Source organism: Lepeophtheirus salmonis, chromosome 12, assembly GCF_016086655.4.
Source record: "Lepeophtheirus salmonis chromosome 12, UVic_Lsal_1.4, whole genome shotgun sequence".
NCBI lineage: Eukaryota > Metazoa > Arthropoda > Copepoda > Siphonostomatoida > Caligidae > Lepeophtheirus > Lepeophtheirus salmonis.
Genome location: NC_052142.2, coordinates 12,590,089 through 13,030,692, shown reverse-complemented (window position 1 = coordinate 13,030,692; position 440,604 = coordinate 12,590,089). Strand labels below are relative to the sequence as shown.

At 31.0% G+C, this 440,604-nt stretch overlaps 6 protein-coding genes and 13 long non-coding RNA genes across 44 annotated transcripts; 6 read left to right on the top strand and 13 right to left on the bottom strand.

Moving 5' to 3' along the window:
* The first annotated feature begins 32,285 nt into the window (after nucleotides 1–32,285).
* On the top strand, nucleotides 32,286–35,171 carry LOC139906868 (uncharacterized). The gene is made up of 3 exons (XR_011782970.1): nucleotides 32,286–34,221; nucleotides 34,275–34,393; nucleotides 34,456–35,171. It is a non-coding gene; the product is annotated as an uncharacterized lncRNA (long non-coding RNA).
* A 5,614-nt stretch (nucleotides 35,172–40,785) lies between these two features.
* Lrrk (Leucine-rich repeat kinase) lies at nucleotides 40,786–48,526 on the bottom strand. Of its 2 annotated transcripts, none has more exons than XM_040722444.2 (4): nucleotides 48,332–48,526; nucleotides 48,080–48,223; nucleotides 47,650–48,023; nucleotides 40,786–47,578 (listed from the first exon to the last, which is right to left on the bottom strand). In XM_040722444.2, the coding sequence occupies exons 1-4, from the start codon at nucleotides 48,367–48,369 to the stop codon at nucleotides 41,058–41,060; spliced, it is 7,077 nt and encodes a 2,358-aa protein (XP_040578378.1). In that variant the 5' UTR covers nucleotides 48,370–48,526; the 3' UTR covers nucleotides 40,786–41,057. The 2 variants fall into 2 exon arrangements, with proteins under 2 accessions (XP_040578378.1, XP_071748491.1); XM_071892390.1 differs by having other exon boundaries at nucleotides 48,294–48,518.
* Nucleotides 48,527–57,240: 8,714 nt separating this feature from the next.
* On the bottom strand, nucleotides 57,241–60,135 carry LOC139906660 (uncharacterized). Its single transcript, XR_011782343.1, has 2 exons — nucleotides 57,838–60,135; nucleotides 57,241–57,782 (listed from the first exon to the last, which is right to left on the bottom strand). It is a non-coding gene; the product is annotated as an uncharacterized lncRNA (long non-coding RNA).
* An 8,367-nt stretch (nucleotides 60,136–68,502) lies between these two features.
* LOC121126727 (nuclear receptor subfamily 2 group E member 1) lies at nucleotides 68,503–123,483 on the bottom strand. 7 transcript variants are annotated; one of them, XM_040722054.2, is made up of 8 exons: nucleotides 105,630–115,172; nucleotides 105,182–105,572; nucleotides 105,004–105,113; nucleotides 79,493–79,608; nucleotides 69,391–69,672; nucleotides 69,082–69,324; nucleotides 68,872–69,030; nucleotides 68,503–68,815 (listed from the first exon to the last, which is right to left on the bottom strand). In XM_040722054.2, exons 2-8 carry the CDS (start codon nucleotides 105,266–105,268, stop codon nucleotides 68,556–68,558), a joined length of 1,257 nt encoding a protein of 418 aa, XP_040577988.1. In that variant the 5' UTR covers nucleotides 105,269–105,572; nucleotides 105,630–115,172; the 3' UTR covers nucleotides 68,503–68,555. The 7 variants fall into 7 exon arrangements, 6 of the variants coding, with proteins under 6 accessions (XP_040577988.1, XP_040577989.1, XP_040577992.1 ...); XM_040722055.2 differs by having other exon boundaries at nucleotides 105,663–115,172; XM_040722058.2 differs by having other exon boundaries at nucleotides 105,004–105,062; nucleotides 105,630–115,171.
* On the top strand, nucleotides 84,728–89,888 carry LOC121126728 (uncharacterized). Of its 4 annotated transcripts, none has more exons than XR_005867123.2 (4): nucleotides 84,728–84,905; nucleotides 84,979–85,719; nucleotides 85,782–85,926; nucleotides 86,022–89,888. It is a non-coding gene; the product is annotated as an uncharacterized lncRNA (long non-coding RNA). The 4 variants fall into 4 exon arrangements; XR_011782342.1 differs by having other exon boundaries at nucleotides 84,728–85,105; nucleotides 85,200–85,719; XR_005867124.2 differs by having other exon boundaries at nucleotides 84,728–85,719; nucleotides 86,022–86,574; nucleotides 87,108–89,888.
* Nucleotides 123,484–140,526: 17,043 nt separating the features above from the next.
* On the bottom strand, nucleotides 140,527–141,761 carry LOC139906753 (uncharacterized). Its single transcript, XR_011782634.1, has 3 exons — nucleotides 141,032–141,761; nucleotides 140,841–140,980; nucleotides 140,527–140,778 (listed from the first exon to the last, which is right to left on the bottom strand). It is a non-coding gene; the product is annotated as an uncharacterized lncRNA (long non-coding RNA).
* A 15,124-nt stretch (nucleotides 141,762–156,885) lies between these two features.
* On the top strand, nucleotides 156,886–158,529 carry LOC139906809 (uncharacterized). The gene is made up of 3 exons (XR_011782758.1): nucleotides 156,886–157,574; nucleotides 157,628–157,767; nucleotides 157,830–158,529. It is a non-coding gene; the product is annotated as an uncharacterized lncRNA (long non-coding RNA).
* Nucleotides 158,530–166,613: 8,084 nt separating this feature from the next.
* On the bottom strand, nucleotides 166,614–181,650 carry LOC121127298 (uncharacterized). 14 transcript variants are annotated; one of them, XR_011782625.1, is made up of 8 exons: nucleotides 181,197–181,296; nucleotides 180,759–181,032; nucleotides 180,337–180,549; nucleotides 179,344–180,274; nucleotides 169,156–169,406; nucleotides 168,938–169,102; nucleotides 168,649–168,672; nucleotides 166,614–167,500 (listed from the first exon to the last, which is right to left on the bottom strand). XR_011782625.1 is itself a non-coding variant. In XM_040722623.2 (5 exons), the coding sequence occupies exons 1-5, from the start codon at nucleotides 180,897–180,899 to the stop codon at nucleotides 167,466–167,468; spliced, it is 1,344 nt and encodes a 447-aa protein (XP_040578557.1). In that variant the 5' UTR covers nucleotides 180,900–181,048; the 3' UTR covers nucleotides 166,614–167,465. The 14 variants fall into 14 exon arrangements, 8 of the variants coding, with proteins under 8 accessions (XP_040578557.1, XP_040578556.1, XP_071748196.1 ...); XR_011782629.1 differs by lacking the exons at nucleotides 166,614–167,500; nucleotides 181,197–181,296 and adding exons at nucleotides 168,384–168,575; nucleotides 181,506–181,650 and having other exon boundaries at nucleotides 180,759–180,879; XR_005867743.2 differs by lacking the exon at nucleotides 181,197–181,296 and having other exon boundaries at nucleotides 180,759–181,045.
* Nucleotides 174,187–178,602, top strand: HBS1 (translation elongation factor EF-1alpha (GTPase) HBS1). Its single transcript, XM_040722621.2, has one exon. It carries the CDS (start codon nucleotides 176,449–176,451, stop codon nucleotides 178,381–178,383), a length of 1,935 nt encoding a protein of 644 aa, XP_040578555.1. The 5' UTR covers nucleotides 174,187–176,448; the 3' UTR covers nucleotides 178,384–178,602.
* Nucleotides 181,651–187,251: 5,601 nt separating the features above from the next.
* LOC121126887 (voltage-dependent calcium channel type A subunit alpha-1-like) lies at nucleotides 187,252–396,003 on the top strand. Its single transcript, XM_071892078.1, is given in 32 exon segments — nucleotides 187,252–187,658; nucleotides 197,690–197,880; nucleotides 208,809–208,879; nucleotides 217,497–217,636; nucleotides 235,666–235,781; nucleotides 235,838–235,993; nucleotides 243,855–243,962; nucleotides 247,821–247,894; nucleotides 253,427–253,465; nucleotides 253,533–253,636; nucleotides 265,282–265,371; nucleotides 267,335–267,525; nucleotides 282,221–282,394; nucleotides 285,972–286,200; nucleotides 286,260–286,464; nucleotides 286,769–286,978; nucleotides 292,563–292,795; nucleotides 292,894–293,196; nucleotides 302,526–302,688; nucleotides 319,683–319,771; nucleotides 339,201–339,344; nucleotides 339,400–339,503; nucleotides 339,506–339,762; nucleotides 346,228–346,338; nucleotides 356,761–357,101; nucleotides 357,155–357,463; nucleotides 357,602–357,740; nucleotides 364,256–364,424; nucleotides 364,479–364,749; nucleotides 370,834–371,055; nucleotides 395,584–395,673; nucleotides 395,734–396,003. Coding segments are annotated over 31 exon segments (5,151 nt in total). The 5' UTR covers nucleotides 187,252–187,658; nucleotides 197,690–197,729; the 3' UTR covers nucleotides 395,882–396,003.
* LOC139906755 (uncharacterized) lies at nucleotides 217,643–233,799 on the top strand. Its single transcript, XR_011782636.1, has 2 exons — nucleotides 217,643–225,558; nucleotides 225,612–233,799. It is a non-coding gene; the product is annotated as an uncharacterized lncRNA (long non-coding RNA).
* Nucleotides 237,114–243,860, bottom strand: LOC139906759 (uncharacterized). The gene is made up of 3 exons (XR_011782640.1): nucleotides 240,382–243,860; nucleotides 238,394–238,682; nucleotides 237,114–238,337 (listed from the first exon to the last, which is right to left on the bottom strand). It is a non-coding gene; the product is annotated as an uncharacterized lncRNA (long non-coding RNA).
* On the bottom strand, nucleotides 265,392–278,195 carry LOC121126889 (uncharacterized). Its single transcript, XR_005867283.2, has 4 exons — nucleotides 278,033–278,195; nucleotides 277,723–277,975; nucleotides 277,486–277,635; nucleotides 265,392–267,437 (listed from the first exon to the last, which is right to left on the bottom strand). It is a non-coding gene; the product is annotated as an uncharacterized lncRNA (long non-coding RNA).
* LOC121126888 (uncharacterized) lies at nucleotides 276,351–277,479 on the bottom strand. Its single transcript, XR_005867282.2, has 2 exons — nucleotides 276,766–277,479; nucleotides 276,351–276,705 (listed from the first exon to the last, which is right to left on the bottom strand). It is a non-coding gene; the product is annotated as an uncharacterized lncRNA (long non-coding RNA).
* Nucleotides 302,825–307,507, bottom strand: LOC139906757 (uncharacterized). The gene is made up of 3 exons (XR_011782638.1): nucleotides 304,775–307,507; nucleotides 304,652–304,713; nucleotides 302,825–303,159 (listed from the first exon to the last, which is right to left on the bottom strand). It is a non-coding gene; the product is annotated as an uncharacterized lncRNA (long non-coding RNA).
* Nucleotides 312,069–314,920, bottom strand: LOC139906756 (uncharacterized). The gene is made up of 3 exons (XR_011782637.1): nucleotides 314,513–314,920; nucleotides 313,971–314,340; nucleotides 312,069–313,895 (listed from the first exon to the last, which is right to left on the bottom strand). It is a non-coding gene; the product is annotated as an uncharacterized lncRNA (long non-coding RNA).
* LOC139906752 (uncharacterized) lies at nucleotides 392,802–395,231 on the bottom strand. Of its 3 annotated transcripts, none has more exons than XR_011782633.1 (5): nucleotides 394,774–395,231; nucleotides 393,844–394,511; nucleotides 393,651–393,790; nucleotides 393,499–393,588; nucleotides 392,802–393,439 (listed from the first exon to the last, which is right to left on the bottom strand). It is a non-coding gene; the product is annotated as an uncharacterized lncRNA (long non-coding RNA). The 3 variants fall into 3 exon arrangements; XR_011782632.1 differs by having other exon boundaries at nucleotides 395,031–395,231; XR_011782631.1 differs by having other exon boundaries at nucleotides 393,844–395,223.
* A 14,627-nt stretch (nucleotides 396,004–410,630) lies between the features above and the next one.
* Nucleotides 410,631–423,782, bottom strand: LOC121126782 (uncharacterized). The gene is made up of 4 exons (XM_040722117.2): nucleotides 423,023–423,782; nucleotides 419,498–419,631; nucleotides 419,351–419,445; nucleotides 410,631–411,072 (listed from the first exon to the last, which is right to left on the bottom strand). The coding sequence occupies exons 1-4, from the start codon at nucleotides 423,110–423,112 to the stop codon at nucleotides 410,756–410,758; spliced, it is 636 nt and encodes a 211-aa protein (XP_040578051.1). The 5' UTR covers nucleotides 423,113–423,782; the 3' UTR covers nucleotides 410,631–410,755.
* Nucleotides 423,783–428,740: 4,958 nt separating this feature from the next.
* LOC139906812 (uncharacterized) lies at nucleotides 428,741–432,369 on the bottom strand. Its single transcript, XR_011782763.1, has 2 exons — nucleotides 431,131–432,369; nucleotides 428,741–431,025 (listed from the first exon to the last, which is right to left on the bottom strand). It is a non-coding gene; the product is annotated as an uncharacterized lncRNA (long non-coding RNA).
* Between the last annotated feature and the right edge of the window lie 8,235 nt (nucleotides 432,370–440,604).

Sequence of the window (440,604 nt, the reverse complement as noted above, 5' to 3'; positions counted from 1 at the left end):
TATATCTCTACCGATGAGATCTAACTAATTATTAATAAAGTAAATGTCAAAATCATAAAATTAGACAATAAATATACTAATAAAAAAATGTTATAAATAAATTCATCGTAAAGATTTAGAGCAAAAGCTAATTATGTAGTAATGCCCGGCGATATTACTCCCTATTAAGAGCATCAAAAAAGATTTTTCCCCGTTATTTAGGTATGCTTATATAACAACATACTATTATCATGATGGATATACACAACTGTTAATTATAATGCAACACCCAATGTAACTACCCTCGTTGTTGTGACCATTTAAACAGTTGTCTTTGCCTTTTATGAGTTTTCTGAACACCATTCCTTGGAGCCTATCAACCATAGCTAATCCTTTAGTGATAAAAAAGTAATATTTATTGACTATGTAATATTGGAAAACCTAATTATCATACCCAAGTCTTAAAGCGAAGTAAGTAGTCTCAGACAAACTAGTTGCAAACCATCCAATGCTACTACCCCTGTTGTTGTGACCATTTAAGCAGTTGTTTTTGCCCTTTACTGAGTTGTGTATCATAATTCTTGATATGTTTAGCTAAAATAGAATCATATTTTATGGTTAGATTTAAAAAAAATTGAATACTTACTGTGAGATAGTACAAAATTCAGAGTTCCATTTCGATATTCGTAAATACTTTTTACTGATAACTTGATCATCATTTGGTGTGGATGACTCAAAACATTTTTATATGTATTTCTATATATGACATCAGTACCAACATCCTCCATTAATTTAATGATGGTTCCTCGAGAAGGGATAGGTTTACCCGTGTATTTCTCCATAATTTTTTTGAACGTAGATGATTAGCAATAGATAAGGGAATATTACATGCAATAAGCATCTTTGTGAGATCAGAGTTAAAGTCTGACTTGATGTATTCATCATTAACTTGATTTTATAGATGAATATCCTTACTCTTGATATGAGATGAGGATAATAAGTGGCGTGTAATTCTAGACAGGGGACTAAAGGCACATTTATATCGACAAATCCGACAAACCATCTGTTTCTCATCCGGTAAGTATTTTCCAAATTCGTGGGCCTCCATTTTCATAAATCCAGACAGAAGGCGACGTCATTTTGGGGATTTTATTCAGTTCTCTATCGACTATCACCATCTCACATTATATTAATATTGAATAATAAAGGCGGGAATGATAACGTTCATGATTGATAGAAGAAGATGTATATTATTTAATCAATGATGCCATAAGTAATTCTTCTTTTCTCCTCGCACACTTTTCTATTCTTACCAAAATTATCAACCTTAATTATGAGAGAGAAGGAGAGAGTGAGGATGTCGAGTTCTAGGAAAGCTCACCCACAAAAAATGTGTATTGAAAGAGTCTGTCCTGGTATTACTCGCACGGGGAAAATGTGTATATGATAAAGCTCGCCTGCCTTTATTTAATGGAAATAATAAACTCACTTAGTTATTTAATGCCTATTGTGTTTGAACGAATTTTTCCAGTGCGAGTAATCCCAGAGCAAACATTCTCTATACAAATTTTCCATAGCCGAGGTTTCGAGAGGATGACTTATATAGAGAGTAAGGGAATCACAGATGTACAGAAATAGAGATATGCGGTGGGGGGGGGGGAATCTTGTAACCCAAACAAGATAATTGATAATTGTTCTTACTACCAAATTACTGTAAAATCATACTCAGAAATTTGTAAAAAAAAAGGGTATGTGCGCAGGAAATTTTCGCCTGCTTTCCTGATATAGATTTTTTTCTCTCTTATTTGGATGTGAACAGAGCTCTAGTCAAGTCAATCATACTGGGACATTTGATTCAACATTTCCATTCTTACTTTCGTAACTTAGAGAAGAAATCTGCACAGCTGGATTTGGTGGGAGAACCATTTCTCTTGTCTGAGGCAAACAGAAGCAAGCTAACTATCATTGATCAAGAAGAACCATTAGAAGTGTGATCTGACCATGGCTTCCAGTAATTTGCCAAATCCACACTCACGCAGTATTGGTTATTTCTAAATCAGGAGTACTCTGGCCTGAGAGCTTTAACTCAGCTACTACCCTTTGCCTCCACATATTTATGTGAGGCATTCTTCTCGGGAATGAATGTGATAAAGAAAAATCAGAGAAACAAACTGTCTCTGTAGAAGAGCTTGATTACAGCCTTCCCTCTGGCCAACCAAAATTGAACAAGATCATTAATGAAGCCGTTTCTCACTAAAAATGCAATTTATATTCAGTTCCAAAGTTTAATAAAATAGAGAGTATTAACACAGTATTTCATGTTTGTTTACTGAATATATTTTGTGCTGGTTAAAAAAATATTTTACAAGGGGTATGTCACGGAAAAAAGATTGAGAATCCTTGCAATAAAGCATAAATAGATTAATCTAAATGATTTTTAATTTTTTTTGCTTAAGAAAAAAAGCTACATTATAAATATTAATTGTACTTCATATAACTAGAAAAAGTACATTTCATTTTGAGTAAATTACTTTCTAATCAATGAGTAATATTTGTATAAATCAATTTTCTGTAACTTTTGTTTATTTGCCTCCATCTAATGTTTCTTGATAAATTCAAACTTTTATGAAGTAAAGCTATTCCCAAATCAAAGTTCTGGAAAAAAGCAATGAAGTTGTGAACGAGCCTTTAAGTTTGGCATCATCACAATCAAATGTGGTTTGTATGGATAAGAAGGATGACGATGATCCTTTATTTCTATGAAATTTATAATACGTCCATCTTCCACAACTGTGTGGACATGGTCTTTAGATTAGTGGAGTTCATACTTCCAATAAGTTGTATGTTTATACTTATTATTAATTTTATATCCATAATTGGATTTATCCTTATGTTAAGATCCTCCTCTCATACTTTTAAAGTATGATCCATAATTAATGCTGAACTGAATAATGCAAACTGTGAATTAAATGCACTATTCTATAATTATGTACTAGAAGTATACATATTTAATATTAAAGATATTTATAATAATAATAAAAAAATTATGTAACTTTTGTAATATTTAGAGTCCATTTTTACTTTCAAGAAAACAAATACATAAAGTGAATTTAAGGCAATTTAGTTAATTTATCTTTGAGCTCAGAATCTTTATATAATCTTTTTCCCCCCTCTTCTAGTTTCTGAGCTTTCCCGGATTATAACAATGCTGGATAATATCAGCATTGCCATTTTTTTACAATTAAAACACCATTAAAAGTACGACCAATAAAGCTTAAGTGTTTTTATGATTTTATCATTGTTGTTACTGCATCTTTATCTTGCTCTGAATTCAAAATCTTTCCTTCTGTAGCCTTGAAGGAACGTTGTAAATTATCATTCACAGTAATAACAAAAACCCTACCTTATAATTTATAAGAATATCCCATGTCTTATTTTAAAAACGACTTATTCAGAAATAAGAAATAACTTATTCTAAAAGGTATTTTTTCAAATTTTTCCTTTCCTCTATGACAGTCAAGATAAATAGTTGATATAAAAGGTTTTTGTGACACTATTTTTAATAAGTTTGAACGTTGAAAAATAGGTATATTTTATCAAGGGCCTACCATCACTCAACAGCCTATCTACAGCTTCTGTTGAAAGTCCTTTAAGTTTAAATTTAGAAGTCAAATGAGCCAAGCAACGAACAAGTCCAGCTGTGGAATATTATCAAGCTCCTAGGATCACGTCACTTTCCTTGCCAGACCCAACTCTATCTTGTCCCTGGCTATTAATGACAACACGTTGATACCATTGAGCACCTATCCAATCGGAGGTTATGTCTATCCTATGGGACACTGCATGAGTCCTGAGTCTCACAATACACTATGGTAAAAGTAGAACTCGTGGGAAGAAAAATCTTCTAATTCTCCGTAATATTGTAAGGGTGCATTTAGCAATCGCTTGTATGTTCGGGAGCCAAGTACTTAATCCTCCTAGATGAGGGATCGATGGTATAAGACATTATCAAATATATAGCTACATTCTTAATTAAACATTACATTAAGTATGTGGACTTAGTTAATACCCAATATAAAAAAAAGCTTTTTATGAAAAATACATGAATTTCACTGAACCCATAATTGAATATATATTAGGTTGGGCAAAAGTAATTTTGTATTTCTCACCACTTTTTATTTGACTAAGTATATTTTGTTTATTATTGGTTATATCATATTCTAAGATAAAGTGTTGTAAAGTTATGAGTGAATACTACAAACTTTTTTGAAGAGTATTAGGGTTGGCCAGTTCAGTCGTGAATTATTGTGCATCGAGTATGGAGGTATCAAAGGAAAACATTCGCCCTATTGTACATTTTTACCAACTGATTGGGAAACACGCGTCAAAAGCGACAAGGTATTTGCGATGTATATGGAGCAGATACTCCTTCCGTTTGTGTTACACAACAGTGGTTCCAGCGATTTTTATTCGGCACACTCGACGGTTTGAAGGTGGCGATTAAACAGATGCGGCCATTATTAGTGAACAGGAAAACAATATGACATCATCAACGCCACAACAGCTATCCTATAGTCTGGACATGGCACCCAAAGACTACCAACTCTTCCTGTCTATAGCCAACGCACTTCAGGTTACAAATTGGACCTCAATAAAAGCATGTGAATATTGGTTGTCGTTGGCAAGAAGTTATCAAATAGAACAGTGTATACTTTGTTTAAATCGTAACACTTCCTATAAAGCATTGAACTAGATTGAAAAATACGAAATTGTTTTTTGCAAATTATTATATTCTCTAATTAATTATGATTACGAGGGTCGTTTAAAAAGTCCGTGAAAAATGAAATCTTCTTAATTGTTTCAGTTAAAACTTTTTTATTTAGTCTCCTTTAAAGATCATCCAAGGTTGTTCTATTTTTTTATTATTCCTCCCAATAATAGGATTTGTCGCAGTTTAAAGCATAGACATTCGCTTCTGCAATCACCTCTTCTTTTTTATGACATCTTTTTACTAATAACCATTTCTTCAAATTGGGGAACAAATAGTAGTCTGATGGACCCAAGTCTGGAGAATAAGGAGGATGTGAAACAAGTTGGAACCCTATTTCCAATAATTTTGCGAGTACACCTCCTGAGGTGTGAGCGTGATGGAAAATAACTTTTTTGTGGGCCATTCGTGGCCCTTTTTCTTGCAGCTTGTGTTTCAAATGGTCCAATAACCATGTTATTCTAATAGCTTTAGCTGTTCTTGGAACACTTCACGGGATGTCGTTTTTGGTCAAGTCGGAGCAATTTCCATGGCTTGGTATATCCAAATATTAGCGTCAAATATTATGTAACCGTTTAATAAAGATGCTCCAGCACTAGCAATCTCACACACTGTTGCGTCTTGACGAGGGAGAGACACAAACTTATTTATAATAGGAGAGATCCAGGATGACCAAGAGAAATGAGGAGAAGAAATGACGTGGAGGAATAAAGCTACACACTGTTTATAATATCATGTGTCTTCTAACTATACTCTAATATATTTACAAAAGACGATACTATTTATAACACGTAAAACACAGTACTTATAATACATAGACGAAGAAGATAAAAACATGTAAGGAGATATTAAATACATAACATCACCACCCAAGCACCAAATCCATGGCAGTGCTTAAACAGGTTCCTCTCCATGAACAGCAGCCTATAGATCCGCTCCATCCATGTCCAGGCGAGGACAAAACATTCTTCCTTGTACTGCAAAAGTTTATCTCCATAGACATGCCATGCTCTCAGCACGCGCACCGGAGAAAGGAGGACAATACTCCTCATTAAGGTTTTAAGGACCCGAGCACCTTGCTCGTCCCTGGGAGAAATAACATTCACCCTTGTTGAGGTTTTAAGGACCTGAGCATCCTGCTCGTCCCTGGGAGACATCTTGCTCGATGTACCCTCATCCAACTCGGGATGATCCAGAAGAGAGACCGTTCCACATCCACCAACCAATGATGTGAACGGGAGAGTAGGAACAGTAGAGAACCAAAAGTGCGTAGGAATAAATCCATTGTTAATTATGTGGTCCCTGACCCGGACACACACTTCACTTCTTGAAAGTGACCAAGGTTCTCTTCCTTCCTCCACGAGCGTTCTCCCATCGACGAAAAAGGGCTACCCAACTCCAACAGGGCTAGCTTCGCCGACGATCCCACAGCAGGGAGGTCACGTGATCCTGATCCCATCCTCGTCGCCAATGTTGCGTCTTGACGAACGAGAGAGTCAAACTTATTTATAATAGGAGAGATCCAGGATGACCGAGAGAAATGAGGAGAAGAATGACGTGGAGGAATGAAACTACACAGTTTATATGCTCATGTGTATTCTAAATATATTCTAATATATTTACAAAAGACGATACTATTTATAACAAGTAAAACACAGTACTTATAATACATAGACGAAGAAGATAAAACATGTAAGGAGATATTAAATACATAACACACACCTTCACTTTTCTGTCATCCATCACTGTATCATGGATTTTTCAATGATTTCTGGAGTAGTAACCTCAACAGGGCGTTCAGAACGTTCAGCGTCACTTGTGCCCATAGCCATTGCGCAAATTTTGAAATCACTATTAAACTGTTCTAATCGAAGGTGCAGAGTCATTATAATGTGTATAAGGATGTTTTTAATCTACTGTGGCGGTTTTTTTTCATAAAGTAATATTTAATCAAAACACAAAATTATTTTTCGTCCATTTTTGAAAATCCCTCCAGTTCCTTGATTCAAACGAATGCCAAACAGAAAGAAATTTACTGATTTGGCAAAAACTTAGTGTGTCTTCTTCCAAGAGATGCTACTAACTAAACATAGCCTTTATACGCGCAAGCAGTGCCATCTCTTGGACTTTTCAATTGACCCTCGTAATTAATGGCATATGTAAAAATTTTAGTTTTTACAGAATTTTTAATCAGGTTCAACATGTGATAGTATTTTTTTTATAGTAATTCTATCAATCGTTACATAAATTTTTTTTTTTGCGGTATTAAGTGGAATGCCATTTTGTGTACTTCTGGTCAGTCGAGAACCAAGAATCATTTCTATGATTTCTTATTTATATCCAGTGAAGTTATCTGGTCATACTAAAGAAAATAAATGTCATATTGTGTATCCTAATTTGTGTTCAGTAAAGAGACACATCCCTCATTTCAATGAAATCTCGGTACCGACATATGAATCTCCTTTAAAAAATCAAGACGACTTCCGTAAAATAAATTAAGAATGAGATTTCATAATTGTGACAGTTAGGGGGATCCATTCACGGAGAGTAGAGAATTAACATATTTTTAATATAATTCATAATTATTTTGTTTGTATGAAGTACAGTATTTAGTTATGTGATATTAGTATTTACTAATATAATTGATGTTATTATAACTTATTGAAATAGAACAATGACTTTCTAGACTACAATGTGATGGAGATATCCATAAGCAAACGGGTTATCCTAGTATATGTATTATTACACACAGTGCCGTATGTCAGGAAGATTTTTCGGTCCGCTTTACAAGGGTGAACGGTTGATTTTCAGTGGTGAACGTGGGATATTTAAACAGGGATTAAATATTGCAAGAATATCGTCCAATGGACTGTCTGACCATTATTTTCTTCAAGCAAACATTGGGAAAGATAAAATGAAGAGGAAAAACTCTAGACGGAAAATCAATGACATCCTATTCATAAAGGAAGGAGTATAACGGAGTATAAAATGCACGGTGCAAGAATGAGAGAAAATTTTTAAACTATACAATTAAGTCAAACGATTTAAACCTCCTTAAATATTTTTAAAATAATAACAGATGAAGATAATGAACGAGATTATAATATACCATGACACGGTTACATCGACAGAAAATAAATTATGTTCACATGTCTTGATGTTCTTAACTCGAATGTATACGTGGTGATGTGTTTGAAAAAAATGAAGAAAAAAATGCATGTGTTCTTTATCATAATTAGAAGAAGAAGTTTTTCCTCTCTTTCCTTGACGCAAAGGTGTCAATCAAACTGTCCATGTCTTCATGAAGCACCTTGTCCACCATCACCCTGTCCATGTTCAAGAGGGTGAGGGAGGAGAGCCTGTCCATGGTGGTCATCATGTGGTTCTTGAGCCTTCTGAGCAGGAGAATGACCGCTCCGCCTCACAGCTGCTGATGGGCATTGAGGCCAGGATAACGATCACCTTGTATAGCTCCGGAATCAGGCGGAACATTCCCGAGCTTATTAACTCCGCAGCAATTTGTCAATTATGTCAATATCTGCCTAGAGAAACATACATTTTAAACATATAATGCAAAATGAAACTTTATAAAGTTAACCTTGAATTGCTGGAAGATTGCATGGTCTGACTGGAGCTGGTCGAGTTCAAGTCTGTAGTGCTTGGCGACACGCTCAATGACACAGGTCTCCACTTCACTGTCATTGACGATTGCAATGAGATCCATTGTGATGTTTGTATCGTCGGTGGCAAATCTGCTCTCAAGCTCTAATACAATCTTATTGATTGCAATATCGAAATGTGTTTCACGGAAGTAGGATTCAGTTGTTCCTTTCCACTTTATTCTCCTTGGAATCTTCGCCTCCTTGAATTCCAAATCAATTGAGTCCTCCTGGTTGAATACTGATTTCATCTCAGACGACTTCAACTCAGCAAGTTTCCAGATTGATTCAAAGATTTTCTCATTCTTAAGATCTTCAAGAGTCCTAATCACTAGGTTGACGTGTTTCCGGGCCTTTGTTAGGTCAACCTTTCTGCCTTGAAGTTCATCTGACAAGCTAGATATGTGTCTGAGGAGTGTCTTCAACAGTTCAATGCCGAAAACAAATTCGTGACTAAAGATGCTGTTGAGCAGAGAAGTTGCTGTTGAACTCGACAATGTATCTTTATCTTTTCTCATTATTATGAGGGTCTTCATTCTGACCATCCCTAGAGATACAGTGTGTACAGCATCGTAGCGGAGACTCCATCAGGTAGCAGACTGGTTCTTAAGGGTCATCACCTTGGCATGCTCCTCATCTTTACTTGTTATCTTCACCGACTTGTAGATTGCTCACCTCTTTGGTGACCCTTCAATGAAGTTTTATAAAATTGGTACTGTCCCCATTGTATTTCCCAACAGGGTTATATCTGAGAGAAGATCCTTGACTACAAGATTGAGGACATGAGCGTAGCAGTAGATGTAGACACACAGTGGGGCTGCTTCCTTCCACCTGGCGGCAAGACCCTTCTTGATGCCAGATATGTTTGAGGCACCGTCCGCGGCCGGGGAGACAGTGCAAGCGGGGTTAAGGTCGAGATCCTTGACAGCCTCGTGAAGTTTCTCAAACAAATATTTGCCGTAAGTCTGGGTAACTTTTACAAACTTGAGGAAGCTCTCTTTCTTGATGCCTTCAATCGTCAGATATCCCAGTGACAGACTGAACTGCTCCGTGTTTGACATATCTGATGTCTCATCAACAATCACAGAGAACCAGTAGTCATCATCGCTGGCACAAGTCTTGACATTTTCAATTATATTTTCCGTCACTTTGGATGCTATAATCTCTATCAGCTCATTTTGGATGTCAGGTGAAGTCCATTTGGCAAAACCTGCCCCAGCTGAACCAAAATTTTTGACTTCGGCCTCCAGTTTATCTTTGAGAATATGATTGTCGTGTGAACGCAGGGTCAAAAGCTCCAAGAAGTTTCCTCGAATGTTTTCATTAGATTCCGTCAACTTTTCTCTTGTTTCGGAATTGCCCCTAAAAGCCAATCCTTGCTTTGCGAGGAACCCAACAGTTTGGAAAAGATACCTCAAATAAGCTCGCCACTTCACGACTTCCTCAGCATGTTGAGACTGAACATGGCCGAGAACTGAGGTATTCTTTCTCTTTGATGTGAGGAAATTGATCCACTTTTCCATCGACAGTTTGTGTTTTGTTGTTAGAATGAACTTTCAACGAGGAACTGTTTTTCCATGTTTTGAACTCAAATTTCCCAAGGTTGGAAATGGAACATTTGGAACAGGCGAAACACTTGGCTGACTTTTCAACCTCGTCATATTCTAGCCACGGGAACTTACGGAACCAATCATATTGAAAGTCTCTGGAGTCTTTGTCATCTATCTGAGGACTGTATGTTTGTAACTTGGGCTGTAGAGGATGATCTCTCTTGTCTTTAGGCACAGTTTCCCGCTCAGTCTCCACTCTGGTTCTGGATGCCCTTCCGCTTTGGTTCCCGCCATGTTTAGTATCGGGTCACCCAGCTGGCTTGTGAAGACGACAGGGTACTCTGGGCCTCCGTCCACAAACTCCATCTCCTCAGTCTTGCTCTTCTCACCTCCCTGGACATTGTCGCTAGTCTCAGAGTCCTCTGCAGAGGGAATATTGTTGTTGTTGACTACAGAGAGCTGCTCGGGAGAGAAAATTGGTCCGATATCGAGATTAGGAAGTCTTGTTCTATGAGAAATCCGTCTGCTGGGTTAATTTGATGAGTCGTCATTATTTTCTGTGTCTGCAGTAACTTTCTCTTCAGCAGAAACGGACTTTTCAGATCTTGGTTCAGGCAGTAAGGCCTCAACTGGAGCAGGGTCATCAGGACAGGAGGAGGCAGTGACTGAGGATGAGGATGTAGCAGAGGAAGTTTTCTTAACAACAAAGTTCAATGTTTTCTGCTTCTTATGATCAATTTTCACTTGATACTTGCAGCTAGGGTCATTCTTATGGAGTTTAACTTTGTGATCATTAAAGTTGTCCTTCTGTTTTTCCTTCTGACAGATAAAACAAATCACCAAATCTCTGTTAAAATGCTTTCCGCTTCCCATGATACATTTCTGATAATTAATAAATTACTGCAACAATCCACTCTAAAAAGTACATAACTATTATTTATGTCCCTTTTAAGCAGTAATATTTTAATTTATCTTGTATTCAATGAAACAAATTCTCACGCTGTTAAATATTTCAAGAGTACTCCATACGAAAAATGTTGTGTGCGTCTTTGGTTTTTTATTTTTGGCTGTAAAGTACTCTTGAAATAATTGCAGTAATTTATTAATTATCAGAAATGTATCACGGGAAGCGGAAAACGCGTTTCATATTCAAAGGTTCAATCATTTATATTTCTAAAATGACAGTCAATATTTGAAAGATATATTATGGTAAATTACAGGTTTTGAATTCAAATTTCTGCGATGAATTGAGATATCCGAGAGTGTTAACTGTAGTTTAAAACCTCCGTTTTATCTATCTGACTTAATTTGGCCCCAATATTGTCTTAGAGATATAATTTACTAATTCTATAAATGTGCCAGTGAATTTTGGCTACTTTAAGTACAATTTGTGGTGCCTCCAAAGGATTAATCAGAATCATTTTTTCATTTAAATTAACTATAATTTGTTGGAAAATGTATTCCATGTTCAATTTTGAGAAAAATTATCTAGCTTCCTTTTGGGTGGACGTGCTACAAATATGTAATTTCATTATAATGACTCAGTACTATTATGAGTTGGTCATAAGTTACATATATATAATAGATTTTAATAATTAATTATGACTTAATTCATCTATATTTACATACCTATATGATTGGTGGACGGTTGAGTAAGGTTTTTTTTTTTTGGTCCGCTGAAGCAGACAAAGCGCAATACTGACGTACGGCCCTGATTACACATAACCTTTGAAAAGAGACCAGGAAAAGGTTAGATAGGCCTAAAACATCAAATTGATATAACAAAATGTACAGATATCTTGAACTGCCAATATAATAAGTTCAGGCGTAAAAAAAAGAAAATTCTCAATCTATATTAAAATTGCCTTTGATTTTACATGACAAGAGGCTTCCAAATAAAGGCAAGGAACTGTATTGGTTGAGTCTCCAATGAAAACATAAACTTATTTGTAGGACACCCAAAAATAATTGGGTTCCTACTGATTTATAAATAGACATAGGACTATTTGCTATTATTAGTAATGTAAATTTTATGTATTTTTTAGCTAGCCATTTTTTTTTTAATTGGTTTAATTTAGTTTTTATCAATTTATTATTTCCTTTGATTTTGATATATATGGTTTTTCCATGTCAAATATGGAACTGAATCTTAGTTAAACCCTAAAAACTTGATTTAAAAAAAAAGGCCTTAAAGGGCAAACCTTCTTAGATTGAAAGTTTTAATGATCATATTCGTGTTCTATGGCTTAACTATCATTAATAAATGTGGGTTTCAGTCTACGGGGGTTCCAAGACCTTTATTTTGTTGCATAGTGTAATAATCACTAATAAATGTTCTCATGTATAGTATTAAGTGTTCACAATCTCTTTTTTGGTTGGAAGACAGTGGTTGTAGCTTTCTTTTCTTAATCTCATTTCAGTTTTTTACGCAAAGGCAAATAAAAAGGGCAATTCATGCATCAGGAAGAATTATCTGAGTGGTACTTTAATTTTATAAACATTTGTCTCCTAGTGGTATAAGAGAAAAGAACAAAACTAAATGAAGAGAAGTTCACATAGTGGTACAATCCTGGATAATAATTATACAGCAATAAGTATAATCTTTATAGGCCAAATTAAGCATTCCCTTGGATTGGGTAAATACACGTATGAAAACTCACAGTAAGCCCTAAAAATTCCGTTTCCCCTAAAAGTTCAAAAGTACTAAGATCATAAACCGGTACCTACGCCCCAATAAAGCAGTTGATAATTAATCAACTGTCTTAAATTAAAGCATTTATGGAAAAATTATAATTATATGACACAGGATTTGAGCATCCAACCTGTAAATAATCCTGATAAAAGGATGGTTTTTACAAATCCAAGACATAAACTTGAAATTTATAACTTTAGACTTTACTAATACTCATAACAAAACTGAACTTCACAGGATAATAATGTATCATAGGAAAGTAAATTTTTATTTAATGTATTTGAAGGCAAGAATAAAAACATTTCACCCGCTATGTTGCCAATAATTATGGTTACTTTTAAAACATTAAATATTATCTTTTTTTTAATCAACCTTGTATCATTACAAAGTTTGGGAGTATCTATATTTCGTGATAAAATTATTGGAAGACCAAGTTTGAACGACAATTTATGTTGATGTATTCTAAGTAGTAACATAAAATTAAGAAAGTCGGTTGCAAAGTCTATTGAAATATTTGTTTCAATTACTTCTTCAACTTATATATTGTGTACAAGTTAGATGTACGTATAATATTCTTTGACCAAGAAGTAGGGCTGCAACTTACACCAACTTATTTAAAGAAAATAGCTCTTCATTACTATCATCTGTCCAAAGATGAGGTATATCATATTGAGAGAAAAAAAAAATAAAAGGTAAAATAATTTGTGAAGCTTTTAAGAATAGCCTCATCTTAAGAAATCCCAATGCTTCTGCAGGGCCAACACTAATATCATTCGACCTATTTATCAATGTTAAGCTCAATACATTTTTTCCACTTTTTTTGCATGTAGTATACATCGAAATAATAAAGACAGTCTTGAATATATATGGAAAATAGATTATCAAACTGTAATACTTACAGGTATATCTCATGATCGCTTCAAGATGATGCTCAGAGTCATTAGATTTGACAACGAAAACACCCGTGGAGAGCGTTCTCAAACAGAAAAAGCTGCACCAATGGGATATATTTGGCTTCTGCTTATTAAAAATTTGGAGGAAACCTATAAACTACATGATTGTATCACCATTGAAGAACAATTATTTCCATTTCAAGGCATAGAAGTTTTGCTCAATATATACCATTTAAACCGGCTAGGAATAGTAATAAGATTTTCTGGGCTTGTGATGCATCCAACGCTTTGCCTCTACATGATAAGCTCTATAATTAAAAATTAGTAGATAGTTCCCAACAGGTGAATGTTCGTGGAAAAAACAGTTTTCGATCAGTATATATGTATAAAGGCTCTGGAACCAAAAAACAAAAGATCCCTGCCAACTAATATAAAATCAAGAAAGGAAAATACTTTTTACTCGACCAATTTTGCCCACAATAAAGAAGCAACTTTATTTTTCATAGCAACTTAAAATGAACTTGGTAACTTGGCAAAATTTCCACCCAAAAATTAGTGTCCATATTTTAGTGAAAAAACGTAGAGATGCCAAGAAATCTTAGAGCTCTCAGATGTATAGAAAAAAAGTTAGACATACTTTATCATTAGAATGGGTACAATTGTACGCATACAGTACAACGAAGATAAATATATATTTTTATTATTACACTTGTAGTAATTTTAATTAATTATTTTGCATCTTCATTATAGATAATTGAAATAGTCACAAACCCCACTCCAAATCTACCGAATGATATGCGAAAGTATTACGCCGATGTCGATCTTTCAATCTACTCCGAGTCCAACAAGGTGACAGAAGAAAAATTTGCTTGATTAACTCTACATTCACTAATTTTATTAAATTTTATCATTTGATCTTCAATATCCAGTGCTATATGCCCAGAAACAAATAATTCATGACTCAATGAAAAAGTAGAAGATATTTCTAAGCAATAATATGATCGATAAGAAACTCCTTCGTGGTTCAACCGATTAAATAAAGACATTTGGTTTTCTACTGTATCTGTAGTGATTCAAAGGCTTTAGGAGTTTGTAGTTTTTATATAACTTATATTTGTAATTTATCTTCTTGAGGACCTATGAGAGAAAATAGAATTAGCTCTTAACCAACATCCAAAGAAAGCATAACCTTATTTACTGACCCTCGAGTAACGCACTATAAATCTAACAGCCGCAGAGAACAGGAACAACAATTTATGAGAAAACTTTCAATTCTATGTCCTTCTTCCACATCACAAAATAAAACATATCCATGTTGGAAAGGTTGGATATCAAATTGGGGAATTAATGATGATAATATAATAGAGTTTGTGTGTGTGTCCTTCATGGGTGACTACTAAAGGCTGAAACTTTGCATAGCTGCCTTTTTTAACCTGGTCAGGATAAGTCTATTGTTATTATTATTATTTTTTTTTTTTTTTTTTGGGTCTTATAAAGGGGGACTATTCCATACCCGAAATACTAAAACTGTTTTTGGGAGCTCAAGGAGACTAGATAGAATGTTGAATTATAAACCAAAAAACGAAGAACTACGATTCATAAATTTATACAAAAAAAAAAAAGTTATGGGCACAAAAAAGAAATCACTGAAAATTGAATTTTTTTTTTTTTTTTCAGGCACAAAAGTAAAGAACTTCCAATTAAATATTGGATTAATTAACAAAATAAAGTTAGTAGAAATTTGTCTAAGAATTCGTTTGTATATAAATTTGACTCATAAAAATGGATGTTTAACTTAAATATTTTATATTATAACTTTGGCAATATTTGCAAAAATGAACCAATTATAGAAGGTTATTTTTTCGATGATATTATTATCCATAACTTTATTGTTTCTGCAAGTACGATTTTTTTTGCAAGATTTCTAGTTTTCTTTATAATTCCAATAAATGCTATTTCATACTTTTTTCGATTTTCAAATTTCTATTTCAATTTCGTTTTGGGATTTTTTTTTTTTTGACAGAAATACACAATGGAGTTCATATCTAGATAAATTTTTTCATGCAATTATGCTGGTATGTTATTTGAAGCTTATAAAAAAATATTTGTTTTAAATTCATAATAATACATATACTTTGATGCTCGCCCGCTACAAAGAGGTCTATACATTAAGAAGATATAATATTTGAAATTTTACTCATAAAACGTCGTCGTTAATAACATATACTGTCAATTCGATTTCATCGACGTTAAGGGCAATAAAAGTTTTTAATCATTTGAGTGCAATCAAAGGCCTCCTAAATAAAAAGCCATATAAACAACTCGATATTTTATTAAAAGAGTTATTCAAATTATATATATTATTTTTCCATAATATAAGGACATGGGAACATATATAACTTGCAATGGTATGTCCGTAGCCTCTCTATATAGAGCTTCAAAATAATTGAATACATAAGAGGAGTTTAGTTTCCTGACGTAATCGCTCTAATTGATACAAGGCGTGAAGATAAAAATGACATTGTCCGCCTTTTCTCAAAAACTAACTCTTTCTTCTTCCTGTCACGTGACGCTTCTGGTTATTGGGGTTCCTGTAACAAAAAAATGCCAAGATATAGAAAATATTATTAATGGGGGAAAAATAGTGGACCTGGGGCTTGTGTTTAATGAGTTTGCACCAAAAATTACTTTTACAGGGATTACAAGATCTGGTAAAAAAGTCGACTTGATTATATTCTGTATACTTTTGGCAAAGTTTATGGTGTGTGTGTGTCCCCCCCCCCCGTACATTTCTGACCGTTTTCCAGTTTTTGCATGATTCAATTGATTCCATTGAAGCATTGAAGATCCTTCTTGAAACTGAATGTGTCTCTCCTAGAACCGGAAGGAACTAGAAACGAAATATCTGAAATCATTCAAAGGAACAAAGTGTTACTAGATCTTGTTAAAATCTCTTCATTGTATTGCTTAAGAAATTCAGAAAGTTCTGTAAGGAAAATATTCATTCATAGTAGATAAAGAGGCTATATTCGAAAGAAAAAAGGCTCAAAAGAGTCTTGAAGAAATTAGGGATGACAATAATACCAGGAGTGCAAAATTGAAGGAGATTATACATTATGAAAACATGGTAACACTGATAAGAATAAGAAATAAAATGGTGGAGGTGATTATAAAAGGGAAATCTTCCTTCAAACATACAGAAAAATCCCTTCCCGGTGGTAAAATGGCTTCCATAAAACTTGCCTCAGGCACAACATCAGAGGATCCGGAGAAAATGTCCGCAGAAGCATGAAGATTTTACTTCAAATTATATAGCTGTTCTGTTTGTAATTAAAACAGACAATGTGAATTCCATTTGAACTGGAGGTTGTTGAAAGATCCAACAAAATGAAAACCCTTGTTATTTCAAAATGGGATCCTGGAAGAACTGGAAAAAAAGATCAAAATTATTTAAATCGTGATATATTTTTAGATATATACTCCCCCATTACTGAAAAATAAATTATGAAGTTCATACAAGATTATAACAAAGAACTTAAAGATCATGCACCATCAGGGTTTTCTTTTGAATTTTTCAAAAGGCTTAAAAATTCAAAGAAGTGTTTAAGGAAATATTCAAAAAGACTTTTGGTACTAACTTCATGAGCACTGGATCTTTAACTTTAGCACCAAAGAAGAACAGGTTAAAATATGACATTAAAAATTAAAGAACCCTCTTGTATATCTCATATAAAATATTCACCGGAATATTGAATCGAATACTTTCCTGGATTATCCCATACATTATATCAGCGGATCAGAAATGATTTATACGTTTAAATTTCACGCGTGCTAGAGGTTATATCGCCATCTATATAAGAAGGTGTATACTTATGTTCATCATCCTAGTACGCTACAATTTTTGTTGACTTAAAAAAGGCATAACATTTGGCTTCAAATTATATAGTTGTTCTGTTTGTAAGTCAAACAGACAATGTGAATTCCGTTTGAACTGGAGGTTGTTGAAAGATCCAACATGTCACACAATTTCATTGTTGAGCAGCTATATAGGTACGAACTGCCTAATGGGGTTGTTAACATGGTCTCGGTCATCTTTAGGAACTCATCATCGAGCATTGATATTTCCAATGCTCATTCTAAGTTTTAAATTCAGAGTGGAGCTCGGGAAAGAGATTTGCTATCGCCATCCCTCTTTCTGATCGAAATCAATAGATTGAATAGATTATTAACTACAATTCCAGCGTAGAAGGTTTGAAAATAAATGAAAATTCACTGAAATGGTTATTATATGTGGACATGCATAGAAGGTATGCAGATGGCACTGAATCTCTCGTCGTTAGAACGACTCAGAAGCTCTTGTGATTTTTGGCCAATTAAAATCAAAATAAAATTTTACAAACAGATTTATTTTCATTTTGCTGAACAGATCTGTATGGGTCCATTTGAAATTTTTGGAATGGCGAAAAGATAAGGTTATCATTGGAGGATGATTTGTTCAGTATGGAGCTCTATAAGAATGTATATATATGAGATGGGAACACCATGTTGGATAATTTATTTTTATCTCTTTGGTAATATTATTACATATCTATCGTTTGTAGTCGTTGATCTTATTTATTATGTTGATATTGTGTTTGTTGCAAAAAGTTTTTATTTATATGAAGATTCTTTAGTTGGATCTTACTTGTAGTAGAATTAAGTCAAATGAAGATAAATTCTAGGTTACAACAATTTATTTGACTAATTTTAAAATTATAGAAGTTTTAAACAAATTGGAATATTACTTCGTCCAGACTGATTTGACGGGAATCCGAACTCACCAAATGCGGACTAGCATTGGAATTACTGGAAGTTTGCTTTCAAAAGCTTTCTTGAATCCGTACCAGAACTGTAAAAAGAGAACAAATTAAGACTAATGAAACACTATGTGAATCAGACGAATTATGAATTTATTAAAGTAGCTGAAAGCTATGACGAGGCACTTAAAATTATGGACATTATATATATATATAAAGAAAAAGAATGAAAAATTTGCTAGACATTTGGTTGCTTTACGTAAACAGAAGGAAGACGGGTCGTTGGATCAATTTCTGCAAGCCATGAAGATATTGCTGAATGATGGTCAATTTCGAGCTACATGTGTGCTTGATGATACAAATGAAAATGTAAAATATGTATTAATTTCTAGTCTTCAATCTTCTCAAATCAGACAAAGAATCTTGGAGAGTACTAAAATCACTCTAAACGAGTTGTTTGATTTAGCTAAATTTCTAGAAATGGCACTACAGCAATCAGTGACCTATGATTCTGTACGTGTAGCTACCGTATCAATAGATGAATTGAAGGCGTCGAACAACAGTGATACCATTAAGGATCGTTGTTTTTTCTGCGGGAATGGAAGGCATGTTAGGTCCAGCTGCCCTCCTAGGAATGCTACTTGTAGGACGTACAATAAACTACAACATTTTGCTAGTTTCTGCAAATCTGGTATTCTAATTTGTATCTTTGGGACACGATAGAGTCTGAACTGAATGACACGTTGTGGCGTCCAAATCCATCAGAAAGTTGGAAAAATAAATTATCAAGATTTTTGTTAATGTCAGCAATCTACAAGTCGGTGCAGATTACAAGTGAAAATGAGGAGCCTGCCAAGATGATGGCCATAAATAAACAGTCTTCCACCCGCTGGAGTCTCTACAACAATGGAATACACGCTATATCTCTAGAAATGGTCAGAATCATGAAGACCCTCATAATAAGGAGAAAAGATTAAAATAAATTTGTCGAGTTCACAAACAACTTCTCTGTTCAACAGCATCTTAGTCAAGTATTTGTTTTCGGCATTGATCTATTGAAGAAACTCCTTAGACAAACATATAGCTTGCCAGATGAGCTTCAATGCCGAAAGGTTGGCTTAACAAAAGGCCAGAACCCCGTCAACCTAACTGTGAGGAGGAGCTGTCATTCTCCTGTGTCAGAAGGGTCAAAAGCCCCATGAAGGCCACTATGGGCAAGGAGAGGCTCTCCCCCTCAGCCTCTTAAACATGGACAGGGTGATGGTGTACAAGGTGCTCCATGAATATATTTACTCCGATACCATTAACACAACGGGTACATTCAGTTCAGACTCTATTGTGTCCGAAAGATGCAAATTAGAATACCAGATTAACAAATAGCAAAATGTCGTAGTTTATTGTACTTCCTACAAGTAGCATTCCTAGCAGGGCAGTTGGACCTGACATGCCTTCCCTTCCCACAGAATAAACAACGATCCTTTAGAGCCACAATTGTATCACTGTTTGTCGATGTCTTCCTTTTATCTCTTGCAACGGTAGCTACACGTACAGAATCATAGGTCACAGATTGTTGTAGTGCCATTTCTAAAAATTTACTCAGCAAACGACTCGTTTAAAGTGATTTTAAGCGCTCTCTAAGATTCTTTGTCTGATTTGAGAAGATTGAAGGCCATAAATAAACGCATCTCGTATGTTTTATTTGTATTATCCATAACGCTTACAGCTCGAAATTGACATTCCTTAGCCAATATCTTTCTTGAAGAAATTGATCCAACAACTCGTCTTCCTTCAGTTTATGTGAGGCAAGAAAATGTCTATCGAATATTTTATTCTCTTCTTTATATATCGGTTATAATTGCAAGATCATCGTCATAACTTTCAGCTGCTTCAATAAATTCATTATTCGACGGAGTCATATAATGTTTCATTAGTCTAAATACGTTTTCTTTTTACGCATATGTTATAGATTAGACAAATTTTTCAAAGTAAAATTCTATGCTTGTCCGTATCTGGTGAGTTCGGATTCCTGTCAAATCAGTCTGGCAGAAGTAACTTTTCCATTTTGTTTAAATTTCTAATAAACTTTATGTTATATATTATATGAAAAATCTTTGTTATTATTTACATATGTATTGACACAATTAATATAGAGATGTGTCGCTTTATTTACAATTATCAAACCTATAACAACTTCTTTTTAGATTTGGTCAGTATTTGGGTTGCAGTAACCTCCAATTTCTCAAATACATACGCCCACTTTCACCTTTGATAATGTATTTTCACGAATAGAATCTAGAATCCCATTCTCCCTTAATAGGATTTCAAGCTCGGAACTGTTGTCCAGCTTCAAGCATTGGTAAATTCTGAGCAGCCATAGAATTGCTATTTCCAATTTCCTTACGTTTTCTCTCCACGATGATTAATTATAGAGTAAGATATTCTTCAATATTGAGATTCATGTGCAAAATCAAATTTCGGAGTTTTTTTCCAAATAACTACTCCGCAGTTAATTGATCAACCCCACCTTGGTGTATTCCTCCACTCTAGTATTGCGAATTAAATTTATCGATGGAATATTTCCATTTCTCCAGCATTTTTTTTACGAGATCTTTTATTCCTTTAACAGCTGATTCAGCATGTCCGTTGCATTGGGGTAGTGTGAACTTGATTTGTCATAATTAATTTTAAAATGATTACAGAATTATTTGAATTCCATCAACATGTGTTGAGGGTCCCATTGGTTCTCAAAAGGGTTGGAATCCAAATATCATCATGTGACTTTTTAACTCACCGACCACATTTTTTGTATTTGGAGCTTTGTGAAATTGGATCACTGAGGGCCATCCACTGTATCAATCTATATAAATTTGGAAATATTTCCTTTCTATTCGAAAATATCTGCCAACGTTTCTTCATATGGTCTCTTTACAAATTTTTTCAATATTGTCTCAGTAGGCTGACTATTTCGAAAACTTTGACGTTTTTCACAAGTCTGAATTTTTTGACTAATTTTATTCTGAAAATTCGGCCACGAGTATATTGTTCTTGCTATTTATTTCACTCTGGACATCCCTGAATGGGCTTCATGAAGTGCTTCGAGCACTCTGGGATGGATTTTCCTTGCCACTATAGTTTTATAATTGTCCATTAATATCAATCTTCCTATACCTTCTTTCACAACGGATAAACGGTTCCAGATTTTCAGGTAAAGATGCGATGGATGGTTCCATGGTAACTTCCTGACGTCATTACCTTCTTGTAATGACGGACATACCATTATGTAATCTTCGTCTTCTTCTGCTGCGTCAAATATTTCATGTAATGCTTTGTTTTCTTTTAATATTTTATACCAAATGACTTTGCATATTTTGGCTCCCTCAATTTCTTCTTCTACGGGTTTCTCAATTAGAGCTCTGCTCAATATATCTGCAATAAAATAAGACTTTCCCTTCGTCTATTTTATGTTAAAGGTGTAGGAAGCTAATTTTTCTATGAATCTTTGTATACGTGAGTTATTGATAGCTCCCATATAAGTTCCATTAATAATACCAATCAAAAGCTTGTGATCCGTCTTGATTTTAAATTATGTTCCTAAAAATAGATTTTGCATTTTTCGATGTCCCAGAGTATAGAAAGTAGTTCCAATTCATGAGTTGCGTATCTTGATTCAGTCTCACTTAAAAATCTTGACCTGCAGAATATCAATTGTTGAAATCCTTCTCCTCCTTGTATAAGTGCATAATCTAATCCATATAGTCTTGATGCATCTATTATTATTGTTACTTGCTTCTCTGGAACATAGTGAGTGAGGATTGGTGATATACAAAACAAATTTTTTACTTCTTCTAACAGCTTTGATTGATCAGTTTACCATTGGAATACATTTTAGGAACAAAAAATCCCCATAATTGACTCATAGGAAGTATGAAATCCTTTGAAAACTTAGTTAATTGGTTTGCCAAACCAAAAAAACTTCGCAGCTGTGAAATATTCTGTGGTTCACGGAATTTAATTATTGCTTCAATTTTACACAGATCCGCTTGAATACCGTTTTTTTCTATAATGAGACCTGCAAATTTATCATCTTTCCTATTTCTATCTTTTTTGGATTCAGCCTCATCTCATTTTCTCCACATCTCTTAATAACTTTATGCAAGAGGTTCTTAACTTCTTCTTCTTCCTATGTCTCTCCATATCCAAAAATATTATCAACTATTTCATGAATGTTTTTTATACCACTCATTGCAGAGTCACCCCGACGGCAATATTCATCTCGTGTATCATTTAAAACCATAAGAGCTCTAGTGAATTATTTTCTTCCACAAATTAGGAATGTGGTTAAAACTTTTTTTTTCTTCATCCAAAGTATTTATAATTAAATAATAACTCAAATTCTCTTAATTTTAATTTAATAAAGTTCTTCCTTTTCGACTGCACCTTATAATACATTATATGATAATCATTGTAATTATTTACATATGTATTGCATGTGAAGCAAACATAACAGATTTTAATTTTTTGAATGAAATTCATATTCCATAATCATATATGAAAAACCCCTATATTTCCAAATATGAATATTAAAATTGAACATTGGTTATGGAAGTAGAGAAGTTAAAGAGGATGTAATTGTAGTAGAAGAGTGTGTTGGAATATTTAATTGATGGATTACCCATAGAAAAACTTAAAACTATTTTTGGATACTATCCCACTAAATTAAAAGACACGAAATGGATGAAATTAAACATGGAAGTAAAAAATGATATAATAACAACCGAAATGGAAAAACACTGTGTACACAATGAATTATTATAATTATACTCAGGTGATCTAATTGATGGCAAGAAACTACGGAAAAAGATGAAATGCCTACCAATGATAGATGGAAGAAGCAAAAACTTTATTGATCGAAAAGGAATAATTGAACCATTACCGTTCAAGTCCACTATACGGTGTCACCCTCTTGTGGTGTATGGAAAACCAAAAGTAATAATTTCATTAACTGTAGATCAGACAAAATATTTGTATCTTAATAAGGGTGTCAGGGAAAAATGCAAAGTTTCTAAGTGGAAAAAATGGCAGAATTCTTTTAAACTGATAAAATACATTATGCTTTATACCTTGATGATACATATTAAGATAAAATAAAAATAAACAAACACAATAGCGGTTCCAATGGAAGAAGTCCTAATCACTTAATTTTCCGTTATATATTATAATATTATCAAACAAGATGGATTATTCATATTGGACAAGACTTTTAGTTTTGATGCATATTTAAAGATTTTTTGTTCGATGTTTCATTTCTTGAGTGATCATATATGGAGATGTACAAGCAAACACATAACAAAACTATCTTATTGTATAAGATTTCACTAGCTTATAATGACCCCGTAATAAATAATCTTTGAAATATTTAAATTCCAAACACTCCGCTAAGGGATCTTATCATTGTTTTAATTCTTGAATCTATTCAATTGTTATATATGGATTAATAATATTCCCCACCAAAGGAGGGAATCGTCTCAACTCACTTGAGCCTTAGCTTGGTTTGGTTTTCTTCTTTGAATAAAATTTCAATCTACCATCATTCCTTTAGATATTGGAATTGGAGCATCTCTTGTTGAGGATAAGGTATCTGGGATCCCTTATTTTGTCCAAATTTTGTGGAGAAGAATGAGATATTCTGTTTTTAATGAATGAAGATCGATCGTGCAATATGAAAAGCACATCTGAATTAAAGATGTGTATCTTCATTTACCAATTGCTTGTGTGTATTATATTTGATATGTTTCAACATTAAAATAATAACTTATGTATCATATTCATGCTGCGATAATCCTAAGTAAATATATCTATTTTATCACAAACTGATAAATGTAACTTTTATGATTATCTAAATCCTCTTTAGCAACTTTTTTTGATTTGTTCCCATCGAAATATATTTGATGTAAATAAGTTAAAAATTACGCATTTTTTAAAGCCAAAAATAACGATCGAAATCACTAATTTGATAATATATATTTTAATCATAAAACGAACCTTTTAAGGGACTTTGAAAAATTATTAGCGTAGTTAAGATCACCACAAATGGATTAATGCCCACCATGATCAAATGAAATAAAAAAGATTGTATTTCTCTGTAATTGAAAGGTAAGCTTAGGGTTAAAAATAGACAAAAAAGTTTCCCAAATGCCAAACTTTTAAAATACAATACAGTTAAGAGAAATATAAGGCACCTGAAATTTTTGAGGACCTGAAACCTTCCCATAGAATTGACCCAAAGCATACATAACAAAATTAACCAATTTGGATAATTAAATGACTGTCGAAAAAAAATTGTAGAGCCATTTCTGTCGTCATTAAATATGTATTCACATTTGTTCAATACTTAAATTAATGAATGGAATTAAACATCGATAAGGAATTTACATTAATATTTATTTTACAAGTTAATGTAGTTGGAGCCGGATCCTCAATCTAAATTGAAATGAATGAATTTATATTCTTTGATAAATATCACTAAAGACCATTCTTTTTTACTACAAACGTAGTTACATATTCCAATATCATACCAGAAAAATACACATAGAATTTCGTTGAAAGAGCCTATAAGTCACTTGTTATGTTTCTTATTACTTAGCTTGATACATTGGAAGTATGCATTGACAGTCCTAGATAAACAACTTCGAGAATTCGAGACCTTTAGGTAACTGCGTAATGCAGCCTGTTTCGTTCTCTTTGATCAAGAAAGAAAGTTTATGAAGAGACGAAGAACATAGCTCTATTGTAATTTTAGATTTTTTCCAATTGTACTGAGCTTTCAGTTTACTCGCACCAATGATGATTGTTGACTAATGATGTCATTTCATAAGTAACTTTCAAATTATATTTTTACATCTAAATATTTTTAATTTTGTCGTCGATTTTATCCATACTCCTACTCGTCATCTAATCCGTGTTTCGGGATTTAATGAATTAATATTTCTGATAATAAATTAAAGTTTATTCGTCTTCTGGATCACATGTCCTCCAAGAACTCCAGGAAGACCCTCTCCTCTGAGTATCTGACTCTGCATTCGATCTATATTCACGAAAATGTCTTAATTTTACTGAAAGTAATGCTACATTTAAAACCCTTGAGGTTCGTCGATATTTTAGTGAAGTATATAATTCAACGTCAAAGAAAAGGAGGAACTGCACACTTGCGGTTCCTCACAGTGGTGAAGAATGAGGGAGACTTATGTTTCATATGAGTTATATGAATCAAATCAAATATGGAAATCAGAAATGGAATCCTTATTCTGTAATAGCTCTTGAAACTTGTTTCAATATTTCCATGCAAGACAAAATAGCGTCAATTTATTGGTATTTTATTGACTATTAACAGAATTATCATAGATATCAAATCATAGCAATTCATCATGATAAAGTCTGCAAGCTCTTATATATCTTATTTCCAAGGAGTTTATTTGTCTTCTGCTTCACGCCAAACTTATACATCTATTTTTATCTGATTACTTTATTTACAAAATGGTTTTGACAAAACTGATAATTTTTATTTAGATGCTTCACAATTTAATTTTTAGGTACAAAGTGGGATTAAATTAATCAATTTCTGAAAATTGTTTCGATTTGTTCAAATGACAATGTCAGATAATTTTTTTATTATTACTGTAGTACTAACCAAATTTCTTCGATTTTGATTTATTTTTACATTATATTTATATTTGAATTGTATCTGGAAAAGTATAATAATGTAAGATGTAATTTTGTAGGTACATCTTCATATCTTCATGCTCGAAGATTAAGGATCTAGCTACGACAAATTTAGTCTAGTAATTAATAACTCACGTTTTCTTGGAAACGTTGTTAATAAAATATGATTTGTATACGGTAGACTTAGTTAATGCACACTATTTGAATTTATAAGGACTATGTTATATTATGAAGTTTCACTTTTGAAATAATTACAAAACAAAATAAAGTTTTATAAAAATTTATATATTTAATTTAAAATTCATAGCACAGACTCTTAATAAGTTAGGTTTAAGCAATTGATCTATATTTTGAATTAATGAAGACTACTAATTCAATAATTTAAGAAACATGTTCAAGATATGATGAACTGCAATTTTAAAAATTTGAAAATTTACTTTCAACTTTTGATTTTGGTTTTTAGTCTATTGAGGAAAAAAAATATATTAAATATTACTTGAATGAAGAACAAATTGTACGATGTACCTTTGATTTTACAAATTCATTACGAAACTGTTCATGACTTTGAATTATACTTATGTATACACCAAGTTGAAAAATAAACAAAATAAGGACTAATATTAATTTCATACTTTTGCCAAAATAAAATTACTTTCAATTCAAAGTAGAAGAAGTGAAGCAATTCAATGTAATTATTGAGCTTAATATATTACAAAATGATTTTAAAACTATAAAACTTGTTTTTTTTGCATCTTTGATAGTAATGAAACTTCATTGGTTATGATTGAATTGTTTGATTGGCGCAAGATCAAAGTCGACGCCATAAACTGAATATAGATTTAAAAAAAAGGCTTATATTACTATTGATAATATAGATGAATTTAAAATATACAATTTAGATGTTGAATTAAAGCACTGTTAAGATCAATTATCTATTCACATCTTAGGTTACATCTATCTAATATTAAGAAAAATCTTTTATGATTTGGCTATTCAATTTTGTTAAATGTGGTGAAATGTATTTTAAATGTTCAATAATAAGTCATAAAGGATTGTTATATATCTTTATACCAATAGGTTTAGTTACCTATGTATAAATACTCCGTGAATATTTACGTATAATAATATATACATAAATTTGCGAGTCATTCTGAATTCTCCTCGTGTAGAAAAAAGTATATATATAAACTCCATATCCTAATATATCTGATATCCACGTATATCATATGGTACAGTCGATATGATATACGTGGATATGAGATATATGAAGATATCCACGTATATCATATGGTGCATTCGATAATCCAGAACTAATTTTAAGAAATATAATGGAAGAACTTAAAAGCAAGAAGTTTGACTTTATAAAATCAAAAGTTAAGGCATACAACGGTCATGTCACACGGAGCATTAATGAACTGAAGCGTTGAATGCACGCAACAATGGAAAGATAGCATCGTAACTGCTGTTAATAATAATTTGAGCATCGACGTTGATGGAGTTCCCAGGCACACAAAGGACGGATAAGAATAAATCAAGAAACGGATCGGTACCCGTATAAAAGATCTATCAATCTCCCCCTTCTGAAAACAAATACGAGACCTCGCAGATTCGATGATTTCGTCTGATATGTATATCATGCGGGTACGTAGCTAGAAGCATTCCCTCTCTATGGGAGTTCGGGAGAGGAAGTTGCAAATTCGTGACATTATTTAATGTATAATGCATTGTCAGTCGTAATAAGTATCTGTACATGATTAAGGTGTTTAAGTTTAATTAATGAGAGGAGGGAGGAAATCACAAGTGATAAATCTTTCATTCTCTATATCAAGTCTGTCAGCTTTAATTTTTTCTTCTGTTGCAGCTTTTAATAAATTTGATGTATCCCTGTTAAAAAATCATTAATATTGTATTGGTTCATCTTTGGTAGTAGTTAAGGTTAATAGAAATACAAGATGAGACCATAATGTAATGGGGCTTTGCCAGAATATTCAATTATTGTACAGAATGCTGGGCCAGACAGATAGATTTTGACAAAATACGCAACCAATCATAGTCTATGACGTCACTTTTGGTAGTATTTTCAATTTGATACATCGTACCGACTACTGGTCAATAAAAACAGATTTTGACAAAGCACGTAATCAGTCATTTTCTATCATGTGAAGATTAAAAAGCGTGGTGGAAGTCAAACATCAGTCATACATAAAATTGATAATATTGTAGAGAAAAACGCGTGCAAGGAGAAGGGGGGGGGAATACATATGGTATCATTGTTTAAAATACTGATGTGATTATCATCTGCCTGTTTTATTATAATTTTTAAGGGTATAGGCCCAAAGTATTTATTAACAAAATGTTTAATGAAGATATACTACGTATAATTGACTTAGAAGTTTTTTATCCGTTACAGTAGATTTGAAAACGTCACACTCCATGAAATTATAATTCATTATGAACCTTATTCTCAGAATAACAGCTAATGAAACGACAAAGTAGAGTATTTCGAAATATATTTGAAGTTCTAAGTTTTAAAAAAGAAGTCTTTCATTAAATATAATCTACATACTAAAAAATAAACCATCATACATTTATGTTGAATATACAAAATTAAACAATTGGAATCATATAACTAATAACAATAAATTTAATATACAGAATATTGAAATAATAGATTGATCCAAATAATATTTTCATGTTCTGACATCGGAATCAAGTTATATATGTCATAACTTTAGGTTGCAAAACACAAGCCAGACGGAGAGTTTAATCAAAAAGATAATCACCCCTCTTCTTCATGTGGAAGTTGCTATATACAATTGTGCACAGGATAGATATATATCTACCAATGAAATCTAACTAATTATTAATAATAAAGTAAATGTCAAAATCATAAAATTAGACAATAAATATACTAATAAAAAAAATGTTAGAAATAAGTCCATCTTAAAGATTAAGAGCAAAAGCTAATTATGTAGTAATATCCGGCGATATTACTCCTTATTAAGATCATCAAAAAAGATATTTTACCCGTTATTTATGCTTATATAACAACATACTATTATCATGAAGGATATACACAATTGCTAATTATAATGCTACATCCAATGTAACAACACCCGTTGTTGTGACCTTTTAAGCAGTTGTTTTTGCCTTTTATGAGTTTTCTGGACACCATTTCTTGGAGCCTATCAACCATAGCTAAGCCTTAAGTGATAAAAAAAGTAATATTTATTAACTATGTAATATTGGAAACCCTAATTATCATAACCAAGTCTTTAAGTGAAGAAACTAGTCTCAGACAAACTAGTTGCGAACCATTCAAAGCTACTACTCCCGTTGTTGTGACCATTTAAGCACTTTTTTCTGCCATTAAATGAGTTGTGTATCATAATTCTTGATAATTTTGGCTAAAATAAAATCATATTTTAGGGTTAGATTTAAAAACAATTGAATACTTACTGTTACATTCTACAAAATTCAGAGTTCCATTTCGAAATTTCGAAATATTTGATACGAATAACTTTAGTACTAAAATTAATATGTCTAAGCATTTTTTTTTTTTTTTTTCTTTTACTAAAAATTTTAATTTACTACCGTCCAAGGTTAATAAATATATAAGGTTATGCCATAACTATAGTTGATAATATTGTAGAGAAAAAACGCGTGCGAGGAGACAGGGGGGAGAAAGACACATGGTATCATTGTTTAAAATACTGATGTGATTATCACTGATAATCACATCAGTATTTATCAGTAGCCTGCTTTATTATGATTTTTGAGGGTATAACGAAAGTATTTATTAGCAAAATGTTTCATAAAGATATACTACGTATAATTGACTTAGACGACTTTTATCCGTTACAGTTGATTTGGAAACGTCACACTCCATGAAATAGTAAACCATATTCTCAGAAAAATAACTAATAAAACGACAAAATAAGAGTATTTCGAAATATATTTGAAGTTCCAAATTTAAAATAGAAGGCTTAAATTAAATTTAATAAACATACTAAAAAAATAAACCATCATACATTTAAGTTAAATATACAAAATTAAACAATTAGAATCATATAACTAATAATAACAATAAATTATAAATACAGAATATTGAAATAATAGATTGATCCAAATAATATCTTCTTGTTCTAACATCGGAATTCCGTTCAATATGTCATAACTTGAGGTTGCAAAATACAAGCCAGACGTGGAGTTTAATCAAAAAGATCATCACCTTTTTTCCTTATGTGCAAGTTGCATATACAATTGTGCACAGGATAGATATATTTCTACCGATGAGATTTTAATAATTATTAATAATAAAGTAAATCATAAAATAATGTTAAATTTCAATCCATATCTTCTTCCAATCTTAGTAAGAACAGCTTTTAGAATCCCACTTTCATTTATTTCATATTTATCTAAAAAAAGAAAAGTTAATCCATGCAGTCAAATTTAACTGATAAGACAATTCAGGCAACCATTCTTGACTTATTGTAGGTTTCTAACATGACATCGTAAAGATTTAGAGAAAAAGCTAATTATGTAGTAATGTCCGGCGATATTACTCCTTTTAAGAGCATCAAAAAAGATTTTTTTTCTCCGCTATTTATGCTTATATAACAACATATATACACAATTGGTAATTATAATGCTACACCCAATGCAACTACCCCTGTTGTTGTGACCATTTAAGCAGTTGTTTTTGCCTTTTATGAGTTTTCTGAACACCATTTCTTGGAGCATATCAACCATAGCTACGCCTTAAGTGATAAAGAAGTAATATTTATTGACTATGTAATATTGGAAAACCTAATGATCATACCCAAGTCTTTAAGTGAAGAAACTAGTCTCAGACAAACTAGGTGCGAACCATCCAAAGCTACTACCCCCGTTGTTGTGACCATTTAAGCAGTTGTTTTTACTATTCAAAGAGTTGTGTATCATAATTCTTGATATGTTTAGCTAAAATAGAATCATATTTTAGGGTTAGATTTAAAAAAAAATTGAATATTTACTGTTAGATAGTACAAAATTCAGAGTTCCATTTCGGGATTAGTAAATATTTTATACTTTTTACTGATAACTTGATCGTCATTTGGTGTGGACGACTCAAAACATTTTTATATGTATTTCTATAAATGACATCAGTACCAACATCCTCCATTAATTTAATGATGGCTCCTCGGGAATGGATAGGTTTACTCGTGTATTTCTCCATAAATTTTTTGAACATAGATGATTAGCAATTGATAAGGTTATATTACATGCAATAAACATCTTTGTGAGATCAGAGTTAAAGTCTGACTTGATGTATTCATCATTAACTTGATTTTTTAGATGAATATCCATTCTCTTGATATGAGATGAGAATAATGAGTGGCGTGTAATTCTAGATTGGAGACCAAAAACACATTTATTTCGACAAATCCGACAAACCATCTGTTTCTCATCCGGTAAGTATTTTCCAAATTCCTGGGCCTCCATTTTCAGAAATCCAGACAGAAGGCGACGTTATTTTAGGCATTTTATTCAGTTCTCTATCGACTATCACCATCTAATATTATATTAATATTGAATAATAAAGGCGGGAATGATGACGTTCTTGATTGATAGAAGAAGATGTATATTATTTAATTAATGATGCCATAAGTATTTTTTCTCTTCTGCTCGCACGCTTTTCTATTCTTACCAAAATTATCACCCTAAACCATAACGCGTGTATGACTAAAGTTGATAATATTGTAGAGAAAAACGCGTGCAAGGAGAAGGGGGAAAAAAATACATATGGTATCATTGTTTAAAATACTGATGGGATTATCAGCTGCCTCCTTTATTATGATTTTTGATGGTATAACAAAAGTATTTATTAACAAAATATTTAATGAAGATATACTATGTATAATTGACGTAGACGTTTTTTATCCATCACAATAGATTTGAAAACGTCACACTCCATGAAATTAAACTTCATTATGAACCATATTCTCCATAAACCATAAATGAAACGATAAAGTAGAGTATTTCGAAATATATTTGAAGTTCCAAATTTAAAAAAAGAAGGGTTAAATTAAATATAATCTATATACTAAAAGATAAACCATTATACATTTATGTTAAACATACAAAAATTAAACAATTGTAATCCTATAATTAATAATAACAATAAATTATAAATACAGAATATTGAAATAATAGATTGATTCAAATAATATTTTTCTGATTCGGAAATGAATTCAGTTAAATATGTCATAACTTTAAATTGCTAAACACAAGCCAGACGTGGAGTTTAATCAAAAAGATCATCACCCATTTTCCCTAATGTGGAAGTTGCTATATACAATTTTGCACAGGATAAATATATCTCTATCGATGAGATCTAAATAATTATTAATAATAAAGTAAATGTCGAAATAATAAAAATTAGACAATAAATATACTCATAAAAAAAAAGCATGAAAAAAGATCCACCCCCCTTATTTATACTTGTATAACAACATACAATTATCATGAAGGTTACACACAATTGCTAATTATGATGCTACGGCCAATGTAACTACCACCGTTGTTATGACCATTTAAGCAGTTGTTTTTGCATTTTATGAGTTTTCTGAACACCTTTTCTTGAACATTATCGACCATAGCTAATCCTTAAGTGATAAAAAAAGTAATATTTATTGACTATGTAATATTGGAAAACCTAATGATCATACCCAAATCTTTAAGTGAAGGAACTAGTGTCAGACAAACTAGTTGCAAATCATCCGAAGGTACTAACCCTGTTGTTGTGACCATTTAAGCACATGATTTTGCCATTCAATGAGTTGCGTATTATAATTTTAGATAATTTTAGCTAAAATAGAATCATATTTTATGATTAGATTTAGAAAAAAATGAATACTTACTGTTAGATGCTACAAAATTCAGAGTTCCATTTCGAAATTAGAAAATATTTTATACTTTTTACTGATAACTTCGATCATAATTTGGTGTGGATGACTCAAAATATGCTGAAAATTCTCTCAACTTCACAATTTAAAATGGGGGTATTTCCATAAATTATTTGAACGTAGGATGATTAAAAATGGATAAGGTTTTATTAAATGCAAATCTTTGTGAGATCAAAGTTAGAATCTGACTTGATGTATTCATCGTTAACTTGATTCTATATGTAGATGAATATCCATACACTTGTTATGACATGAGGATAATGAGTGGCGTGTAATTCTAGATAGGGAACTAAATGCACATTTATATCGATAAATCTGACAAACCATCTGTTTCTCATCCGGTAAGAATTTTCCAAATTCCCGGGTCTCTATTTTCAGAAATCCAGACCGAAGGCAACGTTATTTTATATATCTATTCAGTTCTTTATCGGCTATCAGCATCTAATATTATATTAATATTGAATAATAAAGGGGGGAATGATATTGTTCTTGATAGATGAAGATGTATATTATTTAATCAATGATGCTATAAGTAAGGGTGATAATTTTGGTAAGAATAGAAAAGTGTGCGAGCAGAAGAGAAGAAATACTTATGGCATCATTGATTAAATAATATACATCTTCTTCTATCAATCAAGAACGTCATCATTCCCGCCTTTATTATTCAATATTAATATAATGTTAGATGGTGATAGTCGATAGAGAACTGAATAAAATGCCTAAAATAACGTCGCCTTCTGTCTGGATTTATGAAAATAGAGACCCAGGAATTTGGGAATTACTTACCAGATGAGGAACAGATGGTTACTTCAGATTTGTCGAAGTAAATGTGCCTTTAGTCCCCTGTCTAGAATTACACGCCACTCATTATCCTCATCTCATAACAAGAGTATGGATATTCATCTATAAAATCAATTTGACGATGAATACATCAAGTCAGACTTTAACTTTGATCTCACAACGATGCTTATTGCATGTAATATAACCTTATCCATTGCTGATCATCTACGTTCAAAAAATTAATGGAGAAATACAAGGGTAAACATATCCCTTCCCGAGGAACCATCATTAAATTAATGGAGGATGTTGGTACTGATGTCATATATAGAAATACATATAAAAATGTTTTGAGTCATCCACACCAAATGACGATAAAGTTATCAGTAAAAAGTATTTACGAATATCGAAATGGAACTCTGAATTTTGTACTATCTCACAGTAAGTATTCAATTTTTTTTTAAATCTAACCATAAAATATGATTCTATTTTAGCTAAACATATCAAGAATTATGATACACAACTGCTTAAATGGTCACAACAACGGGGGTAGTAGCTTTGGATGGTTTGCAACTAGTTTGTCTGAGACTAGTTTCTTCACTTAAAGACTTGGGTATGATCATTAGGTTTTCCAATATTACATAGTCAATAAATATTACTTCTTTATCACTTAAGGCTTAGCTATGGTTGATGGGCTCCAAGAAATGGTGTTCAGAAAACTCATAAAAGGCAAAAACAACTGTTTAAATGGTCACAACAACGAGGGTAGTTACATTGGGTGTTGCATTATAATTAACAATTGTGTATATCCATCATGATAATAGTATGTTGCTATATAAGCATACCTAAATAACGGGGAAAAATCTTTTTTGATGCTCTTAATAGGGAGTAATATCGCCGGACATTACTACATAATTAGCTTTTGCTCTAAATCTTTACGATGAATTTATTTCTAACATTTTTTGATTAGTATATTTATTGTCTAATTTTATGATTTTGACATTTACTTTATTATTAATAATTAGTTAGATCTCATCGATAGAGATATATCTATCCTGTGCACAATTGTATATAGCAACTTCCACATGAAGAAGAGGGGTGATTATCTTTTTGATTAAACTCCACGTCTCGCTTGTGTATTGCAACCTAAAGTTAGGACACATTTAACTGAATTCCGATGTTAGAACAAGAAAAAATTATCTGGATCAATCTATTATTTCAATATTCTGTATTTATAATTTATTATTCTTAATAGTTATATGATTTTAATTGTTTAATTTTGTATATTTAACTTAAATGTTTAATGGTTTATTTTTTAGTATGTAGATTGTATTTAATTTAATCCTTCTATTTTAAATTTGGAACTTCAAATATATTTCGAAATACTCTTATTTTGTCGTTTTATTAGTTTTATTTACCTGAGAATATGGTTCACAATAAATTACTATTTTATGGAGTGTGACGTTTCCAAATCTACTGTAACGGATAAAAAACGTCGAAGTCAATTATACGTAGTATATCTTCATTAAACATTTTGCTAATAAATACATTAGTTATACCCTCAAAAATCATAATAAAGCAGGCAGATGATAATCACATCAGTATTTTAAACAATGATACCATATGTCTTTTTTCCCCCCCCTCCTCCTTGCACGCGTTTTTCTCTACAATATTATCAACTATAGCTATAAGTATTTCTTCTCTTCTCCTCGTACGCTTTTGTATTCTTACCAAAATTATCACCCTTAATCTTGATACGATATTTAGGTATCGAATGATATTATTATGATAAATCGATAGTTTACATGACCTATTTATAAACAAAATTGAAAATGAAAAATATCACATGATACGCTGGCCCAACGATTTCTAAGCGTATTAATTTGATTATTGTCTATTGACATATCTTATTGTCGATTGATATAGAATGAATATTTCTTGTTGTTAAGTCATAATTAGTAGCTGGTGAAGTATTTTTCAAAGTATTTATATTAATGGGAAGGTGAGAAAAGAGAAGAGTTGGAACTATGAGTCAAGACATTAAATTTTTGATGATTTCTTTGAAACTTTCTAAGGGAGCATTCATCTTCATCTTTCAAGAATTCATATTTTCCCTTTTGGATATACGTGTAAGTTGGAACACGCCTTCTCATCTTCTCTTCAACTTCATGTTCCATTAAGTCAAGGGATCTTGCCTCATTGTGCCCCACTCGTTGGATCTTATCTCCTTTAACGGAAGTATAGTTCATGGTGCAGATGTCCCTTAGCATCAAAATCTCTAACTTCGCATTATTCGCTTTTATGTTCTAGAATACATCCTTTACTTCATATTTTCTATGGAATCCTTTTTTACTTCTAGCCCTCCAGAGACTTGAGGAGTTTCATTAAGAGACAAAATAATGAGCAACAAAGAGAGTTCTCATACTCAAGCCATATGTGCTTCATTGAAATTGTTGTGTCCATTCCTGCTTTAGTCAAATCTGCTTTGTCTTTTGCTATAAGAAAACCCTTTCCTTCAGTGTCCTACAGGTCTATAACGCATAAATCACTAGGGCTGTCAAAAATTATTGATATCATAATCCAGTTTCAACTGCCAGTATAGCAAATGGGATGGCATATATTTATCCAGCTAGCTTTACTATTAAATTACTGCGCATACCTATTAAATACATTGTGTTAAGAATTTCTTCCTGTATTTGATTTGATGTCTTAGGGGCTTTCCTTTCAAGCATCTATTCTAGCTTTTGACTCATGTACAGCAAACTTGAAGTAATGTCATGAAATTACTGTTCTGATCATAGTGTCCTTTGAATGCTTGTCCTTGCTTCGCCAAGAACTTCAACGTAATTATTCTTACTAGTAGATAATGGGTTTTTTTTATTTTCTTCTAGCAAAATGGTATCTAGTCTTCTTGCAATATTTTCACCCAGCCAGAGTTTGCTATTCTTGTAGCTTTACAGTTGATGGCCATCACTCTTTCGTGTTTTAGGAATTTATAGGTAGCATTTTTCCAGCTTCTGAAAATATTTTTGCTGAAGCTTTCTTTACATTTGGCACTGCAGCGAACATTTCACACCTTAGCTTGTTGGCAAGTATAGCAGAATGCAGCACCACTTCTGTTATTAGTCTCTCAGTCCCATTTAAGTCATGGGAGGGTATAATACAATTCTTTTCGAAAATGGCGCCAGTGGTGATCTTTTTTGAATTCACAAGTTGGCTGATTATATCTTTTATCCGTTTAGTTAATGATATTAATTTCTTTTGTTCCATGTATTTATGGTTAAATCAACTCCTTTAATTATGTATGTTTTGTATTATTTTATATTTTGTTTGAATGAAATAAAATAAATGGAATTGTCATAGAACATAATTGTGGCTTATCATGCTCTGTACTGTTGGGCTATTAAATCTAAGAAACCATTCCAACATTTCTAATATTGATACTATGGTCTCTTAGCCTTCTGTAAACTATACAGTAGGGGGTATCACGGGAGCCCAAAATTGAGCTATCATGCATTTTGACCCTTCAAAAGTTGCGAACGTTAAATAGAAATCCGTTTTACTATTAAAAAAATCCCGGAGAAAAAAATTAACCCCCCCTTTTTGTCCGGAAAGGTTTCTGTATGAATTTAAAAAAATATATGAAATAATTTTTTTTTTCTTATTCATAAAAAAGCTTTATGTGCTTCAAAAAAGGATATTGCACGATATGTGATTTTTGTTAAAGTTCAATCCCTTACTTTTACAGTGAGATAAACGCGACTTGAAAACTAATATTACTCAATTGACACTCCTTTTCGAAAGCTGAATAGTATTTAACATAACTTGGATAAAGTCCTTATAATGTTAGTCCAAGTCCTTGAATATTTTGATCAGATTTATTTTGATAACATTTGAAGTCCATAATTATAATATATGGTCCATAGATTTAATACTTTTCATAAGTTCAGTATAAATTAACTTTCAAGTCGCTAGTCGTAGCTATCGAGTCCATGTCTTGTCTCAAGTCTTTGATCGCAAGATCCAAGTCGAGTTGCAAGTCTTCAAAATATAGACTCAAGTCTCGAGTCACAGTCCCGTTGGTATTCAATTAATTCACAACATAATGAAAAGAAACAAATTCATAAAATAGAACAATGGATTTGAGTTCTAGTAGAGTTTTTTTCCCTTGTTATTATTTTTGAAGCTCTTTTATTCCTCACACTTAAAGAAGCGCCTCCTATTCAATGTGGGAGTACCAATTAATTTTTATTTAGGGGGATATTTTCATAAAATTAACCTTAAATATCGGGTTGTACAGTAGAATAATTGAAATATTTCTTTAATAGAAATTGTAAGGCAATAAACAATGAATATAAAACTGTCCTTGGTTTATTTGGAAGAAAAACAATCATATATATAAATACATATTATCAACACTACTCAACCACTTACGAGCAAGGCGACAGCTTCTACCTTCACTCCTCTGCCAGGACTATTCCCATGGGAGCTCGGAACTTCAAAGCCACAGATTTCTTTTAGTATATTGAATCCTATCATTTCATTTATGTAAATAAGAAGCAAAGATACATTTAATATATCAACAATAGAATATATTACATATGCAATATATGTAAAATCAAAGATAGTTACAGATAGAAACGTGTCTGTGACTTGCAATCCCATATATATGAAGTATTTAGTTAGTCCATGGGGTCGATTTTCCTATGATGATAGCGCTATTATTTCTAAAAATACCAGTGATATTCCATGTACACTCATGTGTACATACTTTTTCGAAATTTATGACATTGTCATCATCGATTTTGAAAATGTTTGGTAAGGGTGTTTATCCCCCCCCCCCTCCCCCCAAAAAAAAAGTACAATGTCTAAAATTTTAGACTTATGGGAACACAAGGATTTGTTTGAGAGTCTCAAAGTTTAGCTTTTATAAAAAATAGTATTTGTGAAAGTACTCAACAAAAAAAATGTTGCAAAATATTAAATATGGTACCTCAGCCAAACCACATATTCGATTATGCCAATTTTGTTTTAGAGCTTTAACCTACTCATAAACTACAAGTATACAAAAATCAATTAAATAATCTTCATTTAGCCCTATAATTGGAAGGATGTATGATAAAAAAACATGAGATATGATTATGCTAATTTATAAGTAAGAAGGGTTAGGAAGGAAAGATGAGATATATAATTGAATATTTCGAAAGAAAAATAAAGAAGTTACGATTATGGCAAATATAACATAAGAGATAGTGGAATCTCACTCTAATTTTTTTTGCTTATTCAGAGGGTATGAGAAGGTTAACACGAAACAATGTTACAAAGTCAAATATGCAGCTTGGCTGGGGTGCATTTTTTAACATTTCGCTGTGTTTTCATGCTCTTGTTTTTTTTTTTTGCAAAAATGCTATTTTTTAAGAAAAAAGTTATCTCTTGTGAATATTTTGAAACAAATATTTTTGAAATCGGGTGACTCATTGTGGCGTTATATCCCACTGAAATTTGAGGTTAAACTTTGAAGGAGCCTCAAGCGGGCCCTCGTGCTCCCACAAGTCCAAAATTTTAGACATATTGTTTCATGTTAGGACATCTTGAACAAAAATTATCAAAATTCGTGATAATATCATGACAGTGTCTTAACTTCACATGGAATGCTTCAAAATCAATATATTGATTCATTTGTCATAATTGAACTTTTAAAAAGTCATGTATCCTTAATAAACACAGAATAAAATAATTAATTAAGAGTAAAAAATGAAATCATATCATTGACGTAAAAAAATCAAAAAACAGATTTATCCTTTCCGTGTTCCCATTAAAGACTGAAAGTAATCCTGAGCGTTTGTTGCGGATTTATAATTGTAAAGGTGAGTTCACTGAAGGGCTTACTTCAATTCATAAATATATATATATTTTTTGAAAATTAAAGTTACTACTTAAGTATGATAATAATAATAAAAAGGAATAAGAAATGCGTGCTAAATTGTGCGTAAGCACTTCACTTTACCAACCTAAAGTCCTTGGTGAATTCATAAGTTGAGTAAAGGATTGACATCAAATTAATTCTTGTCTATGTACTTGTTTATTTCCTTGTCCCCCTCCCCTCGTCAACACTGATCTAATGAAACGTTATGACAGCTTAGCTGCTCTCATCCAAAACATTCTTCAAATTGTCAAAGTCACCAACCATGTTGATTTAAGCTTTTTTTTACATGCCCAAAATGCTTAGGACTTTTATCATTATTTATAAGTGTAAGTCCCTGTTGGACACAGAGTAAAATTTAAGATTGAAAACGGAGTCATTCCTGCCTATGTTTTTGCTTGATACAGAGTGGGACTTGTGATTACTTCCTTTATCTCATGGATAATTTAACGAAACGTGATGACAGCTAATCTACTCTTCTCTAAAACATCTTCACATCATTAGGTTTAACATTTCAATTTTCTTGTTTCTTTTTATTACATACCGAAAATGTTTACAATTTAGAACCTTACTTATACATATGATATGCCCCCCACGATAGGACGAGTAATTTTTTAGGTAGCCTATCCTCCCTTCCTTTGATTTTAAACTTTACATAGGGTGAATTTATCTTTTAATATTTTCTAAGCTTTGCTCAAAAAAAATATACTATTAATTATATACACTTGAAACTTATACACTTTGATTTCCCATTGTATGAACTACCTTTAATTATAATTTTTCAAGCTGAGTACACCCATTTGACCCTACTCTCTGTAACAAAATATTCGTCGATCTGCATGTGACCATATTTTGACCACCTCTACCATACTCCACAGATATTCAATCTATGTTTTCCGAAATTTAATTTGTAAAGCATTATTAAAAAATTAAGCAAAGCATATTCGCGACATTTTTATTAATATGACCACTAAATGATTTCATATAACCATCCGATTAGGTTATAGTATATCACATAAGTTAAAAAAACTATTGGATAGCACACTTAACTTACGAAACAATTAAATTGTCAGTAATAAACATTGGTTTTGTAATTATATATTTGATTTTGAAAAAACTTATATCACGGATTTTTTATGTCAACAAATTATATATAGAAATAAACTGAAGGTTTTCAAAACTAGGAAACCATACAAAAGCTACATCAGACTTATTCAAAACATAAAATTATATATACCAAGGAAGTGAAATAGAAGGTTTATAAGAATTAAACAAATTAAATTAAGGCATGTAAAATTAATTTGGGAAAAAAAAAAAAAAATTGGTTAACTATAAAGGAAGTAAGGAAAATTATTTAATTATTCATAAGCCAACCATTAGCAGTCCAAAGGAGGGCGAACATATTGTTATTCTCATCTTCAGAGTCATTTTCTTCACAGCCAGATGCGTATCTTGGTATTAAAGGTCTATATCCTTTACCAAGGGTCACAAGTAATCCATGTTCTGGAATAGGAATTATAGCTTGTACTTGATCTGAATATGGACGAAAAACAGTAATGGGTTGCATATTAATTGACTCTGCAATTATTACACATCCCCAATTAGTTCCAACATACAACTTTGATTCTAGTAAATTTATAGAAGTTATTTGACAACGCCCAGGATTAAAACATTCTTCAATTGAAATAGTTCTTAATGATTCAGAAACAGGAATTAATTTGGAACAGTCCAAACGATTGATAACTGACTTAGTGGTAGTATTCCACTGATAAACATGAAAACCAGGATAGAGAGAAGTCCAAATATAAGTTCCCTCAGTGAGAACTTGTAGAACAAGAAGATTTTCCACAATCGGATTATTATGATTTATTATTTGCTGTGATGTAACAACCCCATCAATGAAACTAAATATAGAGACCGAACCATGGCTTTCTCCACACCAAATTTCCCAACTTCTAGGGTTCAAATTGATGGAAGCTATTGAGTGTATACAGCTTGAACTTCCTAACTCGGTCATGACAAAAAAACCTTCTCCACCTACCTTGCAACTAGGTATGATATTAGAATCACATAAAAACATACGACCATTGTGTAAAGCAATACACGCCCTTTGCATTTCCTGTAAATAATGAATCGATCTCACAGGTGATGGTTCATTTCCATAATCCGGGTCCATTTTGTACGTAAACAATTTTGAGTAATTATTAAGAGAGTAACTATGAATAAGACCAATATTATCACCCGCCCATACAGCTTCTTCTATCAAACAAAGTGCAGTGATACTTTGAGTAAACTTAGTTTTAAAAATACAATGCTGAATCCATTTTTCATGACTAAACTCTAATAGATTGAGAGAAGAATGTTGATCAAAGGCAGAATCAATCGATAGCCATACTTCTTTACGAGGAGTTACTATCTGTGCAGACGTTGACGTAGTACCAATAGATATAGCATCTATAAGATTAATAAATTCAGGGGCTGATATAATTGATACTAATTGACTGGTGGAAGGACGGTGACGAGGTTGTTGAGACCAACAGCTGATCATGAGATCAAGAATATTTGTTGGAAATTTTGTCTCTTTAACTGATATAGGGGGTCGAATACCTTCTAAAAGTAGTTCTTTAATTGTTTCATAGCCGCTAAATGGTTGATGCAAGGTTATTAATTCATAAATAAACATACCAAAAGAAAAACAGTCTACTTTTTCTGTATATTCTTCTTCGCCATTATATTTGACAATTTCAGGAGCCATAAAGCCTTCAGTTCCACCAAATCCTTTAGTACCCGTGGGTAAAGTTGGGCGACTAATGCCATAATCAGCAAGTTTAACGTGTACTTCATTTGACAATTTTGAGAATGGCTCAGGAAATTTCCATACAAGAACATTTTCTGATTTTAAGTCTCTATATATTATATGTAATTGATGTAAATATTCCAAAGCACGAGAAATTTGCAATACTATTAATTGAACAACTTTTATTGGTATTTGACAGTCAGAATGAAGATAATACTCAAGTTTTTTATCTAATGCGCCTTTTGGAGCTAATTCTAATATTATAGAAAGAGGTTTAATGCAAACTCCTATTAATGGAACTATGTTTGGATGCTTCAAATGGATTAATATACTAATTTCTTGTCTAGCAGAGCAATATGCCTTTGCCGCGTATTGAATGGGATCACGTTCCCATTTTGAAATAGATATTTCATAAGCTGCTGAAGTAGATTCTTTTGCATTGTATCCTGGGTGTGTGGGTTGGAGTATTTTCACTGCAACCTTTTGTTGCTCATTGATACCACGAGATGTAAGTGTAGAGATAAATACAAATCCGAATGCTCCTTGGCCGATCAATTTACCCCTTTTAATGTTTTCATTTGATATCCTAAGTCTGTCTTCTAAATCTAGAAAAATAATATCAGGCGCAATTTGTCCTAATAGGAGATCGCCATGGATAAAACAACGTGGATTACGAGATTCGAAGGCCATGAGAATACATTCCTCAATTGGAAAAACATATATTGGGGGAGAATTATTAGATTTTACGACTTTCTTTATATGCTTTTTTTTATGATTTATCCCATCATCAAGGCTCAAAACATTGGAAGGTTGATTCACATTATTATTTATCTCATTAAATTGAGTCAGACATCTGGGACAAGGTACTATCCTTGTAATCAACATCCTACCCTCTGAAGTATGCAAAAATCGTGTTCCTAATGATGGATACCAATCTTCCAAGAGTGTATCAATATGTTCAACAGCTAGAGCCAGTAACTGACAAACCGATTTAGGGTTTAGATCAAGAACAGACATAGTATAACCTATCTCCTCTTTTGATTCATTTTTTATAGTTTTTTTAATCAATACGGTATCTTGAGGCAAGGACAATTCCAAAATAGAAGATGAACTTTTATCTAATGGTGACCAAATATCCTCCTGGTAAATCATCATTCGCATGGAATGATAGTCAAAGAAAGGATTGAATGACTCATGGAAAATTTGTTTAAGACTGAAAAGAGTTGTTTCTAAATATCGAAGTTCAAGACCGCTTTGCCAGCATGTCCATTCTGGTTTGTTTTCCATAAATATTTTTGAGAGTAAGGTGTCAGTATACCAATCGTCAGGTATGACAAAGTAAGACCTCACAATTTCAACAACATTATCATCTGCTAGTATCCGTGAAAGCAATCTAGACCAAAATCCAGAGGGGAAATACGACATCAAGAAAAGTCGCTGAATTCTATGATCGATTTCAGATCTGTGTGTAACTTCAAAACTGCTCAAAGACTTTCTGCCTTGATTTCGTTGTTTTAGTCGTTGAGGTAATGATATATTGGATGCCTTTAATAACATTCGTGATGGAACAGAGTGGCTTCGAGAGGAGTTAATGTTATCAAAAGCCTTTCTCCCTCGTAATCCGCGAGATCTCACAGGAATACTTACTATTAAATGATGGCCATTTTTCATCTGAGCTTCCGTAGGTAAAAGACTTGGAATAAGAAGTGTTGAACTATCCCAAGTTAATGCAATTTCAAATTTGTTTAACAAATTAACAACATATGACTTGGCAGTTAGACTAATAGCTGCAGAAGATTTAAACACAAGTTTTAAATCATCTAACTTCATTAACCCATTACGGGCAAATGGATTTATTTCACGAATGGTTACAACATGGGAAAGTAAATCACAAAGCCACTGAGGATCCAAAAAATATAAATCCCTCAGTGTTGCATCGTCATAATGTAATAATAAACCATTTTCATGTAAAAACTTAGTAGCCTGTGATAATTCACCTAAATCTCGAAAAGATAATTTGTATTTCGAAGAGAGTTCTAGTTTTACTGATTCTTCAAATTTTTCTTGCGATAGAACAGGGTCCAACCCCCGATTTTTTAAATCTGATGCCAGGTAATTGACAATTTCTTCAAGCGCAAGGAAAGTAGCAGGTATTTTTTGTTCTAATAAACGGACATTACTTCCTGGAGATTTCAAATTAAAAGATACATCATAAATCAAATTAGCCAGTAGTTTAATATTGTGCCGTGTACGGCAACTTACTTCAACACAATCTAAGACTTTTGGCAAACCACTTTTTTCAGGATCAGTTACATTTATAAACTTGTCACGTATACATGATTGTAAATACTCAAAATATGATGAAGTAGGATTTTCTTTTATGACGTCAAAGTGTGTACCTACGATAATAACTGGACTGTTCGGAGCACGAGCTTGTATATTAATTAACCATTGTTCTATTTCACTCATACCTTTTTCACCATCAACAATATTCCATACAACTAAATAGAGACTACGCCTTGATAAAAAATATTGATGAGTAGAATAGTATTCTGTCTGTCCTCCAAAATCCCAAGTTCGAAAAACAATTGGACCTCTTGTAGATCCTCTTTTTTCAAATGTCCAATCACCTATATCAACTCCAACAGTGGATAGGGAAATATCACCTTTTTTCATATTCATATTTCGATTACCCATACGTTTTGCCCAATGTTCAACAGGTTTTCGTCTAAATGAACCACCTTCTTGTCTTAACAATTCTAACAAGGTAGTCTTTCCAATTCCTTGAATTCCAACGACCATTAGTTTCATTCTTGCATAAGATCGAGAATTTTCTAGCATAGAGCGAAGATAACTAACTATATCAGAAGTTTTGCATCTCTTTGATCTAGTCATAGAACCGAGTGGCTCAATCAGATTACAGCCCTTGGTATCCAGATTCCATAATTTGCATAACAAACCCATCTGATGAGGTAAATCTGTCAGAGATGGGTTAAAGCTCAGATTTAAGACAGAAAGATTATTTAATTCAAGGATACTTTTTGAAATTTGAGATATATTATTATTAGAAACATCCAACATAGATAAATTGGGGAAAAATACCTTAGAGCCTAAACGAACTTGTAGTTTGTCCAATTTGTTGGCTGATAGAATAAGAGTACGCAAATTAGTCATTTTATCATGTTGTCTATGTGGACATGAACCTACTTTCAAGCACTTATTGCTTAATAATCTTTTATAACAAAATTTATGCTCACTGTTAGGGCCATGTGATGGCCATGAATTGATTTGATTATGTGATAAGTCTAAATATTTAAGTGAACTAGGATAGCAACATATTGCCCCAAAGTTGGTAAGTGCATTGTAGGATAAATTTAAGCGACTTAAACTTGGACAAAAACAGGAAATACATTTCGGAATCACAGAGAAGGAATTATGAGCTAAATTCAAAACTTGCATAGAACTAAATTCGTCTTTTACATACAACTCCGAATTAACTCTTTTCGATAATCTTTCACATATTTCAAGGGACTGACTCCAAAGATTACAACGCTTTAGTTCCTTTGATTCCATCATATCATTACATATAGATGTATGTGAAACTTTTTTATCATTACTAAAGGATTCAAGCACAGATAAACATAAATCGTTATCTAAAGTGCAACATCTGTGATTATCTGTAGTACCAAGAGGACAGTCAATCTGTAAATCATTGAGTAGATTAAATGATAAATTTAATTCTTTTAGTTTAGGACTTTTCCAAATATCTTGGGGTAAATATTGTAGTTTGTTATTTGAGGCATCTAATGTAATAAGAGATTCTAAGGAGAAAATAGCTGCTGGTAGAGTATCCAAACGGTTATCTTGTAACTGGATTTCTTCCAAACGCGGGCAATTATATGTCTTCGCAAGTTTATTGTCCATGCCGTCATAGTCAGGAAGGCTTTCAAGTTTATTGGCAGCTAGACTTAGAAATTTTAAATTAACCATCTTTAGCACGGATTGTGGCATTTCCCTTAATTTATTACTCGACAGATCTAAACGAGTAATAACTTGATATGAAACATCTTGGTAGTTGGGAGTAAGTCTTAGTGAAGGATTATATCTCAATGATGCCTCAGATATCCAATGATCTTTAATATAATCCAATTGGCCACCCTGATTATCCCAATCTATTCTAACAGAACAAACTGGAGTTACAATAAAGTTTTTATAATTAATTATATCTTCGGTGTCTTGAATAGCTTTATGAGAAAGTAATTTGCAAACGATCACATCATTATTCAAAACGATATTAAGAGCTTCACAGTTATCATCTTTAGCCGAATGCTTAAGTAATGTGTCAATCATAGAAAAGTCACGGTTTCGACATGCTTCAACCAGGCAGTTAAATGTGCCAAGTTCAGAATTGAGTATTACATTATTTGGATCGGCACCAACCGCTAATAATAGATTGGCAATTTTTAAATCTTTTTTTTTTACGGCACAATGAAGTGATGTTTCAACGCCACAATACAAATCGACTTCTATTGGACTTATCAAAGTATCCGAACTTGTAACAACGGAACCCTCACTATTATATGATTTTAAGCTTGACTTTTCAATAGATGAGGGTTCGGAATCAACTTTTTCCGGGGATGTGATAATTCTTTTTGATGCTTGCACGCGAAATTGAAGTAAAGAATTTACAACTTTTGAATTACTAGACGATGTAGCAAGGTATAGACAAGTATAACCAACTTTGTCTCTCTGATTAAGGTCAAAAGGTAGATAAAATTCCCATTGTCCTGTTTTCTCTCTTATCTGACGAAGTAAGTTATTTGGGTACTTAAATTTTAGAAGTAATTCCAGTACAGCTACATGACCATTTAGAGCAGCAGCGTGGATTGGCGATCTTCCCTCCACAGTTAATTGTAAAATCAAGTGTGGAAATTTATAAAGAAGAACTTGTACAATATCTATTTTGCCATTTAGGGAGGCAATGTAGAGGGGAGAATATTGAGTGACTGGATGAATTGTGGGTCTTGCTCCTTTTTCTAATAGGAAACTAAGAATTTGTATATGTCCATACTCACAAGCTATAAGCGGTAAATAGACGAGACAAAGAAAATCAAAGGAAATGAAAGAAATAATGAGTTGGAGAATGTACCTGTAAATACAAGAGTGTTGCTCCCCCCGTGAGAAGACTGGAGTTGGAAGAGGTCCTCTTCCATAGTTTGCAAATCTCCGCTCACACATGCGTCATGCAAGAGTTGGAGTCTGGAAAGTCGAGTTTCCTCCTGGACATGTGCAGCTCTGCTCAAGACTGCCATGCATTCCAAATGGTCCCCCTTCTCCGCCAGGTCCAGAGCAGTCAGTCCCAGAGCGTCCCTGAGGCTCAAGTTGCTCCCTGCCTCCACAAGGACCCGGACGTTCTCAATGTAGCCGTACTCTGAAGCCATGTGCAGTGCGGAGCGCGAGTCCCCCCGGGCGCCGCAGCGAGAGTCCAGGAGACAGCCCCTCCTGAGCAAGAGGCGCAGGCATCTGGAGAACAAGACACTCAACCCGCTACTCAAGCAAACAACCGATAACCCACTTACCGGGATCCCTCAGTCGTGGCCGCTGCGTGGAGAGCCGTTCGACCCCACGAGTCACGACCCTTCAACCCACACCACTCACTCCCACCACTCAAAAGAGCCTCCAGAAGCTCTGCATCGTCCCAAAGGGCGGCCTCATGAACAAGTCTAAAATCAAAAACAACAGGACATCATCTGCCAAAGCAATCCGGGAAGGAATCCGGGAGAAACAACTCACAAGATTCCTTCGCCAACTCCAGCCTCTAAACTAAATACCTTCCTGGAAAGTCCTCAGAGTCCATTAAAGATTCCATGCCGTGAATAAAGGATAGTTTGTCTCCAAATACAAAACTGGATCATTTGAACAAGACTCAAGACTGGAATTGTCCAACATAGATTTCAAGACTTGAGATGGATGACTCATAAGTCATCACCATACAGAAATGACAAATTCACCCATCTCTTCAAATATTTCATAACAATTCCTACAAAGAGTCTGGACTAACATTCAATACATCAAATGTTTCTGCTTATTCTTTTATTAGAGTTGTAAAAAATCGGAGCTGCCGCTAAACTTCCAACACAAAAATATACTTTATATTTTGTTGCAAGCTGTGGGTTTCTGTTTCTTTTGGCCTAATCAGTGTCTTGAACATTGCATACTTTAATTAGATTAAGCTCTTTTTTGGCTGTCAACAATGATTAATAATGATTGTATAGTTGGGAAGAATTAGCCATGGACGTCTCGAGCACAAGAACAGACTAGAAAATGCACGCTCCAAAGGCTGGCTTTCGAAGTTCACGAATAGTTTTTTTTTTTAATAAAAATATATTAATATGGTTATTCAATACAAATTGTATGAGTTAAAGTCTATAAATATTTATACATAAAAGGACAATTAATAAGAATTCAACAGTAAATAAGCTGCAATATATCACCAATATAATTTACATTAATGAATTCAAAAATAGATGCACACGCCAGATCTGAGCTTGTTTTCTGATTATCTTTAGCTGTCTTCCTGTCGGATGTTATCATTTAGCTGAGAAACCAAATTTTTGCTCATGAAATTGAAAAGGATTTGTAAAATCTTGCCAAGAATGTTTGCTCATTTGTGACCTTGATCACACACAATATCAACTATTGCTTCAATTGTAATTTCTGAGCTCTTTCTTGATTCTTTATGGTGGATTTCTTAGATATGAATAAAGTTAGGGTTTAATTATGATTTAACTCGTAGATAGTACAGGGGGAATGCTGAAGTATTCTTACCTTTGGAAGCAGTTATAAATATTTTAAATTTGTATTCTGGGTCGAAAATAAGATAAACTTTTCTATTGATGTTGTGTGGGTGAGTAATTGAAGTCTAGAGCTCCCCACCACAAAGAAAATGAGTGAAGAACTTCATTTTGACTGGGGGACTATCAATTAATACGGCCACAAGGATAAATTCGATTTGATAGAGGGTTTTCATAATTAGAGGATATTTACTACAGAGGAATTCAGTGTTTAATCTGGCAACTGGTATAAGTGCTACCACATCCATTCAGTTTCCTCCGACGAATTTGATCATAAATGTCAGGACCGTTTTAGTTATTTGGTTGTTCTCGAAACCCAAGAACTTACCGCTAACAAACTCGACTCTTTCTGCAAAGTAGATTTCATCGATTATAAGATTGACATACGCTCTCTGCTGTTAATGTGTTTGATCCTTGTTCCAAGATATTTATTTAACTATAGATGACGGTAGTCCAGTCTCTATGGTAGCTGCATTAGAAATAGTTCCAAAATACATGGAAAATGGAACTGTAAGGCAATTCGACTTAAGAATTTGATCATAGAGGGCCGTACTAACATTGTACCACAGAAGACAAACAGAGAAAATACAAGATGAAAATCTGCTTCTATTGGATTTCTTGAAGAGTAATGTCATGATGAAAGACAATTTTGAAGAATAAATTGGCTCCAAGTCTGTGGATGCAAGTAGTTTGTTCAATAAGCGAATGATGGTTTTATTTGTATCTTCATTATTCAAATTCAAGAACTCTTTTGATCCTAAATACGCAACAATGTTGATTATTTCAGTTACTGATTTGATGAAATTAGCCTTTGTGGTAAGACAGTGGGATACTTAACTATTGCTTAGCGTATGATGCCCATGAAAAATTCGAAAGGTAAGGTCTTCTTGGATTTCGAGGTTAGCCTTAATATTAAAGCCCCAACATTCAGAAAAACTTGGAGTATGAGGACTCAGGGCCAGAAAGACCAGACCTGGCTTGACTTGAACTCTGAAAAAGTGGACTCAAATGCAGCTCTGAGCATTGGATATTTAGTATTTTCTTTAATCATATATAGTATTTACTATTTAGAATGAGTAAATAATGATTATTTATAAATTGTAACGAATATCCATAATGAAGATGCATAATAACAAATGAGAATTTTGAATATAATAGATACGAGTATTGTATTATATCTTAATATTTGATTTCTTATATTGATTTATTGATATTGAAAATAGAAGGATTGGTTAAAGGAAAAAATGGCATAGAACGTGGATATAGATAAATAAATAATTAGAAAAAAAGGGTTGTTAGAAATAATTTGGTTCAAATCAAATTTCAATAAGTGAAATAAGAAAATCATTTAAGTTACCACATGTAGGCTTTATTAAATACAAAATGGATCGAAATAGGAAACAAAACAATGAATAATGAGAATATACTACAAGCAACAAAACTAGGGTTGTGAATTTACCGAAAGTAAGTGAGTAAACTCACAAGCCAACACAGTACATTTTATATTTATGAGTCCTTAATTAAATTGAATATTTATATTTATATTGATATACATAAAAATATTTGAGTGTAAAGTGTTACATTCAAATTTTTTTTTTTTTGAATATCATAAGGTTTTGTTGGAATTACTTGTAAAAAGTATCGTAGCCATAGAATCATGACAATTTATAACACAATAAAGTTAATAGAAATATATGGCTCCTAAAATCTTTGAGGTACTGCAACCTTCCCAAGGAGTTGCTACTAATCATAAGTACCACATTTAACCAAATTATATAATTTGGTTGATTGTGGTTGAATAAATTTTTATATAGCCATTTCTGAAGTCACTAAATATGTATTTAGATTTATTCAATAAATAATTGAATTAATGTAATTAAACATAGACAAATGATTTTACATCAGTGTTAGTTTTACAAATGAATAAAATTGTAGCTGGATTCTCATTTTAAATAGTAAATTAAATTTAACTAATATATAGAGTTGTAATATTAATATTTTTTGATAAATATCCCTGAAGAAATGTATTTAACAACAATTATTTCAGCATTCCTTTATAATAAAGAATAATTTATGTTCCTTCAAAATTGTAAAGCATATTAATATGACATTAACACTTAAAACTATTTTCTTTCTTATCAATTGTAAATAGTGAGGTTACATCTAGATAAATATATATGTTCTTCATTAATTTTTGTTTATATTTTTTTTGTATTAATTGTTTAGTTTTATAATATATTAGATGATTTATTAACTTACCACGATTTAAGATTATTACAATTACATACTTCTAAATATTTAGGTATGTAGTAAAAATGTAAGATTTTTTAACTATTCCCATTGGTGAAAGGTTTATTCGTAGGTGTATTTCCATTGAAATCCATCGATATTGTGCTGAGTGCTTCGTTGCAGAATTCTGTAGTATTTACAAGGCATATAAGTCTGTAAAACAACAACAGTATAGTGATTAATTTTCTTAGTATGTATTTTCATAATTTAATTTTATCCAATTACTTGTTTAAATATTATAAGAATATCAAAGATTATAGATAATTTGTTGTTATATTTGATTTACATAATATTTGTATAATTGTCTCATTTAGAAAGATGAATTATATCACGAAAGTAATGATAAGGATTCCAAAAGTTCTTCAAATACTTGATGACAAAAAAATTAGAACATTTTTAAACCTAAGATTGAGAGTAAAAATAAGCATATACATAATAATAATCTTTAAATAAATTAATATTGTAATGCTTCTTTTTTTTTTGTCATAGCGTAGCTATACATTTATAATTCCGTTCTACCCTAGCTATTTTAGAAACAGACGCCAAAGCTTCACAATAACAATCTGACCACCTTGAATTTCACAACCTCTTCGAACATTCACAACATTCTTTTTATACCCTTTAAGAGTCAAGTCGTATGAATATAAATATTAAATTAAAATTAATAAACATGAGTGAAAAATCTATTGAAATAACGACACAGGACAAGCTCCCTATCACTATAAGTGGAGACGTTTGATACGCCCACAAAATCGGATGTAAAATTCAAATCCTGTATTGATAAATTTTATACATTAATGGATTCTGTCGATTCACAACTGGCTATTCCGATGGCAAATCCGAAAATTAAGCACCTGGTGATATTTTTGCTAGCCCCAGTATGGGGGCCTATGAAGAGTTGAGTGAAATTTTGAAAAAATCTTTTGGAGGCCATGGCCATGTGATTTAAGAAATGTGATAATTTCCTTTTTTTGTTCATGAAACACTTTCCCTTCTCGTGAAGGCATGTTTTTTACTCGATACAATGCCTGAGAAGAATGGAAACTCTCTATAAGGACGCTGGAAACACACTTTTATTCTCTGTCTTAAAAGAGCCCCTCAATACATCAGTCCTGGAGGAGGAATCACAAGACTCAGCTCGAAGCCATCTTATGTTTGGTCTTTCATCAATCAAGATGATGTTGGACAATTATCGCAATGACTGAGTATTGTCTAATGCTATCCGGAGGGGTTCAGGGTATGGAAAGATACCTTTTGGGTAGACAACGGCTAATTTAGTTCCAGTTGACAATTAAATTGACGGCAACTGCCCTGTCTATGGTCTACGGAATGGGTAATATAATCCGATTTTGTCAAATGGAGGCTGCGGAGTCTTGAATTCTTCGTAATTAATATTATTGTCTATATTTTTCAATTCACTTTGAGATCCACTTTCTGTCTTCGAACAGCCTACTCCCATTTGGATTCAAGATCCAGATTATGAGGGTATTGAAACCAAGAAAACTATGGTATAGGATCTTATGACTCTTGAGGGTGCCGTCATAATCTTGACGACATCCGGGGCACGGCACTTCCATCCAATCACCTTTAACTTAACAGTCACGATAGGGATCCTGAAGTTATAAGTATAGTATCTTTCACTACTGAAAAAATGACTAATCAATTTTAAAAACGAGGCGTGTCTTGGATCCGGGGCACTTTTTTTATTCATCTGCATGTAGTCCAGATAACTAGAGATGCCCATGAATTAGCTAGTGTCCAATTATTTTGGGCGCTTTCCTATTTTTTTAAGGAAAAGGTTGCGTTATATAATAAAGCTAAAAATGTGCCAAATACCTAGTGATGAAAATGCCTTTCTTTAGAATTGGTAATCTCAAGAATGAATTTGTTTTCCTTAGCTGTCGTCATTATTATTTAAGTACTGAGTAGTGAACTTCCTGTTCAACTACATTCAATGATATTCAAAATCTGATTAAACATTTATGTGTTCTCATAAAAGACGGAGAGTAACCTTGAGAATCTTCGGCAGAGTTATGATTATGAAAATCCCAAATTCTGCGAGGTTTTGAGTGTCTAGAGACGAGAGAATTATCTTTGCTATCCCCTATCTTAGTGAACCTCTCGATATCTACTGCAACTGTAATAACCATTTTTACCCTGTTCACTCAGGAGTTATCAGAATTGATTGGGAGCAATTTTGTGTTTTCAGTCTGACAGTTCTTCAGTTTGATAACTCTCAGAAGCAGTGGAACTGGACTGAACAAGTTACCCTTCTTCTCCCACCTGATGCAGAACTCATCACTTCATTGATTCTCATCCTAGACACTTAATTTGACTTTGCATGGAAATTATTTGACACAAAAAAATCCCCCTGGGGTTGGAGCCAGCATGAGGCTATTTCGTTAAATAATTCTTATTTCAACCCGAACTCCCATGTATGAAGATACTCTTTTGATAAAAATTTTGCTTGCATGTTCTCTTTTGGAAGAAAAAAAAACACAAAAAAAACAAAAAAACAGACAAAATCTACCCAAATTCCTGTTTTTCATCGAGCGCTTCCACGTTCTCACAGCGATATCGTTTCACCTTAGTACCACCCTTTTTAAAAAAAAGAGTAGTTGTATTACATTGTCCAATAAGTACAAAGGCTTTCTCACAGATGGCGCCACTATAAACAAATCTATAAATTTTTTATATAGTACCTGCCTTCAAACGAAAGATTTCATTTTTTTATGATAATCGGACTATTTGTTTACAAGTTACAGTGCTGGAAGTGACGCTACTTCCGGTGTTTGTAAAAAAAATGGATTAAACCAATTTCGTGTTTATATATCACTTCTTTTTTTATTGGAAAAAAAATCGTAAAAGTAAAAGTTTGGCTTGATAAATGTTATCCGAATTCTGCTCCATCGAGAGCGACTCCGGAACATTGGTTTGCTGAATTTAAATGTAGCTAAACAGACACCGATGATGTTGAACTTTCTGGTCGCCAAAATTCTCCAGTTGTTCCCAAAAGCATACAAAAAGTCAAAAAAATGATTTTTTCCTATTGTAAAACAAAAATGCACATCCTAAAAATACCAAATGGCAGTGTGTTTACTATTTTGCATGAAAAATTGAGTATCAAAATGGTATTCTCAAAGTGGGGGGCCCTGTTTTCCCAAAGTCAACCAAAAACTACAACGTTAGACGACTCGGAGTAAAGTTTTGATCTGTATTCCTGTAATAAACCGGAGTTCTTGTTCGGTTTGTCCCAATGGACGAAAAAATTTATAAAAAAAATTGTATTATGCATGAAGGATACTAAGTTGATGAATAAAGTTGAATTTTGGTAAAATATTGAGTTTTACATAGTTTGCCCTTGGACGTATTGAACGTCGTGTTATTATCCACATTGAACAATATCTATGAGTGATATGAAATCCAACTTAACAATCTCTCTCTACAGGTAACATTCCGACCCGTAAAAAATGAAAATCTCGATCATACCCTGTTCAAAAGAGCCGTCTGAGAATGAAATTCTATGACATGGTGAGGAAGCATACGGAAAATCTTCAAGTGTTGGAATAAATATTCTTCTTCACTGGTGCACTTAGTTCTCTCTCCCCCCATAACATATCTTTCTCGATCTCGGAGGAGATTTGTATTTCTGGATTGAAAGAGTCATCAAAATTTTCCATTTATAAAACTAACTGAAGATCTCTCCAAAGAGTGGGGCAAACTCAAACACTTGAGTATCACATTTCCAATTAACATAGTTATTTGTTGAAGGTCTTGGACCGACAACCCTCGGATCTTTTGCGCTTTCTCCTCAGGAAGGGTAATAGTTATGGAAATATTGTCACCTAACGTCCCTAGATCTTTTGCAATTCCTCCTCAGGAAGGGTAATAGTCATGGACACATAGTCCATAACAACCTTAGATGAATAAGTTGCGTCCTTGGAATCCAAGAACTCTTATTAAAATTGGCCTTGAATATATGGATTGTGTATAACATCAATGCTAAACACATGCACAAAGGTAGAGGCCTGCAAAATTAAGTGATCTAAATAGATGCTACATCTTATCTTAAGTTATCTTACATTAGATATGAAGTCACAGGTTTCAATAGTTACTGTAGTGCTGTTGTAAACCCAAACATAAAACACTAAATTTGTAAACTTTATTTGTCCATCGAAATTTGAAAAAACGGCGATGGTCAGGAAAGATTTAAAAAAATGTTATGCATAAGAGATATCTAAAGAGCACATGAAAGAATCTTAGCACAGCCAAAACTTTAATGAATCAACTGATTCTAATTTGAAATGAGAATAAACTTATAAAAGGCCTTGACATCTATTATTACTTTCAATCGAGGACTATCCTTTTTAGGAACGGTGAACATTGGGTAAATGAAGATAGAAGACGAATCACTTTCTGTAACAGTCTCAATAGCTCCGTAAATTTATGTAACCTTTATATCTATTACTTGTTGACCCTCAAGGCATAAAGGAGTATCATATTATAGAGTGTTGTACTTAGGGTAGGACATACAAGTGCGTGTGAGGAAATTGCGTGAGCAAAACATATGGTACTATTTATGAAAGTTTTTTATTGAGCTGTGTATAATGTTATGATTTTCGAGGATATAATATTGCGTGATTCTGCTCTAGGAAATAGGAATCTTCTAGATTTCAAATAAAACTAGAAATGTGTTAGTATAAAAAAAAATCAAATTTTCAAATTCAGGAATACTGCATATACTTCTTGAAACTCATATTAAAACTTCCATATTTCTATATTATAGATCTATTAACAATGAGATCTCTTAAATTTTTCCCCGTTAAAGTCGCTAATATGATATGCTATACAATGAGTAATCAAAAACATATGATTATCATTGTATCGTTAGTATGCGATTACTATTAAATTGATAAGTATTATAACGTATATTTGGAAGGTTGTACATAGTTCAGGGGCTCATTGGTCCCGGTATCGGTTCTTTCATTAAAACAGTTTCAGTCTTGGTTTAACTTTATCTGTGTCAGTTATTATTTTTATACAGGCTCAGTTTGGAAATAGGTACTTAAAATAAGGGGCGTCTGTTGAAAATTCCACCTCAGGAAATAATATTATATACAAACCAGGCTGCAGCTAGCTTATATGCAGAGTGCGTAGTGCTCCAAGTTCCAGCAGGGCCCCAAAAACTAAGGTTGCTTAATACATTGCCATTCACAGGGGGGCTGTGATAGGAGGCTAATGACTTTTCCAGATTCATAAAAAGCCCTAGCTATTTGGAACACAGATATAACTGTATCAACTTGGCGGCGTAAAAAATCATTGTAAAACGCTGCAATTGCAGAAAAAAAACCACAGAAAATTGACTTATTGATGAACGCTAATATATTTTGTATTTTCTTTATATATTCTACATAGAAATAAGAGCACAAGAACTGCAACAGATAAGCAATATATATTGCAGCTTCTGTTCGAATTTATCAGTTTCTGTTCTAGCGGTTCAACAACCGCTAGACCAATATGGGCACAACCTTGTATATTAGTGAAATTAAGTTAATGAAGGATGGATAAAATAAAAAAACGATTAACTATTACAAAAATAATTATGAGAAATTTTAATGGAAGTTATACACAGAAAAATTACAAATTAATAATGAGAAATGACACAAAATAGAGGTTATTAATGTTAAATATTAAAATCGGATTCATCAAATTATTACGAAAAATGTAAATTATATAAATAAAAAAATATAAAAAGACATTTTACACAAAAATAAATATACTAATTGTGAGTATGAATAAAATCTCTCTTATTCCTATAATTCCATTTTCATTTTCAAATTCCATGTAGAATCCTCAAACTTCGTCTTGTAAGTTTTTGGTATAGCTAAAAACAAAAGTGAATTAATGTGTTCTGTATTAAAACAAGTAATACTTATCTTAATTAAATTACACATCAGCATGTTCGAACCTGAGCATACCCAAGTCCTTACACGAACAAGCTGATTTTAGACAAATACCTAGCACACCATCTAAAGCTAAGGATCCATTTGAGAACATTCAAGTAGTTGTCCTTCCCACATTACTGTAGTTTTCTAACATCTTATTTGGGATATTATGAACATTTAGCAATATGCTAATCCTAAATTTGTAATAGTAAAAGTTTATTATAAACAGACAAAATCTATCCAAATTACTGTTTTTTATCAAGCGCTTCTCACAGCCATATCGTTTCCCCTTAGTACCACCCTTTTTTAAAAGGAGTAGTTGTATAACATAGTTCAATAAGTACTGATGCTTTATCACAGATGGCGCCACTATTACTAAATCTTTGATTTTTTTTAATATAGTAACTGCCTTCAAACAAAAGTCACTATTTACAATTGGTGGGTTCCTGTAAATTGTGTATTCATAATTTACTAGGTCTTGTAAAACGTTGTATGATGGGGTTTCTTCTAAAAATGTATTCAATTTGGTTTAAAATGTTCTAACTTGATATGGATGCGTAAATGTCCAGTAATTTTCAAGCTTACAAGGGAGTCTCCTGTCTAAGATGGCAATGACCTGAGTTATTGGGTTTAGAATATTTTTAATTATTGATAATTCTTCGTAAATAAACTCATCATTAATCATTTCCTAGCTTTAATGGCCGATGATGCTTGTTCATTAATGCTGTCTAAATATTCCCTGATTAATTAAAAGGTATCGAAATAGTAATTAACTCCTTTTGACTATGAGTGGGATGATAGGTGCTGGAGGTAAGGGAATTTGGTAGGAAGCGGTAAAGTTCTGGTTATTTTGCCTGGCATTCAAAAACATCCTTTTTTTTTACTTCTGAGATAAGCATGCTTCCCTTAAGGAAATTAATTTCGTGGAAAGTCAGTAATGTCTTGGTGTCCATGAGCCACGCCAGCAATATGCTTCAATGGGGGATAGCTTTTTATGAGGACTTTTTCCGGCTTTTTTACAATAAGACACACCATCCGTGAGGAAAACTTTAAACTTATTTTCATCGAAGTCTAAGCCAATTAATCTTTCTAAGTATGAGTACAGTTAGGAAATGTTGACCTTATAATTGTTCCCCTTCATTATTATCATTAAAAACTTTAATGCCAATGATTTTGATTAGATATGGACGACCCAAGAAACAGCCATTCAAAGTTGACATTGATTATTTTTGATTTTTTGACTACCATTTTTTCTTTGATATATTTTCCCATGCCCTTTCCTAAATCGTAAATATATCAGCAAAAAAGTCGTCGAAGAAAGTTCAAGATATAAGGGATATATAAATCCTTGAGCAGATGTGCTTACAACAATGGTTTGGTAAATAATGAATACATAGGAAAAGAAACATCAATCTCGAAATAATAATTTATCGAAACTTGCTACCCAGATTTAACTATACTTATACACCGTTTTCAAAATGACAGGAATACAATAAAGTGTGAGAGCTTTGGGTTTATAAACTATACCGCTTGATTTCGCCAATGACAAAGTATCTTAGTCAATGTAAACAACCATTGTTTTGAATAAAATAGTAAATGAACTATTAGTCAGGACTATTTTTTGGATATGCCATTTTGTTGTGTTGCTCATAGTTTATCAAGAAGAAACGAGCTTAAATTTCTTTTAGACAGGAGCATTTCTGTGAAATGTCGGATTGCCGCGAAAAGAATTAAACCTTGTTTGGTTAAACTTTGGAACACATCACTTACATACGTCATATGCAGGAGCATCATATAGATAGATTAAAAAACGTCAAAGTATACTGAAGATTGACAACAATTTTTTTAATGATAAACCACAAGAAAGTCCATCTGAAGTAAGTTTCATAACCATATGGTGTTCCCATTCATATCATTTATTAGGCATATGTCCATGATTTTTAAATGGGCGATTTTTACATGGACGTAGATACAGTGGATGTTATTACTGAAAATGAGGATCAAGGAAGTTCTGATAACACTTGAGACAAAGAATGTCGAAGGGATACTTCTTTCACATCATCAAAGAAAGTTCAAATCTTAATTACTGGAGAAAATTTCACTAAATATTTTTTCTATTAAAATTTTTGTCGTTCATCGGGTTGTTAAACAATTCAAAGTTTGCTTTAAATATTAAAATAGTTATTTTTTATGTTATTTCTTACTACGCAGGGATCCTTTTAACTACCTTTTCTCATGTCATCTTGAACATACTTCGACGACTTTTTTTGCTGATATATGTACGATTTTAGGACAAAAGGGTATGGGGAAAAATATCAAGGAAAAAATGGTACTCGAAAAAATGGCAGGAGAAAATCAAAATCAATATTGTCTTTCTTAGAACAGTTCAATTGTTTGAATATGTTGTTTTTATAATTTTTAGTTTCATGATAATAACTTCAAACTGTCTTTAGAATGGTTAAAAATATTAACCCATTATCTTACACACTTTTTATCAAGGTTGAATTACTTACAAATGTTCAAATTTGAGAAAAATGACCCTGTTCTGGATCATTTGTGTTCTAAAATGGTAATGTTCTCTATAAATATATGGGAACAGTTTACGATATGTATCCTTGAAATTAAAATATTAAATTACCATGTCCTCCAAGTATTGAAATCATATTAGCTTCTTAATTAAAAAATTGTTATTGGAAAGAATCGGATTCAATATTATGTACTTTAAACTATTTCGCCTCAGGACATTTGCCTTAAATTACTTCGTCTTAAAGCGATTTTGCCTTCAGGATATTTCGCCTTAATATATAAATAAATGATGTTTAAACGTCGTTATTGTTGATTTTTAGCTTTCTTGGTTCTCCTTGAATGGTTCCACTAAATATGTAATGTCTATTTGAATTGTTTTCTGTTGGAATAATGATGGGATTATGTATATATATTACAATATATATGATCAGAATTATACAATGAGTTCGAACCTGAAACAAAATATGAAATATAATTAATCTATTAAGAAAAATAAACAAAGACAATAATTGTTTGAATGGAAGAAGCGCTATTTACTGTTCCTTTATTAATTATAATTAGACATTATGGATTATTCATATTGGGTAAGACTCATGGATAGACGAACATGTATGATATGAGGCAAAATAAGTGAGTTCCACTTTGTTATGGTTGAGGATGTGTCAGAAGAAGAAGCAGTTGGTTCTGGTGATACAAACCACAGAGAGGATTCGGAGAGGCACTCAAAGGTTGTGTCATAGGAGAACATGAGGAAATGAGAGACGTAAGCTAAGAAAACTCTAAGCTCAGTACAGTTAAAATAATTTAGAATCGAAATGCAAAGATGATAACGATGGTCTCCATCTCTTCATCAGTTTTATTTCTTGTCCAAAGCAGTCTGCATTTTGTTGTTATTTATGGGACTCAAATATACCGAAGTTGTATATTTAGGACTGGGAATTCATAGCACGGATGGATATCAAACCAAATTATGAGAACCATAACATGTGATTTTGAGGCTCTTTCAACGAATTTTAAGTGTATATAAATTTATAATCAAACTATATTTAAGGTTTACTTTCTGATATAATATTTAATATAACTAATTTGAAAATATAAAAAAGACAAGAAAATAGACTTGTTTTTAATATAAAAATTACTCAAATTAAAATGTAATTAAATTCCAAGCAATGCTCTGTAATGAATTGAGCTTATTGGCTTTATTATAATTCAGAAGTTGATTTTGTAATCCTTTATAATTATAATAAATTATATGAATATATATATATATATGTGTGTTTGTGTGATGTATGTCCAGACTTGATTAATGTATGTCCTCAAAAGCGTGAAAGGCCTTTTTGCAGTTGGTAATCCTTAGAATACTAGAAGCTGTAATCATTATTTATGCATTCTTGAGCAGAAAACATATTAAAATTCATAATCATATATAAATAAATAATCTGACTACGAACTACGTATTGATTATTTCAATAAGTTTTAGAAACCTGTAAAGTTGCTTCGTGATTAAGTTTGAGATAAAGTATTGACCTTAGATTTGGTTTTGTAATGACCATGATTCATTACGTTTCTCGTATTCGATAAATAAAGTTGAGTAAAATCATTGCAAAATAAAATGTCTTATAGAAATAATTTAAAATTATGGATTGTTGATAATAATGGTAAAAATATATGGAGCTACGACGAGGATTCTAGATTTTTGGCATGCCGTCTTTGTAATTATGTACTGAAGATGTTTAAAGTAGAACAACACAGTAAAAACCACATTCACAAAAGGAATTTGTAACTGTATACAAGTCATATAAGTAATTATAATTCTGAACATTTCAGTTTTACTACCGATATAACCAAAATGCGTATCTCTTGCAATATTCCGCTTCATATCGTTAATCATCCAAATTTGGAAGTTTACACTGAAAAAGTAATTCCCTCTTGCTTCTCCATCACCATGTCAATGGCACCTAAAACCATCAATCACGATAGCGATTTTTAAAAAATACAAAAACATTCCTATTGTTAACTGTGATTCTAAAAGAATTCGCAGTGTGATGTAGGACATAGATGTTCCGAAAAGGTCATGTTTGACACAGGGTCACGTCATGAATATTATGATAATAAAATGGAACATTGATTTAAGAAGAAAGTTAAATGATAACATAAATCATACAAATATTATTATTATTATTTTCTTAGTTCTTATTTATTTAATTTCTTATATTTTTAAGTAGTTGAATTTCATGTTGGAACCATTCTAAAATGATGGATAAAGCTATAATATGTCTGTATTATTTAAAATTAATGTAACAATTTCTAATTATTTATTAATAATATTATCATATTTAGAATTGATGGAGTCATTGAAATATCTTCCTAGTAAATGACAATGTTCCATTTGATTACCATATTCTTGACTTGAGCTTTCGACAGACGGGATTTTTTTGGTATATTTATTTACGACATCACGCCAAAAACCCTCTCAGAATCAAATTTAACGATAGAAGTGTTGTGATATTTTAAAAACTCGATATCGTGATTGATGGTTCCTAGTGCAAATTCTCTAAATTTGATTATCCCTATCGCCTCCAGACATTATTTTTGAAAGGTTCAAGTGTAATATCATATCGTAGATTTTCTACGATAGGTACACTTGATATTAGTAATAATGTATTTTCTAAAGGTTTATTGGTTAACTGGATTGGATATAAACTTTGTTGAATAATCATTATTGGTGACAAAAGTGGATCATTCTTCAAAATTTTTAGATTGCATCATTGTTTCCATCCATAACATTAATATACTCTCTCACTGAATTGAAGTATTTTGGGTAGTATTCCATTGTTTTAGATCATTTGAATAAAAAAAAGTATATTCACTTCAGAGATGACAGTGTTTTTATTTTAAAAGAAATCGGGACAGAGTGTTGCTATTCTATTCATACTATGAGCAAGAAAAGTTATACGCAACATAATTGTTACTTAATGTTTATTTTTAATCAGTGTTGGGAAAGTTACTTCCAAAATGTAATGTATTTCATATTACTAGTTACTTGCATTTGAAAGTAATATATTTCTTTACAATATTACCTTCTGTGTAAAGTAATAAGTAATAATTTGCTTATTACCAGACTGGTAGATCTGAGTTATTTTGATGGGTGATCAATTGCATTATGGCGATATTGTATTGCTAAAAGCAGTATCGCAATCGGTCCTAATCTTTATATCGCAACAGGAATAGCAAAAAAATTGTGACCCGATCAATTTGTAAATAAATTAAATATAATGTAATAGTTCTGTGTTCTCGAGAGCAGTCTTGAGACAAAGACTGGTCTGGAGGTTGCTTTTTAATGGTTATGTTCTCGTCTCGGTCATCTGGTATTTAGCCAAATAAGTCAGTCATACCAACTCCTATACATCTCTTACCTACTCTAAGCCTATCACCATCATATTATTTCTTTACCATTTTTGAAAATGAATTACAAATATATATATACATTTCGCAATATCAAACTTTATATAGTATAGAGTCTCCTCTCCTACAGAGAATTTCGAGAAAAATATTTCTAGCTTCGTTTCAGGTTGACGTGCTATTTTTACCTATTTAAATATTAAAGAACTGGAATCGGCATTGGAATTTTTTTAAATCGTCCCATCACTATTATATTAATATTAACATTCATGTAAATGTAAATTAACCATTCTAAAAAGTACCTAATTATTATTTATATCCCTTTTAAGGAGTAATAATTTAATTTCTCTAGTACTATGAAACACATTCTCACACTTTTAATTTTTCAAAAAGTACTTTACACCCACAAATAAAAAAACAAAGACGCACATATCATTTTTGTATGGATTTAAAGTACTTCACAGTGAGTGGATATTTGAGTTAGATATTGTTTAACGTTACTGGCTACAATCAAGGTTATTAGGTGTTAACCTTCTCATAAACGCATAAATTCCTCTGTATCTTCTATGGAATAATCGTATAGGTCTGTAAGAACTAATGAATTCCATAAAAAGACAGAATAATTGACTGAAAGCCCAAGTGATGAAGAGACAGAGTTGTCGCCCTCCATCCACTTCTCTTTCATTGAAATTCTTATTTTAATTTTTTTCTTAAGTCAAATTTCCTTCGCCTACTAGTATAGAAACACTATTTCATTCATAGGAGTCGTTCAGTTCCGCTCATGTATATAACGTAAAAATTCCTCAAATCAATCCCATTAATATCAATTGCATTTGTAAGGTGGAGTTTATGATGTATAATTTTTATGGATAATTATATAACATGGACACTTCAAGCCTTATAGCTGATTTCTTTATTATTTTGTACCTCTTTTGTCATTAGAAAACAAGGGGAAGATACCTATCCTATCTCGATAGTTTTTTCTGCAATGCATATTCTATTTTGCTAATATATATATTTATTTCTCTGTAAAAATGTCTCATTTCATTTTGTATATGTATAATAACTTACATTTGTAGCTAATAATTTGTTGAATCTATTTGTTTTGTTTTATATTAATAAATTCTGTTATATCGTATTATTTAAAATTTGTCTGATTCTCAGCAATAACATTTATATAAAATTAGAATTAATATAATTTCTTTTTGGTTATTTTTTTTTATTTACCAATACTTTTTTCTTAACTATTACAAACATACCATAATATTTTAATACACTATATTAATAACTTTTACCATTCAATTTAACAATAAAGACGTCTTACTTAGTAACAAATTATAATAATAAATATCACATTATGATACCGTACGAAGTAAATCAACTATTCCTGAATTTGAAAATTTCAACTACTTTTTATACCCTACTTGTGTTATTTGAAATGTAGGAGATTCTCATTTCTATATCAAAATCACATGATATTATATACTCCAAAACCATAACATTATAGGTAGCTGATTTTTTCAAACAAACTTAAATAAATAGTGCCATATGTCTCGCTCCCGCACTTTCCTCACATTTGCTAGTATTCCCAGCCTTATGCAAAGTACGTAAATGTGATCAAATGCTTCCCCATACCAAAAAAAACAAACCATTTATATGATCATAGTTTGACCTTGTTAACAAGGAGGCACATTATACTCAATTAACCATTCAAGCCCCTGTTAAGTCTAAAACCTGGGTTCGAAAGGAACGGAGAGTAGAACAGAGCATTCAATGACTCTAAGAAAAAAAATAACTGAATTGAATAAGGATAGTGTAAACATTTTCGACCAAAACACAAAATAACTTGTTTAAGGATACGCTGATGAAAAGCAGCAATCAGTTATTTTTTTAGCCATAAACAATAAGAATATACCATTAATATACCCAGATGTTGCGAGAATGGCTGGAAAAATTACACCAACAGGATCAAGATTTTTATCCATTACCAAATAAAGATACGCCCCCTTAGATGGAGAGATGCTTGGTGTAACATGGTCCGTACTCGTAGTTACAGACGGCATATCCTTGGTGAAGCTCCTTGGAGACAGGACTCTAAATGAAATAATAAAATGACACTCTTCCACCCAAGACAAAGAATACTGCTATGGAAAGTCGAAATTGTACTCATGGCAGGAACAACTAATAAAACTGTTGACGCAGCTTTAGCATATCAAGCCACAGGCTATTCACAAGAACATCATGGAAACGAAACTATGAATATGGAGTGTCATGTAAATGCATCGATTAAATATCAGGTGGAGGAATTTAAGGACATCACACGCTATGTCTCGAGTCTCCTGGGCAGGCATATATAACGACATCAAAAGAAAACGGGACCGAGGCAGAATGTATAACTGAATAGTGCCATTTCAACAAAGAATGTCCTTTTCCGGCACCTACTTTTCTGGGACTCAATTTGAGGAAATTTATGAAGATTTATTCGACCTAAACAGAAACCCTATTTAATGGTTGGAGACCGTCTTTCTGGCTGGTCAGAGGTATTAAGAGTGACGACTGGATCAAAGATGTAGTGAAAAAACGGGTATTAGCATGCCTCAGGAGATTATTTAGAGTACCTGCAGAGCTGTATAGTGGCGGTAGACCGAAACTTGTGGAAGAAAAGACTAAACACTTCTTCAAAAAATGGAGAATTCACCATAGATTATCAACAACTTACATGCACCCATCAAACAGAAGAGAAGAGGTAGTAGTGAAATCCGTCAAATGACTACTACGGTATAACATGGACTTCAAACGAGAATTAAATACCGATGGTTTTATGAGAACATTAATAATCTTTCGTAACACAATAGATACTGATTCCATGGTGTAATGTATTCGTGTTTCCTTCCCCCTTGTTCTCTTTTCTTATTTTCTTGTATATATATATGTGTGTGTAAAGTACAGTCTTTTACCTCGTTTTAAGTATAAATAGTCGTGTATTTGATGTATGTATCAGAGTAGGTTTTTGTTTAACTAATAATATAGATGTGCCTATAAACAACCCTTTGTAATATTCCTCCAAGCCTTTCCTTCTCCTCACTTCTCCCGGTCGTCCTTGATCTCTCCTCCTTATAAATAATTGTGTCTCCTCACCCTCGTCAAGACACAACATTGGCGACGAGGATAGGATCACGTAACCTCCTTGCTGTGGGATCGTCGGCGAAGCTAGCCCTGCTGGAGTTGGGTAGCCCTTTTTCGTCGACAGGGACCACATAATTCAAAGTCGATTTCTTCCCTTGAAGTTCTGGTTCTCCGTTGTTCCTACTCTCCCATTCACCTCATTGGGCTATGAATGTGCAATGGTTTCTCCTCTGGATCATCCCGAGTTGGATGAGGGTACATTGAGTGAGATCGATATGTCTCCGAGGGACGACCAGGGTGCTCGTGTCCATAAAACTTCTATTAGGGCGAACGATGTTTCTCCAAGGAACGAGCAGGGTGCTCGTGTCCCTAAGACCTATATAAGGGTGAATGATATTTCTCCCAGGAACGGGCAGTGTGCTAGCGTTCCTAAAATCTATTTGAGGAGTTGTGTTCTCCTTTCTCCGGTGCGCTTGCTGAGAGCACGGCACGTCTAAGGAGATACATTTTATATATACAAGAGCAAATGGTTTGTCCGCGCCTGGTTATGGATGGAGTGGATCAATAAGCTTCTATTCATCCTCATTTTAGGTATAAATAGTCGTGTATTTGATGTATGTATCAGAGTAGGTTTTTGTTTAACTAATAATATAGATGTTCCTTTAAACAAACTTTTGTATTATTCCTCCACGCCTTTCCTTCTCTTCACTTCTCCTGGTCGTCCTCGATCTCTCCTTCTTATAAATAATTGTGTCTCCTCACTCTCGTCAAGACACAGCACATGGTCTCCTCGGCCTATGTACTATTTCGAAGACCCTTGAATGATAGTCTCCCATCCATCTGCAAAGAACATCAAAAATTCGAGAACAAGAATATCCAACCTGTTAGGCGACACGCTTGAATGGCTAACGAAGATGCAATGACAACAAAACATATAAAATCACAAGAGTGCCTTCAAACTAGCGCTGGAAATTTTTATCCTGCAAGGCATGGAAATAGAGCCTATATCCAAAACCAAGAATGACCAGACGAAAAAAATGGGATACAAGTTTATTGGTTATAGAATGTTAAGACTACGATATGTATATAGTGAAGGTTGATGGATGAGACATTAGACAATAGACAGTTCTTAAGAAAAATTTACGGAACCGTGGTTTACGCCCGTCCCCATGGTAGAATACCTACCCTAAAGCTAGATTCTTAACCAAAAAGATTACAAACTCAATATTTGATGGATCTATAGATCAGAAAAATCCCATGGACTCCAACTAACATACATCCAACCTGTATAGAAATATATTAGATGCCAGTCCTCATAAACGAATAATAAATCCAACCTTGCCAGACGAGTGAATAACTTCAACCTCACCGAGAAGGTAATCCAAAACCAGAAAATAAATTGTTCAGTCTATTTCAATATTAGTCTTCTTATAGTAGGGGACAAATGTACAGGTTCGGACCAGGCGATCACTAGTTTATCACGAAGCATTAGAAAACAATAATAGCTTAATGAAGATGATAAAAGATTGTTCCAGTTTGAATACTTTATTATAATAATCTATGTATGTTAATTTAATGCTAATTATTATCACATGTTCACTTTAATCTGTCTCTCAGTTGTTCAATATCTTTAAGAAATTAATATATATGTTATAAAGAGGGCTTTTGTTCAGTATCTCATAGCTGAAAAGGGAACCCGTACATTGAAAAATCTAATTATAGCGATTAGAACAAGAAAAACGGTTGATCTGCGTGATCCTTCTTCTTTCTTTTCTTCCCCCTCCCCTACTTTGTAATACAAATTTAATAGAATTTAATTTGCACTTTAATAGCATCAATAAAAAATCAATAATAATTATATAATTGATTATAAACTTTATTATATAATACAATAGTAAAAAACATGTCTGAGTTTATTTAAAAGAATCTGTTATGATACGATCGACAGATATGCTTCCAAGAGTTTTTTGAAAAAATAAAGACTCAACATCTTTTGAAGTGATTTGGAAAATATTTGAAAATGCTAACAAAAGTTTGCCAAAACGTCTCAAATTGAATGTATATTTAGGTTTATTAACACGGTTATCATTATGCGAACAATATTCTTCAAGCATGATGAGCGTTTGATCTTGAAGTTTTTCTACTTGATGTGATTCTATAAGATTGTTCCCTTCTATAAATGTATACAAGTATATTAATTAAAGAATATGTTTCGATATATTAATTTACCTGGACTAAATAATATTAGTGCCTTCAAAATAGTGTATTCATTGTAATCCAAATTTTGATCACGAATTTTTTGCACAATTTTTGTCATTTTTTTGGCATGATGAAATAACAAATTTGTATGGTCCTTTGATTTTTCTTCGCAATTCAACATAAGCTTTTCTATATTCTAAAATAGATATTTATCTAATTATAGTATAATGCGACAATTACCTTCATTAATAAGTATAGCCCATTGAGCGGTTCCAAGAATAAAAAGTCGACTCCATGCTTCTCGAAGTAAGACATTTTGATCATTTACTGAAAATTCTATAAAGGATGGAACACTTTTAGCCCAATGCACAACTGTAAATAACAGTTTCGCAGATATTTCATGTAAACTATTTTCTGATAAAAGAGTTATTGTCGGTGAAGGATAGAATTGAAATGATGGTGTGGTTCTTTTATGTGAAGGAGCTATCGGTCCGAATAAAAATAGATGCATTAATTTAAAATTTAAAATATATGATAAATCGATCTTACCATTTAAAATTGTTTCTATACATTTTTTATTATTTTCGATATTAATCACTATGTTCTCCTTTTTACTGTTTACAACAGTACTTAATATATTTTTTGTTAAATAAGTATCATCTATTATTTCTGTGTTTGAAGATTCTCTAAATGAAGTTGACAATAAGTATAGTCTTCTAGACGATATTGGATTTGCTTTGGATGATTTATTTTTTAGATTAGAAAAAGTGTATGAAGTAGTTTGTGTTGCTTTAATGCAAGATATTCGTGGAGTTCTTTCCTGTTGAACAGCTAATATGGTATCCAATTAATTTATTTTTGATGAATTTATACAATAATAAATGGGTCAATCCTCGTCAAATCATTTCAGTCAGTACGTTTTTAGTACATAAGCTTATATTCATGAAAAAACATGTGTCTAATTCTAACTTGTTAATATCTACCATTTATGAGATATCTACGCTTTATTGAGACTCTTCTCTGTGATACAAAAGCTCTGAGTAAAAAGAAGTGCTTAATAATAACATGTTTCAATCAGCCAACAATAAATATGAATTTTTTTACTATGGTGATTGTAATTATTATGTGCATTAGTAAAATTTATATTATTTAATAACACAAGTCAACATATAAATAATTTAGATTCCATATTCAATTCTATTGTTACTTATTACAGATTCGTTTTCAGCGTGTCAAATATTACTATAATTGAATATGGAATTTAATCGATTTTTGAAAAAGTAAAATTTTGTTGACTTGTGTAACCAGTTATATTTTTAATCTCAAAATATTCCCTTTTATTTAGAAAAAGAGGTAACTTTAGAAAAAAAGATACGAACTCAAATTAAAAAAAAACCCGTAAGGCCAGTTTTTTTTAAATTTCTAAATTGATATCTTTTATAATAGAACAATTAAGTAACAAAAATGCTAAGAATATGAACCCTAATCAAATGCGTTGATAACTCTGGGGAACAAAAATGTTATAATTATATATTTAGATCAATGATGTAATCTATCTTTAAGGGTAGAATCCAAAACAGGTCATAGTTTTTATCTCACTCATCTGAAGTCTGAAATATCTGTGATTATATTATTTCTGGACTATTGTCATTCATGGTCATTTTTCAACATTAATACAGTCACCAAATAAAAAATACAATTTATACAATTCATGTGTTTAATGACTCTGTATCCTACTCATAACTTGACATATTTTCTTTTTTAGGCTTAGAATGATGAAAAACGTCATCCTTCTTTAGACCCTTATAACTTATTCAACTTTCATACTAATAAGAAATATAATAGCTTACATTTTAGAAAAATATTCAACTTAAAAATTTACATATCACAGGACTTTTGTTCGTTTTTGTATTTTTGTATTCTTTTTTATGAAGGTGTAATAGCAAAAACAAAACGTTATTTTAATATTATTTACCATATCAATGTCATATCATGACATGTTATCCGGAAATAGTTAAAAATTATGCGGCTTTAGCAAACTAATAAAATTTTTTATATCGAAATATCATTTGGTTCCATTGATATAATTGAACTAAATTAAAGCTATAGTGAATAGCATTTATAAAGGCAGTAATAAGTAAGACTGTTCAACAGCGAAAATGTAACACATTGAAAAAGTTAAATTTGATATTTTAATTTTACATATACCTTTAATTTGTCTCTATCACTATCAGGATCTTCCGAAAGATGACATTAAATTTCTAATATTTTTAAGATTCAAATTTTTTTCAAGCGTTGGTTTTGAAGATATAGATAAATGTTATGAATATTTTAAAACCTAATGTTGAAAAATTCCAATAATGTAAGCATGAAGAAAAACTGTGATTGAGATATTGAAGGATTTGATATAATATCATGAGACCGGATGCAATTTATTCTCTCCTAATATGGAGCTGGAAGTATACTGTTATATGATTTTAAAAGGAGAAAATAAATCACCACTTTGCCTTAAATATTTAAAATAAAATTTGTGAAGGGATTTTTTAAAATTATACTTAAATTCATATATATTCATTTAATATTTTGCATTTTTTTTTTAATTTGCACCAAAGATAGGAAAGAATGCTTACTTTAAAGAGAAAAGTTGACACGACAACACCTTATTGAATAATGATCAAAAAAGAAGAAAAAGCACATGCAACAATCATTTTCCTTTTCTAGTTTCTAAACTTAGTTTTTTCATTACAAAGATGGCATCCTTAAATATACCACTTTTTGAAATACCATACACTTGTGCTTTATCGATAAGATTATCAAAATTTGTATTTCACATTATTTGAAACAACAAAGCTATATGAAACTCATATATTATGAGTTTTATGGCTTATCGATGGTACTATTTCAATTTTACTCTTAAACATGATAATATTTGCATAATGTCAATATGAATCTTCATGATTTCAATGGTTTTTGGAACTATGACAATATTTTGTATGGGTATGTATATATATATATATATATAGGACCAACTTTTGATTAGTAGCAGATATTAACAAATTAAAATTTAAATACACTCTACTATGCAATTAATAATCTTTAGTCTTTCAATGAGTTCTAAATAGCTAATAGAATTTTTTTTGGAGTATATTATATTTACTATACACAAGCAGTAGTACTTAGCATTATCCAGAGTTATTAGGTGTCGAAAAACAAGCAAATTCGCTAAGAAATCATCAATGTTACTCTCTGTTTTTTGTCAATACACTTACATTTTGTTATTCAATAAGTTTAGACGTTCTCTTATCAAGAATGAAATAATAATGACCACAATATGATATATTTTTTTTTAATATTACGTGATCAGCCAAGGAGTACTCTCTTTTTTTTCTGTTTTATATGACGCTTAGGCCTCAATTGAATTATTATTTCAGAGATCAAGTATCAATACAATCCTAAGATATACTAGAAAAAATTAGGAATTCGAGCATCTCTTGAAATGGATGATCATAATCCTGACTCATGGATGACATAGAAGTCTAACCAAAAGTTAACTTGAACTGAGTTCCTGAAATGCCCTGAAAGAGTTAAATTTAAAAAGAGGTACCAATTGTATGATTCAAAATGCCAATCTTAAAAAATCGTTTTGAAAATCAAGGAACGAGATTGAGAGACCAATCGATTTTTCATTATGTTTGCCAGATTTGGAATCCAAATTTATTTACCTCAAAAAAGAAAATTGATAGTATAAAAATGATTACAAGTAGTACATATATAGCTTATTTTATATTTATAATATATTAGATTATTCTTTCGATATATGAATAATATATTAGATCATTCTTTGGACTTATTTCTAATATTTTTGAATATATATACAGTTAAAATATTTGTTTTTATCAATCAAGTCAAATAACTTATATTATTGCCTCTGGGCTGAACTTTATAAGGGTTATATAGAGTATCAGTCATCTATTTTCATAAAATGCACTCCAATTTTTATACTCATCTATTATAGAAAGGGTACAGTACTACTTCACTAGCACAAAAATATCTTGTATCAGCTGTTAATTCCCTCGTCTTCCTTGATACTTCTTGGCTATTTCATAATTTATTATTTTTCACAAATAAACGAAGTAATAATTTATATTATATTTTAACTGAACATTATGCAAATCAATTAGTCGCCATTATCTTTTCATCAAAAAAAAGCAAAACATGTCTTAATAAACTCTTCAAATCCAAGAAGGCTATTACTGGAAAAATTTGTCCACATATTAAAATGTGAAGAATTTACAATTCCTATTAAATTAAAGTGTGATAAAGGACATCATTTTATGGATTATGTTGCACAAGTTGCATTTAAATTTTTTAATTTATTAAGTAAAAATTTAAAAAATAGTAACATACAATAATCTAAAAAATATTATTTGAAAAATTGTCTACAAATAGAAAAGTTACTAAGTTGACTTTTAAATCTTGAATTTTTGTTTTGCTCCCCTTTATAATAAATAAGGGATCATTCCAAGTAAAATTAATCAAAAAAAGAACGTTGACTTGACTTGATTTCACAATTGTTTTAAGTAAAGATCTGTCTGTATGAGTCCATCTTTTGCAGGAGATTTCGTCTATCATGTTATCTTCCAGAATTTTAGATATGATTGTTCTAACTTTACTTTGGTTCTAGATTAATCTATTTTATTAATAAAGTACTTTGTAAAAGGGAATAATAATTACCAATAATATATCGCACTCTATTTTACTCTCGTCCATATAAGGGTTAATCGCACCCTCCTCTTTAACTAAATATTTGAGAAAATTTATTAAATCTCATAACATATTTTATAAACTATTAAATATAACTGCATCATTTATCGACTACCTCCCTTAAACGTCATTGAAATGCTTCACATGCTGCACGCACGATAGATGGGGAAGTTTCACCCAAATCATCTAAATTGTGGCACGGATATCCTCCAAATTTAAATATTGACGAGTTTTACCTTCGACTCAAGATAACTCTACACAAAGTGGTCGAGGGGGTTAAGATCTGGAATCAAAGGGGGGCACATAGATTTGTCCCAAAAATAAATATTTGCTTCAAGCCATTCCTGGCATTGAACGCTGGTATGTATTGGAACTCCATCTTTCTGAAAGATTACTTTAATTGTTTTAGATGAATTTGCTTTAAGCCACGGAAGGACCGCAGGTTCCAAAAATATGGATAGTAGTCACCCATCTTTATACGAAGGCCCTCCGAAATAAAAACCAAAGGAAGTTTATCTCCTTTACTTGAACTCCCTGCCCAACCAAAAGGTATCGACTATTAACCCGTTACGGAACTGTTCTTTGGTCTAAGGATATATGTTTTGATGATGAAGCCAAGATTTGGTTGTTGTGACGCTTAAATTTTTGAAAGTAACGAAACTTCAGAGAAACCATCCCCAGGTCCTTATGGATGATTTGAGTTATCGAAGCTCTTGACAATTTGATCTCCTTAGCCATTCTTGCCATTGATCTGTTCGGGTTTCTGTATATTTTTAATTTAACATTCCAGACGTTATTCCTTGGCGTCCACTTCTTGGGTTATCATCAACGTTTCCAGTCCATCTAATCTAAGTAATGTTATATTTAACAGAACTGAGACTGATTGCAGGTCTCAAAATCGGATAAATTTGAAGAGATATTTTGCAAGCACGATGAAGATTCTGTACTACTTTTCTTAGATGATGCATCTTGACTAATAAAAATACCTTTAAGGGTAATATTTTTACATAAGAAGAGAGGGATTGAAATCAGAATGTATAACAACCAATCAGATTAGAGGTAGTATACTTTACCGCCAAATATAAGATGTTCAAGACTTTTGGACACCCCCGTATGTAAATTTATCATATATTCAGAAATTTGCTCTTTACATTTTCATCTGTAGTATTTAAGTAGAATCGAAGGTATCTCTAAAAACTTTTCGTATATATTTATGATACATAATAGATTAACATATAAAAATTTAAGTAAAATTGAAAATCCTAAATAACAGCTAAAAACTTATTTTGTTGGCTTATTCAATAAAATACAACAAAAGAATAAAACAGTTATCTATATATCGATATCTTCAAAACATTCGAGTACAGCGATTTAAAAATAGTGTAGTTGGCGTTAAGGTCAAAACTTTAAAAGCCTCTAAATCTTAAATTGGAGGACAAAAAGGCTGAATTTTATTATATTTGAGTTTTTAACCAATATTAATTATTTTTTAATATTTATTATATTATGTACCAAATTTGATTAAAAAATTAAAGATGGTGCTGTTTTTGAGTGATAGATTTGGCATGGAATTAACCTAAGGTATTTTTTAAATGTGAATGTTTTTATTATATCACATGCTAGATTTTGAAAACATTACATCATATTGTTTCTGGAGTTCATTTCTAGTATTGTAATGAATAACAAGGTATTGAATATTGATTCATTTTGCTTCAGAATTGGATGTTATTTAAGAACTTATTGGGCTATCCTTAGGATCAAATATGTATTAAGGAAAGGGGAACACCGAACAAGACTGTCCTTATGCAAATAATGTTCCTGCAAGAAGAACTTATGTCGATGTATATCTACGACCAGTACCATTTCTCAGGATGATTTTTCGTTCTGCTTTACAGGGGTCAATGGTTGATTTTCAGTGATAAACGTGGATATTTAAATAGAACAAATGCTACAGCCCAGATTAGATATTACAAGAATATCGTCCAATGGACTGTCTTACTGTTATTTTATTCAGGCAAACATTGATAAATGCAAAATCAGAAGGAAAATTTATAGAGGGAAAGTCAATGGGTACCTATTCAGCAAGGAAGGAGTATAATATAGTAAAAAATTCATTGGGGGAGAATGATAGCAAAAGTTTTGAACTATCAAATAAAATCAAACAATTTAAACCTCGTAAATATTGGGAAAATAATAACGGAAGGAAGTAAATGAACGAGATTATTATAGACCATGAACCGATTAAATGTACAGAAAACATAGTAGACTATGTTCACAAGTCTTGATGTTCTTAACTCACATGTATACGTAGTGACATGTTGAAAATAAAGGAAGAAAAAAAGGGATATTTATCAAGGGAAGAAGTTTTTCCTCTCTTTCCTTGACGCAAAAGGTGTCAATCAAATTGAACTTGTCCTCATGGAGCACCTTGCCCATATTCAAGAGGATGAGAGACGAGAGTTTTTCCTGGCCCATGGTGGTCCTCGTGTGCTTCTTGAGTCTTCTGAGACAGGAACATGACCGATCCACCTCACAGCTGCTGATTGGAATAGAGGACAGGATCACGATCACCTTGTATAGCTCTGGCATCAGTCGGAACACTCCTGAGCTTATTAACTCCGCAACAATTTGTGACGAAACCATGTCTTCTATGTCAAATATGTTGCAAAATGAAATATTATAACATTTATTTTGAATTGCCGGAAGATTGTTTGGTCTGACTGGAGCTGCTCGAGATTAAGTCTATAGTACTTGGCGACACGGTTCATGACACAGGTTTCCCACTCACTGTCATTGACGATTGTAATGAGATCCAATGTGTTGTCTGTATTTTTGTTCTCAATCTCCAATGCAATCTTATTAACTTTAACACTGTGTTTCGCGGAAGTAGGATTCAGTTGTTCCTTTCCACTTTCATCTCGTTATAATCTTCTCCTCCTTCAAGCCCAAATGAATTGAGTCTATCTGGTAAGCTAGGGATTTTAGCTCAGACGACTTCAGCTCAGCAAGTTTCCATATTGATTCAAAGCTTTTCTCATTTTAAGATCTTCAAGAGTACTCATCACTAGGTTGACGTATTTCTGGCCCTTTGTTAGGTCAACATTTCTGTCTTGAAGTTCATCTGACATGCTAGATGTGAGTCTGAGGAGTGACTTCAACAGTTCAAGGGAGAAGACAAATCCGTGACTTAAAGATTCTGTTCAGCAGAGAAGTTCGTGTTGAACTCGACAATGCTTCTTTATCTTTTCTCATTATTATGAGGGTCTTCATGATTCTGACCATTTTTAGAGATACAACGTGTTCGGCATTGGAGCGGAGACTCCACGAGGTTGCAGACTGGGTCTTCAGGCTCATCATCTGGGCAAGTTCCTTATCTTCACTTGTTATGTTCACCGACTTGTAGATAGCTGACCTTTTTGGTGACCGTTCAATGAAGTTGTAAAAAGTTTGGACTTTCCCCATTGTACTTCTCAACAGGGTTATACCACAGAGAAGATTCTTGACTACAAGTTGAAGGACATGGACATACTTGTAATAATGATAACTTGGGGTGTATAAATGTATATTATGCTAAAATGATAGATTTGCCGCGACAACACAATCAACCCCTGATTGGGTGGTAGACGGTTGGGTAAGGTTTTTTTTGTAGATTTAAGAGGACAAAGTGCAATACTGACGTACGGAGATGCTTACCACTACTGTTGCATCTTCTTGGCTCCTCCTGTAGAGAGTTTTTTTTTTTTTTTAATAAGTGATCAGTCCCCTTTTTATTAGTCCAAGGCAAAGTTGTATCAAATATCTCATAAAAAGCAGAAACGACTTTCTCTAGTTGGCATCCAGAAAGTTCAAATAGATGGTAACATAATTGTTCTTTCGACCCTTTCGTTCCGCCCAAAGTGTTTTTTTTTATGCAGATAACTTAATTATGATTTTTTTGGGGGATCCACAGCAAATAATAAAACCTGAAAAATAACTTTACGTTCGCTAGATTTTTTTTCCATAGTTTCTGGACTAACAATAAACCCTGAGAAATCTGATATACTCAGCCTATATCATGGAATCATTGAAGAATCATGGCCAACCTTTACCACGATAGAAAGAATAAAGTTATAAGGGTCTTGAATTGGAACAGAGTGTGTAGAATTTTTTTTAGAAGATATCACCAGAAAGATTGGGAGGGGGGAGGGGCATGTCGCTTTTTTCACCCTTCAATCTAAAGACTAGGGACAAAGTTCAGGATTTCAACGCGTATATAATTTCAAAAGTGATTCACCTTTTACGAGTAACTCCGTATGATGAAAAAATTGCCACACAGATTCTCGTGATAGAGATGACATTTTTAAAATTAAATAAGAAAAAATATATATCAGTGATGATAATTCCTAATCCCCTAAAATATGGCGGCCTTTAGGTCATGTCTTTTAATATTTTATGGAAATCACATAACTCTTACTGGATAGGGTAACTTTGGACGGAGGAACATTTCGGGAGTGCTCATCTCTGAATGTTTTTAGATAGCAAGCACAAGATTGATCTCTACAAAGGTCTTAAAAGTGTTCTGGAAACGTTGATAAGGAGTCGACTGTCACAGATATTGTATGAGAGATACTGAGTTACATGAAAGGTTTTTGGATATGTAAATACTTTATTTCTCACTTTAATGCTTATATTGTTATGAACATCTATATTTTAATTTATGCTCGGTTGTTTATTTTGGAAGGTAATTAAGTTGCTTATTTTTATATGTTTACTTTAAGGATAATAAACCGCCCAAACTCTGGGCAAAGAAAAAAAAGAGTAGAGGGTCAAATTATTTTTAAGAGTCTACGATCGCATTACACTTTTCAAATAACAGAAGATACTCATAGGAATCCACAGTAAAACTTGAGCTATTTAGGAAGTAAAGAGACGAAAATGAACAGTTTTTCCCAGTGCGTATAAAATAATGAAAATAATTTCAATTTACCTACACAAGAGTTTAAAACCATTACTCATTATTGCAGCCAGTAGTTAAAAATATAAACAAGCGAAAAACTGTAACAAATCATAACTATGTAGCGTAAACTTTGTATTTTTGCCGTGATTCTGCTTACTTTTTTGTTTTACGTACTAACAAAACATATGTTTACAAATACAAGCAATGAAGGGAGTACTTGAGAATGCTCTCTTCTTTGTCTTTAAAGGTATTTTTGCTTTCTTATTGGTTGTTAATTGGGCATTGATATGATTCGAAAAGCATACAAGAAAAAAAAAATACTTTCCTATAGCATACCCCAGGGCTCTAACTGATATAATTATGTGAGTTCCCATTTCTATAGATTCAAATAAATATTATAAAAGAAGGTGAGGAGAGAAGGTACGGAGACTAAACTCATGATTATCTTATATGCTAAAAATGACTTGGAGCGATATTAAGAAGTCCTGAAATATAAACTCAGATTAGAATTAGGATTAAAAAAACTGAGTCTAAGTTTAAATTATGTACCCAAAGATAAATTCACCACAGATCTCAAAATATTGTAATAAAACAATTTTTTGTCCTAATTTTGTTATGGGGATCAGTAAAGGGTCTCCATAAAGCCACAGGCTGTCACACCTGGTATATATGAATCCTCTTATCATAGACATTTTCATTTATTATAGCAATTATGTCTCGTTTTAACCTCACATAAAAATTTTTGAGCTCCCCTAAAGATTAAATAGATCTTTATAATCTAAGATTAATTGTTTAAGGAAGAAAAAATCATTTAAGGCGGGTATTTAGGAGGTTCGGATGCATTTTTAAAATTTATTAGGATAGTTTCCATATACTAACAATTTAATGTTGAACCGACCCTTTATTTAGAAAAACATTATTAATCAATTTTAGACAATTATTTAACAATACCTTCTTTCTTCATTTTAACCATAAGGCACTTTTTGAAACGGCAAGATTGACATTGATTACGTCTTGCCACATCGATTGTACAATTTCCATTTCCTTTACATACATAATCAAGTTTCCTAGAAAAAATATTTTACATTAAATTTTATTTATTTTATATATTTCTAACAAAAAAAGATCTTTATTCAATTACATTAATAGCTTAATATTAGAAAAGTTTTTTTTCGTCCTAAAAGTTCAACGAGAAAACGAAAGCGAGATATATGGTACACCTGAAAAAAGACCTTATTAATATTAACTGCCTCTGTTATGATTTTGGAGGGAGAAAATGAATTACTGCTATAAAGAGGAGAACCTTTATTTGAGTTTATATGACCAAGAGATGTTAAGCCTCTGAAATGAATGAAGTCTTCAAAACTGTCAATATAGTTATTGAAGTTGAGTGCCTCGCCATCGCCAAAAAAAGGTAATATCTTGTTCTATGTCATACTCCAAGAATTGGACATTCCCTTTCAAAAATAATTGCTGTGGTTGATCGTTGATAGAAGGTCGATTGATCCCATCCCAATTTTGTCCTGGAAATGGTGTCTCCTATTATCTAGAATCATTTTTCATACTTTGCCCAGAAATCTTCACTTTAATTAACCCCAAAATGTCTCTGTATTAAGCAGTCCTAAGCTTTAGCAGCTGGGTGTTTGAACTTGTACTTCAAAGATATAGGGTATAATATGGTTTTAAATGAAATGACATCTTATACTTTCAATTTTAATTCTCAATATGTGGAATATTTTGCAAAAAGTGAACAGCTTTAGGTAATATGTTTTTGTTCATTGCTAAGATTTTGTCAAATATATTGATTTTAAAAAGGGCATCGTTAACGCCTTTTTATGAGAGAGGGAGCTTTATCCCTCTAAAGTTTCAGAAGCCCCACAAAGCGAACCAAATTCATAGCTGTGTAACATAAAATGTGTATTTATGATTTCATTTCCCATTTTTTTGTCAAATATATCGGCAGTGTAAGGTTAATAGAAATACAAGGTCAGACAATCATATAATCGGGCTTGCTATAATTTTCAATTTGTTCTGTGGAATCGACTACTGGGTAAGACAGGCATATTTTGAAAAAGATGCACCCAATCATATTCAATGTTCAACTTGATGCATGCTACATAATTTTGGGTAAAATAAGCAACTTATCATATTCTAATTCATATTCACTATCAAAAAGTGTGGTAGTTGTCAAACATCATTCGTATACGCATAATGCTATAATCTTGTATTTATGTTAACCTAGTCGGCAATACATATTTTTTACCATTCAAAAACATAACAAGTAGTACTTTAGAGGCTCACTGCCTTGTCTAATAAGATGTTTTTGTTTTTTATTGGTTGAAACACATTTTCAAAGGTAATACAATTTTAAACATTCTTAGAGACACTATAACCAACAGTATCACAATTAGGATCACAAGTGATCTTTAAATTTTCTAAACTTGGAAATTAGGAACTGTGGTTTCCCTGTTACCAGTGATTTTGGAAAAAAAATTCCTAAAATTCTGGTTTTGTCTATAGCCTTTGTGAAGTCGCCTCCTGCATCTGCAGTATATCCTCAACCCCTGCAATTTGTCCAGTTTTTTTACGAAAATACTTTTCAAAGTCAGAATAAGGTGACCAATAACCACTCCAAGCACTGAAACTTTTGCGCTTCCCCCTTAAATTATTACAAATGCAGGTAGCTACCTTATAAAATTAAATTTGAACTTCTTTTTCCCTGACCTTAATTTATTAAAAATATTTTGGAAATTCTAAATATTAATTTGGCATCTGGTGTCACTGTGTGGGAAATATCCTCAATACCTCCAACCATCTATCATAATTCACCAATGAAGGCAATCTCTTATCTATTTTTGACAATTGCTTGAATATGTTTTTGGACACTTTCCCCTAGACTTTATAACCCTAGTTTTGATATAAACAACCTTCCTCAATATACAAGGTGGATATAACAAATCGTAAATAACATGTGTGCAAATTAAATGCTAACTATGATGATTTTTTCATGAGGCTGTAGATGTTCATTCCATACATTGGGACGTAAAACCATTTAGATACAGAAAAATCTGTCAAGAAAAGCTAGGTCTAAGGGAGAAATAGTCTTAAATTTGGTCGAAATACTCATACTTCGCGAGGAAGAAGTTGAGTATCATATTATGCAATGCCCAAATGGTAATGGGTGAGCCCCTAGAATAGAAATCATCCTAAGGGACGTCTTGTATTTTATTAAAATATATTTTCCGTATATATAACTATATATAAATGTATATGATATTCTGTAAAATTATGTAAGACAAAATATATTGTATGAAAAATATATTATCCACTAAAAAGTCGTTCATTGAAACTCTTTGTGTTCAATCCTCTTACAGTAATCTTCTACTTTAAGTAAACCTTTTCTTTGTTAAGAGTCCTTTAGTATCCTTAATGTCTATAACGTAATAATCACTACTATATATAGTTTCTATCACAAATGTCAATTTCATTAATAAGTTTGAATTCGTACTGTACTGCAATTATAGACAATGATACATCTTGAATTCTTCAAGCCTCACTCCCAATTTCCTTATTACTCGTAATCCCCAATATAATTAAAGAACATCAAACCCATCATTACATCGCTCATTCAGTAGTGGTTAAAAAGTATATCTAATCATCGTTAGACCTGAGATACAAGGATATAAACTTCTATTTGAAAGAACATTCAAGTATAGCGTCTAACAAATTGACCAGAGTCCGTAAGTATTGAGAAGCACAATTAAGATTATTTGATGATGCAAATAAAATATGTGAAGTATATATTAACGGAGAATAGTATAAACGGCAAAGAATAATCAAAATAGTCTAAAAGATTTAGTATCGAAAGATGTTAACGCAAATTCAAAGTCATGTGGGTTCAATATATATCGAAGAAGTCAAAGCTATAGGAGATCGTAGAACAAGAGCCAAGAAAGATTGTGTGGACAGTGTGGTTTCCAATTTCCTCATAAGAATGGGAAAGTTTGCCTTACAAAAAGCGTCGAATGCACAATAAGGGGTAAGAGAGGCCACAATACAAAAGTATGCAGGTGTCTAAAAGAAAACTCTATTTCGATCATCAACTCTATTCAAAAATTTGAACTGAATAAATTACCAATCGATGTATTGAATGTCGATGTAAATTACTTCAAAAATATAATAGCTATATATGACAGTGGTGCAATTGTATCTGTTGCTGGATCAAGTAAATATCGATTCTAACCCTATTAAAAGAGTATTGTTTAGAATATATCTTTAACTTAAATTATTTATTTATTTACACAAGAAGGAAAAGAGATTGTTGTATATTATTATAAATATATCACTTCCCAATAAATAACTTTATATATGTATATTATACTGTGTAAATTTATGCAAGACCAAATATATTGTTAGTTAGAGAATATCAAACCCATCATTACAGGAAATGTATGTACTTATAAATTTTTAGTGACCACCAAAGGATGAATATATAAATTTGGCACCAAATATAAAGAATAAAATGAGCCAATAAAATTACAAATTATTTAAAAAATATTGTTAATATTTACGCGTTGACAATTAAATGATAAGAAAACATTAATTCCATTTGGACAATACATGTAATGTGAATCAATTCCGGAACTGTTTTTTCGAAGATATTCTTCTGCTTTGAGACAACACGAGGGGGCATCAGTGAAGAAAACTTTAAGTCTAGATAGGACAAAATCTTCTCCCAATAACTTAGAAAGTGAGCATATGACGATGTGCTTTACATTGTTTGTGTTTGCAATCTCAATATCAATCAGGTCAATAAGGCAAGGACTCTCCTAGAAATGTCCGTCCAAAGGCCAATCAAAATTGCAGTCATTGACCTCCCTTGAGGATCTCTTATCTCATCTGGTGCAACGAAAATATATTTTTCTTCCACCTCTTCTTTTCTTCTATTCAAAATTCCTTGATATACTTCCCCAACCAAGTTGTGAACTACCCATCGGCCTGGAGAAGTTTTTCCAGTAGATTTTTCAATAAACTTGGAGAAATTGGGATGATCCAGAACATTTAAAGGGATGTTACACGATACAAATAACTGTTCTACGTCCAAATTGAATGATAAAACGTTTAATTCTCCTTTGTCTCCTTTAATGTTGTGTTTCTTGAAGAATTTTAAGTTGTTGATGTGATAGGAGATATTGGAATGGTGGATTATTTGCCATAAAGAATGAGATGGGCACGAAAAACCGCAAAAACAGCAAGTTATACTTTTATTTTCCAAATCATAACTCCACACATCAGTACTTCCGTTGTTAGAAACCCATAAAAAAGGCACGTTTTCTTTGGCATGATGATTATGTACGTGACTGAGAGAGGGCAGTAAGGGGAAGTTGCTTTGCTGATGATTAGTACAATACTGAGAAAAGTTTGTTTAAAAGATGCAAGGGTACCAAGGGTGTTATTCCTTTTTTATATAATCTCTTTCAACCAATCAAATTTGTTCTTTTACAGCGATTCCAACAACCCTAGGTATCCTTTTATTTGGTGTCTTATTACAACTTACTTTAAATCCGTCACAGAAAGACAAAAACTAGGTGATCAACTAGATATGTATTTACAAGCCCTCCAACTCTTATTCAAAGATTACAAATTCAAGTCTGTAAGAATGGGGGAATGTGAAAGCTTCGGGGCCAGATTGTGTTAATGGCAAAATTTTCATAGCATACATTGATGGGGTTGTGGGACAGTCTATAGAAATATATGACATCTTCCAAAGTTATCGAGGAAATGCAGAATAGCCTTGATTTCTAAGAGAAGTTACTTTGAAGTATTCTTGGATCCATAATTGAGCCAATTTTAAATTATATGCTTGGTCTGAAACAGAAATGAATCCTGACACATCAAGAAATATTCATGGCGGAATTGAGATTGTACAAAGTAACGGGAGCTTAAGTGTAATAATTGCAGTTGAATTATGCAAGACATTTGATATGATATTACATGGGTATGTAATGTATTTTATGTTCAAATATCTACTGATTATATTCTAGATAAATAATAATAATAACAAGAAGAAAAAGTGATCAACTTAATCAAATCAAACTTCAACAGTACTCCCCCCTTAGACGAAATAAAAAGAAAAACTTCCTTCCTTTTTTTTTTTTTCTTATCATATAGTTCAAAAGAAAATAAACAATAGATCACACAAACAATATAAACATAAAAACAATAGTAATTAATTTATAAAATGGATCTTGTAACGCAAACAGTTGAAGATTCTATAAAGATCCTGGCTATTCAAAAGGAGGATAGGGTCTATCTATAGAGACATTCTCAACTTTGATCCCAAGTCCAATTTAAAATAACGATCGTATTTATTTTAATGCTCCCTTTAATAGCAAGTAATTTCCTATCAAAACTTGAATATTTTTTTTCTGTTTCAGATAAGGTTTTAGACCAAAATGCTAGTGGTTGCCAGCGCCCATTGCCTTTTTGTTCTAGAACGGCTCCCATTCCATTTTCAAACGCATCTGTTGTAAGGGCTCAATCTAACAAAGTCCCTGAATCAAAGTTGAGTACTTGAGGATAAACTGTGTTTTATACCTTTAAAAGCTCTTTCACATTAATCATTCCATATGAATTTAAATTTTTTCTTTCAAACTAGATATAACATCACAGTCCATTTTGACAAATTTTTGATGAATTGTGAATAGAATTGAGCCATGCCTAAAAATATCTGTAAACCGTCATTTGATTTTGGAAATGACATTCTTGCAATAGTTTCAACTTTCCATTTAATGGGTTTGAAACTCTCCGGTGAAATAGAATTTCCAAGGAACTCAACAGAGTCCCTAAAAACTCGTTTTTTTCAAGAGAAACTCCCAACCTGGAAGTTTTAAGCTGCAACAAAACTACATTTATGGACTACCAATGTTCCTCCCTTGTCTGAGAAGCAATCAATGTATCATCAAGATACACAAAGAGATTTTTAATTCCATGTAAAACAGAATCGATGAGTCGGTGGAATGTCTGGGCAGCGTTTTTAAGCCGAAACAGCATTCTCAAGTACTCATACAACCCAAATAACGAAATGATAGCTATTTTACTGATGGAGTCTTCACTCATGGGTATTTGATTGTAAGCTCTGTGCAAGTTCATTTACTAAGAAAATTCATCCCTCTTAGGTTGGCTACGAAATCCCTTAAATTTGGAAGAGGATAATAACATACTTTTTTAAATTTTGTAGATGTTGAGGACTTTCAAAAGCTCTACTAGGTCTCTTCTTAATAAAAGGTGCGACAGTGGGAGAAGAAGATAGATTCTTGACAGTACAAATGGAACTGTTTATGACTTGCTTCGCAACCGTGCACATATCTGCTAAATTCTTAGTCGTAAGTGTTGATTGTCCTCTCAAATATCCCTTTTGTTCCTTTGGAGCATTCCCTATTAGTGCCTCTTGAATCAAACTTTCACGTAAATCCTTTAGGTATTCCTCATATATATGACGTTCAACCTCATCCTTTACTTCCATGCTCGAGAGCCCGGAATGATCAACCCTAATGTCGACTATTCTTTTGATCCTTGTGGAAGATGATATCCCATATCAGACTAATATAGATTTCTTCTCTCCCTCATAAGTGAGATTCTCCTCACTAATACGAATAATATGGAAAACCTCACCCAGCAATGTTTACGCCATAAGACTGTATTTAACTTTGGTAGGATAAATCCCCCTCAACGCAAAATCAAGTTCAATTCTTCGGAACCATTTCTCAACATCTGAAGAACAGAACCTAGGAAGGCGGAGTTCCGCAACGACAATTGCTAAATTCGCCTCCTCCGTTTTAATCAACAATGCTTGTTTTTGGCAAGACAAAGATGGGGAAGTTTGCTTTTGAGGCATTTTTCGAATCACGTCGGGGTCACCAATGTAAAGTCTTTAATGTTCAAATATCTACTGATTATATTCTAGATACATAATAATAATAACAAGAAGAAAAAGAGGAAGTGATCAACTTCATCAAATCAAACTTCAACAGGTATATTTTGTGAGAAAATAAATAAACTCCTTCCTAGGAGACATTTTAAGCCAATTAGACCTCTTCTATTCAATAGTATTTAACCTGATGCATTAGGTAATTTCGAAAAGGATCCAATAGCTTTTAAAAAAATAGTTTTTTGTCAGCTCTGCTACTTTTCGTTGCTGGCCTTAAAGAACCTAAGAATTACATAATAAAGAAGTTTTGGAGGTTTCAAGTTCATTTTGGAACGTCAAAACATGTTATTGATATGTATGCTGACCATATCAATCTAATTTTTGAAGCAAATTTGGAAAACTAATTAACAAGGAGGATTGAAGTAATAATGAACTACTTCAAGAAATATGAAAAAAGGTCAGGTTTGAAGATTAACAATACGAAGGTAGTAAATCCACCTGGATATATTGGATCCCTGCAAAAGACTTGAAAAAGCTTATTTATGTATCAAGAGAGAGTCAATAATTTAGAATAATAGTTAATAATTTTATAAATGTAATTCCAAATGATTATTAAGTGGGCGAATTTCATTACAGATACTTTGAGAATCACTAATCTGAGATATAATAAAAGAGGGACGAAGCAGAAATATTAAAATCACACAACCTCGGTTTTGTTTTTGCCATGATTAGGAGACAAGCCAAGGAATAAGGTGAAGTAACTTGATATGTATGGAGATTATGTTCATAGAACAAGTATAGGACCTTAATTAAACAACATCACTAATGTACGAAATAGTATATTAACATTATGTCAACCAATAATAATACATTCAAGACTCCAGTTCAAAAAATAAATATGCATATGATAAAATTAAAATGCTCTCACAGAAAAAAAATCACTGCAATAAAAATAATATTTCACCTTGAATACAGAAATGGCATGCATATTTACTTGTTATAATATTATCGATAGAATTGTAATATTAAATATGTAATAATTTTTGGATTTATACACATACAATGAATTTAAGATACGTTTGACAGTTTATTCACTCTTCTATTTGCTCCAAGATGACTGTGTCTCTTGCGTTTCCTATGTTATTGCACAGTAAGAGAGGGACGATAGCTTTTAACCATCACATGATACACTTTCTAAGCTATTAATTCCATCAATTTAAAAATAATCATATAAATTTACTACACACATAGCCATTAAAACAAAGTTCCATAGTATATATTAGTCTTCCTCTATCCTTCTTGATGGTGAAAAGACCAAACTTCGCAAAATTTAGCTTATTGGTATACAAAATATTAGAACAAATCAACTCCTCAATTTTTGTAATCATATCTCTTAATTCTTTATTATAGTCTTCCTCCTTTAGAATAACTTTCAAAGGAGCTATGACGTTATAAATTGCATTTTACCGGTAATATGTATAATTAGGCATTATATAGAATACCTATGTAATGTATATAATGCCTGATAGTATCAGGCAAACAATATAATAATGTGATCTATGTAATATCTAGGTATTATATATAATGACCAGTAACTGTTTAGGCAAGTATTAAATGTTGACAAAATGGGATTATAAAACTTAATTTTGAATTAGGCATTTGAAATAATAAACCTTATAAAATATATAATTTTCAGAAAAAATGATAGCAAAATTGAGATTGAAAATATTTTCACTATCATATTACATTTGGATAAACTGATTAATACATATTACTTATTGCAACCGGAAATACTAGAATGACATTAGAATTGCACTTAACTTTCTTTTTTACACAAAGGAATGTATTATTGTGGCATTTTGTATACCATATACATTTGGCAAATCCTTTGCCGCTTCTTGTAGATTAAGAAATAGCTACTGATCCAAGAGGGATTTCACGGTCAGGGACACCTTCAATTATCACCAAATTATTTTTGCATTCACTGAATTGTGATCGGGTAGATAGATGTTTTAAGATTTGCTTCTGTAGTTCCAAGCTTGTAAAATCCATCTTCCGTTCATAGCAACATCTAAGAGGTTACGCGATTCACCTTGCCCTTTGCCTCCATCGGGTATTGGAACTCGTACCGTTGCATTCAAAGGAGAAGGATGAATTTTTTTGTGAGGCTCTATTTTCATTTTTTCCATCTGCATCTTCAGTTCCTTTTTTGATACCATTATATTATTTATGGCCTGCTATTACTCATTTCTCACCTGTTATTTGAATGCTGGTTATTATATTTTTGAGTTTTTCTTCAGTCTCTATATCTCTAAACTTTCATCTGGTAGAAATTACGTCAAAAAGCCGACTCTTGGCTTGCATCCAAATAGAGCTTTATATGAAGACCTTTTAATTCCATATGATAGGTTCTATTCTTCAAGTTGCTTTTTTGATCTTACATCCAAGTGAACAAAATATTTTCAATATCCCGATAAGCTTGTTCGATGCTCCCATAAGTTTGTGAGTAGCGTAGCTTCCCGTGGACGATTTTAAGGCCGGCCAGTACTCTTTTAGACCCTGTACAACTCTGTTTACAAATTATTTGCCATTATTGTACTGAAGGATAGCTGGAGCACCAAGCAACGTAAATATGTCGATGAGTTGATAGGCTATTTCTTCTGCTCTCTTTGATGTCAATCCCTTAAGAACCACAAACTCAGTGAGATGGTCTTGATACACCATTATAAATTTGTATTCTCTATCTTGATGTGTTTGAAAATCGATGAAATCGACTTGAAAGCGAGAGTTGAACTCGGAAGACATCATTGGCTTAACCACAATACCTCTTTTTGTACCTTTTAGTTGTTTTCTAGTAGGGCTCACATAGTTGAAGAAATAGTTCTACATCATAACGTGTAATGTTCTTTTATTTTCGACCAAGTTCTTTCAACATTCTGTTTCATCTAGCATGACCGATAGCCAAACGGGCCTTATGTAGAATAACAAATAACTCAGAGTCTGAGATAGAAAATAGAATATTACTTGAATATTCTTTCAAAAGATATATTAATTTGGTCTTATTCCTGACTATCATTACGTCACAATGTTTAAGAAAGGAATATACTCTTTGTGTCTTCATAATGATTGCCTTCGCTTTTTCACTTAATCAATTCACATTTGGTATCTAGTTTCAAAAAGTTGTAGAAGTGTTGTTGCATGTTGGCCAGGAGTTGTTCATACTCTGGCACTACTCTGTCTTCCGAGATGCAGGCACTAGAAACCACAGGTGTAAAATATGGGGATTTTCCCCCCCTTAAATAAATGATGAAAATAAATATATTTCGTAAGTTCCAGGTAACAGGGCTGTGGGAGTTGTGTTAAATGCAATTGTTCCCCAAATACTTTTTAGTTCCTTTGTCTTATTTTTCTGATATATCAAACAAGAAAAGCCTTAATTTATACTTGATGCGTAATTTCTAGAGATTGAAAATGAGACGCAACTATAACAATGACAATATAAAATATTACTTCATTATTATGACGTTGTCAAAACGTATCTTCTTAAGTTATAACAGTTATAACGATATAAAGTGTATTCCAGCCCGAGTTATCCAGGTTGGTCATATAAAAACTTTAATTTGTACGGTAAACCCCCTTCTTACATTTTCAAATATATTTAGATCTTAAAGTATGAGCACTTATTATTAAATTTGAAAATAATCCCCCTTTGTCCAATTTAAATGAATTAGTTTATGCCAGCTAGATGAGTATGTATTACAATTATGAAGTTGATTACAGGAAATAACTGAAGGCACAGAAAGCACAAGCACCTATGCACTAAACTTGACATTGCATTGTTATTTACAGCTTGTAACTTATATCTAGTCTATACTTTGCCCACATGTGACGAATTATCTATGAAATATCGTTTATTATATAGTTTGACTAAGAGCATCAGGGATTATATACATTTCCTAGGTATTATATATAATGCTGGAATTTCACACATTGCCGGTAGCAGCATCAATAATATTAACTTTATTTGACTTCACAATATTCACAAGCTTTGACACTGAAACCTTCTTATGATTTTGATAAGGATAAAAAGTAAGCTCTAGGTAATCATCAAAGTCCTTATTCAAAAATGTAATGAGTCCATATTTGAATGCTAGTAGGTATATTATCCTTTCTGCAGAAATATTTACCCAAAGCCTCCAAAGATTTTGGATTGTCCGTTCCACTCCTGCAGTCTACGACACATCATTAATCAGAGTAGGGAAATAGTCCTTATAATGTAAGTTCAAGTCGAATTTTAAGTCCTTATATATTTTCATCGAGTACTGGGATGTCGTTCAGGCTCATTTCAAGTCCATAACTATAATATAAATATAGGATACATTGTGTTAAGGCTTTCCTTGAGTAAACAATGTAATAGTTTTGGAGTCCAAGTCTAGAAATTACTGACCATTGTATTTTAAATTATACATTTATTATTATGATAACAATTAATAAATCATAACTGTATAAAACTCCGCTTCTCTTTTGTAGGACATTCAAAAAAAGAAAAATCAATAAATAAAATAATTTATTCTTTCCCCACAGCATTTTTGGAGTATGAAACGTGCTTCATCCATCTTTATTATTTGCCAGCAATAATTAACATACATTTATAATTTATGAAATATAGTAAACGTTAAAGAAGAAGACAAAAAAAAAAGAAAAAAGGAGGTCAGCCGGTCGTGAAATGGGATACCACCCAAACTTTTGCCACCACTTAATGGCATCTATTCTTCTACCTTTCACTCCCTCGTAAATAAGAAAATATTTTTCAAATAATATATTGACGATTGTTAATGATAAACATCCGTCGGGTTTTTTAGCTGACCTGTTAATTGGTAAAATAAAGTAACGAATTTTCTTTTACTGATCAGTTGTCAGTATTATTTAATTCCCAAGTGGAGAACATTATTTCCTAAATAGATTCAATTATAGCCAAAACCTCATTGAACATTCGTGTGTGATCATAAAAGACAGAGTTTAACCATAATGATTGTTTGAGGAGTTATAATTGTAAGTCCTTGTTGGACTCTAGGACGAATTGGGATCAACATCAGAGTTATTATAGCAAATTTTATTGTTCATTTGCTTTCCTCGTTTGTCACAGCTGATTGTAGCTGATCTAATGAAACGCCATTATTTCTATCCTCCCAAACATTCTTGAAACTTTTAGGGTTACTATGTTGATTTTCGGTTTCTTTTTTAACGTGCCCATTCTACTCCAGATTTTCATCCTTGACTACTATTCTCATCCGACATGAATATTATATATCCTGAAAAGCAGGAGCTGCATTTTTCATTTGGCAATCCTTAAAATGCTAGAAGCTGTTATTATTATTTTATCTATATTTGAGGACAAAATATTGAGAAGAAAAATTCATAATCATTAATCATATAAAAATAAGTAACCTCTAACTACTTAACAAGCATTTATTATTCCAAGAAGTTTTAGAAACGTGTTAAGTCGTATTGTGATTAAACTTGAGATATAGTACTCAGTATTGATATGAAATCCTGGATCGCTGATAATGGGGGTAAAAATATATGGAATTACGACGAGGACTCTAAGTGCCTTTATTGCAATTATGGAACTATAGTCGTGAAGATGTTCAATGTTGAACAACACAGTAAAGCCTAAATTCACAAAATTAATGTTGAACCGTATACAACAGGGGTAGGAAACCTTTGAGACATGGTATATTATAATGATAAATAAATCAAATTGCGTGTGCTAGTAAATATTCGTCTGCGTACTAGCAGTGACACGCGTGCTATAGATTGCCAACCCCAGGTATAGAAGTCACATAACTAATTCCAATTCTGGGCATTCCAATTTTCACTACAGATATAATCAAATGCCTATCTCCTGCATTATTCCACTCCTTATTGTTAATCATCCAATTTTTGTTAAGTTCATACAAATTTACATTGGAAAAGTAATTTCCTTTCCCTTCCCATCAACAAGTCCATGGAGTCTCAAAATAAATTAGGGTTGACTAATATAAAGAAAAAACTTGAAAGGAAGGATATATTTCTTGCTTTCACGAGACTACAGACACTCGACAGCATTCCATGACTGCAGTGTTGGTAGTCCTTTAGATGGTAATTTTTGGGTTATCTTTATCTCATTAATTTGGAAGAGAATAGCAATGCTCTGTCTCGATTATTTTGAAAATACAAACACTCTCATCTCTGAAGTGAAAAGAGTATTTTTTTTAAATTTAGGTGATAGAAAAAGTAACTTTACTGCTTTATGGTAAGTTCCCCTTACACCCACACCTATCCTCACGTGTTAGGGATCTTGGCTTAAAGCATTGGAATACTGTACCAAGCACTTCAATTAGTCTAAAAGTATATTAATGACATGGGTGAAAATAATGATGCAATAAAAGAAGTAAAACATATTTTTTTTGTCATATATAATGTTTCTTCAGCACAATTTCAATCCAATACAAGTAGCTATTAAAGCATTATAAGAGAAATTGTCGCTACTCACAAGTGTAACTATCGTTGAAAATATATTCCTAGATATTTCATTAGAACCCTTCAAAAGTTAATGTCTGGAGGTGATAGAGACAAACAAAGGATACATCTAATTGGGAAAATTGGCACCTGAAACCATCAATTACAGTAGTGATTTTTTAAAATACAAAAACAGTGAGTTTGAGAGAGTCTTGAGTGTGATGTTCAACATAGATGTAACAAAAAGTTCCCGTTTGATGGAGGATTATGATAATGAAGTGGAACATTGAATTATGAAACGTTGGAGATTATGAATATAAGTATAATCTCATTAGTATTATTTAATTAGTTTTTATTTTTAATTTCTTACATTTTTAGGTAGTTAAATTAAACTATGGGAACCGTTCTAAATTGGTGGATGAAGCTGTAAAAATATGTTTTATTTAAAATGAAAGTATTAATTTCTTATTATTTATTAATATTATTATAATTAAACTTATTGAGTCATTCAAAATCCTCATAGTAAATGCCAATGTCCCATTTGATTATCATATTCGTGACGTTACCCTTCGTCAGGCAGAATGTTTTTGGTACATTTATGTACAAAAACCACGCTGAAAACCCTCCTGGAATCAAATTTAAGGATATAAGTGCTTTTTTTTTTTTAAATCTCTATATTGTGATTGATGGTTTCTGGTGCCAATTCTCTAAATTTGATGTATACCCCTTAATTTTCTATCGCTTAAAGATATTATTTTTGAAAAGTTCAAGTGTAATATCTAAGTATAGATTTTCTACAATAGATACACTTGGGATTTGCGACAATTTCTCTTTTAATTCTTTAATGTTTACCTGGATTGGATTTTAATTCATTATTCCTGACAAAAATGTATCCCTTTTTAAAAACATATTCTGTTTTTGAAGAAACCATCATTATTTTAATACATAACATTAATACACTCTTCGACTAAATTGAAGTGCTTGGCGTATTAGTCAATTGTAATAAATCACCTAAATTCTAAAAAAAAAATATATTGACTTCAGAGATGATAGTGCTTGTAATTAAAAAGAAATCAGGAAAGAGTGTTGCTATTCTGTACAGACTATGAGCAAGACAAGTGATATTGAACATTATTGCCAAATGTTGTTTAAGGGTTTCGTCTATCTATATTTAATTGGTAATGAAAACCTTGACTTTTTTGTCCCGGAAATCAGAGCCAAGAACGTTGCTGATACTTTGTAAATTACCAACCATCATGCCAGACATGAATCGCTGTAAAGTGTGTAGTATCCTCAAATACAAGGAATATATTGTTACTCTTATATGTCTAATGGATTTTGTATAATGTTGCTTCACTTTGACAATCAATTGACTTGGTAATGAAGGAGCGAAAATATATCGTTTTTCAATTGTTAAGTTTGGATGATTCTCAAAATATAGTGGAATATTGCAGGATAGATGCATCTAGGTTATATACGCCGTACAATTGGAAATATCAAAATCAGAAATAATTATGCAAATTGTATATAGTTACAAATTCACGTTATGAATTTGGGTTTTACTTTGCTGTTCTACTTTGACGGTAAAGCTGTTTCAATAGCAGTAGTATTTATACAATAAATATTTAATTAACATATGTAATCAATCATCAATGCCTTTGGAGTAAAAATGGAAAGGAAGAATAAAAAAATATATGTATATTATATTAAATGTTCGAAATTTGCCGTTTCGATGACGTCAAAAAAACCTTTTTTTCCTTTTTGCGTTTGAACGCTGCGAGAAGAGGATACGCCATCATTATTATACTATAATTGCGCTGGGACATAAAATATTTATCACTAGTCCTCAACCAAGGACTACTAGAGAAAACGAAAGAAATGAACTAGTTCCAGCTGCAATCAAAAGTTTTGCTGATTTAAATTTGTGTTTGAATATATTAATGAATTAATCAATTCCTAGATTTATTCAATTAATTGTTTCATTAACGATAGAGTGGTAGATTAGAATCGGCGGCTGTTGGCTGCAAGAGCGGTTACCACCAAAAAAGAAGGATCCCTGCTCGATAAACCAATTTCATACAATAAGTTTTCCAACCATCCTGCACTAAGAAAGAAATGGATCATAAGTGTTTATCTTTAAAATTAAATACCATCTTCACATTAATTCCTCTACAACCTCTACATTTTAACTATAACGAATATGAATAACTTGTAAGAAGATATGATCCAATAAGCTTGAGAATGGTGCCATTTCTTCAAAGTTTCCTCTAAAAGATAGATAAAATTTCGCTCTGAAAGAGTAACTGAATTAATCAGGCATCAGAGACAAATCAATCAAACAAATGATAGGATTCAAGAATTCTTGGAACATGGCGTGATATAAGTTTTGGCTGACCTAAATGATACATTTTTCCTTGAGTTTCAAGTTTTCCAGCAATTGTTTTTAAATTTATTTATTTTCAGAAATGAATGATGATATTCGCTTAAACAATTTGGAAGTACGCAGATAAATGTAAGTTATAGCAAAAAAATCAGAGTAGCTGAATGTGATAGTAGGGTTAAATATACGATTTAAACAAAACTTTTTTTTACTTTAAAAATTAATTCATTTTTTATTTAAATATTATTAGTTAGTCAATATATTATATGGTTAATAAATCAAATAGCGCAGAGGTTAGATTATGTCTTGAGTGCTTTAAATAGTTATTATCAAGTTACTGCACGTGATATTTCGGAAAGTCTATGAAAATTCTAAAATATTTGATACAAAATTTTGGATTATCTAATTTTGGATGGAATTCATAAGGTAGTTGTAATTAAAATCTATAAAATTAATTAGAGTGGTTAGAGGCTGAGAGCCAATCTACTACTCTTCCAAAACTTCAGATATTAAAACTCCAATGGGACTAGAGTATATATTGGTAAAAAATAACTGGATACTTCTTGTGGGTATCACTATGATCGTCTTAACACTTATCTAGGGATCCCCAATGGCCAATGTCGAATCTGGTTAGTACAAAATAAATCACTGAATGAGGGATACATTTAACATAAATGAGAGTCTTTAACTCAAGCCATAAGAGGGTCTATTATCAGTTATCATTGTCTCTCTTGAATGGGATCTTCTATCCTTGAAATGAATTGTTATTATAAAAATAGATCAGCTAGGGATAAAAATCGCAAGCTTCTTGTCCATGAAACTATTTGTATGTATATTATTAGTTGTGTAATATAGATATATAGAGAATATCACATGGTGCAATCGATAACATATTAGAATCTGAAATAAAAGAACGATCATCTGGGATGATTGAGCTTTGGAAGCTAAGGAGTAAGCGAGGTGGTTACAAATACATCATCTCAAAAAATCGAAAACTTATTTGCGAGTAATTGGAAGAAGAGGGAAGTATCCATCGGATGGAATTTGCTCTAGGATCCGCTCGGAAAGCTTTGGGGAGCGAAGTAAGCTCAGTGACGAAATAATTTGTTCTGTAGAAGGCGATTGGTTGAGCAAGAGCTGAAAGACGATGAATGGTGTTGTGTTATCGAGGAGAGGAAAACAGCGTAGAAGAAAGTTAATGTTAAAGAAAGTGCTCAGATGAGTGCAACGGGGAAAGCTTCCAATACCAGAGGAACTGAACCTGGAAATCAAGTTGAAGGACTTTGAGGAGTGGTTTTGTAGATTCGAGGAATACATGGTGTCAATGAAAGCGTTTTATAATTGAGGATAGGGTTCAATTCGAAAATAGAGATCAACACGAGAATTAGTTGTTTTATGACTTTCTCATGTCGCTGAAGGAATTGTCTGAGAGGGCGCAGCTTTGCAATACTTGTGTAAATGATCGATGAGTGTCAAGAATTATTGCAGGTTTACAAATTGAGCAGATTATTGAGGTGTAAGATTTTTTTTTGAGATGAAGATTACCTGTATCGAGGAAATTACTACAGTTTGTTAAGGACGAGATTTTGGTCTCTTCAAGGAAAAAGTTCTGAAATATAGAAGATCTGTTGAATGGTGAAAAAGAAGTCAGGAGATCCCAAGAATTTCAGGCATCGATCAAATTCCAGACAGTTTAATAGAGAAAAGTAGTTCAAATACTCATTAAAGCTGGGAGAAGAATGTCCCAGCTTTTTATCAAAAATGTTTCATTTCCGAAAAGCTGGGACACTTCTCTCATATTTGCAAGTACAAGAGAGATGAAAAAGTGTTACAAAAAGTGAAAATTTGTCACATAAGGTCGAATTCAGTATGAAATTCAAGAAAAAATTACCCACTATTATGTTGAATGTCGAAGTACGGACGAGAAAATGTACAAATAGGTGTGATATTAAGTCTATTCCAGATACGGGATGTGAAGCATTCATTTGATGAGAATAAACCGTTTGACGCCTTGAAGTGGATGATCTACAGGGGGTATCATCAATCTCAATCACTGGAGCCAATGAAGCTCAAATCAAATGCATTGGGAAGGTCATTCCAAAATTCAGGTTCAACAAAAAGTTCATGGTGGATTAAATGTTTGTCTATTCAGGTACTCAGGGAATACTTATGCCCTGGTATGTGGCGAAGAAATTTGAACTATTGTCAAAAAATTATCCAATTCTTCAGAAATTTTGTCCAACCGAACGTAGTCATCGGAGATTAACATTACATATTTTTTTAAGGAGTTTGGAGATGTTTTCGATGACGGTAAAATGTTGAAGCCTATGAAATGTGACCCTGTAAAAATAATTTTACAAGAGAATGCCAAGCCCTTTTACCTTAGTTGAGCTAGACCAATAGATACGCTTTGAGAGAAGAGACGAAAAATGAGGTGGATTCACAAAAAAAAAAAATGGAGCAATTGAAAAGTTAATACAACCAACTAATTGGGTTAATCCCATACGTCTACCCAAGAAAATTGAATGTGTTTAATAAACAACTTTATTATCCTATGGAATCCCTCCAGACGCCATTTTTTACAGTGGCGAAAATTGCAAATTAATATTTTCAAATGGAGCTTTAAGAAAAAAAGTCGTCCATTAACTTGTTTTATTACAACATGTGGAGGCTATCAATTTAAAACGGGGGTAATAGCTTTGGATGGTTCACAACTAGTTTTTCTGAGACTAATTTCCTCACTTAAAGACTTGGGTATGATCATTAGGTTTTCCAAATTACATAGTCAATAAATATTCCTTTTTTATCACTTAAGGCTTAGCTATGGTTAATAGGCTCTAAGAAATGATGTTCAGAAAACTCATAAAAGGCAAAAACAACTACTTAAATGGTCACAACAACAGGGGTAGTTGCATTGGGTGTAGCAATATAATTAGTAATTGTGTATATCCTTCATGAAACTAGTATGTTATTATATAAGCATAAATAACGGGGAAAATCTTTTTTGATGCTCTTAATAAGGAGTAATATCGCTGGATATTACTCCATAATTAGCTTTTGCTCTAAATCTTTAAGATGGATTTATTTCTAACATTTTTTTGATTAGTATATTTATTGTCTAATTTTATTATTTTGACATTTACTTTATTTTTAATAATTAGTTAGATCTCATCAGTAGAGATATAGCTATCTTATGCACAATTGTATTAAGCAACTTCCACAAGAAGAAGAGGGGTTATTATCTTTTTGATTAAACTCTCCGTCTGGCTTGTGTTTTGCAATTTAAAGTTATGACATATATAACTTGATTCCGATGTCAAAACATGAAAATATTATTTGGATCAATCTATTATTTCAATATTCTGTATATTAAATTTATTGTTATTAGTTATATGATTCCAATTGTTTAATTTTGTATACTTAACATAAATGTATGATGGTTTATTTTTTATTCTGTAGATTATATTTAATTAAAGCCTTCTTTTTTAAACCTGGAACTTCAAATATATTTCGAAATACTCTACTTTATCGTTTCATTAAATATTTTGAGAATTAGGTTCATAATGAATTTCAATTTCATGGAGTGTGACGTTTTCAAATTTACTGTGACGGATAAAAAACGTCGAAGTCAATTATATATAGTATATCTGCATTAAACATTTTGCTAATAAATACCTTCGTTATACCCTCAAAAATTATAATAAAGCAGGCAGATGATAATCACATCAGTATTTTAAACAATGATACCATATGTCTTTTTTTTCCCTTCTCCTTGCAAGCGTTTTTCTCTACAATATTATCAACTTTAATAATAACCTTACTAAATTATACACTGTTCAACCCCATGTCAATAAACCAACCTACACCTAACTTGCCTAAATGAAATATTGCGAAATGCATGTACCAACTATATAACAACTTTAAAACTACTTTGCCTCCAAATAAATTAGTATCATGCTTAATATACAATGCTTCAATAGGATGATTATGGGCAATGGGTACTTCAAAATATTAGTTATACAATGTCACTATTTGTATTTATTTAACAGATTAAATTCTCATAAGTGTTCATTTGAATTGCAACAATCTAAGACGATTAACTGGCTAATGCAATTTCTCTTCGTGCTAATATCTATAAAAATATTGAACAGATTGAATACTCATTGTGTTTATCCAAAACGAATTAACTGAATAATAAAATATTCCCTTGACTTCTTATTTATAATAGTAGAAAGAGCTAGAAGAGAACAAAAACTGTTGCTAGGTAGCAAAAACGGTGGAGGCAGATAATTATGTTTCTTTTTGTATATAAACGATATTATAGTTATATTATCGGAATGTAATGCTAATTCACTATCGCCCTACCTATTTCGTATGCACATTATAATTTTGTTATTATAGATTTATATAAAATATCACAATGAGCTTTTAGAAAAGTGACTACCATTTCTTTCTAATGAAAGTGAATGACAATTTTTGTTTATGAATAATTACTTTCTAGCTCCTAAATAAAGGCAAGGACAATATAGGAACCTCTGTCAAGGCTTTTTATTTCATACAATTTATCTTAGCCTTATAATTCCTTGTACAATGGACGGAATTATACGTTTTAATAATGTATTGTAAATTTAAACGCATTGTTGAATTAAATATTACTGACTTAAACTTTGTATCAATTTGACTATTTTTTTCCTTCATAGAATGTGAATATTCGATACGTATATGATGATATCCAGATGATCATTTTAAATTTATTTTGTATCTTGAAATCCCTTTCGACTTGTCAATTAGTCCTATACTTTTTTCATTTAGTTATAATTGCTACCTTTTATTTACAATATATGAGTTGTGGCTAATTTCAAATTAGTTTATTTAAATTTATCCGATCGCTTGTTTTAATATTAGAAAAGATTAGGGGAAATTATGTTATTTTATTTTTTTATTTTTAAAATTTCATAATTTAGGAAAATTAATTGCATCAGAAAAGTAATTCCAACAGTTCTTTGATATTTGATTCGATTTTGAAGTGACCATTTTTTAGAATTTAAATGATAACAATCTTTAGACAATTATCAATATAACTTTATATGTCATAAATACAACTTATTGTTCGTTCTGAAAATTATCCAACGTCCATGTATATTAAAGTGCCTTCTGAATGCGTAGATGAGATAACTTATTTATTCCCCTTATGTTTAGGTCGTTGTTTTTGATTTTTGGTCTGTCCGCTCTTTCCATTGAGTCCGTTAGGTGCAATGACCAAAACAAGTTTATTGTTCAACTAGATATACACACCAATAACCGATAATTTACAAGTCCTGGCGTTATCTAGTTCTCCAAAGGAAATCTCTAATCGTTGATTTTTGTAGGACTTATGTCTGCTTGGACACGAAAGCCTTCAGGCCTGATGCAGTTCTGCTTTCACCAACCTTAAACACATACAGAATTACTCGGACTTTCGCAATTAGGAACTCAATTTAAAAAGACTCTTGAAGCTCAGGGGATGTTACAATAAGCCAGTCAGAGGGGCTCAAAACTACATTCCAAGAATCAAACACTTAACCATTCCAATTTTCCATTTTTGGGTTGTAAAGGAGAAGATGGAAAAAAGACTCCCTTTCCGACTTACACCAAAGGGACAAGAGCTCACCAACACTTACATTCGATTTATTAGTATAAAATGAGGATATCGAAATTATATAGCACAATCATTTTTGGTGTGAGTCAGTCAACAAGTTCTTCATAATTATTAATGAGTGAAGCTACTTTAAGTTCATATTGAGTCTAAGTCTATTGAGTCTTTTTTCTACGATTTGTGTTGGGTCATTGACCCTGGCCCTGCATTAAGGTTCTACGGCTAACTTACTTCGTTGGCTCTCTAAAGTAATATACATAGGAACAGGGAAGGGGGGCGCTGTTGAATAATATCCCATTTCGTTGTAACGACTATCTTCTTGGTTCTCAAACATAATAGAAAATTTTAAATGTGGAAATTCTTCTGTACCTGAAATGGACCAACAGATGTAATACTATATTAGTTGAGAAACTAAAGATACTGCCATTGAAATTGTCAGGCTTATCAATTCTCAGTAGAGGAAAAAAAAATTCAATATTGAGCTCCAAAACAATCCCATTTACTTCAAAAAGTATCCACTGCTTTTTTAAATAGTTACAACGTACCCATAGAAATCTGTTAAAAAAACAACGTCTGGTATCTTTCAAGAAACTGTTTTTAGGTCTCTTTTCCCAAAAAATACGTAGTTGATAAAAACAATTTTAAAACTAAATATGTTTATAGACTTCCATTCTGATATAATACAAGGGGAACCAAGTCCCCATCCCGAACAACAGCTTTTACTATGGTTCGTTAAATATAGAGGGTGAGGACTCAAAAATTAGAATCCTCTTCGAGGGCGTCTTGTGATCTCTAATTCATTCGAAGAAACCCTCAAGGTAATTTAACAATTAGAAATAAATTGTGTCTCTTCAAGATTTATTGAGAGACCCGATACATCTTTGAAGTTATAAATGGTCTCAAACGAGACTTTGATAGACTGTACAATTTCTTCCTCAAATACTTACAACAATCAAGTAAGCTCACCAGCATACAGTACCAACTTAAAAGGGTATTTTTCAATTTGCAGATTTCTGACTACTTTATTTAACTTAATCTTCCTAAATTGTATGCACAGAGTGGAAATCAAAAATAAGAACAAGATAATTCACTCTAATCTTTGATAATATTATGGAATAAACTTAATTGAAATATTTTGAAATTAGCCATAACCCATGAATTCTAAAAAAAATATTTGTAATTCTACTCGGAACTTTATAAAACCAATTTTAGGCTAAATAAATATATTGAAATGGATTTCATGAAACAAAATAAATTTAAGAGGACCATTTTGATAACGTATATCTTTATTAAATTTAACATCTTATAAGAAAAAAATCTAAATCATATTGATAAGTATGACTCAAGAGTATCTCATTCAAAGAAGTTTAGAAATTTACAAGAAAATGTTAAAACATTCATAATTGATTTTATTACACAAGAGATCAGACGGTTCAGATGCATAAAGAATTTAGATTTCTATATATTGTATGAAGATAAATTACACTATGCTACGAAATGAAGGTCTTGGAGCACCGCAGGCTGAAACCCACATTTATTATTATTATTTAGGCCAAAGAACACGAAAATTACCATTAAAATTTTAAAAGTATGTATGTTTGACCTTTAAAAGCATGTAGGTTTGGCCTTTAAGAACATGTAGGTTTAGCCTTTAAAGTCTTTTCTTTGTTATGAAGTTTTTAGGGTATAGCTAGGATTCAGTGCCATATTTTGACATGTATATAGAGGAAAATCTAAGAAAATAACAAATTGATACAAATATTCACCATTTGAAAAATGAATTATTTTTTAATAAATCTTTCTTACAATAAAAATTGTATATAACCACTAAAGAATCGAATAAAATGAAGTACCTTACTTAGAAGTGAATATTTTTTATTATTATTTCTTTAAGTTTTTTTAAATGGCAATTAAAAGAGGTAGATTTTGATTGTTTTTGGTCCATTTTGTGTTAATAATAATTTAGTAATTTTCATAAAATATGCTGGTTAGGCTGCGTTGAAAATCGATTTCGATAATATTCTGTGAAAAAACTTAAGCTCATTATGAGTTTTTCAACAATAATATAAAGTAATTAGATTAAAAATTTAGATATAAGGGGATTAAAACAAGTTAATAGATGCTTCATATTCAAGATAATTGATCAATTGATAGATATATTACCGATTCAATTTGCCCGAACAATTATAAATATTGGGTTCAGTCTTCACACAAAAATGTTGCTGCATAGTGTTATTAGTCGTTTTATTTTACTGTTGCCTTAATTTAGGACCTACAAAGTAATTTTGGCTGCACAAAAAATATTTTGACTTAGATGGTATAAAATGTTGTCAACTTTCCTCAACAATAACAATAAACACTAAGTCCTTAAAAGTATAAAATTAACATATCTTACTTAAGAATTTTTCCATAAGTTAATCATCCGTCACTACGTGTCAAGGAAAATTTTATGAATCTACTATATATTAATATTATCTTAAAACATCCTGATCCAAAACAATGCAAGCTCTTTCATATTTTTGTGAGACAGTCCTTGGTCACTAAAAAGACCAATTCTGAAGGTTGAATTTCTTGGACATAAACATTTACACGAGACACTTCATCTGGGAACTGTTTACGAAGAAACAGAAAATTGAGGTTAACGAACGTTTCTCATGAGTACATGAGGTACATTCTCAAATATGAAGTTATTGGTCTTATAGTATAATAATCTGATAGAATCAAAGAGTTTCATTACATGTGTAGAAATACTAAAGATGATTGTTTAAGTAAACTTATGTATGTCCGAAGAATGAACTTGGATCCACCAGATCCTGGAAAGTCCCAAATCAGTGAAAGGTGCAGATAAGTAATTAAGAAATTGAAAATTACTGCACTCAATACTATTATTATATGATCAAACCCCTGAGACAATTTCCCAAATTGTTCGTATTGGAGGGCAATTAATAAGTCTCCAATTTGAGGGTGTTAAGCCTCAGTGCTACCAATGGGTTAATCTTTGTCATAAAAGACAAAATTGTAAATCATAAAGAGTATTGTACTCAAAAATTAAAGAGAGCTTGAGCTTTCTTAAAGAATCAGAGACATCCGGAAATATTGAAATTCCTGAAGAAGAACAAAATACAACAAATGGTTTAATAGTACTAGAAGAGAAACCTCTCCAAAGAACCCTGGTGGGTCGTCAATGTTGAAAAAAAAAACAAGCATTCACTATAATGGTATTACTATTCTGAAGATAAGACATAAATTTTCTCGAAAAGCAATGCTAATTTGGAAACTTTGTGGCATTCGGTTAAAACTGACATCAGCGTTTTAGGAGTAACAATAGGTAACAAGGCATCTTTAATCAACAAAGCAACTATTTAAAAAAAAGATTGACTTCCACACCAAAAGTATAAAACATCTAGACTTTCATCGATGGGAAAGTATAAACGAGTGTAATACAAATATAATGTTTAAAGTCATTCATATTATTAAAGTACAGGTTTTGACAAAATTGTATGCCTAAAAGTCAATGGTTACATTCAATCCTTTTTAAATCTTGACAAAAAGAGAAATTTGTCTTGCGAATAAACATATACCCTAAAGGTACTTGGAAGATTGAGGATTTTGGATTTTATAGGTTTTTGGAGAGCACTTCAGGTAGAATGGATTTTGAATTGTCTAAAAGAACAAAATTTGTGGAACATTTCAGTACCTCTCCAGGTCTTAGGACCAGATCATGCTAATGATGGTATACAACCAATCATGCACCATCTTATCAGTCTTAAATTTTTGAGTTCTCTTCTTTGTGATGTTCAATGGACTCTACAGAAGCTTGAGTTATCTATAGGTCAAAATATACATCTGAGAGGCTCAACATAACAGATTCCCAAGTCTTTGCGAAGCATTCCAAATATTAGCACCGTAGGGGATCTTGGAAAATGTAACGGACTTATGACTAAAATGCAGTATAGAAAAATTATTTTTGAGATGAATATGAACCTCAATAAATTACAACTGAAAATAGAATTTACCTTAAGAAATGCTCTTTCCTTTTTGAGATTATCAGATCGGAGATCATTGTAGAAAAGATCTGAAATAAAATTAATTGAGAGTGTTGGAAGTCGAAGAGGTTTGAATCTGGCTGGAAAGCAAATTTGTCGACACTTTAAGAACCCCATTTTGTCTCCAGCTGAAAAGTGGCTTACTTACAAAGTCTGTACAGGTACACTTGAAGTGTCTTCTATTAGAATCCAAAGTCGTGGTGTCTTTTCTGTAATGTAGAGGAAGATACCACATCTCACATTTTATATTACTCTCCTGGCAGTTTTTAACGTCATTGCAAAGGAGACGGAATCATCTTTTGGAGGTAAAATTCTGAGGGATGACTTTTTTGCTCTGACGTCCCAAAAAATGATCGCCAATAATTCATTAAGGATTATTGACTGTTCTTTAGGTAATTCATGTTTTTATTTTGTTTAAGTTGTACGGAAATAAATGGTAATATAAAAAAATGTATTTATTAAAAATGCGTGCACTCTCATTGTATATAGTTTTCCTTGAATGAGTGTAGCGAGTAGCAACAAAAAGATTCCTTTTATTCCTGTCGAAGAATTATAATTAAATTCTATTTATTTAAACATAATTGAATACTGTTTACTATCTATTTCACATTTAATGATATAGTTCAAACCTGTGAGTAAAGTGCACTGATTTGAACATCAAGCCGTTGAAGTGTTTCAATTGTATCCACAATTCCTCTCTACTTCAAATTATAATAAGCTTTCATTTTTTTTTTTTTTTTTTGCTCGAAAGAGGAAAATTCACATAAGAAAAGAAAATGGACTGAAGTATAATAGTAATAGAAAAGAATAAGATATGTTTGCAAAATGAGTACGTAAGCACTTGAGTCAATTTACTTTTATGAGGGAACACTTCTCATGAGGTCTTCTGAAAAAAAAAAAAAAAAAAAAAAAAGGAAAACAGAAATTGTTCCATGTTCTAATATCCGTCACATTGCCAGGGAGTTAAACATTAACAAAAATACGGCAAGCCACATTGAAAGGCATACCATAGGCTGCAAAGTTAGAGCATGTACCAATGTTCAAGTCTGGTTGCTCAACAAAGCAAGAAAAGACTTCAGACATGCAATAAAGTTCTCAATAAACTGAAAAGTGGTCGAAGTTGTGTTTTGGTGTTCTCTAATAAAAAATATTTACTCTTAATGCAGTGTCAAACTCAAGAAGCACAACATACATAGTCTAGACACCTGATGATGTGGTGGCAACCATTGGTTATGTTAAAAAGACAAAAAATATCGCTTTTGCCATGATGTTGGGTGTTGTGGGTTCGGACATGAATATGTTTCCGCCATTTAGGAAATAGGGGACTATTGACTATATGATGTACAAGATCTTACTAGCCAACAAGGTCTTTCCTGCCTTTAGCTGAGCCTATAAGATTGTAAATTGGCATTGAACTCAAGATGAGGCTTGTGGGATAGGTTCTTTTTACATAATTAGCAAAGGCTTGAAATAAAGTGCACCTCAGCTCCCTCAGACAATAACTGATGGTATCCATTTCCTTTTCAAATCATGCAGTTATATATGTGATGCGTCTAAGAATAAACCACAAACTGTAGAGATTTAGTTATATTTTTTATGCCTCCTTCCCAAATTGTTGACCCCGATGGACTTCATTTATACATGAAAGGTCATGCAGAAGTACATCATGAAAAATTAGAATCCAAAGTATTTTGGTAAAAAGAGCATTGGCCATCTAATTCAATAAACCTGAATTCCATGGAGCCTTGAAGGCCTCTGTAACCATAGAGTGGAACTGCATGCCCAAGACAATTTCTTAGCCTAGGTTTCTCCCATTTGATTTTAAACACCAAAGTAAATACATATTATAATGATGTAAGTCATCTTGTAAATTAAATTTTATGAAAATTAAGTTGAAATTAACTTTGTTGAAAAGAAGCTATGACAGTGTTTCTCAAACTTTTGTTGCCTAGATAACCCAAAAGACAAATAAAAATTTATTCACAGGCTTTTTTTAATTAAACCAATTATTTGGATTATTATAAGCTATTTCAAATAATGTATCCTTTTCAAAAATCATACGGGACACTTGAACTTGCCTCAAGATACATTTTTTGGGAACCACTGTCCATTAGCATGAAATATTGTTTGACTTCCATACGGAAATGTGAATTCTACCAATATAATAATAAATGTTATTAAAAGTAAATCGATTATTTGGCAAATTTGTCATTAGATCTTAGCAGGCACGAATTTTCCCTTCGAAATTTATACATACATTCGTTTGATAATGTATAATAATTCAAATTATTTATTATCGTTTTCAGGTTACAAAATATTTTACAAGAGTAATGTTAGCATACAGGCTAATTCATATAAGCGTATTCCCTGATGGTTTTTAGACATCTGTTCCATGAATATCCTAACATATCCTTGGCAATTGAAAAGAGAAGAAAATGAACTGCACAACTTATAGACTAAGATGAGTATGTAATTCATGCATTCTCAATCACTTTCTACAAAATTAAAAAAATTGTTATACTAAATTATGGATAAATGAGACAAGTAATTAAAATGGCTTTAGAGCAACTCATCAGAAGAAACAAATGCCAAATTTTGTTGGTAGAGATAGACAAACAAGAGTATACGAGTACATGATATCAAGTTGTACAATATATAATAACATAATGAAAACTTCCAGCACCCTCATCTTCTAAATCGACATGATCTTTTCCAAAAAAAAATGTTTATTCGCGAAATTATTTGAGCATCCCTATAGAACCGTTTTGGGTTCATGTTGATTACTTTTAACTAAGGAAAGGAAATACTTCATTCAAGAATAAGTCCTTTACAAAGAACCTAACAAAATAGTCTAGATTGTTCTATTGTACTAATGAAGTACTGTGTGAAAGGGATAGTCGTATAGTTTGCAAGACTGTAATTTAAACTTTATTAGCTGGAACCGAAAAAAGATTTGGGCACCTTTTTAATGATAATATCCACTTGATTTTGAAAAAGAAATACTTTTGTTAATTAATCAAATATTTAATAGTTAAAACATTTGATTATTCATTTTTTTATATTTTAAATATAATTTTAGATCATTTTTTTTTATTCCTTCTTGTACCTTATTTCTCTTGATTTCTTAGTATAAATTGTCTATCAAAATTTTATGAATGTAATTTCAATTGTAAAGAGTTTTTAAATTCAAATGTACCTACACAATGGAAAAAATGGGTCCCGTTTATTTTTAATTGAGTGGGAGTACAATCATACAATTAGTATCTGAGCGGGAAATCGCTTGAAATTTTTTTTAGTGTGCATCTTGTACAACGAACTTAAATCTAACACTCAACCTATCACTTTAAAATTAAATTAACCTAGTTAAATACTTTTCTTATTGATCAGGATATTTTTTAAATTTTTTTTGTGAACTGTTCTAACTTGTACAAGCAAATTGTAACTTGTCTAAGCAAATTCTACATTTTTAACTTGTCGAAGCAGATTGTTCAAGATGAATAACTTTAAATAAAGGATTTACAGTACTTGGGATGAGGATAATCAAAATAGTTGAATATTCCATGGACGATCGAAACATTAATGGTACCATTTTTGACTATTTTAACACAAATCACTGGAGTATAAGCATTCTGTATGTATCAATGAAAGAATATGAAATTGTTGGAATCTGGATCCTCACATATCCAATCATGCATAGGATCAAGAATATGAATGATTCCTGCACATAGTTTTCCCGCCAACAAAAGAGCGGGGTTTTCTATTGTTCTTCTTACAGGTGGATTTTTCCCTACTCGCTTCGCGTGGAGGTTTTTTCCCTTTGTTGCCCCTACCTCACGTAGGAGGGTTTTTTTACATATATGCTTTTGAAAGGAAACTGCATTTCCACTTATTATTATGTTGAGTACTTGAAATATGCATCTTCAACTATACACACGTCCGTTGTTATTATTCCGCGGTACATATTATATTAGTAAGTTATTACAGTCCACTTATTATCAATCCTTGAGGTATTTGAGAGAGGCCTAAAATCCTCACATGGTCCTTCGAACAACTTTGAACCATATTTAAAAAGCTTCTCAGGTAACTCAAGGAATTTTTTCTTATATTATTTTTAAAATTTTGAGGTCCTTTGAAAAAACTCATTGGAAAATCTTTTGGAGGCTTCGTGCTGTTTTACAAACAGACCCGGTTTCAGCTCACCTCATAGGTTAATCCTGGGAGTGAGATCCTTCTCCTAAAGATTTCTCACTTAAAAATAGTGAAACACAACTATAATCTTTTGAGAATACTCATTGGAAAATCTTGTGGAGGCTTTGTGTTGTTTTACGAAAAGTACGCGGTTTCGGCTCACCTCATAGGTAAATCCTGGCTGTGAGATCCTTCTCCTAAAGAATTCTTGCTTAAAAATAGTGAGACACACATACAATCCTTTGTGAAAACTCATTTGACGATGGAGGCTTCGTGCTGTTTTACGAAACACACGCAGTTTTGGCTCACCTCATAGGTATATCCTGGCTGTGAGATCCTTCTCCTAAAATAATTCTTACAATAAAATAGCAAGTCACATTTATTGATTATTCCTGATAAAAGCTCCATACTCTTAGTGTAAATAAAAAGCACTGAAACCTCGAGTTTGGCGGATATAGGAATAAAATAAAGTTGATAATTGTGGACAGTTACTGATCTTGATCATTAACTAATAAAATATCTAAATTCTTTAGTAAAAGTATGCAGGAAGAGAATATCCATTCAACTCCTATCATGAAGAAAATTATCAATAATCCGGAATTACCGGAAGAGGAGATTGTGATCCTTAAAGAACTCGAATTCCTTCACTCATTGTGGAAAGAACATTTCTTGGAAAATGATCCACAAGAAGAAGAAGAGATAAGAGAGGCCAAAATCAAAGCAGAACTTGCCCTGGCAAAGACTAAGATAGCTCAGCGATGGCATACAGAGAAAATCTTCACTCAAGATTAAAAAAGGGGGGAGACAATTTATTTTTCAGTTACAACGTACTCTGAAGAAACTCCTCTTAAAGAATAATGAAGACATCAGTGCTGATGTCGAAGCTAGATTGACTAAGAAGCTAATCTCTAAATGGGAGTCTTCTCTTTCAAGAAAATTAGAAACTTCGTTCCTGGAAGCGACAATTCAGTGGTATAAACCATTAGAAGATCCGCTATCTCAAAATTATTTTGAATTCAATGAAGAAATTGACTCATTAATTTCCAAAATTGAATTTGAAATTTCAAAAAGGCCGGGAATCGAAAACAAATTGCAACAAAAATCAAGAAAGCGCAAATTCTACTGTAACATTTATCCCTCATAAAAAGAGCATTGTGCAGTTCAACGTACGAAGCTTAATCAATAAGTTCAAAGGAGATCCTGAAGACGAAAATGTCCTTCTACAATTCTGTTATTGGAAAACTGCTGGGAAAATCTTGTTATAGATATGAAAGAAATGCCGGGTTTCACGGAAGCCATACTATTCCAGAAATTAAAGGAATGTCTAGAAGAACCAGCACTGTCATTAGTGTCTGTGTTTGCATCTCGCTCTCCGTCGGCATACCGTGAGGCCATGAAATTCCTCACGGAATCGTATGAGGACCCAATAAAACTGGCAAACTCATACCTTTTAAAAGCAACAGATCCTAATCAAGATGAAGCTACAATGACCAATACTATCTTAAAATCTTCCCAAGCCTTACAAGTACTAAAAGGAGACCTCATAAATCAAAAAATCGATTTGTATGAATTCGCACTTATGCATGCGTTCTTAGGGACCATGTCCCCTAAAATGAAGGCAGATTGGGAAGGTCATAAATACAAGTGTAAACAAGATTACCTCCATGAATTGGAAAGAAAGAATAAGTCGGAGGAATATATGGAAGCTTGGACTGCTGGGAGAGTAGAAAATCTTAGCTCTTTCAGTTCATGGTTAAAGCTTTACAAAGTACGAATTCCGAACTCAAAAGCGGAGGATTCTCCATAAACAGCAACTAGTACATTTAGTGTATCAAAAAAAGCAAACACTTGTTTATTGTGCATTGATGATCATTTAACATCAAGATGCCCAAAAGCCTTAGGGATGTCTTTCCTAACCCTGAAGGAATTGTGTGGCTCTAGAGGCATTTGTGTCCGATGTCTGAAAACCTCATTCAAAGATCACTCATGCTTAATTCAATGTAGATGGTGTCAAGGATCGTTTTGTCAGTCCAACCATTCTCCGTTGACATGCTCTAAGAATAAATTTCGCACTAAGCCTTTGCAGCTTAAGTCAACGAATAGGAAAAACATCCCATTTAAGGCCTTCAAAAGACAAGCAATAAGTAAAGAAAATGACTTTGCGAAAATAGCCAAGATAATGGGAGAACAAATAAGCCAATCTATTACATCTATGATGAATCCTAAAAGCACAAGAAAACCAAATAATAAAAACAAATAGGTTGATTGGAAAAAAGAGAATATGTTAAAAAATACAAAACGCCAAGATGTTAAGGATAATTTAAATAACAGTTTAACTATATGTAAAGATAATTGTATAAGACATATAACAGAAAAATATTATTCTAGTAAAGATCTTGTGTTTAATTCTTTTTCCTCTAATCAAACCCATAGTGTTAACACTATTAAATATAGAGGTATATCTGGTACAGTCTTGTGTTATATAATTAATCCATACGATGAAAAAATTCACAAAGTAAGAGCATTATTAGATTCTGGCTCAAATACAACACTCATTCAAAGAGGAGTTGCTGAAAAATTGAATCTCGATGGTAATCCCATCATTTTAAATATGAATGTAGCAAGTGGTCAAAAAAAAGAATTAGAAGTAGTATTCTATATAATGAGTATTGATTGCACGTGTGTGTCAAAAGAAATAACAGCAACAACTATTAAAGCTATTGGTGATCCATTGCAACCTATACTCATCAACCCAAATAATCATAAATCACTTGAAAGGAATCACATTTACAGAAAGATATCATATAAAAGTACATAGACCATTTCCTCTCCTTGTAGCAGAACCCTTTTATTCACAACTGATGGAAACGAATCAAAGAGTTTCTCCGGAGATATCGATTCCATCAGCAAAGAAACACAATTAGGGTGGGTGATGAGAGGAGCAAGGGTTAGAGAATCAATATCAAAAATAAATATAAAGTATTCTCACGACTCAGATCTTAATAATTATGAAATAAATTCAATTCATTTGAATAATTATGAATGTTTCGATTTTAATAAATTTTGGTCAGGAGAAAATGTGGGAATAAGTGCACATGAGCCTGACGATAAGTCAATGTCAGCTATGGAGTTCCAAGCAGAGGAACACATACGAGACACAGATATATATAGCGAAATTCAAAAGTGTTGGTACGTCGAACTGCCATGGAGAAACAAAGATCCAAAAGGCAGAGAAATGACGAATAACTTCAATAGGGTGGAGAAAGGCTCTAACTACAGTTAAAAAAGAACATCTTCCCTTAGTAGATGAAGCTTATAAAGATTTTATTATAAATGGATATGCAGAGAAGATTCCTACGGAATCTCTGCAACATACAAATCCCCCAACCTATGTGCTTAGTAGTCGTCCGGTGCATAAACTTGATAGGTCTACAACAAAGTGTAGAATTGTAATTAATGCATCAATGCCTGATCAGAAAAATAAAAAAACGAACCCTAAATAAACTATTATTATCAGGACTTAATATGCTACCTCAAATCACTGAGTTAATACTACACTCAAAATTGTATAAGTATATTGCTACGATAGATATAACTAAAATGTTTTTATCTATACGATTAAAGAATAAATCAGACATGGATATGTTAAGATTTATCTGGAGTGACTCAGATAAATCTCCTCCTCAAATGTTTCGATTTACAAGAATCCCATTTGGATGTGTATGCAGTCCATTTATCGCAAGCTATTGTCTTAAAGAAACAGCTAAGAAATGGATTAAAATATATCTAAAAGCTGTAAACATAATATTAACAAAAACATACATGGACGACATCCTCATTGGGGCTGATTCGGAGCAAGATGTAATTAACCTAATACAAGAAATCCTCTTAATTATTGATAATGGAGGATTCAAAGGTCATAAAATTACAGCCAATAGTATAAATATATTAAATACTATTGACAAAGGAAAAGTAGACTCCTCAGAGGTCGTATCCATATTAGGTCTTAAACTCCATCAAAGAACAAATGAATATAAATTTGATCTAAATAACAAATTCAAACAATTTGATCGCAATACAACAAAGATTACTCGTAGAGACATAGTATCTCTAGCGAGACAAGTATTCGATACTCAAGGTTATGTTTCACCTTTCATTATAAAATTAAAACAAACAATACCGATGCTATGGCACAATAAGACCACTTGGGATGAGAACCTATTAACAAAGACAATATAAAATGATGACAGGAAACTCATCCCAGATCCAGTCGCTCAAGAAGCTGTACAGCTCTTTGAAGATTGGATCGAACAAATACCATAACTCAAAGAGCTCACGTTCCCAATAGAGTTTATTGCCATATTCGGATATGCGAGTAAAAAAGGGATAGGAGTTGCAGCTTATATAGTATCGAAGTCTGTTACAAATACTTTAACATCCCAACTAGCAGTCTCTAAGACATCCATAATGGCCAAAAATCTGCGAAAAGGTGCAAAAATGGAAGATACATTCACTATTGCGAGGGCATAATTAATAGCACTATTAATGGTTGTTAGAGTCGGTCTTTATTTCCTAAATACTTATAAAGGAACAATCACAAGTAAAAATGTCCTTTATTTTAGTGATTGTTTATTAAATCTACAACGAATACAGAGAAGTAAGGGCCATTGTAAAGTGTGGGAAGAACGACGCGTTATAAAAATTCTTGACAATGTTGAGCAGTCGTCGGTTCACTTCTGTCCTGGAATTTTAAATCCAGCAGACTTACCAAGTAGAGGTCTCTCTCTAGATGAGCTTAAGGAAAAGGAAAGTCCTTGGTTCAAAGGATTATACTTTCTCCTTCAATCTATTGAAAAGTGGCCTCAACAACCCTTGTCAGGTCCCTATGAAAAAGATAATAACATTATTCAAGAACATGAAATAGACATAGATATATATTTCAGTCAAATAACTGCAGAAAAGATCTAAGAAGTCGAAATGACGAGAGCAAAAATATATTCAATCAAAGTTAAGGCTGAAATACAAACAGAAGAAAAATTACAGTTCTTAGACATATTAATATCAAATTCCAATAATTGGAATAAAATTATCAATACATTAATAAGAATCAAGCGGTTAGCTTTCAAGATGAAAGAACCGAGATGGTTAAGAGTTCAAAAGCCAAATTCAAAAAATTTCATAACCGTGTCAGAAGTTGAAGGGGTGGAACTTAAATTAATCAACAGAGCTCAAGAAAAACATTTAAATAAAGAAATATATATTCTCAAAAAGGGTAGACTTGACAGTAAAAATAAATTGCCTAAAAATTCATCTCGAAGACATTTACCAGTATTCTGGGATGAGCAGGAAGAGGTGATAAGGCTGGAAAGTCATATCCATTGGGCTTCTTCCTTATCTCATGAATTCAAAAACCCAATTATAATTCCAAAAAGTCTGATTGCAGAAAGGAAAATATTATACCTACATCAATCCAGACTTCATTTAAGTCAAAAACAAACATTTAATTTGTTACGACAAAAATATTGGGTAATAGGTAATTTACCGTATGTTAAATCAGTCGTGAGGTCTTGCAAAACACCGCAATGTAGATATCTCAAATACAAGTCACCTAAAATGGCTCCGCTCCCAACTATTAGAATAGATAATCCAATGCCATGGAATAATGTGGGAGTGGACTACTTAGGTCCTCTAAATTGTGTAAATGACTGTATTAATGAGGCGTCAAGGAAAGAGTCATTTAAAAAGACAGAAATAATCAAAAAATGTACACACCCAAGTTGAAGAAAAATTTGGCTAGTGTTATTTACATGTTTCCATACTAGAGCAATTCATCTGGAAATTACTAGATCTTGTGCAACAATAGACTTCTTAGAAGTCTTTAGACGATTTGTTGGACATTGCGGAAGACCACTTAAATTTTGTTCCGACAATGCAACAAATTTTAAAAAAGCAAATGCTCACTTAAAGGAATTGTTTGCTAACGTCAAATTTGACAAGATCAAGGAAGAAAAATTTAAGGGGAGACTGTTCAATTCAATGGGAGTTCTTTAAGCCTGAAGGCCCCCGGACAAATGGGGTAACAATAAGGATGATTGGCATATTTAAAAGACAATTTAGAATTGCTGCTCAAAAAAGCAAATTAACTATGCGGCAAATTGAAATGCTAATCATAGAACTTACAAGTATAATCAATGATAGACCATTGGGATCAATAGATCAAGATCCCACGGCATCGTCAGCAATAACTCCAAATTTACTAATTCACGGTCGTCAAAAAGGACAAATAATAACTCCAAAAGAATTAGTCTTGTCAACGTTACCATATGAAGACATGTGGTTATCGAGAAAAAAATTCCTTAAAACGTTATGGACAAGGTGGAGGGAAAAATATCTGAACGAGCTTAGTATTAACAAAAAGTGGTCTACACCTTATACTAATATCCTAAATAAAGTAGATGTAGGAATTTTGAAACCAGACAAGTTTGAAAAGAACGTATGGAAACTGGCAAGAATTACACAAATAAATAAGAATAAAGACAATGTCGTCACTTCAGTAACATTGAGCTTGCCACACGACCAGAAAATATTAAGGTCTATTTGACAAATTGCATTATTAGAGGCAAGTGTTGCTGAAAGAGGGATGATGAAATCTGAATCAGCAAATGAATGTGGATATGCTGGAAGTCAGGATCAGACGTTGAAAGTCCCTGTCTTGGGTGTACAATGAGGACATGTGTGCCGATCTCCTGTGAATGACCGTCCCTGCCACAGAGATAAGTTCGCGGAAGAGGAAGTTGTCCCTGGGAAAGCAGCTACCATGTATGTGGAACCAGTTCCTATTAATTCGGATGAGTGTCCAAATAGAGATGCTTTTGGGGCTCATCCATATGAATTAAGGAAGAGAAGACGACGTATAGGAAGTTACAAAAACATGAAAAAAAGAGGATCTATAAAGCATCTCAACCCCATGCATGTTAATAAAAAAAAATACCAATAAAGTAAAGTCAGAAATAATAACATGGTAAAACTGTCGTGGGGGGCGGATAGCCTTACAACCTATCTTTCCATACCAAACCCGAGCTACGAGTACTGAAAAATGTGAAGGGAAAGTAATTTAGACATCCTAGCAAGAAAATAATCATTTAGCCGTTACAAATATATATAAAAAACATCGCCGGGACATAGTTTGACAATATCAATAAATCATATTGTTTCTAAAAATCACACTTCACTCACCTAGTGAGTCTTCCTGGGAGGACTTGCAGCCTTACAACCTGGGATTCCGTCAATTCCGGTCGAAATTGAGTAGGATATGCAGGATCACCAGAGGCAGTAAATGTTGTATTCCTTCAGAAATGCCATTTTCTGGGGGGAGGGGGTATGTTGGAATCTGGATCCCTGACATATCCAATCATGCATAGGATCAAGAATATGAATGATTCATGCACATAGTTTTCCCACCAACAAAAGAGCGGTTTTTTCTATTGTTCTTCTTACAGGTGGATTTTTCCCTCCTCGCTTCGTGTGGAGGTTTTCCCTTTGTTTCCCCTATCTCACGTAGGAGGGATTTTTACATACATGCTTTTGAAGGGAAACTGCGTTTCCCCTTATTATTATGTTGAGTGATTGAAATATACATCTTCAACTATACCCACGTCCGTTGTTATTATTCCGCGTTATATATTATATATGTAAGTTATTACAGTCCACTTATTATCAATCCTTGAGGTATTTGAGAGAGGCCTAAAATCCTCACAGAAATAAAATGAATTCTAAATAAAAGGTCTTTATTGATTGAAGATAATATAATAATCCAAATCCTATGTAATACTTTTTTTGGGTTCATAATATATAGACTTAACTGCTTTAATTGGTGTTTCTTTTAAATTAAAAAAAAAAACGAATTTGACAATAACAATTTTCTTCATTCATCTCAGGACGAATACGACCAATCACGAAAATGCAATGATCATCTTCTTGAATACAAAAAGAATCCGACTTTCCATCTCTTTGTTTAGGAATGACCTTGAAATTCTTATATCGTTTTCCATTTTGTTCAACAATAACAAAGACTCACAAATCAAAGTAATAACTATTAGGGAATTGAAAGTGAACCTATAAAGTGTACTAGATGTTTAATTATCTGTGAGGACTGTATAGCACAAATTAAGCCTTATAAATGAAATTGATAGACTTATGTGTTAAAGACAAAATGGCGGATGATAAAAGTGAGTCGACTTTTATAGTTTGACCGAAGTAAGGAGGCCCATCTTAATGACATAACAAATACATGGAAAATACTTGTATTTTACTATAAAATTACAAGGAATCTAACTCAAAATGTAAGATTTGCTACTTGTAAACTAATCCTGATACTAAAAGGGGGTTTACATCGTATTTTCATACATTTGCATGAAAAAAAAAGTGAACTATTATTGTTAGTTGCCTTTTAACTTTGAACAACTGCATCTAATAATTTATGAACTTTTTTCAATTTTCATAGGGGATATACAAAATTATCTTAATATTAGGTATAATTTTATAATAAAAAACCGTCAGTGTAACGAAGAACTCAATAATATATTAAGAATAAGTGGATATTATGTATTAAACATGATATGCTCATGTGAAAAATTAAACTTACAATAAGATCTTAATTTGTCATCAATGTTCTTATAGAGCTCAATGTAATTATGCTGCTAACAGAGCCGTAGCTGATGCATCGAATAAACCACTGTTGCCTTTTGATTTATATTATTTCCTCCATATTGAGTGTTTGAGTCTTGTTGAAAGAGGAACTAGACACAATAGGCCTCAGCTTTCATCCAAGGTATCACTTAACCGGACAGGAGTTCACAGTACCTGTCGGCACCCACCCTCTTATTTTGCTCAAAGAAGACGGAATGCATGATTATACCGTTGCTTCCAATGACCTCAAGGGTTATGATGCTGGATGGTAACTTGGTTTTAAAGACGTGGAGGACATTAGTTCATTCTATGACCAACCCTCGATCATTCTGGATGTTGTGTGATCTGTAGAGAGTCCATTGTTTCTTATACTAATAAGAGATGAATCGGTTACCATGGGACTTCAAATAGTTTAGCAATTTTCTTCCGTGGGCAGCCCGGTTGGCCTTATTTTGTCTGTAAGGATATGATTTTTGCAGTCGGGTATGACTTCATCCTCAGGTCAGTGTTTATTGCCCTGGACTGTTGAACGACTAACTTGGTACTTTATGGCTTGATCGTTAATTGGAGTCCCATGAAATCCCTTCACGCACATTTCAGGCTTACGAGGAATCAGGAAGTGCGTTTTTATCACTCCGGGTTTTTCTCTTATATACCCCCTCACCCTTCAAGTGATCTTAGATGTCATAGACTGTTCTCTTGCATACTCAAGCATCTTCTTGATGTACGTTAGGCTGTATCCTGAGCAAGTCAAGTCAATGAGGTTGTTCCATCGTTGATCCTTCATCGTAAATACTTTTTTTGAATTCAAAGTTACACAACGAACTTAAATCTAATACTCAAGCTATCACTTTAAAATTAAATTAGCCTAGTTAAATACTTTCCTTATTGATCAGTATGCAGTTAATGATATACCTGAACGACTCTGTATATAAAGGACACTTAAGGGCTTAAATCGACGAAATAATTTTGTTATGGTATACATTCAAGAGTTTGCATGAAGTACCCTATGAAAATTCCTCTGTTTCTCGTTGGCTTTTTAATTTGACTATTCTTGCTCTCTTAGCTGATCTAATGAAACGTCATGAGCATTATTCTTTCTCTCCTCCAAACAATCTTCAAATTGTTAGCGTTACCCAAGATCAATAGAAATACAAGGTTAGACCATCATGTAATTGGGCTTGCTAGAATTTTCAATCTGACTTATTGTACCGACGGCTGCGCAAAACAGGCAGATTTTGATAAAACACAGAACCACTCATAGTCTATTACGTCACTATTGCTAGAATTTTCCATTTAATGTATCGTACCAACTGCTGGCAAGAAAAACAGATTTTGAAAAAACACGCAACCACACATTTACTATGGCGCCAATATTAAAAGCGTGGTGGAAGTCAAAAATCAGTCGAACACGCGTATTGGTATAACCTTGTATTTTTATTAAACTTGGGGGTAGCATGTTTATTTTCGGTTTCTTTTTTTTAACATGGCCGTTCTACACTAGATTTTCATCATTAATGATGACCCTTCTTTGATGCACTTATCTGGTCTACTTTTATAATCTTATTAATTTTATATTATATATTTTACAAACACACACATACTAGTTTAGATAAATTAGAGTTTTACCTGTTGTTTCTTTCTTACTTATTTTTTACTATTTTACCTAGGAAACTTTGAAGTTTAAAATGTAATAATGTATTAAATTATTGTTGCTACGTCGAAATGAAGTAAAAACACTTAATGAGATGGGAAAAAATATATTTTTATATATACACAATTATATTAAATATAATGTAGCTACACTTGTTTACAACAGCTACTTTTAAACTGACAGATACAATTATATTCAACAGCTATAATATTACCATTGAACTATTCATTTATTTAAGTAATGGAATTACAAAAATAATTTTAAGGATTATTATTATAACTCATTTCTTTAAATTGTTAATGTTTAAATTTTAGGTTATGCTTTTCACAGATTGATCAGTCCTTGGAAATAACCAAATTTTTAAAATTTTGATTGTCAAATTACATAGGATAGTATTCCATGCATACATATGATATACTTATGGAGTAAATTTTGATGTACAAAAGATATTCTCGAAAGCAAGATAAATGTGATTTGAACAATGACCCACATTAAGTAAAATAAAAATGGTGAAATTATAGTAAGTGCTTCAGAAAAAAATGGAAGTTGAGAGTGCTCCTATTATATTGGAAGGAACCCAATATTTTCTTTATATCTATCAACAAATTACAGGTTGTAATATCACTAATGCACTAATGTATATGTACTAATCCTGCATCTCCTTTAAGGTCCTATTTAAATTGAACAAATATAGAAAAAAAACTGAATTGATTTTTCCCGAAACTTGTATAATGAAATTTATTCTCAAATCTTTTAAGAAATTGACAAAGATATAGATAGTGATGAAAATAGCGAAGAGCTACCATCTAATGATTTACGTCTTTACAAAATCAATATCTGTGCAGAAGAAGGGTTAATTTATGTTGCTGGGTATGTGGCCTAATCATTATATCGCAAATTTACCACTTTCAGGAGTAATACTTCCAGCATCCAAGTTCCTCTAAGTATATGGTGTCAAACATTGTCAAGAGGAGGACTGCTACAACCATTATATTTTCTTTAATAACTTTGCAAAGCAATGTAGAAATATTTTATTAAGTTGAATGGGATTTCATTTTATACTGAACCATATGTGATGGTTCGACTCATCAACATAGTTCTAGAAATTATCGAAAGGAACCATATGAAGTAATAAAACATTTTATTTGCACTCGTACTAAAGTATCTTAAAATTCTCAACAAAAGAAAAATAGGCAATAATGTACGAAAAAACTACTCATTTCATAAACTGAAAATAGAAATGGGAGTAGCATTTTTGTCTTATTATTGTAAAATTATATTTTTATATTATTTTTAATATATAATTATTTAAGTCTAAGCAATAAACTTTCGAAAAGTGAATGCCTGTCCTGTAGCTAAGTCTAAAATCTTGTCCAGGAATTTTTTACGAGTTCTTCTTTGGCATTTAACACAACTGTAAGACTATTCTTCTGTCGAATCCATCCACAAGTAGTCTGTCTGGAAACTGTTTGAATGCTGATAACATCATAATAATATAAAATCCTGTTAATTGTAAGCAGGTAGACTGGAGGGCCATTTTTTTAAATAAATACAATTAAATAGTCCTCCAATTAAAGAGGTACATGATTATACTGATATTTTACTTCATTTAAGAAAGCCGTGATCAGCTTTATTAAAGATGAAAAGAACACAATCATTTAATAGGCATACCATTGACAACACCATAACATATAATTTAGACAAGAATTAATTTTTTATATTTTAATTAATAAAAAAAGTTATAGGAGGCCTATTTAAAAAGTTATAAAGAAATAAAAATTACTAAATACATAAATACTCTTTGACTTCACTATATAAAGGTCTAAAATTTGTCAGCAAAGTGTAATGGTATAACCTTGTATTTCTATTTACCTTTTTGTAGACCATATACATAATGTATATTTCTTTCTGGAGGAGCTATGTGACACACAATGAGTTCAATATACTAATTTATCCCGAGCACGTTGGCACTGAGCTACGCCTCTTGATGGAATTTCCTTTGAATTATATTTACATACTCTTTTATTCTTAATTTCAGAACAATTTTAATATGGACTACATAATAATCATTTAGATATTATTTATAGAAAAAGTAGAACAAAGGAAGAATAGGTTATTTTTTTGTTAATAGAGAACGGCACCTGAAACCTTAAATTATAAATTTTGAAATATTTGATAATTATAAAATGAACACGAACCAAATAATATACACCGGGTCGTGCATTGAAATCTGAACACTTACTAATTCATTAGGTGACTGAAATAAATTGATATTGCGGTATATTAAAGCATAATTAATAAGTTACAAAAAGAAAAAAAAAACCTGAGCGCTCTAGTTTACGTACAAGTAAAAAAAAAACAGTTGAACATGATTGATGAATTTCCAATTGCACATTCTAAGCAGTTAGGGGTCTTCAAGAACACCGTTTACGCCGTCAGCAAGTCAAAAACAATTTAGAGGAGGAGAACTCTTTCAAACCAGCCAAACTGGACCTGGAGGAGTTCCAGAAAACAGCCCAGGCCAATTCTAAAGTTCATGAGAGCCATACAAGAGATTTCGGGGTTTCACATCAGACTATCCAGAGAGTAAAACTAACCTTGTGAGAGTGGAGAGGCCACTTTTGACACCAGTAATGAAAGAACCCCATCTTCTTCGTTGCAAGACTCTTTTGAATGAGTTTTGAATAAATCTTTTGAGCTCTTTTTTGACACTTTTGGCCCCATACAGCCCTGATACCAACCACCTTGACTACAACTTGCAGGTGCATGTCAAAGGGAAGTCCTTCAGTATCCGTCATCTAACACCAATGCCCTCAATGTAACTGTCAGTCAGCACAGGGATGCTACGACATATAACTACATCCGCATTGGATTCAAGAGCTTCCAACCCTGCCTGGAAACCATCATTGTCATTAAGATCAGCTACAGTAATGATTAAGGGAGCTGTGAATCACATCTATTTATAATATTAATTTTGTTGAAATTCTGTTCTTAATTAATAAATTATATCTTGTTGAAGTTTAAAATTCAAAGTATTCAGATTTCAATATACTACTCGGTAGTTTTGTATAATTATATATATAAATACTATTACTTTAGTTATGGATTATAGCTACTGTCTTAACTTGATCAAGAACTGTGTCAACTTTCAGCATCGATAACAAAATAAATATTGCTTAAATTAAAATTGATAATAGTGCATCAACAATGAATTGGTGCCAAAAGTTGCATATTGAATTGACCTTTGCCGAAAAAAGTTACATCTATATTGTATTTATATATATTTGAGTAATACATCAAAAAGTAAGTAACTCTCCCTCCCGTATTAATGTTTACTGAGGATCCAAATCTCTGTTGAAAATATATTTTCATGCATAATAATGAATAGTTACATAGCAATTAGTCTTCTTATGCTTCTTTTAAAAAATCCTCTACATCCATCGCAAGATGAAACGCCGTAATGGTTACCAGATGCTTTATCACCACATACCTTGCAAGATTCAGTTTTTTTCATTATTCTACTACTATTATAGTTTAAGGAATAATCCATTTTTTAAACCTGAAGAATTAAAATATAGATTATTTTTTAATACATATTGTATTAAGAAAATGTTTCTAGGACACTTTGAAGAATGGCCACTTTGTCGAAAAAAGTAAAAAATATATTTTATGAGGATTCATGCTGCAATACAATGTAATTATATACTAGAATACTCTAATGACAAACACATCTTGATACTTACGGATTCAGAGACGACCTCAAGATAGACATGTGTTGTTCAGGACTTTACCAGGTACATAGGTCTTGACGGCATTTGATCTAAACGCTTGATCCATTCACATTGTACATTCAATCTCAATCATTGATTGAATGACTTTTTCTATTTTTTAAACATATTTTCACCTTCTAATTTATTTATTGGGCTGTCGTCATTATTTTTGTTACAACGATTCTTACAGCGGTTGGAGCTAACTTTTAAAGCATTTTCATAGTGAAAAGAATTAATTATTTATCAATCAAAACTTAATCATTCCTATTCATGTCAAATAAATTAAACATTTTAGCTTTTGAAAATTGAGTAATATGATTAGGAATAATAAATATATACTAATACAGCATAAATTTTCATGAAAAATATTATGTTTTTGGCAATAAAGTTTTCGGCAAAGTGTCCAAGCATGTAAGTAAATAAACTATCTGTTGTATTAATTACATCGTAGGTCTGGAGGAAAATTATAATAAGTAGAATATTATAATTTGAGATATTGTATAATATGACAGTTTAAGATAAAAATTTCCTTTTTGATAAGTCACATCTTAAAATTTGCTCATGGATCACAATAAATGTATTTGAAAAGTGTAAATCCTTTTTTCATGTTGTTAATGTAACAATTTTAATTGCATTATTTATTTATTCAATTGTTTCAGGCTAAAGAGAATTTAAAATTTTTCATTAAAAAAAAAACATCGCTTTTTATTAACAATATAATACAGAGAGAAAAATGTTAGGAAATAACTATTGTTCCCGTAAATTTATCATCTGCCCATGATGGTTCCAATATCTATTTTTTACATCGAAAAAAAAAATCATAATTCATTAAAAAAAAGAACTTTCAATATAAGCGTTGGAAATACTAAATGACAGTTTTAATATCTTAAAACCGTCATATAAAAGAAAAGAATTACAGAATGTTCCTACATTTATATATCCTAATTTTTTTTATAAGAACCTCTTTTCTTTACTAAAAACTTGATCGCATATTACTTCCACATAACTTTATTGAATATATGCACATAATGCCATGCCATTTTTAGTTGACGGTATAATGATTGTTAACCGTATTTGTGAATTTACCCTATATATATTAATAGATCCGAATAAAGTAAACAATATTGGATAAACTCATGAAATGGGAGTTGGAGTAGTTCTTATATTTTTTTTAAACTTTCTAATAATCTTAAAAGTTTGGATTCATTTAGCTGTTTATGTTCAAAGTAATAATATTTTAGCAAGAGATAATATGAAGAACAAAAGTCCTTAATAATCGATATACATAAATAAAGTGTAATAGTATCTTTGTGAAAATAGTTATAGGAGAAGCTTTAGTTCAAATAATGTTATATACCAGACGTAGGCAACCTTTGAGACATTGAGTGGCAACCTCAACATTTCTAATCAACATGTGTGTCCCTATCAACAATAATTGTAAAAAACACAAACAAACTACGACTTCAACTAAGCAAGTTTCCAGATTGATTCAAAGATTTTCTCATTCTTAATATCTTCAAGAGTCCTAATCACTAGATTGACGTGTTTCCAGGCCTTTGTTAGGTCAACCTTTCTGCCTTGAAGTTCATCTGACATGTTAGATGTGTGCCTGAGGAGTGTCTTCAACAGTTCAATGCCGAAAACAAATTCGTGACTAAAGATGCTGTTGAGCAGAGAAGTTGCTGTTGAACTCGACAATGTATCTTTATCTTTTCTCATTATTATGAGGGTCTTCATGATTCTGACCATCCCTAAAGATACAGCGTGTACAGCATCGTAGCGGAGACTCCAGCGGGTAGCAGACTGGTTCTTCAGGGGCATCACCTTGGCATGCTCCTCATCTTTACTTGTTATCTTCACCGACTTGTAGATTGCTGACCTCTTTGGTGACCCTTCAATGAAGTTGTATAAAATTTGTACTGTCCTCATTGTATTTCTCAACAGGGTTATATCTGAGAGAAGATCCTTGACTACAAGATTGAGGACATGGGCGTAGCAGTGGATGTAGACATACAGTGGGGCTGCTTCCTTCCACCTGGCGGCAAGACCCTTCTTGATGCCGGATATGTTGGAGGCACCGTCCGCGGCCAAGGAGACAGTGCGGGTGGGGTTAAGGCCGAGATCCTTGACAGCCTCGTGAAGCTTCTCAAACAAATATTTGCCGTCAGTCTGGGTAACTCTTACAAACTTGAGGAAGCTCTCTTTCTTGATGCCTTCACTCGTCAGATATCCCAGTGACAGACTGAACTGCTCCGTATTTGACATATCTGATGTCTCATCAACAATCACAGAGAACCAGTAGTCATCATTGCCGGCACAAGTCTTGACATCTTCAATTATATTTTCCGTCACTTTGGATGCTATAATCTCTATCAGCTCATTAAGTGAAGTCCATTTGGCAAAACCTGCCCCAGCTGAACCAAATTTTTTGACTCTGGCCTCCAGTTTATCTTTGAGAAAATGATGGTCGTGTGAACGCAGGGACAAAAGCTCCAAGAAGTTTCCTCGATTGTTTTCATTAGATTCCGTCAACTTTTCTCTTGTTTCGGAATCGCCCCTAAAAGCCAATCCTTGCTTTGCGAGGAACCCAACAGTTTGGAAAAGATACCTCAAATAAGCTCGCCACTTCACGACTTCCTCAGCATGTTGAGACTGAACATGGCCGAGAACCGAGGTATTCTTTCTCTTTGATGTGAGGAAATTGATCCACTTTTCCATCGACAGTTTGTGTTTTTTGTTGTTAGAATGAACTTTCAACGAGGAACTGTTTTTCCATGTTTTGAACTCAAATTTCCCAAGGTTGGAAAAATTATCTAGCTTCCTTTTGGGTGGACGTGAATAAAATATTTAATTTTATTATAATGACTCAGTACTATTATGAGTTGGTCATAAGTTACATATATATAATAGATTTTAATAATTAATTATGACTTAATTCATCTATATTTACATACCTATATGATTGGTGAACGGTTGAGTAAGGTTTTTTTTTTTTTTGGTCCGCTTAAGTGGACAAAGCGCAATACTGACGTACAGCCCTGCCTATAGTGGTGGGCTATTCAGCACTATCAACTGCATTTAACGTCCTGTACATCCATCTATTCGATAAAAGCTGCGTCCAGGTCCTGTCTATCAAAGCTATCAGGTAAGATCAAGAAATAGAGCATCAGACGGTACCGTCTGAAATCCACAAAGCGAGTCGTGTACTCCCCTCTTTATCTCACGCATGTATTCGGGTATTTCAGCTGTGCTGATGTTCCATTTTGAGTACCACTCCCTCAAGTGTTGGAAGTAGTGGAAAGTGGAGGACGCAATGTCACCTGAGAATACTGTAAGCATGGCGTCAACAGTTTTTTCTGCACCTTGCAGTCTGAGATCTAGCTCGTTAAGGTGCCCGGTGATGTCCTCAAGAAACAAAAGTTTAATATTTTCTTTTTGTCCTCCAAGTTGCGGATGATGCTGTCCTTTCTCTTCTAGGAACACCTTTATGGTATCGATACAGCTTACAAAGCGCTTGAGAACTTTTGTGCAGCTCAGCTATCTCACTGCCGATTGGAGAGGGAGATCTGTGTATGTAATGTCCATTTCCTCAAGCAAGGATCTAAACTACCTGTGTATTAGTGCAGATCTTTTGACAAGGAAGTTTTCATTTTCTTTCATTCTGTTAATGACGTATATAAACGTTTGTATTTTCATGAATAAATATCTGTCCAGTCTTAAATAAAGACGACGTAAATATGTTGTATACATTTTCCTCACAACAGGAGCGAATTCGATTGAAGTATAGTGCTGTCAGTCTAATATTTTTTCTAATGCTGGTTCAGTGAATCGCATGCCAGTAATATCCCTCCTCGTGCCATAAGTTACCAACGTATGTTATATACCATCATATAATTAATCAATTACTACTAAAGCAAAAAGATGATTGGATGGATTTTGTTCACCAAGAATCTGAATAAATGAATCTCGTCCCCTTATCGTTCTTATGAATTCATACATTTTCATGACATTACAACTTCCTAGCCACACGTCTGTCTTACGCTTGGTATTCAGGAAATTCCTGTCTTTTAATGGAAACATAATTTATAGTTCAGTTGTCCTTCGATTAGCAATTTCAAATTTCGTTGATCATCACGAATTGGATCAAAAATGCATCAGTCCCTCCAGATCTTATATGGAATAATCGAATACTTCTATATAACTAGAAGAATTCGATAAAAAAAACTAAGAAAAGATACATTGAGAAACAGAAAGAGAGTGAACAATCTCTGCAAACAGTTATTTCATTGAAATTATTGAGGTTGAACTCATACTAAACCTCTGGATACTTAAATCATTGAATATAATTTCAAAAAATAATGAGTGGAGAATCTTTGTTTCAATTATTAAATTACTTGCCAGCATATTAAAAAACTGCAATGTATTTGAAAGACTATATAGGAATTTACTCTAATAAATTTTAAAGGAGAGGTAAATGAAAGTTTTTCATGGCCGGTAGCAGACATAGCTTGAAAAAATGACCTTCTTATTATAACAGTATTGATCTTCCAAAAAAGTTATATCATACCTAAAAATCAAGTTTTATTATATATCTCAAAGAAATAACAAATACAAAATACTTTACTTTTTTCAAATACTGATCGGCATCATATTATAGGATTGGAATGTGGACTTTGAGGCTACAGTTTTTTCGATTTTCGAGAAAAAAGATCAATTTTCTTCAGTTTTCTCTTAAACAAATATAAATTACTAGCAAAGAGTTACCTTTGCATTGCTCAGGCCATAAATATAAAGATTAGGACGAATATATGGATAATGGATATATAATAAACATTGTACTATGTAGGATAATGGATATATAATAAACATTGTACTATGTAGGATAATCAATATAAGAAACTAAACATTAAGATATAACAATAAACTCATAACTACCGAAATTCAAATTTCCCATTAGTCAATTGGATCTTCATTATAGATCCTCTTGGAGGGAACATGACATCACTTTGAAAATGGTGAAAATAAGCGAAAAAATTATTCAGAAAATACTTCTTTTTACTTCATATACTAATAATTATATATAGATGTTTTCTTGTTGTCGAGAAAGATCGTGATAATTATAATTCTCTTATTATAGTAATAACGATGGAGGGGGAAATTGATTATACTTTATTCGACATGTACTAATCACGATATATAAATCCGGTAAACTAAGGTAATCCGCTATGTCTCATCACATTAAACCGCCCAAATACTTATTATTGTCTCTTATAACCTTAGTACTATTTTTATAAATTTAATATAGAAAAAAATATTCTGTTATAAACTTCAAATAACATACCAACATATATCTCTAAGAAAAGTTTGTTAAATGAGTTGTCCATTTTTTATTTTTGTATGAAAACTCCGCAATCAAAATTCGTAAAGAAAATCGCAAAAAACTTGTTTGCACGAGATTTGCAAAAAACTACTTTATAACTTTGATTGCCATTGTGACAAGTAACACAAACCAAACAATATATTTTTCTTACTTACAAAAACAAACAAAATTTCGAGAATAATGTTCTTGAAAAAAATAACCCGCAATGACTCGTTTATTTTTGCAAATATTACAAAAAATATTTCATAAATGTTCCAGAAATTGAAAATACTAGATTGTGCTATAGAATTTTATAGAAAATTGTACAAAATATATTGTTTTGTGACACTTATTTAAAAAAATTAAAAATTGACGTTGGATGGAAAAAAGTTGAAAAAATTATTCTTAAAATGACAAATATTTGAGTTAACCATCCGTTTTATGTGTCAAACTTATATGCAACCGAATTTACAGATAAATGTCTCCAAACATTATTTTATATGCAAATACAATATTCTATTTAAAATACATGTTTTTACATCTGAAAAACAAAATAAAAAAAACTAAAGCGCAATTTTCACAGATTTCTTATTTTGTCCATAACATTTTTTATTTTGAATAAATTTAGAGAACGGCTGTAAATGTTAGGTTTTTTTATATTCCAGTCACTTTTTGATTTATAATTCAACCTTTCATTTAGTCTCCTTGAGCTAAAAAAAACAAACAGTTTCGTGTTTTGGTTACGTAATAAGCACACTTTATATGACACGCCAAAAAATTGGTACCTCCAGCTTAGCTTGAACAGGTTCAAAGAGGCATCTATGGAAAATTTCAGCCTTCTAAGCTCAACGGTTTGGGCACCCATAAAATATACACATACAGACGGACGCACACAAACTCTAATTTATATATATATAAATTAGCATTTTAGCACTTTATTATATTATAAGAAATCTATGTAATGCTATCAAGGTTGTAAGAAAGGAAATTAGTATTACTAGGAAAGAAAATATTGGCTAAATTTAGGTGAGCGTAACACCCATCCTGAGATAATGTCATAAAGAATATAGTAACTTTGTGAGAGGACAAATGACTATATATATTACTATGACTAGTAACAAAAATCGTGTGTATAATGGGCATTTTAAAAAAAGAAACCGGATATTGACATGGTAACCCTGACAATTTAAAAAATGTTTTGGAGGAAAGGAGCCACAATCAGCTGTGACAAGGGAGGGGGTAGAGAAAAAAAATAAACAAGGACATTGGCAAGAATTACTCCGATATTCCATCCCAATTCTATTCTGAGTCCACCAAGGACTTCCAATTATAACTCTGCAATAAATCCTCAAGGATGCACTCCGTTTTTTATTAGCACGTACATATGTTCAATCAGGTTTTGAATATAATTGAATCTGTTTAGGAAAGGAAGTTCACTACTCAGGAATTAAATAATAATGACAACAGCTAAAAGAAAATTCATTCTTCAGATTACCAATTCCAAAATAACGGCCCAGCTAAAAAATACAGATTATTTACATCTCTGAATAAAACATATAGTCTCCTTGCTCGTTGATACGTTATTATTGCCTAGCTATTGAGGTTTTTAACAATCCACTTTTCCTGTATAAATATTAAGTGCATCCATTTTTCTTTTCATCATAAATATATAACTCTAATGGAAACACTTATTTTTTATACAGTGTTTTATTAAATATGAAGTATTACAGTTCAAAGTGTTTGATATACCAAAGATTGTAGAACCCTCAGTCCTCCTAAAGGACCTGGGTGACACCAAGATTTGGACCTAAGTGCCAAAAACAAAATACATACTGTGCAAGATTTACAACTTCAGGTTCAAGGCAAACAGGAAGTCTGTCCTAGAACAGTATGGACTGTTCACCAGGCCAAAAATAATGATGAGTTGTACATAAAGGGGAACAAGGCTACACAGAAATGGGTCAATATCATCTCTTCCCACAATCCTACTCTTGGTCTATGGAAAATAAGTAGTCTCTAAAGCCTCGTCTAATGCAAGATATTTTTCCGCACAAGTTATTCCCTAATCTTTCATAACACTAATTTACTGACAACTCCTTTGGGACTCCATTGCTTTGTGGTAGTGTAGTGATGATAAAAACGAATAAAAGACTAATGATGACAGCTTTGGTAAATAGACAAATCCAAAATATTCACACAAAAGTGATAATAATTGCAGAATCGATGTTAAGAAGGCTGACAAAAGAAAAATGACATGTATTGAAGTAAAAAGTCTGATCAAGGTCTTTGGTTGCAATGCATGTGGGCAAAAATAAGCAGTTTCAGAACTAACTTCGCTTACACTCGTAATGCCCAAAAACGTTAGAAAAAAATTTATAACACGAGGGAACCGATATGTCAATATTCTCAGCAAATTCTCTGAAGGTGATTAGACTGTTTTAATCTTCTTGGGAGTCCGGAGTGGGGCTCGTCATAGGCATCTTCCCGTTGATATTGAAAAAAGATTATCACCTTAAAACTATTTTTTTTTACACGGAAGAGGTTCGCTGTATACTCCATACTCTGGGTCCACGGGAAAATAAGTAAGGCCTAGATCTACCTATAATCTCGTCTCATGCAAAATATTTTTTCCTACAAGTTATTCTGTAATCTTTGACAACACTAATTTACTAAGAATTCCATTGGCACTCCATTGCTTTGTGATGGCGTAGTGAAGATAAAAAAGAATAGAAGAGTAATGATAACAGCTTTGGTAAATAAAAACCTATATTTGGCAGGGATCACTCTCCCTGATTCAGGTAACAACTACAAAAAGTCGTACCTTCTTATATAACAGCATTTTTTGTATCTTTGGCGCGTGCCATCCCTCTTTATTACATCCCTGAGTGAACCTACCTTCAGAATTATCAACAAATTCAAAAAGGAATTTGGATTATTTATAATAGAAAAATCCGAAACATACAACAAAATTGAGAATAAGTAGTGAATTGATTTCCTAAATTTATATTTGTAGAAGAGGCTTCGGTATTTTAAACTCATGTTTTCATCCTTTCATGGTACGACAAAACAAAATGAAAATGAAAACAGTGGTGCATTGTAGGGAAATATATTCCTACAAAGCTAAATGTTTTTGAGAAAATTATAGTGTGGAATTCCGTAATTATACTCATCTTCTACGATTAATCACTTTTTTCCATTGTGTCAGCAAATATAGTGCAAACATTAAAAACCCATCATATGGGGAACCATATACTGTCTATCTCAGGATAATACAACAGATAATCCCAATTATGAAGTTATGGGAGAAATTGAGTCTGTCAATTTTAATTTGGAGATTTCAAGTAGATCAGTCTTGTAAAGGGAAGACTAATAACTATTTTTATCAATTGTGTACTTTTGAGCCTAAAATAACAGCTGGGAATTTACTCGTCCTTAAATCTGGAGCTGCAAGGTTTTTAAATAAATGAAGTATGTTTATGGGTTTCCTATTCCAGCTTTTATCCGTTTGGTAATACTAGAAAATTGAAAGGTGATAGAGGCTGTAATGGTATTTGGTTAAACATAAGAGATCGATGAGTCCTAAATCCATTGTTAAGAGCCGTATGACAAAGCTTGCCATGGGACGTTCAAAACGGGATAGATTACTCAATCCAAAAAAAAAAAAGAAGAGAGACACGAATGTAAAAGAGAAACTTGCGCCGTCAAGCCTCTTTACTAACAAATCTTTAATGAGCACATGCAATCGGGTGAACTCTTTATGGTAATTAACAATTGAGATATGAGCTCATCACCTTTATTTTGAAGAAAAGTTTTAAAGTAAAGGACCGACAAATGTTATCTACTATAAAATAACTCCGCTTTATTGAATTAATATCTATAGTTTTACATTAATTCCTACTATAAAATTCCAAAATCATGAATTTGAATCAATTATAAGTCATATTTCAATTTTGAAAAAGTGGAAATATTAAAGAATTCCCAAAAAAATAAAAAATAATTCCTAATAAAATTTTAATGTTTGTTGTATGTTATTAAATTTGGTTAATAATTGACATAATATTATTTATTTAATATGAAGTAATTTAAATGTAATTTATATATCGAATGAACAAATTTAATGATAAAAATATCATTATGACTTTAAAAGTAATTGAATACATTTAGAAATGTTTCAAATAAAGTAAATCATACAAATTTTAAATTGAAACAATTTTGATATATACTTTTTAAAATGTTATACTAAACAATTCTTGAACCAATCTGAACTATTTCCTACATTTAAAAAAATTAATAAATATAATATTATCCATGTTTGATTTTGGTTACTTTTTCCCCCGAAAAGTGCATATTTTTAAATATCATTATTAAAATTATCTTCTACAAGAGTTAAAAGGACCAATTGTTGATGCTTGGGTTGGTCCATATATAGGATCTGTGGTAGTCTACACGTTTTTTGTATTTAAAGATGAACTATTTTTCCACATTGAGAATAATTTTGAAATAATTTTTGATTGTCTAATATTTAATGAATTTTGATAAATTAAATGTTGATGTATAACTGTATTTATGAGGAGCCACTTGACAAAAAATAGTTGAATCTATAAATAGTTTCTTGTTATTACAGGATACCGAATACAAAACATTATAAACGCTAAGTATTGCCCTCTTAAGAGTGGATTGTTCAATTCCAAATTGTATTCCAAACCAAAAAAAATTTTATTTGTTTCAATATCATATATTATTTCAAAAAGTTAAATGTAGAGCCAATTAACTAATTCATTAATAGTTACATGTCATTTCAAATGGCTCCGATTTTTATTTTATGAAATATAAGTATAAAACCAATTAAATATAAATTTTTAGACATATATAAGTGTATCTTATATATCTCTTCAATTTTTATTTATTTAATAGTTTTATTAGACACCAAAATCTTCAATCTTATAAAGTATATTATTCAAATTATGAATTTTGGCTAAATTTGATATCCCTTTCTTTGTTTTTAGAATATTCAAGTTACCACAATAATTGGTACTATCTGTTTTGTTGAAAATGAATGAATAAAAAAATAATAATAATAAAGATATTATTTAGAAACATTAAACATATAGAACTTCTTCAATCTTGTTCAACTTTTTCCAGATATTTTATTTCTATATTGGATCCCTTACCTTCAATATAATGAACTAATATTATTTGAATAATTTCTTGCAAAAAAAAGAAAAAAAAGAGATGGCTTTTCTTTAAAACGACCAATAATAGAAAAGAAAATTTTCATTGGTCGACAGTCCTTTTACATTTACTTTTAATAATTATTGACGTACGCTCATTATTTAGAATGAAAATGCATAAAACTTATACTTAATAATTAAACATATCGAACTAATATATAAATCATTACTACAACTATTATTCTAGTAATTAAAACATTATTGATAATAAGCGGGTTGCTTTAAAATAATAACAAATTATTTATTCATATATATATATTTATATTAAACTAATATTAAGCTGCACGTATTAATTTTATCCTATGTAACTTTCGATGAGTCATATGAAGAATCACAACTGTTAGTTTCCCAATATTATAGTAGGTCCATGAAATAATTATATTATTTTATAGGTATATTAAAGAAGTTGCCATTTCGTTATGTGGAGTAGAGAAGGGAATTTATGATTTACTAGTAAAGGGTTACTCGGCGTTGCTCGTGCCAAGTAGGTATGGGAAATCACATTGACAATGGTGTGCCACATGGCTTGCAGCTGTGTTGTAGCCCACTTAATGTTTAAGTGCGGCCTACTACTCAATTTCACTTGAAGTACTATTTTTCGAAAAATTATCACTCTGCGGAGTTTATTTTGTATGAGAAACTAATTTTAAATAAAAAAAAAGGTAATTTGATCAAATTACCTAGTAGATTGAATTTTTTAAACAGGTAAAAAAAATCTTACGGTGGGAGGGGGAACAGGGTTGCAAGATTGGTTTTTTTAAAGTGGTTTGGCAATGAAAATTAGATTTGGTCTCAATTAGTATTTAATAGTTTTTTTATAAATCCATTTTTTATGAAATTTAATTTAATAGGTTCTGTGGTCCATTAAAATAATTCAAGTGGTAATGTGGCCCATTGTATTAAAAGATTGGACATCACTGATTTAGACCCCTTCAATCCGCGCAGTATGTATTATTATCAAAGGTTTAACTGGCGTTGCTCGGGCCGAAAAGGGAGAGAAAAATCACAATGAAAATAGTTAAAATAATTATTCAGAAAATACTTCTATATACTACTAATTATCATATGAATGTTTTGTTGTTATCGAAAACTATCCTGATAATTCTAATTCTCTTGGTTTCCACACACAATATCACTCTGGTTAAGTAAGGTAATCCACAAAGTCTCAATCCATAGCACAACTCCCTCCCCCCTCCTCTTCCATATATATATATATATATATATATTCTTATTATTGGCTCTTGTAAACTTAGTGGTAATAATAAGAATTTAAAAAAAACATATTATAAACTTCAAATAAAATACCAACATAAATGCATCAAAAAAATTCTAGATGAGAATTCTATTTTTATTTACTTCAAAAAATTCCCAAATCGAAATTCGCGAAGAAAATTGGAAAAAAAAACTTTTATGGTACTAATTTTGTAAAGAGGAACACAAACATACCATTATTTTTTTCGTAATCACAAAAAAAAAGTAATGAGAATAATATTGTCGAAAAAATAACCCTCGATAACTGCTTCATTTTTGAAAATATTGCAAAAATTATTTTATTAATGTTATGGGAATTCAATATACTACACTGTTCTGTTAGAGTCAACCATTTAATGTCCAAAATGTATCGGTTTGCTGCAACTCTGTTTAAAAAAAATTAAAATTGACGGTTAATGAAAAAATGAGAAAAAACCTGAAAAAAATTGAAAAATTATTCAGAAAATTACAGACCTTTTAGTTAAACATATATTTTTATGAGTCAAATTTTCAAACAAATTTTCAGATAAATTTCTAAAAAAATTATTGGATTTACTAATCCAATATTTAATTGTAAATCAATCTTTTTGCATCTGAAAAAAAAAAAAAAAAGGTTTCGTAAACAAAGGAAACAATGCACATCTATTGTGATAAGCACTTTAATGAACCCCCTTTTAGGGTTGACATCTCTGAAATGAAAAAAAAAACTACCTTTAAAAATTAAAAGTGAAATAAAAACGCTCGTTGCGTGTGCTCTTTTTTTTTTTTTTAGTTCATTATTTAATAGGTGCTCGTTATATTAACTTCTTCCTATAAAGTAACCTATCTTTGGTGTAAATTCTTTTAAAAATGTGAATGAATTCAAATATAATAATAATATTTTCCCAGTCTTAATACTATTTTTAAATGTATGAGTTTCTCCTTTTATTAGCATTCATTCATTTTCTCCCACCAAAATCATATAACATGCAGCTGATATTAACATAGGTCTTATATCAGTAATACCATGAGTCTCACTTCAGCCTTCTCTACGTTTCATTAGCTCAGCTGTGAAAAGGGAGGAAGGAAAAAGGAAGTAAACAAGGACATTTGCTAGAATTACTCCGATTTCGATCCAAATTGGATATTGAGTCTAATATGGACTAACAATAATAACTCCTCAACAAATCCTCAGGGTCACACTCCGACTTTTATGAGCACACACGAATGATCTATCAGGTTTTGAATATAATTGAATCTATTTAGGCAAAGAAGTTCACTACTCCAGCATTAAATTAATAATGACAAACTCGAAGGAAAAGAAAATTCATTCTTCAGAGTACCAATTCCTAAAAAATGGGACAGCTTAAAAAAATCACCGGATTTCCATCACTGTGTATACTAATACGTTGGTATGCTCAAGGATTTAAAAAAATAAGAATAGATTTTATAGCAATTCAAAATAGCAATTATTTGATGTAGCCTTTTCTTTCAATTTCAGTGATGCTGATATTTCCTATATTTATTCGACAGTGACAGAGTAATTTGAATTTTTCGACTTCCTCCATCTTCAATTCAACCATGCTATTATTGCGTATATCTCAAAAATATGCAATATACACATGGTTGAATTATGTGAAAAAATATTTAAAAATGTCATGAATGTAGTTAAACTTACACTTTCAAAAAAATAATTTTAAAATCGAGCAATAGGTTAGCAAGATATGACCCTATTTAAAATCTTATCTGCTAGGTGGTGCTTGTATATTGAAAACTTAAATAATTGATTTTAGAGTTCATACTTATGAAAGAAATATGATGCTTTTGGAATCAAATTATATGTTTTTCGGGGTGAAGAGCTTAAATTGGATGATATAGTCAGTGTAAAACTAAGGAAAAGCAATGATTTTAAATGTTTTAATGTCAAATTAACATTAAATTTCCATGCTTGAATTAAAGTTGAAGAAAGTAACCAACATAAACACATTTTTTTAGTGGAATATGGAACTCTTTAAGAAATCAAAAATATATTTTTTCCAAATTTCGTGCAATCCTTCATCCTTAAATTTGGTCTAAAGGTATGCTTCTCGTAACATCAAAAATCATTGCTTTTCTTTCGTTTTATATTGATTTTAACATCCAATTTATGCTCCTCACCTCAAAAAACATATAATTTGGTACTACAATTGTCGTATATACATAGTAATTATTACATTCATGCTTACAGTGAAACATATTTACATCAACGAAACCTTTTCTCTTTCTTTTATATTATGTGTACATCAATACTAAATACATTTAGTAATAAAATATTTATTGAACGTGAAATACATTGTAAATTCACTCAAAGTCACAACAAAAATCATACTTCTATTATAAGTATGACTTATTAAATCAGTTATTAATGTTTTTCAATATTTAAACGCTACCTAGTGGTCAATATTTAAAAAAGGGCCATATCTCGCTAACCTGTTGGGCAATTTTAAAATTATTTTTTTTAGGGATCATATTTAATGATACTTCATGCAATATTGTAGTTAAAATAAATTTTCATCTTAGTGGGTATAATTTTTTTATAAGTTATCACGTATAAGAGCTCAGTGGACGACTTTTGACCTAATCTTACACGATACCAGCGCCATCAAGCAATATGTATTTATATTATCCCAGGATACAGACTGTCACACCACTTTGCAGATAATATATATATTTTTGATAGTCATAACTAAGGGTGATAATGTTGGTAAGAATAGAAAAGCGTGCGAGGAGAAGAACAGAAATACTTACGGCATCATTGGTTAAATAATATACATCTTCTTCTATCAAGCAAGAACGTTATCATTCCCACCTTTATTATTCAATATTAATATAATATTTGATGGTGATAGTCGATAGAGAACTGAATAAAATGCCTAAAATAACATCGCCTTCTGTCTGGATTTCTGAAAATGGAGGCCCAGGAATTTGGAAAATACTTACCGCATAAGAAACAGATGGTTTGTGAGATTTGGCGATATAAATGTGCCTTTAGTCCCCTGTCTAGAATTACATGACACTCATTATCCTCATCTCATATCAAGAGCATGGATATTCATCTATAAAATCAAATTAAGGATGAATACATCAAGTCAGACTTTAACTCTGATCTCACAAAGATGCTTATTGCATGTAATATAACCTTATCCATTGCTAATCATCTACGTTCAAAAAATTAACGGAGAAATACACGGGTAAACCTATCCCTTCCAGAGGAACCATCATTAAATTAATGGAGGATGTTGGTACTGATGTTATTTATAAAAATACATATAAAAATGTTTTGAGTCATCCACGCCAAATGACGATCAAGTTGTCAGTAAAAAGTTTAAAATATTTACTAATTTCGAAATGAAACTCTGAATTTTGTACTATCTAACAGTAAGTATTCAATTTTTTTTAAAATTTCTAACCCTAAAATATTATTCTATTTTAGCCAAAATTATCAAGAATTATCATACACAGCTCATTCAATTGCAAAAAAAAGTGCATAAATGGTCCCAACAACGGGAGGAGTAGCTTTGGATGGTTTGCAGCTAGTTTGTCTGAGACTAGTTTCTTCACTTAAAGACTTGGGTATGATAATTAGGTTTTCCAATAATACATAGTCAATAAATATTACTTTTTTATCACTTAAGGCTTAGCTTTGGTTGATAGGATCCAAGAAATGGTGTTCAGAAAACTCATAAAAGGCAAAAACAACTGCTTAAATGGTCACATCAACGGGGGTAGTTACATTAGGTGTAGCATTATAATTAGCAATTGTCTATATCCTTCATGATAGTAGTATGTTGTTATATAAGCATAAATAACGGGGAAAATATCTTTTGTGATGCTCTTAATAAGGAGTAATATCGCCGGGCATTACTACATAATTAGCTTTTGCTCTAAATTTTTATGATGGATTTATTTCTAACATTTTTTTAATTAGTATATTTAGTGTCTAATTTTATGATTTTGACATTTACTTTATTATTAATAATAATTGTATATAGCAACATCCACATGAAGAAGAGGGGTCATTATCTTTTTGATTACACTCCACGTCTCGCAACCTAAAATTAGGACATATTTAACTGGATTCCGGTGTCAGAACAAGAAAATATTATTTGGATCAATCTATTATTTCAATATTCTGTATATATAATTTATTGTTATTAGTTATATGATTCCAATTGTTTAATTTTATATATTTAACATAAATGTATGATTGTATATTTTTTATTATGTAGACTATATTTAATTAAACCCTTCTTTTTTAAACTTTGAATTTTAAATATATTTCGAACTACTTTACTTTGTCGTTTCATTAGCTATTTTCTGAGAATAAGGTTCATAATGAATTACAATTTCAAGGAATGTGATGTTATAAAATCTACTGTAACGGATAAAAACGCCTAAGTCAATTATACGTAGTATATCTTAATTAAACATTTTGCTAATAAATACTTTGGTTATACCCTCAAAAATTATAATACAGCAGGCAGATGATCACCATATCAGTATTTTAAACAATGATACCATATATATTTTTCCCCCCTTCTCCTTGCACGCGTTTTTCTCTACAATATTATCAACTTTAGTCATACCTATAGTTGATAATATTGTAGAGAAAAACGCGTGCGAGGAGGAGGGGGGAAAAAAGACATATGGTATCATTGTTTAAAATACTGATGTGATCATCTGCCTGCTTTATTATGATTTTTGAGGGTATAACGAATGTATTTATTAGCAAAATGTTTAATGAAGATATACTACGTATAATTGACTTCGACGTTTTTATCCGTTACAGTAGATTTGAAAACGTCACACTCCATGAAATTGTAATTCATTATGAACCTTATTCTCAGAATAATAGCTAATGAAACGACAAAGTAGAGTATTTGAAATATATTTGAAGCTCAAAGTTTAAAAAAGAAGGCTTTAATGAAATATAATCTACATACTAAAAAATAAACCATTAAACATTTAAGTTAAATATACAAAATTAAACAATTAAAATCATATAACTATTAATAATAATAAATTATAAATACAGAATATTGAAATAATAGATTGATCCAGATAATTTTTTCTTGTTCTAACATCGGAATTCAGTTAAATATGTCATAACTTTAGGTTGCAATACACAAGCGAGACGTAGAGTTTAATCAAAAAGATAATCACCCCTCTTCTTCATGTGGAAGTTGCTATATACAATTGTGCACAGGATAGATATATCTCTACCGATGAGATTTAACTAATTATTCATAATAAAGTAAATGTCAAAATCATAAAATTAGACAATAAATATATTAATAAAAAAATGTTAGAAATAAATTCATCTTAAAGATTTTGGGGAAACGCTAATTATGTAGTAATGTCCGGCGATATTACTCCTTATTAAGAGCATCAAAAAATATTTCCCCTCGTTATTTAGGTATGCTTATATAACAACATACTATTATCATGAAGGATATACACAATTGTTAATTATAATGCAACACCCAATGTAACTACCCTCGTTGTTGTGACCATTTAAACAGTTGTTTTTGCCTTTTATGAGTTTTCTGAACACCATTTCTTGGAGCCCATCAACCATAGCTAAGCCTTAAGTGATAAAAAAGTAATATTTAATGACTATGTAATATTGGAAAACCTAATTATCATACCCAAGTCTTAAAACGAAGTAAGTAGTCTCAGACAAACTTGTTGCAAACCATCCAAAGCTACTATCCCCGTTGTTGTGACCATTTAAGCAGTTGTTTTTGCCCTTTACTGAGTTGTGTATCATAATTCTTGATATGTTTAGCTAAAATAGAATCATATTTTATGATTAGATTTAAAAAAATTGAATACTTACTGTGAGATAGTACAAAATTCAGAGTTCCATTTCGATATTCGTAAATACTTTTTACTGATAACTTGATCGTCATTTGGTGTGGATCACTCAAAACATTTTTATATGTATTTCTATAAATGACATCAGTAACAACATCCTCCATTAATTTAATGATGGTTCCTCGGGAAGGGATATGTTTAACCTTGTATTTCTCCATAAATTTTTTGAACGTAGATGATTAGCAATGGATAAGGTTATATTACATACAATAAGCATCCTTGTGAAATCAGAGTTAAAGTCTGACTTGATGTATTCATCGTTAAATTGATTTTATAGATGAATATCCATACTCTAGTTATGAGATGAGGATAATGAGTGGCGTGTAATTCTAGACAGGGGACTAAAGGCACATTTATATCGACAAATCCGACAAACCATCTGTTTCTCATCCGGTAAGTATTTTCCAAATTCCTAGGCCTCCATTTTCAGAAATCCAGACAGAAGGCGACGTTATGTTAGGCATTTTATTCAGTTCTCTATCGACTATCCCCATCTAATATTATTATATTAATATTGAATAATAAAGGCGGGAATGATAACGTTCATGATTGATAGAAGAAGATGTATATTATTTAATCAATGATGCCATAAGTAATTCTTCTTTTCTCCTCGCACGCTTTTGTATTCTTACCAAAATTATCACCCTTAGTCATACCTAAAGGACTTAATAGAAATAGTGAGCACTTAGTAGAAGAAGAGCAGTTTCTTTCTTTCTCTTTGCTGATTGGCTTAAAACTGTTAGCTGCCATAAGGGGTATTTTTATGGTCTTGAAGGCAATTTATGTACTAGTGTGTTATCTTAATTTAATTAGTTATCATAGTTAGCCAATACTATTTTATTGAAATATACATTTTCACAATAGTAACGTGTAGTGCAGTTTATTGTAATAATAGATCAACTTCGAGTAAAAAGTATCCCGTTTACCGAAACTGGGGCGTGGGAGAACTTCAAAGGAAACATAGAATTCTAATGTTAGAACATTCGTATACTAAAACTAATGGGGCGTAAAATAAGGAAAATTATCCAGATCAAGAAGTTCAAACCCCACTCTCATCATACATTTTGATCCAAGAAGCTATTTGTATCTATTCAGTAGTGGCAAATAAATATTTATCCTACAAAGTATAGCATCTTCAAGAGAAACTTACCAGGAGCAAGGCTTAAATAATGTCAACAAAAAAAACTGTAAAAATATATCAAAATTGGTGTATCTGTAAATGATACAGTAGAGACCATCATTCCCAAGATTATCATTTAAAAATCTGTTATCGCCTATCTCTTCGCTATTCGTCTTCAAATACCCCTCCATTTCTTCTGGTAGTTCAGACATTTCCTTTGAAATATAGGATTCCCTATTAATTTGAGTTTTTCAACAGCTTCCTCTGATAAAACTCACTCTACCATTAGATTGGTCTCATCACGCTCGTCATTTTGATTAACTTCATGTGCCTGAACATATCTTGCAGTTTCTTCAGCTACTTCTTCAGAAAAGCTTGATGTTGATAACTGACCATACTCTTGTTTTGAGTGCCAATTTACTTCCTTGGTTTTGTACATCAATTGCAGCTTTTAAAGTATTTACTTAGGGAAGTCCCGGATAATCCATTTTTCCTGACAACAAATTTTCTTATTTTATGTATAGTATCATTAACATCTTAAACAAAATTTTTGAGCATGCAATTGAACATTTTACTTTCACTATGAGGCATGTATGGGCGAAAGTGATGATCATCATCACATTCTAATTCCAGAATGTCAAAATCATGTGGGTCATTTGCTATCATTTTCATAAAATCTTTAAGAATATTTTTTTGCATGTTTGAGGAAGTTATGTCTTTTAAATTTGACTTATTATTTAATTTCTAAAAATATTTCAAACGCAGAAGTCCAAATTAAAAATATCATTTCAAATGGACGAGTAAGTCCACTTTGATCAATTTGGTATATATTAATCTGCCAATCTTCATCTTTTTCATATAAAACAAATTTAAATTCAATTTTTCCCTTAATATGTAAATATATTTTTACATGGTTTACACGACACTATTTACATAGGCAATGGATTATATACCCTGAACACAAATAAATAATTGATGTATCTTCAGTACGCTTTAAAAATGTTTTTAACGTGAAGCTTATTAATTTGGAAATAAATGTAATAGAACAAGAGTTTATTTTTTGTTTTTTTTGGTCATCCAAATAAAATTTATCCTTTAATATTCCCTTAGTAAGATGTCACCAAATTTTATTATTTATTTCATGCAAATGTATTTTTCTGCTTTCAAATATTACCCCACCCTCAAATCAATATTTGTTCCACATCTGCTCTTGTAGAGTCAAAAGCGAGCCTCAATTGTATCAGAATAATTATATCCAAAAAAAAAACCAGGAAATTGTTCAGTGTGAGACTTTTGGTCATGTTCCCAAGGTCCTTCCATTCACAAAGCCAAGATGAAAATCTTTAAAAAAGTAAACAAAGGTAAACGAGCTCGATCATGCTTCATACAGAGTTCTTCTAAGGAGGATACTGTGTCAATCATCTCAAAGTTCTTAATGTCATTTTAAAAAAAGTATTTTATTTAAGAAGCCAAGAGGAAGAAAGACAAGCATTGGATCAAACTGTTAGAATTGATTTTGAAAAATAAAGTTTAATATTGGGAAACTGGGATGGAATTGCATCTTTTTTTCAAAAGAAAAAATGTACTATGTTAGGGTCTATAAGACGAAGTTTGTTTGTATCCTCTGATCCAATACGGCAACCTGGACAATACAAATCTCACCCATGATTATATACCTAAATAAATCAAACACTGTATTTTTATTCAAAATATCAGGCTTCCAACTTAATACATAGTGAACTCAATATATATATTCATATATTGTTATTGGTTTTTGAATCTATTTGAGCCATTAAGGGAGGAGAGGCTGCGAGGTCCTTCTTATTCTTATCTGTTAAAATATTATTGATATTGAATTACTTGAATTTACAATCGCACAGAACGAAAAATATATTCTCCTTAATATTAATAGTAATCTCGATTTCAATGAATACTAGAAGCAATTCTAAGAGTGAATAAAACTGAAGAAAGCCTTCAATTATATTTTTTAATTGATGTTACCTGTAAGTGTTTAATTGAAAATTTGTGCTGAAATCAATCCTCATTTTTATTTAGATGGTAATGTTAAAGAAATTAAACCCTCGGAATATGTTTCCTTAGTGACCAAGGAATGACTCATGAAGAAAGCGAAGAGCTCACATCGTTTTGTATTAGGATTTTCCTAGAGAATATGAATATAGTTAATTAATGAATTACTCCTTGTCACATTGTAACGGATGATAACAATAAAGAGAGTTCAAAAGAGTATTAACAGAAAATGAGTAATATTCTACATTTGAGGATTTTGTGTTTATCTCAAGTAAGAATTGCATATGTGGTGGGTCAACCAGAAATGACGCTTGAAGTACTTTTTCTCAAAAAAGTGTGGGATGGATTTGTATTCTTCAATTAATTATCTTCGATTTCTTTTCATAAATTATTTAAATTAATCCTACAGAGGCCTTTTTATTCCTACTTAAAGATTGCAAAAATTTACGGTCATAATAAAATTTAAAAAAAGATATGGTGTCCTGATTTAATATTCTTTTGCCATATTATGCTATATTGAACATAAATGAAGATAAGGAAAAAGTCAGAATTTATTTTCTTATTTTAATTTATGCAAATTTTTGATAACGTAATTATTCTATCTTCACAAGACGATACTAGGATTTAATAATGAAGATTGCGTTGGAGCTGCTAATCTTCAATGAAACACCTAATTTGGAAATCTTTATTCAAGAAACTCATCCTCGTAATATCATGTGAGGTTCGTTGTCGATATTAAAGAGGGAGAAGCTCTTTTAACTATTATTTACTTCGGCTTACAACTTGAAATAGTAATAATAATACAAAAGTCTTGATTATTTTCGTCCTTCTTTTCCCAATGCCTTCATATGAATTTCTTCAATTTAAATTCTCTTTTTGTGTTTGACAAATATAATTGTATTATCAGTGAGAAGAATATCAAATATTAGTTAGGATATATGCCACTACTCTTTAGAGGAGGAGAAGGAGAAGGAAGGTGATTCCTTAATTCTAAGCATATGATAAGTGTTTATTGAAGCAGCAGAGGGGATTTTTCTGCATTCATAATTTCCTTGATGTCCTCAATTTTCGATCATTCATTATATTAGATTTTTATTTTTGAGGGACGGTTTTTTTTGTACTCCTGTATGAGATGTATTGCATAAAACTTCCGACATTAAGTACAGAATGAAGTAAAAATACGGAGAGGAAGGAAATATATTATTAAGCATTCAGATTTCCTTATGTATGCAGTGTTCTATGTGTTTCAATAAATTTGTGCAATATGATAAAAAAATTGTAGATTTTGGTTTTTTGATAATAATTTTCATCTGAATGTGTTATACAAAGATTTTAATTTTTAAGCATATAACATTTTTTTAAATAAAAAACATCTGGATCGAGGTAACAGTGATTCAACTATTTAATAATATTTTTACAGATGAATTTTTACACGACTGTTTTGAATGTTTGTTTATGTTAAATTTACATTTTCGCTTATTATTTAAATATCGTTCATATGAGGAATATCCAATACAATTGAAGTACCTTTCACTAGCTCGTGATGATGATGAGGTAGGACAAGGACTTGAGGAAAGAAGTTGATGAAATATAGCATATTCAAAATAGTAGACGGGCTTGAGGTAAGAAACAGATTTAAGGTTGATAGAGGACTCGATATATGAAATGGATTCAAGGTTGAAGGAGATTATGAGGTAGAAAGAAGACTTGAGGTAGACAAGATTGTTGCAGGTAGAAGTCTTGAAGAGTGCTCCAAAAGTCCTTAAATAATTTTTATCTCACAATTGATCAGAGTAGTTATATTACTTTCTATATATTATGTACTCTCTTCTGTTAAAAGAGCTTTTTCACATAAATAATTTTCAGGAATCAAAATTGATAATTCCTTTGATGAAATTAATACTCTTTATTCTATTCGCCAATACATATGAAGATATCTTGTTTATGGAATTTAGCACGGTTAATGGGCGGTATTTTTTCAGTTGTCCAAGGTTCTTGCTTTATCTTCGGAATTAGCATTATCCATCTATCCTATGCTAATTCCGGAAAACACCCTAGTGACATCCCCTTTTGATAAAAAATGAGCAAAACTAGAGTTAAAAAGTCAACGTGCATCGTCTACATTTGACTTCTTTCGTGCATTCATAACATGAGTATAGCTTGAAGTAAAAAAAATCGATCTCTCTATATATTTACTTCGGGTCATTCGATGCTATGCCATTCTTATCTATTAGATAAATATTTTTAACCATACTTTTGATTTTTTCTTGTCGCACACACTACAATCTTGAATGTGATAGATCGTATATATCGTTCATTTTCATTCTGTACATAATATCCATCTTTCTATATATTTGGTCCAACTTAACCTTTTTCTCCTCATTGCTGATGTCGCTTCTAGAAATCAATTCAATATTGTTGAGACACTCACACTATCTTATTGACAAAATAGATCCCTTCCTTTACCACATATTTTTGATTTTTTGCAACATTGATTGTACAATCTTTGAAAATAAATCATGAATTATGTTTATAATGTTTTTGCTAACTTCAAGATTATCCATGATACTTGAATTAAGTACCCACTGTTTTCCATTATTTAATTCCTTCTATAGAGGTTTTAATGTTAGTTTGATAGCCTTGTGGTCAAACAGCTTGGCATCGATTACATTATATGATTTTATCGCCTCTCTTAAGAATATTTTCGTCAGGAACAAATATATTCTGGAAGAAACCGCTTTAGAATTTCCTTTAGACTCCCTAAACATGAAGGCTAAAGTTTCCGAGGGATCGTAACATATATGGCATATGAACTATTTACTCCAATCACTTTGAAAACCAACCAATTTGAAGTCCGAATGATAACTCCATGGTGATTATGTGGGTTTCAATTAATATCTTGATACCTTCCCTTCGCTAATATTGAAAGGGGTGTTTGATTCTCAATAGATCTTGTTGTTCCCAATAACGACATTTTCTAGATAATTAATATATTGGAACATTCCAATCAAGAAAGAAAAAGTTATTTGTCACACATGCTTGAGATGCTAACCTTCAACAAACAACTTCATCCTGTCGTCATTTTTGTCATTTAAAGAAGAATTTACAAGAACACACATTTCAAGAGAATCTATGAAAATTAACACCATTTTCAAGGACTGATCCCTACCAAATATAACTTCTTGGAGAGAAAAACACTTGGAGCATGGAACCCTCTTTTCACAGGATTCTTGGGGACCTAACTTACAATTGCATCCCATCTTTCAAAAATTACGAACAATCTCTTGCTCTTCGTTGTCCACACATCAAAGTGTCACGTCATGATGGAAAGGTCGAATATCGAAATAGGAGGCGTAAAAATTTTTATCGAACACAATTGATAAGTTATAATGTTTGGAAACTAACTTAATAATAATTGTGTCTAATCGTTTAATAGTTTATAATGCATAGATAATTAATAATAATATTGTTCCTCTCATAATAAAGCTAGACCGGATCAACTCACTTTATTTTTATGACAAGTCCGTTTTAATTAATATTAACAAATGTCAGAGGCTATGAATCTGACCAATTATATTTAAAAGGTCATAATGGGACCAATTAAAGTCACATTAACTAGTGGAAGGCTCTAAATTATATCTAATATTTTTGAATATATCATCACATCCCTCTAATTTGAACATAAATCCCATAATGGAACAAAAATGTAAATAAACTATTTGGCCGTTAATATTTATTAAGTAAATAAATGTAAGAGGAATTTCTCAAAAACTTAATTTTTACTGAAGAGTCATTTCTAGTTGACTCACTACGTAACGTATAAATGGGGAATAAAAATCATCTTACTTACGAAAAATTGAAATATGATGTGTAGGCTTAACTGAATAATGACTAATTTTAAAACATACATAAATTATTTGCATTGATTTTACCAGACAATTTTAATATATTTAGCTAATATAGATTGTTTAAGATTTGAGACTGTTAAATATGCAATAAGAACTGATTATAAGTTGTACTTTTGACATTGAAAAATGTTGTTAGATTTGTTACATATTGTCACTGTCGAATCTTATGTTCAAAAATGGTCGTATTAATTTATAATTAATTATTTGAAAAGTTTTACGAATTATCATCATCACTTTCCAAATGCGCTTCATGTTACTAAATTATGAAAACGGGTTATTCCTTGGTTACTAGGGAAACATATTCCAAGGTTTAAACTTTTTTTTTATTACAATCTAAATGAAGATGTTGATAGCTGCCGTAAAATCATCTAGGAACTCTTTCCTTGAAAAAGAAAAACTGAGTCAAGGATACAAAAAGATGAATTCCTCTAGGAAAACGAACGTTACGCATAAATATATGAGATAAAATCTCAAATATGAAGTCGTTCGGTCGAATAATAAATTAAATCACTACCCATGGCCATAATCAAATGAAATCAAAGAGATCTTTAGCCACGTAGAAATACCAAAGATGATTGTTAATGTCAACCTATGTATTTTCTGAAAATGCGTACACTCTTTATTTCTGGATGGATACAAAAAAGCAAAAAGCGAAAGATTCCTTTAATTCTCGGCGAAGAATTATAATTAAATTTCAATTGAATGGAGTAATCTTTATTAGTAAGTTGTTTTTTTTCTCTTTATTATATGACGTAAAGTTGGCAATTGCAATTACACATAATAACCCTTAATGATATCGTTCAAACTTGTGAATAAATCACACTGATTCCAACATTAAACCGATGAAACCGTTCCAATTCATCTTTAACTTCTCTTTTTTCTAATTTCCAAATATTTTTTTTTTTTTTGTTAAGAAAAAGAAAAAAACCATAAGAAAATACTTGAAATTGTTGAAAAAGGATAGGTTTTGTCAAAAGGTCCTCCCAAAATAGAATGAGCTATTGAAGTAAAGATGGACTGAAGGATAATTAAAAAAAAGGAGAGATTATGAGTGCGTAAGCACTTCATTAAACCCAACTTCAATCTTCGAGTCAATGTGATCTACTCATAAGTTCGAACGATATAATTATAAGAATATATTAATTACAGTAAAAAAAGTAGAAGATCAACATAAGCAAAACTCAACTATATTAAAATATAATTATTATTATTCACCGGGAATTAAAGGAATCTTTATATCGCTGTTCGATTTATCCATCCAGCGATACATATACATTGAGAGTGCATACATTTTCCGGAAATATATAAGTTGAAATTACCGATCCCAGTGTTAAAGAAATTAAATCACTGGAATCTGTTTATTTAGTCACCAAGGACTAACTCCTGAAGATAAAGAAGAGCTCAGATCATTTTGGGTAAGGATCTATCAAGAGAACATAAATATAAAGTCATTTTATGAATTACTATCTAAATCATGATAACAAGAGCTAGTCAAAACTCATTTAGGGACTGTTTATGAAGAAACAGGAAAACAAACTCAAAAACATGAAGACAGATTCCTCTTGGCAAACGAACATTTCTCATGAATACATGAAATAGATTCCCAAATATTCAGTTTCATCGAATAATTAATTAGTAGAAATACCAAAAAGAATTGTTAATGACAATTTATAAATTTTCTTAAAAATGCTTACACTCTCCATGTATATAGAATGCAAAATTTAAACTGTAAGATAGTTCAACTACTTTGGGCCAAGTTCAAATAAAGAAAAAAAACACTGTTCAATAGCAAAATTTCCAAACATTAAAATAGCAGAATATGATTTTTTAATTTGAAAAAGTTTTTCTCTGTCAGCCTCAGGGCTAAACAGTTTTTGGTTTTTAAGGCTATTTTTAAGATTCAAAGTTTTTTTAAGTGCTTGGTGTGTAAGATAAGGATTAACATAGATAAAAATAATATGATCTACCTATATAGTAAAAAGCAACAGTAAAATAACGTAGTCACCATTACAATTTTAAGAATGCTTGGGAGAAGACCAGCTTAGCTGTCATGACGCATGATTAAGCAAATAAACAAAAACCTGAGCCTACCAAGGACTTATACTCATAACTCTCCAACAAACCCGAAGTGTAACTCTTTGTCTTTTAAGTAATAGTGATTTGTGTATACTTAACGAGTGGTACATTAAAATTTAAACCCTTTGAATTTTAAACTTGAAACTCTAGTTGGCATCTCCCATTGTATAGATAATTCAAACTATTTAACTATTTCTGTAGCACCATCACAAAATTTTTTAAAACAATTTGAGTATAATGATAATACTATAAAAACATCCGAAAGTACTAAATGTGGTCTGAGCTGGAATTCCACGTGGTTTAGCTTTAAGAATCCATTTAAATGAATTTTCCAATAGTTTTCCTATTCCTATAGCTTTTTAATACAATACACACCCAGGCCCCTAAAATTGAATGGGTTATGTTTTTTTTTTTGGTCAATAATTTCAGGTAGGAATTTTCTATTTTCCTCGCAATACTGTTGTTGAAAAGTGTAATACAGAAGAGGTGCATTACTTTAGGAATCATATAAACATTCCATGCCCTGATCCTATCTCATACTTTTAAATAGAAGGAAGAGAAATAATAAGTTATCTTCCTAATTCTCTTACATATCTCTTTTCCTTTTATTTCGCAACTTCCTTTGCCTATCCAAGACCCAAGGTGTTGTAACTTTGATTTCAATTTAAAATGAGACCAACCATTTCCAAATAACCCACATAAAGGTGACCCTCAACCATGTTGTTATCTTCATTTGATAGTGAAAGTTCTTTGTCAGACCTGAATCTGAGGTCTTCATAGAAAAGAACATTTCTTAAATTGCATCTCATACATTTTGATGTATGTTTGAAGTCGATGCAATTATACATATTGGAGTAAAAATACCACATCTCCTTGTAAACTAATTCAGGATCATTCGATTCAATACTATTTTTAAGTATGATTGATAAGTTATAAAAAAGGTTATTTTCCTTTTCAATCTACAAAAATTGTATCTTGATTTCATAAATCATCGATGCTCGTTATTTTCAATTTAACTCTATAAAAAAGGTCTGCTTCTATATAAAGTTCGCCAAGCAATATTTTTTTTAATTTTCAGTTATTAATTTTTCATTCAGTCGTCTGCTTCTTTTTTCAGCCCGACAGGCAACTGCTTCTCGACAAGCACCTTTTATTTGGATAAAAATTATTTTCAATTGAGTAAAAACGTCACTACCATTCTTAAAACTTGATTTTGCATTTTCAATTTTATCAATTATTCAACCATTCACATCAATCTCCTCCAGTAGTAAAGAATTAAGATTCCAAAGACCTCTAATTCTTGCTGTCCTTGAAATGGGGCTCATTTCAATAAATACACCACGATGACCAGATATTTTATTGTCTATCACTTTGTACGACTTTAATGTGTCTGTTTGATTACCTTTGAAGATAAAAATATCTATTTTCGAGGACACAGGTCTGGAAAATCTATCCACAGTATGACTATAATATTTTACAAATTCAGCACAGTCATAATACACATGGGGCTTTAAAATAGAAGACAGGGACGCCGTAGCTCGAGGATGATAATTCCTTGTACACTGAATAAATTATTGACCATATTTAATTTTTATATTAAAATCTCCACTCACTATGGTCGGTACACGTGAAATAACATGTGAAAGTTTTTATAAAAGAAAAAGGGATCTTCACAATTTGGCCCGTATACCCAATTATATCAAACAGAGAGCTTGACACCCTACATTGAACCTTGATTACATTTCCATCGGAACAACAGTATTCGAGTTTTGCCAGTAGTTTTTTCTTTTTTATCAATAGTGAAACACCCCTTCTTTTATGTAAGAGGGGCCTATCAAACGCAGAAAATGAAAAGTAGCATTCTGGCAAGCAAAAGTTATTCTCTTAACTACACCTAGTCTCTGATAATATAATAATTTCTAAAATCTTCAATAATCTAATCAAATCACATTTTCTTCCAAAACTATGAAGGGATTTGCAATTTAAAGATTAAAAGTAGATCATGATCTTCTAAATAACTTTTGGTACTGCTAATACCTCCTGTCAAAATTTGAGATTCGGAAACAGGTATTTTTGTATTAGAGGCAGATCTTGATCTACACAGAATAATATTTTTACAATTTATAATTTATTAATTAACAATAGAATTTCAACAAAATTAATGCTATACATAGATGTTTGTCTAAGCTCTCTTAATCATTAATATAGCTGCCCTTCACGGTAATGATGGCGTCCAGGCCGTGGTGGAAGGCCTGGCATCCACTGCGGATGTATTTGTCTGTCATAGCGTCGCAGTGCTAGATGACAGTGGCTTTGAGGGCCTCAGTGCTGGGATGACGGACGCTGAAGCCCTTCCCTCAGCATGTACTCTAAGGAGCAGTTGAAGAGTTGGCATCAGGGCTGTAGTTGTCCAAAAATGTCATAAAAGAGTTCAAAAGCTCGTTCAAAAGAGTCTTGCAACGGAAGAGATAAGTTCCTATAATTGCTAGTGTCCAAAATGGCCTCTCCAACCTCACAAGGTTGTTTCACCCCACTTTTTTGATTGCCCTCTAGACAGTTTGTAGTAAAATCCTGAGAGATATCTTGTATGGGCCGTTATGGACTTGAAGTAATTGACCTGGGCTGTTTTCTTTAACAAAGCCAATTTGTCCTTTTTGACCGACATCCTCTTCTCCTGCAACGTTTCAGACTAGGTGACGGCACACACATTGGTCCTGGAGACGCCCACCTACTTGGAGTACGCGAATCGAAATTTGTCGATCACGTGCAAGTCTCATTTTCTCGACTCGTACGTAAGCTAGAGGGCTGAGGTTTGTTTTTGTTTTAGTATGTGTTCATTTTTCAATGGCGCACCCGGTATATTAGTATATTATCTCTTCAAGAATAGAAGAATATTGCTAAAAGGATTGGAAAATTAAAAAAAACCTTTTCATGTTGCATATACAAAAAGTAGCTCCTTCTTCCATTATAATGTGGTTTTTTTATCTATATAGATATATGTTATTATATTATTTATTATATTTTAATGCCTAATGTTGTAGGAATCCAAAATCATTTTCATAATGTAACTATCATATAAAAATTTGATCATCCCCTTTTGAAGTTATTTTCATAATATAAATAAATATACTGACAAATACCTTCTATTCCATCCTTCACCCCTTCTTCAGAGGATAAAGTGCTAGGCCTATTGTTGTTACCTTAACTTGATCAAGCAACTTTTCATTCCCAAGAGAAACCGAAAAAAGGCCTGAAATCATCCAGAAGTTATGCAAATAAGTCAATATACCAACTGATATTTATCCCTTAAGTAACCCCGGACTATCATTGTAATATTGTTTCTCAACAAATTTTAACATGAATTATCAGATACGGTCAATGTGAAGCAATGTATTAAATCTCAAATAGAGCGAGCAATTATCCTTTTAACTTCATTTGCATTCTCAGATAAACTCATTGTGGGTAATTTGATTATTAAATAATTCATCGTAAGCAATATGATTATTAAAAATTAATTAAGATAAAATTTCATTCTAGTGCAGGATGTACAACCTTTGCATTGCAACCCGCCTACTATTTAGATGTTGGGCACTAATAATTCTAAATTCCATTAGTATTTTTACTAAAATTGTGGCCAGATCATAAAAATGAGAAGAAAGCTCCTTCTACATACAAACATTGAAAAATATTAGACGGTATCTAGTATTTTTGAGATTCTTGTAAGGCTGCCAGATTAGCATTTTTATACAGTTTGGCCAGAAAAGTTTGATTTGGGGTTTATTTATATTTTGTCTAAAATTAAAACAAATTTATATTTAATAGTTTTGTTTTTTATAACCATTTATCAAGAAATTTAACTAAATAGGTTCTGCGGCCCATTCGAATATTTCAAGAAGCAATGCGGCTCATCATATTAAAAGATTAACATCCCTGATCTGATTTCATTAAATTTTATATTGTATTCACATAATCAAACTATAGTAGGATAAGAAATTGATACTTCATTTTATTTTGCAAAATACATGTCGGACAACAGGTTCTGCAGGTGGACAGCTGGTACCTATGGTAAATCATAACCTATCGCAAGTAGTATATTGACCCTTTTAAATATATCATAATACCACCTGGCCCATGGAGTGCGCTCGTGAACTGCTTTTCTACGAAAAGGAGTCTAAATCTATAGCCGCCACTATCATGAGTATCAATGACCCCTTTTAATATCATATAATACACCCAAGGTCACGGGCTGTGCAAGTTAACAAATGACTTAAAAGGTGGACTTTTGCCCACTGCCACCCCTTCCCTGAACATCAAAGACCTCTTTTAATATCCTCATGCAACCCACTCACAGACTGTTCAAGAGAACCGTAGGCTCAAGTGATGGATCATTACCTACCGCTTCCCTACACATCAAGGAAACTCTTTTTATTATACACGTGTTATAATACCATGGGCTTTGCAAGTGAATTGCTTGTTGGAAAGGTGTGTTTTTAGCCACCGCTACCACTTCATTAAGCATTAAGAACCCTTTATAATTGTCTATAACAGACCTCGTCCCACAGGTTTTGCAACTGAACTTGTGTATGGAAATTCCCATAACTCACAACCTCAGAAATCATATGAGAGAACCAATTGAGACATTCAGGACATGCTTATGATATGGGGCTATCCAACAACAAAACAAGTGAGTGGGTTGATGGACAGTGGTTTGTTCAGTATCCAAGAATCCGTATTTTCAGTTTCGTATTGGGCGAACTTCATACCAAGTAATCTATGGCCATCCGATAAAGGTCGGCCTTGTGGACATACATTTATACAAAGAGTAGCATCTATTAAAGATTTGTAGCAATATATACCAGGGAAGGCCCGAAGAGGAGGCATAGACAGAAAATCGGTTGATAACAAAAAAGGGGTACTCTATCAACAGTCTGTATTCAAAGACACAATTGTTCCATCTGTAACCTTAAATACCAAGCTTCAGAACCTTCCACCGTTAATATTAGGTAAAATGAAGATGATTGACGGCTAAGTGCGACAGAGAGGAGCTAATTGCAAGCAAGAAAAAAAAAGCAAACAGTATTATGCAACTCTCATCAAGGCAGTTTAAGGAGACTGAGGTGGGACAGTACGTCAAAGTCCAAGTTCCAATTATTGACAGTATAAAAAGGATCCCCACTACGTCTTGGCTGTTGTGATCCATGTAGCAGATAACTAATAATATATTTTAGTTACAAAAAATGAGGTCTTAAAACAGCTCAATGTAAGAAAGCAATTTGAGCCTCCCATGTAGTCATTCCTCAGAGTTGATGAAGTTCCCAGGGAGAAGTTACATTGCAACTGACTGCATCAATTCTGTTCGATAGAAATTAACAAGGCTTTAAGTTGTGAAATGGCACAGACTTAAAAAAAAAAGTTATTCTGAAAAAAAAAAAAAAAAATGACACCTCTGTAATAGCACAACATACTGCAAAAGTAGTTTATTTGGTGAATGAGTTTAGGCTTAGCATAATAGTAATAAAATTTGTATGAAATATACAACCGTGTAGTACAAATATTATTAAACAGAATCAATAACTCTAATGTAAATTCTTATAATATCTTTACTTGTTGCTTAGTCATTGTGACATATCCACACTTTATTTTGTTTGTTCAAATTGCTTCCCTTCTTGGCTTACATTTTATCATTAAAAACACTTTAACCTCCCGGTTTCAGAAAAGCCGCATGAAGGTTATAAACCACTACCGAAGTTACACATACCTTTACAGAACACACTAACAATAATAATAATAATAAAAAAAAATCCCTTGAGTTGTGCGAATAACGAAGGTTCTTGATGCATAATGAAGCGGTGGCTGTGGCTAATAACCCACCTTTTCGAACAGCGGTTCACTTATGCAACCCATGGTCTGGGGTGCATTACAGGATATTGAAACAGATCCTTCATGCTGAAGGAAGCGGTGGCGGTGGGTAATGATTCACTGCTTCAGCCTGCGGTTCTTTTGCACAACACATAGGTGGGATGTATTATGGAATATCAAAAGGGATCCTTGATGCTCAGGAAAGTGGGCAGTGGGTAATTATCCACCTTATGTAACAGTGGTTAACTTGCACTACCTGCGGATCTGGGTGCATCATTAGGTTATTAAAGGGGTCCTTGATACTCAGAATAGCAGTAGCGATAAATTTATTCAAACTCAAAAATGTTATTTACAAAAAAAAAATAGGTGAAAATTGCAATTTCGTTTTTTTTTTGTTTTTTTCAAGTACAAAAAAATTAACTTCCAATGAAATAGAGGATAAGTCAATTAAATATTTTTAAAAAATCTAGTCATCATACTCAAGATTTGGTTTCAACTATAGCCAGAGAGTATCAATATGATCTGATTGAATTCCAAAAAATTCTTACATATTCTTATTTTTGAAAAAAAATAAAGAAACGAAATTGGATGGATCTTTCGCTTTTACGCATTCAGATATATGGATCCTCATCCACACATCGTTTTCTAAGAATTAATATTTATTAAATAGAATAGAGTTTGTATGTGTATCTTTTATAGGTTCTTACATCGTCGAATCTAAAAGGCTGAAAAATTTCATGGATGCTACTTTCGAAACTAGTCAGGCTAGGACAAAGGTGCATATTTATTTTTATTTTTTAGCAGGGGGAAGAAGGGTCATATACTATAACTAAGGGTGATAAATTTGGTAAGAATAGAAAAGCGTGCGAGGAGAAAAGAAGAATTACTTATGGCATCATTGATTAAATAATATACATCCTCTTCTATCAATCATGAACGTTATCATTCCCGCCTTTATTATTCAATATTAATATAATATGAGATGGTGATAGTCGATAGAGAACTGAATAAAATCCCCAAAATGACGTCGCCTTCTGTCTGGATTTATGAAAATGGAGGCCCAGGAATTTGGAAAATGCTTACCGGATGAGAAACAGATGGTTTGTCGGATTTGTCGATATAAATGTGCCTTTAGTCCCCTGTCTAGAATTACACGCCACTCATTATCCTCATCTCATAACAAGAGTATGGATATTCATCTATAAAATCAATTTGACGATGAATACATCAAGTCAGACTTTAACTTTGATCTAACAACGATGCTTATTGCATGTAATATAACCTTATCCATTGCTAATCATCTACGTTCAAAAAATTTATGGAGAAATAAAAGGGTAAACATATTGGTTCCCGAGGAACCATCATTAAATTAATGGAGGATGTTGGTACTGATGTCATATATAGAAATACATATAAAAATGTTTTGAGTCATCCACACCAAATGATGATCAAGTTATCAGTAAAAAGTATTTACGAATATCGAAATGGAACTCTGAATTTTGTACTATCTCACAGTAAGTATTCAACTTTTTTTTAAATCTAACCATAAAATATGATTCTATTTTAGCTAAACATATCAAGAATTATGATACACAACTCAGTAATGGGCATAAACAACTGCTTAAATGGTCACAACAACGGGGGTAGTAGCTTTGGATGGTTTGCAACTCGTTTGTCTGAGACTACTTACTTCGCTTTAAGACTTGGGTATGATAATTAGGTTTTCCAATATTACATAGTCAATAAATATTACTTTTTTATCACTAAAGGCTTAGCTATGGTTGATGGGCTCCAAGAAATGGTGTTCAGAAAACTCATAAAAGGCAAAAACAACTGTTTAAATGGTCACAACAACGAGGGTAGTTACATTGGGTGTTGCATTATAATTAACAATTGTGTATATCCATCATGATAATAGTATGTTGTTATATAAGCATAAATAACGGGGAAAATATCTTTTTTGATTCTCTTAATAAGGAGTAATATCGCCGGACATTACTACATAATTAGCTTTTGCTCTAAATCTTTACGATGAATTTATTTATAAAATCTTTTTATTAGTATATTTATTGTCTAATTTTATGATTTTGACATTTACTTTATTATGAATAATTAGTTAGATCTCATCGGTAGATATATATCTATCCTGTGCACAAATGTATATAGCAACTTCCACGAAGAAGAGGGGTGATTATCTTTTTGATTAAACTCCACGTCTCGCTTGTGTATTGCAACCTAAAGTTATGACATATTTAACTGAATTCCGATGTCAGAACAAGAAAATATTATTTGGATCAATCTATTATTTCAATATTCTGTATTTATAATTTATTATTATTAATAGTTATATGATTTTAATTGTTTAATTTTGTATATTTAACTTAAATGTTTAATGGTTTATTTTTTAGTATGTAGATTATATTTAATTAAAGCCTTCTTTTTTAAACTTTGAGCTTCAAATATATTTCAAATACTCTACTTTGTTGTTTCATTAGCTATTATTCTGAGAATAAGGTTCATAATGAATTACAATTTCATGGAGTGTGACGTTTTCAAATCTACTGTAACGGATAAAAAACGTCGAAGTCAATTATACGTAGTATATCTTCATTAAACATTTTGCTAATAAATACATTAGTTATACCCTCAAAAATCATAATAAAGCAGGCAGATGATAATCACATCAGTATTTTAAACAATGATACCATATGTCTTTTTTCCCTCCTCCTCCTCGCACGCGTTTTTCTCTACAATATTATCAACTATAACTATAACCAAAACAAAAACTTTTTTGGAGTTCAAGGTTAAATTATTAATCAAAGTGAATTGACGTCTCGAAAAAAGACTATACAAATAACTAAGTTTTGTAAATTTAGTCAAATTCAATTAAGTTATTGGCAAAAAAAAGAAATCAGTAAAAATTGCTATTTCGTTATATTCAGGAGAAGAAAAAAAAGTATAACTTCCAATGTAATATTAGATTTGTAAACAAATTTGTAGGTTTTTTCTTCTCTTTCCAATGCCAATAAATGTTATTAATTACTTTTTTGCAAAAAAGTTTTTTACAAATTTTGAGTTGTCCATTTTTGACTAAAATAAAAATGGACTTCTCATCTAGACAATTTTTTTATCCATTTATGTTGGTATGTTATTTTAACACTTAAAAAAAACATCATAATAATACTAAAGATATAAGAGACTTATTTGAGTATTTAATATAATAAATACTTTTATTTTCATAAAAATACAACAAATGACAATATAAACTTATGTTATGTCATTGTAGTAATTTATCAGTTCTTCTACCCAATTTGTGGCTGGCATGCTTGACTCATCTCTTACAGATTTTTAGTATCATATGTAAGGTTGTTGGAATCGTTGTAAAAGAGGAAATGTGATTAGTTGAAAGAGATTATATTTTTAAAAAAAATGAATAAAAACGCATCTTCTTAACAACTTTTCCTCAGTATTGTACAAATCATCAACTAAGCAACTTCCCCCTACTGCATTCTCACGTGCATCATGACAGAGAAAAAGTGCCTTTTTTCTTTGGTCTGTATAAGGGGGGGTTCTAATGTGTGGAATTATGATTGTGAGAATAAACCATGTCTCGCCGTTTTCGGGGTTTCTCGTACCCATCTCGTTATTTATAGGAAGTAATCCGCCACTCTAAAACCTCCCATCACATCAACAACTTAAGTCTTCAGGAAACCCAATATTTAAGGGGACAAATGATCATTAAACAGCACATTATTTAATTTGGACAATTAAGTTATTTATGTGTTCTCCAAGTTTAGAAAAAATATACTGGAAAACTACTTGGCTGGGGAAGTACCGGGCCGTGCAAAATTATTGACCGATGATGTAAATATACTTTTTAAGAGGTTTTGTGGCAACCAATCTGATTGTTTCGTATTTTACTGTTAAAATAAACAAAAATCCTTCCTGTGAGAGCGTAACAACTTCCACACGTGAGACCATGCCCAATCAGGAAACAGAGAGGATCGAAATTGCAGCCCTCCTCCGAGTGGAAGTGCCTCATAACTATAGTTGATAATATTGTAGAGAAAAACGCGTGCGAGGAGACAGGGGGGAGAAAGACACATGGTATCATTGTTTAAAATACTGATGTGATTATCACTGGTAATCACATCAGTATTTATCAGTTGCCTCCTTTATTATGATTTTTGAGGGTGTAACGAAAGTGTTTATTAGCAAAATGTTTAATAAATATATAATACATATAATTGACTTAGACGATTTTTATCCGTTACAGTAGATTTGGAAACGTCACACTCCATGAAATAGTAATTTATTGGGAACCATATTCTCAGAAAAATAACTAATAAAACGACAAAATAAGAGTATTTCGAAATATATTTGAAGTTCCAAATTTAAAATAGAAGGCTTAAATTAAATATAATCTACATACTAAATAATAAACCATCATACATTTAAGTTAAATATACAAAATTAAACAATTAGAATCATATAACTAATAGTAACAATAAATTATAAATACAGAATATTGAAATAATAGATTGATCCAAATAATATCTTCTTGTTCTAACATCGGAATTCAGTTCAATATGTCATAACTTGAGGTTGCAAAATACAAGCCAGACGTGGAGTTTAATCAAAAAGATCATCACCTTTTTTCCTTATGTGCAAGTTGCATATACAATTGTGCACAGGATAGATATATTTCTACCTATGAGATTTTAATAATTATTAATAATAATGTAAATCATAAAATAATGTTAGATTTCAATCCATATCTTCTTCCAATCTTAGTAAGAACAGCTTTTAGAATCCCACTTTCATTTATTTCATATTTATCTAAAAAAGAAAAGTTAATCCATGCAGTCAAATTTAACTGATAAGACAATTCAGGCAACCATTCTTGACTTATTGTAGTCTTCTAACATGACATCGTAAAGATTTAGAGCAAAAGCTAATTATGTAGTAATGTCCGGCGATATTACTCCTTATTAAAAGCATCATAAAAGATTTTTTTCTCCTCTATTTATGCTTATATAACAACATATATACACAATTGGTAATTATAATGCTACACCCAATGCAACTACCCCCGTTGTTGTGACCATTTAAGCAGTTGTGTTTGCCTTTTTATGAGTTTTCTGAACACCATTTCTTGGAGCCTATCAACCATAGCTAAGCCTTAAGTGATAAAGAAGTAATATTTATTGACTATGTAATATTGGAAAACCTAATGATCATATCCAAGTCTTTAAGTGAAGAAACTAGTCTCAGACAAACTAGTTGCGAACCATCCAAAGCTACTACCCCCGTTGTTGTGACCATTTAAGCAGTTGTTTTTACTATTTAATGAGTTGTGTATCATAATTTTTGATATGTTTAGATAAATTAGAATCATATTTTAGAGTTAGATTTAAAAAAAAGATTGAATACTTACTGTTAGATAGTACAAAATTCAGAGTTTCATTTCGAAATTAGTAAATATTTTATACTTTTTACTGATAACTTGATCGTCATTTGGTGTGGACGACTCAAAACATTTTTATATGTATTTCTGTAAATGACATCAGTACCAACATCCTCCATTAATTTAATGATGGCTCCTCGGGAAGGGATAGGTTTACTCGTGTATTTCTCCATAAATTTTTTGAACATAGATGATTAGCAATTGATAAGGTTATATTACATGCAATAAGCATCTTTGTGAGATCAGAGTTAAACTCTGACTTGATGTATTCATCATTAACCTGATTTTTTAGATGAATATCCATTCTCTTGATATGAGATGAGAATAATGAGTGGCGTGTAATTCTAGATAGGAGACCAAAGGCACATTTATTTCGACAAATCTGACAAACCATCTGTTTCTCATCTGGTAAGTAATTCCCAAATTCCTGGGCCTCCATTTTCAGAAATCCATACAGAAGGCGACGTTATTTTAGGCATTTTATTCAGTTCTCTATCGACTATCACCATCAAATATTATATTAATATTGAATAATAAAGGTGGGAATGATAACGTTCTTGCTTGATAGAAGAAGATGTATATTATTTAACCAATGATGCCATAAGTATTTCTTCTCTTCTGCTCGCACGCTTTTCTATTCTTACCAAAATTATCACCGTTACTCATAACAACATTAAGGAACAGGTTGGGGCCTCGTTGAAGACAATTTACAACGTTTCCAAGCGCTTGGAGGCTGGGGGTGATCTCAAGCATTCCCCTGGGCTGGCAAGAAGCCCACTGTCTCAACAAGGCAAGTAAAGGTAGTGTTCAAGAGACATTTCTGTGGGATACCTTACTTTGATCGTATTTATACAGAAATTTTTTCTTCCAATACCTTCGCCAATAACTGCGATTGAGGAAATATTGCCTCTTCTTACTAGCATGACCACTGTAGAAAATCTGACTCAAGAATTGAAGGAAATTAAAAGGAGTGCTTCAAAAGAACCCTGGCTACAGCAAACTAAAGGAACTCTCAACAAGTGAAAACTTTGTATACAAAAATACTCCAATTGTCAATTGTGATGCTGCGAGAGTCTTTAGTATAATGGATATCATCAATAGAAAAAGGAGGTCCGGACTAAGTACTAAAAAATTCAGTGAATTGTTGATCACCAAAGGAAATGAATGTTTTTTAAACATTTAATTGTCAACAAGTAAATTATAATAGTATTTTTTAAATAATTTGTTACTTTAATACCTCAATTCTATTCATTAGATTTCGTGCGATAGTTATCCATTCATAGTATGTGATCACTAAGAAGTATTGAGTACACTCCCTGTAATAATGGTTTTGATTTTCTCTTATTGACTTACAATATATTTGTTTTGTATAAATTTACAGAATATATTATACATTTATATATAGTTATTTATACGGAAGTTGTATATTAATAATATACAATTCATCTTCCTTCATGTGCAAAACAATAAACAATTTAAGTTAAAGTTATATTCTAAACAATACCCTTTTAATTGGGTTAGAATCGATATTTACTTTGAATTTTTGATCCAGCGACAGATACAATTGCACCATTGTAATATCTAGCCATTATATTTGAAGTAATTTCCATGGACATTCAATGCATCAATGATTAATTTATTCAGTTCAAATTTTTGAATAGAGTTGATGATCGAAATAGAGTTTTCTTTTACAAACCTGTATACTCTAGCATAGTGGCCCTTCTTACCAATGCTTGCGCATTCCACACTTTTTTTATGGCAAATTTTCCCATTCTTAGGAGAAAATTGGAAACCACACTGTCTCCACATTACACAATTTTTCTTGACTGTAGTTTCATGATCTCCTACGACTTTGACTTCTTCTTCCTTGATATATATTGACTCCTCTTGACTTTGTATTTGTATTAATACCCTTTGATACTAAATCATTTAGACTATTTTTGTTATTCTTTGTCGTCTCTGCTATTCTTCATTAATATATACTTCACATATTTTACTTGCAGCATCAAGCAACATTAATTATACTTCTTTACACTTCTGGACTCTGGTGAATTTGTTCTCCTTATTAAACGTCATCCTTTAATATTCTTTCAAATAGTAGTTATACTTGTATCTCAGGTGTAACTATGACTAGATATGCTTTTTTAAGTACTACCGAATGCGCGATGTAATGATGAATTTGATGTTCTCTAATTATATTTGGTCTTACGAGTACTAAGGAAATTGGGAGTGAAGCTTGAAGTGTTCAAGATATAATATTCATCACTGATAATGACAACTTTGGTATACAAAAACTAATATTGAGATAGGGAGCCCTCTTTTATCATAGCTTTTTCAAAAAATTCTGATTATATGTGAAGACGTTCAAAGTAGAACACAGTAAAACTCAAATTCATAGAAGGAATCTGGTATTGTATGCAAGTCCCATAATTAATAGCAATTCTGAACATTCCAATTTTATTTATAATATAACAAGATCCTGATATCCTGCAATATTCCACTCCCTATCGTGAATCGTCCAAATTTTGTTAAGTTCCGGAAATTTACAATTGAAAAGTAATTCTCTCTCGCTTTTCCATCACCAAATCAATGAAATCTCAAAGTAAAGAATTGTTACACAAGAAAAAAAATGATTCCAAGAACCTGAAGGGGAGGGTATATTTCTTACATTGGACGAAAATACAAATTCTCAACAGCGATCCATAACAGAAGTGCTTATTGGTCTTTTAGATGGTTATTTTTTGTGTCGTCATTATCTGATTAATTTGGAAGATGTTACAAAAGCGGACAATGAAAAGATTACAAATGTTCATCTAAAAAGTATCAGCAACGTTCTTGGCTCCGATTTCAGTGGCGAAAGACTGAAAGTTTTCATTACTGATGGAGCATCATGTTCAATTAAAGCAGCCAAAACCCTTAAACAACATTTTTCAAAATAACTTATTTGGCTCATGATATGAACAGAATAGAAAGAGTAATAATATTAGTATTATTAATATCAATAAATTAAATTGAAAGAATAGGCTCCTAAAACCATCAATCACGATAGCGAATTATTTAAATACAAAAACACTCCTATCTTTAACGATGAATTTAAGAGAGTTTTCATTATGATGTCAGCCATAAATGTTCATAATTTGACAGAGAACCACGTCAAGGATATTAGAATAATGAAATGGAACAAAGAATTATTAAACGTTGGAGATTTACTATGAAGATAGCTCAAATGGGTTAATAAGTTATAAAAGTATTATTAACCTAATTATTATCTTTCTTTTTTTTTACACTTTTTTTATTACTATATTTATTCAGAGAAGTTACATATCAAGTAATATCTAATTAATAAACATTTTAGTCTAAAATTAATTCCCTAAAACAAAGTCAAACATTTTGAAAAATTGCTTTATCAGATGTTAGTAATCAATCCATTTTCAATAAAATATTTCTTTTATAAAATTTGACAATAAAACAATAAAGAAAGGAGAGCCATTTTCATAAAATTTCATAAAAAAGAATGAACAGTGGTTACATAATATTTAAATAAAAGGATAAAACAATAATTATTTTGAAGATCCGGAATAATTTTAAATTTCTTATAAGTGTGCATGCAACTGCACAAGAGTTTTAAGTTTTTATCTGACAATGAGTGGTAGTAGTGTAATATTTCCTCAGCTTAGTTCCATGAAGACTGATACGCCCTTGCCATCCAAACAGAGAAGGCAAAATATCGGACTCAGTCTTTGATCAGAATAACTCTAATTTATTCCCTTCTGATAGGCTCCACTACTGGCAACTTCTCTCCAATCATGTTTTTATAGCTTGACAAGGAAAACTCCATACCTTTTTATTTAGGAGCACTTTCGATTTTAAGGAGTTACCAAATAAAATTAAAAGGAGTTTTAAATTTTTCTGTAACTCCAACTATGTTCAGAAGGATAAAATCTCTGAAAATTTCGAGTGCCGGGTAACTTGCAAACGCATGCATAACTCTGTTGAACATTTTGCCGTAGTCCTTACAGGGAGTATTAAAAAATAAACAACCAGAGGATATCTGAAATTGGGCAGTAAATCGCTTTCTACTTGATTTTAGATATGGAACTCATGATCCCTTCTTCCATGTTTTAGGTAAATTCAAACTTTTTAAATACCCGTTGCACATTTTATCCGCCTGCTCTTCAGAGTTGGAGGGAAAGTTCATTTTTAAGTGCCACGGATTTGGAGTGGAAGGGATGATTGCAGCTGTTTTCTTTGGGGAAAAAACTTTCCACTATTGAAGAAAAAAATTATGTTCAACATCATAAAGTATGATTATATTCTTAGATTACACTGTTGTTGGGTTGTTAGAGAACCAATTTCAACAAAAAAAAAATCTTTAGTCCAGTCCATTGAAATTCAGAACTGTTCAAATTAATTTCTCCTTTGATAACTAACACACCGATATAAAAAAATCCGAAGTAACAGCAAAAACAAATATTTCCTCACACCGAAGAAAAAGATGACCACTCTTGAAAACAAGCCATATAATCCCTACATTTTTAGGTATATAAATTTGGCTATTGGAACTGTTGTCTACGATGATGGTTTGGTCATTATTGACGTTGACAGTTGTAATATGTGTCTAATATTAAAGTTAAAATTTATAATTATTAATTCATATTACAATATTTAGAACTTATGGGTTATGACCTATGTTCATAGTAAATCTGAATATATTTTGGTCTAATTATTATACTTAAGACGTGAACTTCTATCAGATGGAACTTTTATTGATACATTTATGTACGACATCCCACTGAAAATCCTTTTGGAATCGAAGTTGGTGATAGGAGTGTTTTTGTATTTCAGAAACTTGCTGTCGTGATTGAAGGTTTCAGGTGTCCATTCTCTTTATCTTCCCATCATATTAAGTTTTGAAAGGTTCAAAGGTAATATCATGGGAAAGATTTTCAAAGATAGTTACACTTAGGAGTTGCGGTAATTTCTCTTTCAATGCTTTAATAGTTACCAGTACTATTTGACTAAATTGAAGTGCTTGACTTAATATTAAATTATTTTAGATCACTTGAATTCTAAAAAATATATTCACTTCAGAGATGATAGGGTTTGTATTTTATAAGTAACCAGGACAGAGCGTTGCTATTATGTTTCGACTATAAGCGAGACAAGCGATATTGAATATAATTAGAATATGTTTAATGCATTGCCAATTTATATAGTATTTCAGGGATTGTTCTGATGGATTTTAAAGAAAAATTGTCTCGGAATCAAACAAATATAAAAGATTAAAAAAATGCTCCCGAAAGACCGATCAAGTACTTTAAACAAGAAAACCATTGATAAGGGCCAAAACTATTACTGACCCACAGTTTTTTCATAGGCGATTCCAAAAGCTTGTTTGGGGGTGAAAAAGCTAATTTTCCTCATACTAAGTTAGAAAAACATTCAGTCTTGACCAAAAATGTTATATCAAAATACATAAAAAATTATTTTAAATAATTAGTGGGAGGATTTTCCCCCAATACGTAGATCAGATTGTTCCCTATTTGGTTGAACTGTTCTAAGAAATAGTTGTCGTGAAGGTTGTCCTTCAACCTCCTATTATTCGTCGATTCACAAAAAGATCTTAGAGATTTGATCATAAAGACATTCTAGGGGTTTCAACTAGATTTTGGGACCTCGAGACATATAATTGATGTGTAAGACAACAACGTCACATTGATGTTAGAAGGTAAGTCTGAGGCTCAATTAAATAAACGAATGTAAGTGATTTTAAAATACTCCAAGACGTCCAGAGACTGTATGGCGATCTATTATTTCCTCACACCCAGAGTACACATGGGTTATACTGGAAACATATTTTATAAATGATCAATTGATGGAATTATCTCTATCTTTATCAGCAGCACATAGGATCATTTGGAAAGGAACGCCGTCATTTTTATCCTCCTTCACCATCGATGTGGTACAACAGAACTGTAAAAAGAAGTGTTATTTCAAAAACTTCGTGAAACAAAAAGAAAGAAAAAAATTGAATGGTTAATTATAAATATTAATTATAGAACTAAATTGTGAATTAGAATGAGCTGTTTTCATATTCTTTGTGGAGTTATGTTTTACATAAAATATTTATTTTCTTTATTTGATCATTTTAAGATATTTGGGACATTTCTTACTTGAGTGGAGATTATACGTTCTACAAATCAAACAACGGATTATATAATTGTTTCTCTTTAAAATAATTTTTTAGCTCTCTACTGATAGCCGCTTCTTCCTGTGAGGTTGCACTAATTGGAGTAGATTCTCGGAATAACTCTCCAAGCCTCAGAATCCTCAACCAATATCGAGGTTGAATGTTTACCTTGAATCATTCTTTAGAGATTTCTATAATTTATAAAGAATAATTAAAGTTTAAATTATTATTTTAGCTTAAAATACAAAATTACTCTTGCAATCTCTAAAAACAAATAGTATTACAATGCGCATGTTATGTTTCAAAGACCACAATACAACTCCTTCATCTAATATATTGAAAGATTTCTAACTGAATATGTTCGATGTTACAATGAGCCTTTAAAGCTTCAAACCCCACACGTATGGTTTTATAATTAACCCTTTAAGCTTCAAATACCACACTACAATCCATTCTTCTAATATGCTCAAAGAAGTCAGTCCGACCGGTTATTTCTTATCAAAGGAATCTATGATATTTTGAGTAATAGCAATCCAACTTATGTTCGATATGCTGCTTGAAGGACCATGTGAGGATTTAGGCATCTCTCAATAACCAAGGATAATGAAATAAATGGATTGTATTACTTACTGTATAATAAAACACTGGACAATAATAACACACGTGTATTGGTATGGGGTTATATATTTCGAATGAATAATATAATGATGAATGGAAAAAAACCTCCTTACTTTTTGGAGGGAAAAAACAGGTTAATATAATAAGGTTTCCCAATAGGTGATTATAGTGCCAGATATATAAAAAGGCTCAACAGACTCCAATATATAGTTCTACAGGAATTAATATCAGGCATTAATCCTTTGATAAAGAAAAAATTATATTTAAGGATCACACTCACACTGGAAAGATTAATTCAAATGAGAAATATTACCTGATCTTGATTTCTTTTGCGGACCTGCAATTAATTTTGAAGTGAATACTCAATACAATATAATTTAGATGTTTTAATTAAAATTAAAACTATTTATATAATACAATTAATTTTTGTTTCAATGTAATTTAATTTTGTAGATCCTCATCGATTCTAATAAATAAATGTCCTTCTAAATTTGGAAATTTCCCATCAAATATGAAATCTGAGTAATTTTGTTGGCAATTGTTGAAATAGTTCATTTTATACTAAGAAAGATTAATAAGTACATTGGGACATTTAGGCTTACTTTACACTAAGCTTTGGTGCACTTTTTTATGAGAACAAGCTTAAGAGTCACGTCTGTGTTCGAACATTTTCTTGACGAATTTATGTTTAATTATTCTCGATTCATAAATTCAAGATGAGTTCTAATTATCCATTTTGTCAAGCAAATTGTATCGAGTAACATATACTAAAAGACTCAGAATCAGTAAAAAAATATTTTAGTGTTAAAGTATGAATTACCTAAATCAATGATGGAGATAGTAAAAACTGAATTACACAGTTGATTGCAAAGAAAGTTAAAGTAGTTGTATACGATGAAGTAGCAAAAGTTAAAGAATGAAGTACAGGTCCAATATTTGGCACGTCACATGAATATTATATTAACATTTTAAAAGAAGATAAACAAATATAAATTACTCTGTAGTAGGGTGCATCAGGCCCCCCTTCTCATGTAAAAAACATTGCATTGGCGGTATAATAGAGATGTTTACCTATAATAATAACACACCGTATGAAATATTATTAAATTTGAAAAATTTTTACAAAGTCAATATAAGCAATTTGAAATGAGAATATTATAATCTATGGAAAACAGCACGAAATATTTTTTTTTTTTTTTCAAGAATTATGTGTTTAATACCAACAAGACGGAAGTTGTATCTTCACTGGAATAACCATTGAAGAGATGTTTTTCGTTATTGAAATTCTCTAGTAGAACAACTCTTCTTGGGGTCTCAATAAAAAAAAGAAGATGGAGAGATCGGCATCAACACTGACCCAGAGAGAGTCCTAGAATCTATCTCTAGTACTACATCGTGGCAACATGCACCATATTAATTTAGGGTAAAAATATGGAATAAGGTCGCAATAATCCGAGTAGTCCACTTACTTAGATATACCCCCATTCAGAGAAAATTAAAGACAAAATGTAGATCATCTAGGAAAAATTTATATGGAGTTCAAAGCAAGCTTATCTTTCAAAGAGCCGCCAGTTTTTTCCAATTTCATCATGGGGCATAGGTCTAAAAAATATAGAAACCGTTTTAAACTTTATACTCCTGATTAGACTCAAAAGCTGTTCGGATTTATGGCAAAATGCTTGAAAGACAATTTTAACAAATATTCAACGAAATAATTTTCATGGGTCCTGCTGAGCTGTTCAATTCTTCAAGTATGGCTAGTACATACTTGAACAAAATGATCTATTCAATTGTGGACTTCATTCTTCATATGCTGGGCGTAGACGAACCTTTGAACTTCAACCACAGGTTGAACACTAGAGAACACTTAATACCCGACGAAGTGATGGAGAGGCTCGATAGGAATATATATATTTTTTTTAGTTTAATTGTTTAACAGATTTTCGTTAAGATGTTATTATCTTTTGTATTCACCCATGCTTTTTTTTTTCTTTTTCTGTTTGTTTGAACGATGAACAACAAACGATGGTCACTAGTGCTAAATTAATTAATTAATATTATTTGTTGATGAAGTTGTTAGGTGCTTTTTGGAATGTATAGATATATAAAATTAATGTACAGAGGATATAGTAATTATATAATTAAAAAGAAAAAAAAACCTATAATTGTCTCAAACATACCTATGAAATTTTGGACTGTATGTCTATTTTACAGAATTCAATAAAACAAGTTTAATTGAGATTTTTTTTTTTAATCTTTAAGTAACTTTTCATTTCAGAGGGATAGTGATTCTATACCTAAAAATGCAAAATTAAATTAAATTATTTAATTGTATAGTTGAGGATATTTAATTTATTAAATAATTAATTATTGTCCATTTTGTATAGGTCTTAAAGATGTTTTTTTCTTTTTATCTGAAATAAATCCTGTTTAAATAGCAAAAAAAAAAAAAAAAAAAAAAAAAAAAAAAAAAATGTGCTTAATATATTTGCAGTTTCTCGAAAATATGTTCTTTTACTTTCAGCTTGTAAGAAATACATGGTTTCTAATCTAGAAATATAGTTTTAATGGCTTAAGGGAACCAAGATAAAGAAATTGCTTTACTTCAGTGGTGCAGTACAAAAGGCCCGCTGGATAGCGAAATGGCTGTATTCAATCAAAATTGTTCTTTTACAACTAAATATCTTATCTTTGTCACCTGGAAACATTACCAAACACCAATTATAAGAGTGAAAAGTTACATGTCTTTGTCAATTTTGTATATCTTATATACAGTTCATGGTGGTATCCATGTACCATAGCCGTGGCTGCTCCTTAAATTATTTGTGTCTGTACAAAAAAATCCTTGTAATATAAGGTAAACAATTCAACTGTGCCTAAGTGTACCATATCGGCTCTATCTTGTCATCTGTAGTATTTAACCGCATAAATGGTACCGCATGCACTCTTTATCATTACAGAATGTTTACAAGTAGTAGAAACAGGTATGAAGAAGAGAATAATGCTACGCAAGAAAAAGCTAATATAATAGTGAGTCTACTTGAGTAGCTGTGAAGATTACCACTTTGTAGATTATGTTTTTACTTTGGATTTTTTTATTTTTGACTTTGGCCATTAGAAAACAAAATTCTAATATTTTTTCACTAAACCTGGAAAACCGATAATACTATTTCATGTATTATGTAAGAAAGTACATATAAATGAAAATATATTTCTCATGATTCAAATTATTTGTGTCTCATTTATTTAGTTTATAGACATAAATTTTGATGTTGGCCCAGTAAATGTAAATCAAAATTTATGAAATTTCAAGGAAATGATTTTTTTCATTTTTAAAATCATGGAGGGGCGGGGGGGTGATGTACCCCACTCTGTAGTTTATCAACAGTGAGTGCTAGACTTATCTAAAATATGAAATTTTGAAAGGACAAGAGTACATGGAGGTGCAAATACTCATACTCCATTTTCATGCAACTTCTATGATAGGGAACCCCTATTGTATAATATAGGGGGAAAAAACCTTGAATTATGTTGACAATCTTCAAAAAAAATTGATGTGAGAGTGCATTCTACGACAATTTAGAATCCCTGCTTCTGACACTCTATTCGTATTCCTCTTTAAAGACTATCAACCGACGATCTTTTCGTGTTGACCAAATAGGTAAAATGAAATTGATATGGTGGATGATAAAGGTGCGTCGCTCACGACTTTTGTAATTTGACAGAAGTAAGCAGGCCCATTATAATGATATAGCAAATCTATCGAAAATGCTGGCCCGTACTTGTATTTTACTCTACATTTTCAAAGAATTTAACTCAAATGTAAGATTTGCAACTTGTAAGATGGACATAAGGAATTTTTATGAAGACAACTCACTAATTTAAAATGTCCAGATCTTTAATAACATATTTAGGACACCATTTATACAGGGGTCAAGTTTGGTAGGAGCATAGGTTTAAAATCAAATCAAAATCATATCTATGAACTAATTCAATAAGATAAAAAAATAAAATAACAGAAAACTCATAAATTGCGATTTTAAATTTAGAAAAATATTATCAATGTTCTTATTATTTAATTAATACTTAAACAATCTTAATATTATTTTGTTACATTTAAACTAATGTCTTCAATCAAATAACAATTTAGCTTTTAAGAAAAGGATTTCTGATTCAATTAGCTTGGGAATTTGTAAAAATATTAAAATAATCTAATAGAAATCTACGGACGCTAAGAAGTAACTTATATTTTTAAACAAATAATCACTTAACAGTTCCCAATAATTATTCATATGCAATAGCAGAATACAATTTGCTTTGCAAACAAAACTATCGATAAAAAAGAGACTCATTATCTGTAAAAGTCTAAAATCATCTTCCACTTGTTTTTCAATCACAAAAGAGACTCACAAGTAACAAAAAAATCGCTTATCAGGGGTGATGCTTAAAGTGTACAGATTATATAATTATCAATATAGACCATACAATATTACAAACTACACCTTATAAATGGAATTGATATCAATGTTATTGAGATGAGATATTTCTGCGTTATATACATCAAGGACACTTATCGATGAAACAGATTTTTTAGAGTAGGAGACGAAGAAGAGTTGACTTAAGGAGAAAATGACTCAAGAAATTCAATGAAGGAGTAGTGAATGGAGGATGATAACTCTCTCTTTTCTTCAGTGGATCATTCAGTCAGATTATTTTATCGTTTTATGTAACTCTATAGTTTTTATACTCGCATGTAAAAGTATAGGATGATTCCATAGAAGATATAGAGGAATTTATAGATTCTTGAGCATAGAGCTCACGACGTAAGAAGTCACTATGACAGACCATGATGTGAAGGCGCATCTGCAGAATGAAAGATTCTTCTATTAAAGAAGAATATATCTACAGAGAGAGATACTAAGAGGCGAGACTCCTTGAATATGAAGTCGAAGAGAGGATCAGAAGACGTCATGGTAATCCAAACGGACAAATGATATTTCCTAGGAAAATTTTCAAATGGAACAGATCATTTCTTGAGAAACTTTCGTGAGGCTAGTCCAAGTAACTAATAACGGAGATCTCTTTCATAACAGTATTGGCTAAAATGGTTGCTACAGATGTGAGAGGTTTTTGAATTTAACGCCTCTTTTATTTTGTAGGCCTTCACCTAATTTTGGAAAAATTCAGGATCCTTTGGAAATTTGTGATAGGATGTATCAGCTGGTGATTGACAAGAGGACACTGCACACTTAGCACTACAATGACGTTTCTTTTACTTTAGCAGTTTGGGTAGTTATTGAAATTCGATTTCCTGGAAAAAATAATACAAAAATGAAATAACTTATAGTGGAAAGTAGTATATCAAGTCATATGAATAAATCTAAACCCCTATCTACCAATTTGCTTAAACTATAATATTTGAAAGACTATTTTTTGGCATTAATAAACCTACGGAATTAGCCAATTGTCTGCTCGTCGAAAATTGAGTTTCACACGAGAAGGAAATTGTAGGAGCAGATGGCGGCACGTGTGAGATTAAAAGATGTCACAAAAATGGATACAAAATACACTGGAGATTTGGGTGCTGCTAAATACACTGATGACCATACATGTAAGTCCGGTGTGTTTTTTAGCTGGGCCTTTAATTTGTAATTGGTAGTAAAAAGGACGAATTTTGTTTTCCTTAACAGTTGTCATTATCATTTAATCCCTGAGTAGTGAACATCCTTTTTAAATAAATTCAAAACCTGATTGAACGTCCGTGTGTGCTCATAAAAGACGGAGCGTAACCCTGAGAATTTTTTGCAGAGTTATAATTGTAAGTCCTTGTTGTACTTAGAGTAGAATTGGGGATTAAAATCGGAGTAATTCTTGCAAATGTCATATCCTATATTCTTTTTCCTTCCTATCTTGTCCTGATTGTAGCTGATTTAATGAAACGTCATGAGTATTATTCTTTCTCTTCTGCAAAAAATTCTTCAAATTGTTAGGGTTAAATGGTTGATTTTCGGTTTTTTTTTACCATGCCCATTCCCCACCGGATTAACCCATTTGCTGATGGCATTCCCATGTTATGGGCCAAATTTGGGTTTTGATTTTGTTGAATGACAGGGATCTATAAATTATCAACTTACGTTGTTATATTATTGTTTTCATATCTGAGTGTTTAGTATATTTGTGACGCCACTCAGTTCAGCAAATCAGAATACATAATCTAAGCGACACACCTTCCCCTTCCACCACCTTGAATGATATGAACTGAGTTTTAGTCAGTGGGAAGGATATATCATTTGGGTGATGTAATAGAAAATACAATAATTTTTACCCCAACCCCTCCTTTTTCCTCATGTTTAGTATCTTTGAATTAATAATCACTTCGCACTCTATTTCTCCTCCTATACCATGAGGTGTCAACTTCCCATGTGAACATCAGTTTCTGCACATTGAAAGAGCAAGATATCTTTCTACTTTTCCAACACATTGGTTTGGACCAGTGATAAGTAGTTCCTAAGATCGTCCTTTGAACCACTAAAAGAGAAGCCACCAGAGGCTATTCTAATGATTGAAGGGTCATATATCTCCAGCACAATAGTTTCTTCATCTCTTTTTCTTGTTAAACTCTGGACTCTCATAATCCACGGAGAACCTCGCTAACACAAAAATATCCTATGTATTTAGTTGTCAGCTGTCGATTTCGGCTTCTCGCTTAATACGTCATAACAATTTCATAATTGATTATTTTCATCAACAAATAAAGTAGTAAGATATTCTATACTTATGCTCCGTTTTGAAAATCGTTAATTTGTAAATGCTAACATAAAGAAGAAATTTTTAAGGACCATCCTTTCCTAAATAGATTCATTTATATCCAAAACCTGATTGAAGCTTCGTTTGTGTACACCTGAGGGTTTGTTGCGGAGTTATAATTGAAAAACTTGGTTGGACTCAGAGTAGAATTGGGAATTGTCATTGTTTTAAATCCTTTTTCCCTTCCTCTCTCGTCACAGCTGATTGTAGCAGCTCTAATGAAACGTCATGAGTAATATTATATTCTCCAAAACATTCTTCAAATTTCAGGGTTACCATGTTGATTTTCGGTTTCTTTTTTAACATACCCATTCTACATTGGATTTTCATCATTAGGGTTATAAATCGTAGCTCGTCTACTCATTTGGGCGAGGATTTTTTGTCGTTTATATTTCTATGGAAGCTCTTTTCAGCGTAGATAATTTCAGCTTGCTTCTATTAGTTGCAGTATCATTTTGGTGTATGATATAATTCATATTCAAATATGGAAATACTTAGAAAAATGAGGTGAGTGCAAATGGCACGCCTTTGAGCATTTAGAAAAATATATGGTATTACTGTTCGAGTTTCATGTCAACAGTTGCTGTTTGAGTTCGAATAAGAATACTTCATACAACTGTTGACTTGTTTCTTTGCTCAAGAATACATAATTATTATTATGGAAGTATACGACGATTCTGTAGAAAACATAGCACGTCGATACTTTTATTGTATCGCACAACCTTTCTTCCAAAAGAACAATAAAAAAGTTCCAAAATCATCTGGTTTTGTTACCAAATAGGTCAATGATACCAACTGTCACTATCACTGTCATATAATTTTTTACAATTTTTAAAATGAATAGATGTATATATATTTTTTTTTGTAATATTAAAAGCCTATAGAGTGCTTTATATGATACTGTATAATAATATTGCTTTGTAATATTTGATTAAAAGCGTAGCTATACATGTTTTTTTTTGTATAAAAACCAAAATAATAAAATCGCAATACATATTATATAAGCGAGGAGCGATGCTCAAGAAATTGTATTCCTGGCCTTTTCAAAACGGAGCATAAGTATAGAATATCTTACTACTTTATTTGTTGATGAAAATAATCAATTATGAAATTGTTATGACGTATTAAGCGAGAAGCCGAAATCGACAGCTGACAACTAAATACATAGGATATTTTTGTGTTAGCGAGGTTCTCCGTGGATTATGAGAGTCCAGAGTTTAACAAGAAAAAGAGATGAAGAAACTCTAGTTTTAGCCTGGACTATTGAGGCCTTATGCCCAATGCGAAATTGTGATATATATAAAATATGTCTCGACATAGAGAGATTCGGAAGATAGATTTGGATGACTACGAGGATGATGACTACGGTTCTAGCTACCCTGAGAGTATCTGTGAACTCAGTACTTCGATGGAGAAGGAGTTCATTTACGAACGAAGCGGGAAAAGTCCCAAGATGACGGAGTTCCTTAATCCTGGAGAGTGGGGCGTGGAGTGTGAAGAGGATTCCTCGAACTTATCTCCTCCTTTGCCTCTTCTGAGCCCTGAGGACAATGAGCGAATGGGCGAGGCTTTGGAAGAGATCCTGGATGTCCTGGGATTGGACTCAATTCCAGAGTCGCGCATCAAGGACCAAATTTGGAAGTGTGATTTTGATTCATCACTCGCCTTGAACACACTTCTCAATAATCCTCCAACATTTCATTCAGAGGCAGCGAGACGCAGAAGAGTCTCTCCACTCACTCCACTCACTCCACTCACTCCTGCCCCTCTACCCGCCACAACCACAAAGGCAGAGTCTCTGGCTCCTAAAGCACTCCCAATGCGACGCATGCCCATTGCTGAGGAGGAGGCGGCGGCACCACTTCCCTTCAAAAATTTAAACGCAAGGACTCCCAACTCTCCCATCTCAGCCTGCAATGCTCCTCCAATGCGCAAAAACAACATTGACGTCCTCTCTTCTTTCAAAAGCCAAGGCTCGCGTAAGGATTCTCTTAATTTAATTGTAGCTGGACATGTGGATTCCGGGAAATCAACTATTGTGGGGCATTTCCTACACAACATGGGAGAAGTCTCTTCTAAAACGCTACATAAATATGAAATAGAATCCAAAAAAAGCGGCAAAAGTTCATTTTCGTACGCTTGGGTACTTGATGAAACATCTGAGGAGCGGTCCAGAGGAATTACTATTAATTGTGGTTCTGTTCAGTTTTCAACTAATTCGAAAACAATCCATATCTTGGACGCTCCAGGACATAAAGATTTCATACCTAATATGATTAGTGGAACGTATCAGGCTGATGCTGCAATTTTAGTTATTAATTCCAATACCGGTGAATTTGAAGTAGGCTTAGACTCTGGGGGACAAACTCGTGAGCATGGACTTCTCCTTCGTTCCCTTGGAATTAATCCGATCATTATAGCCATTAATAAATTGGATACCGTAGGTTGGAGTGAAAAAAGGTTTGAAGAAATCCGATCGAAAATGAACATATTTTTAAAGCAAATAGGTTATAAGAATCAAGATATCACCTATATTCCTATTTCTGGACTTACAGGTGATAATCTAACTGAACCTTCAACCCATTTAATTTATTGGAAAACTAAATTTAAAACTTTATTACATTGTATTGATGATCTTAATCCTCCTGAACGCCTTCTTCAGAAGCCTTTTCGGATGTCAGTGTCAGACGTATTTAAGGCTGAACAGTCCTCAGGGATATCTATATCTGGTCAAATTGTGAGTGGATTTGTATTAAAAGATGATAAAATTTTGGTTTGTCCTTCAGGCGAATTGGGAACCGTAAAAAACATCGCTAAATCTGGGTTTGCAGGGGATTTCGTTTCAATAAATATTTCGGGCTTAAGTGATCAACTTTCTCCAGGGATGATACTTTCTGATCCTCAGTTTCCAGTTCCGTCAAGCAAAGCACTTAGAGCCCGAATAGTTGTGTTTGATTCTCCAATTCCATTAATTAAAGGATCCGCTATGGTATTACATTGTGGTAATATATATGTACAAGCTTCATTGGCAAAGTTAGTGTCACTCCTTAATAAATCGAATGGACAAGTAATAAAGAAAAAACCGCGATGTCTTCCTAAGAATTCAAATGCAGTTGTAGAAATACAAACAGAAACTGCTGTTGGATTAGAATTGTACTCTGACTATAGGGATTTGGGTCGTTTTATGTTAAGATGTGATGGAAGAACTCTCGCTGCTGGTATAGTGACTCAAATTTTGTGAGAACGATATATACAAACTCTTCGCCACGTTGAAGGATGAAGTAATTGCTGAGTTGGATTTGGACATTCTTATCAAAAGTGATCTAAAATCTGAAATATTAAGATTTGACAACAATATTATATATTTATATACCTATTTACAAAGTTTTAGGAAAGTGTCTTATTAATTATTTTGCTGTCCGTATGTCGAAGCTTTTTCAAGTAAAATACTTTGTTCATCTTTGGGTCTCTAATTCATTTTATAATGTCGAGAAGTTAGGTAGTCTACAATAACTTGTGTACTCTTTCAGATTATCTAAGTTTGAAAAATAAGTTAGTCTCTTGGACGGTGAATACATATTATATTTTGTAAAATTAGTAATACAGTCGTTATAATATCATCCAGCTAATAGACTATGAAAGAGTAATATAAGTCCTCAGCTTGATTCAAACTTGGAGGCTTTATGTGGTTACCTGAATAGTTTGGGTTAAAAACAGGGCTTTAGGTGAACTTATTCATTTTACAACCATATATTTTCTCGATGCAATTCGATAGTAATAATTGCTTTTCAATATTTACTCCTAATCAATTATATTTTTTTAACATATATTTATTGAATATGTTTGATTCTCCTTTTTCCCTACGCTTGATTGATCTTTCAAAAATTTGTTCTTCTATTTGTAGTAAACCTAATCGATAGTTAATCATGACTGCGTTACACTGACATATAGTGTTGATCTTTGTTAAAATTGTTTGATTTGCCATGAAGGGACATGTCTATTATTCTATTTGAAGCTTTATAAGAATTTGTTCTTGATTTTCTTAATGCAACTTTTGCATTACCTGTAGTTGCTGAATTATTATTTAAGAGAAAGAACAAATCTTCGGTATTACCTGTACAACTAATATTTTTATTTGAAATCTCCCCATTTATGTAATTTGTGGAACATACTAGTAATTGATAAATTAAATAAAACTCACACGAATTGAAGTTCCTTTCAGCAGGATAGTGTGTTTGCAAATAATCATCGACACGAGATATGTCTATATTTTCATTTGGCTTAAGTTCTTTTGAAATTTCCACAGATTCCAATTTTTTAGAATTAGAGTTAGACTGAACACAATTGTTCGTATCAAGATAAACATTACTCGGTTTTTTAAAAATATTAGGTTGAATAGACTTTTTTTTAATCTCTGAATAGGGCAAAGAGTTTATTTGAGTGTTAGCATGTGAAGCATTTACAGAATCAATGTTTTCTGTATCATTTTTTTCCTGTTGAGATGCCATGTTTATTAATTTTTCTTTATTTGAATTAGACTTCGAATAATCTTTGTATGTATTAGTTGTCATTGAAAACACATTTGGAAAAACAGCTGAATTCTTTGAATCATATTCGGATGTTTGAGTAGTTTCATCAAGTTTATATTTCTCTGAATATACACTCCACCATGGTTTATGAGATTCTTTATCGAGTAATTTAGAAGTAGGAACTGATTCTTCATCATTTTTTTTAGAAATATTAATATTTGTTTTTTGTGATTGTATATTTTCATATCTTTTTCTTTCTTGTTGTTCCTTTTTTTCACTAGGATCCTCATTATTTTGACTTCTCTTATTTGATTCAAACTCTTCGGACCATTGTTTATATGCTGCAACGCAACTTCCCTTACTATAAATTGAACTCGACACAAATCCAAATTCTGCCACATTCATAATCCTCCATTGATCAAACATGATTTTTTTATTCTTATTAACATGTAGATGAAGTGGTAGTTTCTGTTCTTGAATCCATAACATATAATTTTCACATCTAATATGAACTTTTGGTATACCATCTTGTGGTTCTTCATACAATGTAATTGAAATAGGTCCGATTGAACGACTTCTACCTTTATAATGCTTATAAGGTCCCTGAAAACGGAATTAAATTCATATTCGTAAGGTATTTATTTATATGTGTTTATTTCATATACTTCAAATAGTGTACTCTTAAAGTTGGATGTACGTGGGATTCCGTAAACTTTTAATTTTTCAATCCATTTACTAATAGCCTGCTTCGATATTTCGATAATGACTGAAGTAGTTGTTAGTTCCTTGTCAGATTCAATTATTTCTAACTTTGAAATATGTTGAATGAGTCGGTTATACGCATCATTTATTTTCTTGAACTTCATGGGATCTCCACCCTAAGAGAGCAAATTAAAAAGAATAGTTTTTTGAAAAATAAATTCATGAATACAATTTTTATTTCGATTTAGTCATTCTTATTATAATTATTTAATTGTAATTGTTTGTTATATTAATGTATTAAGATAATTTTTTTTATTACTTACCTGAAATATATATATAATATTTACAGACTCTTTAATCACAATCGTTCGATAGTTGTTTTTACCTTATCAGGATGTGTTTTCAGAGCTAATTTCCGGAAAGATTTTTCTATGACTCTTCTATCAGGATCATTTGAGTTCATCGGATCATCGATTTCAAGTATCTTGATGAGGTCACTAAATGCCCTATCATTTAAAAGTGCCATGATATACAAATAACCACAAGATTGTACTATAAACTATATAACTATTTTGTCTTTGTTTGTCCACAATTGATCATATGATAAAAAATAAGAATACACTTTAGATTGCTTTCTAATAAATACTTAGAAAAATCTTCTAATTGTTTTCGAAAAGAAAATGTATATATAAATCATGATTTTTTCTTACAAACTATTGCACATTTTTTTAAATTATTCCATAGCATAATAATGAGATGGTTTTGAAAAGTTCACATGCTTTTAAATAATATATTGCAAGAATAAATAAGTATTTATAACTACATTTGATTTTGTACAAACAATTCTAATTTTTCTCTATGTGTTTCAGTTATTTTCTTAAAGTGATACGATAATCAACATATGATTTAATTTGCACATTTTAAAAATAATAAAATTAACATGGAGTAAATTAAATATTTATTCAATGTAGGAATTTATACCGTAAATCATTTATTAAAATGTTTTCTTAACATATAGCAAAATATCATGAAATAGTAATTTTTTTATAAATCAGTATTTTTTACCGAATCTAATGTGTGTTTTTTTTGTGTAAATGATAATTTGATATGAAAATAAGTAGACTATAAATACGTTTTTGTGATAAATGATAATGAAATAAATCAAGGTCGGTGGCAGAGAGAAGAGTGGTCCGTAATTGAGAGCCAGATTTACGTAGAAATCATGTTAAATTATTCCTTTCCTTCCTTTTACAATACTTTTTCGCTCCTTTGTCATGGAATGCTGGCGAACAAATATATATATATATATATAATTTTATAATAACTATGATACTCATCAACAATTATAATATTTTTCTTACTGTGATATTTATCATATAATTTTTTTTAACTTCTTTCTCGCTTAGAATAATATCATGTTTTTTTGATGGCTTTTATTTTAAGTGGTTCATTAAAATCTTGAATTTTAAACTTCAGCAAGATATAATCCATTAATAAAAAATATTATTTTAACAAAATTAATACTATAAATAGATGTGTGTCTGAGCTCTCTTAAACATTAATGGAGCTGCCCTTATCGGTAATGAGGGCTTCAGGCGGTGGCGAAGTGCCTGGTACCCGCTGCAGAGGTAGTTCTTTGTCATTTTGTTCCAGTGTTGGCAACCAAGAGACAATCAGGGATTTAGGGTGGGCAAAATTGTCAAAAAAAGAGTTCAAAAGAGTTCAAAATAACTCAAAATTCTTGTTCAAAAGAGTCTTACTACGGAGGAGATGGGTGGCTTTCATTGTTGGTATCAAAAGTGGCCTCTCCACCAAAAAAAGAAGGCTCTTTTCACCCTCTTTTTTTTATTGCTCTCTAGATAGTCTGTTGTGAAATCCCGAAATATCTTGCATGGCCCCTCATTGATTTAAGGGGATTGGCTTGGGCTGTTATCTTTAACTCCTCCATGTTCAGTTTGGCCTTCATGACATTCTTTCTCTCCAACGTTTTGGACTTGCTGGCGGTGTGGATAGTGGTCCTAAAGTCGCCTAACTGCTTGGAGTCTACAAATAGAAATTCTTCGATCACGTTCAAGTATCAATTTCTCAACTTGTACGTAAGGTATACTACTCAGATTTTTTGTTTGTTTTGAAACTAATTGTTAATGGTTTAATATATCAAAATATGAATTAATTTCATATATTCAATATTTATCACAGTAATAATAATCATAGTTTGTTGTAAAGTGAAGACATAGAACCTCATAATAAAAAAGATCACCTCAAACAAATTAATATTTGGAGAGACTTTTCAGATTTGTTAAGAAATGTTTTTGTAAATTTATTATGTATTCGAGGCTTTTTAATAGTATATGAAGTGTTGCTCTATGTAGCACAAAAGCAACAATTTTGGGTCATAAATGGTATTTTCATGTTTCTCGAGGTAAAATCAATCAAAAACACGCCATCTTAATCCAAACCCAAACATTTTTTAACTAGTGTAAGAAATATCTACTATTATTGTTTTTTTTTCAAAACCTAAATATAGTTTGTCTTTATGGATAATTTAGTTTGTTATGAAAGAATTCGTTTAGTAAACGATATACAATAATGATATAGATTTATATATTTTATATACAGAGTACAAACAATCCGATTGTATTATAGGAAAGCAATATCTCGTCTAAATACCTTCCCATGTCACACATTTTAATGATATACTTTCTTATATGTACAAATATGTGAGCAACATATTTGACAACACCCCAACAAATCCTTGGTGTTATCCTCTGTTTTTCATGAGTACACTCACACGTAGCTACTCACTCAAAACTTAAGACATTCTCTCCCCCCAAAAAAAAAAAAAAAAAATTATAATAGCCGACTGAGAAAAAAAGTAATATGATTTGATGAGCCAGGGAGTACTTTAGCCCGTTGCTAAACCTAATCTAAAGTCACATTCATTTGTTTAAATTCTATCTAAAGTACTTACCGCTTTTTTTTCTTTTTTTAATATGAGTTGAAGTAAACGCCTACAAGATTTCATTCATTTTATTCCATGCTGTAACCTTGGTAAAACAAAAATACCCCTTGTATTTTATTACGACTTGTCGATTCCCTTGTCTCACTTGATACATCATGGGTATTTCATAATTTATTCTTTTTGATAACTATACGAAATATTAAGTAATACTATACTTATGCTCTGTTTCCAAAAGGGCAGGGATACCATTTCTTGTTCATGCCTGGTAAAATATATACATATGTATATTGTCCATCTTATCATTTATATGAATAAATTTTGGCTATCATATACAAATTTATACCTATGCTTTAAATAACATATTACTAAGCAATATCATAGTTAAAGATGGAAGGTGTGTAAAGAAAAAACTTAGTATAGTAATGAGATCGGGAAAAATGGTTGAGAGTGTTTTTGTTTTTGTTTTTCGTTCATTATTTAAACAATCGTGGGTGTGTTAACATCGCCCTCTATATATGAAGAACTATCGCTTATCTTTGGTGTAAATTGATTTCAAAATGCATTATTAAAAAAATATATGCTTTAAATATAATTATGATATTTTCCTGCATTAGTGCCATTTAAAATGTAAAAGGTTCTCCTCTTTATAGGACTAATTCATTTTATCCTCCGAAAATCATTTAACAGGCAGCTTATATTAATAATGGTTTTAGTTCAGTAATACCATATGTCTTGTGTCTTGCTCCCGATTTCTCCTTACACTCTTACACTAATTATAATAAAGTATCGAATAAAAATAAATATGTTTTATTTAAAAAAAAATTCAATATGAGGAGAAATAATATGACAATTATAGTCTGGGATTACTTATGAGATAAATAGCAGTTTACTTATTTCGCTTATTACCAGATGATTTGGGACCGTTTCTGTTTCTTTATTGAGAAAAGGTTACAAGATATAATGAAGGTAAGAACGTGATACAGTGCTCCCTGTTTATTATTCTACTTTTGCTCTTTATACTGTAGTATATGAATCAGAGAGTAATATATACAGTGCACCTGGTGACTTCTTTTCATACACACTTAAATTATTTTTAATCGCAAGATAGCTCTTCAGTTGAATCAATGTTACTTTTAAAGACTTGATTACAACAATTAGCAAGATTTTTGCAAAAAAAAAAACCCAGATGTTTCACTCAATTCCGTCAAATTGTATCAACTCGCTGAATACTGAAATTGTATCTCATCGTTGTATGATGAAATACTCTTATTTCTCCAATGGAACTTCCTTTTAGATTGAAGAAAGCAAGAGTTGATATTATGATAAAGATCCAGGAGTACTTCTTTAAATTATTAATATAGAGGAGTAATAAATATTTCATCAAACCTACATTTTCAATGTGAACTTTAATTTTTATTTTAAGAACATATATACGTTGAGTACTTTCTATTGAATGATGGTGGCATCTGTTGTAAAGTTTTTTCCAAAAAGATTTACGTATTGGATGCAATTTCATTTAAAAATTGATGATATTTAATACATTATCATTCCATTGACCGAGGAGAAACTTCTTATCTTCTAATAAACTTTCGTTTTACCATTTTTCTTTTAGGCACATGAACTAATATATGTAGAGTTGAATCTTATATGCAGGGCTTTTTGTGGTCAGTAATCTGAATAGTAATAAATGCTGTCATCATTATTTTTTTATTCTTGAGTGGTTCATCCTTCAATATATTATTTAATATATAAGTAATGATAAGAATGTTAGAAAAAACGAAAACCAACATGGTAACACTGCCAATTTCAAGAATATGTTTTAGGAGAAAAAGATTAAAGCTCATCACTTTTCACTAGATCAGTTACAACCAGCAGTGACAAGCAGGAAGGAGAAAATGATATAAACAAGCATATTGGTTAGAATTACTCCTGTGTTGATCCACAATTATAATGCGAGTCTAACAAGAACTTACAATTATAACTCTGCAACAAATCCTCAGGGTCACTATCCATCTTTTATGAGTACACAGAAATGTTTAATCAGGTTTTGAATATAATTGAATTTATTTGAGAAAATATATTCACTACGCAGGAATTAAATAATGATGACAACTACTAAGGAAAAGAAAATGCATTCTTCAGATTACCAATTCCAAAAAACAAAACAAAAAAACTCGAGATACTTGTGAATAAAATATATTTTATAGTTGATATAAAATCCTGGATCGTTGATAATTGTGTTAAAATGTAAAGAGTTAAAACAAAGATTCTATATTTTTAGCATGTCGTCTATGTAATTATAAAACTATAGTCTTGATAAAGTTAAAAGTAGGACAATAAATTAGAGCCCAATTTTACCAAAAAAATATGGAACGGTATACATGTCACATAATTAATTTCAATTTTATTACAGATATGACCAAGATGTTTATCTCCTGCAATATTATACTCCATATTGTGAATCATCCAAATATTGTTCAGTTTATGGTAGGTCTATCCCCAAGTGAATTGAGTCTCATGGTAAAAAATTATTTTAAACTGAGATACACAAATGTTGTTCAAATAAATTGAAGTCAATAATATAATTTATCTTTGAGCGTAGAATCCAAGACTTATCTCAGTTTTTCTGTCGGTCGTCTGAATTTTTAAATATCTAAGATTATAGTAATTCGGGATAATAATCCTTCATAGTTTTTACCCTTAAAACAATCACCCAATTAAAAGCAAGACATAAAACTTATGTAAAAGTATTTCATTGCTACAATGTGTTATTTATTGATTCAGTATCTTGTTCGGAACTCGATATATTTTTTGGCTGAAAATTATGAAAAACAATTATAATTCAAATAAAATATAGAAAAAATAAAAATATTTTTTTTAAAATTTTATTTTAAAATATTAACTCATCAAAAATTGACCTCTTTATTGTTTCGATCCTGGTATGTCATTCCGAAGGAAAAATCCCACCCTACTCCGTTATGAGGTCTGATAGTTATGAAATTCGAAATGAGAACATTGAAGTCAATTTCTTTCGGTCTTAATGATGGCCTTATCAACTGTCAAATTAAAAGCACATATAAATATCAAAATTGTCTCTTTTGGAATGATTCAATTGTTTAGGTATGTTTTTATATATATTTTATTTATATGGTAATAACTTCAAATTGTTGCATTACCTATTTAAAATTAACATATTTTATTTTATATTTCACATCCAGAGCCTCTTATCTTAATCTCAATGTGAATGGATCCCCTCATAGTTTTAAACCTTGAATATATTGAATGTTGTGTGTAGATGGATAGATTCCTACCCAAGGAAGGAATCCACTCTGCTCTCGCATATGAAACCTAGCCTGTTTTGGTTCACTTCTTAGGATCCATTTTCATCCCCGTATTATTGGCCTTTTGTCCTATACTTAATAAGATTACATTACTAATGGTATCCTTTTCATTTAAGGGAATACAATCGAAGAAAAACCAATACAAAGATTACTTATATTTTTTAAAAGAAAATGGTGGGATGTTTTATTTAATAAATATTATTTCTAAGTCTTTATATTTCCTTAAATAGAAAACAAATTTAATTAATGTATAGTTAAGAACACATATTTAAACTATTAAGAAGAACCTGTCCCTCCTAATTATACCATTAAAAGAAATATTAATTGAATATCATCTCTCAGGACTTCATATAAAAAATATAAGGAATCTTTTTTTTTTTTTGAGGTTTTTTCAAGATTGTATTCGCTTAAATGAAAAGGAGACAATACAATAGAAACATTTTTTCCTTTTGAAAAAGTTATAGTGTAGCTATGAGCAAGAAAATACAATTTACCCTATGATTGTAAATTTAAGTAGCTTATTGGTTTTTTTATCCATATCGTGTTCTGACTCCAAAGTTGAATAAATTTACACTATTGAAATCAAATATATGTTAATATATCAAAGTGTACTTCTTTTTATTTCAAATTTATGTAAAAGTATATAATATATGTTTTTATCTTTGATTTTTTACGAAATGCTTTATCGTAGATTTTCTAATTTAATCAATAGCAAGGAACACTCAATTTTCTTTTTCTTTGAAAAGAAAAATAATAATAAATATTCCCGGCGTGTGGTAGAATCGAGGGCTCCGTTATGCCTGGGATTCTTTGTTATCAGCGTTAGTATTTTTAAACCATAAAAAAATATATTTAAGCGGAAAAAACATAACTGAGTATAGAGAACGCATTATTAAAGACTCAACAACATGTAATTTATAGTATCAATCAAGCAATCCAAATTTTAAAAATCTTATTAGGACATTACACCACAATTATTAGTGTAAGTGATATATAGATTTTTTAATTAATAAATGATAAATTTATTTACTTTTATTAGTTCACATCTGTCATGTATCAGCAAATAAAAATAGTGCAATATTTGTACCTGAGTTTTAATGGTTATTTAAAAAAAAAATTTTTTAAACCTTACGCTGTCATAAATAAACCACAAGGTTATTTTCTAAGAATGATTTTTTTAATACCCTTTCTAGAGGAATTAACAATAACGTAATGTTATTTTTAAACTTTATCTTTGAGGATGCATAAATATTTCATTTTTGCGATAGCGATATAATCTAATTTTGCTTTAAAGGAAACATTAGCAGGTTCATAAAATACTTATTCTTACGCTTATTAAAGATTTAGTTTTGGGACAAATATTTTTAATTTTTGAAAATCTCATAATGCACTTAAGCTGATGAAACTTGGGCTAGATGTTTCTTTTTGTTAAATTTATCCCCTCCGCCCCCCAAAAAAAACCCAGAAAATCTTCAATTATAATTTTAGAAATATTGCCTCTCTTACTCCTGATTCATTTTGATATTCGGTATGATAACAGTGATTTTGTGCCAAGATCCTCAATGGAATTATTATCTTCCTGACATGAAAAGAAATGTCATTCGTGGAGTTATGTTCCATGTTTTGTGTATTTTAAAATACCTAATTGAAAAATACCAATAAGATTGTAGACTCAATCCCAAAATTATTGAGATACTAGAAATAAGCTGAAGCATTGTGAATAAAAATAAGATGTGTAATACTATAAAATCTAGTTAAGTATTATATGCTTAAGTCGATCAAAGGAAGGATAAACATGTAAAATAAGATGTACACTTAAAGACAAATAGATAATAACTATATTTTCGTGATAATAATACACTACACATTGACCAATTATAGACGAATTTTAAGAAATAGATATTTAGGTGTATTTATATCTACATGGACGTCGTTCTTTTTCTAAGTCTGCTTACTCCTCCTTTAATCTACTCCTCTGTTCTACTAAGGTCTACTCTTTTAAAAACTTCTCCAACAACTTTGCATAGTCCTGCAAACGTTTTAGTTTTAAATAGGACTGCGGAGTCGGTACAAATTTTCCGACTCCTGACTCCACCAAAAAAGCCATTGCGAAGTCAGTGGCTTTTCTTGTGAAGTCAGGAGTCGCAAAATTTGTACTAGCTCCGACTCCAAAACATTATTAAAGTTTATTTAAATAATAGTTATTTCTTATCTAAATATCATTTTTATCAATGAGTGTTCGTAAAGCTTTTTCCTCAATGGTTATAAATTATAGGTATTAAGTACGATTAATTTATGAAACTTGAAACTTAACTCATTTATAAGTATACTTCACAAATTTCAGACGTACATACTGTCGATACAATCCCAATTCCCGAACATCTCTGTAGTAAAAATTATACTGTTGGGTAGAGTCTAGTCTCTGGCAATTCTAGTTTATTAGTTAGTTCTGTGAATAGCCAATTTTATCAGAGTAAAGAGTAAGTTTGCAGTGAGAGGTTGTTTATATTGTTGCCTCTAATAAACTCTACATTTTGGCTTCATAGGGTAAAAAAGAACAAAAAAAAATTTAATTGTTTCTTAAATACCCAAAATAATTACGATGATGAAAATTTATTCAAAATTTTTTTTATTAACTAAAAATTCAAAAGCCGTATTATATTTAGTAATGTTTCAAAATATAGTCTATAAAGTTGTGTAGCTACAAACATTTTTTTTGGGATGGAGACCCACGTCGCATCTTTATGCATATAAATGAAAGTCTCATCCCATTTCCTACCCAGCTTTTTCTGGGCACAAGATCATATCAAATGGTCTTAAACATCGAATCTAGCCACTTCTGGTAGCTTAAAAAACTACTTTCGGGCCTATTACTTGATTGTCCAAAATATTTACAATAAAGAAGAGATAATGCTTGAATAAAACACGTAGTGTGTTAGTGAAGTTCCCTTTGTCTTCATTAGCTGATAAGTATTGTTTATAGAAGTGGATAGCAGATATGTAAATGTTGGCCACTGCCATTTTCTTGACGTATCCGTACTCTATACGTACTAACGGTCCATTCCATATTATCAAAAATCCCATGTGGCTATTATATTGTTGAATACAATCAGGCTGTTGAATTTATTGATATTTTTTTTTTGTATTGAATAGAGAATAGTGGAATTACATTTTTTAGCAATTCTAACTTCTTTGTTATCGATCCATTTTTTAAGTAAAATATCATAACTTATTCTATAGTATACGACCCCTTATGGCTCATTTTTAATCCTCTTTTTCTTTGAGATAGGGCATTTTCCCCTTAGATTGTCTCTACAATTTTCTTGATCCAAGATACCCTCGGGACTTCAATTTTTCCCTCAGAGATATACTTGTAAAATAATTACTAAATATATATATATTATGACTTATTTATAGAAAATGAATTCATACTTCAGAATATAATGCTAAAAATATTTTGAGAATAAAAATAGTATATAGCGCCGAAATTTAGAAATTTCTACATAAAATTTTTGTACATGTCTTATGTATAATTTGCATAAATCTTTTATAAAAAAAAACAGCAGCCAAATTCATAGATAGGTATAACAATTTTGAACATATTAGTGATTCAAATAATTAAAATAGTTATAAACAGATGAGTAATTAATTAATAAAGTGAGACTTGCTTAAACGTGAGGACACCATGTTAAGTTACATGAATATTTTAAAGGATTATCGTATCTATCTGGAATTTAAGACGTACATAGAATCCCAAGTAGGATACTATAGTTTCTGATGACATTATTATCTAATTCAAAAAGTGATATAAATAATGTTTTATGAGCAGTTTGAATACATGTAGAAAAATCTACCCTTTGGTTAGGTTAAGAAATTGCTATAAACATAGGTATTTTTTTACTGCCCCAAGCGCCAAGTTTTTGTTCCGTTTCATTCTATACTCATACCGTTTTTGTGAAAAAAATATTTTTGTTAAGTTGTCCAATCTATTGTCTCATATATATTTTTTACACCCTCCTCAACTGTACATTTATATAGCCCACATTTTGTTCAAATAAATTTTGTTAATTAGTCGAGATTATAACATAATGGTGTAAAAAAAAAATATCCACTTAAGGGTAGAAAATATATTTTATTTGTATAATAAAAAGTTTTTGAAAATTTTATTTGTTTATATAACATTATACGAGCCAAGTCTGTGAGTTTAACCATTATTTAATAAATTGGGGATGAATATAGACAAATATTTACTTTATAATCAACATAAAAAAACTGCAAATAGGCTGGGCTTCAATCGAATTTATAAATGTAGATAATAATTCACTAAACAAAATAAGTATTTATTAATAATTAAAAAAAATTTACAATTATTTCATTATTAAAAAATACCTCAATCTTTTTTCAGGGTTATTTATTTATCACTTTTACCCACTTGTAAGCAATTTATCATAAAATAACTTTAAACCACTAGTAAATAATAATATTAAAAAACTAGTGTTTCCTATGTAGTATGTCTTGCTTCAAGTGATATTGAATATGATATGTTTAGCTATTTTCTTCATTTCATATTTTTATCAAATTAATGGTTCTCACTTTAACCAATACAAACCCTTTTTGGCATGGTACAGCAATCACATGCTAATAGTTTACCTAAATTTTGAACAGTGTATACAGTCAATTTCTTTCGGTCTTAATGATGGCCTTATCAACTGTCAAATTAAAAGCACATATAAATATCAAAATTGTCTCTTTTGGAATGATTCAATTGTTTAGGTATGTTTTTATATATATTTTATTTATATGGTAATAACTTCAAATTGTTGCATTACCTATTTCTAATTAACATATTTTATTTTATATTTCACATCCAGACCCTCTTATCTTAATCTCAATGTGTTTTTTGAATAAAAAAATTAACCTGTTTAATAAAAATGATAATTTTTTATATATATTTATTTTCTAAAGTTTGTTGATTTTGGTGAAGTCAGAGTGTAAATGTTTTCCAGTTACTGCCGATAAATATTAGAATGACCCATTTTAAATGATTTTTAAATGATTAAATGATAAATGAGTGTATCTGATCTAATGAACCGTCATGACAGCTATTGTGACGATAACGATGCAGCCTATTTATACTATAAGATCAAAGATTACTTTGTTCATACATATTAAATAATGGTAGTATTAAGAAGTGGAATGAGAGAAGGTACTTTTATCCTTCATACATATATAACAACAGCATGATGTCTATAAACTGTCAATTTTGACTATATAACGATAATGTTTTCATCTTAAAAGTGACAATACCATCCCAAAAACTGTATTTAAGAGACTTGAAATTTTTTAAATATCGTTTCCATCAGAAAAGACAATAGTGGGGTTTGAAAAAAAATCATTTAAAATGGGTCATTCTAATATTTATCGGCAGTAACTGGAAAACATTTACACTCTGACTTCACCAAAATCAACAAACTTTAGAAAATAAATATATATAAAAAATTATCATTTTTATTAAACAGGTTAATTTTTTTTATTCAATGACCATTTTTTTTTCTCGAAAATAGTTAATAAACAGTACTGATAAAACTGATCTCAGTTCTAGTACCAAATGTTATTTTTCTTTCTTTCCTGAAATTCTACTAGATAGCAACAATTCTAACAATTGATGCTAATCGATTGCATTTTTTAGATCGTACATTTTTTTGTTTGGTATTGGAAACCTGAAGTGTGAATTTTATTTTTCGAAGCTGCTATAATTATTATGTCATTCCTGAGGAGTGAACTACCTTTTATACTACATACAGGCTATCATTGATGTATACGAAACATGATTGAACATTTTGATGTCCTCATAAAAGACAGAGAGTAACCTTGAGGATTTATTGTAAAGTTATAATTGTTAATCCTTGTTGGACACAGAGTAGAATAGAGGACCACCGTCGGAATAATTATCTATTTTCATATTTATTTCCTTCTTCCACTCCTCATTAATATAAATGAGTGTATCTGATCTAATGAACCGTCATGACAGCTATTGTGACGATAACGATGCAGCCTATTTATACTATAAGATCAAAGATTACTTTAAATAATGGTGGTATTAAGAAGTGGAATGAGAGAAGGTACTTTTATCCTTCATACATATATAACAACAGCTAAGCTGCTCTTTTTCAAAATATTCTTCCAAATTGTCAAGCTTACCAATTGACAGACAAAGCTAAATAGAAATGGGATATTTTAAATTATCTACCTGTGACTAATAAAAAGGGGGACAGATCTGTTATTTTGATGATCGTCATCTAGGTCAAAAGATGAGAGAGAAACAGCTGACACTATTTTTCCAACATTTAGCAATATGCACTAAAACAACAAAAGGGTGTGGGGGGAGAGAAAAATAAATTAACATGGTTTTGTGAGAAGTTTACAATTGTGACGTGGATTGAAGGGAGTAAAAAAGTTATACATATTTATATTAGTTAACGAAGAACCATATAATTTAAGCGCGCGCGAGTTGCAATCTATTATTTTAAAAAAAAAGTTAAAAGTAAACATTGTCTTCTCACCAAGAGTGACAGGAAGACAGTTTCAAGATTTAAGAAAGAATTAACATACTATTTAAAAAAATAAAATAATATCCATCTTTATAAACAAGTTGTGTACACCTACTCATATTTTTTGTAATTTGTCAACTTCTAATCAATATTATGAATATTTTTATATATGTTTCCATTGTTTATCTATTTAAATCATAAAAATTTCCATGTAATAAATATTACTAAAATTGAAATTAAAAAATTAAAAAAAAGAATTTCTTAATATTTGGGTTCGTAGTATTCCTAAAAAAAACTTGGAAGGGAACAATAATTCAACATCACTTATTAGATATTTCAAAAAAAGAGGACTATAAAGGTTAATAGAAATACAAGGTTAGACCATCACTCTTCAATTTGATGTATCTTAGTGACAACTGGGAAAGACAGACCAATTTTGACCAAAAACATGCTACCACTCTGAGTCTATGACTTCATTATTGCTAGAATTCTCAATTTAATGCCTGTATTGCCTGTTGCAGAAGAAAAACATATTTTGAGAAAACATGCAACCCATCTTATACTATGACGTTTAATTTTAAAAGCGTGGTAGAAGTCTCTTATTTCTATTGACCTTGGAGGGGAGGACTGATTCCCATCATCTTAGGAAGGATTAAAATAACTCAGTTGTCGGTACCTTAAGCTTTATACCATTCAATCTGTTTGAGAACATTCCTTCACTATTAATTTAGTACCTTCCAGTTCCATGAAGTACAACCTCAAGTGCAGACTTGATGTCAAATTATTTATGTATTTAATTTGTCAAGTTTTTTGAAATGGGTTATTCCCAACTCAAGAATTCTTGAATGTTATGTGTTACTACTTCATTTCTATTGTTTCTCTCTATTCTTTCAAATGCATATTAGGTCTCATAAACAATTACTTTTTTCTAGATATAAAATAAGTTTGGGGCGTCATAAAGAATTGGAATTGAGTTGTTTTGAGGAGAACAATGTTTTGTCATTACGTCACCTAGAAAATAAGTTAGCTTTGCCTTCTTTGTAATATAACATCCAGATCATAGATGGCATAGACAACAAACTTTTTTTTTGCTATTCATGGAATACTCCCTCAAATTCAATATTCCCTACAAATTTTTCGACGATCTTACTTACTATCGTGATTCCATAGTCGCTCATAATATATTTCAGCATATCTGTTCTTCTTATAAAATTCAAAATCTTCCTCAAGTTGGAAATTTGCTTGCTTTTGGGAAAGCACTTCCAACTAAAGATGTTATAAAAGCAAGAATAGAACAATGAAAGAAAGTGAATAATAACTCTGATCAATTATTATTATTAACAAGTCCTTTGACTTCAACACGTTACTTAATGAAATTTCTTGTTGTGGGAAATATGTAGTGTTATTCTTTATAGAACCATTGTTTAAGAGAATGATTGCCTTTGTTTACATAGTATTTCACATTTGCAAAAACTATCTGGGTCCTTGAGTTTAAATACTGGGATATCTTTTTCTACCAATTTATATCTCAAGACACTTTTAAATTCAATGTCTTCTGAAAGAAAAAAAGTGTCTTTAATTTTCGACGAAGTGTATTGTTCACAAAGGATTGAGTTTGTTGGAGGGAAATTTTATAGATCTAAGGCTGATGTGCCATCCCACAAGAACGAGACTATCTTTTATTATTTCAAATGTAGCAACTAAACATAATGCATTATTATCATGGTTCCTATTCTCATAATAAATGTGAAAATAAGTAAAGAGTGTCCTAAGTCTGTAATTAAATTAGTAACAGACATTGGATTCGAAATAATTGCCTGAGTTTGTAATGACCATACCTCGAACTAAAACTCTATCATCAAGAATTTTGTGAAGGGCAATTTAAGAAATCAATAGAAAATTCGTATTGAATTCAAAATCAAATATTTTTGTTATATGACACCGTACATCTTTTAAAAAATTTCCTATAGATAAACAGTCATTTATACCTATTTGCCTCATTTAGAGAAAATATGTCACAAGAAGCAGAATTTTCTACGGCAAATATCAAGAACTTTTTCTTATTTGAAAAAGTAAATTCAGCAGAACGCTTCTTAACTCCATCTACTATATCTGGCCATTGGCAATAAAGAAATGAACATTACAATTGGAACCAAACTGCGACATTTTTTCAAATAATAAACAAGTTTTGGTGTCTGATATCCATTAAACCCAAAATTGGAACTTTCATCCCGGCGAGAAGAACGAAACCCAATTTTCTCGAAACTGTAAAAATAATTAAGATTTCTTATGTAATTTTTTAAAATGTTTTTGGAAAGTGCCACCTATATATTTCAAGAAGGGCTCCTGAAACTTATTCAATAGGCATTCAAACTACTCTGCCCCGAGTGAAATTTATAAATATTTATTAAATAATAAAAAAATAAAGTATATTTGTCTTGGTAATATAACATTCGATCCCATAGAGCGACAAATTGGACAATATAGACAGCTCTCTGCTTCCGACCATTTTAAGAGCTGTTGGCAATTTTTGGAGGCTGAAAAGAAAACAAGGGTAAAAAAATTAGTTCAGTCAAGTAATCTAAATCTTGCTGGGATATTTCGTGTCTTAAAAGAAGGTGATCAGTCATTAGAAAACAAATTGTAGGATATCAAATCTATTGAACGATATTATATTTTAAAATCAAAAGATTTCTTAACGAATTCTTCCAATAATAAATGACTATTGGTGTAAACATTTGTCAGCATATTAAAATGCAAAATATGCCCAATTCCTACTGAATTAAAGTACGAGTTTTTTTAAAGTACATTTTCTGTATTGGGGAAGGGAGGCTTTCCACCTTGTTGGAATACCCAGGGAGAATTGCCAATAATGGATTTGATCCATGGGATAGCTTTGTTGTCCTAGACTTTGACGTACTCATCAGCCCTCCCGCATAAAATTTCTTCCTGCATTTTTAAAAACCCTTGATAGCACTGATGGCGACTTGTTCATCTATTTGCCCATGTCAGTAATTGAGGAATTTGGTTTTTCTTGAAGGCCCCCTTCAGGAGATTGACAGACACGGAGGGATTCCTGTCTGATTTTGGAGAGTGTATCTTCCCTAAACTTCAACCGCATGGATACATTGTAAATTGTCTTCCTCGGGGCCCCAGTCCTGTCCAGATGACCTACTGGGACAATCCCGTGAGGAAGAACGCTGCAATCTCAATCCTCTTCTCGTACTGTATGATCATAGTGGCAACTAGGAAAATGTTTTTTTAGCAAACGACAGCTAATTATGTGTTCTAACAACATTGCTCATAGGAACATAGTAAAAAAAATACTGTTAACCTCTCAAAATTTGTATAATAGAGATGAGTAAATAATAACAGTTGGCCTGGTAAAATTTATATCCTTGCTCACCACTATAAAAAGTGGTTTATACCTCGCATTAGTGTGTATAAAACTTTGAACGATAAAGAAATTTTAGGTTCCTCCATGATTTAGGAATTTATGTATTAGTGGGCACTAAATTTCATTTCTCATTAATTATTTGTAATTTGGTTTCATTATAATTATAAATATAGTGGCTCCTTATTATTTGGTTAAAATGTCTAAACATGAATATATAGCTTTTATCTTACTCCTGTTTTATAAATTGGTTCTATTTTTAAATAAAAAGTTACCCTGGATTACAATGGGGGACACAAAATTTCTAGTAATGAAATGAAGCCAAGAAAAAAATTTACCCTTGAGGGAAGACCCCAAAACGGATCTCATTTTTTATTTGGATCATATGGTTAAAAAAAGGGGAATTATAGTCATTAGGGACTATTATTAATCAGAGTCATTTTTTACCATTAAGACAATCACCAAATTGAAGTACAGGATGTTTAACATGACATCTAAATTACTTAGAAAAAAGTTTTTCAAAGTGATAAACTGCATAGAATCACTATATATCTTCCTTATGGCAGTACATTACACCAGTATGGCTTAATTATATTTCTAGTTATGAAGTACCATCCAAGAAATTCAGAAATGGTAGATAAAATTCCTATATCATCTCATATCTTCATCTGTTTATATCATGAGTAACTATATAAGATACTAGTTTAACGAAAAGAAAAAAATGCCATATTCATTTTAATAATATATGATTTTTTTTTGTCTATAATATTCACTGAATCGTGTCTACACCTATGATATTGATGTGAATTCATCTTACGAAGAACTTTATCGTCATTTTAATATATCCATAAAATAAATACTTATTATACATTGATATCTGATGCCTAAATGAGGTTTTTAAACTCTAGATTGAAACTAAAATTATTCTTCTAAAAAGGAGAAAAGAAAAAGAGTATGGATGTAGAAATTTATCTATTTTGTAAGATTACCTATACACCTATAATTGAATCTTTGATAACAACTAATATGATTTTTTTATCGTTAATTTAAGTCTAATAATTTTTAAAGATTAAATATATTGTAGTTTTTAAGAAGAACTCATTTGGTCATGGAAAAATCATTAGAAATGAAACTTCATCATCCGAATAAATTACCATCAAGCTTGTTTTTTTTATCGGGTAAAAATCCAATTCGAAGAGCTGTAATTTGGTTTGTTCGGTGGATAGTTTTTGAATGGATAATTATTTTTACTATTATTGGTAAGTTTCAATTTAATTTAGATTCATTTATTAAGTAAATTAAAATAAAACTTTATACTTATATATATATGATCAATGAATACTAAAAGGAAAATAAGTTGTGCGAGACGAAATACGTAAAAAGGTCAAAAACAAATTTATTTTATTTATTACTTAGATACAATGGATTGTAGTAATTTTATGAATTAATTATTTTTACTATTATTGGTAGGTTTCAATTTAATTTAGATTCATTTATTAAGTAAATTAAAATAAAACTTTATACTTATATATATATGATCAATGAATACTAAAAGGAAAATAAGTTGTGCGAGACGAAATACGTAAAAAGGTCAAAAACAAATTTATTTTATTTATTACTTAGGTACAATGGATTGTAGTAATTTTATGAATTAATTATCAATTATAATACAAGACTAAACGATTAGAGAAATTAAATTTTTTATCAACGTGTAGGAACAATATGGGAAATCACAGCCAAACAAATGAATAGATTTTGCTGAAATTTTTCATGTTGGCTCTAAAGGCTCACAAAACGGTTTTTTCCTTTGTTTCATCATATTTTTTCTTCACTCGCTCACCTTCTACCTTAAGCATCTAGCACCTGAGCATAAGTACTGTTGTAAGGGTTCTTATTTATTCGGTCCAGTACAGTCCAATATTAGAACCGGTCCTGTTGTTCCTTGGGACCAGTTCCTTAAGACCGTCAGTCTAGTCTTTTTCGTTTAAGGACCGATCTTTGAGTCTGATTGACTAAAGAGAAAGAGTAGAGAGACCAGAAATCAACAATAACGACACATATAAAATGGAAATTTTATATTTTTACGTGGGTAAGAAAACTATTTGGTTTGATCAGATTATGGATTAGGATTTAATTAATTATTTAAGTCAACAACTTTTATATGGGGATCTATTTCAAGTATGCAAGAGAAAAGTTCGTTGCCAAGTGGAATCCACCTATTCGCCTACTTGCATCAATTTTCCACTCAATCTAAAAATAGATTGAGTGGTGATTCGTCCTGTGGAAGAAAATAATCTTTCAGAAGGAACGGACGATCCAGGAATGGAGGAGTACTTTTTGAAAACTTTGTTGAATTTAGGGAAGGGGTGCCGGCTTTTAGTCAAAAGTCAAAACTCTGGATTAAAACTTGCTGATACAGCCAATTCCTGGCAGAATTGATATAATTCACTACTAAAATTGTCGTTGTCAGAGGATAAATAATATAGTTTTTTTTGTGTTTTTTTTTAACTTTCTCGTTTCGTTGGAGATTGTGCTCCAGAGACACAAATCCTTTTCTTCCTCATAATCATATTCTGTTGTATTAGCTTTTTCAACACATTTCCTTTCCCCTTCAAATTTTGAGATTGTATCCGAAATTAATTCTGAAGAATTAAACCCATGTTTCTTGAATATTGCATCTAATAAATAATGTTGATATATATATACATATAATCCTCTCAAATATGGAGAATCATGCGTAAATTACAATATTGGAAATGTACCTATTGATAACTATGGTTTTAATAATGAAACATTTATTAGTTCACTTAAAATAACGTATTCAGTGAGACAAAGAGAATTAAATGGTTCATCATTCAATTTGGACGTAGTAAAGTTATTTTTGTCGTGTATCATCCATTTTAATGTTCTGGATGATCACAATTTCTCCAAGTTTATTAAAAAATATACTGGAAAAACTTCTTCAGGTTGATGGGTCGTTAACAACTTGGTTGGGGAAGTATGTCAAGTAATTTTGAATATAATAAAAGAAGAGGTGGAGAAAAGGCTATTTTGGTTGCACTAGATGAGACAAAAGATCATCAAGGAGTTCAATGACGGCAATTTTGATTTTTCTGTGGGAGACTTTAGCCTATTGACTTGATTAATGTTTAGATTTTAAATGCAAACAAAGTAAAGAACATCGTCATAAGCTCAGTTGATAAGTTATAAGGAGAACTGATGCCGCCTTGTATTGTCTCAAAGCCAAAACAAAAACAATCCCTGAATTGATTCACATTCAGTGTATTGCTCATAGATTACATAGAGTTGCAGATAGGGTTCAACAAAAGTTTCCTCTAACGAACGAACTTATTTCCAATGTGAAGAAGATGTTTTAGAACTCTGGAAGAAGAATTAGAGTATTTACTGCTTCGTACAAAACTCCTCTCCCTTTATCACCAATTTTAGCAAGATAATGAACTTGTTTGAAAGCAGTGAAGTACTACTACCAACACTTCGACGTCTTCAGAGAATATTTAAACAGCCTTGATGAAGATTGGGCAGCAACCAGAAGAGGACAAGAAGTAATTAATAATGATTCCTTAAGAGAAGAAGTTGTTTTTATTCAGAAAATTTTTCGTCAAATACCTTTGCCAATAACTGCACTTGAGGAAAGATTGCCTCTTCTTACCAGCCTAACCATTTTAGAAAATCTGACTCAAGATTTGAAGGAAGAACCATTCAAGACCAAGTTAAAAGAAGTGCTTCAAAAGAGTCCTGACTACACAAAACTAAAGGAACTCTCAATAAGTGAAAGCCTTGTATACAAAAATACTCCAATCGTCAATTGTGATGCTGAGAGAGACTTTAGTATGATGAATATCATCAATACGAAAAGGAGGTCCAAACTAAGTACTAAGAAATTGAGGGAATTGTTGATCACCAAATAGAATGAATATTTTGTTATCATTTAGTTGTCAACACGTAAATATAAACAATATTTTTTAAATAATTTGTTACTTTATTGCCTCTGTGCTAAAGTTATCTATTCTTCCTTTATGGTCAGTGGTCATAAAGAAGTTATGAGTACACTTCCTGTAATGATCGGTTTGATGTTTTCTAACTAACAATATATTTTGTCTTGCATAAATTTACAGAATATTATATTCATTGATAGGGAAGTTATATATCAATAATATACAACAATCCCTCTTCCTTCATGTGGAAATAAATAAATAATTTAAGTTAAAGATTTATTATAAACGATACTCTTTTAATTGGGTTGGAATCGATTTTTACTTTGAACTCTTGATCCAGCGACAGATACAATTGCACCGCTGTCATATATAGCTATTATATTTTTGAAGTAATTTCCATGGACATTCAATGCATCGATTGGTAATTTATTCAGTTCAAATTTTTGAATATAGTTGATGATCGAAAAGTAGTTTTCTTTTAGACACCTACATACTCTTGCATAGTGGCCTCTCTTGCCACATCTTGTGCATTCGACGCTTTTTCCAAGGCAAACTTTCCCATTCTTATCAGGAAATTGGAAACCACTGTCTACACAATCTTTCTTGGCTCTTGTTCCACGATCTCCTACAGCTTTTATTTCTTCGTTATATATTAAATTAACATGACTTTGTGTTTGCTTTAACACTCTTTGATACTAAATCATTTAGACTATTTTGATTATTCTTTGCTGTTTATACTATTCTCCATTAATAAATATTTCACATATTTTATATGCATCATCAAATAATCTAAATTGTACTTCTCTATACTTCCGGACTAAGACATTTTCTTGATAATATTATTTTGATTAAATATAACCAAGTAAAGCTATATTTTGGTGAAGGAAAGCTTCTATATGTAGTAAATTTTTAAATAAGCTGTAATGTTAAAAAAAACATGATTGAGATATCTTATAAGTATTTTCAAAATTACCCAATGGCCATCAAGTATGATTTATGAATAAAGGTTTGTTTATGTCAGAAAGAAAACAGAGGAACCAGATAGTTGAAGTTGTATTTGCGGGCGAGCTTGCGCAAAAGACGATTACCACAACCCTAGGTATCCTACTGCAGTCCATCCTTCACGTGTGCATTTTTCAGCCTACCCCCACCCCCTACATATTTTAAAATGGCCTCAAACGTACAATTCTTTCCGTCTTGAAACCTCTCACTGAATTAAAGTATTTACATTTGTAGAATTAGAAAATGATGGAATAGCTGATAATGTATTGCCAACCTAATAAGTTAATTATTATAATATACATAACCCTTCAAAGTTATTAACAATTTTATAATAAATAATTGATATTACAACTTTAGAGACCATTAAAGATTATTTTTTTTCAATCTTAGTTAAGAACACGATTCTTAAATTAAATAACTAACAGCTTTTAACTTTTTTTATGACAAAAGGAGTTGTTCTGATAAGGACCATTTGAATTTTATTTTTTTCAATGAAAAATATATAAGTCACCACAGAGAGTACAGTACTTGGTCTCTATCTATGAGAATTTCGCACTGTTCCAGAGAAAATTGTTTCCCCCAAAAAAAAAAAACAATTATGGCAACTTATAAAATAATAAGCTATGTTATGTCCCTCCTAATGCTGGATCTAGAATAATAGAAAAATGATGCAACATAATGAATTGGAGATCTTCCTTGATCATCAAGATTCATTTTGTCCACACACTACTCAACACATTCCATCAAACATTTTAATTATAAAGAAAGAAAGAAAGTTAGCTTTAGAGATATTTAAGGATACTTAATAATAGTGTAATTTTAAATTGGATTCCTATAGATGGAAAAACTGTAATGTCATTCTTTTGGATGTTCCTGATTGAAATCATATCCAGTTGGTTTTAAATTTTTATTCAATAATAATTATGAATTCCTTCTAAATTAAGTTTTCATACTTTGGTGGAATATTAATAAAAATGTATAGCTTTAAAATACTTACAATTACTAATGACTCCTCCTTGGATCAAATTCGTTATATTCCATTACATGACATTCTTCAACCATTTTATGTTCTAAATTATTATTACTATGATGCCATCAATGAACGAGCATGATAAGTTTTTAGGATTGATAGACTGGACTGAACTGGACAGGACTGCAGTTTTTAGAATTGATAGACAAGACTGAACTGGACGGGACTGCATTCTTTAGTCCTAAATAAGGACAGAAACAACACTAAGCACCAGAAATTAAAAGGAACTTCGATGACTCACGTTTTCTTTCTTTTTTCTTTTATAAGAAAATAATGAACAAATCTTCGGGTGGGAATAACTCACAATTTAACTATCTTAATGCTTTAAAAAAAAATAGTTGCTAGAACAATCAATAGACAAATCGTAATTGATCTTAAATCAATTAATGGAGATCGCTCGCTTATGCCACCTACCGACATGAAAGTAGAAAATAGGATTTTTGTGCTAGTGTCATTAATGATAGTAGACTAAAAGGTGTTATAGACATGGTAACTTTCCATTTAAGCCTGATCCCTAATTGTACATTACGATAGTTTTACCGATAAGAGGGTTCAAAACAAGAATTATATATGCTCTACCTATAACTTGAGCAAAATGTTACGAGACTGAATATTTTCCAAAAATATGTTCAAATATTTTTTAAGATGGGCTAATTGTATAAAACAACTTGCTAGTAAAAACAAACATACAGAAAACAACGAGGAATCAATAAAGCCAAATGAAAAAGAGTGAAATAACAAAGAAAGTTCTGAAACAAATCTTTCGATAGTATATGTAGTACACAGTAAACCAGACGATAGAGAATGAGGGTCAAGTCGAAAAAAAAGTAGGGAAAAGTTTAGATAGGTTTGACTAATCGAACATAATTTCTTTAATCGAAATAGTCGGCAAAACAACTGTCGTGTGCGCATTTGAGTGAGGAAAGTCTACAACCTCTGGAACAAGAAGATGGTAAAATTTGTAATTTTGAAGATAATACTTTAGGGTGTTTAAAAAGTATAAAACGTCGGAAGGAAAAAAAGCCTGCGATTTTTGCAGAACTTAGTATGTTATTCCGCAAGAGGAAAGATTCTGGGTCCAAGAGATCAACTCCAGATACGGGCCTTTCCCCAGCTAATAAAGAAACTCCAAAAAAGTTCATGAGGAATTAATACATTCAACTATAGACAGTCTCACAATACTTCCGTTGAACATAAGAGTTAGATGGGATCGAAAAAAGACGCATACATTAAAGAAAAGACACATGAAACTTAACTCTGACTTCGTCTGTTTTTAAGATGTAAGAAGTGAAGTTTCATCCACATGTCACAATCAGTGTACAATTTTTCTACCTCGAAACTATAAATACTTTTTTTACTGGACTTGGTTACTCGAGAAGTATCTTCATTTTCAAAAGAGTGATTCGTATTCTTTATTTAAGGAATATTAAGGAAAAATCCAATGACATAGAATAAATATAACAATTAATAGCTTTGGGATTTTTTTATTTAATGTATATGGACCAAATAAAAAGTATGAATGCTTTTTCCCAGTGAATTTGTACTCTTGTAGGAGAAGTGTAAGTAGATTTTTTTAAAAAATTGGTTACTTTGACATATTTCTCATACACAACCTTATGTAAGATCTTAATTTAGTAGATTCAATCAAGATACTAAATTCTGATGACAATTACTATTAGAGGAATAGTACTCGTACTTCAAAAATAGACTGTAATGTCGCCAAGTAGATTAAAAAAATATATAGAAAGTCTTGTTATCCTATAGAATCTTTTTTCTGACCATAAAATGATACAACTAGATGCCACAAATGGTCAGTTTAAAACATCTAAATGGATCGTCACAACGAAGAATACAGAAAAGCTCTTAAATACAGACTGATATTACTTTATAAATATCTCCAGACATCTAGTATTTTGTCAAGCTAACTTACCCATAACATCAAGAGTTCAATTATATTTTCTAAAGCAAAAATGAGACATTTAATACATTGACGAGGCATAAGTTTCATTTCTTTATTTATACCATTCCAAACATAGTTTTGTTTTTAAGTTTAATGGAAGAACGAGCTGATGTATGTGATAACGAGTGAATAATATCAAATACTGATCATTTAAAAGACAGAGGAACCACCGGGCGGGAAATGGAGGCCAGAAATATAAGATTAAAGCAAAATCGGTTTGTCTGAAGAACCAAAATCTACCTCAGACAATTGAAATTTAGATTTAGTTGTGCGGTAGGAGGACATTTCATCTTTGGCTTTGTATAATGCAAGATTCAAATCAAAGGTAATTAAACTATATTCATTCTTGATAATGTGCCTACAACGGTGTTATCTTTTCCAAAGATGTGTTGAATTGGATGTATAAGTTAGGTAGCATTAGCTAATGCTGATTTCACACGATTTTAGTATTCCTTTAATTCCATAGTAGGCTCAATATTGTATTCAGTGACAAATGCTTTGGTCCGTGGAGATTCATTTAGCAGTTAAAAAAGAAGTCTTAGAAGTTTATCATTAGCATAAAAAAATCGATGATAAAATGTTAAAAACCCAGGAATTATTGGAACTTTGCGAGATTGGAAGGGAAGGGATAAGTTTGAACTTTTTGACCTGTCCAACGAGATTACTTTGACTGATGACTTTATATTATCACCGACAAAGTTCAACATTTGTTTCAATAAATGTACATTTTACTAGATTAATGGCTTATTCGGGATCATGGAGTCTCTGGAAAAGTGTTGTCAAGCATTTTAGATGGTGTTCCTTTGACAAATTTACATTTAAGGTGTTGTCTTAATAAACGAAACCAAAATCAAGCCCAATTAGAACACGATCATATGATAATTTTTTGAATATTTGGAACGTCTGTGCCGAATTTTTAAGAGGGAAATTCATTTGTACGAATTTGAAGAGGCCAAAAGTGGTAATGAGGTTTTTTTTTTGGTATACTATCAAGGTCTACTGGAATCTGATGATATCCTTTCACTTGATCGACGAAAAAAATATTGAACAGCCCACTATATGGGAGGCAAAATCCTGTTTGTTCCAAAGAGGATATCGATTTAGAATTCTGACATTATTGAGTCGTCCAAAATCGTACATGGTCCCCAATTAGCATTAGTTTTTGGCACCATGTGTAAAAGGGATGCACTAGTGCTAGTTTAAATTTTCTGGGGAAGGTCGACGAGTCTTAGCGTAAAGAGGTGGTCCAGTTGTCTCAATGCTGAAAAAAAATGGCATGTTTTGGTCCCTTTGTTGAAAACTCTGGCTTAATAATAGCATTATACTCTGGCAAAAGTTTCCCTTAATTATCGGTAGCAATTGATACCAATACGAGATGTGTGAATTTTGATATATTCGATGATATACAAAGAAGCGATGTTAAATCAGAGGCATAGACGGATCTACGACGAAGGAGGTCAAAAGCACAGGGAACATATGCCAAACTTGCGGTTGAGATACTCTTGCTGTGGTTATTATGTAGATTTAAAGCTATTGATAAATAAATAAACTTTCAATCAAGTGTTGTATCACTAAGAGTAGCGAAATATTAATTTATTTATTTCCAATCAATCAATATATATACAAAAATACACCCCATATTCTGTTAGAAATTAAAATCAAAGATAATTATCGACTATACTACTTGATTAATTGAAATCACAAACACCTAACTACTAAAAAAACCGACTACAAATATGTTAATGAAAAAATAAAAATGCTTAAATAATAATGACCAAAGATTAAGTTAATACAAATATTAATCATACAATATTTACAAAAAACTGGTCTATCTGAAAGCCATCTAATGCAAGAGTGCATTGATTGCAACCCTTTTTGCCTTCACTTTGTAGGTACTTCAACATTTTCTTTTTATTTCACATCTTAAATCTAATTCCTTTCTCTTCACTTCAAATCTTCATATCAATTCTTTTCTTCTTAATACTCTGAACTCGTTCATTCTATTTCTCTTCATACTCTCTGCTACAGTACTTCCCCAGTGACGAGGAAGGAGGGACAACTGATAGGGTGCTGCTAGGTTGGGTAGCCTGAAGGACTAGAAGGTGGGATGAGGAAAGTAACTTTCTTAGTTGAAGTAGTTGTTTTGTTGGTATGGTGAGCCTCTCCGGGATTTATTAGGAAGGCTTGATTCGGTAAACGGACACGCGATCCTTCTTTTCTTTCCTTTACGGTCAATTGTGATTGTTTTACGCGTGTTTTTCAAAAGGTCCTTGATAAGGCGGTTGGAGGGATTTTCTGACTGCATCAACACTAACGAACACATGGGTGTATCTGGAGAGGTCTGACTGACGAACGTTTCGGGATTCTTTGGCTATCTCGGTGCGACTGGCTTGATGGCTTCCATTTTGTCACTCAGACGGTAATAAAAATCATGCAGAGCGTAGGGATTCGGATTAGAGGGTTTGCTAAGGAATTCTCAAGGAACACATATTCAGCCGAATCCCAATAAAATACATCCGTTATTGAGTACTTCCGTCTCCGAAAATATTTCTACGTTACTGATCTTTTCACTATTCCAAATGGGTACAAAAAATTTCTGAAAAGCTGAGACCACTTACAGATATCAATCACTTTTCGATAGGAAAAGAAGCTTATGAAGCCTTTAATACAGTATAAATATAAATAGCAAATTCAATTTTTGCTGCAGTAGACCCAGAAGAGTTAATGACAAACGAGACTGATGCTTCAGAATTTGCAATTAGAGTGGCTCTAAATCAAAAAGACCTCTAGCCTTCTATTCACCAACTTTAAATAAAAGTGAAATTATACATTCCTCTATAGAAAAGAAGCCTATGCTATCGTAGTCTATAAATTGCGTCATTTCCCGATTGGAAAAAAGTTTATGGTAATCGGTGATGAAGGAGCTGTATCTATTATGTACAATGGAAAACACTGAAATAGAATAAAAAGCGATAAAATTCTTCAATTGGGACTCGATCTTTCGTGTTTTCATATAATATTACATATAGATCAAACAATAAAAACGCACAGCAGACGTATTTCCAGAATATGTGCTTCAACTTAAACAATTGATGACCTCAAAATCTTACATCAAGGTCTACCTTATCTTAGAATCAGTAGATTAGCTCACTTTCCCCCGTCTAAGAATCTACCCTAATATCTAGAAGAGGTAAGAGGAGTAGTGAATAGGTGTAAAATATGTCTAGAACTTAAACCAATCTTTTATTAAGATAATAGTTTGACGATAGTCAAAGCAACTTGACCTATGGAGCGGATTGTAATCAACCTTAAGGGTACTTTAGCTTTTTTCAAACAGATACATTTTAACAATCATAGATGAATATTCACGCTTCCCATTTGTTTTTCCTTATCGAGACATGACATCATCAACGGTAATTAATTGTCTTGCCGAATTATTTTCTCTGTTTGGAATGGCGTCCTATATTCATAATGACCAACGAGCATTGTTCATTTCTAAGGAGCTAAAACAATTTTACTACAAAAACGAATCACAATGAATAAAACAACTCTTTATCATCCCCAAGGAAACGGACAAGTTGAAAGATTTAGTAGTATAATTTGGACTAGGGGTTCCCTTATGTTAAAGACGAGATAATTAAGCCTAAGTTGTTGGGATTTAGTATTAACCGATGTTTTCCATTAAATAATTTCTTTATTATACACTTACCATCATTTGTACAAAAAATGAAAGAATATTTTTTTATCAAAGGTGATCGGCAATAGGCTCCACATTTCCGTCTTGATTACTGAATCTTGAAAAAGTGTTTATGAAGAGACATGGGGGACAAAGCAAATAAGAACCTTTGGTTGACGAAGTTGATCTCACCTCAACAAAGGGGGAATGAGATAAATATTGGAATTGTTCCGTTTATTACTTCTAAGATATGCATATAATATTACCTAGGTAAAAGTAGAGTCGTAAACATCGGTAGACCATGTGCTAGTTAAAAAATGAAGGTTGTACATAATTATATTAATTATGCTTGTTTCTAATTATTATATTAAATAACTATAGATATAGTCGAATAAAGCTTTTATTTGGTTAGAATGTTTACTATATTTCATGAAAACATTGACTATGCAATTGAAATAAATGAATAAATAAAAAAAGTAAACAAAAAGAAGATTATATATAAGATTGAACGATCATATGATTATAGTAAGGAAATATATAAAGTGATTTTCTATTATTTCCAGCCAATTGTATCGTAATGGCGCTAGATCAACATTTGCCACACAAAGACAAATCAAAGCTATCCGTACAGTTGGTAAGTAAATGAATATATATAAATGAAAGCTGAACAAAATTTTGAAGTATATATTTTGCGATGATTGTTTTTTTTTCTATACCCACAAGAAAGTATATATAAGACAGGGAGTACTATAGAGATGGAGAAGGTACTGTTTTTTGTTTACTACCTAAGTGGATTTACATTTTTTTTCTTTTTTATTTATTCATAAAAAGTATCCTGAATTTTTTACTAGATATGATTTGTGTATAAATGAAGGAGAGGGGTAATATTTTAATTATTATGTCAAATTCTTTCTGCATACGACAATAGGTGAACTCTAAGCTCCAGGACCGGATCAAAAACGTGTGGATCCCCAAAGTGTAGGTGTAGAAAGATGTTGGATGTTTTGAGCCATTTCTCTGCGGAGGTTGGGCGTACCCTAGACCTATTAAGCACTTTTTGTAGTAAGTGCAGCGCCCCACTCGCTCTAGGGGTTCATCCTCTTCAGTCATTATGATAAATCCGGCCCTGTCAGGTTGTCTTTTTATTTACTATCATCGAATGTTTGCAATTATAACTATTTTTGATGATTGAGTCACACTTCATTAGTTATTACATGGTTGTGGAGTCTAATAATGTTTTTAAGACTCGTACTCCACAACTGTAAATGTATTATTCATGATATATAATAGTATCAATTTTATATCTTACGAAATGCATTGCCGCTGTCCTGGTTTAATGAATTTGAGCCTAAGGATAAAAATGTGAACAATTTTGTATCTTATTTGAGTAGTTAAACGGAGTAATTTTTTATCTTAGAGGATATCATAGATGCCCTCGATAACTTCAAGGAAAAAATTAATCATCTTGAATGTATACAAGAGCAGCTATTACTTCATTCAAAAACTCCATATGGCAGGAGATATTCTCCACTAATTCTAGGAATGTCTGTGCTATGGTAAACAACAAGTCTGACTTTATATCAACAAATAATTTCGTCTGGCTTAATTGTTTTGCCTTCAGAAAAACACATCAAAAGATTCACTAGCATTTTATTAATGGAAGCAAGAATAGATAACTCAACATCTGATTGTTTCAGTTTTAAAATAGCTTCGCTCGATGCTAAGGACAGAAAGGTCTCTATATTAACATAGACGAGGTGTACTCTGCTCAAAGATTGATTCAAAAGTCATCAAAAAATGGTTCTTCAAAGTTCTTAAACTTGTTACTGACGCCATGCTTAGACTAGTCGCCGTTTGATCAAGCATGAATTTTTTTTAAAATGAATAAGGAAATGGTTTTACCCCACACCATATTGAAAATCCGTTATCCATCTCAAAAGAAAAGATATTCTTATTATTTTATTCAATCCATATTTTCAAAAATTTCAACAATGATCTAATTAATAGGAACCATTTAGTTTTTCCATTTTTTGAACCCCATGATGAACACTTGGAAGCTCATTCTCACGATGTTGTCGAAATTTGTCAAAAATACAGGGGCATATGAATCAAATATACAAATCAAATCTTTCACCAAGTCTTATTTTGTCAACCTATATATAAAAAATCAAAGTCAGTATATCAATATATCATTGAAGTTCTCTTATGATTCTTATGAAGCTTTAAAACAATATGGAAATAGCAAGGGCTCCTGCAAAATCTATTTTAGGAATAAATGAATCGTGTAGGGTTAGGTTTAGCTAGTCTAAATATTTTAATCGATGAAAATGGTATTATCAAATTATTGATTCTTTTTTTAATGAAACAAATGGGGGTGACTTGTGAAGCCGAGGAATTTTATGTTTCTGACTATATTTCATATTTATAATTTACTGACGTTTGTATTTGTTTGTGATATTATAACAAATTTTCTTTCTTCTTATAAAGATTCTGGAATATTGTCTTTATGAAATACTGATATCCCAGGATAATGAGACATGGATTGAATACAGCAAGTGTGCAGACATGAATTTTTAACTTATTTGAATTTTGTTGCTTCTAAATTGTTTGATTTATTTTCAAACAATTATATTATAGATATGAATAGTCAGGTTCATTTGAAAAAAACAAAGAAATCTAAAAATATTGAATAAAGGAAAAAAATTTAAAAAGTAAGTCAATTATTGTATTTTGCAGGGGTTTCTATATAATATATTGATAAATGGAAAAGTTATAATTACGAAGATATATTGTGTTTTTATTAATATTGTTTCAGGTGTTGGGGGTTCAGCACGAATTGAAGAAATCTTAAAATTAAATAACAATTTATATCGTAAATCTTAACTTTCAGTATGTTAATAATAAATAATAATAATAATTAAAGATTGGGAATCTTCATATTGACCACTCTATACAGGGCGTCGGAGGAAATTAAAATTGGTCTTACGTCCTTGTTATAAATTTCTTCTTCATTGGTTAATTTGCTAGTAATTAGCTCTTTTGCATTTAAAAGAGCATAATTTAAGCCCTTATTTTTGTCTAAACTATTAATTGCAGGTCCAAAATAAAAAATTGATCATACGAACATTTTATTAATGCCTTTCATATTTAAAATAATAATTAAAAAAAAAAAAGTTCTAATAGATGAGTACCTATTCCCACAGTCTTTATTTTTGTTTATATGTTACAAATCATTACCCATATAATTATTGATCTCATTTCACGAAAAATTTATACTTAAAAAATAAAATACATAAGTATTACTAAGAAATAGTTATATTTTAGTTTAATGTATTTTTTGGCTTTCAATAGTGTGTATTTTTTATACTTTTTGTGCAAAAACTACGCAAAATCATCAAAAAGGCATTTTGGAAAAACTTTAAGGCCGATGAGGTAGGATATGAGACATACGTAGATCCCTAACAAAATGTTTTTTGCGCTTTTCACATCTTAAAGCATAGGGAGATATGCAGAAACATCAAAATTCAAAAAAGTTTGTTTTTATAGGTCTAACGTTATTCACTATCAGGGGCACACAATTATGTATAATTTTGCTAATTGAAAATGCTGTAATGTTATCTTCCCTCTTCAATTTTTGTTTACGCTCAGTGTGGCTATTTTCTTTTAAGACCTTTTTCTGCATATCATCTTCCGAAGCTTCTTATATTCGATAAGTATTAATTAAGTCTGACATGTAGCTTCTTAAAAAAAAGGACCCATTATCTAAAATATCATTCACATCTTTTTGAAACTGCAGTACTACATCCCTTGGATCTCTAACATATTTACATAATGATAATTTAATGATCTTGTTTGGCGGGCATACCTTTCAGCGTGATTCTTTTTAGCAGGGATCTTCTGGGAGCACTTTTTACAGCACAGTTTCTTTTCCGCATGGGTTTTTTCAGGACCATCATAATTTTCCATATTTATTTTGACTTTCATGCATGAAGGAATACATTAATACAATATTGATAACTTAAATTATAGTTTCATCTGTTTCACGTTACTTAATTTCCTAAGTCTAGTCAAAATATGCCCTATTTTGTTCCAATTTTGGCTAGAAAATGCCAATATAATCTGTTTGAATTAATCAAAATTTCCGTTGTATTCGTAATATTGAAAGAAAAATAAACAAACGAACTTAGATGTAAGATGGATCTTTCCTACGAAGCATTCGGTCATACTGGACCTCTATTCCTCCATCGTTTCCATTCCTAATGATTAATACTATTCTTTTTGGATATCTCAGTCATATGCCATCTGATTTTTGATTCAACTTCATGTTCTGTTCAAGGGATCTCGTCTATTTTAATGGAAGGATCGTTCATTGTGAGATGTTCCTTAACATCAAGATATTTGATAGTGACTTCTGATCTTGTGAATAATCGCCTCTATACTCAAGAATGCATCAATTGCTCAAGATCTTGTAAATAATCATAGTATACCTTTATAAGAATTAAGGAGTTTCATAAAACGATAGAATAATCGACTGAAAGACCTAGTGAGGAATAGACACAGATTTATCATTCCCCAGCCACAGCTCCTTCAATGAAATTATTGAGTCAATTCCTCCTTAAGTCCACTCTGATTCGTTTACTACTCTAACAAAACATTCATTGATAAGAGTCCTTCAGTGTCCGATCGATCACGTTGATATATTTTCATTTATAAGATAGTGTTTATGATGTGCAATCTATATGGATTAATATATAATCTGAACAATTCAAGCTCACCCTTGATTTCTTTAACACTTATTTTATCATTATAAAACAAATGAAAGATAATTCTATACTCTTAGAGATAATATATATCTCTTTTCTTGAAAGTTTTTTCTGCAAAGTATATTCTATTCTATTATGTTATTACTAAAGTTGATAATATTGTAGAGAAAAACGCGTGCAAGGAGAAGGGGGGGGGAAATATATATGGTATCATTGTTTAAAATAATGATGTGATTATCATCTGCCTGCTTTAATATGATTTTTGGGGGTATAACGAAAGTATTTGTTAGCAAAATGTTTAATGAAGATATACTACGTATAATTGACTTAGACGTTTTTTATCCGTTACAGTAGATTTGAAAAAATCACACTCCATGAAATTGTAATTCATTATGAACCTTACTCTCAGAATAATAGCTAATGAAACAACAAAGTACATTATTTCGAAATATATTTGAAGTTCCAAGTTTAAAAAAAGAAGGCTTTAATTAAATATAATCTACATACTAAAAAATATACCATCATGTATTTATGTTAAATATACAAAATTAAACAATTGGAATCATATAACTAATAACAATAAATTATATATACAGAATATTGAAATAATAGATTGAATATTTATTAACTATGTAATATAGGAAAGCCTAATTATCATACCCAAGTGAACTAGTCTCAGACAAACTAGTTGCGAACCATCCAAAGCTACTACCCCCGTTGTTGTGACCATTTAAACAGTTGTTTTTGCCATTGAATGTGTTGTGTATCATAATTCTTGATATATGTAGCTAAAATACAATCGTATTTTAGGGTTAGATTCTAAAAAAATTTAATATTTACTGTTAGATAGTACAAAATTTAGACTTCCATTTCGAAATTAGTAAATATTTTATACTTTTTTCTGATAACTTGATTTTCATTGGGTGTGGATGACTCAAAACTTTTTATATGTATTTATATAAAGGAAATCAGTACCAACATCCTCCATTAATTTAATGATGGTTCCTCGGGAAGGGATAGGTTTACCCGTGTATTTCTCGATAAATTTTTTGAACGTAGATGATTAGCTATAGATAATGTTATATTACATGCAATAAGCATCTTTGTGAGATCAGAGTTAAAGTCTGACTTGATGTATTCATCATTAACTTGATTTTTTAGATGAATATCCATGCTCTTGATATGAGATGAGAATAATGAGTGGCGTGGAGTTCTTGACAGGGGACTAAAGGCACATTTATATCGACAAATCAGACAAACCATCTGTTTCTCATCTGGTAAGTATTTTTCAAATTTCTGGGCCTCCATTTTCATAAATCCAGACAGAAGGCGACGTTATTTTAGGCATTTTATTCAGTTCTCTATCGACTATCACCATCTAACATTATATTAATATTGAATAATAATGGCGGAAATAATAACGTTCTTGATGGATAGAAGAAGATGTATATTATTTAATCAATGATGCCATAAGTTTTTCTTCTCTTCTCCTCGCACGCTTTTCTATTCTTTCCAAAATTATCACCCTTAGTTATTACACATAAATTGTTATTGGTAACTATTATGTCATAAAAAAAATATAAGGGACCTCTTAACTATGCATAATTCAATTGGAATATCTGAATGTCGTTGCAATTCCCAAACATATAGAGTCGGTAATCCTTTTCTAAGCAGCTTCTTACCATATTTGAATATTACTCTTGAAAGGATCTAGAATATCCAAACTAATAAATTTATTATAGATAATGACTAAATGTTTTCCATAAGAGCTAATATTATTTGTTTATTGAAGACAATAGTTAAAATGTAACAAAATAATAAAGCGATTTGGTTGAACAAATAAATTTAAAAAAAAAAGATATTCCTCAAAATTGAATTCCCTATCTGCTTTTTTATTATTGATTCCTTCAATTTTATTTCGACAGACAAACACTATTAAATTATTGTGATTGCAGTAATGCGAGTTACCAAAATTCTTATTGCTCAATCACACAACTTACTTTAGACATCATATTAAGTTATGATAGCAAGATATTGAGCTCTATATTTATTATATTCAGGATAAATGAAAAATTGAGATCTTTTTATTAGTTTATGTGTGATATGGTCATTTCAAGTTTATTACATAATATGCAATTATTCTTAGTATATTACTTATTTTTCCACTATTTTGATGACCAAAATATACCTAGTATTTAAATAATAATGTTTATTCCTAGATGAAGAAATATATTGAATATATTCATAAATGACTTGGATACGGTCGATCAAAGTTACATTGTAGGTAAAAGTAGACTAGCAAATTAATAAGCGTTTTTGCAGAAAAATCACTATATACACAATTTGGTACGTCCAAGGCATTTACTTAGGCTAAATTAGTTGTTACCCCTTCTGAATGAAGATAATGAATATAAATGCTATCGCATCACCAAGAATTATCTTACCAAAATAATGCATCATATGTGGAAAAGGGAATATATGATACTTTGCAGACTTTCTATAGATTTAAAGAGTGTTGTTCCATCAATTAAATTTTTTAGTAAGGCTCAAAATAGAGAATCTTAAGAAATTATGTTTGAAATAACTCATAATAAAAAAAATGAAATACTTGAAGTTGTATTTGATAGCCAGTGGCAATACAACAACTGTTTAAAGTGGGTGAATAAAACCTCTCCCGAGAGTTTTCTTTCCTTTTATAGGCAAGGACGGGCCTAACTCACAACACAAAATGATACAGGGAAACACCAATATAACGAATGAATTTTTTTTCAAATTTTCTACCAATCACTAGAACGAGACATTTCCTTTACGACAGAAGATTCATTCAACCTTTTTTACAATAATGTTAAAACACCCCTTTTCCTATCTGAGCCGGTAAAGTAATTTTTAAAATTGCTGGGGAGACACATAGTGCAGGAAAAGTTACAAGTTGTTGCGAAAGCGGTTGTTATATCTTGTAGACATATCACATTGGGCTTCATTGATATTAAACGATTCATGAGGGCGTGACGAGACTTACACACCTTGCCATCTCGAACATTTTATGAAATCAGCTTATTAATTCCCATATTATTCTTAATATCATTCGTTATAGTGTTGTAAAATAGTCATTGATTTTCAACTGAATAGCATCACCAATTTTTCTTGAGAAGTTTTCAAATCTGAAGTAATTCTAATAACGTTTTTGGAGCCTCAATGGTGTTTTTTCCTTTCAGGAGAATTACCTTGCAGATTAGGTTCTTCTTCAAATTAATAAAATTTGCTTGGTTTTTATATGAGGTTGCAGAGATCTTTCACTTAATTTACATAACAAATAATTACACACTTATTAAGATCGCTATGTACAATATTATACCTTATATTATCCACCTTGTAATTAGTTTCCAATTGAATATGCTAAAGTAAAATTTTGGTGGTGGGTTATTTTGTACTTTTGTCTTTTTATATAAATGAAGAAATTTGATTCTTTGCATCTTTCTTCAAGTAGAAACATAGTTGAAAGTTTTAGTTGTCAGTGGAAACGGTGTACTTGTTTTTTTTCCTCCGTTCCTATGGCTATTTTTCTCAATTATCCCAAAAAGTCGGAAAATATCAAAGAAAAATTATTCTAGAAGAATTTCTAAAATTATGGCTCCTTTTAAAGGATCTCAGACTCTTGAAGAAGCACTTAACTTTTTCACACTCAACCGGTTCTACCATTCACTAATGAAATACGATGAAAAGAACACGTATTACAAAAATGACGTAATGCTCTGCATACAACTCTTGCCGGCGATTGTACTCTCATTGGAACACTACAATAGTCAAATGCCTGTAGATGTTCTCTAATGATGTATATGCGAGACGTTCTTCAGTCAGTAAACAAGCAATTTCGGTTCCTTATGCTATTTCAATTTTACACAATTTTCTGATAATAAGAGAACATAGAAAAATTAAAGGGGTAAAATTATTTATAGGTAGTAGGGTGAATCCATTTCAAATTAAAGAGCTTTAACACCCTTACCAAACAAGTATTTTTGATTTTACTAAATTTTAGATTAGTCTGGGATCTAATTCAATCAAGAATTATGTAAAATTAGGACTCATTCTAATAAGTGGTTACTTAAGTATAGATGTTTTTGCTTCTTCCATTTTTATATTTTGAGATATTATTTTACGACAGTAGGAAACTTTTAAACGTCCATATTTTGGCAAGAAATAATCACAAAAGGCTGAAAAGTAAACTAAATTATGTTTTTTTACTGTTATTGTATTTTAATTTTGCTCTTTTAAATATTTTTATATCTAGTTGCGACATGGTATGAAAAAATTTACAAACAAACTAATTTGGTATTGCCCATTATATTGTTTTGTATTTATATTTGGTAAAACATAAAACAAGAAATAGATTAAGGTGAATGTTTCCTGACAGGTGGTAACATTAATAATTTTGAAAAAAAAATAATTTTAAACCAACCTTATTGTATTTATATACATTTTGTTTTCCAGGAAGAGCTAGAACCAGTGTTTATGGGAATTTTTACAATGGAAATGTGCTTTAAAATTGTCGCAGATGGCTTTATATTACACCATGGGAGTTATCTTCGAAATCCATGGAACATTATGGATTTTATTGTTGTAATCTCAGGGTACGTTTCTAGATATACAATTATTGGTAAAACATTTATATTTAAAATTAGTAAGATAGCTTTTAACTTTCACTCAAGGATTGTTAATAATTAATAATACTTCCCTAATTTTGAAAATAATCAAGTATATCAAAATTTAACGACATATATATATGTATAGTGGTTTCTTTATTTCCGAGTTTAATCTATTCTGTGACTTACCTTATAACTATATTTGCTTATATATCAAATTATGATATAGTTGTGGGTGCAAGGCGCAGTTCTAATTGGTGTGAAGGCATAGGCAACTTATTTTATACACGTAATTCAAATAAAATCCGTAGTTTAAGGAAAATAACAATTTAAAATATAATAGTCTTGAGACCTGGTCCACAACCAATTTTTTTCGTCAATTAAGTAATTTTTACAAAACTGATCTAGATCAATATTTGAATAAGTATCAAAGCATGGACCTAATTTAAACGGTATCAGATCGTTTTTTTTATGTTATGGTAATGGGCAAGGAAAAAATTTAGTTAAAACCTATAAACAAACGAAATTCAAAAAACACTATTATAAAATATTGGACGATTAGCAATATTTTTATAAATATCATGAAATAGTATAAATTTGGGGTGAAATGAAAAAGGATTCAACATTTTCATTAAAACATTTAAGTAAAAATTAACAATATGTAAGAAAAAATATATTATAGTATGTAATTTTAAAATGAGATATTGCGTTTTTATTATAATTACATCAACTTTTTCATTATTCGAAGTAGAGAAAAAGTATTCTTTGTGCAGTTGTTGATTAAATAAGTTACTAACTATTTTAATCACGTCCCTATAAATATAATCGGTTGTTTCCTTTATACATTGACGGGAGAAATAAGGTCAATGTCTGTCATTAAAATATTTGACTGCACCCTCGTGAGTCCTTGATCGTATTCTGTAAGTAAATCTTCTTTTGCTCGACGTACAAAAACTATATGTAATTGCCTTAAGGCTTTATTGCGTTCTTTTTTCAATGCTGCGTCATCGAAATATGCGTTGGAAGATGTTCAGGTTAGTGTACGCATTCACTTTTCAAGGCTAGAAGTATTTATAAAATATACTATTATTTTAGAAGGGGCAAGATACCGCTCTACTGAACTGTTTGTTCCAAAAATAGACGAATAAAAGACCAAATCTAGTTTATTAATCAGACAATCTGTGAAATTATCATCTGCGACAATTTAGGTACTCACAACATTTTGTTAATGAAACATTTAGCAATTTTCATAGATAGACGAGATCCATAATCCCTAGATCCCCGAAGTTCAAGGTCAAGGGTTAGTGGACTCTCTTGTGTGTGTGTATGGTTTTTTTTTTTTTTTTGGGGGGTTAATTGTTTCAAGACGGAACTTCCAATTTCCAATAAATGATATTTCTTTAGCAGAACTATTATTGAAAGGTGTAATACGGAAAAGTTCCGTTACTTTAGGAATAAAATACATATTTCATGCCTTGTTCCTATCCCATACTTACCTACATAATTTTTCAACTCCCAAGAGTTATAACTTTGATTAAAATTTAAAATTAGGCCAAGCATTTCCATGTCACCCCTAATAAGGACTGATGATCTAAGTTTTTTCTTCATTCAACAGCAGACCAGATAATTAAGAAAATGAAGATAACACCCCAAATGTGTTTTGGTTTGATTTTATGGTTATATACGGACTCCTGCAAAATATCACTGTTAAGTCATCTGCATATCAAATTCATTTTCAATCAATAGCTAAATCTTATATTAAACATTCGTTAGGCTCAGTTTCGTTGATAATTAAAAATTACCAAGGAAAATAGAAGTTGGCAAAAAAGAAAAGCATGTGGTCACTTAACACAAACTTGCAACAGAATATAATCATAGAATCAATTGTTTCATTTTTTGTCAAATCTATAGGTTCACATAGAAAAGCCCCTAAAAAAATTGCATAACTTCAAACCATTATGCTTTCCTGACATTGTTACTATACCAGGGTCACAAATGAAAAATCATAGTCAAATTATTTCTAAATACTCACAACTTATATACACGGAGCGGGGATCAAATTGTCGCCAAAATATTTTCCTACAAAAAACAACACAAAATATACATTTTTTAACTTTTTTATTGAAAATTAAAACTATGACGAGCATATAGGTATAGAGTAGCCATTCATTCGATATAATCACCGTTGGCATCAATAACAGCCTCAATACGCCCTCTGAACCGGCCACAGGCTCTTCTGACCATCTCATTGTCCATGTTGCCGAATACCTCCTTGATGGAGTCCATCAGGCTGGCCTTGGTGCTATGGGGATGTCTGTTGGTATGTCTCACGACATAGCCCCAGACAAAATAGTCCAAAGGATTAAGGTTGGGAGAGCTAGGAGGCACAAATCCTTGGTTACGACGTCATAACAGTTCTCAGTTAACCACTGCATGGAGATTTGGGCACATGGCATTGTGCTGAGTCCTGTTGCCATACCCAGGGCCTGTCTCCGGCCACCCCTTGGATCCAGGGCAGAACCACCTTCTCCATAACATCCAGGTAGACCTCTGTATTGACCTTTAGACCTGATTCAAACATGTGGGGAGGCATAACATGACCTTCACTGCTGACCACCCCGAACATTATGACCATTGCAGGGAATTGGTCTTCATTACCTTCCTCACATGGCTGGTGCAGGTGGCTATACACCTGTTGTTCTGCTTGTTGACCTTCCGATCTTGACAGATATTCTTTTCATCAGAGAAAAACCACAGCATCCCGGGCTGCTTTGGGTTTTTGAGGAGCTATTTTTGTTGACTTCATCAGCCTGTTGTCATATGCCTTCTGCGTCAAGATCTGGCCCACCTGCATCTTGTAGCTCCTGCACCTTAAATCCTCAGATACACAGACCCTTAATGTTTTCTCATGGCAGCCCAGATCCCTCGTAGGTAGGGTCATCCTCAACCATCTTCTTCACCTTGTCGACAAAGTCGGTCTCCCGGACCTTCCTGTCGGCGCCCTCCTCCTTGGGTGCCCTCTTTATGGCGGCATCAACATCCCAGGTGTCCTCTAACTACTCACAGATACGCTGAACAGTCCGTAAATTTACTCTTAATGTTGAAGCAATCGTTGAATTGGAGATTTCACCTCCATTATTAACCAACGGCGGACCTTGAATGCTCTTCGTTCCACTTATAGCTCTTTATCTTCTCATATGATGACGGCATGATGCTAACTGAACTATGTATCGTCAGCTGACGAGAATAGCTTTCCTATTTGGTAACCGGTTTTTTATTTGATAATGTCGTCTTCAAGTTATCAAGGTTTAAAGTAGGTTAAAATTTGATCCCGCTCCCTGTATAAGCAAAGCAAAAATAAACTCCTTTCATCTTTGGAGAAGAGTTGCAGTAGTAACAAATAAAGCTCTTTATCCAAATTTCCTCCGCTTTGATAATGATTGAAACCATGTTACAGTTGTTATTAATGTACTCGCCAAAATAACTAGAGCCTGTCCTATATATGGGCCAAATCAGGTCATCACCAATTACTTTACAAATATATTCAAAATACTGGATACTCCTAACATGAACGTAATAGTCGTCGGTGACATAAATGTTACACGTGATCCTGAAAGGTATGCAGCAAGGTAAAGTGAATTGAGAAACAAATTGAAATGGTTGTGGCTTGAAAAAATTCATTTGTATACACTGAATCGATGATTTAATGATGGCTGAAAACCTGTAAAGCCCAGCTATGACCTTCAGTAGAATATCCAGATCGAGGCACCCTTTTGAAAATAAACTTAACTACATGGTAGCTTTAAAGGATAAAAATAATCCTCTTTCAGCATTTAATACACTACCCTCTATTATATCTGATTACAAACAGATATCAGCTGTAGGATATCAAAAAAGAAAAAGTTTTGGAGACGAAAAATATACTGTCTGGAATGTCCTGCAACCAGTAAAAAAATATGGTCAAGGTTTGTGCTCATTTAATGAATTTTGGATCTTCATTTACTTTGAAGAAAATAGAAGCTCTCGCACGTAGGGTGTAAAAACAAAAAGCTAATAGGCTGCCGCAGAAAAATACGAGCGACATTTGGCAGGATCTCTCCATGATATCTATGCAATTCATAAAGAATGAAAATATGGCATTTTTCATAAAATGAAAGTGAAATTGGTGGAAAATAACATGAATCGCAAAAAACCATTTAAATGTCTTTGGAAGAGGAGAAAAGTACACTCACCCACAGAAAATTGAGAAGCTTTTAGTACAGCAATAGCAGAAATTGATTTACTCCTAAAATACTAAAGTATAGGCACGATTATTAGAATTAAGTAAAACTGATTGAAAGTAAAATAAGATGTGCAAACTAATTGAAAGGCCTTGAAAAAAGGTTTCAAGCATCTGTAAAAATGAACTGACATCAGATCACCATCATAGAGCATTTCAAATGACTCCCAACTTCTAGCAAGACAGGCGATATACCTTCATTATGAATTAAATATGTGTAAAAGCTGCACAGAAATTGCATCTTGTAGATTCTGTGAATTTTTGAACTTAAAAAAACAAACAAACAAAAATATATTATCGAAAAGTGAGGGGAGAGAAAAAGTGTGTCTAATGACAGGAATCAAGAAAATTTTAAAAATATGGAGACTCCAATTTCAAGAAAATAAATTTCAACTTTAAAAAAAAAAAATATTGTCTTTTAATGGCATACATTCAAAGATTTACAATTAAAATATAAGTTTATAATATAACATAAGTGACTATGAAAAATTATTAAAAAAATATATTGTGGAAAAACAAAAATTATTAGTTGTACTATATCAAAAAGTGAATAAACTTGAGGTAAAGTAGATTTATGCTTTTGTTTCGTGGAATTATTTTGATATTATTAAGATATCATGGCAGTGATTTTTGTTATCGAAAGAAAGAAAGAGGCGAATACAACATCAGAAAAGGAGTTTCCTCGACCCTCTTTTGTCAAATATCATCTCATTTTCCTACTATAATAGATGAGACAAGAATGTAATAGAATATAGTCTTGATTATTTTATTATTATAGACGAAACAAGTCTCTCGTAAAAACCTCCTCAAAAAGGACTTCTAGGGGTAATAAAATCCCACTAGATATCAAAGCTAAAACAAAAACTACGAATTTCCATGGAAGATTAAAAAAAATATGCTTCAACAAATGAGGTTTGATTATCAGATATTCATGTAAAACACAAATTAAGTTTCTTAGCCAGATTCCAATGGTAGGAAGAGGACTCCTGAGCAAAATGAAGACATTCTTTTGAGGAATGATTTGAAATTCTAAATAATAAGCAGGTAGGTTAAATGGAAGTATCATAAGAATAGGAAGATTTTCAATGAAGGATTTTTCTGTAATCCCTTGATGATGAATGAGAAGGTGAATGCGAAGCTTTTTGAGCAGATATCACACTTGAGAACCAAATTTTTATTTTTTTATTGAAGGGAGCTTCTCTTCGTCTTTAATTAGTTCTCTCTCCCAGGACTGCTTACGCTCAGAGGGAAGGTTTGATTCGTAAAGAGGAACCATTATGACGTCGTAATGGACTTTAGCTTCCTTCACAGTACTTTTCAAAATATGAAGGCCATCACATAATCAATCTAAATATTCCTTTATTTGTTTAGGATCAACGGAACTCATGGGTTTAATTCCATAAAACCTTATATTATATTTCGAACCATTGCTCTTGGTTGTCCAAAGCAATTGTTAATATACTTAATGGTATTTTCGTAATATTCAGTTAAGGGATAAAAATAATCTAAGCAATGTGAGGCTCGGCCTCGGAGCGATTGACGTAAGTAACGATATTTATAAAAAGAAATGACATTGGAGTCCAAATGAATTAAGGTATCAAAATCCTCCCACAATACTGGAAATTCTTCGACGTGTACATAGAAGAGAGGTGTTGTAATCAATGCCAGTAGAGATGAGTTCTTAAGGTTTCCTTTCATTGATGAAATTTTTTCAAAGACATTGGAGAAGAGTGTAAATAATCAATCCTCAGAAATAGTATCATCTTCACAACATTCACTATTCATGAAAGACTGAGATTATTCTTTCTTGTTATTCATTTTTTGGACCCGTTGGAAAGATTTTATAATTTTTGCAAATCTCACGAACTTTCAACAATTTATAAACTTTCAAGTTTTCCCGGGATGACTTGTTGCAAATTCATAATTAATATAACCAAGCAATGACAAAATGAATAACAATGACGACACAATTGACAAATGATAACAACACAATTTGACGATGGCGAAAGGTGACGTCAGACGAACGATAAGTGTGTAATCGAAATAGTAAACGAAAAATTTAATGACGAATAATATTTTGAATGCTGCAGCTGTTGCACGAAATCAGATTCTTCTGGAGAAATATAATCCCTTATCTCGACAAAGACGAATGATATAATACAAAGGATTCTGCTTTATTTATTACTTCATTTTTTCGAATATTATAATTAGGTATGTTAACCAAATTTAAAAAATCACAATATTGGACTAAAAATTAGCTCACATGATAACTTTTGCATTCTACTTGGGATAAATATCACTTTTACTATAATTTGTTGGATAATCATGGAGTATTTCTGATTTTTCGGGTCCAAAACTTAATACCTTTTCTCCTTAACTTTTAGGTTCTACTCAACGTTTGCTGTTTATTTATCGTCAACTGACCTGATCATGCATCAGATTTGACATAAAACAACTTGTAATTCAAATTAATAATTATTAAATTTATACATTTCTATTTTGTAGTTAATTATTTTTTTGAAGGTGTTTATAAATAATGGATTCATCAAAAAGGATAAGAAAATTATAGGAATAACAAATTTTATGATAAAAAAGTTGTCTAACGATTCAACTATTGATAGGTTGCTGTAAAACTCTGATGATTATAGATAACATAATGTCAAAATAACAATTTCTGAATGAAAAGAGTTGCCAATGAATTCGTAGAATATATCAATTTCCAGATTCGATTAAATTAATGAAAAAAATTAAAATTTCCAACTAAGTATCAGCTCCTAAAGCATATACTGACATTTCATATTTTTCTAAGACGTTGTAACTCTCTGTTTGTGGTTAATATGATATATTATAAGACATTATCTCAACATCGAAATCATCCACTTTAGCATTAAAAGTTTCTAGTTCAGAGTCTACAAGCCATAAATGACAGGAATTTTTTCCAATTATTTTCCTAGAAGAATTCGTATTAGTTCATTTTTAGTAGATACATCGATATTAGTTACATCATTCCATGGTGATTGTAATTCGCCTTTCTTTAATTTTTTTTCTAACTTCTTCCGCAATTTGTCGTCCTTGGATGTTTCTTTTATAATTTTTCTCCTTATCAATTCGTTGCCTACTTCTTCATGGTGCATTATTTTCTGTTTTCTATAATCTCTGGCTAATTTGATACTTTTTTTATAATGTCTTCTCTCAGTGGAGTATCCATATTGTATAAAAATTGAATAGTTTTATTCTTTGAAGCTCTTAACTGACATGATATATAGTCCATTGTTGCACTCTGTGATTTATTTTTTATCGCAGAAAACATGCCGTTTACTTCCTCAGCGTTCATATTATGACACCTTGCCGACGTTACTTCATCTTTAATTTTTTCAGATATACTTGAACTACATAATTGGAAGTATTTTTATATTTTTTTTTCTAAAACTTCTATTGTAGAATAAATACAAGCTTTAAACATTTTATTAAAAGAAGATTCAATTTTTGTTTTTTGAAGCTTTTTCAGAGTGCTATCGATGATTATTTGTTCTCCGAAGAACTAAGTTTTAGGCAATGAAAAGGATGGAGGATCTGACGTAGCCTTCTTTTATCTTTCTACAACTTCTTTGACAATTTCAATTACATCAAGGTAATATATTTGGTTTTCGTAAGAAGTATAACACGTCTTCATCCATTTTCTAGTAAACACTTTTCGGAATACTGCCAGCCCATGAAGTTGAGTTAAACAATCTGGATTGTTGAAATCTTCAAAAATTGAATTCCTTAAGCGTCCACAAGATATGCCTATATTAAAAAGTGATCTGAATTTATCCCCATATTTGTTTTGTCTTGACAAGGGAGACACACAAGCTTATTTATAGTAGGAGAGATCCAGGATGACCGAGAGACATGACGAGAAGAAATGGCGTGGAGGAATAAGACTACACTTATTATAAGATCATGTATATTCTTTATAATACAAAACCATACTCTAATATATTTACAAAATACAGGACTATTTATACTATGTAAAATGCAGTACTTACAAGAAGATAAGAACATGAAAGGAAATATGAAATACATAACATTACCCCCCAAGCACCAAATCCATGACGGTGCTTACACAGGATCCTCTCCATGAACAGCAGCTTATAGATCCGCTACATCCATGTCCAGGCGCGGACAAACCATTCCTTCTTGTACAGCAAATTTTTATCTCCATAGACGTACCGTGCTGTCAGCACGCGCACCGGAGAAAGGAGAACAATACTCCTCATAGAGGTTTTAAGGACCCGAGCACCCTGCTCGTCCCTGGGAGAAATAACATTCACCCTTAACGAAGTTTTAGAGACACGAGCACCCTGCTCGTCCCTGGGAGAAATAAACTTCACCCTTAACGAAGTTTCAGAGACACGAGCACCCTGCTCGTCCCTGGGAGACATTTGGCTCGATGTAATCTCATCCAACTCTGGATGATCCATAGGAGAGACTGTTGCACATCCATTAACCAATGATGTGAACGGGAGAGTAGGAACAGCAGAGAACCATCATTGCGTAGGACTAAATCCACTTTTAATTATGTGGTCCCTGACCCGGACACACACTTCACTTCTTGTAAGTGACCAAAGTTCTCTTCCTTCCTCCACGAGGCCCAAACTGAGGAACAACCCATATTGCTCTGCCTTCCCCAGACGAACGAGCGTTCTCCCTATCGACGAAAAAGGGCTACCCAACTCCAACAGGGCTAGCTTCGCCGACGATCCCACAGCAGGGAGGTCACGTGATCCTGATCCCATCCTCGTCGCCAATATTGTGTCTTGACGAAGGTAAGGAGGTTCCAATTCTTTAAACCAATAAATCCAAGATGACCGGGAGAGATGAGAAGATGAAATGCGTGGAGGAGTAAAACCCTTTTACAAGAACATCTGTCTTCTTATTAATACAAAACCATACTCTTATTTATTTACAAAATACATGACTATTTATACTACGTAAAATACAGCACTTATAATACATACAAGAAAATACAAGAGGATAAGAACATGAAAGGAAATATGAAATACATAGTAATATTCTAAAAGCTTTCCTGCAATGTGAAATATGATGTAAAGACGATAACCTCTATATCTCGGCAAAGTAATCTTCGGAAGCTTATTTCTGTTCAAGAAAACGACAAATCTTGTTGGATCACCCTTTCCATTGTTATACCTCAATTTCCTGATATTAAAAATTAATTTGCCAGCTATATTCTTTTCCGAAAACTTTACCCTACGTTTCCTCTAATTTCTTCAATGCCACCTTTATGGACGTAGTAATTGATTCAAGTGGGTGTAAATTACAATGTAGCTCATTCAAAGATTTACCCCACTCATTATTTATTTCTCGAATGGCTGCATGATTTGAAGGGCATCAATCTGTTAATGTATTTTTAATGTTATTAATTATGGTGCTTCTTATTTCTTGAAACGAAAAGTTCTCATGAAAGAAGAAGTCAATTTCACTTAGTTCATTAACTGTGGAACAAACATGCTTTGCGTAATCTTCTGGCTTGCCACCCGATAATTCATCTACTGGAGCAGAAACACAAATGTCTCCAGTATTAAAATTAATTGAGTTAATGTGAACATCTTCTTGTGTAATAGCGTCAAATCCTAACGTTATATTTGGATTATTTACTAGAAATTATGCAGTTTGAAGACTAGATATAATACTAAGTTCTCTACACATTAATTCTACAATGATCCTTTTCGGTAATTTGATGTCATCAACGTTGTGCAGAAAAACTTTAATCAATTTCGGAGTATTGGCAGTAAGCACTTATTTATAATGCAATGAAACACCAACATTCTAATTGATGTTGGATAAGTTTTAATCCGAAATACGTTATCTTAATTTATGTCTAATGAGTCTGCTATTATTTCTTCAAAGTTCAATATATGGTGTAGGTGTAAATTTTCTGCCTTCAATTTGTTAATTATTTATTCTTTTTTATTAAGTATAAGATTCGTGTGCTTAAAAGAAGCTATAGAAGATGCGTAGAACAACTTTTTTCTTGATTTAATTTGATTATAAACCAAATATTTATATTTGGTATACCTCATTTTTCTCATTTTTGATTTGGTGATTTGAAGTGCTTGATTTAGCGCACCTTCACTTAAGCTATTCATTTTACTTTTTAACTTTTCATTTTCTCTCATCAAATTGATATTTTAATTCTTCATATGTTTCAATTTTGATGTCATTTCTCTAACTTTGTCCTTTAAGTCTTTCATTTCCCTCACACAATGGTCAATTGTTTGATCCTTTGAAAGTCAAACAAGTTCACTTTTTTTCAACTCCCCCTTATACCTTAATAGAAGCAACTCCAGTTCCGAATTCTTCTTTTGGAGTAAAGAAAGTGACACAAATTTATTAATAGGCACCTCGTCGAACGTAGTTTGGGTATTTTAAGAATGAGAAGATTCCAGTTGATTTAAATTTGAAGTAGACAGAGCAAGAGTTTTGGGCATAAAGGCATATGATGAAAACATGAACGGCATCTTACATTCGATAATTATATCATAATACTTTTATTGCTAAGTTTTGTAAATTATTTCAATGTCTTTAAAACAATGCGTTTAACATTAGAGTAAAAGCAATAGTCTTTTGATATTCAATAAATCGAAGTGCATATTGCCTTTATCTCTTGTGAAGTTTGTATTTCATTATAATCTCCAGATGTTAAATAGATATATGAAGAAAGTGTCCATACTTGATATCCTCCCTTGAGTCAAGAAATGAATTAAAATTCTGGCCCATATAAGTCCTAGCGATGCAATTCTTATCTCGAAAATGCATAACCGTTTGAGTTTTATTTAAAGGCGACATCTTTCAATAGTATTAATGTAGAATCCCATTTTGGATTAAACTTTAATTCGGATTTAAACATTTTTATTTATTGAAATACGTGTTTATTCTTAGAATCTAAATATCGAACTCACTCACAATATCACAACAAAATAATAACAAGGAAAACGAAAGGAAACTAAATAGACTCCTAAACATGATCTCAACTAGTACGTATAAATAATTCCAGTTACAAGCACCACATTAGTACATAAACATAAGGAAAAATGTAATATTAATTTTGGCCTTTCGAAAAATTACAGAGCGAATTCATAGAATTTGATAAGACTTTGTCAGTTGATAGGAAAAAGTTTGAAATTTATCTCAATATTAGTCACGTCAATATCAAATCACTCAAAGAGTCTTAAAAGTCGAAAAGTATTACACCCTAGCCATTAAAGAATAATGGTAATTTTGGCCATTAAAAAAATTTGAGAGGGAATCCACAGAATTTGATAAAACATTGTCCATTGATAGGAAAAAGTCTGAAGTTTATTTCAATATTAGTCACATTAATGCCAGATTACTCAAAGAGTATCGAAAGGCGAACAATATCACATTACATGAAGAAAAAATAACGGTAATTTTGTCCATTCCAAAAATTATAGAGCGAATCCATAAATTCGATAAAACTTTGGTCAGTTGATAGGAAAAAGTCTGAAGTTTATCTCACTTTTAGTCAAATCAATGTCAGATTACCCAAAGAGTCTCGAAAGTCGAAAAGTATTAAACTCGTCATGGTCAACAATTTAAAGACTGAACTTGAATTGGTAATAAAAGTAAATTAAACATACCAATTTTTTTTTTTTTTTTTTTTTTTTTGGAGAAGACGTAGGAATCTTCAAGTTAACTATCAATAAAAGAAATTTGTTAATCTTTAATACAAAGGTAGAGATATAAAACAATAGAAATAATTAATCGAGGAGTATATATAAAAAATCCGCTCGAGCAAAAACAGGTTTGAGAATGAATTAGCTGTGAAAGCTACTTAATAATCTCACGAGAAAAAATAGATTGTTAGCATACCTATTATAGTGGAAATCACTTATTAACGAACGAAGAAAAACTAATCAAAATGAACAGGAAATAAACTATAGATAAAAGGAAGGAAATGACACAGCAAGGGGGTCAGATGAAGTTACTGGCTGACCAGCAGCAACACCTCTCTAAAAATAAAACTTATTTTTAATAATTGTATATTTTTCTCGCTCTAGAACGAGTTAAAATTAAATTTACCTTAAAGGAAAGCATTGTGACAATAATTTAAAACAAAAAAGAAAAAAAAATATAACCTCGAACCATTTTATTTTAAGTAAGATTATGTTTTCGTTTTTTTTTATTGAAGTTACATGGGATAGAATTTCTCCATTTTCTAGATGATTCCATAAGAAAGTAGCGGGATTCGATTGGATATCTTTGGACTTTATTTTTTAAGGACAAGAAGAACATTATGAGGCATCTTTATTTTTGTGAATTTTTTGTTTTTTCTCTTTTGCATACAATTTTGACAATATTTTTAATGTTCCTTTAATTGGTAAAATAGAGTTGCACTGACTAAGTACAAATTAACATTTATAGTGTTATATTTACTCCATCTGAACTAGGAATCTTCTTTGAAGTCTATATATATCAAGCACATTTACTTCTCTAGAAAAGACTGGGCTGCGAAACTATGCACATTGAATTCAAGAGAATAGTTTCTCCTGAGTGCGTTATCCCATGAGCTACGTCGTTCCATTGGACTGATTTCTTCGTTCTCGATCTTAACTTAAGTTAGTTGAGAACTCTTTGAAATATTTTTGATTGGAATCTGAAGGTGCTTCATTTAGTTGATTTCGGTTTCTTTGAAATGCACATCTAATTCCTTATAGGCACTGATAGTATTTTCTGAAAGAATTGCTGGGTCATTGATGTCTTGAGAGGAGTTGATATCATTTATTTTTTCAATCGTCATTTTTATTATATTTAATAAATTAATTAAAGTTCGTTAAAATAATGAAAGAAAGTAATGAAAAACTTTATAATATTTTGAAAATAGTTAACGCTGTTAAATTTAAAGGAGGAGGCCTTTCCATAGGGTTTGAAAGTTTTATTGAATGGAATATTGCATTGATGAGGAGATTTGACAATGGAGGGTGAAGGAAACTTTTTTCCTAATTTTGTTATTTGCCTCTTTCTTTTTTCTTTTAATAACAATGACGCCATAGATAAATAAATTGGAGCAATTTTATAAATTTACCCAACCCCAGTCAATTAATTATATTGACTTCCAATGTACAACACCACTAGTATTTAAAAACGTGTAATTAATAGGTGTATTTCAAAATGCCTTGTATGTTTATTCGAAATATTAATAATTTAGTTTTGTATACTCACACCCATAAAATTGAAAATGAAAGATTAAATATTCTTTGAATCTCAAGGATAAAAAGACTTGGTCTATGGACGAAACGAACGAGAGGCAGAATAATAGAGGAAAAAGTCATAATATATAATCTCTCTAAAGATTCTGAGATTAAAAAACTTATGATTTACAAATTTCAATATGATATGTAATTTGCATTCAGAATTAGAAATAAAATGTCGGGATAATCTACTTATAATAAAAAAATATGAAAATAATGCTGGGCAACTTTTTGAGAAAATTTAGATTGAGCTTCTATCAAAGCTTTCTCACTCTAATATGAAAACTTTGTACTCATATACCGATTCCTGGGACCCCTTCCCTCTCTGAACCGTTTTTTTCTAAGAAGTTCGTAATGTAGTTTTAAATATCTGTTGTTCTTTCTCCATTGCGATATACATAATCAACACCTTTTTAATTAATTTTGTAATGTAAATTTTTTTTCCCCTTATACAGTTATGTTATTTTTTTAAATTTTAATACTCTTATCTAACAAGTATTAATTTGACTAAGACTGATAGTTTTATATTTTATAAATAATAAATATAAGTCGACATTTATAGACTTTGATTATCACTGCAAGTCAAAAATATAACTGTTATAAGCGAGCAATTTTTCTAGAATGGAGAAAATTTCAATTTGTGGAAGGAATTTTGCAATTTTACCCAAACATGAGCCTTATTTGAAGAGAATGTCTTCCTGTCGGAGCTTATTCCTGTTTGGCTCTTCAACTTGTAGGTATTGATGAAATGTCAATTTTAGTGCCTACATCCAAAGGAGAGATTAATTGATAAACAATTCTAGAATTTCCACGATATGAGAGATTAGCACCTTCCTAAACATTTTTCCAAAATACTCTGTAACAGCCAAAACGATTTTTGCTATTAAGAGATAAAAAAAACAAAAGCATAGGCCCACAAAACCCCTTCTATATTGCACTGGACCCTCAACACTCAGATTATTAGAAAGGAGTATGAGAAAGAAGAGATCAATACCTCTGGTACTTTTTGTCTCCAAACGGCTTCATAGGCTGAGTCGAGAAGATTCAGGTATCGAGATAGTGGGATGGAAATCGATAATGATGAAGGCGTTCACAAACTCAATGGTGAAGTCGATGAGGTATGGCCTTGCCAGATATACAGTATTTACAAATACATCTTAACCAGATGAAAGAGCTAAACTTTGTACATATTTGAAGAATCCCGCATAGCCCTCATTCTATCTCTTTTACGATTGTAGAATCATCGAACCTATAAACAGTGAATGGAGAAAAAATACAATATGAATATGCGATATACCTTTATAAGGGAAACTGGCTTGTTGCTATGCCTCCTAAAACTCGATCACGTTTAAAAGCATACTCCTTCCTTACAAGTATTATATACAAAATTTAACAAAACAGAAGATTTGGTACGACTCTGAGGACATCTGATCTTGTTGATTTTATCTGTGATAGTGACTTCTGACAACGTGACTCATAACCTCTATATATACATATATATAAATTCTTCCACATCTTCTACGGAATATTCGTATACTACAATAAGAACTAATGAGTTCTTTAAAAAGACAGAATAATCTACTGTATAATGTCAATAATAATTTGTTGAATCTATTTGATTTATTTTATTTTAATAACTTCTATATCGTATCACATGTCCTTTTAAGTTTGTCTGATTATTTGCTTATTACTTATATTTAAAGTTATAATTAATATAATTATTTTTTTATATGTGTTTTTGTTTTAAATTTACCCAAAACTTATTTAACTTACTATTATAAACATAAGTTATAATATTTTAATAAATTATCCTAGTAGTGTTCACTATCAATGTAACGATAAAGACGCTATAATTAGTAATAATTAATATTTCTTTATAATACCGTGCTTTGTAAAAATTCAAATATAGTAAATACTAATTATATTTCAAATATTTAAATTCCCTACTCATTGTGAATGGATCTGTTCAATCTTGCAACCTTTCAATCTCCTTCTCAAGGAAGAAGTCGAATCTGCTCTCTTGAGATTGTTGATCAAGTTAAAAGTATCTTTCTTAGATTTTCTCTATCTGGATTTGGTCCTACCTCTTGGGAGAACATATCTGAGGAGTTTACGTATTTTCGTCTCATCAAAATACAAGCCCTGATTTTTGCACTTCTAAGTTAAGTTGTAACTGGATTTACCAACAACGAAGAAAAACTGCCTGAACGGTCTCATAGGGGATATTAGCTTCAAATGGTGTGCAAGATGTTTTTCTTACATCTGTTTTTTCGGGTAACACCTTAAAAAAGCTCCATAGATTCGAACATGTAGATGTGGAATTTATTTAAGATAATTATAAGACTTTATAGTGTATTTGAAGTATTATAGGATGAAGATGGATTTAATTTTTATTAATGATTAATATATTTATTTCGGAGTAAAAATGTGCCATTATTTTTTGTATATATAATTTACATTTGTTGGTAATAATTTGTTGAATCCATTCGTAACAATTAATATTAATAACTTCTAAGTGGTATCATTTATAAGTAATAATTTGTTGGATTTTCTGCGTAAAACTTCTAATATAATTTCTAATTAATTTTTTTTTGTAATAGTTAATGGTTATTTTAGTTGTTTTTTATTTTCCCATACTTTTTTAACTTAATATCACAAATTTAAGTTATAATTCTTTAACTTCTCAATTTACTAGTAATCTACTGCTTTGGGTAAAGTGTTTGCCCTTAGTTTTTGATAACTCATTGTATACCATATCCTATTAGAGACTTTAAGGGAAGAAATTTAGGAGATCTTATAGTTAATAGATCTATAATTTAGAAATATGAAAGTTCTTTTTATGATTTTCACGAAGTAAAGCAAGTATTACTGAATAGGATGATTTCAACTTTTTATTCTATTCCCTGTTCTAGTGTGTCTTGAAATATAGAAGATTTTCGATTTTTTTTTTTTTTTGCAGAATCACGTGATATTCTATCCCCCAAAACCCTAACTTTCATCAATAATACCATATGTCTCGCCTCTGTATTTTCCTCGTAGTCGCTCGATGCTCAGCCCTATGTATGAATAATTTCTTCCCTGATATAATTAAAATTACCATACATGTAAATCCGGTGTATTTTTTAGCTGTCTCGTTAATTTGTAATTGGTAGCATAAAGAACGAATTTTATTTTCGTTCGCTGTTTTCATAATTATTGAATTCCTCAGTAGTGAACATCCTTCCCTAAATAGATTCAATTATATTCAAAACCTGTTTGAACGGTCGTGTGTGCTCATAAAAGACGGAGTGTAACCTTGTGAATTTGTAGAAAATATATAATTGTAAGTCCTTGTTAGACTCAAAGTAGAATTGAGAATCGATATCGGAGTAATACTAGCAAATGTAATGGTTTATATCCTTTTAACCGTCCTCTCTTTTCACAGCTGTTTTTAGCTGATCTAATGAAACGTCATGAGCATTATTATTTCATTCCTGCAAAAAAAATTTCAAATTAATAGGGTTACCTTGTTGATTTTCGATTTTTTTTTTAAGATACCCATTCTACACTGTATTTTCACCTTTGATAATTGCACTTCATTTCAAAAACTTATTTAGGAAAAATTATAAGTTACTACATAAAAATAATAATGATAATTAAGAGGAATAAGATATGCGTGTAAAAGAGTGCATAAGCACTTCAGTGAACCCACTTTTATTCACAAACACGATGGATATAACCCATAATATCAATTAGTATATAATATTGAGTAATTAATTTGTTTGTATATAATCTTATTTAATTTCTAAATGGAAGATAAACATTTAAATTAATACATTAACAGATGAAGAACTCATGATACATAGTAAATTTATTTCACTTATCAGGTAACATTCATTTGGAAGTGTATACACACTTTGAATAAATATGAAAAAAAAATGATTTGTTTTTATATCAACAAGTGAATAAGCTGAATTATTCAAGTCATTCTTAAATAAAGAACCCTGATGCACTTCATTATTAAAAGGGAAACCAGTAAAAGATACAAATTTATTTACCTATATTTTAGCTTTAATAAAGGAACTACATATTTTTCTAGAAAGTAATTTTGAACCCATATTTGAGATAAAAAAATACATTACGAACTAAAAAAATCTATGTTGTTGGTTTATAAATTTTTATATCTATATAAATATTTAATAAGATAATTGTCGAATCTTTTTATGATTTTGAACTCACAAATTTATACATCAAAACTATAATGTGGGACACAAAATCAATCGTAAATAACCGTGATATTATTAACAAAATCAAATAAAAATATGGTATAGCAATACAAACATAAAAAACATAAGCCCGTTTCAGAGGGCTATCCATATTTATAAAAGAAAAATATTTATATATAGATCAATATATGTACATCCAAATAAAAGTTTTATTCATATTTCTCATTATAATGATGTAATTTATTATTTTTACTCGACAAGTTTTTTGCCATATCTTATTCCCAAGTCGGATAAAAAAGAAAATACTGGACCAGATTTATCAACATTAAGAACATTCCGTGTTTTACGCCCTCTAAAATTAGTTTCAGGAGTTCCAAGTACGCATTTTATATATAAACTAATTCAATTATTTAAAAAAAAAAAAATTCTGTAGGTCTCCAAGTAGTCATGTCTGCTATAGGCAAAGCAATTGGGCCTTTGGTAAATATTGCTTTGTTGCTTCTATTTGCAATTATTATTTTTGCTATAATCGGACTTGAGTTATATTCTGGATCACTCAACTCGACATGTTATGACATCAACGACCTGAGTAAATTGATATTTAATTTGAATAAGTTCCTTCATAAGAGTTAATTTTATATATTAATATATCAAACCTAATTTTAATTATATTTGCGGAAACATACAATAATCTATAAAAATATGTTATATTTTTATAATTCAAAAATTTATTAAGAGGTATAATATCAATCTTATTATTTTAATAATTTGAAAGAATTGACTTGTTCAACGGTTCCCACTAAAAGACATTAATATTTGCAGGTTAACAACATATACTTTAAAAAAAATTTTTCCTCACAGAGATCTAGACAAATTAAGTTGCAAGGAAGTCATATTTTACCTCAGATAGCTCTTAATTAAAAAAAAAAATGCTCAACGCCAATAGTGAGAATAATTCTTAACGTTATCACTATGTTTGGGACTATGTTCCCGAAACTATACTATTGTATACAGTGTAGAAGCTCAAGGAATCATACATTCCATTTATGAATCTTTCCTTATCAGATCAGAAAAAAAAAAAAAAAAAAAATTGAAGTATTTTCCTTACAATTTGGAACCATTTTTATGAGTACCATCATCATGTTTTTCATCCATTTTACAGTCATACTCAGTATTGATTTGATTATTTGGCTTAAAGAAGTCAAATTTTTGAACAACTAGATTGTTCAGTCGTACAAATCTTAAATAATTCTGTTCATTGAGGGAAAAAAATCCAAAAATAATAGTCATAAAAATTTGTTGATCTTTTCAATATATTAGTGGTTTTCTTTTTGGGTCGAAGATAATATTTCTCGATTAAAAAAAAAAAAAAAAAAAAAAGTAAATTTTGGCAATTGCAAAATATGAATGCTCTTATTAATATTATCAGTGAGCAAAGATCACTATAGCAAGGGTCTCTAAACTTTTTTCTTGAACATTTACAATGTGTTACTGTACACCTCCCACATTCTGTATTAAAACATCACAAAAATATTGTTTTTATGAATTACTAGTACAAATACATCTATATTGTTACTTATCTACTATGACGTCCATATTAAAAGCGTGGTGGAAGTCAAACATACACGCGTTATGGTATAATCTTGTATTTCTATTAACCTTGCATGCACCAAGATATCTGAAAATGAAATGCTATTATAGATCACTTACGATTACAATTTATATTTCAAGAATTAAAAACTTTACACAACACAACCTTTTAAATAATCAATGTATAGTATAATCTAAATGGTAAAATCAACATAGTGAAAATAATTGCATTTCAATAAAAACAGCTCAGTTGAGTTTGATAGTGTGTGTGTGTGTGAGATTGAGTGTGTGCAGAACCAAAAAAAGCAGATATTTTCAGGTCTGCTTGGTGAAGATTTTCAAGGTTATCTAGCTCTACCGAGCGCCAAAATGCTGTGAATGCGGTTGAGAATTAAACTGCACATTATTTTGAAGGTTGATTACCTTCATTTCCATTTAAACAGGATCAACACAGCAAAGTTAAGCAATCTGTCCTGAAATATCACTTATGTCAACATCCAGAAAAGGGTTGGTCATACATATCACAAAGGGCTCAAGGTTCTAAAAATCCCTGAATCTTTCAGCAAACTCCTGTCCAAGCCTTGATAACAGGTCACAATACCTGGACATATTTAAAACGCTGGCTGCACCTGTCCGACTGTCCAACATCTTAGAGACAGAGGGTTAGTGCTGAAGTATTTTGCTTTTCACTCGCTGAATGTACAATGATAGTTTTACAATAAACACCTTCACAGCACAGATCATGAAACCATTTTTTTTACCTTTCATATGTAGCTGTAGATTCAGGCGCTTAGTTTTCTCACCGAAATTGGTCATGAAAGCAAGATCAAGTAGATACTCTACATCAGATAATAGGATAGTGTCCTTGTCCCTCATTTCCATGAATGCCTTGATTTCACCCAGCAGGAAAGAAAGCGCTGTAGTATTTTTCGCCTACTTAGCCATATGACCTTGATGTGGAGAGGGAGATCCCCATTCTGGAACATTCGTCCAGCTTGAATCTCCGGTGTTGTTTTGCCTTTGCTCTAATGGAATTCACAATCCTGATAACGGCCATCATGCATTGGTGAAATTCCAAAACTTTTTTCTAAATATTTTAATTTTCGAATGTTTATTTAAAAAAAAGAAATCCAATAACGAAGTCCCTCCCAAAATATAGTCTTGCAGACATCTCTGGGCTGTATTTTCTTAAAATTGGCCTGCAAGGACACTTTTGAAACATCCAAAGTATATATCAATACCACAGAAGGTGCTCTAAACGTAACAAGAGACATCAATATTTGTTTCATGGTGATAAGCAAAAAGGGAAATATTTGAGCTTAAAAGCAAGAGAGTTTGTTCCTCTAAAAAATAATTAAAATGTTAGTTTAGAAAGAATATAAAATTGTGTGAAGAATACCTGTTATTTTTATGATAAAGTTTATAGATATTAGTTTTGTAGAGAAGGTTGTGCAATAATAAAATAATAATCTTCGACAACTAAACTAAGAATAGTTTTTGACGACTAAATGAAGTCTGATTCAGAACCTTGACTGAATGACTGTGTGTTAGTCGGACCAAAAAGACATGTGGATCTCACTGATTTGTTTTTCAAATTGTCTTTTAATATGATTGTACCAGCCTTTCAGTGAGGCAATACGAATATATTTTGTACTCCATCTGCTGTAGTATAATTGAACTCCAATTTTCTATTTGAAGAAAAATATTAAGAAAATTATATAACTAAATAATCATTTTTCCCCCATAAATTAATTGATTTAAAAAAATTAATTTAATATATCTATAATAGACTGAAAATAAGATTATTTAAAAAAAAAGCTAAACATTGCAATTAAAAATATAAAAGAAACATAGATCCCTCGTAATTTATGTTATTGAGGACATAAAATTTTCAGAAGATATATCCCTCTTGTCCCACAGTCCCCAAAACTAAATGCCACTTCTTTCTTTTAAACTCAGAATCGTTACGTATATATTTTACTGTACTTTTGAGATTAAGAACTACTCCCTTTACATTACTCTCCATCAACGCCAGTACCAATATATCTCCATTGTTCAAAATAGCCAGAGTTATATATGTTGGAATTGGGTTAACATGAAGTGATGAAGCTGCTTTTGTTGTCAGATAAAGACGTCGAACCCCTGAACTCAGAATAAAGTATCTGAGTTTGATACTTCTAAAACCCTAAAACTGCTGAACCAAAGGTATGTGGGAATCTAAAAGAAACTTATTTTTGAGATTGAGTCCTCCTTTGAAATTAATATGCTCACTGGGCCCAAGAATTGGAAGTAGCCACTTCAATATCAAGGGCCATGTTGAAACCATCCACTTCCAGTTATATTTACCGCTTTTGAGGGCTTAGAGTAGTTTCAACAGGCCCACAAAAATCCTCTCAAGAAAACAATTCGCAGTTACCTGGTCCAAGGGATCTCTAATCTTCATTGCAAGGGATTCCTATAGTCCAGGATCCTCTTTATCCTACGGAAATGTAGGACACACGATAACCTTAATGTTTGACGGGGAAGACCTACTCAGTTAAAAAACGCGACTCCTAGAAATATCAGCTCTTGAATGGAACTAAACCAGGTTTTCTCTATATTCAAATAATAGTTCATTAGGTATGGATTTGAAATTAGTTATTTTAAAAAAACACCGGATCATGCTGTCGAGGAAGTAAACCCGCATTGAATATTTCAAATTCATTTTTTTATCATACTTATTGAGGGTTTTTAAGTGTCTTTATGTATTTCTTTTAAAAGTATGTTAATGTGAATTAAAATAAAGTGATATGAATGTGAAAGGTATTACATTTATATTTAAAAAAATTGTTGATATACTGACTTATTTTTGTTTTTTTCAAATATTATGAAAAACCATATAAAACACAAAATTAGTTTTATTAATCATACTTTTAATTTGGTGATTGTCTTATAGATAAAAATGACTTGGAACAATATTAGCGAGAAAAAACCTTACAATTACTTCACATACCTCGAGCAGGCATTGTGAAAACAATGAAGACGGTGCAACAACTCTACTTTTGACCAAATATCAACAATGATATCAAAAATATGATAGAGAAATGTGACTCATGTCAGAAGTTTTAACAAGTAAGCCAGATGACCCAATCATTAATTCAAATGCCGAATATACAATGTCACATGTGACTTCCGATATCTTAGAGTATAGGGGTGTTCTTGTAATGGTTGATATATTCAGTAGCTTTACTTTAGTAGCTAAATTAAATACAGATATCTACTAATGTTGCTACAAAAATTATATTGTCATAGTTTGATTGGTTTGGATTCCTGAAAATATACTCGTACTGATGGAGGACCATGGTACAGGAGGGAATTTGATAAATTATGTGAAAAATATATAATTACCCATGAAGTACACTGCATAATCCTCTAAGTAATTATAATGGTAATGCACCAGAGTTGAAGAATGGGGACAAAACTCCTATTTTCAAAACATGGTACACCAAGGCAGTGATCAAAGAGATCCGAGATGTTCCGCGATCATATATATTGAGTAAGAACAATCGTGAATTGATTCGAAATAGGAAATTCCGAATAAATAAAATAAATAAATCAGGATTATTGACTGAGAGTCCCAAATTTGGAGAAGAAAATATGGAACATAGAATGTTTAGTATCTGGAATAAAAAGAAAACTATCACATTTATTATTGATTTCTAAATTGTGTATATATATTTTGTTTGTTTTTGAAAAAGATTTAATGTAATTTAAAGTCTTATGTGCATTTGCTTAAAATTTTAGGGTGCATGGGGGAGTTGCGTGATTATTTATGAATACTTATGCAAAGTCATTCTTTTTTGGTGAATATTAATCATGTGTAGATAATATAATAAAGAAGTAACTTGAAAAGTGAAAAATTATTCTTAAGTGCAAAAACCTAATCACTGCAATTAATAACACATCACAATGCAATTACTTTAAGAAAGAGTTACCGTCAAGGTTGTCCTTCAGCCCCATATAATTCGTCGCTGCACATAAAGATCTTGGAGATTCGATCATAAAAAAATACAAACGGTTCAGAATTGATTTTGTGACCTTAATACATATAATTGATAGGTATACCGACGACATCGCATTAATACTAGAACCCCAGTCTAATGCTCAATTAACTAAATGAATTGAAGTGTTTTTAAATTAAGTATTATGTGCCATTTAGTTAATTCATTTAATCAAACAGTTGTCAAAGTCTCTTTGGTCATTCTAACGTTCTCAGAATGAACGTTGCAGGTGATCAAACTTTTACAACAAGAGAAATGGATGTTATCTTTCATTTTATGAATTTAGAAAACAAATATGTAACTGAACTTATGGCATTACTCATATTCTAAGTATCAAAATCATTTAAAAGATATTAGTCCTGTATAAAATTACCCGTTTAAAGTCAAAAGACCGTTTCAAATACTGATTACTGAACCTTATTACTCTCAACTTATAGAAGAAGAAGGAAGACTCTCTCCAAAAATATCAATCCCTCTGCTAAACAAAACTGCGTTTGTTTTTGATAGGTACAATAGGAATTGACAATTTAACATAAGTAAAAATACATCTTTCTCAAGAAATTATAAATTTTGAAATAGCATCCTTTTATTTTGTTGAGAAATTTGACATTAACAAATTTATATCAGGAGCAAACGTGGGGAAAAGCCCAAATGAAATTATTGATTTATAGAAATTTAAATTATCATAAATGATAAATCACTGGGAGTTTCTGATCAGGATCCCTTAATACCTCCAGCTAATACTGCAAACCTCCTAATTCATGGTCGTCAAAAGGGTGCAATCATCTCCACAAATGAATCAATCTTGTCTACGTTACCCTACGGTAACATGTGGTTGTCATGAAAAAAATTCTTGAAAGATTTTTGGACAAGATGGACTTAACATTATTTTAATGAATTGTGTATTAGCCGAAAATGGTTGAAGTCTTATACCAACTCAATCAAAAGGGGTCATCCTAAAATTTGAATCATTAGAAAAAAAACGTGAAAGTCAGCAAAATTACTGAAGTGTATTAAATCAGGACAACGTTGACACTTCAAGAACACAAAGCTCAACAAGTGTTACAAAAAATTTACGCTCAATAAGACAAGAGTTTTACATTCCTGAAAAAAGAAACATGAAATACATATCAATAATTCAATTTGGACGTGATGGAAATCAAGAGCAGATGTTTACAGTCACTGAGAGATGCTTTTGATACTCATCCACACGAGTTGAGAAAGAAAAGTAGATGTAAAGGAAGTTACTTAAAACTATTTAAAGGTAACTACTAGAGATCTCATTTCATGCATGAAAATGTAATAAATACATCACTTTATTATAAAATTAAACAACATGGTAAAACTGTAGGGGGTAAGAACAACCTTACAACTTATCTGTCTTTTCTAAAGCCCAGTTACAAATGTAGGAGAAACATAGGTCACTTTTGTATAAACAATTTTTTACCAAAGGCCAGAATAAGGCTAGGAAGAGAAAGTAACTCAGACACCCTACAAATAATAAAGTTATGTGGGACGTAGTTCGGCAATACAAGGTAAATATTAGAAACATTAACATAAGATTAGTCTGAAATTACACTTTGCTAAGTAAGCGAGACTTCCTGGAAAAATTTATGTGCTTAAAATATGAAGTCTATTAATTCCAGTTAAAATTGAGAAGGATATGTAAAGACACAAATAGTATGATGACAAAATTGTCATTTTCTCGGGTGTCTATTGGAATATGAGTCTTTTGCATATCTGGTCATATTAGCCTATTGGAAACTTTGATTATATTCACTTGTTTTTCCCGACGTAAGTAAATAATTTTTTGCTCTTCTTATTATGTTCAAAATAAAGCAACTCTATACCTATACACTTTTGATATAATTGTCTAGTGTTTTATTATATAGTAAGTAATATAGTCCATCATTTCATTATCCTTGGTAATTGAGAGAGGCCTAAATCCTCACAGTCCGTCTCAAATTTGGAAGTCGAAGTGTATAAACCAGTTTTACATGTTTGGCTTTGTAATATACTAGATAAACTCTACTACTACATTTAAAAAGAGTGTTATTTATTGATTTATCTGTCTTTTATTGATATAATTCATTAATGGTGTTTAAGCATCAACAAATAATACATAATTCCAACTTCTAAGTAATTCAATGGAAGGTAAACATGAATTCGAGAGTCGAAGGGCCTTCACTCGTCACAATGGACTGAGAACTTGCCATATTTTCATTTTTCTCAACAACTCATTTAAAAATGAAGAGGTTATGTGAATAGAAAGGTTTCTTATTCGTATGAGGGAGAATGGGACAAAAAAATCATGTGATGATTTTTTGCTGAAAATAAATTTTTGGAGTGTGTCGTGGCATCCTCCCTCCTCATATCAACAAGAAATATTTTTGTTGATGGTTGTCATATGTGCATATTCATCTTTTGTAAATGAACAATTTTATTTTTTTTCCTAAATGATATATTATATCACAAAGATAACATTTCTAAGAATTTTAAAAATTAATAAATATTTAATTCTTCTAATAATATTATAGTCATCTATCAAAATTATTTTTTTTACTGAAATTCTTGTTAAATCATATTTCACGGCTTGAAGAAAAAAGTCTAAATTAAATAGAACATATTTTTAATATTTTTTTCCATTCCTTGATGAATAATATATATTTAATATCAATTGGTAAAAAAAAAAATAATAATAATAACATTACAATAATCTTCCTCTAATTTTCCAAAAAAAAAAATCCTCTTTGGTGTATCAATTAATAAAGTTAAAACAATGGTAATGCTATATTCAATATCTTTTTGTTTATTAAATAGATCGTATAATAACAGGAGGAGATTCGGGTAACCCCTGCTACCGTGGAAGTAGTAAACATTCTCCAGTTGGAAGTTATACCTGTAATACCAATACCTCAATATGTCTTCGTGAGTACCTGTTTAAACTATTTAAAAATACATACTATTTCTATACCAACATATCTAGGTCTATTTATTCATTGGTATCTTTATTTAAGTTTACCCTATTACATAAATTTGTTTCTAATATTATTTTTACTGAAAAACATGTACATCATTATTTAAAGAAATAAATACATTTCCGAAGTTAGTCTCCAGCAAAACATTTTTGAAAAAAAATGTAGGTGATAGAGGTTAAGTCTTGCTAAACTAAGTCAAAGTAATAAATAAATTTAGTAAAACCTCATGTACGGAGATGTATATTTTTTATAGTTATAAATAAAATGACAAAACCTATTTGCGGAATATACATCACGGTGTTTATGAATGAGTCGTATGACCATTCTAGAAGCAGATAATGGGTGAACATATTTTACTATCAGCTTACGTTGAAAAGCTTGTTGAAAATTTTCATCTTGCAAGATCCAGCAACCCATTTTGATTTTTTTTGATGGTGATGCTTGAAATCTCATAAAACCATATTGTGGTCAAATGAGTATTCCGGTATTTATTTTTTACTCTTAAAAATCGAAAAATCTAATACTATGTCTATTCTTGTAGTCTTGTTTCTTACTCTCCATGAAATCTTTACGATCGGTGAAATTTTTCCGAATAAATCAACAATAGTTAAATCCAACTTGAAATTCTTCAACATTTTAAAGTTTGGACCACTAAATCTACATTAACATCAAGAACTATAAGAAGGGGATGAGGTTTTTCTTAAGTAAATTTATAATAGCTTCAAAAAATGTTGACTCTGTCGTTGGATTATTTAATATTTATGTTCTGTAATATATGTTCTCTTTTTATTTTATGTATGTATGGCAAGCAGTAATAATATTTAACTAACTAAACTAATAAATGGCATCTCTCACCTTGACCATATTTGTTGGTTAGGAAGAATCTTGATTTTGGTGAAGTAATTTAAGTGTTATGCTATTTACCTTTTCTGTAGAATTCCTGAACACAAATTGGAACATTCAATAATCTTAAAACAAAAGTAAGGACTCCACGTGTTGTACCACTCAGTGTAGAAATAGCAAAAATCACTTTCAAGTGAAGAAACACAATTTTTTCAACATTAAGTGGATATTAGAATCCTGTAGGCATATAATGCCTGGATTTATGGTCTATTAATCTTTTCATAACAGCGTATCCGACTTTGCGCCACTTTCTTACACAGATATAGTGTGAAATTATGCAATTGATACCTAAGCTTTCTTTGAATTCAGCAATCCATGGTTGTGTTATTATTTTTTTCAAAAGATAAAAGTATGAATGTTTGCAATCAAAAAGTTGTGGATACAGGTAAAAACTTGTTTCCACTTAAATACATAACAGCCATTCTGATAAACCGTTTTCTGTTGATCTTTTATCCGTCGAATCTCTTCTAGCACTCGAAGATCTTTTTGATATCTTTTTAGATTTCTGCGACTTACAAATCGGACAAGACTTTTGAAGCTCTCCTGACATTTTCAAGACAAATTATATTTCCTTTCTCAGACTAACAGCGTCTGTGACAACAGATAAAGAGGCTTTGATTTGTGTATCAATATATATTCCTTTTACGTAAGTGTTAGTGAATGTTTTTCGTGAACTTCAGTCCTCTCTTTTGACCTCCATCTTTCCGTATTTGTATTTGTATTTAAGTGTCTTCCATTTCATCAACAATGTATTTTTGTTCATTGTTAATATAATTGTCATCAATTTCTTGATGCTTTAAGTAATTTGACCTCTTCTGATACTTATTGGTACATCTTTTAGGAAAGTGACTACTCCTATAATATTTTGCACATGTCTTAGGTTGACCAGTATATCTAATTCTGGTTTTGAATCCTTTGATTGGAATAAATCCTAGTATTTCACACCTAGAGCTTAAAGCTTAGTCACCATTATTTCATCTCTTCAATTAATAATACAATTTACAATTGTTATATACTTCTCCAATATTAAATGAATTTCTTTTTTCTTAAACATCTTCATGTAGGGAATGATTTTTAACTTCTTATAATTTTTCAAAAATAATGGAGTTTTCAGAACAGTATTTATTTTGAGTATTACAGCCTTAACGATATTTTTGATTAATCTAATTTTATTAAACCCTTTCCTGATAAAATAAAACTTTCTTGAACATTAGTGAAGGCAACTCCAATGTTCAAACCTTTGTTTATGACAATGAAAATAAAATTTCTTGCGTTGGTGCAAAGATGAATTCCTTGAAATATAAAGGAACGATCTATTTTTAATAGCTTTTGCAGCAGCGGCATCACCAGGATTATATATATAAATATATATATTTTTTTTTTTTTTTTTTTGGGGGCTAGGTTTTGTTATTTTTTTCGAAAAAAAATCTAAAATTTGATTTTTTTTTTCAAAATTCACAGTTATTCACAAAAAAATTCAAAATTACCTTTTTTTTCAAATTATCAAAAATTCATAGTTTTACACAAAAAATTTAATTTTTGGGAAAAAATTGCAGAAGTACATTTAAAAAATAATAATTGTATCAAGAGTAAGACCTACTTGAGAATTCATTCATTTTCAGCTATTAATTTCAAAAGAAATTAGCTGGAATGCTTACAAGGAAGCACTAAAACAAACCTATTTTTCAAGTAATTCCAGAAAAAAAGCAACCAAATTAACCCAACTAATTTACTTTACTTCATTTTATATTATAAATATTTATATGATAACATACATACATGCCAAGGTATTGTTATTCAATTGATAATTATCCTGCATAATAATAAAAGTACAATATACAGTTTTGTTAGCTGAGAATATACTATCACAGCAGGAGATTTTTTCCCTTTTACTGAGATACTTCCCTGAATTTGTTTGTTATTGATGTCTTTATTTGCAAAATAAAAGCAAGTAAGTGGTTCCTTTGTTGATTTTATTTGATTATTAGTTAAAAATATATTAAAAAATTTGGTAACAAGGCGTGCACTTTTTTTATTATTTCATAGCTTATAGAACTTGTACCTAGTTCGTAGCCTGTGATTACAATTCAAAGGTTTGTAATTCTGTTTTATCATTTAAAGGATAGTTTTTCCCCAACATTTTGGAATCATTTTCTAATACAAGCTAACATCATCTTCAATATGAAATATTTATGTAGGAGAAATAAAAAATATTTTAAGGAAAATTAATTTCCAAATACCTAAATACGCTTTTTAGGAATTGTAATTGAGGAAAAATTATAAATAATTATTCGTGATCCATATGATTGTTTGAAAATTAATTTTAATTTATATTGTTTTTCTATTCGAAATTATAATCTAAAAATGTGGTGTTTTTTAATATTATCTACGGAATAAAACTTATTTTTTGGTTGTAATTTAATCTTTAAATTTTTGCTATATTGATACTATACAGGTTTTTAAATATAAACCTGAATAATTCCGAATTAAAATGCAGCAAACAATATCTTGAATGTATAACATAAAAGGTTCCTAATTCCCATTTTATTGTTCAGGGATAGGAAAAGACCAGGAATTTTTAATAAATTATTCCTTATATGTTAGGTTACATGAAAGGCATTCGAACTAAGGAATTCAGTAACTATTAGACCTTTTGGAAAAATAATGAATCTATAAAAAGGAAACTTTGATTGATTAAATCATAGTTTATTATATCCATTTTATGACTAACGAAGCTATGACTGAGGTACCTGAATGTTTTATTATTCCCGTAATTTATTTTTCCCTGGCAAGTAATCCTAGCATTTTTCATTATTTGTTGCTAGAATATTATTGGTTTTACATAATCATTTTAGTCATTTTAATTCGTTTTACATTATTAAAAGACTTATTTTGCTTTTTATAGAAAAGTGGGTTGGGCCAAATAATGGAATAACTTCGTTTGATAACATTGGATTAGCAATGCTCACCGTCTTCCAAGTAAGATTTGAATCAATAGTTTCTCTTACAATAATATATTTCTAATAACATTTGTTTATGAATATGTCTTTTAACTTTATTTATTAGCTTTCTCATACTTTCTTCTAGATATAATACAAATATAACTTTTTTTTGCGGCGGAAATTCAACTTAAAAACATTTCCGAGATGTTTTTTTTTAAGTATCTACTTTTTTTGACCTTACAAAAAAAATACAGAAACTCTTAACACATTTTTGATATTATAAATTAGTTTTATTTTTTGTATTTATAATTTTCAGATTAGCTTTTCAAAAAAAATTCTTTTAAAGGTTTGTTCCATAACTAATTTAAAACTAGATTACTCAAATACCCAGACCTATGAGATAAAACAGCACATAAGTTTTGTATTTTTCACTACAAAATGGATTAAAGTCGCTTTTATACACGAAGCTGCGTCACTTTTTTATTATTTGCAGCTATGTTCATCTTTATAGTTCTGATTACTAGCAAGGAATTTTTTTAATATCGAAGTAAAACAAGGAACCTACATAACCTAACTTTTTTGTTCAATGACGTAGTGTCCAACATGAGAAGTATTTGATACAAAAAAACACAATAAATATAATAATTTCTGAAAGAAATAACCAAACAACTTAAAAAAGTAAGGCGTAGCTAGGTATAAAATCAACTTTACTATTTATATATTAAGTTCAAATACAGTAACTTACACTGTACTATTTTATAGATTTTTGAATATCAAATAGGTTTAGGTATGATAAAGTCCGTTTAACGCAACCTTGGATTCTGTTATCATTCCAAAAGCATAAAAATTATTTGCTGCAAATTTCAAATATTATGATCCTTCAAAAATGCATATGATATATTGAAATTTATATTGAAGTTGAACAAACAAACAAAAATGTAACTGAAGAAATTTTTTAACATAAACTATATAATTAGAATATATATGCACATTAAAATATATGTACTCTTTTCAAAAAAAAATTTTGTGTTACTATTAGTGTATCCGTGATATTCTTGTATTAATCATAGATTTTTCTAACCTAATAACTGAAAATTTAGTTGCTAAAGAGGATTTATAGAGTAATCAATATTATATTTATTAATGATGATAGATATATTGAATTAGTCAATGTCAAGGCATACTTTCTTTTCCAGACACTACAATTCTAATTGAATAAAATAGAACACTGGATGTGGCATATGTTATTATAATAAAGTAAAATATTAAGTATTAAAAGAATATTAATAAGATACATAAGCTATAATCATCAGATTTATTTATATTAAAAATAACATACAAAAAAATTAAGTAAATACAGAAACAAATTTAAAAGTTTTTTTTTCATTTGCTTGGGTTGATCTTCATGAATTAATTACTTCTTATTTCTCTAAGAATAAGGGGGGGGGGAAATAATCTAAGATACTTTATCCTTAAAATTCCTCGACATTTTTTTTTTTTTTTTTTTTTTTTGCTCAGTGTTGCGCGTTCAGCCATTCTGTATGTTCCATTCAGTGTTTCAATCATGAGGTAATACCATATTCACTGTACGTCAGCAAATGCGACTTCGATTTTGATAGTGTCATGAAGGTCTCATTTCAGAAATAGTAGTTTTTAACACAATAATTCAGTAAATATTTGGCCTCAAATGAGCTACAGTTGACTAAAATCGGTTTATTGTCAAGATGGAGGGCAAACCCCAAAGAAGCCGATTTGATTTTCACCCACCCCAGCAACAAAGACAAGGAAAATTCTACCGTGGACTAGAACGGAAACTCCAGGAACGACCGCTAGCTACCTCACCTACGTAGTCCATGAGTGTCTACATTGTTCTGCCAGTCACATAGAATAAGTTTCCTGCCTCTCCAATGATGCTGGGAATCGTTGTATCTGACGGGTAGAGGAAGCCCTCGTACTGGTTCCCAAAAGGCCTGAAAATCGGCACCAGGATATCCAGGACCTTCTCAATGAGGTGGGTATTCCCTGGGGGAAGTACAAATACCCAGAGGGAAACTATGTGTTCCAACAGGACTCCGCCCCAAGTCAAAAGGCCAGGACCACGCAGCAATGGCTGGAGCAAAAATTTCCCCATTTCTGTAAACACGATTTGCGGCCTCCCTCTTCGACCGATCTGAATCATCCCGACTATTGTATCTGGGTCTATGTCGAAAGTATGGACTGTACCGTCCCTCATCCCAGCGTCAACGCACTAAAGACCTCCACCGAGAGGCAGTGGAGGGCCATGTCCAAGAGCCATGTCGTCAAAATGTGCACAGCCTTCAGCCCCAGTCTCAAGGCCATGGTGACATCAGAGGATGGTCATTTCGTGAAATAACTTTGCAATTATTTTTCTTTTGAATAATATATAGCCCACTCGCTTGAACTATCAATTTGCTTACATTTACGGCCAAATAATGAGCCTTGGCCCCATGACTTAAAATTATTGTACTGTTAAAGTTTTTTCTTTATTTGCCTTATATATTATATAGAACATACATATATAAATAAACCGGAGCAATAGCCTAAAAAGTACATAAATAATTGTTATAGTTAAATCAATCTTTAAAAAAAACAACCAGTAAATATGTAAATTAACAATCATGATAAATATTTGTTAAAATTGTTTATCGCCCTCTTAAAAATGCTTCTATGATTCTGTGAAATCGATGGAAGGTACCGGATTTATTTTCCTTCACAATTCCAAGACTCACATTCTGATATGGGAATTTTCATTGTGGGAGAGACATAGTGGGCTGAATCTGCCTAGATGATGCCTCTCAACTCATCTTCCGAATAGGATATTAGTTAATTATTCGGCTGGCGATGAGGGATTTACAATTAAGAATTGCAATGTCCAGAGCCCTTGTTACCTCAGAAGTTCCACCCTTCTTCTTTGAAATTTCCAAAAAGAACAAGATATTTGACTTGAAGTTCATATGTTCAAGTTAAAGTAGAGTACTAAAAACTTTTATATTCGATACGAGACTTCAAAAAGTGCCCACTCAGACCCCCCTCCTCTGTACAGCTGCCACAAAAAAAACAGGTTCCAAGTGTTTGTCGTTCATTTATCAGCCCGATAAATAATATTTAAAAAGTAAGAAATCAAACATAAGCTTTTATTGCTTAAACTTTTTGAATGTACAATTGGAACTGAATGCTAGAATCTCATTTTTAGCTAAAAAAACTGCCTGGAAGCTATTTCGAGGGATTGCCTATTTAACTTTTAGTTAGCCACACCCTGAAGGCTCATTTTTATGTTTTGAGACTTTCGTGGATATGGAGGATTCTTCGTTGGCCTAGTCCTATACATAAAAACTCAAGTTATTGGGATTTCATTCGTATAAGCCTCTATTAGAATTTCAGTTCTCCATTGAAAACTTTCATGAAATATCATAGATTATGTTGAAGATCTTCCTCTTTGAAAGTAGAATGAATGCCCTGTCTAGCTGAAAGTTTTGATTTTTTTAATCTGAAGGGGGTGGGATTTGTCTCGGGATGTTTTTTCCTGATACCACCTGGAAGTCCCAGGTTGCGTAACCAGCTAGTTTTATTTTGATTTAATGACCTTGTCCTCCCTTGAATTCTTATCCTTTTAGTCGTTTTGTTCAGTTAAAAATTTAAATTAATTCTTGTTGTTCATTATTAAAAATACTCTTATGAACCTTTTTTGACAATGATTGTTCTCTATGCAAAATTCCCACTTGCTCAATAGATGTTATCTATGCAAAAAAAAAAAAAAAAAAAACTTACCATACCATAGTAATATGATATCCTATAAAATAAATGACATAACTTGTTTCATAGAAATATGTAATATCTTGTAATTGAGAAAATAGTTTGTCTCAAAAATGAAAAAAAAAAGACTTACTAAAAAGTTTTATCATAAAACTTGTATCATGAAGTAATTGGATATAAGTGAAATTTTGGATAGCAAGTGACTTTTCAAATACGAATTAAATTGAATCGAAATAACTTTACTGAATTGTATCGTTACTGTCATGTTTGGTTTGAAAATTTTACAATATTATTATAAATATTTTAATATAAGTATATATGCAAATTTTTCAAGGTATCCCAAATAACTTTTAGTCATCATTATCGATTAAATCATTTGAATTAGACATAGTTATATATATATTTTTTTCTTATTTGTACTATATAACATTCTTCAATATATTTTATTGCCTTTACAGAGTTGATTTCTCTTGAAATAGTTATTATATTTGAGTTTATTTTGAACAATGCTATGAATATACTTTTAATGGTAATTATTGTTGAGTAAGCAGATCTCTAAATATATTTACATGGAATGTTTTTGATTTTAAAAAAAAATGCAATTGTTCACACAAGAACAGGCCTCCCATAACAGATTGTATTTCTATGACAAAAATATACCTTTGTAATTTTTTAGGAAAATCCTATTATTATTCTATGGGTTTGTGTAATATTTTTTTCGAAGAAATAAGATTTTTTATGAAAAATTGGTAGTATATATTCTTTGTTACAAAAAAAACAACACAAGAATACAACTTTAATTTTCTTTTAAGCCATAGTCGTACGTTAAAAGTAGTGCGCACAAATATAATCACTGGCAATTTATAGCCTCGTTGTGAAAATGTCCAACTGTAAATTTATTTAAATTTAGGGTAACTACGAAATAATAATGAAAGATAAACTCTGCATACCCCAAAAGTTGGCCTTAATCGATAAATATTAATCTCTGTGTAGCTTTGTAGAGTAAATATGTGGAATTGTACAGAAAATTGAGCTCTGTAAGTTTTCATATTAATATAGATTTCAATACAAGACCAAATGTTAGATAAGAAAACATTGTCAAATCTACATTTGTAATAAATAAAAATACAATGAAAAGTCTTCTACGAATATGATGACATACAAAGCGTTCGCATATACCTAATAAACATGGTGTATTTATAAACATGACGAAAATATCATGATAACTAAATACAACTGGAAGAATTCAAATCCTTCAATTAGACAAATCGAAGAAGAAAGAAGATAGTTACATTTGACTGTTGTAAGTTTTTCTTATTTTTACTCATCGGATAGACAAAATGAGCAATGCTACATATATTAAAGACACAATAATACTGTATTAAGTACTTGGATATTACTTCTCAATTCTAAAGAATAGAATAAAAAATTATCTCGTGGATCATGAGAGTTTAATCCTCTGTCCACTTCCAAATTTGTATTGCAAGATATTGCTTACAATGATAAAATCAAGAAGTGCCCTAAAGAAGCTAATTAATTGGCATTGAGATTTTATTAAATAGACCATGCCATTGATTGAAAAGTAGAAAACGATCCTAAAACGGAGAGGCTTTCTTATTCAATTAAAAAAATTATGATTTTTTAAGAAATTATTTAGTTTGATCAACTCAAATGTTCACACTCAGAAGAGCAACATAAATCGAGTAAGGTCAGCTTATTAGAGCATGAAGGGTTCGCTTTAATTTATTTAAAATTTAAATATTAATCGATTTACACAAATAAATATTTTTCTTAGTGCGTAACAATGGAAGGGTGGACACCAATTCTTTATTGGGTAATTTTATAATAGTTAAAAACGATATTGATGATTATAATGTTTATTTTTCATTATATATTTACAGACAAACGATGCTTTGGGTAACTTATTCAATTGGATTTTTTTCATTCCTCTAATTATCGTTGGATCCTTTTTTATGTTGAACCTTTTTCTTGGTGTATTAAGTGGGTAAGTAACAAAACTTTAAATCAACTATTTATCATTTTGTATTCAATTAAAAAAAAACTATTCTGTTACGTGACTAGGATGTTTACCTACTCAAGAGAATGAAATATCCTTGAGATTTTTTTGTTTTTCCGTTCCAATTTCTTTCTAAATATTTAATTTATCATATACCTACTCCCTATACTCATTTTTTTGGAGTGGTATTTCATTCAACTCTGAGTGATTCAATTTTTTTGGAATCGAGGTTTCAATGAATTTTTATTATTTATCTATCCTTACGATGAAATATGAAAGGGGAAGGGAAATTGTAGATGTCTTAATGTGGGTTCACTGTCTTGCAAATACACGAGAAGGGATGATAATAATAACAAAAGGGAGAAGATATGCGTTTGATTTAATAAGTTAATAAGTAAATACCTCAAGTCAACATACATCGAATTTTAAAATTGACTTTTAATTCTATTCGATGTAAAGGAGGATGCTGTTGGAATCTAAGTCTTTTGTCTATATATATATATATCTGCCCATATAATCAGCTATTGGTAACCCTGATTATATTCAACTGTTTTTTTCCTCCAGAAAGAAGGTGTTTTTTCTGTTCTTTTATTGGATTATTCAATCGAAATAAAAAGATTTAACTATACACACGTCTGTTGTTATTATTAAGTTATTACACTCTACTTATTATGATTCTTGGTTATTGAGAGTCCCAGACCTTCACATGGTCCTTCGGCCAGCTTAGAACCTAAGTTGAATCGTGGTTTCTCGATAAACTGAAGGATTTACTTCAGATTTTTTGATTTCCATATCGTATTTTTGCTGATCTTTTGTGGTATCGTTGAACAATACTTCTCGGGACAACCAAAGGGTAACCATCGTGATAGTTACGTTGTTAACAAGCGGTTGCCGTTTTATAGATTGGGGAATCCAACGATTAAGACTTTACTCTTAAGGTTTTTACATAGAGATAATATCATAATACATTTCTATTTAGTCACAAGTAATTATAAAAAGATCGCTTATGGTCGTTTGAACATTAGTTCTTGGAACAGCTAAAGGGTAGCCATCGTGATAGTTGCGTATTTAACAAGGGGTTGGTAGTCTGATTTCATAAGTTGTGTATTATAATTCTTGATATTTTTAGTCAAAATAGAATCCTTTTTAAGATTAGATTAAAAAAAAAATGAATACTTACTGTATGATGGTACCAAATTCAGAGTTCCATTTCAAAATTAGTAAATATTTTATACTTTTTACTAATAACTTTGATCGTAACTTGGTGTGGATAATTCTAAACACGCTGAAAATTATCTCAACATTTTATAAATAACATCTTTACCACCCTCCTCCATTAATTTAATGATGGTTCTTCGGGAAGGGATGGGTTTAGCCGTGTATTTCTTCATAAACTTTTTGAACGTACGATGATTAGCAATGGATAAGGGTATATTACATGCAATAAGCATCTTTGTGAGATCAGAGTTAAAGTCTGACTTGATGTATTCTTCATTAACTTGATTTTTTAGATGAATATCCATGCTCTTGATATGAGATGAGGATAATGAGTGGCGTGGAGTTCTTGACAGGGGACTAAAGGCACATTTATATCGACAAATCAGACAAACCATCTGTTTCTCATCTGGTAAGTATTTTTCAAATTTCTGGGCCTCCATTTTCATAAATCCATACAAACAGAGACGTTATTTAAGGCATTTTATTCAGTTCTCTATGGACTATCAGTTTATAATATAATATTAATATTGAATAATAAAGCCGGGAATGGATAATGTTCTTGATGCACGAAGATGTTTATTATTTTAGTCAATGATACCATAAGTATTTCTTCCCTTCTCCTCGCACGCTTTTGTATCCTTACCAAAATTATCAACCTTAGATATAATACATGAATACATTTATAATTAGAAACAAAAGCTAGGAATACAATTTGACATAAATATTCATATTAAATAATATTTGTTTAACATATTTAAGTCTCTGATAATAATTAATATTATTCTGTTCTTATATTATTACTACTTCAGTGTAGTTAATTATAACCAATAAAATATTAACTAATTTTAATTCGTCAGTTGAGAATAAAACTCACTAAGCCATTATAAATATAATTTTAAGTTAATTATAATCATACATTTAAGTAAGAATGGATCAAGATTTGATTGATTCAACCCACTAACAAAAGAAGGGACGGAAAATGGGGATCCTTCCCAATTAACAGAACTTGTTATTCCATCTCTAGAGGAAGAAAAAATCTATAGAAAAAGATATATAATCCCTCCTTTCGTTATGACAACGATATTTCAAAGATGAAGAACATCAGAATGAGGAAGCAGTCTTGGAAACTAAAATCACTACAGAAATTTCCGTGTCCATGGAAAAGATTGCCAAAAGATGGGGTTTTGAAAGACTTTTCCGACAGGACATTTAAACGAGCAAACAGCTTTGGTCATAAATGAACAAACACGTTAAAACATTAGAAGACAAGGCTAAAAATGACACAAGTACAGAAAGTTTTGTAGAAATTGATTCAGAATTGGGATTCGTCTCTATCTAAAACAGTAGAAGTTTCATTTTTACGAATATCAAATTTCTGGTATAAACCTAGGGAAGATCTTGATCTTAATATTTTGATCTTGATGAAGAATTCAACATGATGACTTCTAGTTGGGATTGCAAAGTTTCATCCTATCTGCATTAGAACAAAAATTATTTCATAAAAATTGATGATATATCCAACACAACGGTAGCTTTTCTTCCGCCTACAAGAAGTATTATACAGCTTAATACTAAAGGCATTATAAATAAATTCAAGGGACACCCAGAAGAACTGGACGTTCTTTTTAAATTTGAAAATCGTCCAGGAAAATTTGGCCAAAGACATGAGAGATATGCTAGGATAAATGAGGCTATTTTATTTCATAAATTAAAAGAGTGTCTAGAGGAACCAGCTTTGTCATTTGTGTAGGTATTTTCCACCTCTTCCTCCATGCCATATGGGGAAGCCATAAAAAGCCTAACATAATCTTTCGAGGATCCCATTAAGTTGGCTAACTCATACAGGTGAAAGAATTGACAAGTCAAGGAGTAGACATGTTTGAGTTTTCCTTGATGTACACTTTCTTTGGAGCAATTTTTCTACTATGCAAGCAGATTGGAAAGGCTATAAATTCAAAGTAAAACAAGAATACTCTCAAGAATTTGAAAAGAGTAAAGATTCTAAAGCTCCATTACCTCCATGGACCGCAAGAAGAGTAGATAACTTGAACTTTTTTTAACACAGGGATAAGGCTAGAAGTCCTGTCATCAAAGGTCCAGAAAATACCTCTACGGTAAATAATTTTGCTATATCTCGAAAATTAAATTGCAAATTATGTAAAAAAGAACATATTATTTACAAATGTCCCACTGCATTGGGGATGTCAGAACTGGAATTTAATAAAGTTTGCATAGCCAAAAATTGGTGCTTTAAGTGTCACACAATTCACACATAATCACTATTGTTTTAAAGAATGCCTTAAATGCAAAGGGCATGTAAAATCAAATCATTCTTCAATAGCTTATCCTCAAAATAAGTTTAGGAGGGTTCCTTTGCACTACCGTCATTTCAAAGAAAAAACAAGTGTAAAGGACTCTGAAACGTAATACAAAATCGATCAAAAAATTGCAAAAATAATGGCAGAACCAATTGGTGCTTCAATCACTGCAGCATTCAAACCCACTCTGCAAAACAGAAACCCATATTCCAAAAAGGTATAGAAAAGTTAGGACGATATAAATAAAAAAATTAAAAATACATTATTACTAAATTATAATATTTCAATAAAGAATGTAAATACAGCACGTTCTAATTCATTATTTATGCATAGTAATAGTATATATTTTTAATTTTAACTACTCTAATAATATTAACATTAAAAAGTACAAGGGTATTGCTGGTACAATTGTGTGTTATTAAATCAAGGGAGATGTGTCCAAAACAACCATTATCAAGTATTCTTGAAGTAGATAAAATTATAGTTTGGAATCAGAATTTGATCTGAATATATATTTCAATAAAATTACGGCTCAAAATAAGAAATCAATAGAGGAAACCAAAACATATTTATTTAACATAAATTATGAAACTAATGAAGTACAACAAGACTCATTAGAATTTGTAGATAAATTAATATCAAATCTATCTAAATGATATAATATTTTAAGAACATTAACTCAAATCAAAAGATGGAGTCAAAGAATAAGAAATAAAAAGTCCAAATCATTTTTGTCAATAATGACTAGTGGTGAAATCAAGTGGGCAGAACTTGTTCCAATAGAAAAGGCTAAAGAGAAATATCTACAACCTGAAATAAAAATACTAAAATTAATGACAAAAAAATCGTGTCTGAAACACTTACCGGTATAGTATGGAATATGTACTCCCATAAAAAAGTACTCCCCCGTACCAATCCCATATGGGATAATTACTACCCCAGTACTTATCCCATATGGGATGTGTACTCCCCCTACGAAATAAGTACTCCCCCTTACTGAAATAATTACAATCCTGGAAAAATTGTAAAATTCCTTCACTTAACCATTACACATCCTGGAATAAATGGATACTCCCTTGCAAATTATAGCTTTGAAATAGAATCCTATGTATATGCATAAAAAAAAAAGGAAATGACGTTATTTGTTTATATATCATTTATCTTAAATGTTATATTTTTATTCTTCATTTTATCAAAAGTTTTCAATGACAACTTAATGATTTCCAAAACTCATTTCACATAATCCAAATGGTTGCTGTTGGTATGTCGTAGATATATAGCAACTTCTTTACTACAATTTGAATCACTTAGGCTAACTGAACGATTCAGAATGTGTTTAGCGAACAAGGCATAATCATCTGATTGCAACCACAGCATTATATCTGTGTTAAGCAAAGAAGCGGCTGCAAAAAGCTAAGCATATGTTGCCCATTCATTGGGTAATGCCACTTTACCAAGATGTTCTTCAACGTTCTCTACATGGTTCTTTAATTCTTCTATTTGTTTGTAATCATATGGCTAACAATGGCCTGTCTAATTTCGATATGCGATGACTGCGTCCCAGTTATAGTGAACGATGAATAATGAAATATGTTTTAGGTTTAATTCACATTGACTATACAAGTTCAGCCTTCACTAGCCCATCTGTTTTCCTTACTGAACCTTAAGAAGTTTATTTTTAATCGTTCCATTCCGCTTCTCCACCAGATGGTTATCTTGTGGGTGGTAAGCACTTATTAGTCGTTGATGAATCCCTATAGGTCGATGCAACTCTGTATCCACAGAGTTGAGAAACTCTCTCCCTTGATAATTAATTTGAATTTTTACACATAAGTGACGACAAATTAGTTTAAATTGAAAGCTTGCAACTGAAACCGCTGTCTTATCTTTCAAATGCTCTCCTTCAGTCCATTTTGAAAAATAATCAATGGCCAGTATAAAGTCCGATATCCGTCACATTCAGGAAGTGATGCTAAATCTACTCCAATCTGTTCCATTACTGCTTTTGGAACAGGAGCTTTCTGTAATCGAGGTTTCTCTTGCCTCCCCTGATTATTAGCTTTCTGAAACGTGCAACAGAACTTAAAATATTCTTTAATGCCAGAGTTCATTGTGCGGCAATAAAATTTTCTGTTTAAAATATTAATCATAGCCGGTACACAACAAATTACTCTTTTCTGTTCAGCTTTTGTAAACAGAACTCGTTACAAAACCTGGGGTGATGTGGGATTGATTAAGAAACGGTATTAAGGGGAACCTTGGCATAGTAAAGTTTGTGAAACCCTTGATTAAGAAATATTATAGTTATCATTTTTAGGCCCCACAAGCTTAGTAGCGGACCTGTACCCATAATCGACCCACCCCTTTCCTCTTTTATTTGCAGTATCTGGTGCCTAAGACCACTTTCCCAGATCCATAAGAAGTCCTTAGCTATTCAGAACTCAGATACAACTGTATCGCGCTGGGGTCGTAATACGATCATTGAAACCCCTTGTAATTACACATAAGAAAGAAATAAAATTCACTTTCCGATTTTTCATAAAATATATACATTGTATTTTCTTTATATATTATATACAAGAACAAAAGCACATGAAGCGAAACCGATTAGCAATATATTCCCATCTTGGTTCGACTTTGTCTGTTCTGGTTCTAGCAGTTCAAGAACTGGAACCGCTACAACAGCTAAACCGATTAGGGCAGAGCCTTGATATCAATTTTAATCAGTCGGAACAATTTTTAAAATCAACGCCACCTCAAATATTTTAAAACTGTCGATATTAAATGCACATCCTACACTATTTTTATTATTTTTTACATGCTATATTTTATGGACTATAGCCGTACAGCTCCTAGTTTCGGAGTCTATAATCCAGAAACTTTTGCTAATACTTTAGCAGACATATAGACATTGTTTTTATTATATAAATAAAGATTTATTGTATGTAGTTTCAATTTATTTCAACTAACTATAAAGTTTTTTGTTGTTTGTAACAATTATTTTAGTTTTTGTTACATTCTCTTAATTAATTAATACCATTAGATTAAAATAAATGACAGTTATAAAAAATAACTTATTATATCATTGTCGATACCGATCGTTAGATCATCATATCTCATATCCATTTGTAATTGTTAATGAAAAGACAGAAAAGAGTGTACCTTACCTTTAATACCATTTTTGATACAAACTTGATAAAAACTAATATTGATGTCTATGTTGGAAAAATATTAATGGGAGTGTCCTAAGTATCCGTATTTCAACAAAAATAATTAAAGTAAGCTTTTTTATAAAAAAATTGTTTATCATTTCAAATGTTTTTCAGTTGGAAAAACATTACTACATCTAGATTCTGAGAACCTGATATATAGAAAAAGGGAGTTTTATTGCACAAACATACTTCCTATCATTAAGTTGAGTTACTAAGTTCAGTTTCACTCCAAATATTACTGAAACTTATTGAATCTATGATCTAACGTCAATCAAATTTAATATTCGAATGGAAATACAAAGTTAGATCATGTAATCGGGCTTGCTAAAATTTTCAATTTAATATATCGTATAGAATGCGGGGCAAGAAAAACAGATTTTGAAAAAACACGCAACCGCTCATCTACTGTGACGTTAATATTGAAAGCGTGGTAGAAGTCAAACATCAGTCGTACACTCGTTATGGTATAACCTTGGATTTATAGTAACCTTTGTTTATCCAACTACTATTTGAGATTATGAATTTAAAGATATCAAATATAACGGTAAAAAATACAGATACATATAGGATCATTACAGAGTTGTAGACAAGATATGCTAAAAAACATTTTTTTATCGACATGGGAATCCTAACAATTCGAAAATGACATTTCGTTAGATTAGCTGTGAGAAGCTATTTGATGAAATAAATAAACACAAATCCAATTCGGTATCTTGTAAAGACATAGACAGGATTTACCTCGATGTCGATCCTCAATTTTACTTTGACTCCAAAAAGGACTTACACTTTTAAATTTGTAACATATCACCAATGTTAAGCTTCTTATTTTGACCACTACTGATTACTTTTTATCAGGATGATATTTCTTAAAGAATAAAAAAAAATTATGCAAGAGCTTTGAAAATTAAAATATTGTCCAGGTTACCACTATAAAAAGTCTCGCTCTCATGTAATCTCATATTTTCACAACTTTATGTATCATATGGATCAACTACTAAGCCTAACCCGTGTATTTATAATTCTAAAATATCCTTTTTAATTTTGGGCAGTTAAAAACCCTAGGGAAGTAATTGGGTTAGTATTTGAAGGGAATGAACATGGGGTTAAATGTTTAGTAATCCATTTGAAGATCAGCAATATAATCGATAATTAATTAATTTACTACAATAAAAAAAATTATAAAGGTATATCAGTTTATCTTTTGTTTGCTTGTTTTTTTAAATAAGTAGAGCTGTAAAAAAAAATTGAGTGTGAGATAAAAAGCTAATTTTAGTTAGTAATATGCACAACTCAATCACTGTAGCACTGTAATTCTTAAGCACTACCAGTATGTAAAAAAAATCTTAGTTTTGTATTTGTGTTATCATTTGGTGTATTTTTTTGTTTTCGCATATTACTTTCATTTTTACAACTCTCAGGACAACATTTTGTAAATTTTCATTTTCTTATTGATTGTTGAGAAAGTTTATCACAAGAACAGCAAACAAAAAAAAAGCGAAAACATTCCTCTAAAATAATCAAGTTGCCTTTTGATATTAAATTATTATTTAAAGTACACCACTATTCAGTATTTTTTCCACCTCTACTTTTAATACCAATAAGTATAACTTTGCTACTTAATATTATTATTCCCCCTTTGCTTTGTTATTGTTAAATAAATAAATTGTTGACTTCTCATCGATTCTAGCCCATTCAAAATGTGTCTCTTATACTGACAATCTAACATTGACTTAATTGGAAACACTTTTGAATATAATCATATCTATCAAATGAAACTTGATCCTTATCATAGAATTATCAGTTGAATCAAAAGTTAATGACATGCAATCATCACAACAACAATACCCTATATCTATTGATGGTATCTTCTTAAGAATAAATAAGTGTAATAACTTATAGGAAACTGGAGGGTTAAAGGTAATATGTTAATGCCTTGTTATTTTGGTCTTTTGATATTGATTACACTCATTGATAACCCCTCTAATGTTCTAATACAAAATTGCGTTTGATACGTGTGATTGTGGGGGTATTCTCCAACGTCCTCAGCGGCTTAATGTATTGATTTGGTTTTTTCTTTCCTTTGCCATTACTGGTTTTTTGATTTTAATAGAAGTTATTGGACGTGATAAAAGATAGGCTATAAGATTTTCAGAGTCTTTTTTTATAACTCGAATGGGTGATGTATTCTGAAATTAGAGAGAAATATCGAGTTCGTCGGTTTGTCCTATAAGGATTATTTCTTTCAATGCATCCATTATTAGCTTTTGATCTGTTAGTTCGTCGATCTTGCTAATTTCAATCACGTGTCTGTATTTTTAAATTATTTGATAAATCAATAGTATTAAAGATCAAAATTTGAATACTTTTTTCCAGTTCCGTTTAATTTCCTACTATAAAATGCGGGGGGAAAATATTATTATCAATTCCTTGTTCTGGAACTCCTCCTACGGACCAATCAGATACATCAGCTGTTATTATAATCTTAGCTTTTTTTACGGGGAAAGTTAGTCTGACCAATTTGGACATGAGTTGTTTTATTTCATTGAAATATAGTTTGCCATTTGAGGTCCACGAAAACCGATCTGATGTCATCTTTCATATGGAGGTCCGCCAATTTTGCACAATTTGGTAAAATCGATTACAATAATTAATTCAAACTATTTTGTTACTGATATTTTCTTTTTTTGGTTAGTGATTAATATGTTTGATTGCATTTTTGATTCATCCGATGAAGCTATTCCCAATTGGTTGTTGTAGTGGCCTACATATTCTATTGTATCTTTCCCGATTTCCTACTTGTTAATGTTCAGCATTAGGTTGTTTTGTTGTGGGCGATTGCATATCTGAACATGCGATTGTTGAGTATTCACTGCTTTACTATATATTAATAAATCGTTTTATTAATAAATGTACTCTCCTACGCGTCAGTGTAATGGTATTTTAGTAGATACAATCCTGTGATATATATTCTTATCAATGCTAAACTTCCTAAATATGACAAAATTCCCAGGGTTATATCGTTTCTTTTGAGAAAATCTTATCCTAGTTAGGGTGTTTGACTTCTGCAACTTGATATTTCCTGAAGTTTTTTTTCTCCTTAATATTTGGACTGGATGAACAATACGTCCTTTATTTCTAATTCCTGACCCATTGCCTGCAAATTACCTTAAAGAACATACTTTTAGACGATAGTTGTCATTAGATATTAGTCTTGATGGAAGAATACTACAAGAAGATTTTGTGTCTACTAAATATTTAATCTTATTTTTTATGTATGTAAAATAAAAGAGAGACACAGAGTATTTACTATATTCATCTATTTTATAAACATAATCACCGTCATTACTATCAATGACATTAATATTTATTTATGTAAATGCTAATGGGGGACATATATGTAAAATGCCATATTTAAAACTCTTGATCAGAAGTTTCAATTATAGAAGCATTCTTTCTTGATTTATTTCGAGGTGATGAATTTATTTAATCAGGTATTTTTTTTAATAGCGTTGAAGTGGTAGTAATTCATGTACCTGGGTATCCAAAGTTTGGTGAAGTGCATAAAAAATATAAAAATATTATTTTCCTAATCAAGCTTATAATATTGTCTTGCATTCTTGTGCAACTTTACTGATTGCTGCGAATTTGATGAAAGTTTCATGGGGATTCATATTTGATAGGGCTTCCGTATTGCTTCGCTTCGTCGAAATGACTAATGACTTCGTCCAAAAAATCCCTCTTTAAAATATAAAAATTTGGTCTTTTGATCTTTCACATCTTTTAATTGAAATTTTACTTCTATCTGTATTAACCATTGTGTGGGGAGTTTTGTCCAGAAAGAAGCCAACTTAATAGAAACTGATTTGAAATTTTAATTCTTTATTTTTCCGTCATTTGAAATTTTAGTTCTCCATTTTCCATCATTTGAAATTTTAGTTCTTTATTTTCCATATAAATTGTGTCTCTTAAGATATAATTTTTTGACTCCACGTGTGAGAACTAGTATGTTTGTTTGTATTTCAAACTTCTTAGGTACCGGTGTGCTACGTCGTAGGGGGGATAATGAGTCATGGACATGAAGGACAGTATCAATTATCATTAATTTTTATTTGTTATTGTAGACTATTCTGACTTTGTTTTTATAAAATAAACTTAGCTCGTCTCTTTATTTATTATTCTTCGAGTTTACCATTTTGGTGCTCGGGCCTATATATGACTTGGTATATGAAACTAAAGTCAACAAACTTAGTTATTATACAACTCCCTTTATTCACTACTTCACACACACCCTCCAGTCCTTCTTCGATCAGGTGTGCCACCTTCCATGTAAAAACATGGTTACTACATTTATTATTTACTTTTCTGTTATTTTTATCTGCACCTACTCCAGAAAGAAACTTTTCTTGTCAGAAATGGTTTAAAATAAAAATTACCTCCTGTAAAGGAGATAACATAAGTAAAAGTACATTTGGCTGTTCTGCTTTTTACTCTAATAGCTATAAATGATAAAATTGTTCAAGTCCACGTAAGTGTAAACTAAAAAGGAAAAGAATATGTTGCAAAATTTGTTAGATTACATATCTGCCGACAGAGATAATTGTAAAACTTTTCTCGCTAATACGTTTGAATGTTTAAAATAAAGATAAATTATTGATAGTAGCAATTACATTTTGGAGTGTACCTACATATACTTTTTTTTAACTCTATGCTTACAAGGATTTCTACAATTTTCACATCTCTTCTAATAGTACAGAAATTCATTTAATGCTTTATCTTTATAAAAATAATTCTGGATTATTTTTGAACATTACTTTATGTTTAATCAACACTGACTTCTAACTTTTTGATAAAAATATAGCTAAACAACAACTTTTTTTTTCAACAGAGAATTTGCTAAGGAAAAAGAAAGAGTGGAAAGTAGAGTTGGATTTATGCAATTAAAGGAACAACAAAAACTTGAAAAGGAATTAAATGGGTATTTATTCACTATTGAAATAAGTTATTCAAAATACTAATATAATTATTTTTTATATAAGTGTAAATATAGATAATGTATCTAAGTACAAGTTTGATTGATTGGTAGAAATAAAGCTATAAGACAAAGTGACAAAACACAGACCACGTGATCAATATTTGTATAAAGCAGTTGTGGTAGCAACACCTTTTTTGCACCTTAAGGCTTTCAGTATACTTGATTGTTACAGCAAAACTAATTATACAACTTCCCTAAATTCACCCTCATAATTGAATTAACAGGATACATTCTTTAAAGGGATGAAAAAATTGTATACGGCATAAGGGAAAATAAAAAAAAATGATAAAGTGACGTCATCTGTGGTGACATGAAAAGTTACATTTTACCTTAGAAAAAAATGGCCTGAGGAGATATATGATCGTGGAGTTAACAGGTGCGTTTTATCACTTTGTTTTAAAGGTTTGGGTAGGAATAACATTGAGAAACTTGGTTTTATGCATTAAGTTGTTTTTTTAATCTATTTGATACACAATTCTGCAAATAAAACCTTAATTAATAAAATGAAAAGGTTATATTGACAAACATAAGGTGAATATATTCTAATCTCCTAATTACACTGTCCAACAGCAAAAATGGTACAAAAACAGTAAATACTCAACTTAGTACAGTTTGATCCCCTGATTCCAAATATGGCCTTAATTTTTCTCTCATAGTTTGGTGACCTTCAGACAAAAGGCCATAAATTTTTGTCATTTTTTGCTATTTTTAAGGCTCAAAGCTGTTTTAAGTCCTCGGTGTTCAAGATAGGGATAAATTATATTTATATATTTTAAAGCCGAATGTTGAAAAATTCTGAAACCATATTTTAAATTTTTGTATCCTACTAATAACTCATGTTATCTTTGTTTAAAGTAAAAAATAGGTGCTTTTTATTCAGAAGCTCATAGCTTTAAGACGAATAGATTTAAAAAGTTTAAAAGTATTGCATTGGATAGCTAAAAGTATGAACTTTAATTTTAAGAAAAGAACCTCTCCTAAAACGGTCTATATCGTTGTCAATTCGAGATAAGACCACCACAATATTTCAAGGAAAAAACACATTTTTGAATTGATCTCAAAATAAAAGTGCATAAGTATTCGTATGCCCCAACTGCAAGAGATAGAAAAAATGACAGAGAAGAAGAAAAGAGATAAAAACAAAGACAGAGAGAAAAAAAAAATAGAAACAAAGAGACATTAAAATGAAAAGTACTTGCTCGGAGAACTCCCTTGAATGTCCCTTTTTTGGAATCCCTCACTCACTACGGATTTGCAACGAGTTTTTTTGTGTCCATGAAACTTGAAATAATTTATTTATACAGTTTGAGACATGAAGCTTAATGTTATGAAAAATTGTATAATATATATTCTCTTCATTTTTTTTTCACTCTAATTTGTTTCTATCTCATTTCTTCTTCTTTCTTTTTGTTTCTATCTCTTGTAGTTGGCCATACGAACACTTATGCACTTTTATTATAGGATCAATTCAAAATGAGTTTTTTCCTTGAAATATTGTGGTAATCTTGAACATATTAGCCTCTGATTAAAAAGCAGCTACTTTCCACTTTAAACAAAGATAATTTGAGTAATAAGTGTGATGCAGACATTTTAAAAATGGGTTTAGAATTTTTTAACATTAAGTTTGAAGATATATTGATATAATTTATCCTTATCTTCAACAACGAGGGCGTATAACACCTTTGAACCTTAAAAATAACAAAAATGTATGGCCATTTCTGAAGGCCACGAGACTATGAGAGAAAAAATAAGACCATATTTTGAATCAGGGGATCAAACTGTATTAAGGTAAGCATATGCTATTCTTGTGCATAAAAATAGTGTGATTTTGTTGGATAGTGCTATTTATCAAAAATCTTTTTTATGATTCTAATTATTACGATATTTAACTCTATATTAATGTTAGATATGTAGAATGGATATGCAGAGCAGAGGACCTTGTTCTAGCTGAGGACCGCACAACAGAAGCCGATAAAATTCTTATAATGCAAGTTCGAGCCAAAGCATCACTGAAAATAAATAAAAAATCTGATTTTGTAAGAGTACAAAAAACTCATAAATTCATTAAAGAAAATGAACAAACATCATTCAAAAAAGGTAATTTACTTATATATTTCTGACCCTACATCAAAATTTTATAGTGGTGAAAAAGAAACAATTTCTAATGAGAGCAAACAGCATGCCTTTGATCATTTTTAAGTAGCATATCAGATGTTAGGACTTGAACGTTTCAATTTTGTAAAGATGGTGCAGAATAACTATTTGACAATGGAAGTGGTTAAAAAAGATGAGAAAAAGAAATTAGTTTAATAAAAAAATGTTGTATAGATTTCCAACTGATTTTTTTTTTTCAAATTTACACTGGTCGCCATTTTACCTTTGACTAATTAAAATATCATAAGGACTTGGAAAGCCCTTGGTCTAAAACTACATTTCTAATTGATATTCATGCAGTAGAATAGGAAAAATACCATTAAAACCTTCAAAAGATATATTTTTGACCTTGGGTGAATTTTAAGTGTAATATGTTCTACCAACACACCTACCACTTTTAACTTCAGGTATCTTGTCTTATTGAAAGAGGACATAAATTATGACAGGATTGTCAACGTTCGGCTATCTGTACGTTCCGTTCAATTATTCTTTTTTCGTTCAGCGTTCATCGTTCACCCATTATTTTCGTTCTGTTCAGTGTTTCAATTATAAGGTAATAACAGGTTGGTACAGTATACATACATACATACAGTTGCGCGGACGTTAAATGAAGTTATACAGTTTGTGAGGCATAAAAAAGTAGGATACTTCAAATGAGGATTGCTAAATTAAATTGAATGTAGAAAAACGAGAACACTTTCATGTATGTCTCGGGTGGCAAAGTTTTTTTTTATGTCTAAAATGTCTATGGGAATCATAAAAAAAAATCAAACTCAAGTTCATAACACTGATAGCCCATTAAAAATTACAATATTTTATTTTCACAGAAGTAGCTATGTCTGTTGTGATTAATTAATATCGATCTTCTAGTAATCCCATTTGTAAATATAGATGAATTAAGTAATAAATAATTATTAAAATCTATTATATATAACTTATGATCAACTCTTAATAGTACTGAGTCATTGTAATAAAATGGCATATTTGTAGCACGTCACCCCAACCTGAAACAAGAATAATTTTTCACAAAATGGAGCAAAGAATACATTTTCCAACAGATGATAGTTAATTTTAATGATAAAATTATTCTGATTAATCCTTTGGAGTTTTTAAACTACAGTTAACTCTCTTGGCTATTTCAATTCATCCAAGATATTTGAATTCAATGCGTTTAATTGACCATAATATCTCTTTGAAATATTGCCTGTCATTTTATAAATATAAATGATTGAACCTTTGTATATATGATTAGTATATTTTTCATAAAAATAAATAGTTTTTTTTTATCTAAACATACATTGCAGCCAAAATTAATAGAAATAATATTAACCTTGATTGCATCCAGTAATGTTAAACATATTATCTAACTCAAAGATTCACTCAATGTGAAGTATTTTAAATCCTTACGAAAAACGATATCCAAAAATAAAATAAAAAAAGTGTATGAAAATGTGTTTCATTGATTACAAGATGAATTAAATTATTACTGCGTAAAAGGGACATAAATAATAGTTATTTACTTTTAAAGTGGTTAATTCAAATTTACAATAATATTAATATCAGAGGCGTCTGCAGGAGTGGAGGCTTTAGTTCCCTCCCGAATTTCAAAAATTGCCCCTGAATTTGCATGGTCGTCTTTCTTGGATACTTATCTCTTAAATCCAAATAAGAGCCTATTAGATTTATTTTTGAATTATATATGTTTTTAGAAATTGTAATCAAGATAAGGTATTAAATCATAAATCACGGTAACGATATGGGTTTGCTTTTTCCCGATTTTGGTACTTACACATACAGGCTATAGTTAAATTAGCTTTTATTCTATATGGCTATATTAATCAATTAAGGGTTGATTTGTAGTATTATTGTATTAAAAAATTGATAGAGTACAAATTTAGATCATTTACGCAAACAAGAGAGAACTCTATAACTTAATTACGTTCCATGATGACTACAGAATCATAGCAAATTGTAAAAATGTTTTTTTTTTAAATAATCTATTCATTATTTCGAATTAAAATATGCCTTCTAACATATAATTAAGTATTAGTGGGAACAAATGATGATTTTGAATGATCCAATGGTGGTCTTCAGATCATTCTTTCATTGCTCCCGATCATATTTGTTCTTCAGATTCTCTCCTTGAATTATAAGAGGGGAATAGAAGTTTCAATTTGCTTTGAACCATCCGTGGGTAGACTTAAAATCTTTTCTTCCTCCTTGATCCCTTTCCTTGTTAGTTGTTGGAGCATTATGAGTTGGTTATTGTAGGATGTCACAATATAGGATCTTGATGAAATGATGCCTTGGAAGAATTGTTCAACCGTTGCTTGAGTTAAATATGAAACTAAGAAGTGAAAAGGATTCCTTATTGTTGTTACTCAAAGCCGTCTCCATATTTGACTTTGGTGAGGCACACTACATAATACTAATTATTCTCATAATTCATGGTTCAATGGAAGAACTGAAACTAAATTAGAAAGTAGAGGAATGAGTGATAAATGTATCTACCGCACCTAATTCAAATTTGTAGACATCTGCAAAAAATCTTCTACCCTATTTTTATAGAAGTTGAAAAGAAAAAGAAAAGAGAAGACACAAATGGCGTGCATCTTACTCTATTTCTTGTCTTGGCTTGTGTTCCTCGTTTGACGTCCTTAATTATCATAAGGAAAGACATTTATCTGTGGATATTATATGTAATATACATTTGGTAGAGTCCTTAATTCATAATAACGAATATATAAATCCTATCTAATACCCTCTTTGAGTGAATAATACGTAGAGTCAACTCATGAAAATTAATGAAAACATATTACACGGATCGCTTTTTTGAATTAAACAAAGATGTAGTGTTTATTTCTACAAGAAAGGTCAAAACTTAGTAAGAAAGTATATATATGAATAAAAAATGTGATTACAACAGAGGATCAATTCGGACTGTGTCGTGAGAACTATTTGATGGAAGAATCCTTTTCTTGAACGAAAGAAAATTATTAATTGATCAGACATATTTCGAAATTTGTAGACATCTACTAATATTCTACTACCGAAACAGTTCTGGTGATAATTTTTTGACTAACAAACGACTATTTTATATAAAACAAGAAATAAAGATCATAAAATTATAAGAAGTATACTCGCTGCATGTTGGTATGGATCTTTGTGCACTTATTTATAGTAGATTATAAGATTTATAGAAGAAAAAAAAAAGATAAAAGAATAAGACAAATGATTTTTGCCAATAATATGAAAGTTGATAGAACGGCAGTTCAACGATCGGCGGTTGAATATTTTTTCTTTTCTAAACCTTTTAATTAATCTCCTGAAAGAAAAAAGTGCCCAAAGATACATACCAACATGCAGTGACAATAATTTTTAAAAAATTTACGGTCTTTTTTTTCTTTTGAATATATTAAGCAGAAGAGTTTAAAATTAATTTCAACTTCTTAATGTCCCGGGCAACGACGGGAAAATCTACTCTGGTGTCTATGAAATATTTAGAATGTCTTTATATGATGTAAAAAAAATAAAAATTTGGATATTTCCTTCCCTTGATTGTTGTTCAAGATCGTTTTTATGTTGACGCTCCAAATATACAATTTCTTTTTCTCTTTTTAACATGCAGCACTGAGCTTTAGGAACACACATTCGTCAAAATTTGTCCTTCACTGTCAGAGAGACAGACAAACTTTGCTTCATTTTTAGAAAGATAGTATTAAAATCAAAGGCATAACCATTGTTACATGCTTTCCCCAAAAAAATATATATTTGAGTTCTGTACCCTCTGAAAGTGAGGGTCCTGAGTAATACTTGATGTCTTAATTTTATATGATATGTTTTCTGAAATGGTATTAATCATTGATAATAAGGCACTTCTGGGAATATTGATGGTTATAATTAATAAAGAGAAAACTTTTCTGTAACGTCTGATTTTAAAATTTGGACTACCTTTTAAAAAGATCAGTGTTTATAAGCTATCACAGATGCCAAATCCTTATCCTTTATATAAATATTAATAAATTTAATTATATAAATTCTGTTTTTTATCTATTTTTACTATTAGGAGAAACATGAATTGAATCAGCCAACTCAATTATGAAGGTTCCCTTAAGACTAAAGATGCGTTCACTGAGGTGCATATTCACAATTTAGTACGCGTTTAATCTTCCTTTATATTATTATTATCCTTCAGTCCATTTTTACTGCACTAGCTCCTATTTTTGAGGACTTTTTGACGAAACCTCTCCTTTTCAAAATAAATCAAGTATATTCTTATTATTTTTTCTTGTAAATCAAAAAATTTCCTCATGATTTCTTCTCCATCAAGAAGAAAAAAAAAACGTAAGGAAAACAGATAAAAAAGAAGATACGGATGAAGTTGGAACGGTTTCATTGGTTTATATTGGAATCATAAGGACTCTCATCATCTACAATTTGATGGTAATGTAAAAGAAGTGCAAACCTTGGAATAGGTTTTTTTAGTGACTAAAGAACAATTTTGAAGAAATTGAAGAGAAATCTATCGTTTTGAATGAGGTGGATTAGACGAAAGACAAAATCATTTCTATTGGGAATAATTACGTTCTAGCTCCTAAATAATAATAATAAATAATAAGCTCAAGAATTTATTTGCAAACATTTCATAAAAAATAAATACTAAGTTAATCGGTGCCCCCTGATCTTTTCTGCAATGGAAGGACATTTTGATGCTTTAACATTTGCTAGTGAATTTCCAAACATTTCTGAATTAAATGCTCTTGACTCATAATTATTAATTTTAATTCATTTTTAATCATAGAGTGTTAATATTTAGTACATACATGATGATATCAAGATGGTCCTTTTATATGTTTTGTTATATTATTGAAATATATTTATTTAGCATATAATTGTTTTTATTCAGTTAGGAGTACAATTACAATTATTTATTTTATAATATATGGGTTGTGGCTAATTTTAAATTAATTATTTTAATTTAAGGTTTTTCGATTACTTGTTTGAATATTATTTTAGTATCATAGTTAAGAAATAGTTTATAGTTATTTTTAACTATTCGTAAAATTACATAATTTAGAAAGATGAAGTGCATCAGGAAAGTGATGATGTGGATTCAAAAAGGCAGTTGGTAAAATCAAATCCAATTTTAATCTTACTTTTTGGATGCAAAAGTAGTTTTATTACATTAGAAAAGAATAATTTTAATTTCCGTCCATTCCGAAAATTAATTTTTTTATAAATACTCATTTAATCAAATTTTACTGAATTTTTGTGTTTTTTTTTCTATATTTTTATAAAGAGTTTATATTATCAATAAACCGAGATACAATTCATAGTACAGGGTCCAACCCACCGCCACGCCTATAGAGGATATGACCCCTCAATTATTTTCAAATTTATATTTTAAATAACAATATTTTTGAAATAGTTTATACCTAAATTATTTTTTGGCTTAGGCATAGGCTCAAAAATATATTTATATTACATTCCTGACGACCACCATGAGGCAAAACTATAGCAGACAAGAGTCTTTTGACTATTTTATCACCAATATTTTAGTCCTGTTTTTAACTATAGATTATGAATTAATTTATATAAATTTAAACATAATTTAGTGGGGGGACTTACACTTGTGCCATGATTATGTACCTTTATCTTATACAATCAATGAATTAATTAAAATGGAAAGCTTTATCTTGATTTGAAAACATAAATCCTTGAGATATCCTAGACATTTCCCAGCTTCTCACCTTTTAATTAGTTCAAACAGAATAATACTAATTGCTCATCTCAAACTAACCAAATAATTTCATCGACAGAGGATATATGTCTTAGGACTTAAATATTTTGATATGATCTGAAGATTGATCATATCTAACCAAAATAAGTTCAAAAATGTATTATTTGATTTCTTAGATGAATAGATGTCATCATTAAATACGATTTCAATGTTCTTTGATGGTAATCATCATAAGAAGTTTAAACTATAATTAAATGGTAACTTTTTTTAAATACCTTTTTACTGGACATCGAAAGTTGAATATGAATTATCTGGAACCAATCTTTATTTGAATCATGCCCAAAAGTTTTATATTTTATCAAATGGTTAATATTGAAAAATTTATTTCCGATGATAATTATGGCTTCTTTTAAAATAAAAGTATAGGCTAAATAAGTCCAAATTTATTGTATTATAGTAAGGGAGGGGATTTGTGACTGCATATCTATGTACATTGTACACCAATAATTATAATTAATTTGGATGCCATCTGGGAAATGAACTTATATATACCTACAACAATCCAAAAATATACATTACGAATATTAAAAATATTACTTATAGTATTTGCATGGAATTTAAATAATATTCAGTAATATATCATTATTTTTCTATGAATTTATTTTTTATCTCTCCTCTTACTTCATAAACAGTTTTTCCTCATTAATTGTTGTCCAACTATAAGTACATTTGATTTTGACACTCAACATAACAGTAATTTCTATTAATTTAGCCACTTGCAGCAAAATTTAGGCTTGATACTTTTTTTTTATTCTTGTAAGAAGTCAATACAGTGTTTTTGAACGTTTGAGTATCCAAATTAGTTCGTTGGTATACAAAAAAAAAAAAAAAAAAAAAATCCCACTTCAGAATGAAAAAAGTTGATTATATTCCTACGTATTACTTGAGAAAAGGAACTTTAATGAAACTTTTGAAACTCAACAACATAACTTTAAAATTGAAACTTCTGAATCTCTTTACAAATAGAGAATGTCGTTAAAAAAAGTAAATTTCAAGTGGCTATAGATGTAAAAAAAAGCTCTTGAAACATTAAAAACATTACTTTTTCATCAAAATACAATAGGAAATTAAATTAGCAGGTCACAATAAAAATAAGACACCTTAGTACACGCGTTAAAATAAAAAATTAGAAAAAATTTACTTTTTCTGTGAACTCTGACCTTAAAACTATACTTTATTAACTTAAAATATTATATGACTATTGCTTTAAGAATTAAAGAGCTTCCATGATAACGACATTTGCTAGTTTTTTCTTATTGTATTACTTAGAAAATCGATTTAAAAAAATGCATTCAGGGTTGAAAAAGTAATTTTTAGAGTAGAAAACGGGTTCTAGCGGGCCGTTTTTTTCTTTTTTTAAAAACAAATGTAGTTATTAAATTTAAATTTGCTCATTTTTATTAATTAACCCCCCCCCCCAACCTTCCCATACTTCAAGTATTTGATTATAAATAAATGATAATAATCTTTAAACATTAACCAATATCAAAATTAAAACTTATTATCAGTTCTTATTGGATATTCGACAGTCACAATTTTTAAACAGTCAAATATAAAATCTTTAAAAATCATTTTAAAGAGTATTTTTAAGTAAAGAACTTAATGTGATAAATCAAAAAGTATGTATTGAATATTGATTGAGCTCCTTATAAGTAAGAATATTAAGATAGTCTAGTAAAATAATAAATAATTTCAAATTAGTTAGGTATGTTTTAAAATTCCCCATTATTCAGGTATACACGTAATAATTCAATTATTTGTATGTAATATTGTAATGCTTCATTTAATAATAATTAATACAAAATCCCAAAAAATATAAAATGTATCATTGCCAGTTAATATTTTTTCGATCTCTCTTGATAGTAACCATTCCTCACAACGTGTCAAGGATTAATCCATAAATTAACTTTATACGCATTCACTTAAAAAATCATCCAAAACGATAAAAACTCTTCACTTTCTTAATTAATCGTTCTTTAGTCACTAAGGTAACCTATTCCGAGGTTTGTAATTCTTCTACGTTAACATCTAAAGGAAGATGATGAGAGTCACTCGAAACTCATCTTGGAACTCTTCCGAAAAAATTGTAAAACTGAGACTAAGAGACGAATAGAGAGATTTTTCTTGGCAAACGTACATTCTTCATGAATAAATGTGATGGATTTCCAAATACGATGTCGTTTGGTTGAATAATTAACAAATTACTACCCATGGCCATACTCTGATAAAATGAGAGTTTTTTTAGCCACGTAGAAACATTAAATAGGATTGTTAATGTCAGCCTACGCGTTTCCAGAATAGGCGTGAACTCTCCTAGTATATAGTGCTCCATGGATGGATGGAACGAAGAGTGAAGAAAGGCTGCCTTCAAGTCCCGGCGAAGAATGATATCGAAATTTCTATCGATCGGAGAAATCAATAATATATTTGTTTTTCTATGATGTAACGGTGGTAATAGCCTTATAACGGCATGGTTCGAATTTGTGAGTAAATCACACTGATTCGAACATTAAACCGATGAAACCGTTCCAATTTCATCCGTATTTTCTCTTTCACCTAATTCCCTTACGTTTTTTTTTTCTTGAAGCAGAAGAAAATACTTGAAATTATTTAAAAAGGAGAGGGTTTGTCAGAAGGTCCTAAAAAAAGGAGTTATGGCAGTAAAGATGAGCTCAAGGATAATAATAAGAAAAAGGGAGAAATTATCCCTTCTATATGAGTGCGTAAACACTTTCGTGAACTTAGCATAAGGGTTTTTTTTTTTTTTTTTTTTTTTTTTCAGAAATAAGGTTCAGCGTTAATTTTTCTTATTCTCCCAATACTCTCAAGAAACCACTACTATATTTTTTTAAATCATTAGTCATATAAGTAGAAAGTTGTGGCACGTAATGTCCACAACAGAAGTCCTTATAACCGTAACAGTCTATAAACTTTAGTTCAAACTTCAGATGAAATAATTTTTCTAAAGCAGGTGTCATTATTCTTTAATTTTTGAAAAGTAAAGAGTATAAAGTGGGTCAGATTATGGATAATGATAAATAACAAATAATTTATAGTTATAAATGTAAGCCCTTGTTGGACTCAGAATATAATTGAGAATCGATATCATAGTAATTTCTGCCATATCCTTTCTAGATACGGAGTGAGATTCGAGTTTACTTCCTTGATTTCACAGCTGATTACAACTCATCGAACAAAACATCCTTACAGCTAGGGGTTTCTTCTCCTAAATGTAGTGACTGCAATATATGTATTTTATATTCATATCAATAAAGGGACACATCATCACGTCAACACCTCACACAAGGCTTTTGTGGATTATCCTATGAGGAATTTATAAGGTGTACAAGAACTGAGGAGAATGTTAGTACTCTAAAACTTACTTGTTATATGGAAGAGGAGCGTGATGAGGTTAAATGAATAAATATTATTAAAAGGAGTAATGAACAACATCCTCATTTTAAGTGTAACAATAAACTGCACGCACAAGGCAATTACTCTCCTTCAACTTCTTTTTCCTTCACGAATAATAATAATAATATTTTTTGTATTTATCATATGAGAGTGTTTCTTGCTACACTGATCATAAGCCTTTAGTGGCAGCCAAATTCACAAAGAATCCCACAATGAAGTATTTTCGGTATTTTGCAGACCTCAGCGAAAGAAACATAAAACTTGCACATATTTTATCGGGTAAAAATAATGTACCCGCGGATTTTTTATCACGACTTAATTTGCTTAAGTTAAATTTTATGCACTGGGAGTAGTGGCAGAGAGGGCAATTGGAGGAAATGGTGCAAGCTGCTTCTCTCATGGCAGAATGAGTTGAAATTGATTAGCACAATATCCTTTGTCATGTTAGAACCAAGTCTGCGAGGCCTGTGGTGCCCAAAAGTTTAGTTAGCCAATTATTAAAAACGTTCCACAATGAGTCACATGAAAAGCACATTAATAAAAATTCAAAAACAGTATTTTTGGACTCCGATGTCTTCCGACAAAAGGGACTTCATAAGTCGTAGTAACGTTTGTAGCAAATCAAAGGATTAGCCGATTTTCCGTTTGAAAAAATCAAGTCCCCAATAAAAAAATTTAATTATATTTACCTTGATTTAATTGGGACATTTCAAAAAAGCCGAGGGAAACAAAGGCTCTGAAAGTGATAGACAGGACAACAAAGTGGTCGGAAGTTTATCCTTTACCAAATAAGAGCACTGAAAACATCATTAACCAGTTTAAAAATCCATTTGATTCTCCTGAAATCATAACAACTGACCAAGTAGGTCAGTTTGGGGTATTAGTTTTGGAAAAACTAATTTTAATATCCAAATTATAATGACAACCCAATATCATCCCACAGCCAATTATCTAATAGAACGTGAGCATCGAAACTTGAAGGAGGCTATGCGTTGCAAGACAGGTAGGGGTTGGGTTGATGTTCTGCCAAATATATTGTTGGATTTAAGAATCACGCCTAAATCTTGCCAAAATTATTCCCCTGAAAGCTTGTTTTTTTGGAGAGGATATTCGATGGTCTGGTTCTCTACTACATCATGAGAAGAACCATCCGAAACAAATAAATACCGACCATAACATCTGTAATATAAAGAAAGATATTTCCAATTCTGCTTACAAAAAATTAATGATCGCTACTCATGTATATTTTTTGAATCCTTATATTAATTCGTCCTTGGAACTTTTCTTTAGTGAACCTTATAATGTCGTTCGGAGGCTTAGAAAAAGTTTTATTACTGAGCAGAATGGTAAAACCAAATCTATTTCAATATATAACCTTAAGCCAAAAACTGGTTGAAGGGGGAAGTGTGTAGTGACTGCAATATATGTATTGTATATTAATATCAATAAGGGGAATTTCTGGTCTTCACAATCTGTTGTTCTTTTCTTTTTGTGTATCTCTTGTTATTGTATTTTAAGTGTCAGTAATAAATTAGCACTCAGCATGTACACAAGGGAGTTTTCTTTTGAAGTGACTAAGGAAACTACATAAATAATATTCAAATTGTCAGGGTAACCACATTAAATTTCCGTTTCTTTTTTTTAAAATGCCAAAAAGTCATAGTTTTTATAACTATAGGAATCAGTACACTAAGTACTACAAAAAATAAATATGGAATTTAAAAAATTTGTGTTGGCTAAATGTAACTAATAAATTAAATGCCAATTAAATTAAATATACTCTGATTTACAGTTAGATACTGATCTTAGAATTAAACTTATAAGATTTATTTTTGTCAAGGTACTGTATTTTAAAGGTGTGTCGCTCACAACTTTTTAACGACGTCACAGATATGTGGAAAACGTTAGACTGTACTTGTATTTTGCTCTAAGATTACAAGGAATCTAACTCAAAATGTAAGATTTTCTACTTGTAAACTGGGCCTGGCACTATATAAAGGGGGAATTACATTTTATTTTCTTACTATATCCTTGTAGGTATGAAAAATAAAAAAATAGGTGAACATCTTACTATATTTATGAATATAATATGGTAGACAACTATAACTAATAGTTGCCTTGTAGTTTTAAGTTTGAACAAGTGTATCTAATCATTTGTGAATATTTTCAATTTTATTTGGATAGAGGATATACACCATTATTTTAATATTAAGTATAGTTTTATAATTTTAAAAAAAAGTCATTATATTGAAGAAATCAATTATGTATTGAAAATAAGTGGATATTATTTTTTTTTAACATGAAACACTCATGTGAAAAAAATAAACTTACAACTACATTTTAATTTGTTATTTATGTTGATATCGAATTTATCTTTCTAAAAGAAATGAATATGATGTATTGAATAAGCCTCTTTTGCCTTGTGATTTTTACATATATCTCCAGAAAAAGATATATATATTTTTTATTATAGGAAATATTTGAATAATACTCGGGAAATCAAATTTTCTAAAGATTTTCCACTTTTATATTGCTTGCAATAGTTTGTAATACAGACAAAGTATAGTTCTAGAACTAATAATAGGAAATATTTTGAAATTTCTACTCGCCTGACAACAATCACAATAACAAAATAGGATTTGCATGTCCAAAATAAAACCGAATTGACCAATAAGATAAAAAAATAAAACAACGAAAAACTCATTAACTCGTGTAAATTTTGAATAATATCATTGACACTTTATTATTTTTTCAATCTATACTAAAATAATCGTATATTGTTACATTTTAACTATTGTTTTCAGTAAAACAATTTATACTTATATAGTATAGAAAACACTTAATAATTTATTTATTCGTATTAGGTCTTTACAAGAGTAATATTCCAATAGGGGGACAAGCAATTTGGCTGTTTTGAGAAGGATTCCCGACTCAATAAATTTGGGAATTTTAATGATATTCAGATAATTTAACATAAGTCTACAGAAATTAAGATGTTTGTTTTATATTTTGTATAACACCACTTAAAAGCTCCGAATAAATCTTTCTATGTAATAACAGAGTAGAATATGCTTCGCAGACCAAAATATCGAGAAAAGAGAGGCACATTATCTTTACCAGTCTAGAATAATGTTCAAATTATTTTCCAATGCCAAGTGACTCAGAAGTAATAAAGATATCAGGCGTGAGCTTGTAGTGTTCAGCTTATATTATTATCCGTATAGACCGTATTGTATATCACGAAGTCGAACTTATAAATGGAATGGATATAAATGTGATAGGGATGGGGGATTTCTGAGTTATATACATCCAGGAAACTGAAGGACTCTTATTAATGGAATAGTTATCTTAGAGTAGGAGACGAAGCAGAGTTGACTATCAATAATTTTAAAGAAGGAGCTGTGTGTGCAGGATAAAAACTCTCTCTGCTCCTCACTGGGTATCTCAGTCGATTATTATGTCGCTTTATGGAACTCCTTAGTTTTTGTATGTAGAATTATACGATGATTCCGTGGAAGATCTGAAGGAATTTATGAAATATGAAAAGGTAACTACACAATGAATGATCTTTCCATTGAAGAATATGAGATCCACTGAGTGAAACACTTGTTCATTGGATCTCGCCTTAAGAGTCGAGATTCCTTGACTGGAACATTACATAGAGAGTTATATCATCCATCGCCTTAATAAATTCTCAATTCAAGTTGTTATAATAATATTATTGTTTTAATTCTTGAGTGAATACAACATATGTGACGTCACTCAACTCAGCCAACCAGAATGCAGACGCTAACTGACACACCTATAATATCCACTTCCTTGATGTTTTTCCTCTTAAGATAAGGGTATTTCCCTTATATATCAACAAATGCAATTTACCCATGTTTGAATTATTTAAAAATGGCATGAATGCAGTGTAACTTACACTTCCAACAAAATATTTTAAAAATCGGCCAACCAGCTAGTGAGATATGGCCCTTTTTAAAATCTGCGCCACTAGGTGGCGCTAACATATTGAAAAAGTTTTGATCACTGATTTTAAAGGTAATATTTATGATAGAAGTATAATTTTGGTATCACATTATATTTTATTTTTTTTGGGTGATGAGCTTGAATTTGATAGTATCATTAGTGTAAAACTAAGGAAAAGCAATGATTTTCATTGTTTTTATTAGAAATTAACATTAGATTTGTATGGGTGAATTAAAGCTGAAGGAAGTAAATTAAAAAAAATAAAAAATTAAGTGGATTATGGAACTCTTGAAGAACAAAAAAAGAAAAAAATCAATTTTTATGCAATCCTTCATCCTCAAATTGTTCCTCAGAAATATGCCTCTCGAAATATATCAATCTTGTTTTTTTCCATTTTGTCGGACTCATTCACCGCTAAAACATCTGCTTCCTCGTTCTTTTTTTCTTATTTTTCCCATTATAATCTGGAAATGAAACCACAGAACTCTGTGGATTAGGTGCCAAACCCTTTAACGACACAGTATTTTCAGTACCTTCCTGTAGAGAGACTACCGCATATCCCGGATATGTGGAACATATAGAATGTGGTATGTCCGGCAATACAATTTCCCAGCATTTTTCTTCTAATACTCTCGTCATTAACATAAAAGTAACTCCTTCCCATATGATACCATTATATCTCCCCACCTGTCCATTCCCTTGAGGGTGGTAAGGAGTTGTTTGGCTCGTTCTAATTCCCTTTTCAAGTAAGGATTACTTTAGTTTTTTTAGAGATAGAAGACGCTCCTTGATGACTATGTGCGTAGAACAGCATTCCAAGAAGCAAAAATATTTCAACAAGATACTTAATCTCTGTAGATGATGTCATGTCCTGATATGGAAAAACAAACATAAATATCGAATATTCATCAATTACAGCTAAGATATATCTTTTCGAAGAATTGGAGGAAGGCAAAGGACCCTTGAAGTCAGTAGGTACTCGATCCATAGGCTGAGTAGATTTTATTAGTTCATGGACTTGGCATTTATAAAACTTAGGTTTGTGTTCGAGACATGCCTCACAAATTTTGACAACTCCTTTAATTTCCTCGATGATTTCTTGCAACGAAAAATTAATCCTTATGCGAGTATTGCATAGACATACAATGTCATGTAATTCCGAAATGTTTAAATTCAAATTATACTTATTGTTATTATCTGAAAGACCGTTAGTGTTCATTTGAACTATACAAAGTTGTTTTGTGTTGTTCCTTCTTATTTTTTTGCATCCGCTTCTTTATTCCTCTTTTGAGCACTTTCTTCAATCCTACCGTTTCCATTTAAAACATATTATTTTTCGATTTACCTATATTATTCATTGTTTGTGATAGATTAGTAGAATTTATTTTCCCCTTATAATTTCGATATTGAATGTTAATAAATGATTACTAATGCATATTTTTACTTATACAGAATTTGATGATGACAGCAACTTTTGGAGAAGTGAACGGCAATTCCGCTTTTTTATTCGACGTATATGCAAAACATCTTCATGGTTTTGGTTTGTAATAGTTTTAGTATTTTTGAATACCTGCACAGTTGCTGTAGAGCACTATAATCAACCACAATGGTTAACTGAATTTTTGTGTAAGTAAATAATAAAATCTACCGGTAAGGGAAATTTATAGTAGATACCGATATTTTTATTTTGTCATTACATCCAATATTACTTATAACTTATAACCAAAAAGCTTGTAATACTAAAAACTATTTTTGCTTTCAAATTTTTGTTGTTGTTTTTAAAGGATTTACTTTTTATTTTCAAATCAATATAATATAATATTAATTTCTACCAATATAAATTATTTGAAAAGAAAAAAAAAGAATAGATAAACCCAAGGTTAATAGAAATACAAGGTTATACCATACCGAGTTTACGACTTATTTTTGACTTCCACCACGCTTTTCATAGTGTCGTCATAGTATATAAGTAGTTGCATATTTTGTTTACATTTTTATATCGTATAAAAAACAAACAATCTACATTCTTGATTCTACAATTTGACAAGGTCTTCATTTTATTAAAAGAAATTGAAACCCATTGAGGATTTTCCATTTCGTAGTGAAGCATATAAAGCTAAGTCTCAGTTTCTACATAGGATCCCCTTGCCATAGCGGACTACAGTGAGCAACAAAGAAGATTGTCGGATTTCACTCAAAGCCATTGAAAAAATTAAATTTAAGGCTTATTAGTTATTACTTATTAGTTACTCTGTGTTAATTTTTCCGCCTTGTCATCATCAATTGTATGATCTATAATATAATCTAAGAACAATATATTCAATCCATATATATTGTAATTACTTATAAGTTATTTGTATTGACTGTCGTTTGTTAGGATGGCTATAAATTATCCTATGCATTCTTCATCAAATAGAAGATACTAGATGAAGACTCCTTGGAGAATGTGTGGAGTTCGATCTAACAAAAGATCGTGTTCGTCCCTCCCGGCATTAAAGAATAGGTCATCGTAATGAAATGCAAAATAATTACATATACTAGTGATCATGAATTTAAAAAATATCATAATATTCATTGATATCTAATGATTAAATTAAACTTAAATATCTTAAAACGAATTCTTAATTGAAATAGAACTGATTAATCCACAGTCAAACAGTTCTCATATTGACTCTTTGTGGATTTGACACAAGAAGAAAACTTCGCTCTCAATAGCATATCAGTTGTGTTAAAGAAAAACTCTTTTACTTCGAATAAAATGTCGGCCATCTCATTTCTGAGGAATTGCTTGGCAAGGTTTTTAGATTTAGGTAGAACACAGGCACTCACATTTCGAATGTTTATTGTTTAAAATTAAATAATGAGCCTCAAAAAAAAAAAAATATATATATATATAATTTCCGTCTCTATTTTTTAACTAATGAAATGAGCAGTTTTTTTGCATATTACTTGCTATTTTTCTTTTTTCAATACTTTTGTTTGCCATTTTAATATATGTACTTTAGTCCAATGAATGTACGAGTGCGAATAAATTTTTTTATAACTTCATTTCTGCCTTAGGATACTTTTCCACAATTATGTTGATGAGTCTACCCGTCATATATGGTTCGGTATCAAAAATGACAATGTTTTAAGCAATGCACTTGGAGGAACTTGGAGGCTGGAAGTATTACACCCCAGAGTGGGAAATTTTTGACGTTTTTTTGATAATTCGGCCACATATCCAGCAACATAAATAAATTCTTCATTTTCACAGATTTTTAGGAAGATGTAAATGGTTGTTCCATTGTATTTTCATCATTATTTATATCTTCCTCAATCTCACTTTTAATGATTTGGGATAAATTATATCATCAAAGTCTAAGTAAAATGTGATGTTATCTTCTGAAGCTGCTTCGCTCAAAATAGGACCTAAAAGGAGATTCAGGATTAGTATATATATATTAGTGCATTCGTAATACTACAACCTGTAATTTGTTGGAACAAAAAAAACACAACATTGGTCTCCTTCAGATATGACAGGATCATTTTCAGGAACCATTTTTTCTGAGCACTTATTATGAGTATCTGAAATCGATCCATGGCATTAAGATGAGAGTAAGTTCTTCCAATGTATCCTATTCTTTAAAAAAAAGTTTGGATTTAAACGAGATGTCAATATATATGGAAGGCTAATTTCATGATAATGTATTGATACAATGATATCAAAGATTTTGAAGAAATACTTATGCCCTTTTGGTAGAGTTTGAAAGCAGATGACTTCACCATTTTTATTTCTCTTAATTTGCTTCATTGTTCCAATCACATTTATCATGCTTTGGAGAATATCCTTTTGTATATCCAAATTTACTACATAGGTTCCTCTAAAGTCCTTTTTGACATTGTTCGCGAACTTCATCTCATCAAAGCACAAGACAGCTAAGTTTCCATTTGGAGTTTCGTTGGATTTGATTTGTTGAGCAATAATTTTAATAATATTTGATTGTATTACAGGAGCTGTTTTAAAATTTCGGGTCCACCGTTTGAGGGTTGTTACATTAGGAACCGGAAGTAGACCACTGGATTGAATGTAACGCTAGGCTTTTGACAAAAGAAACTTCAGTATCATTCCTTTAACAAAATCCTCCTCATTCTATTTTCCAAACCTCTTCCCACTGATAATGAGTTTATATTGAGATTTAGTAAATCTTTTTTCCAGCTCTCCTTTCATCACTTCCTTAAAATTAGATTTTGATTTTAATAACATATTTTCCGATTGAAGGATTTTCACTTTTTGTGTAAATCTGCATTCTGTTTCCTTAGTGATTCGAGTTCCAGAATGAGTGGATCTTTTCTTGTATTAAAAGCCCTACTGATTTGTACAATGTGGGATACACATGGTTGATTAGATGATTTCACCTTTTCAAAGACAAGTGTTTGAGTTGATTTTACGTTATTTTGGGATTATTTGTCTATTGTCTCCAAATATACTGCATTAGAATCTTCTTCTAAAGAGTTCACTATCTTAATTCATTTCGTTTTCCTTGGAGCTTGCTCAAATCCTTCTCCAGGTATGAGACCTATGGAAGGGATAGCATCCTTTTTCAATTTTATTTTTATAAGTAGTCCCAGCAATTCCCATTTTAAATCCCTTTTATAAGCATTTTCCTCAAAATGATTATCACAAATTCTAGGGTATTTTCCTAAGGGGTCCCTTCGATGACAAGCACTTCCTGTTTTTGTCCTCCTGGAGGAATGCTTTGGAAAATGATAACAAATAAGTTTGTTAGGAGAATCACGAATGCCAACTGCACAACTGACAGTTTCATTGCACACATACATTATGCATTTTCAGAATGGGGAAAAGGTATTATTACCGTAATGATAATAATCAATTAGTAATAATATTGTAAAATGTAAATAATATATATCATACTCCAAGGATACCAAACCTCTCTCTCTCTTGGCCCACAACGTAGTCACAGTTTTTAATTTTGGCCTTTTGTATTTGGTACACTTTCTATTCTCTATGACGTCAAAATCTCCCTCTCTTTCCGAGAAGTCGGTACGATATTTTAAATTGAAAACTCTAGCAAGCCCGATTACATGATGGTCTAACCTTGTATTTTTATAAGCCTTGAGATAAACCCATATATCGGAAAAGCTCTTTTTAACTTATTATAACCTACTTTTTAGAAATATATTAATATACCTTTATTTATAGTCTATGCTGAATTTATATTCTTGGGATGTTTTATTCTTGAAATATTGATTCGATTGTATGCCCTTGGTCCAAGGACTTATTTTAGTACTACTTTTAATGTATTTGACTGCTTTGTGATAGTTGGATCGATCGTGGAGGTGATTTGGGTTCATTTCAAAGATAAAGGAGGAAGTTTCGGCCTTTCTGCACTTCGTGCTCTTAGACTTTTAAGAGTATTTAAAGTAACAAAGTAAAGAATGATAACTTAAAGAAAAATTAAAACTCAATCTTCATAATTTAAATCAACAGGTACTGGTCGTCATTACGTAATCTGGTGATTGCTTTGATGAATGCTATTTCGTCAATAGTTTCACTTTTGTTTCTACTATTTCTATTCATATTTATTTTTGCATTACTGGGAATGCAAATTTTTGGTGGATCTTTCAATTTTTCTACAGGAACACCAACATCTAATTTTAATACAATTACAAGTGCATTACTCACTGTTTTCCAAGTAAATTACTTGCTTCATATAATAAAAGTTTAATCCATTAGCTTTTTGTTAGTTAAATGATAAGTTGATAAATTGCATGTTTAATTTTGGCCTTAAACATGTTTAATTAATTATTTTATTTAAATAGCTACAAATTTGAAATTAAATTATCTTATATTTCTATTTATTTTTAAATTGATATATTTTGTGACTTCTTTGGATAATTTGTTCAAATAGTATTTATCGATATTATTGAAGAAAAAATTAGTTTAAATAAAATATTATAGAAACATATATAATTAATTTAGTTTTTTTTTCCTACAAGGTACTTACTGGAGAAGATTGGAACCAAGTAATGTACACAGCAATTGATTCGAAAGGGGGTAGAAAAGGAGGTGGAATGGTCTATAGTCTTTATTTTGTTATGCTTACACTGTGTGGAGATTACACTCTATTAAATGTATTTTTGGCTATCGCTTGTGATTCTCTAGATCAAGCAGCAGCATTGACAGAAGCTGAAGAAGCTGAAAAAGAAGTAAATATACAACATAATTGTATTTAAATTTATGTATTAAATTTTGCAATTATGAGTTAAAAGATTAGTAATCATTTATAGCTGATATGATTTTTATATTTTGTGTCTGGTTTTCAACTGAACAACTCGGAATATAATGAGTTATAGTACTCAAGTATATTTTTACAAGCAAACTCAATTTATTTTTTTTGAAATCATATGATTTCTTACCAATATATAAATAATTATAAAAACTATGGTGTAAAGCAAATTTCAAATGGTTATATATTTTGAATCTGTTTTTTAGCTTCAACCAACACATTTTTTTTAAACAGTTTCAATCCAAACTTGAATTTATATTAGATTATTTTGGGGGCATGACTTTATATTGTGAACTTTAACCTCGTAAATTAAATTATATCTTGCTCAAATTGAGATCATTTTGGATTTTAGCCGTCATTTATAATATATGTGAGATAAAAACAAAGAAAAATACACCATTGTTTTTCAAAAAAAAAAAAAGACCCAATAACATTAAAATATTCAATTCTTATTATTGTACAATTTCAATTCAGAAATATTTCAATTCAGAAATATTTCAATTAGTTCTCTGTAAGATGCAATAATTAAGGTTAAATATTATAAAATATTTTCCTAAACATCAATTAAGTTCTGGTAATATGTATTCCTAAATTTAAAAAGAGGCGTTTCTATAAATATGAAGAAAAATAACGAGAGTAATTTAATATCTAAATTTAGTTTAACTAAAAATTTGAAAACCCAGATGCTCGGTATGCCACTAGTAAGTTTCGGTGTATAAAGAATACAGTACTTGGAGCCATTATAAGACTCAGCATGGTGAAAAATATAACAGCTTGCAAGGAGAACTAAGAAAATAAAAAGTAAATGAAATGATGATACCTCTGAGGAAATATCTATTAGAATCAAATTCATCCATCTTTTCGGATGTAAAATTATCTTTTAAGCAGGTTAGGAAAAAAAATCCAGCTAAACAACATTTAAATTTTATAAAGTACAGTTGTAAGGTCATATAAAAGGTCAAAGATCACTAAATAGGTGAACTTTTTCTAATTTTTTTATTTTAACGTGTCTACTAGGGTGTAAAATTATCGGTAATCGAACGATCAGAACCACTGTATTTTTCTCCGATTAGCTACATCCACAAATGTTCGATACAATAAATTAGTACTTAAAATGAATAAACTTTTTTTTCTTTGCATCAGTTTCTTACTCTTAATTGTCTATCATAATTAATTTAATATAAATTAATATTTGGTACACTTTTCGCATCATATTTATGTGTATAAATATAAATGTATATCAGTTGCAATAAATTTCTATGCGTGACAAAATATTTATTTTAAATTATTGAAAATGATTAATACCAATGGCATCGTTGATTAATGAAACAAGATCAAAAGCAAAGAAAGTGCTTCAAGGTGTTTCATATATAGAAGATTCAGACCTCCTGCTTGGTGTTTTGCCACGTAAGAAAGATATTATGGAATGTCTCATGTATATCCTTCGGCCTGAAAGGCCTGGTAAAGTCCAGAGAACCAGATCAGGGGCTGCAAAAATTCTTGTTTCTGCTTTGAAATATCATTGGCTTTTTTTGCAATATATCTACTATTGGGAAACAATATATAGGCTATAAAATTGAGGTTCTTTATATCCGCTTCATCTGCAATATGAGACGCCCACCATCTAAAAGAAGTGATAAATGGAAAAACGATATGAAAGTTTACAATGGGAGTATGGAAAAAATATTTGATTTATTTTGCAAACATACACATGCAAGAGAGTCTCAAGAAAGTGATTTTTGAGTTTTAATGGGGACGAAGAATTTCAGTTTTTGCAGTCAATGCTTAATGATCGTAATAGCTACTGTTCAGAACAGGTTGATAGAAAGTGGGAGCGAACAATAGAAGGCAAGCAAGCTATGGAAAAGGTCATACAAGGCCAGCAGAATAAAGAAAAAAAACCTGAAGATAGATCAAGAAACACAGATTGGATCTTCATATGAAGAATCTCTGGACAAGGATATCACATATAATATTGGTGAATTCACTGATGATATCTCTCAAAAGGTTGATACTACTGATAATTTGCACCACCCTGAAATCGAATAAAAAAAGAGATCATTTATTTCTATAAACAATCATGCATCTGATGGTGATAGTGGAAGGGATTATATGCCACAATGCTGTCGTCATATACGTAAATCTTCTTGTAAGATAAAGCCTCAATTTTATAGTTGTGCCGACAACTCATGAGTGTATCCCACTGCTCTCAAATCCAGGGTGTTGCAGGCATAGAGGGGACAGCAAAATTTATTTACTATCGAAAGTGCAAGTATCGTTGAGATAATCCTAGTGGGGTTGATCTCAATACAGTACCACACAATTTACAAACATGGCAGGCAGGTAAGGCCATTTTGTCTCAAACTCTATCTGAAATTTTTGAGATCATAATGACAAGCTCTAACGTTGTCATTACCTACAACGACGGTGGGAGTAAGAAAAAGGGATGCGGAGAATTTAGTGTTCAGGGGATCACACTAAATGGCAAACATCGTGTTTTTCCTACCCTTCCCGTTTCATCTGAGACTAGATATAATCTGACTCAACTGAGACTAACAGTTCTTAATATTTTATCAATAGTCAGCGATAATAAGTATACTCCAAAAGATGTTCAAGAAAAAATAACATTTAAGCTTACTGATGTAGTTAGTCACAACTTTGGAATTGAAGAAATGGTTGCCCTTGAGTTAGGAACAGATCCTATTCCTGATCATCTTCTATGCCATACACATCCAGTGCTAATGTTTAACCTTGAAATTGTCAACCTTTAAATAGTAATTGAGGAGGGAATAGGCTCAGAAATAATATATAGTAAGTTTGTGATGACTGCTACGAGTCCGCACAATTACATCACTCAACAATTTATACATTGTATTACCAATCTTTTTAGTCCAGATTTTAATCTTAAATCATGGAATCAGAGTTTCCAATTTTCAATTTATTTTTTACCTAGGAAGAATTTAGCTCTAGCATTCCGAAAAGAACGGGTTAATTGCTTTGTTTACCTTTGTGGTGTGATTCTTTACCTCTATCCATGTATTTGGTCCTTCCTTTCAAAATATGAACATGTCACTAACAGTCTGGCTGGCATTGTGAGGTCATTTGAGGATGGCGATTTTCCAATTATCCATTTGGCAGTGGGTGCATTGATAGGTATTCATTTAATTGAGCAGATATCATTGGATTTGGAAATTTTAATTCAAGCAGCAGTCTCCTTGTTAGCAAAAAAGATATATCCAAACTCAAGAATGCACCTATTAACAACCTGGCAGTTGAAAGGCATGTAGGCTCAGTTCAATATGAGTTATCCATTCCTGGGGCTTGTAATTTGACTTCTGGGAGTCGCAACATCGTGAAGGCAAAGTCAAGTGACCTTATAGAATTCAAACCAGTTGATGAAATAAATAAATTCTGTAGTCTTGCACGTCGAGATTGTGAGGTTGTAGTTATCTGGAAGAGATGGAATGGTACACTAGCATGGTTTCAAACGTGACTGTTGAACGCCAAAATTTACATTACATGATTTATTGGTAGAGCTGACTTTTTTTCTGAATGTTGAGGCTGAAGTAACTCTGTTTGTGACTGATTGGTATGTTCCTTCCATATTCATTTATCTACCCAGTTTGTTAATAAACCTGGGCCATGGTTTCTTGCGTATACTTTAGTATTTTACCATACTGATCGAAAGAATACGTTTCACTCCAATGCGGCTGTGACTTCTACATCGGAATAATAACTTATAATAATTTTTTAGGTTGTTTTCCACAAAGTTATTCAGCTGGTGACTTCCAATCTATTGAAGGATGAAGTTAACATCTGTAAGTTTCTAAAAACAATTTTTTGAACGTAGATGATTAGCAATGGATAAGGTTATATTACATGCAATAAGCATCGTTGTGAGATCAGAGTTAAAGTCTGACTTGATGTATTCATCGTTAAATTGATTTTATAGATGACTATCGATACCCTTATTATGAGATGAGGATAATGAGTGGCGTGTAATTCTAGACAGGGTACTAAAGGCACATTTATATCGAAAAATCCAACAAACCATCTGTTTCTCATCCGGCAAGTATTTTCCAAATTCCTAGGCCTCCATTTTCAGAAATCCTGACAGAAGGTGACGTTATTTTTAACATTTTATTCAGTTCTCTATCGACTATCCCCATCTAATATTATTATATTAATATTGAATAATAAAGGCGGGAATGATAACGTTCATGATTGATAGAAGATGTATATTATTTAATCAATGATGCCATAAGTATTTCTTCTCTTCTCCTCGCACGCTTTTGTATTCTTACCAAAATTATCACCCTTAGTTATGAGTAAGAAGTAACTTATATACACTTTCTGCCAATATTTATGTGTATTTTTCTAGCATGATACAACAATATTTGAACATGTAACTACGTTTATAATAATGGTCGTTAGTGATATCTATCAAAGAATATGAAAATCACAACAATACATTCATTCATCCATTTTTGAATCAGAACCCGTTCAAACTTCATTTAATTGTAAAACGAATCTTAATGTAAATTTCTTTGTCAATGTCTAATTTCATCAATATATTTATTTAATGAATAAAGGTAAATTCAAATTTCATTATGAAAGAAATGTTCTAAAAATATTTGTTCGACGGTTCTGTCATTATCTAATTTGGTTTATTTCGTTATGTATAGTTGGGGGCAACTCTATGGGAAGTTTTCAGGACCTTGAAGAGTTTAGGTGCCTCATATTTCTCAATATATTATTATAATGCATGTTCGTCATTCTATAACTCTTGTAGAATACGAATAATCCATAATTTCTAATGTTATTATAATTGATAACGGATAATTAAGTCATTAGAACTTTTTCGATTCAACCCACTGTCGTCCCTGTTTGTTTGCCTTTTTTTTTTTTTTTTTTTTGATATAAAAATTATATTGTTGATAGGTTTTCTATTAGTGTAATAGAATTTCTCCCTTTTTTCCCAGAGAGAAGAGAAAAGTAGTATAATAATTTTAAAAAAAAACAACTTAAATTTCATATCATTTATTGATTATTAACGGGATCACAAAATTAAACAGATTTGCTTTTCCGGTATCTAGCTCAATTACAATATCCAGGAAATGAGAAACCCTTGTTACACCCATTCCAATTTTAAAATACCACTAATAAATACTTAGTTATATTTATTTGATTCTAAATTAATAACAAAAATACTTTATATATGGGAAACAATTATAATCAGTCAGGTAATACTAAATATACAACCAATTGAATTGATATTTGGAGAAATATATCAAGGATTCCCATTTTTTTAAATTTACACTGGTTGGATATTTAATATTAACTATTATTCACCTTCATCATTATCTTTCTCGAATAGAGACAATAGGGAAAAGAAAAGCGATATTGAAGTATTAGGGTAAATGGAAAAGCAATAAAATATTTTCCAAGCGCAATTAGGGTCTCCAAATTCTAGCTCTAATATAATCAATACCATATATTTCTAGCGTCACAAAACTACACTTTCTGATGACATTTTTTTGGATATGGAAGTTCATGATGATAAAGAAAATAAAAAATATTTTGATCCTATAAAAGCTGCTGAGATTGCGTTTGAAAAAGCAGCTGAAGCAGCAGCAAAAGCTGCTACTCAAGAAATAACAATAGACCAGGAAGAAAACATTTATATAAAGCCCATTCTACCTTATTCATCTTTTTTTATTCTGTCTTCATCAAATCCGTAAGTCATTTTGTAATTAATTTATTGATAAATATTCAATTTTGCTATTTAAATTATATAAATACTTTTTTCTAATAATTGATATTGTATCTTATTAGAATTCGAGTTTCAATACACTGGCTTGTGACAAAAAAAGTTTTCGACTGCTTCATAATGTGTGTCATAGTTCTTAGTTCAATTGCTTTAGCTTCAGAAGATCCAGTTGATGAAAATTCTATCCGAAACAAACTTCTTGGATATGCTGATTATGGATTTACGACTATTTTTACGTTAGAGTGTTCACTGAAAATGATCGATTTGGGGTTTGTCCTCCATCCAGGAGCATATCTTAGAGATTTTTGGAATTTTTTGGACATAACAGTAGTATCTTGCGCATTAATATCTTTTTATCATACACTAGCGTAAGTATTTTAGTTTTAAAGTAAGATAAATATAATAAATAATAAAGTTAAGGTGGATTGACATATTGATAAGCACAGATAAAAATATAACAGGTCTGTGAAATATTTTAATTCATATTTATAATTTTTTTTTTAAATAATTCTTGAATTGGTCAGATTAAGTTTGCACTGATAAAATATTATATTATTAGAATTACTGCATCAAACCTAGGAATGGACTTTGAAGTCCATAAACATATTGTATATTTCCTTCTCTAGGAGCGATCTTGAATTAAACTTACACAAATTGAGTTCAAAATAATGATATCTCTAGTAAAACGTGTTGTGCACTGAACTATATCGGTCCATTTTATAATATTTAATGGACGTGTCAATTGGGTTAACTGATGTGCGTATGCACACATATCGCATGCAGAACTCCTTTATTTTTGTTATTATTATTATCCTATGTATAAATTTCTAAAAAATTATATAAAGCACAGGGCTACCTCACTAACACAAAAATCCCTTATGTATTTTGTTGTCAGCTTTGGATTTCTTTTTCTCCTTTGATACGTCATGGTTATTTCATAATATATTCTTTCGATAAATACACAAAGTAATAAGTTATTCCATACTTATGCTTCGTTTCTAAAAGAACAGGAATACTATTTTTTTGTCGATCCCTCGTCGTTTATATAATATATATATTCAGGGCCGTACGTCAGTATTGCACTTTGTCCGCTTCAGCGGACCAAAAAAAAAACAACCTTACTCAACCGTCCACCAATCATATAGGTATGTAAATATAGATGAATTAAGTCATAATTAATTATTAAAATCTATTATATATATGTAACTTATGACCAACTCATAATAGTACTGAGTCATTATAATAAAATTACATATTTGTAGCACGTACACCCAAAAGGAAGCTAGATAATTTTTCTCAAAATTGAACATGGAATACATTTTCCAACAAATTATAGTCCATTTAAATGAAAAAATGATTATGATTAATCCTTTGGAGGCACCACAAATTGTACTTAAAGTAGCCAAAATTCACCAGCACATTTATAGAATTAGTAAATTAATAAATTATATCTCTAAGACAACATTGGGGCTAAATTAAGTCAAATAGATGAAACTAAGGTTTTAAACTACAGTTAACACTCTCGGGTATCTCAATTCATCGCAGAAATTTGAATTCAAATCCTGTAATTTACCGTAATATCTCTTTCAAATATTGCCTGTCATTTTATAAATATAAATGATTGAACCTTTGAATATAAAACGCGTTTTCCGCTTCCCGTGATACATTTCTGGTAATTAATAAATTACTGCAATTATTTCAAGATTACTTTACAGCCAAAAATAAAAAACAAAGACGCACACAACATTTTTCGTATGGATTTAAAGTACTTTACATTGAGTGGATATTTGAGTTAGATATTACGTTTAACGTTACTGGTTGCAAATGTGAAGTACTTCACAGCCAAAAAAACAAAAAAAGACGCACACAACATTTTTCGTATGGAGTACTCTTGAAATATTTAAGAGTGTGAGAATTTGTTTCATTGAATACGAGATAAATTAAATTATTACTGCTTAAAAGGGACATAAATAATAGTTATGTACTTTTTAGAGTGGATTGTTGCTGTAATTTATTAATTATCAGAAATGTATCACGGGAAGCGGAAAACGCATTTTAACAGAGAATTGGTGATTTGTTCTATCTGTCAGAAGGAAATACAGAAGGACAACTTTAATGATCACAAAGTTAAACTCCATAAGAATGGCCCCAGCTGCAAGTATCAAGTGAAAATTGATCATAAGAAGCAGAAAACATTGAACTTTGCTGTTAAGAAAACTTCCTCTGCTACATCCTCATCCTCAGTCACTGCCTCCTCCTGTCCCGATGACCCTGCTCCAGTTGAGGCCTTACTGCCTGAACCAAGATCTGAAAAGTCCGTTTCTGCTGAAGAGAAAGTTACTGCAGACACAGAAAATAATGGCGACTTATCAAATTACCCCAGCGGACGGATTTCTCATAGAATAAGACTTCCTAATCTCGATATCGGACCAATCTTCTCTCCCGAGCAGCTCTCTGTAGTCAACAACAACAATATTCCCTCTGCAGAGGACTCTGATACTAGCGACAATGTCCAGGGAAGTGAAAAGAGCAAGACTGAGGAGATGGAGTTTGTGGACGGAGGCCCAGAGTACCCTGTTGTCTTCACGAGCCAGCTGGGGGACCCGATACCTACCGGGCAGAAGCCAAAGCGGAAGGACATCCAGACCAGAACCAGAGTGGAGACTGAGCGGGAAACTGTGCCTAAAGTCGAGAGAGATCATCCTCTACAGCCCAAGAACAAAATACTATATTATTTTATTCGATATGTAATTCATTGATGATGAAGAAATAATATAACAATGATAGTCTGGGAGTATATAGGAGATAAATAGCAGTTGGTGTGATTGAGTTATTTGTGTAATTAACAGATGATTTCGGGCCTTTTTTTTGTGCTTCTTCGATGCAAGGTTGCATGATACAACAAAAGTAACAACGGGAAATAATAGGATAATATTAATAATAATAACAAAAAGGAAGAGATTTGTGTGCGTAAGCAAATCAATGAGGCCACATTTATATTTTCATCAGTTCAGATGGATTAATCATTACTAGTATGAAAAAAATGTGTTTTATGTTTTAAAAAAATTATTTAATCATGTGTTTATAACATGAGAATATCTAAAAAACGAGAGTTTTTTTGTATCGATTTTTTATAATATTCTAGTGTAAAATATATAAAATTTAATTTTCAAATAAAAAGCTAAGTGCTTCGATTTTTCATTTTTTAACGAATCACAAAAACGCATATCTAATTTATATCTTCTTTTTTAACGAATCACAAAAACGCATATCTAATTTATATCTTCTTTTTTAATTTTTTTATTTAAGACCTTGGAATAAAATTCAATGAACTAAAAAAAAATTCTATGACATTTCAAATAAATAAACAGAAATATATAACTTACATGTCATAAAATTAAAAAAAAAAGAAGAAATTTACAATTCTTTTGGATATTCTTTTTTTCTTGATAAAAAAAGCAAAAAAACAACATAGTTCTGTAAGATTTGTATTTATAATGGCCTTTCGTTTTTTTTTGTTTTGTTTCTATACTAATATTTTAGTAGAATAATAATTAATGTTAAGGAGGAAAAAACATCGATTCATAGAAACTAATTTACCTTTCATAAATATATAAAAAACAATTACTCTTTATATAATCTTCATCATAAATGAAGAGGGAAAAAGAAACCAGCCACAATTTAAGAAGAAGATGATAATAAATAAAACAAATTTTATAATTTGATTGTAAAATAACGGTGGAGAATAACACAAACAAGTATATTTTATCATATATGATATAGTAATTTTTTTTCAATAGAACAGTTTTGCAGACGCACAATCCCCACACACTTGAGAGTCCTATTCATTAGAATTGTCAATACTTTTATATTTTTCCCCACTAAGTAGTTTATCCCTATTGGGAGAAGGATATTGATTACTGTTCATGTATAGAGGATCCCCTGTATCATCAAAAGAAAAGAACTATATCTGTAGAGCATTTTAATATTGAGGGGGCGTCGCTATGAGCCAGCCTGGTGGAAATAATAATTATATGGACAATAATAAAAGAAATTGAAATAAGTTTCTAACTCTGTCTTGCCGCAATTGTATTTTCACTCGTATAATTCTTGTTTTGTATTTACTTAAGAAAAGAGATAACGTTGTAACGTGATGTATTATATATGTTCGCCAGTCTGTAAAAATTAAAAATAAACCTAATTTTGAATAATTTTTTGAAGGCTTTTTACTATATCAGCTGCAAGGAGCCGTGACATGAAGTAAACAAGCTTAAATCCCACTCCATATATCGCAAGGATATAAAGACCGATGTTGATCTTCAATATTACTCTGAGTCCAACATGAACTCTCGAGCAAACCTTCATTCTTACTCTCTGTCTTTCATGAGCACATATACTAGTAATTTCTTTATACTTAGATGTTCTGTCTTCAAGAATTAAATGATAATGATGACAGCTTTTGAAAATAAAAAAGCATGTTCAGTTTGCAAACCAGAAAAAGCCGATCGGGCTTTCAATTGTAAGTTTTATACACCACTGGGGTTTGTGATTTTCACGACGCTAAGCATCTCAATACATTAAAAGTATTTGAAGGGGTAGAATAATTTTCAACACAAATTACATATATCACTATCCATTTTTGGCTTCCAACAAAAAAGAGTTTTTAACAGAATTAGGGTATTTTAACACATCTATCATGGGTGTACAAGCAATATTTTTCATAGTACTTTGCATAATATAATAATCAAACCTCAACAACTTTCTCATTCAAAATGAAGAGGCTATTCAATAAAAGTTTCTTGTTTGCAGGAGTGAAAATACTATGATAAATTAAACGTTAGATGCACTAAAATTACAAAATTTACATTTTTCTGCTCCAAACAAGAAATATTTTAACTCACAGAACCTATATACTTTATAACAGATAATTGTTAAGCTTTAAAGATTATAATATATCAATTTCTTCGAAATATATTATGTGTATACGTGTATATGCATTATACATGGGGGTTTCTACTATTATTTGTAACTAAGCAATTTTATAAAATAATAACATTAAAGTACAGTTGATTATAAATTATAATCAAAACTTGGCATATCATCAAGCAAGGATTACAAGAGAAAATAACATTAGATATAATTGAGTAATTTGTTGACTGTAACCCTATTAGTTAGTTTCTCATTATTATTTGTCATTATATCAAAAGATCAATGTGTTTTTTTATCAAATATGTGGATTCGGATCGTTAATTTCATAACTTTTACTTCAACATTACTGACTTCAGTCGACTTGTTATTTATAAATTCCAACTTCTGCGTAATTGATTTATTTTTATTATCGATCAATGGGTAAAGAGATTATATTTAACAAAATCATAGATTTTGCTTAAAATTTGGTATTTTGTAAAGAGATGTCTAGTGGTTCAGATACAGAAACCCCAATTAAAGTAAGATAAATTTTATGAAAGATTTTCTGAAGCACATCTAGGATTTTTCTATCTATTCTCGCAATAAATCGGAACTTTACTTAAATTTTGCAGTATCTTTGCTAAAGAAGTTGTACTATATCTTTCATTATTTAGAAAGTTAATTCAATTTACTTTACAAGACACAAAAAATAATATATAAATTGTGTTTATGGTTTTACAGAATTGCATTTCAAAGAAATGTACATTTTTTTAGCATTTAAAAAAAATATACGCCGGAGTACGTATATTGTACTTCAATTTTATGGAACGATGGATTTTTTTCGGACTTTCTAAAATCGGAGAAACTGCCCCATGCTGCTATTGTGCTATTTTGGGTATATTTATACTTTTTTGGTCTTTGACAAAGTATATTAATATACACCAGATTTTGTTATAAAATAAGTTATAGAAAAAGATTAAATATATGATTTAGTGGATTCTTTTCCATTTGGTGGGAACCAGGTTGGGAATGGGTGGTTGGGTGAGAGGACCAAATATTGAGGTCCGATGTCAGACAAAGTCTTGTGAAAGTATCCTGATTTGAGTTTTTTTGGGTTAATTTTATGAGATAGGTTAGTGTGAATGGATCGTATGTATTTGTTGTTCACATTAAACTACCTAGAAAATTATTCTCCTTGCTCATATTGCCTGTTTTGTTCAATCATTTTTAACGAATGTACAATGAAGCTGTGTACTGTTGGACTGATATTAATTCATCTATCATTTTCAAAACTGTTAAGGATTTGGTGGTAAAGTTCAATGCAAAATTTACGGGATCTTGTGTTGTGGACCTTTGTTTTGATTAAGTACCCCCTAACCTCTTTAGAACTTTGCAAAATACATTCCTTGATGCTCAGGGACAATCCCTTTTAGAAGGTATCGATGGTTCCCCAAGCAGTCTTCTTCCTTGATAGTATTTCTTCCACGTCCAGTAATGTCCAAACTACACATAATTATACTCTTTTTACAATTTACCTCTTCCTTTGCTTCCTCTTCGGCTTTCTTATTCCATTTCACTTAGCTGTTAGTCCAAACACGAGTAGCACTACATAGATGGTATAGCAGTTGAAGCACCCAACCAAAGGAACACATTATGGCGCGAAGAGAAGACACCAACACTAGTGAATCAAGAGCAGTCGTGTCCTACACCTAGGGTGGCTTTTTAATACCATCCCCTTTGAATGTCTCTTTGATCTGGGGGCCATTCCACAGATAACGTAAGGAAGCCTTCATGACCTTTTCAACATACTGTATCTTTGTCCGCATGTCAAGGACTTCAGTATACTCCACTTAACCCTGTATGTAACTTTCCCATCTTATCGTCGACAAGCATATATATCAGTATAAAAGTTACAACAGTGTTGGCCATTTCGATCTTCCCTTGAAGTCCAATTCTACATTGGTCAACCCTCCTTACCTATTACATCTGTTTCTTTTTTCTCCATTAGGATGAAAAATGGTCAGTAAACTTGGAGTGAAACAGGCTTTTTCTTATTACATAGAGGGTTGCCGCGGTGGTGTTATCAACAACACACAAGATGGAGAACATGTAAATAAATATGAAGTTTCTTGAATCATTGGAAAACTCATGGCTATGTGAACACCAACTTCCTTGTAAATCACATAAATCCCTGTTGAGGGGCTTAAGATTAAATGTGATCTTGAAAGTCATTTAAAAGTCCAGTGCAATGCTTCTTTAAATGGGAACCCAATCCTTGTATAATGTAAACAAGATTTTCAACTATTTTATTTTATTTTATATTATAATATTTAATCATACACTAATTATTTACTACCATAATAAATTAACTGTTTGGGATTTATGTGTAAGGAGTTTTTAAAATTCCCGAAGCTTTTGCCAATGGGCATTGATACAAAATCTTATATGCTTTTTGCAGTTTTCCGTATAGTCATTTTCCCAATAGTCCATCTTGTTGTATGAAAGAGGCTCTTCCCTTCTCAATAAACGAAATACCAAACTTCCCCGTTGCCAAATTCCCAAAAAAGTTTGAAAGCACTCTCTTAGGGGACATGTATTTACGAGGTTTTGTGTACTATCATCCAGTTAAGTCTGATAATTAGCTTGAGCATGAACAAAGAGATGTCAGGTTTTTGAACTTATGCTTGCGTGAGATTTTGAAATCTTATATATACTTACCACATAAGAAAATCGTATTTGAGTTGGGAAAATTTACAAATATAAAGATTTATCTTTCAACTTTATCTCCACAAAAAAAAGTAGCTGGGGGTGTCCCTGAGGGAACCGATATCTGAGTTTACTAACAGTGGTCAGCTACAATTCTGGACTATTCTAATTGGAGAATCTCTATTTAAATCATCCTTAAAATGAATTGTTTGATTAATTGAGTCTTTGATCGAATGTGGGATATCTTCTGCTCTTTGGTTATTCATTGATTTATTTCTATTAGTCGTTGAACATTCACAGAAGAAATAGTTAGTTAATTAAAACTTATTGCTGTTTAGCTTAGTGAAAATAATTTCCGGTTGAGGAGTCAATGAATGTTTATCCGTGCGAAGTTCCTAATAGTTAATTTTTATGCTCATTTTCTCATAAATTGAACTAATCTTGAATTTCAAATGATATAACTTCTAAATTTTTATGTAGTTATTAATCTTCTACACTTAGTTCTTACTGATGTCATAATAATGTCAATTAGTAGAAATTCCAGTGAATACAGCTAAAACATTGGAGGAATTTATCAAAGATGTAAGTAAATATCCTAAAGATTAAAAGCAAATTTTGTCAGCTAGACACAAATTAGTGAGACAGATACAAGCATTTTGTAATACTATTAATAAATTATATTGTAAGTTAAAGATATTGTCAGAGGAGCCAGAGATTTAAGAGATGGAATTGGAGGATTAATTGGTCACTTTGAATACGCATGGAGTTAAAAACGATGATATTAGCCTAAAGCTTATATAGAAAACCCGAAAATTCAATTTTATTAATATAGTATACTGGTGAAGTACAGTATAAACTGCAAAAATTAATCAATATATCTTTAAAATTATGAAATTGTTTATAAGGTGGGTTCTCTAAATTGCTTACCCACGCATAACTTCTCCCTTTTAATTATTAGTATTGCACTTCAATTCAATTTTTTTATATTACTACATAGAGATAATGATAACAACAAAACGAATAAGATATGTTTGTGTTACTTTTAGTAATGTCCAAATAATGCATAAAAATGTAGTTAAATATTCAAATAAGATATAGGATAAAAGGGAAAATGCAAAAAAATAAGCAGAAAAAGGGAAACATGCAAATAAATCCAGTATAAAATAATTTATTTTGGTTTAAATATTTCTATCAAACTATAATATTTTTATTCTAGCAAGCACTTGTAAAAGCTTAGTGTTTTCCAGTATAGTTATATATCGGTAATGAAAAGAAAAATTGCTGGAGTCAATATTTATAGAGGGAAAATTGATTGTAGGTTTGTCGCCAAGATGGATAAGATCAACGGTGCTTGGGTACCTAAGAGACAGAGCTCTCTTGTTCTTGAGGCGAAAACTTAGAGAATGTTTCATCAGGCTCTTACTATGGAATGATTACATTGATACCTATTTTCTACTTTAAAATGCAAGTGAAGGTTGAAAATGCAAATATATCTTATTTACACAATTTGGACATCACTAGTTATAATATTTATGTGGTTACTATTGAATTTTCAAAAAAGAATCAATATATATATATATCAAGAGCAATCTAATAACAAAAAGGGAGAAATTAAGTGTGCATGAGCAATTCAGTGAACCCACCTTTTACTGATTTAATAATTTTAAAGATCGATTTCGAATCTTATTTCGCTGTTTGTTTGCTTTTAAATAATATTTATACGTGAATACATTTTATATAATTGTATAGTCTATAATCTTGTAATTGTACATACTCGTACGTCTGTTTGGATTTTTTTTTAAATGCCATTACTTATGCATTCATCTTTCTGTATTTCCTATTGCAATATTTTTGTGTATGTCATCTCTACCTTAATAATCAAGGAAATTATAAGTAAATATTTCTTTGGTAATAGTGTGTAAAATTAATATATTATACGTATTGATTGTTTTTTTTTTGTGCAATTTGACGTGAAGAGAACCTACAAATTTGATATATTATCCAATATTTAAATTTTTTTTTATATACTTATATAGTTAAATCCAAAAAGTATATAATATTTTATACTATTGTAATTTTGTAGAGGAACTCCTACTGGACAAAAACTTAAATCATTGAAACTACTACGCGTTCTACGCCCATTAAAAACAATCAACCGTGTTCCAAAATTAAAAGCAGTTTTTGATTGTGTCGTAATATCTTTGAAGAATGTTTTCAATATACTAATTGTATATATGTTATTTCAAGTAAGTTTTAAAAGGTAAAAGGATCGTTTTTATTATTTTATATTAAGCAAATTCTTTAATATTCAAGTAAGTGATGATATTAAAAATTTGAAACTTTTATTTATTCAAATTCATAATATTATTACATCTAATCAAGTTAAAAAATGATATTATTTTATACAGGAAAGTGTCATGAGATCTTTATTGTTAATGAAATTTTGACATTATTACCTAAAAACACTTATATGGACATGCTGGAATCAAAAGTAATTAGACTATATTGAAGATTTTTTTCAAGTTACTTCATGGTCATTCCACGCCAAAGCGATGGATGTGGAAAAACGTAAACTCACCCAATACAAAATCATCTAATTTTTTTGTATAACATAAATACCATTAAGTTTATGGAGCGACGTAGCATAGCGAACAACACCTTCGACAGAATCATATTATCTTGAACTCAATGTCCGTATATTCAATTCATTGTAGCCCCTAGAGAAGAAAATATACATGTTCTATATAATGTGGTATTAGGGGAACTAAAAAATGAGCTATTACGAATTTAGGGATATTAAAAGTTACCATTTGTAAATAGAAATATTCGCATATATGAAATTGCCCAGTAATCCTACCCCCCCTCCCCCCTAGCCCCTTTTTTGTCCAGAACGGTCCATACAGGAATTAGCAACGTTATTAACAAGTAAACTTTTTTTGGCATGAGTAAAAAAAATCCTAATTAAAAAAAATATATATTACTATAGTTAAATCCGTCACTTCGAGAGCATGATAAACATTGCACGTCCTCGTATTTAGTAGGTATGTAACAATACCTGTATTGTATCATGATTGAAGTTGATAATTCTGTAGAGAAAAACGCGAGCAAGGAGAAGGGGGGAAGAAAGACTTAAGGTATCATTGTTTAAAATACTCATGTGATTATCATATGCCTCCTTTATCATGATTTTTGAGGGTATAACAAAAGTATTTATTAGCAAAATGTTTAATGAAGATTACTACGTATAATTGACTTAGACGTTTTTTATTCGTTACAGTAGATTTGAAAACGTCACACTCCATGAAATTTTAATTCATTATGAACCATATTCTCAGAATAATAACTAATGAAACGACAAAGTAGAGTATTTCGAAATATATTTAAAGTTCCAAGTTTAAAAAGAAGGCATAAATTAAATATAATCTACATACTAAAAATAAACCATCATACATTTATGTTAAATATACAAAATTAATTATTATAAATACAGAATATTGAAATAATAGACTAATCCAAATAAAATTTTCTTGTTCTGACATGAATTCAGTTAAATATGTCATAACTTTAAGTTGCTAAACAAAAGCCAGACGTGGAGTTTAATAAAAAGATCATCACCTTTTTTTCCTAATGTGGAAGTTGCTATATACAATTGTGCACATGATATATATATCTCTACCGATGAGATCTAAATAATTATTAATAATAAAGTAAATGTCAAAATCATAAAATTAGACAATAAATATACAAATAAAAAAAAATGTCAGAATTAAATCCATCGTAAAGATTTAGTGCAAAAGCTAATTATGTAGTAATGTCCGGCGATATTACTCTTTATTAATGGCATCAATAAAGATTACCCCCCCCCCCTCCCCGTTATTTATGCCTGTATAGCAGCATACTATTATCATGAAGGATACGCACAATTGCTAATTATAATGCTACACCAAATGTAACAACCATAGCTAACCCTTAAGTGATAAAAAAGTAATATTTATTAACTATGTAATATTGGAAAACCTAATGATCATAACCAAGTCTTTAAGTGAAGAAACTAGTGTCAGACCAACTAGTTGCAAACCATCCAAAGCTACTACTCCCGTTGTTGTAGCAATTTAAGCCTTTGTTTTTGCCATTTAATGAGTTGTGTATCATAATTCTTGATAATTTTAGCTAAAATAGAATTACATTTTTTTTTAAATGAACACTTACTGTTAGATGGTACAAAATTCAGAGTCCCATTTCGTAATTTGGTATGGACGACTCTAATCAGCCTGAAAATTATATTAACTTCACAATTTACAATGGATGTATTTCTATAAATGACATAATTACCAACATCCTCCATTAATTCAGGATGGTTCCTCGGGAAGTGAAGAAGTTACCCATGTATTTCTCCATAAATTTTTTGAACGTAGGATGATTAGCAATGGATAAGGTTTTATTACAAGCAAATCTTTGTGAGATCAGAGTTAGAATCTGACTTGATGTATTCATCGTTAACTTGATTTTATAAGTAGATGAATATCCATACACTTGATAATGAGTGACGTGTAATTCTAGACAGGGACTAAATGCACATTTATATCCATAAATCTGACAAACCATCTGTTTCTCATCCGGTAAGTATTTTGCAAATTCCTGTGCCTCCATTTTCAGAAATCCAGATTAAAGACGACGTTATTTTAGGTATTTTATTCAGTTCTCTATCGACTATCAGTATCTAATATTATATTAATATTGAATAATAAAGGGGGAATGATATCGTTCTTGATAGAAGAAGATGTATATTATTTAATCAATGATGCTATAAGTATTTCTTCTCTTCTCCTCGCACGCTTTTGTATTCTTACCAAAATTATCACCCTTAATCTTGATACGATATTTAGGTATTGCATGATATTATTATGATAAATCGATAGTTTACATGACCTATTTATGTAAAAAATTGAAAATGAAAAATATCATATGATACGCTGGCCCAAAAATTTCTAAGCGTATGAATTTGATTATTGTCTATTGACATATTTTATAATCGATTGATATAGAATGAATATACTTGGTTGTTAAGTCATAATTATTAGCTGGTGAAGTATTTTTCAAAGTGTTTATATTAATGGGAAGGTGAGAAAAGAGAAGAGTTGGAACTATGCGTCAAGACATTAAATTTTTGATGATTTGTTTGAAACTTTCCCAGGGAGCATTCATCTTCGTCTTTCAAGGAAATCATATTTTCCCGTTTGGATATACGTGCAAGTTGATACACGCTTTCTCCTTCTCTTCAACTTCAGGTTCCAGTAAATCAAGGGATCTTTCCTCATTGTGCCCCACTCGTTGGATCTTATCTCCTTTAACAGAAGTATAGTTCATTGTGCAGATGTCCCTTAGTATCAAAATCTCTAACTTCGCATGTAATCGCTTTTATGGTCTAAAATACATCCTTTACTTCATATTTTCTATGGAATCCTTTTTTACTTCTAGCACTCCAGAGACTTGAGTATCATAAAGAGACAAAATAATGAGCAACGAAGAGAGTTCTCATACTCAAGCCATAGGTACTTCATTGAAATTGTTGTGTCCATTCCTACGTTAGCCAAATCTGCTTCGTCTTTTGCTATAAGACAACACTTTCCTTCAGTGTCCTACAGGTCTATAACGCCTAAATCACTAGGGTTGTCAAAAATTATTGATATACAATTTCAATACTTAAAGAAAATATCTATACAAATTGGTTATTAAAAAGAGTTATTGAAAATAAGTGACGACGTCAATTTTTATGTTGCAATGTTATTTATGGATCATCCATCCTAGAAGAAAGAGCTAATCAGTAATTACTTAATTATTATTAATAAGTTTATTGGTAACATCAACAGTATTCAAGGTACAAAAACAAAGACACAAATTTGATCCTATTATGTAAAAAAACGAAAGACCAATAATTGTGAAATGAATGAGAATAATTTAGCATAGTAAGAGATCAACGAATAACCTATTTTTATTGGAATAATGACTATTGAAAGTGTCATCGGGCAATTTTGTAAATGTTTCGGATTTCTCAGATAATTTAAAAACAGTAAGGCGTATTTTTAAGCAAGTATTTAGTTGATATTTGATACATATACAAAAAAAAAAAAGAATTATTTATAAATATTCATTTTTTAGGTACTTAAATATACAATATGCTATTAGGTTAGTTCGAGCAAATCCATTTATATATGATAGTTCCTTCTACGTGTGTGTCATATTATATTATCTCCATTATGAAGGCTAAATGGCTTAAGAATGAGGAATCTAGAAATTCTTCTATTTCTCCAGGCATACAGACGTAAGAAAAAAAGTTGCACATCAATTCATTACCAATCCATCTGCTTGGTAATATTATAAACTATTGATTAATTAAATAGAATCAATACTACAGTGAGCTTGGAGTATCCAGAATGTATAACTGTTCAATTAAGACACTACATCACCAAATTCGATCATATATTAATGAAATAGATATGAGTGAACGCAGATTTATATATCCGAATGCTCCGAAATCAATATAAATTAAATCCCATGAAATAAAGTTCCAACTTTTCTCTCTTCTCACCTTTTGTATTAATCCAATTTCAATAAATACTTCTCCAGCTAATAACTATAACTTCACAAGCAATTATATTTATTCAATATCAATTGACTAATATGTCAATAGAGAATAATCAAATGAATACTCTAAGAAATAGTTGGGCCAGCGTATCACATGATTCTTTTTATTTTCAATCTTTGCACATAAATCGGGTTTGTAAAGTATCGATATATCATAATAATATTATTCAATACCTAAATATTGTATCATGATACAATACACATATTTTTACAGCCCTATGAATCACTATTCTCTGTCACACTCAAATTAATTTCATTTATATAATATAATTTTAGAAAAAAAAAAAACAAATTTATCCTGATATTACTTTTTTTTGTAAAATAATTTCATTATTTTTAAGTGGCCTTTATTAGAGAATAATGAATTGATCACTTAAAATAATAATTATTTGCTTATATTCATAATAAATATTAAAAAATATACCCAATAAGGAGCAAATCCCCACTCAATCGGACTCTGTTATTGACTCCACATTCTCCTGTGATATCTCTTTTTGAAGTTTTCTTGAATGACTTTTTTCATGTTTCCAATGAATGTAGAGACATTAATGTTTACTTTTTTTTGTTCGATAAATATTGCCTTCAATGCACCTTTCATAGAAAGTGTCTGAGTTAGCTCATTTGATAAAGCCCTTGTTGCTCTAGCAATTGGATCTATTACTTTCTGCCTTTAAAATATCAACTTCCGTAAATGTGGAAAATGGTCGACGTTTGTCCTAATTTCAGGGGCTAAAACTTTTGCAAAAACTGCAGGTTGCTGTTCTACAAAGCTGCCTACCATTTCGAACCACTGTTCCAGCGTCTAGAAACATCTCTTTTTAATTTTTTGCTTAGGAAGGCTTACAAGTGTTTACTTTTCTTCAAATATGTATAGTCCTCGACAACTCAGATGCAAAAAAGCAAAAAACATTCTAACGTTACCTGAGCTTCTACTTTGATCTCCAAAATGAAAATGTTTTTTACAGACCGGAACCATTTTTAGCCCATTATTTACTAAAGCATGAATTCCAAGTTTGTCAGAAACCAAAATATTAGATTCCCCCAGTGCATTTCTTTCCTGTCACGGCTACAAAAGTAAACAAAATATTCAGTGAAAGACTGAAAGAAATATCAGCAATAGTATTTTCTGAAATTTACCAAAATATCTTGCTTCTTTTGTTTAAATTATGCTGCTAAGGCCATAAAATAAACAATTGGAATTGATGGACTTCCCTATTGGGCTCTTATAAATACTTGGTCCTGCTGCTCACCATCAATTCAAAGACAATTCTATCATATGCAGTTTATCTGCCATTGAAGTAGTCTTTTTTTTTCAGATTTTTATTTATCTTTTCGAATTTTCTTATCACAACATTACCAGGAAGCTAAACTAAATATTTTCCCAAATTCATAGAGGAACTTTTTGACCAAAATATTATCATTTGAAGTTTCATTCAAAGTTGTTGTATAAAATAAACTTACTAATAAGTTCCTTTTCTAGAATACAAAGAAATAATAATAATTACTCTTTGATACAGTATAATCAGCGATGGAAATCAGATGTCTCTTTAACTCACCCGTTTTTTAGAGTTGGTAATTTACAGAATGAATTTTCTTTTCCCAAGCGATTGCCATTATTATTTAACTCCTGAGTAGTTAAATAACTTTTCTAATGCATTGAATTATTTTCAAAAATTGATTGAACATTCGTGTATGCTCATAAAAGACGGAGAGTAGCCCTGGGGATTTGTAGCGGAATTATAATTGTAAGACTTTGTTGGAATCAGAGTAGAATTGAAAATTGCCAATGTTTTTATTCTATTTTCTTCTCCTCCTAGGAGACTAACTATGAATTTATAAACATCTTATTAATAATTTATCAACTACATCGCAAATTTTGTTTAAAGACTATGAATAATCTTTGTTTAACTTTTACTTGAAAGTAGCTCATGTTGCGATCATAGCGGAACATTTGATTTGTCAGAAGTACTACCAGGATCTAAACGCTTAGGATTGGCTAGTTGCAACATCTTTCACATTCAAAGAATACCTAAAAATTGAAAAAATGATTTTTAAAATCTAAGGGGGAAAAATATGATGAATTGAACTGCAATGAATCCTGTATCACTTTTGCATTCACTGGTTCACATTTATCCGAAGAAGATGATTATTTGATTATATTACATAATCTTTTTGGGTTGTTTACGGTTAATTTTATTTCATGGCTCTAAGTTAAAATTTTCTCCAAGTAAATATTATAATTAAATTATATCTTGTAGCGCATGAGAAACTCAGTTCATCTTTGGTTGATTGTTTTCGACTTCTGGCATAAATCAATCTCTATTATTTTTTTGGGGATTTAATGCATCTCTTCGTCATCTAGGCATGGATTTCTCTAATTTTATCTATCTTCCATTTTAAAAGTAGAAATGTTGCGTCCATATTAACTTAGAGCTTATCCGGCTCCTATTTATGTATTTCCAGTTTTTATAGATCATTCAATTTTTGTCCTGCAGTTCACTGAAAGTATCAATATTTATCACCATAGGGTAATGTTACCAATTTACATTGTTTATTGATATTGCTTCAGGATATAAATTTAGCAAGATGATTGATATCTCCAATGCCCAATGTTTCAGATCTTTACATTTTTTGACTACGTTTGAATTAATGGGATCAACTAGAATCGATGAGTTATCTGTTAGGAAGCTTTTCAAATCTGAATTTTTGCATTAATTACTATATTGCTCAGCGTTTATATTATGAATAATTTTTATATCAATATTGAAGCACGCAAATAGTATAATTCAGGGATTTCGGAAATTTTACTTTTTTGTATTTATGCATAGATAGTCATTCATCTAAGAAATCAACAAATCGTGATGAATAAGATAAGAATAAGTTGATATCATCAAATAAAAATGAAATGGTCGCGTAAAAAACATAATAAACATTGATCTTATTTTTTTTACTTATCTTTAATATAATAAACATAGAGCTCAATGTAATTATCCAGCTAACAAAATGGAATATGACAACAGGAAGGATTTTGAAACCTCTATACCCCTGAATACAAGCACAATAATGAAATATGATTTGTATGTCCAATACAAAGTCGTAGGAATAAAAAGCATAAGCTAATATAATAACGGAAAACACATAAATGGGAATCTATATTTTGCTGAAAATCTTTTATGTTTTAAATTTTAAACTATTTGCCCAATCAATACTAAGAATATTCTATTTTTAATATTATGATTTAGCAATCAAATCAAAAATTATTAGGACAATGAAGTAAATTGACGTAAATCTGGTGAATTTTTAGTTGGTCCGTTTTTTGGATTTAATAATGCGGAGAAAGAATTTTGTTTCCTTGGAAGTTGTCATTATTATTATTTTTTTTTAAATTATTATTATCCTTTCACATATAAAAAATCCAATTCAAGATCCCTTAATTAAACCGAAATACAGTGGAAGTCCTTAAACTATTCCTGGCTAAGACGATTTAGGCTGAGTCCGGATTTCTGGGCTGAAAGAATAGGTAACTATTTTAAGAACAACACTGGCTATTATTATGAGGAAATAAACCATGCTTCCAAGATAGCTTTTTTCAGCTATACCTAAGAATGAGGCTTACTGGAAAGGGCTATTGTCTTTTTGGAATTCCTTTTTGTTGGATGCTCTTCCACTAAAGGGAGATAATGAGTCTGTAAATTTTAATGACATCTTCAAAAGTAGAGATGAGATAATGAAGCATTAGGGAATGGTCTCCTTAGGGCCAGTAAACTTATTCATATGCCTGTCTTCTTACTATGCAATATAGTAAAAGTCAAAAAAAAAAAAAAAAAAAAAAAGTATGTGCCCACACACCCCACTTTAAATTGCGTTGGAGGCTCATAACGTACAATATGTTAGAAAGAAGTTCGTGAAAATGAAAGTATCAAGCTTCCAATTCTTTTAGTTTCGAAATGGCTCCCAAAGCTGAATAAAACAAACACGGGAATCGATAAAGTGAGATGGAGATCGGTCATGAGAAATCCATTCATAGATTCAAGAGAGAGATGGCTAAGATATCGTCTCACTACGTCAACAGTCTTCACCAACAAGTTGAATAATGATTAAACGGAGAGGCTCTGCTCTTTCTACAAGGATCGTACTGAGTCATCCTTCTACTTTTTTTTATGAATGCAGTAGAGTGATACCTGTAAGGGAAATCGTAGAACTGAAAATTAGGGACGCACTCGGAATAAAGCTGATAAAAAACAACGACAAGATAGGCTGGTGGCTATGCCATCGATGACACGGACTCACCTAAAGGCTGACGCAGTCATCACGAAAGTAATCTGCATTTTATACTTCACCCAGACTGTGGGCTCTATGACAAAGACAACAGGACTCTATGATTTCATTGAAGGACAACTTAGGGGGGCTTCAACCGTTTTGAACAATGTTGTTGATAGATAATTGCTTATGATTACTGGGTCGAGATCCTCTCTTTTCTTCAGTCGTGTGGTAGCTTGCCTATCAGACCCACCGGTTTTTATATGTAATATGTATATATATTGAAGAGGGCAAGGGAGGGTTTAATTATAATTTCATATATATTCTATTTTCTACTTAAGTGCTTTTAAACCTATTATAAATTTTTTGTCAACTCTTATTATTCAATATTATGTTTAGAAGAATAAATGACCAGATAATTAAAAAAAAAAAAAAAATTAAAAACAAACAAAAGTACAAATTAATAAAAAAAGAGTTTTTTCATATTATTTAAAAAAACATCAAAAATTCCAAAGATATTCTAAGGATGGGGTAACACTCCCCATTATAAGCTAAAATATAAAAAAATTTCGGTTTAAAAGTGCATTATTTCAATATATCTCGCGATTGTTTTGTTTAGACCTGCAGGAAGAGGTGCCCTTTTTGTTCTACAAAGGTAAATAATCTTGAGTTTCTGTGCAACTATTGCCTCGACTTTCGAATTATTCTCTCTTATCATTGTAAAAGCAATGAGTCAGTCTAACACCTTAGAATTATGTTTAACATATGAGTAATTATATACTCCACCATCAACAATAGAGGTCTCACTCGATCAAAGAAATGAAATAGGTGGAACGAAGATTCTACTGCTTCTTTACATAAACACATCCACGTTACGTTTTATTTGACTTGCTGGTCTATATCGAGGATGTCGCCAGCCTGTACTGAAACCACACCTGTTTTCATGTTGTAAAGGGGTTTGAGTGTATTATTTTGGAGTGCTTGCTTGTTCTTACATATTAAATTTAATCGAGTGTTTTGCTACCAACAAGCTTGGTTGTGATCTTATTTTTATTTCGGTCATGACTTTTTTGTGTTTTTCTTTTCCATTGAACCAATTCTTAAAACGATGAGGATTGCCAAACCTTGTTGTAGGAAATTAGCACCACAAGTAATGGAAGTTATGATATACTGAAAACAAGAAACGTTTTTTGGAGCTTAATGAGACTAAATAGGGGTTAAGTTATAAATCAAAAATTGATTGGTGTTTAAAAAACAACAACTATAGGAATAACAACGTTTTCTAAATTTTAAATTGATGTTCTTTTCTCTTGATAAATTTTCCATCCCTCACAAAGACGAGTAAAATATTTTTACCTTGACGACAACTTATATCACTATTTCAAACAAATTCAATTAATTAGGTTTCTTATTTCGTTTTTTTTTTGTTACATTTGGGACTTCAAATGTAGATTTTTCAGTCATGTTGCATCCAATTTTATCCTGTGTATCTACATATTCGTTGACTGTATTATTTTTATGTACTTTTACCCATGACATGAGTACTAACTCCTTCAAATTGCTAATTTGAGCAAATCTTATTTCTTGCAGTGTAGTTAAGTTTTTTGTTTTTTTTGACAGGCATTATATATGCAGCCATACTATCAACATGAAAAAAGACTAGGCAATCTGAATGATTTCCCTCGTGACAAAAGCTCCTAATGCATCAAATAAAATAAAAAAATCTCCCCGAAACACTGCATTATATTTTTTTGTTGGATATTATAATTTTTCATGGAAGTTTTTGTTATCAAATAAAACATGATTAATATTCTTTTTTCATTAAGTAGCCTGCAAAGTTCATATACTGCTAAACTCCTCTTCCGTAAATTTATTTGCAATTATTAATTATTAGACGTTAACATGTTAGAGTGATATGAATATTAATAATTCATTAATTTATGATTTCTCCTTTTCCGTCAACCCATCTCTCTTACACTACAGAGCCCTATAAGTAGAGTTACGTCACCGGGCTATTTGCTTTGACGATAGCTGACTTTCTCATGTGTTTGATTCACGGCAAAAAGGCGATATATTCTGCTAAAATACCCCAAGTATGCCCTCTTGTAGTGCGCCATGGATTACAGGAATCTTTCTTGAGCTGAGGGGAGGATACTTTATTCATTTCCCAGGGACAAATTCCTTGGAAGGCAATGGGTCCTAAAAATGAGATTAAATCTTTGGAAACCAAAATATAATTATCGATTGTGCTCTAAACATTTTGAAGAAATAAGGAATTCCAACTCTCAAGTAACTCAACATTGTTTAAACATCTAAAACCTAAAGTTCCAAGACTCACCAAGAACTCCAACAAACCCATTTTCATTTGGGAGAACAATGCTGATGCTAAGAAATTAAATTAAATAATTAAGAAAATCTCAAGCAACTTTTTATGTCGAATTTCAAGTAAAAAAAAAGACCTACACAATTTCAGGATCATACATACTTTACTCCTTATTTGGAACCTCCTACTTCCGAAAATAGAGAAATAGACTTGTTGGACATCAATCTAATTTAATCAGAAATAGCAGATGAAACTTCTTTTAATGATATATATATATATTTTTTTTTTTGTATTAGTTACTTTATCGGTAGAAAATAATAATTTTATGTTGTAGTACAGATATTTCTCCTGAGGTAAAACATCTAAAGGAAATAAATACCAACATAGAAATCCAAAATGGAGTATATGAAGCAGAAATAAAGGAATTAAAGAAGAAGTTGAAGGAAAAACATATCAAAATTTGGGATGCAGAATTAAAGTTTAAGTCTTTAAAAATGCGCCTCTCTCCGGTATTTAATTCAAACCATATATAAATTTTAAGTTGCAAGTTTTCTTATTCCAAAATTCGCCTTTGGTCAAATAAAGCCATTTATAATTCACTTCAGTTAAGATTCGTTGAGGAAGTATAGGTTGTCCAATTATTCTATTTCGCCAAGAACTGTTTGGAGCACTGTACAAAAATAGAGGCTTTATTCAAATTTTATGTAAATCAATTCAAAAAAAATGTAAACTCAATAACTGCAGTAGCGGTTCGATTATTTAAGTCGTCTATAAATGTCGCCCAATGTCATAAAACTTTATTTTTACTGTGTCAAAGTATGTTAGTATAAGAATGCACTTACATTTACGAATGCAAACTGTGATTATCAAAGAAAATAGAATAGCGTCTTCTACTTTCGGAAGACGAAGAATGTGTATGCGAAATTAAGTAAACTAAATAACTTATTATTAAAGTAATTATTCTATTTTTTCTTAATAATTAAGATCAATAAAATGATGATTTAGTATTCATTTATTATATTAAGTTCTTCTTGTGCCATTTGGTATCGATCTCAAGGGGCACTGAAATCTCGTTACGCATCTCTTCTTATAGAGCTCTGTTCCACTACTGACTTTTCTCCTTTTCCCATTTTTTCTGGGAAAACACCATATCTTCCTTCTTCTTTTAATGATTTTTTGTCCACCACACTATCAGTTTTGACTATTATCGGATACATCTTCCATTTCACCATTTGACTTCATATTTTCGTTTCGACTGCTCAAATTCGCCTTATACTTGTCTATAATATTATGTGTAATAAAGACTTCTTCTCCAATTTTGCCTAAGTCATGATCGCTTCATGTTCATCATTAGTTATTTCCTTTGTTGATTTCATCCACTGTAAATAGACAAACATTTCCATTTGTTTGTCGGTTTAGTCTACTTTTATCTATGAATCAGTTTTTGATACATTACATTTGATATAAGTTTATTTTTCAATTGTACCAGTCTTATATACTTTACTCTAAGTTTCAAACAGAACCGCCGTTTGTAAAAGTAGTCTAAGCTAATAAAGACAATCAAATATTGGACCTTAAGCCCAAGAAAAAGAAAAAAATGCGATGAATAATTTAATAAAATTTCCTATTTTCACTAATAAAGTATTTGATTGTATCTGTTAACATTTGCAACGAGCAAAAACATATTGAACAATTGATCCAGCGTTTTGGTCATAAAGGGCGAATAAGGTCAAAATTATTATATAGAGGCTCGATTTCCCCCAATAAAGACGTGATAAATAGTCCACTATGTCTTAATGGGAACCCTGTTCATGAATCTAAAGGAGAAGTGGTTTCGGTACAAAATGGTAGCGTCGTTCGTATTTGTGAATAAATCAAAAAAAAAAAAAAAAAAAAAGGCCGGAAGAAATACTGTGCTCGTATAAAAATGAGAAGGGAAATTCAGGACATATATTCTAGCTGCCTTGGATCCAGGAATCGCTATTATTGTGAATACATTAATTAAGTAAAGACTGTGAAATACATTGATTCGAGATGTGTAGGGGATTGAGCCAAATAAATCCAATTGGCTGGTGGCCACCAATCCAAGGGCCAAGGATGGATTTAAAATTGAAGCAATCATATCAAAGGGGTTTTTATTACGTATGGCGCTAGGTCTTCCAGGGCAGCTATGTCTAGAGGGTTGAAAGAGATAGTGAAGATACATATAATAATTTTTTGTTTTTTGACGAGAGAGGAGCAACGGTGGGTTTGTAATTGTTAAGGAACCTTTGATGTGTAGTGGTAATGATTCGATTACTGTAACTAATATATAAATAATAGTTCAATCAAGAACTAATGGTTTAGTATAAATATGTATATGTGGATGGTTATTGTAATGAAATAAATGATATTATTATCAAAAAAAAAAAAAATAATAATAATATTATTATCAAAAAAAAAAAAAAATAATAATAATATTATTATCAAAAAAAAAAATAATAATAATATTTTATCGTCTCTTCTAACATTTGTAGAGATTTGTAAACATTTAATAATTTTTGCAGCGTCTAGGTTTTAAAGGCCGAATAAGGAAAAAATAATTCTTTTATTTAATTATTAATTATCTGCCAAGAGACAATTCATATTATTATTTTGTTTACCTGTTAGAATATCTTTCAGTTTTTTTTCTTTGTGCAAATAGTAACATTCAAGCAGGGTATAATTTAAAAGGCTTTGCTTCTTCCATCAATCATACTCTCATTGATGAACATTTGATCTTTTTCAATGCCTTTTCACCATCAATCTGAACATCTGAGTATGCTTTAAATAATTCATTGTATATGCATTGTTTTTAATTTCTGTTGATATATAATTCTCAACTTTCTAGGTTTTTATTAATTTATTGTACTGTAAATCCGAAGTTTTTTATACATAGTCCTTGAAATAAACATTCCAACATACTCTAAAACTATAATTATATTCCTTCTAATTTCGTTACTTCCGTATCCGATCTTCAAATTAATTATTTTTAATTGTGAAAATGACTTCCGAGTCACTCCACTAATATGATTTTTTTTAAATATACGAATATGGAACATTTTATTCAAAAACATCAAATTTTTTATGTTGCTTGACGTCCTGAGTAATATAAAGCATAATTATATTTACATACATATTTATTTCTCTCGTCAGTCGTCACTTATTTTCACTATAGTCAATGGTGATGGGTTGAATTTCTTTAAATGTCTAACCAAAACCCAACGATACATTCAACTTTTCTCCAAACACATCCTTCAAGCTATGAAACGACCACATTTCTTCAATTTCTTGTAGTCTTTTTGCCATACTGCAGATTGATGTATATTTCAAGAATTCTTCAAATAAATACTTAGCTTTACATAAGCTATTGATGATTTCATACAATCTCAATCTTCAATAATTGTATGAACATTTTTTTTAGATCCATTTTCAGAATTTATTTACGATAGTTCAATAATATCTTCCATATATTTATCGTTCTCAATTTTTTTAAGTCCCGTCCTGTCGCTTTCAAAATTTTAAGGTTCCCCACAAATTAGATGCAAAAGTATTCTCATATAACAATCTTTAATGAATGACGTTATCAAATATATCTACCTATGCTAGGATATAACGAAGAGGGATGAAGCACGGAGATTAAAATCACAAAACCTCGTTTTTTGCTGAGGGAAAACCTTCAATAAATAAATCCTTGATGTGCTAAGGAAGCAAAGGAAAAAAGAGAATTATCTTGATATAGCTGGAGATTATGATCTTAAAACAAGGATAGGACTTCAATAAAACAATATCTATAATGTAGAAAACAATTTATTAGCATTATATAAACCAATGAAACCCAATAATAATACATTCAAGACTTTAGTTTAAATGAAAATATGCCATTGATTTTTTTAAATGCTGTCATAGAAAAATAATTAGCACAGTATAAATAAATTTCAAGCTGAATACAGAAATGAAATGTATATTTACTTGCTACAATACATATTATATATACAATTGTAATATTAAATACAATAATTTTTGGATTTGGACACATACAATGAATTTTAGATACATAAACAGTTTATTCCCTCATCTTTTTCTTTTCAAAATGCTTATTCAAAAATCTTATGAGTTCACACTTGAATTCTAGTAGGTGTTTAATCCTCTCTACAGATATCTTTGATCCATAACATCCAAAGATTTCATAGTGTCGGCTACACAAGAGTAAAGAAAACGTACCTATACTGTAAGTCCACGTCTAATCTCAAGTCCTGTCGAAGCCCTTGAATATTTTCATCGAGTCTACAGATTTCATTCAAGCTCATTTCAAGTCCATTACTATAATATAGGGCCCATAATATTAAGGTTTTTTCTAAGTCTGTAATATACTTGCTTTGGAGTCCAAGAAGATTCGCACGACTTAGCTATGGAGTTCAAGTCAAGTCTTGAGTCTTTGAATTTGAGAACGTCTTCAAAATATGGAATCAAGTCAAACTTGAGTTGCAAGTCTAGAGTCCCCACCTCTGGCAATAATTGACCATCCTATCTTAAACTATACATTTGTTATTTTAATATAAATAACAATTAATAAATCATAAATGTATAATTGAAAAATCATCTTCTCTTCGGATGGATATTCAAAAGAGGAAAAATCAAAAGAACAAAATATTTTTTGTTTCCCCACAGCAATTTTAGAGTGTAAGGGGTGTTTCAGCCCTCTTTATTAGATTCCAGACTATTGACACAACCATAAATCAATTTTCTACAATTTTAATAAGGCTAATTAGGGTTGTCCGCAGAATTATTTTTTTCTTTATGACCTTTTTTTTGTAGAAAATAAATCCCTGAAATTGATTTGGGAAGAGACTTATTTTTTCCCAAAAAGCGATTATTTAAAATTTCTCTATTTTGTGGGACTACCCCCATACGTACGCCCCTGTCAATTTGGACTTAAATTAGATCTAAATTAAGAATAATGTCAATATATTCACTTTTTTGAAAGATACTTAAAAATTTTTAAAACTAATTCAATAGAAAATAGGATATTTTACTATAATATTTCTGAATATGATGCCTTGTAGAAGGTGCTTTAAAAATTTGGACGCCTGTAATGATCAGTAACTAGGCCTTCCATGACCAATACAACTTTACAAGTCTTATATATAAATTTTACCTTTTCCTCTTTGTTTTTTTAATGTATTCTCTCTACACAATTCAATTGTTACTCACGTTCTTTAAACCTTGTAATTTTTCAAATGATACAAATAACTGTAATTATTCACTTAATGCCCCCCCCCCTCCTTGGTTCTATATTCACATCTTTACGACTTAATGTTAACTCTTTTTACACGTAATAATACAACGGAAGTAAAATAGTATGTCAGTTATATTAATATTATGAGTATATACAAATACGATTTGAGTAAATGAGATGCTTCACTAAACCTCCCAGCATATATATATTTTTTTATATTATATATATAATCCCTACAACACCATCGCCACCTTCAAGCAGGGTTAGAAACATTGTTTAAGTGTGTTTCTCTGCTAAGGAGAAAAAACGACTTCACTGTTTCGAATGGTCCATCCCCCATGAAACTCTGGGCAACAACCTCCATCTCTTAGGTCAGTGAAAATGGGGCTTAAAAGGGGTCTTCTATCAGATCAAAGATCCAAAATATATGACCTTAGCAACAAAAAAGTGGCTCAAGAAGAAGCAAATTAAGGTCATGGAGTCACCTATCCAGTTTTCGGACCTCAATCTATATAAAATCTTTATCAGAGTGCAAACTAACAAAAGCAGCAAGGAATCAAATATATATTGCTTTTACTATATATAAATATAGATTATGTAAAAAATAACATTCATAGTACAAATTTTGTTTTAATCATGCATGTAAACTATGAATAATCAACGTTAAATTGCAACAGTTTTTTTTTGTTTGTTTCAAAGAAAATAAATTATTTGAAAACAAATTAGTTTCCTTCAACTACATTTTTTCCCCTTAGATAATCTTTGCAATCGTTGGTGTACAACTTTTCAATGGTAAATTTTTCTTCTGTTCAGATGAAAGTCGAACAAACGCAGATGAATGCCAGTAAGTAATATTTATCTTTATTCTATTCAATTGAATTTTTTTTTTTTTTTTTTTTTAAGTATTCCACTGACTAAAGTTTCTTTAAGAGAGTATGTTTCCATCTTTAAAACGAAGGTCTATTTTTTACAATTTTTTTTTTTTTTGGGGGGTGGGGGATTATCCAAACAGTTTTTTATGGCATAATTGTGTTTTGGGTAATACTGAACAGTGGCTGGCAACTGGTAGACAGAACTGCAGAAATAATTCTTAATCAATTTTTTTATCGATTACCGTACGCAAAAAATTCAATTCTTTGAGCCCTACCGTCTTTAAACATTTTATTATTATTATTTTAGCCGTAGAATGCAAAAATGACCACTGAAAATTCCAAGAAAAATGAAAAATCATATTTGGAAGCATATTTTTTTCTCATTACTATAGCGAATGTTCCATGAAAAGCTGAACATTTTAAACTTCCACAAGTTATAGTTGTTAAATTAACATTAGAATATGAACAAAATTAGTATGTATTAATTATAAATAGATCTTACAAAACCTCATATTGCTATTGATTAAATAATGTAATATAATATTATAGTTGATATTTGTATGTTCATAAAAACGCATAACCAGCGTATTTATTTCGCAAAAGGAGACAAATACAGGCCTTAAACTTGAAATAAAAGTGGTTCAAGATTCTGAGTTAAGTACCTAGAGCTATGTTTGATTCTGAGGAGACCAGATTCCTGGGTTCAGGAGAACAAGTTTGTTTTTTCGCAAATAAGTTGATTTTTTCCATAAAAAAAAGATTGATTCCCCGTGTGCCAAAGTGTTTTCAAGGCTTGGGTTGTAGATTCGAAAATACACCAAAACAATTAAATTCCAAGAACAAAAAAAGGAGAAAGCAAGGTTAATAGAAATACAAATTTATACCATAACGCGTTTACGACTGATGCTTGACTTCCACGACACTTTAAATAGTGACGGCATAGTGAATGAGTGGTTGCGTGTTTTGTTTACATTTTCCATCGAATAAAAAAACAAACAATCTACATTCTTGATTTTAAAATTTGACAAGGTCTTCATTTTATTAAAAGACATTCAAACGCATTGAGGATCTTCCACGTTGTAGTGGAGCATATGAAGCTAAGTCTCAGTTTCTCATGAGGATCACTTTGCCATAGTGGACTATACCGATAAACAAAGAAGATAGTCGGATTTCACTCAAATCCATTGGGAAAATTAAATTGAAGGCTTATTAGTTATTACTTATTTGTTATTCCGGGTTAATTATTCAGCCTTGTCATAATCAATTCTATCATTCAATCCAAGAACAATATATTCAATCCATATATATTGTAATTACTTATAAATTATTTGTATTGACTGTCGTTTGTTAGGATGGATATAAATTATCATAAGCATTCTTCATCAAATAGAAGATACTAGATGAAGACTCCTTGGGGAATGTGTGGAAGTTCATTCTAACGAAAGATCGTGTTCCTTCGTACTCCAGTCATTAAAGAATAGGTCATTGTCGTAAAGTACAAGATAATTACATATAAGGATCATGAATTTAAAAAAAAATCATAATAGGCATTGTTATGTTATGATTTAATTGAGGTTAGATATCTTAAAACAAATACTTTGTTGAAATAGAACTGATTCATCCACAGTCAAACAATTCCCTTATTGACTCTTAATGTATTTGACACAAGAAGAAAACCTCACTCTAAATAGCATTACAATTATGTTAAATGCCGAAGAAGCACTTTTTTTTGTTCGAAAAAAATGTTGGCCGTCCAACTTCCGAGGAATTACATGACAAGGTTTTTAGACTTAGCCAGAGCACAAGTGCCACATTTCGAAAGTTTATTCCTTAAAATTAAATAATGAGCCACAAAAAATATATATATATAATTTCCGTCTCTATTTTTAACTTATGAAATGAGCAGTTTTTTGCAGGTTACATGCTATTTTTTTATGCTACTTTTGTTTACAATATCAATATTCTTTAGTTTAACGAATGTACGAGTACGAATAAATACTTTTCCACAATTATGCTGATGAGATAATCCATCAAATATGGTTTGGTATAAAAAAATCCCATAAAACGTAATGAAATGCTTATCTATTTTTTTACAAAATTCCAAAAAAAAGATTCGGATGGTTGAAGCAGTCCCCTCTTGACAATTTTTTAAGCTATGGGCTTGGAGGAACTTGGATGTTGAAAGTATTACACCCCAGAGATTTGGCCACATATCTAGCAACATAAATCAATCCTTCATATTCACAGATTTTAGAAAAATGTAAATCATTAGATGGTTGATCTATTGTATTTTCGTCATTATTTATATTTTCCTCAATCTCACCTTTTAAACATTTGAGGATAAATCATATTATCAAAGTTTTGAAAAATTTATTTTATCATCTGACCCTGCTTCGCTCAAAATAGGACCAGAAAGAGATGCAGAATTAGTATATGTACATGTTAAAATTTAAATATATTTATTTTAACTGATTAACGAAAATAAAAAGGAAAAAAGTAAACAAGGTATTATGATGAATATTTAATATTATCTAAACGAGTAGAACTCCTACACTACCCCCCTCCCTAGACGACAAAGTGAGTAAAGAGAGATCTGTAGTTAGTAATACACATAAAAGGCATCATAAAAACATTGATAAATAAACAAATACATCATTGTCCAATTGTAGATCTTGTGCATCTTATAGTCAGAGACGTTGGAAGGATACTTGGAACTCCAAATGCAGGTCGAAGTCTATCCATCAAGACATTGTCTGTTTTTGATTTAAAGTCCAATTTATAGTGAAGATCGTACAACTCAATTACCTTAAACGGGCCCAAGAAATTTGGAGAAAGAGACTCTTTTATAGGTTTATTTTTTAACAAAAACGAATTCGCTTTTTTTTAAACCGTTCGTAAATGGGTCTTTTATTGAAGTGTCTCGGAGGAACGTGTGTTATTTTCTCCATTGTTTTAAAGAAACTTCCGCCGTCGAGGTTGCCAGAAGTAAAGGTGGACGCGTTATAAAAATTATAGGCTATAGATCCTGGCGGCCTGTGAGTAATTGAAAGGCGAATATTTAAAACCCGAGTCTATTGGTACTGAGTTCCTCAATCCAAATAAAGCGACAGGTAGTGCATCGACCCGGTCTTCCTTTTCTTCCGGCATTCGTGCTACTAGCCTGGTCTTATATAGCCTGTGGAAACGTTTTATGAGTCCATTGAACTCTGGATGATACGAGGTTGTGTACTTGCTTACAATCCCAAGTGTCCTGCAAACACCCATCCATAATGAATTTGTGAACTGCGTTCCTCGGTCCAACACAATGGTTTCTGGAACTCCAAACCTCGATATCCAACCACTCAAAAAATTATTAACTATTGTCTTCGAGGTTATATCTGGAATAGGTATCACTTCTAGCCACCTTGCGAAACGATGAAGTTGTGGTAATGGACCGATTGTGTCTATTTGAATAAAGCAAAAGTCTTTCAGATGGAGGATCGAAAGATAACGTTGGTTTAGATGTCTTGAAAGATTGGTTTTCTGACACACTAAACACTCTCTAATGAAGTTTCTGACGTCTGCTCGCAAATTAGGCCAAGCAAAAAGTGAAACCCTCCTTAACGTTTCTTTGAATCCGCATGATTGTCTTTATGTACAGAATGCACGATTCTTTGACGCAATTCTGGAGATGACACAGTCACATGGAATGCGTCAGCATTGCCAAAACCAGCAAAGTAGGGTTCCTGCAATGTATTTAAAAGAAGGTTTATTTTTAAACTTAAGTAAATTAGGATCCTGTTTCTTTTGATCGGCAATTATATCTACAATGAAGGTTTGGCCTATTGTGATGTTATTTATACTTCTAGAAAGAATGTCTGCAGTATGATTTAATTTTCCAGAAACGTGTTCGATATCACAATTGAATTCTGCTTTAAATACAAAAGTACGGAACTGTCTTAATGTCATAGAGGGATTGCAAATGTCAATTGCAGTGACTAAAGGTTTGTAGTCCGTTAAAACTTTAAAAACATGTCCATCCAATGCCCATATAAAATGTGTGATGATTTCGTTATCAAACGTAGAATATTTCTGTTTTGTCGTTGAAAGAGTTCGAAACCAAAAAGCTATAGGTTGTCAGTGTTAATTTACCTTCTGCTCCAGAACAGCTCCCATCCCTGTTTCAGATGCATCAGTGGTCAGGACTAAAGGTAATGAACTATCTCTGAATACAAGTTGAGTACTTTTAGACAAACTATTTTTAATACATTGAAATGTGTGTTCATGTTCTGTATTCCAATTAAACCTTACATTCTTCTTTAACAGAGGGTACAAATATACTGTCCATTGAGACAATCCTTTGATGAACTGAAAGTAATATTGTGCCCTTCCCAAAAATCTATGCAGTTCATCCTTTGATTTTTGGAGTTGTTACTTTTTGGATTGTCTTTACCTTACATTCTAAAGGCCTAAAACCTTTCTATGAAATAGAATGTCCAAGCAAGTCTACCGATTTCTTGAAAAACACACATTTTTTAGGGGAGAAGATCATTCCAGTTGTTTTAAGTTTTGATAAAATCAGGTTCAACGTTTTCCAATGTTCATCCGTCGACTCCAAAGGGACAAGGATATCATCAAGGTACACAAACACATTTGGAATTCCTCGTAGAATTGAATCGATGAGTTTTAGAAAGGTCTGAGCAGCATTTTTAAGACCAAAAGGCATTCTGAAATATTCATATAAACGAAATGGCGTAATGCTTGCAGTTTTATTTAAAGAAGTGCTATTCATAGGTAATTGGTTTACGCTCTGTTTAAATCCATTTTACTAAAAACAGTCATACTTTTTAGGTTAGCCACATAATCTCTTAGATTTGGGAAAGGATACCGATCAAGGTCCGTCATCCTACTTAATTGACGCTAGTTGCCACACAATCGCCAGCTCCCTTTGGGTTTTGGCACGACGTGAATAGCGGAAGAAAAATTAGAAAAGACGATCGTAGGATTCTTATCTTCAACAATTCGTTGATTTCGTAGCATACAAAATTTAACTTCTCCCCATCTAAGTTGCGTGATTTTGCAAAGCAAGGAGAACCTTTCGTCTCCATATGGTATTCTACTCCATGAGCGGGATAAGTTTCAATGGAACTTTTATTATCAAAGACATTATTATATTTCAATTTGATTTCTTGAGTCTTCGATAGTTCTAAAACGAAGCACGGTTCTTCTCAGAATAACTTTTTATTTATTTATTGAAAATTGGATAACCACTTTGTAGCACAATAAATTTCCATTGGAAATCTTCTAGATTGAGAGTTGAAGTTGTTGTACCAATAACATCAAAAAAATAAATCCAACTAGCTCCTGAACAGGTTGTTGCGTTCATTCAAAATTTAGAATGATAATAGCAGATATGTTTTTTTCTCCTTAGATTTAGTAAATTTTGACGCGTTATGAGGAGGTTTTTTGAAAACATGATTGATAGGAGGCGAAGCGGACGGGTCTTCAACAGTGGAAATATGTTAATTGCTAAGTTCTTTGGGTGCAATACACATTGGCTTCAACTCTTCAACTGAATGGGACTTTGCTCTCAAGTACATTTGCTGGTATTTGGGCACATTTATGATTAAGGCCTCCCGTAGTAAATGATGATACGAATCACGGCTGTATTCCTCGTCAGGGAGACACTCAGCTTCATTTATAACTTCCCCAGGGGAACATCCCGATGAATCGCACAGCATATTATAACTTTTTTAATTTTATCTGAAGGTGAGAGGTGCGATTTCTGTAAAATTGCCCATTTTACACAATCATATCTGAGTCCTTCTTTTTTAATAGGAATATACTTACAAACTTCACAAGGTAATGTTGAAGCCGCTAAACAATATTTGGTCTGATCTTCATTGCTCTATCTCATCAAAGGATCCAGCTCAATTCTTCAAAACCAATTTTCCAGATCCATCGCTGGGAATTTATGAAGGCGTAGTTCTGCTAAGGCAAGAGTTAAAATGCTGACTTCTTCTGCTACGTACTTTCGTTCAATCTGAGATAACATTGTCCGCATGGTCTTGACCATCAGAATGAGCTTTTTTAGGCGGTATTATATCACGTCAGGGTCACCAATGTTAAGATTTAAATTTCTTTATTTTAACTGAGTAAAAATATATGCCTTTATACGAAAATAAACTGGAAAAAAGGCACTATGATGAATATTTAATATCAAAACAAGTCGAACTCCTACATACATTAATGCATTGGTGATACTACAACTTGTAATTTGTTGAAACATAGAAACAAAACATTAGTCTCCTTCAAATCTGACGGGAGCATTCTCAATAACAATTTTTACTGAGCCACTTATTACGAGTATCCGAAATCGATCAATGGCATCTACCACATTAGGATGAGAGTGGGTTCTTCCAATATATCTTATTCTTGAAAAAAAGTTTTCAAAACAATCTTGATTTAAACAAGATGTTGATATATATGGAAGGCCAATTTCATAATTATTGTATATCATTGTACAATTGTATATCAAAGATTTTGAAGAAATAAAATAATGCTCTTTTGGTAGGGACTCAAAGCAGATGACTTAGGCAGCACCACTTTACCACTTTTATTTATCTTAATTTGCTTCATTGTTCCAATCACATTTATTTTGCTTTTGAGAATATCCTATTGTATGTCCAAATGTAATCCATAGGTCCATCCAAAGTCCTTTTTTGATAATAGTCGGGAGCTTCATCTCATCAAAGCTGAAGACAGTTAAGTTTCCAATGGGAGTTTCGTTGGATTTGATTTGTTGAGCGATAAATTTAATAATATTTGATTTTATTCCACGAGCTGTTTTAAAGTTTCGGCTCCACCCTTTGAGGGTTGTTACACTAGGAACCGGAAGTAGACGACTGGATTGAATATAACTATAGGATTTTGAGGAAAGAGACTTCAGTATCAGTCCTTTTACAATATCCTCCTCATTCTATTTTCCAAACGTCTTCCACCTGATATTTAGTTTACATTGAGATTTAGTAATTCTCTTTTACAGTTCTCCTTTCTTTGCTTCCATAAAATTAGATTTTTATTGTAATAATCTATTTTCCGTTTGAAGGATTTTCACTTTTTCGTGTAAATCTGCATTCCGTTTCCTTAGTGACTCGAGTTCTAGAATGATTGAATCCTTTCTGGTATAAGAAGCCCTACTAGTTTACATAATTCGAGATACACATGCTTTTTTATATGCGTGTACCTTTTTTCACACAAGTGTTTGAGTTGATTTTACATTGGTTTGGGATTATTTGTCAAATGTCTCCAAATATATTTCATTAGAATCTTCTTCAAAATGGTCCACTATCTTAGTTCTTTTCTTTTTCTTTGGAACTTGATCAAATCCTTCTCCAGGTATGAGAGCTCTGGAAGGGATAGCATCTTCTTACAGTTTTCTTTTTAGAAAATAGTCATAGTAATTTACCTTTTAAATCCCTTTTATAAGCATTTTCCTCCAAATAATTCTTACAACTTCTAGGGTATTTTTCTAAGGGGTCCTTTCGATGACGCGCCCCCTGATTTCCTTCTTGAGGGATCCTTTGGAAAATGATAATAAATTATGTTGTTAAGAAAATCACAAATGGCAACTGCACAACTGACAGTTTCATTGCACGTATACATTATACTTTTGGAATAAAAAATAGGTATTATTATTGTAATAATAATTATATATATATTCTAAAATGTAAATAAAATATAATATCATACTCCTAGGATACCAAACTTCTCTTTTTTTGCCCACAACGTAGTTCCAGTTTTTAATTTTGACCTTCTGTGTATTTGCATTTGGTACCCTTTTTTTACTATGACATCATAAATCTCCCTCACTTACCCAGCAGTCGATACGATACATCAAATTGAAAATCTAGCAAGCCCAATTACATGATGGTCTAACATCGTATTTCTATTAACCTTGAGAGAAAGTACATATATTAATTAAGAATTTTAAAAAAATTAAGAAGAGGATTAACGAGTATGTCCTAGTATATAATAAAATTAAAAGTTAAACAGAAAAAATCAATCTAAATTTAACTTTACTTTATTCCGATTTTTAAAAAAAAAGGTTTAATCTTTAGTTATAGTTCTAATATATAAAATAATTTAAAAAAATTATCTTACAAATATGATTCTCCATGTGAATTGATTCTGTAAGATTATACATTTACATTATATTTTCTAGGGACTGCATTCAATATAGTTTAATAGATAATTCATCATTCAAATGCTGCAATATTATTATCAATTGGTATTACCTTAAATTTTCATCTATAAAGTTTTTTCATTTCGAAATATGGCTATTAATCGAAACTGTAATGTAAATACATATGTGATATAAATAAAAGTAGTAAAAGTAAAAATCAATCGCAGTTGAACGTTTTCATAATAATTTTGTGCTCTAAAGTTTAAATATCAATAAAAATGTGGGGTTGAGCCAACGGTCGTAAATGCTGCAGCATAGTACTATTTACAAATTACATATATCATATGAGATCCTGAAAAATAATGTGGTAATATTATCAATTTGAAGAATGCTTGAGAGGAAAATTATATAACTGTCATGACGTTTTATAAGATTAACTACAAAAAGCATGGCACGGCGTTACTTTTATTGTATCACACAACCTTTCCTCCAAAAATAAACAGAAAAAAGGCCCAAAATCATCTGGTAGTTAGCCAAATAAGTCAATCAAACCAACAGCTATTTATCTCTCATATACTCCCAGACTATCGATGTCATACTATTTCTTCACCATTTTTAAAATGAATTACATATATATATATATATCGTAATATTTGGCTCATATTATAACTGGTTTGATGTGGTTGTATATTCGTCCACAGTCTTTGGATTATAGCAAAAACTAATGAAACTAGTCTATATCTGAAATTGGGAGGGGAACTTCCACACATCATTGGTGCTCTTCAAAGAGAGTATAATCATCTTTTCTCATATTTTAGGAACATTTAAGTTTCTTGATGATAAGATATGAACGTCCTTGTTAATGGCTTTTTTTTCCTGCACTCTTTATCTTACTATTTTGGAGGATGACAAAAATTGTGCTATTGGACTCAAAGATAGTTAGTTTACTCATTTTATTATTTGCACGACTGCCCCGTCTGTGGAGTACCTTGCTACTGCATCGTTGGTATAATCCATACCAATCATTAAAATTTTATAGACGGATGACTCAGTGAGGTATCTCCTCAATTCCTTCAAAGATTTGGAGGTGAGGTATGTAAAAATGTTGTAATAAATATTTGGTAGAATATTGGAAAGTAGTAGTAGGCTTCATGTCGTGGTAAAATCCGTAAGATTGGACTTCCTAGCCCATTGGTTGGTTCGCTTTCAATCTTTACTCACTCTGTCTTAGGTTCTACTTATTCTTTATGAAGTCCTTTATGCCCTTAGATGTTTGTAAAGCATAAGGTAACTTCGTATTTGCATCCAAAGAATCTCTTTTGAAGGTGAAGGTGGCCTTCCAGTCCAATTGTAGCTTTCCTACCAGGGATCTTGTCCTCCTTCCTGTCTCTAACAATGGTTTGTGTTATTATCTTTGATTCAACATTATCCTATGCTTCTCTCAACCATATCTTGGCATCTACTTTCAAGCTATAGCTATGATCATATTCTTGTTTAAATAGAGAGTTTATGGGTGGAACAGCATTGGGCTTTACGATACTTTTAGGTATATGGTTATAAAACTTCTTTTTTTTTGGAAATGCTCAAAACGTAAGATGAATAACTAACTTACTTCATAGAAAAAGCGACATCTTGCAAAAATATTCTTAATTATATCTCCTCAGGGTAAAGGTCACGTTCCGCTACTTGGTTTAATACTTTAGGTCGTCGTGTGATTAGCTTGCAAGTAAGCATTCTTTCCCTATATTTTGTGTAAATTATTTAAAAATGCATAATAAAATATATCAATTTAATTTATAAAATAATAATATTCGTATAAATAAACAAGGCTATATGAAATGTATATTCTTCTCCTCTTAATAGCAGCAATCCTTTTTCTCACTCCAAAATAATATAACAATCAGCTGACTTTAACAAATATCTTCATTCAGTATTACCATATATCTCGCTAACTCAATCTTCTGGCGCTCCTTTATTCTATACAAAAAATGTCAACTCTAATTATAACATCATATCCTTTTAAAAATAAAATATCCTACTAAACTCATTGTTTGACAATTATTTTTATTGGGATTATGTAGAAATTTTTATTGAAGATTATATGTTATACATTGGTCGAAACAATCAGTAATACTTTGTAGTATAGAATGATGCGGTAACGATTCTGCAACGGAGCAATTTTGGTTTAGAGGAAGTAAAATTACTTTAGAGTAGTATTTTTGAATTAACGTTAGGCCTCAAGAGACTTAAAAAGTCGAAACACTTGGTTTCTGGTTCTTCCCACGAGTTTATTCCCGTCTTAGTAGTTCCATTCTTATCTGTCTATATTTAATTAACTCAAGTTCTATGAAAGAGGAGTTGAGGGTCCCCAATGTATAGTGATCCATGACAAGAGAACAAACCCTCAGGAGGGTTATTATGTCAGAAATGATTACTTCTTGTTCATTCCTAAGCCTGTGCTCTACATCGATGGTAATAGTGAGGGCTGAATAGTATTCATTCTTTATAGTCAGTTTTGGGTTGCTGTTAAAATGTTCACCCTAAGCGGTCATACATTTATGACTCTCGGAAAAAAGTAAACTTTTTGACCGGCTTGTCCCTCTATCTGTGTTTTTCCAAAACTTGATACTCCCACCTTAAGCTAGGACGTTTTAAATTTTTAGCACCGCCCCCTGTTTAATTAGTTGTAGTATTTTATTATTAATAACCCACCAATTTATTTAATTGATTTTCTTCTTGCAACCTTGCCCACTAAAGATTGATTAATGTTCCGGTACTACTCAAGATACCCTTCTACTTGGTTCCACTCCTCTTGAGCTTCTTTATAACTTTCTTCCTTCTTTAAATGGGGATAACTTTGATTATACAGTTCGATCCCCTTTTTTATACTGTGCTTCCTTATTCATTTTGATATTTTTCTAAATTGAGCCTGGTAGGGAGGAGTAAAATTACAATTGCTTATAACGTAAGAAAATAACCTATTAATCCTTAATTCTTCGGTTTTCATAGATTTCATACACCATGGGTTCCCCTTAGAAAAGTGTGTTATATTGATGTAAGTAATATGTATTTGCAAATAAAATATATTGGTTACCTTGAAGACAATTGATATACTTCGTATTGAAATGTTTTTGTTGATCAGTTCTCAATGTAGTTGACTCCAAAATATCCAACCCTCTCCAACCTAAAAAAAAATCTTTAAATCGATAACTCTCTCTCCCCCGGCCCCCTATGACTGGACGTCATAAATGTAGAACCCCTAACCTAGTATCTTGACAACCTCTAAAAATATTATTGACCACCCCTCAGACATAATTTTCCAATAAAAACCAAGCTTATTATTCACTTGAAAAAGATCTGATGGCCTTCCAATATGTAATGCTTGAATATGCTTCCTCTGATTTCTTTTTAATATAAAAAGGATTAATGTAGCCCAAATATCTCCACTTGTACGGATTTTTTCCCCCAGATTTTCCAAAAAATAACAGTCAACTAATTTAAGGCCCACTTTGTGGTTGAAACAATGAAATTCGATTTGGATATATATATCCTGCATCCTTACCTTAGAAACAGCTCTGTCATTATTTGTAGCGATGCAACTGTTTTCAGTGAAAATGGTATATTGCAAAATTTGAACCATTTTGGGAAGATTTTTTCCCCATATGTTTATTCACGTTTTCGTCAAGAAACAATAATACCCCAGAATGTAGCTTAGTCAACATATGAATATAAAGGAAACTTCTAAATAATTTCACTACCCTTAATTGTGAGAACATTGATAGGTATATCTTTAATCCAGATTCATTTATAAATTTTACTTAAACCCTCTCCAGTTCTCAACAAACAGGTTTCAATTCCTCCCGTGAAGCAGGGCGATGGTCTCCAATAAAACAATTTATTTTGGAAAACTTTAATGGAAGGACTCATCCTCATTTCACTCATTCAGTGTTCATATTCAGTTTAAAGAATGACCAGATCTAGTGGCTATTGACTATTTCAACCGACAACCTGAAATACAATTTAAAAATTCTAAATTCAATATGCAAGATTAAAGGTTGAACTGAATAATGAACACCGTTCACATTTTCTGTTCATTTTTAAATTAATCAAGGGAAGATAGGGGTGAATGAACGGATTTCATTTTGTGGTATGCGTTCTCATTGTCTCAAAGGTGTCTTCACATAATTTTCTTGAAAGTTAACAAAAAAAATTGATTATGGGTATAATAATAACAATCTTTGAGGGTGACTGAAATAGAATTAATATACTGGGTGGTCCATTAAAATTCTGAACATTTGAATTTTAAAATTAAACAAAGATGTAATATATAAATTAACAATAGAATTTCAACAAAATGAGTACTATAAATGGATGCGTATCTAACCTCTTTTAATCATTAATGAAAACCGCTTTTAACGGCAATAATGCCTTCCAGTTGTTGGTGGAAGTCCTGGCACCCACTGTGTATTCAGTTCTCTGTAATTGTGTGCCAGTACTAGCTGACAGTGTCTATGATGGCCTAGGCGTTTTGATGACGTACACCACAGGCCTTCCCTCAACATACACCCAAAAGGTGTAGGCTAGGGAACTCGAAAGTCTCACTGAATACAAATTCGGAAGGAATGTGTATCCTTCATTGCTGATATCAAAAGTGGTCTCACCAATTCCACAAGAATCTTATTGCCCACTTTTTTTATTGGTCTTTGGACAATCTGGTGTGAAATCTTGAATTTCATTTAAGAGAAGATGGACAATGTTGTGTAAAATGAACCAAATTCAAGAGGATATTTGTAAACATGTAAGGTAGTATTTTGCGGGCACTAAAATTATTAGTCTCAGATTATGTATCACTGGAGCAGATAACTTAGAATTAAGGAAGTGGTAATCAATAAAGTTTTGACATTTTTAAATAATCTAATTTTTTTTTATCAACTTTCATCTTATTCCAAAGACACTTAGCTAAAGCTTATACAATATTTATATTGTAATGGTTTTATGCATTGAACATCATGAACCAGTTGAATATTATAAAAAATATATACGACTAAGTGGTTCTTTTAGGGTATCGAGAGCATAAAGCAAATCAAAAAGAGGTACCCATATCTTACAATAATGTTTATACTTGGATTGACTGATATAAATCTGATTGAGGTAGGAAAGTCCATGAAAATATATGAGCATCTTCCAAACTCGTTAACCAAAGGCAGGATAGCCTTGATTCCCAGGAAAGGTTTGCCAACGTATGTCAACAACTGGAGACCAAATATTGTTCTTAATTATAGCTAAATAATCCTTTCTGGTATTCTTGCAGGCAAAAAGGAGCCTCAAACGGAAAATGAATTCCGTCATATCATGAAATATTCAAATTGGAATTGATAGGGTACAAAATAAGGGGAACTTTGGTGCAATAATTAAAATTCTTCTACAACACCATTGATAACATTTTACACGGACATATTTTGAGAGCAATAAATGAACTCCTTGCTAGAAAAATTTTCAACCCAATTACATCTCTTTCATTCAATGGTATGTCAACTATTGCATTAGGTGATTTGGAAAGTGATCCAATAGTTTAAAAAAAAAGTTGTTGCTAGGGTTGTCCTTCAGCTCCAATACTTTTCGCTGCAGAAATGAAAGATCTTGGGGATACCATAAGAAAGAATTTTGGCAGTTTAAACTTTAAAAAAAAATTTGAACTCATTAATTTTCAAATTGTTCCTGAGACTCTTCATAAGGCAACATCTATTCCATAGATAGCCAAAACGCCATTGGAGGAGAAAATTGGTGTCTCAATAACCTGTTTCTTTTCTCAGAAAAATTATCAAAAGATTCTAATTGACCTTTCAAGAAGCTTAGAGTCTGAGTGGCGTTCATCTATTTCGTTCCATCCTAACTACAATTGGTGAATACTAGGAAATTATTTTAATAATCAGTTAATTGATGAATTTTCTCATTTTGGGAAGCTATGCAGACGATCATTTGCAAAGGAGTACGAGTCTTTTTATCCATTTCAACTGTTCACATTGTGCTTCAGAATATCAAGAAAAAGTTTTTCTTTCAAAACTTCATAAACCCAAAAAAGTTGGAATGGACACGCTATCTAAGAATATAACCATGTTTCATGATCTTGACCATAATTATTTCTTCAATGGTGGAAAGTTTTTCTTCCCACTGAAAAGAACTGAAATCATCTATCTCACTCCAATTCTATGCCATTTAAGAATGAATTTTCCCTCCAACTCTAAAGAACAGGCCGATAAAATCTATATATATACATATAGTAAATTGAAAACTCTAGTAATAGTGATGTCATAGACTATGAGTGGTTGCTTGTTTTTTTTTTTTTAAATCTGCCTGTCTACCAAGTAGTCGGTACAATACATCAAATTGAAAATTCTAGTACGCCCAATTACATGATGGTCTAACATTGTCTTTCTGTTTGATTTTGGTTTAGGACATTAATTTTATATTAGAATGTTTATATATATATATATATCCTATGTAACTTCTCTGAATAAATAAAATCATAAAAAATATATATATTTATATATGCAGGGTAGGTAGCAAAACGTGGACTGTTAATTTATGTTTATTTTCTCATGACTATAAAAAAGTTTAGTGATTATTTTTTGATACACTATTTCTGCCGTCCTTTTTACATAAATAAACTAAATTATTCATTTAGTCACTTCATTATCATGAGCGAGCAACAAGTAAAAAGACAGTGCATCTCAGATTTCCTAGATGCTGGAGTTGATGTGATGAAGATTACTAAATTGTTAAATGTTCTAGGAGCCTGATTATTATCTTAGCCAAGATTTAAAAAGAGGAGAAGACTTCTCCAGGACGTCAGAAAGTGGAGGACATAGTTTAAATAGGCATACGAAATTTTAAGTTTCGAGAAAAATATCAAGGAGGATCTAACTAAGTCGATAAATTTCCTCGACAACGATTTCTCTATGGCTCCTTGGATCATCAGGAGGGCTATACAGCACAACTTGGGATGTGTTTCTTTCGCAAGGACCACATACCACCTTCTGACCGAGGGCATGCAAGCATGTAGGCTCAAAAGGTGTAAGAAAATACTCACAAAATCTAGGATCAAGGCAAAGGGGTCAATTGTGATTTCTCAAACAAGCAAATTTTCACAGGTGATCAATTCCAAAACTGCCGGGATGACCGCTCGCTTACAGAAACAAAAGAAAAGATGCAAGTTGTCTACCACACCAAATATCCGGGCCAAAAATGGTCCTCGGTGTTGTGCCTTTGATGGAAAGAAGAAGCCTCTGTTCTTTTTCTAGGCTCGACACAAAATCGCCCAACACGTCTACTATAAGGTGCTTACATGCACCATCTAACCATGCCTGAAGACCAACTACCCAGAGGACAATTACTAGTGGGCTCAGGACAGCACTCCCTCTCGCACGTTTGCTAAGTGCCAAAAGTTATGTGCGGATAGCATGGCTCGATTCAGGTCCAAAGATATATGCCCCCTTCCTCACCAGTTTTGAACCCACCGGACTTTTCAACATGGGGCACATAGGAGAGGGAAAACAACATCAACTCACAGCCAAATGTTGACTGACTGAAGTCTTCCATAGCGGTTGCATGGGACAACTTTAGATAGGAGTTTGCCATCAACTCTTAAATGGCCTGCAGGCGACGTGTAAAGGCTATAATTGATAATGAAAGGGACCCTATTGAGTGAAAAAAGTTTAGGAAAAACTTTGTCTACATGTTTTGATAAGATTATTTTTTTGCCTATTATTAAGAAAGTAAAATTATTTATGTATTTATATATCAATCTCTAGTCCACGTTTTGCTATCCTAACCTATATAATATGTAAAGAATTTTTTTTTTTTAAACATAAGTTTTTCGAAAAAACCTGTTTACAACTAATTTGCTTTGTTATGATGGACAATTTTTATTCATTTTGTAGACGATTTCAAAATTCCGTGATTTAATAAGTCTTCGTCCCTATTGGTAAAAATATTTATATTTAGAAAAACAACAACAATTAGCCACTTTCTAGGATAGTGTAAATGCATTAAAACAAACTTCACTTCACTTAAGAAGAGCGTGTAGGCATTTATTGGGAAAAAGCAATGAGTGTCAAATTAAGTATTGGCTAATAGTAGATAATGAGAGGTATGCATTAGCTAAGAGATGCATTACTAAATTCCATAGAATGGTAGTTGCAGCGAAGGCGAATTATTTGTAGATACGATTCAATATTTGAAATAAATAAATATCAACAAAAAAATATATATTTAAAAAAAAAAATTAAGTTACACACATCTTTAATGACGCGCTAAAATCACCTAGAGCTACAATTTCAAACAAAAATTTTTTTGAAAAAAATTCAAATTTTAAATTTTCGGACGGATTACAAAACTCTTTCTATTGGCAAATATTGGCCACTTTTGGTCTATCGCCTACTTCACCCTGGTCAGTTGTTGACAGAATAAATCCAAATTGACAAAATTAAGTGCATGTTAAAGAGATTATATAAAAAAAGAAATGAAACACGCTGGTACCCTTGCATCTTCTAAACAACTTTTCCTCAGTATTGTACTGATCATCACCAAAGGAACTTCATAATGCCAAAGAAAACGTGCCTTTTTTCATGGGTTTCTAATAACGAAATTACTGATGTGTGGAATTATGATATGGTAAATAAAAAGTATATCTTACCATTTTGGCCAGTTTTTCGTGCCCATCTCGTCTTTTATGACATATAATCCGCCACTCCAAAACCTCCCATCACATCAACAACTTAAAAGTCTTCAAGAAACAAAAGATTAAGGAGACGAAGGATAATAAAACGGTTCATCATTCATTTTGGACGTCGCAAAGTTATTTGTGTCGAGTAACATCCTTTTAAATGTTCTGGATCATCCCGATTTCTTCAAGTTTATTTGAAAAATATACTAGAAAAAATTCTCTAGGTCAATGGGTCGGTAACAACTTGGTTGGGTAAGAAGGAATTTTGGAATAGAATAAAAGAAGAGGTGGAAGAAAAGGATATTTTCGTTGCACTAGATGAGACAAGACATCATCAAGGGAGGTCAATGACGACAATTTTGATTGGCCCTTTGGACAAACATTTCTGTGGGAGACCTTACCTTATTGAATTGATTGATATTCAGATTGCAAACCCAAACAATGTAAGGAACATCGTCATAAGTTCAGTTTATAAGTTATTGTTGATCACAAAATGGAAGGAATGTTTTGTTATCATTTAATTGTCAACTCGTAAATATGGTCAATATTTAAAAAAAAAAGTTGTTACTTTATTCCGTCAATTATATTCTTTAAATTTCGTGCCAAAGTTATCTATTCATCATTTATGGTCAGTGGTCAACAAGAAGTTATGAGTACATTTCTTGTAATGATGGGTCTGATGTTCTCTAACTAACAATATATTTTGTCTTGTTTATATTTAAAGAATATAATATATATTTATAAAGTTATTTATAGGGAAGTTATATATTAATAATATAAAACAACCCCTCTTCCTTCATGTGTAAATAAATAAATAATTTTAGTTAAAGATATATTCTAAACGATACTCTTTTAATTGGGTTGGAATCGGTATTTACTTTGAACTCTTTGTCCAGCGACAGATACAATTGCACCACTGTCCTATGTTGCTATTAAATTCTTAAAGAAATTTCCATGGGCATTCAATGCATCAATAGGTAACTTATTCTGTCCAAATTTTTCAATAGAGGTGATGATCAAAATAGAGTTTTCTTCTAGACACCGGCATACTTTTGCATAGTGGCCACTCTCACCACATCATGTACATTCGACGCTTTTTGCAAGGCAAACTTTCCCATTCTTATGAGGAAATTGGAAACCACACTGTCTACACAATCTTTTTTGCCTCTTGTTCCATGATCTCCTGCAGCTTTGACTTGTTAGATATATATCAACATAGCTTCTTTTTTTTTTGCTATAACACCGTTTGATACTAAATAATTTAGACTACTTCGATTATTCTTTGCGTTTCTACTATTCTCCATTAATGTATACTTCACATATTTTATTTGCATCATCAAAATATTTTAGTTGTGCTTCTCTATACTTCCGTACTCCGGTCAATTTGTAAACGCCATCCTTGAATGTTCTTTCAAACAGAAGAGATATACTTTTATCTCAGGTCCAATGATGATTAGATATACTTTTTAAGCACTACCGAATGCGCGATATAATGATGGGTTAGATATTCTCTAATTATATTCGGTCTTACGAGTAATAAGGAAATTGGGAGTGAGGTTTGAAGTATTCAAGATGTATCACTGTCCATATTTGCAGTACAGGACAAATTCAAACTTATTAATGGAATTGATATTTGTGATAGTAACTATTCATAGTAGTTTTTCGTTTGTTATAGGTATTAATGATACTAAAGGACTCTCAACAAGGAAAGGGTTTACTTGAAGTAGGAGTTGACTTTAGGAGGATTGAACATAAAGAGTTTCAACGAACGATTTTTGGGTGGATAATATATTTTTTGTACAATATATTTTGTCTTACATAATTTCACAGAATATAATATGAGTTTATATATAGTTATTTATACGGAGATTATATGTTAATAATTTACAAGACGTCCCTTAGGATGATTTTTATTCTAGAGGCTCACACATTACCATTGCGTCATTCCATAATATGATACTCAACTTCTTCCTCGTGAAGTATGAGTATTTTTACCAAATTTAAGACTATTCTTTTCCTTAGACTTAGCTTGTTGTGACAGATTTTTCCTTATCTTAATAGTTTTACATCCCCATCCTTGGTAATATTTTTTTGAATAGATAGTACTAAGTAAAGCTATATTTTGGTAAGGGAAAGCTTCTATATGTAGTAAATTTTCAGATAAGTTCTAATGTTAAAAAAATCATAATTGAGATATCTTATAAGTATGTTCGAAATTACCAATCGACCATCAAGTATGATTTATGAATAAAGGTTTGATTATGTCCTAAAGGAAGCAGAGGAACAACATGGTTGAAGTTGTATTTACGGGCACGCTTGCCCAAAACACGATTCCCATAGCCCTAGATATAGTTCATTAAAGACATTTAGCCAAAAACACACATAACTTTTTACTTAAACTGGTAGTGTATGATCAAATGATTCTATGAGATATTTCGAGAAGTATATATTTCCATAAAATTAAAAAAAAAAAATACTTACAGTCACCTTATGCTATTATTTCTCTTTTCAGAGGTTATTACTTTCATTATGAAGTTCCTAATGAGACACCAAAAATTGTTGAAAGAACATGGGAACGTCGTTCATTTCATTATGATAATTGCTTTCGAGCAATTATTACTCTATTTGCAATTCAAACGTCGGAAGGTTGGGTTGCGTAAGTTAAAATGTAAAATTGAGAATTTTTAAATCTAATAATTAATCATCAATAGGATACTACAAGATTCTATGGCATCCACTTATGAAAATGAAGGACCTAAGCCTTGGTATCGAGTAGAAATGTCAATTTTCTACATCGTTTTCTTTGTTGTGTTTCCTTTTTTTTCGTAAATATATTTGTTGCTTTAATTATTGTGACATTCAATGAACTTGGAGAAGCAGAACTTCAAGATAATATGGACAAAAATCAAAAATCTTGTATAGACTTTGCTATTCAAGCACGACCGTTAGAGCTTTATGTCCCTCAACGAACAGACGGATTTTATTATCATGCATGGAGACTTATTACTTCATCTCCTTTTGAAAACTTCATAATGGTCTTAATTATATGCAATACTATTCTTCTAATGCTTAAGGTAAGTTTATTATAACAAATAACTTGTTTAAAATTCAATTATAATTAAATTTAATTTGTAAATATTGAGTAATATAATAAGTATTTATATCAAAATCACAAATAAATTTTAATGGACCCAATAAAAGGTAAAATGGACTTTAATGACTATTATTAATCTAGTATGTCGTTACAAAATTTTTAACCCGACATTAGCACCTTTAATCCTTATTACTTCGGCATATGAAAGGACTTTGTATTAATTTTTAACATCTCCTTTGTTTCCAATATATATGATTAATCGTCTGGAGAGTGTGGGAAGATGTTTATGTATAATGTATTTCATATTATACAATTCAATTACTGGCATGTAAAAGTATCCATTGTGGCACAATAATATATTCTGTAATTTTTGAAAATGTAATTCAATTCTCTTAATGTTTAATAAAGTTGTGTTGTTTTATTGAAATATCAAATCACAGATTTAGGTTTAAGAAATTAGAGTATATGAATATCTTCCCAGGCTCTCAAGACAATAAATGAGAATTATTGAAAAAAACGAGTGATTAAAAATTAAGACAAAGTACTTTCATATTGTGCAATAGTAAAGATTGAAGGTGCTGGGTTAAAATTAATATACGTCTCATAAACAGATAAAATGGAAACTTTACAAAATACTTAATATTTTTTTTTTTAGTCCAGTATAACTTTCATTTGATCCATTACATCTCATATGTAATTTTGAAGACCGTAATGGGGTGAATTATTTTCTGGCAAATGGCGCAACTAAACAAACCCATGGATAAAAAAAAATAAACTGGATGAAATATTAAGAATTTATTCACATTGAATATAAGTGACATGAATTTGAATTCCCCATTTAAATAATGAAAATCCCCCATTTTTATGGGGAATCCCAAAACCCTTCTATACTTCCGTTTACAACTCCTACAAACTTTTTTCACTCTGTAAATCTGCATTTTGTAACATAACTACTTTATTTGCTCTATTTTTTCGGGAAAGTATTATATATATTATTTACATCGTGAACTGCAATCTAAGGTAATTAATTTACTGAAGCTCCAAAACACTATGGAATCAAACTGTCATGTATTTGGGAAGTTGCCCAACAATCATTTATTTAATAAAATTAGAGGGAGACATATGTTTTTAAGGCCCAGTATTATACACAGCTTCATGAATAGGGCTAGCATGCCGTGGAGGATTTATTATAGCAATATTAAATTCAATTCATTTGTCTTAAAGTATAATTTGCAGTTGAGAGGCTTGGAGTATATAATTCGAGTCGATTTTATAGCTTTACCTTCGAGTTTGGTAGATTAAGTTACTCATCTATTGGACCTCAGACAAAGCCAGTTAAAAAAAAGACGATGGATGACATTTGACGCTTCTCCCTACACTTTCTTCTTCTATTTAAATTTTATTTAAATGGTATTGTTCAACCATGCAATCAAACAGGGCCAATACGAATTAATTTGGCACCTTATGCAAATATTATCCAATAATATGTATATTCAATATTATACTGTTACACAAAGCTGAATATATTAATTGCCTCAGACATTTATTATATTCTGAGAAAATATAAATACCTCAAATAATATGATAGATAATTGACAATATATACAAGTGATTCACGACTAATTTTATCATCTCACTCAGTAATCAACCCTCCCACCCTCCACCAAAAAGTCTTGCATTAATGTCTTTAACAATAAATAATAATAATAAAAGAGAATCCACCTGTCTTGAGAGACTATAGAAAAACTAAGAGCACTGTGGGTATATCAGATATGAACTCACACGATGAAATCACAACCTTTTGAAAAAATCAACAAAGCAATCAAATACCAATTTGAGGCCTTTCCATAAAAAATCATCCAGAAAATAAAAAATGAAACCCAATTTGGGTTTGACAATTAAAGACCAACCAGACTCTAGTTTTATGGCCATAAATTGACCAAACTATAATAATTGAAAAATTAAGTCTAGCTCGAAAGTAAATTATGTTCGGGATCACCTTTCCAGTAAATATGGTAACTCAGAAAAAATCAGTCGGTTCAGCTATTTTTTAAAGGAGGGAGGCTACTAAAACTACAATGGTGGTTGCCTTGAATGTAAGTATTGCCTCTATTTTGAGACTATTAAAAAATTTATTTGAAAAAATTGGACACCTTTTTATAAAAATTGAAAATATCATTTTAGTACACTTGCATTGAATTGTTTTTCTTTTAGTTAGCTACGCCCTTAAGGCTCATTACGAAACAAAAAGGGTTTTATATATTAATGAGTATTTTTAAGGTTGCACTTTTTATACTACATAAGTATTAAATGAAAAAATAAAAAGTTATAAATGAAAGATTGAACAGAAAAATAAACGTGGAAAAAAAAACTGATGAACGCAATTGGAAAGTATTTACAAAATAATTGATTGAACGGAAAAAGGGTGAAGGGGTACAAGCCTGCCTACAAATGTCCAAAGTATTTAACTGACACGTTAAAAAATACTATATTTAGAGGCAAAAAAGGGTACAAAAATAACCAGAGGTTCCCATCAAGAAATCTCAAATTACAAAGAATACTCAGATAGAGATCATTTTCATCTCCACAGGAAAACTCTTTGGAGAAGAAATGAAGAAAAAATAATAGTCCTAAAAATAACATGCAATCATCTATATTATCCTTTAATTTAAATTCTATGACTTGTCCGAAAAGGGTAGCAAAGATATTACAATATGTAAGACTTCAGAATCCAGACATAATTTATTTTGTTTGACAAACTAGACTACTAGACTGACAAATATTCATTATAGTTACTTTGAATTTTTTTTAAATATTACTTTATTTTACAATGAAAAATTTGTAATAATAAAAATAATGTCCTATACATATTTTAGATAATGTGTAATGGAAAACAGAAACTGAGAAAAGAGAAAAGGTTAAAGGTTGTGTGATTGTTTATTGAGTCTGATAATCCAGTAGTTGATAAATTTATGGTAGCATGTTAATAAAAAAAAATATATATATAAATTCCACTCTGTATCTAGGAAGGTCATTAAACGTAAGAATTATTCCGATGTAGATCTGCAATTATATTCTGAGTCTATTTAAGATTTAAAGTGGGTTCTTACAATTACCTGTGAAGAATCAAAATATATAATCGAGTTTTGTTTTTGTTTCTTTTTATTGTTTATTATGTAAAATAATTTTATATGATTGTCTTACGATGATATCTTTCGAAGTTGTGGGTAAATTACACTGAATCGAACAGTAAAGGTTTTCCGATTTAATCTGCATGTCTTACTTATGCTATTGAGAGAGTGAGCAAACCATAGCACGGACTGTTATTTTTGCATGACAAAAGTAGCAGGTATTAAAAAACATACAATACACACTGTAATATATCCAAATTTGAAATCGGCTTTTAGACCAATTCCTTACAATAAAAAATATCCAGTACCTGTTTCTCCGAATCAAATTGAAATAATTGAACATCAAAGTGAGTATATAGAAGATGAATATACGGAAGTCCCATAAAACTGTTCAAGGAAACCTCATTTATTGGGGCAGGAAGAGCTAAACGACCTTATTCGAGATTTACATATAACAAAATAGTCTAATAAAATTGTAGTTTCAAGATTAAAGGGATGGAATCTTCTAAAAAAAGAGACTAAAATCAGTTTTTACAGGAAACGAGATTCAGATTTTCAAAAATTCTTCTCACTTGAAATAATTCCGTAATGAAGGAGCTTCGCCTTGATTATAAAATAAATGAGTGGTGTTTATTTATTGATTCTTCTAAGACAAGCCTCAAAGCTGTAATACTGCACAACGACAATATACTTCCATCTTTTCCTCTTTTGCATGCAGTGGGCATGAAAGAAACCCATGAAAGTATGACGCAAATTTTAGAAAAAATAAATTACATTAAAAATGAATGGTCAATCTGTGGAGACTTAAAAGTTATAGTACTTTTACTTGGTATGCAACTTGGCAATACTAAATACTGCTGTTTTTTGTGTGAATGGGATAGCTGGGATAGGAGCAACCATTATAAAAGAAAAAATGACCGCAAAGAGGTTTAAATCTAGTTAAAAACAATGTAATAAAATATTATCTCGTTGATCCAAAAAAGATATTTCTTCCTCCACTTCGTTTTGTAAAAGCCTTGGACAAGAATGGAGAAGAATTTGCATATCTGAAAGAAAAGTTTCCCAAAATTAGGAATTCAAAAATAAAAAAGGTATTTTTGTTCGCCCACAGATAAGAAAGAAACAAGTAGAGAATTTGAAGAAAAACTCTCAATGTTAGCGCGTGCAGCATGGCTGTCATTTACAAAAGTGTTACATCAGTTCTTAGGAAATGTAATGGCCCACAACTACAAAGAACTTGTTGAAGATCTTTTAGCATCTTACAAGGCTTTGGGTTTCAACATGAGTTTAAAAATACATTTCCTAAGTTCTCACATAGACTTTTTCACAGAAAATCTTAATGTGATTAGTGATGAGCACGGCGAGAGGTTTCACCAAGATATTCATTTTATGGAGAAAGATATCAAGGAAAGTGTAACACCGCAATGTTGGTGATTATTGTTGGGTGCTGAAGAGGAATCTTGCCAGCCAAAAAAAAACAGACGAAAATCTTAGTCATTAAATAATATCATATATTATATTTATATAAATATACAAATATTTATATTCATCTAATTGAATTTCTTAAGACTTAAACAAATTTTACTATTGAACTTATACGCTGTAACTGAATAGAGCTTTGTCACATGACGTCAGCATTGTTAACATCAGCCATTTAGGGGGGCTAATAGACAAGCTTTATAATTTATAATTATAATAATAAATTCAAATATCACTGTTTATCATTGGCATCAAGTAGTATTCAATCTTCATCTAATAAAAACTGATTCTGTTTATCAATTTTTATTTTTTTCAGGATTGAATAGAAAAATATTACAGCTTCATTAGATTTAACAAAAATGTCTATGAATTAGAAGGAGCATTATTGGCCCAAAACGTTGAAACCAATTTGAAGAAATAAAAAATAGTCCTATTATTTATTAGCGACGACAAACTTCTTCATCTCATCAAAACTCTTCGAGCAACTTAATACGCAGGGGAGAAAAAAGATTAGAGCACTTCCTCTTTTGCAACATATCTATATTGTAATATCAAGGATCCATATCGTCAACTCTTCTCATGCCTTTGTTGAGAGCATTATCATTTTAGGAAACCAATTATTTAGGACTTTTACCACAAATAAGAATATTTTTTAAGTCATTCAACCTTGTTAAAAACTGAATAAGATAATGGACTTATATTGTAACCAATTTGGTTACACAGCACAAAGACCTGAGTTTAAAATCAACTCCCAAGTAATTTTATTCAATGCTTTAACTGTATAGGGAGTAGGATTTCTGTCAATTTTCATTTTAACCCTCTCAGAACTGCTCACAGCTAATCTTATTAAACATCGTGACAGCTTAGTTGCTCTTCTCCAAAATAATAGTCAAAATTGTAAGGGCTACAACGAAAATTTTCAGTTTCTTTTTTATAGGGGTAGATACGATTAATTTCATCTCTGCTTATAAATCCCCAATAAATTGTTATTGTTACTCTCCGACTGTCATGGGCACAGTCCCTGGTGATTCTTTTATATTATATTTTCTTTCCGAAAGAATGAAATAATAATTATTAAAATTTTGGAAAATAAAAGAACTCTGTTTAGATTAGCAACTATAAAATTTTTTGCATACGAGTAAGAGGATAGCTTTTACAACTCTTATTTATCGAGTATCTAAAGTTAAGGATATTTGTACATGAAAAATATTTTGGAAACAAAATTTTAATATTATAAAAACCACTATCGTAAATTCAATATTTGTGATTTTGTTTTTACTTTACAACATAAAAAAATAGTATGTCTTAGGGAATTATATCAACTTTATTACATAATTATTATACTGATAAAATATATTAAATAGATTAAAAAATATAGCTATATTTCAAATTCTTAAGACATTAATTACACGATTGTCTTAATTCATTTCCCCATTTCATTTCCTAACTGTTTTACTCTACAAAATTGGTCTGAGTGTGACCAACTAAGGGGAAAAAAGGGAAGAGAAAAAAAAAAGGTAGAAGTTTCATGTATAGAGTATTCCTTGTTTAGATAAACAATTTATGTTCAAAAGTGGAATTAAAAATTGTTTGATGTTCATCTAAATTCACATTTGCTTTTAAATGTAGAAATTTCTAACAGCAGCAAATCAAATAATACAAATATTTAAAAAAATGAATTATTCTAAATTGACTAACTGCCATTTTGGAGGTTTAACAAATGTTTAAGCAATCAAAAGTATGAATACCCTTGGTTAAAATACTTACAATAACAAGCCTTGTAAATTTCTTAAATATTATAACATAAATGTTTGTAAATATATATCTAATTCTAGTTCCATGGAGCACCAATATTTTTCATGGATATTTTAAGTGGGTTCAATCTTCTTTTTACTTTTTTATTCACAATTGAATGCATATTGAAAGTCGTTTCATATGGACCTAAGGTAAAAAAATATTTATATTATATTCATTATTAACGTTGATTAAATTAAGTATAATTGTGTGTATATTTTTATGAATTGGTGGCTCGTGAGTGGAACTGCAGCACCCCCAAATACTTTTAATAAAATTTGGAAATTAAAAATTAATTTATTTATTAATTATTATGTATGAGTACACAGTGTTTGAGTAAAAATTATTGTAATAAGGACAAATTGTTGATAAAGATTTATCATACAGTTGGAGCAGAAATGTGAAAAGTAGCAGTGTATATTATAAAAACAATGATAACATAAGTAGGGATGTGAATATTGACTAAATTCCAGTGAGCCTAAAAATCACTCCTAAGAGAAAATATAGTAAAACATTGAGAGATAACAAATCTGCTGGCCGAGATCACTATAAATAGTAGTGTTTCATTTTCACTGATATGTTATAATTCCCATTCCTAAGCGTAAGTGAAAAAGGCATCTAGAATAGCAATATCAATAGTTCAAAATTGTAGAGTTGCCTTAAACCCACAATGATTTAATAGTTCATATTATAATGGCACAAACAGAATAATACTAAGTGACTTATGATTATTAATGCCGTCATTTCATAAGAAACTTCAAAATCATATTTTTACATATACACTTTTTTTATTTTTCGTCGATTTTATCTATCTCCGTCTTATAGTCCGTGTTTAGAGACTGAAGAAATTAATAACTCCAATGACAAAGTGGGAAGTGATTTGTCTCCTGGAGTAGGTCCGCACTCCTCATTCTGGAACTCCAAAAACTTTGACAGCGATTCTATTTCAAGGAATTGCAATTTCAAGTGACAAGTCCCTCTCCTCTGGGTCTCTGGCTTGCATTCCATTCTACAATCAGGGTAATGTCTTCATTTTATTAAACGGACTGCGACATTTCAACTCCTTAAGATTATTTGACTTCGTATTGAAGCAAACGTATTTAAGCCTCAGAAGAGGATCACTTTCAGTTTGTGATGATTTAGGACTCTCTCTATAACCAAGGATAATTAAATCATTAAACTCTATTACTTACTACTTAATAAAACACTGGACAATAATAAAAGACTTGTATTTGTATAGCGTTCTATATTCCGAGTAAATAATATCATTATAAGAATACAAAAAAACTTTATTACTTTTGGAGGAAAAACCAGATAATTATAATAAGGGTTGCTAATAGGTATATGACCAGGTATGTAAAAGACTGCTATTCCAACATACCTCCAGAAAATGATGGGTTTGTGAGAATACAACATTTTTGTGCCTGTGTCTTTGCATATCCTACCTAATTTCTACTGAAATTGATAGGCCTCCAGGTTGTAGGGCTGTAGATTTTTCCAGGAAGTCTCTCTTATTAATTGAAGTGTAACTTTAGAGAAACAATATGTTTACATTGTATTGCCAAACTTTGTCCCAGTGTCAGTGTTGCTGAAGTGACAACCTTGACTTGGTTTTTATGGACTACAGTAATCCATGCTAACTTCTATGATTTTTTTCTAATATTCAAGTTTTAGGATTACTGTATCACCCTTTTCGATTGAGTTGGTACAATATTTTAACCATTTTCTACTTATACTTAATTCATTTAAATATTATTATCTCCACCTTGTCCAAAAAACTTTCAGAAATTTTTTTTCGTTGACAAACACATGTTACCGAAGGGTAATGTGGACAAGATAGATTCATTTGAAGTGTTTATTACACCCTTTTAACGACCATAAATAAGGAGGTTTAGAGTAATTGTTGAAGGTGATAGAGGATCTTGATTGGAAACTCCCAGTAGTCTCTCATTTATGATACTTAAAATTTTCATTTCTAGGACTGTGAGGCAATTTTGTTGTGCTACAATTCTAAATTGTCTTTTAAATATACCAAAAATTCTCTTTCAGACACCGTTTGTCCACGGTCCCTCTAATTTGGAGAACTCCCAATCTATTGGGGAATTGCTGCCATATTTTCCTAAAATCCTGGTGGAGACTGCATTAGTTGGCATTTTGAAAATCAAGAAAGATTAATTCGATTCTCATTAACTCTACATTAGGGCTGAACGATATATCGTTATCTGATATAATTAATATTATTACCATAGGAAAACTAACGATAGAAAAGAAATAACAAAAATACACAACAAAATTTAATTAACACAGTTAAAGTGCAAAATTAATTATAATTCTTTCCATAAGCCATTGGGCAAAATTGACAAAATATGATAACAAATCAAGACAAAGTATGCAAAATATATTAAATAAAGAGCATTTAAGACATTCTATAAAATTTAAATAATGATAAAAAATAAACAGTAACATCCCAGTAAAAGAGAATAAGAAGCACCACGAAACCTTCATCATGAAGGAGAATTACATGAAATGATTAAACACTTTTTTTTTACAGTTCTTGGGATAAACCTTGACCCTAATAGTAATATTTATATCAAATCAATGACTTCTAAGACAATCAAAGTGTTTTTAAATGGATCTTTTTTGAGTATCCAGATATATGGACCATCGTCGAATTATAGTTCTATTAAATAAGTATTTGTTAATGACAGTAGTATATGCTTGATGTTTAAGTATCTCATCTTTTCAGAAGAGATTCTCGTGTCTCACTCGGTGGATCCTATATCCTTTAATATAAGTATAATTTATTTTACAGATGTCTTTTCAAATCCAAATCTTTTGCTTAATCATCTATTTACTTCAAATATACATCCCCAAAGCTCCATTCTTCTATAGAATCATTGTATATTTATATAAGAACTGAGGACTTTGATAAAGGGAAATAATACAGAAATGAAATGCACATTGAGAAACAAAGTGAGTTCTGATCCATCATTTATAGCTTGTTCATCGAAACTCCTTCCAAGGTCGACTATATTTCGTCTCTTATTCCTAGAAACTCTTTCATTAATTTGAATCCTTTAATGTTGATGTACACAACAAACAACTGATATCCAAGACACTAAATCCATTAATAAGAATCAATTGTTGCTGTAATTCAATAATCTTCAAGTCTTGCTTCCGATTGCCTTACTAACTATATGTATCTTCTCTCATTAAAAAAAAAATAGAAGACGAGCTTCTATTTTGAAAGTGAATGTGGTCCTCTTTTCTAGATAAATAAAAATATAAGTTTAAATCTATGAGGCACATAATTTTATTCATAAGTAGGTGTATTACACTATTATTCAAAGTTGATAAATAAATAAATAATTGTAGGTGTATAGGTTATATTAATATGATTTACAATTATCAAGGCATTTAATCTATCATTTAGTGTCAATGAATACAAAACAATCATTTTTATATGCACTATCGTCAAATCTTAAACATTTAGCGTAATCTGTAATTTATTTATTGAATATTGATGTGTAGACCCTAAATCTTCAGAAGAGTGATATTTAAATATAATGGAAAACAATTTAATAATTCAGAAAATTACTTGTGACTCATTAATTTTTGAAATATGTATAACAAAATTCATATTTTCAAGAATAAGTTTACTGAATTTATGAGATTACTTACAATGTATTATCAATTAAAAGTTCCCATAAACCATTTATGCAAATAATGGCAAAGCTGAATATACTTTGCTGCTTTGCTGATAAAGATAACTATAAAATATAACCACATTAACTTTTATAGTTTAGGATCGTCTTCTTTTTTTTTTTTTTTTTTTTACAATGAGAGAAGAGATTCATAATTAGAGATGGCGGTAGCAAGACATATGGCACACCTGAATTAAAGCCTTATTTAATACCAGCTTCCTGTTGTTGTATGATTTTTGATATAGAAAATGAATTATTGCTGTAAACAGGAGAACTTTTTATATTAAAATAGTGTTAATGCAGGGAAAGACTAAAATTATATTTAAAGTTATATATATTCATTATATTATACCTTTTTAAATCAATTTATACAAAAAATTGGCGAAAATTCATTTTTTAGAGGAAGATAATAACACACCACGACTTATTAAAGATGAACAAAAAAGAAGAAAGATCATACACATCACCTGTTTTTCCGTTCCTAATCGCTGTATTTAGTTTTTACTTTATACACATCCACTCTATCCTGAAAATTAATAATGGTATCGGAAGCGAGGCTTGAATAGTCTATCTGAAAAACAGATAAAATATGAAGTTATAATAGAAAAAAAAAGGATTTACTAGCAAATAAAACTAAAATTAAATAATTGAATAGTAGTTTTCATTTCTCCTATTCTGCTCATACTGTTATTCGGTGTCTCAGATATTGCCTTTTTTTTAAGAAACATAAAAAGACTTCAATTATCTTTTGGAAAAAGACAAATGTGTTGTAATAACATAAAAGCAAGCTGGGATGCTTTTTCTTAATATTGCGACAGTATGATAAACGTATCCATTGATATGATTACTATATTTTATATTAATACAAAAAAAGTGATAAAGCCCTTAGGGGCTACGGTTTTTAATGTTAACTGACCTTGATAAGATCAGATTTTTGTTAACACTAATCATTAAATATAATGAGACGTCATGACGTAAAAAATTATTATTAAAGAAGAGTGTATTAAATTATTATTAAAGAAGAGTTTATAAGTATTCACGTTGCCAGAATAACAAAAATAAGAAAGGGATAAGCTTATTAAGAGCATCCCTCACCAACTAAAATTGATTATATTGATGATATCAAAATTCGATTTAAAGTTCAAATACCGCACGATCAAATTGACTGAACTTATATACAATATTTTTATCTAAATATTTAATAAATATCAATCATATTAATAAGTTGTTAGAAAGTTTTTTTTAAGTGGTTTAATATTGTATTTGACTCTTTAAAAAACCTTTTTCTGTTTTTCATTGAAATAAAAAACTTATAATACATTTTTTCCTGTTTCATGGAAAAAATCCCAGCTGGCTTTTATACTATCGTCACACAAATGAAATCTTATAAAAATGAATTTTTATTTTGGTGAACATTCACTTCAGACACCAACAATTCTTTTAGGATATCGGATATCGTTCAGAAAGAAAAAAGAAGGAAAGTGGCATTAGAGAATGAAGCTTCTCTTAAATTAAAAAAAATATGTAATTGAGTTCAGCTAGAGGTCATGGATAGGTGCAACAGCGGCAAATTTGATTGTTACCCACTTAGTGGTTTAAAAAAAGAAAAATAAATCTTTCATCCTCTTAAACTTGAAAATAGTGTCCATTTGACTTTTCTCTGGTATGTTTCACCAACAACATTCTTTATAAGTTTTCCCACCGAGTGTAGTATGTAGTAATAGTAGATTTTCCTAGCAGTCATTCTTTTGATTTCGGGAACAAATTATTGAAAGCAGGATTTTAGATATTTTCAAATCTTTATTTAGTGGCACTACTTAGTTATTATTCTTTGAAGGACTGTGAAAGAAACATTTTAAAAATTATATAATTATATACTTCATTAAAAATCGTTAACCTTAAAATAAGACATCATTCATTAGCTTAAATGTTATCCTCATCTTAAAACATAGGTGGATTTCGTTTGGAAGTGCAACAAGAGTGTGCGCAGCCCCCCTCATTCTCACTCATTTTTATTTCACCCACGCAACACCACTGTAGAAAGAGAAAAAAGGCATGAACAAATATGGATAAATTCTTTATAGGAGTAGCCAACTTAAATAACATTATCGTTGCTCTTGAATTGTAAGATCTGCATGGAGATCAACAATCTTAATTCCCCTTCGCATTCCCTCGTTCAGGAAGAATAAAGTAGAAGGGGGTTGGTATATGTATTTTCAATCCTCAATAATGATAATATAGTATTATATTTTCTGCCTTACAGCTATTTTAGCTTATGTTCCTGCGCTCAGCATATTTTTCAGGAAGAAAAAAATGAGTAAGTAGTTAGAATTAATCATCTTCATAGAAAAGAAATGATTAACGCAGGGACAGATACAAAAAAAAAGCAGGGCTGGCACAAAATTGATACTCAATTCATATTCCTGAAGATAACTATGAATAAGTTAGTTTCTAACTGAGTCAGAGTGTGTTGAAGTGTTATTGCGAGTTTGGGTACGATACATAATGATAATTCCTAAGCAGCATAGTTTAAACGTGCAAAGGGAAAAGAAAAGGCAATTGAAATTGATATCCTTCTTCACGAAACGAATATGAAATGAACCCTCCAACATCGAGGTAACTAAAATAAGTTATTTTGATTTTAATAATCCTTTTAAAAGGTTACTTGCACCAATGTCATCTTAGGACATGGAATTTATGGTATTTTGGGGTTTCATTAGTATACCTCTCCTCTCGCTTCGTTGATTATGACGTTAAATTAACTGACTCATTTAGTATATCATGTCCATTTTAACCCTGTCTCCCTGGGGGTGACGCATGGAATACACTAACCAGCGATGGACGAGTGAAACATAATTTCTGAGATCCTTGCAACTGCAGTGGAGTCTTCGCTATCTTGTAAAGTTTACCAAATTCAAAATTATCATTGACCATGAGATGTGTTTAGGTGTTGGTAATGACCTATTACCAGCATCTCAACTTTGAAGAAAGAAATGAAAAATCGGTTTCATTTAATACAAATTCCTTCTTTCCACATCCAGAAAATGTCCTAATACGTGTCTTGTTCGATTCAAACCTTAGGACTAGAAAAATCCAAAATACAGTGAACATTATCTTACAAGATCATAAAAGAAGCCAAAAAGGTCAAGTCATACAATTTTTTCCTAGAAAATAATTTCTAAATGCACATCCAACTAGTTACCTAGATTTTATTAACTTGAATACAAACCTTGAAAATTACGAAACAGAACATTTGATAAAATAAATAATGAATTATTAAAATATAGACAAGGTGAAGATTTAACTCTGTTAGATATTCCGTGTCATTCTCAAACGATATGTAGGATCAACATCAAAAGAATCCCAGAAAACATATGATCCAGAGAAAAGACAAAAAAAAAAAAATCACTACACATCACTCAAGATCAAAATTGAAGAAAAACTTTCAAACGTCTGATTTCATGAATTAATTTGCTGAGTATTTAAAGATTTAAAAACTATGTATGTATATGACCATTTGTATCTTAATCTGGAAAAAAATTAAATAATAGAAATTGCTCGATAAATAGAAAATCCATGGTTATTTATCTATATTTGTATGCCGTCAGTAGTTACTTTATGAGTTTTAACTTACAAAGTTACTAACAAATTCAAAAAATTAAATATTTTTCTTTTTTTTGTGGACCATAATTGTAATAAGATTGTTTTCCTTTTTTATTTGATCTCATTTTGAAGTACTTCCGGTACACTGGAACTTTGACCGGATGGACAGTAACGGTTTTGATGGCATTTAATTTTTTTTCAGGAGGTCATTATTTACACCTAAAAAAATCTCTTGACGTATGATAGTTTTCAATTTGGTCAACTTTACAAAATAGCAAACACTCTAATCTGTAGTCATAACAAACTTCCTTTTTTGTTCATTTTATAACATAAAACCCACTTTTTAAAGTCCGATTCAACTTCAAAATAGAATGGAACCATAAAAAAAAATCTTATTGACTCCAAATTTTCGGTGGGGTCTCCAATAAATAAACATTAATCTATATCAGATTGTTGAACAAGAACAAATCCGTGATGATTGTATTGCAGTCGCTCAAGACATCCTCTAGTGCCAATGATTTGGAAGGGTTGGAGCAGCAAAGTCAAGAAGTAAATAAGATTGAAGATATAAATGTTCTAAAGGGACAGAAATACAAGTACCGTAGTTGTAGATTCTAAAACAATCTACGAATACCATACCAAGAAACCTAAAATACACTTTCAGGACCAAGACAGCCAAAGCTCTTGAAGTTCCCAGTACGTGATCCCAAGTCAAGAAAAACTAAGAGTTTCCATTTATCATGGTATCAACAATTCCTTAGCTCGAGTATAATGTTGAAAAAGATGCCGATTTTTTCTTACTGTTCTTCAAAATTTTCTTCAAAAACGTGAACCTCATCTGGTGCTTTGACATTCACTAAAGTAGTATACTTTAACTGGGCAAATGCCCTCGACAATATTAAAGTATTTCATGAATATGAAAGATCTGAGCTTCATAAAAGCAGTTATACCAGGTGGATAGAGTTGAAAAGATCCAAGATGGAAAAACAAGAAACATATTCGATAGAATATGTCCGGAAGGGGTAGAAATAGCCCATAAAAAGAGAGAACTCTTATATGTCTATTCAAACATATCCTCTGTTTTGAAACTAACGAAGTTCCCATGAGGGCTCACGATGAGATAGATGAATCCCAAAACGGCAAATTGATATCTTTTTATCCACATTCAGCGGTAAACCTCGCGTTATTTTAGAAACTTTAATCAGAGTTACTCAAAACCCAAGAGGACATGATCCAAAACAAGTTGAGCAAGTAAGGGGTTTTTACCATAATTTGACAACTGCCCAGCAGATTATAGGGCTTGTCACACTCGAGAAGTATCCTACTGAAATGTCATTCCTGTCTAAAGAGCTGCAGAGTCGAAGTATCAACAGTACAGATGTTCAGTGTGAGGTTGAAAGTATCTACAAATCAGTTTCTCGGGGACCTTTTTTGCATAAGCCTTAACAAAGATTTGATACCACAACTAGAAATTGATGCACTTATTAATTCGTGGGCTTCAAAAACAGACAGAAGAGTGAATTTTTAAACTGTGAAAGTATTTCAGACTTATCAAATTTCTAAAAATAAAAGTTATATTCAATAGTTTTGCTCGATCTGACTGTTCAACAATATTATTTTTGATTATTTTGGCATGCTACTATTACTGACAAATGTGTTTGTCAAACATACAATGAGGGGAAGTCGACTATTGTGAAAGTAACAACGCAGCCATATTTGTTATAGTGAAGTCTGCTCTTATACTTGTATTATTGCGCTGTTTATATTTAAGGTTCTCAATTTTCCTTCGAGATCTTTTAATGTGGCAGAATCGAGAATTAAATTACATAAACTTTTTAAAGTTTAACCATATATAGAAAATAATTATGTTATTTCTGAGAAAAAAAGACAAATTTGCGAGCAGTTAATACAATTTCAGTAAAACAAATTTCGATGGTTTGACCACAAGTTCAACGCCAAAGCCAACAGTTGACCCCCTAGATATTCCAACAAAACAAAAATATGAGAATCTGCCTATGTCTTAACATAGGCTTTTTATATTGGTATATATAAAATACACATATAAAGACACCTTTTAGTATATATTAAATTAGTTAATTTAATTTGACTAATTTTGCTAAAGTTTGCCTTTCAAAAAATTATCTTTTAAACATAGGCTCAAGAATATAATTATTTTTTTAGTTGAATATTGTATACTAATATCAGCAAAAAAAGTATTTTTTTTTCTTCTTATAATGAGTGATACATTAAAATCTGAACACTTTGAATTTTAAGCTTCAACAAGATATCATTTATAAAGTAACTATAGAATTTCAACAAAATGAATACTATAAATATATGTGTGTCTGAGTTCTCTTAATAATTCATGTAGTCCCTGTTATGGGCCATGATGGCTTCCAAGCGGTGTGGAAGACCTGGTGCCTGGTGAGGATGTAGTCTCCTGTCATGTCTTCCCAGTTCTGGCTGACAGTCGTTTTGAGAGGATAAGTGTTTGGATGACCGACATTACAAGCCTCAAAGCTATAAGGGGACCAAAAGTGTAAAAAAATAGTTCAAAATAACTGAAGAGAGTCATTCAAAAGAGTTTTACAACAGAAAAGATGAATTTCTTTCATTGCTGGTGTAAAAAGTGGTATGTCCACCATCACAAGGCTCTTTCCATCCACTTTTTTTTATATCCTTCATAATAGTCTTTAAATCCTTCCAATCCAGTTTGGCCTTTTGAAAAGATTCATTCTCCTCTCCAACGTTTCGGACTTGCTGACATGGTAGACGGTGGTCCTGGAGACTCCGAACTGCATTGAGTGCGCGAATGATATTGCATCGTTTACATTCAAGTGTCATTTTGTCGACTTGTACGTAAGCCAGAAATCTCAGGTTTCTTCTGTTTTTTTATTTGTTGTTTATTCTTTATATAGGAATACAAATTAATTTTCATCACTCAACCTTAATTAATTATTGAATTAGTAAGTGTTCAGATTTCAGTGTAGCACCTGATATGAATTAATATTTGTATTTTTCTTTGACTTTTGTTTTGTTTTCTTAAATCTTGATATAAGTAAAACGTTCGATTAAGAAATACTTGAACAATAAGCATATTAATTGTTTATCTTTTATATTTAAATAAAATTTATATGAAAACGTATAATTGAATTAAGAAAGTAATTCATAAATTTTTCTTATTTAAATATTATAATATTTGAATTAAAAAAAATTGGAAAGAAAATAATGTAATTAACATAGTAAATGATTTATTTATATTTCTAGAACTACTTTAACGATTTCTGGAATACTTTTGATTTTATCACTGTTGTTGGATCAATTATTGACGCTACACAAATGGTGTCAGTTGATTTCCTCAAACTTTTCAGAGCAGCACGACTTATTAAACTCCTTCGAAGAAGTGTTAGTGTCAGAATCCTTCTTTATACATTCGTACAATCTTTAAAGGCCTTACCATATGTTTGCATGCTAATGGGTATGCTGTTTTTTATTTATGCTATTGTTGGTATGCAACTCTTTGGGTCTGTTGTAATGGATCCTGATACATCAATTTCAAGACATAATAATTTCAGACATATATTTCAATCAATAATGTTACTTTTTAGGTAAACAATTTTTATAATAAAAATCTTTATAATTATAAAGTTAATTTTGATAGATGTGCAACAGGTGAAGCATGGCCTGATATCATGTTAGCGGTACTTTCAGGTCGGTCATGTGATTTGAAAGCATTAGAATATAATATAACTTCAGGAACGCTAATAAATCAAGAACAAAACTGTGGATCCTCATTAACTTATATATATTTTATCTCCTTTATATTTTTTTGTTCATTTATTATGTTAAACCTGTTTGTCGCAGTTATTATGGATAACTTTGATTATTTAACTAGAGATACATCAATACTTGGTTCTCATCATCTTGGAGAATTTATTACAACTTGGTCTGAGTTTGATCCAAGTGGAATGTAAATATGAAGTTTTTTTTTTTTTTGTACATTTATTATTTATTCAAAAAGCTAAACACAGTATATTTTCCTACATTTTTAATAAATTTAATAATATTAAACATAATGAATAGAGATAAAAGGCTTACCGTTTTACAGAGGCCGAATACATTATACTGAAGTATTTAATCTTTTGAGAAGTATTGATCCTCCACTTGGATTTGGAAAGAAATGCCCTGAAAGAATGGCTTTCAAAAAGCTGATAAGGATGAACATGCCGATGGATACAGAAGGAAAAGTAAGTAATGTACATTACAAAATTTTAATATAAAAAATAGATAGTTAAATTTTTACTATGCTATCAATAGTTACAAATAACCTAAATTAGAAGAATATAGTTGAATTTATACAAATATCAAAAATAAAACATTCAACAGAATATTTCGAAATGTATCAGCTTTCATCATGTATCTCTATATACATACTAAACATATGTTGTTCTAGGAATTGACCGTGATTATAAATACCAATGAATTAGTTTAGTAAAGTTAGTCAGTGATTCTTGAGTAGTAAGGCATATATGTTGTCCATTCGATGTCAAATCCAGGGGAGGCATCTCCCTCTGCCAAGGAGATAAAGATTTAAATTCGATGGCCCCTCATGACTTCATTCAATATTAATTAGATATAGAAGCACATCCAAATAAGGATGGTTCTTTGTAATTCTTTAAGATAACAGTCCAGAAGGATGATAATTCAATTCCCAGTGAATAGGATTTTTATTTTATTTTATGTAGCAAAAAATGCCATTCACAAAATAGGAATTCCAAACATATGACCTGCCCCACGTTTGCTCCTAATTATGTTGTGATAAGCTCTTATTTTAGGTAAACAACCAACTGAACTTATAAAAATGTTTAAATATATATAGGTTCCATTTTAAGATAATCAAAAACTATGAAATAAAAAATCGTTATTGAAAGAATTGTATTAATAAAACACTGTTTAGTACCATTTTACAAAAAAGTTCAGAATAAAAACCCTTTGGTGGGTTAGTTGAGTGTCAGAACAGTATCTAAACTATACTATGGAGGTTTTATCAGATGATGTTTTAAAAAAAAAGGTTTTCTTTTCAAAAATATCCTTTTCTCCTTCGGATAATAATATTTCCTAAGTTATGGTGAGTATAAAACCCACAACGGGGGTAATGTTATAAAAGGTATGGTAATTTTAAGAGGTTACTTGGAGGCTCTATGAATTATAATTTCAATCTTATTTCTCTAAAAAAATAAAATCCACGTTTGGTTATAAAAAAAAAATTAATCAACTATTTTTGAATAAATGAATTTCAATTTTTTTCAATCAACTGCCTGATCTAATGGTACTGCAGTGCTAGCTCACTGCAGCTGCATCAGTGTTAAAAAATATTAATATGAGTTTAAAGTTAGTCTATAAAGACATGTTTAAGCAAGTGTATTATTACTTATAGGGGTTGCATAATAGAGCATTGCTGTTGCTTTGGTTTTAATTGTGATTAATGAGAATTATTATTGGCCTGTGAAATGTTATATTTTTCATCCCAATAGTTTGACTCTCACCTTGGCTTACACTAAATTGGTCTTATCTTATGAGTGTGACTTAATATCCTAATTTTACGTATACATTTTCTTTGAAACATCCCTGAATAAAATAATATAATGAATAATTTGAAGGATGAGGAAAAAAAATCCCATAAAAAAAGTTTTACCTACTTTTATTTAATAACGAATATTAATAATTCTAAAGTATGAAAAATAAATATATGTTTGACCATAAATATATGTAAAAGTTAAATGTGATTTATTCGAGCAGAAGCATCGGTAAGAATACACACTGACAACGTGGTAGTTATCAATTATCAATCAGTCAGTTCATAAGTAGATCGTAATTCATATCTCAAAAGAATAAATTGGTATTTTGTTAGACATTAATGTAATTCATCAATCGACAATAATTTCATTAAATATTGTCCATTGACACCGGCTTAGCAGGATATGAAATGAAGGAGAAGAAAAAAGAGTAAATACTATTTATTTCCTTATCCTTTTCCTTTATGAACCCACCCTCTTGTTAGATAATATAATAATTTGGACATTATTCAGCCTTTAAGGCCAAAACGCTAAAATATTTTTATTTTCTCTAAAAAAGTGAAAAGATAGGATAAAATATCCCCTTCCCCCTGTTGATGAATCCAAATTTTGATACACGATATGACTTATTTTTATTTGTAAGTCAAAATACAATTATTCCTTTGAAATGAAAATTGGAGGAACTATCCCTTGAATATGTTGACCAAACGGCATCTTATTCAGTTTTCCCATTGTTCAATAAGAATTACACACTCTGTGAGGTGCCCACGATTAAATTTGGGCTCATCTACAAGACTTATCCTTTATTTGGATGAAATTAAGTTAACAACATATGATTTTTTTCTAGAAAACTAAGGTGACGTTGAAAATATAAATGATCCAAACTTTAAAATTTTGGAAGATGTATATTATATAATGAAATTTTATACATATATATATTAAAATATCTGTAGTCTTTCCAAAATGATATTTTGTGTTCCTATTAGTCTCTCCGAGATATTCCTAATTTTATATATATTGTTCTTTTCTACCTATTTATTATTCTAAATATAATATTCGAAACATGAGAGTTGATAAATTTTTGCAAAATACATTAATAACGACATTGCAACACAAAATGTAAAATGTGACTGAACATAGCTGAAAAGAGAAGATCTCGATCCAGTTTTCCTTGACCATAAATGATCCCTTCTAATATTCTATTATACAACAAAGCCTACGGGTTGTACAAATGAACTGGGGGTACGAATAGCTAGGTCAAAATACCGGTACCCCCTTTCCTGAGCATAAAGGAGCCCTTAGAAATAAAATAATACAACCTAGCCCACGTATTGTGCAAGTGAACCACAGGTCCAAACGGTGGGCCATTGCCCATATGTTTTCTTTGAGATGTGTGAAAATATGGACCAGTAAAGGCTAAAGCGAGGGCATAGAAAGAACACTGGATAATGACAATATATGTCTCTACTTTCAATAATCTGTATTTGGAGAAAAAAAGTTTTTTATCTACGTCCATAAATGCCATGCTTCAGAAACTTGTAGTGTGTCCATGAGGGGAAACAAAGTACTCATATTGGCAATATGCTCAGGACCGCCAAGAGGAACAGAGAGGAGCTAATCACAAGCAAGAAAAACAAGCAAGTATTTGTATGTAACTCTTCTCACAACCTTTTAAGGGGGCTGAGATCAGACAGTGCATCAAAGTCCAAGTTTCCTTAATGGACTGTTGAAAAAAAGATCCTTGAAACGTTTTGCCTTTTGTGATTCAAGTAGGATAGCACGAATATTATAGATTGAGGACATAAAATGGTGTTAATCACAGTTCTAACTAAGAAACCATTTGGAGCCTTGCAAAGATTCATTCCGCAGTATTTGGTCCCAAAGTATCTCGTTGATAATTGCCAAGATATAAATTCAAGACTTTGAGGAACAAACCATGCCTGGTCATGCACAACATCTATGAAGAAAGTAAACTTCTTTTTTCTAAAAGGAGCTTAGAGCCAGGATAATGTGTCTACTAGAAATTTTGATTGCCCAGTCTAATGTAGGAGTAGACTTCCGATATGAACGCGAAATATCTTAATTGTCTCGAAATTTAGAACTGATACTCAGACTCAACACTTGGTACCAAAAGTTTTTGAAGAGTAAATGTAAAAAAATGAAAACATTTGAAGAAGCAATGGATGTGAGACAACACATCCATAACAGCAAGGATTTTCCTGCCAAAAGGAAGTGCTCACATGCCAATGATCCAATGCTTGAGTGATGCACCCGTACTTTTCAAAGAGGGCCTGGTTGTCAGTACTGAAGGTATACATTTGATACTAACATAATCTACTCCAAAAGAACAATCTTTATATTTTGAAAGACCTGAAAGGCGTGAAATCAAAATCCAATTTAGCATGTTTTGCATAATAAAGGTTGAAGCCTCCCTGTATATCTTGTTAGGTTGGAAAAAAATCTGGAGTAGTATTGAACCATACCAAAAAATCCTTGTAGTTCCTTCCGAGACTTAAGAAGGGGGAAATCCCGTATAGGTTCTACTTGTTCAATGGAGAAATTCTCTCCACACCCAGTCATTACCCTAAAAAAATCAAACTTAATTTCCCCATTCTGACGAAGAGGAGACGAAGTTCAACCTCCTGAAGGTTTGACAGTACGCTGAATAGTAAACGACGATGCTCTTTGAGTGGCTTTGTAGCAGTTACAGGAAAGTTCACAGCTTACTTCTGGAATGTTCGCCTCCCTCTTTTAGCTCCGAGGAAAGTTCATTTCGTAAAAGTTCACCGCGAGGAAAGTGCATCCCAAAACAAGTTCATCCCTAGGAAAGTGCATCTGAGGAAAATTCGTCCCAAGACAATTTCATCTCGAGGAACTACCAAATTTTTAAATAATCTAAATTATAGTTATTATATAAGGTAAAATGAGTGAGTTGTACTCAACATTAAGAATATATCTATATTCAATTTAGGAGGCTAAAAATAACATAAATCAATATTATTGCAAATTTATTGCAATTGGTGGTTGAGGGAAAAATAAAGTTTTTTGTTTAACATAAGATAGCTAAGTTTTTATTTTAATATCAAATGTCGATTGTTCTAATAAATAAATTATTGTTAACTTCAATAAAAAAAAAAACATTCTGCAACTACAAAAAAGCGTGAGTCTTCCATGTGGTCTAGAGTTAAGTGATAATACATATTTAAATTAAAATGCTATATTTTAGTTGAGTCTTTTCTGGGATAAATGAAAACATTATGTATAAGGGTTGAAAAGAGATTTGAGAACACTCAATTTCTGCCTCATGATGTTTGCAATCTATTAACGTGTTGTATCAGCCGAGCTGAGCATTTTTGTTGATAGAATTCCACCAAAGGACAATATTACATGTTGAACCGAAAACAAACTCTGACATCAATATGTCAAAGATTTTGGTTATACCTGGAAAATACAGAAAAAAAAATTTAGAAATTTGCCTTTGTAAATTGCAAATTAAGGTTCTCCCTTTTTTCAAACCAATATAGTTTTTGGAGCTACAATAATGATCTACTCCACTTATAAAATATGTAAGAAATGTATATTTGTTTCTTTCCTGATATGTCTAGTCGTCGGATTCATTTACTTCTTCATGTTTTATAATTACATTTTTATTTTTTTGTGAAGATGAATTCTACGTGTCAAGGGGACGATCATGGAAAAAACTTTGTTGGGTATTTACATATTATCCCTAGATTCTTTCAAAATGAAAAAAAAAACCTCTGTGATTGATCAGCCTCAATAGGCATTAATTGAAATTTATCCAACCAAGAGTTCCTTACCAAGGAAGAGCATGGGGAACGGTGAGGAAGCTTACAAAAAATATTTTTGTTTCGAAAATTGAAATCTGTATGTTTTAAAAACATTAATTGGAAACTGCATTGATTTAAATAGAATCTGTCATCAATAGCTGTCCCCTTGTAACATTATCCTCCAATTCGAACAAAAATCAATAACACCACCTAGGTTGATCCCTTGATTCAACATAACAGATATTCCAGAAAAGCTTGTTGATTCACACGATACTCCTGCTTCAAGAGGAAGACAACTCACCGATATAGTTCATAGAATTAAACAGAAATGTAAAAATTAATACATTTCTAAACATCAAAATCGGATGAAATGGAGACCTACAAGAAAGAACACACAAGTTATGGTTATTAACCATATTTTTACAATTATTTGGGTACTATATTTTATGAATTACAAGGCAACCATGAAAGGCTTTCTAGTTGTATAGAAAGGGTAAACATCGGTAAAAATAGACTTGCACGAAGTGTGGATATCAAAATTCCAAGAGACAGAATTGATCAAAGAGCTAATTTAATGATTACTTTGATATTGTCTTTACAAACAGATGAACTCGGGAAGTATGGTAATAATAAGAGTAACTTGTTTTTGGCAGGCTTGTAAGTGTTCCACTATTTTGGAGTTTTGTTACATTTTATTTTTGTTAAGCGCTCATCGTTCAGCCATTATTTTCATACTGTTCCGCGTTCCAATCGTAAGATAGTACCAGGCTTGAAGAGTATAAATACATATACTAGCGCGCTCGTGAAAGAAGTTGTACAGTTTTTGAGGTATATAAAAGTAGAATACTCCAAATGAAATAACTAAATTAGATTCAACGTTGAAAAACGATAAAATTTTCGTGTATTTCTGGGGCACCAAAACTTTTTTTGTGTGAAATGCCTATGGGAATCATAAAAAAAAGTTCAAAACATTTTCAAAACTAAGTTTCAAGTTCAAAACATTTTCAAAACTAAGTTTCAAGTTCAAAACTTATAACCGACTAAAACTAGCAATATATAATTTTTACAGAATTTTGTGCGTGTTGTTAAATAACTTTTTCTTCTAAAAGTAAATAATTTCAAAAGAAATTTTGAAATAGCTAATATCATTTGAGTATTCAATTTTTTTTTCACAAGTTTTAAATAATGTTGGTATGAAAACCAAATTTATTCAATGGTACAAATAATAGTAAACAATGAGAACCGCTGTGTTGCTATAATGCAATATCAAAGAAGAAAACAATATATTTATAAAAATATATTATATCAATATGTATTAATGCATGAATATTTGCATGAAATATATATACTTTTAATAATATTTAATAGGCATATTTTTATTTTTTGTTAAAACTTTAGGTACATTTTACAACAACCTTATTTGCTCTTATAAGGGAACATTTAAAGATAAATGTTCGAGAGTCCAGTGAGATGGATCAAGCTGATATTGAATTACGAACAACAATAATAAAATGTTGGCCTCATACAAAAAGAGATAAAATTGATTTATTAGTACCAACAGCAAAGAGTAATAGTAAATGAAATATTTGGGGAATCATATTTGATATGCTTAAAATTAAAGGTACAGGCAAGGGATACTTAACTGTTGGTAAACTTTATGGCGGTGTTATGATTCATAACAACTGGTGCAATACAAAATTTGGACAGATTGAAGTTCTAAGGAGACAAGAAGCTGAACTTGAAGCATTGCAAAAAGCTTCAGATATCAAAAATGGTATCATTGTATTGGAGGATACCTCTCCTTCAATAGAAAAATTAGAAAAAGGCAATCAATTAACAATTAATGAAATGGAGAAATATGTGTATCCAATTATAAAAACCAATCATGCCAGGTAAGTGAAGTATATGTATCATAAACAAAATTTTTTATTAATTATATGAATAGAATTGTTAAAAAAAGTCACTCCCATAATTTGTTAAACAACAAATGTTGTCGAGTTTTTAATTAGAGAAGGGGAAAAAAACTGTCCTAATTTCATAAAATCAATGTGTGTGGGTTCTTATCCCGGTCGCTTCTAATGAAGGAAATATACATTTGTTATGTATATATATTGACTTAAAGGTATTTTCTTAGGTTATGTGGTCAGATTGCAGTTGTCAGTTGCACCGATTAGGTACAAGTGAACATTATAGTATAACAATGAATCATTCTTACCGTGGAAGTATATTCTAATTCAATACACATATATATAAATTTCCATCTCTAGTACGGCTTTACCTCACTAACAAAAAAAAGCCTATATATTTTGTTGTCATTTGTCAATTCTTGATACGTCATGTCAATTTTGATAATTTTTTATTTTCGATAAATAAACTAAGTAATTGGTTATAATATACTTGTGCTCCGTTTCCAAAAGGACAGGAATACAATTTCTTAAGCCAGCTTCCCTCATCTCTGCAATTGGCATTCTAAAAAAACCCAAAAATCAACATGGTAACTCTGACAATTTGAAGAATGCTCTGTACAAGAGAAATAATAATGCTCATTAAATTTCATTAGATCAGCTACAATCAGCTGTCACTAGCGAGGAAGAAGAGAAGGAAGTTAACAAAGACATTTTCTAGAATTACTCAGATATCTATCTGCAATTCTACTGTGAGTCCAACAAGGACTTACAAATATAACTCCGAAAAAAATCCTCAGGGTTCTTCCTTTATGAGCAGACACGAATGTTCAATTAGGTTTTGAATATAATTTAGTCTATTTTGGAAAGGATGTTCGCTACCCAGGAATACGGTGTGAGAGTAAACAAAGAGGTTCAACATAAATACACCTGATGATGTATTTTATAACACCCCTACATTTTTTCTCATTACTTCTTATGATAAGCTGTGAGGATTAAAATCTCTTAAAATATGTATTTAAATCAAATTATTCTGACTGGATATTGGCAAAACTGAAATTTGAACTTTGAACAAAATGGTGCAAGCACTCATTGAAGGAAAATCCAGATGATTGAGCGTCTTCAATCATATGATCGGAATAATGATTTCGTTTGTTCATCCTTTCAGATTCCTGAAGATAATCCAATGCTACTCTGCCAAGAATCCTCAGTATTCAAGACTTTTGTTGAATATAATAGATTGTAGTGGCCCCATATGACAAATGATCATATTTGGTACTACTTTGTGTACTGTCAGGTGGGAAGTAGTAATCAGAACCATGATCATGCACCAATGTACATAGCAATTGAGTTATGTAGCTCAGTACTGGCTATGAGGGTCTTCAAACCTGATGATGAGAAGATGCTCTTTACGGGAAGTAGGAGCCAAAATGAAGAGTATTTATTACTACATAAAGCTTGTTGTGGCAACATCAGGAGAAGTTTTAAATAGCAACTTTGAATGTGCAGCTAGAATTTGGGATCACACTACGTGGAAACACATAGTATCCTCCCTCCTAGTTTTGGAAGATTTTGTCCCTAATGGAACCGTTGACGTGTTTGAGTATTGTACAGAACAGTTACAATAATTCAAACAATAGAGAAAATTAGCTCGGGGGAACCTATTCCAATTTAAGAAATCAATTGAGAGTTGTTTCAGTTCTATCACTGTTAAAAATTCATTTCTTAATTAATACCATCTACATTTAAGGTACCCACGTTGATGATGATCCTACACCGAAATGCCACCGAAATAGTAATAATCAGTCGTACTTGATCATGCTTATTTAACATAGCCATCTACTCATTTTTAGATAAAAGACTGTGTAAAAATTATGTAAATCTATTTATGATTTTTTTTTGTAATTTTGCAACACTTTGAATTTGAAAAATTAACAAGTAATAATGTTGAAAATTAATAATAGAAGTAAGCTCAAGATATAGTTGTAGTAATTGATGCCTCTTTCGTTTTAATTTATATTAATCCGTAATGATGAAAAATGGAGCAATAGACGAGTAAAAACTTCTTTTACCAAATACATGGACAGAACAGTATAGTACGTATTGCAACTCCAAAGGTAACCTCGGATTTTCTTTTAGTTTGTGTAGGAATTTTTATTTACTTTATTCTTACGAACGTTACATTTAACGAAGCAAAATATAATATGCGTCCTCCTTTTCTAGTTTTATCGCAATCCAATTCTCCCCCCATAATTTAATATGTCTTAACGAGTCCTATGACTCGCTCAACATGAACTTTTCTGTCATTTACAACAGTGGGCCCTGGAAGTTGATTGATGCCTCGCATTTGCTTTTACGTTTTGATCAGCAAAAAGGTCTTGCATCATAATGCCTCTATCGGGCATGTTCAAATTTCCTTTTGAAAGTCGAACATCTTTGAGTTATTCATATCCTTCAATTATTTGACAGTTACCACATGCACCTCTATACGCAGGTACACCTCTTACGCTTATTTCAACAATTATTTTAAGTGTATTAACGTTTTTATAGTAGTTCCATGTAAACCTTTGATCTTTAACATTAGATGGATTATTTATTCTGACCTCAGTTGCATGAAGGGTCATACTAGTATCAGGAAATTTCATCTTAAATTCTTTAGGCATTTAACAGTCGGTGATATCTTTGGGTAGAACAAGATCACTTTTTTTAAATTGATAATATAAGAAATTGAGACACGTCTTGAAAACATTCCCAGCAGAAGTTTGATGTATTTGGGACAAAATAGATATCTCAAAATCATCTTTGTTATACGAAGCTTCATAGAGGTCAAGAAAAGTGGAAGTGGTATTCCTTCGATATTCTTTTCCTCGAGTATTGTCAGAACTTTATTGATCTATATTCTTGTTGATAACATCTACTGTCTCTACATTCATGTAAATATCAGCAATTTGAATATCATGGACATTTGCATAATAGAAAAGACAATAAATAGAAACAACATAAAGTTATGAATCTTACTTCAGATTGACTTTCTTTTGCTTCATGATTACAAGAATTGTTGTTTATCTTCATTTTGCTTCATTTTTCTGCTCTATCATGCATCAGGTCTCAAGTGTAAGTTTGATCTTCCTACAAAACCTTCATAGCTTTGCTTTTGTTCCTGTAAATCCTCCGGCTGGAAGTGGATCCTGCATATGACTGATGAAGGTAATGGTTTCCAAAGTTTATCCTCCTGCAAGGGTCTATTTTTTTCACGGCAATCCGCCATTTCAAAGAACAATCATTGTAATTTGAACCTCCCCCCCTTGAGCAACCAGGAACAACACAATAGGATAGCATATCCAAAAGATGGATTTAAAATATTGAATATTCATTTTTAGATGTATAGAATAATTAATACAATATATTATATAGTTACAGTCAGACTAATAGTTCATTTAGAATTAGTATTTTATTAAAAACAATGGGTTTACTTTGATTAAGGTTTTTTTTTACTAGTGGCATCAAGCGATAAAGTTTATAAGTTCAAAGATTTCAAAACCTATTAAGTAATAATTACAACTACTATGGGAGAGAAAATTCTTTCTTCAGATTACCCATTCTAAAAAAATGGACCAGCGAAAAAGTTCACAGGATTTACACCACTGAATAAACTATTTTGCTCAACATATGCATAAATGATATATGTTTACAGAAGGGATAATAAGCGCATTTGCTCTGTAAAAATTAACTCCTCTTCTTAATAACATCAAAAATAATAAGGCAACCATGGAAACAATCTTATTTGATGTCGACATAACAACATAAATGTAAGTGCTAATGCTTGTAAATAAATGATTTTTTTGTGTAAGAATCGTTCCCAAAACTTATGAAGGTTATTGAGTACTCAATGATGTCTTCATTCATCAATTTTGAGGATTTAATTTTTTTTTTTTTTTTTGAGAAATTGCATATTTTATGTGGTATTTTCAATTTTTTATTGGCTCCAGAAGAAAAAGTTTGAGTTGCAATAAATACTCGACAATTCAATCTTAGAAATTTTTTCATCAAATCAAAATTGTATTCGCAGGTCGAGGTCAAATGTCACACATTTACTATGTTTGCCAGTGCTTGGAAAATGGTTCATGTCTGCACGATCTTTCTAGGTATTCTCGGTTGAAGCTATCCCCCAAAGCTTCCAAAGACTAATTGAGGCCAAACAGGTCATGTTCATGGACGAATTCATTGAAAAGACGTCCTTAGACCCGCCTACTATCTCAAAGTAATCAAAGCTGCTGGGAGAAGTAAAAGAGGTTTGAAGAAGGGCCATTCTCTATTCAAAAACCTCAAAAATTCCGTATGAGTCTTTTCAATTACTTACAAATCCATTTCTAGCCACTCCAAAGCTCGTACCTCAACCCCCTAGACTCCATCATCTGACTTGTAGCTACATCTCATATGTGTGTGCAGCATTCCGGTTCCGTTAGAAAACGGTAATTCTTGTCAATATTTTTGTTTTTGGGCAAAGATTGTGAATCAACTTGATTCCAGCTATGCTTTAACTTAAAACACGAAAGTCTTGAAGAGTATATAATTAATTCTATTTAACTGTTAAATTAACTACAAATACATAATTATATTTTCATACAATTTACGCTTTTTCTGTTTCAAAAAATGCACTGATTTACTATTAAAAATACAAAGGTTGCCTGATTGTGACGTCAGATTCCAGTCATAACTTTGTCTCATCCCACTCACTATTATTTATTTGGTTAACTTTTTGAATAATAATATTTGGTTGGCAAGCCTGTATTCAGCATTACCGTTATTCAAGTAAATACAACTACTTTTCATTTACATTGGTCATTTCTTATTTACATTTCACGGTAACAAGTGATTTGCTTAGAAATTAATAAATATTTAAGCCATACGAAATATCATATTTTATGGGAATTTAAAATTTTGCAGATATAGCGTTACGATATTTTGGCACACTCCCAAAATTAAAATACACGGTGAAGTATTTGAAAAAATTGAGTGCATGTGAGTCATAAGTCTACCTTGTTGTCGTGGGTGCCTATTTATTAATCCATCTGGAAGTATACAGAATTAGACTGATGGGGACCCTGAAAATACCTCAAATTAAAATAATATACTTGAAATAATCACAGTTAATTATTACATAGGACGAAGGAAAGGACGAATGGTCATTTATACTACTGCCTCATTACAAAAAGGTCATAACTACACTTTCTTTGAAATTTCTCATTTAAAAGGCCTCAAATCCAAGCAATAATAATTTTGACATCTTAATATGCCAAAACTCATCCAAATTTGAGAGGGTTGGGGGACATGTCTTCTTTGATTTAATATGGAATTACCCTATATGTAGTGATTGAAAATTGTGTGTATTGTAGGCATGCTCAAAAAAATAGAAATTGCAGCTTGGTTTTTATGACGTTTCTTTAGATCAGGAGCAATAAGTTTTTTACGAAAAAGGAGTACGAGAAGGACATAAACAAGCACATTGGCAAGAAATACTCCAATGGCAATCCTCCATTCTACTCTGAGTCTAACAATGACATACAATTATAGTTCCACAACAAATCCTCCAAGTGACTCTCCATCTTTTATGAGCACACTTGAATGTTCAATTATAACATATTTGAAAATTAATTTCACTACTCAAGAGGTAAATAATAATGACAATAGAAAAGAAACTTCATTCTTCAGTTAACCAAATTCCAAAAAACGGCCGAGCTAAAAAGACACAAAATGTGCATCACTAGTTATATGTACTAATTTAATAAAGTTGTTCCTGCTTACAAAAAATAATAAGATCCCAATATTTAACCCAAATCAACAGTAATAAAAAGGCTAATTTTGACACTAAGCCAATTTTTTCATTGTTAATACTATATCAAATATGGCAGAAGTACCTGAAAATACCATTCTACAAAAATTTTTTGTTCTTTTAGTGTATACCTCTATAAATTGACTGATGATTTGCAATAATTTAACTAATTATTAGATTACAAATATAAAGTCTTAATCAGCACATATTTATTATAATTTATTTAATTTATTTTTCAGTGTAAATTTATTGGATTATAACTTTCAACAGAAAGAAATGGAAGGACATGTTAGACCGGATTCCTTTTATGAAGAAGGCGATTTCTTTTGCTTGAAAAATTTCGAAAGACAAGACCATCAATTCAATGATTTATTTTTAAATAAATATAATGAATCAACTTTTAGGGAGAAAAGACAGCTTCCAAAAATATCTTATGCTTATTTGAAAAGTTCAAAAAATATGTAAGTAAATTTTCATGCTAATTTTGAAAGAAAAAGTTTTTTGCAAATAATACAAGTGCAGCAATAAGTTATTATTTTTATTTTTATTCTGTTAAAGAAAAAAAATAATTTTTATTATCAATTTTGTTTACAAACAAACCACATTAATATCGTATTAAAGACAGTTTAGAATATGTCTGTATCGAAACAATCTGATATATCTACGGAACCGATTATTTGGACTGTTTTTGGCCTCTCATCATTTTATACATCCATCAGGGAGACGAACTATGATACTCTATGTTTCTATTTAAAAGGTATAATCCACACATTCTACGTAATCCATTAATTTTTACTCCTGTGTGACTATTATTTTTTCCAATGGCAATGGTTATTGTTGTTTTATTGATGTCAAATATGACGAATATAATATATTATTCGTAATTGATATATTTGAAGCAACTAATCACAAGGAGTTCTTTCAATAAACAAACTTTTAATTAATATCATCACAGATGTCTAAAATATATCCTCCAGGCAAGCAAAAATAAGAAACCGAAAAATGCGATTATAACTCTGATAATTTGAGGAATGTTTTGATGAAAACCAGCTATTATTATTTTCTATTAAATAACCTGTAACAAACTATGAGAACAAGGAAAACAAATCCTACCCTGTATCTAGCAAGGCATAGGCAGGAATTACTCTCTGTCAATCCTCAGTTCTACTCTGAGTTCCTACAAGAGCTTACACAAATAACTCTCCTGCGAATCTTCCGTGCTACTCTCCATTATGAATGAACTGACGAATTTCATACTTAGATCTCTTCAAGAATGAAAGTATAATGTTAACAGCTTTGGAAAATAAAATAATCCTATTCAGTTTACTACTCGAACTCGTCTAAGATCATATTTTTCACATCTATAACCATGACTATTGATAACGTTAAATGCTTGATTGTTGTATCACGTTATTTCCTTCTTATTTTCCGAAAGAAACTTTGAAGTCGTTGAATGAATCATGAATAACCTTTATGTAACTATGAACAGCTTGGTTGATGAAAAAGAGTATTTAAAACCTCTTTTAAAATAATTTTTTATGGTTTTGTATTTTGTTATTCTTAATTGAGTAGGTGAATAACATCTTTGAAATTTTAATCAAATTAGTTTATGGTCAGATGAAGGTTCAAGTTTGTAAAATGGTATTTTTTTATTATATGAGCCAATGTTGAAGAAATCAAAGCCAAGTCAATCTCTAAAGACTGATTTCCTTTCCTTCAAGAAATTATATCTACAGGACTGAATTTTCTTATGGTCGAGCCCATTTGGTATCTTTTCTTAGGGAAGGGGAAGTCTGATGTCAAGAATTGTTATGGCTTTAGTATCTCCTCCACTAGTTTATTTATGAAAAAGAGCTTCAAAAAAATCTGAACTCCATTCAGATGATAAGTTAATTATTATCAAACGTCACGGAAAAAATAACTATTTTGAAATGTCAAAATGGATTCTGGATTAAGATAAATTTAAGATGAAACTAAAGTCACGTTAGGCGAGAAGTTTTTATCATTGTGCAGAACAGTTGCAATGGAGAATTATGAATTTTATTGCAGGCTCATTTCTGGAAAAAAAAAAAAGAGGAAGAGAAAGGAATCCAAAACTATTTGAAAATATTCTTGACAAGGACTCAATTTTCTCTTGCACTGCAATGGGAGACTTTGTCAATTATTTTTGGGTTGCTAAATTGGCTGAGGAAAAACGTAGTTTGGACAGTATGCAAATTTTTAACTAAATTAGTTGTGAGTAAATGATAATTATTCTGCGCAAACAATATGAAAAATAAAGCATATGTGGAAGGTTTTCACAAATACGGAGGATATTTTGAAATATTTTCTTGCTGAATTCCAGGAAATAGTAGGTACAGAAAGGAAGTGTTTCCTAATAGGATATCTATCTCAAGCAATCCTAAAATTATTTTATTCACATGTGAAAATATAGTGTATTACATTAAATTTTATATGAAGGATAGTTAAGCATCAAGTCCTTATGGTATTTTGGGTAAATTACTTTATCTCCTTCCAGATGAGGTTACACTTTATGTACAAGAAATTGGTTACTCCATTGAGATATTAGGGAAAATGCCAAAAATGAAGAGAAAGGGAAGGATTGCTCTCATTGAAAAAAATTAGAGGAAACGATCTTTAATCACTCGAGGCAGATAACTTGTGTATACCGTATTGTTTAGTGGGCCTGTTTTTTGGAATTGGTAATATGAAGAATGAATTTTCTTTGTCTTAGCTGTTTTCATTATTATTTAAGTCCGGAGTAGTTAGCTTCCTTTTCTACTACATTCAATAAAATTAAAAAGATAATAGAAAATTTGTTTGTGAGGAATTGTTGCAGATTTATAATTGTAAGTCCCTGTTGTACTCATAGTAGAATTGAGGATCGACATTGGAGTAATTCCTGCCTATACTTGTTTATTTCCGTCCTACCTTAAAACAGTTAATTTTCATCACTAAATATTACAGTTTCTCAATTAATCTTATAGAATTATCCACGGAGTACCAACAGATAAATTTGAATTAATTTTGAAAAAAAATATTTGAATTGAACCAAAATGTTTTTTAAAAGAAGGAAACATATATTATGTTTTTTGTAATATTTGGTCTGCTTTTGATTTTGTAAGAAAAAGAGGGAAATGGTGTGCGATATTAGATGTTGATTTTTATAAATATTTTCATTTGATTTCTCATGGGAAAATTCATAGTCCTGTAAAGCTTTTTCTTCCAAGGTGGGCTATTAATCACGTTTGGGCTGTGTTGATAATGGACATCAACAATTTCTATAAATTGAATGGATACACAACAATTTTTAATAAAAGCTATAGGCAATGATGACCTTCCGCTCCATTTCCTTTTATTAATACAATTGAAGGGCGTGTAGCAGAGATTTTAATAAAGTAGGGCATTTTGGAGTATTGTTTGGGGGAGATAAGCATGAATATGAATAGCTATTTTATCAATCAGCTCATGGAATCCTACTAGAGATATCAAAGTTGGGAGCTGCAATAAAAAAAGAAGGCTGTTATGTTAAGCATAGAATATACCATCTGTTTTGAAAGAACAAGCTATTAACAGCATCATTTTAACTAGGCACGATATATCTTTCCTCAGATCTTTTTAATGATTGTAGATTCAAGTTTCCTCATGGGAGGACTTCAGGCCTCTATATTACGCCATTTGAATTTGAAAATTGCATTGCTTAATTTTGAAACTGATTGACTATACAATCTACAGAGAAGACGATGGAGTCCCCCTAAAAACTGGATGAGTAGAATCAGGTCATCGTTTAGAGAAATAAATAATGTTAAAAACATTTACAGTTCAATTGCAAATTTCAGCTAATTCTATATTTTTCTCCAGGCCATGTAAATACAGTGGTAAGATATTCAACGAATAAATAATAAATAATCTCTTATCTATACCACGAGTAGTGTTAAGAGAAATAATTCTGTGAAATCCCATATTTGCAAAATTTCGATGGAAATTCTTGCTGTTAAATAGTCAGTTATAAATACGAGCAAAATTTCCTAGTTTAGTACACTTCCTACTTGTTGCATTCCTAATATGGTAGTTACACCTATCATGCCTTCCATTCCCCTGAAAAAAAAAACGATCCTTTGCAGCTTTAACTATATTACTGCTTGTCGGTGCCTTCCTCTCATCTCTTACGAAGGTAGCCACACGTACAGAATCATAGAACACTGATTGTTGTCGTTTTATTCCTAAAGATTTGTATAACTCAACCGACTCATTTAAAGTTATTTTAACACTCTCCAAGATTATTTGTCTAATTTGAAAAGATTAAAAGCCACAAATGAACACCTCTCGTATATTCTAATTTGTATTATCAAGAACTCTTACAGCTTGGAATTGACAATCCTTCACCAATATCTTCAAAGGTTGAAGAAATTGATCAAACAACTCGTTTTCTCTTTATTTGCCTAAAGCATACAAATGACTAGTGAATATTTCATCATTTTTCTTAATATCTATATTATTCATAATTGTAAAAGCCTCGTTATATCCAACTCCTTCAATAAATTCATAATTCTACGGATTCACATAGAATTTCATAAATCTTAATTTGTTATCTTTTTGCACCTCAGGTAAGAACTCAAGAAAATTCTAAAAAGTAAACTTCTAGTAATTCCTGTGCTTTTCCTTATCTGGAGAGTTCGGGTCCAGGTAAAATCGGTCTTGACGAAGTAACTCTTCTATTTCTGTTTCAACTTGGATAATTTTAAAAAGGTAGTCTACCAAATTGTATTAACCTAGTATAAGGCTTTATTTGACTAAACTTAAGTACAAGTAAAATACAACTGACTCCAAAAAAGAATGTACATTTAATACTCTCGTAAGCATATATCAGCAAGATAACAATTGAAGTACATTACTACAATATATAAAACATATCAAACACCAACAATTGCAATAAATAACTACTAAATAATTTACATAATTAATACCACATACCCAAAAAGTTTTTACGTTCATAACCCTCTAAGTACCTGACCCGAATATGCACTGGACACCCTAATGACCTTCTCTAAAATGACATTCCCGGTTCAACTAAGAGGACTAGTGAAGAAACGTAAAAAAAAATCATAAGCTTTTTTTATATATCCCACATCATACCTAATTACAAACTTAAGAATATTTAACTTACCACAATACAAATTATATAGTCTACATCATTTCCTGTAAAGTAAATTTTATTGCAACATATAAAAGAGCTCACAAAATATTTCAATGATTAAAAACAATCTGTCTCCCTGAGGTTGTTGACTGCTAGATACTAGAATTACCAGTGAAGATGTGATTAAAATTCTGGAATCGAAATCTCATTTGTTGTTCATTTTCATGGCAGTTGTTAAATCCATTCATCCTTTGAAAGGCTTCGCAGTACTTGTATGTAGAACCCTGAGTCCATCTCTTGTTCATTCATACCATCAAAGAAACTATATTTTTTATCAACAAGTATTTTTAGTCAAACAACAAGAGTTCAAGCTATTTATAAGGCAAGAATTGTTTTCAATATTATTGGTAGCAGAGAAACCACAGATACTTATATCCTAATTAGGATGCATCAAACACCCGTTGATTTTTAAATTTTCTTTAATTCTGTTACCAACTTTTTTACACGGGAGTGTTTGTGCGAAAAATGAGTCCATTTCAAAGTGGTTATAAGGACCACCAAATACTTACGTAGATATTTTATTCAGCCATTTAATACATCTAAAATCTCAATTGTTTTTGTTTTTTACCCAAAATGTTTGGTTTCAAATGAAAGCTCTTGATGCGAATAATGTAAAAATATACTTAAAAAGGAGAAACAAAATCTGTACCTTTTTGAAAAATCTCAAAACTAACATCATATAAGTTTAGATTTGGGAGTAGTTTGTAAAGTCCTGCTGAAGCTATAAAAAACAAACAAAACTACATATTCAATTTGATGCACTAAGCTATTCATTATTTCACTGTTTAATTGTATTTCAATTCACTGCGTAGGATTTTACAATATAACCTAAAATCTGTAATATGGGTTTAGTATATTTTCAATAGTTACTATCAAAACGACAAAGACTGCATGTGCTATCTTTGGCTTACGAAATGCTGTTACGGTTGAAGATCGAACATTGTCAGGAATCTGCCTTCCATCCTGCTGTCAGGCTCTGAGATATATTTTGTGGCACATACAGAAAGAGGTTGGTAAAGGAATACCAATTAAGCAACGCAATTGAAAATCTAATTGCACCATCCTTACAAAAGTTCTCTATGACATAACAAATGTTCCTATTATCTCAGACCAATAGTGTTGTAAACTAATACTCCTCCTTCTTAATTCCAATAAAAAATTATGTCGAATACCAATGTCTCGTCATGCAACTAAAAATGTGTTGAAAAGATTGAAATAAGAGCATGATCATGTTATTACAGCAGATCCTGATTACCAGTTAGGCATTGAAATTTTATAAGCAATTCTCTTCATTTTTTAACATTTCATAAATTTAAGAAAACAAACTTCTTTATTTTCTTCTTTTCTTTCTTTTATATAACTACGATTTATTGAGGTACCTCTTTAAATTGAAATAAAATAGTTATAATAAATTAACAAGTATAAAGTACGGATGGAACAATTCTAATTACATTCAAAAAGGAAAAACAATACTAATTTTATACATCATTACCTTAAAAAAAACTTCAAAGCCACCTAAGTGAGATAATAATAATAATTAAAAAAAAAGACACCAGCAAAAAACAACAGATAGTAGGTCACGAGAAGGCTAACGCGTGTGTGTAAAATAAATATTATTGAATTAATCAGATGATATAACAAGCAATGTACATCATGGAAGGGTCATCATGTTAATATAATTTCTTAATGTGTTTACAATGAGTAGTGTGGGACAGCTACTTCTCTGATTGTGTTCATTAATTTATAGTATGTTTTGATGTACTCCAGCTTCATATTTTCTTGCAATACCGAGTTCATGATTATGAGCCAGTCACTCTCCGAAATCATCACTCCAAAATCACTGAAAAATAAGTCTTATGTTGCCTTACAGAAGGGGACCACCCTAGGGCAACAATGTACAATATTTCTCTAGTGGTTTCATTTTCTACTTATATTTTTTGATATTTTTCATACAACAGTGCAAGACATATGTACAAAAGATGATAATTATGAATTTTTTTATCGCTTTGGTTGATTGAAGACGACATTCTCAACGTTATTATAGAACTTGTCCATTTTCGTCGGGTTTTTGGGGTTTGTCGGTTTTTTTTTTTTAAGTTAAAGCTTTTTCCAATTGAGTCATCCTTGTTGAGGGTATTTTCATAGCTTTTTTGACCATTTTAGCCCTTTCAAGTTCATATTGAATTAATTCTTGCTGTTCTGGAGATCCATTGTCTTTATTGACATACCAGAATCTTAACTATTATCACCATTCCTGGTGTCATTTTTATCAACATCGACCTTATCATTTTCTTCCGCATTGGTATCAGTATTATAGTCATCATTAGGATAATTTAGGTAACTCTTTTCTTGATGTTGATCACCATTATCATCCTTTGGTTTTTAGTTGGGGTCTTTTTCAGCTTCTTCTTCTTTCTTTTTTTCTTCTCCTTGATTGATAATAGGTGCATTCTGAGGAACTTGAAAACGTTCTTTTCCAGTGGAGGCAATTTTGAGAGATAGATTGTATTTCTTCAAAGCTTGCTTGTTTACACGGATATGCAAAACCTTACCTACCTTCCTAATTTCTAATCTTACGATTTCCTCATTACTGCTGATGCAAAGAGTATTACATTGGTTTGGAACTATTCGTGAGAGTATTTCTTCACTTATGTTTCCATTCACTTCACGGATGAATCCAGTGAGCTTCTTTTAGTTTCTTTCCTTCTTCATTTGTTTTACCTATTCCCGTGAGGTTGGAAATAGAAGAGTATCTTCCGCAATGATTTTCCCCACATGTTGAGACAAAATCTCATCATTATGGCAGATTGCTGCTCTCTTTTATGTATATCGACGTCTTTCGTAATTAGAGATTAGGTTCTTTACTGGAGCGAAGATAGACGTATCAAATCGGTGTCAAGAATTTCAAAAACCTTCTTCCACTTAACGAGAGTAATATGGGTTTTTTTCCGTACAATGGATCAGTGGCCTCTTTGGCAATATCAAAATACATAAAATTTTATTTTTGACCTTTCATTCTTTAGTGAGCTCATGAGACAGATTTGTATTATAAGGTCCATTTAAGGGAGAGGGTTCAGTAATAAGAGTCCCCCTCCCTCGCTTCATGTCTTGGGTCTCTTGTTGAGTATTATCAGGAGTTTTTTTGTATTGCCTGTGCCATAAGTTTTATTGTTTGCTTTCCATTCTTCTCACCAAAGACAGGGGTTTTGTGTCCATGAGTATTTTTTGTGCCCCGAGTTATTTGGAGGACTTGCTTCTGGACCTTTAATTGTCTCCTACTATCTTAAACTACCTGTTGTAGGTAATTTTCTCCCATTTAATATGAATGTCATTGCTTTCTTTGTTGTTTGGATCTGGATCCAATTTAGGTTGTTGGAGTGGTCTGCTATGTTGTTGGAGGTTATCTTGATGCTATGAATGTTATAATGAATATCCTAAAGCAAACTTCTATCTACTATAAGAAAAGGCCTAGATGGTTGGAGTCATGTCAAAGTCACAAGAAAAGACCACTAATGTGTATAAATCTTTCAACAGTGCTGGAGGGTCTTCAAGATAAGTTTTTTGCTTATTTTTTATCCTTACTTTCAGACGTTTGTATCTCAGTAGAAGAAAAACTGTGAGACTTGAACGCGGAATGTAAATTTGCAAGTTTTCTTAATTTTTTTAAAGCGATGAAGCAAGGATTTACAATAAAAGCGAAAATGATTAATTATTTCAACAACAAACATTTAAAAAAGAAGAATAAAGACTCGGTGTGAGCAAAACAGGAAGAAATAATATCCTTTAAGCAAAATCCTTTCAAATGTTCTAACTTTTCGAAGGCCATAGATCTAGTCCTTGGTTGTCTTTGGAGAACGGTCTCGAGATCAAGTTCAAATTTATTGTATTAAAGGTTTCTGTTGATGTACGATTTCCCTCATCATGTACTCTAAATCGTCAGAACAGAGAAGAAACACACTAGAGGAAATTAACACACTTCCACTTTCTATCAATATAAACATATATCTCCACATAGAACAATATCAATGTTAAAAAATAATCATAATCAGTCAAGTCAAATGACACTAAATTACTACATATTCTTTAAGTTAATGTCTATTTTGTCTTCCCTCAAATTTTCAATTATACTACACTGGATGCAGCCCACTTAAGCTTTTCTATCGTGAACAAGTTAAAAAATGTTGGATATTTGCTTAACAAAATGTTATCGTTAAAATTAAAGACAAAATCACAGAAAAATGTCATCGAATTATAATAGTTCCTCAGTTAAATGACAAAATAAGATTAATAATAGACTTAACTTAATTAAACTAACATGTCAAAAGACTAGTTAACCCATAAAGACTTCAAAAGAAGTTTTTGAAGATGCTACAACTGGAGATGTCCCAGATGGGAAAGTGTTTATAAATTTGTGTTGGACATTATCATCTGACACCTTAATATTTCCAACCGACTCACTAAATTCATTGAAATAGAAAGATTGGTGTCGGACTAAACTAAAGACGAAATGTGACATCTGTAGTGAAATAACAAGTATATTTATTGTTATTTCACTATTAGATCTCTCATTTGGTCTTAAGTTTTTGATTTTTTCTAAAGGGAGAATGCAGATATATCACAGAAAACTTGATAAAATTTAATGATTGACGAATTTAGTTGGATGTTTTTTTGGTATTAAAGTACTGGAATCAAGTATTCTTATGCATAAAGATCATTAGTCAAATAATTATATTTCCCTTCTGTATTTGTTATTTTATTACATCAATTGCAATAAGTTGTCTATGTTAAGTTATTAAAACGTTCATAAACTTAAGATTTTATTAGATATAAAAATCTATTTTTGTAGATATTTTGTAATTTAATTTATTTTACTTCTGATTATCTTTAGGTTATTACCAAAAGTGTTCATAGGTGAAGACATAAAGTTTCATATCACATTATTTGAATCTAACCTTTCGGTGTCATAACTTAAATATGAAATCAGGTCTATGGTGATCTTTTTAATTTTGATGTAAGCTCTTTTAGATCATGTAGGGTAATGAACATTACTTGGAACAATGGCTTAAATATTTTTATTTAATTATTTGATAGACATAAATACTTTCTGCAAAGGTTTATAAAAAGCTTTATTCAATTTTTTTTTAAATAAATTAGTTTAAGTAAACCTTAACTTATCTAATTTATAATTGTTATGGTCATTAACACTTGAAAAAGGAACATGTACTACACTTTCGACCGGGATGCACGAATTAGTGCCCCCCCCCCCCTTTCGTGAATATAATTTTATATCTTACTTATCAAAGCTAACGTTATACATAATTTATTTAAAAAAATGTATCTACTACACATAAAATTATCGTTTCATTTTGAAAAGCCAATGGGGTCGTTTGATATTTCTACAGGACTATGCATATTTCTAGTTCAAACTCTGGTCATGGACCAATATATTTAGATATTTTGATAAAATACGATCAAATAAAAATTGTTATTATAATATAATCTTTAAACTTAACATGTGCATCAGAATAATAGTAGTCGAGAGGGATGTTAATATCAAATTTTACTATAATTTCTTTGTCTGTGTGTTGTTGTTTTTTTAAATATACCCACGTATTTATGGTGTAGATGATCAATTATATATATTCTATGACTCATTAAGTAATGCTGATCCTTATTACGTATTAATAATTAAGCCTTGAATAATTGTCTTTGTCTAGCTTGTTTAACTTTTTGTTTCTAATTACTCAAAGCTGGGACACAATGGTAAAAATTAAACTAAAAACCTACATAACTAAGAAGAAATTGTATATTCTTTATTGTTACCCAAGGCAAAAAAGTTTTAAGGCGAAAAAGTGCTAAGGCAGAAAACGTCTTAAGGGTAAAAATGGGAGAAGGCAAAAATTTCACAAGACAAGAGCGTTATAAAGCGAAATCGTCTAAAGGCAAAAACGTTTTAAGGCGGACACGTTCTAGGAAAAAAGTTTAAGGGTAATCCTCTAGAACCTTTTTTTCAAGAGTTCAAGAATTATATTTATCTCCACTGGAAATACTCATAAAAATCGTTATCAGGCCCATGAAGGAATATCAAATGTAAGCAAAATAGTCTTTACCAATTAGGAATATTTTGGAAGTCACATTGAAAGAGTTAAAAACAGGGTTGTGCAAGCTTTTGAGCTCGCTGGCTGCATCCAGAAGTAGATTTTATCTGAGGACCCCAATGAAGATATATTTTACATAAAATAATATTTGAAACTATATAAATCAAGTATTTATTGAAAGAAATTGTAGCTCATATGTAAAAGAAGTACGAGTACTTAAGAGATTGGTGCATTTGTTAACAATCATTAACCAACTAATCAAAATTAGGATTAAGTTGGCTGTGCTGATTCTTAAACTGAGTGACGATTTGAGTATGTGATCAGTGACTTGTTGTGTGATTTGTTAATTTTGATAATTTAAAAAAAAAAAAAAATACAAATATAACAACCATTTTTTTTTTTGAAAAGCTTGTGAGATCTTTGAATTTATCTTAGTTAAGAGACGCATTAACTTCTTTAAGTAATTAGCTTTCACAGGTTCTCTTCAAAGAGTAATAAACATGAGAAACAACCAGTTTTAATTGCAGTATTTCACGTTGTTTTAATATCTCAGTCAAAAGTTAATATAAGTAAATTGAACTTATCTCCCATTGCATTGAAATCAAAAAATTGTATGATAAACTCCTTATGTAATACTTATATTTGAGAAAAAAAAATTTATTTTTAAATGCTTGGCAAAAAAATTTCTTCTTCATATGGAAAGCTATCACTTGCTGGTACATTTCATGAGCAAATACACTCTCAAAATGTAATTTTGTGTTTAGCTCATTTACCTTTTGTAGTATATCAATAGCAAATACAATTCTATGGAACATCAATTTACATACCCATTCTCACTTTCCATTTCCATATAAAAGTCACAATAAATATTTGCCATATTGAAATACATAACAATTATAGTAAAAACACTTCGGTAAAATTCGCATTCATATCTCCAAGGACCTTCGAAATACCGGTGTTTCAGTCCTTGCACTCTTATTGAATTCACTTTATGAATCATTGGATCTATAACCTGCTTGTTTTTCCATGAAGATCTAATGTATGATATATCGCAATGTATGATATATTGGAATGATAACACTTTGTGCAGTGAAAAATCATCCCTGATTTTATCATTCAGACGTCTAACAAGTCCAGAATACTTAAATATGATTGCAGGGCGCCCTCTGTTGTAATTTTATTTGATAATACAAAGCTTGTTTTTGTCATTGTGATATATTATATAAATGTGTACATACAATAACATCCTGATATCTAATCTGTTGTATAAATATAAGCTACTGAGTTGTAGAATAGATCTATTAGAGCATAGACGTGTCTATTTAATAGGAACCTGGTATTTATTTATCGAGTATATTCAAACCTTTGACGGCGTAGCGAAGTCGGAGACGATCTACATTCCCGACTGTATTACAATCTACATCTTAACATATCATTAGTTCTTCTCGTAGATGGTAAAGAAGATGAAGACCTCATGCATTGTCAACTAGAGTTCACTAAAAAAAAAAATAGGCGAAGTGCATACAACTCCGTACTGATTTTTATAATGAGATAAAAAATCTTACATCTAAGATTACCTCACAAAAATTGGATGATATATCAAAAATCGCTCTACCACGACCTCTTATTATTGTAGAAGATAAAACTCATCAGTCGTGTATAATATGGAAACTGCCAAGTGGAAATTACTTCAAGATAGCCTCTCTAGTGAAAAAGAGAATATATTCGAACTATCAGCATTTTGGGCTTGTTGTTCTCCATAATTTTTACAAATTATAAAAATACTCATTGGGAATCCCTTTAGAAACGGATAAGTGTTTAGAAGATGTTTTTAAGGAAATTAAAGTTCATTTAAGGAGCTTATGAAACACCTTTCTTGACTTGATGGAATTTTTCTCAATAAAACAAGCACAAAAACAAGATTATACAAGTCTGTGTAAATAATTTCGTAAATTTACTGATTTGAGAAACAATTCCTTTGATATATTAATATGTGGAGTTCTTCATTAAGGACGATAAAGCAAATATAATGTCCAAAAACCTAACTCTTTCGAATAAGCTAAAATATTTTTTCTCGAGCAAGAATCTGCCCGCTGTGATGCCAAATCACTCTTAATTTCAATTCAAGATTCCTCTCTAGCAATTATATCCAACTATAAAAAAAAAGAAGAGTGAGTGTAAATTAACTTTCGTCCCTGAACTGGATTGACTTAAAAAAAAGAAATAAATAAAGTTGAGTGATGTCATAAGTTTTAGGTCTAAAATGCAGGTATGAACTAACCGATACTGAACTGGACGGGACTACAGTCTTCAGTCCTAAATAAGTACTGACACAACAATACTTTTAATAATGTAGGAGAAAATAAATTATCTTATTATTTTGTTACCCAGAGTTTAATGTAATAGATTTAATTGCAAAAGTTGGTCGATTTTGAAATATATTCTTAATTTTTTTTTAAACTTGGAGCTATTTTGGCATGGAAAAATATGTACAAATTCTTTAGATTCAACCATTTGTACTTCAAAAAAGTATCACTGAAAAAACAAATTATATTGATGAGAAAGTAATCCATTATTTTTCTTTTTATATATTATATACTATTACTTTTGTTGTATGGCTAATATTTAGTTATTTATTGTTTTTTTTTTTCGAATTAGCTATCATTATCGCTCTGGTAGTTTTCAAAGAAGGCATCGTAAATTACCAGCAACTCCATCAAAACTGAACAATGTGCTAGTAAATAATCAATCCATGATTCTGAATGACCAAAAAACTTTTTTTTAAGCCATCATCATTTAACATCGGGTAAACTTAAATACATTAAAATTTATAATCTTTTCGATATTGAGCTATAAATTCTATACATTAATGAATATATATTAAATTATATTGAATCCCATAATTTTGTTGTATATACTACTTTTGATACAATTACACTATGTAGTAGCATTTTTACCATGGCCTGAAATCCAAATTTATTATTGATATTGGAATCATCGAGTTAATATGCTGGTTAAATCGTAATACATCCTAGAGTTCTCCTTTTTTCAGTATTATTCTATTAGTTATACAAGATAGTAATACTAATACATATTATAGTAGTTTATATTTTAATACTTCGGTCTTTATTCATTCACACTTACGATCATACCATGGTGCAGTCGGTCTACACCGATGTTTAACTGTGAATTATAAAGGAATGACATGACTATTCTCTCAAATTCAACCTGATTTGATCATTTTTATATAAAGGACTCATAGCTATAGACGATTTACTACGCTTAAGTGGATTAGTTCTTCTTTTTAAAGACTGAAGAGAACAACTATTTTATTATTTATTTGTACTCTCTACTATAAACTCTCATTATAAAATCCTCCCAAATATTCGTTTATATGTCTATGTGATTACGTGAATTTCTTGATTATTTTTTTTAACAAACCGGCAGTGGTTAAAAATATGAAATTTTATGACTGGCATTTATTTTTAATTGCTACATGAAAGGAATTTTTTATTTACCAAAGCTGTCACCACTATTAATTTATTCTTGAATAATCAATAGTGCATGAAAGACCAAGAATAACTATGAAGATTTGTTGTGGAATTATAAGTGTGTACCCATGTTGCACTCAAAGGAGAATTGAGGATAGAAATTGCTGTCATTCTTGCCTATATCGTTGAAAGATAAGGATGTGTGTTTGTGTTTAATTCCTTCGACTCCATAGCTGCTTGCAGTTAATTTAATAAAACATCGTGATAGTTAAGCTTCTCTTCTTCCAAAAATTCTTTAAATTTCCAGGGTGGGTATGATACTCTTCTGTTGTTTTTTTTAACATAGTGATGTTTCATTTATTTGAATCTCTGTTTATATTCCTAACCATTAGTGCCACTCAAAAAATACCGAGCCCATTCCACTCCCCCTCAATACTTAATTTTTGTGAGCGCCCTCTCGTTCATTTTTAATGTCAAACTTTTCATAGCCTTTAAATGGTGTCTTGAATTTGACACACGGTACTTAATTTCTTCTCTAACAAAACTCAAATTTTTTTTCAATAAATAAGGAACTTTATGCATGAGTACTGCAGCAATAACATATAGTGTTGTGTCGTTCCTTATTTAGGACCGTGATCTAGACCAGGCCAGTCCCACTGGTTTGACCTTAAAGAAGGTAAAATGGATCCTTCCCGACCTCAATGAGGATGTTTCTCCTTTTTTTCAAATTATTCTGATACATAATATAATAAATTATTTAACTAAATATCAAACAAATATGTTCATATTATATTGTAGTAAAATGGAATATATTATATTTTTGTAAGATATGTGCAATAATCTTAATAAATATTTTATATATCTTATTTGGGATAATGGACCATCGATTTTGTATGAAAAATTTCAAGGACCAACAGTTCAGCACCGGCCCGAAGACCAACGGTCCTAAGACTGGACAGAATAAATAAGGACCAACAAAACACTAATAACAAGTGCTATCAGCTCTTGAGGATGAAACATATTTTTTATTAATATGCTTGCTATTGAGGCTTTAGATTTGAATAAAGCAAAATCTAATTCCTTGGTTTCTTATTAGAGTCCTCTTTTCGATGTGAAAATCCCGAACAAAACCATACCATTGGTAATATTAGAATTTGCATTTTATAGTCCTTCTATATTTCACCAAGCTTTTTAAATACCCACAGTCGGACAAGCATATTTTCTTCAAAAAGTCGAAAATGAAATAGTAACAATGAGTTATATATAAATAAGATTTTATTAATCAGTTATATTATTAACGAACAATAAAATGAATTTTAAAACAAACCAAAACCCTACTTCATTGAATATATATATATATATCATTATTGCTATGTTGAAAATCAATGCACCAATTTCCATTTTTCCCCTTGATTGCACACATGCAATATTGTAGTTATACGACCACTTCATTATGGTTTAGTTTACTTTTTTATGTGAGAACAAATAAATCCTCTTCAATGGCCTTACAAAAATTATTCATTCATATGGAATTGCCGTTGCTCATTGATAACGTGCATGGGAGAAGTTATTCTCTTGAATTCAATGTGTGTACGTTCGCGCACGGGTGATTCCTAGAGAAAGAAATATACGTTATATACAAAGTTGATAATCCAGTAGAGAAAAATGTGTGCAAGGATAAGGGGGGGGGGGAAAGACTTATGGTATCATTGATTAAAATAATGTGATGATCAGCTGACTTCTGTATAATGATTTAATTTTGAATAATAAGGCGGGAGTTGATAACGTTCTTGATGGAGGAAGATGTTTACTGTTTAATTAATGGACAATGATGCCATAAGTATGTATTCCCTTCTCCATGCACGCTTTGTATCCTTAGCAAAATTATCAACCTTAGTTATATATATGGATTTTATCAAAAGATTCCTAGGTTAGATGGAGTAAATGTAATATTACTAATGTTTACTTATATTTACTTAGTATTACTCCATCTAACCAATTAAAGTAACATATCCCTAATTGATTTGCCAGTGGTTGATATATTAGCCGTAATATTATAGATACCTTTAACTGGTATGATGTTGTTGCTTTTTCTTCTGTGCAAAAGTAGCAAAGTTTATCATTACTCAAACAAGTTGTCACTGCTAGTGAACCTGTAATCACACAATAAGAATTTTTTTTCAGAAGGAGTTAATAATGAATTTGGAAAAATGTTATATGTCTGCCCTTCAATTGATCGTTTGATTCTCCTCTATCAAACATTTTTCATCTTGGTAAATGACTCTTCATACCACATTTCTCTAATAGATACGACTTGAACCGCAATGAGCTGTTCTTTTAACCCACTTTCCGATATGAAAGCATAAGTATGTCAATATCGTATATTTTACATTTTATAATATTTTTATATGTCATCATAGCTACAAGATTATATCTGTACCGAAAAAGATCATCCGATAATAAAACTTTCATTTTCTGGAAAGAAGTGGTACTTTCTACAAGGGAACCTCTCAATAGAGTATATTCTCCTATGGGCAGTTATAGAGTGTTAAGGTATCACCTCTGTAGTGAGTTCCAATATCTAAAGTTTACATATATAATTTGTTATTGAAATTATCCTGTAGTAGGAATATTGGAGATTAAAACACATTTTTTTCTTTAAAAGACACGATAAAGTATCAAAAGTCATTTCTTCTACAATATTTTAGAATCCATTGCGCCAAAAGATGCATCCAATAGCTCCTGAGTTCTATTGCTCCAATACCACCTAAGTTTTTGGGAGTTTGTTATTTTTATCGAAATAATTCGTTTGCATTGAAAGTGTAGGACCTTTATCAATGTTTAATCTATCTCTGAGCATACTTCATAGTCAAGCTTGCATATGTGTAAAATATGAGTTACTTTTGGAAATAATCATGGTATGTTAAAAAAGCGAGGTTACTTTTCCAATTTCGCGGGCAACCTATGGTATGCTAGTTTTATTTTTTATTTCTTTTATGTTACTACATACAAAAAAGAACATATATTTATTGATTGAATCTATACTATATATTTAGTTTGTTTGTGAGGGGTATAATGATTGGCATGGCGTCCCAGTTCTGGATGACAGTTGCTTTGAGGGATCAGTGCTTGGATGGCAGACGCTGCAGCCCCCCCCCCCAAATGCACCCACAAGTTTTGTTGTCGGGGTTGGCATAAGGGCTATAGGAAGAGACAAAAGTGTTAAGAAAGGTTCAAAAGAGTCTTATAACGGAGGAGATAGGATTTTTCATTGCTGGTGCCAAAAGTGGTATTTCCACCCTCACAAGGTTCTTTCCAACCACTTTTTTGATAGCTTTGCAAACAGTCTGGTGTAAAACTAAATAGATCTCTTGCATTAGCATTCATGGAATTGAGAGAGATTGGGATGTTTTCTTTAATTCCTACAGGTCCAGCTTGAACTTTTTGATAGAGCATTCTTCCTCTCCAATGTTTCTGACTTGTTGTTGGAGTAGTTCTTGTTCTGGAGACGCCCAACTGCTTAGGGTGCACGAATGAAAACTCTCCGATCACGTTCAAGTGTAATTTTTTCGACTTGTTTATTAACTAAAATTTCATTACATTAATTTCGATACATTAAAGCATAAAATTAGTTAAAAGAACAAACCAAACCTGAGCCCCTTAGTTTATAAACAAGTCGAAAAAATGACACTTGAACGTGATCGGAGAATTTTCATTCGTGCAGGGAGCTAGTGGGCGACATTTTCTTAGACCAGAACATCTCCAAATTGTCCAAAAGCCAATTTTGTACCAGATGGTTGGTATGAGCGAGTGGCTGTCTTGCTGGTATAGATATGGTCTTCCGGCTACATACTGCAAAACTCCTTTGCGACTTTGTACACGGTTGGCAGAGGACAACTTAAGTAAGTCGATTATCTCTTTGGTTACGTCTGCACAGAAGACGACAATGATTGCTGCACAACGTTCGTACTTTGTGGATATTTTCTACGCTTTGTAAACATAAATTATACAAAATTGGCTGTTGAATCTGATAAACTAGTATTTTAGGCTGAAAACCCGGGTTAAGAAAAATCTTAATTATAAAACCGTACCCAGTATATTCAGATACATAGAAGAAGGATCTCTTCCATCTTGACATCTTTAACAGTGTCTGTGATGTCAGTATCGGGCAGTACTTGATTCACTATTTGTACAAATTTATAAGGATATTTGTTAAAGCAATACTACATTATCAAAGATTAGAAAATGACCAAATGACGGTTTAACAATAAAGAAATAATCACAAAATAAACGAAGGTTTTTCCAAGAACAACAGATATCTAAGCTGCAAAAATAAAAATTTAAAATTGTCCTAGATGAAGATATTAGTCGTTAGAGAAAATAACTAACACATGCTATTATATTATACTAATAGATTTATTATGTGCAACTCTGGATAGATACAATAAATATTGTTATAAAGTAATACTCATAGATATACTAATTTAATTAATAAGTTTCAATATAACTGACACGGGAAGTATAATACCTGGTGCCTAATAACTTGGAATTGTTTTTTTCTATTTATTAATCATTATTGGTCCACGAAAACTTATCCATACAAACCATTGTTAGAAAGTTTGTTAACATAACATTGTTTGCTTGATTCTAAGAAAATATATCAGCATATTTAAAAAATACTAATTAACAATTTTACTCCAATAAAATTAATATTCAATTAATCCAAACAAAGTTGTGTTTTATGAAGAGTGAATATATAATGACTATTATTAATCAATAGAATAGATATACATTTATCATGAAGTAATATACATATAAATTATATTAGTAACTACTAATAACCAATAAGAAAATGAATAGCACTTGTTCTTGTAAAATACACACGCTCGTTTTTAGCGTTCATGCCCTCTTGTAAAAGATTTCTTTAGATTAGGGAGATGCAAGTTGGTAAATTTTTGCTTATTTGTTTTATTATCAGCTACTTCACATAGAAGTGATGTTTTTTTAAAGTTGAAAGTAAGAGATAACTTTCAATGTTTTCAATCAACTTTGCCAATTGATTTGGAAATTTGGCACAGTAGGGATTACACCAGTGGACAAACTTTTGTCCTATGATTGAGATGGTGTGTCTGTTATTCCTTTTACCCTTTTAAAAAATAAGAAAATGACCTCAATTCAATGTAAGCCAAAATATTTGTTTTTGTGGTCCACAGAGCAATTATTATTTTATTTTATTTTTTTAACATAAACATGATATAATGTTATTGTTTACCTCAATGGATATAAATAAAAGACAAAAATATAAAATATTTTTTATACTTGCGTACTAAAAAATATTTAAAATCATGGATGGAAAGCGATTTACTACTCAATTTAAGATATTCTCGCGTTGTTTATTTTTTAATAGGACTGAATGTTCAACCAGCTATGCATGTGTTTGCAAGTTGCCTGTCACTACAAATTTTGAAAGATTTTATCACACTAAACAGAGAAGTTGGTAGTAGTGGAGCCTATCAGAAATGAAGAAATCAGAGCTATTCTGATCGAAGCCGCAGCCCGATATTCTGCCTTCTTCGTTATGATTCCAAAGGCGTATCAGTCGTCATGGAACTATGCTAGGGAAACATTACAGTACTACCACTCATTGTCAGATAAAAGCTTAAAATTTATGCCCAGTTTTATGCATATTACAAGAAATTAAAAAGATATTCCTGATCTTCATATTGTTTTATCCTTTTATTTAAATACTATGTAACTCCTGTTCCTTCTTTTTTATGAAATTTTTAACTATTTAGTGGCATTGTTTTGTGTGTTTATATTTTTCAACATGTTTGACTTTGGCTTAGGAAATTAATTTTAACTAAAATGTTTATTTATATATATTTTATAAAAAAAAAAAAAGAAGATCAACCTATTTTTAAGTAAAAAGTGACGAATTATGTATACATTCTATTTATGTCTAATATGTTAAATTTTAACCATTTGAGGATAGAATACTTATTACCCATTTTTTAAAACTGTAGGATGGTGATGGCATGGATGTAGGAATAATGATAAGTTGTTTGTTTTTTTCTTAATTTTTAGTTATACGAGTGAAAAAGATTTGATCTATGCAAAATCCAGTGTATGTCATAATAAAAAAATGTTTCAGAAATCAATCCCTTTATGTTCATAGAAATTATGGTTAAATATCAACAGCTATGTGGAAGTATTGATAATGTGCTGTAATCCTAAAAACCATAGGATGGAGAAAAAAACAAGTACCTAATTTGTATAACACGTTTTTCATGTTTGAAAATGAGTCATGCGAGAAACAATTGTACGAAGGAGAAAAGGACTTGAAAAATCTTGTACCTGAGGAAAAATTCAGGAAGCAATTGTCACTTTAAATCTAAGTTGAAAGCAAATTAGGTAGTCCAGACTTCAGATAGTAATAATGACGTTGAGGAATGCCAAAGATTTTGGGCTCTTCAATGTTTAATTCATGAATATTAAATTGTTATCAGTTCTAGGTTATAACTTTATCTCTATTGCCTCTGCAGGAAGAGCCTCTGTGGACTCTCATCTTGGTTTTATCTAAAATTTATCATCTGATTCCTCCATCACATCCATAGACGGATGCATTCATCAAATCCTTATAAAAGTGTAATTTATATGATAAAAAGATATATAATACCCATTCTTTTTTCAGTCAAATTCGCCGTATAATTTCTCTCTGCTGATTTAAACTATGAGGAACTAATTGTACAAATTTGAACAATATATATTCGAATGACAAGGTTTCTTTTCAAAAATTATTAATTAAGGATTGTGCAACAATATTTTCTTTGCGGATGTAAATGAAACAAGAACACCTAGAAGTAACTCAGTTATAATGGTTCAAGAAATTTTAAAACAAAAAATACATAGCAATTTTCAGTTTTTGGAATAAATTCTTGCGGAGTTCTATCATTTTGGAAAAAAAAAATCATGAGATATATGATTTTTTTTACTGGTGAAACAATATATCTAAATAGTAATATTTATATTATGAGTGTAAAAACTAAAATTGTAAAATTGAATACCTCAGACTCCCCCAAAAAAAAAAACCTCTAATATAAGTATAGTTAATAATATTGTAGAGAATAACGCGTGCGAGTAGAAGGGGGGGGGGAGAAAGACATATGGTATTATTGTTTAAATACTGATGAGATTATCATCTGCCCGCTGTATTATGATTATTTATATATAATATTTTATTATATGATTTTTGAGGGTATAACGAAAGAATTTATTAGCAAAATGTTTAATAAAAATATACTACGTATAATTGACTTAGACGGTTTTTATCCGTTACAGTGGATTTGAAAACGTCACATTCTATGAAATTGTAATTCATTATGAACCATATTCTCAGAATAATAACTAATAAAAGGACAAAGTAAGAGTATTTCGAAATATATTTGAAGTTCCAAGTTTAAAATAGAAGGCTTAAATTAAATATAATCTACATACTAAAAATAAACCATCATACATTTAAGTTAAATATACAAAATTAAACAATTAGAATCATATAACTAATAATAACAATAAATTATAAACACAGAATATTGAAATAATAGATTGATCCAAATAATATTTTCTTGTTCTAACATCGGAATTCAGTTCAATATGTCATAACTTTAGGTTGCAAAACACAAGCCAGGCGTGGGGTTTAATAAAAAATATCATCACCCTTTTTTCCTCATGTGCAAGTTGCATATACAATTGTGCACAGGATAGAAAAATCTCTACCGATAAGATCTTAATTATTAATAATAAAGTAAATGTCAAAATCATAAAATAATGTTAGATTTAAATCCATATCTTCTTCCAATCTTAGTACGAACAGCTTCTAGAATCCCACTTTCATTTATTTCATGTTTATCTAAGAAAAGAAAAGTTAATCCATGCAGTAAAATTTTAAACCTTAATTACTTATCTTAGATATAAAAATTATGTAGTAATATCCGGCGATATTACTCCTTATTAAGAGCATCAAAAAAAGACCCCTGGTGATTTATGCTTGTATAACTACATACTATTATAATGAAGGATACACACAATTACTAATTATAATGCTACACCCAATCTAACTACCTCCGTTGTTGTGACCATTTAAGCCGTTGTTTTTGCCTTTTATGAGTTTTTTGAACATCATTTCTTGGAGCTTATGAACCATAGCTAATCCTTAAGTGACAAAAAAGTAATATTTATAGACTATGTAATATTGGAAAACCTAATGATCATACCAAAGTCTTTAAGCGAAGTAAGTAGTCTCAGACAAACTAGTTGCAAACCATCCAAAGCTACTACCCCCGTTGTTGTGACCATTTAAGCAGTTGTTTTTGCCCTTTACTGAGTTGTGTATCATAATTCTTGATATGCTTCGCTAAAATAAAATCATATTTTATGGTTAGATTTAAAAAAAAATTGAATACTTACTGTGAGATAGTACAAAATTCAGAGTTCCATTTCGATATTCGTAAATACTTTTTACTGATAACATGATCATCATTTGGTGTGGATGACTCAAAACATTTTTATATGTATTTCTATATATGACATCAGTACCAACATCCTCCATTAATTTAATGATGGTTCCTCGGGAAGGGATATGTTTACCCTTGTATTTCTCCATAAATTTTTTGAACGTAGATGATTAGTAATGGAAAAGGTTATATTACATGCAATAAGCATCGTTGTGAGATCAAAGTTAAAGTCTGACTTGATGAATTGATTTTATAGATGAATATCCATACTCTTGTTATGATATGAGGATAATGAGTGGCGTGTAATTCTAGACAGGGGACTAAAGGCACATTTATATCGACAAATCCGACAAACCATCTGTTTCTCATCCGGTAAGTATTTTCCAAATTCCTGGGCCTCCATTTTCATAAATCCAGACAGAAGGCGACGTCATTTTGGGGATTTTATTCAGTTCTCTATCGACTATCACCATCTCATATTATATTAATATTGAATAATAAAGGCGGGAATGATAACGTTCATGATTGATAGAAGAAGATGTATATTATTTAATCAATGATGCCATAAGTAATTCTTCTTTTCTCCTCGCACGCTTTTGTATTCTTACCAAAATTATCACCCTTAAATATAAGGTTATATACAAATGAGAAAATACAGTGTGGAATGGAATGTTAAAAAAAAAAAACGAAAATCAATATGGTAACCCTAACAATTTGAAGAATTTTTTGGACGAGGGAAAGAATAATGCTCATGACGTTTCATTACATCAGCTACAATCAGTTGTGACAAGAGAGGAAGGGAAAAAGGATTTAAACAATGACATCTGCCGGTATTAATCCAAGGCAAATCCCCAATTCTACTCTGAGTCCAACAATGACTTACAATTACATCTCTGCAACAAATCCTCAGGGTTATGTTCCGTCTTTTATGAGCACACACGAACGTTTAAACATGTTATGAATATATTTAGGAAAGGATGTTCAATACTCAGGAGTTAAATAATAATACTAAGGATAATAAAATTCATTCTTTATACTGCTACGGGTCAGCTTAAAAACACAACTGATTTACATGTATGAATATATACAATTTAACCTCTAACCCATAAAAAATAAAGAAATAAAAATAATTATACGTACTTTTTGGTTCTACTGTAATATTTAATTAAAGTCAGGTACAAGTTATGCGAGACAAGGACAGAATAGTCAAACTTACACTCATAGAAAAATAGGTAAAACTATTTCAAGTACCTACAAAGCAGGACTGGAGGATATCGTTAGCTGTTAAAGTTTTGGAAGAATGAAATACTACCTCATAGAGCATAAATATTGTTACTACTCAGGTACTGATCTAACTAAAAAAAATATGGTTGATCTAAAATGTAGTTAAACAAATAATAATAATAATAACGATCCTCAAAAAAAATTACTTTTTACAACCTTAAAAAAAACCGTTTTATCTAATATATCTAAGAAAAGTTGAAAAAAATAGTTAAATTTTTTCACTACAATCCATACAATCGCGATGTATTTTAAATAAATGTAGCTTTTTGATGTTTAAAGAAGAAGGACTGTTTCAATAGTCAACTTTTTATTTTAAATTAAATTATTCTATAGTACTTTAAAATACGTATTTCTTCTTTTATTAAAAATAATATGTTTTATGTTAATAACAAAGTTGTTTTCCCCATAGTTATACACATCATAACTTTCCTCGTCTCAATGATTCACCATCATCTTTTACATCACAAAATGACGATTCATTTCCAGTTGAATCAACCAAGTATATATCTTATAAAAAGTACCATTCAAATATGGATTTTTATTATCTACTTTCTTATAGCATTTTACCTTCCAATTTTTCTCCATTAATTCTCCGTTCATCATCAAACGGAAGATCTCTTCCACAAATTCCAAGTAGACCTCCATTTTTGTTAAAGAGAAAAACCACTGGATTAAGAAAGAACACTACTCGTACAGATTGGATATAGTTAATGCATACATATACTTTAGAGCAAAATCAAAATTTTAATTTTTTTCTAAGATATTAGTCTGATTTCTTAAATGTAAGCACACATATAAAATAAAGAAATAAATTATCGTGTAATAGTTATTTAGTATTATTTATTTATTATTCCTATTGTTTTAACTTTATTCTTTTGAGTTTATGATTATATTTTCCTTTTGACGTTAAATAACACAAGGAAACAGAAATTTCGTTCAAATGAATTAACTCCAATAATGGAATTAATCTTTAAACGTAAAATATAAAACTGATCTCAGTATTTCTCTTAGTTTTCTCAATTTCTAAAATATCTGAGATGATATTAATTCGTACAATTATCGTTCAGAGCCATTTTTTACTATTAAGACAAAAACCAAATTGAAGTATAGTGAATAATACTGATGTAAAATATTTTTTTATGATAATAAAAATGTTTTTATTGATTCTGTATAAGCTATAGTCATATAATTTCTTCATGGTGTTTACTAACAAAAAATCAACATTATTTTAATATTGTTTACAATTTCAATGTCAATTTCATCACGACATATCTCGTTCTAAATAACAATAATTAATATCATAATATAATAGTTTGCTTCATATAAACTAAAATAAAATATTAATAGTTATTTGTTATATTTGAAATATTAAGATTGTCTACTTATCCTGGACGGACATTTTCCTTGTTTCCATCCTGGCATCTCCTTCATAAGGAAAAACTCCACTCTATGCCCTCTCGAGGTCTGGTAGTTTTCCTCAGATGAATTTTCATTTCGTGGTCTTTAGTTAATTACAGAATCTGAAATCGAATAGCTCTTGAAATTGATGATAAAGCTAGAAGTATCTTCATCTATAATTTTGATCTACCTTTGGTCCTATCTCTTGGGGAACATATCTGAGGAGTTATCGTATTTCTATTCATCAAAACCACTGGCCCTAATTTTCGCAGTTGTTAGTTGGATTGACGAATAAACGTAAAAGTTATACTCTGTATCCAAGTATGTTTTATATAATGGGGCCCTTCCTTAATTCTGATGAAATTCTGGTACCAATATATTACCCTTTTCTAGAAAATTAGGCAACGTTGAACAAAGAAAAGATCCAGACTTTGTAATTTTAGAAGATAAAGCTTGTAACCCTTAGCAATGCTATGCCTAAAAAAGTTGATCTATTATGAACTTATGAGATAATGTGTCAAATACTTTCTTGAAATCGACCAGAAGTGATTTTTTTACTGAAGCCAAGACTTGATGAAACCTTTTTATGCTGAAGATATAATATGAGGGATGCTCCAAACTAATATTTGGTTAAATATACTCGTAATATTCTTATAGGATGTGTTAACCCAATCTCTCCAGGTGATCCTGTATGGGATCATAAAATATTTTAAAATGAAGAGATGTTTAGAATCCAAATCTTTTATATGTATGGATAATTAACTTGTTAAATACTTAGATTGATACGGCACCATACTGTATCAACTCAATTATAAAAGTTATATTATTTAAAATTTAATATCCTACATACATCAGTATATTTAATTTTCTGGAGAATTGAAATTCCTGTTATAGGCCAAATTGACACTAAAATTTCGTTTCCTATTGTAGTGTCATTCAGGATCGTCGCAATCAGGATCATTGTTATTATATTGTTGTTTATATCTTTCTTGTATTAATTTTTATTTGTAAAAATATTCTCAAATTATTTTAGTAATACCGGAATGAATGTCTATTATTAATGAATTATTTTATGCATATGTATGATAACTACTGTAAAGAGGGCCAGTTTAATCGCTGAGTGAGAGGTTTTTGTATCATCATGTGGATGAATCATATCTAGAATTGAGGCCATATTATCATGTGCACGTATCACATGAGGAATATGATCTGGAATTATCTAGAATGTAATAAGTAAGGCAACGCTAAAACCCAAACTCTATAAATAAATGAGTCCATATCCATGTTAAGGTAATCACCAAATTACCTCCGAAGTAATATAATATACAGTGCATTGCACAACTACAGGAACCCCCTCGCTTTGTTCAGAATGATCTTTGTAAATATCTCAATCTAAGGCAGTCTCCTAAGGACCTAATACACATCCTATTGTTGGAAGTCTCGAACGTAATTTATATCCAAAGATAGAATACTTCTTTGACATTTGTTACTAGATATCCTCTTAAAAATATAAGTAACTTTCCACGACTACAATTCGCTTGAATAGAAAAGGACACTACAAATAGGCTAACTTGGTAGCATACCGTCTGCATGGTCAACTTTTGCTCTTATTTTATTTTTGTTTTGTTATAAGCCAAAAACTACCGTAATTTAAAAGTAGATTTTGTGTAACACCTTCATGTTGTAAGTACGGTATACGACTTTATGTTAAAAAAGGATTCTGAGGAGAACATTATTAATGTAATTTTAATAAGGTATAGGACTAGGAATGAAAAATTTCTTTGTATTCCGTTGGAGTAGAATCACCCAGTAAAATCACTGTCCACCCTTCAGTATAGCTCCGTGTTCATATGAGGATAGTTATTAGAATTTTGTCGGTAAATTGAACTGTCATGTGACATAAGAGAATGAGATGAGTAAAGCATATAATATATATATTATATTTAAATTATTTCGTGTAACCGTGGCCAAAGTAGTCGTTCTATCTGTTTATCTATTTCAGGCAAGTTATATTTCTTCAACGAATTATTCCCAAATGAGAACTTCAAGGATAAGTAGGATTAGTTTGATCCTGTTGGAAAAAGAAAAAGTAGGCGGAGAGGTGTCAAATTAGAGTAAAAATGGGAGAGAATATCAATAAAGAACGACTGCAGAGGTGTTAACTAAATTCAATTATTTAATGTATTTAATAATTGTATTTACATATTTAATTTTATTGTAAATATTCATATGTATTTAAGGGTTTTTGATTGCATGGAACATAATATGTCTGTGAGTTTCACTTCGTGTAGGGCACACAGGCATGGTATGTTAGCTGTTTAATCAGTTAAGAAGTAATATGATAAGATAGGGAGTCAAGTGTAAATCTTTGATATAAGTCTTAATAATTCACGGAATAAATAAAAAATTATGTGTATATGGGAGGGGAGGTAAAAATAGAAATAAGAACTCAGTACTATTATATGTATTTAGGGATAATCTGGGTGAGACGAATAGTGAACGCCCATTTGATTCGAGTATTAATTCTGAATTAAGTTTTAAGACGCTTCAAGGTCAGGATAAATAGTAAAGCACTGTCTTGCAGAATTAATTTTTACTGACCTAATTGTTTTAATGATTTCAAGGAGAATGAACACAATCGAGAACCTAAAACTCCAACAAGAACATCTCGCTAAAGAGATAAACACTCTTATACTATTTGATGGATCTAAAGACTTCCATTTCTGTAGAGCTGAGACTCTGTGGCTATTAACAATATTGAACGTTGGAAGGAAAGGGAGATATGTAAAGCTCGTAGCTGGAGTAATGAGTGGCGCCGTACGCCTTTATGTAATTCACATACTTTACCATAGATAGGAGGTCATAGTGCTATGAGTTTCCTGCGAAGGAAGTGAAGGGTGTAATCTAGTCCACTTAATAACTAGATTAGAGGTTGCTGTAAAAAAATAGTAAAAAAGGCAGGACGATGGGATATTATTGTTATACTATTTAAAGCATCAACCAGTTGCTGGATTGCACTGTAAGGATGATTAAGATAAAGAAGTGGATACAATGGTTCCGTCTATAAAGGAAGAAGACGGTATGATACATCCACAATGCTGACATAAGTTAAAAGATTACTTTTTTTTTTTTTTTTTGAAGAACTTAAGAAGAAAGAAGAATCGAAGAGGTAAAATATGATATTTTTGGTATAACATAGATCTTAGTGTTAAAATTGTCGGGAAATATGGCATATCAGACAAGATTACCTCATAGCAAAAAAAGAAACTGGGAATTTCCTAAGGGAACGAACTCCCTCAAGTAACGTTTCCCAAAGTGCCATCGTGGACAGCAAAGTTACCAAAGAAGATTTTACGTAACTAATTATACTTTGGGGAAAAGAACACTAGCGTGAGCGAAATTACTGATTTAAGATTCGTATGCTTGTATCTGCTAGGTAAAACAACCAATTTGGATCGAATTGGGTAGGATGCAGTTCGAAGGAATAGAAGATCCTTAGAATCGGGCGCTCTATCATATTGATGTAGATTTATGGAGGAGGTAAAGTAATTGAATGACCTAAAAAAGGCGGACATTGTCGTGAGTTCGGTAGGAGATAATAAGTTAAATGTGATGGAAACTCTTACTGAACTGGTTAATAACATGGTCTAAAATATAAATAAACCATGGGGAATTAAGCCCCTAGTAGTTCATGGGCTAGGGGTATTATTCAATTAATCACAGAAGAGCAATGAAATAACTGTCCATATCATTGGAATTAGGTGATGACATCATTGCTAAGGTTGAATCTGACAGGGGAAAAGTTCGGTTAACAGAATATCTTGGTTCTGACGAGGCAATCGAACTTATCTCCACTTTTATGTTAATTTATTGTGAAAAGGTTGCTGATGTAATTATCACTGAGAAAATTGTAGAAATTGACGCTAAAGCAAAACAAGGTTTCTGATATCGGCACATCAGATATTGTATGGTTTTCAGCAACAACAGAAGATTGTAAAGTTTAATTTGAGTCACAATTAACTGAAGTGAGGAGGACAAGGCGAGGAGACAGTCGGGTATCCTTAGTTATTTATACTGTTAGAGAACATCAGTGGATAGTTCATTGGGGGCAAATTAGGAACTATTCGGAAATTAAAGAAGTAAATGCAAACTCATGAACATGGTTACCTTCAATTGAGATAGAAGAAAATTTGCACTACATCTGGAGAACTCAAAAATTTATACCCTAATCTTAATAATGAACTAGCTAGAGACAAATTATTTATGTATATAGGTAGTCCTTGATAGAGTAGCTAGTGAGACGGAGAAAATTAAGATAGAAATTGAATAAATATATGTATATGTGTGAGGGTAGAGTTCGAAAAGAATGATTATTTGAGTGGTATTGAATGTAAACTAGTGAAAGAATATTATTTGAATATTGTTATTGTATTAAAAGACTTTTCCAATATAGACCGTACTGGAATCGAATTTACGGCGGTACTAGTTATTATAAACCGGGAAAGGTGATAATTAAACCTATGAATCCAGTTGTGAATGGAAATTTCAACAATTAACTATAAACAATGGATTGAGGAAGGAATTATAGAACCGAGTATAAGTAAATGGAGATCAAAGTTGATTCCTGTAAAAAAGGAAAAAGGAACCTTAAAGTGACTACAGATGTTTGAGATATAAATAATATGGTAGATCTCATGTAGGGCACATTCAATAAAATTGTTAATAGATCCACAATTGGTGAAGCAAAGTACTTCGGAAGAAAATATATAAACAATTGTTTCCCATATTGGCACTTATGAATTCCTCCAGAGACCTTTGGACCCTAAATGAGTGTGGAACTTATTCACTCTTAATTCGTAAAATATATGGTCAATAAGTAAACCGGTGCTTATTCTTTCATGACAATCTCATCTTAGAGTGTATATTCATGGAAATACGAAGTAGATTTGCAACATTTATGCTCAAAGGACTGAGAAGACTTATCTCAGGGAAAAGGCGAGAAAAACAGATTGAATGACGCCTTTTGGGAAATCGGTTAGGACATTATAGGGCGGGGGGGAGGATTTTAGGCCTCTCTCAAATACCTCAAGGATCGATAATAAGTGGACTGTAATAACTTACTAATGTAATATATAACGCGGAATAATAACAACGGACGAGTGTATAGTTGAAGATGTATATTTCAAGTGCTCAACATAATAATAAGGGGAAACGCAGTTTACCTTCAAAAGCATGCATGTAAAAACCCCTCCTACATGAGATAGGGGAAACAAAAGGAAAAAACCTCCACGCGAAGCGAGGAGGGAAAAATCCACCTGTAAGAAGAACAATAGAAAAACCCCGCTGTTTTGCTGGTTGGAAAACTATGTGCATGAATCATTCATATTCTTGATCCTATGCATGATTGGATATGTGAGGGATCCAGATTCCAACAGGGGGACATGTTGCTTCGCCTTATAGACTATTAGAGGATGTTCAACAATGAAAACCATTCCTGCTGCAAGAGGGGTCTCCAAATCTTCTTGGGCAAGACCTTAAATGTATGTAATAGTAAATGTATGGTATATTATGCAAGATAATCTTAACCAATTACAAATTTTTCTGCAAAGATATTAAATGACAATGGATTAAAAGAAGTGTTTAAATAATTAAAGGTAAAGTCAAGTGTAATCTTCATTAGACACTTCGAACTTTTTAAAATAATGAATTATAAGAAACAGAAGCTTCAAAGTTTAACATTGGAACCGTGCTAATACGAGTAAAGGATTAGAGTAAAGAACATTTGATTGCGTGCGGTAAAAGCCCCTTAATCAGTTACAAATATATTATTCTGCGACGCAAAAAAGTTTTAAGTAGAGTTGAATATTTTGAAGTTTGAAAATCAGAGTTTATTATAGCCATAAAAATAGTTTCTGAAAGCAGTGGCTCTTTTTGGTATGTTTCAACAAAATGAAACCAATCTTATACTAACCTGGCGGAAAGATTAAATAGGGAATAGAAGTCGAGCTATTTGAACAGTAATGGTCTAAGAAAATACCCTTAGAAATAAGTGGCGTAAATGCCTGGGGGAGGCCTGACCTCAAGTAAAGTTGCTAGTAATACAGAAGTTAGGTTATTCTCTTATTTCTAATTAACTGGAACATATTCAGTAGTATCTGCCATAATAAAAATTATATTACAAAATTCAAAAATGCATCCATATCAATTCTTGAATTGGCTAATATGATTACTGAAGCGTTAGATAAACATTAAGAGAGTCATCTCAAGAAATGAAGAGACTTGTAATAAGAAGGCCAGGCAACAAAATATTAGTGTGGGAAATAATGTCTTTTGTGGGCACGACGAACTGACAATAATCGAAATTGGTTATTTATTATAATGACCTTTAAGGTTTTAAGGGTAATTAAGGACATAAAATGTCAAATTTAAAGCAAAAAAAGTTTCAAAGATAATAACTAAGGGTAGAAAAGGGGTTACAACGAGAATAAATATTTATAAATAGAAAAGACCCTAATACAGCTCTCTATCGTACAAAATGTAATAAACTAAACAAACAAATATCTGTTAAAAAGAAGTCAAAGAAAATTAATCATATGCCACCTTTGACAAAATAGCAGCATTACTTGACATCAAAACAACCCCTAAAAAAGTGAAACAAAATCAAACAGTCTGTATGCACACACAAAAAAAAAAGTCCAAGTAGGCTCAGACCAAAGGAACGCAGCTGGGAAAAGAATGTGACGAAGAATTGAAACAGATATTAATGATACTTCTCTTAACGAATTTTCACAAGTAAATAAAGACGACAGTAAGGAAAATAGTTTTGGTAGAAATAAGTTAAATAGAAATTAAATTAAAATAAAATAAAGTTATTTGTCGTAGTATAGTTTTGTAAATCAATTCAGAAGAGATTTTAATGACAAGGAAGAACTCTTTGATTATTTTTGAAGAAACATGTTTAGCTAAGAGTTTCTTAAGCTCGTTAGTTGACAATTTATGAAATTGTTGGAGCTGTTTCATTGTTGTTGTTGTGTGGGTGAATTTGCCCGAAATCTTAGAGTAGCGCTCTACAATAAAAAAATTCAAATATATCTACATAGAATTAAACGAACTAATATTGTTATGTGGATATGGCAAGAACAACAAGAAGACGAGACAATTAATGGTGGGCCTAGAATATTGGGAGGCTGGATGCTAAAGGATTGTTTACTAAGTTCTCTGGTGATGAATTTTTTAGGTCCGAATTACTAAATACCTTAATACAACAACAAGGAAAACTTAAACAAATCCGAAATGCAGGTAATAAATCGGCTATAAAGTATATCATGAAGAATGTCACAATGGTGTTCACAATCAACTATTGGAAGTTGAAAGAATTGAAATAATTATAAGGGTGTTAATAAGTATTTCTGAACAGGTGAAAAAATGGATAAGAGGTGTTCAGAATAGAAAGATTGGAAAAATTAAAGCCGGATTTGTTGTCAATTCAGAATGTGAAGAAGATATTGGACATGGGGAAAATGATAAATCATTATGGATAAATTAGTCAAGCTGAAAGTTAGAGGGTTAGAAACTTACCTGTTCTAACCTTACTCTTTACCTGTTCAACTTAAGGGGACGGCAAATGGAGTGACGTGGCAATTAGTTTACCTTTTTAAAATAAATATTATCAGTTATATCGGTGTATGTAACGCTCGATAACAGTAGAATAAGGGGTTCAAATTTCATATTGATCACCAGTTGGTTAAAATTTGGTGATTGGTGATATCAAAGATATATAAAACGAAATCGAGACAAATGAATCGGTAAATTGTAATCATCCTGAAGATATTTGTCTGATTCCACAGCTAAGGTTGCTTAAAATTGGACAAAAGGATGTTTGCCAGAATTGATTAATAAAAATTTAAATTAGCCAAGGGACTATGTTGCATAATTCGGACAACATATTTGTGTCTTAAATCGATTATGGAAAAGTATTATCAATCAAAGTGTTGTGTGTAAGTACTTAAATGTTACAACAAAGCGTAAAGAAGTACTTGGAAATGGATAATGGATCGAACATTAATAAAATAAATACCATGTTAGAATGGAAGTATTTGTTTGGAGCAAGATCAAGGTGAGAACTATGGAAGCAAAGATTTTGGAAGAAGTGAAAAATGTGATTGTAAATTTGGATGTACATGAGTTGGATCTATAAATATGGACAATCAAGCATCAAGATCAAATTAAATTATTAGTGGAAATCTACAAGCAAGTTTCAAATGAATAAGTTTTAAAATTATGAAAAAATTTGCTCCGATCTGTTGGAAAAAAAGGCTTCAGAATTTACGGTATAGTTGGTTTCGAGACTTTACTAATTATAATAATTTCAGGATTCATTGGTATATTGCTCTGTAAGATACAAGCCAGTAAGGCCGTTGAGGAGTGAGGCTGAATTCTGATGCACCGTGAAGAAAGGAAGAAAAGACGAGGTCGTCTTTTCCTCAATGGAGGAGCATCTGCAGTGTCATTCAGGATTCTCGCAATCAGGAGCATCGATATTATATTGTTGTTTGTATCTTTCTTGTATTAATTTTTATTTGTATAAATATATTCTCAAATTATTTCAATAATACAGGACTGGATGTCTATAATTGTATATTATTAATTATTGTATGTATATGTATAACTACAGTAAAGGGGACCAGTTTAATCGCTGAGTGAGAGGTTTTGTATCATCATATTGATGAATCATATGTAAAATCGAGGCCATATTATCATGTGCTCGTATCACATGAGGAATATGATGTGGAATTATCTAGAATGTAATAAATAAGGCAGCACTAAAACCCGAACTCTAAAATAAGTGAGTCCATATCCATGTTAAGGTAATCACCAAATTACCTCCGAAGTAATATAATATACAGTGCATTGTACAACTACAGGAAACCCCTTGCTTTATTCACAATGATCTATATAAACATCTAAATCTAAGGTAAGCTCCTAAGCACCTAATACACATCCTATTGTTAGTAGTCTCCAACGTAATTTATATCCAAAGATAGATTACTTCTTAGACATTTGTTACTAGATATCCTATTAAAAAATATAAGTAACTTTGTTGTAGCCCTTTCCACGATTGCAATTCGCTTGAATAGAAAAGGACACTACACTATTAATAGGTGAGTCTAAATTTTCTAATATCTTTTCATTTTTAGAGTTGATATAGGGTTGTATTTCATTTTTAGAAATTGTGGTATAGGACAAAAGTGGTATCCACGCTTACGTAACTTTAAGTCATGTCCAGTTTAGTAAAAAACTGTCTAATTTTTTGGTAAACAGTCGGGTCATTCATATAGTTTTGTATAAATGTTGCAAGCTTCCTCAGATATTAATGTTGTTTCTTCAGTAAATTTACCTGAAGGTAATTTAAGGGATGAAAGTTTTTTAATCCCGAAAAGTGTACCCTAAATGTTAAAAAGATATCTTCCTTTATAGTTTTAGTTTGACCAGTTCCCTTCTCATACTTATCAAACTCCCTTATTTTCATATCCAAAAAATTTCTCCAGGTATATAATTGCCTCTAGGTTTTTGTCATTGATTTTATCAAATTGACACATTTGATTTTTTCTTACCTTTGAAACTTCTTTCTTTCTTTGTAAAAATATATTTCTTTAATACAATCTTTATTACATAGAATACCTGAATTCCTTACAGTGTCCCAAGATGAAATAATATTTCTACACACATTAAAGATATTTTTTTTTTTAGATAATTGATGTCTTTTAATCTAGTGTGTACAAGGATTATGAGATCCGGGAAAGAATAATAATAAATAAAATTATTAATAAGATACTTTTTTGGCCCTTGACGTCGTCGAAATTGATTTGGTATTATATTTTATTGTCGAAGACATTTTCACTTTAAGATCTAAAGTGGCATTTATTTGGGAGGTTTTCTTTTCTTTCCCCTAAGAGAGTCTCTTCTTGAATACAACAAAGCCGTTTTTGACGTTTGTGGAGCTTTCAGGACCTTATCTGTAGTCATATTTCCTTAATTATTTATTTCTCCTGATATTTTCATCATGTATTTTGTACCAGTAAACACTTCTTTTGTCATCTCGGGATTCAATGGTTCCAAGGATGAGCTAACTCTTTCTAGGGTTTTACTGTGTCATATTCCTCGGTCCTTTAGTTTTTCAACAGTTTGTAATCAACATAGAATGCAGTGCTTTCATAGTCTTAAGATCTGTGTCTGTTAAAAAACCCATCCTCACCCCCCACTAATTGTGAGAACGCATAGTTCCCTCACTATTAAAGGTATTGCATTTTATGGAGATATTGAATCCCTTTCATTGTGAACAGGAATAGTATCTGGATTTTCATTTCTATCATCTAAGTTCTTCTTTATACAACTCACTTTTACTGCATTAGATTAGAATAATACTCGATCAGATTTACACATTTATTTTAAATGACCCATTTTTTTTAGACTGATTACATTTCTTCCCATATGCAGGATATTTTTCTCCATTTCTATGATAATTTCTTCCACAATAAGCATATCTTTGAGTTTCTGTTATATGCTCATTTTTTAAATTTGTTTTTATACTTGATATCGAGTTTGATTTTCTTGCCAATGCCTCCTCCTGAATTTTACTTCTTTCTTCGCCTCGGCAAATGGATATATATCTAAAAGTGATTTGGATAACAGGTATTTTTTTGTTTCTTCACTATCTATTCCAATTATAATTAGTGTTGATATCCAGCCTTCAAATGGCATCTCTCTTATCCTAGTATCTTTATAAAGCAGTGTAAATGAATCAAAGCACTTATGTTCAATCTAACTTTACCCATTCCAAAGCCACGGTAGTTTGCTTCTTATGGTAATATTCAATATGATCCATGATTTCTTTTAAAGAATTTTCTATATCTCTTTGGATTGACATGGCATGCTTTATCGGATCCAGCCTTTCCAGACAGCACAATGACTTACAAACTGCCTTTTTTTTTGTTTCATACTGATCTTCAAATCAAAGAGCTAACACATAATTATCCCATAAAGTCTTCCAATTTACAAAGGCTAAGGTGAAGATTTTATAAGTATTTCCGTTTATTGATTTATTTTTGAGACATTTTCTTCCTCCAAAAGTCATTATTCTATTTGATCATAATTTTTAAATTAAATGCTTTGAACATTCTTTCCACCATTTCGCACCGTTGTTTATCTCTTCTAATGGACTCTTCACGAGCTCACTTTTGCTCTTGGATCAAGATCATCATAACTCTCATTGTCGGAGCATCCTTCCTATTTTCATCAACCGATGTTAGATTTTCATCTGATATTTCGACCTTCTCTATCAAACCTTGACTTTCTTCTTCTAATTCACCCTCCGTAGACATTCTTGAATCTTTCCATTAACTTGATCTTCAAAATCCTTTCGACTGTACCATTTTATGTTTAGAACGATGATGACGACTGATTATTATCTTATTTACTCAAATATATTGTATAATATCATTAACTAATAATCAATACATTAAATATACAACGTCATGGTAAATCCCATACTAATAATAGTCCCTTGGCCAGTACCTAGTGGTAGAGAGAGCGACACTCTATTCTATTTAGTAAACAACTAAAATTCCAACAAGAGCAATTTCTTCTCTGTACAATTAATTTAACAATTACCGGGTGGCATTAAAATCTGAACACTTACTAATTCAATGATTAATTAAGGTTGAGTTATTGAAATTAATTCATATTTCGATATATTATAGCATAAGCCATTAGTTCAAAATAAAAGAAAATTGAGCTTTTTAGCTTAAGTACAAGTTGAGAAAATGACCAATTTCCATTAGCTCACTCCAAGCAGTTGAACGTATCTAGAGCTACCGCTTACACCATCAGCAAGTCCAAATGTTGGAGAGTGTTATGTATTTTCTTTTATATACTTTTAGATCATGACGTAGGGATTTGTTTTAAATAGATAGTAGTGTACCTTTTGTTTTACGTGTTAATATATTTTAATAGTTATGTCTATGTACATCCTTTTTAAGTGTAATCCCTTAAATAATATATTTTAGTTCCGTCTTCTGTCTGTTGGTGGTGTTCGTAGAACACTACAGAGAGGAAGAAAGTTTCTGTCTAAAAAGGCCAAATTGGAACCGAAGGAGTTAAAAAAATAAGCCTGGACCAATTTCCTTAAGTGAATGAGGGTCCATGCAAGAGATCTTGGGGATTCACACTAGAATGTCAAGAGAGATATCAAAAAAGTGGGCGGAAAGAGCCTTGAGAGGATTGTGAGTCCATTGTTGACACTATCCATGGTAGAAAATCATTTCTCCTGTTGCAAGGCTTTTTTTGAATGAGTCGTTTGAGTTATTACTATTTTATTTTTTTGTATTAAATCTCATAACACCTATATTATATTATATAAAATATGTAGGTAGTAGAATTGAGTTTTAAGAACCATTAATAAACCTTTTAGTTTAGTATAGTTTCCTCTCCCGAAGAACTTTTCAGTACGTACTGACAAACAGCAATATAAAATTTGGGTAATTAATAAAACATGATCAGATGTATTAAAGAAAATAAAAAATCAATTAAGACAAGTGAACGATCATAAATAATAAAACATTTAAAAACAAGACACAGTCAAGAGTCTAAAATTCACTCTCAAAATATTTAGTTTCTAAAAGTTTCATATAAATTTATAATTATTTTTAAAGTAGTCAAATAATTTCCTGATATCTTTGGGCAGTAACCTACCAAATTTGCTCCTTATTACATCAATAACCTGACACATATAGAATCTTGAACGAAAAGGCCAAGTAATGCACTGCAGAGATATTGTTCTCAATTCTTCAGCCTCCAGCGGTTGATATGGGCATAGCTTGATTTTTGAATAAGGGCCTTGGCATTAGATAAAGCAAAATCCAATGCCTTAATATTTTCAGAAGAAGTTCTACTATTTGATACTCCAAAAATATAATGCTTGTGTTATTTTTTGAAAATCTTTTGTAACACTTTTAGTCCTCCTATGGCAATGATGCCAACCCCAACGACTACACCTTGATGGAGATCTACATATGAAGTGGGTGCTATGCCTGCGGCCGCCACCTGAAGCCATCATTACCCCCAAGGACAGCTATATTAATTATTAAGTAACCTCAGACACACATATCTATTTATGGTATTAATTTTCTTGAAACTATATCATTAATTAATAAAAAGTATCTTGTTAAAGTTAAAAATTCAAAGTTATTAGATTTTAATGGACTACTCGGCATAACGAAACTGTACATTTATTTCTACCTTTATTTATAGATTAATTATTCAGTTTTTGAAAATAGCACGTATCATTGGATGTTTATCGAAATTGATTATGATACAATGATTTGATTAAGGCATTTTAAATTAAGAAAATGACCTGTACATTTTAAAATGTATTATATACGCTTACTCTCGTTGAATATATTTAGTATACATATTCCTTATTTGAATAAATTTACAGCTTAATTTTATTGCGATGAATATCTGACATAAGTTGAATAAAAATGCTAAAAAGTCTACACGGGGCAAGTTTTTTTTAGAATAAAATGGCTTTGAAATAGAGTGTATTCTCTATCTCTTTTGTACTTCCTCCCTATTTTTCTCCGTGAATGCTCATCAAACATATTATAACTTTTTAAGATCATTTTACATTACATTACATATATCAGAATGATTATTCCAAACATGCAAATGTTTCTCTCATCTCTCATCTTTCTCATGGCATTGAAGGGAAGTGAAAATTAATAGTAGTGTAAAATGAGAAATTGTACTAAAAGGTCCTTGACCAACACTGTAGCATTCGATACAAAATAGTCCATCCAACAGGTAATAACAAAATATTAGAATATAATATAAAAAGTTGTTCTATGCATCCATGTATGAAAATGAAACATACCCTAAAATTACTGTTAGACCAAAACATTAAAAAGAACTATTATGATAAGATGTCTCAAATTATATCATGCTTGGGTCAAGTGAAAAAAAGTAATCAAACATAGTATTTTACAATAAATGAATTAGGTATAACTACATTATAAGCTTTAATAATCGAATATTAATAATAATTAATTCTTTATAATAATTAAAACAAAGAACAAATACATAAAACTCATCTCCATCTTTTTTACATTATAGCGAGTATCACAAATCTAACCCGAGAGCTTTTCAGGCCGCCAAAACTGTTGGTTCCGGTCAATAGGGCCATCAAATAATTTATGATGATATTCAAAGTCTCCAAATGCCTCAATATCTAAACAATGTTTTTTCTCTATAGCCGCACTTCGAAGCCTGTTGTCTTTGGAAATGTGTAATTCAGAAGCATAATGTGAAACTCGTTCAGAACTAAGTGATGATGTTCCTTTAAGAAGTTTCATTGAATTGTATGGGGTATTGACATTATCTAAAGATGAATGTGGTGTTGATTTCTTGCTTACTGCAGCATGCATAAGTTTCACACGAGCCATAGCTGTAAAAAATATATTGAATAAGTTTATATTCAATAAAATGAATTATAATACAAGTATTCTAAAACTTTAACTATTACTTTTAGTCATTATTATTTATTCATAAACATATCTCAGGATTTACTGAAGGGCCACAAAGTTACATTTACTAAATATTATAATTTAGTTTAATATTAGAAAATCAGAATATTGCACCTTTCTCTTTCACCGATAAAGAGCAAATGTTTATAAAAGAGTACAAGCTGCATTTTACAGATTCCATAGACAGGAATATACTTCCATGTGGCGTTATAGATATGACTCAGATGAAGTTTTTAAATTTAAATTGTTTTAAATATAAATCAAATAAAAGATTATATCAGTTTTTATTGGATATCTCAACCTTTTCTCCAAAAAAGTAATAGAAAAAAGTTATCCCAACTTGTGGTACTGTTCTTTATATAATAGTAGTGGATTGCTCAACGCTTAATTACAGCTAATTCGAGTCCAATGCAACAAGAAAAAAACAGGAGGCTATCTACCATATATTTTTTTTCTTTTTCTTTTTTTGAAATTCTTCCTTTCACTTTTGATAGTTGAGGTTTAATAGTGGGTAAAAAGATAGTCGTGTTTCTTTGTGATATCCGAAAAACAAAAATCAAACATTAAAATAATTCTTTTTCTCCCACAATAAGTTTTGCGTATACTTTGAAATTCTTATCATACCGAACGAAAAACGTACCTTTCTTAACATTAACAGTTACCTAGATTTCAATGAGTACTCGAAAAAATGTAACAAGTAAAACAATAGAAGAAAGTCTTCAGTTATATTTTGAAATTAACGTTACTTGAAAGCGTTTTTTGACAATTTCTGCAGAAGTCTTTCAAATCAAATACATTCCTTATTAATGAAAGCTTGCTATGCTTGAATGATGGCTTAATTACCCCTCAATATTCTAGTACGCGTATTTGCTTTGATTGTGAATCTTTGACTTTTAATGTCTGAGTGGAGAGAGATTTCGGAAGATTTATAAATCTGTCAACAGCAAAAGTTTTTTTAAAGTTTGTTCGCCTATATGTATATACTATCTCAACCTCAATTGTCAAAAGGGAAAGAATGAATCGTAATAAAAAAAAAAATGGTAGATAGCCTGCTGTTTTTTTCCTTCTTGCCAAATGTTAATGCTCATTTCAGGAATACTTTTTATTATTATGTACATTGAGTTAACAATCTTATCAATGATTGGTTATGAAATAACACGAATTCTAAATGAAGGCTCTTGATTGGTATAAATTTATATACCTTTTTTGAATTTATAAAAACGTAGCTGCTTTAAATCAACTTATTAAAATGAATTAAAACAGCTAAAATGAAATATACTACATCTGTGTTTATTTCATATAGGTAGAAGAGAACAGGAGCTTTTAATTATAGATTTAGGATTGATTAACTGTTATAATAATAATTAATATAATAACGATAAAATGTATGGTTTAAATTACAATTATCCCAGAGATAGGAACTTGGACTCTAGGCTTGAGAATCGACTTGGACTTGACTCCATATTATCAAAGTCGAAGACTTGATGCTTGACTTGGACTGGATAGCTAAGCCACACGACTTGACTTGGACTCTAAAGCTAGTATATAGTAAACTCAAGAAAAACCTTAAGAATATGGACCTATATTATGACTATGGGCTTGTAATGAGATAGACTGAAATTAATAAAAAATAATTTTCTACAAAAGAACACTCATTATTTTTATATATAACATATGAACAAATCCTTTTTATCATAATATCATTTTAAATTGAATTAGATATACAATTGTAATTATCAACAAATTATCCGTCTTTTTTCGGCCAAATGGTAATTCGGCGAAATGTATGTTCGGTAAATTGTATTTCGGCAATATGTACATTCGGAAAACTGTACTTCGTTGAAGTGCCCTTAGGGAAAAATATTTTCAGCAAAAAGTATGTTCAAGAGATGAAGTATGTTTAAAGAAAGTTTCTAGACACTTAATAGAATTCAATTGCGAGGTCATTAAATTTTTTAATAAAGACATTGAAGACAACCTATGGGATAAAAAATCCTACCGTTCTAAAAGTAGGAAAAAAATTGAAAAAATGAAAAAAAGTAAAAGAAAAATATAATCCATATATCCGAAACAAGACCGAGTAAATAATTGGAATTACTAAATGAATTAATATACACAAAAGATTCATTTTGGTGTAAGATTCTCTTAGTTAGACTTAAGAGAAAAATAACACCATTTTTCAGTATTCAAAAATATATTACACTCTTTGTTGTTGTTTTTTTAATGTCATATCCTTGTTCTAGAACCATACTCTTCATGCATATCAAGTCACTTCACTTTTTTTTGGGGTTGTCTTCAAATCATGCCAACCATAAAAAATGTATTTATTTAACGTTAATTCTGTCCCAAAAAAAATGTTGTTTGATTTCAATTTCTGTGCTTCATACCATTTTTTTATTATCTAGCCTTATTGTAGACAATGCAACAGAAAAAAACAAACCGAAGAAATTATCAGTGCTAATATATTTATATCCATCATGAAAGAGAAAGAGTTGCAATGAAATACCGAAATATGGAACAATGTAGCTCAATGGATATGGACTCGGAATAAATTATTTTCTTGATCTCAATGTACTTAGGTTTGCGCCACGAATGTTCCTAGATAAGAAAATATACAATATGTATAAGAACTTCAAAGAATATTCCTAGGTTAGCTGGAATAAATGTAATACTATAATATTTACATATACTGAATCTGTGCAACTCCATCTGACGAATTGAAGGAACATTAAAATAAAATAGACTGAAATGCAACTTCTGATATGACCAGCTCGTAGCTTAAAAAAAGTTCATCATCTATTAGTTAAAAGAAAATCCTCCCAAGACTTAACTTTACGACCAAATTAATACAGAGCAATTTAACTTACTTTTTCTATGGTTGTGTGAATATAACTTGTTTATAATCTCATAATGAATATGAGAATAAATTAATTATAGTAGAAGAATTATCACACGTTTATTGATTATCATTTACTCCTTGCAAAGTAATTTAAGTGTAATTTAATTTAATTTTAATATTAAAATTAACTTAAAAGCTGTCGAACTCAAAAATACATTTTCATATAAGTTTTATTTTATTTAAGCTTCAGCCTCCTAAGGCCAAATATAAAATTGACAAATTTTAAAAGATATAGTTTGAAATTTAAAACTTATTTATTTAAAGACTAATACAAATATCACTTTTCGAGTACTATCGGATGATTATCTCCGCACTATTTTTACAAAAATTATATAAAAATTCGTATTGCCATCTTCAATCTTAGTGGTAAGAGTCTTAAACTAGAACTTTTTTACATGATTTATATATGATTTAGATCATTCATAGCCTTGTTATTCGTATGAGTGTCTTTTGAATAAAAATAAATCCAATTTGACTATAATAATGCTCTTAATTCATCTGACGACTATTTCAGAAAGTTTTAATAGACTAATCATGAAAATGCAATTATCCCCTTCTTGGATAAAAAAAAGTGTCATACTTTCTATTCATTTGTTTGACAATGACTTTGAGAGTTTAATATTGTCTTTGATTTTTTCAATGTCAGAAGATACTCATGAATCGAAGTAATTACTATTAGGGAATTGAAAGTGAGAATTGAAGTGTTCTTGGTGTGCCATTGTCCGTAAGGTCTATATAGCATGAATTCAGCTTAAAAATAGAATTGATACCACTTATCAATAAGTTCGAGATGAACAATTTGTTTTTCATGTATATCAAAAGACACTCAATTACTCAAATCGATGAAAGAGTTTTCTTAGAGTAAAATACAAAGTATAGGTGAATTTAGAAAGAATAGATTCAAGAGTTTCAATGAAGTAGTTCGAGGATGAGAACTCGCTGTATTTCTCACTGGGATTTTATATGAGTATTGTTGCTTTGTATGGAATTCATCAAACTTCAGTATTGAGTTCTTATAGGAGTTTACAACGATTTCATTAAAGATCTGGAGTGGCTGATTCATTCTTGAGTTGATGATCTACGAGATTATCATAAACCTATATGTTAAACTTTATCTCCACAATGAATTATCCTTCCAGTAATGAAGATGAGAGCCAATGATCTTCATCAGAAAGTCAAGATCCCTGTACATCAAGTTAAAAGTAAGAGGCGAGCTGCTATAATATCCTTATGAAAATATATGAATTTATTGGAACAATAGGAGGATGCAAATCTATATATACAAATGTTCCGTCGAAAATATCTTTCTAAATAAAATAAACCGATAAACCAGAACTACTGATCAACATAATTTTTTATTTTGGAATAATAACAGATTGCAGGAATAGACAGTTGAAGTTATGTCTCAACCGTCTATTCCTGCAATCTGTAATAGGCGGTTGAAGTTATGTCTCAAGATATTTTTTCCCCATGCTAAATATTTGCTAAATGTGTGGAGATATCGTTGGAAGATAAATCTTTATTTTTGTTAACAAATTTTCTGAACTGAAAAAATATATTTATTTAGTAAATTGAAATATGATCTCAAAATCTCAATCAAGCATAAATTTGCAAACTTGAGAAACCTTTGTTCATGCTCAATCTAATTGTCTTGCGTAACAGGACGATAATGCACAAACTTGGTATATGCATATCTCTAAGACAGTGGTTTCCAAACTGTTTGTGCCCAAGGCACTAAAGACAAATAAAAATTTCTGCACACACTTATTTGGATTAAATCAATCATTTGGATTATTATAAGCTATTGCAAATAATGTATAGTTGTCACAAATCGTACGGCACACTTGAACTTCCAATATATTGAATTTAATTGCAATCATAGACTTGTCAAATTCAAATAAATCTACACGAGCGAAAAAAGGAGTGCCACTTATTTTTAATACAGCCGGACCGCACTCACAAAATCAGAAGCTGAGAGGGAGCGCCCTCACAAAACTAGTAACTGGGTGGGAGCGCTCCCCAGATTTCTTGAGCATAATAATGATCTGAATTCATTCCTCATTTTGTACCAACAACAAAAGAAAGATCTGGCCTCTGTGTGTGATCACAATATTTTTCTTTCATTTTCATTTTCAGTTTTTTGTTTTTTTATTTTACTATCCTAAAAAAGGAAGGAAAACAATTCAGGCGGTTTCAGCTGCTAAGGTGTAGAGAATAATAAAAAGTTTATTCATCAGTTGAAATTTGAATTTACTTTGCAATAGGTTACAAACATAAATTATATATTTCTTGTTTTTTCTAAAATAATTGAATGTATGCACTTCCTCTATTTCTAATTACTTTACAGATTTTAATCTTTTCTTTAGTTGGCTATGTTTTAAGTTGTGCTACAACTTTATGTTTTTTTTAAATTTTCATAGGTTAATACATTCAAATCCACTTCTTAAAATACAATTTTACCAAAAAGATTGAATTTTACCCCCAACCCTTGAGCCCAATCGGTGTTCCCAAGGTTAATAGAAATACAAAGTTATGTTATCAAGTAATTGGGCTAGCCAGAAATTTCAGTTTGATCTACCGTACCGACTGCCGTGCAAGACAGACAAATCAGACGTCAAAGAGTATAACAACAGTACTTTAAAAGTAACATTCAAGGAAGGCGATATATAGCTACTTTTGGTAACAATAATACTCTTTTTTTAGTTACTATTAAAAAGCGTAGTGGAAGTCAAACATGAGTCAAAAAAGTGTTATAGTATAATCTTGTATTACTATTAACCTTGCATGTACCTTCCCTTTTACATTAATTGAAATTTTCTAGATTATTAAATTGATAGCTAAGGCATTTCATGCTACCATGGATATAAAAAACATTAAAAAAATTTACCTAATTTCTTATAAAAAACCTCCAAACGAAAAAAAACACACACACACCATTATACATCACTTTACCCTACTGAACATTTAATAAATAATGAAAAGTAATGGAAACATCTGAAAGGAAAATGCACTGTATCTTTGTTTCATGACCGGTAAATTTGCCTCGAATATTTTCACAGTCGTTAACTTTGCCACCTACATTTTTGCCACTGTTAATTTTGCCTTGAAGATATTTTGCAACAAGACATATTCACCACCTTTTTATATAATTGGTTCGAACTTTACAGTTGTATTTCGATCATAGTAATTATGTATCTAAGTGAAGAAGAAAAAAGGACAATGATGATAAAAATTATTATCATTTTTGATTAGAAATTCCTGTCGGCCAACTGATATGAACTTTATACAATTATAAAGGTATAATATTTGTCGTAGTTGTATCTTTATATCAACATCAAGTGGTATTTGAAGCAACTCTTATATTTTGGATAACGTTTGAAATTCATAAAGATGGATCGACTGAATCTATACAATTCAAAATCAAAGAAGATAGCTTGCCATAAAATAAATTAATCTATTGTTGATTAATGGTACGTCAATCATGTTGATATTTTTTCCATTTTTTCCTTCTCCTAGTTATATAATTGATCTGATCGACATTAAAGTTCTAACCAATTATATAAAAAGGCGGCGAATATGTCATGTGGTAAAATCTCCTTGGGTCAAAATTACCAGGGGCGAAAATGTAGGTAGCAAAATTACCGGCAAGTAAAATATTTTTCGGTAAAGTAAATTGATCAAGTTAAAAAATATTTTTTTGTTCTGCCTCTTTTTAGTTTTTAAAAATGTATTTTTTGCAGGAAGGAAAACTTTGAATATGACTATTTGCTAAGAAATAATGATAAAAAGTTGAATATAACTAGACTTTATTAATTTTTTGAATACATCTATGAAAAATTTTCAAGTTTGAGACATCAATCATTTCTATTGCTCTTAAAATTACCTCTAATGAGGCCCAATGAAATGTGTGATATAAAAAAAAAAAAAAAAAAAAAATGCCGAAATAAGCTAAATTTGGAAGGAAGACAATAACAAACGTATTTAAAAAGTTATCTCTTCGTGTTATTATCTCTCCTCCAAACCAAGGTTAATAGAAAAGCTAGGTTAGACAATCATGTAATTTGGCTAGCCAGAATTTTCAAAATGATGTACCGTACCGTCTGCTGGGCAAAACAGACAGACATTGTCGTCAAAGAGTATAATAACAGAAGTAACAGCATGTAATAATAGAAATTATAGGATTAAGTGTAAAAGTTTGTACTCTTTGATGTCACTATTAAGAAGCGTGGTAGAAGTCAAACATTATTTGGAAAAGTGTTATGGTATAACTTTGTATTTCTATTAACCTTGATCCAAACAAGAAACGTTTATTTTTAATAGGGAAGGTATTGAGGCTCAAAAATTATTATATGCAGAATTATTAAAAATAAGATATCCATTTCCCAACACGTTGTTTAAATGTAAATGTAAGATAAGTAGTGTTTGATCGGTCTAAAAAAACTAAAAAGACTGCATTCATATCAGTCCGGTCCTAACTAAAATTTTTAGTTCTAGAAAAGGTCCTTATCAGTCTTTTATGGAAACTAAAACAGCTATAATTACGTAGATACTAATAAATAAGTCATTTGAGTCGCTGAAGTTTCATCATAATTCATAACTTCTTTCCAAGAGACAAGATAACTGAATGTAAAGTATGAGGTGTGTGACTAGAACGTATTATTATACGTTCTAGCTATAATTTATATATATATTTAGTTCGTATATTATAATCTTAGATAGCAGCGAAGAAAATAGAAAGATAGCTAGTACCGTAATACTAAAAGCCCGAGGTATCGTTCTTTAGGACCGTTGAAAAGTAAAAAAGATCGGACTTATAGAAAAAAAGACTGAAAGGGAAAAGAAACACTGATTATGTAATCAGTCCCAGGACTGATTCAACTCTTACGGAAGATTTTATATCTTAAAGATTTATCTCGTAGGATATTTGGTTTATTTAAACATAATTCTATGGTTTCTTAAAAGTTATATTTCATCATTGTTGGAATTTTAAATACAAGTTGGCAATTATTACTATTTCTTATGGCATTAGCTGAAATGGTTATTACTAGCTGCAAATAAAAATATCAAGTCGATATCAATAAATTTATTTCGTATTCAAATAAAAATATTTACATACTTTTAAATTGTTATTATTTTTTATCTTGATAAAATAAGGAAAATGAAAAAGCCGATTTTAAATTAAGATCTAATAATTAATATATTTAAATTAGAATGTATTTTACAAATATGTATTCACTTTAAGGTTTTATTAACTTTTAAAATAATTTAAATATAAAATTTGCATTATTTTGTATAATTACCTGTAGAAGAGTTGAGTTCTTTAATTTGTTTGGCATAGGCCTTAATTAGGAATGCCTCTAACTCCAATGTTGAAAGATTTTTATCATAATGACGCCTAAATAAAAATATTAGTTGGATTACATATATGAATATGATATAAATCTTACATGTTGGTATATTTGTCAGAGGTCACTTCTGCTGAACGTGGAAGATCTATTATTTGTTTTTTGTTGAACGGGCCCATTATATCCTTTTTATTAATATATTGAAGCATAGGCTGATAGTAATTACCACCAAATTCCTTAATAATAATTAAACAATATTAGTGATGACTTTGTGATTCATTTTAACGGTAATATATATTATCTTCTCTAATGAATTTTAAATAAAGTTTAACTTATAATTAATATAGTTGTATTTGCAAAACCAATTGTTAAATATTGCCTCACAAAATAATGCGTACTTCTTTTAACAATAATTTCAAAGAATTAGTAGAATATAAAGAAAAATACCTTATAAAATGAATCAATTTAATCTTAATCGTATAAACGTGACCCTATTATAATTAATCAAATTATAATTTGTTTTTAAAATAAAGTTTATAACAGATAAAAATTTGAAATAAAGACTTATGAGAGACGTATCAGACAAATTGATTTTTTCGAATTAAAGTGGAAGCATTTTTACCTCGTCTTAAGATCGACCACAGATAAATACCGATTGCTTGAAGTTGCTAAAATCGCATCAATTCAAACTCAAAAAAGACATTACATCAACTCAAAAAAGACATTACATCAAGGGGCTTCGTTTAGAATTCAAATCATTTCATACTTTCATCCATGCTTATTTTGATAAAACTATTTTACTGAGAGACAATCAAGGTATTACACTTTTAAAGGCACAACAAATCATCAGTGTAACTCCTTGTCTTTCATCAGCTCGGACATACTCCGTTACTTTATACATAGTTTTTATCCCTTCAAGAATCAAATAACAATGATAACAACTTTACAAAATAAAAACTCAGTTCATATTGAAAACTGTTAAAAATTTCTAACACGAATAAATGCTTGAGATTTAGATATCTATATATAGCCCAACATACTTTTAGTACAAATAATAGTTTAACTGTATAGCTTGTAACTTTCTAGTATTTGTTATTTGGAAATGAATAAATACTTAAGTATTACCAAAAAACAAAGCATTATACCTCAAGCTTTTAATAATTTATAAAAAACTTATTACAAGACTTTGTTACTCTGATATATATATCATTAAGTATCAGCAAAATTTTACTTTAAAAAAAATATTTTAAATTATATTATTACAGGCCGCACTGATTACGAATGCGTAATTAGTTCTTTTGTATCAAATCTAGTTTACCAGAATTTCTTATCTTATTTGTTTTGTATTTTTACGCTTTTTTATTGGTTCAATGATACTTTAAACTAATAGAAGAATCAGAGAGCTCAGACACACCTATTTGTAGTAATAATTTTGTTGAAATTGTATTATTAATTAATTATATCTGATCAAATTTTACTATTCAAAGTGTTCATATTTTAATGAACCACCTCTTATTTAATTATCATGGACTTTAAAAATTCGACTACCCCACTGATAAATTTTTGCTTCAAAAATATTTAGATATGAAGTTTACCTATTTCAAATAGTTTTTTTTTAATTGAATGTGGGTTGATTACGAAAATATAAAAAAATAATTAAAAAATTAAATATATACATGTAAACCTTTATACCACACAAGTATCCACATGATTATGTAAATTGTCGAATAATTTACAATATACAAATTAATAAATAATGAAACAAAAAACATTCGAGAAAATATAATCCTATACACATACATGTACAATGCAAAACTATACGTATTGTATTGTATTCTTATTACAAATAATACGGATTATTTATTATTTTGGATGTATTTGTGCTATATTATAGGGTGTGCAATTTGATTGATTGTCATTATTAGTTAACCCAGGCACATTGACTTCTCTATTAAAGATTTATCAGGAAATTTTTAAATTCTTGTTATAATTGAATTGGATTCCATTATGAATTCATATGAATGTCCAGATTCGCATACTTCCACTATTTTTACATTTTCATCACATAGTGTTGTCTTCAAATTTTAAATGGGATTGTCTCCCACTTTGAATGGAAGTAAACACAAAGTACCACGATTGAAGGTTGTTTTCTAAGGTACTGTTTCTAAGGTTGGCAATAAAGTTCGTAATTATATTAACAATTTAACAAGGGATGTTTTATTGGTTACCAATAGATTGCAAATATAGAATAAATTCGTTGAAACTATTTTTTTAATATTTTGATTTCCTAAGTAGCTTCTTAGGGTCTAGCTCTAGGGTAAAAATGTATGTTCATTAAGATTTTCTAAGTTTCACTCCTGTATTTTTTGTTGTTTAGCCAAGAAATTTAAATTTGTGACCAATTTTCCCCAAAAATGACAGTTTTTGTGTGACAAAAATTTTGAAATCCCAATTTTGTAGACCTATAGAATCTACAATGTACATTAAAAAAACTATTAGTTATGTTTAAATGATAAAAATGGCCAGGACTTTAAAATAAAACTGTTTTTTTCAGTTGTTTCTTGCATAACTTTTGTGCAATGGCCGTTAAAAAAAGATATCTCGAGTGACAAACGGAATCGAAAATTAACACCTGTAGATAAATTCCTGGATTTAGGTTGCTATATCTACTGATTTGAAAGGACTACAGACTTGACTTACATATTTATTATTTGGAAATTTGATAAGTTTTAAATTGATACTTAATTTATACTATTTCTTGTACAGAAACATTTAAAAAAAAAATAAAACTCCCTAATTTTATTGACGTATTAAAAAAATACCTTAGGTCATAAAAATGGATTTTACGCAAAACCATTTGCAGCTAGATACTTGAAAATACTAGATACTTGATAGTTTGTACTTCAAATAGTGTATTTTAGGCTGATGTGTTTATTTTTCTCCTGTCAGCTGTATTATTTCCGATTTTTTTTTTCAAAGATTTATGCATTTAAAATTTTATTTAAAATTATGCATTACATGAGACCTCAACCAAAATGTGCAATATTCGTGTACACGTAATCGATTATGCCCAGTATATACTTCTTTATAAAAATAATACCCAATTGAAGTGAAACTACTTAATACTACTGGGTTTTTTTTTTTTGGTTTTTTTACGAAGCAACAGAAACTCGATTTTTGACAAAATATCTATATTTCGGAACGCGTGATATTGCGCAATCATTTGAACAGTAGCTACTTGATATGGACTAAATCAAGGTACAATTTGTCACAAAACAACAACAAGCTCTCAAAATTACAAGTATTTGACTAATTAATTCATTTGTAGAATTTGAAAATGCTTAAGATATATTTTTTATTCTTGTCAGATTTGACATACTTTAACAAAAATGAGTATATCTAAAAAAAAACCATTGCATGTTTTGGATTTATAACTTCAGATTTGAAGTCTTAATAAAATTTTGGTTTATAAAATATGAATTACTTGTAAAAATTCGATACTTAACATTTTCCCAATTTTGGCAGTAAACCCGGGGTTGAATCTCAAACCGTGTCATAAATATCATTCGTCTTTACTCAATAGTTGATCTTATTCATTATTAAATAGGGTATTTACATTTTTCTTACCTGGTTATAATCATAAATTTTCATGCGTGGTTTTCTCCAGTTCCCACCAACCATAGTATGCTTAGTTGGATTAGTATAATTTTCAACCATTTTTTTAATCTATAAGTAGAATAAATTCAATCCGAGCCTTATTTTATATCAAGTAAAGTTAATTTTTTTTTTTAATTTGAGATAGCTTTTTTAGTATACTCTCTACTAAAAATAGAACTTAGTCTTCGCCAAGTTTTTTTTTTTTGAAAGAAGTGTTGCATTCTTTATTCTAGTTATTTGTATCATCATTCATAACGTATAGTAGAATTTACTTTATTCAAAAACTGTTCTTAATTCACTAGAACTTGTATATTTCTTGAAATTAGTTAAACGAATTGTACAATAGAAAATGCATTTTACGCCAAATCAATCTATCTTTGATGAGTTTATCTTGAAATAGCTATCTAAACGTGGTTATTTAGTATGTGATTAAAAAATATACAAATTTTTAATTACAATATTCATTTAATTTGATCAAATCCATCCTTCCTTAATAATTTTATTAATTTCACAATATTGAAATTACAACTTTATATAATGTATTGTAAGTGTTTATTTATTGATTAGACAAGCAAACAAAATTTTACTTTCCCAAAAATATTTTAAATTCTACACCTATCCTTTTGCGTTATCAATAAATTTCAATTTTAATATTTTTTTAGCTCTTTTTATAGATTTGCCATCTCTTTTGTAAAAAAAAATAAGACTCAGCCAAAAAAATAATATTACTTTTAAATATGGGTATATATTTCATATGAAATAATTAAATTATGAGAAAATGTAGTTCAGATATAAAAAACCACCTTTTTAAGAGGTTTGTTTAAAAAAGAATAACCTTTAGATTGTTTATTTTTTTATTTTTAAGCAAAATGAATGTGGGGTGAGATGTAAACAACGCGATTCAAAATAGTCACTGAGATGACAATGTATTTCAGGGGCCGAGTACATACAAAATATTCATCAAGAAAGAGTAAATACTACTTGATTAATATTTGCTATACAGTAGAATGGTTTGAAATTTGATAATATATTTAATTTGTCAGCGCCTACTTTTTATCAAAAGTTGTTCCTAGTTATAAAAACATGTTCTACAAAGTTTTTATCCCATAGATAAATTTTAGCAAAGTTACATAAGCAATATAAGTTATGAACTTTGATATCTATATTCTCCTTAATTATCAAGGTTAATAGTAATACAAGGTTATACCTGTATACGACTGAAAGGAAGTGCCAGATAATAGTTTAAATAAGTGCCTAGACTGTGAATAATTCAGATTTGAGGAAACTTTAATTTACAACAGTGTATTGGTTTGAAACAAAAACAATTAAAGGAACTCATCAAAATTTCACTTAGAGAAAAAACTCCATGTACCAAAAGATATCAGACTTAAAACAATTCAAGGAACCAAGAAAATGGTCATGGATGTAAATAGCTTTTCCATTGAGTTCTGAGGCTTCGAATGCATTTACCATGATGAAATAATAACTTTGTAACACTTTATTAAGGGCAATTTATGAAAACTTACTGTTTCTAATATAATATATATCGATTATGCCATTTCAGAAATATTGAACCAGGGTAACTGGTTGAGTTAATGTCTAAAGTCATTTTGAAATTATCACAAATAACAAAATAAATGGATAAAGGATGGAGTTAGCTTAATTTAATTTTTCAATTACACACTTTCCAACTCATAAAAAAATGTCAGGAGACATGTTCTCGTACAGCCTTGCACACGGGGCGTTCGCAGGATTTTTTTTTGGGGGAAGGCTTGGTTTTTTCATGAATGACTCTTTTTTTTAGAAAACAAATGGAAAATGTTAATTCTTTTTTTTTCTATAGAAGTGATTTTTTAAATTTCTCCTTTCTTTGGGGTGGGAGGGGGGGATACACCCCCAAAAAAAAAAAAAAAAATCACACACCAGCAACGCCCCTGTTGTATGTTATGTTTTAACTGAACAACAAATTATGCTTAAACTGAATAACAAAATATGTTTTAACTGAATAACAAAATATATTTTAACTAAATATCAAAAGGGCTAGAAGTCTGTTATTATCTATAGATAATGAATGTAAGGTTTGATCATCGTGTAGGATACGGTGATATTTGCTGAGTTAAAACTAGAGTTATAGAAAGGAAATCTTACAGAATTAACAAATCGAATGACTTAAGATGATTCATTGTGGTGTTTACGCACTCAATTAGCACGCATTAGTTCTCCCTTTTATCCCTCAGTCTATTTTTAACAAGGTCACTATATATGACATATCGTTAACTTTATTTTATCACCCAAGCTTTCCTCCAAAATAAACATACAAAAGGCTTAAAATCATCTGGTAGTTAGCTAAATAAGTCAATCACACCAATTGCTACACATCTCTAATATACTCCCAGAATATCACAGGAATAATTTATATATGTTTTGCAATATTTGAATCTACATTGTATTTTATTGAATAGAATATTACTAAGTAATATCATAATAATCTATTAAAAGTCTAGATTTAACTGTACTACTATATCATAGCCATAATTTCTTCCTATAAATAATTCAATGGCCCATATATATCCTAAAAAAGGACGAGGGATCAACAAGAAATTGTATTCCTGTTCTTTTGGAAACGGAGTATAAGTATAGAATAAAGTATACTTTGATTATTTATCAAAAAGAATGCATTATGAAATAGCTATGCCATATCAAGCAAGAGGAGGGAATTGACAGCTGATGAAAAAATACATAGGGTATTTGTAGAGAGGTAACGCCGTGATAAAGGTGAGACAGAAAGGAATTCTTTGTTTGTGTTTTCTTTTATTACTAAGAGAAGGAAGACAATTTAATGACGTCACTGTTGTTACGCATCAAACCCTATCCAATGTAGTTGTAAAGTAGTAATTATTAAGGTTGATAATTTTGGTATGGATCCAAAGGCGTGCGAGGAGAAGGGAAGAAATACTTCTGGTATTGTTGTCCATTGACTAAAATAATAAACATCTTCCTCTATAATGAACGTTGTCAATTCCCACCTTTATTATTCAATATTACGTTAGATACTGATATTTGATAGAGAACTGAATAAAATGCCTAAAATATCGTCTCCTTCTGTCCCGATTTCTGGAAATGGAGGCACAGGAATTTGGAAATACTTACCGGACGAGAAACATATGGATTGTCGAATTTGTCGATATAAATGTGTCTGTAGTCCTCTGTCTAGAATTAAACGCCACTCATTATCCCCATCTCATATCAAGAGCATGAATATTTATCTATAAAATCAAGTTAAGGATGAATACATCATGTAAGACTTTAACTCTGATCTCACAAAGATGCTTATTACATGTAATACACCCTTATCCATTGCTCATCATCCTATATTCAAAAAAAATATGGAGAAATATACGGGTAAACCTATCCCTTCCCATGGAGCCATCATTAAATTAATGGAGGATGTTGGTAATGATGTCATTTATAGAAATACCACCCTTTTCTGCATGTTTTGAGTTATTCACACCAAATTACGATCAAAGTTATCAGTAAAAAGTATAGAATATTCACTAATTTTGAAATGGAACTCTAAATTTTGTACCATCTAACAGTAACTATTCATATATTTTTTTAATCTAACCATAAAATATTATTCTATTTTAGCTAAAAATATCAAGAATTATGATACACAACTCATTAAATGGCAAAATAACTGCTTAAATGTTCACAACAACAGGGGGGTAGTAGCTTTGGATGGGTTGCAACTAGTATGTCTGACACTAGTTTCTTCACTTAAAGACTTGGGTATGCTCATTCGGGTTTCCAATATTACATAGTCAATAAATATTACTTTTTTATCATATTAAGGATTAGCTATGGAGAAATGTTGTTCAGAAAACTCATAAAAGGCAAAAACAACTGCTTAAATGGTCACAACAACGGGGGTAGTTGTATTGGATGTAGCATTATAATTAGCAATTGTGCGTATCCTTCATGATAATAGTATGCTGGTATACAAGCATAAATATAAGAGATATAAAAAGAGATACTATGGCTCTACGAGTAATCTTTGTTGTATTGCAATCAAATTGTTTGAATTTGTTATCTAGATCAAATTTATATTCATTTGTTCTTTGATCGAGTTTAAGACCTAATATGGATACGACCTCTGATGAGTTTACTTTTTCTTTGTCAACAGCATTTAATATATTTATACTATTGGTTGTAATTTTATGACCTTTGAATCCTCCACTATCAATAATTAAGAGGATTTCTTGTATTAAGTCAATTACCTCTTGCTCCGAATCAGCCCCAATGAGGATGTCATCCATGTATGTTTTTGTTAATATTACGTTTACAGCTTTTGGACATTTTTTAATCCATTTCTTAGCTGTTTCTTGAAGACAATTGCTTGCGATAAATGGACTGCATATTCATCCAAATGGGATTCTTGTAAATCGAAACATTTGAGGAGGAGATTTATCTAATTCACTCCAGATAAATCTTAAGATATCCATGTCTGATTTATTCTTTAATCGTATAGATAAAAACATTTTAGTTATATCTATCGTAGCAATATACTTATACAATTTTGAATGTAGTATTAACTCAGTGATTTGAGGTAGCATGTTATGTCCTGATAATAATAGTAATATAAATGAAAGAAACTCCATCGATAGAAAAAAAGGAATATTTTTTGATGACTCATAGCTTTGGCTCTTGTAAGCCTGCCCTCTCTCGATCATGCTCAATCACTATATTTTGATAATTGTTTATTAGAAAAAAACATCAGTCGTGGAGGGTATCATGTTTTCTTTACTTGAGTACGATTTTGTATCTCTTAATACTTAATTTCACGTTGTTAACGTTCACTTTGGACTACTTTTCAAACATCAGGACAAATTTGCTCAAAACAGAAAGAATCCTATCGATTGTGCTAATTTGTAGTGTCTTTTTGTGCAAACGTGAAGAAAGTTACTATAAATATTACTTGTATTTTTAATAAGGAATATAGAATAAATATTTAATAAGTATTCTTTCTTTGGATATAAATTACAAAGGAAATAGCTAATTACATAATTTTTATTAGGTAGTTAGAGGAGTTGATGTATGTCTACATATTTTAGTAAAATAAAACGGGAAGATTGCCCTAGTTGTGTTTTCTACTGTATATTATAATATTTTTTAGTAATTCGAAGATTAAGCTCACATGGACAATTTAAAGAGTATTTGCATTATTTGGGTCATACGAAAGATAACTTGTTGCTCCTAAATGATATTCATTCAGGCAATAGACACACATGATAACATGACATCAATCTAAAATATAATAGGTATATCAAGTGATACACATGATGATAATTTTCCCTAAGTCAGCTTTTGACCGAATTTTTAAATTAGTAATCATCATACATCCATTGTGTTTTGTAGCTGGCCCGTTAATTTTTAATTCTTAGTATAAAGAATGAATTTTATTTTCCTTAACAATTGTCATTATTCTTTCATTCCTGAGTAGTGAATATCCTTTTCTAAGCATAATTAATAATATTCAAACCCTGATTAAACATTCGTATGTGCTCATAAAATACGGAGCGTAACCCTGAGGAATTGTCGCTGAGATATAATTGTAAGTCCTAGTATGACTTAGAGTAGAATTGGGGATTAAAATCTGAGTAATTCTAGCAAATATATTATGTTATATTCTTTTTATTTCCTTCTTGGTACAACTGACTGTAGCTGATCTAATGAAACGTCATGAGCATAATTCTCCAAAACATTTTTCAAGTTGTTAGGGTTACCATGTTGATTTCCGGTTTTTTTTATTTTTAACATGCCCATTCCACACCAGTTTAACACCTTTTGTAATAATTCATATTATTAAATGCAAATATCTCTTTGTGTGTGTGCCCGGGAATCACGACCTAGCCAATGAATTTATTTTCTGAATTTTTTTGGCGTAGTTTCTTAAGTCTCAACTGAGGCTCTGGTAACAATTTTTTGTCCTTCAAGCCCATGGCGGCCTTAAAATAGCATTTTTCTAAAAACCAATCTTTTGAATAACAAACGACTACTTCATATAAAAAAAAAAATAATGACCGTCAAATTTATAAAATTATTCTGGTTGTATATTGGTATGTATATTTGCACACTTTTTTAAAAATGAGGCGTTAAGTTTTGGAGTAAGAAAAAATAAAGAGAAAATAAAACAAAAGATTTTTGACAATAATGTGAAAGTTGAGCGAACAACAGTTATACTTAAACATTTTTTCTTCTCTAAACCATATAATTTTCTTTTAAAAAAGTGTACAAAGATACATAACAAAACAGAGGTAAAAAAATTCTTTATTTTTTCTTTTATATGAAATAGAATAGTTGATAATTATTTTTAATTTCTTAATGTCCGGGCAACGTCGGGCAAACCTACTCTAGCTCATATTAAATAATGTAATATAAGGACGGTCCAAAATGAAACTATAATACAAATAATTATAATGACTAAGAAGAAACTTTGTTAGAACTTCCACTTTTCAGCTGATTCATGCTCCAATTCTTTTTGTTTTAATATAAGCTATTAAAGATACGAAAACCTATAAATAAATATAAAAACTTGTATTAAATCAGCCAACCCTGCTATGAAGATTCTTCTAAGGCTCGAATCCATTTGTGTTTTTTTTGTATATTGTGTACATCATTGAAATAAATACCTTACATGTTTACAGGCATTTCCTTGAATTTAGTTGATTCTACAATATATACGTCATCTTCTCTTAAATAAAATACAGATTTTAACGAAATATTAAAAATACAAATAAGAAATCTATTGGTACGTAAAAAATTGCACGTTAATCTAACAAAGAATACCTATTTCATACACCAGTAGTTCTCAATGTGGGGGTCGCAGGATACAACAGAGGTGTGGCGATATGATTTCCAAAAAAAGAAGAATATAATTTAAATTGATTTTACTTTTGTGGCATCTAAGCTTAAATAATGATGAATATTCATATTTTTTATAAGCCTCTTCTGGATCATTTTAAAAAGTATTTCTCAGAAGATAGTGCTCCAATTCAACAAAACTTTATACACCCCTTTTATAACCCCTGTTAATCAAATGTCCTTGGACATAGAAGATGCCCTTATTGAAATTTCATATGAATAAACATATAAAACAGATTTTTATTCTAAAATCCTTGAAGAATTCTGTATTTCTGTGATAAATGAGTACTCACTGCTGGCTAAAGCAGTTTTAGATTTACTTATACAATTAGGGTTAACTTATTTATGTGAGAATACCTTTTCCACATTAATTTATATCAAAAGTAACTAGAGATTGCAGCAACATGTTAAGGATGATTTTGGGGTTGCTGTGTCCAAAATTAAACCAAGAATAGACCTGTTTTTCTAAATATATACAGTGTACAACCGTCTCTCTAAGACCTTGACTATGAAGTACCTGCAATGTAATTTGTTTTGTGAATCTCCATTTTTTCAATATATATAGAATTAAAATATTAACTCTTATATATAACAACTTATATTATTTGCCTCTGGGTTGGACTTTATAGGGTTGGTATGACCTTAAGACATATATTTGCATAAAAATCAATCCAAATTTGATATTAATCTCTCAATGAGAGGTGTAGAAGTCACATATTGTCTAGTGATATATTTTAAGGGTTGAACTCAAAAAAGTTTGGGAGCCTTGTCATACATGACCATTCTATAGTCTATAATTTGTAAATGATGTACCATGAGAAATTTCATAGAAGTAATCAATGTACACCGTAATTAATAAATGTAAACAATAAAAAAACAAATCCATAATTTGAAATGAGGTGTCTTCTGGTACAAATTACCATAAGAAAATATCAGGAGCAAAAAATGAAGGCGACTAGAATATAAATGTGGTGCTTAAAATGCCAGAAACGCCAAAAAACGGTAGTGGTCCAATCGAGAAGAGGCTCTTTGACAGGAAGAAGGGAAGACCTCTGAAATGAAAAGCGACTTTAAACAACTCGAATTTTTATTTTAAAAAAATTAATAAAAAGACAAAACTACATTATTAAGGGAACATGGGAACATTTATGACTTACAATGTTAAATCTGTAGCCTCTCTAATTAGAGCTTCAAAAATATTTAAATACGTCAGAGGTATTTTGTTTTCTAGTGAAGTTGCTCTAAGTGATACCAGAAGTGAAGATACAATTGACATCGTCTACCTTTTTCGAAGAGCTCATTCTATCTTCTTCGAAGAGGCAAAAAGAAAGACAGGCCATTCTTTGGAGGAATAATTGTTTTTATATTAAAGTCACTTAGTCTTCAAATGAGAGAGTCAGACCATAGAGGAAATCATTAAGTGATTGAAATGAACTATTATCGAGGAAAAACAGCACTATATGGGTCCAAACCTACGATCCAAGCATTGGTTCTCTAACATTATCAAAAAGTCTAGAATGAGTGACTAATAGTGGGTGATCTTAAAATTACCCTCTACCTGTCACATGATGTTTCTGGCTATGGGGGTTCATGTAACAAAAATAACGCTTAAGATTTAGAAAAGGTTATTAATAATAAGAATATAATGGACTTAGGGCTTGGGTTTGATGATCTTGCATCAAAACTAACTTTTATAAGGATTACAAGAATTTGTAACAAAATAATAAGTCGACTTGATCATATTTTGTCTTAAATTAGATTAGCAAATTTTTTGGTAGAGTTTATGTTCTTCCCTTAACTCATTTATTACCATTCTCCAGTTTTAGCAGAATCTAATAATCCATCAAAACCTCTAAAATCTTTCTGGAAAATGAATGTGTCTATCTCAGAAGTGGAAGAAACTTGTAATGGGAAACCTGAAATCATAAAAAGGAAAAGGTGATTACTTTTCATGGGATTGGCTAAGAAATATTAAAATTCTGCAAAGAAAATAATCATGCATTAAGGAAAAGAGGCTGCTTCCGAAAAAAAGAAAAAAGGTTTGTATGCAAAAATAATAATATGATAATAATACCAGGAATGTGAAATTATAGGAGATTATAGAATATGAAAATATTGGAACACTTATAAGAATAAGGAATAAAAAGATAGAGTTGAATGTAAGGGAAGTCGTCCTTCAAATATCTTGAAAAATTGTTTAAGATAGGGAATCTTACTTCCATAAAGTTTTCTTTATCGGAAATATTGGAGGATCCGGATATAATATCCACAGAAATTTGCAGATTTTATTCCAAATTATATGGTAGTTCGATCTTCAAATCGATCAGACTATGTGACTTCTATTTGGACTGGATGATTTTGAAAGATCCAACGAAATAGAAACCCTTGTTGTTTAAATGGAGAAACTTAAAAAAAATGATAAATATTATTTCAATCGTGTTATATTTTTAGATATGAGTCGACTCACCCATCAATGAAGAAGAAATTATGAAGTTCATCCAAGGTTATGACAAAAAGTTACAAAATCCTGGATTGTCATAGTTGCCTTTTGAATTTCCCCAAAGGTTTGAAAATTTACTTTGACCAATCCTCGAAGAAGTGTTACAGGAATATATTCAGGTTGAGTTTTGTTCCTGACTTCATGAGCATTGCATCCTTTACTTTAGTCATAAAGAAGAACAAGTCATAGAATGGCATTAAGAATTACAGACCCTCCTGAATACCTCATACAAAATACTTACCGAAATATTGACTCATAGGCTTTCCAGAATTCTTCCATAGATTATATCAATGGATCAGAAAGAAATTATGGAATCTCGCTAGCCAGAAGACATACAGTCCTCTCTACAAAATGGTATAAACTTATGTACGTTACAATTTTTGTAGACTTCAAAAAGGCATTGGAAGTTTTATTAGATCGTGTGTAAGCAGATATGAGAGGAAGGAACTAAATAGGATCCAACTCCTTACATATCAATGATATTGGTTGGACTACTCCGATATCGATCATAAATTCTACTCTGAGTCCAACATATACTGCCTACTCTTCAACAAATTTTCAGTGTTATTTTTCATATTTCACACACTAGTAATTACTTTACACTTATATGTTCTCTCTTTAAGTATATAAGAATAATCACTTCTTGATCTGATTACTTATCTAGCGGGTTTTCTTTTCCTCCTTCAGTGGTGTTACCATTATTTTAATTAAACATATAATATTTCAAAGTCTTTCATTCACTTGTTTATATATTTGTTTGTTTAATTATTATTTAGACTTAGCCTGTTTTCCGTTTTGGATTACAAACTCTTATGATTTTTGACTACTGTACTATGTATGTATATATACATATATGAGTTATGATAATGGGTTTGAAAAATAAAAAAACATATATTCATGTAGTAAATATAAAAACCATAGCCCTTTTCAAATATAATATTATTTTCATTTTTGTATATTACTCAAACCACCTTTAATACGAATAATGATATAAAGAATATAAATATCAAGATTTAACTCAAGAAGCCAATCTTTGTGAAATGCTTAGCACTTTCCAATTAGAAGTTTCTTTTAAAATATTTTATTTGCTCCCGTTCTTTATACTAATCTTAATTGATTTTAACTCTTCTGAACCTTTGACACTAGTTAATAAATACCTTTTGCATTTAAATCATTCTTAAATCTACAGAACCATGCAGCTGTACGAGCTAAGCGAATTCAAGTCGTGATTAGTAATATTTTCTTCTATCATGACTTTACTTATCAATCATGACTAAAGACAATCAACATTAAGAAAAGTTACAAAAAAAAGTAACGTGTCACGTATATATAGTCTTTCCTTTTATTTACGTTCCAACTTCTGTTGTGAGAGAGCCGAATAGTACATTTCTATAAATTTGAAATAGTCTGCATTAATAATTCCTCCCTTTATTCACATAAAGATCATTTTCCCCACATACCTCCATCTTTAACTCAAGCAATGTTATAGGTATTCCTCTTCTCAAGAGCATATCTTATGTTTTCCCACAATAACCAACCAATAAGGTTCTAACAAGAACAGGGATTCAGTAGGAAGAAATTTTTTTTAAGGGTATGTAAGGAAGGATCAGAATATGTTCTGATCTCTATCAAGAAACTATCAACTCTATCTGGAAACACTGAAATGAATATCGATTCATGTTTAGACGTATAAACTTATTTACATCTTCATTACTTGAGAACATATTTAAAAAATAATATTCTGCCAATCGTATCATCTCAGACCCATGTTTCCACAATTTTTTATTGTCAAATCTCTTTGACGTTAATCATCTAGCTAGGTTTTGAGGACACCGAACAAGCATCCATTGCTTTGAAAGAATTATTTTGCATTCAGATAGATACATATAGCTTCCATTTTGATAGATCAGACTGTAAGTAATACTAAACTATTCTCAATCCAGTCCATAAATATTATTTAATATCAAAAGGTATAAGAGGTACAAAATTCTCAGCAATGTTAGTTGCTAATAATTCAGCCTCTTACGCTATTCTTTGTGTACTATCTTGCTTTAATGGGCTTTGTTTAGTACCGCTTGTTAATATAAAATGAATATTTACATCATGCCAAATTGAAAAACTAAGATATCCTACGATTGCATATCCCTTATCCAGAGTGTCTCAAAATATATAAAATTGCTCTATTATAATCATTAATTTTTTGTCCAACATAAAGAGGCATATTTCATTTTTTTAAACAATATGGATCTTCCTTTGAATAATATTAAGTTTTTTAAACTCCCTCTGAACTATTTAATCCCTTTTTAGACCCACCTTCAATATTTCTTAGAGAATAGCTTTGGCTCTAAATTACAAAGGCTACTAAAATTTCTTTGCATCAATACAGCAGACTTAAATAAAATTGTCCGCTTTGTAACATTCACTTGACGCAAAAATAAATCGATAAATAATCATCTGTTGAATTCCAAACATATCTAACTATTTCAATAGACTTGAAAGCTGCTTTCCGGTTACCTCTGGGGAATAGTAATTCTTCAAAATTATCAAGGACTCAAACATATTCTTTTGCCATTTCCTTAATCTGAAATACCCTCCGCGATTAAGTTTGGCTTCATCCTGAATCTCTAATACAGCGTCTTCCATTTTATCGACTCCATTCAATAAATATCCTGAATGACGATTGTTTAATTATTTATTGCCCTTATTCAGCGTTTCACCTTAAATCTGATAATCTACAAATGTGCAGCACTTGATGTGCCAAATACATGTCAAGTATGACAGTATTCAGAAATTGAATTTCCCCTTCTTTCTCGCCAAAAAAAACAACCTAATATATCTTTATCTTCCCTGGATACAGCAACTTGGCTGTACAATGAACATTTAGGTAATATCCATAGGGTTTGAGATTGAATGCAAGAATGAATGGCATTCAAACTTTCCGTCCATTTTTGAACGAAAGAATGATAAACGGAGGAAGTTGAACATTTAAAGGGGGAAAAGGAATAGCGTTCATCTTTTTGTTCAATTTCTTATTGTCTCTAAGTTGTCGTTTCATGACTTTTCATCAACAATAGATTACTACAAAAAAATTCCTGATTATGAGTTAATCCTTCGGGATGCCTAAAATACAGTTCATGTTTATCGAAATACTATGGATCTGTTTTTTTGTTTACAATTATCAATTACGGTGTATATTTATTACTTTTATGAAATTCCTCACCTTATACCATTTACAAATTATGGACTTTGGAATGGTCGTTTATGACAAGGGCTCCCAAACTTTTTTTAAGTTTGACCCTTAAAATATATCACTAGACAATATGTGACCTCTACACCTCTCATTGAGAGATTAATATAAAATTTGGATTGCTTTTTATGGAAACATATGTCTTAAAGGCCATATCAACCCTATAAAATTCAACCCAGAGGCAAATAATATTTGTTATTGGATTATATTGATCAAGAATTAATATTTTAATTTTATATATATTGAAAAAACAGATATTCACAAACAAATTACATTACAGGCTCTGAATAATCAAATTTAAGGTGTGACGGTTGTGTACTCTGTATTGAGAAAAACAGGTCTATTATTGGTTTAATTTTGGACACAACAACCCCAAAATCATCCTTAATTTGTAGCTGCAATCTGTAGTTACTTTTAATATAAGTTAATATGAAAAATGTCTTCTCACATAAATAAGTTAAGCCAAATTGTATAAGTAAATCTAAAGCTGTTTAGTCAGCAGTGAGAACATAAATCCAGAATTCTTCAAGGGTTTTAGAATAAAAATCTGTTTTATATGTGTGGTGGTATGAAAGTTCAATAAGTGCATCTTCCATATCAGAGGACAGATGATATAAAATATTTTAAATTTGTATTATATTGAAAAATGGTTGAAGAGAAAAATAATACAGAAAGAACGTGTTACACGACATTTTTTTCTTTTTCCTAGAATACATCCAAAATTGAAGACTTATTTTTATTTGCATTAATTATCAGAGTTTAAGAGTGATTATTAGATTTATTTATTGAAAATAATGTCAAATTGTAAAGTGTATGTTTATAGTATTCTTATGTATCTATAATTTTTTTTTAAATGATACACAATTATCCTTAAAAAGCATTTATTTTTCTTTGTGTTATATATATTTTGTATGTTTATAATTTGATTAACATAAGATAATGTATATTATAAAAATAATGGTTTTATTGTAGCGACCTCTATATATACTGGGTAGTACCCTTTTTACACATAAAGAATAATTATCCGTATGTTTATTATATTTATATTAGATAAACAGGTTGATAATAAATAACAATAGAATATACTATTCGAATAGAAAATGATATGCCTAAATTGGTGACCCGAACGTTCAATTATCAAGGTTGGATATCGACCACGAAGCAACCCACTGTTCGTTATCCTTCCTTTATTTCATACCAAGCAACCATCGTTACTGTTTGGCCAGGCTGAACGCCAGTTTCGGGTCAAAGGTATAGCCGAAAAGGAAACGAAGTATGACTACATCTGCTTGTCACTGGACGATATAACAGCTTCACGAGTGGTACCGCTCATAAGAAATCCACCCAAAGACCCATATTTTACCATTACAGGTGGTCTTCTAGATATATATTAACCTTCAGACAGAGAAAAGTTTGTGAATTTTCTGAATATTGCGAAATGGGGCGAGCGTACACAGGAGGCATTATTAGACCAAATAATAAATCTGCTGTATGGACACGGGTTTTTTTTTTAGCCAGGCGTCTCTTCCTTAAAGCATTGCTGTTTCCAATCCGACTCCATTTAGGACAGGCTGATTTCACAGATCTATATAAAGTAGGGCATGGTGCTGATCGTGTGTATGCACAGTGGAAAATACATCAAACGACGTATGGCTACACGGTGAGTTCTATAAGTAAGACAAATAAAACTGACAAAGCCATTTGCTATTAATATCAACGATATTGAACTAGCCCAGGGAATGTTGGCCCATTTGTACATGGCAACCCCAAGAAAGTCTAAAGTAGCATAAATTGGCTGTTAAATATTCACTCCTCCCCGCTTACTAACGATTTAAGATAAAAATTATTGGAAAAACTTCATTGTCAACACAGGTGCAGAAATCAGTATGATTCCTACTAATACGTCAATTGATAAAAAACCATTCATCTTTCTGAAAGCCGCTAACGGTTCATCCACACCAGCGTACGAAATTGTTCAACTAAAATTTTACATAAACAACCCTGTTTTTCCTTTGAAATTTATCATAGAAAAAGTATTTCCACCGCTCCTTGGGTAGACTTTCTTCATGCTTTTGACATACTCCGTTGTAGACTCGTTAATGCCTCGGATTTTACATTGTTTACTTGTAAACCATCAACTATATCAGATTCAACTCATCTTCAATCAATATATATTCCTTTTAATAATTATGGAAAACTTTTATTACAGTATATAGACATGATTAAACCGGAGTTTACAACAAAGAGGGCAAAACATGGCAATGTTTTCTGGACCACCTCTTTACACTAAGGCTCGTTGGCTTTCCCCAGAAAAAGAAGAAGAATTTATTTAATTGGAAAAACTAGGTATCATTCGACGTTCACATAGTACTTGTCATCCCCATTACACATGGTGCCAAAAACTAATGGCGAGTGGAGACACTGTTGCGATTTTTTGACGACTCAATAACCTCATAGTTCCAGATCGATATCCTCTTCCGAACATACAAGATTTTACTACCCACTTAGTGGGATGTTCCATATTTTCTAAAGTAGATCTAGTCAAAGGTTATTGTTAAATTCCAGTAGACCCTGGTTATATACTAAAAACAGCCATCATTACCCATTTGGACTTTTTGAATTCTTATGAATGCCTTTCGGTCTAAAAAATTTGGCACAGGCATTTCAAAGACTCGTGTTTTAAATGGGCTAGATTTTGTCTTCGTTTATCTAGACGACGTTTTAATTGCAAGTTCGTCTAAGGACCAACATCTAAAACATTTGGCAACACTTTTTGAAAGACTGAAATCCCAAATTCACCATTAATCTTGCAAAATTTAAATTTGGTGCAACAAATGTAGACTTCCTTTACCATAGTGTAAAGTCATGAGGAATCACACCTGTCGCCGACAAGGTCAAAACAATTCAATCTTATCCATTCCCATTCAATCTCGCAAAAATCCAAGAATTCATAGGGTTTTAACATTTCATCATCGATTTGTTCCTGCTTTGCCTGAACTTCTATGACCTTTCTTTCAACTCCATAAAGGAGCTCCCCGGAAAAAAGCTTTATCAAATACAGCATTAGGTAATGCTACCTTACTTGTACATTTGATTCCTGAAGCATCTCTTGCTCTTTCTGTTGATGCGTCTGACAGAGCGACTGGGGGTTTTATAGAACACCTTCAAAACAATACTTGTAAACCTTTATATTTCTTTCCAAGACAATTACATACATTCAAAATGAAATATAGTACTTTTGTTCCGGAATTACTATCCATCCATTAGTCTATAAGGCATTTTCGAAATATTGTTGAAGGTAGACTATTCACAGTCTATACAGATCACAAACCTTTGACATATGCTTTCACTTAAGTTACAGATCCCTAGTCTGCACGTCAACAAAGAAACCTTTCATTTATTTTAGAATACCCTACGGATATTCAACGCATCTCTGCAAAAATAATATCGTTGCAGAAGCATTATCAAGGATTAATACGGTTTCATTATCTTCCATTGGTCTTTAGTCATTGAATATTGCACAATCTTAAGGTCAAAATGAAATGTACTCCTACTGCTCAACTAAATCCAAACTTAAATTATCGGAGATAGATTTTGGTTCTTCCGAGAAACCAATTGTGATTTTATCTGATATTTTTGGCTCCACTCCACGCCCAGTGGTCTTTCAATCTTTGAACCGGCCAGTATTTGATAATATTCACATGCTTTCACATCCATCAGCACGTTCTTCAGTTAAGCTTATAGTTAAAAACTATATTTGGATGGTATAAATAAAGAAATTAAACTAGACAATGTATTAAATGTCAAAAGTTGACCGATATACTAGATCAACGCCCATCCATATTTCAATTCCTACTTCATGTTTCCCTCATATTCATGTCGATCTAGTGGGCCCACTTCCCACCTCTTACGGATTCACTCTTCTTTTTACAATGAGAGATCGTTTTTCTCGGTGGCAAGAAGCAATTCTAATCTCTAACACAGACGTCACTACATGTGCACAAACATTGTGTGTGTACACTAGATATGACGTTTAGGCGTTCCAGTAGAAATACCCTCTGACAGAGGCCCACAGTTAGTTCAATTTTCAACTCTGGCAACCATTATCTCTCTAAGCTATAAAATAACCCACACCACGTCATATCATCCACAGCCAAACGGATTAGTCGAACGTTTTCATTGACAACTCAAATCTTCCTAAAAAGCACGCCTCACTTCATCACAAAGGGTAGAACAATTTCCCTGGACACTTCTAGGTATCCGTACAGCCCTTAAACAGGTGTTTCTTTCTTCTTTGGCAAAAATACTTTACGATAAATCCCTTTCCGTTCCTAGCGCATTGATACATCCTTCCTTGATACACATTAAAGGTTGATGGCACCAACGATCCCACTGGTTGTGATCATATATCCATAGTGCTTCGCTACGTGGACACAAGCAACACTATAAGGGAGTGACTTGTGACAATGGCCATTACCAAATAATGTGATGTCAGACTCATCTGGTTTTGGTACAGTTGAGAGACATTGGGCTGAATACAGTGAAGGTGCTTAGTCTATGTTGATGTTGAAAGTGTCATGTCTGGAGTACACGGAGGGATACATATATCCGTGGAGGAAGAATTACAGAGAGAGGTGCCATGCAAACATTTATTTAATGATCAGTTGCAATTAGTAGTGGTTGACGTCGTTAAAACTATTGATGAAATTTGAAAACAAATGGATTTCCCCTCTGGATTACTTCGGGTGTTTTTAATTTGTTTAATAACAAGTTTTTTGGCCTTCAAGGACATGACGACTTTAAAATATTATTTCTCTAAAAACAAACATTTTTGCGAAAAAATGCCTAAATCCGTTAAAAAAAATAAGGACCTTCAAATTCTAA

Bases quoted from the DNA above. Each gene is read 5' to 3' on its own strand.
- Lrrk (XM_040722444.2), bottom strand. From the start codon at position 48,369: ATGGAATCTTTAATGGACTCTGAGGACTTTCCAGGAAG. The intron at 48,024-48,079 runs GTAAGTGGGTTA...CTTGTTCTCCAG, and splicing joins GCCACGACTGAGGGATCCCG to ATGCCTGCGCCTCTTGCTCA. The intron at 47,579-47,649 runs GTACATTCTCCA...TACCGCTTATAG, and splicing joins CAACACTCTTGTATTTACAG to CTTGTGAGTATGGACATATA.
- LOC121126782 (XM_040722117.2), bottom strand. From the start codon at position 423,112: ATGGTTGAAAATTATACTAATCCAACTAAGCATACTATGGTTGGTGGG. The intron at 419,446-419,497 runs GTAAGATTTATA...ATTTTTATTTAG, and splicing joins TCTGACAAATATACCAACAT to GCGTCATTATGATAAAAATC. The intron at 411,073-419,350 runs GTAATTATACAA...TATTTTTTACAG, and splicing joins AGAACTCAACTCTTCTACAG to CTATGGCTCGTGTGAAACTT.
- HBS1 (XM_040722621.2), top strand. From the start codon at position 176,449: ATGTCTCGACATAGAGAGATTCGGAAGATAGATTTGGATGACTACGAG.
- LOC121127298 (XM_040722622.2), bottom strand. From the start codon at position 180,899: ATGGCACTTTTAAATGATAGGGCATTTAGTGACCTCATCAAGATACTT. The intron at 168,673-179,343 runs GTGAGTTTTATT...AATTAATTGCAG, and splicing joins TGAAAGGAACTTCAATTCGT to GTCCGCAAAAGAAATCAAGA. The intron at 168,576-168,648 runs GTAATATTTCTC...TCTTTATCAAAG, and splicing joins GCAAAAGAAATCAAGATCAG to GATTAATGCCTGATATTAAT.
- LOC121126727 (XM_040722054.2), bottom strand. From the start codon at position 105,268: ATGTGGTATCTTCCTCTACATTACAGAAAAGACACCACGACTTTGGAT. The intron at 79,609-105,003 runs GTAAATTCTATT...TATTTTTTCTAG, and splicing joins AGGAAAGAGCATTTCTTAAG to GAAACTTGATTATGTATGTA. The intron at 69,325-69,390 runs GTAAGATCGATT...TCGGACCGATAG, and splicing joins TATAGAAACAATTTTAAATG to CTCCTTCACATAAAAGAACC.